Raw genomic sequence first — 576,716 nt, 5'->3', positions numbered from 1 at the left:
GTGAAGCCACTGTACTAGACTCACACAGCAGGCCAGAGGAAGATTCCTGGCACCATGACGACTTTCCCCTTGGGCCGAGCTGGTACCTCCTACCCACCTGGTTGAGTCTCTGCTGCCTTCTCAGCAGCTCCTGCTTGAAGGGGCACTGAAGCCGCTTGGCTTCCAGCTCCTCCTCCTTCTTCTTGATCAGCTGATTCCGGCGACGGTGCTCCAGGACCCGCTGCAGCTCAGGCTTGCTGTCCACACCCAGGCCCCTGGGGGTGGGGGTGGGGCGGGGAGCGATCAGGAGATTCCCCTTTCCACCTTCCCAGTCTGGGCCTGCAGTTTGCGGTGACGCCAACCCACGATTATCTCCTACACTGCTTGGGCAACCCTGGAGGGGGTGTCCTCACTGACCCCTGCCATAGAGAAAGGCAAAGGGCGGCAAAGGGCCGCCCTCTAGAACAGCAAGGCAGGTGGCGGCTACAACAGGAAAATTTCAGTTCAGGTCACAGAGACCAGGTGACATGTGGTTGCTGTATATTTTACCAGGGCTTCTGAGGATGGAAATGCTGGGCTGGGCTCTCTCGAAATCTCCTGGGAGTTAATTTCCTTACAAGGATATCTATTTACCCCATTCTCCAAGTCAAACAATTTTTTTTTTTAAAGTCTAGGAGACAAGAAACAATGTCTGGTTTTCATATTTCCTTGATTATCAGTCACATGCAACGGCCCTTAAAATGTTTCTAGCATTTGCATTTCTCCTCTTGCAAATTAATTCTTCTTATTTTGTTTATTTCCTTGTAGACTAAGGTACATGAGTATCTCAATATTTTATACTGTATATGTAATTTTCAATATAATTTACTTATATTGCAAATATTTCAATTTGATTGAAGCTGTTTTTTCATTGTGGTGGCATTTTTGATACTCTAATATAATGAATACTATAAAAAAAAAACCAAGAACATGATAGTGTTACAGCATTAAGTGAAAACAAACCCACAAACAGCCCAGAGTATAAGGGTTATCTGTTGGTCTCAGAAAGGAAATCACAACCAGCTCTAATACAACTGGCCAGCAGAGGGCGCCACGAAGGCGGCACCACCACCTTCAGCCTGGGCCATATGGTCAGGATCTTCATAGTGGCTCCTCGGCCACCGTCTACTACACTGGACATCCTATGAATGCTGATTGCAGATGTGGCATTCCCCAGATTCTCCCTTGGCTCTGTTTCACTGCCATCCTTTCAACCAATAGGGGACATGACTGTGAAAGGGCCAGCACTGCCCGCTACCTCAGGAACATCTGTGTGCTCTCTCGTTCTCTCTGCTGACACAGTCCATCTCCTATCCCGCTTTAGGCCTTCCAGGTATCATCTCTTTCATGAAGTCATTTAGACAGCCCCACACGCCCAGTACCTCTTCTGGGGTCCCATACTCCTCTAAAGCCTCCATCAAGGCACATACTCTCCTGCCTGATATTCATTTTCCTCTGAGAGGAAAGGAACTGGGCTTCCTTTTTTTGTGTCCTAGGTGTGGGCATAGTGCCCTGCATGCAATAGGTGTTTAGTAAATGTCTATCTGTGGCATTCAACATGCAATGAGTGCCTGGGAGGGATGGGGCTTTTGCGTTCTCACAGTTTCTTCTGGTGACCCTGTGGGGTTCCAAACAATGGCCCCACCAACCTCCCTAGGGACATTTCTCTAAGCACAGCAGGCCTGCACAGGATATTGCTGGGCTGGGCAGATGAGTGCCATCCTACCTTCTGTGGTTCATGAGCAGCTCCCGGTGTAGCTCCTGGTGGCTTCGGGAGGCCTTCACAGGGTTCAGCAGCTTCTTGGGTTTGATGAGCTCTGGAGTCCACTCTCTATACTCTGGCCGAGCCATGAGTCCCCCAATGTCTGCCCTCTCCCTCTGGATCTCCGAGTACATTGAGGCTGTAGTGATGGGTAGTGAAGTTACTTCAAGGATGTCCACAGTCCTACCCACTCCTTGGGGCACAGCTTAGTGGGGGGTCTTTTATATGGATCTTGGCTTCTGAGCGACTTGGGTAAGCTATTTGACCATCTGAATCTTGCTTTCTGCCTCCCTGTTGTGGGAAACAGTCATTACACCTAGGTTAAAAGTTGTGACTACTGGAGATGATGTTTGTAAAGTACATGAGTTACAGAAGTGAAATGACACCAAGATTCAAAATACGGGCTGTCATAGGACTGGGGAGATGGTTCATTCTGAAAGTGTTTGCCATGCAAGCATAAGGACCTGAGTTAGATTCCCAGCACTCACAGCTTGGCATGATGTTGTGTGCTTGGAATATCAGCACTTGGATCCCTGGAGCTCACTGGCCAGGCTATCTATCCTAATCAGTGAGCTCCATGTTCTAGTGAGAGACCCTGTTTCAGGATACAAGGCAGACAGTGCCTGAGGAATGGCATCTGAGGATGACCTCTGGCCTGCACATGTGTATGCACACATACACACACACACACACACACACACACACACACATCTGCATATGCATACATACCAAAGTGCACATGCGGGGCTGTCACTGGCTGTGCTGGATAGTTGTGTGTTAACCTGACATAAGCTAGAGTTATCTGAGAGCAGGGGACCTCGATTGAGAAAATGTGTCCTCAAGATCGAGTTGTAGCCCGTTTTCTTAATGAATAACTGATGTGGGAGAGTCCAGCCCACTGTGGGCAGTGCCATCCCTGGGCTGGTGGCCCTGGGTGCTATAAGAAAGCAGGCTGAGCAAGCCATAGGGAGCATCCATGGTCTCTGCATCAACTCCTATCTCCAGGTTCCTACCCTGTTTGATTTCCTGTCCTGACTTCCTACAATGATAAACAGTGATGCAGAAGTATCAGGCAAATAAACCCTTTCTTCTCCAAGTTGTTTTAGGTCATGTTTTTATCACAGAAATAGTAACCCTGACTAAGACACTGGCAGAAGAAAAAATATTCCCCAAACAAAAGGGATTATGTTTGAGTTTCTGCTTTTCAACAAGCTTGTACTAGAAAAGGAAAAGATGTAAAGGTGTGTGTGTGTGTGTGTGTGTGTGTGTGTGTGTGTGTGTGTGTGTAGCGGTTGAAGACAATTTAGATAAACGCTATGGTAGAAACAAAAATCCTTCCTTACTCTCCCCCCCCCCCTCCAGTCATAGTTCCCAAGTTGCCAGTAGGGACAAAACTCTCCCCATTTTCCACAGCAGAGAGCAGTGTTGGAAATTCAGGGGCTGCTGTGTCCTTGGGACACAGGGGTGGCTGTCATCCTGTCTGCCAAGCTCCTGTGTGACTGCTCTTGATCCCTCCTTCTACCAGAGTCCCGGAACTTTGTCAGTGTGCTTCAAATTTAGGCAAAAAGGCTTCTTTACCCCAGACAGCTCCTTGTTCTTGAAATGCTTTTGAGAGAGGACAGGAGGGAAGGGGACAGGAGAAGAGGGGAAGGGAAAAGGAGAGGAGAGGGAGGGAGGGGAGAGGGAGGGGAAGGGTGGGAAGGGAAAAGGAGGGGAGAAGAGAGGGAGGGAGGGGAAGGGTGGAAAAGGAAAAGGAGGGGAGAGGAGATGGAGGGAGGGAGGGAAGAGGAGAGGGAGGGAGGAGAGAGTAGGGGTGAGGAGGAAAGGAGAGAGGAGAGGAAGGGAGAGGAGAGAGGGCAGAGAAAAGTTCTTTAAAAAAAGTCAGAAAGAGACAGCTGCTGCCTGGTTGTTAGCGGTTTAGAGTAATTACTGTAAATATTAGGAAAAGTTCTGCACCCCTCAGCCCAGCTTTTGGGAAAGCACCCTCACTCCTTTTCTGAGACAAGTCTTTCTGTGAAGCCTGGCTGTGCTGACCTTGCACCTTCCTGCCTCCACGTCCACAGCACCAACCAGCAAATGTCAGCTGCCTGGCTAGTGGGACTGAGCACTTTCTGGGTAGTGGGCAGAGCCAGTGCCTGGTCTAATGTTCAGTAGGCACTGATAGTGTTTGTTGGTTATTGGTGATAAAATTTTTAAGGTTTTGGTCTTGGGGATCCTTAGCCCTAAGTTGGTTTCCACGTGGTGATGGAGGTCGAATGCTCCTGCCTCTCACACTGAGGTTCTACATCTCTTCTGTCCCAGTCTCTCTCTATCTCTGTCCCTCTCTCAGCTTAGATTTTGGCCTTGAACTTATTATATAGTTGAAGGTAACCTTAAATTTATGGTTCTCCTGCCTCCAACCCCAGCAAAATATTAATCATCTGAAGGTATTCTGGTGGTAGCCAGGTGAGGTGTCAGAGTGTAGAAATATCTGCCTTTTTTTTTAATTGAAAATACTTTTTTCATACAATATATTCTGATCACAGTTTGCCCTCTCTCATCTCCTCCCCATCCACCCAACTCCATGCCTTCTTTCTCTAGGTCTTTTTGGGGGCACGGAGGTCCTTGTACTCATAGGGCAGCACTAAGAGAACCAGGAATGTTAACCACACAGAGGTGTCTTCTCAATGGAGGAAATACAAATCAAATACCTGCATTCCATCCAGAAAGCTGAGAGTGTTTATTAACAACCTGGTGACCTTTTTGCTATCCGTGGAGGCAGGCCTCACCCACCTTTTGCTATCTGTGGAGGCAGACCTCACCCACCTAATTCCCCAGAATGACTTCCATCTGTAGGCTTTTACCTGTCCTTAGAGAGGTGGTCACATGTACTTTATGGCCTGCTGACCTCTATGCTATCGGTCAGAGGCCACACAAGATTCTAGGCCTTTTAGCTATAGAACCCACAGTTGTAAATTGGAGGCAGCTTTTTGATTAAGAATGAGAGCTTGTGTCCACTTCCCCCTCCACATGGGGACCCCATCTAGCTTGGACCTGTGCAGGCCCCCTGCCTTCTGCTTTTTATGAAATTGCCATTCTCAGAAGCATCTTTTTTGAGACAGGGCTTCCCTGTGTCACCCTGGCTGTCCTGGAACTTGCTCTGTAGACCAGGCTGGCCTCAAACTCACAGAGATCCACCTGCCTCTACCTCCTGAGTGCTGGGATTAAAGGCATGTGCCACCACACCTGGCTTGGAAGCATCTCTAAAATGAGAATAATTATTTCCTTTCTCTGTATCTTTCTCATAAGATAATTAAGATAATTTGTTTTTAGCTTATATGCTAATTTTTTGGTTCTTAAGAAAATTATCATAATGCACCCTAGTTATTTATTTGCTTTTGAGATAGGACTTCATGTAGCCAAGGGTGGGCTCAAAATTGTGCTGTAGCCAAGAAAAACCTTGGACTTGTTATCTGCTAGTACAAGCCTGGCCATCATGCTTGGTTTAAGCAGTGCTAGGAATCAAATCCAGACCTTCATGTATGCTAGGCAAGTATCCTACCGTCTGAGCTACATCCCCAGCACCTCTAGTTACTTTAAATGGGAACTTTAGAAAATTACCACCTCTCTCTGTGCCCACCAAGGGGGCATAGTTTTTTAGTTGATGGGCTCATATCTTCTGGTAGCCAATGTACCAGAATGCCTTGGTCCAAATTGGAGCTTTAAGACTCCCTGTTTGAGGGGCTGGAGAGGTGGCTCAGAGGTTAAGAGCACTGGCTGTTCTTCCAGAGGTCCTGAGTTCAATTCCCAGCAACCACATGGTGGCTCACAACCATCTGTAATAAGATCTGGTGCCCTCTTCTGGCCTGCAGGCATACATGCAGTCAGAGCAATGTATACATAATAAATAATAATAAAAGATCTCTGTTTGATATGTACTCTATTACTGAGTTCTCCAATCTCTGTAGTACTTTCCATGTCCCCAGGCCCCAACCTGTCCAGGCTGCCATCACATCACACTTCAATATCTCCCTTGATTCCGTTTCCTCTGACCTCATCCTCTTTGTGTCCCAATCCTCCCAGTGCAGGTACTTCTTATCTTAATCCTTACAGTGCAGACGCCATCTTTTGAAGAACTAACTGTATATTGCCAACATGGTAAGACAGTAAACAGAAATAATTTGCATAACATTTGGAAATTTATGTAACAATAATATTTAAAATATAATATAATATTATAATTATTTAATAATAATATTAAAAAGACATACTTATAGCCAGTGGTGGTCACAAATGCCTTTAATCCCAGCATGTGGGAGGCAGAGGCAGGTGGATGTCTGTGAGTTTGAGGCCAGCCTGGTCTACAAAGTGAGTTCCAAAATAGCCAGAGCTGTTACACAGAGAAACCCTGTCTCAAGAAACAAAACAAAAACAACAAACAAAAAACAAACAAAAAAGACATACCTATATTCCTAGTAAAACAACAGGAGAGAAATTCAGTGTGGTGGGACACAAAGTAAGTACACAGAATTCGAACCTTGCACAACCGAAATGGCCACTGAGGAAGTGTGTGGAAGTGCGTGCCGTGCCTTCTGCAGATGCTTGCACTCTTGTCATTTGCCAGGCGTGTGGTAGCACTAGGTATATGACAGGGAGCTAAGCTCTAAAGATTACCAAGGGGACCAGTTCATCAGCTGGGAGGGCCTCTGTGGAGAGCTGGGGCTCAGCTGCGCACGGAGAGTGGAGGGGAAGCTGCTCCAGGCGGGGAACAGCTGTCTGGCTCCCGCACCTTGAACAAGCTGGGTCTGTTCTGGGAACACAAAGGCACAGTGTGCCCAGAGTGGCAAGATCTGGTGGTGGAGTGTTCGAAATGAGGGGGACAGTTGGCTTCAGGGCCGAGAAAGGGTGAGGCAGATTAGATTTCTAAAAGGTCATGCTGGCTGCTATGGAGGGGAAATGGTCAACAGGCCTTAGGAATTTTTATTTCCTTCACTTTCAGCGTGCTGCTTGGTACTTTCCCATTACATTCCCGAGAAGCCTTGGCTTGGCCTGGCTGTCCACCTTCACCCCCAGGCCACCTCCTCAGTCTTGGCTTCCAGGGTCACTCTGGGAAGACAAGCCTTGTCTGGTTTAACCTTCTGTTGTTACTGTCTTGAAATACTTCATACATGTTGAAGAGTAGCCCTTTATTTTGTCCTGGGCCCTGCAGATGGAGTCACCTCACACACTAGGTCCACCAGTGGCAAGCCCTGGCTTAAGGATCTCTCTGGGCCCTCCACGCTTTTTAAATTAAATCTATGGTGTGTGATGAGGCAGGGATCTCCAAAGGCCAGCTACAACTGGGGAAGCTGCCTTTGCCTCTCTAAGTGCTGAACTCCAGTAGGTGTGTGTGTGTGTGTGTGTGTGTGTGTGTGTGTGTGTGTGTGTGTATGACTGTGAGTGTGTGTGAGTGTGAGTGTGTATATATGTGTGAGAGTGAGTGTATATGTGTGTGAGTGTGTGTATGTGTGTATGTGCATGTGTGAGTGAGTGTGTGTATGACTGTGAGTGTGTGTGTGTGTGGGTGTGTACATGTGTGTACAGAATGAGGAAGGAAGGACTCATGGGAGTCCTTACAGTTTAAGAACTGCAATGTGAACCTTCTAGCCTTTTAATTTGATAAATAAGGCTTCTGTGTGGAAAACCTTGTATAGGTCCTCTCATGGAAGATACTGTTCAATGGAGGCCTTGGAGGTGTGTAGTCATGACCTGCCTCACTACAGGTGGCAGCCCTGGTTGCTGATAGGAGCCCTCTTCTCTTGCTATTTGACAAGGCACTGTATAATTTCAAAGCAGAAGAAAATCTGGATTATCCTGGAGGTCAGAGAGGACACCTTAGGTAGAAATCTGGGGTCACTCCAAAAGCTGCTGGAATTCTGAGCAATCCAACCCCTTTCAGGATGTGGCCATGATGAGGCAAAGAAGTGGGTATCAAACAGGCCAGCTCTGAAAGAAAATGATCTGGCAGGAGAGAGGAAGGGTTGGTGTAGGAGGAGTTAATATACTTAAAGAAGACGCAGAAATATCTGCCATTCACATCTGGAGTTGAACTTGAGCTCTGTCCCCAAATCAATGCAGTTTTCAGTACAAGAATCTGATGATGCTCACAAGGCTCTTGGCAAGTGGCCAGCTCTGTGGCAGCCCTGGAAACCAGCCTCCTGCTGGAGGCTGGTTTCCAGGGCTGCCACAGACAGTAGAGCAGTGTGTGCACTCTCGGGCCTCAACTCCCATAGATAAACCAGGAATCGTGGCCTAGAATCGCAGTGCGGCCACTTCATTAGCTTTGGTCACTGTTAAATACATCCTGTTCCTAGCCCTGGACTGAGGTCTTATTATCTTAAAAAAGGAGATGGTAGTTAAGTCATTAGATCCTAACTTTGGCTGAATGTTGGGGTCCTCAGGGCGCATCAAGTCATACTTCAGGAATTCCAGTTCAGTTGCTTAGTGTTTGAGAGGTTTGAAAACTCCTGGAGGGAGGGAGGGAGGGAGGAGGGAGGCCCTCTTTGCTCTAGCTGGCCGTGGTTGGCCAGTCACTCAAGCAAGTCTGGTTGAGGGCACACTTCTTAGGTCTTTAACCCAGGTGTCCTCCTCCTCTGGAGAATCTTAGTGTTGGAAGACAGAGGAGCTCCAGCTGGGCATGACACTTCTGCAGCCAGAGGTGTCAGCTAAATGAGTGGCATGCCTGTCTCCAAGAGGGCAGATAGTGAGTCTGGCCTCTTGCAGGGGGCAGCGGGGAAAATAGGAGTGCAGAAGAGACTGTGACCTGTGGTTCTCCCCAGATTCTGCTGGTGACCAAAGAGGTCCCATAGCTGCTTCCCAGAGACTGAGCCAGGTTCTGAGTGTGCACAGCTGGGGTGGAATAGTAGCTTTGACACCAGTTTCTGGTCCCTTCCTGGGCAGTGAAGACAGAGACAGAGGAGAATGATACTCTTGCTTCAGGGTCAAGTTCATACTGAAAGTAGCTGTGGGACCTAGGCTGATGCCCAAGGTCTTCCTATCCTCTTTTAAAGCAGGATCTCATTTATCCCAGATTGGCTTCAAACTTGCTATATAGCCAAGAATGACCTTGAACTCCTGATTTTCCTGCTTTTGTCTCCCAAGTACTAAGATTACAGGTGTAGCCACCATGTGCCATTAATGAGGTACCAGTGAGGTACCAGTCTCAGGACTTTGTGAATGGTAGGTAAGTTCTTGACCAACTGAGCTACATCCTTAGCTCTGCCTATGGTTTTAATGTCCCTTCTGTCTGCTTTTTCTCTATCTTCAATGTTCTTACTCTATTTCTTATGCATCAGTAACAACAAATGACACTGGGTCCAGTCAAGTGTCCAGTGGTGAAAGTGAAGGAGACAGATGGTAACATGCAATCCTAGCAGTGTGATGATAGTCATGCTCTCTGATCTGTGACCAGTAGAGATGGTCACATCCACTCTAAGATCATTGGAGCGTGGAATGATATGGTGTGCATAATGTTAAGGTCCACCCAAGGCACACTGTAACCCTCCTGTCCTGCATATTTTGGGGTGAGCATGGGACTTGGTCTGAATCTCATGATTGTCATGAAGGCAACTCATTTTAGAGCTGAAGAAGTCAAGGCCCATTATGCCAAGATACATGTTGGGTAGTTAGCAAAGCCAGGGTCTTTGGACTCCAAACCTAGTACTCTTTCTATCATGACACTGTCTCCCAGAAAAGGTGTGCTTCTGACTCAAAAGAATAGGTTTACTTTACTTTTACCTTTGCTTTCTCTATATGCTCAAGAAACCCTATGGAAGAAGCATCTGAGCCCCTTTGATAGTCGAGAACATGAAGCCCAGGGAACCAGCCTGTGAGAAATGGAAACATTACCCTGTCACTTGAAGCCACAGGCCTGGCAGCCTTCACCTCCTGTTCCTCCAAACCTTCCTGGTCCAGCATCAATAGACCCAGAAGGGAGGCTTTGAGAAGAGCTGGCAAGGGAAGGGGAAACATTCAGAAAAGTGACAAGCTGGCTACCACATGTCCTGCTTGCCCTTTCCTCCCTGCGGGTGCCGTGTTTGTGGCTCACTGACCAGTAACCTAAGAACATATCTGGCAATACCTCCAGGACTCCCTGCAGCCTCAGTCCAACTTTCTTGAAGCTGCCTGTCCATCTGGATGAGAGGACTCCAGACTGGCTTCCTCAACTCTTTGTCTTGGTCCCCTGGAACTTTTTAGGCAATGATAAGGGTTGGGTTTTGAAGAAGAGCTATAATGGGTCCTCTGCAAAGTTAGGGATTATGTCATGCTGTTGAGCAGAAACCAGCTTGAGCAGATCTCCCATACTGTTGCTCATGGGGTCTGATGGCAGCCCATTCCACCTGAGAGCTGCTGGCTCAGGGAAAATCACAGCAGAGGTTACCATCCTTTGAGCTAAGAAAGCTACCAGGATCCAAGCTGCCCAGAAACCTATGTGTGAGGACAGCTTCAAATTTAGAAACCTATAGCAATATCTTAGTGATATACGATCCCCTAAGGCATGATTTCTCTAGTCTCAGACTGGCCTTCTACTGAACGATGCTAAACACAAGTCCATCAGCAAGGTGGGCATCACTGGTAGCCTGCACTCACAGTACAGGCTGAGTGCTGTGCTGTGCATCTAGCCCTGGACCCACTGAACTCTCAATAAAATGAGAAGGTGGGCAACCCTTCTTAGGAGCAAGTCATCAACCTCAGAGGCATCATCTGATTTCTCCATATCACATAGCCAGTGAATAAAGGAGCCAGAATCTGACCTGAGCTCTGGTGCCTAAACCCAAGTTCTGTGTTTGTCTTATTGCATATAGAACCTGAGCTTTTGTCCATCTGTTGATTATTAGGTGACCCCTCTTCGATGACCCTACACACCCCTATTGTGTAATAATGGATCTAGGAGAGACTATAGCAGACATTAAATTTTGCTCAGTATTTAGAAGCAAAAGATCAACCAGGCTGCAGAGTATAACTGAGAGCCCACTCAATCCCTGTCCCCCATTCCCACCTCATATCCCTGTACCATTCACCCCAGTGAGGCAGAGTCCAGGTACCTAAATTCCAAGGGTTCGGTTGCCAGGATAGCTTGCTCTGCTGCTCCCAGGTCTCTCTCCTTCCTTCCACCTTCTCCCAGAATACAGCCTGACAGCAAGTGACAGAATAGACTGGAGTCTCCGAGCAGTGTCTGGGCTGCAAGCTCCTCTGCAGCTCTCAGTCTCAGGGAGCCCTCAGCAGGTCCCAGGGCTGAGGCAGCCTCCCCCAAAGGGCGGGTCTTAAACTGCCTGAGATGGGAGGCAGTTTTGCATTCCTGTTTATTCTGATATCAATAAAAAGGAACTGTTGCTATAGAAACTGTTATTTCACTTGGTGAGTGGCCATGGCCACTCAGAACACCATGTCCAAGCCATCCTGATTGAGAGGCACAAATAAATACCTGTTTTGTCAGATTGATGAGAAATAAGAATCATGCCAAGCTTTGTTCTGAACAAGCCTGTTTCTAGCTGCTGTGGAGGAATTTCCCGTTTGTATGGGAGGTGATTCCAGGACTTCCCTCAAGGATTGGGAAACCATACTTCCTGCTGCAGCAAGTAATTCTTTGGAACATGACTCTTGGGGTACTAGCAGGGAAAGAACTATATCTTGAGTCAGTTTCTGGTCATCCTCCAGGCACAGGTGTGACATGAAGTTGCCATTTACAAATGTGTTGAGCTACATCTGACACACCTGTTAATGGTTTGACAAATTCATACATACTGGGTGGTGGTGGTACACACCTTTAATCCCAGCACTTGGGAGGTAGAGTTCTGGGGCAGTCTGGTCTACAGAGCAAATCCCAGGATAGCCAGGCTAAAAGGAAATTCTGTCCCTAAGTTAAACAAAACAAACAACAAAAAGCATATAATTAACTTCATACCTGGAACTTCACAGAAGAAGCAGCAAGATGTAGGCAAGAGAAGGGCAGGTGATGGAGTCTATACCTGGATCCTATCAGAATCCCAGCCCTTTCTTTACTTTGGCTTCTGTGGCTGGGTGATAACCTCAATGAGATGGTGTCCACTAATACACCCTACAGAGAGAACTGTCATGCACTAAGGGCACCAACATGCATGCTTGTGCCTGGCTACAATGAGATTGCATGCAAATAAAAGTTCAGGTCATGGGCAGAACCCGAAAACAAATCCACATGCTCATAGATCAGACGCCTTCCCTTCACCTTTGAGCTAGCTTCCCCTTGAGCATTGGGAGTGTTCTTGCTTTGGGCATTATCCTGTGTTCCCCAGGGAGGAAGCCAGCACCTGCCAATGAAACTAGGCTTTCACCCCAGTTCACTTTCTCATGAACATGGGTTGTCCAGGAGTGATGAGGACCAGGGCACACTTCACAGGTAAGCAGATGCATTGCGCATGCAGTTTTGGGTTCTTTTTGGCCACAAGATCTGTTCATTTAGCCAACATCTACTGAGTATATACTGTATTCTTGGCATGACCTAAGTGGGCATATGATGAGTAGGAGACGGGAATCCACATTCAGTACATGTGTGCCTGTGTGTGTGTGTGTGTGTGTGTGTGTGTGTGTGTGTGTGTGTGTGTGTGTGTGTGACAGCAGATAAGGAGACACACAAGAAAATGTCAGTAAGTGATGCATGGTTGTGTAGAAGGTAAGGCTGAGTGAAGGGCAGTGATTGAAAGCTTGGGAAGGGTGGGAATGGCAGAGGCTGACTCACAAGAAATTGACCATTGTTTGTATGGGAGAGATTTCCAGAGTGAGGGCAGCTAGTATCAAGGCTCTAGAGTGGGAATGAGCTGAGAACGGTAGAAGAAGGCCAGGAGAACTGCAATGAGAAAGGAGGGAGATGGTGGGGGGCCTGGAAAGGGAGGTGTGGGAGGGCACTCCCAGTGCTCTGAAGCCACAGATACTTAGAGTTGCACATTCTCAGGCCCAAGACTGTTCTAGAAACAATGTGTAGTCCTCTATGTTTATTGCTCCCAAGTCCTGGCTTTCTGGAAATTCCTGGAATGATAGCCTCCCCCAGCTTCCCACCCTGGCTGCTTCATTTCACTCAGCTCTTCTAGTAGAACAGCACAGCAAAAGTCTTGTCAAGGGCTGGGGGTGTAGAATGCTTGCCTAGCATGCAGGAAGCCTTGGGGTCTGTCTCCAGCACAGCATAAAACTGGATGTGGTGGCTCATACCTGTGATCCCAGAACTGGGGAGGTAGAGGCAGAAAGATCAGCAGTTCAAGACTGTCCTCAGCTACACAGACAGCTTAAGGCCATCCTGGGCCACAGGAGACCTTATTTAAAAAAAAAAAAGGACCTGTCAACCACTATTGCTACCCATTTACTTTCTCATCTTATTCTACAGAGAAGGAACTGGGTGTTTCTTTGGGGATTTCAGTGGCTCATCAGAACTAACCTTAGTGACTTCTGACAACTGAGGATCTAGGGACCCTAGGGAAGGACTCTGACAGCTTCTGCTTATGTCTGGAGTCCCCATAGCCACCATGGCCACTATTTCTGTCAACCCCATTATCTAGAAAGTCCTGGTTGCAGGTCCAGGATGATAGATGGCCAAAGACAGTTGGGCAAGAAACCTCAAGGCTAGGTGTTATTTCCTCTGTGCAACCAGAACTCTCTTTGCTGTTCCATCTAAGGCTTTTGTCACAGCCCAACTTGGTGCAGACCCAGCAAGATCACCCACTAGGCTGGCAGCTGAACAGCAGGGGCCTTCTTTTATTCTTGTCATAATTTCTGTCCCAATACTGAGATACTTGCTATGGATTAGACATGAAGTATTCCCCACAAAAGCTAAAGTGCTGAAGGTCTCCAGATGTGCTGTTAAGAAGTAACTAGGTCTTGATGGCCTTACCTTCATCAATAGATCAATGCACTGATGGGTTCACAGTTGAATACGCTATAAGAAGGTGGGGACTAGTTAGAGCAAGGAAGTAGGTTTCTGGGATGGGGTGACTTTGGGTACATCTTATCCCTGTCTCCTACCCTTGACATCATAAGGTAAGCAGTGTTATTCCACCATGTTTCTGTCTTGTCATGGTCTTAAAAGCAATAGAAGCAGCTGACTGTGGACAGCAATCAGCAAGACCGTGGACTAAGTTAAATGTTTTCTCCCTTTACATTAATATTCTTGTGTATTTTGTTGTTGTATTTAAAATAGTGCTAAAAAACTATAGCTGACAAGAAGACATTCAAAACATGGGACACTTGCTGCAGCTCTTCCTGTGGTGTGTGGGTGCTCATGACACTGCACAGGAGGTGGAGATGGGCAATCAGACACCACTGTTCATCTACAACAGTCAATACGAAAGATTGCATCATCTTATGATGGGTGCAGTCAACTAGTATGACCCCCCTTCCTTAAAAGAATAACTCACTTTTATGTAAACAATTCTGTCAGCAGAGGTCAGTTCTAGGGGAATAAATCTCAACTGTCATCGCTAAGTATCACTGAGTGTGAAAAACAGAAAGATAAAGACATGTTCATAGATTGCTGTATCAGAACTGTTGATGGGACCTAGATAAGGAAGTGTGTGTGTGTGTGTGTGTGTGTGTGTGTGTGTGTGTGTGTGTGTTGTTTTGTAGCTCAAAAGTAGGACCTTGGGCATGCTAGATATGTGATCTATCACTGAGGCCCTTGCCTGGCCCAGGAATATGGATTGAGCATATTCCCCTGGGGGAATCCTTTCTATTAAAGTTTGAGAACTACTGTTTGATACAATGCAGTTATAAGCCCTTGTCTTTTGTTACTGTTCTGTAATGTTTGTGGCTTCAGAACAAGCAAACCCATCCACACATTGCTTTTGTCAGAGAAAAGCAGTAAGGATGTAAAAGTATGGGGGAAACCGCATCTTCCAGGCAGCTGTCCTGAGAGCCAGTTTGGAATCCTGTATGGGCCATGTGTGTTCGTCTTGAATATGGGCAAACAGAGGCCCTTAAGGAAATGAATCTGGCAGGAGATTGTTGCAGAAATCTTTGGTTCAAGGTGGAGTCACTGCCTCTCTGGCCCTGCTTTTCCTCTCCTCTGAAACAAAGTGCTTTAGAAGTTGGTGGGCAGAGTTCTCACTCAGCCTCACAGTAGGAAGACTGAAGGAGACTGCCACACTTACCCCTGTCTCCTGGAAGTATGAGAGGAAAGGGTACTGATGACCAGGAAGACAGCCAGCTGGGGCGTTTCTTGCTGTAGTGCAGGAAAAACCTCCACAATCAGCTTTTCTTTTATTTCAGCTTAGTTTCCTTCAGCTCAGTAGCACCAAAGGCAATTCAGATGGGCCCACAAACAACAGAGAAATTTCCATAGCAACTCAAAACTTCTTCCTTGACCCTGTGTTTTGGACTCTCAATCTCCAAACAAGCCCACAAAATAGTTCTAGGATCAAACTGGCCACCTCTCGACGCTCCAAACATAGTCTGCTGAAAGGAATTGGGGGCAGGGGAAGAAGCTTGCTGGCAGTAGAGCTTGCCATGGGGCTCACAGAGAGATTGTAAATTGGTGAAGAGTTGCCTTTCCAAGTTTGAACTGGGAAACATTTACTCCGGGGAAGGGATTTCAAGCGTGAAGACAGGAAGTGGGGCAGGGCAGCAAGAACCAAGAGTTCTTTTTCCAAAAGCTGGCTCTGAACCCGTTGCCGTTGGCATAAGGAATTTGGTCTCTAAGAGTGATCTTACCCTTATTTTATTTTCCTTGCAATGAAACAAACCAGGATATATTCTAATGTTCCCTTCCCTGGCCCCCCCACTAGCCTCCCATGTGTATGCATGTGTGATGGACAGATCATAGTAAGCCATAAAATTTCAGGAAGTCCATGGTTGCAGGCCTGGGGCTGGAGGTTGGGGGAAAGCAGCACTCCTAGAAGAATTTAATTCAGATAACCAACAGATTAAAAAAATTAGTATAAGCACATCCATTTTATCTTTGGAGCTACTTGCAATAAACTCTTCTTTGTTGTTTATTTGAGGTTCAAATTGCACCAGGATTCAGTTTTTTAAATGTAGTGTTCCCTGGTAATAGTAGTGGACTAAAGGTTTTTCTGCCCCCTGGTGGCTAACAAGGAGCACAGACACTTGGGGAGGTACCCTGTTATCCCGACTGGAGACAGAAGCCCTCCTCCCCAGGGAAGAAGTAGTACATGCCAGGTAGACTTTTATGGGAGGACAATAGCTTCCCAGGTATGACTGAGCGTGAGTTATATCACAGAATGAGTTCTTCCAGTCAGGGGTTATGAATATCTGTGTTAACCCAGGCACCAGCCCTGGATCCACTGCTGTACTAGGAGACCTTCAACATGCCTTCCTCGTCTCTAGACTTGGGCCGTTGTTCTTCTGATGAACAGAGGACACAGGGCATAGAAACCTCAGCCCCAGAACTGGACTATCTGCCTAAGTGATGCTATTTATTATCTTAATACCTCATGTAACAGCACTAGAGTTCCCATCCAAATGAAAAAACTGGAAACCCATTATGAAACAAATGTACAGGTAAATTATGCATGGGGTAAACTAGAAGGCAATATCCTCAAGTGTAACTAGTGGCTGTTTGTAGCTAGTAGGGTTATGGGGTAAACTCTGCCCGTTTGATTCTTATCTAAATATCTATGGATGCATGCATCACTATATTGCAGAGATAGGAAGAATTGTCCTTTCTTTGTCTAAATCGGTGATTCTCAACCTTCCTAATGCTGTGACCCTGTAATACAATTCCTCATGTTGTGGTGACCCCCAGACATAAGATTATTTCATTGCTACTTCACAACTGTAATTTTGCTACTGTTATAAATTGTAATGTAACTATCTGATATGCAACCCCTGTGAAAGGGTCTTTGGAATCGCAAATGGGTCCACAGGTTGAGAATCACTGATCTAATCAAACTTTGGAGAGGTGGCTCTGCCTGAGTTTCAAAGTGTTTTCTGCCTCTGGGGCGGGTGGAAGATTCCTTAGCAGACTGTGGGATGCTGTTGCAGCTCCTTGGAGCTGTCTATTTACTCACTAAACAGAGAGGATGATTAGTGGGTTGTGGCAGAATTGTGAAGGTGGACCTAGACAACATTTGATGTTTCTAGTGAGTGCTCTATCAGTAAGTACCCAGTCCTCAGGGAGACCTCTGTCTCCTTCCTGGCTTATGTGTGGTGGTTAGGAAATGAGCCTGTGATCCTGGCGCTCTGACTTATCTGCTGTGTAGATGCACTGGAAGTTGAGAAAGGCAGTTCACAGCAGCACTCCAGCTGGAGGAAGTGCAAGTTCGGGATTAGGGAAACTTTCCGCCAGCTTTAGAACTGACACCTCAACAGAGAACTTTGAGGTTTGAAATCTGATTCTTTGCTTGGGGGTTGCTGGCTTTATGCGGGTGGGGTTGAGACCCCCCCTCCTCCAGAAGGCGCTGTTGGCCCTGAAACCATGGCCAGTCTTTGTTTGGGGACTTAAGGGAACCCTTGTTCAAATGTTCTCAACCGGTAACTGGGCGGTGATATCTCCTGCGGCAGGAGCAGGGCACAGCAACCCTGATCCCTAGAGTTCTAGGCGGACCGGGTGGCGCCACTACAGCAAAATGTCTGGCCTATGGGCGCCTTAGCACTTTTGGCCTTGTAGTCTTCAGGCCGATTACTGGTTGAGACCCGCTGGTTGCCAAGAAAGAAGGCAGCTGGCCAGGGAGCCAAGTCATTTGACATTTTCAAATCACTTCCCCAGGAGGGCAGGGGTCCCAGTGACTTTCAATTTTTACCTTTTCCCAAACCCTCCCTGGAGTTCAGTTCCAGAAGGAAACATCCTAAGCCCCCATCAAGGGCATTTTCTCCTTTTTTTTTTCTATATCCCGTCGTTTACCCAAATTATTTTTATGCTGATCATATATTCATTTATCTTATTATTTGAATAAAAGGCCTTTAAAGTGTCCTGAGTAGAAAATACAGTGCTCATCCGCACATAAGCAAACAAAAAGTTTAGAGATGAACACCTGTCATTCAACTACATCCTCAAAATCCAAAAGGTCATGGCACGTCTCCTTCCCAATTGTTACATGCCCACATTTAGCAAATGCTTTCTGAACTGCCTGGACCATGCTGTCCCCTCATCATGGGCAACCACCTACGTGACATCAGGACTCCCTCATTGGTGGCCAAGGCTCAGGGCTTTCTTCCTCAGCAGAATCCCCGCTTTGCTGTCAGACCTACCTCCTAACCCGGCTGCACGCTGCACGCTCTTGGGGACACTGCCGGGCACCAACCCCGACAGGGACCTCTCAGAACCTCTGCAGGCAGGACATGGGGTGTAAGCACGAGTTTGCATTTGTGCACGCTCGTGTGTTTCCACACCAGTAAGAGGGCAATAGATGGAAGAAAAAATGAGAGAGAAGAAAAAGAAGGACAGAGCAAGGAGTGATGGAGAAACGTCGAAGCTTTGAGATGATTGGAAGGAAAAAACCTGGGCACCAAGGAAGGAAGGAACAGAGGCGCTGCGGTCTGCATGGGATGTTCCCGGTGGTGGCGTGGTTCCCACTTACCCGACCTGAGCAGCATCGCCCGGTACAGCCCGGTAGCCTCGGCAGGGGCCTTGGTCCGCTCGCCCAGCTTCTGCGCCATGCCCTGAGCTGAGTGTCCCCACTGCTGAGCCTGGACTGAGTGCCTGAGCTGCGTCTCAGTGCTAGTGACACGCCGGGCTGCTCCACCCGCCGGCCCGGGGATCTGGTTACAGTAGGCTTCTGAGACACTGGTAGTGTAAGAGGGCTGGGGGCAGACAGTCTCTGTGCCTAGAGCAGTCGGCACAGCGGGCATCTGGACAACCTTGCAGCATCGCACCGAGCGAAGCCGGCCTCTTTCCCGCTTGGCCTCTTGCCCACCTCTCCCAGTTCTCAGCCGCTGGTTTCTGTGAAGGCTGCAAGCAGCAGGTATGGGATTCGGAAGCGCCATTCCTGGGATCCATTTCCAATACGGCTGATGAAGAGAAGCCCATAGTCCTTCGCCCAGTTATAAGGTGAGGCTTGGCAGGCATACGCGTCAAGTGATTAGAACGCGGTGGGCGTGGAGCAAACTGTGCACTGGTACTTTTGACTCGAGGATGTTGCTGAGTTGGTAGAGTGCTTTAAACGAAGCCCTGGGTTCGAGATCCAACATGGCGTCAAACCCGGGAGGGTGATGCATACCTGTAATCCTAGAGTTTAGGAAATGGAAGTAGGAGGATCAGGAGTTCAAGGTCATCCTCAGCTACATAGCTCGTTTGAGACCAGACTGGGCTATATGAGAGGTGTCTCAAAACACAAACAAATAAACATACCCCAAAGATTCAAGTGGTACTGAGAGATAGGGTCTTTGCTGGGGTAGGGGGAAGCTGAAGGGGAAAGTTGGTAGGATGCCACAAGACTGATTTCTCTGGCCTTGTGGTGTTCCTTAAACAGCCAGAGAAGACCAATGGAAGAGTCTGAAGACTGATGGGGCAACATCCACCAGGCAGTTGTGGAATATGTGAGATGTCCACAGCTTTGGTTACCCACTCTGCCTGCACTGGGCTACACAGCATCTAAAAGAAGAGAATATAAATTATGCACTACTTGTGTTATAGTTCATTTGATCTTTAATCCTACTAAGCTGGGTCTCTTAGCATTCCGATTTTACAAAGGAGAGGAAACAGAAACTCAGAGAGGCTAATCTATTGCTCTGAAGTCACTCAGCATGGAGTTAGGACATAAATTCAGAAGGTCTGACCCTAAACACCAATTCTTCTCCACTGCCTCTGTTATTGAAGTCACTCTTCAGAGCAGTCCTAAAGGGTGAATCTTCCCTCCAGTTTAGGGATGAATTCACTGAGATTTAGCAGGTGAAGTGGCTTGGCCATACCTGCACACTTAAGGTCCATCCAGTTCTGGATCCATGGGATTTGTGTCTGAAACCATGGGAGCTGTCTAGGGTACCGGATGGTTCAAGACTGTGCCTAGGTGGGCCAAGAAATGATGAGTTGGCTCTTGGGGACTTGGCCCTACCACCATAGCTCACTTCACCTCTGCATGCTCTCTGCTGTCTGGCCTTGCTCCCCTCCTGGCTAAAGCCTCTTTGGTTGGCCCACAATCACTGCCCAAGCATAGCTTTTGTGCCACAGGTCCTTGGTACTCTGCTCTTCAGGCACCATTCAGTGTCCCAGGGTGCATCTGACACACTTCATACATCTTACAGGATCTCAAGGTGACCCTGACCTTCAGGAGCCTCACTGATTGGCCTGGCTGAACATGTTTGTTATCAGCACCAGGCATGACTTTACTGTCATAGCTTTTCTTCAGGGGATAGAACTGTAGCCAACTTACAGTTCATCTCACTGGAGCCACTCAGTAGCTCTGTGATCAAACTGTCGCCCTGGGAGATTAGGAGCACAGGCTCAAGGGACTTGGATCACTTCACTGGTGAGTAGCAGAGCTGGGATCTGAATGTAGATGGCCCTGTGATTTGCTGCCATGGATAGAACAAGCCACCTGTTGAGGAGAGAGAGAGAGAGAGAGAGGGAGAGGGAGAGGGAGAGGGAGAGGGAGAGGGAGAGGGAGAGGGAGAGGGAGAGGGAGAGGGAGAGGGAGAGGGAGGGACAGGAAAAGAGTAATCGAGGCATGTACATTTGGTGAGTGTGTGGAAAGATGACTCTGGTTCGGCCCTGGTAAATCGCAGGTAGGCCAGACTCATCTAGTTCATTTAGTTTATACATGCCATTTTCACCATGGGATCTGGCTCAGGGAAATTATTCTGTGAACAGAAAGAGGGACTGAGGAAGTAATGGGCTCCTCTGGGAAGGCGAGGGTGATGACATTTTCATAAAGTCCCTGAGCCTTGGGCAGAGGACATGACTCAGATCATAAAGTTCTTTCTACACAGGCATGAGGGCCTGAGTTTGGATTCCCAGAACCCACATAAATCTGGGTGTAGTGACACGCATTGCAATCCCAGTGCCAGGGAGGTGGAGAGAGAGATTTGTTGGTCTTGCTAGCTAGTCCGTCTAGTTGAGTCAGTGAGTTCCAGGTTCAGTGAGATTCCTGAGATAGCTCAGTTAGTAAAGGTGCTTGTAGCCGAGTCTGACTGGGTAAGTTTGATCCTAGGGACTCACATGGTGGAAGGTGATAATCAACTCATACAAGTTGCCCTCTGACCTCTGCATGTGCCATGGCTGGCCACAGAGAGGACTGGTCAGGGTGAAAGTCTTCCTAGGGAAATCACTATAGTGTTTTGAATGTGTGTATGAAGACTTACGCTCATTTAAAGAGTTATTTTATTTTCATTTATGTGCACACGTGCATGCATGAATGTGTGTGTGTGCATCTGTGGAGTCCAGAAGAGGGTGTCAGATCCCCTGGGGATAAGGCCAGTGTGAGCCATCCTATGTGAGTGGTGGGAATTGAAAACTGCCCCCCTGCAAGTACAAGTAATCTTAACTGAAGTCATCTCCCCAAGCCGTACTTACACTCCTTAAAAAAATATATTAGCTTTCTTCTGCTGTGACAAAGCACCCAAGGCAAACAATTTAAAGGAAGGAGGATTGATTTTGGCTCATAGTTTCAGAGGCACAATCTACATTCATTTGGCACCATCTTGCTTGGTAAGGTGGAGTATCCCAGGGGGAAGTGCATGTTATAACAAAGCTTGGCCTTGTGGCCATCAGGAAGCAGAAAGAATAGAAGGACCAGTGATGAGTTATAGCACCCAAGGATACACCACCAATGAACCACTTCCTCCAATTTTCCACCTTCTACTTTCCAATAATGTCACCAAATTACGAATCTATCACTAGATTAACCCACCCATGAAGTCTGAGTCCCCATGATCTAATCACTGCCCCAGTCCTTCCTCTGAGTGCTACTACCATGTGATCAAGTGTTTGGTGCAGAGCCTTTGCAGAGGTGCATGGGGACACTTCACATCCAAACCAGAACAATGCATTTCCCTTTCCTTATCTTTCTTTCCTTAAATAACAGTTTTAGGTTTAGAAGAAAGTTAAGACGATAGTACAAAGAGTTTCTTGTGTTCCATACTAAGTGTCCCCTGTCCTTAATATCATAATGTTAGGGCAGCAAGATGAGTCAGCAAGATGAAGCCAGGCTTGAGGACCTGAATTCAATCCCTGGGACCCACATGGTCCTACTGGTTGCCAACTCATCTCTACAAACATGCTATGGCATGCATACCCTCCCACAAATAAATAAGTAAATAAGTATAATCAAATGTATGTAGATGAGTGTCTATGCCATAATAGGTTTCTTAAAATGAATGAACAAATTTTATATACTTTTGCTAACTGAAGTTCATACTTTATTCATAGTTGTGCAGTTTTTAGTGAATGCCCTTCTCAGTCCCAGGACCCCTCCAGGATACTACATAGTCTGTTGTGTTGTTCCCTAGGCTCCCCTTGGCTATGACCTTCACAGTTTTTAAAGTTACTGGAGACCCATGTTCTCCTGTGCTTACATGCTGGGTAATTCCACAGACAAATCAAGAGAGGCCCATCTGTTCCTTGTGTGGCATTGCTGGGGTGGATGGGCGGGGTGGGGTCCCCAGGGGCCTCCCATCTTGAGCATTGCCACGAAGGAAGATAGAGAAGAGGGACAGTGTTTGGGGGAATGGTCAGGCTGCTTTTTTGTCTGCCTTCACAAAAGGATTGAGGGCACAAGTAACGTCATCTGTGGAAGGAAATTCTGGGACATAGAAAAAGGACCTACTCCAGAGAGTTGGAAGGACACCCAAGCCTTCCCCTGTGTCTCTCCACACAGAGCTGGGAAGCAGGCTGGGGCTCACAAACAGCCCTAGCCTTACAAAGACAGTGCAGCTCCCAGACCTTGAGTTTAAAACACCCTTGGTACACCTGCCAAACTTTCTAAATGGAGGGCCTGTCAGGAATAAGGCTAACCTGTGCCCCGTGGAGCAAGGTTGCCAGGGTTGGAGGTGCCAGTTTACTGAGTGGGCTTCACACTCACAGGCACTGACAAAGCAAGGTGGCTCAGAAATGGCCACCTGTGTCTTTGCTGATGCAGTCATGGTAACTCATTGCCTTTGACCAGGACTGTGCCGATTAATGCAGCCAACTCTCCTTCACTCAGCCATTAACACCTGGCAGGTTGGCAGGTGTCAGTTCCACCCATGATGATCAAAGACAGTGCTTTTGCCCAGCATGCAAAATATCTAAACACTCCTGACCACAGCTCTGCCTTGGCTGAAGAAGGATGTTTGCATTTCTGATGTATCTCCTGAGGCCACCATCTATTTCCTTCCCATGCCCTGATTGCTGAGAATCTCTAGGGGTTGGTGGCTGGTGACCTTAATGGTCCTTTCCTCCAAAGTCCCCCGTTTCCACTCTGCCACATTGTGTTTCCCTAGAGGCTAATGTCTCAGTATGACAATGTCAAAGGTAGCAGACACCCAAAATGCATCCCCACAGACTTGCCCCTCAGCAAGAGACACTTAGGGAACTCTTGGTTTTTCCTTTCTTTGTCTTTTCTCTTTTGAAGCATGGCCTCATTGCGTAGCCCTGGCTGGCCTGGAATCTCTCTTTGTTGAACTCACAGAGCTCCTCTTGCCTCTGCTTCTGAGTGCTGAGATTAAAGGCGAATATCACTACATTCAACATTTTATTTGCTTTTAAATACTTAAAAATTGAGGTTCAGCATGCACCCGCAGAGAAGTTAGTTTTGATTGCTAGCTCAGTGAACTTTTGTGTGTGCTCATTTATAATCACTTCCAGGATTGGGATGTAAAGGAGCCTCTTGGGGGAATACTGTCTCTCTACTCCAGGAGGCACAGTTATACCCTCTGTACTGTGGCCTTGATTCTCTGGCTCCAGCATTGCACACAGACATGTATGGGGCTGGGGGTGGGCATCAGTTGGTAAAGTGCTTGCCTAGCATGCAGAGTTTGATCTCCAGCACCACATGAACTTGGCTTAGTGCATGCTAATGATCCCTGCACTTAGGAGGTAGAGGCTAGAGGATCAGATGGTTAAAGTTATCCTCTAGGCCAGCCTTGGATACATGAATCCCTGTCTTTAAAAAGGCACTGTATAATTTGCTATATGGGTTGACTTTTTTCTATCACAGTTTGAGTATGTAGTCACATTTCTGGTCCATTCCTCTTTGTTGCTGAGTGGATTCTAGCTTCTTTGGTAACTGCTTTGTGACTTTTGGACAGTACTAAAAATTTGTTAATGTGGATAACTTCTATGGTGGGTAACTGAGTGCTCACATTGGTCAGGCAGACACCTGCCTGTGGAGCTGCTGGCCTTTAAGGGAGGCAGACCACTGCCAAGGGCAATTGCAGCCATTTACGGGCTGTGCTTTGACATCTTCACTAGAGAAATGCTTTTTCTTTGTCTTTACATTTGAGCATGTGTCTGTGCATAAAGTGTTAGATTGTTGGGAGAGGGGTTGCTTTTCGTGTTACTATGATAAAATATTCTGACAGAAGCAACTCGGGGAAGAAGGTTTGTTTCAGTTCACAGTTCCAGGTTGTAGTTGTAAGATGAATCTTAAAAGGTCTTATTAATAGAAAACTCAGAGCCAGATATTGGGGTGAAATCTGAAAGATCAAAGAAGCAGAACAGGCCACAGCTAACCTCACCAACTTCTCAGTCGATCCTGTTTCCTCAAACTGGAAGCCTCTGAGTCCTCATCTGAATGGATCCCCGCTGAACTGCTGCTAAAAGCCTAAAAGTTTAAAAGCCTCCAGTTCCTGGTCCTCACGCCTTATATAACTTTCTGCTTCCTGCCATCACTTCCTGGGATTAAAGGTATGTGTCACCATGCCTGGCTGTTTCCAGTATGGTCTTGAACTCACAGAGATCCTGATGGATCTCTACCTCCCAAATGATAGGATTAAAGGCATATGCTACCATTGACTGGCCTCTATGTCTAATCTAGTGGCTGTTCTGTTCTCTGACCCCAAATAAGTTTTATTAGAGTATACAATATTTTAGGGAACACAATATATCATCACATGTAGTATCCATGGCAGGGAAGTTGCAGAGAGAGTTGGTCACATCACATCAAGGAACAGAAGGGAACAAACACATGCATACTCACACCTCAGCTCACCAGTGAGTGGTGCTGCCCACTTTTAGGCTGAGTGTTCCCACATCAAGTAATGTGATCAAGACAGTCCCCCACAGACATGCCTACAGGCCAATCTGATCCAGAAAATCCCTTACTGAAATTCTTCCCAAATGATTATACACTGTGCAAGTTAAGCACCAAAATTCATCACAGAGGCATGAGCAGAATTGCATCTTAGATAAACACAAGTGGTCTCAGTTCTGAACTTGGAGAGAAGGGTAGGACTTCAGGGTGTTTTTTTTCCTGACACCTGGAGGGAACACTATGCCTATGGGTGCATTTTCTTTTTTAAACTGCCATTTTTCATTAGACTATAAACATCAAGAGAGCAGAGACTAAGCTTGCTGAGGAATGGGTCTCCCATGCTTCACATTGATAATTTAATAACTGTAGCAGCATCTGTGACCCCAGGCTGGCACCAGGCTCCTGATACATCTGCATTAGTAAGGCCTCATCTAAGCAGAATAACAGTCCTTTGAGGAAGGGGAGTGAGAGTCCTGGTTAAGTCCCAGGAAGGAAGCTAGTCTTTGGACAAGTTGAACTTTGTGGCAATTTCAAGACAATTTGACTTAGGGTAGCACCGCCCCCCCCCCCACCTCCATACCATATATAATAAGGTGTGTATTTGAGCATGGAGGTCAGAGGACAACTTTTTGTTGTTGATTCTGGTTTATCACCTTGTTTTGAGTCAGGGTTGCTCTTGTTTCAGCCATGTTGTGTCCTTCAGGCTATCTAGCCTGCATGCTTCTACACAATTCTGTCTCTGTTCCATCTCACCATATATATGATGGAGGTGAGGGGACAGATGCATACCACCACCTTGAACTCAAGTTACCAGGCTTGGGGGCAAACACTTTTACCCACTGAGCCACCTCACCAGTCCCACCTTGAAGTAGACTCTCAGATTGGCCCGGGACTCACTATCTTCCTGCCTCAGCTTCCTGTGCACTGGGATTGCAGGAACACCCCCTGCAGTAGAGACATTCTTCCCACTAAGCTAATCTTAAAGGTTGAATTTTTTGTTTGTTTGTTTGTTTGTTTTTTCAAGACAGGGTTTCTCTGTGTAGTTTTGGTGTCTGTTCTGGATCTCACTCTGTAGAACAGGCTGGCCTTGAACTCACAGAGATCTGCCTGGCTCTGCCTCTCAAGTGCTGGGATTAAAGGCTTGCACCACCAACGCCCAGCAAGGTTGAATGTTTTTAACTCAAGAGCCCCGACTTCTACTCCACAAAGACAGAATCTTATTGTATAGCCAAGGCTGGCCTAGAATTCCCAATCCTGACTTAGCCTCCAACTGCTCACAGTGCATCATACCCAGGTCTGCAGCTTGCCTTTTATGTCACAGGGCCCCTCCCCGCCTCCCCACCTCCCTCCCTCCCTCTGGGCTGTGTTCACTTTTTCCTTCAAATATGTTGCCTTCCTCCTCCTCCTCCTCCTCCTCCTCCTCCTCCTCCTCCTCCTCTACCTCCTCCACCTCCTCCACCTCCTTCTTTCTCATATCCACCCCTTCCCCCACTTCCCTTCTTGAGCTGCAATGGAGCTGCCAGGCTTTGCAGCACAGTGTTAACTGTGGAAAGGCAGGAAAAGTCACTTGCTTTTGTTCTTTCAAGGTTTTCTACCTCCCCCACGCACACATCTGGCCAATACTTTGTGGATCTCAGCAATTCCTTTAATGACTTTGAAAACCTACCAGAAGCAGCTATTTGGCTGAGGGATCCCAGTTTAAGGGAACACTAGATTCAGACTCCTGTACCAAGCTTGCGTCCAGTGATCTGCCAGCTGCCTTAGCCTGAGGCTGGAGTTGGGTCCATTCATTCACTGATAGGTAAGGTTATATATTACTTAGAACTAAAGCTGCACCTGTGCAGACAGACTTCCAGAGTCCCAAGTCCACCCTGGCAGGCTCTCACTGCCACAGATGAGGCTCGGTTCAGAGCCCCCACTCCACATCTGACTCTGTGGAAGGAGAGGCTGGCCTTCTGCTTATTTTTCAGTCATGAATCTGACACGTGTCTTACTGCATATAGGCAATTGTACCCACCCGGAGGGAGACTGTTACCCAGTGGAATTCCTGGGCCAATGGCTGGAGGGTTTCCAAGTGTGAGTATAGGCTTATTTTAAACCTCTTAGGAGCTGGACTTAAAAGCAATGTTCTGGTAAGTTATGAAAAGATTCCTCCAGTCATGCTAATCATCACTTCTGGAATGTGTTTGTTGGGTGGATTTGGAATTTGGGAGAAAACAGATTGTTTTTCTTCTTTAACCAGGTCTGGTTTCTGCCATCCCTATGGGGTAGGCATGTCGATGGGGTGAGGTGCTTGGTGAGAGGTGCTTGGAGGCCAAGCAACTGAATCCCCACTAATCCTAGCTCAGGAGGGCTTCAGGGCTGAGCTGAAAACCCCTGCCTGGGCACCTATCCAGCAGGAAACAGAGCTCTGCAAGGTTATGAAACAACACCCCAGAGAGCTACTGAGCCCATAGCTCGGGACGGGGAGGAGAGAAGGGAAGAGATACCCAGAGGGGCCTTGCCAATGCAGGACAAGGGCAGTTCTCAGCAGGCAAAACCTAAAACATCCCACAAGTGTAAGAAGAGATACTTGGCCTCCTCAGAAACCAAAGGAAAATACACACTCTAGCAACAGTAGAACATTATCTTCCTCCTATCAGACTGGCAAATATGAAAACATAACGACCCCCATTGTTGGAGAGGGAATAGGGAGTGGGCATTCTGCTCTGCTCCAGGAGGGAATATGGAACGTGTGGCCACCTGCCAGAAATGTGGGGAAAGCCCCAGGAGTCGGCATCCCAATACTTGTGCTCTTCTATTTCTAAGAGCTTGGTCTAAAGACTCGAGCTATGTACAGAGAAACATACATGGTCAAGGATGGTCACCAGCCAGCATTGTTCACAAGAACAGGACTGGGGCTGGGAGATTGCTCCATCTGTGACCCAGAGAGGCTGAGGTAACTTGCCCAAAGCCACCCGGCTACTAAGGACTGGGTTTGGGGTTCAGATCTGAAGCCACACCACCAGCCCGAGGCTAGATTGCTTCTTATTTCATGGAAGGAAAGGAAGTGGCAGGTGTGGGTGGAGATCCTCCCAGTGTTTGCAACCTACCCCATGCGCTGCACTGGCGCTGTACCAGGTGAGCTTGCACTATTGCTCTAGTCTCACAAGCACCTCAGTTGATAAGTGGTTGCCAGGAGGGCTTCGGAGGAAAGGCTTTTGTGCTCTGTAAGGGCCCTGAAAGTAGCTTCACTGGAGGAACTGGTTGCTAGGAGACATTTCCTCAGAAAGTTTCCTTTGGAAAATGAGCCCGGGCTTTGCCCGTAACCCAGTATTGTTATACCCAGAGAAGAACATCCCATTATGGGTTCCCCACAAGGTGTTGGCAGCAGATGCAATCCCTTCTCAAACTGCTTCTTTCTGGTCCTAGCTCAGAGCTCATCTTAGGATGTGCTAACACACTCAGACTCCTCAAAAGAAAGCACCCTTTGAGGTGATCTGCCTGCACCCCCCTTTACAAATGAAGAAAGCAAGGCACGGCTGAGGGACTGGTACTGCGAGACTGGCTTCTCTCTCATCATGGCACGTGGTGGCTCCCACAGGCCTTGTGCAGTCAGCAGGAACTCAGTATGGGAAGCATTTCAAAGTGGTCAGAGGAGCAGACAAGTATTTTGTTTATGTGGAAATGAGCAGCTGACATTTATTGGGAATCTATGATGTGTCAAACACTGGGCTATGTCTTGTCTTTTTTGTTGTGAACCTAGTCTTCAATGGCTGAGCCAGGCCCTGGGCCATATCTTTAGGATCTTCATATGCAGACTCTGGCCTCAGGGTCATTTTAACACCAGTGTCTAACAGCTTTTGTTTTGGGATGAAGGGTCATCTTATCCTGCCTCTCTGTGTGTCTAGAAAAGATTGACTGTATATTGGACATGGTTTAGATTCTGGATTCTGTTTTCTTCCTGAGAAAAATGTTAAGTATTGTCTTAGCAGGCAGTAAAATTTCTAGGTAATTCCTTAGTATTTCCACGGGCTGTTTTCCCATTTATCTAATAGGGAATATAGCTGGTTTTGCTCTTTGTTTGGGGAGGATTTCTGCAAAGCACTGGCTATTTCTCAGGTTCTTCAGACTTGGCTGGCTCCTCAGCGAGCTTTCTCTTCTGAGGATCCTGAGGGATTTGGTGTCAGCTTCTTTAGAGGGCAGGAGAGGCCTCTCCCTGCAGCATGCCCTGTTCCTTTCTGGTGCAGCCTTTCTGGTGGCTTAAGCTGGGTGCCTGTGAGCAATGTCCTCATGTCTGTCTCCACTGCCTGACCTTCAGTATCGCAGGTCACCTCAGCCTCCTAACTGCTTATCTCTAGTGAATCTCAGCTGGGCTCACCTGTGCCCTAGGCAAGACTTTGTGGGTCATGTGGGCCCCTATAGATTCTTCAGACGACCTCCTTTTGTGTATGTTTAACTAATGTCCATGTATGTGTGTGGGGTACATGTGAAGGTCAGAGGACAATTTCAGATGTTATTCTGCAGGCACCATCTATTTTTTTATTATTATTATTATTATTATTATTATTTTGAGACAGAGTCTCTTTGACCTGGAGCTTACCCAGTAAGCTAAGCTGGCTGGCTAATGAGCCCCAAGGATCCAACCACCTTAGTCTCCTGGGACTACAAATATGTACCTCCAGGCCAAGATTTTGGTTGAAACATGGGTCTGAGGACTTAACTGGTACAGAGCAGGCACTTAGCAAGGGAGCCACCTTCCTGGCTCCAGGTCCATGTTTGTTTTCTGCCTTATTTACCAGCTACAGGGGCTTATCTGGGTCACATGACCTCTACTAGCCCTAAACATTCCAGAACGACCCCTTTCTTATCCTTGAAATGAGCAGCAGCAGTAACAGGTTAGTGACCCGAAGCACCAGGTACCCCTTAGCTTCTGAACCTGCCTGGGGAGTGATTGTTCTTGCTTTCCAAAGGGAGAGCCTGTGGCTCAGAGACTGTGTCATCTGCCCAAAGGCTCACAGTTGGCAAATAGCCAAGCTGCATTTGCTTCCTGTGCCTGGAAGAATCCACCTCTTCTTCAGCATCCAAACTTGGGTGCTTCTCTATCACTCAGAGCTCCTTTGGGTGAGGTATGGGGGACAATGGGTCCTCTAGAATGGGGCAAAGGCAGGGAAATCATCCGTGAAGCTCTGTCCAGATTCTGTTACATCAAGCAAGATCATGTTTCCTCCATTCTGGCGCCATGAGCAGGGCAGAGGAATGGGCAGGCAGCCACTTCCCTGGTTATTCAAGTAGAAAATTACAGGTGCCCCAAATAGCCTGGACATTCTTTTATTAATGAATAAGCAGTGAGTTGGTGGAGTTGGCATGGGGCTGGTGTTGCCTGCACCTCTTTCCACTGGCTGCTTTCCGAAGATCTTCAGGGACCCGCGCCTCTTAGTTCTCTGAGGAGCTGGAGCCAATGTCAAGTTAGAGTGGGTGCACCTTCAGGGCTTGGTCCCAGTGAAAGGGGAGGGAGGCATGGCTTTAGTCTACAAGAAAATGAGGGCCCCTGGTTCAAATAGGATCAGGTGCTAGAGTTAAGGCCATTTTTCCAGCTGTGTGGCCTTGAGCAAATGGTTTCACTCCTCTGGGCATTTCATGTCTTCTGAAAAAGAATCCTGAACTCACAGAAAACCCTTTCTCTTGATTATGATATTAATACTCACTCATTGTAAATGATGAAGAGACAGACCAGGAAGAAGGATATAAAATGAACATTCCATCCTGACCCCTTCATCATTCTCAGTTAACAAGGCTAGGATTAAGGCCAACCCAAGCTTCCTCTAGACACACATGGGGAGATGGCTAGTCCAGACCCAGCCAGCTACCATGCCTTGTGGTGGGTCAGCACTTGCAACCCACAGGCAGCCCTCAGTTAACCTCAGAAGCTGCACCTGGATGCAGGTGACCCCAGCATCCCATAACTTCTGTTTTTCTCGTCCAGTCCCCACAACATCCTCCAACCTCTGGCTTCATTCAGAGCCATAGAGAGGATGGGGTGAAAAAAAGCCATTTAGTGAGGCAAATCCAGGGCCTGGGCCCTGATGACAGGGTACCTGTGCCCCCCTGCCCTGTCAGTTGGCCTGGGAAGCTGTGGCTCATCTTTGCTTCCTGGAGCTTCTCTTGGGTTACTTTGGGACTAGTTAATGTATTAAAAGGCTACCATGCTAACTCTTAGCATGTGGATTACACATGGGTCCCAGACACTGTGGTTATCACCAACTGTGGTTAGCCTGAGGCCAACTCTGATTTGGAACCCAACTGGAAATGAGCCTTAGGAATCCCCAACAGGCAGGATATACCAACAGTGCTGATCGCTGGCTCTGCTGCCCACAGGCACAGCAGTAGAATGCCTGTCCTCAGTCCCTTTCATAAGGAATAAAACCAAAGCTCAGAGGAGGTATATGATTTTCCTAAGGCCACCCAGCTGCAGTTACACAACCGGAACTTGTTCTCAGGTTTGTCCTCATGGAATGTCTGACTTTGTCCAGGAAGCACAGCTATTGTTGGTTGTTTTTACTCTTTTGGGGGGCCTGCTACCCGGCTCCCAAATAAAGCACACATGGAGGCTTATTATTAATTATAAATGCTTGGCCTTAGCTTGACTTGTTTCTAGTCAGGTTTTCTTTCCTTCTCTCTCTCTTTTTTTTTTTTTTTGAGACAGGGTTTCTCTGTGTAGCTTTGGAGCCTGTCCTGGAACTCACTCTGTAAACCAGGCTGGCCTAGAACTCACAAAGATCCACCTGACTCTGCCTCCTGAGTGCTGTGATTAAAGACGTGCACCACTACTGCTCAGTTTAGCGGATTTTCTTATCTTAAATTATCCTGTCACCCTTATGCCTCTGGGCTTTTCCCATTCTCTTACTTCTGAAAATCTTACTCTTATTCTGTGGCTTTTTGTGTAGCTGGGTGGCTGGCCCCTGATGTCCTTTTCCTTCTCTGGCTACTCCTAGATCTCCTTCCAGATTTTTCCTCTGCCTGCCAGCCCTGCCTATCCTTTCTTCTGCCTTGCTATTGGCCACTCAGCTCTTTATTAGACCATTAGGTATTCTAGACAGGCACAGTAACACAGTTTCACAGAATTAAACAAATGAAACAAACAAAAGTAACACATCTTAAAATAATATTCTACAGCATTCAGGCTGTTGGGATGAAGAAGAGCTAGCCCCTGTCCCCAGAGCCCTGTTCTTTGGGAGAGTGCCATTGGTAACTTTCTGAAATTCCTTGGGTGCTAATGGCTAGGGAGGAGTCTGTGGTTCTGGGCTCAGCCTGTGTTAGTGTAGATCATGGCAGGACCATTCCTAGCTCTGTCATTCTCTCTGCTTCTCCAGACAGACCTCAGCATCACATTCGTAAAATGGGCTAATGCAGTGCTGCCAACTGGATTGCTCTCTTAAAGTCTTGGTGTGCGGGAAGTGCACAGAAAACCAGCTCTTGAAAGTTGTTCTCATCAGTGGAGGACTGGAGTGTTTCCGAAGGCTAGCCTGCTTTCTACCAGGCAGGGGACGGGCTGGTATTGAAAGGATGATAAATGGCTCTGGCGGCGGTGTGATGGTGGTGCTGGAGGCACTGGTTACCCATGGAAAAGGTCATGACAGAACCCAGTATTAGTTTTCAGAGCTTCATTAGGAGGAAAATGGGGAGGGGGAGAGGAGAGCCAGGTGTGGAAAGAGAGCAAGATGGTGGGGTGGGGGGAGAGGGGAGCAGAGCAGAGAGAGCAGAGGGAGCAGAGGGTCTGCATCTGGCTTTTAAGGTGCAGAATGTGTGACCACACTGCACATACACAGTCACCAGCGCCCATTGATGACGTAAGATGCAAGACCTGGAACTGTGCCTGTGCAGTCATGTAGCTGGAGTGAGGGCAGAATTCTAACAGGTTCTATCTAGGAAGTCCTGCTTTCTCTGGCATTTGGAACATTCTTCTACACAGGTAAGGCTGCGTAGGTCCAGGCTATCACTCAGGCCCTATATGAGGAGGTGGGAGTGAGGCCCTCAAAACCTGGACAGCAGGCTGGTATTGTGTGTCCAGAGAGTGCCATTGAGCAGGTACAGTGCTGCCATCCCAGACAGGAAGATGTGTCCTGACCCTAGACGACTCCTTCACTGTTGCTCCTTCATTCTTTTAGGCAGGGTCTCTCACTGGCCTAGAGCTAGCCAATTAAGCTAGACTGGCTAGCCACTGAGACCCAGGGATCTTCTTGGCTTTTATCTTCTTAGTCCTGAGATTACAGGTGTGCAGCACAGCCCTGTGCCCAGTATTTCTACATGTGTCCTGGGGCTCAAACTTAGTCTTTGTGCTTATGAGACAAGCATGTTACTGGCTAAGCCATTTCCCAAGTCTCAGCTGACCTCTTTCTAGATGAGTCCTATTGTAGATTGGCAGGGTCACATTGCCTGCTATAAGAAATAAAATCTTACAGTTCACACAAGTCCAATTACAGATAAATAAGAAAAGCTAGGCCCTGATGGTAGCCTGCTAAATTAGCTACCCCCCTGCCCAAATCTGAAGTTTAGAGAGGCTTGCCTAATGACCTGCAGATGTGCCAAGGTCACGTGCTTAGTAAGCTTTAATGGTGTAGAGACGAACACACATACGGACTTTGTTGAGAAATTGGCAGATGTTAAGTGGTGGAGGGAACATGAGACCTAGATGATGTGAAAGACTGTACCCTTCTGATCACTCAGCCAATGAGGAAAGGGAGGAAGGGACCTGATTCAGGACTAGAAAAGCTGTCTGCTGTGCTTAATCAGCATGCCCACCACTCTGGGCAGACATCTAGCTTTGCAAAGTAGTAAAACACACTGTCTCCCTTTGTCTCCTCTGTCTCCCTCCATTGTTCTCATTACCGAGTGATCTTTATTGTTCACACAGCCAGGATCCTCCCTGAACTCCAGCCAGTGAGCTGCTTGGCCAGATAAAAATAACGACAAAATAGTAACTGTCTGTGGAGTTCCTGCTGGGTGCCCTATTTTGTTCTTGGTGGGTTCTACTAACTAACCACTTACAAAGGAGGAGGTTGAGGCTGAGGCTGAGGAGTCAAAGAGGTGGCCAAGGTCACAAGGCTTCCACAGCGGAAGTGTGTCTGATGATAGGAAAAGGTTCCTGATGCTATCCTGAAACAAGTCTAGCCTTGGTGCTCTAATGCCAGCTTCTGGCCTGTGCCCCAGTTTCTGTCCAGCTCTGGTCCCTGTGCCCTCTCCTACAGCATGCCTCAGCCACTGCCTCCTGGTTGAGCTGCTCAAGGTGCCCAGAATGGCATCAAGGCTTTTTTCCTCAGCTTTGGTGCTGAAAGCTCCCCTCACCTGGACTGTCTGGCTTATTCTTCTAGAATGCTGTTGAGATGGGCACTCCTCAAGGAACATTTCTTGATGACCTCTCCCCAAGACTAGGTAAGAACTGTAAGTCATTACCTCCATGGAAGGGTTGAGCTGAAGGTCTCTCGGAGAGACCATCCCCACCTAGCACCCAGAAGCTTGGCCTTTAGGGCTGACAAGTCTTTGCCTTGGAATACTCCAGAGACTTGGCTAGCTAGAAGAAAGCATTGGTTCTTGCAGCCTGCTTAAGTCTACAGGTCACAGACATCCTCAAACAGCCCTTGCTCGAGGTGCTATGACTCCTCGTGGCCCAGCCAGAGGAGTGCCCACTGGCTGCAGTGGGTGGCCCAAACATGAGAAGTCACCAGGGCTTTCCCTCTCCAAAGGCAGTCCTGGAAAGAGTACCCCCTGGCTTCTGGACAAATAGACCCCTGAACTTCAACACTGAGCTTGCTAACTGGTGCAGACATAGAGAGACTGTGTTGGAGACAGGTACCTGGGCTAGAAGTAATTTCAGTACCACACCTGTACTTTACAACAGCCTAAGTGACTTCTGTGTTATCTTAGGACCAAGCCAATGCTGACGCCCACAGGCATTATGTTCACCTCAGTCATTTCCCCTAGACTCTAAATTGTGGGCACTATCTCTGAGCCAACAGTATCCATCCATGTGAAAGAAGCCAGATGTACTTTGTAAAAAATTTCAATGTAAACATGTCTGCAATTTGTTGTGCAATTGAGATTGAGTTAATTGTTACCAGAAAACTTTTTCCTAAGTGTTCTGTGCTTGAATATGGCTAAAGTAAAAGACCTGGTGTCAGACTCTCAAAGTTTGGACCAGTGATGGCTGACTAAGTCATACTGAACCAAGTTTTCTTCTTACCTCACCTGGATTGTTTTCCTGCCATCCATAAAGGACCTTCCACATAGCCTGGTCTACATAGCAAGCTCCAGGACAGCCAGGGCTACATAATGAGACCTTTCTCATCACCATGCTTACTTTCCATGGCTTTAGTTTCTACAGTGCTTGCTCTTTGGGTGGCCATGCTTGCCACTCATTTATGTATGTATGTATGTATGTATGTATGTATGTATGTATGTATGATTTTATTTATTTATTCATCATTCATTCATTTATGCTAACTTCTTACTTTTATACTTACCTCATTCATTACATTTCAGATTTCTTTTCTATATTAATTTAAAGCTATAAACTTCCCCTTTAGTATTATTGCAGCCAAATCCTACAAGTTTCAATGTAGAGCAATTTTATTGTTATTCAACCTAAAGATTTTCTTGACATCTCCTTTGGTTAGTTCCTTTTGCAGGGGAGCATTTCTAGCCAAGTTTTCTCTGTGTAGCTCTGGTTCTCTTGGAACTCACTCTGTACACCAGGCTGGCTTTGAACTCTCAGAGATCTGCCTGCCTCTGCCTTCAGAGTGCTGGGATTAAAGGTGTGTGCTACCACTGCCCAGCTTCTTTGGTTAATTTTTAAATGTTTCATATTTCCAAATGTATGTCCTTGCTCTTGTTTCTTTTTTATTTGTTTCTTACTAATGTTTACTCGTGCTATAAACAGACACTATGGTATGAATGAATAACCTTGAATCTTAGGTATCTAGGTTTGTTTTATATCCTATGATATGGTCAACATTTGTAAATACTCTACTGGTATTAGAAAAAAAAACAATCTAGAGGCTTCAAAGCAAACCTTTTATTTTATTTTATTATTTTTTTTGAGACAGGGTTTCTCTGTGTAGCTTTGCGCCTTTCCTGGATCTTGCTCTGTAGACCAGGCTGGCCTTGAACTCACAAAGATCCACCTGCCTCTGCCTCCCGAGTGCTGGGATTAAAGGCGTTTGCCACCACTGCCCGGCCAAAGCAAACCTTTTAAATCAAGCATGCTACTTAAAAAAATAAAGAAAAAAAAATCGCAATGAGACCCCAGTAACATAACCACCAGCTTCACAAAAATAGTACAAAATGTGAGTAAGGATGTGGGCTGTCAGTGATGTGGTCTGGATGGTGGATTTGGATGTTTTATAACCAGTTTGGGTTCAGGTACAAGTGAGAAGGGATGTGCCCTCAGGCTTCTAGAATCTTACCTGAGAGACTCGGAAATGTGTGCAAGAAAGCTCACACCTAATGTTCTAAGAACTCCCAAATGTCTGACAACTATGGTATGGGCAGGTTACACTGTGGAGTGCTTGAAGATCTGTCCCAAACACATAGCACAACACTGAAGAATCTCAGGAATACGATGTTAAGTGAGAAAGCAAACTGTGGGAAGCAGCGCCCACTGGTTGCATTTATGTTAAGCTGGAATGGAAAGAGGTTAGAGCTCTGGGATTATGTGACAATGACCAGGAGAGTGGTGATACTTGATGGTGACCGGGAGGAAAGGTCACCAGGGCACAGGTGTCTTTCCAGGCCACAGTCAGCTACTTGCTTTAGCAGGTGGTTGGGTTCATGCTTTTTGTTGCACCTTGTGTACTTATACACTTTCCAGATAGTCTTTTGTAAGTTCTTAATTATTAGAATAATTTTTAAAAATTTACAATTATAATGAAACATTTTAGACTTTACTCACGCACAAATAATCTTTGAGGAAGAAAGAAACAGACTTGCAAACTCCAGTGTGTTGTTTATCCTCTGGTTGGTCCTGGAATCTTGTATCTAGTCACCTAAAAGGACTCATGTGGGGATGTTACCAGAAAGAAAATGATTGACCTCCTAGAGGAAGGGCCAAAGTTGGGGTTTCTAGGGAATCTTCCCTTGGCCTCAGGATGATCAGTGAGTAATTCTAAACGAGGCTTCTAAAGGCAGGATGGCTGTGGCTTTTAGAGCATACTTGGTGGGGGACATGCTGACTCTGGGACCTGAAGGGAAGGTTTTCTTCTTTTAATGATGCTAGTTCTGGATGTGTGAGCTCCTGGGACATGCCTCCCTGAAAAGCCGGAAGTTTCTTTTTGATCTCCTTTCTTATAGAACCTAAATTTCAACTCAGGTCTCCAGAAAGCGTCAAAGACTCCACCGCTACCACTCTGAGATCTTTGTCTCCTTCACCCCAAGATTATTGAGGGTGGAGGGCCTGGAGAATGAGCTCAGACATACAGAAGGGGCAGCTTGTCCTTTGAAGCATATCCATGCTGGCCTCCAACCTTCATCATGGTAACCGTTAGAGTTTGAATTTATGATGTTCTGCAAAGTAAGGGAAGTCTGAGGAGGAAGCATGATCTTTCCCAGTGCTTGGGCATTCAGCTTATACTATGAATCTTCTTGAGCTGATTATGACCACCAAGTGGCCCTGAGGCTGAGTTGGAGTCTTCTCCATGCCTCAGAATGATTTCTCAGAATAAATGAGCAAGCTCCCTCTATGGAAGCCACAGGCTCACTCTTTCATTCATGTCTACTGTCTGATCTTTAGAGTGGGCCCTTGTCTGATTCATTTTCTCTCTCTCTCTCTCTCTCTCTCTCTCTCTCTCTCTCTCTCTCTCTCTCTCTGTATATTTTGATATATATCAATATCTGTACCTATATCCATAGTTGCTATATATGTGTGTACATAGTGTTTATGAAAAACAATGCCTGTAGAGACCAAATGTCCATATCTAGTGTCTTCCTCTATCCCTTTCTAGCTTACTTTTGAGACAGGTCTTTTGCTGAATCTGGAGCTCATGGGGCTAGCCATTGCTCCAGTGATCTCCACTTTGTCTATCCCCAGTGCTGGGGTTATAGTCATGCCTCTGACTCCGGCTTTTATGTGGGTATCTGGGAACCCAGACTTATTAGGTGCTGGTTGGATGATCTCCCAAGCTCCTTCTAAGAAGGGATACAGACACACAGGGACAATCTACCCTGAGGATGGGGAAGCCAGGGTCAGAGACTGGGTGGAGCTGTACATGTACCAGCTGAGGAACTCTATTACTGGCCACAGCAGAGGTAGGGAAGACACAGAATGGATCCCCAGAGCCTTCTGGGGAGGTACCCTGACAATACTTTAACTTCTGCTCTAGAACTGGAGAGAAAAATACTGCTGTTGGTTCTAGATGCTGGTGGCAACTGGAACCAGTCAGTTGCAGGTCATTTTTTTTTTTTTTTTAACAGCAGCCTGAAAGAACTAACATGTCACCACCCAGCGCTTAGCTGGGCTCACAGCGTCACCACCACTGCAGACGCTGTTTGTTTGGAAGCCCACAGGACCCCCAGAAATATCTGTCACATCGTGTCTCCCCAACACCCAAGCCATTCCTAAGAGGCTAGGCAGGTAGAGAAAACCTTTCCTTATCCTTCAGAATGACAGACACCATCCCAGCCCCATTCTGGAACAGTCCTTGCAGGTTCTGGTGTGCTATTCCCTTGGGACACCCCAGGCCCTATTCCAAGCTTCCTTAGGAGCAAGATATCAGGATGATCAAGTGAAGCTCATCCAGCTGCCCAGGCTGCCCAGGCAAAAGAAAGTCCCCAGCCTGGCTGTTGCCTGGGCCCCAGGCTCTGCGATCTGATTTCTCCCTGAACAAAGCATCTTATTCAGGCCGTATGGTAGACTCCCTGTTATCTGAGAGTGGGTCCTGGCCCAGTCAGGGAGCTGTGATTTGGGTTGCAGCCTGCAGGAAAGCTACCCTTTGGTTTGGCCTCTCCTGTTCCACTCCCAGAAAGAAATGTGATACTTCTGAACTTTAGGACCCTATTCACTGAGGGTCCCGGGGGTGCTGTTGCTTTCCCTGGCAAAGTGAAGATTTATTTTGATCCTAGAATGGCTTCAATCCTAATGCTTGGGAAATTGAAAATGTTGCCTGTAGGATCCCTTGTATGCAAGTTTCATTCCTGAACTGATGGTGAACAGCAAATTTTATCCCTCAGAGCCTGTTCTTTGGGTTTACTGAAATCTGGGCTGGGGTTCCTTTGTTATGTAGAGCGATTTTGTAGTAGTTCAATAGTTAGAAAGCATCCTAGCATTACTGTCCCCCGCCATGCCACTGTGTGTGTGTGTGTGTGTGTGTGTGTGTGTGTGTGTGTAGAGGGGTGTCTGTGTGCACATGCATGTATGTGCATGCATGTATGGCAGATACATGTGTGTGGTGTGTGTGTAGGCCAGAGGCCAACCTCAGGTGCTGTTTCTCTGGTGCTGTCCACTTCATTTCTCTTTATTGGTTGAGATAAGGTTTCTCCCTGGCTAGGCTGGCTGGCCAGCAGACCCCAGAGACCAATCTGTCCCATCACTGAGATTGCAAGCACACGCCACCACGCCCAGCTTTTTCAGGTGGATTCTAGGGCAAAAACTCAGGCCTTCACTTTACTAACTGAACTCTTTTTCTCTAGCCCCAGGCATTCTTATTTTGTCTTTTTGAAGTATCCATATTATGGATGAGAAGGGTGAGTCCCAGAGCCAGAGTGCAGGGACAGGCTGGCTGGGCTGTGCATAATTCTGGGAGACCTGGACTTTGGTTTTTGTGGGAAGAGTCTGAGTCCCAGGCTGGGGACAGGGCTGTTTGATGTGCTTCACAGTTCCTGCTGTGCACCTGGGGCAGGGTAGCTCTTAAGGAAGTGTTTATTTCCACCTCCTATTTTCTCCCCTGCCTCCCAAGCCCCGTCTTAGTCAATGTTCTATTCCTGTGAAGAGACACCATGGCCATGGCAATGCTTGTAAAGGGAAACATTTCATTGGGGCTGGCTTATAGTTCAGAGGTTTAGTCCATTATGCTCATGGCAGGAAGCATGGTGGCATGTAGGCAGATATGGTGATGGAGAAGGAGCTGAGAGTTCTACATCTGGATCAGCAGAGACACTGGGCCTGGTTTGAGCACCTGAAACACCAAAGTGACACTCTTTCTCCAACAAGGCCACACCTACCCTAACAAGGACATGCTTCTTAATAGTACCACTCCCTAATGACCAAGCATTCAAATATATGAGTCTATGGGGACCATTTCTAGTCAAACCATCATAACCTTTAACCCATTGTCTAGCCACATAAGAGGAAAGATGGAGCCCAAAGACAGGTACTATCTTGCCCAGAGTAACTCATCTTAGGTGAAAGTATTTTTCATGTTAGTGGCTAGAACTCACAGGATGAAGAAAAGGTAGATGAAGCAAGGGAAATTACTTAAGTAATTCTTCCATGGAGGAAGCATGATTTACCCACAGCTTGAAGCATCCATCTTGGGCTCTTCTACCCACTTCCTCTGAGGTAATGAAACTCATGGAAAGAGAAGAGGCCCGGGTGAACTCACTCAGAGGATATTCACCGGTCTAGGCTAAGAATTTTCATTTGTTGTTTTACATTTCTTCATCTGCTTTTTTATCTTTCTCTCTCAGCTCTGTCTTAAATAACAGACCAAACAACACAAAACAACACAAACACCCCGAATACCACACACATAACAGGGTTGGAGATGTAGCTCAGTTGGTAGAATACTTGCCTAGGACTGATGTACAAACAAAGCTCTCACCTCAAAGGGAGTAAGGTGTAGTTTATTCTGATGCCAAATGTGAGTGGCCATGGCTTGGGAGTGCAGATTCAGGTCACCCCAAATACCACATTTCAATGTGGCAGCAGTTTTATGAAGGGCTTACAATAACACAAGAAAGAAAATTATAAATCAGGGCATTTTAATTTTAATGCCTTGTTGGAAGCAGCAGGCAGAGTAGTGACAGTGAAACAGGGAATCTCTACTCCAGACTTTGGATGATATCTGTTGATAATCTCAAGATCTTGGGGTTGGTGGAAGACAGGGGTCTGCTTGTACATCCTTACAGTTATGATGTTAGGTCACACTCAGAGGTGGGCAATGAATGACTATTAAGAGGGGTGGGATAAAGTTAACTCAAGTTAAAATAATCTCATTGGTCAGGAGTGGGGCCAGGAAGCTAAGCTGGCCACAAGAGCCCACCAGGCTCTTGCAGAGGAGCTGGGAAGCTAGAAGCTCTTTGTCCCCTGGAACAGGGTGTAGGATCTCATACCACGGGCCTACGTAGATTCTCCTGGAATCCATTTCTTCCCCTGACTGATCAGTCTTTGATACCTAGATGAACCAGGGTACCAGGGCCTCACTCCTGCTCCTCCTGGGGTCCACCAGTGCCTAGTCTTCCTGTTGCCCTTCTCAGAGTTCCCAGCATTTACCAGAACCTCTTGGGGTTGGTTCCTCATTGGCTGGTGTCTATACCCAGTTCTTCCCAGTGGCTTATCTATAGGGCCTCGTTATCTGGACTCAGTAAGTGACAGGATCTAGAATAATCTAAGAGACAAACCTCTGGGCAAGGGAGATTTTCTATATTGGATAAATTGAGGTAAGAAGTCTTACCTTAAATGAAGTTGGCACCATCCTGTGGGATGGGGGACCAGAATGAAGAAAAAAGGAGAATCGAGTTGAACAGCAGTGTTCATCTTCCTCTCTCTGCTTCCTGACTGCAGGTGCGATGTGACCAGCTGCCTGGTGCCCTGCTGCTGTGACTTCCCACCGTGAGGGACCTGGCTGGTCAATGAGGCACCAAAACAAACGCTTTCTTCCTGAAGTTGTTTTTGTCAGAGTCTCATCACAGTAACTAATGAAGTACAGAACCCGGAATATCAACCTGGATCCTCTGTGAACTTGACCTTCAACTTGCCCTTGAGTCCTTCATGAGAAACCAGTCCTTTCCTCTCCCTTCTCTACCTCCCTCAATTTATTGAATTTCTTCTATGTGCTAGGAGCTGGGGACACAGTGGTAACCCATGAGTCAAACACTGTCTCTCTTCCTTCCATGATAAATTACAGGGTCAGAGATGATGTGGTCAGCACTGTGGACTCCAGAGAGTTTTGAGAATGTGCCCAGATTTGCCCTGGCCTAGGGTAGTAGTCAGGAGAATGGCAGTTGCTATGGGGTCCCCTTCCAGGCTGCTCCCACACCAGCACTGGTTCTGCTTTCTCTATGGAAGCTCTTTGCCCTGTGCACACTAGCGCCTTCTAGAGAGGGCTTCCTGGGGGGCAGCATCTGAGGGGGCAACCTTTTTCCTCCAATTTTTTTCTCCCTCACAACCTCCCCTTTTTAAAAATATTTTTTTCCTGAGATTAGGGGTCATCCATAAGGATCACAAGGTTGTGTGTGATAGCACTGAGGAGTTACAAGGCAGTATCCTTTCCTCTAACGGCCAAAGCCAGCACCGAGGCACTAGCCTCTGCTAGCCGAGAGCAGCTGGATTTCCACCACCGGTAAGTGATCCATCAACTGGATGACTTTGTGCAGTGCCCAACTGTCCATGTGACTGAAGCAAGCCTGGACATTCAACTTCTGAACCCAGCTTGAAGAAGGCCAGGGACAGAAGATAAGAAAAGCCCCACTGAGAAGCCTTGACAAGCAAACTGTTCAGTTTTCCTGTCTCCTAAGGTCACTATCTGCTTTCAAATGACCCTTTCAGTGACTGCCAGGATCTAATCCCCTTGGTCCCCAGCATTTTTGATCTGTGTTCCAAGAGTTGCAGCCCAGGGCCATGCTGAAGGTTAATGTGGGAAGATCATTCACAGTGAAGCAACAACATGTTGACCCATGTGCTCAGGCCAGGGACAAATATCTAGGGGCTGCCAGATCCAGAGACCAAGCAGATGAAGTGGTGAGGGAGTCTGGAATGGATGGCAAAGTCCAGAGTCTGCAGGGTCATGGCCACTCCCTAGCCTGGGTATGGTTCCCACACATGGATGTCTCCTTGGCTGGCATTACTTCTTTCTGGGCATGTGCCTGATGCAGTTGCAGGGGCTCTGCTGCTTGGAAGGGTAGGGCCCACTCGACTGGTCCTCTGTTGTCTGAGATTCTTGGTAATTTTCGGACAAGAGGCTTACACGTGGCCTCCAGTGGAAAGGTCCAGAAAGGCACCCACCTACTCCTGCAGGATACTTGGAGTTTGTCATTTCTACCAGGGTTGAAGTGCATGGGAGTGAATTCACTTGCCCTTTCTAGTTCCCAGATGGAGAACTGAGAACTGAAGGGGAGGAATGCATCTAAGATACTGATTTTTACATGAGACAATACCAAATGTGTGTTTTTATCTTCGCTTTACATGACAGGAAACTGAGGTCTGAAGTTCAGCCAGCCTGTGAGGATGTTTGACGTCACATTCCCTGATTTCCAAGGAATGTCAACTCCTAAGCTGTTTCCTCTCCTGCACTGGGGGCAGGTGCTGGGGACTTTAGGTGAAGATGCAGTATGCCTGGCCTGAGCACTGCTTTCTGATTGCAAAGATCCCAGGGCAGCTCTGTCCTGCTGCTTTTTGCTGATGGGCCCTGAGCCTCAGTGTTCTGAATTGTGAAATGGGGACGAGGGTAGATCTCACTTGTGGATGCTAGTGAAGTTTGCTTTAGGAAAATGGGTGGATAATGTGGCTATGTGTCAGGCATGTGGAGTCCAGAAAGCTTCAGGACCAAAGACCATACGAGGGAGCTCCGGCAGGCATGGAGGCAGTGGCTGTCCCTGCCAAGTGGCTGCAGATGCTCTGGGCGGGGAGCATAGAACTGCAGCTGGGAGACTGTTCTTCTTCCTTCTCTTTTTTCTTCTTGTTTTTTCTTGCATTTTGTGAAGTGGCATCTGTCAGTGTTATAGGTAGGAACACTGCATGGACTGAGCCCCCTGGAGACTCAGCCCAGAACTCAGAAAGATGATGGACGATGCAGAGTGAATTGAACACAATTCTAACAACAGAGCAACGCTGGCACACAGCCTACACATGAAGGTGCCGTTCTAAACACTTCACATAATTTAACTTATTACTCAGAGAGCCTCTTAGATGGTGACTCTTACACACAAGGAAATGAACAGAAAGTTTAAATAACTTGTCCACAGCCCTGCATCTGGTGACAGCTGGGCAATCAGCCTGTAATTGTCCCTATGCTTTGTCTTTTTACTATCTATCTGCCTATGCTAGACACTCCCTTTGGCACCAGGAGGGAGCCAGGGAGCCAGAAAACCTAGGTCACCTTGGTTACTGCAGAAATGAAGAAATCAGACCCAGGCTTTGCCATGGACCCCTCCAGCTTTCCAGTGCAAATCCTTCCTGAGTTGGAGGGAGCCTGAGGCTGAAGCTCCTGAGTGTGGCTAAGGCCCTCCTCTGGAGGGTCCAGTCTCCCTACCCACATGCCGAGTCCCAGGATGACACACAAGGGCCCCCACTTTCTTGGATTGTTCCCATGGCATGAATTGGGTACCAGGCTCGAATGGGCTTCAGAGCTAGGTCCAAGCCCTCCCTGCTGGAGCTGATTTCAGAAACCAGGGCCCCAGAGGCTTCTAGGGCCAGTGCTCCCTGTCATTTCATGGCTCATTCTTACAGGCACAAACGTGGCTCTCAGAGCTGCTCCAAGGCCTGGATGACTTCAGTCAGGCTGCAGAGATGCACATTCCTAGGAAGCTTCGGCCCTCTGGGTCCCTGAGGCTCCTAATCTTCCAGCTTCCAGCCTCTCTCAGGAAAGAGGACAACTGGGGAGGTGGAGAAGCAGGTGCCAGAGTGGTTACACAGCCTGGGTATGGCAGGTGACCTCAGGCTGGCTGGGCACAGGACTTGGCCTCTCCCTCTGTCCAGGCATTGTGTACTCAAATGCCGGCAGTTAAGCTTTCCAGGGCATCTGGGGTGCAGGGTGGGCCTGTGTGGGGACACCAGTGTCAGGCTGGACAGCCTTATTAATAGGGCATCTCTGAAGACAACAGGGCTGGGACTCTTCTGGAGTGGAAACTTTGAGAGCAGACTCTATCATTCACTAGGACAGTGCTGTGAGAGGACTGGAGGGCAGCCGGCTGGGCTCAGGCCAGGAAAACGTCTGGAGGCCAGATTCCAGGCCAGAGGCCAAGTGTTCAAAGTGCCCCTAGCAGTCACTCTCTCTCTCTCTTTTTTTTTTTTTTTTTTTTTTTTTTTTTTTTACCTCTCTGACACCAGCCTGGGGTAGAGATTCAGGCAGGAGTCACCTTGAGATTAAATGCTTCTCTGCCCCTCACAGCAGTGTAGTCTTGGGGACGTGATTTATCTTTTCTGAAACTCAACTCTCCTCCCCATTCATGTGCCCACAGGGTCATGAGTAGGTGAATCCATGTAACCTGAAGCTCCTGGTTTACTAACGCATTAGTTGGATCATGCCACTTGCTTACAAGCTCCTGCTTTGGGCTGGGGCTGTAGTTGAAGTGCACAGAGCCCTTCGTTCAAGCCCCAGCACTAACTGAAACTGGTGTAGTGTGTGCTTATAACCCCAGCACTCAGGAAGTAGAGGTGGGAAAATCAGTTCATGCTGAACAACATAGTGGGTTCAAGGCCAGCCTGGGCTACATGAGGCTCTTTCTCTAAACCAAATAAAATAATAAAAGCTTATGCTGGATCAGAGAGGCTCCAGTGGCCCCATCCTGTGGTGCTGAAGATGGACGGAGCATGTAGCCTGGAGAAGGGCTCTGGAGGAGGCTTCTGCAGAGCATCGAGGCACGTGCTGCTCCGATAACAACGGTGCTGAGTTCTGTGCCCACTGGTGAGTTCCAGGTACCCAGAACCGTAAGTGCAGCTGCTCTTCCAGGATGTGGGACAGGGGAAATCCTGCTGTCACCCCTTTCCTGACACACACAGCCTGCCATGGAGCAGGTTTTATGAGATACACGCAGGCGATTTTACAGCAGCATTTGGAGGTGGAGGACCAACAGGATAAAAATCCCCTCAATCTGGGTTTTACAGAGCAGTTCTGCCAAGCTACACTTGCTTCTAGGACCTTACTTCCCACTCCCCTTGCTCCCCAAGGGTCTGGTTCATAGTACCTCCCCTATACCCCAGGATATTTGCATTTGCTCTTCTCTTCCTGTCCGTTCCCTCCTCCGGACCTCTCATCTTTTGGTTCCTGCCTGTGACACCCTGAGCTGTTAGGCATCACCTCCCTAGAGAAGCTTTCTTTGATCCCCTGTGCCAAGTAGCCTCCTGAACTCCCTGTTCAGTATTTTGTTCATAGCACTTAGCAACTGAAATATTATTTCTGTGGTCTTTGCTCACTTCTCTTGTCTGGAACGGATCTGTCCTGTCTTGTTTATTAGTTCTTCCTGGGTTTAGGACAGTGTTGGTCCCATTGTGGTAGCTCAAATGTCACTCAATGATTCGGGAGTTCCTGGAACAGTCCTAATTATGAAGTGGGTTCTACACAGCCTCTCTCACTGTCCGAGGTAACAACATTGGCTAGGGAGGGGCTCAGTGGGTAACGTGCTTGCTGTACACGTATGAAGACCTAAGTTGGGGCATCAGCATCCACGTACACATGGACACATGACCTCTGCCTATGACCCTGGGGGCTGAAATAGCACGTTACTGCTTCAGAGAGAGTGATGGCAAATCTCTTGTCAACTTGACTACATCTGAAATTGACTACAACCCAAGCAGCTGGGTACAACTTTGAGGGATTTTCCTTGATTGAATTATCTGAGGCCCAAAGACCCACCCTAAATATGTAGCCACCTCCCACCCCATTCAGATAGCAGCTTACAAAAAAGGACAAGGAAGAAAGAAGACTTTGGTTTTTGCCTGTTTGCTCTCACTCTTGCTGACAAGGTCATCTACTCTGTTGCTGAGGCATTCCTTCTCTGGTGTTAGAACCTACTTTTTCATACAGTGAAGACCAGCTGAGATATCTAGCCTGATGTACTGAACAGCTACTAGATTCTTGACCTTTCCGTTGGGAGACAGCTGTTGTTGGATGAAACAGAACACAGCTGTATTCGTCAGGGTTCTCTAGAGTAACAAAACTTATAGAATAAATCTCTGTATATAGAAAGGGGATTTATTAAAATGACTTGGAGGCTGTGGTCTGGCTAATCTAAGAGTGGTTGCCTATGAACCAAAGGTCCAAGAATTTAGTAGTTGTTCAGTCCATGAGACTGGATGTCTCAATTGGTTTTCAGGATACACCAAAGTTCCTAAGAAGTAGGCTCTACTGCTATCGAAGGAATGGGCTTGCTAATGAGGGAAAGAGCAAGCAGGCAAAGAGCAAAAGCTTCTGCTTTCCACATCCTTTTATAGGCTTCCAGTAGGAGGACTGGCCCAGATTAGAGTTGGGGATTCCCAGCTCAAAACATCTGGATAAAGGCTTGTCTTCCCATCTCAACATCTGGATTAGAAGTGGATCTTTCCATTTCAAAGTAAAAGTCCCTCACAGGTGCTCCCCTTCATTTTTGGGTTTTAAGTAGTTCCAGATGTCAAGTTGACAACCAAGAATAGCCACAACAGCCTGTAAACCACTATAAGGAATCCTCCCATAGATATACTCATTATCACTTCTGTTCCTCTAATGCTAATACAGTGAGAGACCCTGTCTCAAAAAACAAAGTAGATTGTGACATTGGACATCATCCTATTCTCAACCTCTGGCCTCCATATGCACACATACATATAATACACACACACTCACATTCATGCACACACTCACACTCATGCACACGCTTTCACGCTCACATGCTCACATACACTCACATATACTCACACACACACATTCACACAACACACTCACATACACAACACATACATTCAAACTTATACTCTCCCACACACTCTCACACAACACTCATATTCTCTCACATACACTCACACAACACACACTCTCACGTACACAACATACACATTCAAAGTCATACTCTCACAAACACTCTCACACAACACTCACATTCTCTCACACACACTCACAGTCAAACACTCATACACATATTCAGACACACAACACACACCCTCACCTCCTCACACCCTACACGTCATTTGCACAACAATTTGAATTCCATTGTTCTTGTGATGTATCCTCTCCAGCTCACATCTGTGAAGACGACAGGCATTTGCTTCTCACTCCTTTCTCTCTAGTATAGTCTGGCTTGGGCTCAGCTGGAGCAGTCAGCCTGAAGTCAAACTCCCTGGCTCTTGGTGGGATGGGAGGGAAAGCGTTTCACATGTTTATTATATTTTCCCTCCTCTGCCTGAACTCCTGCTGACAGGGCTTGTGAATTGCCTGGGAACCTAGTGTCTGAGCTTTCTCTTGGACTTAGAAGTCCATCTCTAGAGGACACAGTGCAATGTCCAGACCACTCCACATGAGCAGGAGGTAAGAGAGCAGTCCCAGGGAAGTGGAGGGCCAAGGGTCATGTGTTCCTCATCCTTCTTTGTACTTTTTCACTGGGTGGCTCTGCACTCCATAGCCTCTTGCTATTCATGTGCAAAATGGGGATAAATATCTACTCCTTTCCAGTGGGAGGAAGTCAGGATCACAGAGGGGGAGAACTTTGGAAGAGGACACTCCAAACCCTGTAGCCAACTGGTCTCCACTCCTCCCAAAGCATGAGTTTCAAATGGCAACAGAGGCAGGCTGGAATTCCAGACCATATTCTGAGGCACTTCACCTTTGTGCATCTGGACCTTCTCATCATGTGTGAAAGGGAGTATCATGGTTCCTATTTGATGACATCCTGAGGATGAAGTGAGGTAGATGATGGTGTGAGGCTCGCTCCTAGGAGTCTGCAGTTCTCCAGTGGTGAGGCGTTGCTGTTATCATGATGTCAATGAGGGTGGCCAGTAAGTCCTCTGCTTGTTGGTGAACCCGGATGGCCAGTTCAAGCTCTTTCCAAAGAGGTGGTGGGCTAGGGCGTCTTGCCTTCCCTCATTCCCATGCTGCCATCTGCTGGTGATGCTGAATCAGAATTTCAGCTTCTTAAGAGATCAAGGTGGAAGGGAGCAGATATATGCTGTGTGCCACACAGGGCCTAAGCTCTGCTCTCGGGGCATGCAGCAGGTCCATTGACAGGGAGCCAGGAAGAAGATAGAAGCCTCACGTACTGAGGCCACCATTAGCATGAAGAGATACTTGGATGCTTGTCTACAGCAATGAGCAAGTCAACCTCAAGTCTCATCCATTTTACCTTCTAAATAGACCATCTGCAAGGCCTCTCCTAACTTAGCCTATCATCTTCTGCCTCTTGAAGACACAGAATCCTATTCTTGGCCTCCTTACCTCTACATAACACTGAGGAGTTAAAAAAAAAAAAAAAGGTAGACCTAATCGTTCTGTGTCTAGTTTAAACAACACATCACCACTGTACCAGATCCAAGCTCTCTGCCTGGCACAGAAAACTGTTCAGTGCTCAGCCCACCCATTCAGTCTTTTCCCCACCCCACCCCTCCCAGGCCTTGCTCACGGGTCTGCCATCCAGCCACACACCTCTGTTCCATCTGCTGCCTGGCTGACCCTTAGGCACTTGAGGGAGGGGCTTCTGTGGATATTACCTTCTCTCAATGCCTTCCCTGCCCCAAGACTGGGGCAGGTGTCTTGGGTCCTTCTCACTGATAATCCTGGTGTGTATATGGCCCCGATCCACAAGGCAGTGGTCCCACGTTCCTTTATGCTTCCAGAAGCCCAGCAGATGATTAACGACCGAGGAGCGAGGAAGCTGAGTTTGAGGGGTGTGGACCCAATACTCTGCAGTCACATTCTTGGACTCAAGTCCTCTCTGCCTCCATCCTGGGCTGAACGTGTCATCCTTGTCATGGCTGCAACATCCTAAAAATGATGCTGACTCTCACAGTGTTGGTCATATTTGTGACACTCACCCCTGCTAGGCTGTGAGGCTGCCGCCAGTATCAGTCTTCTTGGGAGCTTCAGAGACTCAGGTGATGGCCACTTGAGTTCATTTTCCACACTGAGGATATGTCAGTGGGGCATTGTACCTTGTCACAGAGGAGGAGATTGGTAGACCTTGAGCCACCATCTGCTTGTTACTTTCAGCATGGGACAGCATGTGGCCTTCCCACAGCAGAAGCACCAGCTGTGGCTCCCTGCCTACAGCTCCTCACTCTGAGAAATGACCCAATAACCACAGCTGTTCTGCAGAACGGCACTCTCATCTCTTAGCCCAGGTATAGATGAAGTCTCACCTAGCTAGCACACCCAGGAACCCCAGGCTCTTCTGTCAAAGAGTCTCCTGGCAACTAGGGAACCCTGCTAAGGGAAAGGAGGGATAGGATACTCCAGGCTAAGTGCCCGCTTCTGATGGAGCCCATGGGCTCAGACCAAGACAGTGAGCTGGCCTTCCATCTCTACCGTCAGTGATCAGCTGAGGGCCCTTGGAGGGTCAGAGAAACCCAGGCCTTTGAGAAGGCCTTTCTCTAAGGAACAGGTCAAGCTGACCATTTGTGGTGGTGCTTCCTGTCAATTTGGCAGGGTCTAGACTCATTTAGGAGACAGCCCTCTGGAATGTCTGTGAGGCACATCTCTGAGTTAATTGAGACAGGGAGACCTCAACATGGGTAGCACTGTTCCATGAGTTGGGGGTCCCAGACTGAATAAAACTGAGAAAGGATGCTGAGTGCAAGCATTCATCAGTCTCTGCTCCATGACTGCTGATGCATGTGGCCAGCTGCTTTATGCTCCTGCCACCATGACTGTGCCCATTAGATTGTGGCACAAATAAACATTTCCTGCCGTAAGCTGTTTTTGGAATACACCTTGTCACAGCAATGAGAAAAATAATGTAGCGTTAGAAGCCACCCTAGGGGCAGGGACCTGGGTGCAGTATTGCTGTTTCCCCTCCCCTGCTGTGTCCAAACCTCTTTCCTCAGTTCTGAGCTGGTTACATGTTCTCAGCCTTATCTAGTACACTGTTCAGTGTGTACACTGTCTTCATTTACAGCCAGATGGCCACCCAGGTCCTTTTAAAATAGTGACCTCTGATAAGAGCTACCTGCCTACTCCTGTCTCTGGCCATGAACTCACTTTAGAAGTCTTTATTGGCTCCTTTTAAGTCTTATAAGGTATCTTTGCTCATTGTAAATAAACATTTTCAGGAATACAAAGGTGCTTATGAAAACTGTCTTCCAATGTTAATTCCCACGGTGGATTTCTGAAGCATTGTGTTCATGTGAGTACAGGTGTTTATATGGGGCCCTCTTTGTTTCTGAAGACATTCTATGTTAGTCTGGATTGAAGGGGTTTAATGGGCTGCCTGAGTGGGCATCTTCCAGTTCCTCAGCTCACTTGCTCAAAGCTTCACACTGGAGCCTGTGTCTCATACCACCAAAGCCCCTGGTCCAGGGTTCCCAAACTATCTTCTCTCCACCAGGCCCTGGACATATGTGAAGTCCTCCCTGTGCCCAGGGCTTAGAAACTTACCACTTGAGACTGGGGCTTTCCCCCCAATAAACTTGACATCCTCCATATATGCTCCTATGAGCCCCTACTAGGATTTGGTTGAGAGCTTGGGAACTGGACCCTTCTCAGAGATCCTGGACATGTCTTATGATTTTTTCTCTTCTCATTGCACTTACTAGTCTACTGGCAGCTGACATTGACATCTTTTGTCCAATGACTCACTGTGAAGTGGACAAGAAGTGCCTAGGGATGCACATCACACCAACAGCAGCAGCCTTCCCTCGCCAAATAGTTGGCTGGGGTTGGTATATAAACACCCCACCTCTCCAGATCTGAAGAATGCCATCTTTGAGGTGTGTGTTCTACAGAGTCCCTGTTGTAGAAGAATTGTCTGTACAACCATTCCACTGTGGCAATAAAGCTACTTTGAATCAAAGGACAATGACTGGTGACCAGGATTAGCCATAGGTTCTTGGCAGACTGAGGAGGTCTGCTAGAGAGGACAGGAAGAGAGAAGGGGGATTTCCAGGGCTGATGGTTTGGGAAAAACATGGATCAGTCCTTGGATTTATCAGGTCTTTATCTCAATTTCTGACTCGAGTTTTTATTATACTGGGACTATTTAGATAGTTGTTACAAGTTCCAGAGTTCCTGGTGGGCTCTCACTCTAGTGTCCAGTAGTTGGGTTAGCAACACTAGCCCACTGGAGCATGTGGCTCTGGCTGGCCTTACCTTCCTCTCCCATCCTCCCTGCTTTGCTAAAAACCATTAGATTACATTCCTAAAGCTAGCTACCAAGGTCTATTCCCTTATTTGGCCACTTCCTCTTCCTGAGGCTGACTACCAAAGCCCAGCAATCAAAAGCCACCTTTGGCTCACCTAATTAACATGCTCAGTTAAAATCAAACACCTCATCCTAACACAGGGTTTCCCCCCTTACCTTTATAAACCTCCATTTGCCTATGTGCCATGACTGTCTCCTCTCTATTCAGAGGTGGTCCTCTGTCCCTCTGGGACAAATACCCTGTTCCCTTTCCCTTGTCCCCTTCCCCTTTTCCTTCATCCTCTATCTCCTTTACCACCACATCCTAGCCCATTCTAACACAGACCTCCCCTTTTCCTCCTCTTAAAACTACACCTGCAAGGTCATTTGCTGCTGTTTTCTGACTGAGTCAGAAAGCAGCCACTTTAACCTTTCTTCCCAGCTTAATAAAGGATCTCTCTGTGAAAACAGGTGTTTGGGTGTGGTTTGTGCCTAATTCAGGGTCTGGGAGGAATCCCCCACTGTTCAGAGGCTGTCCCTTTCCCCAGACACAATGCCTGTTCCCAAGTGCTTGTTTCAGATTCTGCCTCTGGGAACTCCAAAGCCAGGCAGAAGTAAGAATCTCCCTGCCTTAGATCTGTTTCCTTCCTCCTTTTCTCCAGCTTTGGGTCACCTCTGGCTTGTCTTAAAAGAGCACATCACGATGATGGTCTGCGTATCCTGTCTCCTAGGCTTTCCTGCTCCTGTCCATCTTGAGAACCAAGTTTTTTTGTGCCTGGCATTTTGTGAAATTCCAGGAAACCAGGCTCCATTCCAGCTGCCAGATGAGCTACCCCTACCTATCCAGATCCAGAACCCATGCTGAGACTAGACCTGTACAATCCCAGGGAGAACCACAGCACTTTGAGAGGCTGGAAAGTTCAAATTCAGCAAAAATAGAATTTAATCCTGCTCAAGTGGAGGCAGCCAGTCCTTCTGGAAACAACCACAGACAGTCTTGGAAGGTCTCACTTGTTTCACTCACAGCTGGTTCCACAGGCCCTGTGCAGCTGCCCATCTCCAAGCTGGTCCTTGTGGGGTACTGGGAGGCTGTTGTTTCCTCAGAGAGGAAGTAAGTCACATTGAGTGGGAGGATGGTCAGCACATCTCATATGGCTTCTCCCTTTCTTCCTCCTAGTCAGCTCCTATCAGCACAAATCCAGCAATCCTGGGCTCTGCTCTCAGGTCAGTTGGGCATTTCTTTGGCTCCCTGGCTCAGAAGGGCCATGGCCACCCTAAAATACCTTCCGTGGCACACAACCCTCCAGCTCTAGTAACTCCGGCCATCCTTCATATTTGTTTGTTTCTGGATTGTTCTTTAAGAACTAGGGAGAGAAAAGAAATGTTTCAGACAGTGGGCAAGGCTGTCTAGGTCTAATGAAAAAGCATTTGCACTGACCCTCAACACTCGGAGGGCTCTCTTACCTCTGCTATAGCCTCTATTTACAGATAGGGCAAGAAGCTCAGAGAAGAACCACAGCTTGCTTGAGGTCTCAGAAACAGGGTTGGAGCCTATTATGCCCCATGGAGGCACCAAGGATCGGGAGAGTTGGAGAGCTGTCACCCTTCTCCAAAGCCCCCACTAACCTCATTTAAGTCCCAAATCACAATAATAAAAGCACGGAAAAGAAGAATCCTAGCAATTATTGAGCATCAGCTTCATGCCTGGCACTATCGCAAGCTGCCTTATGTATTTAATGTACACAGCAGCCCTGGGAAGTGCATACTGTTATGGTTCCATTCTACTGTGCAGGAAACTGAGGCATAGAGAGAAAATGTCACTGTGTATGTTTCCCGCAGTTTGGAAATTCTTTATGTGATTTCTCTAATGTGTTACCAGTATGGCAACATAGGATATCTTTGGGGCCTTGCTGTATGGCCATCTGCTTTTGATGGATCTGGACCCTTTCCAACAAGGAGGAAGAAAGAGTCCCTGTCTGACCAGTGCAGCTTAGCTCTGCTCAGTGTCCTGACTCCTCTGTGTGTGCTAGTGCCCAGTCCAGGCCCTGCATTCTCACCCAGAGGTCATGGATATTCTCTCCTTTCTTCTCCTAGGTTAGTCTCTCTTGAACTAGGACTAATTTCTAAATATGGGTGATGGTTAATTTGATTACGCATTGGCTGGGCTGAGAAGTGGCTAGGAGGTCTATAAAGTATGAGTATTTTCAGAGAGGATTAGTGAAAGGGGCAGTTACTAATCCAAGCCATCCTATCCTCAGGTCAGGGGCCTGGATAAAAGGAAAAAGGAGAAGCTACTAGCCTGGACATTTGCTCTCTGCTCGCTGGCCTCCATGAGACGAGCAGCTTTGCTCTACCCTGATGGCCCTCCCTGATGGTTCTGTGTGGTGTTTCTGACCAATGATATAGCCTACAGGAGTGACTGTCCTTCCACCCCTGTAACTCTTTGTTCACTTAGCCCTCACTCAGACAGGGGCAGCCAGGAACCCACCTGCTCAAAGGGGCTTTTATTCTTGAGGTCTTTGGCACCTAAGAAGACCCAGCTGTCCCGGAAGCCCAGCTGATTTGCATAGGAACTCCCCATGTTGGAGAAGATCATCCTGATTTTGTCATTCATTCTGCAGAGGACCAGAGAGAACAGGGGGGTGAGACTGAGGGACATGGATGAGGGAGTGGGAACAGGGTGAGGCTCCCAATTATCTCCCTCACTCTCCACCTGCACACATAACACCTGCCTTCTGAGGCTCTCCAACCACTGGATTGGGATGGGGGCTGGAGAGGGGTTTGGACAGTGCTACTCTGTTTGCAGAGAACACAGGACATTGAGAAGGACTAACTTAAAGGTGGGTCTACCCTTCTCCCTTGTGGAAATCATCATAAACATGTCAACATGGCCACGAGGTTAACACTGGGATCCGTTCTGAGAGACGTGCTGTTAGGCAATCACACTGATTCAGTGAGTGAACACCAAGAGTGTGTTCACACAAGCCAAGCTGGCTAAGGCATTTACTAAATGATCTGATTCTAATGGGTCCATACAGTGAGTCATAACAAGCTATGTAGCCAAGTAGATTTTTTCTTGTTCTCATGTATTTGTACATGTATGATCGCATGTGTATGGACACACATGTATATATGTGCATATGCATGTGTATATGTGGTGGACCAAGGCTGATATGGAGAATATTTTTCATCACTCTTTTAATTTATTCTTTTGAGTCAGGGTTTCTCAATCAAACACAGAGATCACTGATTTGGCTAGCTTGGCTAGCCTGCTTGCTCTGATAATCCTTTGTCTTGCTTTCAGAGGCTAGAATTACAGGCTGGCTACTATGTCTGCCTATTATTGATGTTGGTTCTGGGAATTTGAACTCAACTCTCCACTCTTACTCAGAAAGCTCATTATCCATTCAGCCACCTCACTAGCCTAATGAATGCATGTATTTATTTTGCTCACTCAGCTCTAGAGGGCGAGTGTCGTGGTTTGAATAAGAAGGTCTCTGGGAGGCTCATATACTTGAATGCTTGGTCACAGACGGTGGAACTATTTGAAAGGATTATATGAATTAAGAAGTGTGGCTTTGCTAGAGGAAGTGTGTCACTGGGGATGGGCTTTGAGATTTCAAAAGCCCATGCCAGGCTCAATCTCATTCTCTCCCTCTTTCTACCTGCAGAATAGGATGTAGCTCTCAGCTACTTCTCCAGGACCATGCCTGCCTGTCTCTGCTATGCTCCCTGACACAATGATAGTGGACTAAACCTCTGAAACTGTAAGCCAGCACCAGTCAAATGCTTTCTATTATAAAAGTTGCTGTGGTCATGGTGTCTCTTCAGAGCAACAGAACACTAAGATAGTGAACATTCTTGCAAGTCATTAATATTTTTGCACACCATCATTTGCAATGCAATGTGTCTTCTTATATGCACATATGATGTGTCATCATGCTATAATTTCTGTAACCAGCCAGTGGCTATTGGATGGGGAGACTTTGCCGTCATTGCAATGTAGGTCACAGCATACCACCCACAACATTATTTCCCAGACTTCCCCAATTCTTTTCTCGGGATAATTAGCTGGAGGGCGGGGCTTTCAGAAGAGTAGGAGAGTGTGTTCAGGTATGAAGTATTTGGTTTGCATCACCATGTGGAGGTGACATTTCCCACTTACTTGGTGCCTGGGTCATCATAGGAGGCCACCAGCACCAGTGTGCTATCTGGAATTTCTTCAAGGAAGTTCATCAGGAGTTTGGGTTCTGGGAGAGGAAGAAAAGAAAGGCACTGGTCTTTAGGAGAAATGCTGCTGGATTCTTATTCTCTTCTACCCTAATGACCCAGGGAGGACCTGGGCCAGGCTGATGGGAAGCTCAGAAGTCAGATGGAGGCAATACAATGGGTGTAGTGTTTCCTGCAGCATTTATCCGAGGGCAGGAAAATGTGAGAACACAATAAGGGGACTTCATTCATGTGACCTGGATTCATGTGACTAGACATTAGCATTTTAAGTGCCCTGGGTATGGGGCGAGGCTGTAGCTCACTTGCCTGACATGCACAAAGGTCTGAGTTTGACCTAGTGTGATGGCATACACCTGCAGTCCCAGCACTTGGGAGGTAGAGACAGGAGGATCAGAACTTCATAGATCTCTACTGTCCAAGGCCTCATGGCATCTTCTAAATGACCACAGACAGTCTAGGCTGCTGTTCATCCTTGGTTACATAATGAGTTTGAAGTCCCCCTGGGCTACATGGGGCTCTGTCTCAAACAGCTCTCTGGGGTCTTCTGACAAGGATGAGCAATAGCTCTGCTTATGGCATCTTTGTGAAATTTACATGTGATAATCTGGGGCATACAATACATGCCTTTAAATGGAATTATAAATTGTTAGCAGAACTGGATACATAATTTGTGGAGTCCAGTGCAAAATAAAAATGCAAGGCCATTGATTTCAAAGTGGTTAAGAATTTAAAAACTGTGAATATAGCACATCAAACTATCAGCCAAGCTGTTCATGGAACTCAGATGCATGGATTCCAGCCCAAGGAGACCTCCTCTGCCTGTTGTGCTAAGGCAAGGGGGCGGTGATGTCCTAACAGTCAACCATATATATGCACAGAGATTTAAAAAAATAAACCAAAACTCATCTATTTGGAGAAGCAACATCTTCAGAGAGATGGAGAAGAGGGCACCTCTCAGAGTCAAAATTGTTAGGAAGTGAAGAACCACCAGTGCTTCAAGCATATCCCCTGGGCTACATCCAAGGCGGTGTGCAACAGCTCTCCAATTCCCCAGCTGGCTTCATTTTTCTTCTGTCTTACTGCTTGACGCACCATGGGCATTTCTTGAAACCAGCTTCTAAATAAGCCACTCAAACCCTCTTCTAAGGATCTGTGCCTGAGTCTAACTCAGACCCTAGGAAGGGGTCTAAAGCAGAACAACCCTCAACCTTCCCATCCTTGCATTTACAAGTGACCATTCCACAGGAAGGAGCTCACCACCATGACCTCAGTGCCAACAGAGGTGCCTACCTCCAGAGTACATGTCAAAGCTGCCCTTTCTCAGCACCTGTCCTGTAGTTCCTAGTGAAAAGAGAGAGTTATTACTTCCCATATCATGAGTCATCTTGCTTGTCATTTTGCTGAATCTGGCCCATGGGTACTGTAAAGCTTAAAACCAGAGTGAGAACTGAATGAAACTGGATCTTGTGAAGGTCATCAGGGGCACAATAGGGGCCTAATACTTTCTGGGCTGGGGCTGATTTGAGAGGTAGAACATACTGGCTGAACACCCAGAGCATAACAGAATATAGCCACTCAGAATCTGTATTCTGCCATGACAGCTGCTCACACATGAGTCAGCATTTTACCCTTAATTTTTGCATAAATTCAATGGGCTGTTAGTTTGAAATGGAATATATCTAAAACAGTAAGTGTACTAGATATATCTTCTGCAAAATTATAATAGTGGCATGTTTATAACTGTTCTCACATAAGTGGGAAATCTGCAAGCCAAATCTTCCAACTTTTGGAGGCTGTGGGATTTTCAGATATAAATGGTCCTCAGATTTCTGGGGTCTGGATTGCTTTTGGGGTTTTTGGGCAAATACCCTTGGTGATCTGGAGGAAAGCCACTGGTCTCAACCTTTACCACTAGATGGTAGTATTGCAGAGGGTTTGGCGATGGCGCACTTGCCATGGCTAGTGGCAAATCTTCCTGTAAATAGGAGCAGGCTCACCTGAAAAACCCTTGCAGCCTCAGAGCCGTATGGGGCTTTACATGGGGTCTTTAGAAGGGGCCATGTGTCTCTGTGAGTATGCTTATTTGTGAGTTTCTAGAGTCAGGGTAGAGGTGAGCAGCATAGTCTGAACTGTTTCTCGAAGGAAACTGCACAGTGAGAGGTTAGGAACCAGCCATGTTTAACTATGGCTAATTACTATGTATGAGGAGCCTGAAGCCCAGATCTATACACCTGCCTAGAGACACTGCAGTCCAAGGAGGCTGCCAGCTGGAGTCGGCCAGATCTGGGTTCAAGTTGTATAAAGTATATGCTCAACATGATGGCTTTGTGATAGGCCAGACAGGAAGTCCCAGTCTGGAACCTTTCTTCTCTCTTCCCTTCCCTGCTGCCTCGAAGGGGTGTCTCCTTTTCTCCTTGCTGTTTTTTTTTTTTAAAACTGCAGTTGACCATCCTCTGCTCTGGAACCTTCTGTGATTACACTTGCCTCACGTGTTGCATCACCGTTCCCTTACTGTGGTACCCATAGGGATCATGAAGCCAGGGCCTGGCTCATGCTAGATTGCATTCATACTTGTGGAATGAAGAGTGATATGTAATCAGCATGTGATCTCACTCTGCCACTGTGTGCACTGTGGCTTCATGTGTGTTGGTCTAAGCTGGAGTGGCCTTGAGGGTGGAGCCATGGTTCACAGCAGTGAACTCTTCGGCAGGAGCCTAGGTGATCAGGCCTGTCTGATCTGCTGCTCTCCCAATCCAGCCTTGCCTTATCCTGAGTTCTACAGGATGACCCAACAGGTGGCAGGTCCCTTTCCTGGGTCTCAGGTGTGACACTGGCCACTTACCATTCACCAGAGCAATGTTCAGGCCTCTACCCACGTTGTTTCTCACTGGACTCATGATACTGCAGATGAAGAAAGAAAGTAAAATAGGCTAGTATTCCCAGGAGCAGAAGGAATGCTCTGCTTTTGTGACGAGACCTTGAGAAGGCTTACCCATGGGGCCCAGGCCAAAGGCATTAGTGTTTCGAGATATTTGATTATACTGTGTAAAGATAGCCACTGTAATTGGTTTAATAAAAAGCTAAATGGCCAATAGTTAGGCAGGATTTTTGGGGCAGAGAGGATTCTGGGAAGAAGGGCAGAGTCATGAGGAAATGCCAGGGATATAGAGCAAGCAGCATTGACTTTATACAAAGTAAAAATAACTGAGCCACATAAAAGAACATAGATTAAAAGATATGGGTTAATTTGGGTTATAAGAGCTTTTAGAAACAAGCCTAAGCTATTGGCCAAGCTTTCATAATTAATAATAAGTCCCCATGTAGTGATTCGGGAGCTGACTGGTAGGAGAGAGAAAGACTCCCTACACACTGGGAAACACCTGTAGTGGCTTGGGCTGTAGGATTTCTTCCAGAAGGCTGTGGTGGGCTATGTTGTTTGTGTGGTAGCCCATTAGTCCATGGCACATTTGGGCCAGTCTGCACAGATAAAGAGGCAGAGTTTCTGTCTGGGATTTTGAGATGCTAGGGTAGGGTGCTCTCCCACCCCAGGAGTCAAGAAAGTAGAGACTGGAGAAATTTTGCCATCCTAGAATGATTGGGTTCCCACCAGCTCAACCTCCACATTCTGTGTTCTCCCCTTTCTCAGGATGATGGTATTTTTCCACTCCCAAGGCAGCAAGGAACCAGTGTGGGAATGCTCTCATCCTGGTGAGGCGCTAAGGTGGTGTGAATTTGTCACAATGTGTGGCAGCCGCCTTCATTCACAGAGAAGTCCCATTTTCGGTTGAGGAAAAACAGCCAATAGGAGAAAACAGAGTCAAGGATGAGGTGAGCGCAAACTTGATGTCAGTTTGAGCTCCTTGATCCTGCTCACCCTGAACCTCTGGCTTCAACTACACAGACCAGTACTGACCCTGTTTTGCCTAAGCAAATTGTGTATAGGCTCAGCATCGTGTTGGAAAGACCCATCTGTTCTCCATGGCAGGATAAACATAACTGTTGAGGCTTGGAAGAGGTTCATAGATTTCCCCCACAGGGCATCCCTTACACCAGAAGTCCAGCAACTTGTCTGTTAGACAGACCTGCCTTCAGCTTGGCAGGTGACCCTGACAGAGCCTCACTGGTTTTTTGTTTTTTGTTTTGTTTTTGTTTTTTAACAGCAGGGACAACAACAGCTCAGCCACCTGTGCAGGGAAAGGAAGTGGACAACAGCAAGGACGGCTGAGCTGGGAGCTCTGCGGCTGACCGCTGTTTGTGACACATACCTGGTGTCCAAGGTGACCTGGGAAAGGCATGGGCTTCCTCACAGGCCTGCCCTGACAGGACTTTTCAAATGGATGAATGAATGAATGTAAGCAAAGAAACACAGCCACCCTGGGTACTTACATTTCATTTTCAAAGCACATAGAGGGGCCCACGACATTGGCAGCCCCACTGCTGATTTTAAATGCGAAGAAGTTGTCTAGGCAGGGCTTGCTGAGCCCACACTTGGTCTTCGGGGTACCTGGGAAGGTAACACAGAGTTCTCATATCGGGGGAGGGGGCTGGGCCTTAGGGTTCTGTTCTTCATTGGGCACTGTAGAGCCTCCACCAACAGCATCCAAATATACAGCACTCTGGTTGAGGGTCTGGCCACCCCAGAATTAATGTGAGGGCTTTCTAAGAGAGGCTGCTTCTGCAGAGCTTGCTGAGAGCCTGGCACGTCCCTTGCTGGATGACCCCAGTAGATTCTGTGCCTGGGCTTTGGTCCTTCTTCATAGGCTGAATATGGAGCCCATTGGCTTGGCTTTGGGCTGGGAAGGATGATATGGATAGTAAGATAGCAAGCTGTGGGTCTTCCTGGCCCTCATTGTCAGGGAAGAGTCTAGGCTCCAGGGACCACAGCTGGAATTCCCAGGACTTGCTTGGCCAACTGCAGCTAAGTCCGACAAGCTCTGTGTCAATAGGACAGCTTAGGCAAGCTTTTCTGGAAATGATTTCCTGTCCATCCAGCCTCCACTATCAGGCTGCTGCATGAAGGAAAGTGATGCCCAAGGGAAGATCTCAGGGAAGCCAGGATCTGCTTGCTGAAGGGGCTGTCTCCATGGCTGTTCTGAACCCTGGTGCCATTGCTCTGGGTACTGCCAGGAGCACTGTGTGTGTGTGTGTGTGTGTGTGTGTGTGTGTGTGTGTGTGTGTGTGTGTTGAGGGAGAATATCAGGAACTATAAACTGCTCTTTCACCAATCTGCTATGTAGCTTTGCTAGAAGCTTCTCCAATTATTTTTGTCATTGTCAAGTCAGGAAGTTGGTTCCAATCAGAGTGGACTAGCAGTCTCTCTCTCTCTCTCTCCTCTCTCTCTCTCTCTCTCTCTCTCTCTCTCTCTCTCTCTCTCTCTCCCTAAAGGTTTATTTATTTATTATATATATAATGTTCTGCTGGCATGTATGCCTGCATGCCAGAAGAGGACACCAGATTTCATTATAAATGGTTGGGAGCCACCATGTGGTTGCTGAGAATTGAACTCAGGACCTCTGGAAGAGCAGCCAGTGCTCTTAACCTCTGTGCCATCTCTCCAGCCCCCAGAAGGCTTTCTCTTAAATGTCAGTTTGGACCTACTGTGAAAGGTTTAATGATAAAACTCTTGAAGCTGGCTATGGGTTTGGAGAGTGAGGATGTGGGAATTGACTAGTAATGTCTGCCATGGGATCGGGAAGGGTAGAATATAGCATATATGCTTGAGTTTTCTATTCCTCTCAGTAGACAATATCTGCAAGATGTCATAGCTCTTTGGTCTGGTTCAGAATTGGACTAAGGGGGCTTCAGAGGGGTAAGATCAAGGGTAAAATGGTTTATCTTCATTCTTGTAGTTGGCTTTCTGCAATGCTGTATGCATTGTGCTCTCATGCCTTCTTTAGTCAATAAAATCCTAACCCTGAAGCTCAGCTCTCTTTGGAGTTACCATGCTGGGTTAGGGGTTGAGGGACTTGACAGGGAGGCCTTATGCAAAAAAAGATGTTGGGGAGATGGTCTCTGGACTAGCGGGATGGGTGTGTTTAACTCCCTTACTTATCACTACAGCTGTTTGGCCTTAGATTTCACTCTCCTGAGCCTGTTTTCCTACCTATAAAGGGAAACACTCATGGAACACGCATGGGGGTGTGTTAGCTTTATATGAGATGCCTGCGAGGACAGAATGCATCATCTGGCTCAACCCGAGCTAACGTCAGTAGCATCCATGCTCTCTGCCTCTACCTTCTTTGTTCCTTGGGAGCCCTGGTCCTTGCTGAAGCCTTCTTTCAATTCTGGCTCACAACAGGGTGAAATTCTCGAAGAGACAGGGAGCCCTCTGGTCTAGACTACCCAGAAGGAATTGCAGAAGGGAAAGCATTGAGCCACCTTCCTACTGGTCTGAATGGCTGAGAGGGGCCACCCTGCTCCTGCTTCTGACACCACTGTCACAGAGGAGTGGGCTAGGAAGACTCTGGACACCTGTGTTTCTCTGGGGCCTGCAGCACTGGGAATAGAGACCTTGGGACATCCTGCCTGAGGACAGATGAGGGGATGGGGCTGTGTAGATACTCACGGATCTCCTTGGAGGGCACCCCTGTTTGAGAGAAAGAATCTGGTTAGTGAAAAGGTACTTAGGCTTCTTGCAGGAGGAGGAGGGGGCTGAGGGCTGGGCAGTGGGAACACACACTTTGATGTGGTTCCACTGATGGGAATTAGCTCTCCTGTTACATCTGGGAGCTTTCTCTTACTTGCTGCTGCCACCCATTCATAAATTGGTGCATATGCATGTACACTCATGCATGCACAGGCACATACATGTACATAAATGCATATTCAACACACATGCATAAACATACATATGTACAGACACAAATTATTCATGTTTAAAATCAAGTTGTGCTATGCTGTGAGAAACCTGGAGAATGAGCCTTAACCCTGTGTGTTTGGTGGGTGTGATATTTAAGCACTATGTGGCTCAGTTTACTTGACAGCACATAGAAGGCATCACATCCATCTTCACTGGGCTGTGGAGAGGATCCAGTGAGACCCTGAGGATCTCAGTGAAGGACAGAATTGTGCTGCCGCTGGTGCTGTGGCCCCTGGGTCATCTCTTTCTTGAAGGCCTATCTGTGCTAGGCCTGAGGGATCCTGGTTACTGCCTGGTATCTTGTCTCACTTTGTCCTAGTTCTTTCTGGGTTTCTAGGTCAGGTGTCCACCATACTGTAATGGGTCCTAGAGAGCAGGTTCCTTCAGAAAACACAAAAATGTCTGGGAAGGAGTATGCCTTTTCTGAGTCCTATCCCAGCAAACAACCAAGGCTGAGCCAACCACAATACCATCCATCCTCTGGAGACAGAGCTCTTCTCTGTGTTAATGTATTCCCTTGGTGTTGGTGTGTGTGTGTGTGTGTGTGTGTGTGTGTGTGTGTGTGTGTGTGTGTGAAGAAGTGCCTTTTTCAGTTCTAATATGGCCATCTGGACAGCTGGTAGCCATCATGTGTCCTAGAGAGAAGCTGACCATGAGTGTAGCTTCTACCCCATTGAAGGAAGGCAGTACCTAGGGGACTGGGGATATGGCTCAATTGGTAGAGTACTTGCCTAGCATTCACAAAGCCCTGGGTTCAACTTCTAGCATCCCATAGGCCAGGTGCAGTGGTGCCGATCTGTGATCCCAGCACTCAGGAGGCAAAGGCAGGAGGATCAGAAGCTATCATTCTCCCTTTGAGGCCAAGCTGGGCTACGTGGGACTGTTTTCCAAACACAGCACATCCAAGGGTACAGAGTAAGATGGGCCCTGGGGCTTTGTGGTACTCCTGGAACCAACTCTACCTGACTTCTCAATGAAGAGACTTAAGAGACACTGTTATACTGAAACTATTTAGAGTTGATTTTGTGTCTCCTGCCTAGTTTTCCAGGTAAGCCTGGAGTTCTTAATCTCCACATCCTTGTACTGTGGGCCTTGGTGGCCTGGCAAAGCCGGTGAGCTTCTCAGAGTAGTCCATCCTCACTCCCTTGGGATACTTAGCACTTTCTTCTCCAGCAGAGCTCAAGTTATTAAGTGCATAAAATAAACCGGATTGGATTATGAAGGAAACCAGTTATTATCATCTTTCTGTATAATAGTGATAAGATATATTTGTTCTGTTATATATAGGCTTTAGTATTAGCACATAAAATCATAAAATAGGGGTATGTCCCCCAGGGCAGGAGCCCGTGAAATGAGGGGAAGTTGGCCCATGAGTCTGGGCAGCTGATGGGTTTCTGTCTGTTTTCCTCACTGGGCATACCTCCTGCATTTCTGCAGACTCTGAGTTAGGGGAATGCACTGCTGTTTTTTGGGAGCATTGTAACGAAGTCTGTTTCTCTGTCTTAGACCGTTAGCAGGGGTCACCTCTTCCTTATTTTGGGTTCCCTGTGATCCTATGCAGAGCTTACGGCCTGATGCTTGTGAGTTGGAGTTACTGGTTTGTTAGCTCCCAGGTAATTGAGCTTTGAAAGGTTCAGTTACTGGATGAAATCTCGACAAGCATTACCTACTGCATTCTGACTGTGGCTCTGTCCTGTATGAGACACTTTGACCCTCCTGAAAATAGCCTGGTTCACATCTCCTTGAGGTCAGCAGGCAGCAAAATCCATCAATGGTCTGTAGAAGCAGTAAGTATCTTTGGATCAGGGACATGGCAGCAACTAAGTGTCTATATAAATGAAGTCTCAGTGTGGGCTCTGTGTCTCAGCTGACAAGAGGCAGATGGCACAAGGCTATCCAAACCCTCCACCTCGGAGTTGTGCTAAAATGGGGTTCCTGTTTTCTTAGTGTCTTGGGAAGTTGGGAGCCATTTTGGTCCTTGGAGATCATTTTGAACTCTGTCAATGGTAGTGGTTCTCAGTTTCCCAGAAGACAAATCTAAGAACATACACCCCTTCCCTTCTTTCTTCAAAGGATTTGAATATATATACCCAGGCACCATCTCTGTTCTGACATCTCTAAGGGAGAACTTGGGTTAGTTTCAAAAGTCTCCTTGACTTTCTATTTTCTCAGAACACACATGAAACCATGCCACAAATCATGCTTGAGTCTATTATACAACCATATCAAAAACCACTCTCTGAGGGTATTTGTGCATCTTAAATGAGACTGAGTAGGTAAAACAGTAAGAAATTACCCATCTACTTACTTCTCCAATCATTCATTCACCTACCCACACATCTATCCATTTACTTACCTATCTACCCACTAACTCATCAACCTACTTGCCATTTTATCCATTCATCAGTTCACCTATCCATTTACTTAATGATCCTTCCACTTACCCACCTGTCATTCTATTCATCTATCCTTTCAGTCATTGATCTTCCCACCCCCTGTCCTTCTATCCACCATCTATCTACTCACCCACTCATCTATTCATTCACTTACCTATCCATTCACCTATACATCCACCCTTTCATTTTGTCTACCTATTCATCTACCTGTGCACCATAATGTAACCATCCATTCAACTATTTATTTTTCTATTCATTTATCCACCCACCTACAAATCCACTCATCCATCCATTGATCCATCCATCCATCCATTTTTCTTTCACTCATCAAATACTTATTGGCATTGCCATAGCCACAATATCCTTGTGTTCAGGAAAGTTATATTCTAGGAGGTGGAGTCAGGCAGTAACTAGGGAAACAAATTACAAGAAGGTGGTGTTTGGAAAGAAATAGGCTGACATGGAAGAGGTAAATGAAGGGGACAGGCTACAGCTGGAGCTGAGAAGGTCATGGAAGACCTTTGAGTGATAATGTTTGAGCACAGAGCTGAAGGTGAGATGAAGCAGTCATGCAGGCCCTGCACAGAGAGGGTTTAAAGCAGAGGGAACAGCAGGTAGGAGAAGCCATTCATAACTCAGATAGTATCATTTCTTCTTCACTCAAAACTCAGACAGTATTATTTCTTCTTCACTTCCTTCTTTCCTTCCTCTGTCCTTCCTTAGACAAGGGCCTTGGAACACTTCTGTGTTCCCATGGCTTCAGACTTCCTGGCAGTGCACAATGCCAGTGCACAGCTCAGCACATCTGTCTGGCTCTTGGGTCACTCCAGAAGAGAGGAGTTCATTGCCCTATCCCTGGTCTGCAGATTATGGGCCATGAGCTCCACTTACCCAGCCAGCGCGGCAGACGAATGGTTTTCCTGCTGAAACTGATGTAGCTGCGGAGAAAGACCCACAGGGCAACCAGGGTGAAGATGAAGGCCACGATGCGAATGAGACCTGCAAGTAGAGAGACTCTGCCAGATCATGCGCCACACCCCAACAGGAGGCTGCAGTGCAAAGCCAAGTGGAAAGTCCATGTGAGTTCTTGCCAAATTCCAGCAACAATACCACTATGAAATCCCTCTGTTGTAGGTACAGGTCATGTCCACACTGTGAGACTATGTGCTGAGTCCATAAGAGTCCATGCTGGGGTAGGACAGTGAGATCATATGATTAGATTTTGTGAGCATTTTCCAAATAGCCATTGTTAATGAGTTGAAAGTGCTCTTCCTTGGGCTTTAGTTAGCTTTCTAGAGAGAACCCACAGAGATGTATCATGGAGTCTGAACTATGTGCAGGAGTTCATGCTCTCTGAGCTAAAGTCTGTCAGTTCCAAAGAGTAAATATGGCAATGCTCTTACCTTGAGGTCCCTGGCCTCCACCCCACCCCCCATTTAGCCTCTCTCACATCATCTTGTTTCTTTGCAAATACCATCATCACACTACTTGGTTATTACTTGACTCTATTTGCTGAAATGTGACTTCCTTGAAGGCCAGAGTTTTATTTTGTATACAGAACATGTACTAATAAGTATTTGATGAATGAAAGAAAAACAGATGGATGGATGGAATGGCAGGTGGGTGGATAGATGGATAGATAATGAATGAGTAGAAGAATGGATGAGTGGGTGGATAGATGGATGGATGGGTAGATGAATGGCCTAGTTTATTGGTATTATAGTCATAGTAGTAGGTAGTATTCTGGTGGCTTGGGGAGCTGGGCATGTCTTCGATATTTTTAATCATCTCAAAGCCACCACAAATAATCACACAGTGGACTTGTTCAGCAGTTTCTGAATAGGCATTGCTCCCCAGCCTCTCCTGCCTCACAGACTCTGGCTCCTATCACTAGGGAGCAATCCCTTACCTGGGAAAGGAACCAAGAACCCATCCCTTGCAAGGATCAGAAAGAGTAACCACATTATTTTATTTGGTTTGGGGGATACTCCTTATCTTCTGGTACAGAAGAATTCTTGCAAAGCAGAATTCTTCTCAGGCCCCAGTCCACTCATTCTGTGCCAGGTACTACACTGACAGCTTTAAGGTAGACCGTCTCCATCCATGCTCCCATTAAATGTTTGTGCTTGCTAATGTATTACTTCACAGATGAGGAACCTGAAGCCGCATGTTTCCCATGACCACTTGGTAGAAGTGAGGTTTGGAACCCAGGCAAGAAAGGTGACCCCAAATCAGGTGCCATGCTTTCTCATAGTTACCCGAGAGGATAAGTGGGGCATGTGTATTGCACACACTCCCATTTCAATGCCTGTACAGAGGGGTCCATTTGAGGGTGTGCTCTGAAGACTTCTGCTTTACTGTGCTGCCTGTGGTATGAGCGCCCTGAAACAGCCCTCCTTGAGGATGGTACGTGGTCTGACTTCTGGCCAGAGCCAGGTGTTTCTAAGCTGGGAATCCAGGCAGATGGGGCCACTGGGCAGTAGCTGTTTAGCTCCTTCAGCCTGTAGGTGTGTCCTAAGGACACAGGCAGCCTAGGAGAGGCTACGACTGTGACCCAACACAAAAATCATAAACTTAAAATCATTTAAAGATTTTTTTTTTTTTTAATGAATGGAGAGATGGCTCAGTGGGTAAAGTAACAGCATAAGGACCCAAGCATATGTCAGAGCCAGTGCTGGGCTGTGTGTCTGTATCCTCTGCAGAAGCGGAGAGGGGGGCAGAGACAGGCAGATCCCAGGGGCTCCGTATCTGGAGAACTCCAAGTTCAGTGAGAGACCTTGTCTCAAAAAATATGGTAGAGATTGACAAGAAAACATCTGACATTGACCTCTGACCTCTACTCATACCTGTGCACACATATGCACAATACACACAACACTTATTATTTATTTAGTTGTTTGTTTACTTATTTAAGTAACTCGTTAGTGGTTCTAAAGTGTGGGCTTTGTAGATGACAATGTTATGTCACACTGTCCAAAGGTTGGACACAACACCCAGAGGGGTCTCCCAGGCTCTCCTGCATGCTGTCCTCCTGGCATTCCTGGGGACCTTTGACAGGAGACACTGAATCACCCCCAGGCTGGGACGGGTGCACACTGATAATAGAGAAGCGAACTTAGAGCACTATCCTACCTGCCACTCTCATCCTGCCAAGGAGAATGGCTTGGAGTTGGCGTTAACCTGTGGAGGGAAGAAAGTCCAATTACAAACTGAAGATCAGGGAGGGTACTGAAACTGAGTCCGGCATCTGGAATCCTTTGGCTTGGGTTCTCCTTGTCTTTCCTGAGCAGGGGAGCAGCTTTTTCTCCCCCTGCCTTGTGCCTCCCTCCCTCAGGCCCCCAGTGAAAGCAGAGATCACAAAGTGGATCTTGGAAGACTTGATTCACCTTCATTCCCGCCCCTCTTCCTGCCTTCCTCCCTTTCTCCAGCTCTTCCCCATTCCTGCCTGACTGCCCACCCACCCAGGGCTGTCAAGCCAGCAAAAGCATAGGGAACAAGCACAAGTGACTTTGGTTGAGGTATAGAGACATGAGTAGCCTAGCCTGGCATCCTGCAGGCAAGCCAGGCGGCACTGTATGAGAAAAGAATCTTTTCAGGGACTAGTAAGGGCAGCTCACGTGGTTAAGCCCAAGGGCACTCAGCAGGAGAGGTGAGAGGAGGGATTTGGACACATAGCTGCAGCTACCGGGTCCCCTGCATCCCCTCAGGGTCCCACTTCTAGTACTTTCTGTTTCCGAAGAGAGCTTAAACCAGAATTTTCTTCTCTTTTGCTTCCCAGGCAGGGTCTGGGTCATCCTTCCCACACCCTGTGTTGCCCTCAGGCACTGGACAGTTGCCAGGAATGTGGTAACTTTGAAAGCTTCCTGGAGGCCAGGGGTAATTAGAGGGGAGGGCTGGGTGGTGGTGTTAGGCCTGGAGCAAGTGGCTTTTAAGTCTGTTGTGATTTCATTGCCCTCCTCCCCTTCCCCCCTAGAATTTTCATTCTCCCAAGACTCTATTTTAACAGACATCACTCAACAGTCTCCAATGTCCAACTGCCAAAGGCTCTTTTTGGTGAGCCGGGGCTACACAGCACAGGGCTCTAACGCCCTTCTGCATCAGGTCAAGCATCTCTGGCCTCCCTGGTGTCTTCATGGATGTACTAACATTTAAACAATGGTTACAGCTATGGAAACCTCCAGTGGAGGGCACCTACTGCTCTACCTTCCCCCAGGTCTTCTGAGTAGTCTCCCCTTCTTCCTCCCATATCTCCTCTGAAGAAAGCTTCTGTAGACCCTTTAGCTTCCCTCAGATTCAAATGACAACTTTGTTTTCAGATAAAAAAGGTGTATCATAATGACAAGGGGTCCTTAGGAATGTGACTTGTAGCCCAGGGGCTTCCACATGAGAACTGAAGGACATTCTGTGCCCAGTACCATGTACATGTTGGGCAGAAAGGGTAGAAGGGTGGGGCTGGAATAGGTCAGGCATGAATAGTAGCAGAGTGTGCAAAGAAACAGAGCTGACCCATTCGGGTGGAGTGGACTGAGGAAGGAAAAATAATGAGGCAGAAGCAGAGATGGAAGGTGATAAGGATATGGAGGAGGCAGAGGGAAGAGCAAGGAGTCTTAGTGGATCCTCGAGATATGGAAGAACCAGGCAATGTTTAGAGGAGAAGAGAGGGCCAGGGCACAGAAGACTGGCTGGGCAACCAAGCTTGGCAGGAGCTGGCTTCAGGGCTGGGGTGGGGAGCAGCAGGGCAGTCGTGCCTTGGCCATGGGCTCTCCAGCCTAACGTCCCTCCTGCTTGAGTCCCTGGCTGCCCACCTGACACCCGAGGAGCTCCTCCGTCTCCGGAGTCTCTAGTGTGCCAGGCGTTCGGGTGGGGCCAAAGGTTAGGACTGGTCTGCTGATAAAGGTGAGGGGTTGTAGGGAGGGGAAAGATACCAGGAACAGGTAACCCAGGGAGGGAAAGCATTTTCTCCTTATCACAACTGGTCATTCAGGTTGCAGAGGTGCAGGGGAAAGGTCTCCTTGTTCTAGAAGCAGCCAGGCCTGGGTGGCCTAGATACCTAGCAGGTAGGAAAGGTGTGGGGGAGGGAATACAAGAAGGGTTGGGAGGAGGGCCTGAGCTGCTGAGAGCTGTGCCTTTCCTCCCTGACCAAGAGCCACCAGCACCTCCATGTCCTGGGCCTCTCCTGCTGTCCTGCCCTTCCCACACTCTCTGCTGATTTCTGCCTCCAGATCAATTTAGGAGCCTCAAACACCTTCTCTCCAGAAGGCCTTGTGTCCTGCAGGCCCAGAGCTACAAGAACATTGAGGAGTGCTCAATATATATTCAGAGATGGGATGAACTGAACCCTGCATAGTCCTGGAAGGGTAGGATGATCCCACTACCACATGGAGAAGGAGGTGGAAGTTCATAGAGACCACACAGCATATTGTGGATTTTATTCCTGAAGCACTTTCTGAGAATCAGTGTGAAGCCGGGCTGGGCACCAGACAGGGGGATGACTGTTATAAGTCACACTCGAAAGCACCCTTGAACTTTGTTTGCCCTTACTGGTCTTTTGTGTGAACACTGTTACTAAGAGTCTAGTCTGGAACAATCTTACTCAATTGCTTATGGTAAAAACTATTTTCCCTGGGAAGTCTTCTGTGACTGCAAGTTGTTCTAGATTGAGGCACATTCATCACGCTTCCCTGCCACATGGGGCCTTGTTATGTCCTTTGTGATTGCTTTTGAAGTTAGCATGTGACTCAAACAAGACCAATCTGAAACTTTACTGATGGGTATATAGAGGTCAGGAGAGAGGTGCTAAGAGATGCTTCTATAAGTCTGGGCTGGTGGGGCCAGTGTGAAGGCCTGGTCACAGAAGAGTTAAACAGTGCCAACTTGTGATGCCGAGAAAGAGGCTGCATCTAGGTCAGGCACACGTGGGCTTGCTGCATGTGGCTCATTAGATACAGCTCTTGGAGCTTTGAAAAAGGGCTGATGCCTGTTGTGAACGTGGGCCAGCAGCAGGTCAACCTGTCTAGAGGGCTGTGCTGGCCTGAGAGCGAGCACCATGCTGTCTTGCTTACAGGGCTCACTTCTTCAGCTCTGTTTGTGTTTCTCCTTGGCATTATTCCCACAGGGATGTTTATTCTTTGTGGAACCAAGGTATCACCACAGCATCTCTGCCGGCTGCTTGTGACATTTCCTTGCCCTTATTTCTTTACAGTGTTAGGCGTTAAACCGAGGACACTGAGCATGCCAAACATATGCTTTAATACTAAGCTCTACCCTAAACCCCCAATCTCTATCGCCACAGTTCTGAAAGGCTCCGCAGGATCCAGGATGTCAGTTTCTTCCTGTTTCCTGAGCTCTCTGTACACAGGTGATTTTCAGCCCAACCACAACCTACCTAGAGGTGAGGTGGACAGAGAAAGGAGAGCCTCTCCCTAGGCTGAGGATGAACTATCAAGGAGTAGTCAAGTCAGAGCATCTCATCACCATCACTAACGAAGTGAGAACTTCACTTGTTAAATCCTGACTCTTGGAGCCTTTCTGCCATCACAAGGACCCTCTATTAAAGTACTTGGACTGCTCCATGGTTGGCCCGAGCTTTTGGCCAGCTCCCCTGCTGCCTGCAGCTCCTCTAGACAGTCTTTATTCATGGCCCAGTGCTGGCACCAGGCATGTGGAAGGTGTGCTGAGAATGAAGGAGAGGGCTTTCTGCAAACTGGCCTTCTCCCTGCACCCAATGGCTTCCTTCTTTTTATCTTCTACCATTTCCCCATCAAGCTAGACTACCCAGAGGACATATCTGGACTTTAGAACCCACTTGGCTTCTGAAAATTTATGTCCTGGTTATTTCCACATCATTCTTGGACATTTCACAGACTGAGTGAGTCACAGAGGCTGCAGATCACTGTCCTTGCAGGAGATTCTACCTGTTCTCCCATCCCTGCCAGGTGGGGCTTCATTGCTAGGGATGAACACTTTGGGACATGGAAGTCTTGCTGGGGCAATGATAGCATCTGGGGGACACAGCTCATGGGGAGGAAGATGGGAGCAAGGTGGAAACAGGATTGAGAGTGCAAACTAAGACTCTTAAGGGACTGAGGGACATATGCTGATCCTGTAGGAAGCTCGGCCCAGGCCCAGTTGTCCATATACTTCATTTTCTAATCACCTCTGTCCACCCTGAATAATAGCCTGCATGAGGCCACCATTCTTTCCTGGATAGTCCTTCTCCCAATGCACTGATATTTACAGGAAATTATTGATGATGAGATATGCAGTGAATAAATCCATAAACAATAAGACTGCTGGTGAGAACAATTTGTCCCAGTGACATTTATTTAGGAAGGAAATCGCTTATTATTCCCATAATACCCTGTCCTTGCTATTGTCTTGTAGAGAAATTTTAAAAATGCTTGGTTTTTTATCAACTTGACACAAATCTAGACATGTCTGAGAAGAGAGAACCATGATTGAGAAAATACCTCCATAAGACTGGCTTGTAGGTAAGCCTCTGGGCCTTTTTCTTGCTTAGTGATTGATGGGGGAGATGTCACCCATGGGCGGACAGTCCTGGGGTGCATAGCAAAGCAGGCTGAGAAAGTCATGTGCAAACAAGTCAATGTGCAGCACCCCTCTATGGCCTCTGCTTTTGTTTCTGCCTTCAGGTTCCTGCCCTGCTTGAGGTTTTGCCCTGGCTTCCCTTAGTGATGGAGTGCGATTTGAGTTATGAGATGAAATAAACTCTTTCCTCCCCAAGTTGCTTTTGATTGCAGTATGTTATCACAGCAATAAAAACCATAACTAAGGCATTATGTATCATTGTGTTTTTGTGCTTGTGTGTGAGAATGCATGGGGAGGCCAGAAGAGGGTGTCAGATCCCTTGGGGCAGGAGTTACAGGAAGCTGTAAGCTGCCTGCTGTGTGTTGAGTCCTCTCTCCAGCCCCTATTTATTGAAGAGATTTTACTCTCCCAGTTCCTGGGGCATTTCCCAGGATAAGATGACAAATACTCTGTACTAGGCACTGTGTACCCTTGAATTATTTTAACAAATTTAATCCTACAACAGATCAATGAAGACTCTGAGGAAACTGAGTCACAGAGTGATCAGGTCATGTAGCTAAGAGTCAGAAGAAGAAAAGATTTCAGGTGAGATAGTCTGTGCCAGGACCCCACTTTTTCTTCTTTAAATTTAAGATGGTCTCAGATTGGCCTCAAACTCTATACACAGCCTAGGCTGGTATTTCAATCCCCCTGCCTCAACCTCTGGAGGCTGGGATTGCAGGCATGTGCCACCATCCCCCCTAGGAGCCCCCGTGCCTCATTAGTTATTGTAGGTTGGGTCAGATTGGAAATATTTTGGGCTTTCTAGGCTGTTTGTTCCCAGAGACAACAATTTAGTCTTGCTACTTGATCAGGATGGAGACTGTAGACATGTAAATGAGTGGATGTGGATATGTGCTAACAAAGCTTTAAGAAAGAGGTGCTAAGGTGTCTGTGGACCTAGTTAGCTAGTTTGTTATCTAGTGTAGTTCTGTTAGCTAAAGGTGCACATGGGCCTGGGAGCTCCCCGACCTGAGGTGTGGCTCACCTAGGTGATGGAGATGGGAGGTGTGCTTGGGATAAGAGGAAGTTTCTAAGGCTCTGTTTCCATCTTCATCCTCCTGACTGGCAGGCCAGTCCAGGAGACAGATCCATGAAAACCTGTTCACTTTGATGGCGAGCTGCTTGTATCTTTATGTAGTGAAGTTTTAGGAGGTCATTCCTTTCAGTATATCTGACAGAGGTCATGGTCTGATATGCTTTCCTCAGTGCTCCCTCTCTTCTCCCCACAGCTGCCCAGGGAGGTCCTCAGTAAGATGATTGCCTGAGTCCCATTCACTCCTGTAAAACTAAGTGGCCCAGGAGCCGGAGTCTATAATGCGGAGTGGTTAATAATGAGACAAGAGGCAGCCTGCTGTGGCCTTCACCGTGGTATTGCAGGCACAGTCCTCTCTCAACCTGTTTTCTTGTCTGTACATGCCCATCATGCCTAGCTTAACGGATATTAAGTACAAGGATGCACCCAGATGCAGCAGTCCATTCAAAGGATGTGCTTCTCAAGGGACAAGTGGAGGTAATGCAACAGGGCCCCTGCTCTCATCTCTGGGAATGCCGCACATACCCTCAACTTTGCCAGCACCCTGTGAGCCCAGAACTAGATCATTTCTGAATGATGAATGGGCAATGGAGTTGCCCAGATACTCACAGAGCAGCTAGAGAAAAGTGTAATATATCTTACCACATAGCCCTTCTCTTTCCCTCAATTGGCTGAGAGAGCGGGGTTAACTTCAAGGCCCTGGACATCTTCAGGTAAGCAGTTTGAGTCACCAGAATTCTCTTTGCTGAAAATCTGGGTGGGATCATCAGAATACCAGTTGGATTATGGTGGGGCTACCTGTACTGTCAGTTCATTTCCTGGTTACAGCAGGCTTGCTGAGAACTTGAGTCATTTCAAGAAGGTCAAGTAGGTCAAGCATGAATAAATGTACTCATTTGTAGGTAATTTGGTTTCTATCAGAGGCAGATCCAAAACTCTGATAATTCAAGTTGGCTGCCTCTTGGGAATGTGTTTGGATATGTTTCATCTAGAAAGCTATATGACCGAGATATCTGACCAAAGAATAAATAATCACAACACTGATTCTAATAAGCACAATTGTTCTGCCAACTTTGAGCTCCATGTCACCACTTAACTTCCCAACAATTTTGTCAGGATTCTTGTTTATGACCTATATTTTTACCAGTGAGAAATTGTAACCCAGAAAGGTTAAGCAACTTGCCCAGTGTCAGTTAAGTAGAATGGCTAACATAGTAACATTGCTATCCATTACTGCTGTAACTAGTTAAGTAAGGTAGGGATTGTACAAGTGGGAGCAGGCATCTGTTGCCATGGGGAACTGTCTAACACCCAGAGTCCATTCTCTATTTTACTGGTGAGCATTCTGACTATCATTTGGAAAAAGACCTGTGCCTTCTGTTCTTTTGGATAGAGTTGACCCTATGACTCCAGGATGGCCATATGGCCCAGGCTTTGATGAAGAGAGGGCATGACATCTTTTGATCACAGACATGAGATCATCCATGGGAAGGTGACCCAGGCCAAGATCTGAGCTTTCCAAAGACATTCCAACAAAGAAAAGCTGCCTTTTTCTTGGGATCTGGAGTCCATATGACTCATAACTAGAGGTTTTGAGGACATTTTTCCTACCCTGTAGGGACAGCTTGCTGGAGGATAAGGCAACATGGAGACAGAGTCCTAGCAATATATCAGCCATCCCCAGACTTTCTGTTCACATGCCAGTGTATGTCTTTTATTTGTTCCTCATTGACATGCAAGATTCCTGCCTAAAATACAAGGGTTTTCCCACTTACATAGGTGAGAAAGTTTCAAGTTAAACTCCCATCCTGTCTCTTCCCCTCCAAAGTTTGATCATAGGGCTGAAAGAATGAGGCCAACTCCCTGTGTCTTCAACAACAGCTTCCTTCCTGATGTCATCTCTAATGAAGCCACCTTTCCACTGCCCCCTTCGCTGGAGGAGTACCTATGGGAAAATCTAAGTCCTGGGCGTGGTTCCTGTAGGCAGACTGTGTTGACTCTACTCCTTCCACCACACGACTGCTCTTCTGTAGTGTTGTCCGCCATAGCTGCCTTCAGTTCTGTTTGCTTGGGGCCCTAGACTTTGTGGAATGTAGCCTCCTTTGCAAAGACTTCCCAGTCAAAAATTCTGTCACTACCATTCCAAGCCTTTCCACCTTTGGAAGGTTGCCTTTTCTAAAGGTTGCTTCAGTAGTTCACCTGTAAAATGGGGCTAAGACCCACCATGCAAAGTTGTATTTAAGTGCTCAGTGCCGTGCTGGATGCAGAGTCGACCCCCACGTGCATCACCTGTCATTTTATGATAGTTGCTGGTATTGATCTGCACCTACCTGTTCTGGTTTGCCTGTGAGATACCCTCCAAAAGCTCATGTGTTGAAGGCAGCAGTGTTTAGAGGTTCAGATCCAATCACTATGGGGGTGACTGGACCACGAGGGTTCTAACCTTAGGACTGGATTCATCTATTAAGTCCATAACATAATGGGTTATTAGGAAGTAGTGGACACTTTAAGAAGTGGAACCTAGTTGAAAGAAGTAGTTCATGGAGGTGTGACCTTGAAGGGTACACTGTCTCCAATCTCTACCTTATGCTCTCCCTCTGTGCTTTCTAGTCATCATAAAATGATGACTTTCTTCACTGCGCACTCCACACCATGATGCCCTGCCACGACATAGGCCCTGATGCATCAGAGCCAAGTGAAAACATGACCCAAATAAATCTTCTTTTCAGTTGATTTTCCCTGTCACAGTGGCAGAAATCTGACTAACACGGCATGTCTCTTGCAGTGCCACCACCCGTTTTACCCCCAGTCTTCAGAGGGACTATTTTGATGGACTGTGAACTTGCTGAGATAGCATTTTGTCATTTCTAAAAGCCCAGTGCCTTGCACAATGCCTACACATAGTAGGCACTGAGCGCTGACAAGAGTACCAGCCTGTGTGGTCACCTGCTCCCTGCCAGCCCCAGGGTGAGGGCTTTACACTATCGACTTGCAAATCCTCATCAGTCAAGCCTCAAGAGATATGTTCATGTCCCCATTCTTTATCTTAAAAAAATAAATAAATAAACCAGAACATGAATTCCAACAAGTGAATGGATTAAATTTATCTACTATAAAACAGATGACCTGTTCTTTGGAGACAGAGAGGACGAAGCAAGTACAGACGATGAAACAATGGCCTAAGAAGACACAGATGACCAAAAGGCAGAGCTGGCCTCTCGGCTGCTCCCTGGGGAGGAAACTGAAGGTTCCCACCTGGCTTCTAAGTCCCTCTCTGAGGAGCAACCCTCCTACAGGCTGTCCACTGTCCACTTGAAGTCACATCAGCTCCTCTGTTAGACAAACTGGTTTCATCCCAGGAGGAGTAGCAGCTTCAGACTAAAAAAATGTTGTCAAGACACGACTTTGAGCCGGCAGTTGTGGTGCACACCTTTAATCCCAGTGCTCTGGAGGGCCAGGTGGATCTCTGTGAGTTCGAGGCCAGCCTGGTTTACAGAGTGAGACTAGGACAAGCACCAAACTATGCAGAGAAACCCTGTCTCGAAAAACAAAAACAAAAACAAACAAACAAACAAACAAAAGACATGACTTTGAATATCTTCCACCATAGAAAAATGCGTAAGTGCCAATGAGGAGGTTAGGCTTCTTCGCTCTGCAGATCCCCAAATTCCTACTGGAATAGAGCAAGCATCTGGGGCCAACTTGCAGACAAGGCAATAAACTCAGAAGGAACTGTTTAAATGACTACAACACAGTAGGCGCCAAGCCTCCAGTGCATATCAGCAGACACACAGAAGCCAAACTCTGCCCTGCAGCTGTGCTCAACCTGGGTGTAACACTACCTGATCTCACCTTGGACCACCAGCTCTTCTCTGCTCTTCCCTGCACTGCCCCTAGTCCCCCCCCCCTTCCCCGCCAAATCTTCCCACCTTCTAAGTCCACACTGCCTTAGCATATGTAACCTCTTGAGAGAAGTCCATCCCTAACTCCCAGGCCATCTGTACAGCATGTGACCAAATTTGATAATGACGATCCTTGCAGGTTGTTTTTTTTGCTTTCTGCTAGAACAGTGATGTATTTGCCTGTCCTGCAGGAAGTGCTCAACAAATATTCTGTGAGTGAACCATCTGCAGGGACACTCCCTGCTGTATCACCGGGCACTGTAGCATAGTTCCAGGGCACAGACTTTGCAACCACTCTGCTTGGGTGAATGAAGACTCCCAGTGCTTAGGCTCCCCATTTTCAGAGTGGGAGTAGTAATGAGGAATGGCCTCACAGAGGATACCACACGGAGAACATTTAGCATGCAGCTGGTAGGTGCTATGTTCTGTGCTTTTTCGATTCCTCCCACAGATATCTGTCTAATGGGCAAGAACTGAAGGGACTGAACTGAGATATTCAGCCCTTCACTCCCATTTCACAGATGAGGAAAACAGATCTTAGCAGAGGGATCAGCCTGACAATGCATTGCTAGGAAATCTCTCCTGACCACGTACCTTTGTCTAACATTTCAGGTCAATCTTTTCAGAGATAAATGAAATTTGTGGCCAGGGAACATCCTGGCCTCTTTACTCATTATTCAAATACTTGTAGAACTTGATGTTCATCTAGAATATATTTTTCTCTTTTAAAAACACGTATACACAGGTGAATTAATACATGCAGAGATTCTCTGCGGTCAATGGGTAATATCTACAGTGTGGGTTTTCAAATCCCAGGCTTTTGAACCCTAGATCTTATCTTTGTACCCACAGCAGGCATAACTAATCAATCACAGCATGAACTGCGCTGAGTGCTAACCTAACTTTCCCCTTGGCTGATTGTCAGCTGGGCTAGACCCTCTCAGATGAAGTATATTCATTCCCCTCCTCAGTGTAGTCTCACAAATTTCTTCAGTTATGCGGTTTCCTTTTTCTTTTCCTCTTACTTTCCTCCCAGGCATGCTTATTCTTTATTTTCCACCCCCCACTCCCCATCCCCGCTTCTATCATTCTTTAAAAAATGTGGATCAAGATGTAAAGCCCTCTCCAGTCTGGCAGAGATGTACGCACCTGAGGCTCAGGACTCCCTCTTCCCTACCTTGGTGGAGAAGGGGTGATGAATCAGCTGATGATGCCTTCAGTCCTGGCCCAACCAACTGCCTGCCTGGCCTGGCTGCTGACAGAGCTGCCTCCTGGTTCTTGGAGGGCTTGTGGCCTTCCCTCGGTAGGTGCCCTCCTCTGGATGCAGCTACCCAGAGGAAGTCACACGGCAGGTCATGGGCTCCTTGGGAGGGCAGCTGCTCCTTAGCCCTGCCCATGGTCTGCCCTGCCTGCTTGGAACAGATTGCCATAAACCCTCCCTGTGCCTCATTAAACAGCCTTACCAGGAAGGAGGAAGTTTAATCTAGAGCTCTCTGGGGAGGAAATGAGGCTAAAGTCTGCTTAGGCATGGGCAGGGCTGTGCTTGTTTTCTTCCACATACAGTAGCTCCAGCCTTCCTAGGTGAAGCTTGGGTGTGAGATCCAACAGCTTGGGGGTGAATCTCTCCCCTCCCCAACACCAACAATAAAATAATAAATCAGAAAAAATGCTCAATTGGAAATAAATCTTCCAGGATCTGAGTGAGGTTGGGCAGGTACAGTGAGTTAGTAAAAGAGCTGGTGAGGGTCAATGGGGAGGGAAGGCAGGCTGGGGGGGGGGGGCAGGGTGGGAGGGGAGGCAGGGTGGGAGAGGAAAGACTCTGGGTTTGGGTTGGTCCTGATGAATTAGAGACCATTCTTTATTCCTTCTATCCCGTCAGTCACTCTCTGCTCCCTCTTCCATCTTGAGGACTAACCCTGTGATTGCCCTGGGCTCACATGGGCAGTCTGAATAATCCAGGTTCTCTTCAGACCAGCAGATGAATAAATAAATTGAACCTTTGACTTTTATTCCCCCTTTCTTGGAAACAGCACACATTTACAGGTGGCAGCATCAAGACGTGGGCATCTAGAGTCACTCTTCACAAGCCTAGGCCTGAAAAACAAATATTACTATCATTAGGGGCAGGAAGGGGGTGACCTCCTTCCTTCCCATCATGAAAAAGTCATGGCAGGCAGTCTCATAACAAAAGACAGATTATCAAGAGAAAATATTATCATGCACATGCATACTGGAGCTATCCATGATTTGAACACTCACAGGGTCAGAATCTAACGCGTTTTGTCCTCATAGGGAAGAGGAAAATGGATGTGGGGGAAGTGGTACAGGTGAAGAGAGATCTTACTGCAGGCAGGGCTCTTGTTTTTGTTTTCGAGACAGAGTTTCTCTGTGTAGCTTTGTGCCTTTCCTGGATCTCACTCTGTAGATCAGGCTGGCCTGCCTCTGCCTCCCATGCTGGGATTAAAGGCATGCTCCACCACCTCCCGGCTCAGGGCTCTTATTATGCACATAGTCTGCCAGGCAATCTCCCAGGGTATGCTGTCCTCTGAAGAGTCCACGAAAAGCCTGTCTGGGTTTGGTGATGACTTTTGGCTTCCTCTCCCAGGGTTCATCATTCCTGTTGTAGTTTAGTGGCAGGGAGAATGAATCACAGGTACAACAAGTCTACGTTGAAGGTTTATTGAAAGGATAAGGGAGAAAGGGGGTTCGTGGACGCTTGCCTCTGAAAGGGAAGTGGCGGAGAAAGGCAGGGGGAACAGATGGAGTTCGCTTTTTTTTTTTTTTTTTTGGTTTTTCGAGACAGGGTTTCTCTGTGTAGCTTCGCGCCTTTTCCTGGAACTCACTTGGTAGTCCAGGCTGGCCTTGAACTCACCGCCTGGCTCTGTCTCCGGAGTGCTGGGATTAAAGGCATGTGTCACCACTGCCCGGCTGGAGAGATGGCTCAGCCGTTAAAGGCTAGGCTCACAACCAAAAATATAAGGAGTTCGCTTTTAAAGGCGGCTTAGTGCATGCGTACAGAGATTGTACAGCGCAGCCCATAGGACCCTGGGCTGGCTAGACATCTGCCTGAATACTGACAAAGCATGCATGTAGGAGGTGTTCTTAGTGGCTCCAGCTGGGGGCCCTAGGGGTAGGCCAGATGATGCTGGAAATGCTAACAGTTCCCAAGGAATAGAGTCCCAAGAAGTTTAAAGTAACTGCATTTCCTGTAGGAGAAGCTGTTTCAGAAGGGGGATACCAGTGAGGGGTCCCACTCTGTATTTCAGGGAGAAGCAAGAAGGCCAAAGGGATACATCCGGTGTCCGGGGCTGTTCTTCAGCTCAGCACGGCAGAGCATCGAGCTTTGGGGTATGGTTTTCTGAACTCCATTTCCACTTGTCTGTCCTGCTGTACTAGAAAGTGAGTTTGCCTTAGGGTTGCTCTTGCTGTGAAGAGACACCATGACCATGGCAACTCTTACAAAGAAAACATTTCATTGAGGTGGCTCGCTTACAGTTTCAGAGGTTCAGTCCATTATCATCACAACGGGGAGCACAGCAGCTTGCAGGCACACATGATGCTGGCTACATCTTGACCAGAAGGCACCAGGAAGTCACCTGACAGTCACACTAGGTGGTAGGTGTTTCCTATTCCTGAGGATAGGAAATCTCAAAGCCCACCCCACAGTGACACACTTCCTCCAACAAAGCCACACCCACTCCAATAAGGCGACACCTCCTAAGTGCCACTCCCTTTGGGGGCCATTTTCTTTCAAATCACCACAGACTCCACATCATCAGGGAGCACTGGCAGTGTTCACCAGAATGGCACCTCAGCGGCAGACAATGCCTGGTGAAGACTTGGCGAATAACAAATGAAGCATGAGTTCTGGTCACCAGCTGTGACCCTGTGGAGTTGCATGACCCATTTGGGGCCTATCCTGAGCATTTTCATAGCGACATTCAGAGGATAATCCCTTTGTTATAAGGTAATTTTGAGCACAGAGAACACATTCTAGCCCTCTAGGCACGTCCACCTTGCAGCTTGTGGGATGCATGCAGCCCTAGATGGCTATGAACACAGCCCAGTTTAAAATCCCAAGCTTACTTAAAACATTGAGGTTTTCTTTCTTTCTTTTTTTATAATTTGACTGATTGATTCTTGAGCCTGAACTTTGGTGATGACAAGGTTGTACTGCAATGCCGAAAGGCTGCCATGCTGCAGCCAAGGCCGAAATGCTCAGTCAGCCTGACTTGGGATCAAGGTAGCTTCGTCTGTGCACTTGGCTTTTCCAGTGACAGCAGACAACTGCTTTCTCCTCTCTCAGAGACAGGAAGTTTCCCAGAACAGGAAGTACTGAAAATGCAGCAACTGGTGTTTGACTATAGATTCCTCATTTCCCACCACGTGCATTTGTTTCCACAAGCTGACTCGGGAGAAGAAGGTGGGACAGTTACCATTTCTTAGTGTTGCCAAAGGACTCAGGACACTGGCTTTGTTGATAACAATCCATATCTCAGGGAAACTGTTGTAGGACAAAATGTACTTGTTTTTATTTAGTTATAAAATCAATATAGTCCCATCACAAAGAGTTTGAAAAACTTTCTTCATCAGTTTGAAGGAAAAATAACCAGGCAACACCCCTGGGACTGTTAGAGCCTTGGCTTGCTTCCTGCTGCAGCGGTGGTCTGGGTTTTGTATTCTCTTCTCATTTGTGCCTGAGGCACTTTCCTCTATTCATATAAATCTGTAGATATGATTTCTCAGTGCACACACTTGCACATTGTAGAGTGCCACGGGGTTTACTCTTACCAAAGCTGGGCATTTTGAGCTCTCTTGTGTGTTAGTATGAGGGGTGTAGGCTTCCAAATAGACTGTTGTGCAAACAGGCAGTTGTGAATAGTTTCCCTTCATCTAGTGTGTGTGTGTGTGTGTGTGTGTGTGTGTGTGTGTTGTGGATAATAGATGAATGTGGAACTAGGAATAATAGTGTTCAAAATGTAGAGTTGAGTGTAGTTGCACATGCCTATAACTCCAGCCCTTGGGGGTGTAGGCAGGTTGATGAAGAATCCAAAGTCATCCTCAGCTACATAGTGAGTTCAAGGTCAGCCTGGGCTGTAATGAGACCCAGTCCCAAGAAAATAATAAAAAATTATAAAGGACATTATTAAATGAGAGATACACACATTTGTAATTCATCTTAACAACGTCCCATAACTGTTGTTATCTACAGCTTGCAAATGGAGAAATTGAGGCACAGAGTACTTAAAAGTAATTTGCCCATGCTGACACAGCTCACAAGTGGGAACAACAAACATTTACACACACACACACCCTTTTCTGAGATCATAGACACCAGCAATCAGGGCCCTTTAGGGTGCTACTTTTTTGGAGCCTCAGAACACACAAGATGTTTTCCTAATTGAGTTGGTTTTTTTTTTTCATTGTGTATAGTCCTGTGTTCCTGACAGCAGAGTAACTAATCTGAAGATTAAGTTTATTTCCCCAGAGCTGGTGTGTTTTCAAAATTAGAATGCTTCATTCAGTGGAAAAAACACAGAGGGGGAAACTTTCCCCTGGCTAGTCAAAGAGCAAATACAAAGCAGAGTCCTCTGTGTACATCTACATGTGGACTTCATGGTGTGCATATGTATCAGTGTGTGCATGTTATAGTGTGCGCATGTGTCTGTACATGAGTGTGCATGCAAGGGAGGAGCAGATTCCCATGTGTGGGTGTCTACAGACCATATCTGACCTTCTAGGTGCACAGGCAAGAGGAGTTGGCCATCAATGAAATAAATGTCCAATTGCTTTCTTTCTAATCTTTGAAAAGAGTATAGACCAGGATCTATCCAGCGTTTCTTTGTGATCACCTCAGCACCAAATTGGCATAATTTTTTGCAGTATCCCTGAGCCTTGGGAGCAAACAGAAGCCATCATGCTGAGGCAGGAAGACATAAAGCATTCCTTCCCCACGTGGTACCATTAGTAAACCACCAACAATTTACAGTTTTCTTTACCCTCATTAATTGAATCTAACATGGCCACATGTGCTTTATGCTAGGATCTTTGTAACTAAATCAGGGCCTTGGCTAGAGATAGAATAGCAATATAGTGAGCAATTTCTCTTGAAAGAATCAGTGGCACAGTTCTCCCTTTGCTCCTACTAGTACTGCATGCAGCTCCTTTGACAATAGCAATGGTGAAGGCTAGGGCCAGAGCCTTTCAACATGTGTCTGTGGCTGTCCTCTCTCTAGGGCAGTGACAAGGGGGTTTATTTATGTCCCAAGTCTGACATTGGTCTCACTGAGCTAAGGCTGCATTCCTTTCTGAAGGCTCCAGGGAAGATACTTATTTCTGGCTTCGAGATGCTGCCTCGATGCTGTGTAGGTTTGTCTCTATGTCCTTCCTCCATCTTCAAACCCAACGTGGTTGCCTTTCTGCCCATCCTTCCTTGCTCACGTCTCCCAGTTCCCTAGCTCTCCTCCTTCCTGCCTGCCCTAACCCAGTGTACTCTTCCTATCTTCAGATTAGCCAGTGAGCAGTTCTAACTCCATCTGTGGCTTTCTTAGGGTTTGAGTATGAAATGTCCCCCACAGGATTGGTTGTTAATTTGTATGTTAATTCGTGCCAATATGAAAGATGGTGGAGACTTTTGGAGCTAAGGCCTACTGGAAGGAGTAGCTCATTGGGGGATGACCTTTGAAAACTTTGTCTGGTCCTTGGTCTTTATCTTCTCTGTTTCCTGGCCATGTGATGTGAACTGCTCTTCTCCAGCATGCCATCTCCATGGTGGACTGAAGTCTCTGAAAACATGGACACAATAATTCTTTCCTCCTAAAAGTTAGTTTTCTCAGGAATTTTGACACAGTGATGATAAAACTAACATAACTGCAATTTTCCTTTGCCCTGAAACAATGACCTATTCATAATATATGAAGTGGAAAAACCACTTCAGATGTTTCAAGAATTATGAAAACAATACATTTCACATAGTAAAATATTCAGTGCAGCACATGGGAAATACCTAAGTGCCTATCTTTCTCTTAATTTTCCTAATCAGGTAATTTTCATTTCAAACTACATTTGTCTGGGTGTCTAGAATGTCTTTATTCTCCACCATGTAACTCCAATGTCAATCAAATCTCCCCTTTTCCTGTGGTTGCTTAAAAATGGACTTAGTGATACCAAAACAGGCTCTGGTACTCCATCTGACACAGAAACAAGTTTGAGAACGGTATCTGTGGATGAGGATCACAACAAAGCAAATAACGAAAGCATAGAAGGAAGACGGTAAGAAACATGACAAGTGCCAGAAACCATGGCCAGGCCACAGATCTGGGTTCTTCCAAATATCATGTTCTAGGTGGGGACCCTCTTATGAAGTTTTAATAGGAACAGCAGAAAGAAAATCACTAATTGAGATACTTTTCAAATAAACTGATGGAAGCATCAGAGAGGCTGGTCACAGCAAAACAGGGAGTCGGTGGAAACGGGGGTCTACCCCAAACCTCTCCCTGATAGTCACAGGCTGTTACGGCAGTCAGTGGGGGACAGGAAATAACTCCTTAGGGGGCTAAGGTATCCCAAGAGAATGTGTGTCTGGACCTGTGACAGACAATCACAGAAGTGCTCATCAGTCTTTCAGCTGTGTAGAAGATTTATCATAGATGTGGCTTAATTCTTCTGGGGGGGCAGTTCAGTTCACAGTTTTCCTGTTGGCCATACATCATACTTTGTACGTAGGAGGTCAGATGTTGTCTTATAACATAGAATGTTAGGAAGATGAAAAGGAGGTCCATCTGGGAGGCAGCTCCATCTTAAACCTGTACCTTCAAAGCCCCAAACAAATGAGCTTCTCCCGACTAAGAATAAGGGGGAAGATATTACTTGGACCCAACTGGTTGGATTACTATGTTTCTGTTAATATTAAAAATGTTGCCGGGTGGTGGTGGCACACGCCTTTAATCCCAGCACTTGGGAGGCAGAGGCAGGCGGATCTCTGTGAGTTCGAGGCCAGCCTGGTCTCCAAAGCAAGTTCCAGGAAAGGCGCAAAGCTACACAGAGAAACCCTGTCTCGAAAAACCAAAAAAAAAAAAAAAAAAAGTTAAGAAACAACAAATTAAAAAAAATGCTGAAAGACCTTATGACACATTCAAACTTCTTAAGATATTTAAATCTATTGGTAAAGTCTATCCTATAATGTCTGTATTTATATAAATACATATCTTAGACAAAGTACAGTGATTGCAGTAGGTAACCAGGTTTAAAAAAGTGTAAAATTAGGTGACTCTGTGTTTTGTTACTTAGGTACTTTTAGGAATTTTAGAGACAGATTGAGATTTATTCTATATGAAAATAGTTATCATGGGCACATATAACACAACCAGAACTTACATCTTACTAAAACAAAGAAATGCCACATATAACACAACCAGAGTGTATGTCTTAGTAAAATAAAGAAATGTCACATTTCTGTGTCTTTGAGATGTAAGAAAGGTCTAATGAAAGGGAGAAGGCCAAAGATGAGGCTTGGTGTGTGGAATTAGATTGCTGTTGTTCCCTATTTAACAATTAACAGAGACTTGCCTTTCACAGAGGGAACATGTGTAATACAGTATAGGATCTCCTTTTCCCTTCTAAGTTTTATTCTAGAACAAGAACAGGTTGTGACAGTGTTTCCCTTTGACATGAATTTTGTTTTTCTTGGAGGTGAAGAAGGAAGAGACAAGGTCAGGTGAGAGCAGAGTGGTTGATAAGAGTTATGCATGTATGTGTGTGTGTGTGTGTGTGTGTGTGTGTGTGTGTGTGTGTGTGTGTGTGTAATTTATTTTTCTTCTGACATAACCTCTAAGTTTTTCTTTTTAATTTTCAATTCAGTTTTACCATTCCTTTTAACTAAGATCTAGTTTCTCCAATGCTTATTAATTTTATAAATTACCAGTTTTATCATTTTTTCTTTAGATGTTTAAAAGTTTAATTAAAGCTGGCTGCCTGTTCATTTGGATTCTATTTTTTAATTCTATTGCTTAGGTCTTTCAGTTTGGTGTGTAAAGAAAGAATCTATTTGGATCAAATTTCTCCATTGAGGGAATTTTAAAGCCAAATTTTCTTTAGTTAGATGTCCATTTTCCAAACACTTGTAAGCTGATTTAACGCAATTATCAAACATAAAGCCAGCTGGAGTACCAATGGCACATTTTGTCCATTTCCTCCTTCCTTGAAATAGATACTGGCGGAGTGGCAGGAGGAAAGGCCAAAAGATTGCAAATTAACAAACTGAGTAGTTTGAAAACAAACAAAAATAAGTCAAATGCTATGGAACTGTATGTGTGTCTTGAAAACAAACAGAATGGATAATTTCCAGGCTGGAGAGATAGCTCACTGGTTAAGAGCACGGGTGATTGTTCCAGAGGACCAAGGTTCAATTCCCAGTACTCACACCGGGTGTCTCACCGTCATCTGTAACTACAGTTTCAGAGTATTCAATGCCTTCTTCTGGCCTCTCCAGGCACCAGGTATGAAAGTAGTGCACAGACATACAGGCAGGGAAAACACCCTACACATAAAATGAAGAAACAAAATAAAACACCTTAAGCTAAATGCTCTGAAACCTGTAAGTGATGGTGCAGAGAAACTGCCAAAGTAGACAAATCTATAGGCAGCAAGAAAGATTTATCACTAACGCCATATCTTGGGGGTGGGTCAGTAGGAGTAGGGGCTGGGGATCAGAGTGAAGAGCAAAATGTCAGAAAAGCAAGCAGATTTTATTTGGCAGCCAGTAGGGTAGTGATCTGAGTGAGCTAATACAGGCTGACTGGAACCAGGTGCCCTTGCCAGAGGAAGTTGATCTTTGGGGGAGGGTTAAGGGGTGTTCCTGGAGGATTAAGGGTGGTTCTTGGTGAACAGAAACCTCCTTCAGAGATCTACTTGATCACCCAATAACAATCCTTCTGTTTACCCAGCCAAAGTCCTTATGTTTAAGACAATGTCACCAGCACTGCCATTTTGGGATCAATGAAAGATACCAAAACAGGATCCTAACAACCATATCAGAATAAACAAATGCACCATTGGTCAAACCAAAGGAAGTCTGAGCCCTAGAAAGAACTTACAACATCCACTCAACAAGGCAGTACTGGATGGGTGGACAACAGAGGCCTATGATGGTACCTGGAATCAACTTGAATGAACACTCCAGCGAAAATGAGTCCTCTTTGGCACCCCACATTGGACATCTAAAACTGTCAACACAAAAAGGGCATAAGAGAATTTATACTGGAAGCAAATGTGAATGATTATACCCAGAAACACAGATTTGGGTGCCCAAGTACCACATTCCTATGTGGTAATAGGAATTCCTATAAAGAAGCTTTATAGGAATGGAAGAAAGAAAATCATGAATCAAGATGCTTTCCACACACACTGGTGGAAACATCAAGTGGGTGGCTACAGCAGAGCTGGGAAGCCTCTGCTATGGGCCCTGGATGTTATCTGAAGACATTATTAGCCTTAGGGTTACTGGAAGGTAGAAGTCTCATTGTTCATTCCAAAAGTGATTTTTACCTGTATGTCACAAGGCTATCGAGTCCAACTCAGATGTGGTGATTTAGGCGGCTAAGAGCATAAGATAATTTATCTCTGGACCTGTTGATAGGAATTCCAGCCACGCGCCCATAATTGTGCATGTTCCGACACTTAGTCATTTCCGGGTCATACATCCTACATAACCCATGTGCTGCATGGTCACGTAACTTTCGTGCTGTGTGACCACATGACCACATGATCTATGTGCATGCATGGAGTAGCCATGTGGACCTGTGTGTGCATGCGCGAGAGTAGTCCTTAACAGGCAGATCCCATGTCCCCTCCCCCTCCTCTTCACGTGTCCTTTCAGCAGACCTGACCACATCTGTCCCTTTCTCCTTTTCTTAATAAAACTCTTGTTAGTGGCTTTTGTTGTGTTGACTTTTTCTCGAAGGGTAAGAGTACCACTAAAACTAACACCTCTTACATCCCAGCTCTGAGAACTTCAGTTCATAAATGGTTGTCTCTTGGAGATGGGGTGGTGGTGATTTTGTTTTTCTTTTCTTTTTCTATCTAATCAGCCCCCTCCCTCCTCCCTCCCCTTTTCTCATTTCTCTTTTTCATGCTGGGGATAGAACCCAGGGCTGTGTGTATAACACACAAGTGTCCAACTGTTACACCCTCTGGCAGAAATATCAATTTTCTTTTTTTGTGTGTTTCTCTCCCTTCCGATATAGTTAACTGAGATCACATTTTAATCAGATTGCAGCAACACTATGTTCTTTCTCCACCTTCCCTCTTCTCTCTTCCAGGCTCCCTTGGCTAAGCCCTCTTGGGTGTGTGAAGACAGGTTTGACAATGCAGAGCTGTTCTCTTGAGTATGGACTAAACTAAATCTTCCCAAGTCATCACCACCTTTCTAGGCTTGGGAAGGTGATGACTTTGGGCAGGGCAGACATCCTGAAGTCCTAAAGAGGAAGCAGCTAATCTTTAGGGTCAACTCGTAGCTTTTAAACTGGAGTTCACGGCTATTGTCCTTTCATCACACTAGGGTGTGTTTGCCCTCCCTAGTTGTAGGTCGCTGGCTGGGTTGGCTGGAAGCTAAACCTCTGGCAATGAAATCTAACTTGCAGTAGGCAGAGATACAGAATGGGTGCACTAGGAGTTCTGTTCCAGAAGCTGGGCCTTGAGTAGATGCCCATCAGGGATACGGCCAGCAGTCTTACTCCAGGGCAGCCAGAGAAGGCACATGTGGCCCAGTTTGGGGCTCACTTCTCTGCTTTTCTCTAGGCACCCTAGTAATTGAGAAAGGAGGATGGCACACGGGTTTGAGAAGTCCTTACAGCATTCAGGTCTCTGGCTATTTACCAATAAAACATATTTAATGGACACACTCCCTGGGCTAGAAACTATTGTGCTCGTGGCTGGCCACCACCCGCAGCAGCCATGCCAATGGAGGAGAGTGCTGGATGTATCGGTGAGGGAAGAGTCAGGAGCCCTGGTTACCTTTCTAGAGCTTTATTGGGAGAGAGGGAGAAAGGGGAGAGAGAGAGAGAGAGAGAGAGAGAGAGAGAGAGAGAGAGAGAGAGAGAGAGAGAGACCACGCGGAGGGGGGAGAATACAGAAGGAGAGAGTGCAGAAAGAGAGAGCACAGAGAGAGCATACATGCTTTTTAGGCTGGGATGTCGCAGGCTGGTGACATTTTGTAGGTTGGGGCCTACAAAAACAACAGAAAGGAAAATACACTCCTCTGTTTCCTGATACAGCTTGGGGTAGACACCATCAGATGGCTCTGCCATTCATTTCTTTCTGTTCCCTTCCCTCCCTCCCTCCCTCCCTCCCTCCCTCCCTCCCTCCCTCCCTCCCTCCCTCCCTCCCATGTCTCCTATCTTTAGACTGGTAGTATTTCCCCTGTGGAATCCACTTTCCAGAAGTGGATTCTCTTTCTGAGGTTTCAGTTGCCCACGGTCAACTTTAGGCTTAAAATATTACATGGAAACATATTGAGAGAAAGTATGGGCAGGGAGATAGAGAAACCATGTTTAAGTAATATTTTATCATAGTGTATTGTTATATGTAGATGTAACCAACCATCTTATTAAATAAGAAACACAGAACCAATGCAAAGAAGAAAGCCAAGAGATCAGAGCTAAGAGCCTTACCACCTGCTGCAGCTAGCCTCTTAAGCCAAGAGACCTCTCCGAAAGGGACCTACTTCCTGTGTGTTTGTCTTTATATAGTCTTTTTGTTCTGCCTTTTCATTGGTTATAAACCCAAACATATGACTGCCTCACCACTGCCTGTTTGTACAGCCCTCCAGGTCTTTTATGGTATTGAGATTAAAGGCATGTGTCTCCAATGCTGGCTGTATCCTTGACCATACAGAGATCTACCTAGCTCTTCTACCAAGTACTGGGATTAAAGGCATGTGCCATGAACGCCCAGCTCTGCAATGGCTTGCTATTAGCTCTGACCCCCAAGCAACTTTATTTATTAACATAGAAATAAAATCACATTTCAGTACAAATAAAATACCACCATATTTCCCCTTTTCTATTTTAATAAAAAGAAAAAAAAACAAAAGAAAAACTATATACAAAAGTATAATAACTATATACAATATATACAAACAATAAATACCTAAACAATGTCTAGTCCATTTGTATTTGACAAATTCAGAGAAAATAACTTCATTATCTATCCTATTTTGGTAAGTCCAAAGTGTATCTAATTCACTTTCTATGCTAATTAATCTTTAACTATAACTAACTAACCTTCAACTATAACTAACTAATCTTCAACTCCCTCAGAGACCCAAGGAGGAAATAATATTAGCTAACAAAAATAAAAACAGGAAGTACATGCAAGCAACTTCCAAAAAATTTGTGAGTTGACAGAAACAGCCAGCTGCCTGGACAGTCACCTGAGGTTTCTCCGCAGTGCTGGGGCATCATTTTTAGCCTATAGGCTTAGTGTATCTGACAGACTCATTTGTGAAATAGGATGTACACAAGGTCAACAGTTCAACTTCACATTGGGTGAGAGCAGTCCATGTACCAGAAACACCTGAATTCCACTAGTGTCTTGTCATGATTCAAGATTTTAAATTCTGGAAATTGTTGATGGTTTTTTAATTTAGCTGTCCATTCTTTTTGGCTGTGTATATATGGCTTCATCTCAGCATCCCATTCTTCTCCACATCCCTCTATCAAATGCCAGTCTACTATTGAGAGGCGTGAGCTTAGTTACTCTTCAAGAATAACTGTTTCAGCTGCTGTTCCATTGCACAACAGAAGCCATCGGCCCACTGCCTGTTCAGCTGCCTTCGAAGAAAAGAGCACTGTACCTTTTCTGAATTGCGAAGGCCACTTTAGGGATGGTGCCATGTTGTCCTGGCCTCAGAAGATGCCTTTTGATAAAGCTATAACCACACTTGTTTTGGCAAGAATCAGTAGTCCTTTGTTTCGTGTCCTGTCTGTCCATTTTGTCCTGTTGATTCGAGGATATTTTGTTGTCCAGTGGCTAACTTTTGCCACAATGAAAGTTAACTCCATATGCAGTTTCTTTTTCTTTTTTTTTTTTTTTTTGGTTTTTCGAGACAGGGTTTCTCTGCGTAGCTTTGCGCCTTTCCTGGAGCTCACTTGGTAGCCCAGGCTGGCCTCTAACTCACAGAGATCCGCCTGGCTCTGCCTCCCGAGTGCTGGGATTAAAGGCGTGCGCCACCACCGCCCGGCTCAATATGCAGTTTCTTTAATGCCCATATTTTTTCTGAGGTAGATTGGTACTGCTAGGAGCCGACATGTCTCAAAAAGGAAAAATTTCTAAGTTATTAAAACATTTTAAATGCCATATTCTGTAGATCTCTGAAGGGTTTGAAGATGACCTGTCAATCTAAAATATATCTGCTCAATTTTTAAAACATACCTAATATGACTATAAGTTCCATTGTAATGTCTAACTACTAACTTTATTTTCTTTATATCCTAATAGTTGGTAATAATAACATTCAAGGATCAGAAAATTGTATTACATTGTTAAATGAACGGTATAAGTACAATTAGAAATATACATATAGCATTTTCTAACAATATCAATTTCAAATTTGTATACAATATAAAACAATCCAATCCAATGTAGAGTATTTAAAACTAGTAATTGTCTTTTTTTAAAAAAACAAGAACCTTAAATCTAATCTCCTTTGTTTAGCCTTTTTTTTAACCCTTGACAACAACTTGTAACCAACCCCCTTAAACAACAAAAATTATCTCAGACCCAAAACCCATTAAAAAGACCAAAAAACCACCTGCTCCACATCACCTCTTTGGGAATGTGGGTGTCATATTTTTAAAATTGCTTCCTGCTGGGTATGGGCGAATTTATCTTTATCCTGAAAGAAAAATTTTAAGTTAATTGTCAAATTCTAGGAAAGGTAACTATATCCTTTATTATCCAGTCTGTGTATAATGCCAAAGTTCAGGGTTTATCTCAAGTTCTTATTTAAGTAGTCTTTGAGACTGAATCATCTCAGCTAGCCCTCTCAAAATTGTTCTGAGCATCTTGTAGTTTAAAGCTGATCTGTAGATGATGTTTGTCAGCTTAGTGATATTATTATTGTCCACGTGGAATTGTTGTTGTTGTGGGGCCCCATCTTCTTTTTGGAGACTTTAGTTGATGTTAGGCCTGGCCATGATTTCCTGCAGAAAATTGATAAGAGACTCAAACACAAAGACATATATATATAGCTAATTGAAGCCTTTTTTCTTTTTAGAATTAGTTAGTACTCTATATGACTATTTATATCTTAGCAAAGTTTAAAAAGTATATCTCTCTATATATATTGATCTTATAAATTTTGATATAAAATTTATACTTTAAGAAAAGTTTAAAGAATCAGAATAGAGCCGGGCGGTGGTGGCGCACGCCTTTAATCCCAGCACTTGGGAGGCAGAGGCAGGCGGATCTCTGTGAGTTCGAGGCCAGCCTGGTCTCCAAAGAGAGTTCCAGGAAAGGCGCAAAGCTACACAAAGAAACCCTGTCTCGAAAAACCAAAAAAAAGAAAAAAAAAAAAAGAATCAGAATAGAATCAAAGAGTTGAGATTAGTAATAGAATAGTCTCTTAATTAATTTTGTTTTTCTCCTGTCCCATAGCAGAAGATGGCTCTTTTCTTCTGACATGATACAGGGAGTTTGCATTTTCCTTTTAACAGTATGTTTGAGTTTAAAGAAGGAGAGAGCCATTCTCCAACTCCAAAGTCAGCTTTAAATTTTAATTGAACTGGGACTATTAGAAGACCAATAGTGTTAGATCTTTAGAGAAGAGCAGAAACAAACATTTAGGAAGACATAAAATTTTTTAGATAATATATCCATATGCCATTTCATTCTGTTTCCTGGGATAGATGATTTGTCCCTATTTTTTAGTTGTCTCCTTTGTCCTGTGTTCTTTAGATTTCTTAACCTTCATTCTCCTAAAAGACAAAAACAAAAATCTTTTCCCAAGACTAATTTTGGGGATGTTCCTTTTTGGCAGGTTATTATCTGATTAAATGAAAAGGCATGTGTTACTGGTATAAGTTAGTTTAAATTGGATGTTGGTTGCTGAACTATCACCTCCTCTAATTAAGAGGTCTCTCTTGTTCAAATCGAACCTTTATCAATTTTGATGGTACCCACAGCTTATCTTTTCCTATAGAAACAAAAGCAAAACCTCGTCCCCAACGTTACACATACCCTGGTTTTCATTTTGAGGTCAGCACATCCTTAAAGTATATAGGCTGATTTAATTCTGTAGTTTTTTCTATTATCCAATGTCTCTCTGCAGTTGTTCCTTTCTCATTGGCATTGAGAAAATTTAAAGTTAATAGAGCATTATGCAGTCTATTTTGGGGGGGTTTTATTACCCCTTTCTGTTTATTTAGCATATCCTTTAGAGTTCTGTTTGATTTAACTGTTCTTTTACCAGCTCTTCTAAAGCCTGGAGTTTCTCTGTTGTTAAAAGCCATTCCTGGACACATACAGGCTTGTCTGTTAACCATTTTAAAGGTAGAGCTGTTGGTGTCTTTGGGAGATCATCAGTTGTGCCCTGTTCTTGTATAAAATGGATGGCTGGTGACCACTCATTAGAATAATATCTTCTAATATTTATCTCAGAAACGTGTGCTAGTTTATGATTTGTTTCTGAGATTGGAGGGATGTTAATTCCATTGTTGTAACAAGTCTTGACCCCACAGGTTCATAGCTATGTTAGCCACATATGGTTTTAATTTTCCTCTCTGTCCTTCTGGACCTATACATTCGAGCCATCTTGTACTCTGTTTCACCTGAGATAATGTCCCAATTCCTAACAGTTGAACATTTACCTCCTGAAGAAGCCAAATTGGATGTCAAAATTCTGGTGCAATTATGGTAACGTCCGCACCTGTGTCTACCAGACCAGACAACAAAACACCATTTATTTTTATCCTTAATTTTGGTCTTTGTTCATTAATAGAAGTTTGTCAAAAAAAATTTTTATGTTTTGTCTTAAATTTTTTATTCTCTCTGTTTCATCATCTTGACCAGCATGATTTATTCCAATAGGAATTTGGTTATTTAATTGCTCTGAGTAGGGGTTTCCTCTATGACTGCAGGAAAGATTTGAACTGGATTTGCTGTGGGGGCCTGCATAAGGCCCCTCTGGGAGTTCCCCAAAGACTGAGGTAAAGGATTACCCTGTCTGTCTCTTGTTGATCTCCATTTATTGGTCCAGTGGGTTTTTTTTTTTTACCATATCTTTTGTATAGTCCAGAAGGAAGGGGCATTCTGTTGTCATTGTTCCTTGAAGAAACACTGTTTTTAGGAATGATCTGTTTACAATCCCTTTTTAAATGTCCTTGTTTTCCACATCTAAAACATCTAACATTTTTAAATCTTTTAAAATTGTTTCTCTTACTCACATATCATCATGGTCATGAGCCTCAACATTAACTGTGTCTCTAATCCAATCTTTCAAAGGTATAGATCTTGCCTTTAATGGCCTGATTTTTTTTGCATGCTGTATTCACATTTTTTGGTTTTTTTTCTCATGTACATGTGAGACAAAAACATCTAATAGATAGGGTGTGCTACTCACTAGGATTTTAGGTATCCCTGGCAGTCTTGTATTTTGTAGCTTTGGTGGATAAGAGGGGCGTTCTATAATAGGTATTCAATAAAATTTTCTGAAAAAACACTTTTCCTGCCAGTCGAAGGAAATAATTTATTCCCTAGAAAATATGAAAATAAAAACGAGTTTTGTTTCTGGTTCTCACGTGTGTTGTCAGCATTGTTGTCATGGTGAGCACTGGAAGAGGACTTACTCTTCACGCTTCCCTCCAAGCTCATCTTCCCCAAGATGCCTAGGAAAAGCTCAGCCTCTCGGGTCGCTCTAGGGGCACAGGGTCTGAACTTACTTGAACAAATCACTTCCTCTCTTTGAGCTTCAGTTTACCATGCTCAATGAATACTCCAGGAGAGACCCCCCATTGGTGTCATGACCAGAAGATGGAGGTGAGGCACACAGCCCTGTACTCTTTATTTACACCTCACACAGTCGATCCAGTCTCAGTGACTCTCTGCTCTTACTCATTTTTACCAACTTGTACAAGCCATCCTATGGTTGTGATTTGATAAAATTAAACCATGAATATATATTTGATTTATTTCTGACTGAGCAGAAAAGCCCACAGAGTCACCAAATGACTGACTCTAGTGCTGTCACATTGCTATTTTATGTTAATAAGTCAGGTGACAGTAAAACAAGTAAGACATATGCTAAAATTTCAGCCTCAAGGACACTACTGACTTTGCTGAAGCAAGTTAACATTTTTTGAATATTCCTGCTATTATTTTCTGGAGACAGGATCTTACTATGGATCCCATATTGGTCTCAAATGCACCACTCTCCTATTTCAGCCTCCCAAGTGTCGTGATTACAGGTGTGTGCCACTACACTCAGCCCTCTCAAATTTTGATTTTGTTTCCAACATAATGGTTTTAATCATAGCAGATTTTTGAGATTTAATCTGTATTACTAACATTTCTCTATTACTTTCTTTTCTAAGGTTTTGACAACCAGGCAGCAATAGACCAAGCAGTGTCTCCAGTTCTCACACTAGAAATATACATAGTGCATATGGTTTCAAGCTGCCATCATCAACTTGCAGTTGGGAAGAGACAGGAGGTGCCATTCTACAGAAATAACACATTCATGTGTGGTGGTTTGAAAGAAAATGGCCTCCAGTGGCTGGAGAGAATTGGCTGCTTTTCCAGAGGTCTTGAGTTCAATTTGCAGCAACCACATGGTGACTGACAACCATCTATAATGCAATTTGGTGTCCTCTTCTTGCATGCAGGTATACATGCAGACAGAACACTATATTTTCATAATAGATAAATAAATCTTAAAAAAAAAGAAAAATAAATGGCCCCCAAAGGGAGTGGCACTGTTAGTGTCGCTTTGTTGCAGTGGGCGTGGCCTTATTGGAGGAAGTGTGTCACTGTGGAGGTGCGCTTTGAGATCTCAAACATGCTCAAGCTACACCCAGTGTCACAGATCACTTCCTATTGCCTGTGAGTTAAGCTGTAAGAACTCTCAGCTTCTTCTCCAGCACCATGTCTGCCTGCATGCTTCCTTACTTCCTGCCATGATGATAATGGACTGAACCTCTGAATTGTAGTGAGCCACCACAATTAAATGTTTTCTTTATAAGAGTTGCTGTGGTCATGGTGTCTCTTCACAACCATAGGAACTGTAACTAAGACACTCATGGCAAGTTGGGAAGAGATAGGAGGTACCATTCTACAAACACAACATATTCATGGCAAATTCAGGGGTCATGGAAAGAGCCAATTGCAATAAAAATTAAGGTCTGATGGGTGTTGAGCATGCATTACCTTTGTTTTTTTAAATATATTTTTACTTATACACTTAAATAATTCATCTCCTTATACTGATATGCTTTCTAACTAGATTTGGAGATTTCTGGAAATTTATCAGTGATCTCTTGTGATCCAGGTATATTATGCACACACTCTCAGACTCTCCCATCTGATTGTCACCAAGCTGAGCAGGCTTTTATCCTTTTCTGGTCATGAACTTTTCACAGTACCTGCCACTGGCAGCCTTTCTAGGCATCTCTAATGAAGGACAGTGCATTACTGTGTGCTGTATACCCCTCTGTTTGTAACCTCTTAAAGGAAGGGCTTTGCTACAGTCATCTGTGAATTCTTAGTCTTCAACATAGGTCCTAACACAGAGTAGATTTTTTTTTTTGAGACAGGGTTTCTCTGTGTAGTTTTGGTGCCTGTCCTGGGCCTCAAACTCAGAGATCCGCCTGACTCTGCCTCCCAACTGCTGGGATTAAAGGTGTGCGCCACCACCGCCCGGCCCACATACTAAATTCTTAGCATACTGATGGATGGCTAAGTTTTACAATCTAGGGAGTACCCAAAATTCTTTTTATGGCAGCAGAAATGATCTGCCACTACCACAAATAAGATGTTACAAAGCAAGGGTATTAATGTATTACTTACTATTTCTTATTATTATTTCTTTCTATGCTTCCCTTGGAAGAGATGTATAGTCTATATTAGTTGTCTATTGCTACATGAAAATTAGCATATTCTTTAAAAATACTTTTATTGTATATATATGATGGATGTGTGCACACATCCTGTGCCTGGATGCACATGTGGAGGTCAGGGGCAACTTTGCAGAGTTGGTTGTCTCACTTCACCTTTACATAGATTCTGAGGATTGAACTCAGGCCTTCTTTCAGGCTTGCACATTGTCCTCTTTTACCCCACAATTTGTGAGACCATCATTCTAAATCGTTTAAAGGATCACACATTTATTATCTCACTGTTTCTTGAGTCAGGCACATTCTCACTGGATCAGCTGCTTAGTGTCCCTCCAGGCTGCAATCAGGGCATTAGTTGATTGGAAATTCATGGGGTGGGGGAGGCGGTTATTTCCCAATTCATGTTGTGTGACAGGCTTGCAGTATGACTGAAGGCCAAAGGTGTCTGCTGGCTGTTGGCAGGAAACTATGCTCAGGCTGGAGAGGCAGTGATTGTAACTCCTTGCTAGGTAGGCTCCAAGGCATGGATGTTCATTTCACTCAGCAGCAAGAAACATCTCTCAACTTAGGGAGGGTACAGTCCCCCATCTAAGGGAATTCAGATAGTTAATCTAGACCCACTGAACATGATCTCTTTTCTGGTTAAATTCACATACACTGACACAAGGCATTAAATAAAGTTCTCTTCAACTTTACCCTATACCAGAAGTCAAAGTTCCTACCTCAGGGTAGGGGATTATGTTTTCTAGGTGATGGAAGTCATTGGAAGTCACTTTGAGGTCCGCCATGTCACTTGGTATCAATTGCTTCAGAGCCTGGCAGAGCCACCCAGGCATCCCCACATGTTCTTTGAACATTTTGTTTTTCCTTATTATATGATTGATCTTATGTTAGTATTTATCTGATACTGATCCTAGAGGCGAAGTGGCTTCACTGGTACCCAGAATGTCTGGTAGAGCACAAATCCTTTTCTGTTTCTTGGGTAGGTCAAAAGTGAGTTTCCTATTACATCTTGAAACCTTAAGGAAAAGAAGAGATCACAAAATAACAAAAAGCAAAAAAAAAACAAAAACAAACAAACAAAAACAATGAATGCCTCAGGGCAGGAATGAAGACCAGCTGGCAGCTGACTCCTCTTGATTTTATTTGGGGATAAGAGTAGGTCATGGGAGGATTGACACAATGGAAGACCTGAGTTTAGGAGCTTGTCTAGATCTTCTCTGGCACCCACTGTAGTTCTAGGCAGGCAGGAGAACCACATCTACTTTTATAAATCTCTTTCACACACAAAAGACAGTGTAGTTTGAGGAAAGACTTCCAAAAAAAGTAACTTTGAGATTGGGAACTAAAGATAGAAAGATCCCAGTCATTTGTAATGGAGCAGGGAGAGAACATTTTAGGAGCAAAGATAGAGTGTACTAAGTTCTACACTGAAAATTCTTGATTATGGCATACCAACAAATGAGAAAAGAGTGCTGGTGAGGAGGCCAGGGTATCATGTAGACCTGTTTGAGAGACAGAACTCAGATTTGATGGACTGATCCTGGAAGAAAAGGGGAAGGTAGTTATCACATCAAAAATGACTCAGATCACCACCTGAGAGCAGGATAGAGCCTCTAGTACTGAGATGGCTTGCGAACCTTTATGTCCTCAGAACCTTCCTTTGGTAAGAGCCAGTGGCATGCTGACAAACAGGCTCTTATTTGTTTGTTTCAAAGCCATTGGTAGCATTTATTGATTCCTGTGTTGTAATTCCTTTCACTGTGGTCAATACCAAGCTCTCAATCAGTACTCAACAATACTGAAGAATTAGCTGTTGTGAGCCATTAGGATCTCTCCAGTACAGAAAGTTATCACAAGGTCTCACCACACTTGGGAACACTGGTCAGAAGGTGGCACTGACACTTGAGAATTACTTCTTTACCACATCAGTTCTCTACCTTGTTTCTTTGTGTTTTCCCACAGTCACTTCAGGCGGAAGCCACAAGGAAAAACAGCCTCCCATTGCTGACTGCTTTTAGGCCTTAATGTTCCATAGGCTTAATGACAGTTGTCTAATTATGTCTTAGGCGCTCACTCCAAGCTGACAGATACATTAGCACAATTAATTGCCCTTTATAAAGCATTTTTGAAAACCCAGCTTGTCATAAGAAGCCTTAATCTAGAGAGCATACCTAGCAGAGCCTGAAGCAGAGAGGAATCTCATGCAGACTAACAAGAGGCAGAGAGTAGCTCATCCATCATCACTGCCCAGTCCTGCTGCCCTGATTCCATTGGATGATGCCATTTTGAAATCTGTTTCAAGGCATTCTAAGTCAGAACTGTTAGCATGCCCTGCAAATCAATGTTTTTTTTTTGTTGTTGTTTGTTTGTTTTTGTTTTTAGATTTCCCTATTCCAGGTGAAGATGCTCTTTATTTATTTTTGTGTGTATGTATATGTATGTTTTTTTTTTTTTCTTTTTTTTTTTTTTTTTTTTTTTTGTGTGTGTGATATATATTTTTTATTTTACAATACCATTCAGTTCCACATATCAGCCATGGGTTCCCCTATTCTCCCCCCTCCCACGCCCTCCCCTTACCCCCAGCCCACCCTCCATTCCCATCTCCTCCAGGACAAGTCCTCCCCCGAGGACTGTGATCAACTTGGTAGACTCAGTCCAGGGAGGTCCAGTCCCTTCCTCCCAGACTGAGCCAAGTGTCCCTGCATAAGTTCCTGGTTTCAAACAGCCAACTCATGGAATGAGCACAGGACTTGGTCCCACTGCCTAAATGCCTCCCAAACTGATCAAGCCAATCAACTGTCTCACCTATTCAGAGGGCCTGATCCAGCTGGGAGCCCCTCAGTCTTTGGTTCATAGTTCATGTGTTTCCATTCATTTGGCTATTTTTTTTCAATAATTGAGTAAAACTGAAATTTATTATAAGCCACAGTCGTCCTAGGGACCTCCATGCTATATATATATAGCCTCTATGGTTCTATGGGTTGTGGTCTGATTGTTCATTTTATATCTAGAATCCACCAATGAGTGAGTACATACCATAACTGTCTTTCTGGGTTTGGGTTACCTCACTCAGGATGATATTTTCTAGTTCCATCCATTTGCCTGCAAATTTCATGCTTTCATTGTTTTTCTCTGCTGAGTAGTACTCCATTGTGTATATGTACCACATTTTTTTCATCCATTCTTCCGTTGATGGGCATCTAGGTTGTTTCCAGGTTCTGGCTATTACAAATAGTGCTGCTATGAACATAGCTGAGCATGTATCTTTATGGTATGTATCAGCATTCTTTGGGTATATGCCCAAGAGTGGGATGGCTGGGTCTTGAGGTAGTTCGATTCCTAATTTTCTGAGAAACCGCCATACTGATTTCCATAGTGGTTGTACAAGTTTACATTCCCACCAACAGTGGAGGAGTGTTCCCTTTGCTCCACATCCTCTCCAACATTGGTTGTCATTGGTGTTTTTGATCTTAGCCATTCTAACAGGTGTAAGGTGGTATCTCAGAGTCGTTTTGATTTGCATTTCTCTGATGATTAAGGATGTTGAGCATTTCTTTAAATGTCTTTCAGCCATTTGTAGTTCTTGTTTTGTGAATTCTCTGTTTAGCTCTTTAGCCCATTTTTTAATTGGACTGTTCAGTGCTTTGATGTCTAGTTTCTTGAGTTCTTTATATATTGTGGAGATCAATCCTCTGTCAGATGTGGGGTTGGTGAAGATCTTTTCCCAATCTGTTGGCTGTCTTTTTGTCTTATTGACTGTGTCTTTTGCCCTGCAAAAGCTTCTCAGTTTTGAGAGGTCCCATTTATTAATGGTTGTGCTCAGGGTCTGTGCTGTCGGTGTTTTATTTAGGAAATGGTCTCCAGTGCCAATGCGTTCAAGAGTGCTTCCTATCTTCTTTTCTATTAAGTTTAGTGTAACTGGATTTATGTTTAGGTCTTTGATCCACTTGGACTTGAGTTTTGTGCATGGTGACAGATATGGATCTATTTGTAATCTTTTACATATTGACATCCAGTTATGCCAGCACCATTTGTTGAAGATACTTTCTTTGTTCCATTGTATAGTTTTGGCTCCTTTGTCAAAAACCAGGTGTTCATATGTGCATGGATTAATGTCAGGGTCTTCAATTCGATTCCATTGGTCCGTATGTCGGTTTTTATACCAGTACCAAGCTGTTTTTATTACTATAGCTCTATAGTAGAGTTTGAGGTCCGGGATGGTGATGCCTCCAAGGGTTGCTTTATCGTATAGGATTCTTTTAGCTATCCTGGGTCTTTTGTTTTTCCATATAAAGTTGAGTATTTTTCTTTCCAAGTCTGTGAAGAATTGTGTTGGGATTTTAATGGGGATTGCATTGAATCTGTAGATTGCTTTTGGTAAGATTGCCATTTTTACTATGTTAATCCTACCTATCCATGAGCATGGGAGATCCTTCCATTTTCTGATATCTTCTTCAATTTCTTTCTTTAGAGATTTAAAGTTCTTATCAAAAAGGTCTTTCACTTGTTTAGTTAGTGTTATCCCAAGGTATTTTATATTATTTGTGGCTATTGTAAAGGGTGATGTTTCTCTGACTTCTTTCTCAGTCCTTTTATCATTTGTGTATAGGAGGGCTACTGATTTTTTTGAGTTGATCTTGTATCCTGCCACTTTACTGAAGGAGTTTATCAGCTGTAGAAGTTCCCTGGTAGAGTTTTTGGGGTCACTTATGTATACTATCATATCATCTGCAAATAGTGAAAGTTTGACTTCTTCCTTGCCAATTTGTATCCCTTTGATCTCCTTTTGTTGTCTTATTGCTCTAGCTAGAACTTCTAGTACTATATTGAATAAATATGGGGAGAGTGGACAGCCTTGTCTTGTTCCTGAATTTAGTGGTATCGCTTTGAGTTTCTCTCCATTTAATTTGATGTTTGCTGTTGGCTTGCTATAAATTGCTTTTATTATGTTTAGAAATGTTCCTTGTATTCCTATTCTTTCTAAGACCTTTATCATGAAGGGGTGTTGGATTTTGTCAAAGGCTTTTTCAGCATCTAGGGAGATGATCATGTGGTTTTTTTCTTTCAGTTTGTTTATATGGTGTATTACATTGACTGATTTCCGTATGTTGAACCATCCTTGCATCCCTGGGATGAATCCTACTTGGTCGTGATGGATGATTGTTTTGATGTATTCTTGGATTCGGTTTGCCAATATTTTGTTGAGTATTTTTGCATCAATGTTCATGAGGGAGATTGGTCTGTAGTTCTCTTTCTTTGTTGCATCTTTGTGTGGTTTGGGTATCAGGGTAATTGTAGCCTCATAAAAAGAGTTTGGTAGTGTTCCTTCTGTTTCTATTGTGTGGAACACTTTGAAGAGGATTGGTATTAGTTCTTCTTTGAAAGTCAGGTAGAATTCTGCACTGAAACCATCTGGTCCTGGGCTTTTTTTAGTTGGGAGACTTTTGATGACTGTTTCTATTTCTTTAGGGGTTATTGGTCTATTTAAATGGTTTATCTGGTCTTGATTTAATTTTGGTATTTGGTATTTATCCAGAAAATTGTCCATTTCTTCCTGGTTTTCCATTTTTGTGGAGTACAGGTTTTTGAAGTATGATCTGATGATTCTCTGGATTTCCTCATTGTCTGTTGTTATGTCTCCCTTTTCATTTCTGATTTTGTGAATTTGGGTGTTCTCTCTTTGCCTTTTGTATATGTATGTTTACACATGTGTGTATGTACATGCATGTGTGCATGTATATGAAGGCTTGAAATCCATATCAGGTATTTTCCTTGATCATTCTCCATTTTATTTACTGAGGCAGATCTCTTACTGAATCAAGAGCTTGCCAGTTCCAGCTGGTCTAGGTAGCTAGTGTATCCCAGGGATCCTCAGTCTTTGCCTTCAGAGGGCTGGAGTTGCTGGTAGCTGCTACACCTGGCCAGTTTTTATGTGGTGTCTTGAGATTTGAACTTGGGTTCTCACACCTGTGCAAGCAGAATCCACTGAGGCATCTTCTCAGCCCAAAGATGGTATTTCTATGGTGAGGAGACTGAGGATATAGACAGCCTGTGAATGAAGGAGATGGGTTGTGCTGTTGAGAGATTTCCCAAACAGATTTTCATCTGTCCTTTCAGGTTGCCTGTAAACATTGCCCATGGTCCTACACACAGCAGCTACTTATTCTAACTTACACGTTATGAATAGCAAAACCCACCTGGTAGGCAGTTGGGTGGCCAGGTAAATGTCCACCTTCATTCTCCTATCAAGGGCCATATTAAATCCACCTGACCTTTTCTCTGAAAGAGCCTACTGCTGTAATCACAGCTCCTGCCTTCCCCTTCCTAGGGCCATCCTGCTCAAACCTTCCCATTGTTAGTCTCTGAATAAATTCCACCAGCAGCTCATGTATAAACATGCCCTAATTCAGCTGTATCCATTCTGAGAAGCCCATTCAGCTGTTCTAGAAGCAGCTTGATGAGGGAACTGGTTCCCTTGGCTGGCCATCCAACAGCACAGTGGATGGAGAACACACTTAAGTTTCCAAGCCCTTGGAAACTTCACATTCTTCCCAACTACTGCCCTGGTGTTCTTCAGCTGCAGCCCACTTCCCCAGGGCTGTGGAGCTGGTAGAGTTTTCTTTTCTATCACTTTCTGACAGACCAATATGAATGAAAATTTAGCCCTTGGCTCTGAGCAGACAGAGGGTGCTTACAGAGCTGGGGCCACACCGTTTCCTGGAGTGACAAGGGGATGATGTATTATACTTATTAAAGTGTGGCCTTGAGTGCTTAGGTCAAATGGGGGCTCCTATGCACCCTAAGTGAGGCCATTCCTCTGCAAGAGGTTGTGGCTGAGCACAGGTGAGGTCTTAGGGAAGAAGGAAGTAGAATGAACATTCAAAGAAATCTTAAATGGTGACAGCAAAGTTGCCAAAAGAACCAAAGACTCAAGTCTCAGGGCTGAAGGTCACTCTAGGCTGGACTCTGGACCACCCATGGCACAGGCACACTTAGACCTAAGTCTGTGCCCTCACCGCCCCACCGAGATCCTAGCACCGCTATACTTCTGCCTGCTGTCCCTTAATTTCCTCACTTGCCTGTCTGTTTCTATATGGATGGTGCTGTGTAATTGGAGAAGTCTGTGGATTTAGCTTTGGCTGAGGTCTCTCGCTCAGTGTGGAGCCTTGTGACCCCTTCCTGGCTTAGGACTCAGCAGGTAACGGTCTCTGCTGCCTGGGCAATCTGATTCCTGTGGAGGTTGGACAAACTGCATGGCACAGAGAGAATTTCTGATGCTGCTGGGAATTTGGGAGAGGATGTGACAGGCTGGGTCCCTGCAAATCTAACACTATTTCTCCACTGTTCATCTATCCATCCCTGGGTGGTCTTTCCTTAAAGTCTTCTGTAGATGACTATTTTTTTTTCCTTTTTTGCTTAATGTTGCCTTTGTTCACCCTGGGCTACCTCCTTCACATTTGACACCCTTGCCCTCTCCTGTGGGAGAAAACTTTGCTACCTAGTTCTCAGAGCTTCTGTCATCTGTCATATGTTTATCTAGGCAAAAGATAGACAGCTGAAGAAGAAAGGGAAAAAGAGTTGAAAAGGACACGTTGAAGTAAGGTCTAAAGGCCTGGAGATGATAGTAGAGGTGAGTAAATCTTTGAGGTCAGAGATATAGAGTGGTGGAGAGAGATATTCTGAGAGGTTGAAGCAGGGGTTGAAAGGATGAACAGCACTGGTGGATTGGCGGGCGCGGCGGACAAGTTATGAGCCACGGCTATGACTACCAGAGTTAGAAAGAACTTTATTAGAAAGAAACCAGGCCTGGAGAGACAGAAAGATGGTGGGAGGAGACAAAAAAGAGAGAGGGGTGGGGGTCCGTGTGGGGCTTTTTAAGGCAGAGATTGCATGGCCACGTGGTGGTACACAGTCGCCCACGAACCCCCCCCACCCCCCCCCATCCTCCTACCCCCCCACCCCCCCACCCCCCGATGGTGTAAGACATTAGACTTGGAAGAGTGAGAGCAGGATCCTAAAAGGGGTGTGATAGCTGGGAAGGTAGAAGTATTTCACTAATAATCTGGCTACCCTTGAGAAATGTAAATATAAATGGAATTGAAAACACTTCTCTTTGAAATTGGACTACTTTTATTTGACAATGATTTTTGTAGAGGTTGATGGTTTTTGAATGCATCAGAGTTGAACATTACTCATTGACTCTCATGCTAAGCACTGAGGGACTGAATGCGAACAAAAACAGATTCTTGATTGGGAGCCACTGTGGAATTCGATGAGTTTATGCTTCTCAGATTATGTTTTAGCATTCTTCTGGTCTGAACTTCTTCACCCTGTAAAATTCTGTGTGTTATGCAGACTAGGAAGTTTACTTCCAGCATTTGAGTGAAGAGTTTTTGAGAAAAGCCGACTTTGGATGAGTTTGGGGTTTGAGTGGGTCCTGGGACTAAAGTCAACTGCCTTTGGTAGGGTCCAGATTCTGCTTTGAGGATACATTGCCTGGAGGAGAGCTAGCTCAGTGTGGTAAACCAATCATACTGGCTCCAAATGATCTTTGTCAATTCTGTTCTTACTCTAGGCTCTAGTCTGTAGACATACTGGGTCACCAAAGTGATGCTTAAAATGGTTGTAAAAGTTCCCCTTGACCTAAATACATAAAAAGAATACGTCAGTGCCATAACAAGGGTCAATGTGTGGAGTATATATTAAAGGACAGTGGCTTGCTAGCTTAACTTAGCCTTGTACTTTGATAAGAAATGTTTTTCAGAGAAACTGTCAAGTGCAGTTTTGTCGTGTGTGTGTGTGTGTGTGTGTGTGTGTGTGTGTGTGTGTGTGTGTGTGTGTTTGACAAGGTCTCATGTAACTCAGGCTCGCCTCAACTATGTGCCTGAGGATGACCTTGAACTTCCTGCTTCTATCCCCCTAGTGCTGGAATTACAGGTATGTATCACCATAACTGGTTTATGTGGTTTGGAGACTGTGTGCACACTAGGCGATCAGTTTATCAACTGAGCTACATCCCCAGCCAACAGTTCTGTCTTTACAGAAGGCTTACAATTCACCCCTCTTGCCTGTTTATGTGACTGTCTCATAGACCAACAAAAAATGTTAGATCTCAGCAGATGGAGAAACAGGCACTGAGTATGACAAGTGTCCTGGTTAGTTTTATGTCAACTTGACACAAGCCAGAGTCATCAGAGAGGAGGGAGCCTCAATTGCAAAAAATGCCTCCATTTTATGTTGTACATTTTCTTAATTAGTGATTGATGGGGGCAGGTGGTCCTGGATTCTATAAGAAAGCAAGCAAGCAAACCATGGGTAGCAAGCCAGTAAGTAGCACCCCTCCATGGCCTCTGCATCAACTACTGCCTCCAGGTTCCTGCCCTGCTTGAGTTCCTGTGTTGACTTCCTTTGACGATGAACTGTGATGTGAAAGTGTAAGCTAAATAAACCCTTTTCTCTCCCAGTGTTTTATCATAGCAATAGCAACCCTAACTAAGACATAGAGTGATCTATCTTTGCTTAATATTGATTAGTCTTTTGTTTATCTTTAGTTTCATACATCTGTTAATATTTTGGTTATATTTTCTCCTCTTGTCTATACGTTATAAATGTGTGCATACAGCCCTGGAGTTTTCTGGATTGCTATCTGCTGGAGGTATGATTTCATTTGCTTTTATCTTTTTGGCTATTATAGTAGCAATTTAGGAGTGTAAGTTTTGGGACCAGGCACGTGGGAGCAAATATCAGCTTTTTTTTTTTTTTTTTTTTTTTAAACATAGACTCACTACATAGTCCAGGATGGCTTCAAACTCATGATCCACTTGCCCCAGTGTTCTGACTGCTGAAACTCACAAGTCTGCCATTGTATCTTATCACTCAGCCTGGCTTTTGGAAAGCCTTAGGATCCAGTTATTTAACATTATTTGAGCCCCCAAGGCCATAGGAGTATCTGCAACTATGTTTATGGGCTTGCTGCTGAACACAGGGCTAAGTATCAGTAAGCAGAAGCAAATATATGCTGTAGAAGGATCAGTGTTCCTGTTTTATGGAAGTGCAGAGAAGAGGAGTTGCCTGTAGTAATTAATTCTCTTTCATTCCAAGACTCCCCACCACACGAGGCTGTCTGGCACTCCTCCATGAGGACAGGTACCAATGTACCCTCTCCGTGGAAGAGGTCATAACACACTGGTACAGTCATGTGTTGGGTCCAGTTCGCTTCTCTCGGCCTCTACTAAGTAGTTAGAGGTTTTCCCCTGTCTTCTATCCAGCTGACCAGCCAGTGCTTGATGGGGACCAATTTCTTGCACTGTTGGAAGCAAATACTATTATTTCCTTTTTCCCCTGCTTCTGCTCACACCCACAAAAAGCATACATGGAAAGCAAATGTTGGCTAAGTTGTTCAAAGAGCTGATAGTTTCACAGTGAAGGGAGTAATCTTTGCCAAATACATTTCTGTCCTGCCAAGCACATGCTTTATTGCTGGGTGTGTTCTCTTCCCACACATAACTCGCCTTTATCAGGACTAGGGGTCAACCAGGTTTTCACAAGACTTAACTTCCATCATGGGTGCCAGTGTGCACCCTTTCTTCATCGAGTTGGGGCAGAATCAAGCACGAGGGGATAAAGGGTATTTGGAAAATTGGAGGACTTCATTTTTAAAATTCTCACTGTTCTAGATGGGAAGCTTCAAAAGCCAGATGCTCTGGTTGAAAGAACTGTTTTCATGTAGTCTGGCAAGAAGACTGCCAGTGCCCTTAGCTGCTCCTTCCTCTGCCACACCCTCCTGTCCTTTGCCTCTCATCATGTCAGGAAACCCACACTGGACTCCAAGATCTGATGCAGACTCATTTGCTGAAGGCAATGACCCCTTGTTATGAATTTATCTACAGGAAACAGTTCAATGCACCCCCCCAATCCCTCCTCCATCTCTGTCTGGCTGTTGATGGGCCTGTCCCTACGTAGATCCAATGCAGATATTTGCTGTGTTGAAAGTTTGTGATTTTAATAGCTGTGTATTGTTGGAAAGTTTGATAAATGGACCATTTGATAACTCCATGTTGTTATCAGTTACCTATTGTTATGGAAAAATTACCCTAAAACCCAGAGGCTTCAAAAGACTGAATATGTATTTACTCTTTCACAATGCTAATGTGCTAGGAATCCAGGAGCGGTTTAGTTCTGTGAATCAATCTCAGAGCCATACAATCAGATATGAATATTTAATTAAAATATTGGTTGGGCTATAATCATCTAAAGATTCCATTGGGGTTGGATGATTCCCTCCAAGAGAGCTTCCTCACATGACTGTCCAGTTTGGGCTTGCCATTTGCAGTCTCTATGGAGGGCTGATTGAATGTCCCCATGGCATGGTAACTGGCTGGTCTCTGCAGAGACTGATGCAAGAGAGACCACTGTGGAATACATGGCATCTTTCATGATCTAGTGTTGAAATTTACTAATTGTGACACAGGCCAGCCCTATTTAGTATGTGAAAAGATCACACTAGGGGGTGTGAATATCAGGAAATAATTGATTAAGGCACCTTGAAGGTTCACTGTCATGTCTTGCTTTAGTTTACACATTTTAACATTCCACTACCTAGCCATTTCACAGAGGAGAGCAAGACTCAGCCTTGATTATATCTGTATAGAAATCTTCCAATGTGAACTTCACCTAGCAAGAGCCTATGGGTGACAAAGGACTCTTGTCACCATGGGATAATGTATAAGTAAAATCATGCCTGCCAACTTCTGTCTATGTCTGGAATACTTATTTATGCGATATGAATGCTTAAGAGGTATGCATCTAAAGAATATGGTATTTGTTTATGTTTGTGTGTGTGTATTTGTGTGTGTGTGTGTGTCTGTGTGTGTAGAATCTTTTGTTTATCTCCTTTGTGTATACCAAAAGATTAGGAGTTTATGTGCTTGAGAAAAAAACTGAGCTAAAACATTCATCAGAGAAAAGTCCAGAGCCATTTAGTCATTTTCACTTTGGAACCAGGTATTTGGTTTCAGGTCCAGGATTGGCTCAGCCTTTTGTGATGTGCCTGATATAATGGCTTACAGATGCCTGGTTAGAAAGGAAGTGGGCCAAACCTCATTGTGTGAAAGGTCAGAGTCTTAGGCTTTCAATCTTCTGTTTTGAGCACAGATCCAACAGAAAGTTCTTTTCCTTCTCCTCATATTTAGAGGTGTAATTTTTGTTAGCTAATTGGTTCTGGGCTGTGATTGCTCATGAGGCTGCAGTCTTCCAAAGATTTGCTTGGGACTTGAAGAGTCCAAAATGGTTCATCCACTTGTAAGATATGTTCATGCTGGCTCTTAGCAAAACAAACTAACCTTAGTTCTTCACCTTGTGAACCTCATGGAAAGCTTCCTGACTGTCCTTATTATATGACAATTTGACTCTTCTCCAGCTATCCTGGAGAGCAAGGTTGCAGCCATGGTATCTTTTATGATGTAGTCTTAGAAGTGACCCTTCATCATTTTTGAATTATTATTAGTTACACTGGACAGACCTATTTATTCCTCTTCAAGATAGGAAGAGGTTATATGGTGGCATAAATTCCAAGATCAAAGAATCCTTTGCTGCCATCTTGGCAGTTGGCTTTTGAGAACTAACTTATAAATATATGAAATGCTTGAGTGAACACTCTTAAGTGGGTGATACATTCAAGTGGCTAGAAGCATGGCCATTTTCTAGACTATATTACTCTTCTTTTCCACAACAGGGAGTATAGAACTGGGGTAACAATTTGTCCATTCTTTCAACAAATGTTTATCAAGTACCTAAGATATACTGCCAGTTGATTTAGAGCCTCTACAGAGGGAGGTCTGCTGAGGAAACTGCCCTAGGAGCATAAGGAGCCAGGCAGATAATCCGGGAAGTACAGTTGCCCTGATTCACAGCCAGCCTGGGATATTTGTCATTCATTCTAATAATTCTTTTAAGTAGGGTCCTCAAGTCATCATAGAAGACTGAACAATGTTTCTGCCCTTTGTTTGTTTGTTGGCTAATGACTTCATTTCATGTGTTCTGGTAAATGGATCGACTGCCCTCTTCCACCTCTCTCTCTGGTCATAATTCTTTCTGTTCCTATTTTAGTTGGAGACAGGTGCCCTCCAAACCACAGTCTCTGCATTTATCAAAGCTAAATGGCTTGTGGCTGCCACTCTCATATTTCTAAGAGCAAGCTGCTCTTGCCTTACACAGAGAACCTGGCCTGAGTGGGAAACTTGATTAATACACAGCTTCTCTCTTCCCTCCAGTTATTTATGTCTTGGTCAAAATTCTTAGTTGCTGGCACGATGAGAATGCCGACCGTCCTAAGTGGAAGGGAATATATTGGGAGGACATGAGAGTTTTCAGAGTTAGTGGATGGCTTGAAAATAGTTCACCTGTTTTCAAGAGGAAACCCATGGCTTCCTCTTGGGTGAGATGGCATGTGACCTTGTGACCATGAGACAAGGCATTGCCAGCCACCCTCCTGTCCATGTCTCGTATCCTTCAGACTCAATTAGCTTGGCTGAGGTCAATGCAGAGGTTCAGAATCTGCTCCATTTTATTTCAGGTAAATATTTCTCACTTTTTCTTTTTCCCTGAATGGCTTTTAGCAGTTTGTTGCTGTACTACTGGAATTAAACCTTTGGAGTTCTCAGTGAGGAGTCAGTTCTATTCCAGGGCTCAGGATCCACTCAATCCTTATATTTTCCATAAGCAAGACCTCTAAATTAGCAAACACCCATGAGAAGTACTTCAATTGGATATTATACTAATTTACCTATAATTATCTTCAAATGCTATTTATTTCAGAAAATTATATTAATTAAGCACAAGCAGAAAAATATTGATGTCCTCTTTTTTTAAAATATGAATATTTGATTTATAATTGAATCGTTCATTTGTTATTTTGAGTGCTGTGGCAGTCTCTGAATCTAAGCTGTGGTGCTGAGGAGCACTGTGGCTTCTTTAGCAGTTAGTCTAGGGAGGAGCTCATTCTGGTGACTTTCCTCTGCAGTCCAGTGTCCTGTCTTGCTGCAGCAGGGGCGCTGCAATTCTAGCTTTTTGGTGTCTTTTTATGCCCATTGCCCATTGTTCTCAGTGTTCCTACCCATTTTGGCTGGCCTTATCCCCAGTAGTTTCCATAGGGAGTTGTCCTGGTTCACTTCTACCTTGTCCCAGGACCCTGCTTCTTTCAGAAGAACACTGGGTTCTCATTGGCTCAAGGGGCCTCTGGATGCCCGAATGTGTATTCTCCTGAAACCCAGTCCCTGCAAGTAAGTACCAGAGGCACAATGATTATTCTTCAAATGATTGGAAGAATGAAAGAGCAAATAAATGCAGTCTCAGCTTATTTCACCTGCTGCAACAAAAATGCCAGAAGCTCTCTGTGGCTTATAAGCAGCAGAAAACCATCTTTCAGTTCCGGAGGACCTCTTTAGTGGTCCTCCCTCTCCTTCAGTTTTAGATATATTTCAACAATTTAAATTACTAATGTATATTATTCTATACAAAGCAACAACCTTCAGCATGATGTTTCCACATACATAGTTTGGATGTAAACTGTCTCCACATGCTCATGTATTTGAGCAGTTGACCCCCAAATAGCAGTACTGTTTTGACAGACCGTAGAGCCTTTAGGAGGTGCAGCCTAGCACGGGAAAGTGGGTCACTGAGGGATTAGCCTTACATGTTACAGTCCAGGCCCCTTGTGACCCCAGTCTTTCTGTAACGTGCTCCTGTGACAGGGCTTCTGCCACCATGCCGATCTCGAGCCACAAGCCCAAATCAATCCTTTCTTCCTGAGCTTGCTTCTGTCAGGTGTTGTTACAGAGATGAGAAAAATAATTAACACACATGATGTGTTCCACTTTGATTGTGTCCCCTCTTTCCCCTCATTTGTGCCTCCTCCTATTGGTCTCTTTGCTTTCCTGTCCTTTTTCTTTTGGAGACAGAGTCTAAGGTAGCTCAGGGTGGCTTTGAACTTACTGTGTGACCTTGAGATCCTGTCCTCTTGCCTCCCAAGTACCATGATTATGGTGTGCACCACCATGCCTAGCTTTAAAGACTTCTAGAATCTATATTCAGAAGAGTGTGGATGATGTTTGTCTCTTACAGCTTGGCTTAGTTTGATTTCTAAGATGGTCTCTGGCTGCATCTATTTTTCTGAAAATGATATATTTTTCTTTTTTATAGCCAAATATAAAAATAAATGAATGGTTCTTAATGGGGGTGTGCTCCCTTCTCTTTGAGGCAGGGGATTATACTTGGCAATGTCTAGAGGCATTTTGGATGACCACAAGTGGGAGGTGGGTGGTGGTAATGGACATCAAGTAGGTGGAGGCCACAGTCACTACTGTGAATTTTATAATAACAGGGCAGTTCCATACCCCTTAATGGAGAATTACCTGGCCCATAATGTCTATAGTGACAAGATTGAAAAATCCCAGGATAGAGTGTTAAGTAGAAACAAAGCAGGCCTTCTTTCCAATACCACTCTCCAGAAGAGGCACACATTCTTTGTGCGTGCGTGCGTGCGTGTGCGTGTGTGTGTGTGTGTGTGTGTGTGTGTGTGTGTGTGTGTGTGATATGTATGTGCATGCATATACATGAGGTTGCATGTGACATACCTCCTGTGTGGAGGTCAGAAGACAACCTTAGGTGTTACTTTTAGCCTTCTACCTTGTTTGAGATAGACAGGGTCTTTTGTTGTTTGCTGCTGTATATACCAGGTTAGCTGGTGTGCAAACTTCTAAGAATTCTGTCTCTACCTCCTATTTCACCACAATAGTGCTGGGATTGTATGGCACTGTGCAGGAGTTATATGGGTTTTTGGGAAATCACACTCTGGTCCTCATACTTGCACGATGAACATTTACCCATGGAACCATCACCCTAGCCCAAGATGTGCGCAAACATTCTTCCTCTCTCTTGCTTTCTATTCTCCTAGCATCACTTTGTAGACTGGTGGGGCTCGGTTATGACATGTCTCTATGACTAGAGACAGTGTTTTATTTTACCATTTCTATGTTTTCTAACCTCAGAACTCACAGCCCCAGGCCTCTTATGCCCCAGCATAAAATCCATGAGATGTAAATGTGTGCTATGACATGCCTTGTAAAACATACAGAGTATGGTTTGACAAGGTCTGTTCTCAATGCCCTTTTTTGCACCAAATGTTCAGGCAGTAATTCAATTTTAAGGTCTTTTTCCTATTAAAATATGTGTGTGGTGACACATGGGCCCTTCTTAGCACTTGGCATTTTCTTCTTTGGGTAATAGGCTTTATTTCACACATACACACTTATGTGTGCATACACACAAAATAATATGAAAGAGCATCTGAGGAGACAATTTGCACTTGATGCTTTTGTTTTCCTTGAAAGATGTCAGATGTTGCTGCAAAATGGCTTTATTTAGGGGTTATATAGATTGTTATAGTGCTATGGAAAATTATTTCACAATAAATGTTGAATTTTTCTGAACCCTTTCTCCACTACATTTACTTTCAAATGATATGCAGATTTTAGAAAACAGGCCAACAAAATCTGCCTCATTTTCTTTATCACTTGTAACTATAAAAACCTTAGGTTGGTTATGACATTGCACTGAGTGAAGGAATGCCACGTGGGAGCTCCCCTATCCCTCAAAAGGGGAGGGGAGGGGAAAGATCTTTATGAAATGTGTTTCTCTGGAACTTGTAGGCTTTCAAAATGGGCTGTTTCCACACAGCTTTAAAGTTTTGCTTGGTGGGTTATAATGACTTCAGTCACTAATATCACTCCTTTTGATTTTGATTTGAGATTATGTTGGCAAAGAATATACCCACTGATGGGATGGGACCACTGCCTGGGAGTATTCCATATTGATCATGGGAATCTACAGCAGCATCCAGGTAAGAGCGTAGGAACTTCAAAATGGGTCTGAGAACGACACATGTCCTGTGGCAGACTCCATGCCCCACAGTCTCCCCACTCTCTTACCTGAAGCACAGATTCTGAATGCTTCTAGACATATCAGGAGGCAGGAACTGAACTCTCAGGATGTGACAGACAACATGGATTCCAGGAGTGTTTTCACAGTATCTGCCATGAGTCAGGTCCACTGTCCAGACTTGGGGGAGTAGAAACATGTGTAGGCTTTGGATTGAGGTCACTGCTACCCTATCTCAGAGTCTGTACATCTCACAGTCTATAACTCCAGCATGGTGACATCTGTGGCTGGATTGGCAAACAGGACTTGCAAAAACCAGAGATCTTAGGTTTCTCACATTTAACTGATGATTTTAAGCTTACCTGTCACAGTGCAGCAAAAGTTAACAGGAAGAGCCAGGGGGTGCATCTTCCACCATTTACAAATGACATCTTTGATGCCAGTGGGAATGACTGCCACAAAAACCCATTTCCATCATGAGATGTCTGTGCTCCATTCTGTGTATGATGACTTACTGGGAGGCATGTTCTAGAAACCTATAAATTCCAGGCTGTTTGCTAGACGTCACCCAGACATCCAGGTATATTTTGCTGAAAGCATTCTATGTATAAAGTCTCTACCTTAGTTTTGTTTCTCAGAACATTTGGCATTATTACATTTACAAGGAAATCAGGTTGGATCCCCCCCTCCCCGTGTGTGTGTGTGTGTGTGTGTGTGTGTGTGTGTGTGTGTGTGTGTGTATGCTAGCAGTAATAGACACTAGGGCCTTGTACATAGTATACAATTGCTCTACCATTGAGCTACATATCTAGCTCTCTTTGCCAAGATGTTTTATATGTACATATACATTTCCCACATATATTTCATAAGTATTTTTCTCTCTCTTCTCTCCCCCTTGTCTCTCTCTCTCTGACACACACACACACACACACACACACACATACACACACACACACACACACACACACACACACACAGAGAGAGAGAGAGAGAGAGAGAGAGAGAGAGAGAGAGAGAGAGAGAGAGAGAGAGAGAGAGAGAATGAATGGATTGCTGGCCCAGTCTGTCCTTTCCACTAATTGACTCCAAGTGTCTGCCACAGGTAGCTATGGAGAAAGTTGAAACAGGAAGTTAAGACAGTAAGTGTTGCCTCTAGGCATCTGTGTGCAAACCAGAGCTGCTATTTGTAACCTTGGAAGGGAAGAGACAAGTGACATGCTGAAGGTCATGACAGTATGTAGTCAGAGGAGAGACTCATCCCTAGGCCACTGGACTCCAGGGCTTGTAATCAATATTCTTTTTTTTTTGAGACAGGGTTTCTCTGTGTAGTTCTGGTGCCTGTCCTGAATCTTGCTCTGTTGACTAGGCTGGCCTTGAACTCACAGAGATCCACCTGGCCCTCCAGAGCACTGGGATTAAAGGTGTGCACCACAACCGCCTGGCTGGAAGTCATGTCTTGACAACATTTTTTTAGTCTGAAGCTGCTACTCCTCCTGGGATGAAACCAGTTTGTCTAACAGAGGAGCTGATGTGGCTTCAAGTGGACAGTGGACAGCCTGTAGGAGGGTTGCTGCTCAGAGAGGGTGCTGAAACCTCCAGTGGCTGGGACTTAGAAGGCAGGTGGGAACCTTCAGTTTCCTCCCCACCACAACCAGCTCCATGCATTCTTTACTTGTCACTGGCAGGGGTATTACTCAAGCCCCTAGCCTTTAGGGATTCTGAAGAGGAAGAAGGTTTCTCATCTGTGTATCACTAAGAATTACACTGGGGCACAAGCTTGAATCTCATGAATCTGACCTAACTATCCTGCAGCCCAGTGCACTGAGTCTCTCATTCTCAGAGAGGTTAATTTCCTTGAAGAGTATGAAGTGCAGGAGATTTAACAACCAGGCATGCCACTGCAGCCTTGCCCTTGGTTCAGCTGCAGGAGAGGGGCAGCTCCTACAAAAGCGGCTTCATTGAGGGGTTAGCCACCATCTCTAGCCCATCATTTTTTTTATGCTTGATTTCAGCCACACTGTTGAGAAGCAATTAGCCCCTCATCTTTTTCCTCAGAATTTAGAATGAATTCTTAAGTGCCTACTTACTCACTATTTGCCATCTTATGGTAGCCTCTTAAGTTAATCACAAGGTCTTTCAAACCAATTGACAGAGAAAAACAAAAGACAAGAAACAAACAAACAAACAAAAACTACAGATGAAAGAAAGGAGTTGAGAATGTCTCTTACCTGTCAGGGCACCACCGTATTGAAACAGTGTTTGTACATTTACTGAAGAAGATTCATGTTTTCAGAGTGGCTGTTTAAACATATTGTACTGCTCCCCACTCTGGTTTCCATAGAGACCTTACAATGATGAAAACAGAACAAGCCCCGCCTCCAAAGCTGAAAGTAGAACAAGCCCCGCCTCTAAACCTGAGAATAAAACAAGCCCCGCGTCTAAACCTGAAAATAGAACAAACCCCGCCTCCAAACCTGAAAACAGAGCAAGTCCTGCCTCCAAACCTTCAGGACACTTGGGCCCCTGGGCCCATAAACTGCCTTCCCAGTTCCTCTCCCCAGCCCTCTGTTTCTCTCTCCACTGGACAGGATGGCTTGAGCAGTCCACTAGATGTCTGCCAGCTTCCACCTGTACCCACCTGACTCTTTCCTGTATTGGTTTTGAGATATCATCTAGAACATTTGGGAAGCATAGAGAGATAACTCACAAGAAAATGGGAGTGGCTCTTTGTCTGTTTGGAGTCTTGAGATAATTTGGAAATCTAGTGAAAACTGTAGATCCCCTTCCCAGTCTTCCCAGCAATATCGATGATGTCCAGTGTTTGGCTCCAAGCTCTGAGAATCCCTAAGGTCTTCCAGTGTCCAGGGGTCTCAGGTTACAACCTCTAGGCTTGGTTGGCAATACATAGTTCCTCGATATTCTTCATCAGGACTCTTTGTGGATACTCCAATGTAGATGTAACCAACCGTCTTATTAAATAAGAAACAACCAATACAAAGAAGAAAGCCAAGAGGTCAGAGCTAAGAGCTAAAACCTTACCCTTCCTCCTGCGGTGGTCCTACCTCTCCGAACCAGAGCTACTTCCTGTGTGTCTGTCTTTTTATAGTGTTTCTGTTCTGCCTTCTCATTGGTTGTAAACCCAACCACATGACCGCCTCATCACGGCCTGTCTGTATAGATCTCCAGGTTTTCTATGACTGGTATTGAGATTAAAGGCATGTGTATCTAATACTGGCTGTATCCCTGAACACACAGAGACTTACCTAGCTCTGCCTACCAAGTGCTGGGATTATAAGCGTATGCCACCACTGCCCTGCTTTCCTATGGCTTGCTAATAGCTCTGACCCCCAGGCAACTTTATTTATTAACATACAAATAACATTTGAATACAAATAAAATATCATCATACTCCAATCTGTGATTGTTTAAATATCATGTAGAATGATGAATTGTTTTCATGGAACCCATGCTAAGCACCTCAAGATTGCTTAGCATAACTAATGCAAAGTAAGTAGGTACAGAAATACTTGTCCTGTGCCATTCAGGGAGCAATGATGAGATACATTTATGGTGTGGAGTGGCCTGAGCCTGTGAGTGTAGAACTGGTGAAAGTTGAGCAGTTTCAATTAATTACACACCGCAGTGGGTGGCTTCTATGTGGCTCCTGATAAGCCTTGCCTCCATGTGCACATGCTCATGTATAACCATTTCCTAGAGCGTATGCTGGGCCCATGACTTGTTTCTACTGTGCAGACTCACAACAATGAAAGGGTGACTATCACTTTCATGCTCAAGATATAAGAAGGTTCTCTGTTTTCTTCCTGTTTAATCTCTCTTGCTTTCCCACTCACACTTTCCAATGAAGCCAGCTGCTGTACTGTGAGCACCCAGTGGAGGGGCCCAGTGTAGTGGACAACTGAGGGAGGCCTGTGAACAACAGCCAGTGAGGAACTCAGTAATGATGCGACCATACTTGGAAGCCGATGTTCCCTCAGCAGATTTTTCAGATGAGCTCATAGTCAAGGCCAACACCTTGCCTCTGAGAGACCTCGAGTTTGGAACTCTTGGCTAAGCAGTACTTTCATTCTGGGCCACAGAATTGTGGTGTGTTATTACCAAGTTTCAGGATAATTTGTTTGATAGCACTAAATTAACATAGTGAGGTCTGCTAACCCCAGATGTAGCATGCCATACAAAAGCCCGGACAGCATCCCTGAAGGAATTCACAGATTGAATGTACTCAAGTGTTATTTATTATGTGGCACTGTATTATATGAGAAAACCCATGAGGCACAACAAAACCCACTATAAGAGTTTATTAGGGGAAGGGGGACAGAAGATATGTGCTTAGGCCTATTGAAAGATTGTGCAGGAAGAGGGGAATGGTATGTGGGACCCACTTTTATGGATTCCCCCACATATGCGCATATGGGTTTACATAACTATGCCACGTATACACATAGATTATGTGATCACACAGCACTCGGATTACGTAGGACAAGGCCCTGGGATGATTGTCTTGCCAGCACATGCGTAGTCATGAGGGAGTGGCTAGAAATGATATCTCAAGGAGTTTGAAAACGGCACATGTGTCTATACCCCAGACTGGGGTAGCAGATAACCTTCTGTCTACAGAGGCTTCATGTCACCCAGCCACTGCCAACATTAGGAAAGCTTGAAAATCTTCTGGCTTTTCCTTCTCAGGCCTTGGCTGTGTTCTGTGGTCAGAAACAGCTGGAGAAGAAAGTTGAATGGCTTTTATCTCTAAGGAATAATAGTATGGTCATCTCCCTGGGGCACACATTCTGTGGCCACACAGGAAGACTGACCTGTGTTCACCTCCTGGATATGACATTATTTCTTTTGACTCTCCAGAAGGTTTATACGAGTCATGTCACAGGGAGCTAAGAGACTTCAGTCTGGACAAATGACTCTGGGCAAACTAGCAGCTGTGATAAAGGGCAGGTTGAGCAAAGGTTGCACAAGCCAAGATGGATAACTGGATACCAGTCAGACTGCAAATCATCCAGCGGGAAGACATCATGTCAGCCTCCATAAAGCATACCACCCAGAAATCACCAGTACTGCTCCACCAGGGGAGGGCTGTCCAGGATAATAGTATAGGGAGGGGAAATACTCCAATAATTAAAAAAACCTCCAGGCCTTAAAAGACTATACACTCACACAAAGGCAACCATTTTCCACCTCATCATCTGGATTTGTCCTGTGAGTATCAGGAAGGTCTAACCTGAGGAAGGACTATGAAACAGGTATGTGTGTGCTGGGAACTGAACCCAGGTCCTCTGGAAGAGCCAGTGCTCTTAACAGCTATCAATAGTTTAACAGAAGTTTCAAAGGTTAAGTAAAAAGAGTTGGGACTAAAAGAGCTGGGTGGCGGCAGGCGGCGGCAGCGGTGGCAGCGGCGGCGGTGGCGGAGGCACACACCTTTAATCCCAGCACTCAGGAGGCAGCAGCAGGTGAATCTCTGTGAGTTCGAGGCAAAAATAGTCAGGACTGAAGGGAAGTGTGTTCCAATGGTTCTTGAGTCATCAGTATCTTTACTCTTGGTTCCAGAAGTTACCACCCCCCGTGGTGTTGCCCATGCATGGGCTAGGCACACAGTAGAGTTCAGAATTCTTTAGCCACAGATTTTAACATAATAGAACACATACTCTGAATTTTTAGGGATGTGTTTTCTGTGACATGAACCCCCTTGATAATTTGGGGATGCCTAATGATTTCTTCTCAGAAGAAAGTTTTCTTTTTCTTTTTGAACTGATGTTTTTTTGTATGTGTGACTGAGTGTATATATGTGCACCACATGTGTTCATGTGCCTGGGGAGGCAGAAGAGGAACTCAGATTCCCTGGAACTGGGTTTATAGGTGGTTGTGAGCTGCCTGAGTAGGTGCTGGAAACTGAACTTGGGTCTTCTGCAAGTGCTCTTAACCTCTGAGCCATCTCTCCTGCTCCAGAAGGAATAAAAAGTACACAGGATTGTGAGGGAAACTGATTTTATTAGACAGTTATTAAATATTTTTTAAAAACCCAAGTTTGGGACATGGTCATACATACGTCATAACCCATAAATAGAGCAAGTAGAGAGTGTCATATGCAGCCTCCTGCACAGCAGGGGCTCCCTCCTGGACCCCAGATTAGGCACAAACCACACTAAAACACCTGTTTTCATGGAGAGATCCTTTATTAAGCAGGAAAGAAAAGTTAAAGTGGCTGCTTTCTGACTCAGGCAGAAAACAGCGGCAAATGGCCTTGCTTGTGTAATTGTTAAGAGGAGGAGAAGGGGAGGTCTGTGTTAGGATGGGCTGGGATGTAGGGTAAAGGAGACAGACACAGCCCATAGGCAAATGGTAGTTTATAAAAGTAAAATGGGAAACTCCATGTTAGGACAAGGTGTTTGGTTTTAATTAGGCATGGTAATTAGGTGATCCAAAGGGGGCTTCTGATAGTTGGGCTTCAAACCTTTGATAGCTGGACCTTGGTAGTCAGCTTCAGGGGGAGGAAGTGGCCAAATCAGGGAAAAGACCTTGGTGGCTTGTTCAGGAATGTAATCTAATGGTTTTTAGGAAGGCAGAGGGAATGGGGGAGAAGGGCAAGGCCTGCCAGAACCACATGCTCCAGTGGGCCAGTGTCTCTTCATTCATCATAATTACAAAAATAGTGATAACTGTGATAAATTGAGATGTTAGCAATAACTGTAGTATCAAAGGAAAACATCTGGGATTTCCACTGACAGTGTAATAGCCCAAAAAGACAGATTCAAAGAAGGTATATAGGGATACATGAGTGAATTTATTATGGAAATTGCCTCATTGACTTGTGAAGATCAACAAGTCCAAAATAGGAAACCTGCAAGTTGGAGAGTAAGGGAAGACAGCGTTACAATTCAGTCTGAGTATAAAGGCTTGAAAACAAGCAGTTACTCCTAGTCCCAAGGCTGAAGGTTTGAGAAACTGGGGGAGGAGGGTATAACAAGTCTTTTTCTGTCTTGCCTGCCAGCTCCCAAATAATGACACGGAGACTTCTTATTTATTATGAAAGCTTGAACTTAGCTTAGGCTTGTTTTTAACTAGCTCTTATAACTTAAATTAACCCATTTATATTAATCTATATTCTGTCACGTACCCCCCATCCTGCTTCTTCCATGTCTCCTGGTGTCTCTCGCACACCTAGATTCATTTCCTATCTCTCTGCCTGATAGTCCCACCTATACCTCCTGTTTAGCTATTGGCCATTCTGTTCTTTATTAGACCAGTCACAGCAATATATCTTCACACAGTGTATAAATATCCTACAACAGGAGGGGTATTGGTATAAGTCCCAAGTCTACAAGTCCAGTAACCTGGAACTCTGGTGTCTATGGGTGGAGAAAATAGACAAGTCCCAGCTACAGATTTGAGAGCATGAATTTGTCTGCCAGTCCCCAGTGGGTTAGGTGACACTCCCATCCAGACAAGATGAGCCTAGAAATTGTACTTTATTGTCTGTTTGGTGTCCTGTAACCCAGCACATTGCCACCTATGATGAACCATTGCAATCTTACCCTTTGGCACCTTTCCATATCTTCCTAATAACAGTTAATTTCCAATGAAATAGATATCAGGCCACAAAACATGATACAGCTGTCCTTCATAAAGGGTTCTAGTATTTTCCTCAGAAGAAGAAGGGAGTGAAGTTCATGAGTATGTTTATTACTTTCAAAAAATCCTACAATGTAAATGCTATGACACAATTCTCAATGACACGGAGCATGGCTATAAAACTGATACAGTGTTTGTTATGTGGGACAAGAATAAGAGGGACTGAGGACGGTGCACAGAGCACCATTCTTGCTGTCAAAATATGAGGACTGGAGTTTGGGTCTCCAGAGCCTACAAAGAAACTGGGCAGCATAGTGGCTGCCTATACTCTCAGGACTCTGGAGGCAGAGATTGAGGATCCATGAGGCATGCTGGCTAGGTACACTAGTCAGAGTTGGCAAGCTCTGGGTTCAGTGAGAGGTCTTGCCTTATTAAGTAAAGAGTGATGGAGGAAGACACTGATGTCAATTTCAGGCCTCCACATTTAGGAAGACATACACCTGCATACATACATGCCCACATACACATGCAAGCATGTCACACACATATACATTCAAGAAGGAGAACACAAGATGAAAGAAAAGATAGTTGTCTAATGTACATATATTCAAAGATGTATTCAAAACAAAACAGGAAAGAAATATTCCTAACAACCACAGTCCTCATCTCTGGGACTGGTTGTGTGATCAACCATAGCTGGTGTTCATAAATACTGTCTTCCACTTGTTCTGTGTTTCCTTTGCCTTCAGCAGACACCTCAGCTGGTTATAAGTTGATCTCTGTCTAGGTGGCTGAAAACCTTCCCTGTGGAATGGACCCAGGATGTTCATAGTTCTCCCTGGATGGGCTGCTGCCATTCTTCCTTATTCAAAGGCATGGTGAAATAAAAAAAAAATGTTTTCAATACTTCCCTACTGCAGCCCCCCTCCCCTCCCGCCACTCCTCTTAGTCCCTCCCTCCAGGTCCCCTCTCTATCAGATCCATTCTTCTGTTTCCCTTCAGAAAAGAGCAGGCCTCCCAGGGATATGAACTGAACATGGCATAACAAGACACAATAAAAGTAGTTACAAACCCTCATATCAAGGCTGGGCAAGGCAAACCAGTAGAAGGTAAAAGGTCCTGAGAGCAAGCAAGTGTCAGAGACAACCCCACTCCCACTGTTAGGAGTTCCACAAACACCTCAAGCTAAACAACCAGAGCATGTATGCAGAGAACCTAGCACAGACCCATACAGATGCCATGATTGCTGCTTCAGTCTCTGTGAGTCCAATGAGCCTTGCTTAGTTGATTTCTGTGGGCTGTGTTCTCCTGGTGTCCTTGGCCCCTCTGGCTCATACAATTCTTCCTCTCCCTCATCCATGGGGTTCCCTGAACTCCATGGGGTGGAACCTGATGGAGATCTCAAATTTGGGCTCTCTCTCCGCTTAATGTTTGGCTATGGGCCTCTGCATCTGTTCCCATCAGCTGCTGATGGAAGCCTCTCTGATGAAGGCTGGGCTAGGCAGCTTGGATCTCTCTTATATGTCAGACACAGCCTCACTTACTTTTTTAGTCCTATTTCCTGATGATAGTCTGGAGTGGTCACCCTGTCCTAAGCCATAGCTTCCTTCTTTGCCTGTTGACTCTGAGACCCGAGGAGCCCAGAGTCAGGAGGAAGTTTCAGTTTCTAGTTCAATGGGACCATTGCTGAGTCCTGGTGCCGTTTTAGTTTCTAGTTTCTATACCACTCAGACGTCTGGAACATGAGAGCATCAAGCTGGGGGAAAGGAAGTCTAAAGTGTTGATAACCAGTGGTGAATTTTCATGTCCATATTTTGGTCTCTGTGTCCCTGAATCCTGTATAATGAAGAAAGAGTAGCATGTGTGAGATGCTGACTCATTGCACACATGGCCTTCTGTGAACCCTGTAAGTCTTGCAAAGCATCGAACTATAACTATGTCTTCAAGTACCGTGTTACTAATCTTTAAAGCCAGCTTCTGCAAGATAGTGGGGAGTAGGGTAAGTCCGGTGAATTCCTGGAGCATGAGCCTAAAGCTGCATGTCTGTGGGAGTGAACATCTTGGTTAAAAGTAATACTGTGGAACACCATGACAGGGATAAGACATCATGTAATATCTTATGATGCATGGTAATTCTCCCCCAGAAGCCTTACATGCGGGAAAGTGAAACTGCATCTAGAGTCCACGTATAATTTAGTTAAGAAAAAAATGCTTCCTCTTCCATGATTGAAGTGAGCCAATGATTTTGATATCTGGCTGATTTTTGGGAAAATATCAAGGTCTCAGTGCTTGTCTCTGCTTACAGATGACTGGGAAGTCAGCGATCATAGTAGATCAGACTTGGTGAATGGGAGTCATTCCCTGGTCATGTAGGGACTTGTTTTTCCCATTTACTTATTATGGAAGGCTCCTGTATGGGGTACAAGGGACTCCTAGAACATGTAGTTCAAATTTGTTTTAGCATTTTCAGTAAAAAGATGGTATTAAAAACTTGGATCTTTCAAAGAGTTGGTTTTTACTCCTTTCTTGATGCAAGTTTATTATGTCCCATGACCTTCATCCCCAGTTAGGCATACATAACTATCTTCTGAGTGAGAACTCTAAATTAATCTAGATTAAGTGTGCTGTTTCAGCTCTCTGTATATGGGATAGGATGTGCATTGTGCACCAGGTTCAATATGTACCTGAACCATAGTAGAGGCTTTATAATATTATTTAAGTGAATAAATGCAACAGATGAGGGTGCCTAGCAAAAGCAAAGAGCAGGTCTTGTGACTCTTAAGCTACAACCATCAGGTATCATTTGGCTCTGCCTGTATAAAGGGAACATCCTCTGGTTGATACAGCGCTTGAAGAACCACACAGCTCTCTACATGATTTCATGACATTCTTTGGTAGTTCTGTTTCCCACAAAGAGAGACGTTTTCTGGACTTCTTTCTCCCTCACAGAACCAACTCTGGCTTTCTTATACTGTGTCTTCTGAATATAGGGCACAGGGATTAAGATTGTGGGCTCTGGAACCAGGCAGAACTGGCTAGAGTTCATATCTCAGTTGAGACCCAGCATTATTTCCATGAGAACTATTCTTGTCTTCCTCCTCTTATTGAACATGCCAAGCACATTCTGTTACCAGGGCTTTGTATCAGCCACGTTCTCTACTAAGAGAGCTTTTCCTAGAGCCAAGTCCCCCTCAGAATTCAAATATGGTCCAAAAGTCTTTGAGGGATTTTCCTGACAATACCTTGCCAAGTGGAGGGCCCATCACCTATGAGAGCCTCTCATTGTTCCATGATTTATTCTCTTCAAGCACATTTCACCTTGTTCATGTGTATATGAGAAGTCGCCACTGTAAGAGAGAGTTTATTTTATCACATAGTTCATGACTACAGTCTAGGTAGAGAGCACAGTCCTGCCTGTACTGTATTACAGTACAGGTGGAGAAATTATGGCAGCTTGAGGCAGCTCATTGAGGGCCAGGCTTATCCAAGACTTTCTCAGAGGCCCTGCTGAAAAAGCCAAGGGAATCTAGTTCTGTGTCCTTGCCCCAGGGCAGATGTGGCAAGTTCCCATCTGGGGTGAGGTCAGGGCCTTGGTTTTGGTTCTGTAGAACTTGGCTTTTCCCAGCTGAAGAGACTGGAGTTCTCAGTCCCAAAGCCACTATGTGTTCAGTCTGTGATGCACTTGAGGTATAATGAACTTGTGTTTTCCTTGTGCACCATTACCTTCCTGCTGACTGTATCCCATTGTATGATGGCTTTTTACTAGCTCTGCCCCATTTCTTCCTTTGAGGACTATTTATAAGATGCTGTACTTCTTAATAAATTTGCTTGGCATAAGCCACCACCAGCTTGCCCAAGGCCTCCCAAACCCACCTTTCCTATTTACTTTATTTCGATTTCCTAGTCCTTTCTCCTCAGGACTGTCACTGAAGAATGACCTCCTGGTTCAGGTCAGCAGCTACAGTAGAGGGACATGAATGCTGTTTGGTTCAGGTTCTTTTTCCTTTTTATTCAATCCAGGATCTCAGTCCATGAATGTTCCATTCATATTTAACATACATCTTCTCATTTCAAGCTAATCTAGGGACTTTCTCATGGACATATCCAGAAGTTTATCTCCTAGGGTAGTCTGGATCCTGTCAAACTGACAATATTAACCATCACAGTAACTAATAGAATGCTGTGAAGAGTCACTGTGTGACTTCTGGTACTGGTCCCGGAAACGTATACAGTGTTCATCTGGCTCTACTCAACTTTCTAGATACTACATGTTGGGACCTGGCTGTCATGTTGGCAGTAACTGAGTGGAGAGGCTTTAAGTAGGTCTTCCAGTCAGGAGTTCCAGCTGAAGGCTAGCTTTCATGTGCCTTCCACTGGACACCAGACACATGTAAGAAGAAGCTTCAAGATCATTCCAATTGCCACACATTGAGTCATACCCTATTCATGTGAATCTTCTCAGCTGAAGCCTTGAATATCCTGGAGCTGAATTAAATGATCAAAAGTCTGTGACTATAATCTGTGGCTCTGGTTATATACCTCTTGAATTTGAAGTGTTTTGTCATATAGCATTGGTAATCAGAACACATGTTAAAGAAGACGTGGTAGGCGATTTTGTTATGGGGTAAAGACCTGTGAGATATTTCCAACTCTCTAAGCCAACCTTTGAGGTGGGATCAAGGAAGGAGATGGTGGAGATGGTACAGAATGGGCAGGTCACTCTGTCACTGTTAGTTCTTTTCTACCCTATCTAGGTGTGAATGTCACACTCTGGTTGTGATTTTCTACTGGAGTTTTTATTTAATTGTTATTTGGGGAATCAGTTGTCTTTGAAACACCCCCCCCCCACTGATACACACTGCTGGTATTTTGCCAAGAGAGAGAAAGAGTCACAGCTTGCAGGACAATTGAATTCAGTGTTAGCAAAGTATAGCATCTGCCTCTTAGCAGAGCTGCCTGCCCTGAAAATACTTGGATGGTCCAGTTCAAGTTCACTTTGCTGTCTCCTCCATGTCCATCTGTAACATGCAGCTGCCATGTCTGTGACCATGCAGTCATGTTTCTATCACCTTACTGGGTTGAAATCTCCAAAACTATACTGCAATTCTCCAATCTTGATTTTCCCAAGTACCAGTGAATATTATTTTCAACCAAGAGATGGAAATGAAACCTGAAGCAGAGTAAATGTTCACTTTTGTGGGCTTTAAAGAACGCCATGAATTCAATTGAAAATTGAAATTGCTCAGCACAATAATAAATGCTTACCATGTGTTGTTATTTTGCACATCAGGTGGTAAAACAATGACTATGAAGAGATCACTTATAGTAAGATCTGCCTTCCCTCTGGTAATTCTAGAGCAGCAGATGAGCTAATAAATATGTAACACTTTATAATTGCATCTGCAGTCTTGGAGAGTAAACCTCCCCCACTTTCACACAAACAAAATGCACAGTCATCCAATATTACACATTTTAATGGGAAAATTTAAGTCATGTGATGTCACTAGCATTTCATATTCAATGATTTTATTGGCTAAGCAACAGCTACAGTGTGAAAAAAACTATACTCTGGTATTTGTGTTTTCTCTTTGCAAAGATGTTTTCATTCTCTGAAATACTTCTGACTGAAAATATAGCACATTTTTTTTTTCCTTTGAGCCAGAGTCTCAACATGCAGCCCAGTCATACCATCCCCCTCCAGAGTGCTAGGATTGCAGGAGTATGTTACCATGCCTGGAGGACAGAGCATATCCTTGCACCTTTATTGCCAATCAGGAGGCATTCATAATGAGCACTTTATTATATGATCCTGTGGCTGAGTGGGGGTGATAGCAGGGAACAGGCCGTGGTAACAGGCAAGCCTCAGTATCTCAGATGCATTCTGTGGGTCTCAGTTTTTGCATTTGCTAGGTGAAATATAGGTGTTCCTTTCTCATGACAGCATCAGGATTGAATAGTCTGAATAATGCCTCGTACATTGAGTTTTTCTGGACCTTTTGTTAACTTTGTGTGTGTTTGGTAAGGACAACAGTTCTATGTATGCAAGTGACTTCTAACAGAATAGGCATGCTCCAGAGGCACACATATTTTATTGTTAAGGTGGATATGGGGCAGAACTCCAATGGCTGGTCTCAAAACCAACACTGATCTAAACACTTTAGTCCAGGAGGCATGGACTTATTCCCTCGGATAGAAAGAGCTCCATGCTGCAGAGAAGACTAAAGGATTCTCACTTGGTTTCTTGGGTTGGGCCAGGCTCTTCTTTTCCCTGACAGGGGATCTACTCAGAGCTGGGAAGTTCCTGTCACTAGAGGAAGATGGGGTGCTTGGGTGTCTGAGAGCAGCCATGGTGGGACCTGGCAGTCTGCTCCGCTAGTGAGCCACTGGCCAGATTTACAGAGTCCATGAGCATAGCCTGGGAGTCCCTTTTGGGGCTGGCAATCTTTGGAGAGTGCCAGCAGCAGGTTCTTCTGTTATTTTGTTGAAGTGGCCTCTGATGCACTCAGTGTTTGGGCTTCGCTAATCATGACGGCAGTTTCAGCAGTGCTAGTTTGGTAGCCGCCAGCATTCTCAGAAGCCCAAGCACTGCTTTTAAAGTCCCCATTGTAAAATCAAAACACAATTTTTATTTATTTCTATGTCATAGACATGTTATTTCTACAGTGTCATTTACTCATAAGGAGGACAGGACAGTGAAAGATCCTTAGCTGTTTTTGTCATTGACCCCCTGCCTGCTCTGCCTCCCAAGAGTGGTCGGAAATGGAGAAGTCTGGATATATTGGGTAGTATACTTTTATGGGTTTTAATCTGTATCTATTTTATTTCTTAAATTCTCTGACAGTTTCAGATACATATTTACATATATAATAATTTTAGTCATTTCCAACTCTCATTACACTCTATTTCCCTCTCCCAAAAGCCCCTCTTTTTCCCAAACGACAGACCCTCTTCTGACTTTCATGCTTTCTGTGTGTGATCCACTAGTTTAATGGTATTGTAATCTCTTGGTATTGGGATTGAAAGCAAGGGTTGCTTGTGTGAGCATGGGGTTATTTACTGAAGCATGGACTACTTAGCAGTGGCGACATTGCTGAAGGAAGTGACTCTCTACAGAAACCATCAGCTTTCAGGAGCCCCTCAGAGGGGGCTGGACCTGTTATGAGTCCCTCTCCCATGAGTGGTGAAATGTTGACAGGCCCATTCTCATGCAGGTCTTCTGCAGGTGAGCACAGCTTCAGTGAGTTCATGAAATCAAGGCTCATATCTAGAAGATGTCTTTTTGCAACACACCTCCCCATCCTTCAGCTCTTGGTGCCTTTGGGATACCAAGATGGAAAGAGGTGATGCAAAGTTGAGTGATTTAGATAGTTTCTGTGTTATGAGTTGTGGCTATTAGAGGGTTTTACCTGTTTCCCCTCCCTCCACTGTTCACAGCAGGTCATATCCTATTTCTTTTCCTAGCACAGGTAGACACATGACCACAGTACGCCAAAACAGAAAAATAGTTCTGTGACCCAAAGTAGCTTGAAAAGAGAAGGCATTGGGAACGATGGAAACAGATGCATAGCCTGTTTGGAGGACAGAAGACCTGATCTAGATCCTCAGACTAGGGCTTTGGGACTGGAGTTGATTTCAACATCATTTAAAAACCAGGATTCAATGAGGAAGGTATATGACAGCATGAGAGAAATAGTTGTCCAGGAAAACTCCAATTAGGGAGTTTTTCCAGAGATGATAATTTTATCTCCAAAAAATGTATGGGAAAGAAGTAGGTTATGCCATAGGAATGTAGAACCATAGGCACATCTAAGCTCAAAGCATCCCCCCCGCCCCCCTCTTTCTCTCTCTGTACAAGTGTATACATGTATGTACATGTATATATGCTGACCAGAGACCACCTGGGGTATTGTCCCTCAGGTATCATCTACCTTATTATTTGTTTGTTTGTTTTTAAGACAGGCCTCTCTCTCATCTGAAATCCACAAATTAGGGTGGCCTAGCAGGCCAGGAAGCCCCAGGGACCCACCTGTCTCAGCCTCCTTGGTTTCGGGATTACAGGCATGAGCCACTATGCCTGTTTTTTTTATGTGGGTTCTAGGAATCACAACCAGAGCCTCACATTTGTGTATCAAGCACTTTCTGAGCCATCTTCCTAGTCCCTGATGCCACATGCCATCCTAGATTCCGGAGGTTCTTTCCTTATCATTTTCTCTTGAGGCCCTAAGTTTCCAAGCCAGAGAGAGAGCTCTAGAGAGGATTTTTCTGAACAGCAGGTTAAGGCCGACCAGGAAAGGTACCCTTTACTCCCACTTTCATCTTCAGAAGAGATGGCTTGGTTCCTTTTGCCGTAGGGTCCAGGAAGTATAATCCAGTGGTGTTCTGGGAGGCAGAGATCTGGAAAGACTGGCAAGTGGCACTAATGATGACAACAGTCTCTAAAATACGGCCCACTTCCCCTCCTGCAAGCAGAGCACACTTCCTCTCTCCCTAGGGGAGACATCTGCCAAGCCCCACTCAATCATGGCTGCTTGCTCAAACAGCGGGACCTCAGCACAGTGGTCTCTACACCAGCTTCAGATACAGGTTTCTTAACTCCAAGACTGATGAACCAAAGAGACAAGGTGACATACGGCACTCAGAATCTGGTGGTGAAAAGGGGCAGAGCAACTGCAGGACTCACTTTTTTTGTGTGGAAAAGAGACACAGGGACAGAAATCTGGGCTCTTGGATGGAGAAACTTTAGCATGCTGGAAGCTCAGTGTGACATGGCTGTGGCCGCTATTCACCCAGGATCTTGCACACTCAGAGCATCCTTTGCTTCTTATGACTCTCCATATTACATACCGAGGTTGGATCTTATGCTGAGCCTAGACTGGCGGGCTCGCTCTGTGGATTCCTTGTCTTTACCTCCTGTGGACTGGGGTTGTGGGTGGCTCATCACACCTTCTCAGCATATGTTGGTGCTGAGGATTTGAACTCTGATCATCATGCTTGTGGGGCAAGCACTTTACCCACTGAACCATCTCCCTAGCCCTTTCAATGTATTTTTGACTTAGGCTATTCTAATCTTAGCAATCATTTATTGAACTATGATCCAGTGTAAGTTAAGGAACATCTGTATGCTTTAGTGTTCATCTTTTAATTTTTGGTGTCTCATTTATAGAAAAAAAATGAACATCTGGGCAGTGGTGGCACATGCCTTTAATCCCAGCATTCGGGAGGCAGAGGCAGGCAGATGTCTGTGAGTTCAAGGCCAGCCTACAGAGTAAGTTCTAAGAAAGGCACCAAAGCTACACAGAGAAACCCTGTCCTGAAAAACCCAATAAATAAATAAATAAATAGAAAAAAGAAATAATTGAACACTAAACTTTGACTTTGTACTCTGAGATGATATCAATTAATTCTCCTGCATTTTAATAATTGTGGATGAGCTGGGCGGTGGTGGTGCATGCCTTTAATCCCAGCACTCGGGAGGCAGAGCCAGGCGGATCTCTGTGAGTTCAAGGCCAGCCTGGGCTACCAAGTGAGTTCCAGGAAAGGCGCAAAGCTACACAGAGAAACCCTGTCTCGAAAAACCAAAAAAAAAAAAAAAAAATTGTGGATGAAATGTTAAGAAGACGTTATCGGTTGATTCTCTTGGCTATTCTATGACTGCACCAATGTCAACGGAGGCTGATGGCAGCCCTGGGTCTTCCTTACAACACATGCCATCTCTTTTTCTCATCTTATTGCACTGTCCAGACAACCAGGACAGTATTGAATGAAAGCAGCAGTGGTTTGACATTCTCACCCCAGGGGAATTTTCTAAAGTTCTCATATTCAGTGTGAGGTTTGGTATAGGCTTTTCCCCTTTTATCCATTGGATAAAGATGTTTACATCTATTCTTGGTTTCTAGGAGTATTTACCATGAACAGACAGTGAATTTTATAAGATACTGTTAAAAAAGCCTGGCTTCATAATCAAAATTTTAGAAAGCATTCCTTCTACTTTCTTTTCTGGATGATGTTATGTGTAGGATTAGTATTACTTCTTCCTTTTAAGTATTTACAAGGAATCACTGGTGAGGATTTTGGCCTAGAGTTCTTCTTTTCTTTGGAAGGGGGAAGGCTATTATGGCTCAGGGTTTAAAGGACTTTAGTTCATGATGGCAGAGCACAGCAGAGCAGTTGATGGTGGCAGGTCTGTGCTGAGGATACTCACAGTGGACCCAGGAAGCAGAGCGAGGAGAACACTGGCACTTGCCACCCCACTTCCCGAAACACTCTTGCTGGGATCACAGGCACACTCCACCATGCTGCACACTGACTCTGGCATTTTCTGTTTTTATAGTAGCACACAGATAATGGGCTTCATTAAAGCATTTTCATATATTGCTCTGGTTGGTGCTCCAGCGCCCTCTCCTGTCTCCTCTGATTTCTCCTGCTGTCCTTCCTCCTGGACTGTGCTCCCTCTAATTTTCAGGCATTGTTACTTTCTTTTCTGCCATCTCCCTGAAGGTCTTGCTTTCACTTCTAAGGGTTTCCTTTCTAGTTTCATTACCCATACCTTCACCTCCACACACACATATATACATGGCTGTAAAAATTAAAACCTAGGATCCATATATGAGAAAAGGAGTGTATTATTTATCTTTCTGAGACTGAGTTACTTTGCTTAAACTAATTTTAGTTCTGTGCATTTTCCTATAATTGTCACAATTTAATTTTTCTTTATGGTTTAATACAATTTCATATTTTTATGTGTGGTCATCAATTGATACAGAGTTGGAAAAAAATTAAGAATGGAGCAGATATTGTACATTTTGAATTTATGGATTTGGAAAACTCGTCTACTCAAATGAAAACACAATGTAATTGGTCTATTCATAAGGTAATTGTAGGTTTTTTAAAAAAGCAGTTCATGGGCTTGGAGAAGGCAGTAAAGTGCCTGCCTTGAAAACATCAGGACCTGCGTTTGAGCCCCAGAACCCAAGCATAGAAAAGCCATGTGTTATGGTATACACTTATAATCCCAGGAGACAGAAATGGGAGGATTTGTGAGGATTGCTGGCCAGCCAGTCTAATCTGTTGGTGAGCCCCAGGTTTCAGTGAGAGACCAAATCTGACAAAAACAAAGTGGGAAGCACCTGAGGAACAACTCGTCCTCTGATCTTCACATGCGAATGCATGTGAAGATTCACATGCACATACATGTGAGCACGTACCCTGCCCTCACCAAAAGCAATTTCTCACACAATGACAAGCAGTGTGATTTCACAGTAAGGTGAGGTGAGTGGCAGCCACTCCAGTGTCCTGTGAGTGTGCAAGGGTGTGGCTACTGCTCTTGCGGTTGTGCCGTGACAGTCCCAGACTACAGAATCTGATGATTCGGTATGAGGAAAAAGCCTGGTCATATCCGGTTCTGTATGAAGGAGCCAGAGGCAGGAGTGTTGGTGAGACTGACCTCAAGAAAGAAGTTTCTGCAGCTTGCTTTTGCTGGTTGTGGCTATGTCTGGTTATTTGTCCTCATTGTATGAGCAGTAGATAATCTAGCACGTATAAGAGGAATAACTTGACTCCCAAGATCCCACATGCCAGCAAGATTCTTTTTATTAGCTGTTAAGCAAAAAGCTGAGTCCTACAACACCATCATTCTTGATACTTTCACTCCTGTGAAAATGTGAGTTTAACTCAAGCTAAGAAATGCTCCAGGTCCTGCTAAACTTCTGCACGATCTGTTGTGTTACGATTGGAGGCTGCATTTCAGAACAAGCTGGGCGATTATACATGATCTTTTGGTGCCAATAAAAGGTGGCATCTGAGGATGCCAGGTTGCTATAGAAACACCAGGGGAATATAAAGGCAAGATGGATACCATACTGAGAAGAAATAGATTTCTGAAATGATACCTCCATGCCACATGAAACATTTTCCTTTTATTAAATTCATAGACAATAGGAAGAATGCTCCAACACACAAAATATCAATAACCTTGAAATGTGGTTAGGTATTTATGAAGGTAAAATTCCTCATGGACATTCTTTTGAAAACTGTAGAAACTTCTTAGGTGCAGTATATACACAGAAGTACTGTTCAAGTGGCATCTACAGTGCAGGCCTAAGCAGGGAGCCAGATGCTGTGATGAGCACTTGGTTTATTAGTATGTAATATGGATGTTAGCCTTATGAAAATATTGCTGCCAGTAGTGCCACTGGTGGCTAAGTCATGAGGTTTGATGTCACCTACACCCATATGGCTTCCTGCATTGCCTCCTAGAAAGATCCTGAGTCTGTTGGGACTTCAGTGTCCTAGTTTATGCAGTGGATTGATCCTTTCTCCTGAGGATTAGGTAATGTAACCACATGTGTGATGGCTAATCACAATTGTCAACCTGATGAAATCTAGAATGACCCGAAGAAAAGCTTCTGGGCATGCTTGTGGGGGATTTTCTTGATTAGGATTATTGAGGTAAAAGACCCATTCAACATAGGTGGCACCATTTCCAACATAGAATCCTGGACTGAATAAAAAGGAGGAAATGACTCAACTAGAAGCATTCAGTGTTCTCTGCTTCTCACTGTCCATGCCATATGATGAGCTGCCTCAGATTCCTCCTACTGCGGCTTCCCTGCACAACAGACAGCAGCCTTGAACTGTGAGACAAAACAAACCTCTTGTCCCTTGAGCTGTTTTTGTCAGGATATATACTAGATATTATATATGTTATACATTATTACATATATTATATCATGATAATAGGAAAAGAAACTAAGAAAGCATGGCTCAGTGCAGAGCTTGTAAGCAGAATGAGAACTCAAGAAATGGTTGTGTTGACAATAAACAAACTCAAAGACAATCACTGATTCCCAGGGCATGGTTAAGTGTTGAGCAGTCATAATCCCATGTTTACCCTAATGACTTATGAGGTAAAAAGGTGCACAGTTTCCCTTTGACACATTAACTGGCAGTATTTGTGAAGCAGGCTCAGTACAAATGCAGAAGAAACGATGGGGGAATGCATTTGAAGGACCAGTGAACTTGGTGCATAAACATCAAGCAGTAGTTACAATGAATGATGCATACTTGCTTGTAGCCTGTGACCATGTGGTGGAGCAGTGCCAGAATAGGTGGCCCAGGATCAATTGAAAGATGTTTTGAAAGCCGGGTGGTGGTGGTGGTGGCGGCGGCGGCGGCGGCGGCGGCGGCGGCGGCGGCGGCGGCGCACGCCTTTAATCCCAGCGCTCGGGAGGCAGAGCCAGGAGGATCTCTGTGAGTTCGAGGCCAGCCTGGGCTACCAAGCGAGTTCCAGGAAAGGCGCAAAGCTACACAGAGAAACCCTGTCTCGAAAAACCAAAAAAAAAAAAAGATGTTTCAAATGCCCTTTATCATTTTAGGTAGGTGAAACCACAAGTTCTTGAAATCACTGTGTGAGATTTATAGTAGATACTATTTTAGAGGCTGGTGCACAGTGTAGAGGTGATAGTGTGGAGTTAGGAGAAAAGCTGCTTCTCACCTTAAATGGTTCCTAACACCAAGCCTGGCATGAAAGGAGTGTCAGAAACAACCACCCCTGGGTGTGAATCTCTAGTCCTCCTGAGTCTGTGTTGCAAACTTCAGGGATGAATGCGAAACTGTTTGTGAAGACTAGTACTTGTATGTGATTGGTGAAGCTTTTTCTAAGCTGTGCTTAAATTCTGAATAAAACTTGGGGAGATGTTTGCAAATAGTTTTACAAAAAAATTTCTAAGGGGCGACTGACTCTCTGAATAGGAAAGGCAAAGCTGAGAAGGATTATTTCTTAAATTTAACATAATCTGGTCCAATCATTAGAAAAAGTGTCACTGATTTAGCCTAAGGAGCCATCCTGGAAAAGCACACAGTTTGAATTACAGATATTACTTACTTAAAGTACTCTTCATTTGCCCTTGAATAGGGACATATGTATTAATTTGTATTAATAGTAAAAATGGGATGGCTGTGAAAACCCAGCACAGTACCATGAAGGATAAAGTAGAAAACAAAACAAAATAACAACCAAACCATACCAAAACAAACCCCCCGAAAACCATAAAAAAACAAACAAAAATTGACATGAGCTGGTTGGTCAGATTAACACAGCTGAGATCCTTGCTTTGTATAGCATCTGCTGGATTTAATCTTGGGATTTTTTTTTTCTTGACTTAGGAGTAAGACACTGAAAATTCATATTGAAATCAGTTCTTTCAACCATATGGTTTAGACCTGAATTATTACAATTACTGAATAAATCCAGTTTTGAACAGTTTCTGAAGTGTCCAGTTTTCTACATAGTACCAAGTATTAAACCTCTGATTAGGGTTGGCTCTATTTTCCAAAGTTCTCAGGAAATGTTGATTTTTTTTTTCTAACCACGGGTATGAAGTTAATGCCCCTGTTTTCAGATTAAACATTTTAGAGCCCAGCCTTCCAAACAGAATATGAAACTCTAACTTGCATACAGAAAAGTATGTGTATGTCCATGCATCCTTTCAGGAATAATGTAATCACCACTGTGGGGCATCAGAGTCCAAAACTGCAAGTCCTGGTTTGGTCCAGCACTTCAGGTACAGATGATCAGCATAGCAGGAAACATTCCCAGAGCCATTCATACATGTTAAGTGCATAGTTCATTAGTCAGCATCCTGTTTGTCTCCAAGTTTCTCCTTGCTGAGATCAAATTGCCACTTAAGATTTTGCAAACAAACAGCTATATTCTTACCCAACAAATCGATATCACCCGCTCACTTGCAGAAGTCTATGGCCCCCCAAGACCCTGTGACTCAGTCTTTTCCTGGCTGATTCTTTTTCTTTGTTTCTTTCTTTGTTTCTTTCTTTCTTTCTTTTTTTTTTTTTTTGGTTTTTCGAGACAGGGTTTCTCTGTGTAGCTTTGCACCTTTCCTGGAACTCGCTTTGTAGATCAGGATGGCCTCAAACTCACAGAGATCCGCCTGCCTCTGCCTCCTGAGTGCTGGGATTAAAGGCGTGCACCACCACCGCTTGGCTGCCTGGTTGATTTCTTGCATGCTCTTGACCTTTCTTCTCTGTCCCATCATCATGCTGTGCATTAACTGTTATAGTTCTTTCTTAGCCCAAAGTACTTCCCATTTAAGACTTTGTACAAACTAGATGGTAGGGGAGGGTTATGATCCTGAAGTGGTGACTTACAGGAGGTTTTCAGTTCCCAGTGTTTCTTCCATGTTCTTACATTCAGAAGAATGCTATGGGTCCAGGGAAGGTAAAAGCCAAAGCCTATGGTTTTGGTTAGTTCAGAATAAATGTGATTTTATGTGGAAGAAAAATAGCTTTAATCTCCTAAGAGCTAAAACAGATAGGAAAACCCCAAGGCTTCCAGGGAGTTTTAACAATGGTACTAAGTCATGAACAGTTTGGTGACCTGATGGATCTTGGTTATACAAAACACTCTCCCACACACCCCTTTTCTGAGACCAATTTCTTTTTCTTCAGGTTCAGTTAGCTGTGGTAAAGCATTGAAATGTCACTATAATGTAATGAGTTCAGGTGTTTTGAGAAAGACCATTCACATAACTTCTATTGCAATCTATTTTCAAATAGTTCTATTTGATTTGTTATTGTTAATCTCTTACCGTGTGCCTAATTTATACATGAAACCTCTTCACAGTTCTGTAATACAGGAAAAAGGGCAGCTTATAAGGAGTCTGGTATTAGTCATAGTTTCAGCCATTTATACGGAGTCTTGCAACACACCCACCCAGGATGAGGGGTGACCCTTGTGCTGATCTCAATAGCCTAAGACAGTGGCTCCCATCACTTTCAAACACTCACTTAATGCACGCATCTTCCTTCCTTTATTAATTTGGAAGCTGAGACCCAGATATGTACAGGAACATCGGACAGCCAGGAAAGAGAATGAATGCTTTGGCTTGAAATGTACATACAATGAGCCTGAAGAAAGCAAAACAAGCATATTTCTAGCAGTAATCAACCATAGTGGTGCTGATCTCAGCTGTCAGGGTGCTGTTGAATGGCCTACAGATGAGATCCACCTATCAGTCTGCTGATTGAAACTGTTGGATGTCACTGGCATTGTATGCCTTTGGGAATCTCCAACCTGTTCATTCTAGTCCCACAAGAAGTCAAGAAGAGAAGGTACGACAGGCAAGGAGAGGTGGCTTGGCCAGAAGGTTTATGCCTTGGATCCATATAAGGACCATTTTGGGACCTTGCAAACATTCTTGTCAAGTTATAACCCCAGGATAGAGTCAGGAGGTAGGAATATCCAGCAGTGGAATCCAGGCTGCAGCAATTTTTATAGAGTTCCCTGAAATTCAGTGTGTAACTAAGGATGACAGCCACTATATTAGACTAAAAACAAAGGCAAATGAAAACTCTCCAAAATTATAAATCTAAACACTGATGTCCCTTATGTACTAAGGCTGTAGTCATCACCAATGATAATTCATTTGTCAGGATGTCTGAACTCAGCCTCCTCTTCTTACCTGGCTTTCTCTTGCCATTTCCTTTCCATTTCCCATTGCTTTTCTCTTTTTCCTGTGGCAGGACCAGACCCAGGGCACTGCACAGTCTAGGCAAGCACTTTGTCACTGAGCTGTACCCCTTCTTTGCTTGAAGCATATACAGATTATTTTGCTTTTAAAAAGAGGAATAAAATTTTGTGGCAGATGTTCTTGAGTTCCTGAGTTCACTTAGAATGCATTGAAATCAGCTTATTAAAGAGACATTGCTTCTTAACACTGTCCATGTCTAAATACCTAGGCACATTTTATTTTAGTTTTCATGATTTTTACAATTATTTATATATCAAAAGTAAAAAAAAAAAGTTGTTGGAGCCCACCTAGATTTCCTAGTGGTTTTACCCAGCAGGACTGCATAAGAGGATGACTGGACCATGGGCCTGAGTACTAGGTATTTGGAAGGGTCTACACTTGGCTGTAACTAGCAAGGGGGAGGTCTTTTGCCCCTCCCTTTGGCATTGTTATAAACAGCCCTTTTGAATAAAGCTCTGGGCTGGGGGATAAGGATCCAGGCCCACCTGAGACTATCCTGTGTTTTCTCTGTTTCTTTCCCCTCTGTTTCTACCTATCTTATCCCTCATTTCTCAAGAGTCTCTGGGGTAAATAAATCTGGTCTCCCACAAAAAGTCAAGTATTGGGGGAAGGATATTATACTTACTAAAAGTAATAGCAAAGATGGTCCAATGGCAAAAGGAAGCTTTCTTTAGTAGGTCTGGCTGAAAAGTTTGTAAGAAAAATTATAACATGGTTTTAAATGTATGATTCAGTTTTGTAGATCATACGTTCTTTGGCTTAGGTGTGGGTTGTGTGTCCTCAAGGGGCTTGCTAAGTATAGAGGGTTGGTATCTCTGGGCTAGTACTACTGGGAAGTGCTAATCAGCCTTGAAGAGCCTCCAGGAAGCTCCTTCGGCTACTTGAGGCATTTTCACAAGAGGGCAGTTTGGCCAACACACACTGTCTACTCCTGTTTTAAGGTGTAATTGTTTGTTCTGTGAAGCTATGAAGCTAAGGGAGTATCACTTGCCACAGAGTGTGAACTATATGAAAGGACCTTTGAACTTTCAAAAATGTGTGTCAAATGCTCTTTCTTTTTCACTAAGTAGTCAGTATCATGTATTTCATTATAGTGATGCAAAGTTGACAGATATAGTACAAAAAGCAAATGGTGAGAATTGCTTGATATTCTTTAATTAAGATAATTTTTCTTCAGGAAGATATAAAGCAAGCTCAGGGCAGTTTTAATCCTATCCTTTGACTTACAGATAGATCATGGAAACTCTATTAATAGAAATTCTATTTCGTAATGGCATAGTATCAAAAATTAACAAAAGTAATTTCCCCTTCTGGACTTCTTGGGCTAAATTCTCCCAGATGATTTTCAGTAATTAAAGCCCCAAGAAGAGCAGTCCCCCAGTGCTTTTGGAAGTATCCACTATGGCAAATTAGAGATAATTTCTGATCCATAGGTTAAAATATTGACAATACTTATTACTATTAGTAGAAAGCTTATATGCTTAGATCTTGCCGAGTTCAGCAAAAACACTGACAATGATGAGTTGGGCTGATGAAAACCAATCAATACCATTTCCCACACTTCACTTCTGTAACGCTTCACAGAATTACAGGTGATTAACTACAGAAGAATATGTCAACAGTAAAAATTAGTGTTATCTGTGGCCCATGTTTATTGGCAATTTAATTCTTATAAGTCAAATTATTTTGACTTAATGTGATTCTAAATTATATTAAAACCACACAAACCAGAACCAAAGTATTCATTAAGATGTAAAGGTGTAATATACATGATGAATGAATTTTCACTTAGATTTATCCTTTGTTAGAAGTTAACTGTGTTACATAGTTATATTTGTGCATAACTGAAAACAAGAGAACGTATCTTCACTGTGGGTAATGGAGGTCTCAGCTGGGGAATATTGAGGTTTTGGTATTCCTGGTTTTGGATGAAAAGTGAGTCTGAAGAATAATCTTGTGGCTGGTCAGGAATCTGAGAAATATCTAGCCACTATAGAAACCAAGAAGCAACAACTATTCTAACCAATCCCATCCTGTTGTGTGGCTGCTTCTGTGTTGGACACTAGCATAGCTGTCTTGAATCAGTGTGGAGAGTGAAGTCCAGGTTAGCACATAAAGAAAAGCCATGGCAGAGATATAAAACTCCACACACCATGGCAGCTGAGAAGCAGAGAGAGCATGAGCAAAAATAGCCATTTATACACGTGACCTATAAAGGTCTCAACCACTGGGAACAAGTACCATGGAGCCTTTGACCTTTCCTCAGCCCTGGCGCACTTCTAGCCTGGGGAATGCTTTCCCCCTCTTTAATAAATCATTTATCCAGTATGTCTCCATCCAATTTCTTATTCTGGGCCAGAAGAACATGGAAATCCCAGTGGATGTCCACTGGACCCAGATCCCTGTCTATATCAGGAAAAGCTGTGATCATTCCTACAAGACTTCATGGAATCAGGCCCATTACTATCCCCTTGGAGAGTATCCCTATCTGGTCACACAGAATGTGGGAAGTTGGCAGCAGTAATTCAGTAGTGTAGCTCCCTGCAAGTTGCCCACAGGATCTACAGAAGTGAAATGTTTTGTGAGTTACCCCTGCTGTGGGTGGGACTCTTCAGTGGTGTAGCTGCCAGTAAGTTGCTCAGGGGACTTCCTGGTGGTGTAGCAGCTTCTGAGTTACCCATGCACCTGTAAGAACCCCACTTGCTTCATTGGTTCATTAAACTGGACTTGGCTGGAATCCTTTCTTTGGTTTCTAAGTGCCTGTCCGATTTAGGGTGAACAGATCTATTTTTAAAATTCTTCCTAAGAAAATTCAGGTGCCATACCCCCATCCCCAGACCCACAGACACAGAGAGACACAGACACAGACACATACACACACTCTTCTCCCCACACTCACCAACTGGGAACCTTTCTATAGAGACAAATGACAATCCCACATGTCTAGTGCCTCCCTGCTCTGAGCATGTACCTCTTCTCCACTCCCACTGTGTTTCCTGATCTGGAACGGAAGTTCTATTTCTTGGAAGGCACACTGGGCAATGCTGATCCCTGACACATAACGGCTGTGAGCCCGTCGAGTTTCCCCTCTGACAACTGAAGGCAGGATCTGCATTGTGAAAGAGAACTGAGAGCGGCGGTCCCAAGCTCCCGGCAAAGTGTGAATGGGGTCCATCGACCCTGGAACCCTCATCTGAAGTCCTCCAAGTGGGAGAAGAACCCACCCATCATGGATTACACTCTGCCCTCTGCAACTGAGTGCCTTTGGGAAATCAGCTTTCCAACCTGAATTGTAAAGTCAGAGGTTTGTAGGAGTAGTTTTTGAGTATTCTCACCAATTAGATGATTGCCCCAACCTGCCTACTAGGAGAACTAGAGAAAACAGGATTCTATGACTACCTGTCTGGAATGCAAAAAGAATGACGTATGAAACTGAGATGCTGCCACACAAATGGGAGCATAGCTGAGGCCAAACTTCCAAATTCCAGCAACTCTAGAAGACTGAGGCACCACACGAAACCCGAGGGAAACAAGTGTTCTCTGTCATTGCATCGTTTTAAAAACAACAGCCCAGAAACCCCCAAACAGCTAGATTTTTAACTAAAGCCAAAAGGAATTTTAAAATTAATTCTTTTAACTAATTGTTCTTTGAGTTTTGCACTCTTGTGTTGCCACTAATCTTGTTTCTTAAGTTTCTACTAAAAAAGTCCAAACCAAGAATGTGTTTGAAACAAGTGATTTGAACAAATTTAATCTAAAAAATATAGAGACACTATATGGCAAGGTATTTTGCCAAACTCTGCATATGCATGTTAAAGAGTCTTTTCCTTCAATAGGAAACAAATTAATAGGAAGGGGAGTGAGGCACATTGGGGGTGTGGTGGGGAAGGCAGAGAGCAATCATAATCTCCAGGACACTGAATCATTGATAGGATACGAAGCATGGCTGACAGTTGCTTTTTCATAATTCCTATTAATTGGGATCTGTAATTCAATAATCATTTAGAGACATGACTAAAAATCATTGTAAGTTGCATTCCGATTAAAGGAAACAAGAAACTAAACCAGATGCTAGCTTGAGAGCAAATTACCTCAGGATATGGCTCCATATTGAGCCCATCTGTTTTCAGTGTCCATTGCAGCCATCAGTTCTAGATATAAGTGACACATACTAGAAACTAAGGCCTTGGAAATATGTGGATGCTATGGAATGGCTCCCACCAGCATACGTGCCATTAGCCTTCCCTGAGACTCTCAGCCTGGACCACAAAGTAAAATTGCTGTTTCATAAATTCCCAATGTCCAGGTGTACTTGGGACCAGCCAAGTCAGACTCTGTGGATGTAGAACCTAGGTGTAGGTTCCCAAGAAGCTCCAATAGGCAACAGAACTTGATAAAGTGAAGTAAAGCCCAGCTAGTGAATTTCCAAATAAACAGAATGTACTATTTTGGCTTAAAATTGGTAGTGTGACATCTATTTACAGTTTTCTACTCTTCTGTAGCAAAATGCCCATCTGCTACGCTTTAAAAAGGATAAATGCATAGGCTGATTAATCAGACCTTGTGGTAGCCACCTTTGGAGTGGTATCTCAGCTCACAGGGTCTTCTACAGCCTTCTTCTCTCATCCACAGAAGAGGTCCTGGTGGCCCTTGCCTCAAAATTGACCAGCTGTTATCCTGAGTTGCATTTCTGAATTGAACATGGAAGCACTATTTCTCCATGGTTGGTTATGGGAGTGTAGTGTCCTGGCCTAAGGACTTTGTAATGAGTTATGAGGAGAGAGCTTCAGAGAGCAAGATGAGTCAGAGAGGCAGAGATAACCTTCTAGGCTTCCAGGGTAAACTTGGTTGGTGTTTGTCTCCTTGACCCCCTCTCCGTAAGTTAACAGCATCCTTTCTCCTTTAGGGACTCTTTACCCTCATCCCAAGGGCCCTGTGGAAAATGGATAAGGCAGGCTTATTAGTGACATTGTCTGATACCATCAGAGATCTGAGGAAAAAAAAAAACTCTTGGGGGTTCCAGGTTCTTAATGTTCCTGAACAAGAAATGTAGAAGACATAGTTGTAACAGGAGAGATTTGCTAGACAAAGATACACTTGCAGGGAGACAGCAGGCTGGAACAGACAGAGTGCAGCAGGCAGGTTTTTGGCCCATTTGTACTGCATGGGATTTTTGGCCTCTTGGGCTCCCAGTGCAGACTATCTGGCCAAAAGCTCTACATATGGACCTGTAAACTCCATGTGTTACATATCTCACTGGCATCTTAAATATCCACCTGGGGTGTGCATTTTGGTATTATAATAAGTCAGAGTACTTCATATAGCCTGGAACGCCACTGTGCATAGTCAGATGCCTGCTCGTCTTAATGGGTCTGGGCTATAAGTATGTTCCTAGGTTTCCTTTTGCCAGTTTGGTCTTCCCATAAGTCAGCTGATAAGGCTTTTAGGACCTAACTTGGCCCTGTTCTCCTGCCTCATTGGTTTCTTGCTCCTTAAGCAGAAATCTGAGACAGGAAAAGGTACCACTGCCATTTTGGTGACCAACTATCATGAGGCATGGACAGTTGCTGCAGCTCCAGGGATCACGCTGCAGTTACCATGACTCCCACCCAGATGTCCCATGACTCCCACCCAGATCTCCTGCTTACTTGTTCAACCAGTCTTTGAATCTGAGCTGAATGCTGTATATGCTTACAAAGAACGAATCCCAGTAGAGTTTACCATTGTTCTTGGGGGTCTCATCTTAAATTTGCCTGGAAACTTGGAAGCATCCTGTTTTGGGATACATGATACATTCTTGTATCCTTACCCTCCTCCCTAATAAGCAGATTATGTTTTTGATGTAACTGCAAGTCTTAACTAACATAAACTTCTGAAGGACATGATCTACATTTGTGGATGGCCTCAAGACTATTTAAAGTAGGAACAAGGCTTTTAAAACCCCATTTCAGTCTTGAAGCTCTTAATCAGGATAACTCCAATTTACATGGTTATGTTAGCTCATGCCATCAATCCCAGCATTCTAGAGGCACTGATGGATGCATCTCTGAGTTTGAAGCTAGCCTGATCTACATAGTGAGAGTTATAAGTCAGCCAGAGGGCTACATAGTGAGACTCTGTCTCAAAAAATAAAACAAAACAACCCCCCCAAACAACTCTAAATCTTTTATAATTTTTGCATGCTCTATGAAGCCTTGTTTTATTCATTTTCATTTTGTAAACATAAAGATATTTGAGAGACATTCATAACAAAGGTATAATTTGAGAAAAAGGATTAAAAGCTTATCAAGCACAAACATGGCTTTAAATAATGTATGATCCTTTGGACAGGAGCCCAATCTGCTTGTGGAAAAAAGTTCTTATTTCCTCTATCGAGCAACATTAAATAAAATCAGAGCACTGCTGTTAAATTCAACCATACACCAATAACTTTTGATTTCTAACAGTACCTTTCCTTATTAAAAACCTCTATGAAAAAACAAAACACAACTGTTAATAAGATATTCCCCAGCTCAGTCTTAATGTACTTGGCATGATTCAAGGCCATCTATGTAAATGCAGGATATGCACACTTCTTGCTTTGGGATACAAGCAGAGCTGCTCTGATGTAGCCTTAAAGACAAAAGAAAGCCACCCAGGTCTCTGTAGTCACACATCAGAGAAGAAGTGAGGTATGAAAGGGTGTTCAGATGGCAACTGCTTGTGAAGTTTGGATCCAAAGAGCTCAAGTATTAGAATTCAAAAACAAGTGGTGAAAGAGGATAAAGGCAGGCAGGTTGCCGAGCAGTCTAACATGAACAGTCCTGTGCGCTCTGCAAATGTTCCAGGTGCTAGACTGCAAAGACACAGTGGGGCCACACCCCAAAACCCAATCCCCAAGTCTGACCAGCTCATGTTTCCTAAGACTCCAAAGGAACAAGAAGTTGCCTAGGAATAATCTGGTAAAGACAACAGGGTGAAAAAAGGAAGTGGCCTTTTGACCACTATACTTTATTTTAATACAAACAAACTATAAAAAAAGGTTTCAGACATCTTTTAAACAAGAATATACTTTCTGTAAGTGTATTAAGCCATCATTTATTACAGATTAACACTGGAAAAATTTGAACAAGTAATTCTTAATTTGTTTATATAACATAATGAGACTTAAGAGGATAGGGATGGACTAAGAGCAAATTCAAAACCTGAATTCTGGTGTCTGCATTAATTCCTTCACAAGTTTCAAGTCACACACACAGCTACAAAGTGAATGCAGGCGTTCTTAACTTGAACATTATCTACAAAGAACTTCTTCCTTCTAATCCTTTGGACTCCTTGGGCCCACCTACACAGGTCCTGGTGCCCACTGTGGACATCCATCCGCTGTGGCTGCTTTCTGCCCCGGAGGCGGGAGCTACACCAGCTCATAGTATTTCCCAGTCTGAGGGTCAAAGTAGCAGTTGAGACATGGGTCATACAACAGAGTCAGCACTTCCTCATCTTCTTCTGCGCTCAGGTCCTCTTCACCTGTGAGCCAGGAGAACCACAAACACATTAGCTATGGGCCTGGCACAGAATTCCTAAAGTGCCACCCAAGAAGGCAGTTATGGCACAGATCACCACCTCTCAAGAAACTTTATTCAGACAAGGGTTAGGTTGGGAAGGAAGAACATGGTAGAACTTGGATTCACAAGAGCAGTGTACATTTGAGAAGAAATGCCAGGGACTCAAAGGGCCAGCTCCACAATGAAGGACAAAAAGCAAACGGGGCTGGAGGGATGACTCTGGGGTTAAGAACATTGGCTGCTTCTCCAGAGGATCCAGGCTTGATTCCCAGCACCTATGTGACAACTTGAACTCTCAGTAGTAACTCCAGTCCCAGAGCATCTAACACCCACTTCTGGCCTCCTTGGGCACTGTACACATGGTACACAGACATACATGCAGGTAAAATACTCTTATATATAAAACAAACAAACAATAACAACAACAAACAAAAAACACCAAGCAAAACCAATGGTATAGAGAAGAGCCTGAAGGAAAAAGAATAAAATGGCAGAGTCAAAGGACCAAAGAGTCACAGGCCTTAGGATCAGGAGATACTGGATGATATGCAAAACTCAGTTACCTCAGTTCTAAAGTCCTACATGTGCCAGAGCTCTGTCTAATACAGAGTAGTGTGAGTCCAGGTCAGAATAGAGTCTTCATTCATTTTGTTCCCAAAAGGCTACCAGACAACTATGCATTTAAATGATGCCATTTACAAAGCTAGGATTCATAACACAGAAAACATATGAGATGGGCTGTCATTTTCTTTGTGGTAGGAAGGTATAAGCTTGATGGGGATATAGACCATGGCTGGATGGAGGGAACATGCAATGCCCAAATCATTAGCAGAGTTTCCAATAAGTAGCATGCAATTAAAAATGTTTCATGAGAATACTTTCTGAGCTCCTTTGTGTGCCCAGTAGTATTTGGAAGAGAGCCCTGTTTCCTCAGAAAGTCTGTCTTCACTTCTGAGCGAGAAGAATGAGGTCAGGTTCAGAGAAAAGGAGGTGGTTAGGACATTTTTCTCTTTATTAGCGTAGCCCACTAAGGATCAAAGACAAGTGGGCTGTGAGTTCATCAAGGTTGACTTCCAAAGGGCTTTGGAAGTGAGATGAGAAAAAGATCTGCAAGTGAAAGAGGTTCAGTGAAAGCCGTGCATGGTTCATGGATGTGTACATGTTTGTGTGTGCACCGATTGAAGGTCAAAGATCAATGTCTGGTGTCATGCTTAACTGTTCTCCATGTTTTTTTTTTGAGACAATATCCTTCACAGAACCTGAAGCTCACTGATTTGGCTGGACTGACTGGCCAATGAGCTCTATGGATCCACCCATTTCCACCTCCCAGTTCTGGGATTAGAGGTGTCCACTCCCATTCTTGATTTTTATGTATGTGTTGCCATCTGAACTCAGGTCCTCATGCTTGTTTGGGAGGCACTTTACTGACTGAGCCATTTTCCCAGTCCCCAAAACTGTTTCTTGAGGCATAAATAAAAGCTCATCATCTTTCTGGAGTGGGTAAAGAATTAAAATCTCAACAATCAGGGGTTGGAAGGCCATGCAATACCCTGACTTAAAAGTAAAGTAAAATAAAATAAAACACACAAAGCCCATGATCCTAAATGTTACAGCTCAGTACAGTCAGGTGGTGGGGGAGGCTTGCATGGTACCCAGCTACATCAGAGCAAGCTTTCACAGTTACCATCAGGGCATTAGCAAACTGGAGTTAGGTTTGTGGGTATATGCCCACATGATGAGCAAGGCTTTGAAGCCACTCCATAGCCCATCCTTCTTGTTTCCATCCAGACCATTTACCATAACCCTTCCTAGAGCCAGACCCTGAGCCCTGAGTGCCAGGTACACAAAGACTATAGGAACAGGTTTGTTCTTAGGGAATGTTGTAAATATGTGATGCCTTGGTTCTTTTGAGTTGAATTCTATACCAACAGTCCTTAAGATTGGAGCTAAGAGGAATGGATGTATTTGCCCTGCTGGCTAGTATTTCATTGAATGAGCCCCCAATAGTCTAGAAAGCACTTTCTCTAGTTACTCTGTAAACAATCATGGCAGGATAGAATAGGCAGGTATCCATTATGGTTTCCATCTTGCAGAGGAAGCCAAGGCCTGCAAAAGGAAATAGCTTGCCCAAGGTTGTCTGGTTGTGATTCAGAGGCAGAGCTTGGGACAGAGTCAAGTTATGAGGCTTAAGCTCAGTGTCCCTTCTCATATACTCTTGTAAAAATCAATCAATATGCTATTAATCTAATTGCTCCTGTGGCCTGGGTTCCTACTTATTAAGCAAACCAAAACTCCAGCTCAATGTATAAACAGACAAATAGGACTTGAGCCCTGCTACTGGGAAACTGCCTAGCCATCCTTGAATTGCCTTCCACTTCAGTCAACCAGTTATCTTGGTCTAGCTTTCAAGGGAATATGTCAAAGTTTCCTTTCTTTTGCTCTCACTTGAGCCCCCTGGGCTGCAGATTGGTGGTGACCAGTACCTGAGTTCTCTCTGTCCAAATAAACTCTTTAAAATCTCAATGTGCCAAAATTTAGCTTTTAACACCATGTTTGATGTTTTTGTGAAGGGTGTGGAATCACACATTTAATTGGGAATTTAAACATGAGATGGATTAGAAAAATGTAAAGGTGACATACATTTTCAAATATTAAATTTATAAGCAGAAGAAATTTGACTTCTCATATTTCAGAACCTGCTGGTGAATATGACAGAGTCTGTTGTGAGGACCAGGGGTAATGAGTTCAATAGGTCCAAAGGAAAAGAGCAAGCTTGGTGACAAGGGCATTAGCTCTTTCTGCTTTAAAGATAAGAGGTGGGATAGGCATTAGGATTTAGAGGATTTGGTGGGGTTCTAGGAGGAGGCAAGAAGGCTTTTATTTTGGCTAAGAACAAGGAAGAATTCTCTTAGCATTAGAACTGACCAGTGAGTGCAAATGTGTTCCAGGGAGGGCGAAGGCACGGCAATACTTGATAGGATTTTGTAGATGAGCCGACGTAGCATAAAGGGCCACATCCAGTGACTTCTCTGACGAGCTTCTGTGACCTTGGACCACTAGGGTTTATATCCTGGAGAGTCACAGGACTTTGTTATCAACCACATTGAATTAATAGTGGTAGCCAAGCTGGGTCCTTGGCACAATTTTTAATGAACAAGAGATCTGAGAAGGAATGTTGCCTTCCCTTTACTTCTTTTGTTGCCTTAAGGATGGCCTCTGAGGCTCTGCTACTATCCTGTTTCCTTCTTGTGGAGAGGCTGAAAGTTGCTTTCCAATAGATGGGACTTACTCATATAAACAAAGCAGCCACAGATGTTAACAAGGAGTTAACTGGGTGTTGCTTCTCTATAAGGGCTAAAAATATCCATGGTTTCCAAAATCCATCATCCCTGGGAATGGGGATGGCTGTGGATATCGTTCTATATAAATAAAACACTGATGGCCAGTGACCAGACAGGAAGTATAGGCAGGAAAAGGAGAGAGGAGAATTGGGGAAACAGAAAGAAGGGGAGAGACACTGCAGTCACCTCCAGGACAAGCAGCATGTAAAGATGCCGGTAAGCCACCAGCCATGGGGCAAGGTATAGATTTATAAAATGGGTTAATTTAAGATATAAGAACAGTTAGCAAGAAGCCTGCCATGGCCATACAGTTTATAAGTGATATAAGCGTCTGAGTGATTATTTTATACGTGGATTGTGGGACTGTGGGGCTTGGTGGAACTTGGAGAGAAGCCCTCCAGCAACAGCGGATGGCTGCCTGAATGGTGGCTAGCTGCAAGTTCATTTGCCTCTTTGGACCTGGATTTCATCACATAAAAAACTGGTAACCACAATGTCTCTGCCATAGGCCTTTGTGGAGGTTAAGTTGGATGTGGTAATTTGCATAGTACAGTGCACAAAGTAGTTGTTCAGTAAATGGTGGTTATTACTACTTAGGATACTAATGAGATAAACCATGAACTATAAGCTATATATTTTTATTAATTTATAAGTATAAATACAGCTATGAGCATGAACCAAAGGCTTTGTAGAGGCAGGCAATAAGACATTTAGATAATGTGGAGATGGCTCTACATCCCATTTCTACCTCACAGAAGCTGAGAGACATTGGAAAAATTTACTGCTGAACCTCAATATTGTGTAAGTTGAGATAGTAATAGTACCTGCATCTTTCCAGTGGGGTGTTGGGGAATACTATTTTAAGGTGTGTTACATTTGTTTAACTCTGTGAAGCTGTGTTATTGCGCCTGTCTAAAACACTTGATGGTCTAATAAAGATCTGAATGGCTGATAGCAAGGCAGGAGAAAAGAGAGGCAGGGCTGGCAGGCAGAGAGAATAAACTGAAGGAGGAATGTGGGAAAAAAAGGGAAAAAGTAGCTGGACTCCTGGAGCCAGCCACCCTGCTACACAGCAAGCCACGAAGTAAGATAAGATTTATAGAAGGAAGAGAACAGGAAAAGCCTAGATGCAAAAGACAGACAGGTTAATTAGAGTTAAGAAAAGCTGACAAGAAATAAGCCAAGCTAAGGTCAGGCATTTATAAGTAATAATAAGTCTCTCCATATGTGATTTATTTAGGAGCGGGATGGCAGGCCCCCCAGAAGAGCAAAACAAACAACAACATTTTGGCATGCCAACAAAGCACGCGAATTTCCATAGTGCCTAAAAAAACTTAAAAAAAGAAAGAAAGAAAGAAAAAAGATATGGCTCTTTAAGAGTTTCTGCCATACAGTTTCTGCCAGTCAGTGAGTCTTTGAACAGCTAGTATGTTGAGTAGGAACAAAATACTAAGTAAAAACACCTGCCACAGTGCAAGCATCAGCATGCTAGAGCTCTAGGAAGGCTGAATGCAGTTCCTGGTCAGACAAACCTCCAACTGGCCTTGAGATTCATGTATGATTTTCACAACCCGAGAAGCAGGTAGAGCCAGCTGAGAGCCGCATTTGGAGGATTCAGGTGTAGGTTGGTAGTTTAAAGGTTTGCCTACCCAGTCAAAAAAGGCTGGAGATACACAATAAAAGAGGTCCAGACAGAAAAACTTCTAAGCAGGTTACAATGTGTTTAACAATGGGCATAGGCTTAAGAAAAGAAAAAGGGTATAGTTGTAGAAAGAAACAAATAGTTTAAAGATAATATGTATATTTTTATTATTTATTATCTTTAATATATGTATATTATAATAATATATATATATTATATTTAAAGAGAGAGTAAAAGACCCTCAGAGACCACAGCTGCTCCCTGAGACATAGACTCCATCAGCTCTTACTGGACTAAGAGGTGAGTCTTTGTTCTCCCAGCCAATCACCCCAGCCTCTAGGCTTTAGGCCCAGGACATAACCAGTTGCAGGCCAGCAAACAGGACTTCTGACTACCACCATCCCCACCAGACCCCATAAACTACAAGCCTCAATCCAATCCCCAAACCCACCCATCTTCTGAGACTGCAGTTGCTCCCTGAGACACAGACATCATTTGCACCAATTGGAAAAAGAGATAGGTAGACATCAGTGCAAGAATACATTCAACAACATAAAGAGCAATATGGCATCACCAGAACCTAGCAGCTCTACAACAGCAAGAACTGAACATCACAATGTAGAAGAAGCAGAAGAAAATGACCCTAAAAATGGCTTTAAGAAGATGATAGAGGCCTTTAAAGAGGCAATGAAAAATTCCCTTAAAGAAACTGAGGAAAAGACAAACAAAAAATTGGAAGAAATCAATAAATCCCTTAAAGAAAGCCAAGAAAACCTAGAAAAAGCAATTAAGTAGGTGAAGGAAACAGTTCAAGACCTGAAAATTGAAACAGAAACAAGAAGACACAAATGGAGGAATGCTGGAAATAGAAAATCTGAGTAAAAAGTAAAAAAAAAAACAAAAAAACAAAAAAACTTGTGAAATGGAAGTAAAAAATGCTTTTGAGTTTTGTTCCCACAGGAGATGAGAGGCTGTGAATTCCTTCAGGGTTAATATGGATCAGGTTTGATCAGGTGAGATCTCCTGAATCTTATCAGCAAAGATTACTGCTGGTCTTCCCAGGACTTGGCCACTATCTGAAATTTTAACTCTGGGGCCCTAAAGATACTGTGTCTACAAACAGCAAGAAGCAGTTTGGAGAATACTATGCCCACATTCCCAAGAGATGGGGTCGGTGGTCTTTGGCTATTTGGTGGGCTATGGATATTTGTTTTCATTTAGGGGAATATAGTATATTGATCCAAATTTAAGGTAATTTTAGTATATATACATATATATATATATATATGTATATATATATACTTTTGTTTAAAGGGTTTTTGTATGCTGATATAAATTTAAAGTTATTTTTGTTATATATGTTTCTACTCTTGTTTAAAGGGTTTTTGTATGCTGATATAAATTTAAGGTTGCTTTTGTTACGGCATATTTATATGTGTTTCTACTCTTGTTTAAGGTGTTGTACCTATGCAGTTCATTTAAAAATGTAAGGTAAAGTTCTAGTTTTTGAAAGCTATTATTATAAACTATATAGGACAATCAAGAAACAGGTTAGTAGTTAGTAATTTATAACAATCAAATCTATAGATATGTTAGGTATGTTTTCTAGGTTAAATATATTTTAGATAGGTGGTCTTCAAATACTTCAAAGATCTATAGAATATGGAATTTAAAATGTTTTGTTAATTAAAAAAATTTCAGGTCAGTGAGACACATCTGCTCCTGGCAGCACCAATTTACTTCAGAGAAGATGATGGGCATTGAAGAAACTCCTTGTGGAGTTTGATTAACTTTCATTGTGGCAAAGTTAGCTACTGGGCACAGAAATTGTTCTTGCCTTTGACTGTTGACAATGTGCTGTGCAGCCTGGATAAACAGGATACACAGGAAAAAAAACTGTTGAACTTTGTTAAAACAAGTCAGGACAATCCTTCAAAACTCCTTCTTCACAGAAGAGTCTGTCATATATTCTGCAGAACACAGTGAAAAGTGACTAATGAACTTTGCCAACACAAGGCAGAATAGTCCTTCACATTTCTTGCTTCACTGAGAAGTCTGCCTGATATTCTAGCCTGTAGGCTGAAGATCAATGCCCCAAGGCTGCAGAAGGAACTCTGGGTGACTGTCCAGGCAGTGAGATGTCTCTGTCATTGCTAGAGTTTTGGAAGTTGTTTGTAATGCACCTTTTGTTTACTCCAATAATATTATCCTTCTGGGGCCTTTGATGGAGTTGAAGACTACATAGTTATCGTTGCAGTTTTCCTTAGTTATGATAGAAAGTAAATTAGGTATAAAACTTTAGATTCATTAAGATAGGATAGATAATGGAGTATTTTTTTTCTTTTAATTTGTCAGACACAAATGAACTCGAATTTGTAGCTGGAAGTTTCTCCAGTCTCACCCAGCCCCACAGTCCCTCAGCTGTTTATAAAATAATCATTCAGAGGATTATATTAATTACCAATTGTATGGCCTATGGCAGGCTTCTTGCTAGCTAGCTCTTATAACTTAACCCATTTTTATTAATCTATAATTTGCCATGTGGCTGTGGCATTGCCAGTCTGCTTGTATCTTGCTGCTCCTTAGGCAGCGGCTAGCGTCTCTTTCTCTTCTCCTTTCTTCTCTCCATATGTCTGCTTGAATTTCCTGCCTGCCTCCAAGCTGCCTTGCCATAGGCTAAGGCAGCCTTATTTATCAACTAACCAGAGCAATACATATAGAAAGACATCCCACAGCAGGAATTCATTACATTGTAAATGTAATCTTTACTTGATAATTGTTCTTATTGTGTATAGTCCTATTATATTAACGTTAAAACCTTTCATTTTTTTTTTTTTTTTGGTTTTTCGAGACAGGGTTTCTCTGTGTAGCTTTGCGCCTTTCCTGGAGCTCACTTGGTAGCCCAGGCTGGCCTCGAACTCACAGAGATCCTCCTGGATCTGCCTCCTGAGTGCTGGGATTAAAGGCGTGCGCCACCACCGCCCGGCTTAACCTTTCATTTTTTTTTGTTTAGACAAAAAGGGGGAAATGTTGTAGAATATTTTTTATGCTCTAGAACATTTGTTTACTGTATAGATGTGTTTGATTTAATAAAATTCACCTGCGGTCAGGAGGCTGAGTCAGCAACTAGCTGACAGGAAGTGGTAGGGAGGAGCCAGGTGGAGAAGGGTCTGAAGGAGGGGCGAGGAGAAGCACAAGGACTTTTTGGAGGACACGAGGGAGGTGAGGAGGTGTGCTATTTGTTATTCAGCCTTTCTGAAGAGTAGAATTCCACCTTAACCTTTGAGCCTTGAGTTATTTAGAGGGACAGAGATTTAGATGAGTTCCCTTCATAGCTTTGAAAGAGTCAGTGCTCGAGGGAACAGATTTCCCTCCAGTTATAGCCTTTGAGGCCTAACCCTGCTGGTAGGGTTGGAGTTGCATTGCTGATTCGGACAGCTGTGGCTTCAAAGGCAGCAACAATTAAGTAAAAGGACATCAGTGGGGATAGAGTAAGAACTCAGCATATAATGAGTTCTCAGCTGCTGTGGATATTGCTCTATATAAATAAAACACTGATGGCCAGTGACCAGGCAGGAAGTAGGTTGCCAGGCAGGAAGTAGGTGGGACAAGGAGAGAGGAGAATTCTGGGAAGCAGAAGGCTGAGGGGAGAGACACTGCAGCCACTGCCAGGACAAGCAGCATGTAAAGACTCCGGTAAGCCACCAGCCACGTGGAAGGTATAGATTTATAAAAAAATGTGTTAATTTAAGATAAAAGAACAGTTAGCAAGAAGCCTGCCACGGCCATACAGTTTATAAGTGATATAAGCATCTGATTATTTTATAAGTGGATTGTGGGACTGTGGGGCTTGGGGAACCTGGAGAGAAGCCCTCCAGCAACACTCAGCAAATGCTATAAACATTGTACTGGCTGGTTTTATCCAACTTGACATAAGCTACAGTAAGTTGGGAAGGGGGAACCTCAATTGAGAAAATGCCCCCACCAGATTGACCTGTGGGCAAGCCTGTGGTTTTTTTTCTGATTGATGACTAATGTGAAAGGGCCAAGATCACTGTGGATGGTGCCACCCTTGGCCTGGTGGTCCTGGGTGCTATAACAAAGCAGGCTGAGCAAGCCACAGGGACGAAGCCAGTAAGTAGCTCTCCTCCTGCCTCTAGGTTCCTGCTCTGACTTTCCTCAGGGATGGACCCAGTGTGGCTGAAACATACCCTTTCCTCCTCTTTTGCTTTTGGTCATGGTCTTTATCACAGCAATAGAAACCTAACTAAGACACTCATTATTGTGGGGAACACAGGCTATTTGAGTTGGACATGCAAGGAGTATATTCCTTATAGCTTACTTGGTCCCCCAAATTGTATCTGCTTGATTTTTACTACTGAGAGGGAAAAACAGTACACTGGGTTTGAATGCAATCAAAAGTTCTCAACTAGCTTATATAGGACACTAAGACTAATTCATCTTTAATTAAAAATCCCAAAATCATTTGCTTCACAGAGGAAAACAAATTTTTCTATCAAATATATTATGAAAGTCCTAAGTCACAAGGCTTAGTGCTTGTGGATCTGCCATTTAATTTCTGGTCTTTACTAATGCATTATTAGACCAACCTTGAGTGCAAGAGACCAGTGGCCTGTGTAGGTGTTCAGTGTACTCTGTGCCTGTATTAAAAACAGTAACAATGTAAGCTAGTGCTGTTATGCTAGAAAACTCAATACATTTTACCACCAGCTGGGGATTTTTTAAGATGAAATAACCCCTATGGTGGGCTCTGGGTCTTCATCACCCCACTGCAAAGGGATCAAGGTGGGTCTGATCCATTAACAGAGCTCTTTCTATACAATGCAGATAAACCGAAGCACTGACTGCTGTACAGATGCATTCATCGTGACACATACACCACAGAATAGGAGATCCATGCATTAGAACCATGGGCCTAATATAATTTCATGGGTTTTAGTATGAAAGCTGTAAATGGATGAATCTGAAAACTACCAACAATGGTATCTGTACAAAAATTGGGTGAGCTTATGTATAATTTTACATTGAAATAAGTACTTTAAACTTACACAAAAGGTTTTGTTTTCATTGTAATTTAATTTCTGGGGCCTCCAACTTAATCATTTTGCCATAGGAATCTCTGCATAATGAAATTACAATATCATTAAGCAATTGCCACTATGATGTCAAGTGTTGGGAATATTTTGAAAGGTAATTATCCTGCATGGGTATGGGGTAATTTTCAATTATATTCTCAGATACTGCAGACTTTTAATTTTTTTCCCTTAAAATGCTAAATTGCTCTATTTAAAGACTGGATATAGAAACTCCAAAAGGACAAATTAACAAATAAACCCATTTTCTGCTACCAGGCTCAGAGCATCTGGACAGGCGTCCAAATTACATTTTTACTCTTCTCCCTATAACAAAGCCATTTCTACTGAAATAAAATTACCTTTAAGATACTAATCTATTTACTAACTTTCAGCCTCATCTACTTTGAAATTGGTTAGCAGCAATAACAGAAGAAAACCCAGCAGAGTCGGACTGCATGCAACAGTATTGGCCGTCCTCCTCAGTCAGATCAGCTCAGGCAAATAACCCCTCGAGTTCACCTTTGAAAGCCAATTAATACAACTGTTTAATTATCTATATTTAATGCATTTTAACTGTGGATAATAGAAAACCTGTATGTGCAAGCTAAGGCTTAATGGCTGAAAATAAATGAAGGTCACTACTTTATCAGATTTAAAGTCTTGGAATCAAGACACTCTACTTGATTTTCAATTTTCTGATGCTGCCTCTAGAATTAAAAAAAAAAATGCATTTTCCCACCTATAGATCCTAAGGAATGACTGACTGTATTTTTATGTGCATACTAATATACTACTGTTTAAGTGATTCACCAGTGAGGCCATCACTGTGCGGAGTAGTATGTCTGCGAATCAATCAAGATGCCATTTGAGATAAGATTCTGCTGAGCACCAGTTGCCTGGAGAGTCTTTTTCCAGCATCCTCCCAAGAGGGAGAAATTCAAGCACACTGGCATCTGGAAGGTCTCCTGCGAACCACTCAATTTTGGACTTCAGCAAACTGGTGCCTTCAAAGTGGAGAAAGATAGAATAGCAAGGCTGGATTGGAAATGATGAAAAGGTTCTTCTACTAGAAAGCTGTATTTCTTTTGAAGGCAAATCACATGCCATGATTACAGGTCCAGTGCCTATGGGAATCAAATTCCTCCATGTAGATGAGTGACTGTTTTATTTGGGGGATGCCATATAAAGGTCACACTGAGGGATGTGGATGCTTAATTAGGGGTTATTACAACTTTATTCCTTCCAGGTTGTCTCTATTATAATTCCAAATGTGATTTGTCACATGTGAGGGACGCCCCTAGTCATATCATTGTAGCCTACAGAGCCCACAGCTTCACATGAGCATGACTTCCGGCCAGGTCTGAACACTATGCATTCTCTTCCCAGAAAGGGAAGCTGGATTTCCATGCTGGGCCATAATCCTTTCTGGAGTACATGTGGTACCCCATAAGTAGGGATGGTTCTAGAAAAGGACTAGAGAGCTTTGGATTCAGCAATGTGTTTATGTTTCTATTAGAGAGACTTGTATTCCTGAAAGGGAGGGTGCCTCTTTACAGCAGTGAGCATGTTGCTGGACCAGAATCTCTGAGACCTATTGAGGAGACAGCCCTGTCCCCTGACAGTGATTAAAGGGAAAATATCTCTCTACCTCAAGCTTAAGTTGGGGACAAATAGTAATTGGTTGCCTCATAGAAATGACAGGGACCCTGTCTTCTAGAATGTGATAGAAAAACTATGAATCACTTTATAAGCTAGGAGTTGAGTTGGGGTCTAAATGGAGTACTAATGGGCTATTGAGAATTGGAGGGACAGATCAGCTGGTAAAATAGTTGCCTGGTAAGCATGAAGACCCAAGTTTCTTCCCTAGAACCTGTCATCTCAGTGTTTGGGATGGGAAGACAGGCAGACCTGGGACCTGCTGGCCAGGCTAGACTATGTGGTCAGATGAAGAACATGTCTCAGTGAACAAGGTAGATGACTCCTGAGGTATAATACCCAAGGATGACCTCTAACCCCACTCCCCACAACCATGAAGAGAACTATTAAATCCAGAAAGCTTCACAGGAAGGAGCTTACTAGATTAAAAGCTATCCGAGTGGACTTGTCACTTGTGTGGCTCTTTCTAAACTCAGCAGGTATTCTGTGGTAGTGCTAGAGTGTGGGTTAAGCTGCAGATGGCCAGGCCTGTGGTACTGTGCTCCTTCACACTTGGGTGTGCGAGATAGGCTACTCTCCTAACCACTGTCACACAGGACATAATGTCCTACTGGACAGTGTTGGGGGAACAGAAAATTTTCACACCACCCAGGGAAAACAGCAGTGCTTCACTAAGCCTTTGTTATTTTTACATCCCCTTATTTGTTGGAGGCGGGAGCTCACCGATTCCTTTATTTCCCAGTTTTTTTAAAGAGTGTTGCTGCTGAAAAGTCAACTACATTCCACATGTCTAAGAATATTTGGGCAGCACAAACAGACCTTGGTGGGAAAAAAAAGGCACCAAGTTGGGTGGGAAGGGAGATAGGGAGGTGGATTTTGGAGGAGCTGTGGGAGGGAGGGTGAATATGAAAACTCACTGCATAAAATTCTCAAATGACTTATAAAAAACAAAGAGTATTCCTGCCCTCCAAGACAGATTACGTTTGTGATTCTGGAACTGAAAATAAGTCATTTAAGGCTTAAGAGCAAAGACGGGGGGTTGTTATACGACTTGGGCTCGCTGCTGTGATTACAGGTGTGCCAGCCACTAGTCACCGCATCTGTAACCTGCTTTGCATTGTATATAAATCCCAAGAAAATCCACAGGCTAGCTCAAATTCCTGGGTGTCTCTCATGGACCAAACACCCATCTACTTAGCAGAACTTTCTGGGGTGTTTACTATGTCCTGGATATTGCTGTAGGCACCAGGTACCAAAGATGCTCAGTGAAGCAGAATTCTTAGACCCAGGCTGTTAAATGTAAAGTCATTATGTAGCTGTGAACAGAAGAACTATGAAAGGACACTTCTGTTGATGGAGAGCAGGTGGCCAGATACCCTCTCTGTCTGGCTGCCTGTAAGGAGTGGTGAGAATTCTGTGGATTCTTTACTAGTAATTTGGACATTGCATAAAATGCATTTGCTACCTATTTATATCTTGGGGGAGACTGATGACTGTTCTTAAAGGAGCAGCCTGTGTGACACTGTTATAAAGAACATGCAAGAGTATTATTTTTATGAAACTCTGACTATGTCAAAAACCCCTTGGAAGGCCTTTCTTCCTCCTAATTTTTGTGAGTTGCATAGAGGTCTACAGGCAGAAGAAAGAACTGATTATTATTCCCTGTTGGAGCTGGTAAGCATGAATAATTTAAGGGTCATATCTGTAAAGGAACAAATGTCAAAAACAAATTGACAACCATTCTTCCAGCAAAGTATGGTTCATTTTCAAAAGGTCAGCTCAGTAGTTTTCTTGAACAAGTTCTGAAACCTTCACTTCCCATTTTATGTTTCACACAGGCTCCGAGAGAACACTTTTTTAGTAAGTGTTAAGGGCACTGTGCTTGTGGTAACTGACACTCCACAAGTGTACTATAGCCTGGGAGGAACCATGAGGAGGCAGACATTCTCCTTCAGTCTGTGGCAGGGATCAGAACTCAGTGAGCACCACACTGTGTTTGCCAGGTGCGAGGCACACTTAAGGTGGCGTTTATGTACTGGAGATGTTCAGGCTGGGCAGAAACTGGCAGAGACAGACTCCTATGGAGTAAGGCAGGGACAGGACCCTGGGTTCCAGGGCCACAAGTAACTGCGTGTTTCCTTCTGTATTGCTTGGGTAAGTTTTCTAAAATTACACATTTGTCAGGTCATCATGCTGTTGACCTCCAGCTGCTCCAGGCACACTGGCTCCTCCTCTGGGGACTATGAGGCAGCCCAGGGCACTGCTGCACAGCCCAGAGGACTATGGGAGATGGGGTGATAGCAGTGTCCAAACTTTAGAGGCTATCCATGAAGGCCCAGAGTGTCAGGATGGATGATCCCTTTTCTCTGTGGTTCCAACTTAAAAAAAAGCAAGCAACCAAAAACCAAAACACACACTCATAAACTTACAGTGGTTCAGCAGAAAGATGGGCTGTGACTGAAAATTTGATTTTTGGTAAGTCATTTACCTGTTAAGGCAAACAATGGGCTGAACCAAAACAGTTTACTGATTCATCAGAGTCCCAGGGTAGGACTCTGAGACAATCACTCTCCCCTGACCTCTTTTCCATAGTGGGGTTCTATGTGAGATTTCTTTTGAAGTGAGTTTTCACTGCTTACAAATAAAGTGTAAAGGCTACTGCTTCATGCTTGAATTTCAAATCTTCCAAATGTATGAAGCCCAGGGATGAGGAAGGAGACCCAGGCTTACATTTCTGTGAAATGCTCTACTGAGAATTTGGAGAACCCAATACATGCCACAAAGTACACAGGGCCCTGGGTCCTCAAGTAAGCCAACTGACAGTCTCTGCTTATACACACTGAGGCTATTCGGGGGGGAAGAATAAGAAGAAATGAGTAAACAAATCAATATTTGATGGGGGGGACAGAGGGGGAGGAGAAGGGGGAGAGGGACAGAGAGAGAGGGAGAGAGGAAGAGTTTTGAAGGTGAGGGGGAGAAGGAGAGAATGAGAGGGAAAGGGGGAGGGAGAGGGGAGGGAGAGGGAAAGGGGGAGGGGGAGGAGGAGGAGAGAAAGGGGAGGAAGAGGGCAGAGGGGGAGGGGGAGGAGGGGGAGGAGGAGGGGAGGAGGGGGAGGGGAGAAGGGGGAGGGGGAAGGAGGAGGGAGGAGGGGGAGAGGGGGAGAATGAGCACAGTGAGTGGAGCACTCACATCTCCATAAGATTCTGGGCAGGCCATAAAGTGGCAGGTTACATGCCCAGCTATAGAGGTCTGTGGCCTGTGGGCCCAGCCTTGCCCTGGATCTCATCAACTGCGGTTAGCCATTTTGAACAAGAAGGGGTGGGAAAGTGGGCAGGTCCAAGGCTGACACAGTGGCCAGAGCCTCATTCTCTTTGTTTTCTCTCTGTGTCATTGAAATCATAGTGATTAGCCTTGGAGATATTTCATATTTTTTTCTGGTAGACCAAGAACTCTCAATAGAAAAAAATTGTTTTCTTGATATCTGTTCCATGATGGTGGTATGAGTGCTAAATGTATTGTCTCAGCCTACGAATGGCAACAGAATTGCAGAATGAATTTCAGAGGACTGCAATCATGTCTCCCTCTTCTTCTGATGATATGAACTGGAAGACTGAACATTATTTTTCTTTGGCAAATATTTTTTATAGGATTGGATGGAAACCCTATCTCAGTGTACCAGTTAAGAACAGATTGTGCTAGGCTGCCTAAAATCTCGCTAATCATGGAGAGATTAAACAAAGTGGAAACAGAGTTTTGATGGTATTAATTAGCTACAAACCACCCAAGCATATCACAGAAGGAGATAGTGGACAAACAGGAAACATTAGTTCCCAAGAAGGGCAGTGGTGATGAACACGGAGGGTGACAGGCAGGGGTCTTGCCCTTCATCTGGTTAGCTCTGACTAGCATGTTGTTATAACTCTCTGAATTTGTGAAAATTGTCCTTAGTGGAAGTTCTGTTTACCTTAGGCATTATGTAGCTTGTACTGACAGAACAGAACAGTGGTGACCTGAAGACACCCTTCCAGCCACTCATTACCACTCATATATATACATACCTAGTGCCTTTGCTCCAGGTTCCTGTGGTTTATTTTAGACACTAAACATAACATATTATTTGTTCCCTCACAGCAAGGTCTCCTCCTGACAGCCAAGATTCTACTTTTTCTGTCATAAGTAATTATAAATGTACACCTCTAAAAAGTTTCATAATCTATTTCAGACAGTAAATCACTGAGACATCTCCATCCCTTGAGCAGCCAGAAAGCACAAGTTAGATGATTGAGCTCTCACAATGAATTCTCTAAATCTGAAATAAAAACGGATGCTCCACTTCCTCCTTGGAGCGCTGGGTTGGGGGGAGGGGGAAGCCGGCACTTTTGTTGGAGCGATTTATATTAGTTTCAGTTAAAAAATATTAGATGTAGTGTTCTTCCATCTTCAAAATTCAACTCAGAAAATTATCCTGGAGAGTCCTATTGGAGGGCATTTGCCACTCCAATTATGCACCCGAGTGAACCAGAGTTCCTTCCTACCCCCATCCAAACCACTGTTTCCACTGGAGATTCTTGTTGTTTGTTTTTTTATTTTGAGACAGAGTCTTATGTAGCCCAGGCAAGTCTGAAACCAGCTGAGGATGATTTTGAACTCCTGATCCTCTGTCTGGGTTTCACAAGAGCTATGATGACAGGTGTGTGTCCCCACATTAATTTTTATGCATGCTAAGCAGGCACCTTTAAATGACTTTCTTCTCTAGTCCAGAGATTCTCCAGTGTTCCTCTTTCACTCATTCCTGACATCCAGGCTCCCCGCTGCTATGGAATGTCATTCTGTATGCTGTGGATGTGTGTTGCTCTGATTGGTTGAAAAATAAAACACTGATTGGTCAGAAGCCAGGCAGGAAGTATAGGTGGAGTGAGCAGATAAGAAGAATTCTGGGAAGAGGAAGGCTGAGTTAGGAGTCGCCAGCCAGACACAGAGGAACCAAGATGACAAGGCAGAACTGGAAAAAGGTACCAAGCCATGTGGCTAAACATAAATAAGAATTATGGATTGATTTAAGTGTAAGAGCTAGTCAGAAATAAGCCTGAGCTAATAGCTGAGCAGTTATAATTAATATAAGCTTCTGAGTGATTATTTTATAAGTGGGCTGTGGGACTGTGGGGGCCAGGTGGGACCTGAGAAACCTTGCAACTACAAATGGCGCCAAGACCTGGGGCAAGAGTTTTCACCTAAAACCCGAGAAAGCTTAAAAAAAAAAAAAAGATTCTAAAATGGAGCTAAAAGCAGCTTCCTAGTTGTGTCTCTCAGGCAAGTTGTGAGCTACAGTATGGTGGGTTTGCAGTGGCGTATGGGCTTGGGTGCAGCATGGCGGATTCCTGCCACTGTACACAGTGATATCTTCAAGCCATGCAGCACATTGTGTGGCAGATTTAATTAATATAAGCGTCTCAGTGATTATTTTGTAAGTGGCTGCAGGGTCAGTCGGACTGAGGAGGATGGGAAAAAACGTCAGTTACATGCTAGTACAGACAGAAAAAAAAAAGGTTTCTGGGCTACACGCTGTTTTGATGGAGGTATGGACACCCTGCTTCCAAGAGTTGGTGGTACGCATAGCTCCTAGAGCTGGCAGTAACATACCACTGGCATGTTGAGAAGCTGAGGTGGGTGGAATCAACAGCCAAGGCTGCTGCTTCTGTTCTAACCACTCTGCAGTTTAAAGCAATAGATTCACAAAACGACAGATTCAGATGAAATTAAACCCCAGTTTACAATGTGTGTAAAATTGTACATAGGCTTGGAAGAGAGAAGAAAATGAATATAGACAGTTATATAAAGAAATAGTTTTAAAAAATAAAGTCTTTAAAGAGAAAATAAAAGTAATATAAAAAATAAGCCATGTAGAATTTGTAAATGTTGAATTCTAGGCTTCGACAATCATTGTCAGTGCAGATCAAGCTGCAAGTATTTTTTCAAATATCTTAAGTTATATTTTCTTTTTCAGAGCTGCTTCTTATTTGGGGCTACTCTTTTTTTTTTTAATTGAGGCGTAATTCATAAAAGGGTATATTGTTTTGATGAGACTTTTTACAACTGTGGCTGGATGTCTTTCTTTAGTCTTCCAAGAAGGGCCATTTTACTTTTTTAGAGTTACTTTTTAAAGTTATGAGGTCAACAACTTGGACTACTATGCATGTAAGTGCTAATGCAAATTAAAGCCCAAGTTGACCTCCAGCAGCAGTTCATTCTATGTTGACAGTGAGAGAACACTTTGCCTGTTAGGATACTGTTACTCGTGGACTGAAATGCTGAAGAAACCCCTCCCCCTATTTTGTTTTTTGCAAAAATCAAGGTATATTCTAGGGTTTCCTGGTTGACCTCAACAGATAAACTGAGATGATAGTCTTAGTTCAGAAATGATCTGAATGTAGATTTACAGTCTACGTGTACAGCTGGCTAAGTGAGATCGCTTTCACAGTTCTGCATGTATCCCATCGGCTCCCCATTAGTCACTGAACTCTTAAAACTGGTATTGTAACATTATCACAATGTTTTGCGCCAATTTTTATAAACTTTACAGTGCAATATGTGTTCCTTTTCTGAGGCAAACCAAAGGTATATTTCTCAAGGTTCTGCTGTTAACAGCAGCGTTGATGGAGGATTTTTTATACATTTGTAATAGATAGAAATAAACCAGAAAGAAAGAAGAAAAAAAAAGTGGTGGAGGAAAAGGTGAACACTGCAAGAATACTCAAAAGGGCTGAGAGTTGCAAACGCCAAGAATGGCTTTGCATAGTAAATGGAATAGAACAGCTCTGAACTATAGCTTACTTTTCCTGGTTTGGTCTGACAGAATGATTGAATGCTTTTGTACAAAAATCAGAGCCTTAAAAACAAGGATTTGGTGAGATTGTAAAATGGTGTGCCACTTTGGCAAAACAGTTTGGTGGTTGGTCAAAATGCAAAACACTGTTACTCTGTTACTCAACAATTCTACCCTTAGGAATAAATCCTCAAACTACTGAAAATGTGCACCTATGAAACATGTACATGAAAGTTTACAGCAGTGTGTTGCTAATAGTAAAAAAGTTAAAACAACTCAAATAGCTATCAAATACTGGAGAGAAATAAAATGTGGCTTATTCATACAATAGAATATTATTAAGATACAAAAATGAATGAGAAACTGAGAGATTAAATGACTTTGGTGAACCTTCATAATTTCATTTGTAGATCTTTCCATTTCTAATTTATAAATACATTTGGGGTTATAAATTATAAATGTACTGCCTCCTGTCAACATTGTATACTTCTATTTGATGATTTCTGTGTCAAACATTCTATGGAAATGTTTCCAAGTATTTTCTGTATTAACTGTGAATGAACAGAACAAAATAAATTGCCTGTGATGAAAAAAAAAATAAGCCATGTAAAGATGGAAATAACACAGAGAGTCTGGATTATATTGTCTTTGGGATTTTTAACTTCAGAGAGACATTTGATTGTAAAGGCTACCCAGTTAAATCAATATGTATATTTTAAAGATATCTTGACTTCAAAATTTGGATCTAAGGATATGTTACTTTGGAAAGGAGGCTCTGCTTTTGTTTCCACAGGAAGCAAGAGGGTATAGTTTTGTTCCAGGTTAAGATGGATCTGATTTGGTCAAGCCAGACCTCATGAACCTTAACAGATGGTACCTATCAACAAAGGTTATAGCCAGTCTTCCTAGAACTTGATCATTATCTCAGATTTTCTCAGGATCCCCATAAGAATACAACACCATCAATCAGCAGGAATTAGCCTAGTACACTATGCCCACATTCCCCAAAAATGGATTATGGATATTTGTCTTTGTTAGAGATTGGTCATAATCAATATCTTTCTAAAATGAAAAAGGGGGATATGATATAGATATGATAGGATGAAAGGTAGATTATTGAATCTACTTTTAAAGAGCAACTTGTTTTAAATTGCTATAGATTTTAGTTTATTGATACAAATTTAAAGTTAATTTTGTTATACTGTATGTATATTTCTACTCTTGTTTAAGGTATTATGTTTGTGCAGCTTATTTGAAATTGTAACAGATAATTAAGAAATATAGATTAATAATTAGTTTTCTATGATAGTCAAACTTTTAGTCATGTTAGTTAAGTTTTCTAGGTATACATAGACATAATTCAATTAGGTAGGTAATCTTCAAACACTTCAAAGACCTACAGAATATGGCATTTAAAATGTTCTAAAAACTTATAGACTTTCCTGGACATTGAGGCACATCTGCTCCTGGCAGCACCAAATTTACTTCAAAGAGGAGCATGGGCATTGAAGACACTCCATATGGAGTTTATCTTCCTCTTGGCAAAAATAGCCATTTGGGCAAGAAACTGTTCTGCCTGGACTGCTTGATAAAATGTTGTATCAACTGGACATTCAGGACCCATACAAAGGTGACTACTGAACTTTGCAAAGCCAGAAGGTCCTTCAGGTTCCTGCTTCGCAGAAGAAACTACCAGGCATTCTACAGGACACAGAAAGAAGTGACTGAGAGACTCTAGGCCTGTGGGCTGAAGAAGGATGCCCCAATGTTACAGAGGAACTTTGGATTATTGTCTAAGCAGCCAGCTGTCTCTATCATTCTAGATTTTTGGAAGTTGCTTACAATGCTTTTCCTGTTTACTTAGGTAATATTATATCCTTCTGAGGTCTTTGATGTAGTTGAAGATTAGATAGTTATAATTTTCCTTAGTTATGATAAAAGATAAATTAGATATGAACCTTTAGACTCATAAAAATAGGATATATAAAATATTTTCTTTAATTTTATCAAATAAAAATAGGCTAGATATTGTAACTGTAATTCTTGCTTGATAACTGTTCTATTATATGTAATTTTACTATGTTAAAGTTAAAACCTTCCTTTTTGATTAGACAGAAAAGGGGAAGTGCTGTGGAATGTCATTCTGTATGCTGTGGATGTGTGTTGCTATGATTGGTTGATAAATAAAACACTGATTGGCTAGGAGCCAGGCAGGAAGTATAGGTGGGGTGAGCAGATGAGGAGAATTCTGGGAAGAGGAAGGCTGAGTTAGGAGTTGCCAGCCAGACACAGAGGAAGCAAGATGACAAGGCAGAACTAAAAAAAGGTACCAAGCCACAGGGGTAAAAATAAATAAGAATTATGGGTTGATTTAAGTGTAAGAGCTAGTCAGTAATAAGCCTGAGCTAGTAGCTGAGCAGTTATAATTAATATAAGCTTCTGAGTAATTATTTTATAAGTGGGCTGTGGGGCTGTGGGGGCCAGGTGGGACCCAAGAAACCTTCCAACTATACCCTGCTCCTAACTAAAACCCAATGGCTCATCTTCATGACTTCTGCATCACAGGGAACACTGAGGGGACTTTCATTCCAGTTTCCTACCAATGACTGCACTGTTTGTAGGCATGCCACGGTCTCACCTTAGTGAAGGGCTGCATCTTTGCATGAAGGAAAATGTATACAGGCAAAAGCCTTTTACAAGGGGGTCATGCAGTGATGTAGAAAAATGCAATGAATGCAGTGGTTTTGTTGTGTGAATGTCATAGAGTGTGATAATTTATGCAAGCTAAAATGGCACAGCTCCATCAATTGATATGTCTTTTGATCAAGAAACAGTAAACAGAAGATGTTATTGAAGCTATTGGTGTAGCATGTCATGCTATTTTACAGTAAACATACTTTAGTAGGTAGGAGAACCTTCTAAAATAAAAATTAAAAGTATAGTACAGTAAGTATATGAGCCAGTAACAGTTTATTATCATGCATCTTGTACTGTGTGTGGTTATATGTGCTATACTTTTAACCACTTGTGGTCCAGCAGGTTGTTTATATTAGCAACCCACAAATATATAAGCAATGTATCCTGCTATGACGTGTGATGTGATGCAATGACAGGGCATCAGAAAGCAGGGATTTCCTAGCCTCAACATAACCTTTTCAGATGTCATATGTGTGAGGTCCACTCCTGACCAAAATACCAGCACACAGTGCATGGCTGTACCCCAGTGTTCTGAGAGGCCTGGACTGTATTACTATGATACCAGCTGCCAGGATTTGGCATTCACTGTTCTAAGTGCTTCAAATATTGTACATCACTGAATCTTTACAAGAAAATAACATGTGTGGCCAGGGAGGCACTGTAGAGCTGGCAACTAAAATTCACAGTGGTCACACAGTGGGAAGCGGTATAGCTGGAAATCAGATGGGGGCTGATGCCTTCAACTCTGTGCTGCCATGGGGCAATCATTCAGAAAAATGGGACTGTTCCTCTCTGCAACCTACATAGTAAAGGACTTCATAAAAGATAAGGCACAGATTACCTCAGTTTGGATACACAAGTCTCTATGGTCAGTATGAAAGCAGCAGCATTTCAGATTTTCTCTGTTTGTGGCAAATTACCTTTATATCTTTAATGCATAGCATTTCTTGTATTCTTACCTTGCACACTCACACTTGTAGAGGACTCCAGAGGCTGCTCCACTGGCTGCTGACTGGGAGGGACAATTGGTGGGCTCAGCATGTTCAACCAGTCTCTAAGGAGAAAAGAAAGCAGATGAGCAACACAGTTGCAGCCCCACACATGGACTTGAAGTTTCCCCTTGGTTTTCATATCTTTAGGGTTTACGAAGGAACACTTTATCTTCCTTCATGTTCCAGTAAGAAAAATGAGAATTAATACTCAATTTTGTGACAAGGTTAATAAGGAGTTGATCACTTAACCAATAAATTGCTTGATCAAATCCACAAGCTAAATGATAACCATTTCTCTTCCTATCAGTTGGGTATCCAATACTGATGTTTAGCCCTGAAAACATACACTCAAGTTACACTATACAGGCTAAACTGGTTATATTTAGGAATATATATGCATATACATATATGCATATAACAACAATTAATGAAAAAAGAGGTCATGAATTTGAAAGAGAGCAAAGAGAGGTATATGGGAGGGCTTGGAGGTAGGTAGGGAAGTGAGAAATTAGTAATTACACTATAACCTCAAAAATAAAAGATAAAAATGATTAGAAGTTTATTATTAGTGCCATGAAAATATAGTATGTTTACTTTAAAAAAATATTTCTGTGTGTATGATGTGCATGTGGAGGTCAAAGGACAACTTGTCAGTTCTCTTCTTCCCTGCTGTGGGTCCCTGGGATCACACTCAAGTCCCCAGGCTTGGTGGCAAGCACCTTTATCCACTGAACCACTTCTCTATCCTGTAGTACAATTTTCCCCCAAAAGGAAACCATTTCAGCAAATCAGAAGAAATACAGTAGAGAAGATGCTCTTTCTGATCTTGGGTGAGAAAGCTTGACACAATCACGTGTGGTTTGTCTTGGATGGCAGTGTTCTCCACATGAGTTAAGCAGAAGTCAGCCTCGGATTTGATGTGAATCCACCTTTATTTCCCTTCCTCCTCCTCTCTCACAGCCTGCTGTCCCCTTGCTAGATTCTTGGGCAGGTACACCTCAAGTGGTGCTGTCTAGAAGGCACGAGTCCAGTGCTTCTCATCCCTAAACCTGCTCCTGAGCTGCTCAGGTGGAAGTGTGAAGGCAGGGGAACAGAAAGGATTTTCCAATATCAATCCTATTTGTTGCATGGATATTACCACCCTATATTGTTTATTCCTGTTATTTTAAACAGGACCATATTCTTATGACAATATTTTCTTTCTAAATTTCTGTATTTGGTACTTTCTTTAATCTACAATGGGAAGCAGTTTTAACCAGAAGCTAAGAGCACCAGCTCTCTGGCCAGGGCCAGATCCTTGTTCCCTACAGTAAGAGATTAGCCAAATCACTTAATGTTGCTAAGCTTGACCTGTAGGGAGGAGAAAGATGGTAACATTTCAGAGTTTTGCCTACAGATTAGACCAAGCCCATTTGGCATGGATCTGGGTACAGTTATCATTTAGCAAATTTCAGTTGCAATACACTGATCAAGGAAGCCCATGTGCTGGCCTAACCTACTATGATAAACCAAGGTGGGAACATGGTCTTGCTGGATTTAAATGAGTACAAGATGGCAGAATGCTCACTGGATTACATAGCTGATGTTTTCCTTCTGCAAGCCACTTATTCTCCAAGTATACAAGTATTTTAATGTAAAAAATTACTCAATTTCTACCTGAAATATTTTAAGAGACTTTAAATCACTGCTTACAGCTATCTCTAGATTATGGTTGCTGAAATGAGTGAGATGAACATGCTGTGTAATTGAATTTCATAGTAACACATTAAGGACATCAGAAAGGATTTGTCACAGACATTCAAGCTAATGGGACATTTTCTGCTAAGTACCTTTTATTTAGTCCATTTAATTATAGCAGACCAAAAAATCCTGTACTTATATAAAATCATGAGGTCATATACAAATTACCAGCCCAGGGACCTCATTTCTTCATAAAAGTGTTGAAAAACAGGTGAGCAGGAGAAAAGAATGGTATCATCTGAAGACCCTCTTTCCATTTCTGACCAGGGACTCTCCACTCTGTGTGTGTGTGTGTGTCCTACTCTTGGTCTAGGAAATTCTTGCAATGTGAATGGTGGTCCTTGTTTGAATGTTGGGACAATGACTTGATGTTATTCCTTTTCTGCTGTAGGTGTGGACAATATATGGGTCTTTATTTTGTGGTTAAAAAAAACTTCAAATTTAAAAGTAAATAACAAAAGAACTACAAAGAATTTGTGCATATTATTTACTAAGATTTTTAAAAGACCATTTCATTACATTTATTATTAATCAATTGGTCAGTCAATCAGAAGTTGTAAACCATGGCCCATGGGCCAAGTATATTTCATAGTCTGTTTTTGTATAGTATGCAAACTAATTTAGCCATTTATATTTTCAATGGTTAAATGGATATAATGTTCCACAGGATATGAAAACTATATGAAATTCAAAGTTCAGTGTCCACAAATGATGCTTCATCAGATTACTGTCACATGCTTGCATTCCAGTAATGTCTACATCTACTGTTGTCTTTTTTGTTTGTTTGTTTTTTTGTTTTTTCCGAGACAGGGTTTCTCTGTGTAGCTTTGTGCCTTTCCTGGATCTCGATCTGTAGACCAGGCAGGCCTTGAACTCACAAAGATCTGCCTACCTATGCCTCCCAAGTGCTGGGATTAAAGGCGTGTGCCACCACCGCCCAGCTACTGTTGTCTAAGTGTTCATTATCTGGTTCTTCATTGGAAACATTTGATGGCTACTCATCTCTAACTAGAAACGTGTACTAATTCCTACAGCAATAATCCAGCACCACATGCTCACTCTCCTCTCTAGCTTTTCTTATTAGTAAATTTGCTCCCATTTCCTCAGGGTATATCGGGTTATAGACACACAAAGAGTAGTCTCCAACACGCTAAGTGAAACAAACACTAACCAAGTGAAAACATAAAACAACACAACACAAAAAAACATTCCAGCATACTACACACTTGTTCTTTAGAGTTCTATACTTTCCGAGGTTTTTTTTCCTTGTAGTCAAAATACCATGCTCAAAATTTTCTTGAGTTAGCCCTCTCTGGTCCTCTTCAGTCTGAATGTATTATTCATGTGAAAGGAAATTGTTTGCTTCTGTTCATAGTACATTGTCAGGATTTTCCCTCTCCATTTTCCTAAAGTTATATTGTTTTTCTTTTAATGTTGTTGAATAATAAATCATTAACAATTGAAGAATCAAAATACTCAGAATAATGTGTTCAGATAAAGTTAGACCCTTCTATTCATCCCTGTGGACTCTCCTCTTTGGTCTATCCCCACCCACTCTCTTAAGAGTAATGTTTTGCTTGCAAAAGCAAGCCCAAACATACCTTTTCCCTCTTTTAAAAAAAATTTGAGATTCCCTTTCCTTCCTCCAAGTCCTCCCATATATGCATCTCACTCTCTTTCAAATTCATGGCCTTTAATTTTTTTACTGTTATTGCATGCAAGTATATGTATCCATAAACATATATTTCTTGAAAAAAAACACCTCCCTCTTCTCATACAAAAGCAGGATGCTATTGTTAGTTCTTTTGTCATTTCTTTATTTCTTTTTAACTTTTAGCTTGTAATATATCCTGGAAACTCTCCCTCATGTTTACAGAGCTCTTCCTCAGGCTTTGCAACTCCATCCTACATTCAGACATGTTTTCAGTGCTTGTACCTGCAATAAGCACCACAGGGAAGACCTTTGGGATCTCATCTCTTCTACAGACTTGGAAGTGTGTCTCCAAGATAAGTTTCCACAACAAAAGGCATGCTTGGTGTTGTTAGACACTGACAAATTCCCTGTACAAGGGGCAATTGTTAGATACTGGCAATGCCCTCAACATCCATCTGCTTTCTCATCAGCAATGTGCAAGAATGAGTTTCCCCAGAGCAAAAACTACATGGACATCATGTTAAGTTTTTAAATGCTTCCCAGCCTGATCTATGAGAACTGCTCTCATAAGGTAGTTTTGATTTGTCTTAATCCTTAGTATAAGTAGATTTGAATGCACTTTCATATTTAAGGCCATTTGGTAAATATACATATGTATACATATATATGTATATAGTTGTATGTATATATGTATGTATCAATCTACCCATACATATTCATATCTTTTTCATCTTATATCATAATTTTTCTATTTTTGTTTGGCTATTTGTCTTTGCTTTAGTTTTTTCCCTCTCTATATATGTTTTTTTATTTTCATATAGTCAAGTATATCATTCATTTTTTTAAGGCCATCTGTATTTAGAAAGCCGTTCCCTAAACCACATTTTATAGCAGTGCACCCATATTTTCTTCAAGTTATTTGTGGTAGAGGTCTGCGGGTGGCCATGTCAGAGGTGCAGCATATGACAACTGAAGTTCAGGTGTCAGTCCACCAAGAGGAAAATCTCTGAAGGATCAATCTTGTTTTAGGTAAGACCACAAGATTACAGACTCTGAAATATCTTCTGCTTCTGCTGTACTTTTGGTACCTGATATGATGTATATGGTGTGAGAAATCCCTCACTGCCTGTATTATAGTGTGTTTATCTCATAAATATATTTAATCTATTGGGCATTTATATCTGTGGATTGTTGGGAAGATGATTTCTCCTTAAGCAGTATAATTTTGATGAATAAAAATAATGTTTCATAGCTAGTGTAGGGTTCTGGTCTCCTCCTATATTGAGTAAAGCTGTTGCCTGCCTGCTTGCCGACCTTGACCAGATGTCCTCCCTATAATTCCCTGCCTTTATCCACCCTTCTGAATGCTTAAGGGACGTTCCTTGTTTGTGTATCCTGCATATTGGGCGTCAGCAGCTTAGATGCAAGATTGTAAACATCAGTAGCAAACTTCTGCCCTCTGGGGTTCTCCCATTGTGCTGTAAGCCTGTATTTAAGGTTTCCTCCCTCTTTCAATAAAGGGCATTCGACATTCTGCTGAGGCAAATGACCCGCTGTCTCTTGTCTCTATTTTTAATCTGCAGCCCCTCGCTCAGACATGGTGAATGGGTATTGGTAACGCGGGCGTTATCGCTACAAGCTAGGTCTATTGTTTCACACAAGGACTGTGAGTCACACTTAGGAGATGCTCAGATTTATGATATACCAGGAGCCAGGCTGGCTCAAATTCCTTTAATCTAAATGTTGAGAATTGCAGTTACAGGTTTCTTGTGTACCATTAGGTGGTACCAGCTTCAAAAAAACTTTAGAGCAGGTGCCTTGCTAATGGGTTTTAAGAGAAACTGTTCTCAGGAAATGCAGTCTAGTTCACAAGGACACATAGCTAGCTGCAGTCCAGTTCACAGGGACATACAGTCAGCTGTCTGATTTGCTGATCCAAAGTTAAAGATGCAAAGCAACTTCATTGTAGTGCCAGCCTCTCTCCTAGGACTGGCTGATAACTTAGGACAGTGATTAACTCTCAGCACAAATTCCTAACCTTAGTACTTCATACCCCTGAGAAAGAGTTGCAATTTTCCTTTTTTTATGATCTAAAGTTACACGCAGGACAGAAAAAATATATTTTAAGATTTAAAATGCTTTTAGTGTCTCTGTGCCTTGGACAGTGCCGAAGTTAGCTCATACTAAGAGATTAAGGTAATAAATGGTTCTTTCTTTGCAGGTGCAAGTTACAGCCCACCAATTAGGAAGTTATGATTTATTACATGTGTATTGTCAGGATGCCTCTGGTTTTTTTTCCCTAAAAAAATGGAATGTGACCTTCAAATGTAACTCCTCTGAATATTCACTCACAGGTGTGAATGTGTATTTTTCCTAACCCCTCAGTTAGAAAAAGTCTTAGTTTTTCAGCACTGTGGCTTTCTCTTTGAGCCCTGCCTGCAGCCTGAGGCTAGAGTAAGGTACATATAACATTAGCTTTCTCAATGACTAGAATTTTATTGACAACCTATAGTATTTTAACATGGATTTAGATTACATTTGTGGTAATTTGAATGAAATGTTCCCCACAGGCTATGGCATTTGACTACTTGGTCCCCGGTTAGTGGCACTCTCTGGGGAGGTTTAGGAGGCATGATGGCCTTGCTGAAGGAAGTATATCAAAAAGGATAGGTTTGAGAGTTAGAAGACTCTCACTGTTCTGAATTTGCTTTTTCTGCTTCCTGTTTGTGGTCTGAGATGTGAGCACTCAGTTCTCAATTGCTGTTCTAGTCCCCAAACCTGCCTGCTGCTACACTTTCCCACAGTGATGGTGGTGGATTCTTACTCCTCTGGAACTGTAAGCCCCAAATAATCCCTTCCTTCTATAAGCTGCCTTGGTCATGATGTTTTATCACAGCAATAGAAAAATGTAGTATGCAATTAAAACTTTAATTAAAGTAACTCTTTTGTTTGGCTTTTTCCTGGGCAATCCATTTATGAACTATTATTATTATTATTATTATTATTATTATTATTATTATTATTAGAGACAGGGTTTCTCTGTGTAGTTTTGGTGCCTGTCCTGGAACTCACTCTGTAGACCAGGCTGGCCTCAAACTCACAGAGATCCACCTGCCTCTGCCTCCTAAGTGCTGTGATTAAAGGTGTGCACCACCACCACCCAGCTTATGAACTATAATTTAAAAAAAGGTTTGCATATTAACTAAACATAGGCTAAACAAAAACAACCAGGACTTTTTCGTTAAGTACCTTTCACTATCTTTAAAATACCATGAATCTCTCAAGTGGAAGACAGATGATGTGGCACTGTGTCCATTTATATTCCAGAACTTCAAGTCTCTTGGGACCACACAGAACACTGTGAGAAATACTGGTCCAGCTTATGCCATTTTCTTAAGTAATCCTCTTCCTTCTCCTCCTTTTTCCATTTTAATATGAAGATCAAACCTAATCCAGTGCCCTGTGCATTCTACTAAATTCTCTTCAATTGAGCTACACCCTATGCCTTAGAAAAATACTTTATTCTTACTAGTATTTTTTTCAAGAGCATTCTTTTTTTTTTGTCACTTGTTAAACAGCAGCCAGTGGTCAAGCAACTGTACCTCACTTGTTTACTTCCTTGTATGTGCTTGTGCTACCTTGACTCATGATCAACTCATTTAAACATCCACACCTTCTACTATGCAAGCAAAAAATACCCAACAAATGGTAATTCCAGCTCAGATTCTATCACAAGGAACTGTACTGGTTAGTTCATTGTCAACTTGACACAACCTGGGAAGAGGGAACCTCATCTGAGGCATTGCTTCTATTAGTCTAGACTGTGGGTCATGTCTGTAGAGGCATTTTCTTGACTAATGATTGATGTGGGAGGACTCAGACCACTGTGAGCAGTGCCATCCCTTGGCAGGTGACCCTGTGTTGAAATAAAGTGTGTTGAGTAAGCCATGAAAGCAAACCACAGAGAGCAAGCCAGTAAGCATTTTTTCTTGATGGTTCTGCATGTGGGGAAGATTCTTGATTAATGATCGATATGGGAGGGAGCAGCCCATTGTGGGTGGTGCCACCCTTGGGCAGGTGGTCTTGGATGTTATAAGGAAGCAGGCTGAGCAAGCCATAGGAAGGAAGTCAGTAAGCAGAACTGCTCTGTGGTCTCTGTTTCAGTTCCCGCCTCCAGGTTCCTACCTCGACTTCTCTCAGTGATAGATATTGATCCAGATATGTAAGCTAAAAATCCCTTCTTCCCCAAGTTAGTTTTGGTCAGTGTTTTAGTAAAGCACCAGAAAATAAGCAGAGCAGGTGCCTATCATAGTTTTATTTCTGAGCAATTTGCTTGAGCTTCTTACCCTAGCTAGCCATGTTTTGGACTCTCTTCTTGTTCTTTCTTCAGCCATTCCCACAACTGTCCTGTCGTCAACACTCTGGTTGTTTCTTCAGCTCTGACCACCACCTCTTCCTGCAAAGGACTGACCTCACCCTGTTATGGAAAGGCCTCTATGTCTTCGCCAATTTTCCTTTCCATCAGGCTTGCTCTCCTAGCACATCCAAATGCTTCTTCTTCCCTGTTGCTCTCGAGGACTCAGTCAGGCTTCCCAACACATCCTCCACTTGAAACAGGAGAGAGCTCCTGGGCCCATGTGTAAATGCTGGGAACTGTCATCAGATAGTGTTTTATTTAAGAGTCAAGGTAGTGGAATCATTTTAAATAACACACACAAAAATACAGAGCAAAGGAAGAATAAAAACTAACTTATGAATTTTAATAAGACTGGATTGACCTTAAAATTTTGGTAAGAGAAATAATAATTAAAAAAAAATTTAGTCCATCTAATGGATGTGCTAGAGAGTGGACATTATTTGAGTAGAGCTGAATCAGATATTGGTAGAACTGAAAACAATATTCTCAGTTAAGACAGACTGTGATTTTAGGTTGGGAGATATTTTATTGTATGAGATATTTTCTATGCAAGTATAAGAACCTGAGTTTGGAGCCCCAGATATGGTATCATGCACCCATAATCCCAGCTCTCCTATGGAGAGAAAGGAGGTGGAGGAAGGATAATCCCTAGAAACTCACAGGCTAGTTAACTTGGTGTACAAAGTGGTGAACAACAACAGGAGATCTTGTCTCAAACAAGGTGGAAAGTGACAATCAGCACCTGAGGGTGTCCTTTGACCCCTGACCTCTGATTTCATGGCATTCCTGGGTGTACACACAGGTTCCTGCCCTGAGAGAGTTATGGTCTGATGGAGGAAGCATCCTAGTGGACAGAAAATGACTACAGAACAGGGGCTGTACTCACTGGCTGATCAGCTAATCTGTGAGTATTCTTAAAGGGTCCTCCTGCAGTGAGGCTGTCTATAATCTGGTGTACATTTAGGTGGCTACTGGGACGCTCAGATGCCTGCTACTAAAACTCTGGGGCAAGGAGGCAATCTAATAAAATGCTTTTCACAGAAGCTTTGTCAAGAACTTGGTAGTTCACAGCAACACTTGTCTAATACCTAGTAACATTCATTTGCTACCGATGACTGTTTCTTATACACTGAAAAAAAAATGGATTTTAAAAGTATTCTCTGGTCAAAAAGAGACTGGGGGGAAGACTGATAAATACCTTAGTTTTGAGGGGAGATTCCATTTCTTCTAAAAACTGGATCAGTTTTCTAGCAAAATATACACAAACTGCAAACTTCCAATTCAGGAGGTCAGAGGCTGCTCTTATGTGTCTGCTATGTATTTTTGGATCTCAAAGAATTTCTGTACCACACAGGTCTTCTGAAGGCATGGGTAGGGTTTTCTGGGAAGCACTGGACAGTAAGTATACGAGCCAGCCATATGTGCCTCATGCTTTCCTTGTCTGCTGTGTTGTGAAAAGCAACTAGAATGGGAAGTTTAAAATGTGTTGAGCAGGCCTCTAGAAAGATTGGGGTGGACAGGACTTGGCTGTTAAGATATAGGGATTGCAATATGGACCTATCACTTAAGAATGGGCATCCCAAAGATATTTACTTCTTCTCTGCATTTTGACTAGTTGTGGATCTCTAGAATAGAATAGTCTACACCTGCTGCAAAAAGAAGCTTCTTTAATGAAGGATGAGAGCTGTACTCTGTAAGTGTAAGTATTTAGAATACAGTGAGAATTATACTGATTTAGGGAAATATCAACAGTAAGTTCTCCTCTAGGGTCTGTGACACCCCCCAGCCACCATTAGTTAGCTAGGTTTACATTACCAGGCATGAATTCTTTCCTTTTGAGCAGACCTTAGTCCAATTAGACAGCTGATGATTACCCCCAAGATAAGAGTGCCACTGTTACACCAATGGGATATCTTTCTGTTCTGGTCAGTGATGTTGTATGGTCTTTATAGCTAAGTAGGCCTGCTGATTGTCATTCTCCCCTGGCTTGAAGAGATACACATTTGCAAGGCCAGTGCTGGAGAGGCAGAGCTAAGCAGATCCTTCAGGCTGGCTCAGTGGCCAGCCAGCCTAGCCTAGTCAACTACATTCTGCAACTCGGTTTCACCTTAGCCCTAGGTACTTTCTATTTTAAAGTTAGAATCTCTCTCTTTAGGATCTTCCAATATGATGAGATCACCAAGATGACTTCTGACATGTCTAAAAACATCTGAAGTCAGTGACCAGTGCTTATTGGACACAGTGCTTTATAGACTCATGTACTGATGGGGAAGGGATAGGAAAACAGGTTGCTTTTCTCGCTGTTTCCCACCATTTAAGCCAAGGTCCTAGTGGCCTTCTTCACTAGTGCATCGATTCCAAAGATGAAAGAAGAGCATCTCAGGTCTTCAATATTGACAGCGTTTCTGGAACGCTCATATTTGTATCTGCAGAATGATAGGTGTTTCATCTAGACATATGACTAAAAGTGGATGGTCATGTAAAAACTCATTCATGAAAGTGGAATCTAAAGAAAACAATGTACAGTTCAAAGGACACAAGTTGACAGAGAATGGTTAGAGCAGGGGAGTTGCGATTCCCTTTCCTGTGGAGGGCAGACCACCCCAATAGCGTTGAGGGGGACACAGACTTTCTTCATTCCCAAAATTGTGTTCAAATGAGTATGTGAAATTTAATATTAAATTTTAATTTGTTTTTCAAAAGGATCCTTTTTTCCTCCCATCTTCCCCTTTCCCTCTGCTTCTTTCTCTTCTTTTTATTTTTATTTTTTAGTTGCTGAAGGATAAAAGGAAATCAAAAAGTCACTCAGGTGGTGACTCACTTCTTTACCTTGTAATGGAGAATGATTCGGGGTGAAAACTCTTGAGGAAGGCAGTTTATCTCCTCAAAACAGAAAAGGCCAATCAAGCATTGTCTGATTAATTAGAGACACTTAAAAAAAAAAAACCTGCTATCAAGGCCCACAGCTGTAATCAATTTAATCAACATGCAAAGAGCCAATCTATGGTTTTCTTGATTAACAAAGCTGAATGTTAAACAGAGAAGAGTGACATTGTAGTGCCATTAGCTAAATCTGCAAACTGAGAATTTTCCCTAAATATTCAAAGTCAAGTAAGGGTAAAGTGAAAACTCTCTCACACTGTCTTATTCTCTGAGCATGATGGGCCTGGATATTCCATATTAAAAAAAAAAAAGAAAAAAAAGAGGTAGGAGCTGGGTGCTGGTGGCACACACCTTTAATTCCAGAACTCAGAGGGCAGGCAGATCTCTGTGAGTTTGAGACCAGCCTGGTCTACAGATTGTGTTCCCCAGAGCTGTTAAACAGAGAAACCCTGTCTTGAACAACCATAAGAAGATGAATAGAGTGCAGACTGAGCCAGTGAAGACACACGGGAAGTCACTCCTGCCACATGGTGGTACATAGTAAAATCTACCACATTGTGGAAATTTGAGTAGTTGTTACTGCAAAATCCAGACAGAGCTTCTGAGTGAAGCAGCTCTCTAGCCCATCTCTAGAAGTCTTCCAAGCAAGGGCATGCCAAGTGCATTCTAACTCAGCCTTTGGCAAGTTAAGAGCAGAAAACTGCAGCCCTCTCTAACTAGAGAATTAATTACACTAAAATTAGAATACAAAATAAAAATTCATTTAAACCTTCCTGTGAAACTTAGAAGAGCATAGAGAGTAGGTGGGTTTTAATTCAGTGCTGTATTTCAGCTTTGTGGGCTTTTTGTGAAGGATAACCACAGGTATCATTTTTATCATTACATGTGTTGGGATATCAGAAACCATATTTGCATAGAGATTTCCATTTTTCCTTTGAAAATTTGAAAAATACCTTTATTTTTAGTATTCAAATAAAACAAGGTATGCTGAAAAGAAAGGCTCTGTGAGGTGAATGACGACAGTGTCGTGTCCGCCTCCCCCTTCCCCCACCGTGTTGACTGCACAGGAAACAAAGAGCGGAGAAGGCTGACAGCGTACACCGCTGACGACATTAATTTCCCCCAGCAGCTGCAGAATGTGTTAATTGTAACATTTCAGTTAATGAAAAATATTGTGATAGGATGTCAGTGTGGGCGACAAATGGACTTTTAAACAGATATGATGGTAAAACGCTACTTTAAAAAACATTTGAGAAGGAATAATCTTGTGGCATGGGCATGGGCCATTCCTGCGAGTCAATTAGGCCTCCCAGGGAGGGTAATAACTCTTCCCAGTGGCCAGGCTAGCTAGTCACTGCAATTATTCAGTGTTACCACAGCAGCTCTTCAGCCTTCATGTGGTTCTCACTCTGCAGAAAGCTGTGAAACAGAAAGACAGAGACACTGCAGTATGATAACAGCGTGTGGACTGCATCAGCCCCGGAACAGTACTCACCCTTACTAGTGAACTTTGCATGGAAAAGTGTACAAGTAATAAACACACAATTTAGGGACCGAGACCAAAGCAAGCCACCCCCTGGGGCAAGAAAGAGGAGTTCCTCTTGCTTCTCCTAGTCAATATTTTTTTTTTCTCAAAGGCCACCAGATGGCAATACTACAGCCAGTTTGAATCATCCAGTATGTGTACTCTGTAGCTATCAAGAGTCTTTTCTAAATATTGTATTTGCCAAAGTCATCCATGCTTTAGAGTGTAGTTAGTATTCTGTCTGTGAATACAGCACAATTTACTTATCTCTTCCAGCATACAAACCCAGTTCTTTCCAGCTTGGGGCTGTTATGGGTGTGTTTGTGTGAGCTCTGTTGTTGGGGTTACAGATCAACTGACAGTCCACAATGAGGACAAGGCAGTTTTCTGACAGTGCATGTGGGAGGTCCTCAGTAATGAGGGCACACTGAATAACCAGAGATAAAGGCTTGCAGAACAACCTAACAGGAAGAGGAGGAGCTCCAGGGGTTCCATGGGGAAGTTTGGAAGGCCTATTAGACTTTTGATGTTAATGGAGATGACTGTGTTTACCAAGCTAAATTAGAATGGAATTCCCTTAGGGGGCTGGGGCTAAGGACAGCTGGGTTTCAGGAGGCTCTGCTTTAGATAAGGAAAGTTAAGACAGGATTTTGTTCCACAGCTCAACTGGTTTCACTTAAAAACAATTTTTTTTGTTTTGTTTTGTTTTGGTTTTTCGAGACAGGGTTTCTCTGTGTAGCTTTGCGCCTTTCCTGGAGCTCACTTGGTAGCCTAGGCTGGCCTCGAACTCACAGAGATCCGCCTGGCTCTGCCTCCCGAGTGCTGGGATTAAAGGCGTGCGCCACCAACGCCCGGCTTAAAAACAATTTTTTTATTAAGAAATTTTTTATTCATTTTAAATACCAATCACAGATCTCCCTCTTCCCCCTCCCACCCCTCCAGCCTTCCCCTACCCCCACCCCTCATTCCCTCCAACAAGAAGGTAAGGCCTCCCAGGGGGAGTCAGCAGAGTCTGGTACATTCAGTAGGGGCAGGTCCAAGCCCCTCCCCCTGCCTCAAGGCTGTGTGAGGTGTCCCATCCTAGGTAGTGGGATCCAAAAAGTCAGCGCATGGACCAAGGATGGATCCTGGTCCCACTGCCAGGGGGCCCCTCAAGCAGATCAAGCTACACAATTGTCTCGCTCATGTAGAGGGCCTAGTCCAGTCCAGTCCTGTGGAGGCTCCACAGGTGTTGGTCTAAATTTCTTCATAAGTTCCTACTAGTTTGGTTTGGTCATCTCTGTAGGTTTTCCCATTATGATCTTGATGCCCCCTTGCTCAAAAATAATCTTAATAGCAGTTCTTGGGAGGTAGAGTGGACCCTCAACCATTTATGTATGATACACATCTGTATGCTTTTAACAGCCTGTGTAACGAAGAAATGTTATTGCTGGATAAAAGGCCATGATATGTTTGGCTCGTATAAGACAGTTTTCCTAAGCAGTTATATCAACTTTACCTCCCTTGGCAGTGTATCTATATACCCCTAGACAGTGCAGTCACCCTCAGCAGTTTATACCCCCAGACAGTGCATCTATGCATCCACCAGCAGTATATTTATAGCCTCTTGCCAGCATATTCATACCCCCTTGGCAGGGTACTCATTTCCCCCCTGTAGGTATTCATACCTCCTTGGCAGGGTACATATATCCACTATGGCATTTACATGGTACACTCAAATCTACCCTCCGAAGTGTACACACAGCATCCCAAGCAGGGTATTTATATTCCCCTCATCAGTCTTGGCCACTTTACCTTTCTTTTGGTTTGTCTCTATCTTTTTCTACTGATTTGTGTTTTATACATATATTGTGGACACAAGCCCTTGTATTGCACATATCTCCTATTTTTGTGGTGTGTCTTTTATCTGAAGTAGTGTTCTTTAGTAAGTTTCCAATTTTAATATAACAGAATTTATTAATGTTTTCCTTTATGGCTTGTGAAACTGGAGACCTGTTTAGGAATTTTTTTTCTACCCCAAGGTTATAAATCTATTCTTCAGTGCTGTTCTTCTAAAGCATATAATATGGATGATGGGACAAGCATCAACCAATGAATCACATGAAAACTTAGACCTACTATGAAGTTCATATTGCACAATGCTTGAGAGGTAGCACAGTGGCTGGAAGGGTGTGAACTAGGCAAATGAAGAGGTAAGGAAGGCAGTGTAGGGAAAGACCCAACAAAAGCAGCTTTGAGCAGCAAGGAGGCCAGTATGGCTGGCATGAAAACCCTTATAAAGTAAACAGTATAAAATAAGGTTGCACCAGCAGCATGGACCAGGCCACTCAACCTTGCGGTCTATATTCCTTGAGTGAAAGGTTTTATTTAATAAGAGGAGTAGACTCAGATCTATGTTTACAAAGGTCACTCGAACCCATGGGGAAAGGGCTGTGGTATAAAAAAACCACATGTGATGCATGGAGACTCCCTACTAGTCTATAGCAACAGTATAAGGGAAAGATGATAAGAAGTTTAGGTGACTAAACACTGAATATAAGCCTTTAGTGAGACGGGAACTGAAAATGTGAACATGATTCACCCTGCACCATAAAGCATAGTGTCCTGGTAAAGGGGAGCTGTAGTCCACATGGTTTGGATCACATCTAAATTACCTTGTTCAGGTGAGAGGCCACCAATGGGGTAAGTCCAACAGTGTGTCAAGGAAGGTGGTTAGGACTATGGCAGCACCAGGAATGCATGAACAAAACAACTCAGACATGCTACTAAGGAAGGCCCATGTGAAAGGGCAGTGGTTCAATGCACTGCTCTGGGAGAGGAGCAGAGGGAAGCTCTCTCCAGCTTGGCATCAGGGTTTCCAGTGTTGGACTCATCTGACAATGGAAGGGAATGCCTTGTGCTGTGTGGAGCCCACTTCCCTGGCACAGATGTGTAGAGTTTGAAGAGACTCTGGGTCAAATCACCTCTCTAATTCCCTCGTATTCTGATTTTTTCTTTCTATTCTCAATTTACTAGTGATACCCTGCTATCACTGTTTCATCTACCACTTAGGAAGATATTCATGAGAGACCTGTGAATTATCTCACTAAACCCTTGTAAGCAAACCCGGAAGCAGGAAATAAGTGCCTACTTTGGGATAATGGGTGAGGCTTGGAGAGGTTAAATAATTTCACAAGGATACAAACCCACTCTTACGGCCAGTCTGGGCTTTAACCAGAGTGTTATGTCACCTCCAAAACCCACTTGTTCTATGTACCAATGCCAAACAATAACTGAAGCAATTTTGTTACTAATTTATTGGCTATAATGAGTGGGGTGGTTGGCTGCAGGACAAAAAAAAAGAGGAAGTGTAAGTGCCAACCAAATGTGTGCCTAGAAGTCTGAAGGGCTGGAAACACTTGACAAATAGCATCAATAACTACTGAAGACAATGACTATGCTAGGATGCCAAGACTCATGCAAACTGCCTCCACCAGGCACAGCTCAGAAGTTCTTCCCTTGGCTTATTTCTTCAGTGGCTCTTACTCTAACTTGGGAGTCTTAATTTAAGAATAGGAATGCTGATTCATACCATAAAGATACATGCTCAGCTATGTTCATAGCAGCACTATTTGTAATAGCCAGAACATGGAAACAACCTAGATGCCCATCAATGGAAGAATGGATGAAAAAAATGTGGTACATATACACAATGTTTTTCTCAGCAGAGAAAAACAATGAAAGCATGAAATTTGCAGGCAAATGGATGGAACTAGAAAAAATCATCCTGAGTGAGGTAACCCAAATCCAGAAAGACAGTCATGGTATGTACTCACTCATAGGTGGATTCTAGATATAAAATAAAGAACAATCAGACCACAAGCCATAGAACCATAGAGGCTATATACAGCATGGAGGTCCCTAGGACGACTGTGGCTTATAATAAATTTCCGTTTTACTCAATTATTGAAAAAAAAAATAGCCAAATGAATGGAAACACATGAACTATGAACCAAAGGCTGAGGGGCCCCCAGCTGGATCAGGCCCTCTGAATAGGTGAGCCAGTTGATTGGCCTGATCAATTTGGGAGGCAGCTAGGCAGTGGGACCAAGTCCTGTGCTCATTGCATGAGTTGGCTGTTTGAAACCTGGAGCTTATGCAGGGACACTTGGCTCAGTCTGGGAGGAAGGGACTGGACCTCCCTGGACTGAGTCTACCAGGTTGATCGCAGTCCTTGGGGGAGGACTTGTCCTGGAGGAGGTGGGAATGGAGGGTAGGCTGGGGGTAAAGGGAGGGGGTGGGAGGGGGGAGAATAGGGGAACCTGTGGCTGATATGTAGAACTGAATGGTATTGTAAAATTATATATATATATATATATATATATATATATATATATATATATATATATATATATAAAGAAAAAAAGGAAAAAAAAAAGAAAAGAAAAAAAAAAGAATAGGAAAAGTCCACAGCCATGTTAAATCCTGGTAAGTCTGTACATACATTCCCTCCCACACACACCATAATTTGAACTGTTATCATCTAGGGTTCAAGCCCTGGCTACTGAGTATTTGCACTGGGCTTAGGCAAATATTAGCTCCTTTCATGTTTTGTTACATGAAATCACATAAAGTCCCCATTGGCAAACCAAGAGAAGATAATATAAAACAAACCATGCCTCCCTCATGTTAGGCATGAATGCTAAGATGTGAGAACACTGTTTCAAGGCACCAGAGACATTTTATTCTGACAGTTCCTGGCAATGCAAGTCCATCTTTATCAAGTTAATTACATGTGTGCTATTCATATCTCATGTTTATTTGTATAAAATATGAATTTCCTTAATTTTTCTGATGAATATCTGCAATGATACAACATAAAAGTAATTCATTTCCTCGCTATGACTGAATGAGCAACTTAAACAATCCCCCCCATCCACCGTCCATGGAAAAACAGTAGGTTTATTCATAAATTATAATCTCAGTATAAAGCTGAAAAATGACAATAATAGCTGATGAGGACAGATGAGCATGCCACTATACATGGCTGTTAGAAGACAGATTTCTGTGACTGAGACTCCTGAAGAACGTCATGGGGCTTGGCAAACTTAAAGCACAAAGTCAGGTTTGGAAAGAAAAGCAGGAACAGTGGAGAGATGTCAGAGGGAAGCCATGCAAGCAAGTGCCAGCTTAGAAAAGGCCAAGCATGCTTGCTGTGAAGCCACCTAGATGGCATCCTAGATGGTGCTTTTTCTTAATTCAGAAGTTACAGATTTAATAGAGAATAGCCAGAAGTGGTTTTTAAGGTCAAACTAGAAATATGTTGATGATTTAAAAATTCAGGCCAAGTGCTTTATTATATTACACCAGCAGAATGTTATTGTTTAAGAATATCATTAGATCAGCACAAACCCACACTTACCATTTCCTGCACATTTTTCACCAAGCTGCCCTCTGACTATGAGTAATCAGCTAATCTGCTCTTTGCCTCACAATCCCTCAAAGTGACAGATCCATTCCTCCCCTAATACATAAGGTCTTCATTTACTGTGAGCCTTGCCACAGCACTCTTTGGCTAATGTTGGAATCTGGTAATTCAGTAGCAGATGTAGAGACTGTCACATGGGGTACTTTGTTTCCCATTTCTTCCATGACTTCAGGAGGCAAAAATCTGAGCTTTTTCTGGATTCCTAATATGGATTAGTAGTATTTGCAGAACGAAGGACTAGGGTAGGGATTTCTAATATGAATTAACTTGCAGAATGAAGGTACTTTTTGTTTTCAGTAAGAGTGTAGTTAAGGAGTGTGGGGGAGGGCAAATTGTGAAGAACAAGGAAAGTGTACTCTTTACCAAGTCAAAACACTGACCAGACCATGACAGAAATTTCTCTTAATTCCAGTGGCCAAGGAGTAGATTCCTAACGTCTAGTTTCATCCCTTATGGGAAGGATCATCTACAGTTGAGGGATGAAGCCCATCCACAAGAGGAAGCGTTATTAGCACAGTGTGTACTTGTCACACACATGAACTAAAACACACGAAGCCATGTAAGATCTAGTTTTTAGTTATGTTCAGTAAGGGATAATAAAGCCACCTACAGCTCACCATTTGGCTTTACTTGTTACTGAACTATGTGTCCATGTGATGTTTCAGAGTCACTACTGTTAACTCAAAACCAAGAGCAAAGAAGTTGTCTGCAGCAAAATATGATAAGTATTTCCTAATAAGTATGTTTAAGAGTATGCATGATTCTTTCCCTCATGAATATATATACCCAACACCCAACAGTGTTTTCTCATCCAAAGCACCAAATTGCATCTGATTCGCTTTAATGGATGGCAAGGGATGTAAAGCCTTTTAAAAATCAATGGGCAAGAAAGAGTCAATAGAACAATAATGTTTGTATTAGTTCAATCAAATCAGCTAGGAGTTGTTTGCTTTTCACCTTGGAGTCATTTGAAACAGGCTGAGCATTTGACTCACACGATATTTATTATACTGAGTGGGTTTTTATGTGTAAATGAACATCATAATATGAAACTACAAAAGCCAATAAACACAATATATTGCTAAAATGAGAAATTATGTGTTTTAACTTAAATCAATTTAAAATTAACAAGAGAAATGAAAAGAAATACAAGGAAGAAACGGGCAACTTCTAACAGAAGTGGAGTCTGCACATGAGTTCCAGTTTTGTAAGGCTGCGATCTTCCCTGTGGCAGGCTTGGTACACGTCCCTCTCCCCTCCGCCCTGTCGCTTCCTCATCTGCCCACTGCGTGCCTGCATGACACAAGGAGTGGAAATACTCAGGCTCATGGAAGGGCCTCAGAATCATCAAGCAGCACTGGAGTTAAGGGCCAAAAGTACACTTTTAATTGCCCATGCTGTTGGGGTTTCGTATTTAAACAACAGGCAGCTCTTCCTCATTGGATTACAAAATGGACAGCAAGACAGCGGGTCTAGAGACAGGGCTGGCTGGACAGTGATCATGGTCTTCCATTTCTTAGGGCACACATCATGTTCTGAGACCTTGGCCCACCCCTTTACATCTAGCAGAACAGAGATGCTATAAACTAGAATTACCACTTACAACTGCCAAAGGTTATTATTATTCTAAAAATGTAATCTTTTAGTTAAAATTTGAAACTATCCAACTGTTAGAATGGTAAATAGTTGCTTTAGGAATTGCTTTCTTTCCACTGGACTGTGGGCCACAGGGGGTGTGAGTTCACCATCTGGATGGACAGCAGTGATTATGGAGGCCTGCGTCATCTCAGGAGTACTGCACTTTGCTAGTTAGAGATGCCAAGATTCTTTAGGGATGTGCCATTTCAGAGACACTTTGGGAAGGTGGGGGAGAGAAGATGCACTCTATTGTTCTGAAGCCCCCATGAACAAGGATTCCATAAATTTGCAACTTTGGAAAACAAGACAATAGCTAAAATATTGGTTAATATTTCCCAGTCTTAACACACACAATGGAAAAGCCAGACAACCTAGACTGAGCGCTGAGTGCCAGCAGCACAAGAGAGATCTAGTTACAACCAAGGGCAGTACAGAGTGGGCTTATCAGGCTCAGAGAGGCAGGTCCAGGAATGAGCCGGGAAGAAAGCAAAGATAAAGACACCCTGGTAGGTGGGCAGGGGTGGGCTGCCGTGCTGGCTAGTTTGGGCCTGGGATCTGAGCAGATTTGCTGAGGGAGGAGAATCATGAGAGCCAGGACTGAGGGGTGGGCAGGTCAGCAAGAGTCAAGGGCAGTGGAGGAAGACATGATGGTGCAGGGAACTACTGACTGCCACTCTGTTCATTCACCATGGTTCTGCTGGTGAACTGCTAAACCCCCTGCAACCTAGGGGGAGAGGTGGTTCCGAGTTGAGTGGGTTACTGTCCAGGGTTAAGAGTGGTTAGAGATGAAAAACAGGGTGATTCTCAAGGATGTTTCTGGGAATCTTGTCCCTGGGGCAGTACAGAGGCCTTCTGAGATCTGCCTTCTTCTGGAGATTGGAGAAGGAAAGAGCCCAGATGTCTTAAAATCTGTCCTCATAGTAGAGCAGTAGTCTCAGGAGTCATTTTATGAAAAGGGTGGGGTGGGGAAGAAGACACTTGAATTAAATGTGCCAATCGACGGGCTCAGGTTTTTATCCATGGGCTCAGGTTTTTACCCTTTTCTCTTTTATTAAAAATATATGTGTGTATCATCTCTATCTATCTATCTATCTATCTATCTATCTATCTATCTATCTATCTATCTATCTATCTATCATCTGCCTATCTACACACATTTTTTAAAAACTCCATTTGCCTATGCAGCCCAGTGAGGGCTAAGTGCACCTTCTTCAGCAGTGGTAACACAAGCAGATGGTGCATGTAGCACTGACTCTCTAGAATGGATATGAATGACCAGTTGCGACAAGCCTTTTCCAATAAGTACCTGGAAGAATATACTCATTCAATTTTAGTGAATTCTATTTAAAAGCTGAAAATAACCATTTATCAGAGACTTTAGATTATGGATATTTTCTAAGGTGTCATTTAAAATTAATTCATGGAAATAAAGTCCTACATGCAAATTATTACATGTAGGAATAGGGCCAGGTACCTAACGGCTCCAAGGAAGTAAAGAATTTGAGTGTTCATGGGTTCTAGCTCAAGGCCCTATACAGAGGGATGTAGTTTGTGAGAACAGATTGGCAAGTTATCTTTGAAAGGTCAGTTTCAGTGATTTCAATGCACATTTCTTGTGCTTTTACTGGGTGTGGGACTGTTTGAAGAGGTAGGGATTCGGTGGAAAGGAGGCAGGGCTCAGCTCATACACTTTGCATATCAGCATTCTGGAGGGGGAGGGGTACATGTAGAAAATGAACAAATAAAAAAATCAATTAGTGAAGAGCCCTGTGATCAAAATGAGAATTATACGGTGTTAAAACTGACTGATGACGATTTCAGGGTGAATGCTAGGAGAGGACTTGCTGGAGAGATGGTAGCTATGCAAACACAGGAAGAGAGAATCCCAGGCAATGCTCCCAAAGTTAAACAGTCTCCAACCTATGAGGCAAAAAGAGGACCACTGGGTGGAGTGCAAAGTGAGCGAGGCGCATAGCAGTACACAACTGTCCGAGAGGTGGGATTAGAAATCAGGTGTGAACACTGTCCAGGCAAAAGCCTCCTATAAGAGCACAATCCTGCCTGACTCAGAATAAGGCAAATTTACTGTCCTATTGTCAGGAAAAGGGAGGCGATTTCTTACAACCATAGAAACAAAATGCAAAATTTAACTGGTTAATATTCAGGGTAAGCACTTTCATTTCTCATCTGTCTCCACATAACGCTTTTCCCGCCTCCTCTTTCCCTCATTCTCTCAACGCTCCTATCCTCACTCAGATAAACAATACAGGCAAGAGGGAGAAAGAGAGAGAGAGAGAGAGAGAGAGAGAGAGAGAGAGAGAGAGAGAGAGAGAGAGAGAGAGAGAAAGTGTGTTCTTAGCTTTCCATCACTGTAACAAACACGGAAGCTAAGCAACTTATAAAGAGGGAAGGTTATTTGGTTTACAGAGGCTGAGGTTTCAGTTCTTGGTTATTGGCTCTATTGATCTGGACTAGCATGCCACAGTGGGGACATGTAGCAGTCTCTTCATGACAACCAGGAGGTGCATGTGCACACACACACACACACACACACACACACACACACACACTAAGGTGGGGAGTGAGGGAGCTTGGATCTCAAGATCCCCCTCAAGGGCACACCTTTAATGGTGTGCTTCTTCCAATAGGGCTCCACCTCCCAAGCTTCCACTGCCCCACATGGCTCCACAGGCTTAGACCCAGGCCTTCAACACATTGGTTTAGAGTTCTAAATATGAAGAAATTGGGGCCTCAAGCAAGTGTGGATCTGTAGTAATAGAATTACAAAATCAGATGTATTGATATCTTTCCCAATAGGAAGCTAGCAAGAGGAGTGATAGACAACCTGTATAGGCAGGTCAAGACAATACAGAACCCAGGCGACAGGAAGAGAACATTACCACCATGATGAGGGAAGTGGAATGTTTGTTTAGGGAGGACAGCCTCTGGCCTGTTTAAAGAACATGGTGAAGAGGAAGCAGAGGTGCAAGCTCCATGGACTACTCAGGCATCAGCTCTTTCTTGTGCCACAAGAGAAGAGGCTTGAGCATTAGAAGTGGAGCCCAGTAAGCAGCATCCTGAAAGTGAAGAAGAAAGAAGTGAAGGAGGCCTAGGAGCCTGTGTAGGGTCTGATGACAGGCCAGCCAGCTTGCTTCCACCAGGCAGGCTGAGCCAGCTGCATCTAAGGCCATTGGTTATTAATCATTTGTCAGAGTCTTCAGGGCTTTATCAGATAATTGCAGTTATAAGTATGTTTATATCACACAAAAATGTGGCAGAGCAGTAAAGGATTAGAAACTAACATAATCTGCAATGACATTAAACAACAACACCCCCCCCCCCAAAAAAAAAACCAATCTACACATAGTGATAAACCACAAAGCAAACACAATAAAACTGTACCATTTGCTGCTGCTTGGAGATTCTAGAACTGTTTCGGTATTGTTTATCTCCATAAACATTTAAAACCTTATGAAGCCTTCGACTTCATTCCTTCCTCTCCCTAAATTTCCAATAGGTCGTAAAATAGCAAGTTGCATCCCTATTCAGCAGGAAAGACTGACAGTCAACTCTATCCACACAAACACACAACCAGAATGCAATCACAGCTTATTTCATAAAATTCATTCCTGAACAAAAATATCGTCTACTGTTCTGAAGAATCTGCCCAAACATATAAATAGTTGTGCCTAAGGGACAGCTCTAAACCCACAAACCCATAGATGGCATTTTCAAATAAATGACCTGAGGCTGCAAACAGTATCCATTCTGCTCTGTTTGGCAGCATGAAAGTTTACATGCTAGGAAACATTTCTAACATGAATGAACGGTGAAATTGTCTACTCCTGCCCCACAATCCTCTAAATTGTATTAGATAATGTTAGCCATTTCTGCACCTTGTAAAAGCTGTCAGTGCCCCATGAAGTGGCATCTGCGGATTGGAAGGAAAGGGCCCCAGCATCTGAGATGCTGCCTAAATATTAGTTGGTGTATTAAGGAAAAATAATGGGAAATGCCACCCCCTGCCTAAGAATGCATTCGAAATGGCTCTGCACAAATCGAGACATGCCAGGGTATGTGATGAGGTGAACCATATACATTTCATTTCCTAGACTGTAATCTTCTCAGGAAAATGATTACCATTGCATCCCACCTCAATCCAATGTCAAGCACTGCCCTGAGAGTGTAAGTGAATGATTTCACTGTGAAGAAAACAAGCTATGAATATATTCAGTGTTTTAGCTATTTCCAACCTGGAGCCAACTTTCTATCACCTGAATCTGCTTGCTTTGTGGGCTGTATATTATTATCTCTAATATTAATCCCCCACACACAAAATGAAGAGAGCAATTATGTTTTAGAAATGAAAATCTTTCTAGAACAAAATGTAAATGAAAGACCCTGAGGACACTGACTTCTATTACATTAATGAAGCTTATTGAAAGTTGACTCTAAATCCCTATGTATGTGCATATGAGTATATGCAATTTAAAAGTCTTAGGTTCATAGATACTTGGAGTGGTTACAGCATTTCACTGGAGTTAATATGGTCATTTGTCACAGGGCCACATCCTGCTGTGCTCTTAGTGGGCATAGATACACATGTTTTCTGTCTCTGCTATGATGCCCTTGCTGTGATTATGATCACACTAATGCCTGCTTTTTAGGTACTGCTTAGACTCTCCCTAGACAGAACTTCCCATCTAGGATTCAGGTTAGATGTTCTTTTATCCAAGAGGTGCGCAATTAGAGACAGCTTCTCATATCTTTTCATATTAGTTATCTGTACTTCTAATTTTAAAGTCCTATATTTTGAGATGTAAAGTAGGGGGTATTATTTATCAGAAACACAATAAATGCAAATCTGAACCATAATGCTAGCCACCAATTGAAATTAAATCACATGTATCACATGAATCAATCCATCCCACTTTAAATGACAATAATGCTAATCTAAAAAATTTACCATCCTCTATGTTTATGGTTCAATAATGCCTTTCTGTCAGCTCTCCAGGCTGCAGAATTTATGAGTCAGCAGGGTTTTTGAAGGTATATAATAATCTTCTAGGAAACTGTGGATTACCTGATAGCAAATGGGGTTGAAAACAACTTTTGTTCTTTATAGTTTTTTCCTTTAAATTTTACTATGAAGAAATTTAAAGTAGTTTTTCCTAAGTGAATGAATGCTTGGTTGCAGAGAAAGTGTCTATTCTGTTGGTGAACTTCTTTTCGTATTCTATCTTTTGAAATCAACCTGGAAAAGGGATAGTCAGAGTTACATACTGTCCCATCAAAATGTCAATCATTCATCCAGTGTTTATGACTCTTTTTCTTCAGCTTAGTGAAAGAAAAACAAATCATGTAACCCTTCATAGTGGGAATGAGTCTCATGGAAGTCAGAACCTAATCTCAGATGGCATGTAGCTCTCATTTTTTCTTTTACACATGAGGGGTTTGTATTATGATGTGAAATTTGGAAAGGGTAAAAGACTTGCCTGAGATAATTTACAAGGTTAGTGGGTAAATGATGACTTCTTTTGAAGTCAATGCTCTACTTTCTAGGATATCTTACTCCCATTATTACTTGTTCAAACTACAAATTCTCAAGTTCTTATAATTAGGATTAAAGTTGGATTACCAGCTTTTTTGCATATAGAAAAGGAACTTATCAGGCAAGGTTGTTAAGTGACACCACCTATCTGTCTGTCTATGAATGAATATGAAAATGTCTTTTTATAAGCACTGAAATTCTACTCTCAAATTTAAACTCATCATTTGTGATAGTGATAACTCTTCAAAGTTCATATCAGGTGCATGGACTAGGAACACAAGGATGAGTACTAATTTCTACTCATGTCATAAATATTCTCAGCTCTAATAAAAGTTCTGTAAGCCATGTAGATGGTTTCCCAGGAGCCTTGTTAGTACTCTTCCATGGCTCACTATTCCTTGTGTACTGGACCAGAAGTGGATTCTTGGTCCACTCACTCTCAGCCAATCACCTTGAAAGTAGAAACCAGAAAGTAGCCTTGTAGTGGTGGCACACGCCTTTAGTCCCAGCACTCAGCAGGGGAGGATCTCTGTGAGTTCGAGGCTAGCCTAGGCTACAGAGTGAATTCCAGGAAAGGTACAAAGCTACACAGAGAAACCCTGTCTTGAAAAACCAAACCAACCAAACAACCAAACAAATAAACAAAAACAAACAACCCTTCCAAACCTAGACAGTAGAAATTGAGATTCAGATATAGTTTGTTAGCCTCCTTTTGTAGACTGAAATGTAATATATAAACTCAAGAGTTATCAGACGGCCATATTTGGAATGAGACATAGAGAGAGCTTGTGTTTAGAGAGAAGAATGGAGCAGAAAGGAGGCTGCAAGCAGGGATAGAGAAGGGACCCTGCCTGTCTTTCTCTTCTAGTATGCAACATGGTATTCTAATTGAACAATGCATCCTGCTTCTCTCTCTCCCTTCCCAGCTCTCTCAACACTAGCAAAATTGTCTTTGCTGCAAGTCACCATGGGAGTAACTCAAACATGATGTAACATACCATGCTCTGGACCCAGAGTGTGCTCTCCTTGATATCAGTCTACTTCACAGGGCAACTCACAAACGGATCAGACATGCATTTCTGTCAATGGAGATGGAGTCAATGGAGCTCAAGATTGGCTTCCAATAACCCCCTATGCATAACAAACAGTAATGAAGGAATGATTTATCTGAATAAATTAGCTTCCATAAGTATGCATGAGAGAGCAGTAGTATTATAATACTTTATGCCCTTTTTGGTTTGTTCTTTTGAGGCATGATCTTAATCTGTAGCCCAGGCTAGTCCGGAACTTACCATGTAGTCCAGACTGCCCTCAAACTTGCAGTGACCCTCCTGGCTTAGCCTCTCCAGAACTGGCTATTTTATGGGTTTTTAAAGCTCAAATTCAGACTGTTTATTCCTAATCAGCCCAAAATTATGTTAACATGTGACTCAGGTAACAATAGTATATTTGAAGTATCACATATTTTGAGATTACAAAATTATGAATTTATGAAAAAAGTGAATTGTCATTTGAACTTGAATAAGACATCTTGATAAATTTAAAGGCATATAAAATACTCATTCTCCATATGCCCTAGACATCAAATATCTATAAAATGGCATATTTATAAAAATCACGAGTACGTTACTGCTCAGAAAGAGTTTGCCATGTGCTAACAACTATGCTAAGAATTTTTCATCTATTTTTTGAACTTCCTCAAAATATCATGAATAATTGTTGTGCCTGAATTGCATTAGATGACTTGCTTGAAACCCTGCAGCCAGGTATTCGAACACAGGTAGATTGTTATCACTACCACAGTTTGAATAAGAAAAGTAGATGAAGTAAAATATCAAAAGAAATGAAGTCTGGCTGGACATTGGCACCGGCAGGTGGATCTCTGTGAGTTCAAGGCCAGCCTGATCTACACAGCAAGTTTCAGGACAGCTATTTCATGTTGAGACTTTGTTTGAGACCAAGCCAAGCAACCCCTAAGCAAACACAACACAACACAACACAACAACAACAACAACAACAACAACAACAACAAAAACCAACAAAGTTTTGGCAGATAAATTTTATATAACCAAGAATAACATACAACCTTCCAAGTAAAAAGTTTTACATCAAAACCATGTAGGTTATTGATGACTCTTACCGAGGATTTGATGGAGAAGGTGGATTCATTTCTTTCTGATAGTGACGGCCCTGGTTGACAGGCTGTAAGAGAAAAAGCATCTGTGAGGTAGGCACCAGCCGGCACAGGGCACACTGTCGCACTAATTCTCACTTCGATATTTTGATATCAACAATTCTCATTTTTGATATCTCATTTTTGATATTCCATTTATAGCAAAGGGCTGGCTTTGCTTCACAGCACAGGCAAAGGCCCTGAGAGACTCAGCATACCACAGGGTGAAATAAACAGTAAAATGCAGGCTATTTTAATAGCCTGTGATAAGGTTCAATAGCATCTATGATGGAAATAAAGGTCACATATTAGAGTTCTTCCTGTGGAGTTTTTATACTGTTGTTATTTCTAGAGACAGCAAAAGAAAACAAAATTTTCTCAAATTTCCTCCCACAATAAACCTTTCATTATTATTTGAAATACAACTAAAAACAAACAAACAAGAACAAAGCAGAGAAAAAAAAAAAAAACGCCAGAAAAAATCTAATGCCGGTAATGAAACTTGACCTTTCCTCTTTGGCCTATAAAGGGGGAAAAGTGTATTGTAAACTCCATTTTGAACATAATTCTAAATTATGTGGCTAATAATGATGAAAAACTATTTTATTTTGGCATTCTTGTTTTATTACAAGTTGGAATTTGCCATACATTTTGTTAACTGAATTCAGAATGTTACTTCTGTTCCCAGAGAGGTTGATGTTAAGGCGTTCTTACTCACAGTGAATTTGGCCTCACAGTGCTGACCCACAGCCAAGGCTAGCAGTGTGGCTGTACATAAAGAGACTACCTTCCTTATTCTCCACATAGTTCTTATTTTAAGGGGTCCTAAAAGATTAATTACACAGGTGATGGAAATTCATAAGCATAAACTCTCTTGCAAGTATTCCTTTGATTTGTATCAAACACCCTGTGTGATGATCACATCACCTAGCCTGGCCACCTGTGATGCACTGTGAATTTCAGTGCACCCAGACTGATGGATCACCATTTCAGTAACAAGAAGCAACAGCTGAGAGAACAGTGGAAAGAAAGGATGTCATAAGCCATATTTGATCTCACCAGAGAAATCAAACTTCCAGCAATTTGCAAGTGAAATTTAGTTGATGATTTAGGCTTTATTATTTCATAGCAAGAGAAATTAGCAAGCAAAAGGCCTAACGAGTTCCTTCTCTGGATCAACTCACGCTGGTATAGAAAATAATTCCCAATAATAAATTCATTGGTATTCACTCAGTAGTTCAGCAGCACCAAGGCTGCCAGTGAATAGACTTCTGCTTATTTATTTTCACACACATTTCCAAAACTTTCTGAGCACCGCAGTTCTGATATTCAGGCAAATATCCACCCCTGAATTTTACAATCATTAATTCCAAGCCCTTACTCCAGATGCTATCTTTCCTTCCTTGGAAGTGCCTACTGTGTTTGTGATGCAGCTCTGTGAATGATGAGGGCTTGCCCCTTTCTATCTTTGCATAATATTTAGATAATGTTTAATAGATTCAGTGATACAAGGGGGAAGAGCACTGCCAATAACAATTCATAAGTGTTTGAAAACATTCAGCAGAAGCTTTTCAGAGCAGTAAAAACTGGTGACATGAAGACATGGGAGGGTCAGTGGCTGTCTGAAGGCAAATGTCACCAAATGGATTTTATGGGGTTTAAGTCTCACTATCCCACATTCAGTATCTTGCATTTGAGAAACAGAAGAAGCAACAAGGTCACTCATTCCTGACCTTTACCTGACTCCTTACTTCTCAGGCAGCTAATAAAACCTAGGCAGGACTTTGTGATCTGCCCTTGAACCAAGTCATCACATCCTATATGTGACTGGAAAACCCTCATTTCTGAAGATGCAAGAACACAGGGAAGAGGCCTTGCTAAGTTCTCCCAGTATATTTCCAATAGATCCTATCACCTTTATTTCTCCATGAGAAATCATATTTCTCTATGAGTTTCCACTCTGTCAAATCTAGCACGACAATATGCATTTAATCATTTTTCTTAGAAAATACATGTTTAACTGTTTCTTTGAGTCTTCATTTATTTTTGAGGGTTCTTGTTTCATTAAAACCTTATATAGAATGAATTTGCATGCTTTTCTTTAATCTGTCTTCTGATATAGATCCTTAGCCATGAATCTAGGTGGGTAGTGAAGAAGACATTTTCCCTCCCTACCATGTTTCTCTACATATGCAACAATAAATTTATTTTTGGTAGGTAACATCCTGTGACAGTACCTGTGACAGAAAATAAAATTAAGGTTTGATTTTAGAACCCATCCTTTTCTGTAGAATACTGTAAGTAGATTCAAAAGACCATTACTGATGCCTACGAGTAACTACAACAATACCAATGATGGCAGCAACTTACCAGTGTCTACAAATAGCCACAACAGCAACAGCAGTGACTTATATTTACTGTGCATTTACTCCATGCTAATTCTTGAGAGAGATTATCTCATTTGAGCCCCACAGGAAGCCTGTGAACTATATATAATTAACTCCATTTGTTAGAAGAGGACATTCAGACACTAGTCATGCCTGCCAGCACACAGTGGAGCCAGACTCTGCACCCATTCAGTGAGATTCCACAGCTTTCAATATCAACACTAGCTTGTTTGTATTATTTAATGCAGCTTGGGAATTCACACAGAATGTGGAATACAATGTTCTGAATAACAACATGGCAGGGTCCATTCAGTATATGGCATGAAAAAAACCCGGAGTCCCATGATACATTTTTTTCTGGAGTATATGAGACTGTCCAATTATTATAAATTAAATTCACTTGATTTGACTCTCAGGGCATGTCACTATATTTTTAAAATTAAAGACAGTTTTTACCACACTGCTAAACTTGGAACTGTTATAGGATATAAAAGACAACAAGCACTCTGAGAATAATGTTTATATTGTGAGGTGACTTTCGCAGTCATTAGCCACCACACATTTTTATATTTTTCTTCTGACAGCACAGAAATCACTGTGACTCTAATCAGTTTTCATGTATCATTTCTATAGTTTTATAAGATTTTTATCTACAGCTTAGCATGGCCAATCCCTACCTTCCTAGTTTACCAGGACAACAAACCCAGCATTTCTCAAAGAGCTGAGGAACTAATGGGTCTGTAGATTAGAAGATATTAGGACCTATTAGGGATGAAACACTTACAATGCCAGTTTTGTATGCACAGCAGCCTGAAATCATGTAAAACACAGACAGGCTCCTGGCAGATGCATGAAAAAGTCTGGCAATGGCAGACTTTGTCCTTTTGGGGGTGCTGTTGCTATGCCTAGTGCCAGGAAAGAGGTGCTTATAAAATCACCACCACCCAGAGGCTTTGACTTCCTATGATCAATTTGCTGGAAGGTAAGGGAGAGCAGGGAAGGCTAAATAAAAGAACAAGAGATAAGATAATCCTGATATGTTGAGAGGTACAGACAATATCTTTATGTTGTTATGTAAAATTTATTCAAAATGGCAATAATATTGCAAGGTTAATCAAGGCCATAAATAACTTGTCTGAGAACCTCACCATATGCTTGGGATTCTATTAAGTGAATTTTGCCTCATTTTCTCCAATATTATGTTTTGCAATATGCCACGTTGATGGATGCATAAGATGAGCATTTAAATCCTCCTCGCCCCTTTTCTCCAAGCTGGGAAGGCTTATATATTATATTAGGTTATGGTATGATGATTTTTAATTTGAAGGAATAATAGCTCTGAAGCATCTATTCAGAGAACAGCATGCATATTAGGTGTGCTTTTCTTGACTCTAGGTTCATGGAGGGACAGAAATAAAGTTCTAAAAAAGGAAACCACCAAAGACTGTCAGCAACAGTCTGTGGGTGGCGGGCAGTGTGGACACCAGTGTGCAAGCACAACCAAACGAGCACAGAGTATCTTGCTGGCGCACCTGCATGGTCCTGGCCCACCTGTATAGCTCTAGTAGCCATGGAAAGGGGAAGTGCCCTAGAAACTTGAAGAAATACCCCTGAGAGGAGCAGGTTCCAGTCTTGGGAACTTGGCTCATTTGCTGGCAGACGGCAATATGGGAAAACGTTCGGTGAATCCATTTTACAATGCCAGTAAATGACAAATGTGGGATTTGGGCCCAGGACAGCTTTATATTCTTTTGGGTATCATATGAAACTATATTCATGTGTGCATGCACGTGAGCACACCCACACTCCAGGAAGGGAACGTTTTCATGCTACTGCCAATCAAAACCAGAAACACATTCACTCAAAATTCATTGTAACCAAGTCTTAGTTCCCTTCCCAAGGTTGCACAGAACCCAGTTTTGGAACAAATCTCATGAGGGTTACTCCTTTCAGAATGCCTCCAAAATCAATTACTTATAGCCAGGTTTCCATAGAAGTAGTATTGTTTTAATTGAATTTGGGTTCACGTTAGAAACTTTGAAAAATTTATCTGTCAAAGGCCAATGGATTTCTCAGTAGCCTTGATTTATTTAGCTTAAGAAGCCTACAAAAGCCAATTTGGGAAGAGAATATAGCTACATTTAATTACACTTTAAATGACTAATTTATTACATCTAAATACCCTTTAAACAGTACATACTGCTCAGAACTGATGCTGGAGAATCAGAGCTTGTGGAAACACAATAGCTGTCGCTAAAGACTTCACTGTACTCCGTGTCTCCTCTCTAGCTTCACACGCAGCATCTGTGAAACCCTCCCATCAGCACAGGTACTGGATGTGGCCTCACTAAATCTCCTGTGCCCACAATTGCTCATAAAGCCTTGCTCAGAGGGACAGCTTCTCAAGGTGTATACTGAATGTTTAGTATCAATATTTAACACAGAATATTGCATGTGCCACTCAAGACTTACTTAAGTAAAACAAAGCTGATGTGTACTTTGGAGCTGATGAAAACCAGTTTACTTGAGAGTCAAAGGGAATTATTTAGTGTGTATGTTACTGATTGGTTCATTTAATCAACGAATGACAACCAGCAGTGCTGCCTCATGCCAGGTTGTCTTTATGGGCCTTATATGCAGGACTGAGCACACTGGTGACAATGGTTATTGAATGCTGCTAAGTGCTATAGATGAACCTATTGAAAATGCAGGAGGCTGAATGTATGTGAGGAGAGAGACATTTACTTGATATTTCTGTAACTTCTAGTTTTGCAGTGAATTGTAAAACACTTTAAAAATAAATTCTTTAGGGGCTGGCTCAGCAGGTAAAAGTGCTTGCCATGAGCCTGATAACTTGGTTTTGATCCCTTTGACTGTCATGGTGGAAAAATACTAATTCTCCCAAGCTGCCATCCAACCTCCACACCTGTGCCATGGTGCGTACCCTTCACAAATGAATTAATGTAAAATAATTCTTTGATAAAAAGTTAGCCAATATGTAAGCAAAGTTGGTAACAGAAACAACCAAACGCAAACAAATAAAACCAACAGCAAGTGGGCGTATCTCAAAGGGAGGAGTGCTACGAAGAGCACTGGCAGGGAGCAGGGGCAGGGCCTCCCCGTGATGGCCAGGTGACATGTCGTGGCTGCAGCAGTGTGTCATTCTTCTGTGCATATGCTGGGTGGGATGGGCTAGGGAGGAATGGTGTGAGCTGAAGGAGAGGCAGAGGCCTGAAGAAAAGGGTGTCTTGCCTAAGGAGGGCTCTAGACTCACCTCCACAGACGTGTCTACTCCTTTTTGCAGTCTGAAATTCTTTCTTACCTTTTGTCTATGTGTAAATGAATAAGCGTTCTCGAACTTTCACTTAACCAATGCCTCGTCTGAAAGCACATCTGGTACTTAGAAGCTAAATTAATTGCTCCTCCTACATCATCCCAAAGATTTTTGTTTTATCGCCCCTCACCATCCTGAATCACAGAGCCTTGTCTCTGTGAACATCTTAAGATGAGGACAAATTTTGTTCCCAACACCCATCCCACTTCCTAACACATTGTTATTAAAAAATGTGCAGAATAAATGAATGTGACAGAAATGAGCAAGTTTGGGCTAGGAGTTAGGTATTCTGGTTCTAGGGCATAAGGTAAGCCTTTACAGTGAGGCCTAGAGTAGAATCTCAGAAAGTTCTGAAGCTGTCTGAGGGATAATCTGGTGCAAGGTACACAGACATTCCCACAGTGCAGCTAGGGAACTACAAATGGTTTGGAAGTATGGAGTGAGGGGTGGAGAGAAGCTGGATGGGGGCACTTCTCAGAGTGCAGGGGTCCTCTGTGCCGGACTCGAGGCCACAGGGAACCACTGAACAGCTTTACACAGGGAAGAGAGCAGAGCTTGCCTGGGCTTTACAAAGGTCTAGTGTGAAAAATGAGAACTAAATTTAAAAAAAAGATTTACTTTGTTTATGTGTGTATGTCTGTGGGTATATGCTCGCTCTCTCTCTCTCTCTCTCTCTCTCTCTCTCTCTCTCTCTCTCTCTCTCTCTCTCTCTCTCTCTCTCTCTCTGTGTGTGTGTGTGTGTGTGTATTAAGACCAGAAGAAGGCATTAGATACACGAGAGCTGAGGTTACAGGTGGCTGTGAGCTGCCTGATATGGGTGCAGGGAACAGAATCTTGGCCCTCTGCAAGAGCAGTGAGTGAGTGTTCTTAACACCTGAGTCATCTCTGAAGACCAAGGTTTTTACTAAGTGCTTACTATGTTTCAAATTCAGCACCAGTTGCTTTACAAGGTTAACAGGCTGGCTTTGATTCTCCACACTAGGACTTCAGAACCAATGCTCCTAACCCACAGCCTGTGGTACTTGGGTCAGAGGTAAGAAGATGATGAGGTACTGCTGAAGAAATTCAAATGAGTAACACTATGCCAAGTCTGTGGTGTTAGGCAGTGGGGATTAAGAAGCAAAGAGGTGGAGAGATGGGTCATCAGTTAAGAATACTTGGTGCTCTTGCAGAGGATTTGGGTTGGGTTCTCAGCACTCACATTGTGATTTACACCATTCATAACTCCAGTTCCAGTGGATCGGGCATCCTCTTTTGACCTTTGAGGGCACCAGGAATGCACATGGTGAGCATCCATATATGCAGGCCAAACACTAATAATACACATGAAATAAAATAGATAAATCTAAAAATCTTAACTAGAAAAAGAAACAAATAGAAGAGCCTTAGGATGTGAAGTGAAGAACAGTATGGATACAGGAGAATGAAAATGTGGGAGAAGGGGCAATGTCTTCCAATATTCTGGCTAGAGGGCCACTGGAGGGTAGCACCATTCACCAAGACAAAATTGGGGCAGCATCCTGTGGTGACACCAGGAGCCTTTCATTTTGTTTCTCACCATCTCCGCACCTTTTCTGAGGAGAAAGTGTGAGCGCTCAGAGAGGCTGAAACAATACTTGTAAATTGCTCTATTTAAACTCCACATGAGCAGAAGGATGCAGATTTCATTACGGAATGCAATTTCCCATTTGTTGATAGTTCCAATATTGGAGCAAACTGAATTTGATGAAATAATAAACATATCCTATGAATACTAAAGGTAGGATTTTCAAATTTTTCTGTCTCTAAAAAATAGACTTTTCAATTTCTCATTTGGCTGAATAGAGGGGTTATTAAGTTCATTACTAATGGTGTTATTTTTGGCCGTGTGCTTTTACAGCAGAGTACTTGTCATGCAGGAGACTTCAGTTCTTGCCAGAACAGGACAGTGATGAGAACCTGGTATCCAGGGCAACCAAGAGTTCAGACTTCTCAGTCCATAAATAATCATTCCTCAGCTTGCCCTCTGTACTGCTGGTCTCCGAGCCACTTCCTGACAAAATGAGCTCCACCTGGAGGCCACTGTTCTCTTTCGAACTGGGGCTTAAATGGCTGCTGAGGAATATTCTATAAGAAAGGCACTGCTTTGCTTCTGTCTGCACCCGATCCTTACGATGTTTCATTTGGTGTGAGGATGCTCTGTGGCCAAAGTCACAGGGACATAGGTATTTTTCTGGGTGGTAGATAATGTCCAGCACCAAGGCTGTTTGAAGAGTTATATGTATCCATGTCTAATGAAACCACAAACTAAGCAAGAGAAAGCTGGAGGTGGAGGGGAGGGAGATAATAGGCACTAAGTGAACACTGGTGGTGATTTTCCCCCTTGCATCTCCTAGGAGTCTACTAGATTTCACCTTCCATGATGACTTGCATGTTCTCTCTAGAGCGCAGGAGCCTCGTCCTCCATTGGATGTCTGTAGCACCTATGTGACAAACAACTCATATAGCAGGAGTTACCAGGGAAACAGACAGAGCCTCAGTGTTCTCACTGGGAAGTGGAAACACTAATGCCAGCTGGAAAGACTCAGGTGACACATGTGACCATGCGATGGAGGGACTGCTGAAAGATTGAAGGCCTACAAAGATGTTAGAGACTTGGAAAACCTGGTTTTAAGATAAAAGCAGATCGCAAAACGAATATCTGTTAAATATATAAAACTTATGTCTACCACATTTGAAGTTAGTATTTATGTAGGTTTAAAGCATAATTTAAAAACTTTAAAGATTTATTAATTTTTATTTTATGTGCTTGGATTTTTTTTGTCTGGATGTTTGTATGTGTACCACATGTGTGTCTGGTGCCTGTGCAGGCCGGAAGAGGTCACAGAATTCCCTGGAACTGTAGTTACAGACGGCTGTGAGCCACCATATTGGTGCTAGAAACCAAACCCAGGTCCTCTACAAGAGCAGTGAGTATCTTTAAATGATCAGCTGCTTCTCCATCCCCGACTTTAAGTTTTTATTGTTTTCAGATGGCACCTAAGGAAGCAGGCAAGAGATGGTCAGGAGCTTATGCAGAACTCAGAGACAGTATCTTGTTATTCTAGTTGGGATTGTAGACCATCTATATGATGAAGAGTCAGCTTTATTAAAGTGTATCAGTGCTGGAGATGGATGCCAGGATGCTACACATGCTAGGCAAGGACTCAACCACTGTGCTACATTCCTAGCTCTATATAGCTATGTATGAGCTTGAGTCAAAGTTATTTTAGGTTTCATTCTCTGCTAGGCCATGGCGAGGGAGATGGCTATACTAATGTGTTTTAACATGTAAACACATGTGGACATATACCTTTAAAAAAGGTATCTGTAGCTCCTATCATGGCCCCTCAAACACAGAGGAGTCAGTAAACATCTAGTGACTTCTACAGAAGGCTCTTTTCTGTCCTCGTAGGTGAACAGTATTTAGCAATGTCTATAGTCTTTTCCCTTTTGTTCATTCATTTAATAAGTATTTCATTGAAAATATTAAGTATCTTTTATGTGGCAAAAGGCTTGTGCTAGGAGCAGGAACTGTCAGAGCCCTGCATGATTTCATGTACTGCTGTGATTTGAGGATCCCTTGCCTCCAAAGTTCATATATCAGAAACTTAATTGCCTACATGAAGGAGAAGAGAGGTGGGATATTTAAGAGGTGGTTAGAGTGCAAAGACTTTGCGTTCATGAATGAATTAATCCCATTATTGTGGGAGTGAGTTTGTGATGAAAAGATTTATTGATCCCCTTTTCACTAGTTTGCTTCCCACTCCCCATCTCCACCCCATTCTCCCCGATATCATGGGATGATGCACAAGGAAGATCTTTGCTAAATGTAGGTCCTTTGACCCTGGACATTCCAGACTTTAGAACTAAGCAAAACAGGTATTTGTGTTTATAAATGACTTGGTTCGCATCTATTTTGAGAACAAAAGAGAACTAAGACAATCAATCATCATACACACATCTCCAAGGGTGTATAAGAGAGTGTAAGACAACTCTATTACCAGTCTCTCCCTTAAAAGACTATCTCAGAATGAGCTCTGCATGCTTCTCATGGTGGGTGCCTCATTTGGACTCTACTTTCCTTGGATAAGGCTGGGATTTGTTAGAAATGGGCTTGCTCCTTTTGAAGGCAAGGGAGTAGATGGAAGGTACAGGACTCACAGGTGGCAGACAAGAGTTCCATGTGGTTGTGTCATCACTGCTGGTACTGATGCTAACATTACAGTTGTCCACCTGGGATGCACTCAGGCCATGAGGAGCCCCAGTGTCTTCCAGGTCTTCATTCTGCTGCCGACGGAGGCTTGCTAGCATTTGCAGCTCACATTCGCTCATCTGGCTGGGCTGGTAGTTCCTCCAGTTGTATTCCTGACCAAGAGACAGAGGTATGACAATGAGTCACCTGATTTCAATTTTATGGGTTACCAACAAGTGTGACTGTAGCCCTACCTGCAATGGTTCCCCTCTGATGGAGACCCAAATGCTCTGCACACCTTCATGAGAGGTTACCCTCCCTATCCAATCCAATATTTCTGCAAACTGCCTTCATGAAGAACCTCAAAAGCCTCAAACTTGCGTCTGCCTTAGTTCCCCTTTCACGCTAGTTCCCTCTGGCTGCCCATCTGGCTAACTGATGCCACTCTTCCTTGGGGAGGCCTTTCCTGACAATGACAAATGGGGACACATCCTCTATTATGTATTAGATAATTTAAAAGTCTTGACTTTTAGCATTTGTTCCAATTATAGTTGTCTAACTAACTGCCCTTGCAACTGACTAGTTAGCCATGAGCTGCACAGGTCATCGCCATAACTGCCTGATTCTGGCTGGAGTCCCTTGGTGAAGATGTAAAGATGCTTAACTGCAGGGCCCAAACCCACAGCAGTTTTTTTTTGTTTTTGTTTTTGTTTTTGTTTTTTGGGACAGGGTTTCTCCGTGTAGTTTGGTTGCCTGCCCTGCATCTTGCTCTGTAGACCAGGCTGGCCTCGAACTCACAGAGATCTGCCTGGCTCTGCATCCTGAGTGCTGGGATTAAAGGCATGCACCACCACTGCCCGGCTCCAAAGCAGTTTTTAATTAGATGGAATTTATCTGTTTACTGCTGAGGCTTTTTGGAAAAAGGTTTCCCCACAGCCCAGGATGGCCTTGAAGTCACAGTAATTCTCCTATTTCAGCCTCTTGAGTGCTGAGGGTTCAGGTGTGAGTCATCACAGCCAACCTAAAAGGAGCTTTGAAAAGAAAAACACCCTTTCCAGACAAATGCCCGGCTTATAAGGTAATGAACAAATTTCAGCAGCATTGATGACTAATGCCAAATATATTCAAATTACAGATATATGGAAGATAATGAATGCAAGGTGGGAAAAATGTAAAGTCTGAAATCCAGAAAGGCCTCACATCTATCTTCTTGATGCAGAACAGAGAGTAGATGGAATCAAGACTATTATTGTAAGTTTCCAGATGCTAATACAAATAAATATTATTTCTTCTTTAATTTTTAAAAATTGCATTTTTAGGAGTGACCTACTTGCCCATAGAACTGCCTCACTCCCTAGATTCAGTTCCCAAACACTCATCGCCTCCTCTACCCCCATGTGTCTACCTCCAACTTTGGCTAATGTCCACTGCTCAGGCCCAGGCCACACCAGTCAGAAGAACAGGTGAGTGACTTGCCTGCCAGCAGAACTGCCCCACTCCCTAGATTCTATTCCCAAAGACCCATTCCACTGTCCCCTCTCTGGCCCCACTGCCATCCCCTCCTGCTCTGTGCCTCCAGCCTCAACTTGGGTGGACTTCTGCTGCCCAGGTGCAGGCCAAGTAGGTCAGAAAAAACAGATAGGAGAGACTCCCTGCTGGACCAGAGATCACATTGGTCTCCAGAACCGTAGGTAGGTGGCCCGCCAGTGGATTTCCTCTACTCCCCAGAACCTTCCTTATAACCATGTCCCATTCCCCAGTTCATGCAGAGACCCCTTTGTTGCACCAAAGGCTAAGCTAGTATAGCTGCCAGAAGTCCAGTCCCAGCTGGACAGACTCCCTGCTGGATCGGAGGTCATGCCAGCTCACAAAATCCCAGACCACAGAATCAAAGGAGAAACAGAAACTAAGGAACAAAATGCCTATCTAACATAGACAAACTCAGAAATCAGCATCTAGACCTATAATCATCCCAAACCCAGATGCCTAGATGCCAGTGTAAGAACACAATCAACAACAGCCAGGGTAATATGGCACCACCCAAGCCCAGCTATCCTATGCCAGCAAGACCTGAACATTCCAACACAGCTGAAGTCCAAAAAATGACCTTAAAACCAACTTTATGAAGATGACAGTTGTCCTTAAAGAGGAATTGAAGAACTCCCTTAAGGAAATTGAAGAAAAGACAAACAAAAATTTGGAGGAAATCAATAAATCTCTTAAAGAATACCAAGAAAGTCAAGAAAGAAAAAACAAAACAAAACAAAGAAACAGTTGAAGGAAACTGTTCAAAACCTGAAAATGGAAATAGAAGCAATAAAGAAAACACAAACTGAGGGAATTCTGGAAACAGAAAATCTAGGTTAGTGAACAGGAACTACAGATGCAAGAATCACCAACAGAATATACATGATGGAAGAGAGAATCTCAGGCACTGAAGATACGATAGAAGAAATAGATTTATCAGTCAAAGAAAATATTAAATCTAAAATATTTCTAACATATAACATCCATGAAATCTGGGACACCATGAAAAGACCAAATCTAAGAATAACAGGAACAGAAGTAGACAAATCTCAACTCAAAAGAACCAGAAAATATTTTTAATAAAAATCATAGAAGAAAATTTTCCTAACCCAAAGAAGATGCCTATAAAGGTACAAGAAGCTTACAGAACACCAAAATAGATTGGACCGAAAAAGAAAGTTGCTTTGCCACACAATGATCAAAACTCTAAACACATAGAACAAAGAAAGAATATTAAAATCTGCTGTGGGATGTTCTGTATGACAAATAAATTGCTCTGATTGGTTAGTAAATAAAACACTGATTGGCCAGTAGTCAGGCAGGAGGAAGTATAGGCGGGACAAGGAGGAGAAGAATTCTGGGAAGTGGAAGGCTGAGTGAGAGACACTGCCAGCTGCCACCATGACAAGCCGCATGTGAAGATGCTGGTAAGCCATGAGCCATGTGGCAAGGTATAGATTTATGGAAATGGATTAATTCAAGATATAAGAACAGTTAGCAAGAAGCCTGCCATGGCCATACAATTTGTAAGCAATATAAGTCTCTGTGTTTACTTGGTTGGGTCTGAGCGGCTGTGGGACTGGCAGGTGAGAGAGATTTGTCCTGACTGTGGGCCAGGCAGGAAAACTCTAGCTACAAAAATCTGCAAAGGAAAAAGGCCAAGTAACATACAAAGGTAGACTTATTAGAATTACACCCAACTTCTCAATGGAGACTCTAAAAGACAGAAGGACCTGGACAGATATCCTGCAGACTCTAAGAGACCACAGATGCCAGTCTAGACCACTATACCCAGTAAACTTTCAATTACCGTAGATGGAGAAAACAAAATATGCCATAATAAAGTCAAATATAAATAATATCTACCCACAAATCCTATAGAAGATGCTAGAAGGAAAACTCCAACCCAAGGAGGTTAACTACACCCACAAAAACACAGGCAATAAATTTTTTCAAACCAACAAAACTGAAGGAAGAGAATCTGTTCTCTCTCTCTCTCTCTCTCTCTCTCTCTCTCTCTCTCTCTCTCTCTTTCTCTCTCTCTCTCTCTCACACACACACACACACACACACAAAACCACCACCACCACCACCACCACCACCACCACCACCACCACCACCACCACCACCACCACCACCACCACCATCAAAGTAACAGGAATTAACAATCACTGGTCACTAAAATCTCTCAAAATTGATGGACTCAATTGGCCAATTAAAAAGACACAGGCTAACAGATGGATATGAAAACAGGATCTATTCTTCTGCTACATACAAGAAACACACTTCAACATCAAAGATTACCTCATAGTAAAGGGTTTGAAAGAGATTTTCCAAGCAAATTGACCCAAGAAGTAAGGTGGTATAGCTATCCTAATATCTAACAAAATAGACTTCCAACCAAAATTAATCAAAAGAGATGGAGAGGGATATTTTATATTGACCAAAGGAAAAAATCCACCAAGATGGCATTTCAATTCTTAACATCTATGTCCCAAACACAAGGCACCTATAAAACAAACACTACTACAACTTAAATCACACATTAAAACGTCACATATTAATAATGGGAGACTTCAATACTCCACTCTCACCAACGGGCAGTATTGAGAGCTGCTGGTAGCAAAAGTCCATGGGAGTATACAGCAGTGACCACTAGAGTTCAGAAGGTCAACCTAAGAGTTCTGTTAGAGGAAACCATCACACAAGGCATTATGGAATTACTGCCTTTTGAATGAACTGGCTGTCTCTTGTTGTAAACTTGTGCAATGACAGCTATGATTCTCTCCATTTACTGTGCATCTCCATGTTATGTGTACATGTAATCTCATGATTGTATCTCAATCTTGGGCATGACTTTCCCTATACATTTGGGGTAATTGGACAACTGTCCCAGCTGTGTTTATTGTTCATTAACATAAATCTGGCCAGCGCCATTCTCCAGACAAAAGTATTTCCTTTTTATCCAAGGGTAAATGCAAATAAACATTAGCTCATCTTAGTTACAGATAAGATAAAATAACCATTAGCAATTAAATCCTCAACTCCTTACCTTCATCTCAGATTGCTCACATTCCTGGGATAATGTCACTGGGATAATGTTTTAGTCACTTGCTAGTTACTGAGTTAAGTTACTTCCCACTGACCCAAGGAGATTGCTGTCAATGCCAGGCAGATGATAGGTGCCAAGCTTCTTTCTTGTGCAAATTAAGTTTTAATTCCTCCTCAGCCAGGTGTTATTCCTAGATTCCCTAATTGATCAGAGTTGACCTACCAGAGAACTCCCCTTTAGTCACTCCTCTTTTGGGTTGTAATTGGAAGCTGACATTTATTGCTTTATGTGTGGATCCTTATCACCCATCTCTGCAACCCTAAAAACTTCAAGCCTCTCATTGCTTTGCCGAAGAATTACTGCATACTGGTTCTCTGAGAACAGTGGGGAGAATTGATTGAGAAGAACAAAGATGAAGACAGAGATGGAAAGAACTAGGTAGAGATGAGAGAACAGCAGAAGGGACTGAGAGCAGAAGGGACTGAGAGGAGCTAAGTATGAGAACAAAAAAAGTTGTGTAGATAGAATTGACTGAGAAGAATAAAGTGACTGGACTAAAGAACTCAGTGTTCTTAGATTCATTTGATATCTCTCAGATTAGAATCCTCAGCTGGTTGTTAGACTCTTCCACAGACCCTGGGAGAAAACAATATAGGCTGGACCTTTTATTGTTTCAGTAGAGCAGGTCATCCAGACAAAAACTAAACAAAGAAATACTGGAGTTAACAGATATTATGAATCAAAATGGACCTAACAAATATCTAGAGAACATTTCACCAAAACACAAAAGAATATGCCTTCTTTCCAGCACTTCATGGAACATTATCCAAAATTAATCACATACTTGGTCACAAAGTGTTGCAGAATATTCCTTTACACTGTGTGAAGATGTGCCACTGTGATTGGTTTAATAAAGAACTGAATAGCCAATAGCTAGGCAGGAAGAGGTTAGGTGGAACTTCTGGGGACAGAGAAGTCTCAGGGAAGAAGAAAGGTGGAGGTCACCAGCTGGATACAAAGGAAGTAAGACATGTAGGAAGAGAGGTAAAAGCCATGAGTCACATGGCAACACATAGATGAATACAAATGGGTTAATTTAAGTTATAAGAGCTAGAGGGACAAGTCTAAACTATAGGCTGAGCTTTCATAATTAATAAGCCTCTGTGTCATTTTTTGTGAGCTGGTGGCTCAAAGAAAAATCCAACTACATAAAGCAAGTCTAAACAGATACAAGAAAATTGAAATCATCCCCCATATCCTATCAGACCACCATGGATTAAAGCTGGATTTCAACAGCAAAAATAACAGAAAGCCTACAAACTCATGGAAATTGGACAACTCCCTCCTGAATGACTACTGGGTCAAAGCAGAAATAAAGAAATTAAAGACTTCCTAGAATTTATTGAAAATGAACGCACAAAAATTACATTGTGTGTGTGTGTGTGTGTGTGTGTGTGTGTGTTCATGTGTGCATGTGTATGTACACATGAGTGTGCATCTGCATGTACCCATGACATGGTCAGAGGACAACTAGCAATAGTCAGTTCTCTCCTTCCACCATGTAGGTCATGGAGATTGAACTCTGGTTGTCAGGCTTGGCAGCAAGTGCCTTGACCTTCTGAGCCATCTTGGCAGCACATTAATAATATTTCAATGTACAGGACATGAATTAGTATATGAAAATTTGAACTTTCCTTTTGGCTTATATCATGGCTAATATCTTGGCCTTACATATGAGGAATATACTTTGCACTCAGGTCTAATACATAACTTAAAAGTAATTTTGAAGTTTCCTGGCATATCTGGAAATACTGTTTATAGTCAAAAGAACTTCCCACGACTCATGATAACTTTCAGATCTTACCATCGAAATCTTTCCTTCCTTGAAGGACCCTTTGAGTTAGCTACTGCCTTTTCTGTCTTAGTGCTTTATGAAAAAAAAAATGGAATTCAGAAAACAACTCTTGGAGTTTCTAAGACCCTAAATGCTTTCTAATAAGATACTGCCATCTCCATAATTTGAGCTTTTTATAATATTGCTATTTGATAATGTGATGAGAAGACTTTTTGGAGTCTTGTTAGGAAACCCCTTGTAACAAAACCCCTCTCCTCCTCTATATGTAATTACTTTTTAAAGTATCATGTAAATGCTTTATATGTACTTTGATTTATAAAATATTTTTACATATTGAGGGCGGTATCTCTCTGCCATCGTTATTACAGACATTTTCCTGGGTCAGGCTTGTCATCTTGCTTCTCACTTTGCTCACTGATGTAGAACTCTTTCCTCATGTTAAAACTATATAAATTTCCAATTACAAATACAGCACCTCCTTTTCATGGCACACGTATTAAATTATTTTCTCCTGGTTTCCTCCCTTCTCCCTCTCAGAGTCCCCTTTTATCTTCCCACCCCACACCTCTCTAGTCCACATATGAGCGTATACATGTATATCTTTCTGTCTGATTTATTTTGCTAAACATACAGATCTCCAGTTCTATCCATTTCCTTGCAAATGTTATAGTTTCATTTATCTTTTTAAAAGGCTGAATAAAATTTTATTGTGTGTAAATCTTTTCTTTACCCACTCATCTTTGACAGACACCCAGGATTTGTGAACAGAGCAGCAACAGACAGGCATGTACAAATATCTCTGTGTTGACTGAGAATCTTTTGGACATTTTCTCAGGATTACACTCAGGAACTAGGGTAGATTTCAGTTTTTGGAGGATTTTTCATACTAATTTCACAGTGGCCTGACTGGTTTACATCCTGCCAGCAGTGCATAAGGGTCATTTGCTTATTTTCTTGATGACAGCCACTCTGATAGGGGAAAATAGATTCCTTTTGTTTGTTTGTTTGTTTTTGGTTTTTCGAGACAGGGTTTCTCTTTGTAGCTTTGCGCCTTTCCTGGAACTCACTCTGTAGCCCAGGCTGGCCTTGAACTCATAGAGATCCCCCTGCCTCTGCCTCCCAAGTGCTGGGATTACAGGCGTGCACCACCACCACCCGGCCGAAAATGGATTCTTAAAGCAGTTTTAATTTGCAGTTTCCTGACAACTAAGGACATCAAACATCCTTTCAAATATTTATTGTCTATTTGTGCTTCTTCCTTTTGAGAAACATCTGTTCAGCTCCTCATCTCATTTACTGAATGGATGATTTGTTTCCTTTTCTGGTGTTTAAGTTTTTGTAATTCTTTATATATTCTAGATGTCAGTCTCCTGACTGATGTACAATTGGCTACTACATTTCCTCTGTTCTGCAGGCTGTCTCTCTACTCTGCTGAATGGTTTCTTTACTCATTTTTCTAGGCCCCCATTGTGTATCATTAGGCTATTTATTTGAAAGTGTTCAGATTTCTTAATGGAAGTAACTATAAACTTTCCTTAGAACTGACTTATTTACATTGCAGGGAAACTGGTAGTTGCGCTTAATTCTCATTTGATTTAAAGAATTTAGAAACTCCCTAGTTTTCCTCAGTGACTCACGTGTTCACCAATCCGTCTCCAAGTCTCTGTGTAGTTTCTCTTGTTATTGAGTTCTAGTTTTATTCTGTTATGATCTGATAATATGTAAGGAATCATTTTAATTCTTTTGAATTTGTTTGGACATGCTTTGTGACCTAGGATGTGGTCTATTTTAGAGAAAGTTCATGGGCTTCTGAAAAGTGTGCATATTTTATAGATACGTTAGTTCCATTTTATCTAGGGCATAGGTCACCTGAAGTTTCCTCACTGAATATGAGTTTTCATTGCCTATCTAAAGATGAGAGTGGCACCCCAGAGTTACCCACTATTGCTGGATCTTGACCTAGCTCACCTTTTATTCACACTAGTGTTTGTTTTATGAAGTTAAGAAGTTCCAAATTTGGCCTCCACATATTTACAGTTATTATGTATTCTTGATAGATTATTTCCATTGTTAGAATGTAGGAGCATTAATGAGTATTTAATAAGCTTTGGGAGAAAACATAAGAAGAACAACATCTATATTCCAACAAAAAGGCACTAAAAAGGTAATATTTCAAAGTCAGAAGAAGTAGTTGAGGTTACAATAAAACATGGCAATGTGATCAGTATCATTGTCAGAGACATATGTAACTCAGAATTCCAAAATATATGGACAATAACAAGTGTTGGCAACTGTGGAAAAATGAGACATTTCAGACATTGCTAGGTCAGTATATAAAGTAGAGAAGCTAGTCTGAAAAAAAAAAAAGTTTGCAGTTTCTCAAAATGCTTAGCATAGAGTGTTTATGAGGCCTAGAAACCTACTCCTGAACATATACAATGGGAACCGAAAGTCCCTATTTTCTTACACACACACACACACACACACACACACACACACACACACACACACACACACACACACACACAAACAACCAATCAAACAAACACACAGAAAACCCCAAATGGTGTATACAAATGTTCATAGCAGCATCATTGCAAATTGCCAAAAGGTGAAAATAGCCAAATGTTCATCAACTTATCAATAGAATTTTGTGTATCCATCTTATATAATGTAACTCAGTCATAAAGGTTACTAAAAGTTTGTTACATTCCACAGTCTACATGGACCTCAAAAGGAATACGCTACATGAAAGCAGCCATATGTAAAGGCCACACATCATGTTATTTCATTATTTGAGAAGTCTAGAGTAGGCAAATACATAGACATGGAAAGTAGATTGAGATGTCATACCATGGAAAAAGGTGTGAAAGTAACTTCCAATGGTATATAACTTACCCTGGGGGTGGTCAAAATGCTATAAAATTAGGTCGCTGTAGTGGTTACAGAATGCATTAAAATTCCTGGATTGTCTGTTTTAAACAGGTGATTTTTATGGTATATGAATCACCTCAATTAAAAAAGTTTAGTAACCAGAGGTGATGAGAACCTTCGGGTACAACAGTGAACAAGTGACCTTGTTGTCCTGCCCTTCAAGTTATGGAACTGAACATCCTAGTGTGTCATACCATTGCTAGTATGTGTTTTTTACAATGGATAACAGTACTTTAAATTTTTCAATTTTCCTTAAGAAGAAATTGATGTCTTTAGTATGACTGATCCATGTATCCAATCTGTTTATTTAATTCACAGGCCTGTACTGTGATTGAATAGCTGGTATTGAGAAGAAAATAAGAGCTTGAGGTAATGATTCTATGAGGAAGAACTAAAGCCAGGTCCTAGTTTTACCATTTCCAGCCATGACCGAGGACAGCATCTATCTTTTCATGCCTTAGCTTCTTCATCAGTAAGAGGCTATAGTAGCCTCATGGAATGAGTAATTGCCTTATACTAGTAGATAGCAGATGCTTAGCACTACACAGTGACAGCATGCTAGTGATATACATACTTAGAGAAAACAGTGTGGTTTGGCTCTCACATATCCATCAAAAGCTCATGTGCTAAGGCTTGCACAGGGTCTTACAAGGAGGGGAACAGAACTCTCTCTCTCTCTCTCTCTCTCTCTCTCTCTCTCTCTCTCTCTCTCTCTCTCTCTCTCTCCCTTTCTGCACACGTACATGCCTGTGCATGTGTGCCATGGTGCATGTGTGGAGGCTAGAGGACACGTGGAGAAATTTTCTCCTTCCACCTTAACGTGGGTTCTGGGCATTGAACTCAGATATCCAGATGTGTGCAGCAAGTACCTCTCCCCATTGAGCCATCTTGCTATGCCTGAAAGTGTAACTTTTGAGAAGTGGACTAGTGAGTGGTCTTAGGTCACCGGTCACGCCATTAAAGGGGACTGTGGGGGTACACCTGTGTCTTCCTTTCCTTTTTTCTTTCACCACTTGGCCATGAGATTAATGGTTTTGCCCTATGCTACTGTTGTATGTGCTGTCATTCCACAGGCCCGAAACAACAGGGCCAACCAATCATGGACTGCAACCTTCAAACTGTGAGCCAAAAATAAATATTCCATTCTTTATAAGCTGATTATCTTGTCCATATGTTACAGTTATAGCCAATACACGTGCCTTTGTGTATAACTATATTAAAATGTGTGTGATATAAAACATATACAAAAATAGAAATTAAGGTGGTTGAGATTTAAAAATTGGGGCACTGCGCAGGCAGTGGAACTCTTGCACTGGCTGACCAATTCTTGTCATCTAGGCCCAGATCAAGAGCTTTGAGTTGGTCCACCCCAACATCAACTCCATCTACAAGCTACTGGAGGGTGTGGAGGAGCAGGTCCTACAGAACTAGATGTCATCACTGAATAGGCCTGGCTGGCCCCCAGCTTGTAGCTGTTATGTTTGGCTTGCTGGGAGATGGACAGTCTGAGGCAATGGTGCTGCTTGCAGTCTACAAGCACAAAGATAGAGCCCAGTGAGCCTTGGGGAGGCTGAGGGTGGGGAAGTGTGTGGCACTTCCTGCCCCCAGCTTCCTTGCCTAGCCAGAAGATCACCCTGACTCTGAGCAACAACAGGACATCTGAGACAAGTCCAGGCGATGGTCCATTATTTATGGTTTGTCAGAAATCAGAAACCTTGAACCAGACCAGCAACTCATTGAAATGAATATTTTCACGTAAAGCTAATTGGGCAAAAGGTTGTACTATGTGACACACTGCAGTTTCCAATTACACTGTGATGAAGGAATATGCAATGGAGAGGTGGGAAAGATGGAGGAATGGAGAGGTGCATGCTCGGTAAAGAGAGGAGGAACTAGAGATGACATCAATGACAGGTGTGAGAAAAGGCTATGTGTTTCTACCAAGGCCCATGCACATGTCCATGGTCTGGGCTGCCACCCGAAACCATGTTGGTGTCCATGGTCCATGCTGCTTCTGAAGGTTTTGTCTGAGTCTGTGGCTGTGCTGTAGCAGAGGGTTGTGTTGATGTCTGTGGTCTGTACTGTCACCAGAGACCATACTGAAGTCTGTGGCATGTGCTGACCATGTGGATGCCCATGGTCCATGCTGTTGCCAGAAATCACTTGCAAGTTCATGATCTGTGCTCCTGCTGACTGAAAAGGGTAAGGAAGCTACTTTTACAGTGGCATTGACTCACAGTTGAGAAAAAGGGATATAGAAGACTTTGATTATGACCCTACACTCCCCCCCCCCAAAGTAATAGTCTAGACAGGAAACTGTCAAAGAGAACTCTTAAAAATTGTAATAAGGAGTCGGGTGGTGGTGGTACATGCCTTCAATCCCAGCACTCGAGAGGCAGAGCCAGGCATATCTCTGCGAGTTCAAGGCCAGCCGGGTTTACAGAGTGAGATCCAGGACATGCACCAAAACTACATGAAGAAACCCTGTCTCGAAAACAAACAAACAATCAAGCCAAACATTGTAATAAGGATGCTAAAGTGTAGCTCTGCACAATCAAGGGCTTCTGGCAGAGCGCACAGTGGGGGAAGGACTCAGTTTCCTTTAAGGGGCTGGCTACTAGGAGTTGACCATGCTCCAGTGAGTATATAGGCAACACAAATTGGACTTGTATGTGTTTTTTTCCCTTCTTCATTGTTTGGGGGCAGAGCAGGTCACATGGTATGGGTAGACCTGGGAGGACTAGAAATTGAGTGTGGTGGGGTGTATTATGTGAAATTCCCAAATAATCAATAAAAATATTATGTTGGAAAAAATTGAAGATAGTTTAAACCTTTCTTGCTGAATCCAACAGGTTGTCTTTGAATATGTGGCTTAGTGTGAAAACATCCCTTTCAGGACCTCAGTGCTGGCAACAATACTTATAATCTGTTATTGCTGTTTGCTTCCCTCATTTTTCTGTTGCAGATAGAGGACTGGGGTACTTGAGGGTTGCAGCACACAAGTGACTGACTGTTATTAAATTGTCCAGCAGAATTAGAGAAGACCACACTTAAGTCCAAGGTGACATCTGAGAGTTGATTAAGTTTGCTGGCCGTGGAACTGGCAGTCTTTAGAAAGATCCTTCTACCATGGGCAGTAATGAAGCAGGGGCTGAACAATACCTGGCTGGGCTCCACAGTGATCTGCAGTAGTGGAAATAAAGTAGACTGAGTGATTCATTCCACAAATGCTTACTGAGACTTCATTTCCATGCCAGACTCTTTCATGTTAAGCTTGCTTAGAACTCTATGTATTTTCATGATTTTATTTCATACAGCAATAAACTGCATTCTGACAGTCATTTGTAAGGAAGGAGCTTCTCCCAGGGTCACAGATAGAACAACTTGTGGCAAGCTAGTAATTAACTTAGTTTTCCAATACAGTTCTGATTTGCAATCTCTTAAGCCATTTCAAAATCACCAGAAAAGCCAAATCATTATTTTCTTTATTATTTTGAAAGGAGGCCTATTAGTATAGTCTTCAGATCAAGGGGACTCCACACACAAGATACTGTCTAACTGAATCGCCCAACCACTGAGAGGGACAGTGCTTCATGTAATTCTGACTCTGAAGGGCTCAACATGGTAACTGTAACCTAATTTTGCCTCCAAAAATCCTTTTAGGAAAGGGAGGTGCTGCCAATCAGATGTTAGGAATAAGGAATGGGCTAAAGGCCATCAATTTAGCTGTGCTCTGCCTCTGGTAAGTTCTTTGCTCACTAAGTCCTTCAGGTGGTTATTTTTATTGATCTGTCTTTGGATATTAGTTGCAAAGGCATTAAGGCAATGGTTTTTTAACTTTTCTAATGCTGTGACCCTTTAATATAGTTCCTCATGCTGTGGTGACCCCACAACCATAAAATTATTTTCATTCGTATTTCAAAAATTTTGCTATGTTATGAATCATAATGTAAACATCTGTGTTTTATGATGGTCTTAGGCAACACCCATGAACGGGTCATTTGACTCCCAAAGGAGTCTCACACACAGATTGAGAAACACTGTATTAAGGAATGGGTGTTGCTCGCATGAGCCTTACAGTTAGCAAAGCAAATGAGACTTCTGGGATGAGACAGCATCCTATGTGGCAGCAAATAATGGATCACATTGATAGCCACCTGGGGCTTGATGTCAAGCCAAAAGGAAAACTAACTCCAGTAGAAAGATAAAACATGCCACACAAAATAACTCTTTAACCTGATGCTCTTCACCCAAGCTTTTTTCAAGATTTTAGCATGGAATAGCTTAATCGATTAAATATCTGCCTGCAAAATTTAGGGGGCTTCAGCCTCAGTTTACCATGTGGAGAGAAGTGAGACCAAGAATCTTACTGTTCCTTTACAGAGGGGAGGGAACAGAGATCAGAGAACACTTGGGAGTTCTTTCTGCTCTGGAGCTTATAATTCTGTACGATGTCATTTAGGAATTGAGTCTCCATTGTGAGCACACACGACCTTACTGCACAGCAGGAACATCATGCTATAAAATCCATGCATATGAGGTCAGTCAGAAGCTAGGGTTGTTGTTCCATGGCAGAGTGCCTGTCTAACATGGATGAGTCCCTGAGTTCTATCCCAAGCAGGGAAGAAAAAAATCAAGTCTGCTACCAAAGCAAAACCATCTCTGTACTATTTCAACTATGCTGAGTGCATCTTAATACATGTCTGTTCTAAAGGGATGGTGGTTGTTGGGGAATGATACAAACGGCGACGTCAGAGCCTGAAAGTTCAGGTAAGTTTCATGGGGAAGATGATTTGTAATCTGTGTAAATGTGTAAATGGGTGATATTGCAGTACATTCCAACGTTCAGCCAAAAAATGTGAAGCAAGTCAGAAGTATGCAGATCATGTTCATAGGAAACCTATAAATAGATTAGAAAGTAACACCTCTGTGTTACTATTTTAGAAGTGAAGTAATACTGACCCAAAGTAACAGCGATGAGAATAGCTATAATCCTGTCGCACAAAAACTGCTTCCTCTGTCCCATCCAAGTTTTATTAAAGGGCTAAAATTTCATCAAAGGATAGATTATTAATAGTTCCCAAATAAAAACTACCCCATTTGCCTAGTAAAACTGATAATTACTGATGTTACATTCACACAGGGGAAAAATATGCAGCCATGAAATGATTGCTCTATAGACTCTCACCAACAAAATGCTAAGAAAGAAGGCGTTAAAGAGAATACAGAGGAACTGGTCGTGGGGACAGTTGCAGAGGGACAGTGACAGGAACGAGCAGCAACAGAGAGAACACAACATGACCGCTGAGGTGCTGTTTCTGGTTTTCTTTCTTAACCTGGATGATGGTTATGTGAGTTTGTTCATACGGTGGTCAAAGCATATGCTTCTGGTGCCCTCACTGCTACATAATCAAACACAATGACGAAGTCTAAGGCTCAGAAAGGATTTATGAGGACCCGACTACTTGTTAATCTCTTACAGTTCTACAAAAGAAAACAATCCTCAGTCTAATTAGAGATTGAGTGGTGCTTTCACACACAAATTTACCCTTGGGTTTTACAGATTTAAGCAGAGTTTTGGAAACTGTTTTGGAGTCCTTCATGACAGCAAGAATAGTATGAGCCCAAATTGCCATTTTAATTTGAGGATTCATTTCCCTTCTATTGCCACTTGCAATAGTGTCTGTTTTCTGGACTGCCATTTTAAATAATAACTAATGGTATACTAGTGTCCTGGGACATCTCCTCACTGGTGAGCTATGCACCCCTGCAAGAACTTGCTCTGATTCTCTGGGGCCACAAGGTTAATTACACAAATGAGGAGCAGACACGGGCACAAACAGGAGCTCTAAGGTGGCACCTATTCAGCCACCCCGCTCACCCACAATTTATAGTATCTCGCAGCATGTATCTACCACAAGGGGGGGGGGAATTAAAACTTAAAGACCAAGTCATAGTATGACCTGGAACACTTTGCTAAGTATAGAGAACGTGGTATCAGCTCACATAACATAAACCAAGAGTCAGACATTCAAGAGGACCGACTTCTCAAAGTCTAGATTGTGTTTTATGTCAATGGCAGTCACAGATCTAGGTGTGACCGGAGCCAGTGTCACTAAGTATCTGCCACAGACCTTTCAGCGCCCAAACACACATGACAACCCTGGCATGTCATACACACCCATCCCCTAAAGTGTTTCAGGAAGAAATTCTTGGGTAACTAGACTCAACTTAATTCCTTGTTAGGAGATAGGCAATATTTAGTACAATCCATGTGTCTGTATTTTTTGGAAAGGAGAGCCATAAATCAATCTTAAATGATTTATATACTGATGTGTTGTATTTGTAGAGAATGCCTTAATCCATGATCCACATTGAAATATATTTTTATACATTTTGCCCTGATAGTTGACTTGCTAATTTTCAGAAAGAATTCTGACAATTATAGCTGGATTCTTTTTATTGCCTCTATCTTCTAAGTTCAAGGTACTTCATGAGCTTAACAATGAAATATATATTAGAAGGAATGTGGCAGAGTCAAGCCAAAGAGGTCTCATATTCAAGGATAGGTCATCTTCAAGGTAACAGTAGCCTTGGATATGGAACAAGCAAAGTAGATTTCAATAAATGACAGTTTAAATTATTTTTTAAGGAACTGAGTTACTTAAGTAATTAAGGTTACTGAGTATTAGAGAAATAAAAATAGCAGAGTAAACAATCTGAAATCTTGGGGGTCTGAAGATGGAAAGGCCATTAAGAAATGGGATGACAAACAGGTTGACATCTGCGTGCTTACTGTCAACAGGCGTCAAGTTGTCCCTAAACTGTTATGGAACTGTTTTTGGTGGGCTCCAACTAGAGGGAGCAGGTCACTGTGGTAGACAGACACCTGGCTTTGCGAAATATCAGGGTTTGACACTGCTTTGTCACTTAGTGTGAGCAATGGCCTCTTTGCTCCTGTCTGATGAACAACATTAGTACAGTGTAAGGAAGAGCTGGATACTGAGGATAAATTATAGAGCACCTTGTGGAAAAGGCTACAGAAAGAACCCCCAGAGACTTCAGGCCTCAGAATGTTTTGGAGACCCTGTCAGCCAGGTCCTCTATGTAACACAGGAAAATGGCCAATAAGACTTGATCCTACTTGAAATACAAAACTAAGACATCAGAGGAGACACACTTCTTGACTTGAGTAGGATGCTTGCCTTAGCATTAGTGTGTTGGAGAACACACAGGGAGCTATCATAGTGAATTTGGCTGGATAGGCATCTGTATCAACTCATACTTCAGTTAGTCTTGTCAACTTGGTCAACTTCTACTTATAATTTCTTTAGTGTTTTTCTTTTTTTTTTGTGTGTGTGTGTTTGTACACCTGTATGCACTTGCATGTAGAAGTTAGAAATTAATGTCAAATGTCTTTCTTGTTTTTTTTCCACATTATATATTGAGGCAGATCTTTAGCTTGAACTTAAAGCTCCCTGACTCAACTAGTCTAATTAGCCAGTGTGCTCTAGAGATCTTCGGTCTCCTTATCATGTTGGGGTTTCAGATGGGCCCCTAACCAATCCAACGTTTACACACAGATGTTGCGGATCCAAATTCCAGTCCTTATGCTTGCACGGCAAACTCTTTACTTGATTCATCTCCTCAGCCCCAATTTCTTCAACTTTTGAAAATCTGAAATTGCTTCTCTTTATGGCAGCCCCAGGCACACAGTTCACACATCAAGTTGCTCAGTAACAGAGATACCAGTGTGCTAATGACTTCTACTGTTCTACAACGATGCTACCCACATTTTAGACTATCCCTCAACTCTTCATTATTTCATATAACTTCTGCTCTAGACAATTGGGCTTTTGTTTATAGCTAAACTAGACAGTGGGTGTAATAAATTGCAAGAAACAAATGATTCTGTAGCAACAGCAGCAGCTGGGATTGAATACCCACTCTAAAGAGGACAGAGGGGCTAAAAGCAGGCTCCTCTGCTAATTCAGATATGTTTACCAACAGCACGAATGCTCTTTGATCCCTGGATTCTGTGGTTTCAGCAATAAATTTAGATGAAACTTAGGTAAAGATCTTGTCTTTTTGGGAATAGGAGAGAGTACAATTCTGAGGAAACATCAAATATCAGACTGTTTCCCAAAAGCTATTAATTGGTGGGAATGTTCAATGTCACTTAGAGCTCTGGGTCTGTACATCAACCCTGAAGCTATGCCACCTGCAGTTTAGCTCTGGGAACAGGGCAGCACAAAGAAGGTGGTTTCTGTGAGAAGAAATACCACTCCCATTTCTAAATATTTCACAGAAAGAATGCATGAATTCATTCTATGTAGTGCTTATTCAACTATGGGACACAAAGAGCATATGCCTGTATAGCAGCCACTTACAAACAGTCACTGTAATTAACTTTGGGAACTTTGTTAATATGCAAAGGTTTCATTTGCCTTAGAATGTCAGAAATAGTGGTTTCTATATTACTGATCAGTAAGTAAATGCACCATTTTCCTTGTATAATGGCCCTTTGGATTATGGGATAGATATTCTACACACACTATTTTATTCCATAGTCAAGACAATGCTATGAACAAGCATTGTCTACCCTCACTGCTAGTCTTTAGATGAGGTAACTGAGACATTAGTAACAAGCTGAGGTCACAAAGGGAAAAATGCTGTACTTATCTTGAAGGTCTGTCTGATGCTAGTTAGTGCTCTGGGTTCCTGTATCCACAGCTCCTGACGTATGGAGAGCTCGGTTTGGGGAAGTATGTTGTCAGTTGGCTCCAGGTCAGCATGAAGCTAGGGGGCATCTGTGATGGAACTGTCAAATGTGGGTGAGTCACCTCTAAGTGAACCTGTACAATTGGACCGGGGTGTGGTGAACATATGTCTAATATGCAGGGAACCTGATCTTGAAACAGGTGCTTGTAACAAAGCAATACTGTTGTCACCGGCACAAGCAAGGGCTCAGAAGCACATTTCTAAATTCTTTAAACAATGAGGTATTTCTGGAAAAACAGCTGCAAATGGCATACTCCAGTGAAAATTCAAAGAGACACAGATGGCTTCCCTTTTAACAAAGAGTATTATATAACTTAGAAAATGTGGAACTTTATATAAATGGAACAAGGCCTTTCAAAAATTAAAATAATTTTGAAATTCATTTTTTCTCTAAGTTGGGAGAGCAAAATTATATAGACTTTGATTATTTTTGAATAAATATGGTAATAGTTACTCCATGTTCTAATACTGGGCTGAGACACATCAGGGAGGCCGTGAGAACCTTTACACGTTGTCCTAAATGTTGTGGCAATTAACTAAAAAAAAGCCCGGATTAAACAAAGCCTAAAATAACTTTTAAAAGTATTTTTGTATAATTGAGTTTTGAGATGAAAAATGGAGATGTGATGATTAAATCCAAAGTCACAAATATGAGTCACTATATAATTCTTCCTACAGAAAGGCAGGTCTTTTCTTTCCCCTAAGGAAAACACCTGAACTTGTAATCAGTGGCCCTTTAGTCTTTCTTATGAAAATGATCAGTTTTCAATAAATTCTGTTTTCTCTTAGTGCTGCTGTGCCCCATTCTACTTCTGCAGCTCATGCTCTACAACTAGAGCTACCAAGACCCTTCGATAAGTCTATTTTGTTTGTTTAAAGATGCACAGAATGTCACTGCAGGTTTAAAACAGTTCATTCATAATGGTTTGAATGCCATTGTATATGCATAGAAGTTTAATTGCCAGCTATCTACATGGCTGCAATATTACCCTAAGGGCTGTACTTCTTAATTAGAAATATTTGAGCTTCACAATAAGGAACTCTATTAAAATATGAATAAAACATTGCAAAGGAGAAGTTTACCAAGCACTCAGCAAATCAATTTCAGTAAGCCTTCCTAAGAGTAGTACATTCCCAGGTCGGGGGTCACAGACAGCTGTATCTCTGCTAGTGTAAGAGCCTTTCCTTTTCCTTTGCCATGAAGTGGCTTCCCACTTGGTAAGAGCACAGGTTTTCAATGGAATGCCCACCCACAACTCCAGGTTGTAGGACCTTGAGGCTAAATTAATGGCTGAGCTCCATAACTGGAATAACATTACTATCTGTCCAGGTTCTCAACTTCTGAATTCAGGGTCATCCTTAATTCTGCTTATTTCCTCTTCTACATACCATATTAGTTCCATACCTCAAATATTTGTCTACTGCTTCCCTTTATCTTGACTCTGAACTAGCAGTAAAATATCTCATTTCACTCCTTCCTGCTGCATCCATTCATGACAAGCCAGGGGCAATCATCTCAATGGCTTACTTAAAGCCCCCCAGATACTTACTGTTGCACTTGGGATAGAGGCTGCCCACCTTTCAAAATATGGTCTGGGCCCCATGTACCTTTCTGACCTTATCTTCTTCTATTTATTCTTTGATTACACAACCTAGCTTTGTTCTCAAAGCTTGTATCCAATGTTTCTGATGCTTAAAGCACTATTCCCAGGGTAACTTGCACATTTGGCCTCTCAGTAAATTTTTGGGCACAGCCCAAATATGACCACCTAAATAATCATTGAAGTATCCGGCATGCTGCCCAGATCTGCCACTCTAGTACATTATGTTTTCCCTATTCTCTTTGCATTTACTCCTTTACACAACTGTTTGTTATTTTTTCAACAGCTACAATCCATTGAAGAGAGACTCTCTAGCAGGGAGGAGAATTCCTGACCTTATGCACTCAGCAGATGTTCTCATCCAGAAGGTGAACCACATAGCGATATGCTCTCTTTTAGATGTCTAGCATAGGTGGTAGTGATACCGTAACTTATGATGACATATCAGTAATCCAAATGTATGGCTGAGAGTGCTAGCCCAGCAGTGATAACTACATACTGATGCCAGGATAATTCTCAAGATTGATATTTGGCATCAAGTATGGCATCTAACTAGTGCCATTTGTTTGTGTTAGACTTCAATAGTAAGACCACAATAGACAAAGTAAAAAATCAATGAAATTAAGAAAAAATTCCATTAATGATAATTTATGAAGATGATAAAGAAGAAAAAGAAATAAAGGTACACAGAAGTAAAACTACCTTTTTACAGTGACATGATCCTATGTATAGAAATCTATAAACAATGAGACAAGTTCACCAAGGTTAGAAGATACAAATCAACTATACTTCTATATATTAGCAATAAACACATAAAAACAAAATCAAGAAAACAATTCTATAAAAATGATAAAATACTTGTGAATGCATTTAAGAAAAGAAGCTAAAATTTGTATATGAAAATGATGAAGCACCACTGAAATACAACTTTGAAAGACCGAAAAACAGAAAGATATGCCATGAGTTTGAATGTTTAATATGGACGAGATGGGGGTATTCACAAACTGATCTGGAGATCTGATGTCATCCCATGTTCGTCAGCTCCCCATCACACATTGCTATATTTAAGATAATGAACTTCTTAGGAGAGGGTTATTTGGTTGACAGTTCTTGAAGCTCCAGGCAAAGATCGGGGTACTCACCACTTTAGGCCTCTGGTGGAATTCCAGTGACACATGGCTGGGGACATATAAATTCTTTCTCATCACAAGCCAAGAGAAGTAAGAGAAGGAAAGAGGAAGAAGATGGGAGCTGCCTCTGACAGGGTCATTCAAAGTCCTGTGTCAATGACAGAAGCCATCCCATAGCAGCCCACACTCCAAAGGTTCACAGAATATCCCAATAGCCCCACCCTGGGCAGGAAGCATGCTACAGCGGGGCCTGATCTAGTAAATCCCCACCAAGATCCCAGCTGCCTTTAATGCCAAAATTGATATTCTCAGATTCTTACAGAGATGCAAGGAACCTAGCACAGCAAGCACAGGGAAGGGCGGGGTGAGGCTGGAGGAAGACACATCTTGATTTTGGAGCTTACACAGAGTTACAGTAGTAGAAATAATATAGAATTGGCAGGCAAAATACACATGGAGGTTATATATATTTCACATATCATTATTTTGGGAGAAATTTCTTTTCCAAAAAATGTGCTAGAACACTGAATTTCCATGTTAAATAATGTAGTTAGACAACCCTCCCTAAACTACATAGTCATAAAGATAATTGAAGAGCCAGAACTATAAAACTGTCAGAAGAAATCTTCAGTGTAAATATTTGTGGCCTTGGGTCAGGCATTGGTTTTTTAGATATACTACTGAATACATAGCAATGGAAGAAAACAACAGGTTCATCAAAATTTAAAATGTTCACGATTCAAAAGGCATCATGAGAAAATGAAAAGGCAACCCACAGAATGAAAGTAAATATTTTAAATCATATATCTGGTAAGGAAGTTTCATTCAGACTCTGTTAAGAATACTTGCAAATGAATAATGATAAGATAATCTAATTAAAACTAGGCAAAGGATTTGAATAGATACTTATCCCAAAGAGATAAGTAAATGGATAATAAGCACATGAAGTACTGTTCAACAACATTAGTCATTAAAGAAATTAAAATCAAAATCAGTGAGCTACTACTTCACAGCCACTAGGGTGGCTTAAATACAAAAGACAGACCAGAAGAAATGTTGATTAGAATATACAGAGTGGAACCTTCAGACATTGCTTATGGGAATGTAAAATAGAGCAGACACTTTGGGACAATTTGGCAGCTCTCCCTAATAACAGAGCTTCCTACGACTTACCACTTTCCCACATGTACTCAAGAATACTGAATACACATGCCTACAGGAAAAAAAAACTTGGCCATGAAGGTTTATAGTGTCCTCATTTGTAAGAGCAAAAAATAGAAGCAGTCCAAACCTCCTCAGTTGACAAATGAAAAAAGAAATAATAAAGAAATAATTAAAGGTAGCCACACAGGATTCAGATACAGTGTGATGGCTATTCTTGGTTGTCAACTGGACTATATCTGGAATTAACTAAAACCCAAGGACCTGGGTACATGTCTGAGGGGTTTTCCTTCATTAAATCATTGAAGCGGGAAGGCCATCTTTAATCTGGGCCACATTGGGTGGCAGCCTATGTCAAACACACAGAAGAGGGAAGCTCTTGCTCTTTACCTGCTTGCTTTTACTCTCACGGGCAAGTTCATTCATTCACTGGCATTAGAAACTACTTCTTTGGGATTCTAGCATATAATGATGATATTCTAGCATATACATCCAGCCTCATGAACTGAACAACTGGATTCTTAGGTTTTCCATTGGTTGACAGCCACTGTTAGACTAGCTGGACCACAGCCTGTAAGCCACTCATATACATATATACATCATATACATACATTCATTCTGTCAGTTCTGTTCCTCTAGAGAATCCTATACAGAATGAATCAAATGAGTTGATGTATATATTCAACAAAGGAATCAGACACAGAAGGCCACATAAGATGGTTCCATCTGCATGAAATATCCAGAACATGCAGGGAGAAGTAGACCAGTAGTTGTCCAGAACATAGTGAGGGCAATGGAAATGACTGTTAGTGGGGACTGGATTTCTTTTGGGATGACAGTGTGATGACTACACCTTGATAATTTGCTAAAACATGCTGAATTAAACATTTTAAACATTTAAACATTTCTCTGGGTCTCTGGGGGAATCCATTTGTGGAGGAGGAAATCGTCACAGGTTCTTGTAGATGTAACTAGCCGTCTTATTAAATAAGAAACACAGAACCAATGTAAAAGAGAAAGCCAAGAGGTCAGAGCTCAGAGCTAAAACCTTACCCTTCCTCCTGTGGTGGTCCTACCTCTCCGAAAGAGACCTACTTCCTGTGTGTTTGTCTTTAATATAGTCTTTCTGTTCTGCCTTCTCATTGGTTGTAAACCCAAACACATGACTGCTTTGTCACTGCCTGTAAGTACAGCCCTCCAGGTCTTAAAGGCATGTGTCTCCAATGCTGGCTGTATCCCTGAACACACAGAGATCTCCTAGTTCTGTCTACCAAGTGCTGGGATTAAAGGCATGCGCCACCACCGCCATGCTCTTGCTATGGCTCTAATAGCTCTGACCCCCAGGCAACTTTATTTATTAACATACAATTAAAATCACATTTCAGTACAAATAAAATACCACCATAGGTTCTTAGTTGCAAACATCTAGAACCCACTGTAAAAAAACAAACAGAGACGTTTGCTTCAGGTGTGTCTCTGAGGAACACTCCATTCCTGCTGCAATTTCACTTTTCAGTGAGGCAAGACTACCTTTTGCCTTCAATAATTTTATGTCCGATTAAAGTAAGATGGTTGGTTACATTTGCAAATGTGAGCCATGGATCTCAGTGATTACATGGGTTGTCAGAGATAAAACTGGACTAGTTTAAGCTTTCAAACCATTTAATTCTGTGTTAGCATGTGGGTATGTGCACATGAGTGCAGACACTGAAGGAGGCTGAGGAGCCCTGGAAGTGGACTTAAATTGAACTTGGGTCTTCAGCAAGAGTATATGATATATAATATATATAATATATATATTATTTGGAATATATATATTCCAAAAGGCTTAGAGCATGAATGAGCCAAAGTCTCATACTGTAACAAATACATAATGTTTTTTGGACATGATACATACAAATTTTCATGTTTGAAAGTGGAATATGTATGGTTTGTCCTGCAGTATCTCATTTATTGTCCAGTTTCTGAGTGTAGTTTATGAGAAAGTGGAGAAAGAAAAGTACTAATGTGGAAAAGGAAACATCAATCTTATGGACATGAATGCAACCAGCACATAACTAGTTTTGGGATATAGCCGAAGACACGGATTTACTCTTAACCTTTACTCATATCATTTATAATTTGTGAAACTGCTGCAGAGAGACCAGAAAGTGAAGAGAGTAATGATGCTTTTATGGCTCCTAATGTACATTGTTATTGAAAATCTGTCAATTTAACTGGCAAGCTTTTGGCTCAAAAATAAGGTCCTCATTTATAATTTGCAGACAGTGATCACTCAAATTATAGGAAGTACTGGCAAATAAAAAATAACTATTATGATGAGAACCACATAATTATCTTTCTCATTAAAAGCATCAGGCATTCTATTATCCCTGGGATATGCAGCATACTCTTTAACAGCTGTTGTAAGGGAACTAAAACATCTGAATGGCAAAAAAAAAAATACATTACTGATCACCCAAATGATGAAGAATAAATACTGTTGCAAATGTGCAAGAAGTGCACCAACAGGAAGTCCTGCCCATACAGAAACCACAGCCAAGCCATGACAGACCCTTCTGGAATCCATTTCAGCTGTCCTCCCAGACTTAGAATTTGCTTGCTGAAGCTGGCTTATGGTAGGACAGTAGTTTCCTATGTTTTGATCAGGGGATCTGGAATTTGCTAAGAACATCTTCCTCCCTTCCTTTAGGGCTAGAAAGGTATGGGCCAAGAAACAGATCCATTTGCACTGCTTAGTCTTAGCTGACAATGAACCTCTGGATTCTCTCTCTGGATTGAGAGAGGCCTAGAAAACGGTTAAAGCACACGTTCTAGGTGTGTCTGTAAAGGTGTTTCCAGAAATACTTTACATGGAGGGTCAGGAAATGAGAGGAAAATATACACTGAGCATGAGAGATGTTACCCAGTGAGATGTGGTTCTAGATATAACAAAGAGAAGAAGGCAGAGGCTTGCACTCTTTGCTGTCGCTACGACCGCCTTCCAGTATGGACTCCTAGTGATTCTCTTAGGTTTTCAGTCTTACACTGGGCCTGCATCACTTCAAATGTTCCCTCCCATTCGAAGGCTTCCAGCTTCCTGTTCTGAGAATCTACTGGTTTCTCAAGCTATCCAGGCAGCAGATGGCCATAGTGGGACTTTTTGAAACCTTTGATTCTGTAAGCTATCTAATAGATTGATTTTTTATATATACATTAGATGAGTTTTTCTCCTCTCCAGAACCTTGCATGTTATTTTAAAGTTACTTCTATCTATTTGCCTCACAATGGAATTCTTGCTTCCTGGTGCTCTTGCTTCCAGGGAGGCCCTTTCTATGTGCCTTCCACATATTTACCATGTCTCTAAGTGGGCTAACGCAGAAGCACTGGTTCTTAGGACTGGAGAACCCTGGGTATTATGGTTACCTTACATTGGAATAAAGTGAAAATCATTTTGGGCAGAAACTTGTGAATAAAATATAAAATACAGGTTTTTAACAAGCTAATATAATCTATGAATAAGGCACCATATATTTTACTTTAATATGAAAAGAAAAATATGAGCAACTAAAATAGTTATACAAATTACAAATAAGTATTAATCATTTGCTAAAATGCCTTTCTATATGGTAAGTAGTCCGGATAAGGCATATTTTCTATCCCCAATAAGTAATTAGAGAACATTTAAAAAATATTCACATATTTGCTTCAAAGAACATCTAAAATAGGATCCACGAACTGCCAACAGCATCTAAGAACAGTATACTTTGTCTACATGCTAAGCTAACTGTGGGGGAGAGAGAACTAAAGCTTAAGAAATTCACCTTATTTAATCAAGGAAGAAATGGTTTTCTAAGAACATGTGGGTTTAGTGAGGCATGTTTATGCCTGCTGTCAGGCAGTTTTATTGTTTAAGAGCAGTAGATAATGAAACATGTTTTATAAAGTGTTTTTCTTATGTGAACATTTCAATGAAAAGTATATTTTTCCAGAAAAATATCAACACCCTCTTCAATATAATTGCTTGGAAAGCTTGAAGTGAATGCTACAAGCCGTTTACATATGTATAATTCTGTTATTTATCCATGGGAAAGCAAAGCAAAAAAATTTTAAGATCTGAGAGAAGAGAAATTGCATATATAACAATCAATGACCATGAAAATAACAAATAGTGGAAAAGAGCAATACGGGGCTATTTCTATGCTATGAATGACTACATATTACATCATAAAAATTTCATGCTATGTGCTCGATAGTTTTATGTCATCTGAGAAGAGGGAGCCTCAATTAAGAAAAACACCTCCATAAGATTGAGCTGTAGGCAATCTTGTAGGGCATTTTCTTAATTAGTGATTGACAGAGGAGGGCCCAGCCCATTGTGGGTGGTGCCATCCCTGGATGGTAGTTCTGAAAACAGGCTGAGCAAGCCAAGATGAGCAAGCCAGTAAGCAGTACCACTCCATGGCCTCTGCATCAGCTCCTGCCTCCAGGTTCCTGCTTTGTTTGAGTTCCTGTCCTGACTTCCTTCGATGATCAACAACAATATGGAAGCATAAGCCAAATAAACTCTTTTCTCCCAACTTGCTTTTTAGTCTTAGAATTTCAATCCAGCAATAGAAACCCTAACTAAGGCATGCTACATAATAATATTTAAAGAAACAACTATATTGTTGCATGCAATTATGGTGGATTTTTCTACTTTGACTTACTTATATTTACATACAGTAAGCAAATGAGTGTTAAATAAGCTTCTATCAGGGGAAAGATAAAATCATAGCACATTTAAAAGTCATTAGGTGGTGTCTGATGATCTATATCCTGACACCACCAAACTATTCCTTGACATTCCATTCATAGGCACACAGAAACAAATTTTGGTATGTTATAATAAAATGTTTGGTGACAAAGTTGGACTGTTTAGTTTCATACACGTTCAATAAAAATGATCCTTTCAGGAAGGTGAAATTTCCCCTTGAGGATGCAGAACATGTGATGGCAAGGTAGCAAGCGTGCTCTAGGCTGAGCATGGGGCAAGGGAGTTAGCAGAGCTTTTAATTAGAAGGGATCTGTTGCTGTCTTCCTCACTTCCTTTCTCAGTCATCATGTCTACAGTCTGCTGCTAGTCAATATAGATGGCAGGAACATAATGGTAGATCGAGTCCCTGCTGTCTGGAGATTTTATTTAGGAGGGAATGAAGAACTATATGATTTGAAACAGAATGTCACAATGACACAGATTGGAAGGAATGGATGTGGCACTGTTGTGCAGTGCTGAGATAGTGGAACTGTCTGGCAGGAGAGAGGATATCCTTTAGATAGATACTTGTGCCCTCCTTTTGGCCATTGGACAATTGAAATAATGGTCCCCCAGATACTGGATTTCTCTAGGGACCTGATGCTGGGAGTAAGAAAAGACTTGGTGTTAGTTAGAGAAGAATTTGTCTCCCAAGAAGAGATTTCAGACAATTCTGACTCCTTGTCAGCTGACCTTCAGAGGCTGGATCTGAGCCACTGATGATGGGTAGTTCACACTTGAGCCACAACTACAGAGCTATGTATCCCTTTCTCCCTGTATTTCAATCTAAATGTCATGTTAGGTCCCTGAAGATGGGCTTGGCGAAGTCACTGGATTTTTGTACTTGTGCTTCTTTCCAATGCAGACATCCTGAATAGATCTCCGTCCTCTGTTTCTCACTATTATTCATTTGATGATGGGGTGATGGGTGAGCCTGGTTTGTTGAGACTTCCACAGCTGAAGCTCTGATTCTAGCATGTTTAAGCACAGTGGAAAGGGAGGCCTATCAGGAGATTGTGGTATTGAGTGGGAAATGCAAAAGTGCCGATGTCAAGAAAGTAATGATGGAGAAGCTAGACTGATTTCAGTGCTGGAATCATCATGTTAAGGGTAGAGCCTGCCAGACTTAACAACTATAAGGTCTCTTACAAGGACTCTGTGTGGCTTTCTTATCCATGTATCTTCCTGTGGTGCCTACAAAATGCTGTATGTGTAGCAGCAGCCTAATAAATATTTATTGAATTAAAGCCAATTGCAAAGTCTCCTACATTCTGCCTTTGACATATATACATATATATCACGGTTTTCATTTCAGTGTAGGGGTCAAACCCAGGGTCTGGTGTACACTAGGCAACCTCTCAACCACTGAGCTACATACACGCCAGTCTAGTGTGTATGTGTAAACATGAAATGAATGGAGGACATTTGGATCACAGAAATTCCACTGAAACTTGTTTTGTTTTGTGTTTGGAGAAAAGATAACACTATATAGCAGCCAGACCAAATTTTTAGGAAGGAAGGAAGGAGAGAAGGAAGGAAGGAAGGGAAGGAATGAAGGAAAGGAAGAAGGAAGGGAGGAAGGGGAAAAGGAAGGAAGGAAGGGAAGAAGGAAGGAAAGAAGGGGAGAAGGAAGGAAGGGAGGGAGGGAGGAAGGGAAGAAGGAAGGAAGGAACAAAGGAGGGAAAGAGGTTGGGTGTCTGGCTATGTTGAATCCACCAGGGCTCTCTTAGAACTAACCCAGGAGGTGTTTGCTGACATTTCTATTCCGCTTCTTTTATACTAGACTAAACAGATCCTTTTTGTATCTTTATGAAGTGTTACCACCACTCACTCACTAGTAATTGAGGAGACTGGGCATTGCTCCAGTGTCTTTGGCACTCTTTCTAGTTTTCTATCCAAAGACACATTCTTCAACAATGTGAGCATCCTCACAGTGCTCAGTGTTGGGAAGAAGCATGTTCAATAAGTGGTTTACAGAAGAAGCATGGTTTCCTGGGACTAAGGCATGGACAGAGATAGCCACAGTGTCACTGCCCTTTCTTTACCATCGGCGGGACTCTGATAAGTCCCTCTGTTATTTGTAAAATGTTCATAAAACTAGCATAAACACAAATTAGGCCTGGTGAGTACCAGCAAGACATGCCCCTGAGAAATGGACCCTCGGCCATCACCGTCATTCTTTACTACAGATCAGCAAGCCGTTACTGGCAGAGGCTTAGGACCAAGCTTGACAGCACCACTGTCTGCTAATCCCAACTGCTTCCCACAGAAAGAAATGGTCACAAGACAACTGGGCAGGGCACAGAACCATAGGGTAATTATGAACATCAATGATGCACTGAATACCCCAGAAACCTAGGGATAAGGATTTAAAGAGTCTGCCATGAATAAATAAATTGGAGAAGATATGCTTAACCTGACTTAAATAATAAGATATTTATGTATTGAAACATCACATTGCACACCATTAATCTGTACAGGTTTTATATTCAGTTAAATAAATGAAATTTAAAACATGTAATGGCAGAGAAAGGACAGTAGCCAAAGCAATACTATTCATAATGTAAGAGGCAGTGAAGAAGATCCTTCTAGAGCTTGAATTAAAAAATGACTCAAACCCAGATTTATTTATGAGGCCCTGAACAAATGAATTCACTTGTTAGGAAATCTGTTTCTCTATCCACAGTACATCCAAGTACAGCCTTTTTTGGTTTCCAGTAGTTACTTCAGGCACACCTTCCTCTTTGTTTGGCATAAGCAGAATTGATATACATGAAATCACTTACAAGCATGTATCTAGGCATTCAGCTCACATTTTTCTTAAGTTATATCCTGGTTTGGATATCAGCCAAGAGGAAGATGTATACCCCAGTGAGTATATTTTAATGCTAATGTGGAAAGGACAAGTAAGTGTGGGATCTGCACAAGGAACCATAGATATGTTCCCATTGGCTGTCACTAGACCATTAATTGTAGCTTATACCAGATTCAGAAAGGGAATTAAGATGATTGAGAAGGACAAGATGATATATAAGATTAAATTTAGTTAATATTTTGATGTGACCTGGTTCAGCTTCTCATTTAGAGGAAAATTCAATGGTCTTCACTTGGGGAAGGGGGCAGGGGCACTGAGAGCACACTGTTCTGTTCTTCAGTAATGCTTCTGCCTTTTTTTTTTTTATAAGGTATAGATGTTGTTCATTGATTTCACATATGTAATGATTTGTGCTCAACCTGCTTGAGTTAACTTCTGTGTAAGCTCTATGCATTTGCTACATGCATGAGAAGTTAGCTTCCTAAGAATGAACTGAACAACCACATTCTCCCTTTGGTTGATCATTGAGCTACTGAAAACTCACACAGCAGTTGAATGTCCTTTGTCAGAGCAGCAAAGAGGTCATCTACCATTTTCACTTCCTAGTCCTTTGCTCATCTGTTTCTCGGAAGAACAACACACAATGCTTTTGATTTAACGTAATATATATATTTAAAAAAGCACAAAGCTCTTGAACCACTTGTATTTGGGTAAAGAAACGTTTGTTTGTTAGATATTCAATCAAATCACAGTGCCAGGAACATCAATAGAGTGTGCCTGATTAACTGTAGTACAGCATATGTATGCTGAAGAGGATGATTTCCCCAAGGAACCCACACTTCCTTTATTGAGCTACATTTCTTAGAAGGGTGTGCAGATGGGCATTTGGACAATCATTTCTGGATGCACAGAATGGATGGCTCTTGCTGAGCTGTAATTTTGAGAAGATAATTTTAATGACTCTTGAGGTCCACTGACTTAGAGCAGATGGGACCCAGGCTCTTTGAATCACAACTTTCATGTTGAATGAGTCAGGACAGAACTCAGTCTAGCTTTATAAAAATGGATGATTGTATTTGCCCAAAGAAAATAAGTCTATAACATTTTTAAAAATTCTGTAATAAAACATATCTGCAATATTCCAAGCTCACCTGTGATGGCAATCTTGAATTGCAATCTGGTGAGTGGAAGTTTTCATTTTGGCCAGCATTTAAAATGTGCTAAATTGACAACTATTTCAGCTAGACAAGAGGGCTGGCAAACAGCTGAGACAGTATAAATAATACTTACATTGTTGAGGAAAGAGCAGATTATCTGGACAAATTATAACTAGATAGTTACAAAAAATGAAAACTTATTTTCTTCTTTTATGAAACAAGACTGGCAATTATAATGTATCTTAAATGTCTTCATAACAACCATCTCCAAAAAAGGATTTCTACTTCTTGGCTATCACAGGAAACTATCAAAGTAATAATATAGTTCTCTGTGGATGACAAAGAAAAGTGATAACAGTGTCTTATCCTTCATTTTACTCGTTTGTAAACAAACTGAAAGGAAGGCCTAGAAGCTCTTAGCACGCACCAGCACACACCAGCCTTCACTATGTCTGACACTGGGTGAGCAAATTATCTCTGTGACAGTACTGTAATTCTCCTATGAGGCAATGACTAACTGGGACAGGAAAGTATAAGCATATGAACATTTGAAGAAGTAATAAGCTTCCTGTAATTGTTTAAAACAAATCACATATTCCAATGAGGTAGATTTGATACTAAAGAGTTCTTACAGAAAGTCCCGCCTGAAACCAAACATTGATCTCAAAGACATGTAGCTTTCACTAAAAATGGCAGAATGTTAGGTTTTAAGCAGAGAATTAATTTATGCCTTCGCCACCCCTGTACAACAACGCAGTCTAGAAGGGACCAAGAGGCCTGTGGCTTTTTCTTAAGTGCCTCAGTGGGTAACAATAAAGACATGCTGATATGAACAGGCCAAAAGGATTATACACATAGAATAAACAATAGATTTGTCTGGCAGGTCATTCTGGAGAGTACATTACATTGTAACTTATAAAATACAGGAATAAAATGTGAGGCAATATATTAAAAAAGTACTTCCATTTTCCTAATACATATACTGACATTTAAAAGTTTTCAAAGACTATATAGAAACATAAAATGTCATATTTGGATCAAAGATACTTTCCATTTATATATATATACAGATGTGTGAAAGAGCTAATCAAAGGAGTGCAGAGGTGAATAATTTATAATCCAGCAATGCATTCTATTAGGAGAAAGCACGAAGTGAAATAGCTAAATTACTGAATGTAAAAAATACCTTAAAAGCAACAATACGCCAGCCCGCTGCCCGAGGAGCAACTAGATGCCAGCAGACCAGTAATGCCACAGACATGTGGTGACACACAGCATAACAGAAATGGGCTGAGTTAAGTTATAAGAGTAAGTTATAAGCTGGGCAAGAAGAAGTCTGACCTAGGGGTCAGTTTGTAAACAACATAAGCCTGTTTTTACTTGGGACCAAGCGGCTGTGGGATGTGAGTGGGAGAGATTCATCCCGACTATGGTGCCGGGCAGGACTGGAGAAACTTTTGGCTACCTTTTGGCACCCAGACATGGTAGCAAGAATTTCACACCCAAAACCCGAGGAAGCTTTTAAAAAAAGATTCTAAAACAAAGCTAAAACTAGCTTCCTTGTTATGGCTCTCAGGCAAGACATGATAAAGAGAAGCTGCGTTATATGGGCTTGAGCTACAGTATAGTGGTGGGTTCTTGTCGTGTGGGCTTGACCTATAGCATGGTGGATTCCAGCTGCGGTACACAGAGGTGTCTCCAAGCCCTGCAGCACACTGCATAGTGTATTTAGCCTTGCTAGTACAGAAAAAAAAAAAAAAAAAAAGGTTTCTGGGCTGCACGTTGCTTGTTGAAGGCATAGATCCACTGCTTCCTGGAGTTGGTGATAGGCTTACCTCCGCCACTTTGGGAAGCTGAGGTGGGCAGAATCAGCAGCCAAGGCTGCCACATTGGTCCTAGCCACATAGCTTAGCAGTTTAAAAATCTCTCCTGGTCAGAGCAGGCTTATAGATTCACAATAAGACAAATTCAGATAGACTATAACTCTAAACCGTATACAATATGTGTAAAAATATATGTAGGCTTGGAAGAGAGAGGAAAAGGAATATATGCAGTTACATAAAAATAGTTTTAAAAAATAAAGTCTTTAAAGAGACAGTAAAAGTAATATAAAAGTTAAGCCATGTAAAGATGGAAATTACACAAAGAGTCTGGATTACGCTGTTTTGGGGATTTTCAACTGGAGAGAGACATTAGATCATAAAGGGTGCTGAGTTTAACCAATATGTATATTTTAAAGGCACCTTGATTTCAAAATTTGGGTCTAAGGATATGTTGCTTTGGAAAGGAGGCTCTGATTTTGTTTCCACAGGAAGCAAGAGGCTGTGGATTTGTTCCAGATTAAGATGGATCAGATGATATCAGATTAGGATGAGACCTCCTGAACCTTGACAGATGATATCTATCAACAAAGGTTATAGCCGTTCTTCCCAGAACTTGATTATTATCTTGAATTTTCTCAGGATCACCATAAGATTAACAGTGCCTCCAATTAACAGGAAGTAGCCAAAAAAAAAAAAAAAACAAAAAAAACTATGCCCACATTCCCCAAAATGGATTCTGAATGTTTGTCTTTGTTTAAGGGGTTGGTTACAAATTGTTATTGGTCATAGTCAATCTCTTTCTAAAAGAATAAAGGAGAAATGATATAGAATTGTATGATATAGAAATGATAGGATAAAAGGGTACATTACTGAATCTACTTTAATCCAAAAAACAACAGTTAATCTCAAAATATTATACATTGGTATAGATTTCAGTTTATTGATACAAATTTAAAGTTAATTTTGTTATACTGTATGTATATTTCTACTCTTGTTTAAGGTATTATGTTTATGCAGCTTATTTAAAAATGTATAGTTAAAATACAAATTAATAGTCATCTATAACAGACAAACTTATAGTCATATTAATTAGGTTTTATAGATATGCAAAGATATATTTCAGATGGATAGGTAATCTTTAAATACTTCAAAGACCTACAGAATATGACATTTAAGGTGTTTTAAGAACTTAGACTTTTTTAGACAATGAGACACGTCTACTCCTGGCAGCACCAATTACTTCAAAGAGGATGATGGGCATCAAAAAACTGCTTTCTTTGTGGCAAAAGTTAGCCACTGGGGAAAAAGTGCTCTTGCCTCTACCGCTTGACTGTATGTTATATAAACTGGACATGCAGGACCCCAGGAAGGTAACCACTGAGCTTTGCAAGGAGAGATGGTTCTTCAGGTTTCTGCTTCATAGAAGAAACTGCCAGACATTCTACAGGACACGGGTAGAAGTGACTGATGAGCTTTGCCAGAATGGGCAGAACACTCCTTAAAATTTCCTGCTTCACTGAAAGCTCTGCCAGAGACCTAGGCCTATAGGCTGAAGACAGATGACCCAATGTTACAGAGGAACTTTGGATGACTGTCTAAGCAGCCAAATGTCTCTGTCATTCCTAGACTTATGGAAGTTGCTTGCAATGCACTTCCTGTTTACTTAGGTAATAATATATCCTTCTGGGGTCTCTGATGTAGTTGAAGACTAGTTAGTTATAATTATAATTTTCCTTGATTATGATAAAAATAAATTAGATATGAAACTTTAGACTCACAAATATAGAATAGATGATAGAATGTTTTCTTTAATTTTGCCAAATACAAATAGATTAGATATTATAACTATAATTCTTGGTAACTCTTCTATTATAAGTAATTTTACTATATTAAAGTTAAAACCTTCCTTTTTGATTAGACAGAAAAGAGGAAGTGCTGTGGGATCTTTCTGTATGCTATGAATATTTGTTTCTCTGATTGGTTGTTAAATAAAGCTGCAATGGCTTATAGCAGGGCAAGATAACTAGTTAGGTGGTACATTCAAATTAAAAATGAGATGAAGAAGGGTCAAGTCTGGGAGATGCCAGCCTGCCACCCAAGGAGCAATAAGATGCCAGCATACTGATAACACCATGGCCATGTGGCCACATATAGATTAATAGAAATGGGTTGAGTTAAGTTATAAGAGCTCACTAATAAGAAACCTGACCCAAAGGTATTTTTTTTAAAAAAGTAACAATACCAGGAAGGAAGAAATGCAGGTATTTAACATTGTTGTCTACCCAATTGTTCCTTGCATTGTTCTATACATTGGATGGAAAGAAACTATAGAAGCTTTCCCACCTAATCTGCATGTGACAGGTAGTCAGTCTATATAATTTATGTCCCAGATGGATATTTTGGGGACCAAATGTTCCAATCTGAATTGTTGTAGAGGATGAGCTTCGAAACAATCTCCTTCAGTATGTGCTATATATAGCCTTAGCTGGGGTGGTGGAAAGTGACAGTACTACAGCTCTAGATAAAATTAAGGGAATAATAAAACATTAATTTATAGCTCATTCAACTTGCAAACCAAGTGCATCTACTAGCCATGTTGGGAATAATGACAAAACCCTGAATGGCTTCTTTTAGATGATACGACAGTATGCAAAGCCCTGTTTTAACAGCTTTCCTAAGACAATTCATTTTACATGGTAGCTTCAATTTTATAGCTTGTCATGAAATATATTTCTGTAACGTGCTTTTCAAATAAAAGGCACAACTTCAAAATTATCTGGTGTTCAACTATTAGTATATATGACAGCATGGGGAATAAAACACACACCAAGCAGGGAGTACAAGAGAATATTTTAAAAATTCATACTTTTGAGGCTCACACTGTGATCTCAGATGTGAATTAATTAATTAAGGTAATATCACCTTAAATTATAAAGACAATATATCACTGGAATTTTATTTGGAGTAGTCTTTACTACAGAATGTGTACTTTTCTTCTATCATAACCTCATAACATCATAATTTGATTCTACCTGGTTTATATGTCACTGAATTTAAACTAGTTTCTCTTTAAATATCACTCATGTGTCAAGCATGATAGAAAGTCTTTTAATTACTGAGTATAAGTTTCAAGTATAATAAATAATATAATTATCACCTATTTTTACAATAAAATATTAATGTTTTCCTTAACTGTAATTATGTTATTCTAAGAATGTATCATTCTAAAATAATGTAACTAATATTAAGGATGTTTCAATTATCTCAACTAATCTTTCTTCAAACTTGGAGATGTATACAAAATAAATACTAAAATATATAATTCAATTTCCCATGGCTTATAAATCAATAAATAAGAGAAGTTATCCAGCAAGAAAGTATATGACACCCTCCGCAGCAAACATCCAAACAAGAAAGGAAATCAACTTTGTAATTACATTATGTAAGTGAATGTAGTACGGCTTTTTTAAAAAAATATTTTAATATCTTGGGTTGTATCTTATTAGTGTCTCTGCCTCTATAATATGGCAAGGCTTCTGTCCCTTCTCTGTTGGCACTCTTAGGAGGCTCTGATTAACAGTAAACCATGCAGGTGTTAGCATTGAGATTGTCCCACCACAGACTCCAGCCATATGCTACTGGTCACATAGACAGGCATGACACAGGGTGAGCAGACTGCTATGTAGTCAGAGTTTGGGGAGAACGCATGATGAATTCATTTTCCATTTGATATAGTTATCACTAAATACATTTTTTATAATAAAAATTGAAGGGCATCAAAAGTAGAAGAGATAGTAGGAAAAGAAAGCACATGAAATGGTATCAAGTTCAAGCCTGTAGAACTGAAAGTCTTCATTTCCTCACAAAACTTGATTTCTTGAGGCTTATGTGTCAGACAGAAGAGCTAAGTTCCTTCTGACATGCTTTCATTGTTTCCCAGAGAACTGCTCTTTCTCATCTGTCAGGAAATTTGCACTAGTAAAGTAAGTCTTTTGGGTTAGAGAAGAAAGATGGTGCTGTGTGCTCCTTGGAAAGACATAAGCCTATCCCTTGTAAGTATGGAATGGTGAGTATAAATTGAACAGTTTGGCCAAATAATACCTTAGAAGTGATGACATGGGATGGAAACTCTAGTAGATGGCAAGGGCAAAAGTTTATTTATAATTTTTACAGCTTAATGCTTTAGGGGTAAAAGACATAGGTGTGTCTAATATTTAAATATCCAATATTTAATATGGTGGCATGAAATGCATTGTGTTTAGCATCATGTATTACTTCAGCACATGCCGAAGGCAGGATATTGTATAAAAAGGATCCTACATATACAAAATTCATTAGAAGATGTAAGCCTCATAGTTACTGTGAAAGCTCTAAGCAATACCTCCATATTCTTGGCTGGCTCTGCACATAGAGGTGTGGACCTCATCTACAATGCACTGTGCACAGGGCATTCTAACTCAGTTATAGTAATTTCAGAAACTTTGTAAGCATACATGAGTTTTTCTAATTATTTCTATATCATATTATTTGTACTTCTTAATTTTTAACTTGACTATGGTGCTTCTAAAATGTTTCTTCAACACATTGTTAAGAATAAAGATAAAAGAGCTGGGCATGGTGGTGCATACCTTTAATCCCAGCACTAGGGAGGCAGAGGCAGGTGGATCTCTCTGAGTTTGAGGCCAGCCTGGTCTACAAAGAGAGTTCCAGGACAGCAGGATTGTTACAAAGAGAAACACTGTCTTAAAAAATAAAATAAAATGAAATAAAACAAAAACAAACCCAAGAATAAAGATAAATTTAAGGCCGGGGATATGGGTACAGTGCTCACCTGACAAGCAGGGAGACTCAAATTTGATCCCTAGAACTCGCATAAAATGCTGGACGAGGTAGATAATAGGAAGGCCTGGAGAGGCCTTCCAGCATAACCTACGTAGTGAGCGCCAGGGCAGTAACAGACTTCAGAGAGAAAAAAGTGGTGGAAATGACACCAAGACCTCCACATTGTACACAAGTGCCTCCAACATACACAAGCTACATACGGACATGCACACACAGAGATGAATTACATACTCCCTAGATTCACTTCACATAGAGATAAAGTTGTAGTAATTAGTTTTTAAACAAATATTTCTAAGGCATATTCAGTTTGAGTTCCAACAAGTGTATAATAAAATTTTTTATCAGTTTACTAACTTATAATATTTTATATTCTAAATAATTCCAGACAAACACCTGTAAGGAGAGTCCCAGTACTAATTCATGATTCATTATCTGAACTTTAATTGGCACGAATCTTCAAATTCTGGGACCATATGGAAAATAATGAGTCCTAATAGGTCTAAGGTGAAAAGATGGCAGGGGAGGAAGGAGCCAAAAAAGTGTCATTGCTGAATGCTTAGCAACCACAGCACAGCCTCCCCAGAGACCCTGATCACTGAGCTGTCAGCTTTTCAGTGGTCTTGCTATCATGTACTCAACTATAAATTATTTCTAATTCTGTGAGGTAAAGATTAAAATGAAAAACATAAACAACTAAAAATTGGCTTCCATAATTAAACATGAAATTTGCTAATTATTTTTGTTAATAATAAAAAAATACAGAAATTTTGAGTTCCCATAGCAACCCGATGGAACTGTTGACTGACATAGCAATCTGCTGCATTTTTAAAAATAGCAATTGATTCCCACTCTTTCATTCCAACTTGTTTTAATGCTTATTGGCACGAATGGGACACTGTGCTTCAAGCCTATTTTACTTATCAAGCCGCGTACCTCTTCACTGCTGTCAGTACCATAAAAATCATCTTCCAAATGGGTGTCTCTCCTTGTCACACTGTTGTCCTCTCTTGGGTCCAGAATAAATGGATACCCCTTTGGGGACATATCATGACTCTTCCCATGAGGTGCTGATCTTGGTCTAGATGAAAAGGTGAAAATGTCCTTGGAAGCCATTTGGGTTTCCTCTGCCTGGTCAAGTTCATGGTCCTTGCTGGTTTCTAGCCGAAGGTGTGAAGCAATGCATGAGTCCCCACCTAGGAGCGACGATGGACTGCCACATGCCGGGTCAGAAGTCAGAGCAGCACTTTCAGGAAATATCCACTCATCTGACATTGGGGAAAGATGGTAACAGTAAGAGTTTTGTTCCATTAAATGTTCGTTTAGGTGGTTAGGGTAACATTTCTTTTGAAACAGAGGTTTTTCAAATAAGGAGAAGCCAGGGGAGGCATTTTCTCTATCATCTTGTGTCTTGCTAAACAGTTACTCACAGAACAGTGCCCAGAGCCACAGGCAACTCATTTACACTTCTTCTCCATTTGAGTTGAAACCCTGGCCAGGAAATTTTTAAGTCTGAAATAATTATCACCTGTCTTGAAGCAAGTTCTTTATAGCACAGCCTCATTAATTTGACATCCAGTGAGGGAAGTTGTCCAAATTTAAAAGGATTTGAGTTACTAATACCTCCCTTTTTACCTCAGGAAGACAGTACAGCATGTAACAAACTTTTAAAAACAGACCATCTGGTCATTGTGTGGGTTATGAATCAAGGAAACCATGGAAGGATGATGGACAGTCTATTTCTCGGCCTCTTGCTGATTGAAATAATTCACAGACTAAACTGAGCAGACATTGCAAGCAACTCTAAATCCACAGAAATACTGTTAATCTGAGTGGTGGTTTCTGAAGGGTGAAATACAATTTTATATTTAATTTTAGTAAGTTTTGATATAATTTTTTATTATTTGTTTTCTTTAAAATTCTGCATGTTACTAATGAGAGCAATTTTTATCAAATGTTTAAAAAACCTTCCATCGTTTATACCACACTGAAGTAGGTTTTATAACTATGATCTAGTCAATGTGAGATGACAATGCCTATAGGAAATGTAGTTAAAAGTAGTCTTTGCTTCCTTTCTTTAGGAAGACAGCAGGAGAGAGTCCTTTTCTTTGAATGCACTTTTTCTCCCTGAATTGTTTCAGTGTGGAGGCTTGCACCTGTTCTGCACAGCCCTTATGTGGACGGAGTAATTTATGCTGGACGCTTAATCTATTACAGCTATGACCACAAGGAAAGTAACTGCAGGACATGTAAGATTTGCCAAGTGCAAAGCCTACACCGTGACACATGTGACCCAGAGACCTCTTCCAAAATGACACTGATGGCCCAAATGGAAAGTGTTTAAGACTGCACTCATGAGTCACTCACCATGGACTTGCTACACAAAATGACTGGGAGGTAAAGGGGTTGATGAAATATGGCAGAGCTGGACTTGTATTTTCAGGTCCTTGGCAAGAGCAGCCTGAAGCTACTTTATCTCACACCTGCCAGTAGTACAGGTGGTCTGAGTCAGTGTGGGCAGCTGAAATGAACAAGTTGACTGGATGCTCCTATTTGGGGCAGCAAACCCTTCTGCATGGGGCTAGGCACATAGTGGGACTTTGTAAACCTAGTGTTAATCTGAAATAGTGTCTTCAACCCTGGGCTGCATAAATTACTTTGGGTTTGCAAAAATTTTGGTTAACAGTAAAAAGATTTGAAAAGGCAAAAGTCACAAACTAATTAAAAATATAACACACAATGAATCCCAGGAGTGTTTGCTGGTACTCACCCATGTTGCACGATGTGACTTTATTGCAACCCAAAGCTGAAGACATACTACATGTGCTGCACACACCATCACACCATAGTCACACCACAATTAAAACAAATACTGTCTGAAATACCTGGATTCCAGACTGCTATAAACTGTAGTATTTTTACCAGGCATACCAAGTTTTCTGGGTTTTTGTTTGTTTGTTTTTAGAGACAGGTCTTCTCTGTGTAGCCCTGGCTGTCCTAGAACTAGGTCTGTAGACCAGGCTGGCCTTGAACTCACAGAGATCTGCCTGCCTCTGCCTCTTGAGTACTGGGACTAGAGGTTTGAACCATCACTGCCCAGCTAGTTTCCTGTTCTTATAGACAAATGATAGCCTAATCATGTAAATAGAGATTTCAATTTTCTACTGTCATTCCTCAGCATAGTATTAGGTTGGTATTTTTTTGGATTGTATTGTGTTAAAGCTTTTTTTTTTCTCCCTTTGTTTCTTTTATTTTTTAAATATTTTTTTTTTTTTTGAGACAAGGGTTCTCTGTGTAGCCCTGACTGTCCTGGAATTCACTCTGTAGACCAGGCTGGCCTTGACCTCACAGGGATCCACCTACCTCTGCCTCAAGTGCTGGGATTAAAGGTGTGCTGCCCTCCCCCGAGGCCCCCCTTTTAACTCACTGTGTAGACCAGGTTGAACTCTATCACACAGAGATCCATCTACTTCTGACTCTGGAGGGCTAGTAATTCTACAGACATGTGTCACCATGTCTGGCCTCAGAATGTTTAATTTAAAAAAAAATTACGGTTTGAGTTGCTGGCTTGAGTTTAACAACAACAACAACAACAACAACAACAACAACAACAAATCACTGAATGAAATGTGGCTCAGGATTGAGACAAAGTTTCCAATAATTTATGAAACAGCTCTTTCATGCTGTTAGCTGTGACCATGCCATTTGTAAAGGGCATCCATTGTGGTTAAACCACAATTCCCAGAACTAAAATAACTTGGTTCCAACTTGGTTTTTAGATTCTTGTTTCCCGGACCTACTGATCCCAGAAACAACTGACCATAAGAGATGTCTGTTAGTGGCTTAGCATTCTTCGTCCTACTGGACATCCTACCTCCCAGCTACCAGCAGCAGTGGCTAACTGCAGGCTAAGAAAGGAAACACTTCAGTCTCCTTCTCCTTTCCTTGGTCTGCCCTGTAACCACCCACCCTGTAGTCAGGATGTGAGTCTTTCACTAGGGACCCCTTTGCAGGTTTTCTCCCAAATAAGGACCATGTTGTCCTAAATATGGTCAGCCCTTTGTCTGTTCTCCTTATACACATCATGTATTTATGTGAAGTAGCACTTTCAGCATTGACAATTATAAATGCAAAGTATCAATAACCTCTGAAAAATGCTGATGACACTCCATGTCTTAAAATATATATTTGGCCCCATCCATCTCATTAGCATTTTAATTTCCTTTCCACTTTAGTAAATGGTAAAATTATAATACACTTATATCTACATATTGAACAATTATTGGAAAATAAATTTCTTCTAAAATTTTATTATCACAGATGTTTGATTTGTATGCCCATTCTATATACATATACACCTGGTGTTTTATAAAACTTTCATGGGCAAGCCTAAAGGCTGAAAGTGGTTATAAAAGCCAGTGTGTTATTTTATGTACATGTATGTGTAAAGCTGGGGAACAGAAAGGATTCTTGGAATCTTCACTATTCAGTTAGACAATTTCTCATGACCTACTTGCCAAACATTATTAACTGCCAAAAAGTCAAAGTAGAGGGTGGTTTACACCACGGTATACTAAATACCTCATTGCCACCAGCTTTCTGGAGATCTGTACTTTTACCTCAAGTATTTCCATATCAATTGTAATGAATAATTTGGTGTGTTTTCTTAGAGAAATATGTAAATTACCATGTAATCACAATATTGCAGCAAACAAGATAAATGCAAGAATGATCACCTAAACATCTAATTAGTTTTTCTACACAGTCAGATTTATGCTAGAGACACTAATTGCACCTAACATTTTAATGAAGGTTTCAACACTGCATAAATAAGACTGACAAACTACAAACAATTTTCATTTATTTTCCTTTTTCCCTTGCTCAAAAACAATTTGCCTTTGTAAAAGTAGCAAACACCTGCTAGGCAAGATATGTTGATGGGCTCAGTGATCTCCATTGATGGAGAAGATGGGAAATACAGCAACAGATGATGGGCTTGTGGAAGGGCTCGGTGTTAGGGCAAAGCTTTCAAGTTTTAAAGTTTACTTTTGAATGGGAGAACTGGGGTATAATTGAAGGTAAAAAGGGAGATTTACAAACTATGATAAATTTCAGCAAATGATTGTATCATCATTTTTTGAAATGACTGAGTTTGAAATATTTGGGTTACAGGAGCTTAAATCAAGAGCTCTGTGAAGACTAATTAGGGAAAGCTATTTCTCTGGCCTGGTTGGAGGCCTGGCATTCTAAACTACCCATAATATAAAAGAGTTATGCATGGGCAGGTGAGTCATCTGGCTAAGGGATCAACTCTCAGGAAGGAAGGACCACACACCCCTAGGGAGATGAGTCTACCTTAAACCACAAAGAGGTGGAATAATTAACCATTTAAGGAGGTACTGTACTTTTCCTTCCCAGAATTCCTACTCCCTAACACTACGAGGCTGCTTGTCTACCACTTAGCCGACCTCCATGGTGGCATAACTCAAACATCAAGGCTTTTTTCCTTCTCTTTTTTATTCCTCTCCACTGAGAAGCTGCTGAGATTTTCAGTTTGTCTGCCTGGGGTTTTTCTTTCAAACTCTAATAAAACTGTTTCCAACTTTCCACTTGAGCCCATTCTCAAATTATTTATTAACAAAAACTATGAACCTCAACAGGGGACCCAAATTTTCCTGGGAACAGGCGACAACAGTGGTAGGACTCCCCAACATTTCCAGTAACACTTTGTGAATACTAAGGGTACTAACCTGGTTGGTCAGGAGCCTGAGGTTCTGGAGTGCTGCAACTTATTGGCTCTGTCCTTGGCTGAATGATGCTGTTGAGGGTGACGGTCACTTCCTCTTCATTCTTGTTATTTTCCCAGGAACTACCTTTATTGGAAGAGATATTTCCACTGCATTATTCTATTGATATTTGTAGAAAGTTGTTTTTGAAGGCTGGTATTAATTTTGTGTATTTTTATTTAATTATTTAAAAGCAAATGAGAGGTATTATTACAGTTCATGTGCATTTTTTTTTTAAAATAGTTGAATGTTTTAAGATGAATTTTGTTGGGTTTTGTAGAGCTTTACCTTAAAATGCTTTGATATTTGCACAAGGACATTTTAGATTTAAATTATACAGTATGTAATAAAAAGAATTCACAAACAATTTTAAAGGCATCTTATATTTTTTATAGATTTTATAAAAAAAATTAAATTGTAATTCTTTTAAAACAAGCTCTTTTCTTCATCCTCCTCAGAAAATGGATGTGGGTGTTACCACAGAAGTAGTATTTCTACCTGCCCTTGATAATAACAATGTAAAACCAGGAAGATTGAATCTTAACATTTTGGGAAATTGTGCTAACAATCTATTCCTGATGCCCTTGGGCTGGATTCAAGATAGATGAATATATACATTGAAAAATGTACATAGCCATGCCTCAAGTCCCATCTTTAAAGGGATAGACGAATATATACATTGAAAAATGTACATAGACATGCCTCAAGTCCCATCTTTAAAGGGATAGCCACTACAGCCTCTTACATTTACTTAATGTTTAAGTATGAAAGGGTTTGTATTTGAAACTACATCATATCCTCTGCAAAGACTCCCAAGGGAGACACAGCAGTGTAACATGAGTTCTGAAAGAGCCTGCTTTAAAAGAAAAGACATAAATTAAATCTGAAAATGATAATAAACTTCCATTTGGGGAGAGATTCAGGGAGGAATTTCCTCTATCACATTTGGGTCCCTTTTTGGGACAACAGCAGTAGTAATTTAAGCTTTCTTCAGCCCTGTAAAGGGAGGAGCCCGGCACTTCTGCACTCCTGTCTACTGAGTCTAGTCTGTCTCTGGTAGGGAAGACTCTAGAGCAATACTTTTGAAGAAAATTTGATTTCCATAATCCCCACAGAACAGACATTTATATTTTAAATGAATTGGCTCATAATCCTTTGAAATTTACAACAGAGAGATCCCACTGCCCTGAATATACGCAGTTCTGGGATAGTATTGGAGAGTGTCATACCACAGTGTGCCTCTGTGTTTTCTCCGCTGGTGCTTTTCAAGCGAGCTCTCCTGTTGTTGCTCTGACCTGCTGATGTTGTTGAGAAAGATCAGAATAGGTAGACTGGTTGATAAATTTCCATACCAGAGAACAAAAGCCAGAATAGAAAGTACTATATTCATTCAAATAATACAGTAAATATATTTATCATTATAATGAGAATATTCATGTATCATTTTGACATAATTTGAGGCTTTATAAAAGACACAACTTAGTCCTTAACAAAAATAGGTGTTAATTCATATTTCAACACTGGAATTTCTGTATGAGTGATGAATTTCATCCAAAGAATAGAGGGCTACAGGAAGTGTGATTGATGTTATTTATACAATATGTTATATTAAAAAGTATAAAAAAATGAAGTTGACAGAAAAATCCTTTTCCTATAGAGAGGAAGTGTAGCAGAATAAGGAGTTTTCTAAAGATGTCTAGTGAGCTGAGATCAAACCTGGAGAAGAATTCTGAAGTATAATTTGATATTTAAATAATAATCAGAGTAGCAGCTAATATTCACTAAATACTTCATATCTTAGAGCAGTATTATACACTTAACTGGTTTTTGTCATTGGCTCCTTCAACAACCTCTTGAGGTACCTCCCATTGGTGCAATGCTTGACTTGTTTTATAGAGAAGGAAACTGAGGTTCCAAGAGTAACATTGTGAAATGGCAGGAGAGGCCTTAGCAGGTTTGTAGCAAGGTGCCCCGCAGAGGGTGAGACATGCCTTGTGGGCAAGGTGGATGGCTGTGTGGCAGAAAGCTACTCACATGACAGAAATGGCATCCATGTGGGAAGGAGAAAGGGAGGGGAACAGAGGGGGAGAGGGGGAGAGGAGTAGAGGGGGAGAGAGGGAGAGAGAGGGGGGAAGAGAGAGAGAGAGGGAGAGGGAGGGAGAAGGAAGGAGAGGGAGAGAGAGGGAGAGGAGAGAGAGGGACAGAAAGGGAGGGAGAGAGAGGGAGAGAGAGGGAGAGAGAGGAAGAGAGAGGGAGAGGGGGGAGAGAGAGGGAGAGAGAGGAGAGCACAAAGCTGAGAGGTTTTGCTTAGAGGGGACTTTATATAAGATGACCTCAGGACTCTGGGCGGGCCCCCAAGGGGCTGCTCAGAATACTAACACCAATGGTGAAGACCTTGGAACCAGGCACCAGGCTACAGAGACAGCCACTGGAGGAACTGGGACTACATGTCTATGCTATTCATTTTCTCTCGCCATTTGCTATCCCCAGTGGATAAGATTGTCTGTAGTGGTTATCATTCACTTCTAACTCAAGTAAAATTAATTCTTCCTTTCCTTATTCACTGAAGTCAGACCAAGAAGGGAAGAAAGTTATAAAACAACTCAAAGTCAGGTTCTGTTCTCCATTTTTCAAATAAACACAGGCTACAAATCACTTTACTTCTCTCCTAGACTTGCGCTCTCAATCTGAAATGAGACAAAAGTCTTCCTACAGAGCTGTCTTTTTATATCAATGACAGAAAATAAAGAGCACAGGAAATAAAGGTTCTGCAAACAGAAACTGAAATGATAGTAAGAAAACTTAAAATAAACATGGAGTTTCCAAAATATAATGATAATCTGATGCTATTTTACTTTGGCATCTTTATCAGAAAGCAAAACCAGGACACTGGCTATTTGAAATACCAGAATAAACAACAGAACAGAGAAGACAAAATAATTTCAATACTCACCACCCACTTCAGTATTAAACAGCCCTTTTCTGGATATAGTCCTGTCTTGAATACTGCTTGATTATTTCAGTAAGAACAACTCTCACTATTTTCCACTGGCTCTTCCTTTCTACATGACTGTTGCTTACCTGGAATAGGCACTGTCTGCTTCACTTGATGGATATTTCCTTTCTCTCCTTGCTGCTCAGGCTCAGGTATCAGCAAGGCTGAACCTTGTGCAGTGTTAACATGCTTCTCTGCTGTAGGCTGTTGGCACGATTGGCTATTTTTGTACCCAATGGATCTTACTGTCTGTAAGGAAAAGGAATTAATATATATGTTTAAAAATAAGGAATTATATTTAATTTCTATAAAATCTATACACGAAAAAACTCAGACAAATAAGTGAGCAAAAACCAGAGTAACTTCAGCTAAAACGTGAGAGGAAGAGAAATTAAAGAAGACTGAAATTGAAGGAGAAGCGTAACCTGAGATGGAACAGCAGACAAGAAGACCTCCTAGACAAAACATTAAATGTACTGTGAGCGACACCTGCCTGCAACAGACAGAGAGGAGTGAGAAACATCCTGCATGTCAAAGACCTGAAGGAAGTTAAAACAAAAAGCAGACCATTTGAGAATGTGTGCATTGTATGGGTACTGGTCTACATCCAACACTTCTCTTGACAGAGAAGGCAAAATATGTTCATATATATTTGCTTGTAAGTAACATGTTTAATGAAAAGACTACTCAAAAACTTTAATTACGTTGATATGACAGAAGAGAAACAATTTTGAAGTCTTTATGATCCAAAATTCCTGTTGCAAATTTACATAAACCTACTTTGGGTACACAAATAGTCAGCTTTTCTCTCCTTCCTTCCCACAGCCTACACATTACCACCCCCTGCCCTTGCCTGAGTGAGCTCTTCAAACATTTCACCCACCTCACTGGAGAGCCTCATGTTATTACGTCTGCCAGAGAGTGGAGGTGGTCCAAGGACCCTGGACCCGAAAGCAATATGGCAAACATCTTGACTTTTACTGTTCCGGATGCTGCCTCCACCTCTGTTGATGAACTGGTCTGTTTGTTAGAGAAAGTCAATCCATTAATGGGTGAAGTAACAAAGATCATGTTACAATACTTCTCAAAGTACAGTTTAGATGTCATAGGATTGGAATCAACACCTATTCAAAATGAAAATAGTGTGTCAGATGCACAGAATCCATAGGATGTTTCTGATAAAGCAAGAGAACAAAGGATCATAAGGGAGGTTTAGCAGCTGAGAAGTAGCTGGCATTCCTTATATTACACTTCCCAAACTTATTTATGCAGCCCTGGTATTCTCTTAAAATAATTTTATTTAAATTGTTTCCCTAAAAGGAAAAAATACTTTTATTATCTTTTTAAAAAATGTGTACGTAGTACTTCTCAAAAATGGTGAGTACACAGTCACCCTAGGGTCTCTTGTGACTGTTCCAGTGTTTGCAGCATCCTTCTCCAGAACGCCACCAGAGGTCTCACAGGAAGGAAAGTGCGCTGTCTCCTTTATGTTACTTCACTCTGGCTCCCCAATGGCTGCCCAACTGCTCTCAGCCCTGATCACTTGTAGACACTGCCTTGACATTCCCTTCCATCTCACATCTTTGTTTGCTGTTCTCTTCAAACCCTGGTGCTCCCAATTCTCCCCAAGGCACTGCTGCACATCATCCCTAGGGTGACCTTTGTCTTTATGTCTTAGTCTTTACTTCTTCAGTCATGTCTCTGGGTCTTCCTCAGGGTGATAATTTCCCTCACCAAAGAACTTGCTGGAAGTTCACCTTTCCACATCTCTATACTATTCCCAGTAGTCTGTGCTCCGGCAGATGCAAAGTCAGTGGTGGCCTGCTTTTGACATCTTGACATAGAGTGGGCATCTAATACATTTTTGCTAAGGAAAATGAATTCATCATACTGAGTACAAAGGGAAGCTGGATTAAAAAACTCAGATAGTTCTAACTATGATTAGAATTAAAAATAAAAAGACCCACTGGTGTTTTATGTGCAAATCAAGGAGGAGGATGTGAAGGTTAACACTTGGCCTGAGTGGTGAGGCCCTGAATGTCAGCAGGGCTTTCAGGACAATCTCATGCCTGTTGGGTGATATGCAAAACTTCCTACTATCAAATAGACATTATATGTGTGCATCTGTATTTTTCTATTCACTTATAAATATCCATTTGAATCAATAGAACATAGCCAGTTTTTCAGGTTGAATAGAGAAAGAAAACTATACTCAAATTCTATGCTACTTGTAAAGTACATTACAGATACCACTTGTGTTTTTGATGATCAAGTAGAACACATTCTAGATGAATTATTGTTCTTAGTGTTGGTTTCCCTGAAGTGGTGGTTGCAGTGTATGGAGAGGCTCTGTGGGATATAGTATGGGCATATGGAAGATCTGTACCCTTATTTGCGGCTCTTCCTTGCCCTGAGAACTGTCCAGTTAGAAGTTTATCTTTCTTTTCAAAAACACCTTCTCACATTCTTCATCTAAATTCAGTTTCCTTCTAACCAGTTAAAATTCTTTTGTGTGAAAGACCATTTATTTTGTATTCTGTGTGCCTGCCTCTCAAGCCTAGTTTGGTAAACAGGAGACAATGACTTAATTTCACCAAAATTATGGATGCAATACAAGAGTGAAACAAGAATTGGGGGTGGGGAGTTTAGCAATCACATTGACAAAGTTCCAGGCATAATATAAAAAAAAATCAACATAGTTGATAAACTATGTATACTTATACTTTGAACTTTTTCATTTAAATTTATTATTTTGAGAATTTTATATGTGAGTACTATATTTATATTATTTTCATACCTCCTTCCTTCTCCAACTCCTACCATGGCACACATCCACTTCCATTCAAATTCATGATTTCTTCAATTATAGTTACATATATCCACACATACATATATAACATGCACACATACACAGGTACACATGCATACACATACAAAACCTACTGCATCTATTTAGTATGGCATGTGTTTAGGGCTGATGCTTGGGATTAGATAACCCACCAGGGAGCATGACCATGTAAAAAACTGATTCTTGGGGCTGGAGAGATGGCTCAGCGGTTAAGAGCACTGGCTGTTCTTCCTGAGGTCCTGAGTTCAATTCCCAGCAACCACATGGTGGCTCACAACTATCCATAATGAGATCTGGTGCCCTCTTCTGGTCTGTAAGCATGCATGTAGGCAGAGCACTGTAGAACTAACAAATAAATAAATAAATATTAAAAAACAAACAAACAAACAAACAAACAAACAAAACAACAACAACTGATTCTCCCTCTCAGCAGTCACCGAGCGCCTGTAGCTCTTTATCTAGGGATGGGACCTAGTCAAACATCCCCCATCCACAGTGGCATGCCATTGGTTGTTGCCACTATGCAGGTCCTTTCTATGCAACCATATTGTTGAAAATTCCTTGGTGTAGCCTCATCATAATGTCTAGAAGACATTGTCTAGCAGCAAGGCAACCTGGTCCTGTGCTCTTGCAATGCCTCACCCCACATAATGTTTCCTGAGTCTTAGTTAGGTGTAGGGGATGTGTTACATATAGATTGATCAGTTTGGGCTAGCACCTCATGGTCATTCATTCTCTGCATCTTCACCCAGCTGTGGGTCTCTAATAGTCTCTACCTGTTACAGAAATAAGCTTCTTTGATGATGAATGAGAGACACACTTATCTCCTGGTATAAGGATAAGTATTATCAGAATACAACTTGGAAATTTTATTAGTTTAGGCAAGTGATAGTAGTACTTCTCCTCTAGGTGGCTGGCTAGGTTTACAGTACCAGGCATGAATTCACTCCTATTGAATGAACTTTAAATGCAGTTAGAAAGCTGTAGGTTATCCCTAAAGTATCTACTACTACTTTACTGTTGGGGATATCTTGCCAGGCTAATCATTATGGTTCATAGCACTATTGGTTACTTTTCTCTATGGAAAGCTTTCACAGCACCTTCCAATACCATGAGACCTAGTCATCAGGAAGGAAGCTTTCAAGTGAGTTCTAGCTTGAATCCTCCAAGTTCTGTATCTGAAATGACTGTGGTGTTTTCAGTAAGAAGCCTCTACCTTCGCTTTCTGGGAGGCAATCTAGGGCAGTGGCAATAGATTATATTGTTCTGGGGTCTCTTGGACTCTCCTGTAACTGATGACTCGAAAGAAGGTTTCTTATGCCTGGTACTTGGTATTTTGTTAAGACAGTCTCTGGCTCATGTTTTGAGTATTATCACCTCAAGTGGTGCAACTTCATTTAAGCTCTACACACACACACACACACACACACACACACACACACACACACACACACACAACTATGTTTTAAAGTATGCTTTTAAAATAATGTTCCTAAGTGGCTTTTTCAAATATCGTTAGTGTTACTATCTCTCCTCCCTTCCTCTCCCTTGTATATTAACATCCCTCCCTGTTCCTAGTTAAAGTGACCCCCCCCCCCCGACTTCCCATTCACTTCTTGAGAGCACTGTGTCCTTAAAGGAGTATTTCACTTAGTGATGAACATGAAGTGATTATTAAAGATACAGCTAAAACTGAAATGCTGTCATCTTAAATCTCAGAAATCTAGTGATATGGGTAACCCATCAGAGATGACCACTCAGACACAGTTTACAGCCAATTGAAAGTTTTTATTTCAGCTGGCTGGGACCACACCCAAGTGTTGGGGGTGGTATCTAGGTGTGGCCCTGAGTATTCAGAACATGGGACTTTTAAAGGTAGAAACCATGTCCTGGCATCTCAATTGGCAGCTGCAGGGGGGCTTCACAGAAGTAAGCAGTTTGAAGCAAGCAGTTTTAATAGAAGCTAAGACAAGCAGTTAGCTGGAGGGGGTTCTGTACAAACAGGCAGTTTAACACAAACTGAGACAAGTTAACAAGGGCATCCTGACCTTGGGTCATTTCCCATGGGGTTCTCCATCAAGGAGATCAGATTCTAGTTAAACCTGGAATGACCTCAACAAGAATACAAGATGGAGGAACCTCTGCACTGTCTTGCCCTGTTATACTAGATAATATTCTGGACCTTAGAAGAAGATCTATTGTAAAGCTTCATTATAGAATAATCCACCACAGTATATTTAAATTTAAGTTTACTTAAAAAAACATTTTTGGTTATAAAGAGTACAAATACCTTATTATTTAAAGATATCTTTAAGCTTGATACCACAAAGAACATACCAGTTTTGTAAATCCTTTTTGTCCTAATAATTCACTGATTAGAATTATATTAACTGTCAAAGAAATTCTCCTTCAATGTGCAGTATGTTCCACATTTGTTAGGATAGGTTCCTAATTAAAAACTACAAGGTAAAGTAATTTAGTTTTTCAGTTTCTGAAATAAAACGTAGAAGGGACAAAGTTTTATTAACAAGAAAAATCTTAATAGAAGGAAATCATATGCATGTGCTTTGAATTTTAAATTAGCTATTTAAAAAGCTGATATCAATCTGAATAAAGTGAGGTTAAATATCAAGATTAGATTAAAATCATGCTTGAGGCATTTCATTTTTTTTGAGTTTGTGGAAAGTGAACTTCGTGTAAGTCAGGGATTTACCATTAATTATTTTGCTATTTTACTGAGGAGTGCATACCTTTGTAGTTAGATTGTAAAACCTGAGGGTGTGCTCTCTAATTGTCTTTTAGAGAAAATAAACACTCATTTTTTTTGTCTCAAAATACAATGTTCTAATTATTATAGTCATTTAAGCTTGCAAGGTTTTCAAAGCTTAACCAGACAGACCTATTACAGTTCAGCTCTCAGCACCGACAGCCAGGCCTAACACTTTCATCCACCATTTCACAGTCAACTCAGAGTGAAACTTGAAACCAGAGACCAGATTTTGGGTTAATTTTCATTTTAGCACATTGTGTTGTTCTATAGTAGGTACAAAACATGAGCAAATATTGATTCTAGTATGGTAATATTGTTTTGGAGAAGGCATCTGACCTTTCTAAGCCTTATTTCTTCATTCACAGCATTGGGATAACAATATATTTAAGTCATAGCATTTTCTGTTAAGATTATATGAAACTAGACATACTTTTCATGTCATGTCTTGGAGGGAGTAGATGCTTATTAAATAGATTGCTAGTACCTTCCATCTTGAATAGTATTCAAAGCTTACAAGATCTATTTATTATCATTTATTCCTTTCTTCATTCATTCTTTAGTAGTGACTAGGTGCTTACCCTGGTTGGTGTTGAGTGAGACAAGGAATAAGGTGGAACACTACCTTATTCAATGAGTTTACAGTCTCATGGGGGAGGTGGATGTTAAAACAACAAATTAACAAACAGTTCAATGATTATGATTATAGTAAGGGGTTACAAAGGAAAAGTATAAAGGGTTCTAACTGTGCTCAATGTATCCAATCTTTGGGGTCTAGGGAATCCCTTTGAGACTTAAAGGATGGTGGATGCCATGAATACCTACACAGTTCTCAGTCCTTCTCTATGCTGTTGCTCATTCTCTATCTCCATGGAAGAAGAAACTAAGCTATGCTCAGTGAGCGGGGGCTCAAAAACCAGTTTCTATTCATTTGCCCCCTCCTTTAATTATACGTGATGCTGCCCTCATTTAACAGCGGGTCAGTTAAGTCTATCTAACTAACAGCATTTGTTATTATCTCAAAAATGGATGATTAATGATTATATTGATAGGTATCAAAACTTCATGAATATTATAATCTAATGCATGTCAAGGGGATTAATGAGCTCTATGAGGAACTAAGCAGCTAACATATGACTTTAATGTCCTATTTCAAAAGGAGAAAAGCTGGGGGAAAGACTAAGAGAAGGACAAACTAAAGTGGCTTTAAAGTCTGGCATGTAAGGGTACTTGTGGGATGTGGGGTAACCAGATAACTTGAAAGTCTATGCCCAGTGCAAAGGATGTGACCCAATGCTGTTTTTAGACTGTTGAAGGACTGTCAGTCTACAAGCCATGGAAGTGTGATGAAAAGAAAAACAGATAGGTAAATGTCTCAGGCAGGAAAGGCCATGGGAGATTACAATCTAACTTCAACTTTTGCAGATAATTAAAATCAGTACGTAGTCTTATCTCATTAATACAAAAAGTTTATGACACTTTTCAAAAGCAATAGAATAATATTAAAAAGTATAATTAGATTGTATATTTCTGTGCTGAACTGGAGTAGGAAGTTAAGACAGTTTGTGTGTGAAGCTGGGCCAGTTCTGCAAGGTACAAGGCTGTGTGGTGGATACTAGTTTTCTCCACGGGGTCTTGAAAGGCAAGAACTAGCCTAGTTTTTGCTCCTTATACTTAATGAGGAAAAATAAAAGTAATTTTAAAGAAAATGGTTTTACTTTGAGAAAGCTTTCCATTCTGAATAAGGAGTACAGTTTATTTGGTCCAGGATTTGGGTTGGAATTAGGGCATTTTCCCATAAATCCAGCAGGCTTCTGGGAGATTGCCTTCAAATTTAGTTTTAGTGCTTGTAACATAGTGACAGGTCACTAAATGTTATCTTTGGTTATGACCATGATGAATTGCTGATAAATATCCTTAGTGTTTAAATAATCTAGTTAGCATTATTTTATTCATTTATTTGATCACTCAGTCAACAAGTGTTTCCTGTGTTCCTTGTAAGTACTAAGTATTCAGGTGCTAAGTACTAAGTTAGGTGGTAGAGAATACGACCATAAATGGGATCCTGTAATGTCCCCCCCACCACAACATTCCCCCCATGTGTGTGCATGTGTTTGTGTGTGTGTGTGTGTGTGTGTGTGTGTGTGTGTGTGTGTATGTAGGTGTGCACACACACAGTGTGCCTGTGGAGGTCAGAGAACAACCTGCAGGAGTCAGTTCTCTCCTACCACGTGATGTTCAAGGGACAGAACTCAGGTTGTCAGGCCTGGGTAGCAAGCACCTTTACTTATTGAGCCATCCTGTTAGCTCAGGATCCCTGTAGTTTTGGGGGTAAATAACTAATAAAAGTGAACTAGAAAATACCAGGTAGCGATAAATGTGCAGAAAGTAAGACAAAGCAAAGTGGGAGGATCGGAGCCTTAGGGGTGACTGGAAGACACTAATGAATATAGAGAATAGCCATTAGTGATAATGTATCTGAAAATATTCCTAACAGCCAGAAATTGGAAACAACTTAGATGGTCCTCAACAGAAGAACAGAAAAATAAATGTACATTTACACTATTGAGTATTATGTTAAAAATGACATCATGAAATTTGCAGGCAAATGGCTGGAACTAGAAAAATCATCCTGAGTGAGGCATCTCAGACTCAGAAAGACAAATATAGTTGCTTATATGAGGATATTAGCTATGAAGTCAATGACAGTCAAGCTACAATCCATAGAATCACAGTGAGGGACTAGAGGTAGTGGATATATCTCATTAGGAAATGGAAACAGAATAGATAGTTATAGATGGGTGGTGAGGGTGAGGGGCTGCAACTAGAGGACCAAGTGGGGGTGGAGAAGATTGAGGGAATACAGGGAGAGGAAGCAAAAATTAAGGGATGTTTGAAGGGTAGTATGGAAACCTGATACAGTAGGAACTTCCTAATACACACACACACACACCTAAAGGAAATTCTCAAATAATGGGGGAGACAGTCCCAACTGACCATCTCTTGTCACCAAACGAAGCTTCCAGTACTGGTTTGAGTAACATCTAATTGAATTGTTGGCCAAAGGGGCCCCATGAGAATCCCCAAACAAACTAGGTTATTGCCAAGATTGCAGGTTGCTTTCTACAAACTGACAGTAGGGCTCTATTACTGAAGACAACATCTACACAACTCATTGAAGATGGAGATGTCAAGCTGGTGCCTACATATAGGTGTCACCTCTAAGTTACAGTGTATTTGGTGCAAGACCATGTTCCACATGCTCTCAAAAGAGAAACATAAACACCAAGTCAACCACAAACCTTTTATCTACAATGGTGTCCTGCCTGCAAGATATGCTAGAGCAATGGTGGCACAAAGCTGTGGGAGTAACCAACCAATAACTGATTTGACTTAAGGCCCACTCTATGAGATGAAACCCATACCCGACACTGCTTGGATTACTAGGAACCTGAGGCTTGATAGTCCAGGGACCTAGGGCAAAACCAAACAATACTGGTCTAAAAGAAAAAAAAAGATACTGATAAAATGACTCCTAATGATATTCTGCTGTTCTTAATAGATCAGTGTCTTGTTCAGCCATCAACAGAGAAGCTTCCTCCTGCAGCAGATGGGAACAAATTCAGAGACACACAGCCAGACATTACACAGAGTGAGAGACCTTGGAACACTCAGCCATAAATAGTGTGTCTCCATCAAGTCTCTCCCCTTAGAGCTCAGGGAACCCTGGGGAAGAGAAGACAGAAAGTGTAAAAGCCAGTGGGGATGGAGGAGATCAAGAAAAAAAGGCCCTCGAAACCAATATGAGCAAAGCTCATGAACTCACAGACACTGAAGCAGCATGCCCAAGGTGTGCATAGATCTGCACCAGGTCCTCTGCCTATATATATCCAGTTCAGTGTCTTTATGGGACTCCTGAGTGTCTGAACAAGTGTGTCTCTGATTCTTGTGCTTCCTCTTGGGCTCTTTTCCTTTTGTTGGTTTGTCTTGTCTAACTTCCATAGTTAGACAAGTTTTTGTTTTATTTTATTTTATATAATATGGCATATTAAAAGAAAACGAATAAATGAATGAATGCCAACCTAGCTGCTAGGTTAAAGGTTAACAATAGAAATGTCACTCATACCTCATAGGACAGTGATGGGGAAGGGGAGGGCAGCCCTGGCAGCTGACAGGTTACAGAGAGGAGGCTAGGAGTAGATAGAAGACTGAGCCAGGTACAGTGGAGAATCTTGAAGCCTGACTGATTAGCAGTCAGGGTGCTTCTCTATTTATCTAGAATTCAGTAAGCATGGATAGATTCGTGTTGTTCCAAAACATAGGTCATATTATTTGTGTTTTTGGATATGTGTTCAGCTTCCTCACGCCTATCTTTTAGTTATCATTGATAAGCTGTGACAAAACAGAGTTATTTTTACAATAATTTTACAATCATTGAGGAGTAACATGAACCACACAACACAATTTCTAGGCAGCTCCTGCAGCTTCAAGGACACTAGACACAAAATTTCCAAGCCAGCCCAGGGTTGGGGGGGCATCCCACCCCCACTTTTCCCCAGGGTACTCTTGAGCAGGAGCAGCATGAAATATTAGATAGAAATTTAGAGGGAAAAGAAACAGAAAATACAGGATAGCCTCAGGAGGGCCTGGATCCTAATCCATCAGGTCTCTGTCAAAGGGCTTTTAAAGGAAGGCCAAGGATTGGAGAAAAAGACCTCCCCCCAGCACAGCCAAGTGCAGACCATTCCAGACACCTGGTAACCATGCACGGGGCCAAGCCATCCCCTGATGCAGCCCTCTGTGTAAAACAAGCTCAGATCTCACTGGGAAACCTCTGTGGACTCCCAGGCACAATACCATGTCCTGAGCAGTAGTATATCATTAACTCTTAATGGTCAGAGTGTCAATAGGCCCAAGAAAATTCCTGCAGTCATTATTCAATTTCTGGCATAAAACAATTATGCCAGAATGCTTACAATTTACATTTGCTGAATTTATTTATATGTCTAATCCTGGCATTCTTTTTCTCTTTGGTCATATGACACCACAGTGGCCATTCACAAGCTAACTGTTCTAAGAAAGGGAGGTCCTGAAACCTCATTCTTTTATCATCTTTCCACACCATTCTTTACTCATCAATATAAGTTCCTGTGTAGGGCAGAGGTAACTCCAGCTAATATAACAATGTTGCCATATATGCCACGTAATAGCCTGAGTGTACAGCGGGAAGAGGCTTGAAATCTGATCTGTGGCCAATTCCTCTAGCTCACCGAATCTTGTTGACCTTTTTAAATTTACTTTGTTTGGATTATCTTGTTCCTGAGTAAGTACAGGGGAAGATGTTTCAAGAATATCTCATAAAGAGACCTCTGGCTTCTCCAAGGCATAAGGAGGAAGACCTTCCAGCTGATAAGGACATCTTCCTAAAAATGGGAGTAGTACTAAGCTTAGGACTTTTCTGGGGAAGCTCAGAAGCAGTATTCCTGGAAGAAGGCACAAATGTTTCATAAGAAAATTTCTATCAATCCAATATCCCCAAATTGTACAAATATTTTGGGGGGAGTTGTTGTGTTGGGCTTTTGTTTTTTGAGAAAACTTACAAGTTGTAAGGGTAGGGAAGAGGAGAGGATCTGGATGGACTTGGGTGAGGGGAAGAATATGATCAAAATATATTTAAATTAAAAAATTTTAAATAATAATAACAATGTAGTTTAAAATTTACACTGATATGTAACTAGATATTTCCTTATACCACAAATAAAAAATAGCTCAACATTTAATAGATTTTATAATTTGCCAATCATTTTCAATTTCTTTATAATTCTACATATATTGATAACTTTTTCAAGATAGCCAACATATATTAACCATTATGTATATGCATACACACACTTTTTTTTGAGACAGGCTCTTGCTATGCCACCGAGGCTGGCTTCAAACTTAAAGTCCTGTCTCAGCCTTCTGAGTGCTCAGATTCCAAGTATGTCACCATATTCCAGCTTCCATTATATCTTATTAGTGAAAATACTAGTATTTGGTAGAGAAATATATTTTAATTTTATATCAATTCTCAAGAAATTTTAAGGTTCACAATGTAGAAAGAAGGATTTACAAATGTTCAGTAATTGGTCTAACATAATGTATCATTAATACAAATCATTAATATAGTTAGAAAATTAAAATTCTCTAATAAAAGGTGTCTTGAGAAAGCAGTTTTCTCCCTCAGCCCCTGTCTGCATTAGTTCCTGCTTCCAAAAGTAATCATTAAGTTTATTTAAAGCTTCTATAAATGTCATACCTAGGCCACCATGTTTTTTATTCCAGCAGTGGAACCAAATTGCAATATGGCTGTGGGCTTCCATTTTTCACCAACTGACATAACTTTGAGATCATATTCCAGATCATCACAGGCAGAGCACACTGCTCTTTGCACAGCTGCACAACAGTTTACTATAAGCTTGCCGAACCAGTTTCCAACTGTACACAAGTGGTTTGCCTCTAGGTTTTGTTATTACAAGCAGTGCTCTAATGAGTATCTAAGGGAGAAATGTGCCAGGAATGCATGCCTCTGATCTCTGTGCTAGGAGGCCAAGGCAAGAGCAAGGGTCTGTAAAGTTTGAATTAAAAGAAGGAGGCGGGGGCAGAACACAAAGACTGGTACAAAAATAATTACGCAAGTATCTGATGGATTAAGTTCAATTTAGTAGTTAATGTTACATTTTATATTATTAACATTTCAACATGTGTATAAATTATATAGAAAAACTAAAATTCTCTCTACAGCTGGTTTATGATATGCTTGCTATAAAAGACTTCAGAAGCACTGATCAATATCATTTTGAAAAGTATTTATGTGTATCTGTGTAAGACTATGTGCAGGTTCATGCCTGTTTACACACTGGAGGTCAGAATAGGGCACTAGCTGTCTTCCTCTACCATTCCTTGCTTTTCCTGTAAGGCAGAGTTACTCTCTGAGCCTGGGCAGGAAGGCAGCCAGCATCCATGATCATGATCTTTCTGTCTCCATATCCCTCAGCCTGGGTAACAGGTGTGCTCAGTTGCCTGGCTTTGTTCAGGGGTACTGGAAACTAAACTTTGGTTCTCATGTTTGCACAATGACCATTCTGAAGTCTCTAGGCATTTCTAGCTCCCAATACCCATTCTAAATTCATCTTCAGACAAAAAAATTTAAATGAAGGAATGAATGGTTGTGCTGTTTTATTTTTATTGAAGATAAGGAAAAAGGATATTCAAATTCAAATTTAAAAGATGAGTTTATTTTTGAATCATCAGACAATGGAAATAAACATTATGTGATCTCTTTAACCAACAAAATTAAAGAACTGCCTCTCTAGCTTGTGTTTAGTTTTCAAGTTCTTATACATTTTAGATGTTAATCTCTGTTAGAGCTGCAGTTGTGACAGGGCAGGGCAGTGCAGAGGTTCCTCCATCTTGTGTGCTCACTGAGGCTATTTTAAGTTTAACTAGACATCTGACCTCCTTTTGCAGAATCCCAAGGACAATTACCCAACTCTATTCTAGGCACCAAAGGTCAAGATACCTCAACTAATTTATCTTAGATTCTGTTAAACTTCCTGCTTGTGCAAAACCTCCCCCCTGTAGCCTCCAAACAAGACAACAGGATTTGACTTTGTCTTTAAAAGTCCCTTGTTCTAAATGCTCAGGGCTAAGCCTGGGTCCTGAATACCTGAGTGTAGTCACAGCTGGCTAGACAGACTTTCAGTAGCCTACAGACTTGTGTCTGTGTGGTCTTTTCTGGTGGGCTCCCTATAACACAGGAAAGATTTTTCTCCCACTCTGTAGGCTATTTCTTAATTCAATCAAATATTTCCTTTGTTTTAATTTCATATCAGTTGTCAATTCTTGGTCATATTCCTTGAGCCACTGGAGTCTTTTTTTTTTTTTCCAGAAAGTACTTGCATATGCCTATATCTTGAAGTATATTCCCACCAATAGTTTCAGAGTTTCCCATTATATATTAATATCTTCAATCATTTTGAACTGATTGATGTAGGCGAGAAAGGGATCTAGAGTCATTCTTCTAGGTCTGAATATCCAGCTTTTTCCACACCATTTGTTGAAAAGGCTGCCTTTTCCACACTGTATGTTTTTGACATCTTTCTAAAAAATCAGGTGGTTGTAGCTATGTGGTCTGTCTCTGGTCCTTCATTCTATCTGTTGATCTATATGTTTACTTTTGTCCCAGTACCATGCTGTTTTTGTTATTATGGCTCCATAGTATAACCTGAAATCAGGCATACTGGTATCTCCACCATTGGTCTTTTTCCTCAAGACTGCTTTGGCTATCTGGGGTCTGTTATGCTTGGATAATAAAATTTAGGATTCATTTCTTTTTTCTATTCATCTGAAGACTGTCACTGGACCTTTCATAGGGTTTGCATTGAATCTTCAGATTGGTTTTGGCAATATAGCCATTTTCACAATATTTATTCAACTGACCCATTAATTATGGGAGGTGCTTTGGCTCCTATGAGGGCATACACTATTTTATTTTATTCTTAGGTTTTTCTGTTTCACAGTAGAATGTGATCCTTGGTTTGAATCTTGCTTTCATAATATGGACTATAAACAAGAAATCTAATACATATTTCACCAGTGCCACAGACAGGTTGCTGATTTCATCCTCTTCCTTCTTTCCCTCCCTCCCTCCTTCCCTCCCTAGCCAGCTTGCTCCCTCCTTCCTTCTTTTGTCTTCTAGATGGATTAATTCACAAGTCTACAGTTTTGGTAGGAGGTAGAAATGTCAGTTTTCTCTTACTCATAAAGAAATTGAAAACACAGTTAGATGGCTGTTGTAAAAAAGTGGGCAACAGGGAAAACCATCTTTCAATTTTTAAGTAAATTACTACTTTTGATTTGTGTTCAGTGGGCCACTGTATCTTGTCATTAATGCTGACATTATGCTTCATTTCAATAGCCAGACCATATTCTCTGGTTCAGTTAAACTGGGGTTCCATTACTGAAAGTGAGATGATCAGATTCCACAGTCCTAAAGTTATTAACTAATGTGCACTGGGATTGACAAAGAAAGCAGTGGGAATGTGGAACTTTTTGGAAACACTGGCTTCTTAGAAACAGTGATTTTATTAATTCCATTCAATACTCTTGATTAAGCTATATGGCATTCAATAAAACAGTCTAAAACAGTTAAAAACTCCAAGGTTTCTTTTTTTTTAGTGGTGTGAAAATCCACAGGAAATGGCTACTTCTCTAGAGGCCTCATTGGGATCTCTCAATATGTACATTTATGATAAAATATCAAAATTTACATGAGCACTACACAGCCAATTATATGAGCACACAGTCATTTTCTCATGTAATTCAAATTTTATTGTGGGAGTTCACTTTCTAGGAGAAAAATACAAATAGTTCAAATAAAGACACATCTACTGGCTTATCCACACTTAAAATAATCTGCCCTTGGGCATAATTCTTAGAAATACCATTCAAATCAAACGCTTGCACAGAGAGCAAAAATTAATACATTCTCTTCTAGTAAGCTTTAAAGTTCACATACATGAAAATCAGCTCCCAAAATACATTTGTAGAAAGAGAACCACACAGTATCTACCATGTATGCTCATGTCATCCTGGCTGTCGTACATGTGCAATGAGATTGGCCTAAGAGGCACAATCATAATGGATTAAAATGGATATAATTGGTAGTCACAAAGAAAAAGAAATATGCTCATGGATTTTGGCAATTAGTAATTTTCTGTATACATGATGCAAGTTGAATTGACTATTATTATGAATCAAAATTCCACTTATACAATTTGCAAAAGAAATAGTAATATCCTCTTCTGCAAGTTGGGTTTGAATGCAGCCTATGAAAATGTTTCTGTTTAGTTGTAACATTGATGTAATTAGTATTTATTAAATCTTATTCAATTTAAGCATCTATGAGAGCTTTAAATAAGTTGACAATGATATTGTACATTCACTTGTATTTATTTTAAAGACAGTTCATAAAATATTCAGCTGGAAGGTCATGAGGTTAAAAAAAAGATGATTTATAATCATGTCATTATCATTTGTTCCACACCTTAATCATTCTTGTTATTGAAAATGATCACACTTCATTAAGTTCAGATACAGTGTTTATTATTGAAAATACTTTTCCTGCATTCTGCAGCAAATATTAAGATTAAACTGTCACCTGAAAGGTAGTGAGCTTACTTTTATGCTTTTATGGTTTTCGATGGCTCCTTAACAAACATGGCTTGTACAAAATCTATTTCTCTTTGTGTTTAGATATAGTATCTACACATTTTCACTGTTAACCTCATTGTTAGCAAAAAGTACTACTCAAAGTGGGTAAGCATGAAGCAGGTGAGGTTTGCATCATACATTCCCCCTCTCTGCTTTTCTATGAGTTTGGGAATGATGCAATAAAGTGTTAATAGTATAGTGCCTACTTATATATAGACTTCTTTTGTACTGAAAAAAAGGACAAAAGAGATTCAGTTCTTTAGGGATATGTGACTTCTGGTATATAATGCTGATTAAGTTTGACAGAGAAAATACATGTGATACAGAGTTCATGCTTTCAACTTTTATCACAAAACCTTTCCCTGTTACTATGTGATGTCCTTTAAAGCTCTGATCACTTTCTTGGCCACACCTGTTATCTGAGAAGCCACAAATCCTGCCACTTCCCCTCAGCTTCTCTCGGTGCCACTCCTTTCTAATGGCCCAGCTCCTGTCAGTCTGGAATCCTGGTGTTAAATTCAGCATCTCTTTATTGAGGGACAAGAAATGCTCCCATGGTGCATTTCTAACAGCATTTCATCACTCAAGTCATTCCTTATATTAATCCATGAAAAATAGTCCAAGAATTTGCTATCTCCTTGCCTTTACTCAGTCTTCTGCCCTAACATACTTCCATACATCTCTTCTTAATTAATTATAAATACACATTATAAATACATAAATATGCATAGAATACTTTAGTACTTTCAGGATCTACTTCTACAGATGATTTGTCACTATGACTATTCTTTAGCTTCCTTTGAATTACCTCCCTGTATTTGAGTATTACTTGAACCATATGACCTTTCAGACTGAGTGATACAGTGGTTTCAATGTTGGCTCCACGTAACAATCACTGGAGGAGGTTAAAAAAACAAACCAAAACAAAATAGACTAGCCAAATTAACCAAGAGTCTCTATAGGGAGAGTCCTGACATCAGGAAAAAAATGTTTTGTGCTGTTAAATGCTTAAACATTAAAATGTTTCAGGGGTTCAAACATCTAGGGAGTTGAGCTTAAATAGGGTTTGATATTAAGGTGTTTCATTGATGTGGTCAACTGGTAGGAGGTCTGTATAGAGGTAGAATACTGGAAGCCTTAGAGTATTTAGTTTAGCTTACAAGTTTAAAAAAATCTTTAGAGACTATGCAAAAACGAATGATACATATTCAGGCAGGGTGACACTGTCCATAACTGAAATGAAGTTTCCTTTGTTAAACTGACAGTGAACTTCCAGGTGGCTGCAGTCCCATCACTCCCTAGAGCTCCTTCACAGAGAAAGCATTACTTGTCTTTTATGGTAGTACTTGAATAAAGTAGCATTTTCCATAAAGGGATAACCACTCCACAGAAAGCATTGTTTCATGTCTCTTCCTACCTTCTCATTTCCCCCAGTACATCACAGTGCTGAAGTAGAAAAAGTTTTGTATGGGTTAAATGTCCACATGCCAAGTTCTTCATTTCAGTTGTCTGTCTGGGTTGGCAGTGAACTGAGCTTACACGCCCTAGCCTTGTATATTGGCAGTACCATGGAAGAGTGAGCTTAGGGACATCTTTGGAAGAAGAAATCTTACTAGCATAGTACACATATGCTTATAGGAACCTCAGTGCATACCTGATTCTGCTGATCTTAGATGATGACCTCCACATTTTAGTTCAGCTTGGCAGACTTTTGTCATGTTTAGCAGCTGTGTGACATGAGGGACATCTGTTGCGAGTTGACAGCTTCGTGGAATCATATCTGTGGGTTCATCTGTTGGAAAGGGAATACCATATCCAATTTGAAATGAAGAACAGCCACGTTCCAAATGCAAGCTATTTCTGATAACTGAGCAAACTCCATAATGAAACCAAATAAAGCAAAATCATTTTAGAATACAACTTTGGACAACTTATTCAACTTTTAGCCTTGATATCTATAGAAAGAGAATGGTATTTCTGGATAAGGGGGAGATTAGAAACTGCCTCTTTGTGACTTGTGGAGAAGAGTCCCAACTAATCATGATTCTTATGAATTAAAGAGCCAAAGAATATTAGAAACATACAAACAATAGTGGGAAAACAAAGGCAGTTACTCAGAGAAAATCATAAGCTGAGGCAAGAGCTACAAAATCTTCTGTGCAAAGAAGTACTCAGGAGTGGCCATTTACTTGTGTTGATTTAACATGGAAGCCATGAAAATGGTGATCAGGGAAGGGTTAAGTGGCCAGCAGAGATGTAGCCTGTAATGAATCTTCTCTGTCCTTCCAGCTCTGAAATGACAATTATTTGGGACTTTTTTTTTTTTTTTTTTGGTTTTTCGAGACAGGGTTTCTCTGTGTAGCTTTGCGCCTTTCCTGGAACTCACTTGGTAGCCCAGGCTGGCCTCGAACTCACAGAGATCCGCCTGCCTCTGCCTCCCGAGTGCTGGGATTAAAGGCGTGCGCCACCACTGCCCGGCGGGACTTCTTATTAATTATGAAAGCTTGACCTATAGCTTTGGCTTGTTTCTAAATAGTTCTTATAACTTAAATTAACCTATTTATATTAATCTATATTCTGCCATGTGGCTCATTACCTCTTCTCCTGCACATCCTGCTTGTTCTGCTTCACCTGATGTCTTTTCCTTTTTTCTTCCCTGAGCCCTCTCTGTTCCTGGAAGCCCCACATATGCCTCTTCCTGCCTAGCTATTGGCCATTCAGCTCTTTATTAAATCAATCAGAAGATGCCTTGGTAAAGACACATCTTAAAAGTATACCAATATCCCACAACATTTCCCCATTTTTGTCTAAAAAAAAAAAAAGGAAAGATTTTAACTCTAGCATAGTAAAACTACATACAATAAGAACAATTATCAAGCCAGGCGGTGGTGGTCCCAGCACTTGGGAGGCAGAGCCAGGCGGATCTCTGTGAGTTTGAGACCAGCCTGGTTTACAGAGCAAGATCCAGAACAGGCACCAAAACTACACAGAGAAACCTTGTCTCAAAAAAAGAACAATTATCAAGTAAGAATTACATTCACAATGTTTAGTCCACATGTATTTGGCAAATTTGGAGAAAGCAAATTATTATCTATCCCATCTTAGTGAGTTCAAAGTTTATACCTAAACCATTTTCTATCATAACTTATACTACCATCCAAAAATATCTTTTTAGACCTAAAAACATCTCAGATAAACAACTTAAGCTTTTATGTTTCTCAACCTTATAAACTTTTTATCTCTTATATGAGTTTATTTTCTGAATTTGGTAACAAATTCTAACTATCTAGTCTTCAATTCTCACCAGAGATATGAGAAGGATAAAATATTACCTGAGTAAATAAGAAATTCAGAGCAAACAACTTTCAAAACTATAGAAATGACAGGCAGATCAGACAGCAGAGAGAAGCCTAGAGTAGTGCTAGCTGTGAAGACAGTTGCACAAGTGTTTCATGGGAACATGAGCTGAGAATATCCACAAGCTGAGCATGATATGGTAGGCACCACCCCATCACTACCTAGGCAAGCAATAACATGGGAACCCAAGAAGTGCACTGAGGCTCACACAGGCTGGAGAGCAAATGCAAGCTTCCTTGTGCAAGAAACATGGGACAATGGTAATAAAAAAATCTGAGATCCTGCTGGGGAAGTGACTACCCAGGAAGCATACACTCAAAAGTAAACATAAAGGAGAGAATCATCCTGACCACCTCAGAGGCCTAGCCACATAAAATTCCCAGAAAAGCTATAATCCCTAGCATTGCAGGATGGGACTGGAGCTGGCAGGCAAGGGATGAGTGCCAGACAGGGGTGATTTCTGCAGAGTCTTACACAGAATATCTTCTAAGCAGGCAGGATATACATGATTTAAGTCATTTGACTTACTGTAGCCTAGTAGCCCTTCCGTACTAACAGAGCTACTATAAAAGACAGTGGGTAAAATCACACAGGAAGAAACACTGATGATGTTATAGTGTGACAGGGAAAAGGTTCCTCCATCATGTCTTAATTGGAGCCATCTTTGATTTAGCCTAAAACTAACTTCCCCTCTCCCACTTTTCTTTCTATCCTCACTGTGAAAATTCCTGTGGCAAAGCACTGAAACCAGTTCTAGAAGCTCAGGGTCAAAATGCCCCAGCTAACTACATGATTTTGGCTTCTATTAAACTGCTTGCTTGCTCCTGCAACTGCCAACCAGGATGCAGTTTTTCTGTGTTCTTTGCCTTTAAAAGATCCCTTGTAAAATGCATTGGAGGCTGCTCTGTGAGAAGTGTTTCCAGGCAGGCCCAGGCCAGCTTAATACAGACTCCCACTCAATTTGGACTTTGGTCACGCTGTGTGGTTTTTGGGTCCCTACCCTAAAACAATAGTACCTTCTGATGTTATTTTCTAATGACATTTTTAGAAAGACTATTTTATGTGCATGGTTGTATTGCCTGCATGTATGACTGTGCACCACATGCATGCAGTGCCTGTGTGAAGCACGAATCTATTTAGTCTTAATAATGAAATCCTGGAGTAAGATATTGAGAATGAAAGCTGAAAGATCAGAGAAGCAGAGCAGCAGCCAGTAACTTCTTACCTCTACTAATCCTCAGATTGAATGGGCGATTCCATCTCCGCCCACTTTATATTTCTGTCTCCACCTCCCTAGTGCTGGGATCAAAGGCATGCACCACCACCACCTGGCTCTGTTTCTCTTTTAGACTGGATCAATCTTGTGTAGCCCCGGGGCGGGGGTGGGGGTGGGCTTGAACTCCAGATCTTCCTGCTTCCTCCTCCCAAGTGCTGGGATTAAGGTGTGTGCCACCACTGCATGGCCTCTATGGTTAACTAGTGGCTAGCTCCACTCTCTGATCTCCATGCAAGCTTTATTTCTCAGAATACAAACAAAATATCATACAACATCTGTGGAGGCCAGAAGTAGGTTGGATCCCCTGGATGGGATGCTTGTGAGCCACCATGTGGGTGCTAAGAATTGAACTCTGGTCTTCTGTAAGAGCAGCCAGTACTTTTAACTGCTGGGGCATCTCTCTAGCTTCAACACTTTTCTGTACTTCAAATGTTTAGTTGTTTTGTTTTAACTTGTATTTCATCCAAACAACCTTTCATGACTATCCTTACTTGTTCTAAAGTAAATTTATAACATTTTCTTTATTGTTTCTTATAGTTCCCATCCATATATTCTCTCTCTTATTTATACTTCACTTCCCCCCACCCTCTCTTTCTTTTGGCTTTTCAAGACAGGGTTTCTCTGTGTAGTCAGTCCTAGCTCTCCCGGAACTTGTTCTGTAGACTGGGCTGCCCTCAAATTCAGGGAACTGTTGTGGAATATTATTTTAACTGGGCAAAGGTGTGTTACATTTGTTTGTGCTGTGTTTGTTTAATGATGTATGTTTCTTTATGTAAAGATGTGTTGCATTTGTTTCACCTTGCCTGCCTAAGGCAATTGCCTGGTCTAATAAAGAGCTGAACAACCAATAGCTAGGCAGGAGAAAGGATAGGTGGGGCTGGCAGGCAGAGAGAATAGCTAGGAGGAGAAATATAGGCTGGAGAGAAGAAGAGAAGAATGAGAGAAGAGAGGTGAGAACTAGGGAGATGACCAGGCCAGAAGCCAGGAGCTGCCAGCCAGCCAGATACAAAAAGCAGTGAAAGTAAGATACACAGAAAGAAAGAAATACGGTAAAAAGCCCCGAGGCAGAAGATAGATAAAGAGAAACATGTTAATTTAAGTTAAAAGAGCTAGCCATAAATGAGCCTAAGCTAGGCCGAGCATTTATAAGAATATGTCCCAATGATTTGGGAGCTGGCTGCTGGCCCAAAAGAAAAATCCTGGTACAGACCTGTCTCTGCCCTCCCAAGTGTTGGGATTAAAAGTGTGTGCCACCATAACTGGCTCTTTCCCCTTTTTTATTTAATTATTAATATCTTTAGTTCTAAAAAACACTAATGAACTACAAAACAAAATGGAACAAACAAACATCCCCCCAAACCTATATTCTATATTTCCTCACTTTTAATCACTGTTTCTCTCTCTCTGGACTGTGTGGGGACACTAGTGTCTTCTACTGCAAGCTAATCCCAGGGCTTCTGTCAATCATTGTCTATATTTCTCACTCAGTTTCCCTTTCATATAGTGTTGAGGAACATAAACTCAAGTGAAGACAACTCACTGAAGACTCACATAAAATTAAATAAGGGAACAAAAGGGTGACAAAGGAAAAAATTAAAACTGGAGGACATATCCATGCTAACATAAGTACAACACACACACACACACACACACACACACACACACTCCACATAGATGTGAGAAAGCCACTATGACACCTCTACAAATTCAGTCCCCCAATACTCGAAACCTAAGATAACGAGATACCTGAAGTACCAGATAGAGTTCAGAGTCCTACTTTTCAAAATGATCAATGACACAGAGAGGACATTAAAGAGTAGACAAATGAAAGAAAATTTAGGACCCAGACAAAGAAGTAAAAAGTAGATGAAATAGCCATTTGGAACAGAAACTTTTATAAAATGAGTAAAAATTCAGCATGGAATTGAAAATTTTTAAAAATAACCAACAGAAATGCTAAACATGAAAGGCCCAGTCAAACAAACAAACAAAAAACAATGGAAATTATCATGAGTAAAGACTAGTAGAATATAGAACATCAGAACAAGGCTGAGGCAGCAACATGTCCAAACATGCATAAATTTGCAAAGCATTACAAAAAGAGCATTGAATAATCTTTCTAGAAATTTGGGATATGTTCAAGACACCAAACTTAAGAATTCATGGGGAAGGAGTTGACACAAAAAACTAAATTAGACACTGAAATGATTGCAGAAAAATTCCAAAACCCAAGAGAGAAATGGACATCTACACATGAGGCATTTATAAACCTAAGTGGGTATAACCAGAGAAGAACCTTTCTACCTCACATTACAGCAAGACATCAAAAACAGAATGCAAGGAACAATACTGTAAGCTGTAAGGGAATGTCACCTCAACTATAGAGAAAACGCACCAGTATAACATCAAATTTCTCATCAGCAACTCTACAAGTTTAGGAAGCATCAAATGATACATTCTTAGCCCTGAGAGTAAATAATTGTAAACAAAGATTGTTATATCCAGCAAAGCTGCCTTTTAATATTTACAGAGAAATACGTATATTGCCAGTCAAGCACAAACGAAAGCAATTCAGGACCCCCAAGCCAGCACTGCAGAAAGTACTTAAAAGGAGTATTATATACAGAGAAGGAAGAAAGACAGTCTTCATCATGAGAGGATGGGAAGAATTAATTTCATGATGAATAGGTGAACAAAGGAGGTAAGAAGGAATCTATGATGTCAAGCACAGTAGTTTCATAATAGGAACAAGGAAGAAAGTAAAGAAGATACAATAATCCAGTCGACCAGAAAAGCCATGGAGGAAACTGCAAGAATTCACAAACTCCTCCCCATAGTACCCTTAAATGCAAAGAGGCCCCATTCACCATTTAGAAGATGCAAATGAGATAACTGACCTAAAAATAACATCTTACTATTTGTTGTCTCTGAGAACCATATACCACTGGCAAGATAACTGACTTTGTTAGATTTATGATTGCTGTGATGAAACATCATGACCAAAACAAGTTGGGAAGAAAGGGTTTATTTGGTCTACACTTTTTGATATCACTGTTCATCATCAAAGGAAGTCAAAACAGGAACTCAAACGGGGCAGGAACCTGGAGGCAGAAGCTGATGCAGAGGCCATGGAGGAGGTGCTGCATATTAGCTTGATCCTCATGATTTGCTCAGTTTACCCCCTCCCTTTTTTTAAAAAAATAGAACCATGGACCAACATTATACAGGTGAAATCACCTACAGTGGACTGGTCCCTCCCTCATAAACCACTAATTAAGAAAATGCCCTCCAAATTTGCCTACAGCTAGATCTTATAGAGGCATTTTCTCAATGGATGCTCCCTCCTCTCTGATGACTGTAGCCTGTGTGAAGTTGACATAAAACTAGTCAGTACAATAGAGTCAAAGCATGGAAGTTAGTCTATCAAACAAGTAAATAGAAGTCAAGAAGCTTAAATAGTTATTCTAACATTTGGTAAAGCAGATTTCAAACCAATAATAAGAAGAGCTAAGGTCATTAAAATGAATAAAGACAACAGAATCAATAAATGTAATAACTGCAAATATACATGTACTGAATTTTGGGGCTCCTCATTTCATAAGTGAAATACTGATAGGTAGTTAGGGTCACACAGTTCCTGACACAGTAATTATGTGACTGTGTGACTTCACTGACCCACTTCTATCTTTAGGTAGGTCATCAACATAGAAACTTCAGATTACTCGATTTAACAGATATCTCATTCAACAGATACCAAATGTACATTCTTCTCAGCAGCTCTAGTAATTTTTCTAAAATTATTCACATTATAGGCCATAAAGCAAGTCTTATCAAATACACACACACACATACAATTTTCCGTCTTATCACAGTAAACAAAAAATAGAAAGCAGTAGCTTTAGAAACCACAGAAACTACACAAATACGTCACCGAAGAAATCAGGGGCAAAATTAAAAATTCACGTACCCATATGTAAGTACTATAAGCAAGTAAGGAAGGACTGGGATGCAGAGAAAGTTGTCCAAGAGGAACATTTTTCCAATGTGGAGAAAATCAGTGCCAGAAAAAAATCTTCCAATTAATAAATGAGCTAAAGAACTGAATGAACAGTTCTCAAAAGGATAAATACAATGGCCAATGAATCCTTGAAAGTGTTCAGCATTCTTACCCACCAGGAAAGCAAAATTAAAATAAAGCACAACACATGCTGGCAAAGATGCGGTGCACAAGACTCAGATTCCGCTAATGTCCCTGAAGGTCACTTGGGCAGTCTCCACAGAAATCGTTATAGTAATGTTTTAAGAAACAAAAATTAGAACTGATACATGACCCAGGCATATCACTCTTGGGTCAAACACTCAAAGATCCTCACTTCTACCACAGAGATGCTTGCCCAGTTATATTTAGTGTTGCACTTTTCATCATAGCTAAACCTGGAATAATTTAGATGAGCATCAAGAGCAGAGTGAACCAAGCAAGGTGGTACATTATACACAAAAGAATTTTACTCAACATAAAAAAAAACTGAAATCATGACATTTTCAGGAGAACAGATGGAACTTTCAATTGATACGCAAAGAAAACTGGACCCAGAAAAGCAAATGCTATGCTTTGTCTCATGAAGAAGCTAGATTTAAATTTGTATATATGTTTTGTTTGTGTGATGGAAGAGGAGAAGAGGAGATCTTTTTTTTCCATTTTTCTTTATTAAGATATTTTCTACTCACTCTACATACCATCCACAGATCCCACCTCCTTCCACCCCCAGCCCTTCCTCCCAAACCACCCCACATCCCCACATTCCCCAAATCAAGGTCTCCCATGGGGAGTCAGCAGAGCCTAGGCAGATCCAAGCCCCTCCTCACTGCACCAAGGCTGCACAAGGCATCACACCGCAGGCACCAGGCTCCCAACAGCCTGCCCATGCACCAGGACAGGTTCCGATCCCCGTCTGGGTACCTCCCAAACAGTTCGAGCCAAACAACCTTTTTCCATATCCAGAGGGCCTAGTCCAGTCTCATGGGGGCTCCATAGACACCATCCACAGTTCATGGGCTTCCACTAGTGTGGCCGGTCATGGAAGGAGAGATCTTAAGGGAAGGAATTTGTAGGGAAAGAGAAAATAATACACATGGCACTAAAGCAGAAAAGGGTCATTTGGAGGGGAATGTGAGTTAGACGGTTGGGAAAGGGCAGTGGGGCAATGAGTAACAACAATGGTGTACGTGAGTTCACCTTTCCCCCAGTATTTTCTCCAGCATTTGACAATTGTTTTGTTGATCTTAGCCATTCTGACTAGGGTAAGCTGAAATCTCAGAGTTGTTTTGTGCTGTGGAATAATTCTTCTGTACACTGTGAATATACATTACTCTCCTTGGTTAATAAAGAATTGACTGGCTGGTAGCTAGGCAGAAAGTATAGGCAGGACAGCGCCAAACTCAAACTGAGAATGCTGGGAGGAAGAGGGATTGAGTCAGGGGAGTTGCCAGCAGACACAGAGAGAAGCAAGATGGACAATGCTGTACTGAGAAGAGGTACCCAGCCATATGGCAAAGCACAGCTAAGAAATATGTGTTAACATAAGTATAAGAGGTAGCTAGTAACAAGCCTGAGATACTGGCCGAGCATTTGTAATTAATATAAGCCTCAGTGTGTTTATTTGGGAGCTGTTGGTGGGAAAGAAACATCTGCCAACTGTGTTGATTTAATTTCTCAAATTGTTAAAGATGATGATGATGATGATGATGTGTGTGTGTGTTTTAGATATTTTTAGCCATTTTTACTTCAACTTTTGAGAAATCTCTGTTTATATTTATAGAAATCAGTATGGACAATTCTCAAAAAGCTAATAATAAATCTACCATATGAACCAGGTATACCACTTCTTGGCATAGGCCCAAAAGACTTGATATCCTACTTATTAGACACTTGTTCAGCCATGCTCATAGTCATTCTATCCACAATGGCTAGAAAATGAAAATGAACTAAATACCCTTCAACTGATGAGTGAATAATGAAAATGTGGTACACACTATGGAATATTTTTCAGCTGTAATGAAAATGAAAGCCATGAAATTTGCAGGTAAATTGACAGAACTAAAAAGCTTATATTAAGTGAGGTGACTCAGATCCAGAAAGACAAATGCCCCATTTTCTCTTTCAATTGTGTTTCCTAACTCTAAATCTTAAGATTTGAGTATATAACCCAGAATAACTGCAGAAATCTTAAAGTAAAAAGGTACAATGGCGGGGGGCACTAGAGATGGCACAAGAGCACAGCAGAGTAATATGAAGGGGAATTGAGAAATTACCTGAGGAAAGGAGGGGGAAGTCAAGTGGGGGGTATTGAAAAAGACATAAAGAATCATATTATTTTTATTTACCTAAAATTACATATAATGTATATAAGTATAAGCAAATACATAAGTGCGTGCGTGCGTGTGTGTGTGTGTGTGTGTGTGTGTGTGTGTGTGTGTGTGTGTGTATCACCTGGACTGAAAATGTGATACCCAAAAGCCATAGACTGTTTAACAAAACCCCAGTGCTAGTCATGAAAAATCCTATTTCAAGTTGTTAGTCAGGTTTGTTCAAGAGACTCTCAAATAATATAGGCTATTGCCATTGAACATGGTGGCCTCTCAGAGGCTGAAGGTAAGTCTTATTGCTGAAGACACCATGCACTTCAGACACGGGGCCCAGAGGATAGGATTTGAAGCCTCCTTTCTGAGGGCTAGATTTTATAGTACCACAACAGCTAAGGGACGGAATCAAATGATAGTTATACCTGCCTATGATGCTTATGAACCACAACAATGAGCAGCAAGACAAGATATTCCTAAAGGTACAGTAGTGGCACTAATATCTTGATAGTAACTAACAGAGTTCTTACTGTACTTAAGGTCCACTCAACTGGAGAGTAATCAGGCCTGATAACAGAAACTGACCCAACTCCATGAAGGCTAGTGAGCTCTTGGATCTTAGAGGAGAATCTCTTGCCTATTTCCTAATTCTAGTCTAAATAGTCACCCTTGTGCCCAGAGATAAGTGTAGCTCTCATTCCCCATCAAAGAAGTTTCTCTCTGAAGCAGATGTAGATGATTATAAAATACCACCACAGTTCAAAATACAAAGAATACCTGATTGCAGGATTCAGACCCAGGGATACATCTACAACACAACTTCTGCACTTAAGTCATCAGAGAAATACACATTAAAACTACACTACATTCCACTATGAATGACACCAAGAATACAGACGACAACAAATGCTGGTGAGAATGTGGAGAATGAGGAACTTATACTCTCAAAATGGGGAGAATGTAAAATGATACAGCCAAGCCGCAACAGCAACCCTTCCCCTGAGCTCCATATCCTGGCCCACAACTCCAGCTGCCCTACTGGAGGTCAGGTTAGTTCTGGGGACCCCAGGTAAGACATTGTTCATCTTCTACTAATACTCCTTAAAGCCCACCCAACAACCCCAGACTTCAACCCCTCCCCTGTGCTCTATATCCCAGCCCATAAGTTTGGTAGAAGACTCTGCTTTACCAGAGGCCAGGCTAGATCCAAGGACCCAAGGCAGGACCTCCTCCTGCTACACTCCTTAAAGCCCACCCAACATCTCTCCAACAGCAGCACCTCCTCCCCTGGGCTCTTGATTCCAGCCCCCAACCTTGGCAGAAAATGTCTGCCGTACTGAAGGCCACTCCATACTAGGAATCCTCGAGATCAAGCAGGTGCTTACAACCCAGAGACCACACAGATACTGGAACACATAGGCAACATTGGCAGCCAAAACCCCAGAGGTCTTAACAGGCCACAAAACCCCCAGGGAAGACACGCTACTGGACCTAAACACTCTCTAGCCAGAACTCTAGGTCACTTAGGCTAGAAGACCAGAGAGGAATCAAAAATGAAGGAAACACCCAACCAACACAGAAAAACTCAGGAATCCACACCTAGACCTATAATCATCGCAAATCCAGATGCCTAAATGCCAGTACAAGAACACAATCAACAACCGAAAGGGCAATATGGCATCACCAGACCCCAGCTATACTACTACAGCAAGACCAGAACATTCCGATGCCAATGAAATACAAAAAAAAAAATCTTAAAATCAACTTTATGAAGATGATAGAGGACCTTAAAGTAGAAATGAGAAAAAAAATCCTTTGAAGAAATTGAGGAAAAGACAAAAAATTGGAGGAAATCAATAAATCCCTTAAAGTATGCATGAAAGCCAAGAAAAAAACAATTGAAGGAAACTGTTTAATACCTGAAAATGGAAATAGAAGCAATAAAGAAAACACAGACAGGAAAAATCTGGGTAAGTGAACAGGAACTACAGACAAAAGCATCACCAACAGAATATAGGAGACAGAAGACAAGGTCTCAGGTGTTGAAGGTATGATAGAAGTAATAGATTCATTAGTCAAAGAAAATGTTAAATTAAAAAAAATTCCTAACACAAATATCCAGGAAATCTAGGACACTATGAGAAGACCAAACCTAAGAATAATAAGAATAGAAGAAGGAGGAGAATCTCAGCTCAAAGGCCAAGAAATTACATTTAACAGAATCACGGAAGAAAATTTTCCTACCTAAAAAAGGATGTCCCTATAAAGGTACAAGAAGCTTACAAGACACCAAATAGATTGGGCCAGAAAAGAAAGTCCCTCCACCACACATTAATCAAAACACTAAAGGAAGAATATTAAAAGGTTTAAAAGGAAAAGGCCAAGAAACTTGTAAAAGCAGACCTATTACAATTACACCCAACTTCTCAACAGAAACCCTAAAGGCCAGAAGAGCCTAGACAGATGTCTTGCAGACTCTGAGACCAGAGATGCCAGTCCAGACTACTATACCCAGCAAAACTTTCAATCACCATACATGGAGAAAACAAGACATTCCATGATGAAATCAAATTTAAACAATATCTCTTCATAAATTCAGCCTTACAGAGGTATTAATAGGAAAACTCCAACCAAGGATGTTAACTACACCCATTTAAATACAGGAAACAAATAATCTCATACCAGCAATACAAAAAGAAGGGACACACACATACATGCATACTACCACCACCACCATTATCACCAACAACAAAATAACAGGAATTAACAATCACTGGTCATTAATATCTTTCAATATCATTTCAATTTCAATATCATTGGACTCATTGCACAATACAAAGATACAGGCTAACAGAATGGATATGAAAACAGGATACATCCTGTTGCTTTCAAGAAACACACCTCAACACCAATGATAGACATTACCTCAGAGTAAAAGTTTGGAAATAGATTTTTCAGGCAAATGGACCCAAGAAGCAAGCTGGCATAGCTATTCTAATATCTAACAAAGCAGATTAACAACCAAAATTAATCAAAAGAGTAAGTGAAAGACCTGTATGACAACAACTTCAAGTCTTTTCAGAGGGAGATTGGAGAAGATATCAGAAGATGGAAAGATCTCCCAAGATCATGGATCAGTAAGATTAACATAGTGAAAATGGTCATTTTACCAAAAACAATCTACAAATGCAACACAATTCCCCTCAAAATTCCAACACAATTCTTCACAGATCTTGAAAGAACAATACTCAACTTCATATAAAAAAAAAGATAGCTAAAACAATTCTGTACAATATAAGAATTTTCAGAAGTATCCATCCCTGATTTCAAGGTCTACTATGGAGCGATAGTAATAAAAACTGCGTGGTACTGGCATAAAAAACAGGCAAGTTGATCAATAGAATCAAACTGAAGACCGAGAAGTAAATATACACCAGTGAATATTTGATTTTTGATAAAGAAGCCAAAATTATATAATGGAAAAAAGAAATCTACAACAACAACTGGTGCTTGTCTAACTGGATATCAGTATGTAGAAAAATGCAAATAGATCCATATCTATCACCTTGAACAATACTCAAGTCCGAGTGGATTAGAGACCTCAACATAAAAACAGATACACTGAATCTGATAGAAGAGAAAGTGGGAAATAACCTTGAACATATTGGCACAGGAGACAACTTCTTGAACAGAACACCAATAGTGAAGACACTAAGATAAACAATAAATGGGACCTCATAAAACTGAAAAGCTTCTGTAAGGCAAAGGACATTGGTAATTGGACAAAATGGCAGCCTACAGAATGGAAAAAGATTGTCACCATCCCCACATCTGACAGAGGGTTGATTTCTAAAATATATAAAGAACTCAAGGAACTAGACATCTGTGGGAGCCCATTCTCGGGTTCCTCGTGGCTGTACCCAGCAGGTCCACATGGAGGATGATTAGGACCACGGGCCTGAGTGCAGGTGTCTGAGATGCTCTGCACTTGGCTGTGCTGGGGGAGGAGGTCTTTTGCTCCACCCCTTGGCATCTCTATAAAAACCCTGGGCCAGAGACAGTCGGGGCCCGTTGGAATAGGTTCCAGGCCCTCTCGAGGCTATCCTTTATTTTCTATCTGTTTATCTCCGAAATATTCTCCACAATAAATCCTTCTATCTATTATTTCCTGCAGCTTGCACTCAAGAAAACTCTGGGGAGCTGTGGGGTTGGTGGGTAAACGCCCCACAGACATCAACAAACCAAATAACCCAATTTAAAAATGGGATACTGATCTAAACAGAATTTTCAACACAAGAATCTCAAATGACCGAGAAGAACTTAAAGAAATGTTCAACATCCTTAGCCATCAGTGTAAGTAAACTGCAAAAACACTGGGTTTGGTGTCCCAGGTTTCAGCACCAAAATGTTAGTAAATTGATGGCTGAAACTGCAAGTAGACAGTTCAGTCCTAGAGGGCGAGGTATCCCGGACACCTCAGAGCTACTTAGGACAAGAGCTCTGCCCTGAAGGTGTCCTAATCACCTGGAGCTGTTTAGCACAGCTCTGATGGCTGGGACTGCAAAGAACCAGCCCAGCCTTGGAAAGGAAATTTCTGACTTCTTGGGAGAGTCAGGCCTGGAACTGCTTCAGCAAGGAAGGGTATCCTGACTCTTTGTCAAAGTCAGGATATACCTGGTGTGATGGGGGATGGTCTCCTCCAGGACACAGCAATCTTGCTCCTCTCCTGGAGAGCCACAATCTCCAGCTCAGTGTTACCAGCTCTCTCTTACTCATTCCACTATGGGATGTCTTAGCAAGGTTCTTCTGTTCAGGCTCCCCCTTGCTCAGTCCACTATGGGACATCCCAGCAAGGTTCTTCTGTGTACCAGTGAATGAGGGTCTTCACCCAAAACTCTTTTGAGAAAGAGGTTTATTTGAGAAGGAAGAGTCCAGGAGAGTAGCTGCCTCTACCAGGGTGGAGAGAACAGCTTACAACTGACAGGGCAGGATGGTTTATATAGGAAATCTAGGGGGCAGAGTCAACTGTGATTGGTTATTTTTATCTTCTACCCAGGGATTGGCCAGTTTTGTGAGCAAGGGGCAGAGATGGCCCTGATTTCAGGGCCAAACTGTGTTTCTTTCACTGGCCTTTCTTAGCTTTTCGACACTACCTTTAAGGCCAGCACACATTTCATTCACCGACTCTGATTCTAGGGGCCAAGAGTATTATTTTGGTACTAGTTTCAGAGTCAGGGCATGTTTTCTTGGTTCATTTCTCTGGCCCAGATCCCAAACACAGGCTGTGTTTCTTTCCCTGGTCTTGGGCCCTACGGCCAGGATTCTGCTGTCCTGCTCTGTGACTGGTTGATTTCACAAGTTAGTTGGACAGGGGCTGAGATGGCTCTGATCTGAGCTAAACTGTGTTTCTCTCACTGGCCTTATCTGAGCCATTCTTCCCTAATTCTGGGCTCCAGGGTCAAGGTGGGTTTCTTTAGCCAGCCACTTTTCCCTACAATCAGAGAAATGTAAATCAAAATTTACATTTTGATTAATTGACTCTGAGATTTCATCTTACATCTGTCAGAATGGCTAAGATGAAAAACACAAGGGACAACTCATGCTGGAGAAGTTATGGAGCAAGGGGAACTCTCCTCCATTGTTGGTGGGAATGCAAACTTGTACAGCCACTTTGAAAACCAATATGGTGGTTTCTCAGAAAAGTGGGAATTGACCGATCTTAAGACCCAGCTTTACCACTTCTTGGGATATATCCAAAGGAAGCTCTACCATACCAGAAGACAGTTGGTCAACTATGTTCATAGCAGCTTTTTTCATAATAGCCAGAACTAGGAAACAATCCAGACACCCCCTCAATCAAAGGATAGATAAAAAAAAATCTGGTACATTTACACAATGGAGTATTATTCAGTTGTTAAAAAACAATGACATCATGACATTTGCCAGCACATGGATGAACTAGAAAAGACCCTGAGTAAGGTAACCTAGACCCAGAAGGACAAATATGGTATGTACTCACTTATATGTGAATATCAGCCATGAAGCTATGGATAATCATGCTGTAATCCATAGACCCAAAGAAGCTAAGTAACAACGAAGGATCAAGGGGGGACACATGAATCTTACTGTGAAGGGGAATAGAAGAGACATCACAGGTGGATGGGGGGAGGGGTATGCATGAAGGGTGGGCTTGGGATCTGGAGGGATCAGGTGCAAGGAGGATGGAAGGAGACAGTACTGGGAAAGACAACTGGAATCAAAGGCATCTCTGGGATGGGCTAGAAACCTAGTGCAATGGAAACTCCCAGGTAACTATAAGGGTGACCCTGGCAAAGACTCCTAGCAATGGGAGACACAAAGCCTAAACCAGCCATCTTCTGTAACAAGGCAGGACTTCCAGTGGAGGGACTTGAGACCTACAATTTGCCCTGCCTAAAGATATTCTGAGGTAAAGGTGGTGCAGAAATTATGGGAGTGGCCAACAAATGACTGGTCCAGCTTGAGACTCATACCATGAGAGGTATCCCACCCTTGACACTGCTTGGAGGTCCAGGAACCAGAGGCTGAGACCTAGGATAGAACCAAACATGACTGGCAAAAAAGACAATGAAATAATTCCTAATGACATTCTGCTATACTCATAGATCATTGCACAGCCCAGTTGTCATCAGAGAAGATTCCCCCTGCAACTGATGGTAACAGATGCAGAGACCCACAGCCAAACATTATGTGGACCTTGGTGAATCTTGTGGGAGATGGGGAGGAAGGAGTATGGGAGCCAAAGGGGCCAAGGACACCATAAGAAAACCCACAGAATCAACTAACTTGGGCTTATTGGGGCTCACAGACTGAACTGACAACCAAGGAGCCTGCATGGGACTGACCTAGGCCCTCTGCACATGTTGCAGTTGTGTAGCTTGGTCTTCTTATAGGGCTCCTAACAGTGGGAGCAGGGGCTGTCTCTGACTCTGTTACCTGCTTTTGGGACCCTTCCCTCCTACCGGGTTGCCTCCTCTAGCCTAAATAGGAGAGGTGGTGCCTAGTCTCACTGCAACTTGATATGCCATGGCTGGCTGATAAACATGGGAGGCTGCTCTTTTCTGAAGTGAGTGGAGGAGGAATAGATGGGCAGCAGGATGGAGAAGAGAGGTTGGGGGGGGGACTGGAAAGAGTGGAGGGAGGGAGGGGAAATGTGATCAGGCTAGAAAAAATTAAAGTAATTAATTAAAATAAAAGAGCACATGTTGCTCTTACGGAGGTCCTGGGTTCAATTCCCAGAATCAACAGGACAGCTGAAAACCATTATAACTCCAGTCCCAAGGGATTCTGACCTTCAAGGGCTCTAGATATATACCTGCTGCACTTTCAAATATGCAGGCAAAAAATAGTAAATATAAAAATGATTGTAAAAATGGTTCAACCAATATTGAAGTAAGTGCAGCAGTCTCTCAAAACACTAATATTAGAACTATTCTGTCACCCAGCTGTACCACTTCAAGATATTTGCCCAAAGTACTTGAATTCAACATGTCATGAGATTCTTGCATGTCTACGTTTATTTTTCTGCACTTCTCACAATGGCGAAGGAAGAGAACCAGCCTAGAGGTCCATAAACAGATGAATGGATAAAGAATATTCAGTATATACATAAAACAGAATTTTAATCTACTATAAAAACATTAAAGCATGACATTTATAGAAATATAGGTGGAACTGGAAGTCATTATGTTATAAATGAAATAATCCAGACCCAGAAATACAAATACTGTTTGTTTTGTCATATGTGAACTCATTAAATTCAAGTGTGTGTGTGTGTGTGTGTGTGTGTGTGTGTGTGTGTGTGTGTGTGTTGCATTTGTTTAACTCTGTGAAGCTGTGTTACTTTGCTTGTCTAAAATACCTAATGGTCTAGTAAAAAGCTGAATGGCCAATGGCAAGGCAGGAGAAGGGACAGGTGGGGCTGGAAGGCAGAGAGAATATATGGAAGGAGAAATCTGGGAGGAGCAAGAAGAGAGATGAAGGAGTGAAAAAAAGGAGCCCAAGAAGGAAGAGAAGATCAGGCCCCAGCCACCCAGTTACTCAGCAAGCCATAAAGTAAGAAACAAAGAAAGGTATACAGGAATAGAAAGGGAAAAGCCCAGAGGCAGAAGATAGATAGGATAATTTTAAGTTAGGAAAAGCTGGCTAGAAATAAGTCAAGCTAAGGCCAGGCATTTATAATTAAGAATAAGTATCCAAGTGTGATTTATTTGGGAATTGGCTGGTGAGCCCCCCAAAAGAAAAAGCACCAACAACTTCTTGGCGTACCAATATGGGGTTCAAATTTTCATAGGGCCTGAGAAAGCTTGAAAAAAAAAAAAGAAGAAGAAGATATGGCTCCTATAAGAGTTTCTGCCTGCTGGTGAGCCCTTGAACAGCTAGTATGTTAAGTAGGGGGAAAAATGAAGTAAAAATGCCTGTTATAGTGCAAGCATTGGCATTTTAGAGCTCTAGGAAGGTTGAATGCAGTTGCTGGTCACGCGCCTCTGACTGGCTGTGAGTTTTAGACTTGGCTTTCACAACCCTAGAGTGGGGCAGAGCCAAACAATAGAGCATGCAGGGCATCAGTGTGTAGCTTAGCAGTTTAAAAATTTGCTCCCATGGTCAAAAAAGACTCCAGATATGTAGTAAAAGAGGTCCACATGGAAAAAAATGAATAGTTTATAAAATAAAGTCTTTAAAGAGCTAAGAGCAAAGGAGTAAAAGACAACCAACAACCTGTGTGTGTGTGTATGTGTGTGCACACACGCGCGCCTGTGCGCATGTGTGTGGGGGGGAAGGGAGAAAAAAGGAGGGGAGGAGGGAGAGACAGAAACAGGGAGAGACAGAGAGAGACAGAGAGAGGGAGAATTACAAAGGGGACCATGATAAAGGAGAACGGTTTTAAATGGGGGAAGAGAGAGAAATGGGTATCTGTGATATCAAAGAGGGGACTATCTGATGGTCTAAGAGGACCAGCAAATAGCAGAGATGGTGGGTGAGAACAGCAGAATGTGGCATGTGTAAAGTAAGGATAGAGCACAATCATATCCAGATCAAAAATTCCACAGTAAATGTATTATATTGTATATCTGTATACTCAAAATTCAATTTAAGAAACCCACCAATGGATTCAGATATTGGAATCATGAGACATGAATTTAAAAATAGCTTTGATTAATGTAATTGACAAGTTTGATAACAAGATGAAAAATTCTTTCAGAATGGAAACTATAAAAAATCAAATGAAATTCTAGAATCAATGCACATAATTGAAGAATGAGAAGTGTGTATAGCCACTCAGCTCCAGGAAAATGCTATGAAAAAAAAGTCCTGCCCAAGAGCTCCAAAGGAGACTGCTTCCAGCAGCATTGGTCATAGCAGCCTAGCAATAGCACAGTGCGGGCTGTTCTGTACATGTCATAGGCTGTAGTGATGAGCAGCACTTACACAGACATGTGACACAGACAGATCCACAAACAATGAGAGCGCAGGCACCGTGTGATCCCAGCTTTCTGAAGTTAAGAAACAAGCACAATGAATCTGATGAAAGCCAGGAGGGAGAAGGCCACAATCATGTGAGGATGGCAGCATTTTCAGTATATTTTTAATGCTCAAATTTATTGACAGGAATGCTCAAATTTCTTGATTACAGAAATAGAGAAATGTATCCACATTGCTGTAATTCCACAAAAGGCACATTTAGGATTTGGGCATGCTTCTATATACATACAAATAGTTGACAATATAACACCTATGCTTCAATAAAGTGATTACTGAAGTGAGGTGAGAACAAATGACACTTTGATAGATGTATCTTTTATTAACTGAGATAAAACATTCCCAGTCATACTTAATTCCTTTTCCCTGCTGTGTCATGTGCCCAAAGTAGTGGAATTGAAAGCTCTCTGCCTCAGTTTCCTCAGAGAACACATCTGCCACGTGATTAAATGTGGGCAGAGAAGCCCCTGAACCAACTGTAACCACTCTCCCTGTGCTTAGTGTGTCCCTCACCCTGTGGCGGCCATGGCAGAATAAACGTCCCTCAAGTCTCTGGCCAGCTTCTGTGTAGATTCAAAGGCTTCAGCTTCATTTCTTCTCCTATGACACTCCTTCAGGTTAAAAATGCAGAGGCAACTTTGGTCTCTTAATTTTTTCTTCTCCTACACTGCATCCTTGTGAATTTATACCCTTTAAAAAATTTCTGGGTCATAATTTTGATGGGAGTTTAAAGAAGGATCAGAGATTAAACATGTATTTCACTTGCTAAGCTTGATTCACTTTTTTCTTTACATATATATATATTTATTAGGCTATGATTAATTTACTATGATCTGATATGGAGTGCATGTAATTTTCTGTACACGTTGTAGCATTTTATTAGAAGGTTTTTGCAGTATCTCAACTGTAGCCTATAAGTGATAGGTAATACGTACAGGAGCATTTGTCTACTTGTGATCTCAGGAGAACTGTCAGCATGCATTGCTGTTTTATTATCAAATGCAATATATAGGCATAATGTTAATGACTCACATCCAGGTGGAACATAGGCCTAAAGTCCACAAAGTTCTAAAAATCACCTGTGACATCTATGTGCAGCTCTACTCTTAGCTTCTAGAAGAACTGATTTTTTAATAAAATAACCCAATCCCATGTGAAAATAAAAGGAAATAATTAGTATTCTTTCAATATTTTGTGATGTTTATAAGCATTGTAACAAGATTGTATATTCATAAGTAAGCACTAGACAGCTGAATAATCTACAGAATATATTAATCAATAATATGATAAATTAAGAATAATGTACCTATTCTAGTCTTTATATGGACAATGTGAAGAACTAAACTTTCTTTCCATTTCTAACACATTCAATAGGAAATTATCATTGCCATCAAATCACTACATGAAACTCATACAGAGTAAGAATCTCGAGAGTGAGGAAATTCTGAGTTCTTGGATGCTCACTGTCATTTGTATATCCTTAATTTCATGGCTTTCCCATACAATGAATCCTGCTTTGCAAAACAGAAACCATATATGTGCTTCTACCAGTCTCTCTTGCAGCATATAACCTGATCAGACAACCACGATAACATGTTTCACTCAATAGAGAGAAGCTTGAAGAAGAAATCTCCCTGGTGAGGGTAGCAGGAAAGTAGACAGGGGCTGTTATAATAGACATTCTAGCATCTAGAGTCCATCTACGGTGTGACTTAGGGACTCTGCAGAGCCACGATAGCTGTGAGGAGAGGGAGATCATCTACAAGAGCAATCTTGTGTAGGAGTAAGCTAGATTCATTCATAGCTATAGACTGCAAGCCTGCTTTTCTGGATATCTTTGATACATTGGTCAGTTTCTTTAAATAATTCCTCTACTTTTTCAGCTACCTAAAGAGAATTTTGTTTTCAATTAAATGTCAGTTCAGATGGAAAGTACTATCATAAACAAAAAAGAAAACAAACATGAAACAGACACGTTTTGTTATATTAAGCTATAGTTAAAACATTTGATCCAGGACAAATCAGTAAGATTTTTTGCAAAATTACTTTAGTAGAACAAATCAAACTACTAAAATGCACACATAATACCCCAAAGGTATGGATAATTTAAATATAGCAGAGATTTTTCCAATTTACTGGAATTTATATCTTCAACATATGCCCTAACAATCTGACTTTCATTGATGTCTGCTATAATCTCTTCCTTTCATCTCTAATTTTATTAATTTGTATCTTTCCCTTTCTATAGGATATGTTGGTTAAAGGTTTGTCAATTTGTTTAGTATTTTATAGAACCAAATCTTTGTTTCTTTTGGATCCCTATATTTTCCATTTTGTTTCCTTTTCATTAAAATTGCCCAATTTGAATTATTTCTTGATACTGATTTTGGGTTTGGTTTATTCCCATTTCCCCAAGGTCTTGATGTGAACCATTAATATATGCATTTGAGATTTCTGTTGTTCTAAACTCCCCCCTGAGAAACACTTTCATCATGCCCCACATGGTCTGATATGCTGTCTTTGTTTTCACTCAATTCTGTTATTTTTAATTTCCTTTCTGATTTTTTCAATTGACCAGCCATCATTTAATAGTATGTTGTTCAAATATAATGAGTTTTTGTATACTTGTATACTTGTATCTCTTGCTGAATTTAGAAAAAAATTTTCTCGACACTTAGGATCTATCAATTATGAGCATATAAGCTTAAATTGTCCTAAAATTTAACATTTAAATTGACGTAGTAATAAAAAGCCTATAAACTAACAACTCCATGACCAGATTGTTTCCTTACTACATTCTGTAATACCTTTAAAGAAAAACTAACATCAATCTCCATCAAATTATTTTCTAAAATGGGAAGGGAAAAAAAAAGTACCAAATTCATTTTATAAAGCCAGTATCACTGATACAATAATGGATAAGCATACATACATAAAAAATAAGATTATAGGCCAGTCTCCCTGATGAACACAGATGGAAAAGTTCTCAATAAAATATTTGAAAGCCAAATATAATTATACTTAAAAAGAAGACTTACAGTTGAATAAAATTTTATTACATATATATATATATATATATATATACCACATTTTGATTACTCACTCATTAGTTGATGGACATGTAGGCTGTTTCCATTTCTTAGATATTATGTGTGGTGGTTTGAAAGAAAATGGCTCCCATAGGGAGTGGTACTGTTAGGAGATGTAGTAGGAATGGCAATGTTGGAGAAAGTATGTCATTTTGGGGTGGGTTTTGAGGTCTTCTGTACTCAAACTATGTCCAACATGGAGCAGACTGTGTCTGTTGCCTGCAGATCAAGATATAGGACCCTCAGTTCCCTTTCCAGCACCATGTCAGCCTGCATGTCACCATGTCCTGCCATAATAATGGACTAAACTTTCTGAACTATAAGCTATCCCCAATTAAATGTTTTCCTTTATAAGTGCTGCATGGTCATGGTGTCTCTTCACAGCAATAGAAACCTTAACTAAGATAGAAGTTGGCACTGGATATTGCTGCCATAGACCTGAACATGTTTTTGTTTGGAGGAATTTGAACTTTGGTACTTTGGGTTAGGAAAACAGTGGAATGCTTCAAGTGCTGCTTAATGAGCCACACTAATAGAAACATGGAAGACAGTGGTGCTGAGTATGATTTGAACTGTGGGGCCTGGCTCAAGAGTAGGAGAAGAATTTTAGTATGTTGCTTAGAGATAGTTATTGTGGTATTTTGGTGAAGAATGTGGCTGTTTTTTTTGCCCTTGACTGAAAAGTTTGCCTGAGGCTAAAGTGAAGAGTTTTGGATTAATTCTGTTGGCAGAGGAAATCTCAAAACAGCCTAGTATAGAATCTATCCTGTAGTTTTTTAGTGTTAACCCTAATGAAGATTTATAATTAAAAGGGGCAAGCTGAGAAAGGAAAAGTACAAAAAGAAAAGGAGCATCAGGAAGTGGAATAGAGCTAAGTCCTTGTTCAAGGAGATAAATAGATTAGGAAATGGAATAAAGGCAGTGGTGACCACAAGACAAGATCCCATCCAGCTAAGTTTTCAATTCATGAAAAGGAATTAAAGAAAAGCCTAGAGATGTGTGTGGTGGTGCATGCCTTTAATCCCAGCACTGAGAATACAGAGGCAGGTGGATCTCTGAGTTTGAGGCCAGCCTGGTTTACAGATCAAGATTCAGGACAATCAAGCTTAGGCAGTGAAGGAAATCACAGAAAACAGAAAATTGGTGAAGATGTAATTGAATGAGGGGGACCATGTTTCAGTCCCAGTAAGCAGCAGAATTTAGCAACTTCAGCCACATTCTGGCTTTAAGGATAGAAGAAAGGGTTATGGAATATTCCTCTGTGACTAAGGAAAGTCACTGAGTCCAGGTAGGTGTCAGGGTTGTCCCTGAATAGAGGACTAGGAAGACCATTGCATGAAGCTGTGAAAGTAAAGCCTGAATTGTCTTGGAGACCCCAAGATGTTGGGGATGCCAGAGCTAAGGGATACCTGCCAAGGAGAGCTGCTAATGGAGTGGAATGATACTGGACTAAACCTCTGAACTGTAAGCTAGCCTCAATTAAGCCAAGCCAAGGTCAGGCTTTCATAATTAAGAATAAGCCTCCATGTGTGGTGTGATTTATTTGGGAGCTGGGTGACAAAGAATGAAAGGCAACCAAAGAATGCTAAGAGCAGGGAAGTAAGTCTTCCCCAGGGAAGGAACACACAAATTGATTATCCATTAGCAAATGGTTGTTGTTGTTTGTTTTTACTCTTTGGGGAGACCTTGCCACCCAGCTCCTAAATAAATCACACCACACATGGAGGCTTATTCTTAATTATGAAAGCCTGGCCTTAGCTTGGCTTATTTTTTTGCCAGCTTTCCTTAACATAACTTATTTTGACTACCTTTTGCCTCTGGGCTTTTCCCATTCTCTTACTTCTGTAAATTTACTCTTACTCGGTGGCTTGATGTGTAGCTAGGTGGCTTGGCCCCTGGAGTCCTCCTCCTCTGGCTGCGAGATCTCTCCTCCCAGATTTCTCCTTCTATATATTCTCTCTGCTTGCCAGCCCCACTTATCCTTTCTACTGCCTTGTTATTGGCCAGTTCTTTATTAGACCATCAGGTGTTTTAGACAGGCACAGTAACACAGCTTCACAGAGTTGAACAAATGCAACATAAGCAAAAGTAACATACCTTAAAATAATATTCTACTCCAAGTAGTCAGTTCTTAAAACAAATATACAAGTAACATTATATGAACATATTGAACTTAGGTATTTAGGAATATATATATATATATATATATATATATATATATATATATGTATGTATATATACACATATACACAAACATGCATACAAACATTCATATATACATGTAATAACAATGAATGAAAATAGAGGTCATGAATTGGAAAAAAGAGTAAGGAGAGGTATCTGGGAGGTTTGGAGGGAAGGGAAAGGGAAAGGGGTTAATGTTGTAATAATATTATCTCTAAAAAAAAGATTTATTACTAAGAACTTAAAGATGTCTTCCTGGAACACAGAATTTTATTTTCTGAGTATGGAACCCAATTTTTAAAGTTTAATAAACCAAATGGAATAAAGATAGGTATGACACCCCCCCCAGAAAAAAGGATCATTGTCCATGATCAAGAAGGCTTCAAGAAGGAATGCAAGAATAAGCCTACACACACACACACACACACACACACACACACACACACACACACACACACACACAAAATGTGATACAATGTAATACTCTGGACAGAAATCACATGATCATCAATTGATGCCTCTGACAAAGTTCAGCACAATCTACATTATAAAAACACTCAAAAATCTGAAATAGAAAGAATCAACCACAGCTTAAGGGCAAATATGACAAAACTATAGCTAATATTACACTAAATAGGGAAAAACTTAAAGTATTTCCACTACAGGAAGAGAAGGATATCCTCTTCCTCTACTCTTCTTCTTAGCTAGTGCAGTAAGATTAAATAAATAATGCCGAGCGGTGGTGCACGCCTTTAATCCCAGCACTCGGGAGGCAGAGGCAGGTGGATCCCTGTGAGTTCGAGGCCAGCCTGGGCTATAGAGTGAGTTCCAGGAAAGGTGCCCAAGCTACACAGAGAAACCCTGTCTCGAAAAAACAAACAAACAAACAAACAAACAAACAAAGATTAAACAAATAAAGGGTGCAAATAAGAAAGCAAGAAGTCAGTGGCTCTATTGGAAGAAAATATGATCCTGTACATAAGAATCTAAAAACTAACATAAAATTTCTAAAACTGATAAAACACTTTTAGCAAATATGAGGATATAAAAATCAACATATATAAATAAGTAATTTTTCTCTGTGTACAAACAATGAACATAGTGAGGAAGAATGAGCAAAACAATTCCATTCACAATGGTTCAAATATTACATTGGAAAAAAACCTAAATAAGAAAGTTAAAGATCTCTATAGCGAAAAATTTCAAACAGCAGAGATGGAAAGATCCCCCAGGCTCATGGATTAGTACAATTAATACAATAAAAATGGTTATATCTACGAAAGAAATCTATAGATGACATGCAATCCCTATCAAAATTCAAATGACATTGCATATATGTACAAAATTCTCAAAGAACATATAAAATAAGATTCAAAAAGTCCAATGAAGCTGCCTCAGGAGGCAGAGGCAGGCAGATCTCTGAGTTCAAGGCAGCTTGGTCTACAGACTGAGTTCCAGGACAGCCAGGGCTATGCAGAGAAAACCTGCCTCAAAAAAAAAAAAAAATGCAACGACATCTGTGATGTAGCTTCAGGTAGCAGCACCAATAAAAGGAGGTGTGTGGAGGAAGGAAGATAATCTGCCTGTGCTCACTTGGCCTGTCCCTTGCTGCCTGTTGCCCCTGCTGTTGATTCCTTTGCTGCTATTAGAACCAACATTTCCAGGCTTCTGTCATTGCCTGAGGACCAATAGCCCCCAGGAACACTCCACATGTTCTTTGTCAGATGGGACTACTGAGACACTTTGCCCATGTGACTACGTAACTCCTGAGCTATTGTCCTCTCCAGTGTGAGAGAGCCACAATAGACTACTTAATTGAAGAGGCACCCAGCCTCGAGGACAGAACAAACTACCTTGTTCTCAGTTTCTCAAGTATGAGACAACTATTGTTACTATTTCAAAGTAAGTTGATTTAATAAGTTTTTTTTTTTAAACCATGCACGTGGTTACTATTGGTTCAGTTCCTCTAGAGAACCTTAATATAACAGCTGTCATAGAACTAGAAAAAAACAATTGTAAAATTAATATGGACACACAAAAGACACTAAATACCCAAAGCAATTTTGAGCAAAAAGAACAATGCTAGCATTATCACAATGTCTGGTTTTTAACTCCTGCCACACAGATATATTAACAGAACCAGCATGGTATTGGTTCAAATTAGATAAGCAGAACAATAGAAAAGAACAGAACAGAACTCATACATAATTAGGCCCATGTAGCTTTAGCAACCTGATTTTTTTACAAAGATGCCCAGACCATAAAATAGAGAAAAACAGTCTGTTCAAAAAATGTTACTGAGAGAACCGGATTATGCACTCATAAAAGTACAATGCCAAAATGGGCCAAGCACTTACTGTTGTTAACTTTTAAAAATAAAAGTATATTGAAATTAAAACAAACAAACACAAAGAGTGAAACTGGATCCCTAAACTCTACACAGAATTTAATAGAAGATTCAAAGTAATGCCAATAGAGGAGAAAATTGGGAAAACACAAAAATACAGGCATCAGCAAGAATTTCCTAACAAGGACTCCAGTAGTCCAGGAAGCAGAAGCAAGAACAGAGAACTAGGATTACGTGTAATTAAAACTTATGAGTAATTGCACTACAAAGCAAACAATGAGCTGAGTGGAGTCACAGCCTATAGAATGTGTCAATATTTGACAGAAGATTAATATCTAGAATATCAAAAGAACCACTACTCCAAATCAAAACAACTCAATTACTAAGTAAGCCGATGAAAGAGACATTTCTCAAGAGGGAGTAAGAGTGGGCAATAAACATGAAAAATGTTCAACATCAACATAAGGAAATTCAAACTATAGAGATTCTATCTCACCTCAGAAATGCTGCCAAGGTGTGGGGAAAGGGAACCTTATATGCTGATGGTGGCAATACAAATTAGTCTAGCCAATATTGGAACTGTTCTCGATTTAAAAAAAAAACTTTCATGTCTATAAGTTACATTTGCATTCTATATTAATATTTAAGTTTATCTCTTACTTTACATTTATCTGAAAGAAAGGTCCCCAAAACTAGAAAAGAAAGCTTACCATCTTTATCAGCAGTTTCTCGAGGCTTTGATTTTAAAGTGAAGATCTTCCGAAGCTTACAGTTAGCAGAGACAATAATTCCGTCCAACGACTGGAAAACTGCTCCCTTGAATATCTCACTGGTGAATGCAACCAAGTCAATGCACAGATTGCACCACTAAGAACAGGGAACAGAAGCAAGTTAGGAACTTCCACGGCACGTAAGAAACTCACAGCATGCCTGGAGTTAAGGTGTCATCTGAAGCCTCTGCCTCGGCTCCAGAGTGCTCCTTCTGTTTGACTTAAGTTTCCTTAAAAATGGCCCTGATTCTCCTCTACAAATCACCAATCTGGACTTTACACTGGCTAGCTGACTATCATGCTCCCATCTTGAGACACCATGGCTGCTCTGGGAAATAGCTCTCGTCTGTGGGTACCAGTGTGAAGTTAAAGGCAGGTGCTTTACGACACTTAAAGCTTGAACATCAAAGACAAGTAACCTGTTGTTTTTTCACGGGGATTAATTTGATGACAATTATCTATTTTAGTTTTGATTTTTAAAAGGTAGGGATTAAATTAGAAGCTTGGTTAAATGGTACCCAGTACTATCTACTTACAACCAATTAACCTATTGTACAGAAATAGATTCTTCTAAAGGATTTGTAATTATGCTGGGTGTGTGCCAATTTTGAAGTACTCTTGCAGGTACTAATTCCAGGCTATTAAACAATTAGATCCCTCAGTACTTCATCAAATGAATTCTATGGTCTGACTGGATAAAGAAAGAGGAAAAATAACCATTAGTGAGAGATTGACATATTTAAGATTGTAGGATAAAAACAGAAAAATAATTTTTGAAATTGAAACCAAAGTAGAATTAAAATTCCATGTGCTTCTCTTAAATATTAGGTTCTTCAATTATTTTTAGAAATACAGTTTATAAATACAGCTTTTTCTAGGAGGATGTTGATTTTAATATGAAGCTGAGCCTATGGTGTCTCAGTAGCAGATCAGTTAGAGACTGGAGTGGGTTACCAATTACACCAAAAAGATTATTTTTTTATTTGTAGATGACTCAACAGTAGAGTTACATTCCTAGGCCATGAGAATACTATGGTCTCTTGGGTAGTATAGAGCCTGGAGTAGTTAGCTAGGGAGGATGTGGGATTAAGTATAGCTGGGTAATGATAATCAGCTGGATTGTGGGATTTTGGGGAGGATTCCTGGGTGGGGCATCAAACCAGTGAGACCAAGTTTTAAAGGCTTAGGAAGCAACCTCAGATTCTCTACAAGGCAAATGTTTCTGAAGTTCTGTAAATAATAATGTGCAGGGCACTGGGAAGTTAAGTTTGGGTCATCCTTGATGTAGGAATATTCTGAAGACAGAGGAGGTCTTTTGGGAATGAGGTGGGGCTGTGTTAGGATAAAGATCACTGAGACACAGCATGGTCTTTTATCTGTCAGTCACACAAGCATCAAGTGAGAAGGCTGACATGGAAGTCATTAGAAGACAAGGAACAAATCCAATAGATAGGACATCAGGTGGAACCTGATGGCCTCTGAAGTCCAGATCACAGGGAATGAGGTGTGGATTTCCTTTATCCATAATATATTATATAAGCACTATTGTTCTAAAAGACTTAACATGCCCCAGTTCTAGCTAACTAGTTCAAGCCACCAAGAATGCCATTGATTCTTCTTATTCATGCTTGCTCTGGATATTCTGAGACTTTTCTGCTCCCATGTGATTCTTCTGAGTTTTATTTTCTGTGATGATGTCATTGGAGTAGACAAGGAATCTATAGATTGCCTTCAGTGATACATTTTCACTGTATTAATTCTGTTGATCCAGAAGCATGGGAGGTTTTTCCATATTCTAGCATCTTCTTTGATTTCTTCAGTGTTTTAGAATATTTTCATTTTCGAGGAAGCTTTCACTTCCTAGGTTAGGTTTATTTCTAGGTGCTGTTCACTCCAAGGTAGGAGGGAGCCAGAATGAGTGAGGAGGATCCCACAGCTTGTGAGTTAGCAGAGGCAGCTCTCTAGGGAGATGGTTAAGTGTTACAACTCCACTTCATTCCAGGAAGAAAGAGGAATATAAGGGCTGGGGACAGTGGCAGGGGCATCACCTAATTAGTATTAAGAGGCATGCTCCTATCAAAAGGCTCCTAGTATGTGTAGCAAGCGAGCCTTCCAGCAGAGATCTCTGTCAGGGTTCGAGCTAACAATAAGTCACACATCTGGTTTTAGAGACATTACAGACAGCTTTCAGATAAGGTCAGTCCTCCAGGCCGAGGGACATTCTCCAGATAAAGGCAGTTTGAGAGCAAGAAGCCTTGCTGGGGAGGGAGGGAGTTTCCTATTGCCAAGCTTAGAGAAAAAGCTTAGGCTTATGGTAGACTGTGACCTCAACCAGTCAGCAATATATCCCAACATATAGGTATATTTAAAAAGTGGTTGTGAATAGATTCTTTTCTTGATTTGTTTCTCATCATGCTTGCTATTGGTATACAGGAAACTACTGACTTTTGTCTATCTGTTTTATATTCTATTACTTTGCTGAATGTGTTTATGAGTTTTACATTTTCTGGTGGACTCTTTAGGGGCTTGTGGTGAGATATTGTGTACCCCAATAAAACTTATCTGGAGATCAGAGGACACAGTCAGCCACTTGATTAGACACAGAGGTCAGACAGTGGTGGCACACACCCTTAATCCTACCATTCAGGAGGCAGAGATCTGTCTGGATCTCTGTGAATTCAATGGGAACAGAGCCAGGCATGGTGGCACACACTTTTAATCCCAGCACTTGGGATCTCATGTCTTTGCTTGGGGAGGACACACGCCTTTAATCCCAGGAAGTAATATGGCAGGACACAGAAAGGTATATAAAGTGAGGAAACAGGAAGTCTTCTCTTTAGACTGATTTAGTAGAGGTAAGAACTCCTGGCTGGCTTGCTCTGCTCTTTGATCATTCAGCTTTCACCTCAATATCTGGCTCCAGGTTTTTATTTATTTTTTTTTATTAAGACCTTTTAAGATTTGTGTCACATGGTCTCTTACAAATAGGATTATATAATATGCAAAAAGGTAGTTTCTTTTTCATATCTCTTTTTCCCTTTCCCTTATCACTCTAATCCTTCAAGCACAATATGGAACAAGAGTGGAGGAGGATAATCTTGTCTCATTTCTAATTTTAGTGGAATTTTAAAGTTTTTCTTTTACTTATAATAATGTTGGCTATGGATTTGTCATAAATGTACCCTTTATTATATTATATTTATGTATGTTCCTCCTAGTTGAACTTTCTTTAGACTTTCATGCTGTAGAGATGAATCATTTTGTCAAATGTCTTTCCTGCATCTACTGATTGGTATGTTGTAATGGCTAGTTTTATGTCAAGTTGACACAAGTTAGAGTCATTTCTGGAGAGGGAACCTTAATTGAGAAAATTTCCCCATCAGACTGGCCTGTGGTGCATTTTCTTGACTGATGACTGATGCAGGGGGGGCCCAGTTCACTGCAGGGTGAGCCACTCCTGGGCAGGTGGTCCTGGGTTCTATGAGAAAGCAGGCTGAGTGAGTCAGTAAATGGCACTCTTCCACGGCCTTAGCATCAGTTCCTGCCTCCAGGTTCCTGCCATGAGATTCTGCTCTGACTTCTCTGAATAATAGACTTTAAGTTGTAAGATGAAGTAAACGCTTTCCTCCCCAAGCTGCTTCTGGTCATGCTGTTTTATCACAGCAGCAACCCTAACACATATGCCTTGTACTGCTCTTGCATCTCTGGAAGGAAGCCTGGGCATAGTGAATGATCTTATTGATGAGTAGTTGTAATTCAGCCCGTACATGTTTTATTGAGAAGTTCTGCCACTGTGTTTATATCAGTAGAATAGCTTATAATCATAATTGTTGTATTCTTATCTGCTTTTGGTATGGGTAATACTAGTTTTATAAAATTAGTTTGATAGCAAGCTTTCCTTTCTGTTGAATGGAACAGTTTGAGGAGCACTGGTTGTACTTCATCTAAAAAGATGTGGAAGAATCTGAATTCTGGGAGAGGCTGCTTTTAGTTTACAGATTTTTTTTTTATTACCTGTGTGAGCACAGGTTCAGGACTTGTCCCTGTCCAGACCCTTGGGTGTCAATGTGTGGTCCTTCATGTAAGTGCACATGTGATTGGGCTTGTCCCTTGCATGAGCAGAGGTAAAAGACAATTTCTGTGTGGTTTACTTCAATATAAGGCTAAGACCAGATTTCCATCTGTGGAACACTGCATGGTCTTTATTCCCCTCTATTATTATTCCCCATCTCCCTTCTATTTCTAGGTATTCTATAGCACAGAGATCAGATCAGAGTCACGTGCAACTTGCTCTGGGTTCACAAGATGTGCAGGGAAGGAACTTGGCTTCCATAGGTTCCTAGACATCAACAGCACAGGTCTTTTAAAAATGGTTTTTTGCTGTGCCAGTCTGAGTGCTGAGTATTTTTCTGGTATGCATATAGTATATGGGCCAAAGATTGCACTGTTGGATTGCAGATTTGCTCAATGACATATTCAAGGTTGGTTCTCACATATTTTCCCATCTTCCTTTTCTCCCCTCTTCTCTCTCTTTGAAACAAGGTCTTATACAGCTAAGGCTGACCTCAAACCTATTATGTAGGCACTTAGGAATTTGAACTTCTGATCCTCCTCCACCTCCTGACAGCTTGCAGTCTAGGTGTGCATTAGCATGTCCCATTTCCTGTAGTTATGGGGACTGAGCCCAGGGTTTCCTGCACACAAACAAGTACTCTATCAACTGAACTCCAGCTCCAGTCCTTGATGGTGCTTCTGAGACTATGATTCACCCTCCATGCTCAGGGCTCCAAGCTTTCTCTTTAGTGTAGCTGCCATGCAAATGACTTTTGTCTTTTTTATACACTCTCTTGTTTAACTTACAAAAGTATGGTGCAAACTTTCTGAGATGCTACTTTTCTCTCAAGTTGGGGTTCAACCCTCTGCAGTTGTATGCATTAGGAAGTGGAGGCGGAGCACTCCAGCTGTGACTGAGACTCTGGAAGGGTCTTTGGCTCTTCGCTGGTGAGCAGTGCTTTTCAGCTGTTACCATATTGAAGAGTAGCTGCTTTCCAACTCCTACTCTCTGAGGAGTACTAGAAGTCCTTGCTTGGAAGTCCTGCCCAACTTAGGTTTCCTATCCCTACATATTAGGTATTGCTTTTGTTCATTTTGTATTGTTAGAACATCTTTTAATGATGTATTGGATATTGTGAATGTTGTGGACCCAGTGTCTGAACTTTTTTTTTTCTGTAGGAGATAGTAATTTTATTTCCAGATTTTAAAAAATGAAACTAATTGAGTAACTTCTGACACACAGTATATAGTGTTTAGCTTTTGAACTCTAAAACCTGGTCAAAGTCATATAGGAAAAATTTACAAAGACATAGCAAACTAAGACAGTACAAAACCTGACAATGAATTAGATAACTTTGAGTAAAGGCTGATGGAATGATAACAGAGAACACAGTAAGTGGTTAATAAGTTTCATCTTCATTCTAGAGTGATAAAGTCCAGAAAGAGAATCATTACAGTATTAAACTGATAGTGCAAAGTTAGTTTTGAGGGCTGTCTTAGTTAGAGTTTCTATTGCTGTGAAGAGACACCATGACCACAGCAACTCTTATAAAAGAAAACCTTTAATTGGTTGGCTTACAGTTTCAGAGGTTCAGACCATTATCATCATGGTAGGAAGCAAGGCAGCATGCAGGAAGAAATGTGCTAGAGAAGGAGCTGAGAATTCTACATCTTGATCCGAAGGCAACAAGAACTGAACTGAGAACCCTGGGCATGGCTTGAGCATAACTGAGACCACAAAGCCTGCCTCCACAGTGACACACACGTCCTCCAACAAAGCCATATCTCCTAATAGTGCCACTCCCTATTAGCTTATGGGACCAATTATATTCAAACTATCACATTTCACTCCATGGCCCCCATAAGCTTATAATAATATCATAATGCAAATACATTTTGTACAACTTTAAAAGTCTCCATAGTCTATCACAGTCTCAACAATGTTTAAAAGTCTAAAGTTCAAAGTCTCTTTTGAGATTCATACAATCTCTTAACTGTAATCCCCAATAAAATCAAAATATAAAAACAGATCACATACTTCCAACATATAATGGCACAGGATATACATTACTATTCCAAAATTTGGGGAAGGGAGCACAATGAGAAATTGCTAGACCAAAGCAAACTCCAAAATCTGCATCTTCATGTCTGTTACCAAAGCACTCTTCAGATCTCCAACTCCTTTCAGCTTTGCTGACTGCAACACACTTCTCTCTCTTGGGCTGGTTCTACTCCATTAGTAGCTCTTCTTGGCAAGTATCCCACAGCACTGGCATTTCCAACATCTTTAGTTCTCCAAGGCAATCAATGCTGCATCTTCACAGCTTCATTCAATGGCCTCTCTAGGCCTCCATTTAGGGATCCCTGACACATGTCTGGCCTCAGTTGCTTTCCTTAGTCACTTCTTGACTCTAAAGCCAGAACCACATTGCTGGAACTGCCAAGTTCTGCTGATTGCTAGGCCTGCAACATGGTCTCCTTGTTCAATTACATCTTCACCAGCTTTCTGATTTTGCTAGTTACTGTCACTGCCTAAGCATGGCTGTTCTGGAAATTGTTCTGTAGAACATGCTGGCCTTAAACTCAGCTTCACCTGCCTCTGCCTTCCCAGTGCTGAGATTAAAGGCATGTACCACGCCAGCAGGCTCTAACCTTTTCTTTAATTCCTTTTCACAAGTTAGAAACTTAGCTGGGTGGGATCTTGCCCTGAGATCACAACTCCCTTTATTCCATTTCTTAATCAGTTTATCTCCTAGTACAGAGGACTTAGCTCCATTCTACTTTCTGGTGCTCCTTTTCTCCTCAAATTGTACATTTTGTATTTTTCTTTTCTCAGCTTGCTCCTTTTCATTAGAAATCTTTATTAGAGTTAACACTAATAGTCATAGGACAGAGTCTATACTAGGCTTCTTTGAGATTTCCTCTGACAAACGGAATTTTTTTCAAAACTCTTCACTTTAGCCTTAGGCAGACTCGTTGGACAAGGGCAAAAAGCAGCCACATTATTCACCAAAATATCACAAGTATGATCTCTATGCCACATACTAAAATTCTTCTCATCTGAAACCTCTTAGGCTAAGCCTCCCAGTTCAAATAACTCTTATCACTAATGTCTTCCATGCTCCTACTAGGATGGCACATTAAACAGCACTTAAAGTGTTCAACTGTTTTTCTAATCCACAGTCTCCAGGTCCACATTCCTCCAAACAAAAGCATTGTCAGGGCCATCACAGCAATACCCCTGTTTCTTGCACCAACTTCTGTCTTAGTCAGTGTCTCTATTGCTGTGAAGAGACACCATGACCATGGCAACTCTTGTACAGAAAAACATTTCATTGGCTAACTTACAGTTTCAGAGATTTAGTCCATAATCATCATGGTGGGTGGGACATGGTGACATGCAGGCAAACATGGTGCTGGAGAAGGAACTGAGATTTCTACATCTTGATCCAAAGGCAACAGCAAGTGAACTCTAGGTTTTTTTTAAAGAGTCAAATCTTGTTTACGCAGGTAGTTAAATTATTTGCAACCGTTTCCAGTTTGATTAGATGTATTTGTTATTTCTAGCTGGACTAGCTATGTCTGGTATTTTCTTTCAATAACTGTTCTTTAGCATGTTCTATTAGTAATTGTGTAGTATTATACTATCCTTGTGAAAGACCAGATGTCAATAATTTTTGGATTCACATGAATCTAGTAATTTAATAAATATTTGTTAATTAAAATAAACTTCAGTTCAGACATTCATTTACAATAGCATGTTAATGGGTTCATGTTTAGAGAAAACAGCAGAGTAACAGTATATTTTTTAACCTAATATTAAGTGAGCATTCACAATGAGCGTGGTGTTGCTCTAAGACAAAACTCATTTAGTTCAAATAACTCTACTTAGCCAGTTCCACAACTGGCTCTGTTTAACTGACAAGAAAACTGAAGTGCTGAGAAATTAACTGACTTGGCCTAAGAGTCTACAGTCAAAAGGCAAGAGAACCAGAATCTGAATGCCTGTAATAAAGCCCCAAGGCCCACACTTCATTCTCCAAAGCATCCTTCCGTGTATATGCTGTAAAAATAGGCTGGTCTTAGAGCTGAGTCATTGGTTTCTAAACCACTTGGAACCAGTGGTGCTTACTTAAGCATTTGAGGTCAGCAGAGGATAGCTCTCTCTTCCTCAAATAAATGCAGTAACTATTAGTCTGACAGGAAGTAAAGAGAGAAAAAAGAATATTTAAAAACCAACATTCATGTACTTGAGATGAAACAGTTATAAACACTAATAAATGCCATAAATATTATAGTAGATACTGGGTTATGAAGATTTTAAGAAACTAGATAACCTTGTATCTGAGTAAGGCTGCCTCTTTTATTCCTGTCTTATGCAATGATACTAAAGAAATTAAATGTTTAAAAAAAAAACCCTGAACTTCAAAACTGATAAAGCCAGGCAAATACCATAATAGGCTCCTAATAACTCAGTTAAGAACTAGGCCTCAGTTCCTGCTTCTTGAAACTGAGCAGGGCATTTCTGAGGAAGCCATGAACAAAGGACAACCAATCTTTAATGTCCCTGACAGCGGGTCAAGGTATACTAGGCCTGACCCAACCTTCCCCGCCCCAGCCTCACAGTAGCTCAAGGTAATAACCAAATAAGGACAGAGCCTGGAACTCATCTAGACTTTCCCCAAAATGGAAAAGTCATAGCCTTAGCCAGGCCTTGCTAGCCCTAGCCAATTAGAAATGTGCTAACATAATTGCCATTCACTTAAGTCAATCATAGATAAAATGATCTAACTGCCTTAGGAACTCCCCTTAGCTGTGCTTTAAAAGAGCCTGCAAGCTTCTTTCATGGTACCATTTTGCCTTTGTGTAGGATATGTGACCCCAACATGCTGGTATCTTTCTTCTCAAGATAATCAATGTTCTTGTTGATTGCATACATGAATGGTGGTCTTTTGTGAGACTTCTCCAGGACCCAAACAAAAATCATTGGCTCAATGGGAAGCATGATGTTTGAGGAAAATGAAGAAGACAGTTCTTGAGCAATTTTAAGTGCAATATACTAGACCTGCAGCTTGTATTAAAATCTATAACATATGCTACTAGAGTTTGGTTAAAGAAGGTACAAGTTCTAAGGAATGATTTGATCCATTTAAATGAGAAACACTAGGTGTCTAAGGTGAGAAAATTGCTAAAAGTAATTTATCACATTGTTCTGCTCTATCTCTAGTAAAAGATTCATTCTGAGCAACAGTTCATAATTAACTTCCCATTCAAACAGAATTAAATTTATTATACATTATAGCACATTTTGGTAGCAAGACACTGATGTGCATTTTACACCATCACCAGCTAACAGAAGTTGTAGTAAAAAGAAACGAAATGGATTCCAGTGAGTCTAGACTAAGTGGGTACTTCATGTTTTATGTGATGATTATTAATTTTTAAAATTGTTCTTGACATTGAAAACTCAAGTTAAAAATATAAATTGCAAAAACTTAAAGGTTAAAGCGAATCTTCATAATTAAGAATAACATGGAAAATAAATTTGGAAGGTTAACATTTAAAGATAATTGAAACAGAAAGTGGTCTATATATAAATATTCAGATTGGTTTGGCTATAAGAATTTAATTTTATTGCCTGTTGGCACCTACAGGATTTAGCTACAGAACAGGGAAAGTGAACATTTCAGCAATTCTATTCTGAACCAGGACTCCTCGGAGTCCCAGGCAGACAGCTGAGTAAAGTGGAAGGGTCTCAGGGCACTCGCATGCCTATCAGCTAAGAGGACTGAAATTCACAGCATGTAGTAGTCTCAGACTAGGAAACCTTAGGTGTCTCCAGAGGCCAACAGTCAGGAATTTTGTATGAGATCTTCAAATTTTTTAATGTTAGCTGATGTGCTTTTAGAATGCTCTGTTGAGGCTTACCATCAAGACAGATACAAATGATAATGGATAGAAAAAAAAAATGAATAATCTGCTCCCCGCCCCAAAGCAGAAAACTAAGGCAAGTATCACACTGACCAAGGGCAACAGGGCTTCAGGGATGGCGTCCTGAATGAATGGGGTATGCTCAGCATCTCAAACTGCTTGGAATAAAAACTGTTCTTAAAACACTACTCAACTTTAGTTCAATAGACACTCATTGGGAAGAGAGTGTATCAACCTTCTGCTTCATCACTGTTGAATTTGGAGGAAAATGAGGGAAGTGAAAGCAAGTTCTCAGCATTTTTTGAACACTCCTAGACATTTGTTAAATCACCAAGAACATTATAAAGCTTATATAATTTGGCTACAAAACCCTTATTATTTTATCAGGAGGTACATTAGACTTGTTAATTTGTACAGAAAGTATATGAGTACTTACTGTGTACCATGTATTGACAAAAACTAGGGCTAAAAGCTTAACAGGACATGTGAACAGTCTGATGGAGAAGACAGGCAAGTAAACAGGTGAGTGAAAGGAAGAATGAAAGAAACAGTTATGAGGGTTGGGAAATGCAAGGACAATGATGAGCAATTTCCACAGAGGACCAATCCATGGGCTTTATAGGAAGTAGCATTTGAAGTGCAAACAGCAGCTATGATCTTTACCCAGGGCTTACTGTACTACCAGGCACTCTTCTAAAAGCTTTATTATTAAAATATGTAAATCCCAACAACTTTGTGGTATATATACTTTATATGCTTCATATTATCTGTATTTTACATAAAATGAACACAAGAATTTTCAGACTAGCAATATTATTATTATTAGTTTTATTAATTTTTGAGAATTTCATACATGAGCACTATATCTACATCATTAACCCCTCCATTTCCCAACTACTGTATCCCCCTCCCAAATTACTTAATTCTCATCTATTCTATAAATATTATATTTATGGAAATATACTTTATTAATATATATTAATATATAATATTAATATATATAAAAGCACACATACATATACACACAGACACATATATATACACACAAGTCCTATTGAGTCCATTGGCTTTGCTCATATGTACACATGTCCAGGAATGACCTATCTTTATACTGTACAAAGTATTTGCACTATGTATATGTTTAAATTATATATAAACACACACACATTTAAAAACACAGCAAGTGTCTCAAACCTAGTTCTTGTGTTTACTCTTGCAGAGGAAAGGGCACCACATATCTGCATGTACCCTGTGTACATGTGTCTCAGTTCATTTAGATACATGAACCTCAGGTTGCTTCACATCTATTCTTCTATTGCTACCACCCAGTCCTCATGAACTCTAGCTCAAATTATGGCAAGTGGTCACATTATTTTCACTTTCTACCCATTCAAATCATTGTAGACCTCACTATCAAAACAATTTCCTCCAACCACATAACTGTTTTCCTTTTCTTTTTTTAAATGTGTGTTTTGTGTTGGTAGGGATGAAACTCAGAATCTGATGCATACAAGGCAAGCTCTGTATCACATACCTACAGCGCAGCTTCACAGATTTAATAAGTTCCTCTTCTCCATCACAGTGCATGTGTGTGGAGGCCTGAAGTTGACATTATTATCTTTCTTGATTGCTCTTTATTTATCAAGACAGGGTCACTTGCTGAAACCAGAGCTCAGCAATTCTGATGAGTCAGCTGGACCCAGGGACCCTCCACCCTCTGTTTCTGCCTCCTGAATGTTGGGATTCCAACTGGCTGCTACACTTACTTAGCTTTAATCTGGGTTCTGGGGATTTAAACTCCAATTCTCATGCTTAAGTAGTGAGAACACTTATCCACTGAGCCATCTCCCCAGCCCTATTCACATTTTATTTTGGAAGATCATACCAACTTTTCTGTTTATACAACTTGTATGAAGCTTTCTTTTAAAATAAATTGGAGATAAAAAAAAAAAAGTGGGTCAGCCGGGCAGTGGTGGCACATGCCTTTAATCTTAGCACTTGGAAGGCTGAGGCAGGTGAATCTCTGAGTTCAAGCCCAGCCTGGTCTACAAAGTGAGTTCCTGGACAGGCTCCAAAGCTACACAGAGAAAACCTGTCCAAAACAAAAAACAAACAAAAAAAAAAAAAACAAAAAACCAAACCAAACCAAACCAAAAAAGTGGGTCAATTTAACGTAAAGAATTAAGCATATTCTAGAACAGGTGGTACACAAACATGGTACTGTGAGCAGTACCATTAAAATAAAACTCAGATTGACCAGCACCTGAGAAAGTCTAGTCAACCACACAGACCCTTCTGAAGTCACCAGGAGGTTAAGTCTTCCACTGTGCCAGGCTTCTTCAGCTGTTTTAAATCTGGTGATAGTGATGACTAGCCTGTGCTTCTGAGAGATGTACCACTTCCAGCCTCCAAGCTTCTGCCCATATCCCTTTGTCTGGGGTGCTAGGTCTCCTGTGTCTCCCTGTTTATATGCTTTCCAAGTCCACCCACTGCTGTCCCCCGAATGAAGCCTGTAGCTGGCCAACAATAATTTCCCTTTGACAGAGTTTGTGGCCTCTCCTTCCAGTGTGCTTCCTTCACAACTTTGGTGACACTGAATTCAAATAGTATGCTTTACCTGGTAGATGTCAAGGGGCAGGGAGGCAAGGTGTGTGTTTTATTCACTTTTAATAGCATCATGGTACCTAACAAAAGGCTTTATACACAGAAAAGGCCCAAAATGAATACCTTGGGAATTAAATTTAATCCTGTTTTAGGCAACATTCATGTGATACTTACAATTTTACGCTTGATCATGAAGAGTGGGATTTTTGCATGAAGAGGGGTTGAGGACAGTTCCTTATGGACTGTTGATAAATACAATCTTCTTTTGATGTTTCCTAAATCAGTAATTCTGAAAAAAAAAGACAAGAAAGAAGAAAGATTCCCATGAATTTAAAATACATTTCTTTGGATAATCATCAAAATGATATAATTCATCAAATAAGCCTTTTCCAACACGGAGTTCGAACACAGAAGTGAAGAGTTGTCATTTTCTTTCAAGAAGTAATAAAATTTCTTTCTTAAATTCAAATTGCTCACAGGCCTGAATGTATAAATTCACTTAATATGCTAATTTATTTCATCACTCTACACCAGATTTCCACAGTCCTCCAGCCTATGAAAAAATTCAATTTGTATGAACTGAGAAACCGTTAGCCTTAATAACCATGCCTGTTCCAGCCCTGTAAGCTGGTGTTACCTTGGGACACACTGTCAGCTACTAAATAGGAAAACATTATGGGTTTCTCTCCCTAAGAGTGCACCTGTCATCTTACATAGGCTCTTAGTCTTTGTAGAGACAGACATGAAGCACTAACTGTCGGTTTCACTTCCTAAGCACATATCTTCCAACTTGAATTTTAATACACAAGTTTATTGCTTACTATTCAGGTCACCCCACAATGATACCAAGGACACCAAATTTGAACATCTTTAATAGATTTAGACCATGGCCATGATCACAAAGATTAGGTTTGCTTCAAACTGAGAGAGGCTCATTTTTATATTCTGCTTCCTTTATGTCTCAAAGGTAACACACCAGGCTGAAAATCCACACACAGTCTCAGCTGCTGTGCCGCCAAGTTGATGCTTTTTTAAAACCTTAGTTTTTATCTTAAAATAAATGGCTTCCCCCACATTAGCAACTTCTCTATGGATGTATTACAAGCCCACTCTTCAATAAGTGTCAATTCCTCAAGGAGGCATTTCATTAAAAAAACTATTATTAATATTTATAGTGTAATTATTTTAAAAAAATCAACATAGTGTTTTTTGTCAGGCATGATGGGGTACACCTTTAATACCAGCACTTGGGAGGCAGAAGCAGATGGATTTAAGTGACTTTGATGCGAACCTTATCTACATAGACAGTCCAACCCAGGCAGTGCTAGATGAGACCCTGTCTCAAACGAAGCAAAACAACAAACACAAACAAAAATCCCAACATAGTCAATTCTAAAGTTCTTCTATGCTTCCCATTCCCTGCTTTTCTAATCTCATTATTACCTATAAAATACCTATAATCTCATTATTACTTGTAAAATAGTTTCTATAGCCTGTGGGAAAATAGCTAGCACTAAAAATAATACGAGATGATTTCAGAGTACACTTCAGACCAAAAAAAAAAAAAAAAAAAATCCATTCCTCTTGCACTAAATGATAGCATCATTTAACTTAAAAATGAAAAAGTTGTCAATTCATCATCAATTAAAATTAAAGTTAAAATTCAACTGCAATAACACTTGTGTGGTCTTTCACATCAATGTTAAATGTGGTCTTTCCTTCACTTCAGCTGCACATACAACTGACCTGAAGTGCCAAAATAAATATATTAAAAATTCCATCTCATCCTTTTAAATGTTGTTTTTGTGAATGTTACATATCGTAGTAGTATAGCAACAGGTGTTTTAAAAACAAAAGCACCACTTGGTGGGTAGGCATAAATACCTTTCTGATGGTGTAGAAGAGTTTGAAGATCAGTGTAAACTAGAGAATCGCCGAGAACACTGAGGCATGTGGGTGTGAGTGAGAACATTTCTAAAGAGGCTCAACCGAGAGGGAAGGACTTGCTCTGAATGTGGGCTGGAGCCAGGCTGAGGAAAACAGACCAAGGGGGAGTCCAACAGAAATTCAGCAGTCTACACTTCCTGGCCCACCATGAAGTGAAGTGGGCTGCTCTGCCACACCTAACCTGCCACAGTAGAAGGACCTTTTGAAATCACAAATTAAATATCGCCCCCACCCCAAAGCTGTCTTTGTGAGCTATTCTGTCAGGAATCGGAAGAGAGCAGATACTACAATGTTTCTTCTAGGGAGGATGCAAACAGGAGGCCCCAACCCTCTGGATTATGTAGAAAATGGAGAAAGGCTGACATTGGACCAATGAAATGCAGATCAACAAGGGATAAGCAGGGCAATACGTTACTATTGGGAAATGCATTAAGGGGCCTCTTGCAGGCCCCCATGTCAAACTTAGTTTAGTCATTCCCTGTCACTATGGGGGAAACTTATCCCCAGAGCAATTAAAGGACCTAATGCCTATGGAAAAAAACAATACTGCTCTGGATGATACAATAGCTTTAGAAATGAAACAAAAGTTCCAGGAGAAACCATAAAATGAATATTTTGGCAGACTTCAATGAATGATCAAAGACCAAGGCTACGAGTGTGAATAAATGATATTGTAATTGAAGGTCTTCTGGACATAGGGGCAGGTATAACTATAATTCCACCAGAATCATGGCATCCAAATTGGCCTCTTTAGGAGTAATATGTTCAGTTTTTAGGGATTAGAACCTTATTGTAGGTAAAACAAAGCACAAGATGGGTTAAATGTATAGGGCTTGAAGAACAAAGAGGAAAGTTGAAGCCATATGTGGCTAATATAGCAATGAATTTATGGGGATGTGATTTGTTACAGTAGTGGAATATTCAGATTAACATTCCTCCAATCTCAGAAACAAATCATAGACTAACGTATATTTCTGGAAAAAGTACTAAAAGGTATTATAACGAACAGTCACTGACAATTCAGGCTATACAAAAACAGGTAAACAACAGCTGCTGATCTTTCAGAAGTACTAACAGCCCTACCTTTAAAATGGTTAACTTACATACCTGTCTAGGTAGAACAATGGCCTTTGACATCAGAAAAATTACAGGCCTGAGAACAGCTGGTACAGGAGCAGCTAAATGCTCACCACATTGAAGAATCAACCAGTTCTTGGAATTGTTCTGTATTTGTTACTAAAAAGAAATCTGGAAAATAGAGAATGCTGACAGATTTGAGAGTCATAAATAAAGTAATTTAGCTGATGGATTTTCTACAGCCTAGAATTCCTTTGCCCTTTCTGTTACCTAAAGGATGGCCTATTATGGTTATTGACTTAAAAGACTGTTTCTTCACTATACTACTACAAGAAAGGGATAGGGAAAAATCTTCCTTCACGGTGCCTACTTATAATAATCTCAGCCTGTTAAAACATATCAATGGAAGGTTCTCCCACAAGGGATACTAAACAGCCCCACCCTGTGCCAATATTTTCTGTGACAGCCATTGGAAATAATTTGTGTACAGTTTCCTCAATCTATAATTTACCATTCATTTACTATATGAATGATATCTTGTTAGATGATTCAAATGTAGACACTTTAGAAAAAAAATATTTAAAGATGTAAAGAAAGTTTTGCCTTGCTGGGGATTACAAATTGCTTCTGAAAAAATACAAAGAGGAGATTCTATTAATTATTTAGGATATAAAATACATCTACAAAATACTCAACCCCAAAAGATACAAATTAAGAGAGATCAACTGTGGACTCTTAATGACTTTCAAAGATTGTTGGGAGATCTTACTCATCTACAGCACACTATTGGAGCAACAACTTAAGAACTAAGTAATTTGTTTCAAACCTTAAAAGGTGACAAGGACTTAAATAGTCTGAGATAATTAGCAGCAAGAATTAGCAAACAATTCTGAGAGAGAATTGGTTTTGGTGGAAAAGAAATTATAGGATGCACATATAGATCATTTGGATCCAGAGCTTGATTGCCTTCTGGTTATATAACCCTCTATGCATTCCCCTACAGAGATTTTAATGCAGAGGGAAGATATTATCTTAGAATGGATATTTCTCCTACACAAACAGACTAAAAAATTAAGGACATATGTGGAAAAAGTTTCTGAGTTGATTCTAAAAGAAAATTAAGACTTCATCAGTTGACAAGAATGGACCCAACAGAAATTGTAGAACCCTTTACTAATGCTGAAATTTCCTCTTTGTGGGCAAAAAAATGAATACTGACAGAGAGCTTGAAGTAATTTTTTGGGAGAGATTAACAACAAATATCCCCAAAGCAAGAGATTTCAATTCATAAAAGGAGCCAATTGAGTCCTTCCTCACATTGTATGTGGAACACCAATAACCAGAGCTCCCACATTCTATACTCACACATATAAATCAGGAAAGGCAGGTTACAAATCAGGAAATTTAAGTAAAGTGGCTCAAACCCCTTAAGATTCTGTCCAGAATTATATGCTATTCTCATGGTATTGATGTATTTTACAGAATCTTTTAACACAGTTACTGACTCTCAATATGCAGAAAGAGTTGTTTTACACATTGAAACCTCTGAACATATTCCTGTTGAATCTGAATTAGCTTTGCTATTTATATAGTTACAGGAAACAGTCAGGAATAGGAATCATCCCATATATATAACACATATTAGATCCCATATGATTCTGCCAGGTCCTCTATGATGAAATTGATGTTACTATTAGGAAATGTGCTGGAGGCCTCAGAGTTTCATAAAAGACACCGTGTTAATATCAAGAGTTTGAAAAAGGATTTTTCCATCACTTGGCAAGAAGCCAAGGAAATTATAAGAAAACGTCCTACTTGTTCCTTGTATAATCAAACTCTACTACCTGCAGGAATAACCCTAAGAGGACTCAAAGAAATGAAGTCTGTCAGGTGAATGTGTTTCATTTTACAGTATTTGGAAAATTAAAATATGTACAGCATACCATAGATATATATTCAGGATTTCAATGGGCAGTTGCTTTGAGTTTGGAAAAGGTTAGTTCTGTAATTACACATCTATTAGAAGTCATGGCCATCATGGGAATACCTCTACAAATTAGGACTGACAATGCTCCAGCATATGTCTCTAGTAAAATGAAACAGTTTTTTTTTTCTTATCACAATATAAAGCATATTACAGGTATACCACACAATCCAACAGGCCAAGCAGTTACAGAAAGATCAAATTGGACTTTAAAAGAAACGCTAAACAAGCAGAAAGGGGTAATAAAGACCACAAGAGACAAACTGCATAGTGCCTTATTAACTTTAAATTCTAAATGCTAATGAGAAAGGAACAACAGCTGCAAAGAGACGCTGGACAAAAGAAAAAAACTACTGAGTTAAATCAGCCTATATACTTTAAAGATTTGTTGACCTCAGAATGGAAACCAGGATATGTGTTGCGTTAGGGGAGGGGTTTTGCTTTTGTTTCCACAGGCGAAGAAATGGAAGAAATGTTATAGATACCATCAAAAAAAATTCAATTCAAACAGGAGAAACCTCTTAACGAGAAGTGATAGCTCATTCACCAATGTGACAATTCTACAAGTTGTAAGGAAAACTCATCTAAGAAGGCTTGGGGCAGGGTTCTGTTTTGTTCTTTACAGGAGGAAAAAAGTATTCACCATAAAGGATGTCAAGGACCTTTGGACAGAAAGACATCTAAAGAAGAAGAAAGACATCTAAAGAAGAAGGGCGAACTGTCTGGAAAAATCTACTAAGAAAGGAAACAATCTGGCATGAGGGTATAATTACTTCTACAAGGTAAAATCTCTTTACCTCTCAAAATATTTGTTGTCCCAACTCAATTAAAAACTAAATAGGGCTCTGGAGTTGTGGTGTGGCTCTCTCCTTCTCTAAACCCAAGCATGTTGTTAAAGGAAAAATTCAGAGTCTGTGTCTCATATCAGAAGAGCCACCTGGTATGGAAAAGAAGGAAACCAAAATCTAGGGACTATTGTTTTCACAAATCTCTTTCCCCTCATACTTATTTTGACTTTTTAGAACTTTTCTTCAGGTACAATACTATCTCAATATTTAAATTTTCCATTTTGATATTAATAATGTTTAAGTTTTCCAGTGAACAAAAAAATTCCCTAACATCGATCCCCAAAGTCTCCAAAAAGATGATGGGGCCCCACAACAATTTTACCTTGATCATAATAACGTCATTGAGTCAGTCGATAAATGCCAAGAGCCATCCCCGGTGGTGGATGGGTCCTGCAAAGGATGTAAGGAGTCGGTGGGGGAATGAAGTGTCCAGTCTATAGTGGTCAGGAGAATCTTGTAGCTTGACTGACTAGCAGCCAGAGTGTTTCTTTATTTATACAGAATTTAGTAAGCAGGGATACATTCATGATGTTCCAAAATATAGATCATATCATTTTTGGTTTTGGACATGTGTTTCACTTCCTTTTGCTCATTTTTTTAGTCACCAATAGTAAAATACGACAGAACAGAGTTATCATTTCCAATCATTTCCCCTCAAGTTTTGACATCATTAATAAACAGAGTTATCATTCCTACTCATTAACCCCATAACCCAATTTTTGAGAATCTAGAGGCATATGAGAGCCTGTTCTCAGGCTGGTAGCTTTGGTTGCTTCAAGGACACTAGACCAAAACAAAATCTTCAACCACCCTGGTCCCAAGCAGTGTCTTATTAACTCTTAGTGGTCAGAGTACCCAGGAAAAATCCTCAGGCCAAAGCTGCTGCAGTTATTATTCAAATTCTGCCATAATACAATCAAAGTTCACATTTACATCTTTATAGAATTTGTCTATATGTCTAATTCTGGCATTCTATTGTTCCTTGGTCATATGACATTATAGTTGCTCTACATGAGCCAACTTTTCTAAGAGATGGAGGTCCTGACACCTCATACTTTGATCATCTTTCCACTCCATACTTTGCTTATCAATATGTCTCTATGTAGGACAGAGTTGTATGCCACGTAGTTGTCTGAGTATACAGTGGAAAGAGGCTTGTAATCTGAACTGTGGACAACTCCTCTAGCCCACCAAATCTTGTTGACTTTTTTGAGTCTACTTTGTTTTCATTAACTTGTTCCTGAGTAAGTACAGGGATAGATGTTTCAAGAATGTTTCATATCCTCATAAAAAAGACCTCTGGCTTCTTTATGTGTCACAACCTCCAAGGCATAAGGAAGACCTTCAAGTAGATAAAGATATCTCCCTCAAAGTGGACAGGGAGCAGGATAGTATGTTCAGGACTTTCCTGGGGGAAGCTTAGAAGCAGCATTCCTGGGAGAAGGCATGAATGATTCATAAGAAATTTTCCATCAATCCAACATCCTCAAATTGTACAAATATTAAAAGTGCCCCAAGCATGCAACAGATGGGGATGAAAACCAAAAGTGGCATGGCAGCCATCATGTGACTCAGCTTTGATGGATCTTTGTCAAGCAGCTATGCTTGCTTTATGATTTCTGACATTACATCTAGATATGGCTGTGCCAGATAAACACCACCCAAAGATCAGCTTTGGACTACATACTGCTCAAGACAATTCTAAAGCAGCTAGAGACACGGTCCACCCTCTTGCACCACTCCAGCTAGAACTTCAGATAAGCTTTACCCATTACTCAGAGACTGCCTACAAATGTTGCAGCTAGTTCTCCTAAGACTTAACCCTTGTTTCAGTTCTTACAGGGTCCCATAGAAACAGCCATGCCCCCCAGATATCAGGAAGTAATTCTAAGAACAAGATGCCACTTTCCCTATATGTGTGTGGGGGTGTGGTGGTGAGTGGGGGGTTGGGTTTTCCTCAGGGTGATGGATAATTGTCATCTGTAGGGGGTTGGTAATAAGTTGTTATAGGGTTAGAGGCAGAACAATAGAGATTAAACTCAGGGATCTCATTTGGTTTAAAAAAAAGAGGATATGCATGACTGGATTAAAATATAGACTATTAGTTTTAAATAATTATCATTGGTATGGAATTTTTATATTATATAAATTATTTTTTGTTACATTATACAAATGTTCCTCTGTTTAAGATATTTTGAATATTGATGAAAATGTAAAATTATGTCTGTCATACTGTATATATGTTACTATTTCTGTTTAAGGTATTTTTGTATACTGATACAAATGTAAAGTTGTATTTGTCATACTCTATATATGTTTCTACTTCTGTTTAGGATATTTTTGTATATTGATGCAAATGAGGGTTATTTTTGCCATACTGCATTTTACATTTCTACCTCTGGTTAAGATATTTTTGCATAATGTCACAATTACAAGGTTATTGTTCTAATACTGTACATCTGTTTCTATTTTTACACAAGGTATTACCTCTACAGCTTGTTTCTTTTTATAATGTGAAGCTTCAGTCCTTAAGCTACATAGGTGAATAAGAACTACAGGTTAATTGTCACCCATGTCTGTCAAACTTATAGTCATGTTAGGTTTTCCAGATCATACAGAGATATATTTCAAATAGATAGGCCATTTTCAAACACTTCAAAGACCTACAGAATATGGCATTTAAAATGTTTTAGTAACCTAGAATTATTTTGATGTGAGAAATATCTTCTCCCGGCAGCAGAGATCTACTCCTGAGAAGATAATGGGCACCGAAGATACTCCATATGGAGTTTGTTTTCTTTTTGGCAAAACTGGCCTACTGGGCAAGAAACTCCCCTTGCCTCAACTGCTGACAGTAAGTATGCTGTCCAATCTGAACAAGCAGGACACAAAGAAAAGTGACTGTTGAACTTTGCCAAAGCAGGGTAGGACAGCCCTTCAAAATTTCCTGCTTCTGAAAAAGGTCTGTGAGATATTCTAGACTTATAAGCCAAAGTTGGATGCCCCAATATTACAGAGAAAACTTGGGTAACTGCCCAGGCAGTGAGCTGTTCCTGCCATTCCTTGCAGTTTTGGAAATCGATTGCTTATACTTCCTGCTTACTCAGGTAATACTATTCTCTTTCTCAGGTCTTTGATGGGGTTGAAGACTGGATATTTACAGTCACAATCCTCCCTAATCTTAGCTAAGAGCATATCAGGTACAAAACTTAGATTCTTCGAGAAAGAACAACAGCTAGAGTAATCTCTATGTAGACTGCCAATTACCTATGGTCTGGACCTCTAGAATGTATTCCTTACTTTGTAATTGTTCTTGTTATATGTAGTTTCAATTTTTGTTAAGATTATTACCTTTACTTCCTTCTGGACAATACATGTTAATAGTTTTTATTGTATATAGCTTTTACTAGGTTAGGATTAGAACTTTCCTTTTAATTTTAGAGAACCCTCTCCTTAGCCCCACTCTGCTTTTATATAATTATTAAAGTTCTGGGATGCTTATATATATGTGCTAGGGATTAACCTAAAATCTTGTGCCTGCTAAGCAGGCACTCTATCACTCTGCTACATCCCTTCATTCCTATTTTACTATTGGTATCTTTTAATGTAAAAAGTTGACTTGAAAATATATCCTATTTACAGAACAGTATGAAGTATCACATATAAAGACATGTCTGCCCTTTGCATTTGTTTACGTGGTTACTTTTGATCAGCATAACTTCTGACTTTCAGGAAGGCCTGTTCTCATTACATACTTTTATTTTCCACATTCCAAAAACAAACAAACAAAAATCCTTGTCTAATATAAACTTGTAAGCACACATTTCTGTTTCTTTTGAGATCTTTCAAAACTTACCATTTTGCATTTATCCTACGAACCATCCCAAATTAGTTTCTCTGTGTTGTATGAGATGGGGCAGAGTAATTCTCTCTCTCTCTCTCTCTCTCTCTCTCTCTTTCTTTCTTTCTTTCTTTCTTTCTGTTTTCAGTTGTCTTACTACCATTTCTTCAACTTTCTTTACTCATGGAAATTCTATGGTCCTCTGTTGAAAACGTATTGACCATATTAATCTACTCTATTTTCTACTGCTATAATGAAATGTTGAAGCTGGGCAACTTTATTTTAATAGGTTTATGTAACTTTATTTTAAATGAGGTTTATTAGCTTAAATAATTATGAGTGCTCAAAGGCCTGGTATCTGCATCAGCTCAGCTGTGCTAAGGGACCCACTGTAGATGGTAGATGACACTACAATATCAGGAGTGGATTTAGGAGGACAATTGCATTTTGAGAGAGGAAGCCAGAGAACAATTTAGGAACTGGACTCACTCTCCGAACAACTCACACTTGCAAAAACTCAAGGTTCCTCAAAATCTACCTTAATTTGTTTGAAGGCAACATCTGAAATGACCTAAGCTCTTCCCACAAGACCACTGTGGGGGCCCATAAAAGGTTTTCTAGTGAGATATAAGCTTGAGTTACCCAGCAAAGCTGCTTTAGAAGATTGCTTGACCATGTACACGGTTTCTAGGTGACTGGAAGGGTCTACACTTGGCTCTACCCCTTGGCATTCCTATAAATAGCCCTTTAGAAAAGACAGACAGGGCCAGTGGATAAAGATCCAGGCCATCCAAAGGCTATCCTGTGTTTGTAAGTGTTTAATCTCCTCTCTATCCTTCTATGTAAATCTCTTATCCCTCACTCCTCTAGAGTACCCCGGGGTAAAATGTGGGAGGCGGTCTCTCAGCTGGTCTCCCATAGATGGCACCAGGAACATGGACCAGGGACTTTGCATGAGGAGTGTCAGGGGGTGTCATGGGTATAAGGAAGCATGCCTGATAAGGAATTAAAAATAAAGAGGATGCTATTTTATTCTCGGGTATGAAAGTGAGGCACTGGAATGCCGAAGTTGAAAGTGAGTGAGGCTACAGTGTACATTTCTCTCTATCTAGGTTTCTTTCTTTTTTTTCCTCTTAATTTCTATCTATAAAAATTAAGAAAAAATGTAAGGTAGAATATAGGAATATAGTATAAGAAGAAATTTAGAATAAGAGTTGAATTAGGAATATTGGGTAAAAGAAACTTCGGGTAAGATAAAATAACGTGAGCAAAAAGACAGAGGAACTATGTCCTTGATTTCCAACTATGGGCTATGAACACAAACTCCTGGGGAAGAATCAGAGAAAATGTATCAAAGATGAGAAAAACAGGCAGAAAAAGATACTCATGGAAGCTTTTGGCCTGTGGATAGCTTAGCTTTAAGCCCTGAGTGGCAGGGGAAAAAAAATTTCCCTGAGGTAGACAAAGGAGGAATTGAAAGACTTAAAAAACTTAGTAATCTTTCTCTAAAAAAACTGAAAGCTTTTCATGTTTTCATTTTCAGATCTTTGCTGTTCCTGTAAGGGCAAAATTAGATTCACCTGGAAATAACATCTATTTGTATGGTAAAATCACCAGTAATTGCTCTAAGAAGAAACAAAAAACCTCTTGGAAACATAGCAAATCCTCTTTGCTAGTTCTGTCTCTCTTTCAAGCCAGTAAAAACAGCAGTCAGAATCCCCTGCGGCCAGAGTCTACACCCAAGAAAGTGCAGGCAGAAAGCTGGGCAGAACTGCCTCTGAGTTGGTGCAGGACCCAGGGAAGGGCTGCTAGTGTAGAAGCAGTTACAAGAGAAACTAGGCCTTGGCTAAGGCATCAGGGACTTCTACATCTTGGGGGAGAGGAGAAGCAGGGACAATCAGAAGATCTATGGGTGGGGGCGGGGACAAAATCTTACTGAAAAAGTTTTATTTCAAGAACTTTCACCTTCTTTCACTGACCCAGTAAAGCAGGGGAGGAAAGCTTCAGGAAGTTTTCACTTCCGGCAACAAGCACCTGTCTGAGGGCACGTGGTCAGGCATGATCTGTTCCAGGGACGGTGCCAGATGAAAAGCTTAATCTTGACTTAAAAACCTCCTGTGATAAAATAGCAGAAACTTGATTTTGCCTGATTGAACGAAACCTGAGGAGTAACGGCCACCACTGGCTGCAGGTGAGTTTTCTCCCAGACCCAGAAAGGCAACCTGGGAAATGCAGTTCAAAAAGTAGCTTGGGAAATGCAGTGACAATATAGAGATGGGAAGTTTGGGAAGTGAAGTCCGTAACAGAGATGCCAGTACTACACTGCTTCAAAATTCAGTTTTTGTTTTGTTTTTTTCCAGCTCAGATTTTTTCCACAAGCTTTATTAGCTTGTCTCCAGGGAATGAGAAACAGGCAAACAGCTTGTCTGTCAGGAGGCAATAAAAATGCTAATATCATTTGTCAACGAGTCATTTTGAAGTCCTTTAGAAAACAAGGGAAAGTGGTCCTTACTTTAGGAAATTGCTTCAGCTTTGGAAAAAAACTTACGGGATTGAGTTGTGCTAAAAATGCAAGAGGGAAATATTGGCATCATTAAAAACACTCATAGTAATCTTAAGAAGTAGCGTTAAAAATTAAAAAGAGGGAATTTTACCCTCAGTTAAGCTTAGAGCCACTGATAAATTAGGCTCTGACTTCAAACTCTCAAGAAAACTTTCAGAATGCTATCAAAGCTCACTATAAACTCCGAACTTTAGAAATGATTTGTGTACTTCCTGTCTTAATAGTTCATTTAAGAAATCTCTTCTAAAAAAGTCACATAGAGTTTGCTTTTGAATGTAAGTTAGTTCTGTTAAGAGACTCTTCTAGATGCATGCTAAAGTTTATAAAGTAGTTCTATAACGTTTTTCTTGAATAAAAGAAAGTTAAGAAAGTAAAAAGTGTAACTAATGTAAAAAGTGTAAATATTGAATGTAAAAAGTATAAATGTTGAATGTAGTTTGTAAAAAGTATATAGTGATGTTCATATTAGAATTTTTTTTTTTTTTTTTTTTTTTGGTTTTTCGAGACAGGGTTTCTCTGTGTAGCTTTGTGCCTTTCTGGGATCTCACTCTGTAGCCCAGGCTGGCCTCGAACTCACAGAGATCCGCCTGCCTCTGCCTCCCGAGTGCTGGGAATTGTTTTTATTACTCTATCAATATCTGTCTAGTCTGGACAAATTAGATAACATTAATTTTTAAATGATAAACCAAACCAATCACATCAGAAGCATCTTGAAGTTTTTATTATTCTTTTACCTTCAGATACATTTGAATACTTTTTATGATAGCTTAGAATATAATTTTATGATTTCAGTGGCCCCTGGAAAACTTAAGTGAAAGTGTCATAATTTTAGGAGAGCTTTTCTGTCTTCTTCCCAGTAGTTTCCATTCTTTCTGTTTCTGTTTGGAAAGGGGTAGACCTCCCACAAAGGGAAAGCCTCCCACAATCAAGTGAGTTTGTAAAAGTGTCTTTATAATTAGCATGGGGTTTGTATTTACTTGAGCAGATACTTTCAAATGATTTGAAATGACTGTTTTCTCCTGGGAATCAAAACTGTCTCTTGAAAGTTTTATTGAACATCTGTTAGGAGAGAGTTTTGATCCAGCAAAGGGGCTTGGTGCAGCTAAGACTGCTGTGATCACCTTAGATTCATTCCAATAAGGATATTTCATCTTTATTATCCTCTATTCCTTTACTATGAGGTGGGGCAGCTATGGAGATCGCTGTGGATGTTTGCAAGCTCAGTAGGGACCTGGGCCAGAGCTGAGTTAAGCTCTGTACCCCCTCTTTCCAGAGGCTGATAGTCAAAGAAGGACAACTTTCTTCTTGATAACTTCTTGAATGTATGCATGTACAATTAATCATGAAGAATGACCTAAGACAGGCACAGTCTATCTGAGGGGGCTGGGTGCCCTTTTTTTATGTCAAGAAAGGGGAATTGAGGATGCCCACAAAGGTTTCCAAGTGAGATCTAAGCTTGCTTTACCCAGCAGAGCTGCATTAGAGGATTGCTTGACCATGTGCATGATTTCTAGGTAATTGGAAGGGTCTACTCTTGGCTGAACTGGGGTAGGTCTTTTGCTCCACCCCTTGGCATTCCTTACAAACAGTCCTTTGGAAGAGACAGAAGGGGCCAGGGGATAAGGATCCAGGCCCTCCCAAGGCTATCCTGTGTTTCTGTTTATCTCCCCTCTATCCTTCTATCTAAATCTCTTATCTTTCTCTCCTCAGGAGGACCCTGGGGTAAAATGTGGGAGCTGTTCTCCTAGCTGGACTCCCACAGACCACATTATCTCCCAAAACTCTAGTTTGGCGGAGGGGAGGGCGGTCATGCTATACAGGAAATTCTGGAGGAAGCACTACATTCAAGTGACACTACACAAGCATATGTATGGATCTATTTTTGGACTATTCCTTGACCAACAATATTTTCAGTGTTCATTTGCTTTTTTTTTTCTTATATCAACAACATACTCTTTTTATTACTACAGATTAAAAGTAAGTCTGGTTTTGTTCAAAGCTTGTTTAGTCTTTGCTTTTCTATGCAGTTGAAGATCTAGTTATATTTAAAATTAAGTTTATTGGCTATATTAAATTGAATCTAAAAGTCAATTTGGAAAAATAATATTGAGTTTTCCAATCTAGTCATGAGAAATACATCTGCATCACTTAGAATTTGTCTAATTTTTCTCATATTGTTTATTGTTTGCATTTTATAAATTGTGTACATTTAAAAAATATTTCTATATATTTGGAACTTTACTTCTTGCACTATTGGAAATGATATTTGTAATTTGATTTTGTGGCCATTTGCCACTGCTATAGAAGGATCGATTTATGTTTGTATGCAGACCTTGTTATTAGACATTGCTTCATTCATTCATGTGTTCAGTCAATGCTCTGCATGTCTGCTTTGCTAAATAATCATGTCATCTGTGTATAAAGAGATTTTGGTTCTGCTTTTTCACTCTTTACACTTCTGTTTCATTTTGTGCCATTATTACATGAGTGTGAGGATTTTTACAGTTATAGTTATAAACAGGAAAGAATGGGGCTAAAAGTGAAATATCTAAATCCATATCACGTGTACAACCAGCCTACCATTTCCACAAAGCTGCTCATTTACTCCTCTCAATAATTCTATGAAATGAGACTCAGGATTCACTGCTTACCACTGTAGTGAGGGGCTCAGAGACATTGAGGAACCTGATGAAGGTCTCACAGCTAGGACGTGCTATAGCCAGGAATTCTAAAGCTGAAAAAGGTTAAGTCAAGAGGAAAAGGCAAAACTATTTACAAGTCGATTTGACAATTCTTGAAAACAGCAGTTGCCTAGTATCTCAAGTGCCATGGCCAAAAACAACTTGGGAAGAAACAGGTTTATTTTAGCTTACAGTTCCATATCAAAATCCAACATGAAGGGGTGTCAGGGCAGGAACTCAAGGCAAGAACCTGGAGGAAGGAACTGAAACAGCCAATAAATGAATGCTGCTTTTCTGCTTTCTCCTTGTGGCTTGTTCAGCCTGCTTTCTTATATACCTTGGACGATATGGCACCACCCACAATGAGCTGGCCTACCCACATCAGCCATTAATTAAGAAATTCTCCCACAGACTTGTCCACAGGCCAATAATGTGTGGGCATTTTCTCAACTGGGGTTCCCCCTTCCCAAATAATTCTAGTTTGTTTCATGTTGAGATGAAACAAACCAGAACACCTGAATCTATGTTTCTGAAATTGTGAGTGCATATGAGGAAGGGAGAAGGCAGCATGCAGCAGGCAGGTAATTGTTTACTTTACTATTACAGAACTCTTGAAAAGAAGAGAGGCTAGGTCAAAGCTACTTATAAATATGACTATTCATCTGACAAACACACTGTATTTACAACAGGAAAATTCCTAACTGAAGTATGCTTCTCCAGAGTATACTCTGATCTGTCTAGAACCACTTATGTAAACAAAGTAGAATCCATGAGCTTATGGGAGCGAGGCCCTTTGTATTCATAACACATAAGCATAAACATAAAAACTGCCCAAACATTTCTCTTTGGCAAGACATGCTCCCATGGGTACTGCTTGGAGAGTTCATTTGTTAAATCTGAGTAAAGTACATTTAGAAAGACTGGAAAGTTGGAGCAGTGACTAGAGTTCTCGTCTCAAGACTTATATCCTTCAACTTATAAGTAAACATCAATATTTGCTGAGATCTCTCACTCTTGTGAGACTTTGGAAATCCAATATATTTTGGGCTATTCTTATAAATCCAGCTATGTGTGCACCCTCTTTCAGAAGCACATCCCTAAATAGAATATGAAATGTGGAAGTAAGCGTGGGTATCTTGAGAAGTGATTCCATTGAGCAGGACTAGGGAATCACGAGAGTAAGAGCCAAGGAGGAGCTCAATGTAAGACCCAGTATAAGAGCTCATTGTAAGAGCCAATGTAAGAACCAAGGGGGAAAGCTCAATGCTAACACTGTTCTATCAAGGCCTCTGGATACAGGTAAGGAAGCATTTTCAATGCCAACATTATTCCACCACAGCCTCTGAAGACACATAATGCCTATAAATGCATTACTTTAAGAGACAGAAGGAATACACAGCCACATAGTTCCAGCTCCCAAAGTTGAAGGGGCACGCATCCAACTGTATCCAGCCTGAACAAGCTTGCAACCAAACTGCTTAGCAGCTGCTTAGCAGAGTCCCTTACCATGTCCAGACTGTATGATATGGTAGGGACATTGGAGGTACTGCAGTGATTACAACAGCAGCATGCTTATTGCATATTAAACATATTCATGCTATTATTTTTATAGTTTTGCATCTCTACTTCTCTGAGAAATCCCCTTTTCTCTGTATTGCCAACTGAAATTATAATCATCCATTAGAATTTATTTTGAAATGCCATGTCCTTTTAGATGGCATCCTAGATTTCCAGATTCAAATCCATCCCGTTTCTCTTTGACTTACTGCAGTGTATTTTTTTTTTTTTTACTTCTATTACTATGGTTTTCATTTTGGCTCTGATCTACATCAGTGACTACCCTCCATTTTATAGGCAATAAAAGGATGGAAATCTTGTATTTCTGTAAGTGAGTAACATGCAGTTCCATGTGTTTGAGTTTTTCCAATTGACACTCATGTTTTAATTGCATTTAAAGGGGTTATAGAATTTGGCATTATTATAGAGTTAGAGAAATCACTAACTTTAACTTCTCCAGAGATGTTTGTTCTGAAAGGCTCAGCAATCTGCCAAGTTCCCAGTGTTCAAGTATAAGAGGGTAGGCTTCTTTAATTTTGGGGGAAAGACTTCATTATCGACACTGGTTTAAGTTGGTTACAGTTTTCAAGAAGTACAAGTTTTTAGTTATGAGTTTACACTATCTACTACCAACTAACTGTAGCAGAAATATGTCATACAGGGGGATGGGAAGATGGCTTAGCCACTAATGTGCTTGCTGGGAGAATATAAGGGCATGAGTTTGAATCCGCAATGGGTGTGGTTGTGTGTCTATAATTCTAGCACATGGGGGAGGGCAGAGATCAATCAGCAGATCTCTGGAGCTTGCTGGCCAGCCAGTATGGACAACTGGTAAGCACTGGATTTGGAGGAATCCTATCCCAAAAGATAAGGTAAAAATGTTTGAGGAAGACACTTACCATCAATCTCTACACACATACACTCATTTGCATACACAACACACACAGAAATATGGTTAATGATTTTGAAGCAAGATTTTATGGGTTCAAATCCTGGCTTAATCATGTATTATTTGGACAATAGTGGAAAATCATTTAATCTCCATGCTTTAATTTCTTTACTTGTAAAATATAGACAGTAGTCAGAATCAATAGGACTGTTGTTGGGACTGCAGTAGAGAATATGTGAAAAACAACTGGAGTGGCCTGACCCAAACAAAACTTTTGAAGGTCTAACCTTCACTGAGTTGCTCATCTGGGGATTATTTAGTAAGCTCTGTGGATTGGGGGTTTTAAGTTTTCTAATAACTAACTTAAAGTAGATCATTCATGTCTACAAAGTCTTCTATCAGTGACCCATCCTCTGTAATGAAAAGTGTAAACACTTTGGATTTTAAGCCATGGCATCTTTTATCCTGCTGTGATGAATTCATGGTTAAAAAAAGTAGTGTAGATGTTACTACACTTTGGTTGCCACCTTCACTGTGTCTCCGGTATGCCCGTGAGTGCTATATCTGGTTAGGATGGTTCTTACTAAGATGGTTCAGGGGTTTTAATTAATTTCATTTAATTTACTTGATGAGCTTCCTCTTTTAAAGCCTTACTAAAATTATGTGTTTGTTCAACTATTTACTGAGCACTTCCTCAGTGCCAAACACAGAGTAGATAAAGAGGCCAGCACTGAACAACACAATGTTTCTGTTCTTATAAAGCATGTGTTTTACCAGGGAAAATAGTAAGAAGTAAAAGAAATTATACAGTGTGTTATCACCGAACAAGTGCTACGAGAAAATAAAGAAGACAACAGAGAGTGGCATGAGTGGAAGCACTGTTTCTGCAGTCAGTTAGGTCAGGCCTCTCACAGAAGATGGCAAACACTGGACAGAGTGCAATGAAGAGCAGGCATGAACCACACACACACACACACACACACACACACACACACACACACACACACACACACACCTACCTGAGGGAAAGAACATTCTGATAGAATTTACGAAAATGCAACAAAGTTGTTGCTCTGGCACAGTAGATCTTTCCATACACCCAATACAGGTGTTTAGAGGTGATTCACTGGGCTGTGAGGCTCAACAGGAAGCATACAACAGGCACCCAGAATGAGTGTTACCCTCACAGAGGCTAGGGTTCATGTCACACAAAGCAGATCACTTAGATCTAGCCACTGTGGCGAGAATCTCCAAAAAATCATGTGCCTAGCTATGGACTAGGCCTCAAAATGTTACAGGAGCTTATCTACTGTCTACAAAAATCAATATGCAAACCTTCCCCAACTCATAATCAAGAGCCGTTGGTTTTGGAGGAAAACAAAATCATGTGCTAAGTGTAAATGGTTCTGAAAGCAAACTGAGTTGCTACTTTTAAAAAAAAATTAAAATTAGTCATTCATGAGAGAAAGAATATAAATGCCTAAATGCCTATGTGTGACTACTTCAAAGCTTCATTATGTGAATGTGCTTTTGGGGGACAATTTAGTTGCTCTAAGGAATTCTGCTTGTAAAGCAGCTCTTCACTTGTAATATAGGCTTGATTTTCATCACTTAAAACCTCCTGTGACCTAACCAAAAAAAAAAAAAAAAGAAAGAAAAAGAAAGAAGAAACAGTGGCATTACTCCTCTTGTGCCTAAAGATGTATTAAAAATATATATATGTAAGTTAAAACACTGCCATAACCTCACTCATAGTTAAGGGTTAGCAGTGAGATTAAAAAAAAATGTAATGAAAGCATTTTGAGAATGGGGAGTTGACAGGAAAATCAACCTAATGTGTAATAATATTCCAGTGATCAGCAGGTATATAGCTCTCCCAGCTATGGTCATTAACGACATTCATTCCAAACTTAACATCTAGATTTACAAACCACTTGAAAAGAGAATTACTTTTCAATTCAGTCTTCAGTTCATTTTCATATCATCGTCTTTGACTGACAATTTTTTTTTTTTACACTAGCAAGCTCAGTAGGAATTTGAGTAAATGGAAGCAACCTTTCAGCAGGGCAGATCAACCCATTTACCAGTTATCTTTGCACTTTTCTTCTCTATGTGCAATCAAGTCCAGCCACTGGGGAATGCTCACTTCAGGTTAGAATGAATTTGCAGAACTAATGCCAGACTTCTGAAGACTGAATTCATTTATTAGAATCATTTGTTCTTGAAGCTAAAATGACTTTGATTTTTTTATTATGATTTAAAAATTACCAACTTTGAATATACATTTTAGTATAAGGAATAGTGAGATTGTAAAATAGCATTTTCAAATACATGGCATCATGTTTAGTCTGTAGTAATATGGCTATGACTTGAAATTTAAAGGCCAGTATAGACAAATTTATAAATGGTTTTATTAAATACAAAACATGGAGCCAAATATAGGGGTGAAAGCTTTAGAGATCAGGGAAATTAGGAAAAGCCACTAGCCAACTTTACCTCACCAACTATGGCTTCCAAATGTGAGCTACTTGCTGTCTACCGACGTCTTTATATGCCTTGCTTTTCTGCCCTCTCATTGGCTCTTAGCTCAGTTACCTCACTTCCTTGTCACTGTCTGTCTGTACAGACCTCCAGGTCTCTATGGTTGGTACTGAGATTAAAGGCATGTGTCATCACACTTGGCTCTGTTCCCTAGGATGGCCTTGAATACACAGAGACCCTGCCTGCTAAGTGATCAGATTAAGGGCTGTGCTACCTGACTTCGTTTACTTAAAATGGCTGGCTTTCCCCTGACCTCCAGGCAAGCTTTATTTATCAAAGCACAAATAAAATCACCACATTTCAGTACAAATAAAATATCACCACCTTTCCCCTTTTTTGGTCTAATAAAAATTAAAAAAAACTAAAAAGTTGTAAGAAAAACTATATACAATATATCCAAGTAACAAATACATCAACATCTATTCCATTTGCATTTGACAAATTCCAAGATAATATTCCATTATCTATTCTATTTTGGTGAATTCAAAATGTACCTAATTCACTTTCTATCCTAACATATTACCAATAGAAAACTATCTTATGATGTCTATCAAATTTATACTCTTAACACCTCTTAGTGAGTTTATTTTCTGAATTTCTTAACAAGGAAAATTGTAACTACAACTATCTAATCTTAGGAAGGAAATAATATTACCTAGTAAAACAGGAAGTGCAAACAAGCAACTTCTAAAAAAAAAAACAAAACAAAAAGTGAGTTGACAGAAACAGCCAGCTGCGTGGACAGTTACCTAAGGTTTCTCTGCAACGTTGGGGCATCATCTTTGGCCTACAGGTTTAGCATTTCTCACAGACTCATTTATGAAGTAGGATGTACACAAGGCCTACATGTTGACCTCACATTCGGTGTGAATCTTCCATGTACCATATAAACTTGAATTCTGCCAGTGTCCTGTCATGATTCAGGATTTTAAATTCTGAAAATTGCTGGTGTTTCTGGAATTCAGCTGCCTACTCTTCTCTGCTTGTGGGTGGCTTCATCTCAGCAGGCCAGTAAAAAATAGGTCCATCTTTATCTAATTATTCTAATTCTATGCAGTTAACATGAGGGCTTTTATTTTGTTAGGTTTCTCTGGAAACCTTCTACTGAAGTTTAAACTCATTGAGCACTCTTTGTCCTTTATAGAAAAGAGAAACAATTCTGCTTTGCATGCTTTATTGAAACATGATGTATCCCTTGTTCCTTCTTGTTTTTGTTTTTTGTTTTTGTTATTGTTGTTGTTGTTTATTTGTTTCCATCATCAAGGGAAGCAAGGGCAAGAATTAAAGACAGGAACTTGAAGCACAAACCATGGAGGAATGATTCTTATGGGCCTGATCCCAGGCTCCTGTTCAGCTACCTTTCTTACACAGCCCAGGTCCACTTGTCTTGGTGGTACAGCCAACAGTAGTCTGGACCCTCCTACATCACTGCAATAAAGAAATGACCCACAGACATAACTATAGGACAATCTGATGGAGGTAATTCTTCAACTGAAGTTATTCCTTCCCAAGTGTGTCAAGTTGACAGGCAAGATTAGCCATAAGGGAAAGTATTTGTTTTTTTTTACTATTAATAATCCCAATTTGTGGCGTCTCTATCATGAATATATATTGGGCTTCATCACAGTTCATCTGATGGTATTGAAGTAGTCATAGTTTTTGCTCTTTCTACCAGAAGGGTTACCTAACTTTAGTATCATGAAGAAAACAAGCATGGCCTCAGAGACCAGTGGGATATGAAACCATCAAATACAAGTGAGAATAGGGCCAGAGGGAAGAGACACAGGGAAGAAACACTATGTGAAGAAGTAACAGCCAAAAACACTACCATGTGATTGAAACATTAATTATACATACAAGAACTTGAAAACTCCATGTATAATGAATTAAAAACAAGGCAGGAAGATAAATAGTTTAAGGATAACCTGGGCTCTACAGTAACTTCCAGGCCAACCTGGGTCACACAATGAGATTCTGTTTCAAAATTGAAAAACAAAATTGAAAAACAAACAAAAAACCCAAATTTTTTTATAAAGAAAAAAATGAAGAACATAAAATGGTAATTATTAACCTCTGTTTAGGATTACAACACATAAGGACGTAATTTGTATAACAATAATAGCACAAAGGAGGGGAGAGAAAACAATAGATTTTTATATACCACTGAAATTAAGTTAACACATCACAAGATTGTTATAAATTAAGATTTTTAAATATAGTATCCAAGATATTTAGAGGGAACTGACCTTCCTTATATCTTTTGTTTTGGGCTTTTAGTTTCAGAAATAGATGTTGCTACTGTTCTAACCCATCCTGTTTGTGATAACTTATTAGCACAGTACTAGGAAACTAAGACAGTAGGTTTCATTTATTCTCTATTAAAGCAAATGTCCTAGAAACTGTTTCCTAACACACACGGGGCTAGTGCATGGTTTCACTGTGCTTTACAAGTGGGCCTGAGCACACTAGCAAAAATGAAAGATGTTATAAGACTCAGACATTATTTCTTATTTGTCAGTTTTAATTTATTGGCTTTTCTTCTTCTTGAAACAAAAACATTTGTTTTCAAACAATATTCACCTTCCTAGAGAAGCTAGAGTAGAGTATAATCTGATCACTTAAAAAATAACCACCTCTAATATAAAAGAGTTCAAATTATAGACATTTATACCACACATTCTCTTACCTTCCAGACATGTTTTGCCATTGATTTTTGCCTTTATTTTGGAAAGTAATCTTCCAGCTTTCTAACCTTTTGTTGTTATGTAGAACCAGGACATTGCCTGTTCCATTTATTTGACCATTCTGTTTAAATAAATAGTACTACCTTAAAAGATCACTCTTCAAAATGTATAGTAAAAACAAGTATTTGGTGCTAAAGGTACATTTTTTAACAAACCACAAACCAGCTATATTCCCAATTGTCTATATTAGAGTACTGCACAAACTCTGATTATTAAAGACTTCAAATTACCAGGAGTTTTGAAAACTTGAAAATTTTCTGTTTCCCAAAAGTGGAAATATGACAGTATCCAACAAGGGGAAATCTGTCAAATGTCCTTAAATACCTTGAATATTTACTATTCAAATATTTTTTTTCATTTCTACTCTCCTGAATATATAAATAAAGATGATTTTCACTCCTTAGACAATGTATATATTCTCTTGTTCTATTTTTACATGATAATCTTACCCCTCTTAAAATGGATGCTATTTCACAAGTACACAAACAGACATATACGGGAATGTTCATTGTGACACTAACTTCAAATAGAGGGAAAGTGCAGTAGTCTACCACATGGATCTAAATGAGCTAAATCATACTCCTGAAATATACAACAGCTATTAAAAAGAGTAGGAGAGGTTACTACGTGGTAACATGGAGAGAATTCTAAGACCGGTGAGGTAAAAAGCATTGTTGTCATGACCAAACCAACTGCCAGAGAGTATGAACGTTAGGATTATATTTGTGAATAAAAGGGAGTGTGTTGGGGATGTGATCTACATGCATAAGTAATCTCTGGAGCTGTTTACAAAAATGTTAATACCTGTTTTTTGGAAAGTGATTGTAACTTTTCTTATTAAAGACATTCATATGTCAATATAATATAATATAATATAATATAATATAATATAATATAATATAATATAATATAATATAATATAATATAATATAATAAATATAATATAATATAATATGATTTGGAATGTTTTTAGCCCCTAAGATCAAAGCTTCGATTAATGCTAACTATTCATTTGAAATAAAATTCACTAAAAATACACAGGATATTAACAAGGAATGTTTTAAAAGATTCTCTGGTATCTGAGACTTTAAAAAGACTCTGTAGATCCCAGGAGGCAACTGCAGAAAGACCCCTCCACCAGGGCCAAAGCCATGTGCAGAATCAATAGACTAGCCTTCGAGCTGGGAACACAACAATTTACTTACAGTGGCTTATTGAGTACTTAGTTCAATAGGAGTGGACGTTTTGTCAATATCATTCTAATGGATGCTAGGGGTGACAGCTCAGTGCTATATTATACAAACTGGAAGGCTAGATGGTAAAAATTTATATGTCCCCTGAGCCAGAAGATGACCATTTGTAGAGGATCTACAGAAAAACTTCAAAACTTGCTTACTGCAAGGCCACTGACCCCTTTGGATGCTATAGATTGTATTAATGTTAGCCCATCGGTGTCATTTTTATGATATTTTATCTTATAATTTTTTAAGAAAATAAAAGGTGAAATTAAAAAGCTTTCCTTTTAGTATGGATTACACTAGAAACTTATCTACACAAATTGCATTTTCCAATTAGCTTAGACAATATAAAAAACTCACTAGCTGAGAAGGATTCTATTGGTCTGAAGTAAGTTTGAAATGTGAAGATAAATTCAGTCCTTCAGTTCTAGAGTAAATTCATAAGTTCCCCACACAAAGCTACAGTGTTTACACGAGTTATATAAGCATTGCTCCTTTAACCAAATGTTCAGGGAGACAGCAAGCTTACTCTACAGCTTAAGTATAAAACAGTATCTTTACGTTTGATTTCTCAAGAATTTCTTGTTTTCTCTTTTTTCTAAATTGGATTTCCAAACTACTTTTACAAGATTCTGGGAGAAAGTTAAGTGTGAATTCAAGCAGGACATGGAGGAGCATGCCTTTAATCCCAGCATTTGGGAAGGAAGCAAAGGCAGGTGGATATCTGTGAGTTTGAGGTCTGCCTGGTCAACACAGTGGATTTCAGGAGATCGAGGACTACATAGAGAGACATTATCTCAAAACAAAAACAAAACAACAACAACAACAACAACAACAACAAAAACCTGAAAAGTGTGCATTCAAATATCTTCTAGAGGCCTTTAAATGCCAGGAGCTCCTAAGTTCTCTTTAAAACAACAAAACAAAACAAAAATAATAGGGACCACGTCTACTCTGCCATATTTTAAATATTATCTACATGTTGATAAAATGATTTAGATCTCTAGCCATGATTTATTTCTTAAACTCCATACTATTTTCTTGATATTTTTCTGGATATTTCTACAGATAATGAAGTGAATAAAAAAAAATACTTAATTATCTGCTGTTACTGTTCCTCAGTGGCTCGAATCAGAAACCTATCATTTCTGACTCACATTTCCTCTTTGAAAAATCTATCAGTTCCAGGTTGATCCAGTCATTTCTCTATTTCAGGCCAGGTGCCATGTTTTCTAACCCATATAGCTTCCCAGCTAGTCTTCCTTTTTTCATTCTTATTCCTGCATCTCTCAAATCATTGACTTTAATGACATAGACAGTGGCCATCTTTTTTTTTTTTTTTTTTTTTTTTTTTTTTTTTTTTTTTTTTTTTTTTTTTGGTTTTTCGAGACAGGGTTTCTCTGTATAGCTTTGCGCCTTTCCTGGAACTCACTTGGTAGCCCAGGCTGGCCTCGAACTCACAGAGATCCGCCTGGCTCTGCCTCCCGAGTGCTGGGATTAAAGGCGTGCGCCACCACCGCCCGACCGACAGTGGCCATCTTAAACAAGCAATTGATGAGAATGGTATAACTTAGTTGCTTCACACAGCCTTCAGAACAGAATCTAAATTCCTAACTCACAGGGACCTATAAACTGCCTAGTCTCATTCAATAGGTCTCATTCCCAAAGCCAAGGACCTCGCAGGAACAGAATTCACCAAGGTTCAAATGAAGAGATTATCATGAAATAATGTGTTGCAGATGTATGGGGAGGTTTGGCAAAAATGAAAAAGCACAGTGAGGTGTCCCCCAAATAGTAACTGTGAAGTCAATATCATTCCCCAAGTGTAGAGGGGCAGAGGAGGAGGTACATGAGTCACAGTATTGAGTTCTCATCAGAAGGATCATGAACAGGAATTCTGAAACAGAGAAAGAAGCCCCTGACTTTCCTTCTTCTTGCCCTCTGACCCCTTGGCTCTTCTCATAGTCCTGAGGTCAGAGTCTGTCTGACTAATAAAGTATGAGGGGAGGCAGGAGAGGACCACCTCCCAGGCTCAGAGCAAACGGGAGATGGCAGCAGAGTTAAGGTGGGTGACAGAGCCTGGCCAGCATGCATGCCAATCTCCTTGGTGCTCCTGCACCAACTGGGGCCACATGGCCCTCCTGATCCAAACCTGATGTGTTCTTATAACAAGATTTCCCAACTCTCGACTTTGTAAGTGCCCCTGCCATCCATTCGACACAGTACTAGTTTTTCCTGATTCTTTAAGTCTTGTTTTGTTTTATGACAGGGTCTCACATAGTCCAGCCTGACCTGGAATTCACTATGTAGGCAAGGACTATCTTGTATTTCTAATCCTCCTGCCTCCATCCCCCAACTGCTGGAATCATAAGCATGTCATCATGCATGGCTTCCCTTCAAGTCTTAGTGTAAATATTTACAACTAAGAATCATCTAACCTTTCCAGTTAGTCTTTGTCTGTTTTCTTCTGATCACTTGTCACCATCTTTAGTTATCATGCTAATTTATTTATTTGCTTTTCTATTTTCTATTCCAGGATACTAAGGCAGTGACTTCTGTACAGCAAATGCCTGTCACTCAGTAAGTGCGCAGTTGAACATCAGCTGAATAACATTGCCCAGATCATATGTCAGAATTGTAATACTGTGTATGGAGACCATGTATTTAAAGAAATATAATAATCTGTATAATTCTGAGGCAGCAATTAAGAAAACTTATTTAATCTTTATTTTTTTTCTACATAGCATGATTTTATCTAAGAAAACAACCAAGTTTTTATATAAAGATTTGTACTGATAGATGCTCCATTCTTTGTTTATTTAAAAGGAAAATATCTAGTGTGGCCTTGGTACTTTAAAACTGAACACCTGAATCCTCTGAAGGCAAGTCTTATGCTCATTTCTTTCACTATTGTTTCTATGGCAATAATATAACCCCACCTGTTTGGGTCTTGGTACTAGAATATCACTCATCCTGACATTTTTTTTTTAATTGAGGCAAGAGAACAAAGTGACAGGGAGCACAGCAACACTTGACTGTGGGAGTATGTTTTCAACGCGGGGCTGGCCCTGCAAAGCACAGTCTGTACACAATGGCAACAACACTTCCACACGGCTATATGGCTATATTTGAACTCCCCAGTGTATCTCTCACTCCTCTGAGAGAGGAGCATCATGGGATCCTGGATCTCATAGCACTTTCCTAAGAAGCAGGGGCAGTGTTGAAGAAAACTGAACGGCAAGAGCTCCTTGCTTTTCCTATAGTCAGCCCTTTAATAAGAAGCATGTGCTGTCTTCATTTGTATAAAGATTATCAGAGGAGGTTGGCAACTCCACTTAAGTCCATTCTGTAAACTGTGCTTCCACATTTAAGCATGGACAAATTAAGATGAATTTTGTGTGTTGGCAAGAAAGGGGGTGCTAAGGAAATTCCCCAGTTCTGGAAGTGAAAGTGAACGTAGATGAGGAACGAACAGGGAAGAGCAGAAGAATGGAGGGCTAGAGAGCGGGTGGGAAGGAATGCCCGCTGCAAAGACAGCAGGTCACTGCTAACAGACAGGACGGCATCATCACTCATCTGGATGAAGACAACAGCAGCCCAATTGCTGACCTATTGTTTATCCACTCACATGACTTAATCTCCTTATTACACTTTCTCAGCTGGGAACAGATGTGTGAATGTGTGAGGGGTTACACTCAGAATTTAAGAAGACAAATTCAATAGCTGAGACAAATGCTTTCCAAGAGTAAAATGACACCACATCCAGTACTTCTGCATACTGTACTTCCTGACAGCCCAGAAGAAAGGGTTTGGAGGTAGGCTGGAATATGCCTGTAAACATAAGTTAAACGCCTTTGGGATTTCAGTGAGGCAATGAGAGCTATCAGTTCTTTTTGTAGTCCAGAACTTTGAGAACTGAGTATTTATACATGTGCTTAAACAGATGCAAAGCTCCTAAGGATCCAGCTACTTTTGCTAGCCCAGATTTGTAAAGAAAATAGCTGCTCTCAATCAGACAAGGCTGGAATTCAGGCTCAGAACTTCTGTGTTAAGACCATCAACTCCACTTCCTGCTTGGTACCTAAAGTCTGTCGATACCATCTTTTTTTTTTTTTTTTTTTTGGTTTTTCGAGACAGGGTTTCTCTGTGTAGCTTTGCGCCTTTCCTGGAGCTCACTTGGTAGCCCAGGCTGGCCTCGAACTCACAGCGATTCGCCTGGCTCTGCCTCCCGAGTGCTGGGATTAAAGGCGTGCGCCACCAACGCCCGGCCTGTCGATACCATCTTAAGTGGTAAGCATTTCAGGCACTTGTGAAAAAAGTCAACTATCAACCCGAGATGCCTGATATTCTGAGTCATATTATATTTCCTACCTAGAGGAATGCCTTCACAAAGGTGAGATTTAATATCTTGTCCTCAGGTTTTTCTTTCTTCCTTTTATGGAAAAATCAAGATTAGAAAAGATCCATTTGAAGAAAACTCTGTCTTTTTTAAAACTCATAATTCTGGACAGCAAATAGCTTCTATCCAAAGTTCCAGCATCAAATGACTGGGAGTGATGGTCTGGAAGGCTCTGTTAAAAAGGACTTCAAGGCTGACGTGATTCACTGGAGGTCTTCCAGGGACATCCACGAGGAAGTGTGGTGGTTCTGAGGCACACTCATCTGCCATTGCCACGGCTGAACGCATGACATGTAGTACAATACACTGTGTCTAGGCTAGCTGAATGTATATGCTCCACAAGCCTCTCACCACTGAGTCTAGAACATGCCAATCCCTGTTCCTGAGCTAGCTTCCTCCTACAGTCAAGGAACCCTCAGGACTTGAACAGAAGGCTATCCTAGATGAGCAAATGAAGGAGAGTGGAAGAAAAGATGTCCGAAAATCAAAGCACATTGAGTGCAGATCAGATAGTGCAGCTTGGCCTTGATTCTCAGTAGTACCCATGTGCGAATGAGAGAGGAAGGTCTGAGCCAAGGAGGTGCTAAAGCAGAGTACAGACATCTGGGAGAAGCTCTGACCACAGGCACTAGGCTCATCATGTTGCTGCAGGCAATGCACAATGACTCATCTGGATACTGTTTAAACAATTCTTTCTAGAACGAACTAGGTGACATTAAATTGTCTATTAGGCTGTAGGGCAGGGCAGAGACAGGGTGGGTGGAGGACCAGTCTGCTCTGGCCTCCAGGGCAGTTCCATCCGTGGAAGCTCTGCAGTGCTGCTGCTTTCTGACCCCACTCTCAAGCCTGACTTTTTTGTGTGTGTTATTTTAATTGTTTTGATTACTTAAGAAGAAATGTGGGTACACTGGAGGGATTCCAATTCAATGAAAAAAAATCTTTTTAAAAACCACTCAACCGAAGTTTCAGGACTAATAGTTCATTTTTAATTTTTTTTCTGTCTGAAGAATTTACACAATTACATTGTAAATTACAGAATTTACAATGCCTGAATGCCACCACTTAGCAGGCTGAGACCAGCCTGGGCTAAGTAGTGAGACCCTGCCAGGGTGTAGGGGATTTAGACAAAAAGCAAAACTCAGGTGTAAACACCATTACAAATAAGTACCAAAACAACTACTTTCAAAGGTTTGTTCATTGGAAATATCAGTAAAAACAAAAATATTAGGCTTTCCCTGTGCTACATGCTTTATCAATATCATTTAATATTCAAACCTATGGGAGATGCATTATTACTGCTTTCAATTAGGAATCTGAGACACTAGACTTGGATCACATAGGCACTGAGTATCAGAAATAGTGCTGGAACCCAAGCAGGCAGTCTGACTGTGGCACATGCCTCTAAAGCACTTGGCTATATCTTCTCTTTAACTTATTTTAATTTAACATCTGTGAGGCATGATTTCAGGGTGTCCCTAGGGTACTTCTCAATACTGTTATTGTGTGTCCATGATCCTTTAATTCATTATTAATGTCTTGAGATTAAGGATGGGAAAAGTATGTAAGTTTGACTGAAGAAGAAAGGATGCCTTTGTCAGGACATAATGGTGATGGTACTCTGTCCTGGCATGCTCAGAGCTTCACTACTTATACACTCCCATCCTTTCTGAAGAGCCTAAAAGATGTCACTTGCAGGAAGCCATCAATAACTGTCATTAGCTTCCTTTCTTTAAAAAACTTGGACAGTACCACTGTATTTGTCAGAAAATCCCTAAGTCACTGTCAGTGAAGTATGATATAACTGACTGACTGTGAGTACAGCTTCTCAATGAGTTTTCCTGGAGTGTTTGGGGATGGTCATTACCTTTTCTCCTATTGCCTGATCCAAGCCTAGGTCAACATCAATGGACTGTGTCAATACAGAGGGGCAAAGTCAACACATAGTGAAGACAAATGCAGCCTCACTGCATGGAGAGAGAAACAAAAGCATTTTCATCTTTTATGGAGCCAGCCTTGAAAATTCCATTAGCTTACAGTTGAGAAGTAATTTAAATTTTCAAATTATACTTAGAGATTCTTGAATTGCTCATTATATTATAAAACTATAATATGAGGTAGCATTCCAAAGAAAAAAAGAATTAGAAACTTAAAAAAAAAAACACCAAAAACTCACATCCCTACAAATCTAAATGAGCGACAGCCCTGGGATGCGGCTCCTCAAGTGTGATGCCTGTCTGTCCCTGAGCTTTCTGAGACTGTTCGCATCCATCAGTGACCACAAGTTAATGAGACTTGGTAAGGTCCTTGGGATGGTGGCCTTACCCCATGGCTTTTTTGATTCCTTGTAACTTTTCCTTATCTTTGTTTATATTGCCTCTGAAAATTTTCTCTGAGAGCCTGAAATCTTCTTCACTTCTCTTGCTATTCAAAATCCATCATTCCTTGCCTGACTGTACAGCCTCAACTTACTCTTTCTGGTTTTCCTTATTCTCAGCAAGCTATCAGAAAAACAAAATAAAACACTAATTTTTAAAAAGCATGAATCTACTGCCTACAGAACAAACAGAAAAATCTCTATCTGTTTCTCTAGATTAAGCCACCACTGCTTTTACTTTCTATTTTTTCTCCAGTCAGGCTGTTTTACAGTAGCGGCAGACAACGACTTTATACTTGTTTCCCCCTCATCCTTACACGTCTTCCTTACCTTCTGAGAACATTTACTTATTGTACAAGACTCTTTAGAATTATCCCCCATTATACCGTATGGCTCCAATAAAAGGGAAAAGAAGATCCATGTTTGCAATAGGTACCAATGTTTCTTTTTTGACTTCTATTGTTCGATGCCATTGTCTTTGTACCATTTTTCATAACCTTCATAAAGATAGGAAATAGAACTAATTCCTCTTTTGCATCATATATATATATATATATATATATATATTATTATTACAAATCATCTATATCTCCTTGTCCTAATTGAGTGTTGCAAATGTTTAAACTGAAACAAAATTGTGGTTAAAAAGAAATTCAGGGTTGGTGAGATGGCTCATTGGTTAAAGGCAGATGCTGACAAGCATGAGGATGTGAGTTCTATTCCTGGAACCCACATGGAAGAAGGAAAGAAGTCATTCCCACAAGTTGTTCTCTGACTCTACAAATGTGACATGGCACATGGCACGCCCCCCCCCTCCACAACAGACACACAACAAATAAATATTAAAAATGTAAATCCAGCTGAAGAACTAACCCCAAATGCACAAGTCACCATGCAGAAACATACAAAACATGAAAAATCAGGGCAGCATCACCCCACTGAAAATAACCAATTCCACAGTAAAAACAAGTTAGATGAAAACCCAGACAAAAAGGGTAAAGGAATGATTACAAGAATGTTCAATAAAATCAGAGCACATGAATGAACTCTTGCATTCAAGAAAACAAGTAACAACAGATGCTTCAGAGGATTGGGGGCTGGACCTTTATAAGCTGCTAATGAGAATTGTAAATCAGGCAGTATGAAATCAGTATGGAGGTACTACCATATGTGTGGTTATATTCCTGAAGGAGTCTAGCTCAGCACAGAGATCCTTGTGCATCCATGTTTATTGCAGCCCTATTAACAATACTTATGGAGTCAGCCTAGGTATCCATCAAAAGATGAGGGATAAAGCAAATGTGGTATACATACTACATAGCAGAGTTTTATTCAGCCATAGAAAGTAAAATTATTTTGTTTGTACAAAAATGGATACAACTGGAGATTATCATATTAAGCAAAATAAGGTAGGCTCAAAAATTTAATATTACCTGTTTTCTCTCATTTGTGGATTCTAGGTTTTACACACACACACACACACACACACACACACACACACACACACACACACACGCATGCACGCGCGCACGCGCGCGTATGTTGCGACATGAAAGTGGAAGCAAATCTGGAGGAAGAAAGGGGGAATACCAGGAGGGGAGTGGTCTTAAAGGAGAGGGGTGGGTATGATCAAAGAACTTGATTTACTTGTCTGAAAATGTCTTTATAAAACTCAGTGTACAATGATCATAAAAAACAACACAAAACCTCATCAGATATGAGGACCTACAGGGGTTGTCTGTGCAATGGAATGGTATTTAATATGAAAATTTCTATAATGAAAACCAAGAGATTAACAAATTAAAATGAAAACATGATCAATTCAAATGGAGAAATAACTCACTTTAGCTGAGTCACATTTCTATGACAATGGTTTAGACTACAGTGATAACAACTAACAACCCTCAGCTTAATGTAACATCAACTGTTATTTCTTGTTCATACTTCATGCCATGGAAGCAAGGGGAGAATCCATTATTCTAGTAATTCATGGCTCCAGATTGGTACATGTTTCCATACTCAGGAGCACTGAGATGGACATGGTGAATGCTAACACTAATTTCTAATGTTTCCACAGGAAGTGACATATGCCAAATCATGCTCTCATCTCAACTGTGACAAATGTAACTCTTCTGTTTGTAAGCTAATCAGCTGATGGTAATTTGTTATAGTAGTTTAATCGTCAAGATACTATTTTTGTACCCTCACTTAAGACCTAAAAGAAACATATAGCTAAAATACTGAGCCTTCATTATTTCTAACCTTTAGTTTCTTTCATTAAATCACATTTTTATAATTTAAAAATACTTGCCATTTTAGTAAGATTTTAAAATTATACTGTAAATAAGCCTGAAAGAAAAAAACAATAATTTTCCAAGAAAACATCAACACTGTATTTCCAAGTGTTTGCATATTTCTGTCAAGGGTTATAGTAAAACTTTCAGAGAGTACTCATTATAAAGTAATTAAATTATTTATATTTTACAACCATCTTTCCCAGCTAATGTAATAGAAGATAAGATTAGTATATTATATTACAATAAGACTAATTGTAAAATAAATGTAATATATAGATAAAACTTCAACACACACTTTCAAGTCTTTCACGACTGAAATCAGAAACAGAAATTTACATTGTAGCTTTTTTCTTCTAAGATTTACTCTTTTTGCTGACATTTATTTTTGTGTGTATATGCACCTTTAGACCTTAAGCCATCATGCCAGCTCTGTAGATGTACTCTTACTAGGATGGGAACTATCTGAAAAGTTAAGTTGATGGTGCCTCAGTCACATGGAATCAAGTTCATTCTTGCATAACTGCCTTTAGCTCTACGGCAAGAAAATAGTATATCCCATCCACACAGAAAGCAAATACACAACATTATAGCAAGGAAGTTAATGTTTTAAGGAAGAACATGCCATTTTTAGAATTTTGCTAGTGATGATTACATTTTAAATCCTTCCTAGAATTTTGCTAGATACAGCATTCCTCATTTCCTGTCTTTAGGAAGTGTTCAGAATTGCTGAAGTATGCAATGAGGACACTACAAGTTCATGATCAAAGTTTTCAAGTTTCATTAATAAACTTTTCTAAATATTTCCACTTTGCCCAAGAAACGTGAAATTGTGAAATATAAATTTCCATTCCATGATAAATCTATGAAAATGAACTTGTGATGGGAATGTTTGAGTTGCATGTGACTGTCAACAAAATAAACAACTTATTTTGCATTTCACAACTGATTATTTTTCAACAGTGGAAGCAAATTAATTTTTATAGTTTATGTAAAATGTAAACATAAATAGCAGCAAAGTCTTTCTGCCCAAGAAAAGTGTTTTAAAAATTAATGCTTACCATCAATAACTTCATCTGGCTATGAATAGAGAATAAGCCATTTACTTATCTATTATTAGCAAAGCACAGGACAGAAGCACATGATACAGCAGAAAAGGAAAGAACTATGACCTCCAACAAAGGAGGCAGTTTCAAAACTAGATAATCCCATGGATAAAGGATAAAAAAATCACAATAAATTGAAGTAATCTGTATAAAGAAGAATTCCCAAATGGCTGAGAGGGGCTTATGGCACTAAATGATAGCATGTATTAAAGCCAGGAGTACAAGGGATGCATTCTGTGTGCTGACAGTGCCTTGAAAACAGAACTGCAGCCGTGAACAGCTCCTGCAGAGAGGTCTTGGGAGGATGAGATAGTTGATGAAGAAATTAACAACTCCAAAGAGACAGAAATAATGCCTTTAAATGGCTCTGTTGCCAGAGAGGATCGATCCAGCCTCCGCCACGGAGATGTGAGGTACAGCAGAGCTCTTTGGCCACTGCACATCTTCCCAACTTCAGTTCCAGCTGAACTGCAGCTGGGATTTTATATGTGGACAAAACGTGTCACATCTGCCTGACTGCTACAGGCTGTAAACAGTTGGAGCAGGGTCACTGCATCTAGCATCACATGGGAACCAAGCCCTGCATGGGGGAAGGGGCAGCTCTCACTTGCCTAAGATGCTCTGGTCGGCTCTTCTATGACCTCTTTCTGACCTGCGGGTCACAGTTCAAATGTTTCTCCTTCCATGGCCTCCTCCTTAGCATTCTTTGAAAGTGAGATTTGGGTGCACTCCCTCACTATCTCTGTATTTGCTTCTTAACTCTGACTGTGGCTTTTGTTTTCCTAAAATGAATTTTCTTTAAACCTGTTTTCTCCCTAGCAGAATACAAACTGAGAGATTTTGCTTTCCTGGATGTTCTGGTCTTTTGCATTCTTTCTCTGAACCTAGTATTCTACCCTTCTGCCATGTGAGTGCTTACACATGGCATGTTTTATCTCTTCCTCTTCTATAGCTTCCTGTTGCCCACAGCTGCCAAGATTTACAGCTTGCTCACATTTTCTCCTTCAGGTACTAGTAAAATTTTCCTTAAGTGTCCTTTCCAGGCTAGATTTTAGGTGCTCTTAATGAGACTAAGAACCTCGTAAAAGAGAACCCTAGTTACCATGGCATAACTGGTTCCACCTTGTTGGGCAGGGTATACAGGATACACTTCCCTATCAATGCATTGTAAACTTGTTTGTAAAAAGAGCTCTCTGGGCTAGAGAAATAGCTCAGGCATTAAGAGGACTGGTTGCTCTTTCAGAGAACCCAAGTTTGGTTCCTTACACCCATAATGGGTAAAATACAATCCACTTTAACTTCAGATCCAGGGATCTGATGCTCTCTTCTGGCCTCTGCAGACACCTGGACACACATGGCATACACACATAGACATACACACACATGCACAAACATATACACATAAATGTTTATAAAGAACACTCTGACCATGATTCAGAATACATTTCCTAAAGCCCCTATGCACTCTGAATCAGGATCCCAGCAGTATGGTAAACTGAAATCTAGACTTAAGTACCTCCAGTTCTAGGCTAAGAATGCTATTGAACTTCTGCAGCATCTTCTCCAATTATGTGTGTGATGAATTTTCAAGTATACCCATATTTGCTTCCCTTATCTTTCCTTTTTCTACCTTTCCTTAAAAACAAAATTGTGTAACTATGGAGAAAAGAAACAAGGACATACCCAGGTGTGTGTATACAGATATGTGTATACATGTGTATACAGACAATCAGGTCACTGTGGCTTGGTCCTTCTCTTGGTATGTAGTGGTTTCCTGATTCTCAGCTTCCTTACAGATAGCTGAGCCTGGAGTGTGATGGCTGGATAACTTGGGGCATTGCCCAGTCTTTCATCTGATAAGAATTCTATGAGGCAGAGAGAAACCAGTGCCTTTTTTTCTTTTTTTTCTTTTTTTTTTTTTTTTTAACAAAACTGCAGTGCACGAAGAAAGTTAAGTAACTTGCCCAAGGCAGCACACAAATTAGTGTCAGAGAATTCAAGTATTTAAAATTAGAGCTGTTATACTTGGCAGAAATACACCCTTCTCCCTTCTCCAGTGTTTGCCATACACATTTTATCTAGGTATATTATATATCTGAATTGCACTTTATGTATATGCATTTCTAGGCACCTCAACAAACCAGTAAATATACTTTCCAATTATGTTTTTTGAATTGTCAACTTTTTAAATGATAACATAAATGTTTCAAACATGAAATTATGAAGAAGAGAAGGGAAGTGATGAGTGGAAGCAAAGAATGAGAACAGCTTCAATGACTTTGAGTAAAGAGCCAAAAGATTAAAAAATTGAACAGTAATCATGGGGCGGGGAAAGTCCTTCCTGGCGGACAGGTCTGTCTCTGCTTTTCTTGTACAGCAGGTGGAGCTCTGGTACCATGAGAGGTGACAGGATGCCTTTCCCTCTGCAAAGGAATCCAATCCACTCCAAGCTTCTCCATTTTCTTTTGCATTTCCAAATGGTCTCCTTTTGATTTTGAAACAGTTTCCTCCGTGCTCCCAGACCCTCCTGGCTGCACAAATTATACCTCTTTTCTCTGGATTGACAAAGGGTTACTACCTTCACTGCACAGTGGCCTTGTGAGGCCACTTTGAAGAGAATATTAGGAGATAGAGTTGCACAAGGCAGCCTGCCTTCCTCTGTACCATTACACGGGAGATTTTCTCCATCCACCAAATCTATGTTTTAGACTGAAAACTCCTCTGCACCTGAAAATTTTCCCAAACAACTACACCAAGTGTTCATGTTTTCAACTGTAATTCAGCAGAAACTGTTGTCAATAATTTCCCATCAAAACATTATTCTAGAAATTAAAATGAAAATTTTATTTAAAACAAGAATGAATTACAACATTTCTAAAATTAGGATGATTTAGAATAGGAAACATTAGGGGAATCTACTATTGGTATTTTCCTAAACCACCATAATCTAGCTGCGTTCAAAACGCTCATCCTTCTACTCACGAGTCAGTGCAGCCCTCCCCCCTTTCCAAAGAAGCTTCTTTTTACAAGAGTAGACACTATCACTTCACTACAACTGGTAAACATAAAGGGATGTTCAAACCCAGCTGCTACACCTACAATGTAACCCTTGCACTTAAGGCTCAGAAAAAACCATGGAAGAGGAGATGGCAAGTGTAAGCCAGAGAGCCAGTGTTGCTAGACAGTGTCTTCTAGACATGACAGGCTGTTCCCAGGGAATCTCAATGCTATAGTTGCTTAAATAAGACCTGCATAATGACAACACTAATGAATATGTCAACGCAGGAAGGGGAAATTTCACAAGGCCTTACTCCTACATGAAGAGCTATAGGCAATCTAAGGTTGCTGAGAGAAGGAGAATCAATTTTCTCTGGAGAGGAGCTGCCTGATAGCTTATCAAATTCCAAGTCATCAGCCCTAAATGCATTGTATATACAAGCAACACTAAATGGATTCAGTAAATTTTGTGTGTGAGTCTGAGTGTCTACACATATACATATAGGTAACTAATAATTAAAGAAGAGGTCTTGAATTTGAGAAGGAATAGAAGGGACATGGGAAGAGTTGCAGCATGGAGAGGGAGGGAAATGTTGTAAATATAGTACTCAAGTATGCAATTCTCAAACTAAGAAATTTAAATTAAAAAAGCATTTCTAAAATTCATCTTCAAGTCAAGCTTACGTTATGTACTATGACTGTAATTACTGCTTCTCTGTATCATCCTCCTTGAGTGATAACAGACTAGGTTAAAAATTTATTCTAGGAATGTAAATGAAAGTTGGTTTGGGATAGGCAGACTGAGTAGAACAGATTGCCTACAGAATGTAGGAGGCCTCAGCTCGTTCTAGGGAAGTGCAGTAGGGGAGAATTTGCTCTCTGTCTGTTTTTGGATGGGGCATCAGTCTTCTTCCTTGGAACTTGGAGTCAAGATTTGAACTAAAGCTTCAAATGACAGCTTTCCTAGTTCCTAGGTCTTTCAATAATAGTATATCACCAGCCATCCAGATTCTCCAGCTTGCTTTGTATGACTTATAGGACTTCTCTGTGTCCATCACTGTACCCTGTAAGTTCATAAGCCAAAGACATAAGCCATATAATAAATATAAAACATACACACACAGTTCTATTTCTCTGGACAACCTAGAGTCATATAATTATTATTTTTATGGTAATTTGTTGGCTATAAATAAATCAAAACTATATTTACTTATATTAGTTCTTTCTTCAGTAACACCAAATTTTGTTTTATTTGCTAAGCAATAAAGATCATTTTCAAACTTATTTATGCAAATAAATTTTACTTACTAAAAACTGTTTTGTTGTTTATACCCAAACCAACAACCAAACAACAACCAAACAACCAAACAACAACAAAAACAGCAACAAAGCCATTGTTTTAACAGCTGTGGCTTATTCCAATTTTAACAAATGAGAAAAAAGCTGTTATGAAGACAAATTTTATTTACCTTATTAACATATCTTGAATAAGTTTCTCAGGCCAGGCTATATAAATATATTTACTCACTCATTGCCTACTGTATCCTAGGCCAAAGAAACAAATGACAGCAAAAGTTGGTCTGGAACTGTTAACTACTGATCTATAAAGACGACAAGGAGCTAGACCCAGAGTGTTTATCGGTTTTGTCACCAGGCACACTTTTTTCCTAACAAGAAGTTTTCAAGAAGAAAAGTGTTGTATTACGCCGTGGCCCACCTTCTGTATCCCATTGGGATAGCCAGTTTGAACAGCATCCTTCTATGCTGTTAGGCACTCTCATATGATATTTTGTTTTTATAATAACTCAGTCTTACTGAATTCTTATTATGTACCCAATACTTACACTAACAAATTCAATCCTCTCAAAAGCTTTGTGAAATCTGTCATCATCATCTTCATCATCATCACCATCTCTACCTTCTCAATGAGAACCACTGAAGCACAATGTTCAAAGACAACTGGCAGAGGCCTAGGATGTGAACTAGGGAGTCTGGCTGTTGAATGTGTTGGTTATTTCATATATTATCTTGAAATGTGAATCCTAATAACAATTTAGTGAGAGAGGTATTACTGTCTCCATCTCAGAACTGAGGGACAATGCTCCAAAACTGTGAGCTTCTCAAAGATGGTGCTATAATTTATGCTGCTTTCTCTCTTTGGCAGCCTTTAATGTTCCCAGGCTGACAGGAATTGTAAAGAATTACCACGGTTCCTATCTTCATGAAGTGAGATATGTTACCAATTACCCAAGTAGCAGATGGACAAGATGTCTGGCCTTGGGCAAGTGGAGGTTAAAGAATTCTTTATGTGAGTGTATGTGCATGTAAATGTGTGTGTGTGTGTGTGTGTGTGTGTGTGTGTGTGTGTGTGTGTGTGTGTGTATGTGTACACTTAGAGGCCAGAGGTTGATGCTGGATGTCTTCCTTAATTATGTACCACCTTTTAGGGGAGGTGGGCAGGGTCTCTTACGAAACCCCAGAACTTACCAATGGGTTAGACTGGCTAGACGGTGAGCCCAGGGATCCTCCTGTCTCTGCTCCCCCAGCCTTGGGCCTACAGACAGGAGTTACCACATCTGTTCTTGTGGGTTGCTGCAGATCAAATTAAGGTCCTCAGGTGTGTGTGGCAAGCACTTCACTAACTGAGCCATCTGTCTAGCCCATGAGTTCTTTAAAGACATATTCACACCCAGGCTTAGAAGAAGGAAAGTCTGGTCACATGACATTGTGAATGCCTATATACCTTCTGCCACTTTTATGGTAATAAAATTAATTTAAGAAGAAAAAAATAGGCAACTCTCTCAATAGTGATGTCCTACAAGATCTGGCTTCTGCTCTGGAAGGAAGGAACAGAGTAGAAAGAGCTGATGAAGCAAGAGGTTAGATAAATTTGCACAGAAGCCAAGGTCAGGATAGTATGTATGCATTCTGCTTTCCAAACAGGGATGAGCATGTCAGAGTACTGGTGCAAGACACTGGTTGGTGTTTTCTTCGGGGCTGTTTGGACAACACAGTGTAGGGTACTGTCAGATAAGACCAAGGGTCTCTCTGAAAAGCTCCCATAGGTGCCATTACAGCACTGATGGATAGCTGTCCCAGAAAGACAACTTCAGCCTGGATAATCCAGAGACATGAGGAGGCTGCTCCACATCTGGTACAGGGACTTAGGCTAGGATGAAAACAGTGCCAGTGTCAACAAAGGAAATAAAACAGGGATTTCCAGTGACTATTGTCCACAAAGCTGGTTACACAGAAGAAAGAAAGGGTGAATGCTATAGTTTTAAGCCAAGAGGAACTTTGATAATGATGTTATGTGTTCTGAGAGATACAAACTGTACACATTTAAAGGGTCTCTCATTTGTCTTTTTTTTTTTTTTTGGTAACTGCTAGCACTAACTCAGAAAGGTCTTAACATCTTAATATGGTTCTGAGACTTACATCTAACTGTATTTGGTATATGAAATACCAGAAATAGAAAGTTTAAACTTGGAAATTTTATATAGAAAAGGTACATTTGAACTTTTGTCTTTGCCTTTCCCCCCCTAAATTGCTAAAGTTCTGTTTACATAAATTCCCTGGGTTGGCCAGCTTGTGGCACAATGGTGTGGGGTACAAATTTAAAAAACAATATAGTACAGCTAGAGTCAGAGAGGATTATAAATGGTAAGAACACACACACACTTATGTTACTTTTTTAAATTGAGGGAGTGATGATTTGATGATATAATCTGGAAATACAGTTCTCACCAAGGTGTTCGGGTGATGCCTGACTGTGATGCCTGACAGGATGGATGCTTAGAAGGCTGGCGAAGGAAGGGAGACTGTTAGTGCCTGAAACAGCGGGAGACTGGGGGCTCCCAGAGAATCCGGGAGCAACTGGGGCTGAGGAGCAGACACTGACAGAAATGGCGTCAGATGAGTGGGCAGACACCTGGAGGCTGAGGTTGTGTACCTCTCTAGAAAGAAAGGCCTGTCAGCAGAGTTTCTGAGCCACACTCAGGAGCCACTTAGTTGGGGCTTAGGTGAGTAATACAAAGAAAACAACCCAGTTTTGAGCTAAAACTGAAGGTTCTGAGTAAATCTTCAACCATAAAGGGAACTCTTTAATGGAGTTAAATAGAGACAAAGGCCATTTGATGAGGGGAAATAATGAATAAAACAATTTAAAGTATAACAAGTAAGAATTGTTTTATTAATTCCACATGATTTTCATGTCTCAAAAACTAATATGCACATACATATATTGCAAATAAATAGATTTTTTTTTCCTGGTTAGTTTCTTTTACGAAAACCAAATTCAAAGAATTAAAGCTTCTGGATGGAAAACAAAGCCATGGAAGAAACTCAGGGCATTTAAAACAATGTTAATATAACACATTGTAAACTGTGGTTTATGTATTTAATTCCTGCATTTTTGTTCTCAAAGATATTCTGCTATTACTGTAAAAACACAGGATTCAGCACAGTGCCTCTATAAGCTATTATGGGCCCCAAGAAGGAATACTATGGCAGAAAAAGTTAGTGGTGGCCATGATGCTCAGAGCTTTGGCCCCCAGGGAAAAAAGACTTAGCTTATCTCTACAGAGCAAGAATGAGCTGCCAGTGCTTTTGACTATGGCTGACTTCAGTGCATCCAAAGTGACTATAAGAGTCAGGGGACTTCCAAGAACTCTACAATTAGTGAGGCTTGAAGAGAAGGGGAAAACATAGTGATGCATGGCAAACTATGAAACAAGACTAAATTTGGGCATGCCAAACATGTACTAAAATAGCATTTGATAGGTTACCATCTTTATGGATACAGCATGTGCACGCGCACGAGAGAGAGAGAGAGAGAGAGAGAGAGAGAGAGAGAGAGAGAGAGAGAGAGAGAGAGAGAGAGAGAGGCAGGCGGGGGAGGGAGGGGGAGGGAGAGGGAGGAGAGGGAGAGGGAGGAGAGGGAGAGGGGGAGGGGGAGGGGAGAGAGAGGAGGGGGAGAGAGAGGAGGGGGAGAGGGAGAGGGAGAGAGAATGTGCAATAGTATACAATCACTCTCAGAGGTCAGAGGACAACTTACAAGAGTCACTTATCTCCTTCTACCACAGGCTCTAAGGGACTGAACTCCAGTCAGCAAGCTTAGTGGTGAGTTCCTTACCTGATGGCCATATCGTAATCCACCTAAAAGCCAAAATAATGAAGTTAAGACATATGGATCGTCAGAGTCCAACAGAGTTGAGTTGGGGCTGCAGGTCTGCTAACCTGCAAAATGACTTCCAGGGCCTCCTTTTTCTCGTTTGCCAAGGCACCTCTTTGTTCCTGACAGAGTGTGCTAACATGGGGTTGGCTGGCACACTCTCTCCCCTTCCCTCCTCTCTCAGAGATAAAGAACACTGGTCTGAAGATGACACTTGCAATCTCTAAACAAAAGTAACTGGGAAAAAATGAGTGCTTCTAAATAGCATAACTAAAATGGATTTAACCAACAAGAACTGATAAATATTTGTTATTTATTGTTAATAACTTTATTAATTAAAAATGCCATTCAAAATCTCTAAAACCCATCACTTTAGTAACATACTTTAAGAACCATTAATGATGCTACAACTGTGAATGTAGAGAAGTAATGATACGTATCCTGGTCACCAAAACAAATAGTCATAGACTGACTACAGAGAACACTGGATTTGATGTTCCGGTCCCTGTTCCAGGAGTCTGCTGTGCTCAGGGACTGATGCAATTTTCCCTGGCCTCCCCCAAGGTTTGTTACTGAAAGTTGTGACAAAAGTGTGACAAAAATATCATGATGGGTTTTAGAGATTTTGAGTGGCATTTTTAATGCTAGCATCTGTCTGGTTTAAAAAAATTTTTTTTTAAATCATTAGGTGGTAAGCTCCACATCAAGTAGACACTTTCTTCTTTAACATATACAGAAACCAGACTCTCCAAAAACCAAGTCACTTGCCCAGGGTTTTAGTTAAGGACAGAAGTATAAGCCATGGGTGTTTTCAGACCGAAAGTTCTATGATTTTTGCCTAAAGTCATATGTCAAACGAAAAGACTTCTCTCAAAGTGTTTCAAGAGCAATTAAAAGGGAACGAATGCTTAATTACACAGAAAACAACACAGGGAAAGGAAAAAAATTCAAAGGCTTTTAAAAAAACTGTGAGACATTGCAGACATGATTCCCAGTCATCTGGAGGTGCATACTCACTTTATGAATTAGAACAATCTAGTTTCTTTTCCACTCCACCATCTCCAACATACATAATGGGCAGAAGCAGGAACAACACTTGCCACTGTTTTTGAGTAAGTAAATAAGAAAGTGAACATTTGCCATACAAATGTATTAGGCAACTAAATATTGGTGTTTATTGGTATTCTGCAACCTAATCTACTGAAGAGCTTCAGATGTTGATTCTATACTGGCAAGTTATGTTTCCAAATAGCAAGTCACAGGTTGCTTTCAGAGTTTGATTATATTTATATTATTGTTCTTTATATTTCTAAACCAACAGATGCAAGACAAAGCAACCCACGGACAGGTATTGCCATCAAAGATGTAACTCACAGATAACAGCCACAGTGTTGATACTGGCCACATGTCTAGTCACATAGAGATGAAAGCACAATTTTCTGGGACAAAAGTCTAAAGATATTTGCTATCTATTGACGTGAAAATGGAAGAACTGATGTACCTGACTAAATGATAAACTATGCCTGATGGTAGTAAGGATGAGTCAATCCTCACTGCACTCTGTAACAGCAGAGATGTGAAACTAACCTCCAGGAAGAAAGCAGAGCCTAACAGAACAGAAGCAGTACCTGCAACAAGATGAGGCTTTCTAATTTCACTTTCATTTCCCACAGTTACTACGGGCTCTTTTTTAAAATCGCTTTTGCTTAAACTAAACACACAAGCAGCTCATTTAGCAGACACAATGGATTAACTGACACTGTCTCTTTGTTAAATATACAACTGCTGCTGCCTCTGGCTGTTCCTACCTAATAAAGATCCCGAGGCAGCTGAATGACAAGGCTTCTACTGCCAATACTTTCAAGAAAACCTAAGAATGAGATGGTGATAAGCTTTAAGAGAAGGCACTCAAGCTGCAAAGAGAGAGAACATGGGCTCTGTGGGCGCAGGGATCTTTGCCTTATGTACTGATGGATCATAACAAGCTGGAGCAGTTTCTTGTGTACAGCAGGTGCTTGATAAATGCGTGACACAAGCAAAGGTCTGTTTATGGTACCCAACAAGAACAAGAGAGACAGCAAGACTTCATTCCACCTTGATGCTCCTTGAAGCATAAAAAATATATAAAAGCCATAACAAGAAGACTGTTATAATTGTTTATATGAGGTTTATGTCATTTGAACTAGGTATGGTGGTCAATGTCTGTAATTTCAGTGTACATAAGGCTAAAGCAGTACGACTTGAAAGCTGGAGGCCACCTTTGGCAACACACAGTGAGACTCCATCTCAAAACAAACACACAGAAACACACACGTACCCCTCTCATGAGTATAATATATATATGAATTAATCTATGAATGAATATATAAATATGTATATATGTATATATGTACACATACTTATATATGTATACTCTCAAGACAATTTAAGAAATTCTTACTAATAGTCATTACTGTGGTGAAGTTGGTAAGTCCCTGGCTTTACTTACCTTTTAAGATTAGGGAATATCATTTTTTTAATGATCTGAAAAATTTTAAATCCTCTTAAAAATCTGGAAGATTTAGAAAAAAACAACAACAACTGGGCCTTTTCTTCTGATACCAGTCACCTGAAGCTATGCAGGGCCTGCTAACTCTTCAGCTGGGCCCTGAGCACTGACTGCAGTCTGCACAAACACAGAGCCTCACTGAGTTCCTTTTCATCAGCTGCCACCTCTGGTAAACCTGAGACAGGCCTATCCTTGTGCCAGCAAATACCAACACAGACTGTGCTTTCAGAAAATTGTGACCCCAACTTGCAGTCCTCAGCTTTCCCAGAGAAAGTACCTGCAATGGGGTACTTAGATGCATTTAGAGCCAGTTTCTTTGCAGAGAATAATATGTTGGCTCCAGTATTTCACTAGGCACCTTGTCCACATGTTCTTTCGTGGAACTTTGTAATTCCCAACCACTTGGGCAGGATTCGTCTTTAGTTCTTAGTTCTCACATGGCTTTGCTTAACTTTAGGTATTACAGTCAACTTGCTTTAACCAACAGGACAGAAGGGATAGTAGCTACTTCTGAGCTTAGATCTGAAAAGGGTCTATGTGTGCATACTCACTCAGCTGCATGCATGCCACCACAAGGGATGGGCCTTGGTAGTTTATGTTTTATCAGCCTTGACCTGAAATAACACATAAGGAGCTCAAACTCAGTGATGGGCCAAGCTTAGCTACATCCATGTTTTAAGCACATTAACTCAGATAAGCCCAGCCCAGATCACCCAATTGCAGTGCCCCAAAGGTACATGAAAGAAGACCTCCATAATACCTTTACCACAGTACATCTTAGTTTGATGTGCTGAAGCTAGCTGACACACATTAGCACTGAGCACTTCGTCATGACAAATAACACTGGGCTGAAAGATCATAACATAAAACTATGTTACACATGGATTCTGGTGTCACATAGCATTTTATATTAATGAAGCACTTCCAGTTTGCCATTCTATACATCTTTAGATAAACTAAATGGGTGTGAAATAAGACTGATAACATCTTGCTTAACCTCCCACTATATTTCCAGATAGATAATAGATATCATTGAATCATTTTAGCTCTTATTGTCATAAAAGTTTTAATATATTAATGTACTTAAATGTTTTCATCATCTGAGTCTTTGACAGACTGCAATATTTGTGAATTAATAAAATTTAAGTATTGATTACTCTCACTTCTAGATTTCATGAGGCCTAAAAGACAATATGAGGAAGTATTAAGTTCTCACTTACAAAATATCTTACACACATAGAATTTGATGATGACCAACAGTTTTCAGCGAGAAAAAGATTGTTTCTCTAAGAAAGCTGAAAGTATTTCTACAGTTACAAAAGTACTTTTAGTAATTTGGGTATATAGGACAAGGGTAATTATAAGGTGGTTATTCACCAATGAAAAATATTTTAAGGAGCTGGAGAGAAGGCTCAGCAGCTAAGAGTACTTGCTGCTCTTGCAGAGGAGCTGGGTTCAGTTCCCAGCACTTACAGAGTAGCTTGCAACCATCTATAACTATATATATATATATATATATATATATATATATATGAACATAAGGAAAGATATAATTCAACTGGTGAATGAGAAAGAAAGGGGAGGTTAGACTCTGTCATTTGTAAAAACTGCTACTCTCATTTGATACAGAACAGGTCTAACAACTATAAAATCACAATAACAGCACTCATCAGGGCAATCACACAAAAAGACTTGAATGAACTAGGGATTCCAGGGATGGATGTGCTCTTCATAAAAGCAGAGACCCACCACTGTGTTTATTTCTAGCAGAGCAGAAGAAAGACAGGAAACCAGCCATAAATGGCAATAAGGAGAAAGCAGCCTAGTGTTTGGTGACTGCATTGGGCTAGAATGATTAAAATTCTGAGAAGCCCCCACTATAAGGTAAACTGTACCTATCTTCGAACTTCTTCCTGGGTCACTAGGTGCTGATGACATGTGCAAGCAATAAAAAAGACGGCAGGGAGAATTTTATTTCCGAGTTCTAGGATTTCAGCTACCAGAAGTCAGCAGGAACCCAAGAGAGCTGAAATAGCCTCCAAAGAATTTTAGGCCTTCACAGACCATGGGGTAGCCTTTCTCTGTAGTTTTGGATGGATGGTCAATGTCTTAGTTAGGTTTCTATTGCTGTAATGAAACACAATGACCAAAGCAACTCAGGGAGTTAAGAGTTCATTTACCTTACAGCTCATAGCTCATCATCCAGGGAACTCAGGGCAGGAATTCAAGGCAGGAACCTGGAGGGAAGAGCTAAGGGAAACCTGGGGGAACTCTGATTATTGGCTTTCTCCTCCTACTTTTTATATACCCCAGGACCACAGCACCCAGGGGTGGTACTCCCTACAATGGGCTGGGCCATCGACATCAGTCACTAATTAAGAAATTGTACTACAGGCAAATCTTATGGAGGTATTTTCTCAATTAAGAATCCCTCTTTCAAAATGACGTTATCTTATATCTAATTGGCATAAAACTAGCCAGCAAAGCCAGGAAGAACAAGTTCATGGAAAACAAAGAATTCCAGTTATTTGGGGATAGAGGGCAAAGAGAACTCCTAGTGGTCATAGGACCTGGCATCTGAGCTATAAAACAGAAAAAGACGCTAATGTTTGGACAGCTTGTCACACATATGTAAATCTGCTACAATTCCACCTGGAGTCAGAGTTCCAGGCCTGTAAAGGGATGGCTCTGACCCCTCCCTCAAAAGATCTGAAGCAGTAATGAACTGAATCAAACTGAACCTATAGCAAAGCCCAGGCCCAGGCCAACCATGACAGGCTTCATTTCCGAGGCCTGGAAGAGAAAAAGAGTGCTCATTTTCTGGAGATAGCTCCTTTTGTCTTAGGTTTTCCTTTTTTTATATGGTCAGTCTTCTGACTCTACAGGTTTTATACCTGAGGATTCAACCAAGGATGGATTTTTTTTTTAAGGGGATTGGGGAATACTATGTCTTAATTACACTCACACAATAGGACCTCACAACTATTTACATAGCTTTTTCGCTACATTATTATGAGTGATGTAGAGATGACTAACAATATATGGAAATGTGTATGTAGGTTGTATGCATATACAGGGCCATCTATAGATTTTGGCATATGAGGCGTCTTGGAACCAATCCCTGTGGGAACTGTGGGGCACCAGTGCACATGTGTGCTGTGTGAATCAATAAAAGATATACAACTATGTAAGAAAATCACAATGATGGGTTAATGACAGTGTGTGCATCAGTGACCCGGGTGGATCACTGCTGAATAACTGATGAGTATGAATCACAAGCAGGGTCAAATTTAATGATCAAATAATCTTAGTGCTCAATGAAGAAGTACTGAGAATTTAAATTATTGTTTTCTTGTTAGAAAAAAATCCTCTAAATTTTGATTATTTACTCTTTTCCAAAGACTAACTTAGAAACCAGAGCTGAAAAATAAAACACTGCTCATCTTTACGTGGAAGTTATGGTCTACTAGGAAAGACAGACCTGTAAATAACTACAAATCAACCAAATAAATGCTATTACAGAATGTAAAATGAATGTTACAGAAACCACATAAAATGCAATATATATACTAATTCAAATAGGAAAAGGCAGTTCAGGGTGAAGGGTGCTTTACTCAGTTTTAAAGAGACAGTGAGATTTCACAGATGGATATGAATAGGCACAAAAGTGAGAGAAGCAACTTGAGAGAGTGGAAGGCTGTTCTGGTTTCAGATCCAACCAATAACCGAGTAGACTTACAGACAATATGGGCCTGAGGGGACAGAGACAGAGAAAGGAAAAGAGTGGGCAGTGGATTTGGCTGGACATAATGACTTGAGCCAGAATGAAAAATCTTGAGAGTATCACATCAAAGATCCTGGGAGGGAAATAATAAAGCAGCTTTGTGTGTTTGGCAATACCTCTAGAACATACAATGCTGCCACTACTGTTCAGAATCTGGTTTCCTTCCCAGGGCTAATTAACACTGAACAGTGAGGAAGATGGGAACAGATTAAGAAAGAAAAGTAAAATTTGAGAGATGAGACCACTGAGATGAAGAAGGTTTCATCACCATAAATACTTATTAGTAATTTCTAGTACTTATTTGTAAGTGGTAAGGCTTATTAATAAAGCAATGCTGATCTATTTTATTTCCATGTAACAACAGGTGAGTATTTAAAATTCCAGTGTAGGCCATATTTTAATAAAGATCACATATATAACCTCATGAAGACTTAGATATTAACTGAGGAAGAGAAGTATTCTATCCTTAGGAAAGTATTAGGCTCCAAGGAACAACAGTTTAAATAAAAATTACGTTGACTCACTCAATCTTAGGGGAAGCAGCTCAAGGCAGGCTGCTGCCTCTAGAACAGCATCAGACTCCTAGTGTTTGGTTCCATGTTCCAATATTCTTGCATTGTAGTCATAGTTAAAGCAAAAAAGAGGAAATAACAAAGCACCAAACACAAAACAAAAATAAGATGTTAGCATCTATTGGGCTAGCAGCAGGGTTGGTCTGGACAGCCATAAACCTAGCTAAACAAACTCACCTTCCTGGACTACGTTGTGGCTAGAAATAGCCATGCAGTCTACTTCTGGCCAATGAAAGGAGCCCTTCCCAGAAAGTTTCACTTGCATTTCATTGGCCAGAAGTATCTTGGTTCATGGCTCTCCTGACCAACATAGGTTTCAAAAAAGAGAGAATTAGTCTCAGCAGTGAGCAGTGTCTGTCTATCACAGTAGCCTGCCCAGCTACCCTGAGCAGCTACCCTGTAAGACTACAATCCTACTGCCGTGTGAAATGCTGCTGAACATCCCACAGTTCTAGGAAGGGAGGCAAATCACTTTCTCTCCAGGAATCAGTTTATTTTTGCTATTAATGAAGGCTTAGATGCACATCTTTTACTTCAAAAGGTGTTTCCAGGACAATGTAATTTGAACACAGAGATTTTGGAAGTTTACCTAAGTTTATTACATACAAAAAGACTTTGAAGAGTCCAAGCAGACAGCTGGCATTTTATCTACTATGCATATCAATCAATACCAGTGGAAGTGTGCATGCTTGCTATAACTCCAACAGAAACACTGATGCCTGCACACACTCAGTATTCTACATGCTCACTATACTGGTGAGGACAAACCAGCTGCTATTTTTCTTTCCTGCCCAAATATTTTCCAAATACTACCCTGTTTTTGTTACTGTAACGAGGTAACAAAATTCACAGAAGTATTTTACAATTGGCTACTATATTTATGACAGATTGCTCCATTTACTTACAGTCCTACTGTTCAACTATAAAACCCAAAAAGTGCTACATAAATTACATGCTTGGTTGGCTTCATGCTAATTTAAGGTAGTAAGAATTAATTTGATCCAATTATTTGTCAACAGGATGAATTCTGTGATGTATGGAAGGGTAATGCTAAACTCACTGTTTTCTATTTCTTGCCACTAAACAACATATCAGCTTGCTCATCTCCTAAAATTGCATAAAACAGATAGGAGAGCAAATTTAAACAGTTGTTTGTGCATTCAATATTTACAACCTGGATCTTGCATGACTGACTGGAAGCAGTGAGTTAGAAGGTTTAGCTCAGCAGCTGCCTGGAGTGATGGATGGCCTCGAAGAATTTCTTGTTCACTGACCAGATCAATCACATAACAGAACGGGAAAAAAAAAAAAATCAGCCCAATCCAGATTCCCAACATTTCCATCTGTATGCAAAGCTGTTGCTGGAAAGAACATATTATAAAACATAGTATGGAGCTACTTAAAAATAATAAAAGCCCACCAAAATGATGTAGAATTTAAATATAAGAAATAAGGTAATTGGGTGATATTTTACTTTTTAACTGAATATTAACTAAAATCTCATGACATTTATATTCCAAAAAGTTATGTCAATTCAAGTGGTATTTTGACTGAGCTCAGACATATGAGAGGGAGTAACAGTTTGCAAATCAGTGAAAGGTTTAAATATCATTGGCAGTATTTGCAATGGATTTTACTTAATCAGATTAAAACGCAGTGCTGTGACAATTATCATATACTGCTGCTGTTAATTATTTCAATGGCAGTCCTGAAAAAGGAGTCTGTTAGAGTATGAACAGACATCTGCTGTTTTAAATTACAGTAATGCACACACTAATGGCTAACTCCAAACATGTATATTAATGGAATCAGTGGTGCAAATGAGCAGCCTTCCGTACTGTGGTTTATAGAGACAGATCTGACTGATTTATGAGACTCCACTGTGACCATCTTCATCCAGGCCCTCATGAGTGAAATCCAGATAACAGCTTGAAATCAGTTGTGGTGGGAGTATCTATATCACAGAAATTAGCAAGTGCTATACATGAGAATACCACTCACCCCTCACCCCCACCAAGAGAGAGGTGCGAAGCATTTACCAGAACACAGCAATATGATCAAAATTTGTTGTGTGTGGGGGGTGGGCACAGTGGGCCCGAGAACTGATGAACATAAAGCCGATTTCTTGTTTAATGGGCAGAGGAGAAAGAGGTCTCAGAACCTAGATACTTCTTTTATGAGGCCTAAAAATGTCTGTGTTTAGCATCCAAGGTGGTAGACATGTCACTTAGCATCTCCTGGGGCCCTTGAGCAATCATGTCCTCCCCTTGAATAAGTTTACTCCTAGAAGTAGAAGTGAGGGAGGAGAATGATCAAGAGAGTCCAATAAACGAGAGGAGAGAAAGAAAAAGGATGAGGCAACAAAGAAATGAAAAGAGAAGGAAAGACACAGAAGGATAAAGGAGCAGAAAATGGAGAAGGAAGTAAAGGAGGAAGAGTAGGGAGGTGGAGAGGGGTGAGGGAGCAAGAGTCAGCTCTTGGCAATAGCTTATCAAGTCTTACAGCAATTGATTCACATCTGTCTCACTTCAGGAGATAGTCAGGCTCCTGGAAAACTTTCCACAAAAGTGCAATACAGTATTATACTAAAGAAAATACAGGTAGCCTCCTCTACATCTGAACCTCTAATGACAAGTAAGAAAATGTCTTAAAATTGCTGGACACATGGGAGTCTGTTCTTGGGACTAAACCTTAGAGATGTAGGGTCTAGAGCTGAGGGCAGCAACCTGTGTACTCTTGCAAGTCTAACCTACTCTTCAGAAGCCAGACATCAGATTTGCTCGTGAAGCACTGAGAGGAATGTGTGACTGGGTTTCTAAATTCATACGCTAGGCAACAGGCTTGGGCTGGAGGCTGGGTAGCTTCGTATGAACTCAAGATGACTGTTGTTCTCTAGCTTCAGTTACATCAGCATCTTCTGGACAACTTGTTCAAATACATGCTGTGGAACCACTTTTTGTGTCTGAGTAGTCTGGAGTGAGGCCTGGGAACTTGCAGATCCAATGCCGTTGGTGCAGGAACCACACTCTGTGGTGCACTGGCTCAGTGAAATAACAAACAATCTGGGAAGGTTTATACCAACCCTCAGGACATAACTATGACAGCTGGCAACCCAGCAAGAATTCAAATGAGAGAAAAACATGCTAATATTGAGAGGCAGCCGTCCTGAGAGAAAAGAAGAAAGGCATCATGGGCCAAGCTTTCTACTTACGATGCTCTCAGCTGGGTGTGGCACCTATAATTATTTTTTAGCAGCTAACTTCAAAATTTCTTCTGACTCACTCCCCAAAATCTTCTCCTTACCTACAGGGGTAGGTTTACTGAAACTATGTGTATACTAATGAGCATAGTGGAGAGGTTAAATGTCTTAACTAACTACCATATTCTCAATTAGCTGTTACACAATTAGGTTGGGGGGGGGGCTGGAAATGAACCAGAAATACAGAAAAAGCTATGAGAAAAAAGAGAGAGACAAGAGAAAAGAGTTGGGGAGGAAGGGAAAAAATGAAGAGGGAGAAGGAGAAAGGGAGAAACCAAAAGAGAGGGAGAGAATGAAGGGGGAACGAGAATATGTGAATTCATCAAAACTTTCTAATGCTGGCTCCCATACCCACCTGCAATGACTCCATTGAGCTTCACATGACCCTAACACACCAGCATTTGGTTTCCCACTGCTTTCATTCACACATGTTGATTTAGTTAACTAAATGAGTCCAAATTCAGTTAGGCTTTCTTCAGTCTTAGTGGATCAGATCAATACTGTTCTTCCTGCCACTGTAACATCTTCAAAGCTAATGCCATGCTTCTATCACCAAGCTGGAAAGGACACAAAAAAACTGTACTTATTTTTTTTTTGACTGCTGAGAAGGTCTCATCCATTTCTATTACCATTTTTAATGCCAAGTAAAAATTATTAGTTCCTATTTGTTACTAGGAGCAACAGAACTAAACCAACTCAAGTTAGCTCACCTAAAACTGTAACAACAGCTCACAAGGGAATGCCACAGAATTTCAAGACCTACTGACTTCCAGTCTCAAAACTGTCGTTAGTGACCCACTTTTTCTGTACCATTCCCTTTCTGATATATGGTATCGGTTTTATCCTATCAAATACTGAGTCCAGCTACAAACAGGTGCTCCTAGTCCAACATCCCCAAAAAAAGCCCTAAAAATTCCTCAAATTGAGCATATGTCAGATGCCTACCCCTCAAGAATGAACATGACTGAAAAGGATGGTTTAAACTGACCTATCAAACACCACTCTAGAACCTGCATTGTGACCAGTTTGGTTAGACACACAAGGTTGCTGATGGGGGAGGCACATAAACAAGATTTAGGTGATTCAGGGAGAGAAAAATGTGTCAAAATATGCTATGCAGACAGCCAAGCCAGGTCAACCACACTTGGTCCTTATTTATGTCATTAGAAGATAATTTATAATTAATATTATTTTATAGTCCTCACAGTAGTAATTATTTTAAGTAGAAATCATTACAGTAAACTAGTGAATGAGGAGCAAGGCATTTATGTAGTCCCAAGTTATATACTCCAAAATGACTAAGTACATTGTAATTTCACTGTGAGGCAACGTCATACCATGTAAATGCCCGATGCCTTCTGGAAACTCTGCTGAGAAGGACATAGCACTTGCATACAATTCCTGCCAGAAATGCAAAGAAGATTCTAATTGTAAGTTAATAACAGACAGACAAAGTAAGGGATACTCTACAACACTGGCCTGAACTTTACAAAATGTCATTGATGCAGAAGACATAGAAAGACTAGGAATCACTCCATATTGACATGTATAATTCTGGACTACAGTCATAGTTGTCATAAAGGAAGAAATGTCTATACCATAAAAATAATACTGCATCAATGATTAATGGTTTTGAAAGTTGTACAATGTATATAAATGAATGCCTTTCCTTAGTAAATACACAAGAAGTCACCTGCAAGTAACATCTGTAGATATTTTTGAGAATCTATACTGCTATTCAGAGAAAAACAGTCACCAAAAGTTTCCATAAGACTCTTCAGTGCTGCTCTTGTCCTAAGTAATGTATTTTGGTTGCCTGGGATCCTAAAGCCATCTCAATGACACTATACAAACTTCCTTGATTAATCAGAGTAGACTGTGCTTTACATAGTCAAAAGATGTAACTATGCACTACTCTCTGTACTTTCTCTGCTTCCTGAGTGCAGACAAATGTGATCATCTGGCTTCCGGCCCCTGCTGTCAATGGTTGGCTTTCCTGGTCATGATGAACATTATCTGTCTTAGTCTTTGTTCTATTGCTATGAAGAGACATCATGGCCATGTCAAATATTATAAAGGAAAATATTTAACTGGGGCTGGCTTATAGCTTCAGAGATTTAGTCCATTATTGTCATGGTAGGAGGCATGGTGGCATATTGTCAGACATGGTGATCAAAAAGTAGTTCAGTGTACTATATCCAGATGTGCAGGAGCAGGAAGAGATACAGACAATGACTTGGGATTTTTTTCTTTTTCTTTTTTTTCCCCTGGAGCTGAGGACCAAACCCAGGGACTTGTGCTTGCTAGGCAAGCACTCTACCACTGAGCTAAATCCCCAACCCTGACTTGGGATTTTTAAATGTCAAAGCACACCCCAGTGGCATATTTCCTCCAACAAGACTACACCTACTCCAACAAGGCCACACCTCCTAATCCTTCTCAAGTAGTGCCACCCCTAGTGACCAAGCATTCAAATCTATGAGCCTATGGAGGTCATTTGTCTTAGTTTAGGGTCTCTATTTCTGTGAAGAGACATCATGACCTCTGCAACTCTTATAAAAGAAAACATTTAATTGTGGTGGCTCAATTACAATTCAGAGGTTTAGTCCATTATCATCATGGAAGGAAGCAAGGTAGCATGCATGCAGACATGGTAGTGCTAGAGAAGGAGCTAAGAGTTCTTATATCTTGATTCATAAGCAACAGGAAGTGGTCTGAGACACTGGGTGTGGCTTGAGCATATATGAGACCTCAAAACCTGCCTCCATATTGACACACTTCCTCCAACAAGGCAACACCTACTCCAACAAAGCCACACCTAATAGTGCTACTTCCTTTGGGGGCCATTTTTTTTCAAAGCACCACACCATTCTTAATTCAAACCACCACATTCCACTCCCTGGACCCAAGAGGCTTATAGCCATATCAAAATACAAAATGCATTTAGTGCAACTTCAAAAGTCCCCACAGTCTATCACAGTCTCAACACTGTTTAAAAGTACAAAGGTCAAAGTCTCTTCTGGGACTCAAGATAATCTCTTAACTGTAATTACTCTGAAATCAAATTTAAAAAGCAAACCACATACTTCCAACATACAATAGCATAGAATATACATTATCATTCCAAAAGGAAAGAAACAAAGCATAGTGAGAAAACATTAGACCAATGCAAGACTGAAAACCAGGAGGGTAAACTCCAAACTTTGCATCTCCATGTCTGATATCAAAGTCCTCTTCAGAGCTCCAGCTCCTTTCAGTTTTGTTGACTGCAACACACTTCTCCCTCTTGGGATGGTTCCACACAAGGTCTGCAGCTTTCTTCAGCAGGTATCCTGTGATTCTGGCATCTTCAACATCTTGAAGTCTCCAAGGCAGTATAAGGATTCACCTTCATAGCTTCATTCAATGGCCTCTCTGGGCCTCCATGCAGGGACTCCCTTACATGCCTAGCCTCAGCAGCTTCTTAGACATGGAGGCAAATTTCACAACCCTTTTATTGTATCTTTGACTCTAAAGCCAGAACTATGTGGCCAAAGCTACCAAGTTTTAGTGCTTGCTGGAGCTGGAACATGGTCCCCTCATTCAATTACATTTGCATTAGCTTTCTGTTTTCAGTAGTTTCCTTCACTGCTTAAGCTTTTAATTCCTTTATACAAGTTTTAAACTTAGCTGGGTGGGGTCTTGCCCTGAAGTCACCACTCCCTTTCTCCCATTTAGCATCAGGTTTTCCTTTAACCTTTTTATTTCCTTGAACACTGGGCTTAGTTTCATTACACTTTATGGTGTTCCTTTTCTCCTCAAACTGTACATATTGCATTTTTCCTTGCCCAGCTGTTTCTTTTCATTACAGATTTGCATAAGAGGAACCACTAATAACCAGGTGACATAGTAAATACTAGGTTGTCTTGACATTTCCTCTGCCAACACCATTAATCCAAAACTCTTCAATTTAGCTTCAGGAAGAATTTTTTTGGTCAAGGGAAAAAAGCAGCCACATTCTTTGCCAAAATATCACAATAATGGTCTCTGGTCCACTTACTAATATTTTTTTTTCTCCTCTGAAACCTCTTGAGCCAGGCCCCCACAGTTCAAATCACTCTTAGCACAACTGTCTTCCATGTTCCTACTAGGATGGCCCATTAAGTCCCACTTAACAGGTTCAACTGCTTTTCTAGTCTAAAGTCACAAAGTGTTCCATATTTCACCAAACAAAAGCATGATATGACCTATCATAGCAATATTCCACTCCTGTTACCAACTTCTATCTTAGTCAGGGTTTATACTATTGTGAAGAGATACCATGGCCATGGCAACTCTTATAAAGGAAAACATTTAATTGGGGCTGGCTTACAGCTTCAGAGGTTTAATCCATTATCATAATGGTGGGAAGCACAGCAGCATGCAGGCAGACATGGTGCTAGAGAAGTAGGTAGTTGAGTGTACTACATCTAGAATTGGCAGACAGCAGGAAAAGAGAGACACTGGGAATGGCTTGGGCTTTTGAAACCTCAAAGTCAACCCCAGTGATATACCTCCTTCAACAAATTACACCTACTCCAACAAGGTCACACATCCTAATCCATCGCAAGTAGTGTCATGCCCTAACCACCAAGCATTCAAATTTATTTGTCTATGGGGACCATTCTTATTCAAACCACCACACTACCATTCTGGAACCATAAGCTAAAATAAACCCTTTCTTCCCTAATTATAGTATTTTATCATAGCAACAGAAAGTAACTAACACAAGTCCTTTTGGAGTTTCAGGTCTTATTTTAAGTCTTTGACCTGTTTTGATGGATTTTTGTGTATGGTGAGGGAAAATACATTTTAATTTTCTGCATGTACATACCCTGTTTGCCCAGCAAGGTTTTTTTTAAAGGGACTTTTCTTTCTCTCACATATTTTTGGCAATTTATAAAAACCAGTTGACTGTAGATGTTTGGCCTGATTTCTGGGGCCACTAGTCTTTTCTCCTGTTTTATGTCAATATAGGATGGTGTGGTTTTCCTGGCTTTGCAATGTGTCCTGAAATAACATATTGTGAAAGTTTTGCTCTTTTTATTTGTAATGGTATTGGTTAATTTGGGGTCTTATAATGTTTCCACATACGTTTTACAATTGCTTTTTTCTAGTGCTGTGAGGAATATTATTGCTGTTCTGTTGGAAAAACCTGTAGTTCTCTTTTCAAAGTATGGACAATATTAATCTTCCCAATCCATGAACATGGTAGGTCTTTCCACATTTCAGTGTCATGTTCAAAATATTTCATCAATGTCTTATAATTTTCATTGTGAAGGTCCATTACTTCTTAGTTAAGCTTATTCTTAAATATTTCTACTTAATTTTCTGGCTATTGAGCGTGATATGTCTCAAGAAATTCACGATTGGTATAAAAGCTAAATATTATTGTATGTTCATTTCATATTGTTACTGAAGTAACTGACATGTGAGCGTGTGTGTGTGTGTGTGTGTGTGTGTGTGTGTGTGTGTGTGTGTGTTGATAAGAGAGAAGGAGGGAGAGACAGGGAAGGGATAAACTGTGGGTGTGAACACACAATCCTGTCTTTAGACGTTTCTATGGATGGAATAATCTACAACAGATGATAATCTGTAAACAAGGATGGTCTGGCTCCTCCCTTTCCTATCTGTATTCCTTTCATTCCTTCTTCTAGCATAATTGCTCTACCTAAATTTTTACTACTATACTGAATGAGAATACTAGATATAAAACTGGGTATTGCTGTGCATGCCTGCAATTAAAAACTCAAGAGTCTAAGGCAAGAGTCTGAGGTAAGAGGATCATGCATCTATTTGTGCTACTTAAGTTCAAGGTTAGCCTGAATTACACTGGAGATTCTGTCTCAAAAAAAAAAAAATGGTGACAGTGGACATCCTAGTTTTGTTCTTGGTCTTAGCAGAAATGTTTAGAAGTGTTTGTGCTGATCTCACAGAATGAGTCTGGAAGGTTTCTTAATTTTGTGGAATGGTTTTGGAAGCCTTAGTGTTAGTTCTGTAAGTTTGGTAAAATTTAATTCTGAAGACATCTGGTCCTGAGCTTCATGTTTTGAGGCTTTCTGTTACTGATTCCGACTCATTATTTTTTATTTTCTTAAGGCTTTTATATTCATTTGATGTCATATGTGTCAAGAAACTTCTCATTTTCTCTGTATTTTTCAATTTATTGATATCCAAGTTTTCAAAATTATTCCAGTTAATAATTTATAATTCTGTGGTGTTAATTGTAATTCTTTATTTTTTCAACTCTAAATTTTATTTATTTTGGTCTTCATTCTTTTGTGTTGTTTGGTCTAGCTCAGTGGCTCTCAATTTTCCTAATGCTGTGGCCCTTTAATAAGTTCCTCACGTTTTTGTGACTCTAACCAGAAAAATATTTTCATTGCTGCTTCATAAGCACTTAGCTCACAGGAATTTTGTAGACCCTGCCACAATCCATTCATGATTCATCTCTGGGAGAGATGCTGTGACTTAAAAACTGTGAGGAGAGGAAGACAATACTTGATCATCATTCCAACTCAGGTATGCAAAGCTGGCCAGCCCTACTAAGCTATCCAAATTCAAACAACAGGTCCCTTCTCAAGATGGCCTCTCCAGCCCACTGAGGAGTCACTGAGATGATGTGCCAGGTTACTGTGCACACCCCAGGTTACATCTATAGTTGGGCTGCCACCTGGGGGGGAGGGGTTGAGTTGTCAATAGCCCGCACTGCTAGTTTACATGATAACAGTTGTTTGGAAGCCTTTCTTACTCTGGATTCCTACAGAGGAGAGTCCACTGTGGAGTCTGGGTAGTGGGCACCAGTGTATTTCATTTCTTTGACTATGATTTTGTCCTAGGTTTCTGGATCTTAAAGTGTTTCCATTTTTTTTCCTGTTGATTTTCGGTAATCTCTCCTGATTTACATGCAGCTATACACCTGTAGCTTTGGTTCTCCCGAGGGCAGATGAGTGCTGGGTACCTCTGTTCATATATTTGCAATTTTTTCTTAAGATGATTTCATAGAATTCTGATCTTCAGCTAAAGGATCATGTAAAAAGTTATGAAGTTATTTTTTTCTTTTCTTTACTTTCTTTCTTTTGCTTTGCTAGTTGTGATCCAAACAATTTATTTCAGTTGGTTTTCAGAGGCATAAAAGAATCCATAAACTTGGAGTGTAGCAATAGAATTAACCCTTTGCAATCAATAATCTATAGCAGCTACAGAAATAAATAAACTTAAAAATACATCAGAACCCATGATTATAAAATCAGGCCATGTCATTTTCTTTTTACACCTCAAGCACTAAAAGATAGCACAGATATCCAGGGAAAGGCTGGAGATTCTCACTTAGTGAGAAAACACTTGCCTAGCATGCACGAAGTTTTGACTTCAACACCTAGCACTGTGTGTGGGAGTGGGTAGGAGCTTAGAGAGTCAGGAAATCTAGGATTTTAGACATGGCATTTTAACTAAGAATCCTGAGGAGTGTGGGTCGAGGAGAAGGCTCAGTGGGTTAACGAGTAATTACTCTTGAAGCCTGCAGACCTGAGTTTGGTTTCCCAGCACCCATGTAAAAAGCTTGGCATGGCTGTACATGTACCTCAGTACTGGGGGTCAAAGCACTATAACCACAGCTGGATGCCGAAGGCTTGTTGGCCAATAGTTTAGCTGAAATGGTGAGCTACCAGGCTTCCAGGTAGGGAAACCCAGTCTGACGACTGAAGGTGACAGAGAAAGCTATCTGATTACTTGTTCTGGCCTCCATATGTGCAGACCTAGGTACACACTCATATATGTACATCCAAAATACACACACACACACACACACACACACACACACACACACACACACAGAGAGAGAGAGAGAGAGAGAGAGACAGACAGACAGACAGACAGACAGAGACAGAGAGAGACGGAGAGACAGAGAGAGAGAGAAAGAGAAAGAAGAAAAGTAAAAGAAACCTGGGCAATGTCTTAGGACTTTTTGTAGCCTCCGAGTTTTTTTTCCTATTAAAAAATAGAGAATTGGTAAGATTTATGTATTCCCTATAATTGAAAATTGAGCAGCTAAAGTTTTTAAAAAACAGTATGTTAACACATCGCTTTCTAAAATGTGACTTATTTGTATATTTATTTGAAAGCACTGTGGCATATTGATAATAGTGTACAGCTTTTAATAATGCTCAGATATTTTGTTTTCCATATTATAAATCAATAGTATTTAACCTCAGGGTGAAAAAAGAAAATGGATACAAAACAGAACAGCTGTTTCTATTTTCTGCTAACAAATGCAACCCACCTTCAACTACACTGAGAATTCATTTTCATTGTTTTGAACTGTTTATTGTAATAGCCTTTTAAGTATGAAGCAGATATAAAATGTAAGATCACTAAAGTGTTCCAATAAACAGGGAAAACTGCTTGGTTTTAATTAAAGTAGTCTTTGGGGAGTTCTACTATAGGCTTATAAACAGTTTTCATCTCAGTCACACTTAGTGCTCAATAGCTTCAGTCCAGCCTTAAAAGTCACTTTCAAGACCCTTTTGAGAAAATTCATTTCTCCTTACCCACATGTAACTTTCCTCATCCGGTCAGTGGAGTGTGGCTAGGAGAAACCTGCTTTATACATGGCGGGTGGGGTGAAGGGAGGAATTACAGCCCTCTTGTTAGTTTTTCAGAAACAAAGAATTGAGGAAGAAAAGCTGAACAAAACCCCTCTCTAATTATTTCCATTTTTTTTCTTACTGTGAGTCTTTCTCCTCTTTTTTCCCTACTTATGGCAACATATAGTACATTAAAACATTTCCCTGTAGCACAATACAACCAATATTATTAAGAACTCACCACGCACATACAGTTCTTGGTGCTATGGAAGGATTGTGATGTCCTTACCTTCAAAGAAATCATGTCTACCACTATAGGGACACCTAGGAAGTAGAAAGTATGACAGCTGGAGGGCAGAGGGAATATTCCTAGAGGATCAGTGTTGTGGTCTGAATGAGGAATGTCCCCCACAGGCTCATGTTTGAACACATGGTCATCAGTTGGTGCCACTGTTTGAGGAGGTAGGGACTTACTGCAACAGGTATGTTCCTGGGGGCAAGTTTTGAGATCAAAGGCCTGGCCCCACTTCCTCCTGTTCTCTCTTTGTTCCCTATCTGTCAATCTGGACTTGTGCTCCTGCGGATATGCCTTTGCTGCCATGACAGACTATATCCCCTTTGAACCATGACCATACTAAATCCTTTTTTGTCAGGGTTTCCCTCAAAGCAACATAAAAGTAACTAGTACAGTCTACATTCTGCTTTGCCCTAGAGAATAGCTAAGCTATAAAAGGTAAAGAAATAAAACTAGACTGGATGAAAACTTGAGCCAACAACATGAGAGCATGTGACAAATTCAGCACCATGGTGGCTACAGCAAGAAAGGGGAATGTGGTAAGCTGAGGAGGGAGAGCTATCTAGCATCAGTCCCAGAAAAGCCTATGATGTCCACTGACAACCACTCTGTGGAGCATCTGGATGGAGCTCAGCCTGCAGCAAATTCTGATGGGTCTGGACTGCACAAGACCAAATGTTATTACTTAAAACTGAGCTATCAGTCATTTTTAAAGTCAAGTAGATATCCAGTTACCTTAAATACAGATTTGAATGCAACTGAAATTGGCAATGTCATTTTCAGTTAACTAGGTCTTACTATCCAACTTTAAAGAAATGGTTTAACTATACCTGTGGATCTTAACCTTTTGGTGGAACACTGGTAGCCTGTTTTCATCTAAAACATACAAACATGTTCATCTCCAAATGTATGTAAGATTTCAAAATGGAAAGTAGGTTATTGTTTCTGAAGTAACAGAAGTAATATAGACCCATTTAAAAAGCAATACCACATCATCTTAAACATTCTTTTAACTAACTCTGAGAATTCATTTATGTGAATTTAATTCTAAGCATGAACATTACCATCTCACCAACCTTGAAACGCATTTTAATTTACTCTTCTCCCCTCCACCACCAATGTACACAACACAACAAACTGAAAACAGCAAAGAAGTTCAAAGATTTAGAAATGATAACTACAGGAAACTATCATCTACTAATTGCTATGTATCAGGCAACATAGAATTAAGTCTCTGTAAATAATACATGGTTCAACTAACTCTGCTGCAATCTATTGTGATATCTGAGCAGTATCTTTTACAAACGGGGCCCAACATTTCAAAATTTAATGGTAGTTTCATCAGAATGCAGTATGCTCAGGTCCTCAAATATTCCATGTTCTGTCTGGTTGGAAGGGGTGAGCTTGTTGTGGGGGCATCGAAGATGGCCACTGTGAGATAAATGCCATAAGTTACGTAAGTACAAATATAGTCTCTGGCCTTCAGGGAACCCACAGTCATGTGCATATACACACACAAAAATACACACATTTATTTTCAAAGACCCATAATTAATGGAACTTTTCTAAACTCAAGAATTCTAAAGCTATGATATGTCCCCATAGAAGAAATTTTCCTTATATGTACAAAGAACTTCCTCATGTTATGAGTTATATATATGAGAATGTCCCATTAATGAAAATATTAAACATGACTACACATTTTATTAGTAAGACTAAGTAAGTCCTATTACATATTTTATTTTGTAACAGTTTCAAGTTACTTTATTTTGAATAATTAAAATTAACTATCAGAGTAAATATAAAACACAGTAAGATAGAATGAGATGTAAATAAATAATAATAAATAATTTATTATTTTATATAATAATAATAATAATAATTTATTATTTTATAAATAAATAATAAACAAAAAATGGAGCTATGTGTCATGGCACTGAAGTATCATTCTCCTAAAAGTAGACCAAAAAGAGAGTATTTGGGAGATCGGTTACTTGCTGTGTCATCCTAAATCACCCCGAGTGGAGGTAAAGGAGAGCAAATGTGCAGAGAACAAGCCTCTGCTATCATCATATGTAACCAAGTTTCCTCTTGTGTCCCCTCAGAACCTCTCCATCTGTGGTCGCACACTTGGTTTGGTCACATGGATTCTGCTAGTATCAGGATGGTAATATGAGCTCTATGGCTACCAGTGAGGAGCCAAACAGCTTCCACACTGAAGAGGAAAGCTTACCTCTCTCTTTGTCCATGCCAATCTTTTCTTTCTAGTTGAGGACCCTGACGCAACAATGATGAAAGCTTCTGAGAAAAAGCTGCTTTTTGTTTCTCTTCAGGGACTAATGTCATGAAAAGTTCACAGGTAGCTTAAAATGTTTCATATGAGTAACTTAAGTATTAAATATCACTATACTCTCAACTATGGAGATAGAAAAGCTATAAATCAATATTGACTGCATAATCACCTACCCAAAAGATATTAATCTCATCCTCACTGTGCTGATGAGGCTGCCCTGTGCAGAGGGTTCAGCACCTGCCAGAATCACCATGCTAATAAATGGCAGTGACTCTCAAGCTCCTGGGTGCCCCATCATAGGACCCTGCCTTATAACTTGATGACTGGTACAGCAATTATTAACTACCCAGTGCCTAAAAAAATGTGTATTATGATTTTATAGAATAAGAATTCTTCTAAATATATACACATGTGTAATTTTTCTGGTATTTTATTTTTAGTTTGAAAAAATACCTAGGTTACAGAAAGGGTGCTATAAAAATAATTTAAAGAAGAAAACCAAATTAAGACATGGGGAAAGACCTTTTACAGACATGTTTAACAAATAAAGCATATGGCATCTGATTTATATACCTGTCACATGTGTTTTCTAAAATTTCTACATGAAACCTATTTTAAGGTATGCAAATTTAATACATTGAGAAAGCCAGTATGCAAAGCATCTTAAAGTGCTCTCTTTACTAATGCATGTAACAAAGTATACTGATTATGCAAGTACATTTAATTGGATATAATTAAAATAATGAGACTTAAATACTGATGATTTTAAAAAGAAAAAAATAGAAGGTAGGATGAGACATGAGATGCATTCAAAATGACAATGAAACACACAGTGTCAGTTCTAATCTAGAGTATAACACTTAGAAGGAGCTGCTGCTGGTCATTTTCTCCCCAATTTTAGATAGGTAGTTTACAGATGGATTCACCCGATAACATAAAAGATTTCACTGACGGAAAAAAGGATTTCATTAAATAATATAATACTTTGTGTTTGGATAACATCTCTTTTTACAACTAACTTGAGAGTGAGACAGGAACCATTATGTTCTTCAAAGGAAGGTATCAAGATGACCAAAAAGTTAAGACAGCAAATTCCCACATTACTTGAGTTTGGTTAAACGGACACAATCTCAAAAGCTCTCACTAATGTCACTCTGACCTGATGTTACCAGATCCAGGTATGCTCTCCACTGTGGTGGCTTTCACAAGGCCAAAGAAGATGGCTAGTATATAAAAGGAACAGGCATGCATCTCCAGGCTGTAGGTGCTTTTCAGGGTTTAGGGTTTCGAGATCTGCTGTTTCTGACATGGCAGAAGTAGGAAGGGCAGGTAGAAAGTTGATGGCAGGGAAGGACCTGGAACTTTTATTAAAATTATTTTCTGACTTCTTTGCTTTACTAAGAACAAAATAGAAAAGGTCATAAAGTAGAACTTTCATTAAGTTAGCCTGAGGTAAAGCTTTGTTTGGTAGGATATTCCAATTTTCTACAATATAGAGATGAAAAGGAATCTTTGAAGTCTACATGACTCTAAAATTTCTTAGGAAAAACAAAGAAACACTGTATTCAATTAACTCTGAAAATAAGCAGATCACATTACCATTGACTGATGAAGAATGGTGATACAGATACAGATGTCACGTGGAAAGCCATGTAACTGGGTAGGGTAAAACAAGAGAACAATTATGGAATAAACATAAACCCCAGGCTGAATTCCAGGTCAAAACCTATTCAGACACAATTTCAGCTTCAGACTGTTGTAGTACAGAATCAAAGGATGCTGAAGCTGTAAGGACTGTACACACTTTTAGGAATCTCTCTTTTAAAAAAAATAGTGCTTCCTTCTTGCCTTTGTCAGATTCTAAACACAAGCAACATACTCAGCAGCTAAGGGCCAATATATGAAGCCCTGTAGAAATGATATCCTCTAAGACCTTTGGTGTGAGAATCACAACTCTACATGCAGCACACCCTGTCTACCACATGAGCTTTCACAGAATTTTCAACCCACATATTGAAAACACACTGGCTGAGCTGACTGAAAACAAAACAAAACAAAAATGTCAATTCACTGGCAGCATAACTGTCCAAGATGCCTCTCAAAACTCATCAAGATAATAACAGAATCAGAATAGAGAAAATAACTAATGCAGCTCAACAGTATCTGCTAAAACCAATGCAATTTTTGTCAAAAATATAATATTTGAAAATCATTCAGTGTGATTGGTGGCATGAAATATAGCAAAAATAGATTTCAATTTCAAGATGCATTTGGATCCCCCCAACAGCACAGGTTCAGGGTGCTCCTCCTTTGTACCGGCTGTCTGCTCCAGGAGCTGAAGCACCCATGACCGCTACCTCATTGTACAGTTTGGAAAATAACAAAAAGGAACAAAGTTTACAAAATGATTGTTGGCTCAGGTCAGTTAGGCATAGTTACACTGAAAGACTGTGGAAAGCTACAATTAGTAAGAAAATATGCAAATCAAAGTGACTTTTGTTAAAAAATAGGGGAGTCTTATGGGCTGACACCAAAACTATGGGGTGACTTCAGTACTGAAAAGATCAAGAAGGATTCTGCACTTCACTTCTAAATATGTGTGTCGGTACAGTGACAACTCTACTTGCCCCAGATGCTAAATGAACCTTGTGATATGGTGTTAGCTGTAAGTGCAAGATTTAAATAATGTAATTCTTTGATGTTTAAAAAATAGAGGCCTACACAGGATCAAAGTAAACAATCAACAAACATGAAGTTCTTGGTTTTCATTTAAAGAAGAATATTACAAACAACAATAACAAAAAAGAGTAAATTATTTATTCCTTTCAAAGGAGTAAAACAGAAACAGCCCAGCAAGAAAGCCTTTTCCTTCTGGAACTCTGAGTATACTATTATGAGAAGCCCCTGAAAACATACAAGGCTTTGCACCTTCAACTTGTGCTAAGATTCAAGTGAAGTATTTTCTATATATATACTATTACTGTATGTGTAGTCAGAAAACTATCAGAACCGCAAGTAAAGAAACATGGGATAGAGATATGGAGCATAAGCCCTCACTGTAAACTAAACATCTGAATCCTGGCTTTAGGAGTTAATAGGACTATAAGCACTGACTAGTCTCTAAATCTTTTAGACTTCATCTTTATCAATGACCAAACAGCTAATAGTTATGACCTATCAAGCAGCTTATGCTTTGTATTTATTAAACTAAAGTATCCAGAATGATAATAAAACTCCTAGATATATCATGTTTAATAAGTAGAAATGATTACTACTTTGTTAATTTTCTCATTTAGCATCTATGATGCACCTGTGAGGTATTATTACTCTCATCCCATAGGAGAGATTAATTATATAATTACCCTAAGTCTCCCAAAGTTTCACTACAGATCTGTCCACATCCTTTCTTACCTTATACTTCACATTCCCCACAGATCTTACTCTTGTGTCACCATAACATTTATAAAAATGTGAATGGATCTTTTGCCCTCAGAGTACAGTGTATGAGGGTAGCAATTAGATCCTGCCTGTCATTACTCCACCACCATCTTGCCCACTCACCCACACTGCAGAACCTATTATGAGTCAGGCCCTGTGTGGTAAGTGCTAGGATAGCATCCTGAATCTCACAGACAAGGTCTTGTCTTCATGGAACTCAAACTCTATCTCTCAAGGCAATAATTATGCACTTTTAGGGTTGTAATAAAGGAAACAAGCAGGTACTAGAAAGGGCCTGAGAGATGGATCTCATTTATTTTGAGGGGAGGATCAAAACAACAGCCTTCTGGAAGAATTCTTAAGAGTAGGAAGGAATTGGCTAGGAAGAGCTGGGGACAGACTAACTGTGCACAGGAATCAAGGAAGGATGGAGGCATGAGGCCAGGAAGACATCAGTACCTGACAAGAAACATACTCAGAGCGAAGTGCACGACAGGAGAGAAGAACATTAAGGACTTGGGGTTTATCCTCACTTCACCTGTGGAAATTCTTTTTTTTAAGACAGCTCACAGTAGATGAAGTGTAGACACTGTTGAGGGAACGTGGTTGCTTGAAAGAAAATGGCCCCTGTAGGAAGTGGCACTATCAGGGGGTATAGCTTTGTTGGAGGAAGTGTGTTACTGTGGAGGTGGGCTTTGAGGTCTCCTATGCTCAAGATATGCACAGTGTGGCACTCAGTTCACTTCTTGCTGCCTGTAGATCAGGATGTACAACTCTCAGCTCCTTCTCTAGCACCATGTCTGCCTGCATGCTTCATGAAGATAATGGACTAAATGAAACTGTAAGCCAGCCCAAATTAAATGTTTTCCTTTAAGAGTTACCTTGGTCATGGTGTCTCTTCACAGTAATTGAAACCCTAAGACAAGCTGGTACCAGGGACTTGAGTATTGTTGTGAAAGTCCTTACCATGCTTTTGTTTGAAGGAGTTTGGACTTTGGGGGTTTGGGTGAGGAAAGCAGTGGGATGCTTTAAGTGCTGCTTAATGGGCATTACTAGTAGGAGCATGGAAGAGAGTGGTAATGAGAGTATTTTGAATTGTGGGGGCCTGGCTCAAGAAATTTCAGAGAAGAATTTTAGTGTATTACCTAGAGATTGTTCTTGTGGTATTTTGGTGAAGAATATGGCTGCTTTTTGCCCTTGTCCAAAGTTTGCCTGAGGCTAAAGTGAAGTTTTGGATTAATTCTGTTGGTAGAATAGACTTTGTCCTGTAGTTACTAGTGTTAACTCTAATGAAGATTTATAATGAAAGAAGCAAGCTGAACAAGAAAAAATAAAAATGTAAAATTTGAAGAGAAAAGAAGCACTAGCAAGGAGATAAACAGATTAGGAAATGGGATAAAGGGAGTGATGACCTCAAGCAAAATCCCACCCAACTACATTTCCAACTTGTGAAAACAATTAAAGAAAAGCCTAAAGCCAGGTGTGGTAGTACATGCCTTTAATTCTAGCACTGGGAAGGTAGAGGCAGGTGTACGTCGGAGTTTGAGTCAAGCCTGGTCTGTCGCTGAAGATTCAGGACAGCTAAGCTTAGGCAATGTAGGAAACCATCAAAAACAGAAAGCTGGTAAAGATGTAATTGAATGAGGGGGCAGGTTCCAGGTACAGTAAGGAGCAGAACTTGGCAGCTTCAGCTGAGTTGTTCTGGCTTTTGAGTCAAAAAGTAACCAAGGAAAACTGCTGAGGCCAGGCATGTGTCAGAGGTGTCCTTGAATGGAGGCCTAGAGAGGCCATTGTGTGAAGTTGTGAAGGTGAAGCTTGGATTGCCTTGGAGACACAAGATGATGGAGATGCTAGAGTCATGGGATACCAAACAGCCCAAGAGAAAGAAGCATGCTGCAGTCAACAAAGCTGAAAGGAGTTGGAGATCTGAAGAGCACTTTGACATCAGACATGGAGAAGCAGAGTTTGCCATTTGCTCAGCTAGTTTTCAGTCTTGCTTTGGTCCAGCATTTCCTCACTATGCTCCCTTCCCTATATTTTGGAATGGTAATATATATCCTCTGCCATTATATGTTGAAGTATGTGATCTGCTTCCTGATTTTGATTTTACAGGGGATTACAGTTAGGGGATTGCATGAATCTCAGAAGAGACTTCAAATTTTAGACCTTTAAATAAGTTTAAAACTGTTATAGACTATGGAAAACTTTTGAAGTTGGACTGAATGCATTTTTGCTATGACACAGCTACAAGCCTATAGAAGCCAGGTAGTAGAATGTGGTGGTTTGAAAGAAAATGGCTCCCACAGCTAGTGGCACTATTAAGGGGTTTGGCCTTGTTGAAGGAAGTGTGTCACTTTGGAGGTGGGCTTTGAGATTTCCTATACTCAAGCTACACTGTGGATCAAGATGTAGAACTCTCAGCTCCTTTCCAGAACCATATCTGCTTGCATGCTACATGAAAATAATGGGCTAAATTTTTGAAACTGTAAACCAGCCCAAATTAAATGTTTTCCTTTATAAGAGTTGCTGTGGTCATGGTGTTTCTTCACAGCAATAGAAACCACAACTAAGATGAGGAGGAAGCTGGGGAATCCAGAGAAAATCTGGAACAACCAGGTCAACAGTGATGGTGTTTTGGAAGTGGGAAATATAGCATTCACAGATTCAAGGTATTTCAAATCCCCAAGGGACCATACTGCCTGGTCCTCAATATGAGCAGCTACTGGTTCTAAATACCTAACACACATATAAAACCTCTTCCTCAGCACAATAACTCATTCAGAGAGCATAAAAGACATAGGAAGAGGCTGAAGAAATGACTGCTAAACTCCTAAACTAGCTGGCTCCTAAATTAGCTCCACTCGTGAAAATCTCTTGATGTATAGCAAAAACCTTTGAGAAACAAAATGCCTTTCTCTGCTCTAACAATGGAGAAATTGAGAAGCCAGATATGGTTCTGTTAGGTGACTTTCCAATCTTGTTAGAGAAATGTATTATTTAAAATAGCCTAGGGCTATGCTGCTAGGAACAGTACAAGAAGGGTACTGAAAGAAAGTCCTTTCCTTTAAGGTAGAAGGAAAATGTGTTAGAACAAAAATCTATACTTATCATCTTCTTTTTGCTGAAAACATGATCTCTGTCATTTCTGCATGAAACAACTATTTGACTATCAGTAACAAATTCAAGTTCATATATGATAAACTGACAGAGAGAGTCTCATCCATGTCATTTAAAAATTTTAACCTTTTGGTCCAGAAGAATTTATTTTCCTAGCATTATAAAACCAAAATCATTTATAAAATCAACTCATCTTCCATGGGGACACAAGAACATAGAAATCAAGGATTATAGTGAACCACATTTACAATCTAATCATTAATGCCAAAAATGTTTCCCATACTCAAACAGGCCAAAGGCACTAGCAATGTGATAGCAAAGAATAGTTGGGTTTATTTAGGTATCAGCTTTTCTCCTGCTAGGAGCAGGTTAAGGATACCTGTTGGTTTCTCAATAACTAAAGCTTTAATTGCCATTAAATTAACTAAGACAGTCTATTGTCTAGGCTAGAGTGATATGCTCAAACATTTGGGCACAGTCTTAATTTTGCAAAGAAAAAAGACGTGTCATTGGCAAGGTATCCCATTCTAAAGACCATCCAAGGGTCTCAAAGGCCTCTAATCCAAAGGTCAACTAGGAACACCTTTACCACTGCTTTGAAGAAGCTCAAAGTATGGGTTATGGTGAGATCCAGGTAAAAGGGGGAGCAAAACTGGATTTTTATGTAAAGAGCTTTAAAGTTTAAAACATAATTTGCCTTCTTTCAATTCAGAAATCACATTCTCCTGTGCTGAAAATAAAGCTTTCAGTGGTACTTTCTGTGCCTTCAGAATGCCCTTTGAGTCTTGAAAATACTTTTTTCTGCAGAGACCAGGAAGTGGTACAGAAGAGCATCAAATGATGCTTTGGTCTTCTCTCTCTAAGAAGTATTTTAAGATTGGTGGTGGCTATGGAAGCTGATAAAAGAAGATCTTACAAGTTCACGGGGGCTTAAGGTTGAATAAAACAAAAGTGTATGGTGTTCCATCTATGTTTTATCTAAACAAACAAGGCTGTACCTCATAAGATAAAATTCAGACTTTTAACAACCCAAGAATCACTATTTTCCTAGCTTATGTAAACAGAGAGGAATTAATAACTCATTTACTAAGAACATTCTCTCCTTTAGTTTATGTTGCACACTGATAAAGCTAGAACTTTTGTCCAGGATTGAAGATAAATGCCTAAGCCTGAACCATGTACAGCTTTTAATTAAAAACCAAACAATACAGAAATTAAGCAACAAAATCTTAGAAAATACTCAATATTGTATGAAATTACAAATTAAATGTTATTTTTATTACTAGTATTTCACACAACACATAGCTCAACTGAGTATAAGTAATTTATTTTACCTTTTGATAAGCAATCTTGTAAGGCCACTGAAAATAAATATATTCCAAGCTATCTTTACATACACAAAAGGAACCAATATATCAAAACTACAGTAAATAGTGTTAAGATGTCTTTCAATCAATGTTAAGCCAACTGTAGTTCTGCAAAGAAACAGGAAAAACATAAAATCATAACCCACAGCATGTTCTGAAACAGATGAAACCTGCTTTCTTTCTCCCAAGAAATTTCAAAGTGCAGCAATATCCAAGAAATACAACTAAATTATTTTAATTACTTCATATCAATCTGATAAGTCACTACTGTTTAATACAAAAAAAAACCTGTCACTGTTAATAATGACTGTTAGCACTGTTTCAATTGATCAAATGTCTAATGCACATAAAACATTCAGAAGAAGTTCTATATATCTTACAGTAATTCAGTGGAGAAGTCCTGTCCCAGGGGTATGTAAATCTGAAGTACAAGAAACCTCTGGATCAGTCCAACTAGAAGAGAGAAAAACACAAAATGAACTGTTCAGGCCTCTTACATGTGCACACAAACAGTGAGTGCTCCAGCAGGCTGCGGATCCAGCACTTCAGGAGCAGAAAGGCATACAGTGCACTGTCTATGATTAACAACCCGAGTATAAAGGTGGAGACATTGATGACAGCTGAATCAAACTTCAACTCACGCTGCACTGTAAAATTCCATCTGTGGCACTGGTGAATTTTTTATGAAAATCAAAAAAAAAAAAAGGATTTTTATTCACTCATTATGCCATAAGAGAATGTCAGCATGGAACTGCACTCCACATACACGTATAAAATTGAACTATGGATTCCCATCAGGGTAGTCATAAAAACATGTGGCAATTATTTTTATTCTCTGACAGGTTTTATAGTCTTACTAAACAACTCAATAAAGAAGAGCAGCTCAAGAAAAGCAATTCTAATTATGACAACTACAACTGAAAGCTTATGAAGCAGAGCTTGGTCATGCGGTCTTAACAATGTCCACACTTAGCTGGATGGAGGAACATAGTTTCACTTATAAATTTGTTACCACGTTCTTAATTAATTCTCACTCAGAAATGATAGCTTTTGTTCCCTATCACTAATTTCATGCAGATTAAAAAAATGAGAAAAACCAACACACATGGCATTTTTGATAGTTGTAAGTCTACAACAGCTTAAACAAAGTTACTTGATTTTTATACTGTTTCTCTACATCCAGTCTCTTAAGTCATTCCCTCTAAGGTTTTGAACTTTTGATTGATCTCTCCATTTATGATGCTTTTGACAGACGTGTTAGTGTCACCCCTTCTAAGGTAGGGGTTGGTATAGGTGGACTGTAGAAGAACTTTGCCAGGCAAGGCACATAGAAGGTTCTGGGTTCAATCCTCGATGAAATAGAAAACAGCAACAAAAACTCACAAGGATCACATCTCCCAAAATACACAGGTAAGGAACATTTTTTCCATTGTGTATGAAATAAAGATGTCATAACTTTCTCTATGACCTTCTCCTATAATTCAAAAGTACAAACAAATAGAAAAAAAAAAACCTGGCCAAGCCAGGTCTGATGGTGGTTCCCTATAATCCAGCACTTAGGAAGTAGAGGCAGGAAGATCTGGAATTCAAGGTTCATCCCCAAGTTCAGAGCCCACCTAAGCTATGGCTGGAATGCTTGCCTAGTGTGTACAATGCTGGGCTCAATTCCCAGAAAACACACACACACACACACACACACACACACACACACACGCACACACAACTCAAAAAATAAACAAACAAAACAACAACAAAAAAACACCCATATATACAGACATAGGAGTCTAAGGAAACCAACTGATTTAAGGTGATGATATGTTTTATTTATTCTAGTAATAAACTTAGTAAATTAAATATTTTAATCCCACAATAACTTTTGATGATTTTATATAGACTTTCTGGTTTGTAATTCCTATAGTAAGCTGTTTTACAACATTCCTGAGAAATATAAGCCATTTCTATTTTTTATAACAAACTTTTCTATAAACAAACATAACTGGCCAAATACATATATTATGTTCATGAATGTGTTCATCAAATATACAAGGATAACTTCTTTTAAATTATCAAGCATATAAATGTGTTCAGAGAGAATCCTAAGTTAAACAAAACAGAAATGGGAGATTAAAGGCTCTACCCTAGGAAATTCTCTAGGAATGTGTTCTATTACATTTATAGAGAGATCCAATGTGGCAACCAGAGTTTTGACCCACAAAAGCAAAGTGAAATAGCAAAATGAGGCCACCTCAAATAAGCCACTGTCAGTCAGCCTCTCTGGTCTCTTGTACTGACTGGTCCTGTAGGGAGAGTAGTGCCATTTCCACAGTGGCCTCAGCTGTAAATAGAGCTTGGAGAACACCAGATCAAGAACACCAGCCCTTTAAAAGTTGCCACAAATCTCACTGAATCATTATTATTTCCTTCAAGCACAAAGAGATGCATGTAAAAGACCATTTTTTAGAAATGAAATATCTCTTGCCTCAAAAAGAAAAAAAAAAAAAAGAATTCTGTCATTCCACATTCTCACACACTAGGCCCTACTTTCCAAAAGGCTTTCACATGTGATGACACTAAAGGGTGATGATATGACAAAGAGTGCTTTAACAACATTTGACAAGCTGGTTCTGTATGGCAGTAATGCTAAATAAACTCCATTGTCATATATGGTTCCCTGGCCTAGGAAATTTAAACTGGCTCTTCATGTCTGCATTGTATTTAAAATCACTCTAAGTAATACTGAATATGGGCCTCATTAGTTTAAAAAATGGCCATCAAGTACATAAATATATAGAAATTCCTTGTTAAGTGGCAAAACCTTCATTTTTTTTTCTTTTAAATATTTAAAACCATACTCAACTTATAAAATACCATTAATTTTAAGCAGTGGTTTTAAAGTTGTTTCATTAGAGCAAATGACAAACTGCATACCTCACATACATTTTCCAAGGATTGTGTCATCTAAGAAGTAGGATGAGGCCACAGACAATCATTCTCCCTCACTGCCCAGAAAGCTCAGCATGAACTTACTCCAAGACTTCAAAACAGCCTTAGCATATTCTTAATTTCCTTTTCATACCTAAAACTGGGCTAATCATTTCCATCTGTACCTCAAAGAATCATTTATAAGAAATAGCCTTATCATTTAACAAAGATTATTGATCACATGCTGTACACAAGTCTTGCTGAAGTTTTTTTCAGTAAATAAGACCATCATAATCTATGCCCTCTTGGAATGTGCAATATGGTTTCACAAAAGAGAAGGTCAAAGTTCTAGGACAGCATTTAACTATAGTTGCTTGAAGGGAAGGGGATGGTCAGTAAAAGTAGTTCTGAAGAAATAATGCAGTAACTGAGCTTGGGAGAATAAGCAGAGATTGACTGGAAGGGGGGTAGAGGTATAGGAGAGAGGAATAGATGGTAGGTGGATTCCTCTTAAGATGATGTGGGATGTCCATAAGGACAGAACAGCTGAAATTAACCTTAAAATGCTCAGTTGGCTGGTGTAAGGCACTGCAGAGGGAAAAGAACAGATTGTAAACCCAGCCATGTGGGGCCTTGAAGACCAGGTGAAAGATATGGGCCAACCTAAAATCAGTGGGAAGCCACTCAGTCATGCATTGTTCAGTACAGATTAATAAGACAAAATAAACAGTTTCTATCAGTGGAATTTGCTTTCTGAAAATGGCTGGAAAAACAGTAAAACAACTAACAACACACACATGTTCAGTTCAGTGTTGTTCAAAGTTTAAGAGCAGGGCAGGAAAGGGGCCAATGGACTGAAAAATGGGAACAATATGAAGCCCAGGTATAACTTAGGGACATGTCAGGTGGGCCTCATTCAAAGGTGACGTCTTAGTAAAGGTTGGAAAAGAGGAGAACATGCTGGGTTCAAAACAGCAATGGCCTTGAATGGGTGGAAGGAAGGCCAGAGGAGGAGCAATGAGAGAGAAAGCCAGAGAATTAAGAGGCACTCAGACAGATATATTCCCATAGAGAAATTATTTTTACTTTAAGCAATGGGACCTTTTCCAGGAGAAGGTAACATGTTTCACATGTCACATAGAATTGAGGAGTTCTACTCTGGCTGCTAATTTGATATCAGACTAGAAGGAGGTCCAATAGAAAGTAACTAATAATCCAGGCCTGAGAGAGTGGTGAGAGCAATACTAAAGGGTGGGAAGTGAGGAAACTTTCAATCTTTTCCCCAGTACTACTGATATCTTCTTAATGGATTCAGAGAATAAAGAAATAGAGAAGCTGATTTAATGAAGAAGTTTGGTCTTGTCAGTTGAAGAGAGAATGCTGTTTGCTAGCAACAAAGGCAGGGGGAAAAATCACAAGCAGCCTTGCCAGGAACTGGGTTTTACATACACTACCCTTAGGTGGTCCAGGAAAAAAGACTAGTAAATACCTGATGTGGAAGACTGAAGTGAGACAGAAATGGCATTAAAAATCCATGATCCTGAAGCTGATAACCAGGGAGAACATGTAGCCACAGGGCTACATAAAGACCAGAGTCACTGTAGCATTCAGATGGCAACCGAAGAGGAAGAGCAAAAAGAAACTAACAACAACCTAGTGTACAGTAGGATGAAGAATCCCAGGAGGTAAGTGAAAGAAGTGTATCGAGGGGGTGCTGGCTGTCTCAGATGCTCCCAAGGGTGAAGAGGAGAGCTGAGAACCCCCACTGGTTCAGGAATACAGAAGACCACTCACTCTGATAAGAGCACTTTAAAAAAATGGTGAGATCAAAGACACTTAAGGGCTTTAAACAGAGCAAGACATAATTTAAAAAGAACAGCAAAGTAGCAGTGAGGAGAGCTGGGGGAACCACAAGAAGCCATCTTCATCTTTTAGAACAGCTGAACTCAGGCTTCAGGGATACAGATGGCCGGACACACACTATTTGATTCAGATAATTCAGCAGGGAAACCAACGACTTTGAATGTGACTCTTGAATAGAAAGTCCCTACTGGATACTTATGTATGACAGTGATGCTTCTCACACTGGCAACTCCATACAACACCAACCAAGCTGAAGGGTGGCAGAGATTTATTGTACTGGTGAATGACACACTAAAGTGTCATTACCAAGGGCAGATGGTTACAATTAGAAATTAGAAACAGAATTGTCAAAGTTCCTTATTGTAACAAATTTAACAAACTTATCTGAACATCAACTGTATGTCATCACTGAGTTAGGGGTTACAAAGCTGACTAACACCCTGGAGAAGTATACAACATGATACTCAAGTGTCACATGCTCCATCATTTGATGGGTATTATTTACCGAGCAGGCTCAAAGGCCTGGGTTCAATTCCTAGCTACATAAATAAAACATATTAAAAAGAACATGTATCGAGTACCTTCCATGCACCAGACTGTAGAAAGACCTGCTGTTGGAAAATGATTTCTAGTTTTAATTTCCTTTGTAAAGCCTAGGCTTTATGTGCCATTTCAAGCACCATGTGACACATATCCAACACGGAACTACGATGGAGCTATTTTTCAGCTGGAACTTCCAGCTCATTCCTGCTTGATCCGGAAAGCCCCATTCCTCTCTCTCCACCCCACCCCCCACCCCCGAGAATCTCCAACAAAGAAGAGGCATCAAAAGGCCCAGTTCCACATTCTTAGTAGCTGTGACAGCTCCTCCTCTAAATTTGCCAGTAGCCCAAGACCCCATCTAAAGCAGTCAGTTTTTGACCATATTTGGGCACAAACTCAGCTTGTGGGGGACACATCATCACCCCTCACCTACAGGGTATATATGCTCCCTGCTTTACTTTGGCCACGTGACTTCTCTGGCCCCAATCTCTGGGGTTGGGGGGGCTCAACTGGGAGTTGATTTGCTCAAATATACCTGTTCTTTTGCTTTATCAATTGGGTTTGATCTGGCTTACTGCATTGGCAGAGAAACTTATTATCATGTTTCAGAAAACTTTTTAGTTATGAGGAAGTTCACTTATGGCAGCAAATTAATTAAATTTTTTAATAATAATTATTCCCTTTCAAGGTTGATTTCTTATATTAGGTTATAAAGAAACAACAACAGAAAACACAGGGCACAGAGGATGCCTCAGCAGGTGAGTGCATTTGCTTGCCAAGCTGACATAAGTTCATTCCCAGAATCCACATGATGAGACAGAACTGACTCCCACAAGTTGTCTTCTGACCCTCATGTAAACCATGGTGCATGAAGACACTCACACAATAATAAATAAATGTAACAACAAATTAAAAACACAACTGATTTATTTACTTAGGACTCATCAAATACAATTTAATTCAGAAAGATTACTATTTAGGAGCAGTCAAACATACATAATTTCATTATGAAACTTTCTTCATAAGCATCTAATATAGTCAGAAACACAAATGAACTATGTAATGTCAAGTTTGCATAAAGTATATATTAACTCTTAAAATAGAAATATGTAATGATAATTGAACTTAATTTAAGTGTTAATTGAAAGCCACTTTTCAATTCAAGGCATGCTTTTTAATTTCAGTTTAACCATACCAACCTCACACAGAAGGTCATTTTATACAAGTAAAAATAACAACCAACTTTGTTATCAAAACATCCAAAAAGCTCACGTGAAGGCATTAGTGACAGGGAGACCACACAAACTATTTCATTTGTTATACTGTTGCACATGCTATGGGAAAGCCAGATTAATTTTTAACTGTAGGGCATTGTGTAAGAAACATATTAGAAGATTCTTCTGTTTCTTTAATTAAAAGTCATCATTGTCACATTTAAAGAGGTAATTATAACACATTAAACCCAGTTTCTGAGGAAAGGAAGAAAAAACCCAAAAACCTGAATAAGAGTAGAAAGGGGGATCAGGAGTCTGTATTTAGTCACTTTGGTAAAGGAGGAATCTTTCTCAGAGCCAAAATGAGAAGGCTGCTAGGACTGACGGATTTCATCAATACCATGACCATGGGCACAGATGCCGAGGGCACTAGAAGGCAGGCGTTTAGATTGTCTGTACAAGCCAAAAAATAAGGGCAAAAAAGACTAACCAGCTTCTAATAGTCAAGTTCCTGGAACATAACTGTTTCATAAAGTCAATATCCCAAAATAGATGAACACATCTCTCATATAAAAAACTACAATTTCAGATATGCTTCCCTGACTTATTTTAGTACACTTTACTTACAAATACAAATATATATGAAAATAAAAAACAACAACAAAATATTCTGCTATCAATCATATACCCAATTAGGAACTATGAGGAAGCCATATTTCCTTGTGGCAGCAAATTAATTTAAAACTTTTAACAATAATTATCTATTCTCTTTCAAGGTTGATTTCTTAGTTTATAAAGAAACAGTGGCAAAACAGTTTAAATTAAATCATCTTCCATCCCTAATTTGCATGGCTTGATTTACATCTTAGAAATTTAAAATGTCACATAGTGCTTAAAATGGTACATAAAGCCTAGGATCTATACAGTTTACAAAGGAAATTAAAATTAGAAATCAGGTACCAACAACAGGTCTTTCCACAGTGCCTGGTACATAGAAGGTACTTAATACACATTTTTTTAAAATATGTTTTATTTATGTTGCTAGGAATTGAACCGAGGCCTGTGAGCCTGCTAGGTAATGCTCGATCACTCGGCTTTATCTGCAACCCTCTAATAAATATTCTTAATGAATGAAGACAAAGTAAATGACAAACACAAAAAAGAACTGCCTATTTATTTCTACAAAATATCAGAACTCTATGTTTAACCAGTAAGACATAGTTAGTGGAAAAGTTTGATTATATTTATACATTACTCAAATTAATCACTTTATTGAAAGCTTAATCTGATGATAGAGCCTTAAAGTCCAACCTCACGTTGTTCTGTCTGCTTTGAAATGCTGCTGCTAATTTTCATACTGGAATTAAGCCTGCAGCTGTCTGCGAAATAACATATCTACACTTCTTAGATATTAATGTTCCCTAGAGGTTTATCACTTATTGTTACTAATAATATCTTGTGCAATTTTTTTATTATTTTTGTTCTTTTAAAAAATGTTCTTCTAAGCCGGGCGGTGGTGGCGCACGCCTTTAATCCCAGCACTCGGGAGGCAGAGGCAGGCCGATCTCTGCGAGTTCGAGGCCAGCCTGGGCTACCAAGTGAGTTCCAGGAAAGGCGCAAAGCTACGCAGAGAAACCCTGTCTCGAAAAAACCAAAAAAAAAAAAAAAATGTTCTTCTAACTTATAAATTCTTGAATTCCTGTTGAAACTTTGCCTTAACCACCTGATTTTCTAATAAAAACCCAATGTTTCTTTGCTCATCTGTAAAGAAACACTGTGAAAAATCCCTCATATAAAATTAGTGCTCAACAAATACTACTATAATAAGTGGCTACTAAAATAATCTTCCAGGACTTAAAATAGTTCTAAACTTAAAGAAGATAGTGAGGGAGGCTATTTTCCTAAAGTACATGGCATACAGTTGATTTCTATATAAAATACCAGATGACTTCACACTGGGAGATCTCACCCCAGCCCTACTCATTTGCCTGCTTCTAAGACACAAAACATAATTTTTTCAAACACTGAAAAGAAGTCTTACTCACGTATTTGCTTATTCTCCTTTGGTAACTGAATTCTGTTGGTTTGGCTGCTGCCTTCCAGGATAAATACAAAACTTTTAACTTCTTTATCAAACTCCTATGGGACAAAATAAAAACAGCAGTAATTGAAGCATATCTTATTTGGCTTCTTCCATAAAAATTGGAACTGCAAATTTCCAGAAAAACAAGTCTTTTAGTCTTTTTTTTTTTTTTAACAAAAGACTTAAAAATAAGACTCAAATTCTGATGCTTTTTCTTGAGACTTGTTGGGAATGGAACACAAAACCACACTAGCCACACAGCTAATTTCTTATTATATGAAAATATCTTTCCTCCAAATGAAAAAAAGTTTTCTAACTTCAGGGATTCCAAAGTAACTCACTGGTTCTGGGTATAGTAGCTTCTTGCTGCCTGTATGCAATCCCATCTAGGTGCACAGCTCATCACCACTCCCTGCATAGCAGAAGAAAGTATCTAACTCCTGCTGAATTCATACTAGAAGTTTTTTGCTTTCAGGCCATAGCTCAAATGGAATTAATTATGTATTATTTCATATCTTCTGTGACTCTGAAAATTCCATATATATTTAAAATCAATATGAATTAAATGAAACAATTATGGTTATCTAGAAAGTTAAGTTAAGGGGCTGGAGTTAAGCAGTTAAGAGCACTTGTTGCTCTTCTAGAAGATTCAAGTTTAGTTCCTAGAACCTACGCTGGACAGCTCACAACCATCTATGTCTCCACCCCAGAGCATCAGATGTTGTCCTCTTGCCTCCATGAGCACCCTCATGGGTGGCATATACTCACACAGACACAAACATAAACATAAAAATAAATCTTTTTTTTTTTCCTTTTTTTTTTGGTTTTTCGAGACAGGGTTTCTCTGTGTAGCTTTGTGCCTTTCCTGGAACTCACTTGGTAGCCCAGGCTGGCCTTGAACTCACAAAGATCCGCCTGCCTCTGCCTCCCGTTTAATAAATAAAAATTAATTTTTTCTTTTTCTGTAATAAGTCCATGTAATGTCCATTGTAATCACATCCCCTATGTATTTGCGATGAACATACATGTACCAAGTATATTATTTATTTTATTTAAGCACATGTTGGGCCTGCCCAAACCTGCAGCAAGTCACAAAGCACTTAGATATGCTGGTCTCTACCCAGCTCTTCAAACTTAATCTCCTCCTCTGAACAACAACAGCTTTCCCATTTTTTTGAAAGTTCCAAACTTTCTTCTGATACAGGGATTTTGTTCATACTACTCCCTTTGTGGAATGCTCTTCCGTGCAGCAACCTCTCTTTATGCCTGGCTGACTCTTAGCACTTATGTTAGTTACTTTGGGAAGCTGTGAGGAGTCAACATAAAGAACTGAAAGCACAATAATATTTATTTTAAGGTCAGGGTTTCAAATATTTCAATCCACAGTTCCTTGGCCCCATGAACCTGGGCAAAATATCCCAGTGGTGGCAGCATTGGTGGAAGAGCTTCTTCATGGGAGATAGGAAGGAGTGTAAGGAATGGAACCTGGGGCCAAGCACAACCTTTAGATGCCCAGGACCCATGATTCACTTCCTACAACTTGGCCCCACCTCCTGAAGTTTCTACAACCTCTCAAGATAGCACCACCAGTTTGGGAGCAAGTATTCAAACATCTGAGTCTGTGGGGGCACATTTTATATTCAAACTATAACAGAACTCAATGCCACTTACTCAGGGAAGCCTCTCTGGCACATATTCTCTGAGTACCATTTCTCTGTCATTCATACTGTACAGTTTTGATCCTTGTCTTTTCCATGACTTAATGTTCTTACCTATCAGAGGGGCATGTAGCTATCTATCTCACAAAGCTATTCATATTATATAACATTATGTAATATGCCTAATGTTATGCTTAACAAACATTAGGCACTCAATAGTAGTTGTAAGTTTCATCTATAGGTGTTCTTATTCTCCTGAAGGCATTCAGCTCTTGCTTCTACAAGAGAGAAAAAGGTATCGATGGAGATGGAGACAGGTTTTCAGGTATGGTGGCAGCAAGTGGAACTGGCTTCCGCCTAATGGCTCCTGTTTTCCCTGGGAAGTGGGGGTGTCTGCTTCTGATGAGTGAGAAAGGCATGCCTTGGGTGTGGGGCTGAGAGTAGGCAGTTCAGTGGTTGGAAACCAAAAATGACATGAAAGGATCATTTTGGATACTGACAAGAATATAACAGGACAATTTTCTGGACTGTTGAGGTTGGATTTATAGTGTTATCAACCTGAAAACTGTAGGTATTTTCTCCAAAAGTACTGAGAGCCCAGGGACAGGCAAAGGAAAGACCAGGGATCCCACACAGGCTGACTAGGCAAGCGTCATGTTAGGCTAAAGAGCCAAGGCATTCGAGGTCCTTACTGGAAAGCGGGTGAAATGACACTTCAGTTTCTGCACTGGAGAGAGAGATGAGAATTCAGAGAAAGTAAATAAAACTAAACACAAGGGGGAACAGAAAAGGATGTGGCCTGAAGAACAATCCGACTCAAGAACACACACAGTGGGAGGACTGAGCAAGTGGCCTTACGAATCCAAGACTGAGGTCAGTGAAAGACGTCTCTGTCTCTCACTTGTAATTTCAGAGGTCCTGCTGTTGGTCGTGAAAATAAGGCTGCAGCAGAATGAGAAGATGTCATTAAAGATGATGAAATCAAGAAACCCAGAGGCCTAGTCCTTAGAGAGATGCTCTTCACTGACATCAAATCACCTAAAATGATAAAGCAGGGCTCAGAGTACACTCAGCAGTTATACACCATGTGGCAGTCTTAACCAGCTAAGGAGTGGTGTCTCGGGGGCGGGGGGGGGGGGGGGGCGCGGGGGGGAGTTGGGGGTGGACTGCAGACAACAACACAAAGCCTTTGCGGGTGAAAGAAAAGAAAATCAGTTCTGAAGTCTGATCGAGCCCCCTTTTCTATGACCTTCCCTCACAGTCCTTCCCAGGGTTTGACACTTAACTTCAAACACTTACTTTCCAAATCACAGATGGACTGCCAAAGATCTTCCATTTTGCTCCAGGATTTTTCCCCTGAGCACTAAAGATTTCAACAAATGCACCTCCCTAGAAAATAAAACCAAGAAATTCAGAGTGAAATACAATGCTATGGTAGAAATCTACCAGAGTTTAAAACCAGTGTTGCAACCATCTGTCAGTTAAACTGATTTGGGAAAAAATTATCCTTGTTATTATGCCTATTATATAGTTTGGCTGCATGTAAGCCACAACCATTTGATTTGGGTCACCCTAGGCTACTAAGCAACTCACTTTTAAAGTATCATAAACATCAATTGTGCCACAGAAATATTACAGATGGGGCTCATTGACTTGACATGTACAGATCAGGTCTGTAAAGCTTTCCAAAAAGACCAGACTAAAGAGCTTAAACTCAATTTGTAAACTAAACCAATAAATCTTATCATTATGTGTGAAAATAAAGTTAGTAGTCATACTGACTGGGACTCCAGTACTTTCTTTTTAATTTTCTGAATATGGAGTTACTTAATGTCTTGTTTTTTAACATCTATCAAATGAATTGTTGGATCATACAGGCTAGCAAACATAAATCATCAAGGACAATACTTGGCATGCAGCAAGGGATTAATAGTGCCATTGAAGATTATTCAATAAAGGAGACAAGTAGCTTAGACTCATTCATAAAAAGACCCCAGAAGCATTGGGGTATATGTGGAAGGGGGTTCTTACTGGACATCTGTACAATATCTTTTAAACAAATAAATTTGGAGACATATAGGAAGAACAAAAAGGATATTTTCAATAGATTGCTTATTACCTACTATATAAACTCAAGACTACAGAGTCACACTAATGTGAATGTTAAAGCTATTACTAAGTGCCCATATACTCTGCTAATAAAAATGAGGGAAATAAATGATTATCTCCAAGGAAGAATTTATTACAAAATTTGAGAAGCTGAGATGAAAACTAAATATGATTTGAATTACAAGCAGCACATGAGAAAACTTGTTTGATTTTTATAAAAACCTGTTTAGTTTTTATAAAAAAAAAATTACCAGCATTTTTCCTGAAGCATATATTTTGCAGAAAATTTCTTTTTTCTTATTATGTGCAATATCGTATATGCTACTGCTTCTAAGGGCAGGTCATTTTGCTATGAATTTTAAGTTTGAGGCAGCTGGGTTTTAAAAAGAAATCCCCAGAACCTTAATGAAACAGCAAATCTTTTCTCTCCACCTCTTTTCCTGTGTTTTCCAAGATGCCCACATTGGGCATGTGTTATTTCATAACATCATACTTTATCTACACTCACTGAAATTAACCTAAATTTATTCTAAACCCATAGAATGAATTTCTAAAACAGGACAAAAGAGAAGCACACAGTGCTTTAAGGACAAGTAGTGTTTGACCAATAGGATGAAGCCACAGAGAGGTGGACCCTGGGGGTGAGGGTGGGGGTACTAAGCACCCTGACAATATTCCTAATAGCAAGATAAAGATGTCATATAGACTGGCAATTTCAAGATGACGCCTGGAGAGCCGGGGCAGAAAGCCATTCAGTGAGCTGAGGAAAGGATGCCATCCATGGAGCAAGGTGTCTGAGAACACTGAGAAAACTGTGTGTTCCAAATGTAATCCTTGGATCAGACTTGCTTGGGAATTGCTTTAAAACGTAGAAGAGCTAAGCCCAGCTACATTTTTTTATTCACCAGATCTAGGAGGAGGGTCAGGAAGTGTGGGATTTTTTGTTTGTTTGTTTTTTGGTTTTGTTGTTGTTGTTGTTGTTAGTATTCCCCAATTGATCCTCATATACCCGAATGCTGGAAGAGTCATAGGAAAAAGAAAACAGCACACACCCCAAGTGCTGATTTTAATCCTGGGTTTAAAAGAATCCATTCATTAACTCCTCTAAATAGCTTCTAAGGTACCAGAGGAGATCAACAGTGAAAGCCCCAGGTGCTTGTTAAAACTCAGGATTTCTGGGTCCTGTGCTCAAATTCCAATTCCGGGTGTCTGGAGTGGCGGGTGGGGGGGGGGGGTCATGACCTGCTCTGTAATCAGATCCACCGATTCTGCACTAAAAAGCACTGGGCGGGAGCAAGAACAGCTTACGATCAAGACGACTTAGTCACTTATTATTTTTCACCCCGGGAGTGGAGGCTTCACGACCCCGAAGGCGAGCCAGCTCACCCCGGCGAGGAAGTCCTTTTGGGTTACCTGGTACTCATTTTTGAACATTCCCGCAGAGGGCCCGGGGTTGGGGCACAGTCTGCCGGCGGAGGTGGGCGGGAAGGGCCGGCCCGGGCTCTCCTCGGTGCCTCGCGCCTGCCGTCAGCGGCGCCTCCGGCCGCCGACCCGCGCCATCAAGGGCCCGCTCGCTCGGGGCGCCGCGGCAGGGGACGGCGCAGAGTGCGGGCTCGCAGCGGAGTGACTGTGCGTAACCTACGTGACCGCCCCGCCGCCGCCCCGGCACACAACCGCCCGCGCCCGCGGGAGGGAGACGCGCAGCCGCTACACCCATTGGCTCCCCAGGCGCCTGCGCACTGAGCCCTTCGGGTGCTTTACCTCCAGCTGGGCTGAGGCGTTGCCCAGGCAACCAAGGGGCTTCTCCACCTGAGGCAGTTTGTAACCATCAGTCAAAACCACAAAAGGTTACCCCAGGCTGTAACTCAGGTCTTATAGCTTCACACTGGGTCTACGTGTTGTAAACTGGTGACTGTTTGGTCACGTGGTCTCTGGTTCATACACTCCCATACTTGGGTATTTGAGAAATAACAAAAGATTAGTTTGGGAAGGCTCCAGGAAATGCGGATGTTTATGCAAGGTCATTGAACCCTTTCAAAGGCTAAGGCTTCTTTACTCAAATGTACACTGAGGTAAGTGCTGTCTTAAGTGCTCCAGATATCGTGCTGAGAGGCTAGCCATGGAAAAGGTCTTGCCTGCACCCCGGTGAGGAAGGCAGTAATTAAATGAATGGAAAAACCATCAGAACTTGGGCTGAATGCCATGAACACAGCCCTGGAAGAGTAGTTTGCTGTTGGTATCATAATAAGTTATCACAAAAGTGGCTTGAAAATGAAATTTATTCTCTTGTAGTTCAGAAAGTTGGAAGTACAAATTTGGATTGTCATCAGGGTAAACTCTGTGTGGAGGCTTGAGGAGAATCCTTTTGAGAATTGTCATTTCTTAGCTTCAGCTTGACAGTCCTATCTACATAGTCACAGTGCCTGCCCTGTCCTCAGTGTGTCGTTTTTGTAGTCTCTAATGAGAAGACAGGTTATGACAGACAAAGCCTACATTAGTCACTGTTTTCGTTACTGTGACAAAATATTCAACTCAAGGAAGGAAAAAAAATTTTTTTTGGCTCTCAGTTTGAGAGGATATAGTCCAATATGGCAAGGCAGGCATGGTGGCAGAAACATGAGGTGGTGGATCACACTGCATCGACAATCAGAAGGCAGAGAGATAAATACTGATTCACATCACTTTCTCCATTTTATTCAGTCTAGGATCCCAGCCCCTGGGATGGTGCCACATGTGTTCAGGGGGCATCTTTCTTAATCAGACTTCTCTGGACACACCCTCAGAGCCAGGCCTGTCTCCCAGACGACGCTAAATCCAGCCACAGAGCCCATTTTTGTAATTCAGACCATCTTCAGTCAGCATTGACAACAGCTCTTTGACTGACCCTTATCTGTAGAGTCTATATGTTAAGCATTGCAAATAGCTACGTTGGGGGATAAATTTTATGGAATAGTTGATAACTATCATTTCTCTATATCCACATTTTATCTAAATACTTCTAGTTGACTCTCCTTTCCTTCATTGCAGTCTCTGCTAACTGACTGACCCATCATTTTTCTCTTCCCTAAGTATGGCAACACTCTGCTGACAACCCTCTCTGGTGCTGTCAGAGTGTCTTTATAAAATGCAAACTCTAGGGTTGGGAAGAAGGTTCATCAGTCAAGTATCTGCTGTGCAAGCAATAAAACCTGAGTTCAATTCCCAGTGCCCATGCAGGGGATAGAGACAGGCTGATCTCTTAAACTCACTGGCCAGCCAGTCTTGTGGAATTAGCGAGCTCCCGGTTTGGTGACAGACGCTGTCAAAAAATAAAATGGAGAGTGATGGAGAAAGATACTGGATGTCAACCTTTGGCTCCCACAGACTTCCACATGCACATGTGCTCGTACCACATCAACTCATACCACATATGACAAACACATATGTATACACAAAGTAAAGAAAGAAGTGAATCCAATCATAGCGGTTTTCTGCTTCTCACCTTTTAATGACTATAGATCCTGTGTTGGCTCTGTAAAATCTAGCCCTCCCTTTCCTCTCCAGTTCCAACCTACCTATGTACCCACCTGCTGCATTTCATTTCACTTATTACCTGCTTTCATTTCAATCACATCAAGTATATATTATTGTTCATGTCCATGCTTGACATGTTCCCTTTAACTGCAAGCCTTTATGGATAAAAACTTACTTACTTAAGGGCAAATTAATAACCTCAGTTAAAAATCAAATTAATTAACTGCTTATTTACTTGTCTGTGTTTGCCTGTGCATGTGCACACATGCACATGCATGGATGTCATAGGACAATCTGAACGAGATATTTCTCTCCTTCAACCACATGGAACTCAGGGATGGACCTCGGGTCACAAGCACCTATACCCATGAGCTATTTCTTGGAATAATAACCTCAATTTTTATGAAAAAATTGTTACAGAGCCAAACATGATAATCACAGTATTTCAATGAGTAATATTATTCAAGTCGTTTTGTTTTTCATTCCTTATTTCTTCAGTTTAATGCGATAACAGTATAATATCATTTATTACAGGGCCAAACATCATCTCCTAACCCTCTGAGCTCCTAGCAATTTCAAATTCTAATACTTGTATTTTCATTTGCAAGTTTGGTAAAGGCCTATGCAGGCAATGGGCAAATCTGAAATCAGATCAGCTTGACATGTGATGAGAGATACCCTTAGCACACACAGCAGTGGCTGGCTATAAAGCAAAATAGCCATGTATAGTTCTTTAACAAGATGAGCTTAAACATGGAGATGGGACAAGATCCAATTTTATAATAGCAATTGCTCTTATTTAATTTGGATGAATTCTAACTATGTACAAAATCTTGGATTTAACTATGCCTTCAAGAACATCTACCAGAATTGTGAGTGAGAAAAAAAAGCCAACCTCCCCAAATAACTTGGCTTAAAACAAGCTATTTATGTGTGTTATAAAAGACAGTGAAACTGTTTCTTTAATTGCAATAATTTTTTACGAAGTCAGTACATTTTGTAATTGCATTAAATTGCTTAACTTAATTTGACAACATTAAGAATTAGTCATTTTACAAGCTTTAAAATGTTCATTTTTGTTCTATGAAGAAAGTAATTTTGTGATATATTAATATTATTAAAGGATATGGGATGCTTTTTAAAACAGAATAGACTAGAAACAGCTTTTAAAGGTGGCAGAGTCTTTGTTTGCCTAAGTAGGTATTTAAGTTAAATGTCTATGATTATCAATTTGATAAATAATAGAACTCTTTTGAACTAAGACAATGCTGCATTTGCCACAGTCTAGTTATGGTTTATATTTTGGCTGTGGTTCATAATTTATTAGTCATGAGGAGAATAAAAACATTGGTTTGACTTTCAGAATTTGTTATGTTTTACAATAACTTTGAAATGTTCAATACTTGAAGAGTTAAAATTTTCCACATTGTGACTGTCTTTATGAATTATAATCATGTTGATCTGGTAAAATAATTTTTGAACTGTGTCTATTTTGTAGTCTTAAATTATTATTGAGAAAAATTAGTGACACCCAAGGCATCTGTTTGACTATTGAGCTGATAGTATCAATGTGTACTTTGACAAGAAGGTTTAACATCATGTGTTTTTTTGATGCTTGTACTGTTTTTAGTACAAATGGTTCTGATCATGGAGATTTATGGAGACTGTTTCCTGACTTAAGATGACCAAGGACTCCAAAAGTTGTGCAGAAACTTGAAACTCCAAAATCTAGCTGCTGCCTGAAGGCTCTTAGGGTAACAGCATCATTTTAGGTATTGAATGTTTAAAAAATTATACTTTCTTAAAGTAGTTTATGAAATATCAAACATTTAGGTTTAGAAATGTGAACGTAATTGCAAAATGCATTTTAGAAAACATTAAGTTAATTGAATGGATATGGGCATTGAAAAACTCTGAGGTCATTTATAAGGAAGAAGAATTAATACTGAGCAGCTAAAAGCAGATGTTTGTCCACTATAACAACACATTTTTAAAAATATCACATTTAGGCAGAAAAAAATGAGAAAGAATGAGGGGAACATTCAAGAGTTGAGAGCACCCTTAGACACCAACAATGGAACATCTCTTTCTGGACTACATTATATCCCTGGTAAGGTCAGAAGGAGGTGGGCCATATGGGTGACTGTCTTCTACCCTGGCACTGGTGCAAAATCTCACAAGACTAGACAAGCCTGGGTTCTTGAGGGGCTGCACCTGCCATTCCCCTCATGCCACAATACCAGTTCCCTATAGTGCCAGTCATGATAATGGGTAGTTTGCCTCCTGAGGCACCTACACATGAGCCAATGTAGTGGGATATTTATGGGTCCCCCAAATAGGAGGTTTTAGGAGTTTCTAACCCTCAAGTAATACAAAATCAGACAACATGTCCTCAACATTGCTCCTGGCTACAGCAGACTAGGAGGCTGCTGAGAGATAATGTGATTCATTTTCCAAAGCCAGGCTACATGCAGATTTTAATTTACTTGTCTAATTAAAATAACACTGCCAATAACTATGGTGGTGTTCTTTATTAATGGATGAAATGGGTGAAAGAATGAAACATTTTATTTCTCCTTCACCTTTACAAAGGGGAGTTTATCCCTTCCTACTATATGGAAGTTGATTCTGAATTGAAACATCCTCTCCAGAAGGGAGGGGGCTGATGATATGAGCCTCCAGAGGTAAACAGAAGGTCACAGGTCTGAGAAAATAGAAACTTGGGAGAGGCTCAACTTGCCCATCCCCAGTAGTAAAGGAGTAAACAACTGCTGGGGGAGGAGACTCTAAACAGCCTAGCCACAGAGAGGAGAGGTCTTATACTGTTGAACAACCTGCAAACTGCAGTTTTTGTGAGTCATGGCCGTGTTGATGTAGGCTCTTCAGTGATGCGGCTGGTTTTAAAAACTGTATCTTCAGAGATTTTAGAATATGTTCTAGTCATGTTTACACTTCATGGCATAACTTGTAACTCTTCCAAGATGAAATTGTGTATTAATTTACCAAACTGAGCAAAAGACTTTAAGCCTTTGAGTATTTTATTACTATGACCTTGTTCCCAGTATAATACTTACCAGAAATAAGTTCCTTCAATGTGTGAAGCATAGAGCCCAGAGCACCTTATCCACACAGTAGTTTGTAATGGATTATAATGTTTAGTGGTTTATGGGATCTCTCTGGTCAGCAACTCTGGAAGAAGTAAACCACCCCTGGACTGGGATTTTTATTTGTAAAAGTTTCTTGTGTTTTAGTGACCAAAATAAATCACATGGCAAAATCTGATGTCATTGAGAAGGGATGTATATTTGTCCCTCCTGGAAAAAGACTAAATAAATTTAAAAATAATATAATCTGTCACTCTCTGTTATTTTGTCACTATTATTTACATTCTTTTCTTTTATATGTAAAATATTATCTACTCAGCAATTCAAGTGAAAACATGTATCCACATAAAATGTATACATGACTACTTAGTAATATTAATCATAAAAATTGAAAAGTGGAAATAAACAAATGTCTAATAAACATTTGAGGAATGATGTATAATCAACCATGAAAATAAATCAAGTACTGATACATAGTATAACAAGATGGACCTTGAAAACATTATAATAAGTGAGAATACCATCATGTTATATGATTTTATTTATATGGTATGCCTAGTCAAATCTCATAGAGTCAGAAATTAGATCAATGGCAGTGATGGCCTGGGACTAGAAGAAGATGGCAATCTAAAAGATGGTGATGATGGTTGCACAATTCTGTGAATTTACTAATAACTATTGTATGACGTATTGAAATGAACATTTTGTGGCACATAAAGTTTGTACCAAAACAAGCTAAAAACTGCAGCGATGTGAGCAAACTTAAAAGATTTACAATTATATTTCTAAGCAATGTATGAATTAGAAGATTCATTAGAAATCTGTTTAAAAGCATGAATATTTCTGGAATAAGATTAATAAAAGAGGGGGTTGGAGAGATGGTTCAGAGGTTAAGAGCACTGGCAGCTCTTCCAGAGGCCCTGAGCTCAATTCCCAGCAACCACATGGTGGCTCACAACTATCTATAATGAGATCTGGTGCTCTCTTCTGGCCTGTAGGCATACATGCAGACAGAACACTGCATAGGTAATAAATAAATAAATCTTTTTTAAAAACTAACAAAAGAAGCAAGGACTTTACACTGAAAATCTTCCATCTTTCCTGATAGCAATTATGTAGCATCTCAGTTTTAAATGGAAGAGTTTTTCAGAGATATTCCATGCTTTTGGATTGAGAGATTCAATATTATCAAGACAGAAACTCTCTAGTAATTGTTCTAGTAAAAGTAAATGCAGTCCTTTATAGGGATTTTTGTAAAGTTCTGGCTATATTTATGCATAGATTAAAAGTAAGTCCTACGATTATATGAAAATACAAAGCACCTAGAATAGACAAAATAACCTTTGGAAAAGAAACAATTGGAAGGCGTTTTGTTCTTAAATTCAAAACTTATAGTTATCAAGACAGAATGGTGTTGGCATGAAGACAGCTTAACAGAACAAAATGCAGAGAGGGGGAAATAAATTTTATGGTGAATTGGCATTTGACAAATATATCAAGCAAATTTATTAGAGAAATTATAGTCTCTTCAATAGATTGGAGCAATTGAATATCAAACCATTGAACTTCTGTCTTCACCTATAGGTGTACATGAAAATCAGTCTTATATGTAAACTAAAATGATAAATCAACAAGTGTTTTATCAAAGAAGAGTTGGAGATAATCAGGTATGTGTAGATGAATTTCTAAACAGTCTTATTAAATAAGAAACACAGAGCCAAATACAGCGGTAATAGCTGAAGAGATCAGAGAAATAGTGAATGGCCACGATTCACCTTAGCTTACCACCTTGCTGTAGCTTCTCAAGAGAGAACTTCTTCTTGTTTAACCTTTGCCTTTATTGCCTCCCTGAACTGCCTTCTCATTGGCTCTAAGCCCAGCCACATCACTTCATTGTTATTGCCTATCTGTACAGACCTCCAGGTCTCTATGGTTGGTACTGGGATTAAAGGCGGTGTGTCACCACACTTGGCTGTGTCCTTGAACACACAGAGACTCTGCTTACCATGTGATTGGATTAAGAGCATGTGCTACCACTGCCTGACTTCTGTTTATGGCTATGACCTCTGATCTCCAGGCAAACTTTATATATAAACATACAAATAAAATATCACATTTCAGCACAAATAAAATATCACCACAGGTGTGGTGGTTCATGTTGTGATCTCAGCACTTGGGAGGCTGAGCTGGGATTACTATAAGTTCAAGGCTGCCCTGGGCTACATAGTAAATTGTAGGCCAGCCTGGACTACAGAGTAGAACCTTGTCTCAAAATAAAGAGGAGAGGGAAAAAAGAAAAAGAAAGGAAAATGAAGCACAACACAATAACAAGAATGACTACTGAGCTTATGAAAAGATTCTCAATATCACTTGTCACTAGAAAAAATGTAAATCAACCAAAATTAAAAACCATTTCATGCCCACTGGAATAATTATAGTAAATTAGTTACAAATTTGGGAGAATATTGAAAAACATAAAATATTTGTATATTACTAGTGAGAATGTAAAAATCTTTAGTCATTTACATTAAAATTTTGGAAAAAAGTTAACTCAAAAGGTTAAGTATAAAACTATTAATGAAAGACATCTAATTTACCTGTGGGCATCTACTTAAGAGAAATACAAACAACTTTATACAAAGATAATTTGAAAATTTATAGTAACACTATTTAGAGCAACCCAAACTAAAATAGCCTAAATGTCCACCAGCAACTCAGTAGACATTTGTGATATATCTATAATGAAATATTACTCATCAACCAAAAAAATGAGCTGCTGATAATTTCTACATAATGACTAGACACTAACAACAGACCAAATAAAAGGCATGTCTATTAGATGATTGTGAACTCTTACTATGTGGTTTAATTTATTTGGTATGTCCTGGGCAGGGACATTTTATAGAGATAGGAAGCAGACAGAGTAAGGCTTGCCTGGGTTTGAAATAGAAATATAGATGAACTATAATGGGCACAAGGAATCTTTTGGGGGAACGGTATGTCTGAGTGGTGATTCATGGCTTATTACTACTGTTTAAACATGATAAATATCACTTAAATTGTATCATTTCAAAGAGTCATATGCCATAATATAAGGAGATGAAAAGTCATTATTAAAAAGGCTGCTGGGTTTTGTCATCTATGCAAAAGAATCACAACAATGAGATGACTGCATGATGAAAGATTTTCTCTTGACACTTTATTTTCATCCATGGTTGCCATGTTCTATGGTGGTCTAAAAGTCTGCATCTTGGGAACATAAATGTGGATATAAACTGATGCTATCTAAAAATTGAGAAAGAAAGGGCATAAAAATGCTTTAAAGACCTTTTGTTATTCTCTGGGAGTCTCACCAGCCTCTGTCACTCTCTGAATCTTTTTCAAGCCCCATTTTGTCAGCTACCTTATACATAGTTTCATATAGTTGTTTTTTTGCTCTAAATTTTGTATTCTAGGGTTGTTTTCCATGATCCAGACACTGTTTCAGTTTGGTTTTACAGTAAAGATTTGTGTGTTCTCCAAATTGAAATATTTGGATATGCAATAAGCTTATGGGAATAACTGTTTAAAATAACAAATCCAGGTTTTAATTCAGATAGTTCACATGTGTCTGAGAATGAACAGTACTCCTTATGAAGACCTTTGGGTGATATAAAGCTAAGGGCATAATGTTGCTTATTGGCATTTACTCATTCATGATCTTGACCTTCACTCAGAAAATATTTATTGAATATCTCTTCTTACTAAGAATATATTAGTGAATATCATATAAGTGGAAGAGTAAGGAAGTTACCAAGGTAATTTTCCAAGATGGAGGCAATATGAAAAAGAGTGGCCAGGGGAGCACTTATGCACAAGCTGATGAGAGAAGGCTGTGTGCAGTTGAAAGAAAGTTAATATCTGATAGGTGAGATACAACTATTCCTTTAAGAAACTGTAAGATATCATTTCAAGTCAAGAAAAATGTAAAACAAAATAACTTTAGGAGAGATTTTTACCTAGAGTGTTCCTGAGAATATAGCAGCCAGAATTGGAGTAGGATAATTTTAGACCATAGTGTATGGTTTTGAGGTGATGGTAAAAAGTATAGATTTTAATGTAATTGAAACAAAATATCAGGAAAATAATGTTTTACAGTAGAGGAAGATATAGAATAACCACACACACACACACACACACACACACAGAGAGAGAGAGAGAGAGAGAGAGAGAGAGAGAGAGAGAGAGAGAGAGAGAGAGAGAGAGAGTGAGTTTGGTTTTTGTTTAAGACAGACTCTTGCTGTGTAGTCAAGGCTTCCTTAGAGCTTGCAGTCCTCTTCAGTTTTTGTTTTGTTTTGTTTTGTTTTGTTTTGTTTTGTTTTGTTTTGTTTTGTTTTGTTTTGTTTGGGGTCAAGAGATTACAGGTATCTGCTACAATATTCATCATTATGAATTTTAGAGAGATGGTAAGCTTGTCTGCTAAATGGTAAACATTTAGAGAGGGGCAGGCAATGGAGTTCACACCAATGACCAATCTAAAGGCTTTGACTTATTTAGAAAGAGGAAGGACACTTAATCCATAGAGATAGTAGAGATGAGAAAAAGTGTGTAGACCATATTTAAAAAAATAGTGAATAGTACTTACTGGTCTCATGGCAAGGGTAAAATTAAATACAGAGGACTTTTAGATATTTAATCTCAAAATTGCTATCTATTGAGATGCAGAGAACAGGAACATGAAATGAGTTTGGGAAGAACAGAATCATAAGTTTCTCTGTTTGAGTAGATCTATTTACCAACCAAACTAGTCATTTTGGTAGAATATCAAGTAGGGAGTGCTATGTTTAAATCTGCTGCTTAGAGGAAAAGTAGAGGCTTACAGAGGACATTTATCTGCAATTTATCCCCTGGGCAGTAGGCAGAGAAACAGGTCCAGTTTAAAGTTATAGAGCTCAGTATTGTTAAAAAATGAGCAGAAGAAAAGCAAGTGAAGCCAGGTGAGTGAAACACATTGAATGGAGACTGATTAGTTAAAACTTCTCACTGTGGCAAAAGAAATGAGATGTTATTTATTTTGGTTTATGGTTTCAGAAGTTTCAGTCCAGAGTCTTTGACTCCATTGCTTCTTGGCCCATGGTTGAGTAGAGTATGTGACAGAAGCCACAAAACGCATGAAGTTCTGGAAACAGAGACAGAAGGAGAGACCAGGAACCAGGTATCATCTTCAAAGGCAGGCTCACAATGACCTACTTCCTATAGCCATGATCCACCCCTAAAAATGTCCTTCATCTCCAAAACATTATCACCAGTTTGTAGCTGGAGTTGTCTCTAGTCCCTCCTGGGCCCGCAGCCACTCAGACCCACATAAACACACAGATGCTTATATTATTTAAACTGTTTGGCCTAATGGCTTAGGCTTCTTGCTATCTAGTTCTTATATCTTAAATTAACCCATTTCTATTAATCTATAAGTTTCCACGTGGCTTGTGGCTTACTGGTACTTTACATCTTACTTCTCATGGCGGCAGCTGGCAGCGTCTCTTGACTCAGCCTTCCACTTCCCAGAATTCTCCTTTCTCCTCTCCCACCTATACTATACTTGCTGCTTGGATACTGGCCAATCGGTATTTTATTTATCAATCAATCAGAGCAACCCATTCACAGCATACAGAAAGATCGATATCCACAGCACCAGCTGGGGACCTAGTCTTCAGTGAAGACACCATGGCAGGATATTGCATATACAAATCACAACTTTTCTGCTTGGGAAGTATGTATAGATCTAAAAGATTCCATCTACCTCTTCCAAATTGCACTCTGTCTCTAGACATTGCCAAGGTAGGCATATTGGAACCCAAGATTTAAAAAAAAATATTGTGTATGTCTATATATGCTTATTAAGATATACCCCATATTTTTCTAAGTTGAAAGTGTTATTAAAAACCTTATAAAGTTGATATATAGAAAATCTCTATTTGGGGACTTAGAAAATTGCTAAATGGTTAAAACTCTTGTCATATAAGCGTGAAGCCTAGAGTTTATATCCTTAGAACCCATGTAAATGCTCATGGTGGTGTGGTGTGGCAGCCCACTTAAATTTGTAGCCTCAGAATGGAGAGACGGGATAAATCACTAAGGCAAACTTGTTAACAAAACTGACTTGGCAAATTCTAGGTTTTGTGGAGAGACTCTGCCTTAAAGAATACAGAATAACATTCCAAACATCAAGCTTGAGCCCCCATAACCTGTACACATACACATAAATGTGCACCACCCATGCACACCACAAATGCACATGTAGAGAAAAAAAGAAGTATCTGTATTGTCCAGTCTGCTTTTGTATCCTTCCAAACTTTCGTTAACCTGGCCAGTGATAGAGTTGATGGGTAGTTGGTGGCAGAGCAGAAAGTTGATTAGAAATAATTATTCCCATTATACCCATACAGTAATGGAGGAGCAGGAGGGAAGAGCAGAAGAGGCAAACAATGGTTTCTCCCCTTTAAGACTTTTTTTTTTGCTACAGCTTTTTCTGCACTAACTCTGGTTCTTCAAATAATGCATCAAAAGGTTTATCTTGATTATTGAGATTGTTTTTGCATCATTTGACATCTTGTTCTCACACAGTAACCAATGTTCTTTCACCCAATGCTGGCCCTAGACCCACTGCAAATATTTCACCATTTAAAAAGAGAAATGACAATCTCAATTTTGATGTGAAGCCTCATAGTTTAATTATATTGGTAGATTAATGGAAACTTAAAAATACAGTACTGGCCAGAAGAGCATAAGAAATTCTACCATAAAGCACAGTAATACCATCTAGTGCAACCAACAGGCAGGTGAGATACCTGGCTCCAGGATTCACCCCAACCCCCACCACCCACTGGACATTGTCCTGCCAAGACCCACTCTGCCACCCAATCCCAAACACCTGAACATCTTCCCCGTGGCCAGCCCTCCCCCACAACCCCAGCTGACAACATAGGCATAGGCACAAACCACACCAGTTGGAAAAACAGGTGAATGACTGGTATCTCAGCTGGACTGTCCCAAAGTTTAGACCCTAAGGAAACCCCAGGAAACTTTCTGTGGCCCTCCCGCTTCCATCCCAGCATCACCAAGGTAGCTGGACCCTGTTCCCACCTCTGGTGGAACTCCACTGCTCTGCTGCAAGTGGGATATCGGCCTTCAGGTTGTGCCCCCACCCCTACCTCCACCACCCACTGGATGCTGTCCTGCCAAAATCTATTCTGTGACCCAACCCCAAGCACCTGAACATCCTCCCTATGATCTGTCCTTACCCTCAACTCCAGCAAACTACACAGGAATAGGCACTAACCACACCAGAAAAAAAAACAAAAAAACAAAAAACAGATGAAAGAACAGGCACAGGCATAAGCCACACCAGTTGGAAGAAAAGATGAGTAACCACTGGTGTAAAAATATAAAATCAATATGACACCACCAGAAACCAAAAACCCTACAACAGCAAAACCTGAACATTCCAATGCAGCTGAAACACAAGAAAATGAACTTTAAAATTACTTTATGAAAATGATAGAGGCTCTTCAAGAGGAAATGAAAATTTTCCTTAAAGAAATTGAGGAAAAGGAAAAAAAAATGGAAGAAATCAATAAATCTCTTAAAGAAAGCAAAGAATGCATTGAAAAAACAAACAGGTGAAGGAAATGATTCAAGACTTGAAAACTGAAACAGAAACAATAAACACAAACTGAGGGAATTCTGGAAATGGGAAATCTTTAGAAGCAAACAGAAACCATATATACAAGCACCACCAACAAAATACAAGAAATGGAAGAGAAAAATCTCAGGGGTTGCAGGGGATGCGATAGAGGAAATCGATTCATCAGTTAGAGAAGATATCAGATTCAGTAAATTCCTACCACAAAACATCCAGGAAATCAGGGACACCATGAAAAGACCAACCTTAAGAATAATAGGAGAAGAATCCCAGCTGAAAGGCACAAAAAAATATATTCAACAAAATCACAGAAGAGAGCCTTCCCAACCTAAAGAAAAACATGCCTATAAAGGTACAAGAAACTTACAGAACACCAAATAGGCTGGACCAAAAAAAATTCCCCTTGCCACATAATAATCAAAACACTAAACATACAAAAAAAAATTTAAGAGCTACACAGGAAAAAGGCCAAATAACATATAAAGGCAGACATATCAGAATTACACCTGACTTCTCAAAGGAGACTCTAAAAGCAGAAGGTCCTGGACAGTTGTTTTGCAGACACTAAGGGACCTTGGATGCCAGCCCAGACTACTATACCCAGCAAAACTTCCAATCAACATAGACAGAAAAAACAAGATATTTCATGCCAAAATCAGGTTTAAACAAGATCCATCCACAAATGCAGCACTGCAGAAAGTACTCAGAAGGAAAACTCCAACCCAAAGAACTCAGTTACATCTGTGAAAACATAGGCAATAGATAATCTCACTACAGAAAACCCAAAGAAGGGAAACACACACACTATCATTACCACCAACAAAACCCAAAATCTAACAGGAATTAATAATCACTGGTGAATAACACCTCTTAATATCAATGGACTCAATTTGCCAATAAAAAGACACAGGCTAATGGAATGGATACAAAAACCAGGATCCTGCATACAAGAAACATACCTCAACTTCAAAGACAGACACTACCTCAGGGTAAAGGATTGGGAAAAGATTTTCCAATCAGATGGATCTAAGAAGCAAGCTTGTAGATGTAACCAACTGTCTTATTAAATAAGAAACACAGAACAAATGCAAAGAAGAAAGCCAAGAGGTCAGAGCTAAGAGCTAAAAACCTTACCCTTCCTCTCACGGTGGTCCTACCTCTCTGAAAGAGACCTACTTCCTGTGTCTCTCTCTCTTTTTTTTTTAATAGTTTCTGTTCTGCCTTCTCATTGGTTGTAAACCCCTGTATCATAGTCACTGCCTGTCTGTACAGACCTCCATGTCTTCTGTGGTTGTTATTGAGATTAAAGGCATGCTGGCTGTATCCTTGAACACACAGAGATCTACCTAGCTTTGCCTACCAAGTGCTGGGATTAAAGGTGTGCACCACCACCACCCAGCTTTCCTATGGCTTGCTAATAGCTCTGACCCCCGGCCAACTTTATTTATTAACATACAAATAACATTTTAGTACAAATAAAATATCACCATATTTCCCCTTTTCTATTTTAATAAAAAGAAAAAAGGATGCCGGGCGGTGGTGGCACATGCCTTTAATCCCAGCACTCGGGAGGCAGAGCCAGGTAGATCATTGTGAGTTCGAGGCCAGCCTAGACTACCGAGTGAGTTCCAGGAAAGGCGCAAAGCTACACAGAGAAACCCTGTCTCGAAAAAACGAAAAAAAAAAAAAAAGAAAAAGAAAAAGGAAAAAGGCTGTAACTAACGTAAGAAAACCTATATACAAAAGTACAATAACTATATACAATATATACAAGTAATAAATACCTAAACAATGTCTAGTCCATTTGTATTTGAAAAATTCAGAGAAAATAATTCCATTATCTATCCTATTTTGGTAAGTCCAAAATGTATCCAATTTGCTTTCTATCCTAATTAATCTTCAACTATAACTAACTAATCTTCAACTCCCTCAGAGATCCAAGAGGGAAAATAAATATTACCTAATAAAAAATAAAAACAGGAAGTACATGCAAGCAACTTCCAAAAAAAACAAATGTGAGTTGACAGAAACAGCCAGCTGCTTGGACAGTCACCTGAGGTTTCTCCACAGTGTTGGAGCATCACCTCTTCAGCCTATAGGCTTAGCGTATCTGACAGACTCATTTGTTAAGTAGGAAGTACACAAGGTAAATAGTTCGAGCTCACATTGGGTGAGAGCAGTCCATGTACCAGAAACACCTGAATTCCACTAGTGTCCTGTCATGATTCAGGATTTTAAATTCTGGAAATTGTTGATGGTTTTTGAATTCAGCTGTCCATTCTTCTTGGCTGTGTATATATGGCTTCATCTCAGCATCCTGTTCTTCTTCACATCCCTCTATTAAATGCCAGTCTACTATTGAGAGGTGTGAGCTTAGTTACTCTTCAAGAATAACTGTTTCAGATGCTGTTCCATTGCACATCAGAAGCCATTGGCCCACTTCCTGTTCAGCTGCCTTTGAAGAAAAGGGCACTGTACCTTTTCTGGATTGAGAAGGCCACTTCAGGGATGGTGCCATATTATCCTGGCCTCAGAATATGCCTTTTGATAAAGCCATAACTACACTTGTTTTGGCAAGAATCAGTAGTCCTTTGTTTCATGTCCTGTCTGCCCTGTTTGTCAGCAGTTGATTCAAGGATACTTTGTTGTCCAATGGCTAACTTTTGCCACAGTGAAAGTTAACTCCATATGCAGTTTCTTCAATGCCCATATTTTCTCTGAAGTAGATTGGTACTGCCAGGAGCCCACATGTCTCATAGTCATAACAAAAAAGAAAAATTTTCTAAGTTATTAAAACATTTTAAATGCCATATTCTGTAGATCTCTGAAGGGATTGAAGATGACCTGTCTATCAAAAATATATCTGCTCAATTTTTAAAACATACCTTATATGACTACAAGTTCTGTTATAATGTCTAACTACCAACTTTCATTTCTTTATATCCTAATAGTTGGTAATAATAACATTCAAGAATAAGAAAATTGCAGTACATTGTTAAATGAATGGTATAAGTACAATTAGAAATATACATATAGCATTTTCTAACAATATCAATTTCAATATATATAATTTGTATACAATATAAAACAATCCAATCCAATGTAGAGTATTTAAAACTAGTAATTGTCTTTTTCTTTTTTTTAAAAAAAAAAAAAAAACAAGAACCTTAAATCTAATCTCCTTTGCTTAGCCTTTTTCTTCACCCTTGACAATAACTTGTAACCAACCCCCCCAAACAATGAAAATTATCCCAGACCCAAATCCCATTAAAAAGACCAAAAAAAACCCACCCACCCCACAGCACCTCTTTGGGAATCTGGGCGTCATATTCTTAAAATTGCTTCCTGCTGGGTATGGGCAAAGGTATCTTTATCCTGAAAAGAAAAATTTTAGGTTAATTGTCAAATTCTAGGAAAGGTAACTATATCCTTCCTTATCCAGTCTGTGTATAATGCCAAAGTTCAGGGTTTATCTCAAGTCCTTATTCAAGTAGTCTTTGAGACTGGATCATCCCAGCTAGCCCTCTCAAAATTGCTCTGAGCACTTTGTAGTTCAAAGCTGATCTGTAGATGATGTTTGTCAGCTTATGTAATATTATTATTGCCATGTGGAATTGTTGTTTTTGTGGGGCCCCATCTTCTTCCTGGAGACTTCAGTTGATGTTAGGCCTGGCCGTGATTTCCTGCAGAAAACTGATAAGAGACTCGAACACAAAGACATATATATGCAGCTAATTGAAGCCTTTTTTCTAGAATTAGTTAGTACTCTATATGACCATTCATATCTTAACAAAGTTATATATATATATATATATACAAATATATGTATATATATATACAAATATATGTATATATATATACAAATCTTGTAAATTTTGATATAAAATCCATAGAAGGCATGAATATTAGATGGAATCATATGAAGTTACTGCAAATCAGCCATCTTGAATCTATAGAAACAAGAAATCATGTGTTTCAACCTGATAGGTTTGTTCAACTAATTAAATATGAGAATGTGATGAATCAGCAGAGATATGCTGGATCATAGGAAGGCCTGGAACAAAGGGGAAATTTGCTATTCTGTGTTATGCAGCAAGTTCTGGTATTTTGCTGTACATTTCTAGCCAAAGGGCAAAAGTCCTGGTGAGGACAGGATTATGATCTGACTGTTTTCCTGCCAATGTATTGGGTCATTTTATCAGAACTCTCCAGGGCCTTCTATGTGGGGTACTCATTCCATATTTATGTCTCTAAGTGTCCATATCTCTGTCCATGTATGGTTTCTGCTATGGATCTGAATGATTTATAAATATGAATACATTAATTAAGCTTCCATTTTTTAAAAGTATCTTTGAAAAAAGCTGTTCAAGTTTAAGGTGAAAAGAAAAGGAGTCTTTATCAACACTTATATGTAGCTAGAGTTTTCCTGCCTTGCCCACAGTCAGGACAAATCTTTGTCCCCCGCCAGTCCCACAGCTGCTCAGACCCAACCAAGTAAACACAGAAACTTATATTGCTTACAAACTGTATGGCAGTGGCAGGATTCTTGCTAACTGTTCTTATAGCTTAAATTAATCCATTTCCATAAATGTATACCTTGCCACGGGCTCGTGGCTTACCGGCATCTTCACATGCTGCTTGTTCTGGCGGCAGCTGGCAGTGACTCCTTCTGCCTTCCTGTTCTTTCTTTTCTCCTCTCTGTTAGTCTCGCCTATACTTCCTGCCTAGCTACTGGCCAGTTTTTTATCTATTCACCAATTAGAGCAACACATTTACCATACAGAACATCCCACAGCACTTATACATTGATTTTAATCTGGAAAAGGTAACTGAGTTTAGTGCTAACTGAACTTAAAATGTAGCTTGCTATTCACTAACCTCTTCTGATTGAAGTTCAACTATTTATCCATACCAGGTGCTGGGTATTTACAATGAATATCTCATTATCTTAACGTGGGCCCTAGTATAATCCACTTTTTTTCCTATTATTATAGGTAAATTTCCAGCTGACATGTACAATTCAGATACACAGCCTGGGTTACTTGTAAAATCTAGTTCAATTCCTTATTGTGTAAGAAACATGAATTCTAAACTGCTGGTTTCAGTGTAATACTTTTGTGTTTAAGCATCAGTATACATTTGAAAAAAATGTTTAGTTTCCTCATATGTATTAGGCTACTATAATAAGGATTCAATTTAAAAAATTGTACATTCCACATTCTTGTTCCACACCAAGGATAGCAGGTAGAGGAGAACATGGCTAGAGCATAACAGGGAAGAAATGATTGTGTAGAATTAATAGGTGTAGCTCACACAGTGACCAATATCTGCATTATCTCCAACTGACCATGAACTAGAGCCAAAATAAACCTTTCTTTTTTTTTAAGCTGATGTTTTTCAGGTACTTTGTTATAATAATGGAAAGATGCTTAACATATCCCATGCTAGATTTCAATTCAGAAATGAGAATTTTGAAGACTTGGGTCTCTTTGACATCCTTTTAGCTGGTAAGGATAGTAGCCAGAAGGGATTGTGAAGATGTTTTCAAAGTTCTGAAAGATCATGCCTACCAACCTAGACTACTATTATCTATTAAACTACCTATTAAAATAGAAGGAAAAATAAAAGCTGTCCATGATAAAAAAAAAAACAGACTAATGGAATATATAATAACTAAGCCAGGTCCACAGAGAATACTGGAAGAAGTACTTTGTACTGAAGAGAAGAATAAAGATACCCAGGTGGGTGGAAACAGTATCAGGACAGTTAATGGAAAGAAACACACAGAATCAGCAAAATGACTTCATCAGTATACATCTTTCAGTAATTACTCTGAATTGGTCTCAATTCACCAATAAAAAGACACAAACTAGCAGATTGGAGTAGAAAAGAGAATCTGTTTTTCTGCTGTGGTTAAGAAATACACTTGACCATTAAAGATGAGATGCTATTTCAGGGTGAAAGAATGGAAGAAGGTACTCCAAGCAACGGAACAAGCAAGCACTGTTATCTACTGTAAGATAAAAATAAACTTTAAACCAGAATTAGTCAGGAGAGATTTTAAAAGGCCACTTCATAGTCCTTAAGAAAACAATCTGTCAAAAGGATATTAGAATTGTAAACATAATGTACTAAACATAGGTGCACCCAGTTTTGTAAAACAAACACTAAAGCCATCAATGAACCCAAACACAGTAATTATATTTCAATACCCAACTCTCACCAGTAGACAGCCCATCAAAGACAAGAAGTAAACAGAAATGCTGAAGTTAAATAAAGTCGTCAATCAAATGGCCCTAACAGACATCTATAAAACACTCCACCAAACACTAAAGGATACTCATTCTTCTCACCAGCTCATGTTAATTCTTCCAAAGTAGATCACTTCTTAGGATGCAGAGCAAGCCTCAACAAATTTAAGAAAACTGAAATGACATCCTGTATTCTCTCTGCCCACAGGGAATAAAGCTATATATCCAACAGAATGAGAAACTATAGAAAGCATACAAACTCATTGAGATGAAACAGAGCACTAAGGAACAATGAACAGGTCACTGAAGAAGTTAAGAAGAAAAAAAATTTAAATCCTGAATGAAGATGAAAGCCCAATATAGTCAATATAGCCAAATCTGTAGTATACAGTAAAAGCAGTCCCCAGAGAAAAAGTTTACAGCTCTTAGTGCCTATATCAAAAAGTCTGTGAAATCTCAAATAAATAACTTTATGACATACCTTAAGGACTTGAAAAAGCAAGAATAAACCAAACCACCAAACAGTAGATGGAAATAAATAATTGAGATCAGGGGAGAAATTAATGAAATAGGAACAAAAAATTACAATGAATCAATGATACAAAGAATAGATTTTTTTGAAAAGATAATCAAAATTGACAAATCATTAGCCAAATTAGCAAAGAGAAAGAGAAGACTCAAATTAATGAAAATATAAAGAAAAGAGAGACATAACAGATATCAATGAAATTCAAACAAATCATAAAGACCTGTCTTAAAAACCTATATTCCATCATATTGGAAAATCTAGAAGAAATGGAGGAAGTTTTAGATATACATGACATGCAAAATTAAACCAAGATGAAACAAACAATTTAGACATAACTATAACCACCAATTATATTGAAGTAGCAATAATGTCTCTCATCTTAAAAAGGAAAACTCCAGGGCCTGATGGATACTGCAGAATTGTATCAGAATTCAAGGAGCTAACACCAGTGCTTCTTTGCTGACTACAAAATTATCACAGTTATTATTACCACAAAATTGAATGCAACAAAAATTATAGATCAATCTCTTCTATGAATATAACTACAAAAATTCTCAGTACAATACTTGTAAACCAAGTTCAAGATCAATGATCAAGAAGATCGTTCATTCAGGTTCTGGTTACTATGAATAATGCTGCTATGAACACAGTTGAGAAAGTATCCTTGTGGAATGATTGAGCATTTTTTGGATATGTGCTCAAGATTGGTGTAGCTTTGTCTTGAGGTAGAATGACTCCCAAATTTTTGAGAAGCTGCCATACTGATTTCCAAAGTTGCTGTATAAGTTTGCACTCCCACCAGCAGTTTAGGAGTGTTCTCCTTGCTCCAAATCCTCTCCAGCATAAGCTGTCAAAATGGAGTATTACTCAGCTATTTAAAACAATGACATCAGGATATTTGAAAGCAAATGGATGGAACTAAAAAAAAAATATCCTGAGTAAGGTAACCCAGACCCAGAAAGACAAACATGATTTGTACTCACTCATAAATGGATATCAGCTGTAAAGTATACTACAATCCACAGCTGCTCCAGAGAAGCTAGGTAAGAAGGAGGGCTTAAAGGGGGATGGGATGAATGTATTTCTCTGGGAAGGGGAAGTAGAAGAGATCTCCTGGGTAGACTGTGGGCTAGTTGTGATGGGAACATGAAGGATTGGGTTGGAAGGGATGGATGGAGGGGGAGAGTAATGAAAGAGATGTCTTGAAGTGGGGGACATTTGGGGGTCAGGTAGAAACCTGGTACAAGGGAAAGTCTCACAAATCTACAAGGATGTCCCCATCTAATTCCTAGCAATAGTGGAGAGATAGCCTGAACTGGTCACCTACTGTAATCAGATTGGTAACTACCCCAATTGTCATCAGAGAGCCTTCATCCAGTGATTGATGGAAAAAGATTCAGAGATCCATGTGGTGGTATTGTGTTCCCCAAAATATTGTGTACTCTAATAAATTTATCTGGGGTCAGAGAACAGACAGCCACTAGATACAAAGGCTAGAAAATGATGGCACTCACACCTTTAATCCTAGCATTCCAGAGATAGAAATCCCTCTGGATCTCTGTGAGTTCAAGGCCACATTGGAAATAGCCAAGCATGGTGACACATGCCTTTAATCCAAGAAAGCCAGCCTTTAATCCCAGGGAGTGGTGGTAGAAAGCAGAAAGATATATAAGGCATGAGGACCAGAAACTAGAAGCTTTTGGCTGGTTAAACATTCAGGCTTTTGAGCAGTAATTCAGCTGAGACCCATTCCAGATGAGGACTCAGAGGCCTCCAGTCTGAGGAGACAAGACCAGCTGAGGATCCGGCGAGGTGAGATATCTGTGACTTGTTCTGTCTCTCTGATCTACCAGCATGGACCCCAATAACTGGCCTCGGGTTTGATTTTATTAATAAGAACTTTGAAGAATCCTGCTACAGATCCACAGCTAAATGCTAGGCCAAGCTCAGGGAATCCTGTTGAAGAGATGGAGGAAGGATTTCCTGAGCTAGGGGGGTCAAGGTTATCACCAGGGAACCCACAGAAACAACTAACCTGGATTCATAGGAGCTCACATACTCTGGACCAACTGCTGGAGAGCCTTCCTAGGCCCTCTGTATATGAGTGACAGTTGTACAGCATGATCTACTTGTTGGACTCACAGTGGTGGAAGCAGGGCCTGTCCCTAATGCTTTGGCTTGCTTCCAAGAACCTATTCCTTATATTGGGTTGCCTTGCTCAACAGGGGAGGAGCTTAGTCCTACGTGGGCTTGATGTGCCATGCTTTGTTGACATTCATGTGAGGCCTGCTTTTTTCTGAATAGAAATAGAGGAGTGGATGGGGGCTGCAGAGAGAGGGAATGGGAGTAGAGGAAGTAAGGGAAAATTTGGTGCAGATGTAAAATAAATGAATGAATTTAATGAATTTATTTAATTAATAAAATAAAAATAATTCATTATGATCAAGTTGTCTTTATTTCAGAGATTTAGGAATGATTTTATATACATAAATCAATCAATGTAATACACCACAGGAAGACATACAAAGACATAAATCCCTTGATTATTCCAAGAGGGACAGAAAAGGCCTTTGATAAAGTCAAACCTACTTTCATGATAAAATTCATAGAGAAGCAAGTGATGGAGCAAGCATACCTCTAATAAAGACTATATATAACAAATCTATGGTCAATATGGTAAATTGCTGCTAGCTTTTATAAAAAATAGACTTTGATAACTATCCTGACAAGAATGAAAGTATTTTTAAAAAACATATCTACCCTTCCTTTTGACAATTAGAGTATTGAAACAATGTACACCAAAAGATTGGCATTTTCCTAAGACCTCATCTTGGGAGATGGAAAAGTCTAGGGCCTCAGTTCCCTGGAAAGAAGGAACTTGTATCCTGGAAAGAGATTTTGTATAGCTTCTGAAAAATTAGCAAACATTCAGAAGGAACTGGGGCTAGAACAATGATGGGCAGTGACTAAATACCCCACCTCAACCAAGACTGTTTAGCTGTGCACACCCTGGTGTCTTTTGTTACCATCTGGGCCTCGTGTCAGGACTCGAATGATGGACTGAGTGGTAGTCGTTGAGCCTATCTATTTATTCTTCTTTCAAGTGAGCACATAAATACACACAAATATGTGTATGTATTTACCCTCTCTGCTATTCACTATAATTTGTATCTTTAGTTGCCCTATTGAGAATGGGTGGCCGAGCTTAGCATGTTAGGACTGTGAGGGCCTTGCCTCTGATCCTAACAACTCTACTGACACTAAGTCATTCAGAATTAAGTATGGTGTTAGCTGTGAATTGGGTTGATAGATCCAGTGGTTCTCCACTGGAAAAAAAATTAATTTTCATTTTCTAAGCAGGTATCAATTGCAAGTAGCTTCTTGGTTTATGTCCACATCTTCTCAGTGATGGAATATTGTCTTGATTGAACCTGTGCAGATCTTATGCATGCTGTTACTGTCTCTGTGAGTTCTTATGTATATTAGTCCTGTTGTGTTAGGAAGACATTGTTTTCCTTTAGATTCATCTGTAACCTCTGGTGCTTAGAATCTTTCTGTCCCCTCTTCAGAATACACCACTGAGTCTTAAAGGGAGGGTTCTGATAAAGACATCTCATTTAAGACTTAGTGCCCCCAGCCAGGTGTGGTGTCACATGCCTTTAACCCCAGCACTCAAAAGGCAGAGGCAGACAGATCTCTGAGTTCAAGGCCAGCCTGGTTTACAGAGCAAGTTCCAGCACAGAAACTGTGTCTCAAAACAACAACAACAAATAAACAATCTTTATTCTGCTGGGCAGTGGTGGCACACCCCTCTAATTCCAGCACCCAGGAGGCAGAGGCAGGAGAATCTCTGAGTTTGAGGCCAGTGTGGTCCAGGATGGACAAGGCTACAAAGAGAAACTCTTTCTCAAAAAAAAACAAAATAAAACAAAACCTTAGTGTCCCAAAATCTCTTAATATCTGCACATTTTGTAGTTGTAGATCTCTTTATTAATTACCACCTACTGTAAGAAGAAGCTTCTCTGATGAGGATTGAGTGATGCTCTGATCTATGAGCATAGCAATGTCACTAGGAGTCATTTTATTGGTGTTTCTTTAGAAAAACAATAGTAGTAGTTTATCTTAGAGACTTTGACCTATTTAGTCTCAGACTCTTGACCACTTTAGCAGTGTCAGGTATGGATTCTATCTCATGGATTGGGGCTTATAACCAATAAAGCAGTTGTTGGTTACTCCTATAACATTTGTGCCACTGTTGCCCCAAAACATCTTGCTGGCAGCTCTCTGTTGTAGAGTGTAGGGTTTGTAGCAAGGCAGTGTTGATGCTTACTTTTATTTCTCAGTAGCATGCAAAGTACTTTCCAACATAAATGCTAGTCAGTAGAGGTGAAACTTCCACTTCCAACTGGGCATCAGCTTGATATCTCCATGTCCAATGACATAAGTAAGCTGTGTCATCAGCAGTAGGGTATTATCACTGCTCTGGATTTTTATCCTTACTTTCTTCTATACCAGCTACATATAGTTTCCAAAATTTGTGTAACTTTGTTGTCTTGGTGACTTTGCAGTCTTGGTACTTTCATATTTAGCTTCTTTTCATCCTTCAATTTTTAGTAGTTTTCCCCCCATATAAAATGGAATGTCTCCTTTAGTTATTGTTCTATAGAAGCAGTTCCTTCACCCCTGATCTGTAGCTATTTTGTTTGTTTTGCTTATTTTCTCTTTCTCTATATGTCCTCCAGGAACAGAGACTATACTTACCTTAGTTGCTGCTATATCACCAGTGTCCACAGTGGTCAATACACACTACATGCTACTGAATAGATGGGTGAATAGATTAAGTACTCACTATATATCCAAGCAGGCAGCTTTAAAGTCATCTGATAGATTTTAGAAAATGAATATACCTGACCCAGCTTCTCAATGTAGCCATTTTAGAAACCACTCAGATGCTATCTTTTTCCAAAACACTTTTAGAATTTTTTTCTGGAATCAATTTTCAAGGCTGAAGCATTTGCTTTGTATCTTATCAGTTCTAAAGAAAAATATGATTTATGTAAAACATCTAAGTTAATACTGAGAAATGTGCTATAAGACACACTAATAAGTTTGGCAGTAGCAATCTACATTCCCTAAGTTTATATCTTACTCATTGGGCACACTCATGTTTGCCACTAACATGTTTTAGAACTTAGTATAGTACCTCTAGAATTACCATATTTAGTTAGGTGAGAAAGAAAAACTGTAGATGTGTCTATTCTGTATCATAGATTGCTTTCAATCACCGTGTAAATATGCAAGAAGTCATGGAAGATTGATTTTTGAGACTTCTGATCCAAGTGCATTCTGACACCTGTACCTCTCTAGGATATGAGTAAGTTTTCTGACATTTTCAAGATTTAGCTTCGTTCCTATACAATCACCTTCTTTGCTGATTTAGAATAATTGTGATATGAAAATTAACTATGAAAGCCTATCAAGTGTTAGATGTGCAGCAGGATGTCAATTAATGACAGCTGTTATTGTTACTATAACCATCTATTAGTTTAACTCCCTTCATCTCACCCAAGAATTCTGCCAAGAATAAGAATAACTATTCAAAAGCTGAAACTCAAAGCTGGCTCACAGTCTACTTCTGTCCACTTCAATGCACAGAGCAAGCCTCAGCTTGCAGAATATGCTTACAGAATCTAACAGCTAAGAGGAGCAAGCTTATTTCCTAGCTGCTAGTGAGCCAGAAGAGAATGTGATCAGTATTCATTCCTAATGAAAAGTAAACACAAAGAATTCTATGATCCTTTAGCTGAAAAATCAGAATACTATTGTGCAAATTGAATTCATTTTGCGTTTTATGATTAAAGAGATTCGTTTTTCTCATCACTGATGTTTTTCCTCCATTTTCCTTGCTCTCAGTGTATCCCAGCTCTTAGAATTAGAATGAGAGACTGTAGTTGATCACAACAGCCATTGGAAGTTGTTGGGGAAAAACAAAAATAATCTTCACCAATACAAAAAAAGACGTAAAAATAACTTCTACAGTAGTTATATTGTAATTTGAAATTTTTCATCAGATTAGACCAGAGAATCTTTGTGTACAAATTATATTTTTTGACTCCCCTTCTAATTATTTTAGATTACCTAGCCTCCAGGGGGTAAAGCATGAGTGGGGAAGAATGGGTTGAAAATAATTTGAGATCTTAATTTTTAATAAAAACATTCTATGAAGTGGTTATTACAGCTGCTAATTATATTAATCAAATCTTTTATGAATAGATCCTGACCATAGGGAAATGACTCTATAAAAAATTAAGAAAGATAATTGCTGCCTTGTTCTTTATAATTATTTTGTGCTTTATGGGATGAACCATTATTGTAACAGGTTAACTGTAAGGACATTTAACAACACTGAAGTGGAGAGAATCCAATGGCTAATCTCAGTTTTCAATTTGATGAGTTTTAGAAGCCCCTGGGAGAAGGGCCTCTTGGAATGCCAATGTGGGCTTTCCTTGATTGGGTTGATTGAGGCAGGAAAACCTGGACAGGTGGCACTATTCTGAATTAGTATGCTAGACTGTGTAAGAAGAAAGTGAGCTGAGGACAAGCATTCATTGCCTCTTCTTTCTCACTATGGATGCAACATAGCCAGGTGCTTCAAGTTCCAGCTGCCTCAATTTACCCACTATTGTTGAACACTGAGCCAAAACAAGCTCTTCTTTACTTACGTTGTTTTTTGTCAGAATGTTTCTCCACAGCATCAGGAAAGTTAACTAATATGGGAGGTGAGGGATTCTGACTTGATCCCTCTTAACCACTTAAAGTCTTCTAGAGAAGAGAATACCTTTTATCTTTGTGCAAAAACTTTTCACTAAATTGCATGTACAGTGGGGTGGACCCATCCTTAATAGACATCTTTTCTAAATTGCTCAAAAATCCTGTGTAAGCAAGGATAGCTAAGGTATAAGTATTTTAGCTATACTTTAAAAATAGCCTTGGTCTAGTGAAATTGATCAATGATTAAGAGAACTCATTGTTCTTGCAGAGGACCTGGGTTTGGCTCCTAGCACCAGCATCAAATGGCTCACAACAGCCTGTAACTCCAGTTCCCAGGATTTGAAGTCCCATGGCTTCAATGAGCATCTCTACTCACATAGTGCAGATAAATTCATGCATACATAACATTTTTAAAATGTTTAAAATACTATAAAATCAATCTCTATGACATAAATATATATTTCCAAGAATAAGCAAACACTCCATGTTTTTCACATGAGTTTAAAATAGGTCAAACTTACCTGAAAACTTCCAATGTTCACCAAACAGTTTACCTCATTCTTGCATGCTTCTATTCATTTACTGCAAAATGTAAAGGAATAATGGTACTACTACTGATTTAGTAGATACAGAATTTCAATGAGAGTTCCATAATCAGTGAGAGAAATTTAACCCATTTTTATGTTATCACTGTTTGATTGCACATATATTATTGTGATTACCCATTAACTCATAACGCTACACATTTAGCATAGTTGGTTGGGAATATCACTAGTGTTTTCCAAATAGGTACTAACAAAAAGGTAACATTTTTTCCCTAAAACCCTGTGATTAGCTCCTGGCCCTGCTGTTTTCTACTTACCCTTTGAAGAAAGCCCATGCTGAGTGTTTGCCTTTCCAGCGATTGTTCAGTTCTCTGGATGGGTCCTTTTGGGTAGCTGCCCAAGCTCATTAGGTGTCCACATCCAGCTCAGACAACATTAGCAGCTGGATAATTTTAATATAAACATTATTCAATGTATTACATTATAATACTATTTTTGTGTCTCTGTATGAATTCCTTTTTAATTTCTTTTTATGACTACAAAGAAAGCAGTTCAGAGCTTTCCAGTGAGCAACTAAATCCTTTTGAGATCACAACTTTGACACTCATGGGTTCCCTGTTTGAAATCATGGGGGTTAGTGGTTTATGTGTTAATCATGAGTCCAGCTCTTCACAGATTAATAAGTCTTTCTGGTGAAAACATTCTAATTATATCAGCTTTGTTTTTCTTCTTTGCACTTACAAGTGTTCTTAATGCAGTGTTGATAATGACACCTCATCCTCAGCAAGAGGAATGTTCAAGGACATGCTTGGGTATCATTTTGTCTTCACAGATTAGCCAAGTTCCTTAACTTTTCATGTCAATCAGAGTTACTGCTATGTTAGTTTAGTACTGTTGAAATATGTTTCCTCCACAAGGATGTTACTTTTGCACCATTGTGACAAAATCCCTAGAAGCTTGAGTTTATAATCTTTGGCTGTGCTGAAATGGGGCATGTGATAAGGTGGAACACCATCATAGTAAACAGAAAGCAGATTGAGGCACAAAGAAGTTAGAGCCAAATATGTTCTTCAAAGCTACATCCCCAACTTACCTCTTCTAAAAAGGCTCTACCCTTCAGTTCTTACCACCTTTCAACAGGTTGTTCAGATTTTGAATCTATCAATAGATTAAGCTATTGGTTAGGTCAGAATCGTCATGACATAATCCTTCCTGGCAATGTCCTTACAGATTCACTTAACTAATCTATTAAAGCACTTTTCAATCCAATCAAGTTGACAAACAAAATTAACTACCAAAGCAATCTATTTTCTCTTCTAATAACAGTATCATCATTTTACTTCAGTCTGTAAGGTGATGTGACTGCAACACCTGGCTCAACACATAACACAATCATTTGGTTAGAGAGAGTCACATGATCAGATTGGCTCTTCAGCTGCATCGGCACTGGGGGAAAGAGCTGATACTGTTTTCTAGCTGACATTTATAAGGAAAGATGTAGTATAAATGAGAAACAAATGGGGTCTCTAAGGACCCATCTCAAGCCCACTGTAGATAGACTCGAGATTTAATTACCATGCTTCCTTAGTATCCTCCAATCTGTTTTTTCCCCATTTACACCCTTACCTTCTTTCTTAACCTTGATATCATTAAAGATGATTGGTCATGGCTATAACTTGGCACATGTGTTGAGCCTAGCTTAAATTTTCATTTGCCTGAGAATACTGCATTTATTTCACTCAGAGACAATTACTAGGCATATCTGATCATGATTGCTAAAATGTTTGTGATAAGTAAGGTTCTATCTAAGATTAAAAAGAATTCAAGCCTTTCATTTCCTTCATTTTTCTTTTGTGTCTAGTTTATAATTTTTTACTACTTAAAAGTAATTAAAAAATATCTTTTAGGATAATCTCAGCATGCTTTAATCACAGTCTTTTACATGAAATACTGAGATTTTATTAAGCTCAGGCTTTCTTCCTATGTGTTTTTGAACAGATTAATTTATTCATGATTCTCCAATTTAATTCTCTGAGGTTGTGTCTGGCCTTACATGTAAAGCATGTTAAGCTTCACTGAAGACAAGCACAGAATAAACTGTTCATTTTTTTTAAATCACAGTTGCTTTTCTGTTGTTATTTAAATATTCAAATGCAGTCTTAGATCTCTCCACTTTTAAAGAACAAATTTTAATGAATATTAATTGAAGTTTCTGATTCTATCAGTCTGTCTTCCTGTCATCCATCTACCCACCACCTACCTATCCTCTCTTCTGGCTTTCAAGAGTCTGTCACCATTACATTTTAATTTTTGTTACACATGTGAAACTGATCAACTATAAAGTTCAGGGTTTTTTTTCCTTTTCTGCTTTGAAACAATATTAATGCCCTCAAGTTTTCTGTTGCTTGTAATGAATGAAGTGTGTCCTGTGTATCCTTGCTTGCTCTGTTGCTACATTTCCCTTTGTGGTATGATTGTGAGGTGGCACTTAACCATAATAAATAAGACACCAGTTTAGAATATTGTGTAATGAAACTTCCCCTTTGAAATGAAGCACTCAATGTTAAGAAAAACCTGGAAATATGAGTGGAAATGTGTTTATTAATTAAGTTTTAAATGTGTCCATCATCCAGGGTATGCAGAATTTAGGATGTGGTATCCCTCAATACCTCAGATAACATATAAAACTTTTTCCTCAAGGACTATAGACTTTGCCTTGAATAATGGATGGGAGAGATTGATATTGACAGATTTCAAGGCTGAAAATGCTTCCAGTCAGAACCAGTGGACCATATAATACCTGGATCAGATAATTGCCAAATGTAGGGAATACTTTCAGTTCATACTCATTCTCTAGACGGAGTGATATCATCAAATCATCAGGCTGTAGCACTAAGATAATGGTCTGTCATTTACTATTCACCCCACAATGGAGTTCCAATCCATTCCTTCTTCACCTTCCTGTCTGTGAGCCGTTCACCATCCAGCAACATTCACCACACCCTCTATCTTGCTGTGGAATGTGCTGCTCTCTTAGCTTCTGGAATTACAGCATGGCCACCATATCTATTTCATCAAAAACTTTCTGCATATGAATTAAGGCCATTCATGCCTTGGTTTTTCCTTTGCAATCATATCATTGGTCATGATGCCCTCCATGCCTGTGTGAATAACTCATGCAACAACACTAGTCCCTCTGTGCTGTCACTTCATGCACACTGCCTTTTCTCAGCTGATGGCTCATCTCTGTTGTGGTACAGACACTGTGGAGACCGTGAAAAGGAATATTCCTGATCCCAGCAGTGAAAGGACTACCTTACCCATTCTTTTCTTAGCCCCATTCCTTTTCTTCTTTCCTCCAATAAAGGATACAGTCTGTTCTACCTGCTCTTTGAATCCCATGCTCTCTTTCCTTTCTACTTCTTCTCATCTTTGGATTACTCAAGTTTTTTTTTTTTCCTATTTCTTCAAATAATTCTTTTTTCTTGCTGTCTGCTTAACCTGGGCAAGGGACCAAACAAAATAAAACAGATCCTCATCTATCTGAAACCCTGGTTACCTTCATCACATATATTGCTCTTATTTGCCCCTTAAGAGATGGATCATCTACTCATCTGTCATCTGCATCTTAGGCTGTTACAGTGCAGTCCTGCCCTGAGTTGTTCCACCATATCCTTCTTCCCAAAGTGGATAGTTCCTGCCAAGGAGCTCACTCTTGCTGATAGTTACCAGTCTTCATCTTAGGTGATCATCCTCGTTGACCACTTTCTCTTCTGTGAAATCCTTTTATGTTGCATCAATGGCATCCCTTTTTTTCCCAAAACCATTCTGCCATTATTCCTTCTTTCTCTACTCTTCAGCGTTCTGATTATGTTTCATCTCGTATGTTTCTGAGGGGAATTTGTTTTCTTCTTCTAGGTTTCCAACTTGTGTCCATGTGGTTTGAAAGCTCATATTTAAACCCAAATTATCTTTCATGAGTTTTAGCCACAGATGGCCACCAGTATATCAGTTTTTGTATGTTCTCTAGGTACCTTCAACTCATGCATCCAAATTAAACTATACATCTGCTGTCCAAGCAGGACCTCCTCTCTAATATCATCTTGGTAAACTATGCCACTACTTTTCTGGAGCTTAAAAATAGAAACTCACTTTACTTCTCTTTTGTTGTGTCTCCACCTAGCTTTGGTATTCATATAATACTGGCTTTGTCAGAAGGAATGGGAAGGACTTCTTTAGTTTCTTTCTTTCAAAAGATCAATTGAGAAATATTAGTTGTACTTCTTCTTTGAAAGTTTGGTAGAATTCTGCTGTGAATCCATCTGGTCCCAACCTTTTTCATTTGGTTGACATCTTCTTGGTTTATCTTTGGTGATTCAGCTGAATCTAGAAACCCATCAGTTTCTTATAGCTTTTTTTTTTAACCTAATGAAGCATAGAGTTTTTTTAAGATTATAGTGTAATTACAACATTTCTTCCTTCACATTCCTGTCTCTGAGTTCTCCCGTATAACTCTCCTCACTCTCCTTCAAATTCGTAGGCTGTTTTTTAACTAAGGATTTTTAAAGTATTCCTTATACTGTTTTTGATATCTTTGGAGTTTGTTATAATTTTTCCCTGACCACCTCTGATTCTGTTAATTTGGGTCTCTTTCTTTCTGGATAGTTGGGATAAGGGTCTGTTGATCTTGTTTTTCCTCTCAAAGAACCAGTTCTTAGATTCTTTGTACTATTTCCTTTGTTTCTGTTTCATTCATTTCTAAAATAACTCTTAAGGCCTTATATTTATGTTCATGCACATAAAACCTTCTATCTCTAAGTAGAATTATGATTTTCCTGCATTCTATACCTCTAATGTATCCTTCTCTAACTTTTCTACATGATGTTTGGATGAGTTTGCCAATGAGTTCCAATGCAAATGAGAACCAGTTCTTCCTTTTAATGGTTCCAACTGTCTTCAGACTAAAACAAAATTCTAATATGAACTCATAAGTACCACCCTGAGCCCAGATTGCTTGCAAGGTTTCATCTATTGTCTTCTTGGTTTTACTAAACTTATATTTTCTTCTACCTCAAGAAATATTATTTTATTTATTTATTTTTGTATAGAAAACTGTCTGCCCTTCAACTTCTAACAGCTATTTTGAATTATTTCTCCAATAACTGCCTCCTTTGGCCACATTCTTGCCCTCATCATGATAATTTTATGACTCTTTTGTACCCATGCATCTTGTATTCTGTTAAAGCCACAAGTAGCCTTTATGCTATATTCAATTGACTACCTGCTCAAAGAGCATTACTAACTGTGTAAATCAATAAATTTCTTTGATTTTAAAAACAATTGGCAAATACTATCTCTTCTACCCTTCATTTTAACTTTTTTGATATTCCAGAATATCATTTGGGTCACATTTTAAAAAATTTTATTTTATTTAATTAACATTTTTCCATTTATTTTACATACTAACCCCAGTTTCCCCTCCTTCCTCTCCTCCAATTCCCTGCCTCCCCATCAGTTCCTCCTCCATCTCCATTCAGGAAGGAGCAGGCCTGCCATGGGCTTTAACAAAGCATAGCACATCAAGTTGTGGTAGGACCAAGCTCCTTCCTCTGCATCAAGGCTGGGCTAGGTAATCCAGCATGGGGAATAGATTCCCAAAATCCAGCTAAGTGCCAGGGATAGATTCTGATCTCACTGCTAGGAGCCTTACGAACAGACCAAGCTACACTACAGTCACACACATGCAGACAGCCTAGGTCGGTCTCATGCAGGCTTCCTAACTGTTGGTTCAGAGTCTATGTGCTCCTAAGAGCTCAGGTCAGCCCTCTCTGTGGGTTCCACCATCATGTCTCTGACTCCCCCACCCCCCACTCTACGCCCCCACCTCCCATCCCCCAGGCCTCCCACCCCCTGCCCTCCCACCCCTTACCCCCTCACCCTGAGTCTGAAGACAAAATGGCAGTCTACAGAATGGGAAAAGTGTTATTTATTTGTGGTGCTATTTACCAGGCATGTGAAAACAGGAGGTACAATGGAACCCACTATAAGAGTTTAATTAGAGAAGGGAAAGGGGGAACGTACAAATAGGCCTACTGGAAAGGGAGGTGCAGAAGAGAGGTCAGGGAGCAGATGGAGCCTGCCTTTATAGGTCACCTTGAGCATGCTTATATGGGCTTGAGTAGCTACACCATGCATACTCATGTGATCGGTCATGTTGCAAACTGATTACATAGGACATGAGGTCCTGGAGTGACTAAGCATTTTGCCAGTCTGCTGGACAGCACATGCACAGTCGTGTAGCTGAGAAATGACTAGGAATAAGATCTTCACCAACCCTACATTTGACATAGGGTTGATATCCAAAATATAGAAATAACTCAAGAACTAGACATCAAAAAACCAAATAATCCAATTAAAAATTGGATACAGATCTAAACAGAGAATTCTCAACAGAAGAATCTCAAAAGGCCAAAATACACTTAAAGAATTGTTCAGCATCCTTAATCATCAGAGAAATGCAACTCTGAGATACCATCTTATACCTGTCAGAAGGGCTAAGATCAAAAACACTGACAGCTTGTGTTGGAGAGGATGTGGGTAAGGATAACTCTCCCCCATTACAGGTGGGGGTGCAAACTTGTACAGTCACTTTAGAGATCAACATGATGGTTTCTCACAAAAATGGAAATCAATCTAATGCAAGACCCAGTGATATCAATCTTAGGCATATACCCAAAGGATGTTCGATCATACCACAAGGGCACTTGCTCAGCTGTGTTCATAGCAGCATTATTCATAATAGCCAAAATCTGGAAACAACCTAGATGCCCCTCAACTGAAGAATGGATAAGGAAAATGTGGTACATATACACAATGGAGTATTAATCAGCTGTAAAAATAACAATGACCTCATGAAATTTGCAGGCAAATAGATGGAACTAGAAGAAATCATCCTGAATGAGGTAATCCAGACTCAGAAAGAAAAATAGTATGTACTCACTTATAAGTGGATACTAGTAATAAAGTAAAGGCTACAATCCACAACCCCAGAGAGGCTAGATAACAAAGAGGTCCCAAAGAGGGATGCATGGATTTCTCTGGGAAGGGGAAATAGCAAAGATCTCCTAGGTAAACTGGGGACAGGGTGGGGGGATGGAGGAATGGGAACTTGAAGGAACAGGTTGGGCAAGCTGGGCAAGGGAGGCCAGTTGTGAGTGGAATGGTGGGGAAGAATAAGGAAAGAGATGTCTTGATGTGGGGAGGGCATTTCAAGGTTAGAGAGAAACCTGGTGTCAGGGAAACTCCCAGGAATCCACAAGGATGATGACAGCTAAAACTCCTAGTAATAGTGGAGAAGATGACTGAACCGGCCATCTACTCCACAGTCATCAGATTGGTGACTACCTTAATTATCATCAGGGAGGCTTTATTCGGTAACTGATGGAAACAGATGCAGAGATCCACAGCCAAACACTAGACCAAGCTCCTGGAGTTCTCCTGAAGAAAGGGAGGAGGGATTGTAGGAGCCTTGGGTCACATTTCTTATAGAAACATACTATTACAAATGTGAGTTGAATTCTCAAACAATCAATTTATAACTTATAAAGTGTCCTAAATTAATTTATGATTCTCAGAGCTTTTTCATGTATTATCATCACTATATAGAATCTCATTTTTCTTTCATGTCTCTTTGTACTATAGCTCTCATTTCCTTGCTCCCTAGCATCTCACAACAGGTTACTTGGAGATTTGTGAGTTTGTATGGGACCAAAGTAAACTGTAGTTCTTTTTGTTGTTGTTGTTTTGCTGGACAAGGTTTCCCAGCATAACTGCGATGTCCTGGAACTTGCTCTGTAGACGAAGCTGGCCTCCAACTCAGAGATGTGCCTGCCTCTGTCACCCAAGTGCTGGGATTAAAGACCTGCGACATCACACCAAGCTCTTAAATTGTAGTTCTTAACAAGAAAGGAATTCAACTGCACAGCTAATGGGTGTAAACTGATTGAATCTGCTTCAACAACCAATTCTTTTGTTTATGGGAAAATGTAAGGGTTAGAGGTGACTGCCATGATGCCTACAACACACTGCCAGTGACTGAAATGGGACTGTAATTTTCCATCCACATTTTTATAGACTATCAACAAGGCAGTCTGTGGTCACTAGAGATGAAATAGTAATGGCTGTGTCAATGGGTCAAATTAGCCGTTCATATATATAAATGCTAGTTGACTATTGATGTTTACAAAGTACACAGACTTACCTTTCGTGATTAAATCCCATTGTGCAGAGAATACAGCTATCTGGGCTACCAGTGTCAAAGAAAAACATGCTGTGAAACAAAGCAACCTCTGTCTTGAGGTTGTGACTCCTTGGTGAGAATCATCCAATTAAAAATCCTGAAACTGAAGTTCTAGCTTAAACCTGAGGAGTTAATATTCAGATTTCATTCAGCTCTTGGACTCAGCCCAGTGGTACACTTTGCTCTCTGATTAGAAAAAGTATCCAAATATGGCTGTTTGCTTCTGTGTCCTTCAACTGTTTATGTTACCAGATACTTTGGTTGAAACAAAGGCACTCTCAGGAGCTCCTGACTATCAAGTTTGCTTGTCTGTCTCATGCTGTTGAGCTTTGGCAGTTAGGAGGATGCTGCAGTGCCTCTCAGTGAGTGTCCTCACATAGAAGCAAGGGCTCGGCTGAATCTGGTCAAACATGAAGGTTGTTCATACTAGCTCATTATTTCTGTGCAGTTATTTATTTCTACACTCATCAAAATCTAATCTAAGAAAAATTTCAGTATATATTTTGATGTAATTTTTAAATTATAGCTATAGAATTCACATTTAAATGAATCATTTGGCTTTTGTACTTCTGTGCAAGTCTCTTATCTTAAACTATAGCTTAGGTTTGGGAATAAATTGACAAAGTCGTATGAATAATGGTTTTACTCATAAACTTACCATGTTGCCCAAGATGGCATCAATTGCTGATTTTGGTTGTCCAGTCCTGTGTGTGTATAGCACAATAGTGTTTGGTTTAAGGATTACAATTTGTTGGTTTATTATATATTGGAACTTTGAAGTGCTTATATATTAACTCTAGGCATTATAAGGAAGTTGAAGACTCTATCTTTGATTTATCCATACAGAATAATACTCATGAAATGGTATTAAATAAAACCCTGGTCTATAGTAATTCATTATGCACAATCCTATAAATTGAACTTATACTAAATGTCTTAGTTATGGGTTCTATTGCTATGAAGAGACACCATAATTATGGCAACTCTTAAAAAGGAAAACATTTAATTGTGGCTGACTCATAGTTTCAGAGGTTTAGTCCATTATCATTATAGTGGGAAGCATGGCGGGGAGTGTGCAGAAAAGCATGGTACTGGAGAAGGAGCTGAGAATTCTACTTCTGGATTGGCAGGCAGCTGGAAGAGAATGTCACACTGGGCCTGGTTTGAGCATATGAGTCCTCAAAGCCTACCGCCAATACCACCACATATGAGTCCTCAAAGCCTACCGCCAATACCACCACATATGAGTCCTCAAAGCCTTCCTCCAATACCACCACACCTACTCCCAGAGGCCACACCTCCTAGTAGTAAGCCTATGGAGGGCATTTTCTTTCAAACCACCACACTAAATGTTAACGTTAGAGGCAGGAAAGAGCCAGAATAAGGAAAATAATGTTCATTCAATGAATTCAAGGAAAGATTTGCTGAGTGCTCATGTTGTGCTAAGCACTGTGCTATGTTAGATGCTAAGAAATCAAGATGGATCCTGTGGTCACTTTTGTTGGGATTTTCAGAGGAAGAGAATGTGTAGAAATGACCAAACTTAAATGACTGTACTAAAAGTGTCTCATGCATGTGTTTGAGGTTGTGCATGGACGCACATGCTCTCATGCATATGTATGTGAAGCTTTCAGAGATACAAAGGAAATTCATAAAACTTTGTGTGTCATTCTTAAACACAATTGCCACTTGCATTGTTTGTTTTCTAGTTCCTTTGGGTAGAAATGACTTGTTATACCAAGATTTGTTCTAAGCCTTCTATCAATAGACTGACCATTTATAATTCAGAAAAATAAGAAAGTTGAACTTTGCAAACTAGGATATTGGTTAAATAAAAGCATGAGGAGAGCCTTTGGAATTCAGTTTGTAAAGACTATGCGGCCAAGTGAGGCAATATATTGAGCAAATATTTGTCCATGTAGTAAAACAGCGCAGGGACATCTGGGAGTCTGAGAGGTGCTGGGGAACAGAAACACAGGGTTAACGCAAGAAGTTTTTATGACTCCTTACCACATCTCACACATGTCCATGGTTTGTCCTGTCATGTCATGCCTAGCTTTAGGCAGGATATTGTCTTTGAACCTGCTGCTGTAACAAAATGTTATTTAAAGTAAGCAAAAATTTGTTTCTTGACATTTTGGAGACTGGGAAATTCAAGGTCAAGGCACTAGTGTGTTTGGTGTCTGGTACAGAGCCATAGCTCTACTGCCAAGTTATGAAGTCCTCTGTATGGGAAGGATTTTGTGTCCTTATATGGCAGGATGAATACAAGGATGAACAAGGCCTAAGTGGCCTGTGGCTTTTTAATGAGGCCCTGATTTCATCCATGGGAGTGGGATCCTCATGGTTTAGGAACTCCTCAAAGCCTCACCTCTTATGACTGGGGATTACTTTTCAACACATATTTGAGATAAGACATAAAACATTCAAATTACAGAACACCAAGGTCTAATAGAAAGTTAATATAAGATGAGCCCTATACATCTTGAATTTCCCAGTAATACTGTTTTGAAGGTAAAAGGAAAAAAAAAGATAAGAACATGTTTCATTTAATGTAGTCAAAATGTCATTTCAACAAATAACTAATATATAATTTAAGAGTATTAATAAAGTGATTTATGTATTTTAACTAAGTCTCTGTAATGGACATTTCAAGACTAGCCACATTCTGAAGTGTTAATAAGCATATGCCACTGTTGTGTTGAACAGTGAAGATCTAGGTAGATAAAAATATATTCCATTTTTAAGTATTTACATATAAAATGATTTTCTAGCTTTAATCCCAGCCCAATGTTTGCTGATGCTCAGAAAATTCTCTCTTAAACGCAGCCTAAATTCCCTGTCATCATTTGCATCATATGTATTTTCATGTCATTATGCCATAAATATTTATTAATTTTCTACTATAGCCTTTATCCTAAATGCTGGGGTATAAGAGTGAGTAATACTATGAAGGTACCTGTTTTCAGAATGTGTACACTGTGATTTAGATGAGAAATACTGTACATATGAGCACATTTGATCTGTAATTGTCATATGAGTTGGGATGAAAGTGTTCAGAGCTATGAGGATGACAGAGGACTTTTAGTCTAAAGGGATTGAAATGCTTTCTCAGTGAACTCACCTTTTATCTGAAACTAGAATGATGCCTAAAAGGGGCTTCAAGAGGTTAGTAAGGCTCTTGTCTAAAGAAATAAGTCAGGAGTAATCAAAAATGAGGTTGGGGAATTTGTTGAGACCAATACAATACCACTTAAAGACCAGGATCTTCCCAAGAGCAAAGGGAGGTCACTGTGTGCTTTTAAGAAACAGGGTGTGTTCCTAGATCAGCTGTATATAGTAGAATATCAATACTGTGTAGCATAGAGTAGACCAGAAGGAAGAAAAGGTGACTATGGGAGACCTTTTAGGTAGCTATTTTGTAATTTAATAAGAAGATAGATAGTGGCTATCAAGTGACCTAAGCTGGCGACTTTGAGACTTAATTAGCAGATAAAATGGATTGGACTCTAGTTGACTGGATGTAGAAGAGGACAGAGTGGAGTGTGAGTGAGCAGTGTGACTCTACCTTAAAAGAAATGGAGGTGAGAATATGTAATAATACTTTTAGTTTTCCTCTGGCATCCTGGAAGTTTAAAGGTAAAGTATGCATTAGCTAAGATAGAAACCACAGTGTTAATTTGTCTTCAGTTTTGTTTTCTTATTGCTTAACTCAGAAATGTAATAAGTCTCCTGTGGTAAGATAACAGAGACAAATGAACACCAACCTTTTGTCCACATTTCATATTTTTCCTGCCCAGTAGTCACAGGGTGAATCATTTAACAGTATTACTACTTTCAATGTTGCTGTTTTCCCTTATAAATGATATCATTTCGGCATTGATACACAGTATTATTGCTATAATGCTGTCAGAATTAGAAGCTGATTGCAGTCTTTTCAGAGGAAGGCTAAAGGGAAATTGAAAAAGAAATAATTTGTCTGATCCTGAAGGTTCTTAAATCAATTAGGAAGTGACAACAATAAGGTTTTTATTTTTCATAAGCGGTTTGTAGAGACTGGCAATCATTCTCAGCTAATCATTTTTAAATTGTATTTTGCATTGCTATCCCTTTTAGTCTTAGTTATTAACTTTCTATTCAAATTCAAATGAACTTGAAAAATCCAAACTGCTGAATAATTCCACATAGTTGGACACTGACACTCATATTCATTCATTTATTCATCCATTCATGGGGTAGTTATTGAGAACCTAGATGCTTAGCCACATGAGCAGAGCTCCAAGAGTTTACAATATAGTGGCAAAAACATAAATTAATAAACATGGAATGCAATGTCCTTAGTGATAAGTGCCATTAAAAGCACAAAATGATAATAAATGATAGAGTAATAGGAACTGTCTTAAATCATGATGAGGAAGGGCCTCTCATTTCAGTAAGGATGTATTTTTAATAATTTTTTAGACAGAAGCTCACAATATTGGCTGGGTTTCCCTGAAGCTCATTGTCTTCCTGCCTCCATGGTCTTGGTGCTGGGATTACAGTTGTGTAAGTGTGATTGGCTATTCTGTGTTCTGAAGGATGTCAAGGCTAAGGCAGGGAGAGATCTGCGAGAAGAAAATCTCTGGGCACAGGCAAAGACGTGCAGATTTTTGCATTAAGTATGTGTATTTTTGAGACATAGTGAGGTTGCCAGAACTGTTGAACCAGCAAGGAAGGGGACGACAGAAAAAGTAGACAGAAGAGGTGACAAAGGACGACTGTACTGTTAAAGGGAGATTGGAACTGATAATTTCCTCTTTTGGCCAGAACCAGGGAGAGAAAAATGGTTAATTTCTCTCTTTCTTTCTTCTAGCAGCTAGAACTTAAAATATAAATATAAGAAATATAAAAACAAAAGCCCAAAAATATGCAGATGTGGATTTTGCTGTGAGTTTGGCTGTAAGCACCCTGGGAGCTTCATTTGAGAGGTGTCTCCACCTCCCCCACGGCCACCAGATCCTCAGTTCACTTTCTGCCTCAGCATGGCATCTCTGCTACAGTTACATCATGGTCTATCTTAAGGTCACATGCAAATTTTGGAATTAAGAATTAGGGGATCCACTATAGGGTTCTGAAGAGGGGTAAAGCTGAGTTTAGATGTACAGTATATGAGAAAGGAGAATCAGGCATGATATCTGGGATTGAGTCTGGAGCTGAATGTAGTCTGTCAGCATGCACAGGGATGGGGCTAAGGAGGGACTTTAGAGGAGAAAAAGAACTTGCATGTTATATAGAATATTAGATTTGAAAAGTCCAGAAATAATGGAAAATATATACTCTGCTTTGTAGTTTAGGGAATGAGCAAATACATTTGAAACCAAAACCTACAATTTAAAGTGGTTTTTGTAAATGTTTTATGCATGGATTCTAAGACTATCTCCCTTTCCAGCTGTAAATCTGAAAACATCTAGAAATTTCCCATCCCTTGTGGCTCCAGTTTTTACTTGGTCAGATTATAACCCACCTTGGCATCTCTGGAGATTCCTGTATTCTCACTTATCAAAAGAGAGAAGAGGAAGGTAGGGAAGGGTGTGTCACCAGTCCTTGAGCTATAACTTAGGATCCACCAGAATCTTATATATGGGCAATGCCAATATACATAATTGTGACTCTCTCTTGAGGAGCCTGTACCACCCACTTGGCAATTCTTTTCTACTGAAAACTTCTCTTTTCTTTCAATCCTCATGCTTAAAGACTATATTAAAATATCTTTAATAAAATCTCCAATTCTGCTTAATACTGGCTAATCCTGAATTCTTTTCTGCATGGTTCTTAGGTTTGCCTGAATTGAGACCCTAGAAAGATTAAGGAAGCTCCTTGGGCTGCTGAGGAGAACAATATGAAACTATCTCTGTTCCCTGAACACTAGCAGTAGTACTTAGAAAATAATGGTGATGGGACTAAAACTGGTGGCGCAATCAACACATGTGCTTTTGATTAGTGGGTATTACAGACCCCTCCTTAAGGGCAGAAAGACTACATGAACTATTGAATTTCTGCTATGTGGAAGATTGATCTTTTCTCTATTATTTATTTAATCACTCAACTGTGAGCATTTACCAAAAAGTTGCAATGGTCAAAGTCACAACAAGACCAAAGCCCAGGTTGGTGCCCTAATTGAGCTTATAAACCAGTATACAATAGGACATAAGGACCTCAAACAGACATTTACCTTACAGCCGCAAAAGCAAGCACACTGTTGTGGTGGCTTAGAGTGGAACTTAGGTGCATAGAGCAAGAGCCCTTGTTATAAGAGGTTGATGTCTTTAGTCTGGCAGCCAAAAAGGCTTTACAATGATGGTGTAATTGATTGTAAGCTGTTATTAGATGGATGCATTAATCAGATCCTCCAAATGAGGAAGGTTGACCCAGAAAGAGGTGACACTTTATTCACAAAGGGCTTGTGGTAGAAGGGAGCAGAATGCATATTTGTAAGTACAAAGGACTGCTGTGGCAGGACCCTAAGGCTTAGAAGGCACTATGCAGGACAGAGGTGGGGAGTCCTGTGGAAACATGTCAATGGCTTGAGGACAATCATTGTGGTAATTAAGTAGAGAAGGGCTTCTTAAACTTTTTCCACTTGTTTATTGTTTTATTCTATATGTAGAAACCTGAATGAACTGATATTAAATATGCTTGGTACTATAGTTTGGTTTATTATAATTTTGTGAGTCAGTGTACATTTTACAAGATTTGATTTCTGGTTTAATTCTCAGTTCCTCCCCCAAATCCTAGCTTTCCAATTCATCATTGTTAACAAAGTGATAACTGTGGTTAAGTTTATATCCAGTGCTTATATTTTCTATTAGTCACTTTTCTTATTGCTGTTACCAAATACCTCACAAGAAGCAAGGTAAGGGAAGAAGGGGTTATTCTGGCTCATGTTTTGAGATGATACAGTTCATCATGGCAAGGAAGACATGGAGGAGTGGGCCACACAGTGAATATGTGAGGCAGTCTGCTAACCTCTCTACAACTGACCAGGCAGCAGAGACCTCTGATCAGAACTCAGGCATTCACAACTGCAAGCTAGTCCCTGTTATGCCCAAGTCATGAGTGGCCCCAAAAGGCCACCATGGAGACCAAACCCCGTAAAAGCAAAGAGCCTTTATTTCACACTTGAGCTTGGACTCTCCATCTGTCCATTGCAGCAGCGAGAGCAGAGAGTGCTGAGCAGGGTGGGGTTTTTTTTTTCATCATAGTAGAGGTTGTGGTGAAGGGATTTTCAGGGTTCAGGACCCTGATTGGCTGACATTTGTCTAGGGTATCTTGGTGAAAGGAAAATAGTTGTCTATTAGGCTCAGGGACATCCGGGCGACCTTATCTAATCTTACCTGGTAATTGGAATGTTTGGGATGCCAGTTTCTTCTCCTTAGACACTGGCCCATCCCTGGGTGGTGTCAGCTTAAGGCTTTTCCTGGATCCAGGTATTGCCTGCCAGTAACCTGGATCCAGGCCTCCTTTTGTAGCTGGTTTTTATGAAACCTGTACAGCACCCGTGTAGCCAAGCTGCTGCTTAGGTCCTATAGTCCCCATGTCTCCAAATCTCCATCATCCCACGATGATCTGGGGCCAAGTTTTCAAACACTGGAGCCTTCAGGGAACATTTTAAATTCAAAACATAACACATTTCAACAACTAAGCCAACTCTGTTCACAGCTGAACCACATAGAGTACTACTATTCCCTTTCTTGCTTAATTTTCAGTCACTAATGTAAACGTTTCATTGATAAGCATGATTAATGGAGCAGGATTGAACCAGTTCTAAGAAGCTGGTTAACATACATAATGGAGTTTGTTCTCTGTTTTCAAATTTGTTACATACTATAGAGTGGGAAAGAAATTTAAAATGGAACAAAATTAGAAATACTCATGAAGCTGTATTTTGCCCTTGGCATAGCAGCAAGGGGAAAGAAATACCAACCAATAGCTGGACTTAGGACCACTATGTGAGGTGTGGAGTGGTCGTAGGGATTGGTGGTGTGGTATGGTCAAGTCTATAGGTCTCACAGTGTTTGTTAATAAAATCAAATTTATTTTCTTGGATTTCCAGTCTTCTTAGAGAGTTGTAAGCATATGTTCTTGATATAACAACATTATTAGAAACATTCTTTTGAGCACTTTCTCAGTCTGGCTTACAGTTGAATATTCTTAGTCATATATTCTGAAGACAGGACAATTTTCCTCCCATGTAGTCTAAAGTCATCATTCTTTTCTCTTGTTAAAGATTTTTGTGATTCATTTACAGAATGTCCTTTTTTGAAGGATGGACTTTTTTCTCTAATGAAATGGAATAAAAAAGTGTAGTTGGAGTTTTCTCCAGTCCTGCTCAGACCCACAGCTGCTCAGACCCAAGTAAACACACAGAGACTTATATTACTTATAAACTGTATGGCCATGGCAGGCTTCTTGCTATCTAGTTCTTACATTTCAAATTAACCCATTTCTATTAATCTATAAGTTGCCACGTGGCTGTGGCTTACTGGTATCTTTACATCTTACTTCTCATGGCAGCGGCGGCTGGCAGCGTTGCCTGACTCAGCCTTCCACTTCCCAGTATTCTCCTCTCTGCTTATCCCACCTACACTATACTTCCTGCCTGGCTACTGGCCAATCAGCGTTTTACTTATCAATCAATCAGAGCAACATGTTCACAGCACACAGAAAGACATCCCCAGCAAAAGGGCCTCAGTTAGGCTTTACCTTCTATAGCAACTGCAATTTATGGACTTTCCCTCCAAATTTTTAAAAACAAGTTTCATGGATTGGACCTTTAAATTTGCATGTATGATCCATTTTGAGTTTGATTTTGTGTGTGGTGAAAAATTGAGGTTCAAGTTTATCTTGTGATCTATGTAGATATCCAGTTACAGTTATAGTTGTTGAAAAAAAGTATAATTTGATATCGAATTATATTGGCACCTTGGTTAAAAATCAACTTAGACAAAACAAAGAAATATAGTGGGCTTGATTTGGATTCTTGTGTTTATATTGTTTGTGTGTCTATGGGAGGCATTGCTGGTGGTGGCACACGTGGACATGTGCATGGGTGATGCAGAGGTCAGCAGACAACCTTGGATATAGTTTAGCTTGGCTGATTCACTAGTGGGCTGAAGGAATCCACTTTTCTCTTTCTCTGGCATTGGAATTATAAGCACTCCTGAACGCATCTGACCTGTGTTTTGTTTTATTTTCATGGGTTCTGATGATTAAACTCAAATACTCATGCCTGTGTAGCAAGCACTTTATGGATTGAGCATTTTTTCAGCCTTTTGTTTCAATTCTAATATTGGAAAAAGTTAAATGACTGTGATATCAAACTGCCTTCTAAGCACTTACCTTTATACCAGTAGATTAGTGCAGCTCTCAGCCCTCATCTGAAAGCTGCTTTTTGCAGTATGTGGTAATTAGAAGAGAGATCCTTAGAAGTACTGGGAACATGCGACTGTAGTCATACAGATCACTCTCTTTACTCAAAAGGCTCAGAGAGTATCATGGAAGAGGGGCTGGAAAGATGACAAGAGCAAGTGATTGGGAAGGATTGCTGAGAACCAGTGTCTTCAGGACACAACAGAGTCATTGCATTCATAAATGCAGAGAGATTGCGGTTGCTGCAGAAGACAGAGCCTAAGTCTGAGGCCCTTTTATTCCATTTCATTAGAGAAAAAGTCCCTGGCAATATCTTGACTGAAGTGTTCGTGTATAAGCTAATCTAATCAAGGGAAGTTAATGCAAGCAAAACTCAATGGCTTATGAGCAATATTAAATTTTATTTACACCACACTTTACTACAACAGAAACCAGCTGACCAAACTCCACTCAGAAGATCGATCAGCTCAACTGGTGACAAGTTCACTGATACTAAAGCACACCAAAAGCTTGGCACTAGGAGCTGCCCTCCTGTACTTCCAAGACTTTGGAAATTCGCACCCAGTCATTTACTTACCACAAGACAGCTGTACTTTGTCCTCAAACTTTCTATTGTCAGTTGGACTTGTTTCAATTATAATATTTAATTACATGGCATGTAAACTGATGAAGTGTGAATATGAGAAGAAAGAGTCATTTGTGGTATAAAAACAAACTGGAATGTCTTGGAAGAGTCAATAAAAGGGAGTTTGTGGGAGACAAAAACATAAAGAAAAAGCATGTGTTAAGAAGAACTCTGTGCTCACTGTTTTGCAAGTAATTTTATTTTATCTTAAGTAATGGATCTCTTTATAACTACAATTCGATTTATGTAGGCTGAAAGCACAGCCCTAATTAGCTGTCCTTTATTGGAAGAGAAATACATGATCCTATAATGAAAGAAAAAATTAGGCATAATAATAAGCTTTCAGTAAACATTTTAAAATACACTAAGAAAATCACCATATTTGGCCAATTTTAGTATTCAACCACATTATCACTCTTAATGTATGCATGCACATGTACACACACACACACACACACACACACACTTAAGAACAATTTAAGTTGGATATACAACACTTTATCCAAAAAAAACTTCAGTCAGCATCTCTGAAGAATAAATATATTTTCCTATATTAATATAATACCATTATCATAGTAAGAAAACCTACAGTAAGTCAAAGATATAATGTAATATATTATCCTTATTGGAATATTTCCACTAGCCTCAGTTTCTAATGTATTATTATTATTCATTGAGGATTATTTTATATATGTGTACAAGGTATTTTGACTATAGCTACCCCTTATTCCCCCAACTCCAGCTCCTCCCAGATGGTATCTCCATATCTTTCTCTCATCTTTTTAAGCCCACTGTATTCCAGATAGGACTGCTAGTGCATGTATGGGTGTAGGCCTTTCAGTGGAGCATAGGCAACTTAGCAGGGACCACATTCCTGAGGAAAACTGCCTTCCTGCCCCCTTGCAGTCAATAGCTCCTCTGCTAGGGCAGAGCTTTACAAACTGGCTTCCCCATCTACTCTTGAATTTTGACTGGCTTGATCTTGACTTTCACTTGAGACTTCTCTAGGAGCTGAGGTTGATTCTAAACAGCAACATTTGTTGATTTTCTTCCTGCACTAACCTTTCCAAGACAAGAAAGTGTGATTCTTGTGTGCTATGAGAGTCCCACAGAAGCTGGTGTCTCTCCGTCTGGTGAGCAGCATTCCAGGCTTGCTGCTCAACTCTTTCAAGAGGCAATGCCAAGGACTGTTGAGGGAGACTTACAGCCTTTCCTTCTCTGGAGCATGCAGCTTCTTAATGCTGTTCTTCTCTTGGGAGTGTTGCTCAGGGTTTGGCTTTGCCAGGCAGAGGAAGAAGCTTTAATTGTTTCACTTTCAATCAAGTTTGAAACCTCAAAGACAAAAGTTGTCTTTTCAGATCCACTCAGAAACCAAACAGACACAAAAAGGCAATTTCTGTCTATCTGGTTGTAGCCACATCTCTTGCCTTTATATTCTATGTGGTGGTCAAACACTGTTGCCAACACACAAATAAATAAAAATAAATTTTTTTGGAGAATCGCAACAATTATTATTATTATTTATGTTGTTATTATTATCATTAACTAAGACAGGATTTCTCTGTGCAGCCCTGGCTGTCCTGGAAGTTGCTTTGTACACCAGGCTGGCCTTGAACTCACAGAGACCCTCCTGCCTCTGCCTCCTGAGTGCTGGGATTAAAGGCATACACCACTACCACCTAGCCTGTTCATTATTTTTTTTATTTTAATAGCAGCAGTTTGTGTTGAAAATGTTTCCACAGTTTTTGTGACAGGTATTATTATTATTCATTGCCTACTTCCACTGTGAAAACTGGGTGTGATCACGGAACCTACCTTTGGCCAATGGACTATAGTGGGTGGATGTGGTGGCGAGATGGCAATGAAAAAGTCATTCCTATAGAAGCAGTTCTGATCCCCAGCACCCATAAGAAAAGCCCAACAAAACCAGAAAGATGTGTCAGCCATCCTGTAGTCCCCAGGCGGCAGAGATAAGTTAGGGGGTCCTCGGCCAAACTGCAAAGCTAGACTGGCTGAATTAACTAGCTGCTCCAGGTTCATCAGGACCCTGCCTCAGTAAGGAGAGTGATAAAGGAAGACTCATGATGCCTGGCTTCCACAGTTCACATATGTACATTCTCACTCACTAATACATGTGCTCATACACTTGTGAATATACACATATGTTGGGGGGAAAGGGAAGGGAGAAAGAGGGAGACAGACAGACAAATGGGGTGAATATGTCTAATTTCCAATGAACTTTCTCTACTTCAGCTTATTGAAAATCTCATATTACTGAAACATCTAAAAAGCAACTATTTAAATTATGAGTTTGGTTATTATTCCTTCTGCTAACTTGATCTTTGTTATTTGTAGTTCAATGTACTAAACAGAGACTATTGAGAAAACAAACACATGAAAATGAAATATTTAAATGCTTTCTATGTCCAATGGAAGCCTTAATGACTTTTCTTATACAGGGAACAGTCATACCTCCATATTTTCTTGTGTTGACTTTGTCTAAAGCAGAACACACTACATAGTCTTCTTCTCTTCGCCATTTTATAGTATTGCTTTATAGAAGTTGGCTATTTCACTCACAAAACAATTGTTTATTGAGGACCTGCTACATTCAAGTTACTGAAGAAGTTCTGTATATGTATACATATTTATTTGTGCTATAATTGTATCTAAATGTTGGATTTCCAGCTGATAATAAAACGGCGCTGATTGGTGGTGCTGATTACCAGCGGAAAAGTCACAGGCCACAGCGGGTGCATAGTCACCCGTACCTGCTGATGATGAAAGATGCTTGACCTGGAGGAGTAAGGGCAGGATCCTAACACCAGCTTCCAGAACTTTGACAAAATACATTTTTTTTCCAAATCACCTATTATTGGTGAAATTATTAAGGCCACTTGACGTAGTTATAAGGAAGATTGATTGATTGATTGTTTGATTGATTGATTTGGTTTTTTTGAGACAGGGTTTCACTGTGTAGCTTTGTGCCTTTCCTGAAACTCACTTGGTAGCCCAGGCTGGCCTCAAACTCATAGAGATCTGCCTGCCTCTGCCTCCCAAGCGCTGGGATCAAAGGTGTGTGCCACCACCGCCTGGCAAAAGGAAGATTTATTTAGCAGATAACTTACAAATGAAGGGATAGATAGGTCGTGAGGTCTGGGGAAGGTGTATTATCTCAGTCCAGCGGTGTTCTCTGGAGCTCTGCTCAGTCAACCTCCACTGTCTAGGATCCAGGAACAGAGAGAGTGCTGGCCCATCCAAATCTCAGGTCTCTCGGAGCCTCCCTTGGCCCTGCCTTGTAGGCGTGACAGTTGCCGAAGCCTCAATGGGAGTTGGAACTTCCAGATCAAAGTTGGAATGGCTACCCACTACAACCTATCTGTGGTATTTCAATGGCTTGAACTTACTAGTAAATTTTCAAATCCAAGAATAGAATCCCTGTAAGATATATATATATATATATATATATATATATATATATATATATATATATATATATATATATATATATTTCGAGACAGGGTTTCTCCATGTAGTTTTGGTGCCTGTCCTAGATCTTGTTCTGTAGACCAGACTGGCCTTGAACTCACAGAGATCTGCCTGGTTCTGCCTCTGGAGTGCTGGGATTAAAGGTGTGTGCTACTGCCACTTGGCATAAGAGATAAATTAATGGCGGCACAGCAAAATAGAATTGTACATTATACAGCAGACTAAAACCTTCAGACATTTGCAGTTCTATGAGGCATTATCAAAAGGAGTGAGGTAGCCTATTTCAAGTGTTATGCAGCTGTATAAAAGTAGTAGTCTTTGTCCTTATGATAAGAGCCTTGAAATAGAAGGCAAGGCACACAGAACATGTGTGAGTGTTCAAAAGTCTTATATGGGATGTAGGTGCAGTACTTTTAGAAGAAAGCAATGTAGAAAGTAGAACTGTGTTCACTGCACTCCAAGAACTTAGAGGGAGGAATAGAAGAGTAGACTGGGTGAGCCAAGGAGGCCTCATAGAGGCTATCACTTGAAGAGTGTGGTGGTTTGAATGAAAATAGCCCCCATAGGCTCATGGAGAGTGGCACTATTAGGAGGTGAGGCATTGTTGGGGTAGGTGTGGCCTTGTTGGAGGAAGACTGTCACTGGGGGTGAGCTTTGGGTTTCAGATGCTCAAGCCATGTGCAGTGTCTCTCTTTTCCTGCTGCCTGCTGACCCATATATAGAACTCTCAGCTCCTTTATCAGCACTATGCCTGCCTGTGAACTGCCATGCTTCCCTCCATGATGATAATGAACTAAAACTCTGTAAGCTAGCCCCAATAAAATGCTTTTCTTTATAAGAGTTTCAGTGGTCATAGTGTCTCTTCATAGCAATAAAAATCCTAACTAAGATAAAGAGTAAGCAAGCATGCCATCTTCTCAATATCTTCTCCCCTGGTGTGTGTGTGTGTGTGTGTGTGTATGTGTGTGTGTGTGTGTGTGTGTGCCCACATGAGCCTTAAGGAGACACTAAGCCAACCTCAGGTGCCATTCCTCATGAGCCATGAGCCTTGTTTTCCATTATTGGTCTGAAGTTCACTGATTAAGCTTGGCTAGGTGGTCAGTTTATCACAGGGATCCATCTATCCAGCTTTGGGACTGCAAGAGAGCACCACTATGTCTGACTTTTTTTTTTCTGTGGGTCCATCTTGAGGATGGAATATAGGTCCTCATATTTCCATTACAAATAAACATCTCTTCCACCCAGTTTTTCAATACATTGAATGAAAATCAATAATTGATAACTGTAAATATTATCTTACTAAGACACAGAGCACAGGAGATTGGAGTGGCTGAAAACAAACTGAAAAACAGAAAGAAGATGGGGGACCATTTAGCCTAAAAATACTCTGATCCTGTCCAGCTTGGGGAAGAGCCAAGTCTTGTAGAAGTGGGATTAAGGTATATGTGCAGATAAAACAAGAGGAAATGTGAGCATTTGGTCTTACAGACTTCCTCCCTGTCAGGCAGTGGGCAACTGGCCTAGCTGTCTGCCTTTCAATAATAATTCTAGGCTCTGGAGGTTCTGAACAGGAGGTTTGACATTGGTGACATCAAGCACAGTGAAGTGAAGTACTAAGGCAAAGACTGAAACCATGACTGAGTCAATTTTCCAAACAGAGGGATAATATGGACTACCTCTCCCCCTTAGGCTAACCTCAAACATCTGACAGACACATCTTCCTAGGCCTCCCCTTTACCATGATTTTGGAATGTCACAGATTTCTCAACTGCAACCAATAAATTGATGTTAAACACTTTGGAATGTAGTCTTCAAAAGATGAGTGTGAACCCAGCCAAACTGTTGGTCATGAAAGAGGATAACGGGGAGAAGACAACTTTCAGACATGGAAGAACTCAAAACACTTGCCTTCTTGGGAAGCTGCTGGGGAACCATTTTCACCACAGTAAAGGGCTGAACTAATGATCAGAAGTCATTGATTCTGGGAAGCAACAGGAAATACAGAAAGCCCCAGACATGATGAGACCTAGAGAGCAGCCAGCAGGGAACAGAACAAAAGTTACACTGGGGAGGGCCTGAGAAGCAGTTGGAGTGGGCACACCTCCCAAGGTTTCCTGCACTTCATGGCCCTCATAGACGTTGGTACTAGTGCTCTGTACTTCCTGCTTCTCCTTTCTCTTGATTCTAAGTAAAATAAATATTTTGTTTTTGCTTGTATTTTTTGCTGGCTTATCATTTCCTTTTTGATATAAGAAGTATACTCATTTGATGGATTATATAGTCAAATATTACCAATGTTTGAAGTAAGTATCACAATTTCTGTGCTCCCATTTGAGTTGTTTCTTATAGCATCTGATGAAAAAGTAAAACTAACATTTATATACAGAAATCTAGGTGATTTTATGTTACCTCTTATTTGTAGAAATTTACTACTTCTCTCAATTATTCACTGAGTAAGTTGAAAGGGCTGATTTTCTATTCTTGTTTAGGTGGGGGGGCAACCTCCAATAACTACCATTTATAGGGAAGAATTTGCACTAGGCAATGTCTTAAAATAATTTTGAAATGTATTTATTTACATCTCAAATATGACTTTCTAAAATGTACAAAGTCTCATTTTCACAGCTGCAATTAAGTGACTTTTTAGGATAATGTTTCATTTGGCTGTATTATGTTAATAATCAGCTAGATGTTGTATATCTCTTTCATCGTTATGTGCTCATGAATTATTCAGGAGTGTTCTCTTGCAAATGAGGAGTGGAAGAATTCAGTTCCTTTTTCTCCAAAAGGGTCAGACTTGCTGTGTTTTGGTTTAGAAGAGAGGAGGGAGGGAGGAGAGAAAGGAGAAAGAAAAGGAAACTAGGGTTTTTTGGGTCTTTTAAATTTTATTGAACTGATGGAAATCACCCAAGTAACCAGTAATTGGAAAACAATCAAGTAAATTATAATACATTTAGTTGACAAAATGATGCAGCTATCAAAAAATAATGGTTGGAAAACAACTATGGTTAAGTGGGAATATATTATATTTATGTAACAAGTAAAACATCAAGATACAAAAATATGTGTACATTACAATTAAACTGAAAAATAGTCATAGGAAATAATGTAGAAGAAAATACAACTAAATTATAATAATTATATTACTATGATAAGATTGTTGGTGATTACCATTTTTCACAGATTTGAGTGTCATGGTTTGAAGACAGGGTGAATCCTGACAGGCTCATGTGTGGCATACTTGGTCTCTAGCTGGTGGTGTTATTTGGGGTGTTTATGGAAACTCTGGGAGAAGGGTCATAGCTGGAGGAAGTAACCATTAGAGGTGTGGCTTTGAGAGTCCCTTCCTCAGTCTTTTCTTCCAGTCTGCCATGAGGTGAATGGCTTCCCCTTCACATGCTTTCATGATGCTCTGCCTCACCACAGATTCAGCATTAAAGAAGCCAATATCTCTGAGACATCTCCTCTCATTATGTTGGTTTTCTTAGGTTTCTGTCACAGAGACATAAAAGTAATTAACATTATTGCTACTATATTTTTTTTGAGAAACACCTATGTGTCAGGATATAAGATGAAAAAAAATAGGCATAATGATTTATGATGTGTCAAGTTTTCCTTTGTGATAACTGTTGCACAACTTTGCTTTAAACGTTCTGTGCTGGAGGGAGGAGGAGGATTCATAAGACATGAAATAAACACAACTTGCAAAGTTAAGGAAGCTTCTAAAAGTTACAAGAAGTATAAGGCTTCTCTCCAAGGTTATGTATGAGATAATTGTCGAGGAGAACTGCCTGGCCCTCTGATATGACTGCAAGTTGTACAAGGGACATAGCCTTGATGAGTTGTCACACATATTAGGTAGGCTTTTCAGTGATGTAAATGTCTGTCTTTGAGTCACTCAGGTTCTTCTAAGTACTCTAACTCATACTTCTGTAGGTAACCTAAATAAACTAACTGGTTTACCAAGTTAGACTTGGATGGAATCTTTTTTTTTTTTTTTTTGGTTTGTTTTTGGTGCCTTATCTGGGATAAATAGACATTTATTCATGTCTTTAGAAAAAGTCACTCAATAATATCAAAATAAAATGGTATGTAAATCAAACAAGTTAAGAAAATTTCATTGAGATTGTAAGTGAAAATATCAGTAATTTAAATACTTGATAGGCAATTTCACTTGTTCTTCTTATATTCAACAATCATGAGGAAGACAATTCTTTTTTTATAATCATGAAACTAAATCTCAAAGAGAGCATGTAACTTGCCCACACTTATTTTATATATAGTTTCTAGAATTATGCCTTTATAAAAGTAGCATTTTAATTCAACCAGGTAAAGTTGCAGCAGAATAGAAAGGGAAACTGTAGATAGACCCTATGTGTGAACTCAGGCACACTTGCTTCATCTTTTGCATATTAATATATTAATTGTGTCATTAGCCAACACATTGAGTTAACATTGATTATTAATTCACAACATATCAAATAATATAAAATTCTGACAGAATAAAAGACTGACTCTGTCTTGACTAAAAGTTGATACTCAATCATTTAAGAAGAATTTATTAGGCACTAACTGTCAGAACACATTCCATAAATGAAATTGTGTGAGGAGATTTCTGAGACCCTGTAAGAAAACTCCAAGTAAACAAGACAAGAGTCTGCTCCTCCATCACATGGTTTTGTTCTTGGAATGTACTTTTGTGTCCCTCCCAGGTGTAAATAGGAGTTGGTTTACTTCAGATTACCCATCATTTTACTATTATTATTCAGAAAGATATTTCCAAGCACAAGCTGTCCTCCTGACTGTATATAGCCTAAACTCATGTGCCCTTGTCCTTTGTGGCTGTATACAACTTGAACTCAAGTGAACTTTTCTCACATGATCTTGCTTAACGCTCAGAATGCCCTCAGAATATAAATTGTCTGATGCCCTGAATCAACCTGGTTATTATATGTGACTATAGTCACCTTTAATTTTGGACTCCACATACTGCCAAATAGTGGCAACAACTAACCACTATGGTTCTGTAAACTGTTTCAGATCTGAGACACAGGTAAGATGAAGCCAAGTTCTCCTGTGCCAGGAGATAGAAATAAAAACAACATCGAAGAAGCTGAGGCTGTGCTGAAAAAAGCACAAGAGGCTGTGGTGCTAAGCACAAAGGAGGGTCACAGTGTTTAAAGGGTAGGGAGAGCTTGTGAGAAAGTGCAGTCTGAGCAGAAACCTGAAGCAGGAAAGGAATGATCTGAGCAAGGACATATGGGGCACAGAACACTCACAGAGCAGCCAGGAGAATGGAGCAAGACAGAGAAAGGCATAGTGTATGGTAAGGTGAAGACAGGAGACTATTAGTGATGATGCTAAGGAATTGTTTCATCATCTTTAATTTTCAGTATTACTCTTGTTGTCCTGTACGTAAAGATTATAGAGAAACAGGGGAGAGGCAGGAGCCCCCAGTAGGAGGGAGGGTTGATACTGCCAGAGGCATGGAAGACTACGGGAGCTGTAAGAGATGGGAATTTTGCCCTATGGATTACAAAACTAGCAGGTTAGCCTGATGTAGACTCATGGGTGGTAGTCATGAAACTCTGTCATGACATAGTAGTCAATACTGGCTTCATACATACGAAGCACAAGAGACTCACAGGGAACTGTCTCCTAATTATGTCGTGTGACGTGGTTGAGGCATTCTGGAAGTATTTTATGAGTAGAACTCACAGCAGAGATGGGTTGTAAGAAAGCGAACCAAAGGTAACACTATGCTTTTTGCTAAGCACTCTGCCAAATGCTGGGGATTCTTAGCAAATGAGACATCCCAGACCCTTGCTCATGGACTGATCTCCCTGTGGAGACCTAAAGCAGCTGAACATGCCAAATAAGCAAAATCTTAGTAAAATTTTGGAATAGTAAAAAAAAAAAAGGATGCAGGAAATAAACAAGATTGCAAACAAACCTACTTTACATATAGATTCTAGGAATTTTAGCTCTATAAAAATATGATTCTATTAAGCCAGGTAAAATTTTAGTCAATACAAGGAGAGAAAAGGTACAATAGAATTATCTTCTTACTTGAGACTTAAAATTTCCCTGCGTTTGTGCCTTCCTCAAATAGACTTAGTATTTTTTACATTATTAAGAGTTCTGATATGTTAACTTTGGAAAACAAATGTAATTTTAAAAAGCTCTATGTTTTAACCAAAATTACTTTACTTTTCTTGTTTATAGGCATAGTTTTGGGGGCTGAAGTAATGAGCTATTATTCTTGGTGGAAAAACCATCGTTAATTTTATTGGACTATCATCTGTCTATCAACTGTTATTTCAGTTTTTTTTCTACCAACTGAAATAAAAGCTCAATACAAAACAAAATTTTCTTGAAAATTCATTTTTAGCTTTTAAAATAATGACAGACTTAATGGTTGTTTGAATTATGAGTATTCCCATAGGGTCTTGGCATTTGAATACTTCATCTCCAGATGGCGGTACTGTTTGAAGAGGTTTAGAAAGTGTGGTTTTGCTATAGAAAATACGCCACTCAGGACAGGCTTTGAAATTTCAAGGCCTCACGCCATCACAGTTTCTCCTTTGCTCTCTGACTGTAGCTTGAGAAGTAAGCCGTCGGCTCTGAGCTTTTGGTTCCAGCTGCTGCGTCTGCAGCCCACTTCTGTGTTGTTCTTCCCACTGTGGTCCCTAACTCTTTGGAACTGAAGCCCAAATAAACCCTTCTTTGGCACATTGCCTCGGTCATGGTGATTTATCAAAGCAACAGAAAGGTAACAAATATAGTTACGCACTAGATGTATTATAAGACCTTGAATGAGGGAATGTCTGTATATTCCACATATTGTTTTATATTCTGATTACCATAGATGGACTCTTTAGTACCCATTGCATTTGATCAATCTTTGATGTCTTCCTAACTTTCTATCACTTTTGGTACCACAAACATGCTCTAAGAGGCATTTTCCAAGTGTCTGTAATGATAAAAATACTGATACTTTGAATTATCTCAGTGTGAATTTAAGGAAGTATTCAAAGCTATTAACTTCTTCACTCTCTTCCTGTTGTCATTTCCAAAAGTGGATGAGTGTACCCATTTCATCTCAAGTTTTTTATCATTAGCTGTTGTTTTTCTTGTGTTTATGTGTTTGTACATGTGTTTTGAGCTAGCATGCTTGCAAGTGCACATATATGTGGAGGACAGGAAGGCTTTCTCAATTGCTCTCCATAGACAGGCTGGTTAGCAAAGCCCCAGAATCCTCCTGTTCCATTTCCCCAGTGTGGGGATTACAGGTGTGTGACACTGTGCTTGAATTTGTATGTGGTCCTGTCTAGGCATCCAAACTTTGGCCCTAATGCTATGTAGCAAGCTCTTTGCTGATGGTGATATCTCCTCAACTCCCTAGTTGTTCTGCATTTCAAAAAAAAGTTTGGTAGATGGGAATAGCAGCTCAAGTATGTCTCATTGATACTTATTGGAATCCTCTTGAAGTTGTATATATTTTTACATTCATTCACTTTTTTATGTTCTCTGGAGTGAGCTTTATGTTCCTGCACCTTACTCATTAGATATGTCTGTTGAATGACACAGCTCCTAAGTTGTGAGCAGATGTTGACAGTCTGATTTACAACACTTACTTCTAGGCATTGGATTGTCCCAGATGGCAGTGCCAAGGGAGGAGGAGAGGCAAGAAGGTACTTGAGATAAGATGAGAGGAGCTTTCTGGAGTGCACTCCAAGCAGAAGGGGTTCCCCATCTAATGTAGGGAGCCTCCTGGACCTACCTTTGGTTCCACTGCTTTCTTCCAGTTACCTGCCACATGCGCAGCTATCCATGCTTTCTACTGCACTCATGGAAAAGTGGATACATTTATCCAATTACAATGTGGTATAAATATGAAAAGATAAGATGTAATACAAGAAAATGGCAAAGAAAGGATGAGTATTTGGAAGCCTTCCTTAATTAAAGGAGCCTGAAGAGAAAGCACGCCTATAGGCACCTAGAGTGTCATGTCTCTGGTAAAAAGCACAGTACTACTGGAGCATCCTATTCCTGTTTGGCTGAACTGTAATATAATGTGAGTCAGGAAGTAGCTTTCTTCTTGGTATCTATCAAGATGACTATGTTAGGTAAGAGAGATGAAGGATTAATGTGCTCCTTTAGTCCCTGACAGTACTGCCCACTTCATGCATTAGAGGAAAATAGATGTGCTAATTTGAAGACCAAATAATAAGATAATCATCATGCATCATTTCTCCATCCTTTCTATGAGACTGAAATAGTTGTAATAATCAGAGATCAGGAGAAACCATTCCTTCCTGATCCTGTGACTCACACTGTGTGAGCCGCTAACACAGCATAATATACAATGCAGCTGTAATGCAGTCTGCATTGAAGCAATCAGAATTTCATCAATGCTGCATAAAGAATTCCTGTCTATACACAGAGACTCCTATGGTACTTAGGAAGCATGAAAATTGGACTTCATTTGGCTTTCTAGCATTGATCACCTTTTTCTATCGTGTTGGCTTATTCATTTACATTTATTCTCATTTAAATGAATACTTCAGGCCTAGCATTATCTTTTAGTGGCCAAAAGGGGTTAGTGCTATTTATTTATCTGTTAGTTACAATTTAATCTTCAAAAGCCCACAGTGTAATGAAGCAAGAGGAATACAGGTATGTGTGTGACAGGAGAGATAATTGTCTGAACATGACCAGTTTACTGCACATACCTTATGCAACCTTCTTTACTGCTCCGTAACATCTTAGGAGGCACGTGAGCATGCTCCATGGCCAGAAAAGCATATGGTTTTACTAGTAACTCATTGGAGACAGTCTCAGTTTCTAGAATATTCTTTGTTTTTATTTTTTACTATTCTCTCTGTGCTTGTTATCTTATTTGAACTGACTTTAGACTCTTAGCACAGTCTCTTTTCCTCCTTTCCTTTTGTTTTACTTTTTTCTCTTCACATGTAGTTAAAAGTGGGTAATCTGCTGTTCTTAGGCTGCTCTAGAGGGTAATGAGGACTCCAAGTTGGAGGCACTTCACCAGCTTCCATAAGCTCTATATTAATCTTTGCAGAGCCTTTGGGATGGGAGCATAGTTATATAAAACTAATCTCTTTGGTGCCAAAAGTGATCGTTCTCATATCCAAACTATAATATAATTACGCAAAAAGGCCTCTTCTAATAGGAGGTAGCTCAAGATGAACAAGCAGGTACAATTGACAGAGTCTCGACCAGTTGTAGCTAATCTTCTAAGGTTCCTGAAGCCAACATAGTTCATGGCAGACATCTCCTAGCCACTGTATCAGAAAGGTACATTTGCTAAAAAGTGCTTTCTAGGCTTAAACAAGCTAAAGATCATCACAGTTCCAATCTATAAGAGATATTTAGTGAGTTAGAAACAACCAAATTACTCCACCAACTGAAGAACTGACCAACAGACTGACCGATGCAGCAGTCAACCAACCAATTGACTGACCAGCTGACAGAAGTGGCACCTTTCTTTCTCTAGGCTCTTTGAAATATGTGTGAAAGAAATTATATATCTACCAGTTGTACCTGCTTTTATCCAATATACTGGGGAAAGGCTTGCTGATTCTTTGAAGTTACTGAGTGTGGGTCTTGGAGGCCACAATCTGAGTCTCACTGGCAACAACATTGTTACTGTGAAGGAAAGGTATCCATAAATTAAACTTTCACAGTCATTGCCTAGGTCTGCAGAAGCCCACTATGGGCACATGTAGTGAATTCTGTGTGATCCATCCTCATGGGAAAGATAAACCATAGACTAAGCTGGATTTCAGAACTGCTTCTTCCAAATGGATCCATCATGAAAGAATATGTTGGTGGCACTCCTGAGGCTATTAACATCTTGCTACATTAAAAACGAACTTCTACTCAATAAAAGTTGTTTGTCTAAATGGCCTAAATATGTATGCTTGAATACCCTCTATTTTCTCCATTTTCCCTAAAAAAATGGCATTTTAAAGTTACATCATGATAAAGACTTGTACCCATTTCTCTTGTAATTATCTTAATTGCACTTGCTATCTATAATCACTGCTTTTCAGAGTCAGCCAACTTAGCTTTAAATGAAGCTCTTACTAGGAACCAAAGAACTTTTCCTTTGTAAATGATATAAAAAGATGCAACATATTATGTACTAAGAAAATTAGTTGTTTTTTTCCCCTCCAGAGTGCCAAAGAATCTCTTTCATCTCCTGCATTCTCAGTAGCTCATTACTGATTCATATTTGAACCCATTCCTTCTACAGGCTCACCTGGCCCTGTTTTACCAACTTCACATAAACCCAAAGCTTTCCAAAGCACTTTGGAATTTTCTTTTATATGTATAAAAATTCTTTAACATATAGAAAACTTTTAAAAAACTATTTAGCATAATTTTATACAACAATAATAAAATACCCGGCCATCCTTTAAATACAAAAGCAGTTCGTATTTTAGTTGTTAGCATTATTTTGGCTTCTCAGTTGGTCCCTATTGTAATTTCTTTTTTTATTTTACTAGTAAGTCTGAGAGGAAGCCAGTCTTCATCCGGAACAGAGTATGAGTTTGTAGGGAACAGCATATCCAGTAGTGGGCGCTACTGAAATGCATGCTGAGCTCTGGATCTGCTCAATGTTTTGAATTAACAGCCCTCCTACAACCTTTTTCTTTTCTTTCTGCTTCTCCCACCTTTGGAGAATTTCTTTGAACTTTTCCTTTCATGTAACATTTGTTTTCTGAGTGTAGCTCTGTGAATTGCTCCTCTTGTTCTTGTACCTTGAAGGTGAAGGTAAGGCCAGTTTTAACTGTGTTTAAGCATCCTCAAGCTGTGCCTTCTTTGTCCCAAGTCCCCAGGCCCACCTGGCCTAGTAAACACTGCTGAAGTAGAGTCAAGTGAATGCTGTGCAGTGTATGGAGGACATTTCTTTTTCAAAAGGCTATTGCTGGGTTCATGTCTTTGTGGGTAGAGGCCAGAGCTTTCATGTAGAGTCTGTTCTGATGCACAGCTGGAACGACCTGCCTGCAAAGAGCAGCCTGCATTTGTTTAATGCTGATTCCCTTTTGGAGCATTTGTTTAAGTAGATGAGAAGAGTACCCCTGTCTACACTAGCTCAGCTCTCATGTCAGGGAGAACAGCAGTTTCAAAGCTGTACCTCTGTGGTTTGAATGCCACTTTGAAGATGTGACAGTGGCAGGTGGAAAAACAAAAGGCCCAGCTAGGTTCCATCCTCAAACTGCCACTACAATGAAGTACCTTAGACTCCTCAGTGAGAACAAAGTGGTCCATAAAGTCAAAGACATGCTTCTGGAAGAGATGAAAACATGTTTAATGGGTCACAACATTTTAGCCTTTACTTACCCTGGAAGTTGAGTAAACATCCCCTCTGTCAGTAACCTTTTTTCTGCCCCCAGGATATTCCTGCCACCCCAAGATCTGGGTACCCTCACAAACAGTTTGTAGAAGATATACCTGATCAGTAGATTTTGCCTTCTTGACCTGCTTATTTCTCTCTCCTAGATAGCCTCAATCCTTTGATGCACCATGTCTGCCATAAGTGTGCATCTACCCTGGCAAAAATTGTGCTTTTTCTCTATAGCACCACATTTTCAACAAATGCATTAAGGGGTGGGGCCAAAGTGATATGCACTTTGTTGAAGCAGATTTCTTAAGTCACGTGAGTTGGAGCTCTCAGATATAATTGTGCTTTTTATAGATCTAGTGAACATTTCTCTGTGAAGTTGGTATGCTTTGCATGGATTTTCTAAGGGACTTAAATAGATAACATGACTAATAACTCCCTCCTGCTAGCTGGGGTACACCTGAAATTGGCTGAATTAACAATGCAGTGACTTCCTATATCATGAGCTCCTGGGTACCTCAGATGGTTTAAATGAGGAGTTCTAGGTTTCTTGTTTTATGTTTATATAAAACAGATTTTTCTAAACTTTCTTCCCCCACCTCCTCTAAATCAGACTCATAGAATTTTAGAAGCTTCCGGGTTCTCTTGTCTTTCACGTGACCTTCAGAGCTCAAGTTAGACAATCAACTTGACAGTGTTGGGGACAATTTTAGCAGAAGTTGAATTTGGCTACTTGTTGAATTTACAGACCAAGGATGAGTTAAGAGTACTGCAAACTTAGCGAAAACATTGCTCATGTGCTATGTGATTTCATAAGTTTAGATGCTATTACATTTTAGTGATATTTTGAGGGTAACATTAATTTTAAAGACTTCAGTTCATGTTTAGGCAGTTGTATTGGTGATATTTTATGGATGTAGCTTCTGATATTCCTGGGGAACACAATCTCACAGTAAATTCCCTGTTTCTCTTACAATCTTTCTCCCTGTTTTTCTGCAATGATCTCTGAGCCTTAGGTGCAGGAATTGTGTTATAGATATATCTTTTGGGACTGGCCTCAATAACTCTACATTTTGATTGGTTGAGGTTTTCTGTAATGGTCTCTGTCTGTTTCAAAGAGAAGTTGCCTTAATGAGGCTCGATGACTTCACTTATGCATAAAAATGAGGACAAATATTTAGAATGTGGTCAGGGATTGTGCTGGTTTAGGAAAGTGGTGGTTGTAGGTTCTCCTCCAAGATTTATGAGCTCATTATCCCTGGATGGTTGACTAGGTTTCAACAACAGATATGATTTCCCTCTTGTTGCACAGGCCTTAACTCCAATTAGGAAGTGGCTGGTTACTGCTAAGGTATGCATGCCACTACTACACCCTTGGGGTTACTGTGCCATGCTGGCCATTGTTGTGTTTCATACGCATCATAGCTGGGTACTACTGGTTGCTTCCCTCCTTTGGAACCTTGCATGGCACCTTTTGATAATATGAAAACTGGTCCTCAGAGAGGAGAAATTCAGGTCAGTTTTAGCTCAGAGGCTTCTGGGCCCTGTGTCTTTAGCAACAAAAAAATTACCTTCCACCTCTGGGAGAGCAGCAATAGCAATAGCCTATAATGTTTTGGGGGGTCTCTTGGATGACCCTGATGAACAAATCCAAAAGGAACTTCTCATGACTGGTGTTGGGTTTTTTGTTAAGTTGTCTTTGTCTTTTGGAGGGGGCATTGTCAGTTCAGATAAGGAAATTTCATTTAAACTGTATGTGTATATTTATACACTGACTTACATGTATAACAGGTATTTTTAGGTAGATTAATATTATGATTCCTTATGACTTTTTCAGACATCCTAGCTGTTATTTTATCTTCCTCCCTTTTTCTGTACTTATCTACTTCCTTTCTCATTAATTAGAGTCCCCTTATCTTAGGTGCTGTAAGACATGGTGGTACACATCTGTTATCCCAGTACTCCAGAAGCTGAGGCAGTTTCAAGCCAGCCTAGGCTTCATGGCAGGACTGTCTCCAGAACAAAATAGAAAAATTGCATTTGCTTCTCAAATTACAAAAATAACATGAATTTCCATTTAAAATGTAAACGATACAATTTCTCACATATGCCTTCAAAATTTAGCATTTTCTCATCTCAGTGTCTTTGCAGCCTGACTCGGCCCATTCTGCTTCCTGTTGTTTTATATACCCATTGCATCAGGTTATAAACACAAATGTTTGTTGCTGTGGGATGTTAATGTATGTCCTGTGGGAGCCCTTCTTGGGTTCCTTGTGGCGTTACCCAGCAGGTGTGCATAGAGGATGATTAGGACCATGGGCCTGAGTGCAGGTGTCTGAGATGGTCTGCACTTGGCTTGTACTGGGGGATGGTCTGTATGTCAAGTTGCTCTGATTGGTCAATAAATAAAACCTGATTGGTCGTGGCTAGGCAGGAAGTATAGGCGGGACTAACAGAGGAGAAATAAAAGAACAGGAAGGCAGAAGGAGACGCTGCCAGCCACTGCCAGGACAAGCAGCATGTGAAGATGCTGGTAAGCCACGAGCCACGTGGCAAGGTATAGATTTGTAGAAATGCGTTACTTTAAGATATAAGAACAGTTAACAAGAAGCCTGCCACGGCCATACAGTTTGTAAGCAATATAAGTCTCTGTGTTTACTTGGTTGGGTCTGAGCGGCTGTGGGACTGGCGGGTGACAGAGATTTGTCCTGACTGTGGGCAAGGCCGGAAAACTCTAGCTACAGTTTGTTTCTGTTGAAATAGAATAATTTTGGATGCTATTTTCTTTTCGCTTAATACCATAGCATCCTTATAAATTAATAATTATGGAACTAACAGCTTTCTTTTCAACTTCTTTTTTAGTTCATTAACTCTTTACATATATTAAAATTTGAGATTAAAATACAATTACATCAATTTTTCCTTTCCTCCCTCCAAACGCTCCCCCGCACCTTCACTCTTTCAAATTCATGGTCTGTTTTTAAAAGCAGTTCATTTATATGTACATATATTTATCTTCCTGGATGTTTAAATACAGCTTGGCTGCTCTGTCCACACAACACTACTTCTATGTGTACCATCTTAGCGCTGACCCCTAATATTGAATAAACTATTGGGGGCCTGGGGAAGACTGTTATTTCTCCTGCTCTTATCACTTTAGTTGCTTGGAGTTCTTTGTCTAGGGTTGGTTATGTGCTTATCAACCCAGATATTCAAATTATGTAAGCAAGTTCATAACACTTCCTGCAGGCAAAATGCTTTTTTATTTTATTGCAATGTCTACAATTATTATTAATGTTTCATGTATAATTAATTATAGACTATAAGTTTCTTTTAATATGTGCCATATTATTTATTCTTCTGTGAGTTGGTCCTTATTAACTATTTTAGTTCATCAGAAAGATTATTGAAATCAATGCCTTTTTGATATAATGAAGCTAATAAAGATCACAATTCTGTCTTGTTTTTTTCTGATTCATGCTAATAGAGAACACTTAATAATCTAATTATATTTGGAAATGATTGCAGGAAGGTAGGTAAATCCCTACCAAATGACATTTGGAATTCCCTTAATCATACCCATAACTGTCAATATCATTGATCATCAGATTTCATGACATCTACTGTGTTTATTTGGCTATTCCTGTTATATAGAGTTTTTTCACCCTAAATTTTAAAACAGTTTCTTATCCATTAAGTTCAAGTATTGTTCCATTTTAAATGTATTTCCACATTATATTATTTGCTTCTAAACTCATTTTATCTACATTTTCTCTGGGCTAAGCTCAATTTTCTGTACATTATTTTCAAAGCTAAATGATTTATCTGACTCCAAGTATACCATTTCTTATTATATCTTATACTTCAGAGCCTAACTTTGCCTGTAAACTTAATTTTTGTGCTCCCCCCAAATAAATAGTACAGTAGTATGGTTTTAAAGATGAAAATGGAACTTCTTGATAGACGAACACTGATCTGAGAAATGGCATGGCATAGCCTGATGCACCCCCAAGATATTCCCTTCCCTTATTTTGTTTAAACAAGGCAAAAAAGTTAATTATAATGCTCAGTTGGAGTACCCAGTCAAGGAGGTCTGGTCAGCAATGGAAACAGAAACCTTTAGGCAAAGATGCTGGTAATTAGTGGAAAGTATGTGCTTAGAGCACAGAGTGGTAGAGTGAAATTAAGATAGGTTTTAGATATTGGGAGATTCCCCTCTGAGTTCTTTCCCTGTCCCCAGCCAAGTCTTTCAACTTAGACAATCTGCCACCTCTAAACTGATGTATCTTCAGTTGTCTACTTAGAAAATGCCAATAGTAATGCCATTAGGATTAAATGCTGTGAAGTGGCATTTACTATTATAAGTGTTGGGTTTTAGAAAATCTTAAATAGTTGATAAGTTTAACCATATCAAGTTATTGATTTTCAATTCAATTTTTGCTATAAAACAACCATTTTATAACTAATATTCCTGATACCTATTATGTCTAAACACTTAATGTAAATATATATATATATGTGTGTGTGTGTGTGTGTGTGTGTATAATTCTAAATTTAATTCTTCTAGTTTGATTTTATGTGTTTTTATTTGGTTATTTTCTTCTTTATCACTTTCTTGACCCTACTATATACATACTTATTCCTGCTTTAAAGACACTTTTATTACAACGGCTCTTTTAAAAACATATTAATTCTAAGTTAACAGCTATATTTTAAACTCTACCATCATACTCTGAAAGAATTAAATTATTTCCCACTGAGCTTATTCAAGTAAAATTCAGTTTTCTTGCAATATGACTTACACTTCATGTGCAAAATTTGCAATGGATTTATATTTATATATATGGTATTTGGTTAGAATAATAGCAGACATTTAAAAAGCTTTTTGAGTGTTTTACCTCGTCCTTCTCCTCTTCCTCCTTGTTTGGCTTCCTCCCTCCTCTTCCTCCTCTTTTTTGTCCCCTTTCTCCCCTTGGTTCTCCCCCTTGTCTTTCTCCTCCCTCTCTCCTTCCCTCTTCCCCACAATCCTGCTCTTCTTCCTATTTCTATTTCTGAAAAGCAGGAAACACCACTTCTCCTTTTTTTAGGTGCTGTGGATCTTCACTAAGAACCTTCTATTTTTTAAGTATTTCTTTTGATTTTAAACTGGATTGAATTGTTAGTTTTATTTGCTTATGAAGGTGAGAATAGATTCCTTTGAGACTGAATGACTTTTGGAGATCTACTTTACCCTTAGCACTTTAGAGAACAGCAGACTACAGTTTTATTGTTAAGGTACATATTATCAGTTATTTCTCTATTGTGGACAAATGTTATTTAAAGAATTAGAAATAGAAATAAACATCCACATCCTGGTATTGATGAGTTAAGATTTTAGTTAGTAGGAAGATACATCAATGTATGAATGCAAACATAATTATTTTCTCAGGCACTGTATGTACCATATACATATATACGGTAAAGTGGCCAACCTTAATGAGAGAGAATCTAGAATGTGGTAATCTGGGAAAAAGTTTCCAAGCCCAAGGAAAAGACTATATAGTTCTTGCTGAGAACAAGACTGTTGGACATAAAAGTAAGGTAAGTGTGCAGATGACTCTCAGCAAAGACAAAGATACACATCTAAACTGTTTTTCTGGAGCCATATTTATGCAGATGAACAATAAGGAACCCCCTTTCCCACTCCCGTATTCAAAGTTAATGAATTCTTATTCAACATTCCAATTGGAAAAGCAATTGAGATTCTGTTGTCTTCTCCTAAGTGAGATTCTAAAGGGCACTGGAAGAAAAGAGGTTGCTTTTTCTTAAAAGAGAAGATGGGTGTGTTTTTAGCCATAGCATAGTTTTTATGTAGTATATACTTTGCATGAAAAGCCTGACTCTCAGGACTGGCTCTTTAAATCCGAGTCTTGTCACTTTAGTCAAACTCTGTCTGGTGTAACTGTGTCCAAGAGAAAAGTGCTAAAAACTGTTGACTCTCTCCCTCTTCGTTTCCATCTCTAAACTGGCATTTATAGCGTCATCTCATTTTCATGCCAGCATCTCTGAGAATGAAGCCAGAAATATTGAAAACACAAGTTTATGTTTTTATTCTTGATCTTTCCTAATAAAAGACATGTGTTTAATTAGGTTAGTGCTTTTCCTGGATCTTTAATTATAGTACATATTCGTTTTCATCATGAACAGCTTACATTTTCATTTCCTGAATTATCTGAACTGAAAAAATGAAGCAGAGCTATGAAGTTCAACTGGATTCTCAAATCTTTGTAAGGAAAATCTGCCCCTAGAGATTAAAGAAAGCAGAGAATTTTAGATCTGTGTGAACAACACCATTAGCACACTTATAATGTGTCAAATTTTGAGTATGAAGAATCTAATACAAGTAATAATTATTTCTCTAGATTTCTTGAACAGAGGAAAAGTTTGAACATGTGCATGAAATAAAAACTAAAAGCAGTTTGAACTTATATTCCATCTTCTAACTACCTAGAAGACACAGATTGTCTCTGGGAAAAACAAATTACTGGTCCTTCTGCCTTATTTTGCCAAGCAGTGTTACCTTATTTTTTTTACCCGGATTTATTTATTTATTTATTTATTTATTTATTTGTTTGTTTGTTTGTTTGTTTTCAGCAGTGACATTTCTCAGCCAGAAAGCAGAATAATTGGCAGCTCTAGAGATGGAAATTAATGTAAATGCGTTACATTAAAAATGTTTTGAATAAAGATTTATATGTGAAGTTCTTAGGTATTCCCAAAGCAATTCAGTTTCCCAATTACATTTTGCTTAGATTTCTTAAGAAAACAGAAGGAGCAGACAGTTAACATCTGTGCCTTCTTATAATCAGGGTGTGTGGATGTGACATGAGAACATGGAGTGGACTCACTAGGAAGTGGACAGAAGATAGATGTTATTCTGTGCTGCTAATTGGCTATCATAATTTTTCAGAAAGTAAAGGACGTGGATCTGTATGAACAATTTATTATTACAAACATGACACTATGAAGAACATGAAAAATATTTAACTCTGATTCAGTTTGAAAAGAATTTCTAAAACATTTTTAAGGATGATTAAATTTATTTCTATTATTTATCTTTATATTTAGAGATCATAGAAAATCTCCATTCTAATATCTTCAACCCATCCTTCTTTCCTCTCTTCTCTCCAGACCCAAAACATGCTTATAAATTGACAATCTCCCAACTCTATATTCCTTTAACCCCTTTCTTAGTAGTGTGACAGTATGTATCATGTTTATCTTCATCTTTGGCATCCACAATAACCATGAAGTAAGCAGGGTTTATATGTGAAGATACTGAGGTTTGGAGGAGTTTACGCATGACTGAAGTTCATGCATTGCTAGAGCTATGGTTCCAACCCTCCCCTTTTTTTTCTAATAATATTTTGTATAACATCAGTAATTAGTTACTTCTTTATGAAAATATCTGAACAGAATCTTGTAGGTCCTAAAACAAATAATTATGTTTATTATAATCAAAGACCATTATTGACTATTTAATCACTTAATTTTCCAAGTAAGTATATCTATTTCTTTTCCTGAAAATATTGTTTTTATAAATAAAAGAATAAATCTCATATCAATCCCAATAGTCTAGATAAAATCATGGTTCATGTTTTTGTGTAGAAGACAATTTTGCATCATAGCATTTTAGTGGGATTATGAATTCATAGGTAGCAGTTTTTCGAGATTTTATTTATTTTTATTTTATGTGTATAAATATTTTTTTCTGAATTAATGTCTAGGCACAATGTGTTTTCAGTGGCTCCAGATGCCAGATGAGAGCATTGGATCCCCTGGGACCAGAACTACAGATGGTTGTGAGCAGCCATGTAGATGCTGGGAATTGAACATGGACCCTCTGGAAGAGCAGACAGTCCTCTTAATGCTGAACTATCTCTCCAGTGCCAGAATCTCTTTTTCCTGACTTTACTTTTACTTTTCTTTAATTGAAAACAAATCCATGTTGTCTATGTCCAGTTTTCTACTTTTAAAATATCACCCAAAAATGACAATTTATTAGTGAAAAAATCTTGTTTTGAGCTACACCAATTTCCTTTATTTATTGGTTTTGCTAATCTACCATATTATCTTACCAAGCTGTGTGTTTAAATTTTTATTGATTCAAAATTTGTAGTTTCTTTTTATTTTCCAATTCTTGGCTCAAGTATCTTAGAAATTTAGTGTTGGTCTAATTTATTGCCTATGTCAAGTACCATTGAAACACTAATTGCTTAAAAGGAAAACAAAGACACTCAATCCAAGGAGAATGCTGAAAAATAAAAAGTTCTGGGATAAAGGGAAAAACTACAGGGACAGCAAAAGATCAGTAGTTAGTGGTTTAGGAGAAACAAGGACAATGGTGATGAATAGCTAGAGGCCAGAAGGCTTTTAGAATGATGAAGCTATATTCTACATTACTAGAATGACAGCTACGTTTTGTTGCACATTCATCAAATTATACAGAATGTTCAGTGCCAAGAGTCAATATAAGATGTTAATGATAAGGGAAACTATGTGGAGAGGGTATATGTATGTACACACTTATGTATATATATACAGACATATATGACAATGGTAGCTATCCACAATTACTGCTGAAATTTTCTATAAGGTAAAACAAGCCTACAACTAGTATATTAATTTAAAAACAATTTTGAATTATATTTCCCAGGGTATATAAAAAAATCCACAAATGTGGCAAAGACTAGACTTTTTCTATCTGAGAAGAATAAGAAAGAAACTCATGCTTTCTGCTGGTAACTTTCTCTTTTACTTCATCTTAAAAAAAAACTCTGAAAATCTCTCTGTCTCCACAGAGCTATATATCTCTCCACACAGCTACATTTCTCCTTACAGCTACACATATCTATACAGTTCTTTCTACACAGCTCTCCCTACACAGTTCTCTCTACGCAGTTTTCTCTTCTATACAGCGACATCTCTCCTTTCTACTCCCTTGAAAAATCTTCTCAACAGAAAACTCTAGACAATATATGAGTTACATTTTCAGGGTCACATAGCATTTCTTGAGTAAACAATGAGAAACAGAGCCATTCTGGTAATACTTCAGAAATCAGTTTCTTTCAGGCTAGAGACATGGTGCTGACTGGGCATGGTGAGTAAGCATGCCAACTCTTGGATATCAGCCAAGTTCCCTGATATGCAGTCTGTGAAGCAAGCACATAGCTCTGAGTGGTCAGTGTCACAGAGAGTGACATTGAAATTCAGGATCTGAACAGTTAGTTGGCTGAACCTTGAGCCTTGCTTGTATCGTAGAAGTGGGGTTAGGAGTACATGCAGAGAGTCAATTACTGAGATAATTTGTATGAGAAGTTATGTCTTTAATGTTAACAGCCAGGCATTTTGCAAACAAAGAACTGGCACTAAAGTTATTTCATGCCTGATCTTGGTTCCACGAACACACACCTGGGAACTTGTCCTTGTGCATTTCATTTGCAGGAGCAACTAGTCTGCTTTGAATTTGCTCTGAGATTTTAAATCAGATAATGGTGTAAAAAGCTGTCTTTGTAACTGAGAATATTGTTATTTTCCTATGTCAATCTGAGCTATGAAAAATAGCCTAGTATTATTTTATTCATCAAAATTATACAGCTTAAGAAGAAATCATCTTTCTGACCATCCACAGATATATGTGTGCCCAGAAAGTATAAAACACACCACCAATAGGCTGTGGAAAGAACCCCACAGCTGTTCTTTTTAGGGAGGAATTGTGGCAGCACATGAGAAAATTACAGGCAGAAGAAACCAATTTTCTGTATGCTGCTTGATGAAGTTCCTCCCTCAGAGAGTTGTTCATCTGGTGTGTTGACACCTGAATTATTAATTGTCATCTGTTGTATTTATGTCATGGCCTGTGACATAATAGACATAAAGAGTTTATTTAGCTAACCCCATCAGAAAAGGCCTTGGTAAGCACAGACAAGTTCATTTAAGTTGTAGTATCAGCATACCAACAAAGAACTTGCCCAAAAGAAATAAAAATAATCACAAAAATGAAATATTCAGGAATCAGCATATATAAACATAGAAAAGATCTTTACAATCAAAAGTATGAAACACTGATTAAAATGATTGCTAACACAAAAAGAAATGGAAAGACATACCATATTCATGGATCAGTAGAACTATTTTAGATTATTTTTGAAATGACTGTATCACCCAAAACAATCTATAGATTCAATGCAATTCTCATCAATATACTAATGACTTTCTCCTCAGAAATATTCTTTTAAAATTCTAGATTCATATAGAACTTCAAAACAATCAATAGTTATGTTGTCATTGTTGCTTAGACAACCATGACAAGAAAGGAAGGATTTTTGACATATTCAGTACAGATAAACATTTCCCCTCAAATACTTTGTTTGTAGTTGGTTGAATCCATGGATAAGGAACACACACACACACACACATACACACACAAACACACACACACACACACACACACACACACACACACACACACACACACTGAGAGAGAGACAGACAGACAGAGATAGAGACAAAGAGAGACAAAGACAAAGACAGGGACAGCAACAGAGAGAGTTGGCTTATGTAATGTATAAGCACACAATCTAATTACAAGAATCTAGAATATTACAATGAGTTTATTTGTGGGAATAAATTTTCCCCACCAGAATTCAATTTTCTTGGTAAAGGACATAGTAGGATTTTAACTTTTTCTTTCTTCAGAGAAAATATGGCATTTATTCTCATTTCTTTGCCTCAAAATGGGTATCATTTGGGGTCCTTAGCTTTGACTTAAAAACTTATGATACTCTTACATGTAGAATTTAAATAAATGACTTTTTGGTTTTTCTTTATGCATTTTCCATATTTTCTTCTACTTGGATATTTCATTTTCTTTTTTTTTCTTTTTGTATAGCTCTGCATATCCTGGACCTCACTCTGTAGACCAAACTGGCCTTGAACACAGAAATCGGTCTGCCTCTACCTCCTGAGTGCTGGGATTAAAGACATGTGCCACCATGCCCAGCTGCATAGTTTATATTTTTTATAGAAATATGTTACACCATTACTTTTTATAAGTATATTAGGTAAGGTTCTCCAGAGGAGCAGAGCAATAGAAAGTATCCATCCATGCATCCATGCATCCATGCATCCTTCTATCCATGCATCTCTCTCTCTCTCTCTCTCTCTCTCTCTCTCTCTCTCTCTCTCTCTCTCTCTCTCTCTCACATCTATCTATCTATTATCTATCTATCTATCTATCTATCTATCTATCTATCTATCTATCTATCTATTATCTATCTATCTATCTATCTATCTATCTATCTATCTATCTATCTATTTATCATCTATCTATCTCATTGGCTTACTTGTAGGAAGTGGGTGTTCTAACACTAGCTATCTGCATGCTTCAGAAACAGAGAACCAGCCTTCCAATCCAGGAAGTGGGAGGCTTTACTAGTTTCAGTTTGGTGCTGAAATCTAGACATTCCCTAGGGAGTCACTGATATTGAGTAAATGTTAAAGAAGCAGGAGCCTGATGTTAGGGCTGGCAGCAGTGGTAGGTACAGTCACTACCAAGCTTGTGGCTCAGGTCTGTAATCCTAGCATTCAAGAGGCTGAGACATAAAAGTTGACAGGAGTTTGAGATCTGCGTCATTGAAATAGTGACTTATAGTCCAGTGCTACCTTGTGAGACCCTATTTAAAAAAAAGAAACAGAAATAAAACCAAAACTAGTCACTCCCAAGTCCACCTATGGGAGGATGCTACACTCTTCAGGGAAGGCCTTTCCCTCCTGTCTCACTGTCCCACATGTTAGTCTCAGGGAACACTTAGAGACATACAAGGGCATTTCACTAGCCTTGACACCTTTAGTACAGTTGATAGCCAAGCGTAACTATCACTGTGCATCTTTTTATCTGTGTTTCATCAACACAGCATAGTTGATTCTTGTGATTTAAAAATCTATTCTGATCATATTTTGGCTTTTACATGGAATGCTTAGTCTGTTTACAGTTAATGTACTCATTCATATGGATGGATTTTAGTCATCGTCTTGGTTCTTTTTTTTATATGTTCCACCTGTCCTTTCCCTGACTACTCTCCTGGTTCTTTGGAGTACATCACTTTGTTTGTTATTTCTTATTGCCCCTCCCAACTTTTAAAATTTTATAATTTTGTGTTGATTTATGTAGACATAATATAATTTAAAGGTCAAACTTTGAAAGGGCATGGACAACCTAAGAATATTTTCTTAGAGAGACTGTTTCTTACTTTGTTGGTTCTCTGATTTTTGCTGTGATTGGAGTATTTCATCTCCAAAGTCTATGTATTGAAAATTTAATCCTCCAAGGATGTGTTACTGATATTTAGAAGAGAAGCAATAAGGAAGAAACTTGTATTAGATAATGTCGTGAAAGTCGGACCCCATAGTCGCTTTATAAGAGGAAGAAAGACTCAAGCTGGCAAGGTTGCTCTGTTTCAATACCCGATGTCCTTTCATGCTGTGAAGCCACAGGCCTTTATCAGATGGAGAGCAGATATTGGCACTAGTTTTTCTGGACTTTATATAGCACCCAGCACCACAAGCTAAATAAACCCTTATTTATAAAGTATATTGTCTCAGATATTTTGCTATAGCACCAAAAAGTGAACTAATGTAGTTCTTGAATAATGTTTCTACCTTTCCTAATGTTCATTATTTTCCAAATTTCATAGTTTATTTATCATAATTATTTGAAAATTCACATCTGATACAGTACCTGAGTTCTTCCAAGATTTGTTACCATTGACTTTTATCTCTGTCCTGCTCATGCTTCATCATTTGCATCACTGACTCGATGATTTTAGGCATTATGGGTGTAGAACAGCATGACAGTACTCATCAGCATAAAAGTGGTGTTGCTCCTTATGTCAGATTGTTAGTATAAGGGACAAAATTGATGTAATCTGTAACTGGACTACATCTGGGCTTTGTTCCAGCTTTAGCTTTTACAGTCACTATAGGTATCAAATATTTTGAATGTGGGAGTAAGACATGCCTTTCAGGGCAGTCTGATGGGGCCCCAGAGGTCCCAGTTTGTAAACAGAAGTTTCTGTCCTGCCAGAAACTACTAAATACCTGGCAACCACTTATCAAATTACCACACAGAGGCTTATATTAATTATAAATGCTTGGCCGATGACTCAGGCTTATTACTAACTAGCTCTTATATTTAAATTAACCAATTTCTATTAATCTACACATTGCCATGTGGCCTGTGGCTTACTGTTCCTTTGGCATCTTGCTTCTTGGTTGGCTGGCTTGCATCTGCCATGACTCTGCCCTTCTCTATCTCCATCTTCAGTTTGATTGTTCCACCTAACCTTATTCTGCCTTGCCATTGGCCAAACAACTTTATTTTCAACCAATGAGAGCAACACATATTCACAGCATACAGAAAGACCATCACATTGCATTTTCCCCTTTCTGTCTAACCAAAAAGAAAGGCTTTAGCTTGAACATAGCTAAGTTAAATAAATAATAAATAAAACATAAAGTTACATATAACAAAATAGTTATCAAGTAAGAATTATAGTTACAATATCTAGTCTATTTGTGTTTGACAAAATCATAGAAAATATTCAATTATCTATATTATCTTGGTGAGCCTAAATTTTCATATCTAATTAATCTTTTATCATAACTGAGGAAAACTATAATTACAACTATCTAATCTTTGACTCCATCAAAGACTCCAGAAGGATGAAATGTTACCTAATGATGGGGACCTCAAGCTGCCTGGATAGTCATTCAAAGTTCCTCTGTAATGTTGAGGCATCCAGCTCTGGCCTATAGGCCTAGTATGTCTGACAGACCTTTTTCAGAAGCAGGAAAATTTGAAGGACTGTCTTACCCTGTTCAGCAGTTGCTTTTCTTTGTGTCATGACTCTCCAAATTGGACAGTGTACTTACTGTCAGCAGTCAAGGCAAGGACAGTTTCTTTGCCCACATGGCTAGCTTTTTCCACAAATGAAACAAACTTCATATGGACTTTCTTTGATGACCATTATCTTTTCTGGAATATATTGGTGCCATATGTAAACAGAATAGTCCTACCTGCAACTCCCAAATACATGGCAGCTGCTTCTCAAATTACCACACATAGGCTTATACTAATTATAAATGCTTGGCCAATGACTCAGGCTTATTACTAAGTAGCCTTTATATTTAATTTAACCCATTTCTATTAATCTATGCATTGCCACATGGCCCATGACTTACTGGTTCTCTGGTTGGCTTGCATCTGCCATGACTCTGCCCTTTTTCATCTCCATCTTCAGTTTGATTCTACCACCTGACCTTATTCTGCCTCCCCAATGGCCAAACAGCTTTATTATCAAGCAATGAGAGCAACACATGTTCACAGCATATAGAAGGACCATCACACTGCACCATTTGCCAACCCTTAAGTGCCATTTGGAATCCTCTTCCTTTCCTTTTTCTGTTTGGAACATTCTCCACCTTTGCCCACATTTGCCCCAATCATCTTGCCTTGCTCTCTGTCTCCACTCTTGGTGGTCCTTTCCTTCCTTTGCTGTTCTGTCATACACACAACTACATGTAACATAGATGGTTAGGTATGACTCCAATGAAAGGAAACATGACACTTGTCTCTGTCTTCCAGTCGCTCTCTCTAGTTGTCCCCTCTCTTAGGACCTCTCTGATTTCCCAAATGACTTCCCTTCTACTTTGATGTTCAATGTGCGCACACACACACACACACACACACACACACACACCACACACACACACACACACACACACACACACACGCACACACACACACACACACGCACGCACGCACACGCACACGCACACGCACACGCACACGCACACACAAATCTAAATTCCACATGTGAGAGGAATTTGTCTGTGTCTGGCTTACTTTGTTTAACATGATACTCTCCAATTTAATCCATTTTTCTGTACACGACACTTTAATTCTTCTTTATAGCTACAAAAAGCATCATTAAGTTTATTGACCATAATTTCTGCATCCATGGATCTGGTAATGGGAATCTGAGCTCATTCCCTATCTTTGCTGTGTCTAATACTGTGAAAAGCATAGGTGAGCACATTTTCCATATAGATAGCAATTTGCCAGAGCCATGTTTTTGGTTTTGAATGAGTTGTTAAATATATAGCAAGTAAAAATAAAATAAAATGAATGGTAACAGTGGGTAAATAGCAGAAGATGAGATTAGGCATGGACACCACCCATCAGGAATGACTGAAGATGCTCTATGAAAACCGTCATCTTATCCACAATTCATAAAGAGGATCCTAGAGAGAATGCCTTCCCCCAGGTGAGACTTCCAATGAGCCATTCCCTTCACGGGCATTTTATGTTTACTCTGAACATAACTGAGACTGAAATTAAGTTTAGTACTGGTACCAGACAGTCCTGAGGATGATGTATGTTTTAGTTTTTCTCAAGGGCATGATGTTTTTACTTGGGCTGCTTTACTGTTCTCCTTTCTCCTTTTCACAGATTCAGGAGGCCAACCTGTTTCCAGACAAGGGATTGTGTGTTAGGATCCTGCCCTCACTCCCACATATGCACAGCTCGGGGTCTTGCATCTTACATCATCAGTGGGTGCTGGTGACTATGTACCCGCCTTAAAAAACCTGGCGTGGACTCCCGCCCCCTCTCTCCACTCTCTCTCTGTTCCCTGTTCTCTCTCTGCTCTGCTCCCTGCTTCCATCCCCTGACAGGCCTAGCTCTCCCCCCTCTCTCTCCCATCCCTTTCCCCTCCTAATAAATCTCTAAAAACTACCATTGGATTCTGTCATGACTGTGACTTTTCTACCAGTAACCAGCTCCACCCCAGTGCCATTTACTTATCATTTGGTACCATGAATCAGATCTTGGATAGGAAATTCCACACACTCAGCATCCAGGGCTGAACATTGGTGGAAACCTAACTGAAGACCTGCGACTGACCGCTATGCATTTGCCCTCCACCACAGTACTGTGCTCCCACCACCACCATCGCTATATCTCCCCAAACTGCAACTGAGCTATATTACTGATGCCAGACCCCCGGGGAGGGGGGTTCCTCGGGCTACATTGGCAACAACTCATTCTCTCCCTTGACGAGGAGGTCAATGCTGTTGGACTCCTGGGGGGGGTCCACGTGCTGCGTAGTACACTCCCAGCCCTTACTCCTCTCTTGATGAAACAGGGAGTAACTTGTGCTGATTCATAGATCCTTCTCCTACCTCAGGGACACCTGTGACTGGAGTCTGATCCCAGTTCATTATTTTAATTTTTTATTTTTCTCTCTCGGTGGTGCAGCCATGGAATGTAGGGGTGGATACCAGTAAATTTGGCCACATAATGGCTTCTTGGGAATTATCTAAAAGAGTTACCTAATCCCCAAGCTTTCTACCAAAGCTCTGAACCTCACCCCCACCCCTCTCCACTTCTGATCTTACTCTGCTACGTGCAACCATTTCTGTCTATCTGACTTCCACTCTACTCTCTGGCAGTGGGTGGGCTTTAACTTACCTTAACTCCTCCCACTCATTGTCAAGTTGCCCTGAGAAGCATAGACAGATGGGTCTGAAAGCAGACTAGGATCAAAACACACATGGGGATCACAGTAATCAGGATGGCTCTTGAGCCAGAGATCAGTTTATAGCCTGCCTCCTGGCAGGTATTCCTAAGGCTGTCCTCAAAAAAAAATTCCATCTCTTGTCCCCCAGACCTCCCCGACAGAGGACTAGAGCAAGGCTCCTGACCCCACAGGCAGAAATTTCAACTGTGGCATTTAAAGTGTACCAGGGGAGAGATGACAAAGCTGGAGAACAGAATTGCCAAGTGTTCACACACACTGGCTCCCGAAAGGCATTGGGTCCCTGTTTTAAGTGTGGGGTGGGAAGAAGGCCATGTGGGCTAGTGTGTGCCCTTCCAGGCCAGGCCATCAATTGAGCCTTCTTTGAAGTGCCACCTAGAAAGATAACCAGTCAGCTGACTGCCCCAAGGTACCAATTGGCAGGGGGACAGACAAAGACCTCCAGCAGACCTAGGCTTGGCCACAGGCTCGTTCACAGGGAACCAGAACACAGCATGGAAGTGATCCATATTTTTTTCCTTCTGGATACCAGAGCCACTAACCCAGTCCTGGGAGTTTTGGGGTCTCACCTCTCCTCATTTCCCTATTGTTGGGGTAGGGAGGACAGCCTTACCCCCCAGATTTAATTGTACTTTCAGGGTTTTTTAATGGGAAAAGACTTTCCAGTTAAGATAGGAGCTTTCATTTCATTGTTCCCTCCATGGGCCTCACTCCAGACCTATAAACAGTGCTTCTCCTCCTCATGCACACAGACAGGGCCCTGATCTCTGGGCCTAATTCCAAAAAAAGTTCCTAATTCCAAAAAAATAAGTTCTCATGCACCACAAGCTTTTCTCTTCCCAGTTACCGCTTCTAATCAACTATTCAGCTAATGATTATAGGATCACCACAGAACTGGAGTCCAGATATCATCAAATAAGAAACTGTAACAGCTAAAAGGTATTTACACCCCCAGACCCAAAAGTGTCTGGGTTCTACAAAAACAGACGTTAATATAACCATCTATTACTGTTAAATGCTCTCAAAAATTGATCCCCCATGTCAGGTGCCTTAAAATAATGTCTCTGATAAAGCTTAAAAACAATCTCTCTGTCTCTCTCATTAACACTAACCAATACAAGCAGAGTACTAAACACCACAAATGGTCACTAATTTTCTCATGGCTGCTTCTTAACATGATCAAAATTTTTCGCAAGCTCCAGAAACCAGCTTAAATCCATCTGGACAGGTCGGATCTACTTCAGGCTTTCTCTGTCTCTCCAGCGTCCTGTCAGACACAAAAGCGGCCAGAGTGCCAAGCCAAGAGGAATGGACGGTTCCAGGGCAGCAGGACAGCCTTACCCACCATCCCAGGACGTCTGTCTACCTCAGAAAGCCCCCTTCCTTACCCCCTAAGAGCTAACCGATGCCCACCAAGTCAGCTGGAAGCAGTTTTCCAGAAGAAACTACACCCCTATTCCTATTCACTCACTTTTTATAATAAGCAAAAAGTCTGCAATGTTAGGATCCTCTATATGCGCAGCTTGGGGTCTTGCATCTTATGTCATCAGCAGGTGCTGGCGGCTATGTGGTCATGCAATCTGTACCTTAAAAAAGCCAGACATGTGCCCCCACCCTCTCTCTCTGCTCTCTCTCCCACCATCTTTCTTTCTCTCCAGGCCTGACTCTCCCCCCTCCTATTCCCTCCTTCTTTCTAATAAAGCTCTTTGTAACTCTGGTAGTCATGGCCATGGCCTGTGACTTTTTTGCTGGTAACCAGTGCTGCCACCAGCACCATTTATCATAACTATCATTGTGTAAGATACTTTGTGACAAATATGCATCTGAAATGGGAGGTAGTTTCTTGCTAAGCTTCAATAGGAAATGAGAATTTATGAACACAGTATATTACAGCAGGTGTCTTCATAGTATGCTGACCTTTGAGTGTACACCCAGGAGCAGTGCTAGGATTTTTAGTGTTCTATGGGCCTCTGCACTGGTTTACAGTGGCCGTACCAGTGTCCAGTCTTACCAGTGTTGTATAAAGGCTCCTTTTTGCCTTCACCTTCCCCAGCACTTATTATTCCTTTGATGATGCAATTCTCACTGGAGCAGGATAGAATATCATATCCATTTAATCTGCATTTCAGTAATGGCTAACAGAGTTGAAAAAATTTCACAAGTTTATTGGCCATTTGTATTTTTCTTTTGAGAACAGCTCATTTAATTTATTTGCTGTTGGGCCCCATAAGACCCAGGTGTGAGGCCCAGTGTAACTTCCTGAGCCTAGCTCGAGTTTGATGACCTGTCCTCGGACACGACTTCCGCATATGAGTGACTCAGCTGTACCCGACATAGAATCGCCTCTGCCTAGTAACTGCTGAGAAGGCATCAACTCATTGGCCCGATATCCTCACCCCATCCCCCTGTCACCTCAACCTATATAAGTCCACTTCTGATGCAATAAAGTGAGTTCCTACTTTGACAAGGCTCCCCGCTCAGTGTGCTTCTCTCTGGTGGAATGGGGAGCTCTGGGCCATCGACACTCACCATCCCACTCAGCCCCAGGGAAAGACCAGCTGGATCGGTCCTGCCTCTGCCCTACCTGTAGGTCAGACCAACAATTTACCTTTTTTTTTTTTTTAAATTTGGCATTTGCTCTCAAGTTCTTATATATTTTAGATATTTTTTTTTAATGCACAGGTAACTTTATTATGGTTTCACAATGTAAAATAAAATTGTTTTCCAGGAAATTGAATATAAATATAAAACAACCAAATAATAGAACGTTTATAGTTATAATTATTTACAGACTTTGTTGTTTTGAGACAGTTTCACTATGTAGTCCTGACTGTCCTGGAACTCACTATGTAGATCAGGCCGACCTTGAACTCATAGAGATCCACCTGCCTTTTTCTCCCAAGTTTTGGGATTAATGGCATGCACTGTCACTCCAGACATTTACAGACTTATTTTTAAAGCAAGAATTTTAAAATGAATCATTTTTTTTTCTGAATCTAATCCTCCTAGGTCTTGAAACCTTCAGTGATGTTAAAAACATTTGTTCTTGCATGGAATACTAGTATTTTCTCATTAAAGTATAATTTGTTCAGGCGGGTAACAGCATAAACTTAAGTGTGGTCGTTACACATTTGAAACGCATATGTTAAATAACTGCCATCTTGGAACACTGTAAGCTTTGGTTTCTATCAAATTTAGTTTAGTTTATAAAAAATATCCCACTTGGTTTTTTTTTTCTTTTCAATGCTCCACCTTTCTCATGAAAAGAATGCTACTCCTTTTGTAAGTATATCTGCTTCATAAAAACTTGGAATCCACAGCAGTTACATGCTACAGAGGAAGATTGATCAGTTCCAATTTCATTGTCCTCTCTGGCTAATTTTAAATGTAAAAACTCTTAAATTCTTTCATGCATACAATGTATACTTGAAGCATAATTGCTATAAATATGGAAAATACAAAGCTTTTGTTTTAGGTTCTCACATAATAAGTACATTTCCCTTCCTGTCAACTACATTTTGACTGGGCACAACATGGTAACCTGATGTGCATTAGAAAAGGCAGTCTTTGGATGAGCTCCTATTTTGAAGATTTGGGGAAGGGTATTTAGTCAACAGAGTGGCACCTCTGGTCTCCTCATGGCCCCTCCACAGAGATGTAGCAAGAGAGTTGAGAGAGTGAGTTCCAAGAAGAGAAGGAAGCCTAGTAGTCATCCACTAAAAAAAAGAGAAGAAGAATGATATTTTTCTTTGCTATTTATTTCCTTAATGAAAGAAAGGGTCAAAAGCCAATTAATTCTTACTTTCAATGGTAAGAATGCAGGTACTTGCTGCAGAGCCTTTATTGTTGACAGCTTTACACATATATTCTCCTCCATCTTCTGGGAAAGTTTCTGGTAAATAGAGGCAGTAAGTTTCGCCTCTTTCAATGTACTGGTAGTCTTCTCCGTCCTGCAGCATTTCTCCTTCAAACCACCATGTGATTTCTGGTTTGGGTTCTCCTGTTACTTTAACAGTGAATCTGACTGGCTCACTGTCTACAACTGAGGTATTTCTTAGAGGCTTTTTGAACCATGGAGCTCCTGATCTTGTTTGCTCTTCATCTTCAGTAGTGGAGCCATTAATGATGCTACCTTCTTCTTCCTCATCTTCTCTTTTCTTCTGTAGTGCTGCATCAATTTCTGTTCAAACTGCATTCGTAGTAACTTCTGTTCTTCTATTCTCCGTTGTTCTTCCTCTTTTCTTGCCTTAGCCATTTGTTCAAATCTGGCTTTCATGTTCACTTTATGAGTAAAGGGGGATTCACTTTTTTTTGCAGGCTTTACATCAACATCATCTTCCTCGTGGAAGTTTTCTGCTTCTCGCTCTTTAATTTCAAGGTCAATTGCTCTCCTCTTTGCTCGTTCTTCTTCTATCTTTTTCTGTATTTCTTTTTCAGACAACTGTCCAATTTTTTCAAACTTGCTTTTTAGACTTTTAGCTTGAATAGAACCACTTCTTTTTAATTTGATTAATTCTTCGTATTCTCTACTCAATCCAAAACTTTCATTTTCTTCTTCTTCCTCTCCCATTTCTTGTCTCAGTTGCTCAAATCCCTGTTTCTCCATTTCTAGTTTATGCCTCCGTTCCTCCTCCGTTCGTCGTCTTTCTTCTTCCATTTTTTGTTTTAATAATTCTTCAAAATTAATCTCCAGTTTTCCAGGCATCAGAGATTCTTGAGAAACTGTTTTATATATCTCTGGAGAATCATCATCTAATACCATGCTTCTCCTTGCTTCAGCAAATGCCGCCTTCTCTTCCTCGATTCTCCTGCGGGCCTCCTCCTCTGCTTTTCTTTTTTCATCTTCTCTCCTTTGCCTTTCTATTTCTTCAAAACTCAGTTTGAGTTTTCCAGGGCGATATTCTTTAAAAACTTTTTCTGCATCTTGGTTTTCATCCTCCTCATTTACCATGTGCCTCCTGGCTTCCTCAAAGGCACGCCTCTCTTCCTCTAAGCGCCTTCTCGCTTCTTCTTCAGCTTGCTTCTTGCGATTTTCTTGTCTTTGTCGCTCCAGTTCTTCAAAAGTTAATTTCAATTTTCCAGGAAAATGCGATTCTTTTTTGGCCTCAGTTTCATCATCCATGACTAATGAAAGACACTTTGCTTCCTTGAGAGATCGGCACTCTTCTTCATATCTTCTTCTATCTTCTTCATAATTAAGCCTCTCATTCCCTTGTTCTTTCTCCAGGTCCTCAGGATTCTTTATTTTTCCAGATTTTTTGTATGATTTTGCAGGCACCACTGTTATAAGCAGTGAGTCATCACCTTCCTCTGATGCAGATTCGGTTCCCGTATTGTTTATGTCCTCAATCTGCTCAGCTCTTTTTGCTAATTCACGCTGTATTTTCCTCTTTTCCAACAGATCCTGCTCAAGTCTGCGTTTTCTTTCCTCTTCCGTTCTCTTCCTTTGTTCTTCCTGTCTGTGTTTCTCCATTTCATCAAATTTACCTTTAACTGTCCCTGTTAGCTTTGGGACATAAGCCTTTTCTATTTTAGCAGAAATCTCTTCCTCATCATCAGAAGCAAGCATTTCTTTAATCTCTGCCTTTTGTGAAACGTCATTCATGTTTGCTCTATGTGGTTTGGGCTGAAGCTTTTTATTTATTTGTACCTTTCTTTAGTTGAAGGCAAACCAACTACTCAGCTCTTTCCCACCATCCAAAAGCACGGGAGTGTTAGCGCAGGCCTGCAGGGAAACCACATTTGACTGTGAAAGGCTAGCCCAGCCAAGGCCTGTTTGAGTAAGTAGAGGCCCTCAGTTCCTCACTGCATTAAAAACAACAAACCAAACTGGAGGGGTGCGTGTGTGTGTGCGTGTGTGTGTGTGTGTGTGTGTGTGTGTGTGTGTGTGTGTGTGTGTGTGTCGGTCTATTTTAGATCTTTTTCTTATATATTTTAGATATTATTCCCCTTTTAGAAGTACAGTTGGCAATAATTTGTTTCCCATTATGTAGACTTCTCATTCTGCTGTGTCCTTTGCTTTGAAGTTTCTTTTAGTCATGTGATGCCATTTTTAACTTCATATGGAGTTACTCCCTTTGTTATTGAAGTCCTTTTCATTGACTTATGGTTTGTTTATTCATCAGAACACATTTGGAATAAAATGTTATGATACTTTATTTGGCTATAAACATCATTTATATGCCTTGTTGCATCCCAATACATCTAATAAGGAATATTTTCATTTTCATTTGAATTTATGAATTACTTCATTTATTCCCTGATTTCTCCAGTGACCCACTCACCATTCAAATATGTATTGTTCATTCTTTGTATACTTGTATAGTTTCTCTCATTCTCTTGCTGTTGATTTCTAAGTTTATTCTCTAATAATATAAAAATTGTTTTGATTTGTTTGCACCTTAAAAGTTGCTTTTGGGGGCTGGAGTGATGGCTCAGTGGTTAAGAGCACTGGCCACTCTTCTAAAGGACCCAGGTTAAATTCCAAACACCCACATGACAGTTTATAACTGTCTGTACCACCAGTTCCAGGGGATCTGACATCCTCACACAGATATACATGTAGGCAAAATCTCAATTTACATAAAAAATAAATAAAAATCTTAAAAAGAGTTGCTTTATAAATTAAATTATGATTCATTTTTGCATACAGTTCCCATTGCTGCCGAGAAGGATATGTATTTTTTTTTCCGTTCGTAATTAAGTTTTATTTTGAGATGTGTAGATTTGCACACACTTGTAAGAAATAACCCAGAGAGGCCCCGTGTGTCCTTTACCAAGGTTTTCCCAATAGGAGCATCTTGCAAAGGTAGAGTACAATCTAACACAGAGAGGGGGTGTTAACATGGATATAATCTGTTATCTCACAGGTTTCCTGGTTCTGCATGGGCTCATTTGTGTGTGATGAGCAGCCAGTTCCCTTTAATTTGATCACATTTTTATGTTTCCATCCTCACCACCGTCGAGGTACAGAGGAGATCTACCAACACATTCCCCATTTGTAGTCTATGTTGGCGTCCTTCTCTCTCTCTCTCTTTTTTTTTGTGGTCTGATTGTTCTTTATTTTATATCTAGAATCCACCAATGAGTAAGTACTTACCATAACTGTCTTTCTGGGTTTGGGTTACCTCACTCAGGATGATTTTTTCTAGTTCCATCCATTTGCCTGCAAATTTCATGCTTTCATTGTTTTTCTCTGCTGAGTAGTACTCCATTGTGTATATGTACCACATTTTTTTCATCCATTCTTCCGTTGATGGGCATCTAGGTTGTTTCCAGGTTCTGGCTATTACAAATAGTGCTGCTATGAACATAGCTGAGCATGTATCTTTATGGTATGAATCAGCATTCCTTGGGTATATGCCCAAGAGTGGGATGGCTGGGTCTTGAGGTAGTTTGATTCCTAATTTTCTGAGAAACCGCCATACTGATTTCCACAGTGGTTGTACAAGTTTACATTCCCACCAACAATGGAGGAGTGTTCCCTTTGCTCCACATCCTCTCCAACATTGGTTGTCATTGGTGTTTTTGATCGTAGCCATTCTAACAGGTGTAAGGTGGTACCTCAGAGTCGTTTTGATTTGCATTTCTCTGATGATTAAGGATGTTGAGCATTTCTTTAAATGTCTTTCAGCCATTTGTAGTTCTTGTTTTGTGAATTCTCTGTTTAGCTCTTTAGCCCATTTTTTAATTGGACTGTTCAGTACTTTGATGTCTAGTTTCTTGAGTTCTTTATATATTGTGGAGATCAGTCCTCTGTCAGATGTGGGGATGGTGAAGATCTTTTCCCAATGTGTTGGCTGTCTTTTTGTCTTATTGACTGTGTCTTTTGCCCTGCAAAAGCTTCTCAGTTTCGAGAGGTCCCATTTATTAATTGTTGTGCTCAGGGTCTGTGCTGTTGGTGTCTTATTTAGGAAATGGTCTCCGGTGCCAATGCGTTCAAGAGTGCTTCCTATTTTCATTTCTATTAAGTTTAGTGTAACTGGATTTATGTTTAGGTCTTTGATCCACTTGGACTTGAGATTTGTGCATGGTGACAGATATGGATCTATTTGTAATCTTTTACATATTGACATCCAGTTATGCCAGCACCATTTGTTGAAGATACTTTCTTTGTTCCATTGTGTAGTTTTGGCTCCTTTGTCAAGAACCAGGTGTTCATATGTGCATGGATTAATGTCAGGGTCTTCAATTCGATTCCATTGGTCCATATGTCGGTTTTTATACCAGTACCAAGCTGTTTTTATTACTATAGCTCTATAGTAGAGTTTGAGATCAGGGATGGTGATGCCTCCAAAGGTTGCTTTATCGTATAGGATTCTTTTAGCTATCCTGGGTCTTTTGTTTTTCCATATGAAGTTGAGTATTTTTCTTTCCAAGTCTGTGAAGAATTGTGTTGGGATTTTGATGGGGATTGCATTGAATCTGTAGATTGCTTTTGGTAAGATTGCCATTTTTACTATGTTAATCCTACCTATCCATGAGCATGGGAGATCCTTCCATTTTCTGATATCTTCTTCAATTTCTTTCTTTAGAGATTTAAAGTTCTTGTCAAAAAGGTCCTTCACTTGTTTAGTTAGTGTTATCCCAAAGTATTTTATATTATTTGTGGTTATTGTAAAGGGTGATGTTTCTCTGACTTCTTTCTCAGCCCTTTTATCATTTGTGTATAGGAGGGCTACTGATTTTTTTGAGTTGATCTTGTATCCTGCCACTTTACTGAAGGAGTTTATCAGCTGTAGGAGTTCCCTGGTAGAGTTTTTGGGGTCACTTATATATACTATCATATCATCTGCAAATAGTGAAAGTTTGAGTTCTTCCTTGCCAATTTGAATCCCTTTGATCTCCTTTTGTTGTCTTATTGCTCTAGCTAGAACTTCTAGTACTATATTTAATAAATATGGGGAGAGTGGACAACCTTGTCTTGTTCCTGAATTTAGTGGTATCGCTTTGAGTTTCTCTCCATTTAATTTGATGTTTGCTGTTGGCTTGCTATAAATTGCTTTTATTGTGTTTAGAAATGTTACTTGTATTCCTAATCTTTCTAAGACCTTTATCATGAAGGGGTGTTGGATTTTGTCGAAGGCTTTTTCAGCATCTAAGGAGATGATCATGTGGTTTTTTTCTTTCAGTTTGTTTATATGGTGTATTACATTGACTGATTTTCATATGTTGAATCATCCTTGCATCCCGGGGATGAATCCTACTTGGTCGTGATGGATGATTGTTTTGATGTATTCTTGGATTCGGTTTGCCAATATTTTGTTGAGTATTTTTGCATCAATGTTCATGAGGGAGATTGGTCTGTAGTTCTCTTTCTTTGTTGCATCTTTGTGTGGTTTGGGTATCAGGGTAATTGTAGCCTCATAAAAAGAGTTTGGTAGTGTTCCTTCTGTTTCTATTGTGTGGAACACTTTGAAGAGGATTGGTATTAGTTCTTCTTTGAAAGTCTGGTAGAATTCTGCACTGAAACCATCTGGTCCTGGGCTTTTTTTGGTTGGGAGACTTTTGATGACTGTTTCTATTTCTTTAGGGGTTATTGGTCTATTTAAATGGTTTATCTGGTCTTGATTTAATTTTGGTATGTGGTATTTATCCAGAAAATTGTCCATTTCTTCCTGGTTTTCCATTTTTGTGGAGTACAGGTTTTTGAAATATGATCTGATGATTCTCTGGATTTCCTCGTTGTCTGTTGTTATGTCTCTCTTTTCATTTCTGATTTTGTGAATTTGGGTGCTCTCTCTTTGCCTTTTGGTTAATTTGGCTAGTGGTTTGTCTATCTTGTTGATTTTTTCAAAGAGCCAACTCTTTGTTTCACTGATTTTTTGTATTGTTCTCTTGTTTTCTATTTCGTTGATTTCAGCCCTCAATTTGATTATTTCCTGGCGTCTATTTCTCCTGGGTGAGTTTGTTTCTTTTTGTTCTAGAGCTTTCAGTTGTGCTGTTAATTCATTGGTATGGGATTGCTCCATCTTCTTTATGTGTGCATTTAGAGCTATGAATTTTCCTCTTAGCACTGCTTTCATAGTGTCCCATAAGTTTGGGTATGTTGTACTTTCATTTTCATTGAATTCTAGGAACTCTTTAATTTCTGTCTTTATTTCTTCCTTGACCCATTGATGTTTCAGGTGGGCATTATTCAGTTTCCATGAGTTTGTGGGTTTTCTATAATTTTTGTTGTTATTGAGGTCTAACTTTAAGGCATGGTGGTCTGATAAGATACAGGAGGTTATTCCAATTTTTTGTATCTGTTGAGATTTGTTTTGTGTCCAAGCATGTGGTCAATTTTTGAGAAGGTTCCATGGGGGGTCTTTTGTGTTAGGATGGAATATTCTGTAGATATCTATTAGGTCCATTTGAGTCATAACATCTGTTAGGTCCTTTATTTCTTTGTTAAGTTTCAGTCTGGTAGATCTATATTTTGGTGAGAGTGGTGTGTTAAAATCTCCCACTACTAATGTGTGGGGTTTGATGTGCATTTTAAACTTTAGTAGTGTTTCTTTTATGAATGTGGGTGCTTTTATATTTGGAGCATAAATGTTTAGAATCGAGACTTCATCTTGGTGGATTTTTCCCCGTGATGAATATGTAATGTCCATCCTGGTCTCTTTTGATTGATTTTAGTTTGAAGTCTATTTTATTAGATATTAGGATAGCTACACCAGCTTGTTTCTTAGGTCCATTTGCTTGGAAAACCTTTTCCCAGCCCTTTACTCGGAGGTAGTGTCTGTCTTTGGAGTTAAGGTGTGTTTCTTGTATGCAGCAAATGGATGGGTCCTGTTTTCTTATCCATTCTGTTAGCCTGTGTCTTTCTATAGGTGAGTTGAGACCATTGATATTGATGGATATTAATGACCAGTGATTGTTAATTCCTGTTTTTTTTTTTTTTTTTGGTTGTGTTGTGTTGTCCTTCTGTGGTGTATGTTGATATGGGATTATCTATTGCTTGATTTTTCATGGATGTGTTTAGCTTCTTTGGGTTGAATTTTCCCTTCTAGTGCTTTCTGTAGGGCTGGGTTTGTGGACAGGTATTGATTAAATCTGGTTTTATCCTGGAATATTTTGTTTACTCCGCCTATGGTGATTGAGAGTTTTGCTGGGTATAATAGTCTGGGTTGGCATTCGTGGTCTCTTAGTGTCTGCATGAGGTTTGTCCATGATCTTCTAGCTTTCATAGTCTCTATTGAGTAGTCTGGTGTTATTCTGATGGGTTTACCTTTATATGTTACTTGGTCTTTTTCCTTTGCGGCTCTTAATATTTTTTCTTTGTTCTGTGTGTTTAGTGTTTTAATAATTATGTGGCAAGGGGACTTTTTTTTGGATCCAGCCTATTCGGTGTTCTGTAAGCTTCTTGTATCTTCATAGGTATTTCTTTCTTTAGGTTAGGAAAGTTTTCTTCTATGAATTTGTTGAATATATTTTCTGTGCCTTTGAGTTGGTATTCTTCTCCTTCTTCTATCCCTATTATTCTTAGGTTTGGTCTTTTCATGGTGTCCCAAATTTCCTGGACGTTTTGTGTTAGGACTTTTTTGTCTTTAGTGTTTTCTTTGACTGACGAATCTATTTTCTCTATCGTGTCTTCAGTGTCAGAGATTCTCTGTTCCATCTCTTGCAATCGGTTGGTTATGCTTGTTTCTGTAGTTCCTGTTCGTTTAGTCAGGATTTCTATTTCCAGCATTCCCTCAGCATGTGTTTTATTTATTGTCTCAAATTCATTTTTCAGATCTTGGAATGTTTCTTTCATCTGTTTAATTGCTTTTTCTTGGCTTGATTTGATTTCTTCCCATTTTTTGTTCGTTTTTTCTTCCATTTCTTTAAGGGAGTTTTTTATTTCCTCTTTAATGGAGTTTTTCATTTCCTCTTTAAGGGAAGTTTTTATTTCCTCTTTAAGGGAGTTTTTTATTTCCTCTTTAAGGAAAGTTTTTATTTCCTCTTTAAGGTAGTTTTTCAATTCCTCTTTAAGGAAAGTTTTTATTTCCTCATTGAGGGAATGTTTTATTTCTTCTTTAAGGGCCTCTATCATCTTCTTAAAGTCATTTTTAGAGTTGATCTCTTCTGTTTCTTCTGTCATGGTATGTTTAGGTCTTGCAGGTGTAGAATCACTAGGTTCTGATGTTGCCATATAGGTCTTTATATTGTTGCCTGTATTTTTGCACTGGCGTCTACTCATCTCTTCCTCTGTGCAGTGCAGGTGGTGTCTGTGTCTGAGACTGCCTCTCTTGTTCTGATTTTTAGTCTTGGTTTAGTAGGGGTTCTTGGTTAAATTGGTGCTATTGGGCTATTTCTTCAGGGATAGCTGATTTCAGTCAGTGAATTATATACTTATGATTCTGGTGATCTGGTTTGGTGTCTGGGTAGCGCCTTCTTCTGTGTTCCCAGGTCACGTTTTGTTCATTTGTCAATTCCTCAGCTGATCTTGTTTCTTCAGACTTTAAATTGTAGGCATCTGAATCCTCTCCCAGATGGGTTTCAGCTGAGCAGGGTAGTCTCACCAACACCTCCAAGTTGTTGGGTTTCACGGGATCAGCAGCTGGGCCCTGGGTTGTCCTCAGACGGAGTGTTCAGATTCGTTCTGGTTCCAACCCATGGAGGTAGCTTCTTCTCCAGGTGTTGGGGTTAGGGGCGTCCCTGTTCCAAGCTGCGTCTGCTTGTCTCGGTCCCTGGGCCTGTCTACCTCTGCGGTCCACCGCCGGGCCTGTATGTCTCTGCCGGCTGCCGCTGGGCCTGTATGTCCCTGTCAGCCGCCGCTGCTGGGCCCGTCTACCTCTGCGGGCTGCCTCCGCAGGCCTACCTGCGTCTGCTTGTCTCCACTGCCGTGTCTGTCTACCTCTGTGGGCCGCCGCTGGGCCTGAATGTCTCTGCCGGCTGCCGCCGGGACTGAATGTCCCTGTCTGCCGCTGGGCCATCTACCTCAGCGGGCCGCCACTGGGCCAGTCTACCTCCGCAGGCCACCTCCACAGGCCTACCTGCGTCTGCTTGTCTCCGCCACCGTGCCTGTCTACCGAAGGATATGTATTTTGTAATTCCATAATATTCTGCTAAGTCCATTTGGTTGATGTTAAAATTTAATTCTAAAATTTCTTTGATGGTTTTTTTTTTGGTCTGGATGATCTATCTGTTGATGAAAAGGGGTATTGATGCATTGACTATTGTATCTGAATCTATTTGACCCTTAATGACTAGCAGTGTTTGCTCCATGAAATTGAGTATGATAATGGCAATGCATATACACTTACAATTGTCATAACTTATAAATGAATTTCTTACTTTAATAATACATAGTGACATTCTTTGTCATTTCTAATTTTGACTTTATGTTTACTTCCTTGGTATAACTGTAGCAACCTCTGCTCTGTTTTGGGTTCCCTTTGCTTAATATATTGACATCTATTCTTTCACTCTGAGTCTGTGTGATTCTTTGGCAAAGAAATGTATTTCTTTCAGGCAACGAACAGTTGAACCATGATTTTCAGTCCATTCAGCAGATCTGTATTGTTTAATTAGAGAATGATGACATATATTACTATGACTATGTAAGTTTGGGCTGTTATTGAGGGGTGCTATTGACTCCTGTAACTTTGTTGGCTGTTTTCTGTGTTGCTATGATCATTGCTGTTCTTTTGACTCTCCTCTTTTGCTGGTCTACTGAGGTGACTGTAATTGATTCTTTCCTAGTGCTCCTTTGCTCAGTTATTTCATGGATAAAATTTATTCCTTCCTCATGATTAAGATTCTTTTGCAATGTTTGTAGGATTCCTTTAATTATTTCCTCATTGCTTTAGTTTGAGCTTATCTTGAAGTATTTTTTAATTTCTCCATTATTTTCAATTTTTAATAAACCTGAACTTGCCGTATAGATTAATAGGTTTCATCAAAGAGTCTTCACACACATGTATCATTACACTTTGCTGTAATCCATCCCCTTGCTTGCTGTCCTTCCTGGTGCTCCTGATGTCCCTCTGTCTGGTCCCCTTCCTTCCTCCAGGTCACTCCTCCTTCTCCTTTCATGTCACATGTATCCCATTACCCTCTCTGTCCCTAAGAATTCTTCTACTTTTCCTCAGGATTTCTTTTTATTTTATTTATTTATTTTTTTGAGACAGGGTTTCTCTGTGTAGCTTTGTGCCTTTCCTGGAACTCGCTTTGGAGACCAGGCTGGCCTCAAACTCATAGAGATCTACCTGCCTCTGCCTCCCAAGTGCTGGGATTAAAGACATGCACCACTACCGCCTGGCTTCCTCAGGATTTCTACACACATATACACCAGTATTTTAAATCTGTTTTTTGCATATGAGAGAAACTGTGGTATTTGTCTTTCTGAATCTGTCCTACTTTACTTAATATAATGAGTTTCATTCTCATCCATTTTCTTGCAAGTGGCCATGACTTCACTTTTCTTTTCTCTGTGCATATATGTTTGTATGGTGTGTGTGTTTGCAGATGTGAGTACATATGTGCATGTGTTCATATGGTGACCAAAGGTTAATATTGAGGTTGTTTCTCAAAAACTTTCTATCTCATTTTCTATTTTACTTTTGAGAAAAGGTTTCTACCTGGGACCTGGAGTTTGCCAATTTGGTGAGGCTGGCCCCAAAATTCTCGTCTTCTCTGCCTCTTCAGTTCTGGGATTATAAGAATGTATTAACAGCCAATTTGTTTTTTGTTTAGTTTTTACATAAGTACTGGGGATCAGACTTATCTACATCTGCTAGCACTTTACTAACTACTGGTTGAGCTATTTTCACAGCCCATGATTTCTTTCTTCTTTATGGCTTCATGCAATTCCATTGAGGGTATGTAACACATTTCCTTTATCTAGTTCTTGATGGATGTGTAAAATGATTCCATTTCATCACTTTTTTGATTAGTGCACTAAGATATGTCTCTGTATCCATACATGGCATATCTGGGTCATATGGAAGCTTTGTTTTTATTCTTTTGAGAAAGCTTCACGCTCATTTGCACAGTGGCTGTACAAGTTCCCACTCCCTCTAGTATGTGTAGGGTTCTTTTCCCCACACATCTTCAATAGCATTTGTTATATTTTGTCCTGTTGATTCTAGTCATTGTGATAGCATGAGATGGAATTTCAATACAGTTTAATTAGAATTTCTCTGATGGCTAAGGATGATGAACATGCACATTCAACACACACACACACACACACACACACACACACACACACGGGAGAGAGAGAGACTGGGGAAGGGACCAACAATAAGATATACCCTTCAAAGAAATACTGCTATTGTTCTATATTCTCCAACTATGCACCACTTACTAGTAGATCATTAAGTCTGAACTCACCAATGTATTAATCCATTGATGGGAGTTACAGACACTTTCTATGAAAACTGTGTGTGTGTGTGTGTGTGTGTGTGTGTGTGTGTGTGTATTCATCTATATAAATTACTGTATGAGGGTAAAGCCGCATAAATGCTACATTAAATCACACCACAATTTTCTTAATAGATGTATAGGTGTAGAGTCATGTGTAGCTGAATTTTTCTGTGAGTAGGAAAATAAGTGTTAGGAATTAAGAAATATCATTAAGTGTTTAAACCAATGCATATTTAACTTAAGCTATTTCTCTGGATAATAATTTGTACAAGATTGTGCCTATCATATCAAAATATTGTACTAAAATTTAGAGGCAACTAAGAATATTTAATAGTCTGGTGGAATGGATCTTACACATTTATTATAATATTTTCCTTCATTATGGTGAATGCTATCAGCCAAAATTGCTATGAATATGTCCTCTTAAATATTTATTGTCACATAATATTTTAGGTTTGAGCAGTGGGAAATGATGCAGCAATTCACAGAGACATTAGAACACTGATAAAGTTCAGTCTATAATGGTTGAAGCACAATTTTGAACTGAATAATGCAAGGCAAAGCATGCATATTCAATTAAAATATTAAATGTTGAGGGAAAATTTTTATTTAATACTAAAATAAAATTAAGAACCTCTTTAGTCACTGAAAGGATCCTCAGAAGTGGAAAGAAAACTCTACATCAACTTAAACATTTAAGGACATCCAATTTCACTAATTTAAAACAACTTCCAAAGCTAGAGATCTAAGCAAATGAGCCATTTTCTTTAAAAATTCTGACTCATCTTGGGAACATTAAAATTAATAGAACCCATGATCTTGAGTTCTATTCATTTGTGAATGTGTTTTCAGTAAGTACACATAATTGGGCCTGGGACCTGACATTCCCTTGTAGATAATCACCATGAATACACATTGAATTTTATACCGTTAATATTTCAAATTAATTGATTCATGAGTTTGTAAAATGAACACATACATGAAGGAGCTAATGCAAATCATTCCTGTATTAGACTACTACAATACACAATATTCACAAAATACTGGTAGTAAATATCCAAAGAAGATAGCTCAGGGTTAAGGACTGGCTGCTCCTCCAAAAGACCCAGGCTCGATTTCCAATATCCACACCACTTACAACCACCTATAACTTCAGTCCAGGGAGATCCAATGCCCTCTTCCATTCTCTGCAGACTCCAGGCATGCACATGGTACCTGGGCATAAATGTAGGCAAAATACCCTATATATACATAAACATAAACAAAATGTTCAAAGAAAATATTCCAGTCAAAGCCTGGCTTTTTGTCATAGATTCTGGAGTGTAGATGTGGTTACGGGAGAACAGTGGAGAGGAGGGAAGGGCGGGGAAAGGTACAACACAGCAGCATTTTTAGAATTGATTATCAACAGATGGTTGTGTGATATTTTGTTTGTACTCTGACAAATAAGCTTGCCTGGAGATCGGAGGGCTGAGCTAGCCACTAGTTAGCCATAGTAGCCAGGCAGTGATGGCTCACACCTTTAATCCCAGCACAATCGGGAGGTGGTAACAGGAATATAAGGAGGGTGGAGATAGGATCTTGACCCCCATTGGTCTGAGGATTCGAAGAGGTAAGAAGTTTCTAGTAGCTGCTCTTCTGCTTCTCTGATATTTCAGCTTTTATCCTTGATATCTGACTCTGGGTTTTTATTGTTAAGACTAATTAGGATCACACTTCAACAGATAATTATTGAAGCATTATTATAATGTGCATCATATGAGAGCTGACTTTCCCAAATCTTGTTTAATATGGTTTCTGGTGCCTTCTTCCTTGGGTTATATCTGGGCTTAAATTCTGAGTCTGATGTGGTAAAGACAGGAGGCAGGTGACTTCTGTTGGTCAGTGATGGCACAGTTTTGCTGTGCTACTGTAGAATTATTGATTGTTATGTTTAGGGAAAATTTTGAGTTTTGATGAGGACAATTGGAGTGGAACTTTCTTTAGCACCTACTTTGTTTTTCCCTTTCACATGCTGCCTTTACCAGTCCTTTATTTCTGGAGGTGAATACCATAATTAATTAAGAGAAGAGAAACAACAACAATAAAACCTTCACTATTTAGTTGTGATGTACTGGTGGCAGAATTAAAGCTATAACTTATGTGGCTGGATGAAAAAGAAATATTAGGCTAAGGGGAAAAACAAGTTAAGTAAGCAAACAAGAAAACAAATCGGTTCTATTACAGGTGAGGGGAGAGGAAGAACTTTGGAAATTTACAAAAGCAGGGATCGAAGAGCTGAAAAGTTCAGAGAAACAAGGCAGTGCGTGGAAAAGAAAGTAAAGAAAGCCAAGTAAAATCAGCTGACTCCCAGAGCTTCCCCATGGTGGGAGAGAATGCAGAAGCCTTGTCTCACAGATATGCACACCAAATTCAACTGCAAAACAAGAGAATTCAAGGCAATATGACTCTTTCAAAAGATCATAACTCCTCAAGTACTGAAATGAAAGCTACTGAAGGGGTAAACACCAGATGGATATTTTAAAAAATTTACAACAAGCAATTAATGGCCTCCAAGAGAATACAAACAAGTAGATGGACGAAGTAAGGAAATGTACACAGGATCTGGAGATGCTGGCCCACAACACAGTGGGAAAGTCAGCAAAGTGGTGAAAACATGAGTGAGTGTGTGGGGGAAAATGTCTAAATGGGAAAGAGTCAGCAAGAAAATTGACATTTTAAAATAAAGAATAAATAAAAATGAATCACACAATGAATGAATTAATCAATCAATCAATAAAGCAGAGTGGATACCACCCCCAATAGAATCAAACAGGCAGAGGGAAAAACTATCAGGCATAAAGGTCAAGGGAGAGGAAATAATACATTCAAACACCAATAAAGAAAAAAAAATATGAGCTTGACAGTAATGTCAAAGATCTCTGGGACACGATCTAGAAACCAAACCTAAGAATTCGCAATGCAGAAGAAAGCACTAAGATAAATATTCAAGTTATTGAATACCAACTGAATGAAATTCAGACATGCAAATCTAGACATGCAAAAACATACCACATATTTAGAAACTCAAATAGTTATGATCAAAATAGAACCTCTCCATGATGTATTATACTCAAAAATATTAAAAACACAAATCAAAGAAACTATATTAAAAGTTATAAGAACAAAACATCAACTCACCTATAAAGGCAAACATAACAAAATAATGTCAGTTTTCTTATTAAGCAACCCTAAAACCAGGGAAGTATGGAGTGTAGTTCAAGCCTTAAAAATTGATAACTGTCAATCATGGTTTCTCTGCTCAGCCAAACTATTGGTTTTTTTTTTGCTAGTGAAAACCCCAATTATAATTGCTTTTTATTCCCCCAACATGATATTTTTGTTGATTATTTGGGAATTACACATTATGCACCCTGATCATACTCCCCAGTCCTCCCCAATCTGCCCCCCATTCTTGTGACCACCAACCTCCCAAAAAAGGAGAAAAAACAAACAAATTCAAACCACAAGTTCAATTTGTGTTGCCCATATACTCACCTGAGCGTGGTCAAACTCCTAGCAGGCAGCCTCTTAAAGGAAACAGTTCTTTCCTACCTGCCAATGCCCTCAATTATGGAAAGCTATACTTCAGCATCATTTTCAAAAATTTTAAGAGTTCTCTTCAATGGTTTCCTGTCTAGACTGTTACTTTTTGGGGTGGGTGGGTTGAGTGGGGGCAGGGGTTGTCACAGAAGCTATCTACGTCTCTCTTTCTCAACTGTGAGTCTGCAGTTGTAGGTACCATTACAAAAGTAGCCTCCTTGCCTGTTAATAGTCAGTGGGAGCACTGATCATGGACATCCATATGGTCTCAGACATCAGCATGGTCTCGGCCATGGACATTATCATTGCCCTTGGCAGCAACACAGACCAAGGACTTCAATATGGTCTCTAGGGCAACATGGGCCATGAATACCAATATGGTCTCCAGTGGCAGCTGAGCTTGTGAATATTAAGATGGATGCAGGTGGCAACATTAGCTTCTCACATCAATATTGCCCTCAGCGACAACATGGTTCACAGACATCAACATGGTTCAGACAGTGGCATAGACCACAGACATTGGAATGACCTTCACTGATAATGTAGGCCACAAACACCAACACAGTCCTTGGCTGCAGCAGGACCACAGATCCATACATGACCCCTGGCAATAGAAGAACCACAGGCAACATGGCCTCAGTTGGCTGCACAGACTACAGACATCTGCTTGGCCTTCAGTGGTAATACAGGTCATGGACATCAACACAACACCAGCTGCAGCAGCACCATAGACCCCAACATGACTTCCAATCTCCAGCTCTATGGTTGCCTCCTAGAAACACATCTTCCTGACAAAGGCATCCATAGAGCTGGAGATTGGAAGTTGATACATCCCTCTCACCTCTAGATATATCATTGTATTAGATAATATTCTGTTTACTATGATAAAACACCATGACCAAAAGTAACTTATGGAAGAAAGAGTTTATTTGGGCTTATAGTTTTCAAGGTTAAGGACATATGGTGAGGAAGCATAGCAACAGGCAAGAGGCACAGTGGCAGGAGCAGGAAGCTGAGGCTCATATCTTGAACCATAAGAATCAAACACACACACACACACACACACACACACACACACACACACACACACAGAGAGAGAGAGAGAGAGAGAGAGAGAGAGAGAGAGAGAGAGAGAGAGAGAGAGAGGAGAGAGAGAGAAACAGGAAGTGGCTGAGGCTTTTAACCTCAAAGTCCACCCCAGTGACTTACTTCTTCCAAATCTCCCAACAGTGCCACCAAGTGAGGGACAAGTGTTCAAATGACCAAGACTGTGGGAACATTTCTCATTAAAACTACCACAAACATTAAAACAAACAAACAAATCAACAAATGATCTGCAGAATTAAACTACCCTGTAGATCAGATGGATTTAATGAATATAATGAATATAGAGGATCCCATCTTACAAATATAGAATACACATTATTTGCAACAGGCCATGCAGTCTTCTTTAAAATAGGTTTCACTTATAGGCTGTAAATCAAGTCTTAACAAATTTTTTAAAAAATCAAAATATTTTCTTGTATTTTATCACATCATGATGAAATAAAACTATGAATCAAAGCAAAACAAACTACTTAAACTACACAAATACCTGCAGACTGAGGGACACAGTCTTGTTGACAAGTGGGTCATTGAAGAAATTAGGGAATAATAAAAAATTCCTAGACTCAAATGAAAATACAAGCACAACTTACCAGAACCTCTGCAATGTGGCTCAAATATTTCTAAGAGGAAAGTCCATAGCTGCCTGAGCTCAAATTAATAATCTTATAAAACACCTAAAGATCTTAGAACATGAGCAAAAGCAGTACATGACAAGAAATAGTTAATATCAGGGGTTCTTAAGGGAGACTAAAAGAAAAACATATGAATTCAATCAACAAAAGAGCTAGTCCGCCGGGCGGTGGTGGCGCACGCCTTTAATCCCAGCACTCGGGAGGCACAGCCAAGCGGATCTCTGTGAGTTCGAGGCCAGCCTGGGCTACCAAGTGAGTTCCAGGAAAGGTGCAAAGCTACACAGTGAAACCCTGTCTCGAAAAACCAAAAAAAAAAAAAAAAAAAAAAAAAGAGCTAGTCCTTTGAAAAGATAAACAAAATTGGCAAACCCTCATCAATTAAATGTGAGAGACATAGAGAACCCACAGACATAAAACAGGGGTTTACTACAGGTTACAATGAGATCCTGATAACCATTGGGGAATAACTTGAAAGTCTATATTCCTAGATACATAGGGCCCACTAAAATTAAACCAAAAAGACACCACAGTTTTAACAAATCTATATGAAGTAAAGAGACTAAAACAATAATACATAGCCTTCTGGCCAATAAAGGCACATGGGCAAGTAGATTTCATTTAAGGGATGTAAAAATGGTTCAACATAAGCAAATCAATAAATATAATACAACAAATAAATAGATTTAATGACAGAAATTACATAACCATATCAATAGACATCGGGAAGGTCTTCAGCAAAGTTTAGCATCACTTTGTGGTAAAATTCCTGAGGAAACTTAAAATAGAAGAAGTATACTTTAACATAATAAAGGTTATTGATGACATACCTGTAGCCAACATTATGCTAAATGGGGGAAACTGAAAGTATTTCTTTTAAAATCAGGAATGAGAAAAGGGTGTCCACTCTCTATGTCCTTGTTGAATATATTGCTCAGTCTTAGGTAAAGGACTTACAAAAATAAATAAAATTGACACATATAGGAATAGAAACCAAATTATCCCCTTGCACATAACTTGATTTTATACCTAAAAGACCTTAAAGACTCCACCAGATCTGATAAACACATTTAGCAAGATAGCAGGGTGCACAATCAACATGGAAAAATCAATAATTTTCTTACATACCAATGATAATGACTATCATCAAGAAAACAAAGAACAGCAAATGTTCATGAAGATGTGGGAAAAGAGGAACCTCTTTTGGTTACGTTTTTTCTTTGCTTTTTAAAATTACAGATAGAAATGTATACTGGTACAGTCATTATTGAAGTCAGTGTGAAGGTTCCTCACTAATCTAAATCTAAAAATAGTGCCATAATATGATCCAGCTGTATCAATTCTGGGTATCTATGTTACTTTAGTGTCCCATTGCTGTGAAAAGACACCATGATGAACTCTTATAGAAAGAAAGCATTTAATTGAGGCTTGCTTACAATTTCAGAGGTTTGGTACATCACCCTCATGACAAAGAGCATGGTGGCATGCAGGCAGCCATGATAGTTGAGTGTCTACATCTGGATCCAAAAGCAACAGGAAGAGAGAGACTTGGGGCCTGGCTTGAGCTTTTGAAACCTCAAAGCCCACCTCAAGTGACACTTCCTCCAACAAGGCCACACCTACTCCAACAAGGCCACATCTCATCCTTTCAAATAGTGCCACTCCCCCACTAAACATTCAAATATGTAAGCCTATGGGGTCATTCTTATTCAAACTACTATATAACTTAAGGATTATAAGTCATCATTCCATAGAGATACTTGTACATCAGGTTGATTGTTACACTATCCATTACAGCCAAATATGGAACTAGCCTAGTTATCCATCATAGGAATAAATATTGAGGAATTGAGGTATATATTTGCACTGAGATTTTATTACTATAAAGAGTGAAATTATAATGAAATGGGAGGACATTTCTAAATTGAGGGGGTAACATGACCAAAACTGAGCAATAAAATAAATATGCTATGAAAGCAGAGGAGAGAACTGTTTAGGGGGAAGCAATGGGACTAGGATGAGATAGAGAGGGATGTAGTGGAATTTGCTCCACCCATGACCTTGGGATATATGGTCCAAAGGAGGCAGTATTTCCTGCCATTGTATGTAACCTCTTATAAGGAGCCTGTGAGGTGGATTTGCTCTGGGTCAGGTCAGAGGATGACTTCTGCTGTCTACTCCATTCTGTAATCATGAGTGCATTTCCTCAATTTATATCTTAATAAATTCTGTTACACACTTAATAGACTCACATGGCTTGATTATAAGTGGCACTCACATGACAAAAGGTCCCCACACTCCTTATAGCTTCTTCCTGCAGCCTCTGTGGCAGCAGATGCAAGTTGACTCAGAAGCTTGTGTGCGCACTGCAGGTCAGCCATGCTAACAGCCCAGAGCCACTTGGTGCCAACCGCGTGGATCTGAGCCCTTGCAGCTTTTTACTGGGGCTACTTGGGTGACCAAACCCTAAAGTACACAGGTGTCTGCTGCTGAGTTTCTCTGCCCTGCAGAGCCAGCACTGCTTAGGTGACCAGCTGCATACAGCAGTCCTGCAGGGACCTTGTAGATCAGGCAGCTCACATGGCATGCGAATTAATCACTCTCTGGCCAGGTGACTCACAAGGCAGCAGCTCTGTGACCACTGCCAAAAGCATGCGTGTTCTTCAGTGGATAGAGCACCAGAGAAAGGTGCCCACACTAGGTGCCTTTCTAGTTCCATGCTTTTAGTGGCTGGATTGGGTCACAGTTCCCTGCCTGTTTAGAGCTTACCAGCTGACTATTCCTTTACTTTTAAAATTGTTCAGTGTAGCAGCTGCCAATGCCAGGACACCCTGGGATGCCATCCTTGAGAGCACACCCACACATGCCCTTGAGAGCATGCCCACCCACCCACCTGCCCACCAACTTCAACCACTCTGGCTGAGTCTGGTCCCAGTGTTGCGACCCAGCACAGGACCATCATCACCAACACTATAGTACCAACCAGACAAGTGGCTCCTGCCAAGTGTGTGACTGCACCTGAGTGCTTCTATCTCATTGGTGTGATGCCTCCTTGTTGTATACAATCTGTTGTAGTCCCAGCAACATTACCTAGTGGTCAGGGCCACCTAGGTAAGTTCTTAATTAACAGAAGCTATTCAGAGACCTCAATCAGCTTGTACCCGACCTGCTTTAGTGCAACACCAGCGATACCTGCTGGCTAAACAGTGCTACTACACCCCCCACCCCTCTAAAAAAAAATCGCAAGAACTGAAACACCAGCAATCAAGAGTTTCATTCCAGGTAAGAGTACTTGATAATTTTACACCTTAAAACTGACTAATGAATAAACAAATTAATAAAATTTTCTTTACAAATTTTAAATGTTTCTTAAAGCATGGCAGAAAATATTACCTCACTAGAATTTTAAAACTTTTTTTTTGCTTGTATGATGAATGAAATTTTACAGGACATAAATGAACTTCCTGGGACATATATAATATACAACATTTTGGTGTCTACCATAATAATTCACATAACATTGAAAAACTGGTTTAATAATAATAACAAAGATGAGTCATTATTGTAACTGATACAGACTTCATAAAATAACAATGAAGACTTACATAAAAAGGTTCTTTCTCTGGAATCTGCTACCCAGGATTTAAATGGTAGCAATGAATATTAAATAAACAGATTCTTTCTCTGGAATCTGCTAACAAGGTTTTATAAGGTAGCAATGAAAACTTACATAAAAAGATTCCTTCTCTGGAATCTGCTAACCAGGATGTACAAGGTAGTGATAAAGACTTACATAACAGGCTCCTTAGTTTGGACTCTGCTAATTTAATACAAGAACTTCAGTCCATTAATAATAAATGTACAACCAGATTTGATTTTATTGATAACAAATATGAATACTTAATGAATAGAATAATAACTCTCCATGGTGAAATTTTTGCTTCTCAGACACTTCATAAGGAAGAAAATTTATTGTTAACTGACAAAATAAGATCTATGGGATCATGTGTTTCAAAAGAACAGAAAAGGTTGCATGATTGCATGAAATCTCTAGAATCCCTTACAACAGAGGAGGCTTTTACTCACTGGAACAGACCCTAGGTGCTTGTTTGCAAGCTCTAGAAGATACACTCAGTAAAGATGACAAGAGACCTAATAGGCAGAAGGGCAAGACCATACAGGTTGTAACATCTCCAGATCGTTATCATACCATGGCTTATCCAGTCATCATCCATGAGAGACCAGCAGATGATAGACATCCTGAGCCAAAGTAGAATATACGTTGCAAACCTATTCCTATGCAAGATTTAAAAGCATCAAGGAAGCAGTGGTCACATGTGGTATACACCCAACATATATAAAACAGATGTTAAATACATGGTCTTCCACAAATAGAATCATACCAGATGGTTAGAATCCGTTAATCTCAGCTATTCTATACTACAGCTAGCAGTTACAGTGGAAAAGCTGATTGACAGAGGAAGCAAGGGTCCTAGATCAACAGGGTAAGAACAGAGGTTTTGAGATCTCCCAAGATCAAATTCTTGGTGAGGGAACATTTCACTGATAGGAATGTACAAGCCACTTATGATGAGCATACAATATCCCTATGCCATACAGCAGCTTTAAATGCTTGGAAAAATTCCAGAACCAGCAAAACCAACTGAGCTATACACAAAAAATTTTCAGGATCCACAAGAATCTTTTACTGATATTTTACAAAGGCTGAGCACGGCTATAAAAAGGCAGTGTCAGACAAAGAACTAAGACAAGTATTAACTGAGTCCTTGGCATTTAACAATGCTAACACAGCATGCAACAGAATACATACACCATTAAAGTTCAGATCAGCACTGGAAGAATGAATTCAATATACAAATGGTGTTGAGTCTCTTAACTACAGTAATGAGGCTTGGATAGGAAAGACAATTTCCAAAGGTGGAAGAAGACCTCAAGGTACTAAATGATTTAACTGTGGCACATCAGGTCATGTGAGTAGAAAATGTACACAGGGTACTCCTAGAAGCAATAATCCTGCTAGAAATAACCCAACAGGAGACCCCAACTTTCTGGATTATGCAGAAGATGTGGCAAAGGCTGATGTTGGACTAATGAATGTAGATCAACAATAGATATGTGAGGCAACTCTTTACCAGCCGAAAATGCCTCAGGGGGCCTTGCACAGGCCCCCAAGCCACACATAGTCCAAACATTTCCAGCCACCATGGAGGAAATTCCTCTCCAGGACAATGAAATAACTCAGTGTCTAATGTAAAGAACAATACTGCACTGGATGAGAGAACAGCTCTGATAGATGAACCAAAAGTTCCAAAGAACACAATAAAACAAATATTTTGGCAGACTTCCATAAATGAACAAAGGCCAAAGCTCAGACTTCTAATTAATGGCATTGTGCTAGAGGGCCTGGTAGACACAGGTGCAGATGTTACTATAATGACACCAACATCAGGGCATCCGAATTGGCCTCTTCAAGAGGTAGATGTCCAATTTCTAGGGATTGGAACCCTAACAGGTAAAGCAGGGTTTGAGGCAGGTAGGACAGAATGGAAGGCTGAAGCCATATGTAACAAATGTAGCAGTGAATCTTTGGGGCCAAGTTCTGTTACAGCAGTGGAATACCCAGATTAAAACTCTTACAATATCAGAAAGGGAATTCAGACCAAAGCATGTTTCTAGGAATAATATTGTGGCATACTATAAAAAGAAGCCACTAATTATTCAGGCTGTACATAGACATACCACAACTGCTGTTGAACTCTCAGAAGTACCAACAAGCCCTGCATTTAAAATGGTCAACTGATAAACCTGTCTGGGTTGGACAATAGTTTTTGACTAAAGAGAAGCTACAAGCTTTAGAACAGCTAGTTCAAGAGCAGTTAAATGCTCAACACATTGAAGAATCTACCAGCCCTTGAAATTCTCTTGTATTTGTTAGTAAAAAACAGTCCAGTAATTGGAGAATCCTGACAGATCTGAGAGCAATTAATAAAGTCCAGCTTATGGACTCCATACAGGATGAAATGCCTTTGCCCTTTCTGCTACTCAAAGAATGGCCTATAATAGTTATTGACTTAAACGACTGTTTCTTTACCATATCTTTACAAGAAAATGATAGAGAAAAATTTGCCTTTACAGTACCTAATTATAACAATTCCCAGCCAGTCAAGAGATATCAATGGAAGATCCTCCCACAGGGAATGTTAAACAACCTTACCCTGTGACAATATTTTGTGCAAAAACCATTAGAAATAATTTGTGTGAAATTTTCACCATCAATAATTTATCATTATATGGATGATATATTATTAACTGATCCAAAGTTAGATACTTTAGAAAGCATGTTTGAAGAAGTAAAGAAAGTTTTGCCTTGCTGGGGACTACAAATTGCTCCTGAAAAAATACAAAGAGGAGATTCTATTAATTACTTAATATATAATATAGAGCTACAAAAAATTAGACCCTAAAAGGTACAAATTAGGAGAGATTGATTTGAGAATCTTAATGGTACTCAAAAATTACTAGGAAGCATTTCCAATTTACAGGGTATCATTGGAATAACTAAAGATAGACTAAAAGAAATTGGCTAATACTCTAAAATGGGATAAGGACTTAAATAGTCCAAGAGAATTATCAGCCGAAGCTGGGAAGGAATTGGCTGTAGTAGAAGACAATACAAGAAGCACACACGGATCATGTGAATCCAGAACTTAACTGCATTCTGGTCATAGTCCCCTCCAGATACTCGCTGATAGGGATTTTGATACAGAGGGAAGATATTATATTGGAATGGATATTTCTACCACGTAAACCTGCTGGGAGCCATCCCCAGTGGTGGATGGGTCCTACAGAGGGTGTAAGGAGTCAGGGGGAGAAGGAAGTGAGCCAGGCCATGGTGGTTGGGAGAAGCTTGCAGCCTGACTGACTAGTAGCCAGAATGTTTTTTTTTTTTATTTATACATAATTTAGTTAGCAAGAATACATTCATGATGTTCCAAAACATAGATCATATCAATTTTGGTTTTGGACATGTGTTTCACTTCCTTTTGCTCATCTTTTAGTCACCATTAATAAACTATGACAGAACAGAGTTATCATTTCCAATCATTTTCCCTCGTTTTGACATCATTATGAACTATTGACCAGTGAGTCATTTCTCCAGCCCTGAACACTTCTGAAAATTTATAAATGAAGTACTAATGAACTATTAGAGCCCAGGTCAAATACAGGAGAAGTAAAGAATGAAAGTCAATAACAGTTAAAGAAAACACCTATGAGAAAAGAAATGACAGGGGATGAGAAGAGAGAAATTGCATGATTATTATTATGGTTTTTTTTTTTTTTTTTTTTTTTTTTGGTTTTTCGAGACAGGGTTTCTCTGTGTAGTTTTGCGCCTTTCCTGGAACTCATTTTGTAGCCCAGGCTGGCCTTGAACTCACAGAGATCCACCTGCCCCTGCTTCCCAAGTGCTGGGATTAAAGGCATGTACCACCATCGCCCGGTGCATGATTATTTGAATATATGCAGATTATCATAAGGTGAAATCATGCAGAAGAACATAGTACAACATGAAATAAAATAACATATGCATAATGTAATACTATATATGCTGTAATATATACTTTATAATAGAAATATGAATAATGTAAACATAAACCCTGAAATTAATGTAGACCATCTTTGCATATTATATTTAGCTGATCATCAAATGAAAGAAAATCTACCTTCATATTCAGAACAAATTTCTCATATTGTTACTTGTTATTATCACTTACAGTAGTATAACTGCACTCATGATTTCTACCTCCAGACATTTAACTTGGTCTAATCTTATATCAGAATGCAAACAATTTAAAGACTTGATAATTGAATTCAGATAATGTACCTCACAAGATGGTATATAATTTGTTGTGCTATTAAATCAACTTTATGAATATGGAACATAAATAGAAGAACAACAAGGATCATGTCAGGTAAGCTGTGTTTCTGTAACTCCCATTTGTCCTGTGACTTCAAGTGATGAATGCCTTATGGGAATGCTTGGGACACCATCAAAAACTTGAGTGTCACATCTAGGCCCTTTTCTAAGCTGTCTACAAACTTAGATCTCCTCCATAGATGACATCTTTATGAAGTAGGTTCAAATGAACAGGATTTCTATGGAAGCTGGCTTCCTGTTTGTTGTTCAGTTTTAATGTTGTAACAACTGGACACATTTTCTTGTTTTTTCCATTCTTTTGCATATCCTGGTTGTTCCTTTCTTTGATAGCCTGCATTTGTTATATGGAGAATATAACAGAGAAAAAATCCTTTTTGATTTAACTAAGTTTCTGCTGCTGTAATAAACACCATTACCAAAAGCAACTTGGGGAGGAAAGGGTTGCTTTCATCTTAAAACTCACAATCCATCAAAGAGGGAAGTTGAGACAGAAACTCGAGGTAGGAACTGATACAGAGACCACGGAGTATAGGAAGATAAGGTCTACAAGGTCAAGAGATGAGCCAACCAAAAGTCTCCCCAAGGGCCTAGCAACAGCAGCTGTCAGAGGTCAAGTTCATGTCTAGCTAATGAGGGGTAACTATGCAATGTCACCAGATCCAACAGGCACTGTCAGAGGCCTTGACCTAGCCAGTGTGGGTTGACCACACAATGTCACCTGATTAGGGCGCAGCCTGGGTTTTGGGAGGAGGGTATATAAGGCTCTTCCCATTGCTAAATAAATAAGTCTGCTGGTTGCTGTTCACCTGACTCCCAGAGTCTGTGTTGTTGACTCCTCGCCTTCTCACCCCTTCCCCTGAGGGAGCTGTTAGGATCCAGCAACAATGGAGGAAGCTGTTTTCTGGCTTGCTCCACATGACTTACTCAGCTTGATTTCTTATTCAACCTAGAACAACCTGCTCAGGGATGGTACCACCCACACTGGTTGGGCCAACCCATATCAATCATCAGTAAATAAAATGTCTCACAGACTTCCCATAGGCAATCTGCTAGAAGCATTTTCTCAATTGGGGTTCTTCTTCCCAGATGACATCAGCTTGCTTCAAGTTGAAAAAAAAAAAAAAACCCTAACCAGTACACTTTTAATTCGCATAGATTCAACTGCAGATACTGATTGAATCACCATGCTTAGCAGTTCACTCTTTTTGTATGTCTCAAAGCAAGGTGCAAAATTCTTAAGATTCTGAAGTCAATTTTCATTTGTTTTAACATGGTGTAAAACACAGACTTCTTTAGAAAGAGTGAAGGGTGTTTTGTAAAATTGAATAAGCAACAGTGGGATTTTACTTACCCCAAAAAGCTGAAGTTCATTAGTTGGGTAAATTAAGTGGTAAAGGCAACCCATAGCTTAGTGGTTAGGACACAATCATTTTCTGAGAGGGATATGGATGAGCTGCTTCTCTTTTAGTTGATACAACTCTAGGCTGTTTCCATGATGGGATATCATCTCTCAGCTAATCTCCCAGTGATGCATATTCTAGAAGAGATATCAGTGTTCACAGAGGCATCAGGAAGAAGCAACTGTTTCTAAACTGGGGTGGGTTTACATCCTAGTTGTTAAAGGTACCTTTGAACTTACATTGGCTTTCAATAAGCTACAGTGTTTACTTTAGATGTCTTCACTCTAGTTCTGTGATTTATTCTGCTTTCCCCCCATCACCTTTCAATGCATACTTTACCTCCATGAGCGTCACTCATTTTCCAATTTCCACTGAACCCCAGAACCTCACTCCATGTCTTATTCTTTCTCTGGATAAGGTACAATCACTCAGGAATGGGTGAGTAATGGAACATGACAAATTAGCCTACGTGGCAAACTGAGCCTTTGCCAGAAGGTCGTAGGATTACCACTGCAAAAATTATTCATAGGGACTGGAGAGATGATTCAGTGTCTAGGAGCACTGGCTGCTCTTCCTGAAGACCCAAGTTCTATTCCCAGCACCCACTTGGAAGTTCACAGGCTGACATCCTCTTTTGGCTTGTGTGTATAAAGGTGCACAAACATACCTGCAGGCAAAACATCCATACATTGCATTTTAATATTTTGTTTCATGTCCATTAACACAGGACTATCTGGGTGACCCTGTCAAAATATTAGGGCACAATATGTTTTCTTGTGGTCAGAAGTAACCTCAACAGTTATTCACCTTGTGTCTTGATGGAAGAGAAATGATCTGTGATGCTAAATACTGACTTGGTACTTTATCAAGAGAGAAAATAAGTATTTGTCATTTGTTATTCAATTTGTATATATTGCTCTATCTTTTTATCTGCCTTTATTCCCTTATTATCCTCTCCATATGAGCCTCTGTAAATTCTGGCAATGGTCTTTCTCCTCAAATATACTAACTGCAAGGATATTTAAACATGAAAATGGCTCAAATATTTGACATCACCAAGAGGTCACTTGATACATTATGGTGGCATGAGTGTAAATATAAATTTGTGAAGAACAAAAATAAACATAGGTTTGGGTAGGTGGTAAAGTAGAGGTGTTTATAGACCAGAGTCTCAAAAGGCAGAGAGACCCTAGAAGAGCAATAGCCAGTGCCTGATAACTTGTTTATAAAATTTGAGCTTCAATTTCTACAATGTTTCCAATATATAGCTGTACCAGACAACCAGGGTACCTAACTCATAAGGTAAAATACTCCAGTTCTAGTTGTTGTACTCCAAGAATGCCTAGAGTTTGGGTAAAATATAGTTTCTACCTCAAGGTTTGTACCCATATATTGAGATTAAGTTATTTTCTCAATGATAACTTTTTAATGTGAGAACTTACATAATCAATCTGTATTTTTGATCTTAATGGAATCTTACCTTTAATTTATGATACTGAAGTATAGATTGGCTATGACAGACTCTTGAAACTGATCAGTAAGATGACACAATTTTGACTTCTCCCCAAAATGTCTACCTTATCCATCTTTCTCACTCTGTCTCTCTGTTTATCTGTCTTTATATCTCTGTCACTCTGTCTCTTTCTGTTTGTCTGTCTGTCTGTCTCTATATCATATATATATATATATATATATATATATATATATATATATATATATATATATATATATATATATATATACACACACTCATTTAAGAACTGGAAAATCCCAGTAATTATTTATAAAATCCCTGATAAGTACAGATTCTCAGGACACATGATTAAAGTTATAACCAATCAATCATACATACCAGCAGAAGGAAGGGCTGCCAAGTAGTCAGCACATTCAGGAGACACCCTGTGACCCTAGAGAGATATGAAGTCTTGTGAAAAGTGGGGTTCAAATACATTATTATTTCAAATATTTAACACATATATTATTACAAAAATCATTCATGAAATGGCAACTATTTAATAGCGATTATACAAATATTTCTAATTTTATTATAAATTGGTACTAATAGAATTTGAATTTTATCTTTTTAAGTAAAAATATCATCCTATTCCCTAGAGATGATTTTATTGATGATCTTTTCCTGCTATTTCTCTCTATAGTTTGGCTTATTGTATGAGATAAATTCTAATGCTTTCCTTCAATCTTTTATGCTTTAGTGCAGAGATTAAAGTAATTCATTTTGAAATTATGATGATTATAAAAGATGCTGAAATATTTATCAAACATATTCATCATCTATTATATGACTTTTATTTGTTGAGTAAAACTTGATTTAGACAGTAAAAGACAAGATTAACTTCACCTAGGATAAGAAATAAGGGATGTCAAGGACTGAGGAATCTGGATGCAGACATCCACGGCTAGGCCCTGGGTGGAGCACTGGGAGTCTAATTAGTGAGAAAGAGGAGGATTTATATGAGCGAGAATTGTTGAAACCAAGGTTGGATAAAGCACAGGGACAAATAGTCAAACGAATGGAAACACATGAACTATGAACCAAAGGCTGAGGGGCCCCCAACTAGATCAGGCCCTCTGAATAGGTGAGACAGTCGATTGGCTTGATCTGTTTGGGAGGCAGCTAGGCAGTGGTACCAGGTCCTGGGCTCATTGCATGAGTTAGCTGTTTGAAACCTGGGACTTATGCAGGGACGCTTGGCTCAATCTGGGAGACTGGACCTGCCTGGACTAAGTCTATCAGGTCGATCTCAGTCCTGGGGGGGGGACCTTGATATGGAGGAGGTGGGAATGTTGGGTGGGCTGGGGGGAAGGGGAGGGGCAGGAAGAGGGAGAACAAAGGAATCTGTGGCTGTTATGTAGAACTGAATAGTATTGTAAAAAATAAAAAATTAAAAAAAGAAATAAGGGATGTATATATATGTGTGTGCATATATGTATTTACATAAGAAATTGATTTCTGTTCTGTGGTTCTTAAAGTTACTAAAGAATAGCAATGAAAAGACTGCTGATAAAGCTGGAGGGAGAGCTTGCATACTTTGGGTGGATTATCTGAACGTATTTTTCTTTTTAACTTGTGTGTTGTTTATTGTAGCAGGAATCACAATAGCCTATGTATCACACAAGGTGCTGACAGACAGATGAACATAATGAAAATGAAGCCAAAATACATGGTTGAGTTTTATTTGGCTATAAAGATGAAAAGTTTGAGGATAAAGTGAAACCTATTACTTTATATGCTAACTAAAGGAATTATTTTACTTTATGTTTATTGAAAACAGATTCTTCTTTCATACCACAGGTTCCCCTCCATCCACTCTTTCCATTCCCCCTAACTTCCCTCTCCCCCAAACCCACTCCCCCTCCATTTCCTTTCAGAAAGGAGCAGACCTCCAAGAGACAACAACAAAACACGACAAAAGAAAATACAATAAGATAAGGCAAAAGCCTTCATATTGAGTCTAGACAAGGCAATTCTATGGGAGGAAAATTCTCAAGAGCAGGCAAAAGAGTCAAAGACATACCCAGTCCCACTGTTAGGAGACCCACAAAACCACCAAGCAGACAGCTGTAACATATATGCAGAGGACCTGATGTAGACCCCATGCTTGCTGCTCCAGTCCTTGGGAGCCCATGTGAGACTTTCTTAGTTGATTCAATTGGCCATGTTCTCCTGGTGTCTTCCATCCCCTCTGACTCTGATAATCTTTCCTCCCCTTCTTCCATGGGGTTTTGGTGGGGAGGGACTCAATGGGGATCTCCAATTTAGACTCTCTCCACGTAATGTCTGGCTGTGGGTCTCTGTATCTACTCCCATCTGCTGCCATAGAAAACCTCTTTTATGATGACTGGACAAGACACTGATATATGAGTATAAAAGAATATCACTAGGAGTCGCTTCATTGATTTTTTGTGTTTGGTTCTATCTTAGGTCTCTCGACTCTCTAGTCTTCAGTTTTTGGCCATCCAGGCAGTGTCATTGGGCATTGGCTTCCTCTCATGGAATAGGTCTCAAGTTAAAGCAGACACTAGTTGACTAGTTACCACCATTGCCCCAGCACATTTTGCAGGCAGGACAAATTTTAGATTTGAAGGTTTTGTGGCTGACCTGGTGTTCAGCTTTCTCTTTCCACAGCCTGCACAGTATCTTCCTTCCTGCACCAAAGAGACTAGAAGGTAAGAGTGCAGGCTCCATATAGATACCAGCTCAACCATTCCTCATTCAATGAGCTGTGTCTTCAGGGTTCAGAGAATAATGATCCTCTGTCCTAGAATAAACCTGGGTTGTTTGGGGATCTCCATGGGACCCCTTGTTAAACAACTCAACTGAATGCAACACTGGCACACCACTGGAAGCCTTTCCTAGCTATGAGAGATGGCCAGTTCAGAATCTGTTATCTTTCCTGACTAGGAGTCCTCACTAAGGTCACCCTCATATTTTACAGGGTGTTTCCACTACACTTAATTTCCACACTGTGCCCCAACTGCCCCCCAATTCCAGCAGTCTCTCTCCATACTCCCTTCCCAGACCCTGCCCCAATATGATTCCAGTCCCTGTATGCCCCTAGTCCACCCATAAAATCCTTCTTGCCTAGGAGATCCCTGCTTCCACTCTATAGCCTTCCTCTTTACCTGTGTCTATGAATTATACCTTGATTATCATTTACTTAACAGCTAGTGTCCACTTATAAGTAAATAAAACCAAATTTGTCTTTCTGGGTCTTTGTTACCTCACTCAGGATGATTTTTTTCTAGTTCCATATATTTGCCTGCAAATTCCATGATGTCATTTTTTAACAGCTGAGTAATACTCCATTGTGTAAATGTACCACATTTTCTTTATCAATTTTTGTTTGAGGGACATCTAGGTTGTTTTCTATTTCTGGCTATTACGAATAAAGCTGCTATGAACATAGTTGAGCAAGTGTCCTTGTGGTAGGATGGGGTGTCTTTTGGGTATATGCCCAAGAGTGGTATAGATGTGTCTTGAGGTAGATTGATTCCCAATTTTCTGAGGAACTCTCTGTATTGATTTCCATAGTAACTGTACAAGTGCATTTCCACCAACAATAAATGAGTGTTCCTCTTACTCCACATCTTTGCAAGCATGAGCTGTCACTTGTGTTTTTGATGTTAACCATTCTAACAAGTGTAATGTGGAATCTCAAACTAGCTTTGATCTGCATTTCTCTGATGGCTAAGGATGTTGAACATTTCTTTAAGTGTTTCTCAGCCATTAGAGATTCCTCTACTTGGATCTGTACCCCATATTAAAATTTGATTATTGAGACTTTTAGTATCTAGTTTCTTGACTTCTTTATATATTTTAGATATTAGCCCTCTATCAGGTGTGTGGTTGCTAAAAATCTTTTCCCATGCTGTAGTCTGCTTCTTTGTTCTATTGACAGTTTCCTTTGCCTTACAGAAGCTTTTCAGATTCACGAGGTCCCATTTATTAATCATTGCTCTTATTGCCTATGCAATTTGTGTTCTGTTCAGGAACTTGTCTTCTGTGCCAATGTATTCGAGGTTATTCCTTAATTTCTCTTCCTTAAGGTTCAGTGTGTTTGGTTTTTATATTGAAGTCTTTGACCCACTTGGACTTGAGTTTTTTCAGGACAATAAATAAGGATCTATTTGCATTCTTGTCCATGCAGACATCCAGGTGATCAGCACCATTTGTTGAAGATGTTGTCTTTTTTTCTAGTGTGTATTTCCAGCCTCTTAATAAAATATCGGATGTCTATAGATGTGTAGATTAATATCTGGGTCTTCAATTTGATTCCATTATTCAAAGTGTTCATTTTATGCCAATATCATATAGTTTTTTTTATTACTATTGCCCTGTAGTACAACTTGTAATCAGGGATGGTGATGCCTCCAGTAGTTCCTTTATTGTTCAGAATTGTTATAGCTATCCTGAGGTTTTTCGTTTGCTTGTTTGCTTGTTTGCTTGTTTTTCCATATGAAGTTGAGACTCATTCTTTCAAGGTTTGTCAAAAATTGAGTTGAAATTTTGATGCAGATTGCATTGAATCTGTAGATTGCTTTTGGTAGGATGGCCATTTTTACTATGTTAATCCTACAGATCCATGAGCATGTGAGAGCCTTCCATCTTCTGATATCTTTTTCAATTTCTTTCTACAAAGACTTGAAGTTTTTATCACACAGGTCTTTCACTTTCTTGTGAAAGCTAGAGTTACTCCAAGATATTTTACATTATTTGAGACTATTGCTATGGGTGTTATTTCCCTGGTTTCTTTCTCAGACTGTTTGTCATTTATATAGGAGGGTTAACTTTTTTTTTAGTTAATTTTGTATCCAGCCACTTTCCTGAAAGTATTTATAAGCTGTAGTAGTTCCCTGAAATATTTAAGGTCCCTTATATATACTATCATATCATCTACAAATAACAAATACTTTGGCTTCTTCCTTTCTAGTTTGTATCCCATTGATATCCTTAAGTTGTTTTATTGCTCTAGCTAAAGCTTCAAGTACTATATTGAGAAGATATGGAGAGAGTGGACAGCCTTGTCTTGTTACTGATTTTGGAGGAATTGCTTTGAGTTTATATCCATTTAGTTTTATGTAGGCTATAGGGTTGCTGTAAATTACCTTTAATATGTTAGGTATGTCCCTTGCATACCTAATCTCTCCAGGACTTGCTTTTATCATGACATGGTGATGGCTATTGTTAAAGGCCTTTTTCTGCATCTAATGAGATGACCACATGGTTTTTCTTTCAGTTTATTTATATGGTAGATTACATTTACTGATTATCATATGTTGAACCATCCTTCCATCTCTGGGATGAAGCCTACTTGATCATTGTGGATGGTCTTTTTGGTATGTTCTTGAATTCAGTTTGAGAATATTTTATTGAATATTTTTGAATCTATGTTCATAAGAGCAATTGGTTTGTAATTTTCTTTCTTTGTTGAATCTTTATATGGTTTAAGTATCAGGGTAACTGTGCCCTCATAAAATAAATTTGGCAATGTTCTTTCTGTTTCTATTTTGTGGAATAATTTGGGGAGTGTTAGCATTTACTTTTATTTGAAAGTCTGGTAGAATTCTGCACTAAAATCATGTGGCCCTGGATTTTTTTTTTGGTTGAAAGGCCTTTAATGACTGCTCCTATTTCACTAGGGATAATAGAGCTTTTTAAATTGATTATCTTATCTTGATTTGATTAAACATTGGTAAGTAGTACCTATAAATTATCCATTTGTATTAGGTTTTCCAATTTGGTGAGGTACAGGTTTTTAGAGTATATACTCAAAGTTCTCTGAATTTCCTCAGTATTGCTATGTCCTCCTTTTCATTTCTGATTTTTAAAATTTGGATATCTTTTCCCTGTATTTTAGTTAGATTGGATAAAGGTTTGTCTATCATGTTGATTTTTTAAAAGATCCAACTCTATGTTTCATCGGTTCTTTGTATTATTCCCTTTGTTTCTACTTTATTGATTTCAGACATTAGTTTTATTATCTCTCACAATCTACTCTGAGTGTGCTTGTTTCTTTTTTATTTCAAGCTTTCAGGTGTGCTGTTAAGTTACTAGTATGAGATCTTTCCTTTTTTTTTGCAGGCACTTAGTGCTATGAACTTTTTTCTTAGTATCACTTTCATGTGTCCTATAAGTTTGGATATGTTTTTTATTCATTTTAATTAAATTTTAGAAAGTCTTGAATTTATTTCTTTATTTCTGTCTTGACCCATTTTTAATTCAGTAGAGAGTTGTTCAATTTCCATGAGTTTGTAAGCTTTTTGTTGTTACTGTTTTTGTTGATATCAATCTTTAACCCATAGTGGTGTGAGAAGATGCAGGGAGTTATTTAAATTTCCTTTTATCTAAGACTCACTTTGTGCCCTAGTATGTCTTCAATGTGGTGGTTTATATAGGAATAGGAATAGGCTCCATAGACTCATGTGTTTGAGTGCTTGGCCTATAGAGAATGGCACTATTAGGAGGTATGGCCTTATTAGAGTAGGTGTGGCCTTGTTGGAATATATGTGGCCTTGTTGGAGTAGGTGTAGCTGGCACCCAACATGGGGCATCATCTTCTGAATATAGGCTTAACGTATCTGACACACTCATTTGTGAAGCAGGATGTATGGGTACAGATCGACCTCACATTTGGTGCGAGTATTCCATGTTACAGAAAAAAACTAGAATTCCACCAGTGTCCTGTCATGATTCAGGATTTTAAATTCTGGAAATTGCTGGTGTTTTTGGAATTCAGTTGCCTATTCTTCTTAGCTTGTGGGTGGCTTCATCTCAGCATCCCATTCTTCTCCACATCCCATTCTTCTCGGCTTGCAGGTGTCTTCATCTTCTTTATTAAATGCCAATCTACGAGTGAGAGGTTAGACTCCATCAGGCTAGTTACACTTTCAAGAATAATTGTTTCAGCTGGGTGGTGGGGGCGCATGCCTTTAATCCTAACACTTGGGAGGCAGGGCTAGGCAGATCTCTGTGAGTTTGAGGCCAGCCTGGTTTACAAAGTGAGATCTAGGACAGGTACCAAAACACCACAGAGAAACCCTATCTCAAAAAAAAAAAAAAAAACAAAAACAAAAAAAGAATAACTGTTTCAGCTACTGTTCCACTGCACACCAGAAGCCATCGGTTCACTAACTGTTCAGCTGCCTTTGAAGAAAGGGAAACTGTACCTTTTCCAAATTGAAAAGCACTTCAGTGATGATGCCATGTTGTCCTGGCCTCAAAGGACACCTGTTGCCAAAGCTGAAACCACAATTGTCTTGGCAAGGATTGGTAGTCCTTTGTTTTGTGCCCTATTTGTCCATTTTGAATAGCATACTGTCAGCAGTCAATGTGAGGGCACTTTGTTGCCCAGTGGTTAAATTTTGCCACAATAAAAGTTAACTCCGTATATAGTTTCTTCAATGCCCATATCTTTTCTAAAGTAGATTGATGCTGCCAGGAGCTGACATGTCTCATAGTCATAAAAAAAGAAAAAATTCTAAGATATTAAAACACTTGAAATGCCATATTCTGTAGATCTCTGAAGGCTTTGAAGATGACCTGTCTATCTAAAATATATCTCTGCTTTACCTTGAAAACATACCTAATATGACTACAAGTTTGATTGTAATGTCTAAATACTAACTTTGATTTCTTTATATCCTAATTGTTGGTAGTAATAACATTCAAGGATTAGCAAATTACATTACATTGTTAAGTGTACTGTATAGGTACAATATCCTGAACAAGATTAGAAATATATGTACAGAATTTTCTAACAATATCAATCTCTCTCTCTCTCTCTCTCTCTCTCTCTATATATATATATATATATATATATATATATATATTAAATATAATAAATATATATAATTTTTATACAATATATAAAAATCCAATCCAATGTAAAGTATTTAAAACTAGTAATTGTCTTTTAAAAGTAGATTTAATAATCTATGTTTTTATCTATGTCTTCTTTTTTCTTTTCTTTTTTTCCAAACAAGAACCTTAAGTCTAATCTACTTTGTTTAGCCCTTTTCCTAATCATTAACAACAGCAACTTGTAACCAACCCTCCTAAACAATGACAACTATCCCAAACCCGAAACCCATTGAAAGACCAAAAAACTACCTACCCCACTCTACCTCTTGGGAATGTGGGCACTGTGTTCTTAAAATTGCTTCCTGCTGTTTGTGGGTGAAGGCATCTTTAGGGGATCCTGAAAAGAAAATTTTTTTGTTAATTGTCAAGTTCCAGGAAAGGTTGCTACATCATTTATTGTCCAGTCTCTGCATAATGCCAAAGTGCAGGGCTTATCTCAAGTCCTTATTCAAGTAGTCTGTGAAGCTGGATCATTTTAGCTAGCCATCTCGAAATTGTTCTGAGCAGTTTGCAGTCCAAAGCTGATCTTTAGGTGATGTTTGTCAGCTTAGTGGTATTATTATTATCCACGTGGAATCATTGTTGTGGGGTCCCATCATCTTTCTGGGGACTTCAAATTGCTGTTAGGACTGGTCATCATTCCCTGCAGAAAAATGATAGAGAGTAGAACACAAAAATATGTATAGGCAGCTAAATGAAGACTTCTTTCTAGAATTAATTAGTACTCTATATGACCATTAATATCATGACAAAAGTTTTATATATATATAAATCTTATAAATTTTGATATAAAATTCATACCTTAAGAAAAGTTTAAAGAATCAAAATAGAACCAAAGAATTGTGAGATTAGTGGCAGTAGAACAGTCCCTTAATTTTTTTGTTTTCTTCTGTCCCATATCAGAAGATGGCTCTTTCTTCTAACATCATAAAGATTTTGCATTTTCCTTTTAACAACATGCTTGGGTTTAGAGAAGGAGAGAGCCATTCTCCAACTCCAAAACCAGCTTTAATTTTTAATTGAACTGGGACTGCAAAAAGACCATTTGTGTTAAGTGTCTTTAGAGAATAGCAGAAACAAACATTTAGGAAGACTGATGAAATTTTATATGTGATACACCAATAGGCCAATTTACTCTTTTTTCTTGGGACATGTTTTCTAGATGATTTGTCCTTTTTCTTCAGATGTCTCATTTGTCCAGTGTTCTTCACATTCCTTAGCTTTCATTGTCCTGAAAGACAAAAACAAAAACCCTTACCCAAGTCTAACTTTGGGGAGGTTCCATTTAAGTAAGTTATATCTGATTAAATGAAAACTATTTGTTAGTGATGATATAAATTATTTTAAATTGGATGGTCATGCTGGTTAATGAACTATCACCTGCTGTGGGATGGTCTGCATGTCAAATTGCTCTGAGTGGTCAATAAATAAAACAATGATTGGACAGTGGCTAGGCAGGAAGTATAGGCAGGACTAACAGAGAGGAGAAAAGAAAGAACAGGAAGGCAGGAGGAGTCACTGCCAGCCACCGCCATGACAAGCAACATGTGAAGATGCTGGTAATCCATAACCCACGTAGCAAGGTATAGATTTATGGAAATTGATTAATTTAAGCTATAAGAACAGTTAGCAGGCTGGGCAGTGGTGGTGCATGCCTTTAATCCCAACACTCGGGAGGCAGAGCCAGGCGGATCTCTGTGAGTTTGAGGCCAGCCTGCACTACCAAGTGAGTCCCAGGAAAGGCGCAAAGCTACACAGAGAAACCCTGTCTAAAAAAAAAAAAAAAAAAAAAAAAAAAAAAAAAAAAAAAAAAAAACAGTTAGCAAGAAGCCTGCCATGGTCATACAGTTTGTAAGCAATATAAGTCTCTGTGTTTACTTGGTTGGGTCTGAGCGGCTGTGGGACTGGCAGGTGACAAAGATTTGTCCTGACTGTGGGCAAGGCAGGAAAACTCTCGCTACAATCACCTCTTCTAATTAAGAGGTCTCTCTTGTTCAAATTGAACCTTTATCAATTTTGATGGTATCCACAGCTTATCTTCTCCTGTAGAAACAAAAGCAAAACCTTGTCCCCAACATAACGCATATCCTGGTTTCCATTGTGAGGTCAACACATCTTTAAAGTATATAGGCTGATTTAATTCTGTAGTTTTTTTTCTATTATCCAATGTCTCTCTGCAGCTGTTGTTCCTTTCTCATTAGTTTTGAGAAAATACAAAGTTAATAGAGCATTATGTAATCTATTTCTGGCGTTTTTTGTTACCCCTTTCTGTTTATTTTAGCATATTCTTTAGAGTTTGATTTGATCTTTCTGTGACTGCTTGGCCTGTAGGATTATGTGGTATAACTGTAATATGCTTTATATTGTAATAAGCAAAAAAATGTATCATTTTACCAGAGACATATGCTGGAGCATTGTCAGTTTTAATTTGTGCAGGTATACCCATGATGGCCATAACACATAGCAAATGTGTGATTACAGAATCACCTTTTTCAGTGATAACAGAATCAGCTTTTTCAGAACCCAAAGCAGTTGCCTATTGAAATCATAACTAAGTATCAATTGTGTGGTGTACATATTTCAATTTTCTAAATTCTGCAAAGTGAAACATATTCATCTGCCAGATTTCAATCCTCTGAGTATCCTTTGGGATACATCCTGCTGGTAATGGAGTCTGACTGTAAAAAGAACAAGTAGGACATTTCCTTACAATTTCCTTGGTTTGTTGCCAGGTTATGGAAAAAATCCTTTTTGAAACCTTTACTATTGACATGATTTTTATCTGAGGCCTTCAGCACATTTCCTATCCATAATTTATCAATCTCATCATTACCTGGCAGACCCATAGGGGGTCAGATGTGAGTTTTATATAAGGGATGCCTCCTATTTGTGATTATATCTTGCAATTGAATAGTGAAATTAATTCCAACTCATCAGAGATAAATTCTGAAAAACCATTATGTAATACCACCCTTTCAGTATATTGAGAGTCAGTAACTATGTTGAGAGGTTCTGAAAAATTCATTAATACCAACAGAATGGCATACAAATCAGATTTTTGAACCGAATTATAAGGACTTCGAACTTTATTTAATTTTCTGACTTGTAACCTGCTTTCCCTTGTTTGTTTGCATCTGTATAAAGTGTACGAGTATGAGCTCCAGATATGGGTGTTTCCCATACAATGCGAGGCAAAATACAATCAGCTTTCTTTATAAGTTCAATTCTATCGCTTTTGAGATATTTTTGTTAATCTCTCCCCCAAAATTACTGCAAGCTCTTTGCTGAAGTTCACTTTCTGCCCATAATTTTTCAATATCCTCCTTAGTTAAAGGTATGATAATTTCTGTTGGGTCTAGTCCTCCTAATTGACCAAATCTGAATTTTCCTTTTAAAATCAAACCAGAGATCTTCTCCACATAAGTTTTTAATTTATTACTGTTTTTTTTGGTAGAAATATACATTCCAATATAATGTCTTCTCTCTGCATTAAAATTCCTGTAGGAGAACGCTTAGAGGGTAAAATAACCAAAATGCAATCGAGCTTTGGATCCACATGACAACATGTCCTTCCTGTACTTTCTTTTTCACCAAGGCCAATTCTTTCTCAGGTTCAGGTGATTGTTCTCTTGGACTATTTAAGTCCTTGTCACCTTCTAAGGTTTTGAACAAATTACTCAGTTCATCATTTTTACCCCAACAACAGTTTGTAGAAGAGAAATATTTCTAAATAATCTTTGAAAGTCATTAAGATCTGTAACCAATCTCTCCTAATTTGCACCTTTTAGGGTCTAATTTTTTGTTGACATATTTTATCCTAAATAATTAATAGAATCTCCTCTTTGTATCTTTTCAGGAGCAATTAGTAATTCCCAGCAAGGCAAAATTTCTTTACTTCTTCAAACATTCTTTCTAATGTATCTGCATTTGAGTGAGCTAGTAAAATATTGTCCATGTAATGATAAATTATAGACTTATGGAATGATTATGTATTATTTACAGTGGCTGTTGTACAAAATATTGGCACAGGGTTGGGCTATTCAACATTCCTTGTTGGATAATCCTCCAATGATATCTCTTAACTGGTTGAGAATTATTATAAGCAGGCACTGTGAAGGCAAATCTTTCTCTGTCTTTTTCTTGTAAGGGTATTGAAAAGAAACAGTCTTTTAAATTGATAACTATAAGAGGCATCCTTTAGGTAATAGAGTAGGCAAAAGAATTCCAGATTGTAGAGAGCCCATTGGCTAAATTAATTTGTTAATTGCTCTTAGGTCTGTTATCATTCTCCATTTACCAGATTTCTTTTTAATAACAAATACAGGAGAATTCTAAGGGCTGGTCAATTCTTCAATATGCTGAGCATTTAACTGCTCTTCTACCAGCTCTTCTGAAGACTGCAGTTTCTCTGTTGTTAAAGGCCATTGATGAACCCATACGGGCTTGTCTGTTAACCATTTTAAAGGTAGAGCTGCTGGTGTCTTTGAAAGATCAGTAGTTGTTGTGCCCTATTCTTGTATAATCTGGATTGCTGGTGACTACTCTTTATAATAATACCTCCTAATATTTCTCTCAAAAACATATGTTAGTTTATGATTTGTTTCTGAGGCTGGAGGAATTTAACCTGAGTATCCCATTGTTGTAACAAATCACAAACCCATAAATTCATAGCTATATTATCCACCACATATGGCATTAATTTTCCTCTCTGTCCTTCTGGACCTATATATTTGAGCCATCTTGCACTCTGTTTCACTTGCAGCACAGAATTAAGGTTTGGTTATCATATAAACATTTTGTTTATATATCAGCATATTTGCCTTCTCCAAGAAGCTGATTATGGGAAATTTCCACACCTCTAGTTCTACATTGGTGTTCTATCATTTTAGCCTCCTCCTTAAACCATGTTTGCCACTGTAATTGTGTCCCAGACTCCAGGACAGCTGTTACCAATTCTTTCCAGTCCTGAAGAATAATCCTATTACAAGTTGATCAGGAGTTTAACATTTCCTTTCCAAATGGAGAATGCATGCCATATGATACTAAGCTTCCTTAAATCTCCTTAAATATTTCCACTGAAATCCAGTTAGCGTATACATGCTCTTGAGCAAGTAGTTCCTATAAAGTTACCAGATAGATTAAATTTGGTTGTTTGAAAACAGCCTGTCTCTCTGTAACTGTATAATTTAATGTTGAAAAAATTCACCTTTGAATTTTTCTGTCTGGGTCTGAATTTCTCTATGATTAATTTTAAGAGGTTTTTCTAAAGCTTTTATCTTGGCACTTAAATTGACCAAGCCTTTTAATACTAAAATAAGGATAATTAAACAAATAATATTAATAACTGATATTACATATTTCCCATCAACATTAATTATACTTTTATTTAATTGTTCCATCTTTAGACTGCCTAATGTGTTATCAAATAAAGACCAATTTCCTTCCATTGTAAAAATGTTCCCCCCCTTTTTTTGTTTTGTTTTTCAAGACAGGGTTTCTCTGTGTAGCTTTGTGCCTTTCCTGGAACTCACTCTGTAGCCCAGGCTGGCCTTGAACTCATAGAGATCCACTTGCCTCTGCCTCCTAAGTGCTGGGATTAAAGGTGTGTGCCACCACTGCCTGGCTGTTTCCCACTTTTTAATGTGGGAAAAATTGTCTTTTAACTACTTTCTCCCTTTAAGATATCTTAATTGACTTACCAAGTCTGTGTAGAACAGTAGAAGTTTGAGGGAATTTCAAAGCAGCTATCTAGTGTGGTAGCAGTTTGAAATGGGAATTAAGAGAGAGACAGAGAGACAGAGAGACAGAGAGAGAACCTACAACCTACCAGGAGAAAAAAACTATAAGCTAAAGAAAGTCCAGCTTCATTCTCAGGCCTGAGCCACACCAGGCCTGAGCCAGGTACTCTGTAAACCTACAAGCAGTCTGGGTACTTGCAGCTCTGGCTGCTTACAGCTATATACAGCTCCTTGCAGCTCTGGCCACATGCTACAGCCAAGTGGCTTTTTTTGAATTCCTGTCCCACAGATGGATGCCAAATGGGTGATCACTATTTCCCTGATCTCTAATGCTTTCACCCCTATATTTGGCTCTGTGTTTTTTATTTAATAAGACTGTGTAGAAATTCAGCTACATGTGGCCTTTTGGTGGAAATGTGTTACTGTTAAGTCAGGCTTTGAGATCTCATATGCTCAAGCTAGGCCTAGTATAGCAGTCTCTTTCTGCTGCCTGCTGATCAAGATGCAGAACTCGCAGTTCTTTCCCAAAAACCATGTCTGTCTGCATGCTGCCATGTTTCTTGCCATGATGATAATGAAAAGCCTCTGAAGCTCTAAGCCACTCCAAGGAAATGTTTTATTTATAAAAGTTGCCATGGTCATAGTGTCTTTTCAGAGCAATACAACCGTAACTTAGACAGCCAATTTTGGAGAAAGTTTTGTGCGATGCTTAGAAGAAGGCATATTCTTTTTTGTTTGGGTGAAATGTTATGCAGATATCTGTTAGGTCCATTTGGTTTATAATATCTGTTGGTTCCAGTATTTCTCTGTTTATTTTTGTCTGGATGACCTGTCCATTGGTGAGAATGGGGTATTGAAGTCATCTATTATTAGTGTGTGAGGATCAATATGTGATGTATGCGGCACAATATTTTTATTACAAAAATGTGTGCTCTGTGGTTGAGGCATAGGTGTTAAGAATTGAAATATCATCTTGGTGGATTTTTTTCTTTGAGGATAAAGTGTCCTTCCCTGTCTCTTTTGATTAACTTTGGCTTGAAGTCTATTTTGTTAGATATTAGAATAGCTATACCAGCTTGCTTCTTTGCTCCATTTGCTTGGAAAAATCTTTTTCCAACCCTTTACCCTGAGGTAATGTCTATCTTTGGTGTTGATGTGTCTTTCTTGTATGCAGCAGAATGATTGATCATGTTTTCCCATCCATTCTATTAGTCTATGTTTTTTTGGGGGGGGGATTAAGACCACTGATATTGAGATATATATTTTGTTGTTGTTGTTGTTGTTGTTGGTGGTGGTGGTGGTGGTGTGTGTGTGTGTGTGTGTGTGTGTGTGTGTGTCTGTGGGTGTGTGTGTGTGTTTGTGTGTATTTATGTGTGCATGTGTCCTTTCTTTTGGTTTTGCTGGTATGAGATTATTTATTTCCTATGTCTTCTTGGCTGTAGTTAACCTTTTTGTGTTGGAGTTCTGTTGTTGTTGAGTGTGTATGTTTCCCTTCTTTTGGTGTTGCTAATGTGAGATTTTTTTTCCTGAGTTTTCATGGGTGTAGTTAACATACTTAGTTTGGAGTTTTCTTTTTTGTACCTTCTATAGGGATGGATTTATAGATAGATAGTGTTTAAATTTGACTTCATCATGGAATATCTCATATTCTCCATCTATGGTAATTGACAGTTTTTCTGGTTATAGTAGTCTGGGCTGGCATCTATGGTCTTTTATAGTCTGCAGCACATCTGTCCAAGCCCTTCTGGCATCTGCCTTTATATATTACTTGAAATTTTCCCCTTCCAGATTTTAATATTCTTTCTTTTTTCCATATGTTTAGTGTTTTGATTATTATGTGGCAAGGGGACTTTCTTTTCTGGTCTAATCTATTTGGTGTTCTGTAAACTTCTTGTAGCTTTATAGGCATCTTCTTCTTTAGGTTAGGAAAACTTCTATGATTTTGTTGAAAATATTTTCTGAGTCTTTGAGTTAGGTTTCTTCTCCTTTATTTCTCTATTCCTATTATTCTTAGATTTGGTCTATTTATGTGTCCCAGACTTCCTGAATGTTTTGTTTCATGATTTTTTTTAGATTTTACATTTTTTTTACTGATGTATATATTTCTTCTATCATATCTTCAATTCCTCAGATTCTGTCTTCCATACCTTGTATTCTGTTGATGAAGCTTATCTCTGTATATTTGTATATCCCTGGCTTTCTTTAGGGTTGTATTAGTCAGGGCTCTCTAGAGTCATGGAGGATATGGAATGAATCTCTCTCTCTTTACATATATATAAAGGGAATTTATTGAAATGACTTTCATTCCGAGTCCAACAATGGCTAGCTGTGAATGGAAAGGACAAGAATCTAGTAGCTGCTCAGTCTCATGAGGCTGGGTGTCTCATCTGGTCTTCTGTATATGCTAGAATCCTGAAGAAGTAGGCTTCAATGTCAGTGAAGCAATGGATGTGTTGAAAAGACAAGGGCAAGCAGGTGGAGAACAAACAAACCCTTCGTCTTCCATTGTCTTTATAATGGCTTCCAGCAGAAGGTATGGCCCAGATTAAAGATCTGAATTAAAGGCATGTGTCATCCCACCACAAGATCTGAATCTAAAGTCTATTATCTCCCAGCCTCAAGATCTGGATCACAAGTGTATACCCTCCATTTCCACATTGTAGTTCATCCATATATAGTCAAGTTGACAACCAAGAAGAGCCATCATAAGAGATTTATTCATTTCCTCTGTAAAAAACCCTGTCATCTTCATATAGTTGGCTTTAAAGTCTTTTTCTTGTACTTCAGCTATGTTGGTGTATTCAGGGCTTGCTGTAGTAGGATAGATGGGCTCTGGTAGGGACATAGTGCCCTGGCTGTTTTTGATTGTGCTCTTACACTGGTGTCTAGGCATCTTGGTTTGGGTTGATTATAGATCTAAGTGCTTATTTCTGTGTTTGTCCTTTTGGGGTAGATGTTTTCCTCCTTGGTTTCTGTTTCCTCTCTTGATTTTGAGAGAATGTGTTGGCTGTTTTACTTGTCTGTTTACTTGGTGTGTTCAAGGGCATACTTGCTGGTGCTGGAGGCTGGGGAAGGGGAACGGTTTGTGGGATGCACAGGGGGAATGGACAGAGGGCAGAGGGAGGGTAAGAAGCTATAGCTGGTATTACATTGCAGCACTAGGTAAGACCCCAGGTGTTGGTTCTGGTGAAACAGAGAGTCTGAATGCACTTTTTAAGGATGAACAAATTTGCAGATAGTTGAACAAATAGTTGAACAGAAACTACCACACTTCACATCCTGAACAGTAAGGGAAAATGTTGGCGGCACAAAAGTCCTTGTGCCCACAAATCACTAGGGAAACCAGGAATGTTAAACACAGGGGACTCTTTTCAATAGAGAAGATAAAATGCCTGTTTTTCCACCCAGAAAGCTGGGAGTGAATTTTGTTAAGGACTTAGTGGCCTTTTCACTACCTGTGGAAGGATACCACATGCACCGTTTGCTATAGAGGCAGACTTCACCCAAATTCCTCAGAGCGGTTATCCCAGACTCTTCCCTCCCTAGGCAGCTAGCCATTCTTAGGGGAGATTCTGGTGATATTTTGTTTATACTTTAAACAAATAAAGTTTGCCTGGAGATCAGAGTGTGGAGCTAGCCACTAGAGGCCAGGCAGTGGTGATATACATCTTTAATCCCAGCACTTGGGAGAAGGAAACAGGAAGTGATATGACTGGTGGAGTGAGGAAGTGATAAGGTGAGGTGGAGACAGGAGCTTGGCCATTTTGGTCTGAGGATTCAGGAGAGGTAAGAACTCTGGTGGCTGGCTGCTCTCCTTTACTGATCTTTCAGCATTTACCCTGATATCTGGCTCTGAGCTTTTAATATTAAGACCAATTATGATTTGAGCTACAAGGATACTACATGTATTTTATGGTCTGTTGATTTCTGTTCTATTTTAGTCAGAGACCACATTAGATCCTGGGCCTTTTAGCTATTGAACCCACCCTCATGGTCACACATACTTTATAAAGAGTTTCTATATAGTTATAATTTATGCTTTGTTGTGCACCTGGAATTGGAATGATTGTTGCTGGGAAACATTTTCCCAAATTGTACTGTTTATAAGCATCAACATAATACTTTTTATGATACTTATTATTGTTTGCCTTACTGGGTATATTTTCTCCTCCCTCTCTCTCTTTCTCTCTATCTTTCTCTGTGATATACTGTTAATCCCACTGGTTGAGAATAAGACCACTATCATAATTTAAGCCAAATTTGAAGCAAGTTTTAATTAAATACTGGACAGGTGGATAGGCTCTGGCCAGCTCCATCTCTGGTTTCCCAGAAAAAAATTGCATGGTTGCAGCAGCTTAAGTATTTCCCATCAGGCCCAATCAGGAGCAAGCATACATCCAGATATACCTCCAGCCTACATCCAATCAGGGCATATACTGATGTATTTCCTGCCTGTGAACCTCCCACCCACATGTGATCAAGCACATCCAGTGCAGATTGGTCAAACAAACTTGTTTAGGGGAGTGAAAACATGTGGCTTATTATCACCCATAAACAATAGCCTCCAGCATTTCAGGACCTATTTGTCCTTGGGCAAGGGGCTTGCACATGAGAGTCATTTTTGTTTCATGGATCTCTTAGGCATTGTAATTAAAACTTAAAGTGTAATTTTGGCTCTCACAGTATGCATATGTCTGTGTGGGTGTGCATGCATATGTAGACACATAGAGACCAGAGGAAGACATCAAATGTCTCTCTCTGCTATACTCAGCCTTATTCCTTTGAGACAGGGTCTCCCATTGACCCTGGAGCTAGACAGGCTAATCATTTCCCCAAGGCAGAGTCTGTGTGCTGTTCTTACTTGTATTGCATGTAAGGCTGATGCTATGGTAGACACTATATATGATTTCTATTTCATAGACTTTTGATATTGTCATTCAGTACCATATCCATATTTTTAAAATTCTGTCTTAAATAATTATCAAAGACTGAATTGCAATGGACTAACTTAATTTGAAAAGGGTTTTAAATTTTTTCACATATTAGGTTAGTGTGTTATAGGATATTTTCACATGAGCATTCACTGTATATTGAGCACATTCCCTTTTTCCTACCCTTTCCTTTCTTACCCTCCCACTCCCATTAGTTTCCTGTTTTCCCAGACAGTTTCACTTCTACTTCAATGGCACATAAACATTCATGATTTTTATCTACTTATATAAAATCTAAGACCCACAAAAGAATGAAAACATATAGCATTTGTTTTTCAGAAACTGGATTATTTGCTTAATATAATACTCTCCATTCATATCCAACTCCCCACAAATGACAGAACTTTGTCCAATGTACAAGTATCCCTGTGATACTCAGATTTGGAGTTGGTCATTTCAGAGCTCAGGTAAACACTACAAAGGAGAATGCTTGAGAATACGTTCAACTCATGGGTGCTGTTCGGCTGCAATCTCCAGCTCAGCCCCATTTCTCTATCCTCAGAATCTCACTCTCTCAGAAAAACCACCAAAAAGTCCAGGTCCACATTCCTGGTGGTTGTGGTGGCTCCTCCCCTGAAGCTGCCAGCTCCCCAAGTCCCCACCCAAAGTGTTCTAATTGGGCACAAACCCAGCTTGAGGAGGACACATCATCACCCCTGGCCTACAAGGTATTTAAAACCTCCTTCATGTCAGCCATGTGATTTTTCTCCTGCTGCCTCCCCCTCCTCGATCTCTGGGGGATGGAGGGTCACCCAGGAGTGCTTTGCCCAAATAAAAAACCTGGTTTTTTTACATTTTAATTCAGCTTGATTTGGCTTACTGCAACAGTGGAGAAACCTATTATTGGGGTACAGAAAACTTATCAGTTGCATTATAAGTAGTGCATATTTGAAAGGGCAAGAGAGGACTGATGAGAAATGAGAAACCCATAAAACGCTAGTAGTGCTATGACATAGGCAGAACAGAACAGAGTTCTCTTCAGCTCTCAGCTAGGTTAAAAGGAAATTTGGTTTCACACTCTACCTCTGATATTACAAATCATGCAAACCCATTTATCAATTTAACATCATTAGTAGCTTTCTTGGAGGCCACAGAGCCTGTTTGAGCAGGTCCAGGTGATTGAGAGTCACAGTGAATGAATTTCAAGGCAGCAACACATGAGCAGTGCTGCAAGACAGAAATTGCACCAACAAAAGTCAAGCACTGTTCTAAGAACTACTTGGAAGCAATAAAATAGATTCATTTTTGACTAGGATAGTGTTTTTTTTAAAGCCTAAATTGATAAAAAGCATATTTAAGGAAGTAGTAAAACTTAATTCAATGATATCAAATGATCATAATCACTGAACTAGATCTTTTTCTTAATAGATATAACTTTAGGTTTTAAATAATACAATCCTGGTTATCCATGAATGAACATGTCATTGGCAGCAGATATGATTTTACTGGGTGGTAAAACATTACCCAGTTGAACAATTCAGATGAGTGTTGATTAGAGAGCTGCCTTAGCTGGATTTATGCCCCTCTATGGAAACACAGGAAACATGAATTTTACAGGAATGACTGGAAAAACAAGGACTACTGGAAAAGCTGCTTGCCAAACATCAGAACAATGAATTTTCTACATGCAGTTCTGAGGACCTATTAGTTATCTTCAGATAAATCTTGTGCTATACAGAAGAAGATCTATTCTATTTATTGAAGAAGACTTAAAAGAGACAGTCAAATAAAAACACATTGGTCAAAGAACACATGGGGAGATACAGAGATTGTGAAACAACTTAGGGTATTGCTTACCTAATGTTTACAGGGTTTGTAGCCCTGAAGTATGAATTCTCATGGGCAGAACAAAAATATAAAATCCCTGCTGTCATGGATTTTACATGTCAGTGGAGGTAATGAGATGACAAAGAATAACAAGTGAGCTATGTCCTGTGGTTAATCGGGTAAAGCTACAAGGTGATGATTAAACAAGGAAGAATGATGGAAAGCAAGGAGGGTAGCAGGAGGAACATGGTTGGTGTGTTAAATGAGATGTTATGTACTTACTGTGTTTGGGGGACAAGAAGGAGGTCACACGAATCAGACTGAAATGAGAGGAAGGTGTCTTACCTTCTTGTTGCTGCTGTGGCAAAACACTTGGACAAAGACAACTTAAGGGCAGAAGAGTTTATTCAACTCACAATTCCAGATTATAGAACATTGTGGTAGGGAAATTCCAGGGGCTGGAGCTTGAGAGAACTGGTCAAGAACAAACAGCGATAGATTAATGCAAGCATGCTAGCATTCAGATTGCCCTCTCCATTTCAGACAGTCTGTGATGAACAGAATAGCCCCAGCCACAGTTAAGACAGGTCCTCCTACCTCAGGCAATGCCTTATGGGCATTCTCAGAGGCTGACCTTATTAGGTAACCCCTCACAGGTGTGCTAGAGGCTGGCCTGGGCTTCAAGTTGAAAATTAAGATTAGCCTTCATAGATCATAGGTCACACAATCTCAAAAGTGGCTGATCGTGTCTCTACTTACAGTCCATCCAACAACATCTACTTATCTCTGGTGAGAGTGAGAAAGAATTACATTAGAAGATTTTTGAGCAATTTATTCAAGATTTAGAGCTGACATTTATTTTCAAGTTTTGCAATGTAGATTGACATAGCCTTCTCCTATCGTATGTAGATGCTTCACCTCATAATGTGAGTGTGTCAGGACGGTACTTTTAGGAGGTACTTAATGTTAAATGGGATTATCAAGGATGAGTCCTAACTCAGTAGAAATTTGGCTATACAAGAAGAAACTCCTTATGTCAGTGGAAATAGTCCAGTTGGTAAAGTGTTTGCTGTATAAGTGTAAGGACCCAGGCAATCCCATTGACATGTGAAAAATTTGGGTCTGGTAGAGTGTGCTTATAATTCTAGATGGAAATAGGCAGATATTGTGGCTTGATAGCAAGCCAAGCCTAGCCTATTTAGTGAGTCACAGGCCACTGAGAGACCCTGTCATAAAACAACACCCAAGGTTAGTCTCTGTTCTCCACATGCATGTGGACACACAGGTACCTTTTTCTCCATCTTTCTCCCTCATCCTCTTCCTTCTTTTTCTGAAAGCCTGAGAGTTCTCATCAGGAACAAAATTGTGGGACCACATTATTCTTAAGTATTCTAACTTCCAGAAATATGAGGCAATGAATTTTTGTTATTTAAGCCATCTATCTATTCCATGGTATTTTCATATGACAGCCCATTTGTACTAAGTATAAAAATGAAACTATTTTGCCTTTAGAAATATTTTGGTGATTAAAAGTGAACAGGTTTCTATAACTCTCCTTTAAATGTGAGATGAAATCAATTATTTAAAACTAAATGTAACTACAGTTTATTCTGCCTTGTAAGGCAGGTGAAAACATTCATGTCTGTTGGAAAATGGATTTTTATATCACCCTGTTCTACTTTTGAAGTGCAGGTAGAGAGTGAACTCAACTCATGGACTTCTGAATTAAAACTTGCCCGGCATTTTATTAAATTTTTTATTTTTAAAACTGCAGGGAAGTGCTCTTTTCTTCTTTGTACTGTACTTCAGCCATTATGTATTAAATGGACTTTAATAGGCCACCCTGGAAGCATTTGTTGTATTATTTCTATGGGGAAAATGCAGTCTGATTTCTAAGTCATTGACTTCCATGTGAACCCTAAAACCACATTCCATTAACAATCTAGAATCACCTATACAAGCAGATACAATCAGGGAGATAATGATAATAATCAACCTCTAATAGGTCAAATAGTTTTAATGAACTTCTCCAACAGAACGATCTTATTCATGCCCTGTGAAATGCCTTCATGAGTTTAACACACACAATCTTTAGATATTCAGCCAAGATTTTATTGGTTGAGATTGGTATTCAGACTATTTGAGAGATTTTATTTCTAAACTGAACTCTAATGGCCAGGATAAAGCTTGATTCATAGACTAGAGAAAGTCTGTCCCCTTCCCCACTCATTTGCTCTTTCCATCTGCAAAACAATTTCTGGAACCTTTTCTGAAGTGATATTGGACACCCAGAGCATTTTAGCATCAGAAAGAATGATGCACAGCTACTGAGAGCAGATGCTCGGAAATGAGGCTGAGTGAGGCCTGAATCCCAGCCCTGCAACTGCTGGGCTACAGGCTTTGGGCATTTTGACTATTCTCTCCTCTAGGCCAGTCTGACTTTCTCCAAAACTGAGATTCCACCTATTTGATTTAGTCAGATGAAATACTATGTTGAGTGTGTAGCCATGCCTGTTCCTGAATGGGTATGGAAGAATAATTGTAAAACGACTCTGCTTCAATACACTTTTCTGTATCCACATCCTTGGAAATGATTGTGAACTCACTCCCAGCTAGAGACATAATCTCTTTTCTCATCCCTTGAATTCAAAATAGTCTGGCATTTTTTGGCCAATGTAATAGTGAATATGCAAGCCCAGATCTCAAGAGCTTATGGTCTACCCCTCTTCCCTGACTGTAATGATAGACTCATTACATCAAGGTTTGAAGATGATATTCCAAACGGGACAATCTGAGTTATCTCACTGGAGTTTACCTAGGATGGACTAGAGTGGAGCTGCTTAACCCTCTTCCATTCACAACACCTTCGTTTGATAAATTTTATGTAACCCCAAACATGATGACATATAAAATAGGTATATAAATCAAGCATTTGTTGATAACAAAGACAATTATTTAAGAATAATCTTTGATATGGGCTTGATGACACATATCTATAATTCCAGCACTTGGAGGTGAAAACAGGAGGACTAGAGTTCAAGTACAGCATGAGCTCTGTAATGAATACAAAGCATGACACCTCAGAAGGGAATGGCACTAGGCATCAAGCCCAATGGCTTGTGTTTGATCCTGGGGACAATATTGGTGTCCTTGGAGGGAGAGAACCAATTCCTAAGAGTTGTCCTGTGACTTTAATATATATACCATAGCATGTGTGCACACACACATATATATACACACATGAATTCAACCAATCAATCAGTCAACCAATCAATAAATACATAAATGTAATAAAAACATGTTTGTATATATAATTTTTTACCATTTGTTAAGGATTAAGGTGTATTTGCATACTAATGAGATGGGTATGCTTGTTTATTTTTTCAGGAAGCTTTAAATCTTGGCAAAATAATACTTCAGGATATAGAGCATCTTTAATGCTCTGCAAAGTTGATCAATATTTTGGCTTATTAATGATGAGAATGCAGTCCCATATAAATAGAAGTACAAAATGGTAGAAGTATAATTTGGGACCATTTTAGAATGACGTTCTAATCCCAAGCCAAAATTCATTGAACAATTTTTTTTAATGAAACTCAATTCAGCAACTCAAACACCCATTTTTTTAAAGTTTTACTTTTGATTAGTTTTTAGGTTAGCATATAGAATGATTGTTTCCATGATGGCCTCTTCATACATGTATTCCTATACCTTTTCTTCATTGGGTCTTCTCCCCTGTGCCTCTCCTTCTTCTGGCTGATTCTCTTCCTTACCTGAGTTAATCTCTCATTTATTCTTTTTTAAATTTTCCATGTTATCTTTATTTATGCATATGTGTATATGATTATGATGTGTATGTGTGAATGTTTGTGTGTTTTCTATAGACATGTGCATGCCACGGAACATATGTGGAGGTCAAAGCACAACTCAGGGTATCAGTTCCCGAGTTCCAGTTCATTTGAGATAGGGCCTCTTGTTGTTCACTACTGTGTACACCAGACTAGATGATTTGTGAACTTACTGAGACCCTCAGGTCTCTGCCTCCCATCTTGTTACAGGAATGCTAGGATTACTGATGGGCACGGTCACATCAGGCTTTACATGGGTTCTGGGAATCAATGCAAGTCCTCACACTTATGTGGCAAGAGCTTTTTCACTGAGCCATCTCCCCAGCCCTCCTTCTGCTTTTTTATCACATATTTTATTTCCTTTTCCACACCTCCCCTAAGATCCTTTCTTCCCCTCTCACGATCCCCTTTTATTTTCATGATCTCCTCCACATATACAAATATATATATATATATATATATATATATATATATATATATATGCACACACACATATATATATGCACACACATGCAATTTTAAATCTAGTTTCTCCATGTAAGAGTGAATGTCTAGTATTTATGAGTCTAGTTAATTTTGTTTAAAATAATGATTTATAGTTGCATTCATTTCCTGTAAATGCCATGGTTTCATTTTCTTTATAGCTACCCAATATTCCATTGTATATATATACCACATTTGCCTTATGCATTCATTGTTGATGGAAATCTAGACTTGTTACACTTCCTGGCTGTTGCACATAGTACTGACATGCACATACCCAAGATATGTTGCTGGAGAACATGTATCCCAGAGTGGTACATCTAAGTCACATGATAGTTATATTTTCAGTTTACTAAAGAATATTCTGATTTTCTTAGTGTCCACACAAGTTTACATTCCCACCAGCAGTGATAAGGGTGCTTCTTATTTGCCCTTATTTCCACATCTTTGCAGGATTCATTGTCATTTCTTTTCTTGTTGACAGCCATACTGATTGAGTGAGATGGACTCTCAAAGCATCAAACAGCAGTTTTTGAAATCAAGCATCTGAACACAATCCAATCCAAAGGCATATTAATTTGATACTTACATGAGGAATGGTGATAGGAAAATATTATAGTTGTGTGAGTAAGGCAGCAGTAAACACAGATGCCCACATATTTCTGTGATATGGTCACTTGGAGTTCTTCAGGTATAAATTGGTCATGTGGAGCTCTAGTTTTGGTCTTTTGAGAAGTCTCCATACTGATTTCTGTAATGACTGCACCAGTTTTTGAAAAGGTGGTGTTTAAAGAGGGGCAGAAAGATTGTAAGAGCCAGAGGAACTGGAAATTTGCTGTGAGATTGTGTCTCCTAGAAACATCAGAAGCTATACTCATGAAGTCTCATCAGTATGACTGCATAAATAAAACCTGAACAAGGACTACACCAAAAGAGATGCTTACATGGAAGGGGGAAAGTTCATGAGGCCTCAACCCTAGACAAAGTATTTCAGGAATCTAAGGAATGCTTAGAATTGGAGAAATAGTCTTCCCTAAGGAAAAGCATACCAATTGGCTATCTAATACCAAATGGTAAGCCTTGAAAGCATGTACATACAAGTAATACTATATAGACTGAACAGGTTGTATTTATGTATTTAGGAATACACACATACACACACCACTACCACCACCACTACCACCAATAACAATGATTAAAGAAAAAGAGGCTATGAATTTGAAAGAGATCAGGGAGGCAGAAGTGTCCATAGGAGGGTTTAGAGGGAGGAAAGAGAATTGGGAAATGATGTAATTGTATTATAACCTCAAAACAAAACCCAAAACAAAATCTCTACTTTCTGAAAACCATTATGTTTCTATGGATGGAGAAAATTTGCTGCAAAAAAAAAAATGCTGCAATTTATTGAATGCAATAGTCTCAAGTCCGAGCTGATGAGTTTCAGGTTGTGTTCTTTGGCTTGATGTTGTATGACCATCACAAGAGTGTGCATATCCTGTGTTCAGAAACAAGGCAGTAGTGAAGTTGCATGACATGCAAGCAAGTGCCACCAGAATGGCTTTAGATTCATTACTATTTGATTTTCATTTAATTGTTGGGCTTTGTGCATTCAGAAACCTTTTCACATTGCAAACATTTCATGGGCTATCACATCCAATTGCACAACCCTGAATGGGGTTGCAACCAACAGATAAGTATCTGGGAACTTGCCTACTGATAATATACTGGAGGACCATATTGAGAATATGGTGAATTAAGAATACAGTGCTTATCACTACAGAGAAAGCCAAATACAACACCCTGTTTGGGGTGATTTGAACAAGATTGGTCCCCATAGGCTTATATATTTGAATACTTAGCCATCAGTGAGTGGCACTATTTGAAAAGGATTAGGAGGTATAGCCTTGTTGGAGGAAGTATGTCACTGGGGAGTGGGCTTTGAGGTTTCAAAAGCCCACACCAAGCCCAGAGTCTCTGCTTGAAATCAGGAGGTAGCTCTCAGCTACTTCTCCAGCACCATGCCTGCCTCCATGCTCCTTGCCACCATGTTCCTGCCACCATGATAATGGGCTAAGCCTCTGAAACTGTAAACAAGCCCCCAGTTAAATGCTTTCTTTTATAAGAGCTGCCTTGATCATGATGTTTTCCATAGTTGCCATGACATGTTATGTTCTGACTGGCTGTGTTCAAGGATTCCAATGTCCTTGCATCTTCCTGTATAACTGATGACAGTCACAGACACATAGATTTTTACATATGCCTTTGCTTTAATTATATGGTACTTAGATACCAAGGAACTGTCTGGAGGAGTTGCTCAAATTCTTCTGTTCAGAACTATACCACATATTATCACAATAACTATCCAGTAACATATATATATATGTATGTATGCATATGTATATGTATATATGTATATATATATGCATTGCATCTGTAATATATTAAATACAGTAAATCTCATATGTACTTAATGAACATCAGATAATGTAAATATGTATTAATGCAATGGGATGGGGAGGCAGGGTCCTAGATTGTGACAGGCTTTCAAACCTTAGGTAGCACTAACTCAAGAGTTAAGGTGTTGGAAGCTCACAGTCAGAAAACTTCCACAAAATCTATGGCTCCAGGTCCTTCTTGCCTTGCGAATTTGAAGAAGGAGGGCAAACTTTTAGAAAAGAGTTTATTATGGGTTTACAAGGGAGCTTAAGATAAAAGAAAAGCAGGGCTTCTCTAAGCAGGAACAGGTCCCAGGAGTTGGGGGCACTGGGCTGCTGCTGCCCTGGGGCTTTTTGTAGGACTGATGGTAAATACTAGGTGAGGCATCATGGGGTGAGGGGTGGTCAGTACAGGTGGCTCACATATGAGGTGTCAATTTGTCTTTCTGCCACAGTGGCTAGATTGAGAGTATACCACCAGTGCTTCTGGCCAGATCATTTTCTGGCATGTCCAGCCTTCAGCAGGACATGAATCAATGTCTCTGGCCATACATTGTTAGCATTCCTTGCCAAAGATGAGAATCAGAACAGCTCAGTTTCAAGGTCCTTGTCACTGTCTGCCTGACCTGTTTCTGTCTCCTGCTCTCATCTTTAAAGAATTGATACACAAATATTTACAACATAATTTTCCTTCACTACTTTCAATTCCTTCTCTTAGTCATGGACATTATTACCTCCTTATTTGCTTACAATGAAGAGCCAAGCCTTATATATCAGTAAATAAAAACTAGTTAAATTTCAACAGTGGTGCACCTGACAGAAATTCCAGTGAGTTCCTTCCTGCTTTGTTCTTCATAATTCGGATTCTACATGGCAACTACCCTGTTTGCCAACAGTAAGAGAAGATCCCATTATCACAAGGCAAGCAAGAAAGTTACAAAACTCAGAGACAAATAGAATGGAGTAGAACACATAGCCAGGGCAATGAGAGAGTGGATTTGGCTTAGATGATAAGCAGAAGATGACAGTTCCAACTGGCACTTGCAGGTTACATCAGAACAAAGTCAGGCTTACCTCCATGTACTGACTGACATGTATTCTTCACTAAGAGATCAAGACATCTCTGCCATGGTAACACATTCCATACAGTGGGAAGCAATGTTTCAAGAGCAGCTTTGCTGTGTCACTTCTAAATGGGAGCACTTATTGGCAGGAGTTGATGATGCCTGACCTCTTCCTTCTTGGCCTTAGTGAATCACGGCAGGAGGTATTGACCAGAAAATGTGATACAGCTGAAGCAGGCTGGCATGCCAAGCTAAAACCTGGGGCAGCACTGTCCTGAAGGGTTGTCATGCACCTCCAAAGGCTTTATATAAGTATGAATATGCACTTTGTGTGCCAAAACTCTGGGCTTTACAGATATTTGTCACACTACCAGAACTTACATAAAGCTAATTATCACAGGGCTCCAGTAATTTAATAGGGTTGTGTGACTTTTCCTGGGGAGACCTGAACAAACAGCTATTCACCCTAGGTAGGACATGCACGAGAGACAGAAGAAAGACTTCTACCCAAGTCTAGTTTAATGAATCAATGAGTTCTTGCGGTAACTTACAGAAGCTTGGATGACATAACCAAAGGCAACTTCATCTCTGAAAAGTCACCCCTGCATGAGTGACAACTCACAGAATCTTCATCCCTGGAGTTTCCCGGACATTTGCAAGCAGCTTACTGGCTAGAGAGTCCCCTCTTCCCAGCAAGGTGTTTAGAACCTTGAAAATCTGGAGCTTCCTGAGAGAAGTTTCTTTTACTTTATGAGCCTTAAAAGCCTTCCTTCTCTTTTCAGGGGTGAATGTTTCAATTTGGAAGAAAGCTGCACACCAAGTAGTTAAGATTTAAACACAATCAATTACACCAAGATCATCAGCGACCATCTATTGAATTGAACTGTAGTTACCAGCAAGTACTGAATAAAAACTATTATTTTATACTATATTGTCACATGCCCTCCTCTGATGATGATTATGTATTTTAATGTGTATATTAAATTATATTTATTAACATAGTATATATTACATATCATTAGTATGATATATCAATTAAAACTTTACTCAATCACTAGAGCCTTATTACATCAACTAATTCCACTTAAGTTCTACTAGAGTAGCAAATACCCCCAATCCTAGGAGTTTAGCTGTTTCTTGCCTCTGGAATGTCTTTTGGGGCCACAAGGCAGCCCTCCAGGGCAGAGCCATTCTAGGTTTCAGCTGGGAATGCTCAACTGCTTTAACTGTAACACATTTTCCTGGGATGCTTCCAGCCATGATCAATAACCTGCCATTAAGTGAGCCCAACTGAAAATGACACAGGAAAGTTGCTGACATTTCAGAGGCCAGAACTGATCACAATGACCAGGAAGCAGGCTCCTTCAGAGTGCCTAGGAAAAAGGGCACATTCCAGAGCTAGGAAACTGCACCCATGCCTCATTAGTGACGTAAGTGTTACAGTTACCCTCACTCTCCGACGAGGAACTGACCCTCAGAGAGACAGAAACACTGTGAAACCCACTCTGCAGCACAGTTGCCCCCTGATTCTCCCAAGGTCTTAAGACTTGTTCCTGTGTACATCCTCCCCAGAACAACTGGAGATACATTTCATGACACCATCACTGTAAAGATGAGAATAATACAGGCCAACTTTGTTATAGTCAGAATTTTTTTAAATAAAAAAAAAACATTTTTAGGGCTGGTTTTGCCTACAGAATTGACTTGGCCTTGGCTCAGGTGGTTGGCATGGAGACATGTCTGATTTCTGACCTTGTACTTTCCAGGACAATATTAAAATGCCCACCCAAAGAAACCACACTGAGTCAGGGAAGTTTTATTGATCATGGTTAACTGCATATTTTCAACAATGTCTGAAATGAGACACAGAATTCAACATCAAGATCCATTGTAACTTGGTATACAAATCAAAGGAGTAAATTTTAAAAATGGTTTTTCTTTAATCCAGTATATTTTAAAATCTATCATATTATTGTTCAGTATATTTATTTAACATGGTATGTTGTTTGAACATGCAATCAATATAAATTTATTAATGTGATATATTATTACTAAGCCACCATTAAAAGCCTTATTCTTGAAAGTATGGTGTGTGATTTATGCTCACAATTCATCTCAGATTGGATTTGCCACATCTTAAGTACTCAATTCCCATAGTGACAAATTCTGAGTTTCCTCATGAGGTGGGCACAGCCAGGAAGAGCAATGGAGTCTTGGAAGAGATATTTGTAGCAGACTGTGAAGATAGATGTGACAGGTGCGGAGTGCCATGGTCAGCAGAGGGTGCTTGGGACTAGGAATGTCTTTTCCTACAAGGTCCAGGTGTTACCTTGGAAACAGGTTTCCTTTGCGGGTTATAAGTCTCATTAATAAAAGAATTTTAAAAATGAATGCAGAAGGAAGCCCAAGAGTTTGAGATACAAAGAAGAGTTCAGGCAAATTGAAAATTCTAACAGATGTCAGGAGGGGAGGTGAAAAAAGTCATGCCTTTTAAGTTAGCCATGGAGGCCAGAGACACAGGGGAAAAAACCCAGAGTGTAAGGAGAAACATGGATGTGCTGAGCCATGCATCTAAGTTCAGAGGGCATTGAATACTAGACATCAGAGCTTTGCTATCTGGAAAGGTCTGTGTAGCTGGAGTTATCTCCAGTCCCACTCAGGCTCACAGCCACTCAGACCCAAATAAACACATACAGGATAATATTATTTATAAACTGTTCAGCCATTAGCTCAGGCCTACCACTGACTAGCTCTTATACTTAAACTCAGCCCATTTCTGTTAATCTATATGTTACCACATGTTCCGTGGCTTTACCTATGTGCCTATTACATGCTGCTCCCTGGATGGTGGGCTGGCGTCTCCTGACTCAGCCTTCTTCCCAGAATTCTCCTTGTCCCCTTATCCCGTCTACACTATACTTCCTGCCTGGCTAATCAACGTTTTACTTATCAATCAATCAGAGCAACACATTCAGAGCATACAGAAAGACATCCCCAGCAGGTCTGTTCCCAGGAAGATGAGAGTCAGATTCCCCATGTATATGACATGATTCCCTGCACCCACTGAAGCCATTTCTGTCCTTGAGCTTAAAAGATTTGGAACTAGCTCAGCAGCCAGATTACAACTGTAGACTTCAGCATGATATAAGACAATGGCTACAATGTGGATACAATTAAGAATTTGCTACTTTTCTAATGATGCCCAGCTACTGGATAATAACTTGGACAAATGGGACATGGTCCTATGAGAAAGCTAACCAACTCACATATAACATGAATCCTAATTGTCTTGAAAGTATAATTTTGAAAATAAAGTGTAATTTCCATGATTTTCACTAAGCTTGAAGTAAAACTCTGTTTGTATGTCTCAAATAATGCTTAAATGCACTTAATATGATGTAAGAGCTCCAAACACAGCATCTTAGCAGACTGCATTTTATTTGCACAAATCAGCCTCCTACCTCCAGGGAATTGAGTTGTTGGACAGGAGGTTAGCTCCAGGAGATGACTAATAGGTTCCTCCAAAATAAATCACAAAAAAACCCCCCAAAAACAATATGTAACAATGGTCACTCTGATCTTACACATCTACTTAGGTTGAATTCTGGGTAAAACGGGCTTCTAAGCAAAGCATTCCCCTTTCCTGGAAACACCCACTCTGGGCTTGGCAAAGGGAGGGGATGACAGGAGAAGAGAAATACAAGCCCTAGGCCTGCTAGGACAGAGCCCTCACTGCCTGGTTTGGCCTGCTCTTTTTCTAAAGGGTATAAGCGTATTTTTGCTGGATTGTTTGATTTAACCCTTAACTGCTTGCTTTACTACTGAGGCTGCTGCTAGGGTCAAGCCTAGTGGAAACCAAAGGTGTCTCTGTAACAGTTACAGTTATAGGGTAGGAGGGATGAGCATGAAAGATGGTCTAAAATGAGGAGGAGTATCTGCATCTTTTCTGTGAGCATGAGCTAAGATCTTCCAGGAGCTTCAATGTCAACATTTCGTGTTTCTTCATGGCATGTTGTTTCCTGTCATGGCAGTTGGTAAGTGTCTTTAGCTTAGTGTTAAAGACTCAAAGGAGACAGGTGCCATGTAAGGATGGAGATGTTATTGTTTTCTGTCTTGTCCCGGTCATTCTACTGGTATCTGCAGACCAAATGAGGCATTATTTTGTTGGGCAAAAGCAGGCTTCTTATTCCCCAAAACTGACCTGGGTACCCGGTATCATAACCCAGAGGCAGAGTTGCTGTCTGCAGAAAAGCTCATCAGGGCCAAATAACAAGGTGCTCAGATGTGTGACACCACAAATTAATTATTTCTAAATCAACTGCAAACAAAGGATGGTGGGTTTTTCCTTGATAACAATCCTAGTCATCAATTTTCCTCCAAACTTGCTTGCTTTTTATTTGGGGATGTTTATTAACTTTGGTATTTAAATTCCTTTCCCTAACATACACAGAGATGTTCAAGTGGAATTAAAATTTGGATTAAGAAATGGTCGATGTGAATTACTAGGAAATGGAAGGCCTTAAGGCCCCTAGTTTGATTAACTGGGCCCCTCTTGCTTTTATGTCATGCCTGACTAGTTTAGCCCAGGCTGTCCTTGAGACAGATGACCAGAATGAATGGAAGGCAGAGGAAGCAAGGAGGAAAGAAAAGGGAACTTGTTATGAGAAGAAAAGAAATTAAATGCAAAAAGTTATTTCCAATGAAATCAAGTTAAAAGTCCAAAAAGTTCAATTTATTTGATAAGGTATTTCCAGAGAAAGGATATTAGTCCCTAATACTGTTGCTCCTGCTTGGCATTTATATCCACGTGTGTGTGTGTGTGTGTGTGTGTGTGTGTGTGTGTGTGTGTGTGTGTGTGTATACGAACATTGCATGCAGCTCCATCTGCCTGAGTGTGGTATGTTGAACCAAAGTCCTTAGAGACTGATTTTTCTTTTCTCTGGAAATTTTATAACCTGGACAGCCACTTGTGTTAAACAGAGAGCAAAGATAGGGAGCCTGAACCTAGCTGATGGGAAAGTGGCAACAAGCCTGCTGGGAGCATCTTCCTGCACACCCACAGAAGGCCAGGGACAGGTCCTCTGAGCTAAAATCAGTGGCTATTGTTCTTTTTCCTGAAGTTTTTTTTTTTTCCAGCTGAGAGATCATGAGGAAAAGGCAGGGTTATTTTTTCTGATGATCTATTCCAACTATCCCTTCAGCTAATTTTAGCTTGATTTTAAAGTCCTATTTTCATGAGAGTGTTTTTTTTTTTCAAATTCATTTGACAGTCATATGCAAAGACCCTGAGAGAGCCAACAAGAATGAATACGAATTCTAAAGGCCTAGCCATTTTCTAAGACCAAATATTTTATCCTTTGGGCTAGACAGCTGAACTCCCATAGAAAGAAATGAAGGAAAAATAAAATATCTGTTGACCTTTTACGCCAATGAAGTATTAAACCAAAAGGAAAAAGAGTTCCAGAGAGATGTAGAAAGATCACAGAGCTTTGTTTCCTCCAACAAAACTCACGCTAAAAAAAAAAAAAAAAAGAGGAAAAATTCTGGTGTCATGGTGTGCCTACCAGGCATTTTGCTGTAGTTTGGGAAAAGTCACAGAGGCCACTAGAATGAATAAAGCTCCAGAAATGTTGGCTTCCCACTGATAATTTCTATTGTCTCAATATGGGTCTCTGGAACCTTTGTGCACATGACCAGTGATCTGACAGTGGATTTTCATTTATGCAATTGATGGGAATCGATGATATTACCAACTTACCTCCAATTACAAATTAAAACGCACAGAAAAGAGCAGATGAGAGCTTTTTTTCTTAGACAGCACTCGGGCGCCATTGGAGCATATTTGTTCAGAGCAGTTAAAAGGGCTTCGAAAGCTGCATTTGCAGCTCAGAGAGAGCCTGGCTTGGGGCAGAGGCCTCTGTGTTTCACAAACAAGATGGGGAAGGCGATGCCTCCCAAATTTGATTTTTCTTTGATTTTCCCCTATGGAGAGGATGATCTTCAAGCAAGATAAACTAAAAATCTGTGAAAATGAATTCAAGTTCAAGAGGGATTTCACAAAGAGCACTTGGGCTCAGATCAGAAGTCCAAGGCTCTGCTAGATCACAGCTCTGATCAAAGAAACACAGTTGGTAATCTGTGAGAAAAGGTATGTGAGAGGATTTACAGATCCTGGGGAGGAGGAAAAATCCAAGTTTTTGAAAGGAAAGGATGAAACATCTGCTTGATAAATTGAATATTGTATAGTTAAAATAATTGTTTGTAAATAATAACTAAATAAAATCCTTGAGACCAGGAAATAATGACCCATTTTTATACCATCTTCTCAAAGCAGGCAATACTTTTGGGTTCTGATCAAGCTTTGTTGAGGCCATGGTCAGAAACAATGGCCACACACATTATGATGCTAAAAAATAATAATAATAATAATAAAAACCCTCTCAACTAGAATGGTGCTCTTTGACCCTAAAAGGAATGTGAGCATGAGAGGGAGGAATGTGATAGGGGCCCCAGTGGCTAAGATAAACAAGGAAACAGGCTGGTCAATGCCCTTGTGTGTACATGGGGGCTGCTCAGTCTGTGCAAAACTTCCACGTCTCTCCTGTAGCTCTCTTTTTTCCTGTTCCTCTGAGTTCCAGCTAGTATTACCAAGTAGTTTAAAGCCCCCAATCAGAATTTGTTACCATATGTGGGAGACAAAGAAGCCGACATTGTATCTTAAGTCCCTCTTTGTTGTATTTGGAGCTCTGACTCTAAGAATAGATTCTGCAACTGCTTCCTGGTAAAAGTCCCAGAATCACGTTTTTTTAGACTTGAAAGCTTGAAATAATTCTCAATAATTTTGAAACTCAGCTGCCCATTTTTCCCATCTCATAAGGAACCAATGGTATCAATTTCTTTTTATCCCTCCAAATATCTTTAGTCTATACAATGTACATACATTATATGTGCCATGTCTGTATCTATATAGTTTTGTCTTGATCTCCTCTCTAACATAAATGGTAATAATCTATGTAAATAGTTTTGCTTTTTTCATATACTTTCAGAGAACCCTTTGTGTTGGTAACACAGGAACACCCTCATTCTTCTGTTAAGGATGCATACTCTTCCATCCCTTATCTCTTTAATGGTAGACTCAGGTTTTTGCTGTGCAGTAACCATGTTGTGATGAATAAACTGGTATGTTTTGCCATTTCTCACAAATTACTTATTTCCTGTAAGGGTTAGTTTTGATTATCAACTTGACACAATGTCCAATCATTCCTGAACAGTCCCAATGAAGAACTCTCTAATTTCGAATGGACTGTGGGCATGCCAGTGAAGGATTTTCTAATGGTATTAATTGAAGTGAGAAGACCCACCCACTGTGGCTAGTGGTCAGGGACAACACAGAATCTCTAGTTAGTGGAAAAATAAGACCCCCAATAAGACAGGGAACAAGAACATCTTACAGTCAGGTTGCCTAGCGACAGGACTTTGAGTCAGAGCCCTTGACCTTTTCACCCTGTCAGCATCCTGCATAAACATCCTACACAAACATCCTGTTAGCTTGCCCCATGCTATGCAAATAACAGCTTCTTGCTCCCCCTACCCTGCAGGAACTATATAAACCCTCCTGGAGAAAAATAAAGTTGCACCTTGATCAGATTCTTGTCTTGGTGTATTCCTTTGTGTTTCCTGTCCCTATCATTCCATCCTTAGGGTGGTTGAGAACCCACTGAAGCCCTGCTGGCTGGGGAAGCTAGTCCAATTCCCTAGACAGGGAGACCATCCTGGGGTGTGTAAGGGTGGATGAGGTGAAGAACAGAGCACTAGCACATGGGCACCAGTTCACACTCTCGGCTCTCGACTGGGGGTAAAATGTGGCCAGTTCTCTCAAGCTCCTTCTGTGATGCTTCACAACCATGATGAATTGTAACCTGGAATTGTAACCAAATAACCCTTTTCTCCTAAGTTGCTTTCATCAGCACATTTCATCACAGTGACAGGAAATGAAGCTTAGACAACTTTGGGGGAAAAGAATTCCTGAAGGTGAGTCTGGGGAGATGGCGCAAAGTGTCAGAGTGCTTACTGAATCAGCATGAAGGCCTGAGCTCACATTCCAGCTCCCATGTAAAACTTAGTAGATGTCTGTGTTTGTAATCCCAGTAATGTTGGGGGTAGAGGAGAGAGGAACCTTGGCTCTTACTGGCCATCAGCCTAGCTCTATGTTCAGTGAGATACCCTGTCTGAAAGGAATAAGACAGAAAATGATAAAGCAGGACACCCAACATCCTTTTTTTTTCTGGCCTCCATGTTCACAGATGCATGTACTTGCACACACATGTGCACATATGTCACACATATAACACATGCATAGCACATATATAGACAGATTCCTAGATATAAAATTGCTATGAAAAGGCATATGAAGTTGTGATTTTGATAAAAATTGGTAAATTTCTCTTTAAACGGGCAGCATGAGTTTATACTCTCACTGCCTTCCCATATCTTATGAATAATCAAGTCAATGTAGTTTTAAATGATCTCTTTCTCAATCATGAGTATTCATTTTGTGTTTCAGAGTCATTTGCATTTCCTTGATGTGTCTATTTATATTCTTGGCCCATTTTCTATTGGGTTACTGGCAAAGACTTCCTGATGTGTCCAAGTCCTCTGTACTTTTATCCATTGGTGATATGAATTGCATATAGCTTGTGAAGTTTTAGTTTTGAATGTTTTCTCTGAATAGTCTTTACCCATCTCTTCTCCAGGTTCACTCATTGGTTTATTGTTATAACTGGGTTTTTTGTAACTGAGTTGCTTGCCAAACAGGACAAAACAAGGTTTGGCAAAAACTGTTCTCGGGCTCATGGACTGCCTTGATAAACAGTGTTTTACTGGAATATAGCTATGCCTGCTTACTTACATATTACAGCGTAGGGATGATTTGCTATGACACAGATGTGTTTCAGAATCTAAAATACTCACTGTCTGACCCATTATGGAAAAATATTTGCTGAGCCTGACTTAATCTCCTTCTTTGAGGTTTGCTCAGTTTTTAAACTATGACCCCTCTTGGCAAATTGCAGGTTGTCCATGCTCTAAAAAGGCCATAGTTTGTGGGTTTAAATACATTAAGGTTAAAGATTTGATTCAAAATACAAGTTCCTCCTGAAAGACAGCATTTATTTTATAAAAATTTGTGGTGCATCCATTATTTATCTAGGGTGGTTCTAGGACTATGAATGTAGCAATTAACAATTGTGCAAAATTTCTTATCTTTACAAAAGCCCCCAGAAACCTCTTACTAATTTCTAAGTATAAGTTAAGCTTATTACTTAGCACTTTGGTGGATGAGGAAGGATCATCTGAAGTTCAAGACCAGCCTCGGCTAGTAAGATCCTGTCTCAAGAAAAAAAAATAAATAAAGGAAAAGAAGGAAGACAGAAAAGATAAAAAAGAAAGTTTTTTTTTTTTTTAAATTGTTAAATTTGAACATAGAACAGTGTTCTTTAAGACCATGGTGAGTATGCACTCTTCCTGTACGGTGCTCTGTGTGATCTGTTAGTATGTAGTCATTCATCACAGTGCTCTGTGTGATCTGTTAGTATGTAGTCATTCATCACAGTGCCCTGTGTGATCTGTTAGTTGAAAGACCCCCAGCTGAGATCTTCCTCCGGGAGAGACCCCAAACCCAAGGAACACACCGAAACCACAGATCAGATGCAAAAGCAAGAGGGTTTATTTAGACCAGGTACCTGGGGCGAAGTCTCTTGGAGGACTTGCGCGCCTTCCTAGGGCAAGGGGGACTTTTTATGGGATCCCAGGGGCAGAGGCGCGGTTACAGAAGCGAGAAGCATAGTTACAGGGTCCCTATTGGTTGTTTCAAAGAAGGCCAGGGTGAACTTGGGGTCGTATGTGTGTGGCTGATTTGGCCTTGCCCAGGCCAGCTGCTTATTCCTCAAGGCCAGGGGGGCAGCCATAAAATATCCTGATTCGACTCAACTGTTTTTCTCCCAAGGCCGCCGACCACAGTTATCTCTCTCAAGGCTGGATGGCTGGCCATAGTTATCTCTGTCAAGGCTGGGTGGCTGGCTACGGCTGTGAACTCCTGTTTTTCTGATTCCTTCAGAATGGCGTTTCTTAGGCTAAGTTATAGGGGGGGGAGCATTTCATTGGCCCAAAGCCCCATGTCCTCATAATGGAGCGGGGGTCTTTCAAGTATGTAGTCATTCATCACAGTGCTCTGTGTGATCTGTTAGTATGTAGTCATTCATCACAGTGCCCTGTGTGATCTGTTAGTATGTAGTCATTCATCACAGTGCCCTGTGTGATCTGTTAGTATGTAGTCAATCATCACAGTGCTCTGTGTGATCTGTTAGTATGTAGTCATTCATCACAGTGCTCTGTGTGATCTGTTAGTATGTAGTCATTCATCACAGTGTTCTGCGTGATCCCTGTCAGTATGCAGCCATCCTATACAGCATTTGCTGATGAGGCATGACATATTGTTTTTGTTAAGTATGTTGACTTTTGAACACTGGCCTTTTCATCATATGTGTACTTCCCAGGTAAGGTAGCCTTTCACATGCGTTATAACTACTGTGTGTAATGGTGTAGTTAGATTGCAGATGTTCAATAAGTGTAAATTGCCAGCTTTCAAATATTTCTTATAAGAAAACAGAATAAATATATCCTCAGTAATTTTACATGCTGTCTTGTTGACAAAAAATACAAGAAATGGCAGCAGGCACACAGGCACTGAGACAGAATATGTTTTAATTGACACAGCCTATCTCTGGGTTATTGTCTGAATTCTTTCTGGACTTTCTAAATAAAAGCAATACAGATGTTTTGAAATACAATATTACTGTTTTAATATATTCCACAAAATCTTAAAAAGTTTTGTTTTAATTTTAAAACATTAAATATTGAGATTGCCAAAATGATTCATTTTCAAAATGTGTGAACGTAAATGTGCTTTTTCACTTGGATGGTGACATAGAGAGGAATAACATGATGGATAGTGCAGCACTGTTAGTTGATAAGTCATATTTTGACAGAATAATATACCACTTAAAAGCTCTACATAATTGGAAATGACAAATTCCAGGAAGCAATTGAGCTGAGAGTTTCTCCAAAGATAAATGCTACCATTTGTATGTATGGAAAGCTCCATGTGTGTAGTTGTAAGCCACAGTGACACAATCTTTGCTAAAATTCCTCTTACCCTCCCTACTCCAGGGTGCCTGTGCTCTGAAGACACTACCTTATGTTCAGAGAAGCAGAATCATGATTTTGGGCTTCTCTGACTCAGAATAGTTCCTAGGCCTTCATCTGAACATTTCTCCCCGTATGATATTTAGAATAGTTGTTATGTCCCAGGGACATGCTACTAATGTAGCCTGCACAGAGTCAGAATTAACATAGCACTGGGAAGAAACTAGCCTAGAGATGATCCATGGGAAGGTGTCCTGCAGTAGCCATTCTTAAGAAGGAAACATTATGATTTTCAAGGTCCCTCTTGGATCTCTTCTTGTATAATATTGTAATTATCAAGACAATGTTATTCTTTCTATCTTCTGTTTTGTTCTTTGTGACAGAAAGCTTACCAAATAGGAATACAGTTTAAGGAAATACAACCACAGAGAAGTTGAATGAGTGAATCTTTTCACCTAAGGTTGTGCCCTGGGGAATATCACTAGTGACTGTAGCAAAGTTGATCTGATTGTTCCGCCCCTTTAGTCAGGAATCTACAAAGACAAGTGGCTTAGAACAGCAAGGAGTTGAAATGATCATTGAACTGGTCAAAACTCAGCAAACCCAGTTACAGGGTCATCTGTTTCCAGTCCTTACAAAAGTACCCATGAATCAAAGAAACCATCATCTAACTAACAAGTGAAGCACGCAGCACAAATTCTAACTGGTTTTAATAATAAAAACCCAGAGTCAGATATCAGGGTCAATGTTCAAAGATCAGAGAAGCAGAGCAGCCAGCCACTAGTTCTTACCTTGCCAACTCCTCAGCCAGAAAGAGAACGAGCTCCTGTCTCCTCCCGCCTTATATTTCTTTCTCTGCCCAACCATATCATTTCCTGTCTCCACCTTTCTAGTGCTGGGATTAAAGATGTGAGATCTCAAGTACTGAGATCAAAGGTGTGTGCCACCAATGCCTGACTCTGTTTCTCTTTTATACTGAATTAATCTTGTGTAGCCCAGGGTGGCCTTGAACTCACAGATATCCATCTGTCTTTGTTTCCTGAGTGCTAAGATTAAAGGTATGTGCCACCACCACTGCCGGGCCTCTATGGATGACAAATGGCTTAGCTCTGCACTCTGATCTTCAGGCAAGCTTTATTTGTTAGGTCACAAACAAAATATCACCACAGAAGCAAATTAAAACAGAGCACAAAGTGAGTAACATAATTGAGACACAACATTCCCATTTGCTTCTTGAGTACTTGCACACTCTCTTGCGCCCCCCCCCCTCTCTCTCTCTCTCTCTCTCACACACACACACACACACACACACACACACACACACACACACAGGATTCTAGTTTTACATATTGGACATTTCCTCATGCCCATGTCTCTTAACTCTTTTTTCATTTTTCCCTTCCACCCTATTGATTTTTCTCATTCTTTTGAAAAAAAAAAAAAAAAAGAATTTGTCTTGATTTCTAAGCTATTTGTTGTGCTCTTAAATTCATTGACTGGGACTTTAAATTCTATAATTTCAGTTATTGTGCCCTTATGTTTTTTTAAGTTTGAAATTTTCCATTTAGTTATTTGTTATCTTCAATAATTTATTAACTAATGCTAAACTATCCCAACATAATGATATAAAATATTTTTACTATTTATGTGTATGGGTGTTTTGTTTTCATGAGTGTCTGTGAACCTCATGCATGTCTGGTGCCCAGGGAGATGGAAGAGGCCATCAGATCTCCTTCTGAAATTAAGAATGAATGCATTTTGCATTATAGATGACCTGAGGAAAATGTTATGGCTGAACGTTATGTGTTCCCCTAAAGTCTCGTGTCTGTGAACACTTGTTTGCCAGCTGGTGGTACTATTGGCGGGGGTGGGGGTGGGTGGGGGGTGGGTGGGGGTGGGGGTGGGCAGGTTGAATCTTTAGGACATGGGGCCAAATGGTAGGTTCTGGATCAATCCCTCTGCTTCCTAGATCACTCAGGAGTCATAGCCACACATTTCTGCCTCCATGATGTCTTCCTTGCTTTCCCTGGCATTATGGACTGTTCCATCTCAAACTATGAACCCCAATTAATTCTTCCTCCCTCAAGTTGTTTATTTCAGGTATTTTGACAAGTTAAGTAACTAAACCACATGCACTGGATGCTTAGTGATCAGGCTGGGTATGAAGGATTGTATGTGCATTAATTCAGTCCTTACAGCCAGCACTATCAAAAAAGCTCTTTCAGAGGGGTTCATTAGCATAAGTCACATACATCGTTGGTAAATGATGGAAGTATAGGACCTTGTGTGATAAAGTAAAATGGGTAATGGTACTCAGAGATGCACATACCAGGGTTACTGTCACTGACAAACTATGTGACTTACAGCACTGTCCTCCTTGATCGTCATATTTTCATTTAGTAACTGAGTCTCCAGTAACATTGTGATAGAGCAACTGTAAGATGCTGTGTACTGTCACACCTGGCATCATGAACACTGCACATGTCAAGATCTTTATCTCTTCCTTTGTAACATCAAGCCTTAGTTTGAAAAGATCTTTAACGCAAAACTTTCTTTAAAAATAGATTTTAGCCCTTACAAAAATGCTGAACATCATCCTTCATAGGCAGAGGAGTGAAATGGAGTTACTTAACAGCTATTATGAAGTCTATACATAGAAGGGATATGCTTCGTGAATTGCTGTGTCCATAGATTAACACTGTTTATATATGATGGTAATGATGTGTTTTATATATTGGTTAATATTTTAAATGTACAAAGGGAACATTATATTTAAAGGCTTTTGGCAGTGAGTGCTTTTGTGACATCGGAATAATTCAGGAAATGTAAATTTTATCCTATTAATTTATCTGTTTTATAAATTTGGCTTTTACAGTCTCCTTAGTTGTGTTTTGAAATATTGATTTTTCCATCCTCAAAATGTCTTCCAGTTGATAAGATATTGTTACTTCTTTTCTGGAATCTAATTAAAGTTGATAGTACTCTAAGGGACAGCAAATGTCAGAATCCACTACTGGTAATTGTTTTGAATGTCTTATTAAAGTAAAAGAACATATGAAAAATCAATGAAACTGTGGTAGCCGAATTAAATTATCCCAAACCTGTTTTCCTCAAATATATAATTCATTTGAACATTTTAATGTTTTGTTCAAAAGAAACATTTAAGCTATTGCAAATGTTCCAAATAGTGGTTCCCAGATCTGATCTACTGTGTGACTGGCCTCTCTTACAGTTAAAGTCATATTCTGGTCAGGTAACAGTTGTAGGAGGTTCTTTAACTGTCAAAGAAGAAATCAACCCTATTCTCTCTCCCTACTTTTAATTGATTAGTAGATCCATCTTCTAGTCTTCAAGTCCAGTATCTATACTCTTAAATTTCCTTTTGTTCTGGCCTTACCAAGCTCAGCTACTCAACTATATTTATATTTACAAATGCCCAAAGAATTTCCACATATCAAGTGCAGTGGCTTTTGGTCTTTCTCCTCAGAAACGTCCGAGAGGAAGATATTTGAGGATAGCACACTTGCTTGGATAATGTTTCTCTCACAGGATGTGGCCTACAGCACAGCTAGGATCCTTCTGTCCGGGTTGGAATACCACTCTTTCTCTGCCAACCAGTGTGTTGAAGGTACTAGCATTAAAATAGCCACACCCAAACTTTGACCATTTGTATGATAATGGTCCTCTAGGACTGCATTATTTTGGCCACTCATCAGATCATGTACTTAATTACTCTTTTATGTTGGACCATCAGCCTACATTGAGACATGCTAAAAGAACTAACATGAAATTTGCTATGCAGCCTAGGACTTTTGAGTGGTTTGTAAGCAGATTGTCAGGCATACCCCATTATTGACAATTCAATTCTACATTACAGTTAATAACATTAACAAAATAAATAATTTTTAAAAGGTGCTTAAGACTTATTGTTTGTATTTTATTTTACCTATACTCTTGATGTTATTTTTTGCTACTGTATCAGGAGGAAGGAAATATTAAAAAGGGGGCTAAGAGCACATCTCTTTTCAAGTTCAGAGGTAGATGTCATGTTGGAAGTTTGCTATTGGGTATACTTGGGGTTTTATACCACAGTGCCTCACTCAGATCAGCCATCTCTCCCTCAATCTGCCATTGCATATTGACCAGCTCAAAACTCATGTTACCAAAGATGTGCTGTGAGTGACATTAAGTGACAGGAGCCTCATCTTAGCTCTCAGGAGATGTTGAAGTGTCCTTTACAGACACATGAGTATTTTAATTTAAAAACTAGATTTTTTTTAGCAGCTGTATTTTTCCTTTGCTTGGATTGTTGAATACTAAAAGCCAAATTTCTAGATCCTTTCCTTAAAATACAAAAAGCCCAAATTAAAAACAAAACAAAAATCCCAATAAATCAAATAAAATCTCAAATGTTCAGGATTCATTTTGCTTTCTACTATTTATTTTTCTTCTTTACATCTTTCACACTTCATCTCTCTCTTCTATTATTTTTCTTTGTCCTCTGTATGTCTCTCCTATGTTTTATATTTTTTGAATTTATTTTTATACATGGATTTTATTAGTTAGGTCTAAACATTTTTAGAAGAACATGGGAGTATAAAAATAAGTGACACACTTTTCTGAATCACATACTTTTTTTTCAAGGTCTGATCACTCATTTGTTACTCTTAAAGACTTATTTTTGACTAGACTCAGACTTAGAAATAGAATCTGTCAGAGAAGACAGCCTACGTCTCTTGGCAATCTGTTTCTGGCATTTTCTTTGACTTCCTTCCTGCTCTTGGCCCAAAGTTTAGCATATTCCACGGCTTCCTCCTTGTTTTCCTTAGTATGTTGTTTGTTCAGAGCAATACCTCGGCATTTGTGTTGGAGGACACATGGGGTAACAAGATGCTGAATTTTGAGTGCTTTGGTCTGGGCTTCCTACCTTTGTTGTTTAAGTACTTTCTGACAACATGTTGGTGGACATCATCTTTAGAGAGATTGAAAAGTTATCAGATTCTGCTAGTTCTTTTGGGACCAACTGCTGAGGCACACTAGCATCTCTCAGTCCAGGAATATCCTCTCTCCTTTGTTTACCATAACCTAGTCACGAGCACTCAGGTTGGCATTCACAATGCATCTCTGAACAGATATGCACTTTCACTCTTCAGTTCTCCTTTGTCTATAACAAGAATATTCCTTACTCAATAGCAGACAAGCTCTGCTGTGTGTCAAGACACTTGCTTTAGGGAAAACTTTCTCATCCCCACCATGGATTCCAACTACATCATCCTTTCACCCTTCACCTAGAGCATCAAAGTTACTTCTGTGGCCATGACTTCTCATAGAAAGTAGGAAGTTCGTGCACATCAACTACTTCACTGAAATTCTGACAGCAGGTGGCCGGAAAGGAGACACTCAGCTTCATATTGACACAGTTGACTATCTAGGGGTTGCCATGAAAAGGAGCTCAAATCATACACTTTTAATGGTATTGATTATTAAGGTTCATGTTTTATTTATAGATTTTTATCTTAGTATAATATTTCTCAAAGCTTCTTCCTCCTCGACTATGAAAAGATTCAAAATGCCCAAATACCAGCTAAGAAGTTAAAATATAGGTTGGAACTTCAGTTATACTCATTTATTAAGGACTCAAAGTGTTCTCTTAAGGGAAGAGAATGGCTTACTAGACTTTGTCATTGTCTAAAGTATAAGTAGCAGGAAGGCAGGCCACACCTCAATGTTCAGAGCTGCAATAGATACTTTGAATGAATAAATGCCTGATTCATGAGTTTTCTGTTGCTCGGTGGTTTTGAATATTAATATTTTTAAGGAAGATACATATACACATTCTTCGTGAATTTTCATTTTATGTTTATCACCTCCACTTAGTCTCTATATCTCTAGATTGTAATCTTTCAATTAAATATTCATTGCTAATGACATTTTCCCCACCAGTTTCATAGAAATATGGTCACACATCATAAAAAGAAGCAATATGGCATTTGCTATTCAAGCAAAAAGACCAAATTATTCTAAATTAAGCCTGAAGTTGAACATTTCCATCTCTGTCATGAATCTCATGAGTTTTATTGGTGGTTCTCACTGTGGCTCGGTTGCTTTACTTTCCAGCTTGGCCCACGGAGGGAGAGTTAGCATTTGTGTGAGGGGTTTGCTGTGTGTTTAATTACATCCATGTCGTTCACTTTCATAACAGCCCAGAACGCAAATACTTTGCTTAGTAGACAAGGAACCTAGAGCTCAAAAATTACATAATATTCTCCATTATGTTTTGGCTCTATGTCTCCAAACTCAGTTGTACATTGTCACCCAGCAGCTATTCAATGGTCCCTTACCTCTGCCTTACCCTCCCCTCTTCACAGGTATTCCTTTCAATGTTCCTTGCACCCCTCCATTTGGTTTGTTGGTTTGAATAAGAATGGCCCCCATAGGTTCATTTATTTGAATGCTTCATCACTAGGGAGAGGCACTATTTGAAAGCATTAAAAGGAAGTGTGGCCTTGTTGGAGGAAGAATGTCCCTGAAGGTGGGCTTTGAGGTCTCAAAAGTCCATGCCTGTGGATCAGGATGTGGTTCTCAGCTACTTCTCCAGCACCATGCCTGCCTGCACGCCACCGCCACCATGCTTCCCACCATGATGATAATGGACTATGCTTCTGAAACTATAAGCAACATCAAATTAAATAATTTCTTTTATAAGAATTGCCATGGGCGAGCCAGGTGGATCTTTGTGAGTTCGAGGCCAGCCTGGGCTACAGAGTGAGATCCAGGAAAGGCGCAAAGCTACACAGAGAAACCCTGTCTCGAAAAACCAAAAAAAAAAAAAAAAAAAAAAAGAATTGCCATGGGCATGGTGTGTCTTCACAGCAATACAACAGTGACTAAGATGTGGTAAATGAGCATTAGTGATATGAAGGCCACCAGTGCTTTATCAAGGGGCTGGGCAGTGGCAGGGGGCATGTATTATGTCACAGAAGCTGGAGATACATGAGCACACAAAATAATGCTGGTGCACATCAATGTCCTTCCTTCTCACAGGAACCTGTGACATGCTCTTTTATATGGCAAAGGGAGCTTTGCTGTAATGATAAATAGTAAAGACCTTAATCACAGGAGCATTAATTAATTAATTAACTAATTAATTAATTAATTCAGATTATCCACATAGACCCAATGTAATCATAAGAATGCTCAGAAGTAGAGAGCTCTTCTCACTGTCATTCTAAGGGCATGGGACCACAGAAGCATGCTCATGGGGTGCAGTGCTAGAAAGAGGAAGGCAAGCAGCTAGGAGTCATCATGTGTAGGCAGCTTCCCGAAGCTGAAAGAGGCAAGTCAGTGAATTCTTTCCTAGGATGTCAGTAGCGAGCATGGCTCTGATAGAATGTTGGTCTCAGACCAGTACAGCCCATGTCTAACTACAGAACTATAAAGTGATAAGTTTGTTTTGCTTTAAACTATGTATGGCAATTTAACTGTAGACAAAAATAAGAAAGTGTGGCAGTAGGCCTTTCACTCCTTGGTTCAAGACAAGTCCAACCCATTTATCACGGGCAGGTTCAGGTTTCCTGTTCCTCTCTCCCAATTCCATGCCACCTGTTCCTGCTGTTCTTCTTGGAATTAGCCTTTCTTTCTTTGCTAAACCCTGGGCAGGCTGCCTCCCTCAGGGCTATCTTCCCTGTTTCCACCTGTGGTGGTACTGTGTTCCCCAAAATATTGTGCACCCTAATAAACTTATCTGGGGTCATAGACAGAACAGCCACAATATTAAACATAGAAGTTAGGCAATGGTAGCACACACCTTTAATCCTAGCATTCCAGAGGCAGAAATCCCTCTGAATCTCTGTGTTCAAGGATACAGCCAAGCACGGTGACACATGCCTTTAATTCCAAGAAGTGAGCCTTTAATCCCAGGGAGTGATGGCAGAAAGCAGAAAGGTATATAAGGCGTGAGAACCAGGAACTAGAAGCATTTGGCTGGTTAAGCATTTGATGGTTAAACTTTTAGGTTTTGAGCAGCACAGTTCAGCTGAGAGCCATTCCGATATGAGGACACAGAGGCTTCCAGTCTGAGGAAACAAGATCAGCTGAAAAGTTGGCCAGGTGAGGTTAGTTGTGGCTTGCTCTGTCTCTCTGATCTTCCAGCTTCACCCCAAAAACTGGCCTCAGGTTTGATTTTATTATTAAGACTCTTTAAGATTCCTGCAACTCCACCTCTTCCCTTTCTGTACTCTCTGATTTCTGCCAGCATTGATATATTAGAGACACCATTAGCCTCCACTATATCTGCATGTTTAATGTGTGTTATACCTTACCACCTTACCAGGTATTCTTAGAGTCTGACATACCAGATGCTGTTTAACATGGCTTCCTACTTTAAATTTCATACACTAGAAAATATAATGGAGTCAAATTATGCGCTTTGGATTCTGTCTTAGTAATTTTGTTCCTGTGTATCTTGGACAAGATATTTATCTTCTGTGCCTCGGTTTCCTTATCTGTAGAATGCAGATAACATCCACTTTATGAGGATTTGTAAGGATTAGAGAAACCTCTACAACTGTTAACTTTCTGTGCCCCTGGATCACAGGGACAATATCATACAATTCTTTTCTACCAGTGACAATGAACACAGTGATCAAGCTCATAGTAGCCTTACAGATTGGGCTTCATTTTGTTATGAATCTTTTGAATCCTATTAAATATTTTAATATTCTATGTTTCTATGCTCCACTAGTATGTTATCTTAAAATGTGTTATTAAATCTTGTTAAGTCCTATTAAATAAAACTGTTGAGAAATTTCCTATAGCCACCTTAAGTCTCAGCTTCTAGCATTATCTAGTTCACTTCTGACAGACTTGTATGTTAAATCCATAAAACATTTCTCTGCCTTCTCCAGATAACTTTCTGATGGTCCAGGGCTGCTCCCCACAGACTCCTCCTGTGGCCCATTTTATGTGATTTTCTGATCACAGCATTCTAACTCCACAAAGCTGCCTGCCTTTGCTCAATGCTTTTGCAGCTTTCCTTTGATAGGCACCGTCCTGGGTGGATTGCTGGCAGATGGAGATGTTTCTGTGGTAGACAGTGTTTTATAATAAATGAGTGCTTCTGTTTCCTGCATCCTCCAGATCTGGGTGTTCGGGATGTCTGCTCTGGAAACCCTCCTTCCTTTTCACAGGTCTGGGCTTCATCTCTGTTTCAATCAACATTAACCCTTGGTTGCTCCCTTGGGCTACATTTTCCCCACTGAATTGTGTTTCTTCTAAAGCCCTGATGAGCCTGGGGGCTAGGCTTTCATATCCTCAGGAAGCCTCTGATATTCGCTCTTCTCTGATGGCTTCCTGCTTATACCCATGTCAAGTCTGGATCTTTTGCCAGGATCACTCTGCCTCCTGCCATTTGTGCTTGACGAACTTTATGCCAGAGTTATAGGGTTTAATATATATTTGGCTCAGAAGTGCTGGAGAAAATCTTTAGAGGTGAGATGGCTTATTTCTGAAAAATGGACCCCGAATGTGTCTTATAAGACTGTATCTTTTTCCTTTTCAGTGTAGGTTATAGGAGTTGAAAGAGACCTTTCCCACTTCTCTTGGTTTCCCATGTCTTGCAGAGAGTTTCAGACTAACACTTATTTTTGGAAATCAGCAGTCATAATTCTTGAAGACTGTTTTTAGCTATTGAATGTCTAATAAATCTCACTGTTGATACATAGTCTCTACATTGGTTCTCAACTGGCAAAATGCTACACAGAAGATCCCTTTACAGGAATGTCTACAAACTTGGTCAGACATTGCTAACACTCACTTCTCCTGTTTTGCTGTTAGGGTTGTGTGTATCACACAGATCATTGAACTAACCAGACTGTGCAATTAACTATAAGCAGGGCTCATTGCCTATCTGATTGTGGTCAAGGCAGAAAACAGTTCTCAAAGAAACAGAGATGAAAGGTGCTCGTGGACAGTAAGATGACCACAGGTACTTCCACAGATTTGTAAAATGATTATATTGTCATAATTAGTACTTACTACATGTTTTTTTATTTTGTATAATGTTATCAATATACAAAATTACATTAAACAGAAGTAGAAACATATATACAATATATCATGACACTTGTGAAACTTTTGATGCTATAGCCCAAACAGTGTAGCAACTCTGAGAGCACAGAGTGGTTCATTATGAACAGGCCTAATGGGTAGGAAGCCTTTCCTTGTAGTATATTTTAATTTGGGTTATTGATGGAGGAGACTCTGCATTATTAATTACTTGGTTGGGAGCCAGTGTTCTAATCACCTTTCAGCTCTTTGAAAGTGGTTTGCAGCATATGGACAACTATTTGTACAGATAGAATTGTGCCTTTCTGAAGTCTTTCCCTTGCTCTTGGGAGTTGCTCACTGGCTTTCCTCATGCTCTCACATTCCCTCATCATTTGCAAGTTGCAGAAACACACAGGTGGCTGAAGCCCTTGGATACAATACTATTTCTGCAGTCCTCATGATGCCATCAAAGCAAGTGTGTAGAGGCTTTTCTAATAGTAGCTTATAGAAGCCTTCATTTGAAGGATGCAAGACCAGCATCTGCAGAGCAGAGGCTCTGTTCGGTCATTACTGCCCTTGTATGATTTTGTAGCCAAAAGGTGACAGAGCTTTTGTCTTTGCTTTGCCATTACATGAAATGCCGAGTTTCCCTCTACCAACCATTCTAGAGCTATTATTCTTATGACTAAGCATAGTTTTCAGTGTTTGCTGAGGGGCCAAAGTTTCAAAGAGATCTAGTCTGATTAATTAATTAATTCATAAATATTTAGTGAGTTATCTATTATACTTAAATACCCACAAGAAATTTCCATAAGGTCAAGGTGAAGCACCAGGTTCCCATGTTAGTAAAAAACAACACCACAGGTCTCTGCATTTCCTTACTATAAACCATCTTCGCTTATTCAGTTAATATAATCCCTTATAGATGGGCAGTAGTGGCACACACATTTAGTCCCAGCATTCGTGAGTCAGAGGAAGCTGTATCTTGAATTTGAGGATAGCCTGGTCTACAAATGGAGTTCCAAGATAGTCAGGGCTACACAGAAAAATCCTGTATTAAAAAAATAAAAATAAAAAAAGGAAATGCCTACACTTGTGTAATTGAAAAACTACATTTTTTCACTTAAAAAATTACAAGTGAAGCTATTGTTTAAAAATACCCCCCAAAATATCACAAAAACAAAAAAAGCTTCCTCATTCTAGGAATCTAGGAAGCCTTTTAAAATTTTGTTTTAAGTTTGAAAATTGTCCCCAGGAAATAGGAAAGAACATGCTGGCCAGTCTTTGGCTTGAATGTTTTTCTGTGTTCCAACCAGCAGGGGGCAGTGTTGAATCTTAGTTACCGCTAAGGGGGAGGGAAGAAGAAAATAGTCTTTCCAACAGACTTAATTTATATATCCCGGTAATTGGGCATTTCTTTTGGACTTGACTAGCATGCTAGATTCAATCTCGACTCCCTGGGTCCCAGCCACTTCCAGTACCAGTGAGTGAGCTGAAGGCTCACAGAGGAGAAAGTTACCAGCATGGGAGACTTGGAGAAACCAATTTTTTTGTTTGTTTGTTTAAAAATTTCCTCTCTTAGGGAAAAGTTGACGTCCTTTGTCACAGAGGTATCAGGTTGGCAGTAGATGCCTCGAGATACTCTCGAGCAGTGTTTCTCAACCTGTGGGTCACAAATCCTGGGGTGACATGTCTAATATCTTGCATATCAGATTATGATTCACAAAAGTAGCAAAATCACAGTTATGAAGTAGCAACTAAATAATTTTGTGGTTGGGGCTCACCACAACATGAGGATCACAGTAGTAGGAAGGTTGGAAACCACTAGTCTGGAGTGTTCCCAACGTTAACATCTGGGGTTCAGTTAGCTCCATCCTGGCTTCCATTCCTGCTTCCTTGCATTGCCATCACTGTTGGATGATTAGTTACACTCTGGCTATAACAAGCAAGAAAGGGAGTTCTCTTCATCTAGTGTAAGCTCCCTAGATTGTCACGGAGATACTGGATTTTTATTGGGAAACATGGATATGTTTCTATTCTCAGGAGGAAAAATCCTAAAAGCAGTGCTTTCATCTGAAAGCCTATTGCCAATAAATCATCTGAGTAGATCACATGAGAAAACAGTGGGGGGATCCACGAAAACTTTCAGAAACTCATAATTGTATAAATGTAGAAACACACATCTAATGCTAGCTGCCTCAAGCAAGGAGTCAGCATAGTGGACTTCAAGTCCTTCAATATTAGTCATTTGTTAACTATACTTAGAATTCTCCCAATATTTTTTCAAGTATGCATGGTTTTAATTTCTAACATATGCAAAATGAGAACTTCTTATATAAATGAGTAAGTACAAAAAATTAGAGTATTGGGCATGGGAATAATGTATGCATGGCCCACCATCACCTTTCTTGTGTTTAATGTAAAGAAAGAGTCCTTACCTTTGGGTGTGATTAGAGGATATATTTTTATTTCTTGCCTTTCCACACTTCCATTGTATTCAGATTATCTACAATGAGCATGTGTGTTACTAGAACAGAAGAAGAACAAATGCTCGTCTTGTGCAGTCTGGCTAATTTAGTAGGAAGCTTACTGCCACCTTCTTGTTACCTATTCCATGTTTTAACATTTGAAGGAAAACACTAATGTAACTGGTCATATGTATTCATGAATTTAACAGTTAAAAATCAACACCAAGTTGAATAGCGCCCAGTCTCCAAAGGATGCTTTGCTGTGTGCATATGCATATTACCTTGATACCTGCTGTTACCATTTTCATGTGCCCCCTGGTTCCTAGCTGCCTATGACTAAAATAGCTGCTATCACTCTTTTCTTCCACTTTTGGGATTGGCTACTTCTCGAACTAACCACATTATGGAGAAACAACTCAAGCAACTGAAAATATATTTCTTCAATTTAAAATTCGAGTTGAGAAACTTCATATATGACTACTATATTTACATTATTTCTACCCCTCCATCTCACCCCTTCAACTCTACTCATGGCCCCTACTTCCTGAAATTCATGACCTCTCCTTTAATTATTCTCTCTCTCTCTCTCTCTCTCTCTCTCTCTCTCTCTCTCTCTCTCTCTCTCTCTCTCTCACACACACACACACACACACACACACACACACACCCTACTGAGCCCATTTTGTGTTGCTCATGTGAACATGTGTTTAGGGCTGACCACTTGGAATTAGATAGCCTATCAGGGTGTTCATCCCTAGAGAAAACTGATTCTTCCTCTCTGAGCAGCCACTGATTGCTTAGAGCTCTTCATCTAGGGTAAGTCTTTGTGAAATTTCCTGTTTGCATTTTCATGTCAACTGGTATAATGATTAGTTGTAGGACTTGTTTAGGCAGCCAAATTGTTGAGATTTCCTAGGCACAGCTTCCCTTTCGTGTCTAGAAGACGCTCCATAGCAGCAGATGTCTTGGTCCTCTGACTTTTACAATCTTTCTGCCTCCTCTTATGCAATTTTCCCTAGCCTTGGCTACATGGGTTGTAGATCCATCAGTTGGAGCTAAACACCCCACAGTTACTTATTCTTTGTATTTACCAGAATAAATATAAGGGTAAGTATACAGTTGGGAATTATATGGATTTGCAAAAGTGTCAGTAGTAGGTTATCCTCTAGATCTGTGATCTCTCTAGCCCTGGATAGCTGGCTAGGTCCTAGGCATGTATTCCCTCCTCTTGAGTAGGCCTTAAGTCTAATGAGACAGCTGCTGGTTACCTCCAAGCTACAAGTGTCTTTATTGAGATATCATGCTGGGCCAGTCATTATTGCCATTCACAGCTGGATAGGGCTATTGATTGCTTTTCTCCCTTGGCAATTTGCACCCTTGAGAGCTAGTCATTGATACTACAAGAACTAATCCTCAGGGAGGAGGCTTCCTTGTCAATTCCACTCCATTCCTTCAAGTCCTGTATCCAAAATGTGTGGTGTCTTTAGCAATAGGGCCTCACCTTCAAGTTCTGGGCAGTAACTGAGGGCAATGGCAATAGCCTACACTGTTTGGGTTGTACTTTTTCAGATTCCCCTGACCATAACTGGAAGGGATGTTTCAATGCTGGCAATGGAGTCTTTGTTAGAAAATCTATGACTCTTGGAGGGAGTGTTATCATCCTGTATGCCATAACTCCAATATGTATGTGCTTGTATATACATGTATATATTATATATGTATCTTAAGTAAGCTTAAAAAGTAATGTTTCCTTATTATTTTTCAGACTTCCTTAGTGTTATTCCTTCTCTTTCATCCCTCTCCCTTTCCGGTTAATCCTCCCACTGCCCTCTTCCATAGCAGCAGTGTCCTGTTATCCCCTTTATAGATCCCCCTCTAGCTGAAAATACTTGTGTTTTTAATGATCATAGTTTATTTCACATTATTGCTTTGGTTTCAGATTCTATAACTACAATAACAATGACAAGAATAATGATGATGATGATGAGCAGCCATACTGCTTATTGGGATAGTTTCCAGCAGGGGATAATAGAAGAGATTTTCCCAATATGAATTTACTATACATATGCTTTTTTCAGGCATGGGTCTGGAGACTGTAAGATGAGTGAGATATTGGATTTACACAGGCCCTGCATGGGAGTTATTCATAGAGTTTTTCTTTACCATGTGTAGAAACATATGCATACATATACTTAACAATGTGAACAACTAAAAATATGTGAAAATAAAGTAACATATTATTGAAATAGCATTAAATTAAAGAACAAATCAAAAGGAAGTTAGAAATATTTGAAGGTATATTGTATGATATAAATAGTCTTTTATATCAAAAGCAATAATTTCCATAGAAAAAGGCCAACATCACAAAATATCTCAAATGAAAAACTGACTTGACAAAATGAAGGAGTAGAGGAACAAAGCTCCCCACCCCCCAAAGCAGGACAAAGACAACAACAAAAATCAGAGCAGAAACAAGTCAAAGTGAGAATAAAAAAATCAATAGAAAAAAAATCAATGAAATGAGGGTTTTTTTTACAAAGCTAAACAAAATTGATAAATCTTCAGCTAGACTTACTAAAAAGGGAGAAAGTGGACTCAAATAAGTAAAATAAGGAATGCAAGTGAAAAGAATAATACAATATAGAAACAAAAAGTATCATAGAATATTTCAAAAAACTGTCTATTTTAAAATAGTTTTTGACAGATTCAGAATTGTGACCTAATAGCTTTTTTCTTTCAGTTACCTCAAAGTTATTTGTTCTGTTTTATTTCTTTCTTTCTTTTAGGTTTCTGATGAGATATCTGCTATTACTATGGCTTGGTATTTGATAAAAAGCTTAGGCTGGCTTTGAACTCATGATGTAGCCCAGACTGGCCTTGAGCTCCCAGTGTTGTGCTCAGCCTTCTGAAAGGTGGGGTTGCTTAAGCCATAGTTTCCTCCAAAGTTTTTGCTAACTTCCTTTTTCTTTCTTCCCTTCTTGTTTTATTTTGATGATAGATGTATAGAACTATTTAGCAGTTTAACTAGGTCTTTGCTCCTTCTTTTTTTGTTTATTTATTTATTTTTTGTTTTTATATCCTGACCACAGTTTCCCCTCCCTCCTCCCAGTCCCTTCTTCCCTTCCTCCCTCTCCCCACCCCTATCCACTCCTCTTCCTCTCTTTCTCTTCAGAAAAGGGCAGGCCTCCCACGGATATCAGCCAGCCATGGTATATTCTCTTCTATTAAAGCTGGACGAGGCAATCTGATAGGAGGAAGGTGATCCAAAAGCAGGCAACAGGGTCAGAGACAGTCCCTGCTCCCCCTGTTAGGAGTCCTGCAAGAAGATCAAATTACACAACTGTCACATATGTGCAGAGGGCCTAGGTCAGCCCTGTGCAGGCTCCCTGGTTGTTGACTTTTTTCTCCTCATTCTTCACCTTGGACAATTTCTATTGATCTGTTTTCAGGTTCTCATACTGTTTCTTCTGACATTTCCATTTGTTGATTGAATGAGTATTTTGCTTTAGAAATAGTTTATTCTATTTTTCTATTCCTCTATTGACATTTCCTATCTTTCATTCATTGTGAGGATACTATTTATTTTGTCTGCTAGTTCAAATATCTGGCTTTTAGGAGTGAATGAATCTCACTGCATTTGTTCTTTGTGTAAGTCAGATATTGTTCAATGACAGAAGATACTATGAGTATTAAATTATGGGGATCATACATTATTACTTTATATGTTTTAATCTATTGCATATGTGCACATCCATATGCAGGTAGATGTATGTACATGTATATGACAGTGGAGGCAGAGAAGGATATCAGGTGTCCTCCTTATTCTATTCTCAAGTATTTATTCTCTTGAGACAAGTTCTCTCACTGAAACTGAAGAGCTTTGGGCAAGGCTGGTGGCTGTGGAGCCCCAGAGCTCCTCTTGTCTCCACACAGGGTTGGTATTGCAGGTACAAATGGTCACCCCTAGCTTCTTGCATGGTTGCTGGGGTCCAAACTCAGGGGCTTTTGCTTGTGCAGCAAGTGCTGTTACCCACAGAGCAGTCTCTGCAGCCCTAACCACAATTAATTTTTTAGATAAATGTGTCTTCAAATGAAAGCAAACCTGATACTTGTTATTTTGAGTCTGAATAACATTTTATACAGACAAGCTACGAAGGTTAAATTTCTCCATCTCTAAGAAGTTTTTAAGGGTTACAGTGTATACTGCTCTTGCTATAGCTCTCAAAATAATCATCCCTACCTTAGTATTCAAATGCTACATCTAAGTGAGCAAGATTATAAAGAGTAATCATTTGGAGTAATTATTCCAATGATAATTATCAATTCTAAGAACCATAATGGTTTAGTTGAATAATTCCCTTTGTAACAGATTAATATGTGAATATCCGTAGAGAATGACAAAATAAAACTTACCATCTGCACTAATTTTGACTTTGAGAGATAAGAATATTTCATTGTAAGCTTAAAGTAGTCAAAACAATAAAGACAGTCTTCTTTTATAATTTTCTTAATTAAAATGTTTTCTAGTATTATTAGTGTAGTTTGAGAAGTACTTCTGTCAAATATGTGTGGTATACCCATTCCTGCATGGTTTATTACATGTGTCCAAGACATAACTGATCACTTCATTTTGATATCACGTTTGTTATAAAGTGACCCTATGTATTCATGTAGGTACAAAGAACTTATGTGGTTTCACTTGAAGGAGCTTACTTCAAATCCAAACAATGTTGATATGGGAATTATTGATGCCAGCCTGCTCCCATTGCAGGAGCTTTAGTGACTCCATCTTGGTCTGATGGGTCAAAAGTGCATACTTGTTTCACTAAGCTATGCGGGGTGTTTTGCCAAGAAAAACAACACACGTTACTTCCTTGAGAACAGGGAAGTGGTTTGATTATTCCTTGAACCCCAGGTGCTCTGAGATAAAGAAGTCTGTAACAATGTAGTATTCTTTGTCGATGCTCTTTTGCGTATTTCTAAACTGTATATAAGCACTGGGCAGAATAAACTCGAGGCTGCAGTATTCACTGACAGTCCTTCCGAATCTTCACATCCTGTTTTAGGTACTGTTCAACAGGTCCGCTGGTCCCAACAGCCAATTATAAGAAGTGACTTGGCCCAATGGGCATGGTCTTCTCTGGAGAGACATGCACTGTGGATATTGCTCTGTCTAAATAAAACACTGATGGCCAGTGACCAGGCAGAAAGTAGGTTGCCAGGCAGGAAGTAGGTGGGACAAGGAGAGAGGAGAATTCTGGGAAGTGGAAGGCTGAGGAGGGAGACACTACAGCCACTGCCAGGAGAAGCAGCATGTAAAGACTCTGGTAAGCCACCAGCCACGTGGCAAGGTATAGATTTATAAAAATGGGTTAATTTAAGATAAAAGAACAGTTAACAAAAAGCCTGCCACAGCCATACAGTTTATAAGTGATATGAGCATCTGAGTGATTATTTTATAAGTGAGTTGTGGGATTATCGGGCTTGGGGAACCTGGAGAAAAGCCCTCCAGCAACAGACATGATCCAATAAGAAGGGGTTTGGAGGGGTGGAGAGGAGGCACTCTCTCTCAGAGGGTGCAGAGCTGGAAGCCAGCCGCTGAGAAGCATGCCCAGCAGCTTGATCAGCAGCGGTGACCAGCTGTACTGTATTGACTTACCTGTTAATAAGCACTGACTTACCTGTTAATAAGCACTGACTTACCTGTTAATAAGCACTGACTTAATCCCTGACTTCTTTGCCACATTACAATGTCCTGCTAATGATGTCAGCTTTCATAATTTAGATCAAATTAAAACAATCTAAAGGGGAAAAGAAATGTTGTGTCTTTTGTTGTAGCAATTACTTTGGCTAGACCTGATCTTAAAACCATGTTTTGGGGTCAGAAGCTTGGCATGGTTCAGCTTTTGTTGCTACCTGAGCTACTTTGTTGACACCTGAATGGATAAAATGTGGGTAGACAGCGTTTGAGGGTTCTTTCCCCAAGTCTTTCCTCTCTAAACTTGCCCTCTCTAAGTCATTCTCCAGCTGGATTTTTCTGCATGCTCAAACCACAGGCATATTTTCCCAAGAATCCCCACAACTTGGTATGTGCTATAATACTGATAATAAACTGCAGTCTGCTTGAGAAATTTATCTTAACCCTTGGAACTTATAAGAATTGTCGTATTTTGACAAAAGGTCTTTGTAGTTATTAAATTAAAGACCCTGGGAAGAATTTATTGTTCTAGATTATCCAGGTAGGCCCTAAATATCATACAAATATCATTGAAACTGAGGCAGCTGGACCTTTAGAAATGGAGGATGGATGAGAAGACAATGTAACAGAGCTTCCATTTTTTCATTCATTGTGAGTATGCTTTATTTTGTCTGTTAGGCCAAAGATCTGGTTCATTTTAGCAGATTTGGCTGATTTTCATTACTCTTGAAAGACAAAATAGTGAATGAGAGAGTACATAGAGAAGTGATCTGGCCACAAACCAAGGAACGTTGGCAGCCTCCACACTGGAAATGCTACAAGTGTTCTAGAGAGTCTGAGAGATGTGCCCCATTTGCATGGTGGCAGTGGCAATATGGCCTCTAGATTATATAGAAAGTTTCTACTGTTTTAAATGACAAAATTCAAATAAGAAACTAACAGCATATGGGAAGGGATAATTTCTTCAATCCTTATGGAAATTGATTGTGATTTTAGAAGTGAAATTGAACTATTCTCTAGTTCATGATTCTTTAAATATGGAAAATCGAAGGGTCTCTGTCTACTTCGTGGCTATTTAAAATCTGAGGCTTGTGATCAGCAATTTATTTCTAATGAAGAACAATTTTCACAGTTTTCTGATGTAGGAGTCTAACACAGACAGCCAGGAAGAAAAAACGGGGCTGGACTTCAAGTAACTTAAGTTCTGTGTGGATTGAGCAGTGATTTTATCAATCTGTATAAAGTAACTCATATTCTCTCTGGGTTGCTCGTGATTTTCACTCTCTGTGGTTATGCCCTGAGAGTCCTAAGTCGACTTGAAGGAAAACAAACGCTTCCTTCTGCCCTGAGTGTGAGTTTAAGGTTCTGAAAAGTTGTAAAATAGTTGATGAGATCTTTATGTGTTTCAATCTCTGATGTGTTTGAGAAACTCATTTGAGCAGAAAGAACCTAATAATTAGTTTAAAATAATTTTCCACTGGAAACAAATGAATTATCACTCGTGTGTCCTTGCTTCTGCTATTGTACACACACACACACACACACACACACACACACACACACACACACACACACCTTTATGAATGTGGTGTTTACACTTCACTTTTAAAAGCATCTTCTCTTGTCTCACCCTGTGTTTATTCAGTCCCACTGAATCACCTCTCATGCAACATTCCACTGCATATCTTCTGCAGTCTCAAGATAAACACAGTCCTAGACAAACATTGGTTCTAGGTCAGGATAAAAATGCCATTATGTTATTTTATTACACTTCCTGTGCCTTTTAAGAGATTTATTAAATAATAGTAATAGATATTCCTGTAAATCTATATACTTAGCTCTCATTTCTTCATTTAATTAAAGACAAAATGGTACTTGGTGTGGCTTGGATATAGCTTATTTAATCTATCATTGTCGAGCACCACTTATTTTCTGATATTTTGTACATTAATTAATGTATTACAAACATCCTTATAAATGAATCTTATGCTTTGTGCTTATTTTGGGAGAGGTATGAAATATAACATGCCTTTAGAAAATTCTCCTAGATTATTTCTAGAAAGACTATACCAATTCATATTTTCATCAGAGAAGTATTATGTCATCTTTACAAGCCATAGATATTCTTGCTACTTGAATTTTACTTTTAAAGTAGACAGGAAATGCTGATTATTTTATTATTGCTTAACATTCATTGTTTAATGAGGCTGATAATACAGTAAGGCAGCAGCTATTTTTATTTTCTCTTTATTATCTTTCCATATTTTTTGCCTATTTTTCTATTAGGATACTTATACTTGCTAGTTAATTTTCTAGTTAATATTTACTAGTTAATTAAAATTTTCTACCCTAAATTGGATTAGTTTATCATATATATATGGGGGGGTGAAAGATTGTATACCCCTGGTTGTGGAGATCCACAGAGGTTTCCTAGTGAAAACTTACTTAGGGTCTGAGAATCTGAGCTTGCTTTACCTAGCAGGGTTAACATAAGGGGAATATTTGACCACAGGCATGGTTATTAGGTATTTGGAAGGGTCTGCACTTGGCTGTGAGGTGTGCTTTGATCTTGCAAGGGGGAAGTCTTTTGCCCCAACCCTTGGCATTGTTATAAAAAGCCCTTTTGAATAACTAGAAAGGGCTGTTGGGTATTGATCCAGGTCCTCCTGAAGCTATCCTGTGTTTCTGTCTTTCCCCTCATCAACTATGTCTCTCTTTCTATCTAACATTTTCTTATCCCTTTCTCATAAGAACCCTTCAAAAGGTGGAAGCTGGCCTTTCACTCCTGGTTGGCCTCAAACTTGCTGTGTAGCTGAAAATGACATTCAACTTTTAATCCTCTTGCCTTCTTTTTCCTGGGTGCTTGGATGGCAGGCATGTGTGCCCATGCTTGTTTTGTGTGGTGCTTGGTATCAAACCCACGCTTTTGTGTATACTAGCCAAGCACTCTACACACTGGGATACAATCCCAGCCCATTGTGGATAATTGTGGTAGTTTGAATAGAAATGGCCCCCAGAGGCTCATATATTTAAATGGTAAGGAGTGGCATTAGGTGTGGCCTTGTTGGAGGAAGTTTATTACCAGTGGTGGGTTTTGGAGTTTCAAATTCTCAAGCAAGTTTCTCTCTTTCTGTCTCTGTCTCTGTGTCCCTGTGTCCCTGTGTCTCTGTCTCTGTCTCTGTCTCTCTGTCTCTCTGTCTCTCTCTCTCTCTCTCTTTCTCTCTCTCCTTGCTTCTCACTGATCTGGATGTAAAACTCTGTAGGGCTATTTGATCCACCCATGCAACAGGTAACAATAGATTGCATAATGCTTTATTAACCTTGAATTTCCTCAATGCTGATGAGAAAGGAACAACAGCTGTGGAGAGACATTGGACAATAGAAAAAACTCCTGAGCTATACCAACTGGTTTACTTCAAAGATGTGTTAACCTCGGAATGAAAACCAGGATTCGTCCTATGTTGGGGAAGGGGTTTTGCTTTTGTTTCTACAGGAGAAGAAAAGCTATGGATACCAACAAAATTAATAAAAATTCACTTCGAACAGGAAAAACCCCTTGAGAGGAGAATTAATAGCTCATCCACTGATGTGACAATTCTACAAGTTGTAAGAAAAACTCAACAAACAAGAGTCGGGGCAGGGTTCTGTTTTTTTGTCTTTACAGGAAAATAGGAATACCCATCTTCAAGAAATCATAAGGCCTTGGACACCTAGACATCTACAGCAGAAGGGAAGAACCTATTGGTACCAATATACTCCACAGGGTAATATATTACTGCCTAACATCAATATCTCTTTAACTCGAGAATAGTTATGGTCCTGAATCAGTTATAAATCAAGCTGGCTTTGGAGTTAGAATGTGGCTCTCTCCTTTTCTAAACCCAAGCATATTGTTAAGAGATTCTGTCTCATATCAAAAGAGTCAATTGATATGAGACAGAAAAAAAAAAAAAAAACAACCCAATAATCTAAGGACCATTGTTAACAAGATTTTGTTTCTCTCCATACTTACTCTTGATTTCTGGGAATCCTTCCTTACACATCATGTCATCTTTAAATCCAAACTTTCCATTTTGATATTAATAATGTTCAAGTTTTCCACAGTGAAAATAAATCTTCCCAATAGCAATCTCTGAAGTCTCCAGAAGGAAGATGGGACCCTCACAACAATGATTCTACTCGGTCCAAAAAGATGCCATGGTACCTAAGAACATTCCAATGATCAACTTTGGAATGAAAACTCTTCAGGACAGTTCCAAGATGAGATGGTCCATCATACCACACTTCCATCCAGAATCTCAGACAATTTTACCCATTACTGAGACTGGCTGCAGACTCTATGGCTAGCCCTATTGAGACCTAACAATCTAAGCTTCCTTACAGGACCCCACAGAAATACCATCGCACCCCAAACAGCAGGAAGTAATTCTAAGAAAACGATACCCCTCTCCAAAAGGTTTCATTCTTCTCAGGGTTGTGGATGGATGGTTATAGGGTTGGGGTGGAACAATAAAATGTGGACTCAGTATTCTTCTTTATAAAAGAAAAAGGGGAATGGATGCGTATAGGATATTAAGGTACATTATTTTATTTACTACAAAATGAATTAAGTAAAATATCAGCATTAGATAATTTGCACTGATAGGGATTCTTGTATATTGATATAAATATAAACTATTCTTATATTCCTACTTAAGATAATGTGTCTATTGATACACATACAAACTATATTGGTTGTATTGTACACATATTCCTACTCCTGTTTGAAATATTTTGTATTTTGATACAAGAGTAATATTATATTTATCATACTGTATGTATGTTCTAACTCTGTTTAGGATATTTTGTATGTTGATACGTATTAAGGATATTGTCATATTGCACTATACATTTCTACCTCTGTTTAAGATATTTTGTGTATTGCCACAATTTTGAAGTCATTGTCCTTATAGAGTAGATCTGCTTACAGACTGTTTACCTTGTTAATGTGTAGCTTTAGTCCTCAAGTTGTTTAAGTAGATAAGACTTACAGAACTATAGTCACCCATGCTTGTCATTTCTATAGTTATGTTAGTTAGGTTTTCCAGATTTATAGAAACTCATGTCAGATGGATAGTAATCTTCAAATACTTCATAGACCTAAAGAATATGGCATTTAAATGTTTTGATAACTTAGAATTCGGTTGACATGAGGCACAACTGCCCCTTGTGGTGGTATTCTAATTGTACTGAAATGTGGTTTTGATTGTATGTTAATAAATAAAGTTGCCCAGGGGTCAGAGCTATTAGAGCCATAGACAGAGTGTGGCAGTGGTAGCACACGCCTTTAATCCCATAGATCTCTGTGTGTTCAGGGATACAGCCAGCATTAGAGACATATGCCTTTAAGACCTAGGGGGCTGTACATTCAGACAGTGACGAGGCAGTCACGTGTTCGGGTTTACAATCAATGAGAAGGCAGAATGACTAGAAAAATGACTTACACACACAGGAAATCTCTCTTTCGGGAAGCTGGGACAGCAGGAGGAAGGGTGAGATTTTAGCTCTGAGCTCTGACCTCTCAGCTTTCTCTTTTACATTGTTTCTGTGTTTCTTATTTAATAAGACGGTTGGTTACATCTACATCTGGCACCCAATGTGACAAGAATCCACTAAAAACCGCTTGGCTTGGCAGCAGGTCCGCTTTCCCGCAAGGGTGGCAGGCGGCGGCAGGCGGCGGCAGGCGGCGGTCAGCTTCCTAGTCCGAGCGGCGGCTTCTTAGCCCGGGCCTAGGTCTGTGAGCAGCTTGCTTAGAGCCAGTGCTACAAACAACTCAGACCTGCCCTGCCAAACAGGACCCTGCCTGTAAAGCCAACGCACGTGGTTGGAGCTTAAGGAAGCCAGACCCAAGCCTTGACTCGGCACAAGAGGGAACATGTGGCTGGATTTAAGCTTTAGCCAGCTACGCTTTCTTGTGCGTTCTCTCTCTCTCTCTCTCCTCTCTCTCTCTCTCTCTCTCTCTCTCTCTCTCTCTCTCTCTCTCTCTCTCTCTCTCTCTCTCTCTCTCTCTCTCTCTCTCTGGATTTACACCTGGGACACTAGGTGGCTGTTTTGAAAATCCACTCGGATTTCTACTGTTCTACGCAGATTTGGTAAGTCATAAGATATCAGATTTTTTAAAGGAAACTATCTAAAAGAGAATTTTTTCCACATTAAAAAAAAATGGGTTTTATGTGTACATTGGAAGAAACTTGGTTTTTGTTCGAAATTTTAGGCAGTCTGACAATGGAACAACTATATAATATTAGTATTGCAGCTTATCACTATGCAGCTTATCACTATGCTAATCCTCATTTTAATATTTAAAAAGATAGTCAATTTAAGTGCCAGGATAACAGCTTTAGAAGAACTTGTTAAACCTGTAAAAAATCAGACAGAAGAAATTAACAGTGAAGTTGTTTCAAGTCTGGATCATAAGGTTACAGAAAGAAAGCCTGTTTTCACACAGTCATCCTTAATTTATCCTGTAACTGTACAGCAGATACCTGATCAAATGGCTACAGAAAATATTTGGGCTCCAATTGAAATGTTGGATTTGAAAAGGTTTAAGGAGGCAATAGTATCTTATGGCATGTATTCCCTATATGTAAAGCAAATGTTAAACTCTTGGTCAACATATAATAGGATAGTACCACAGGACTGGCAGGACCTTGCACAAGGTGTTCTGGAACCCAGCCAGAGACTTCAATTTCTGACCTGGTTTAAGGAGGAGGCTAAAAACATAGAAAAACAATAGAGGGATAAAGGAATACAAGTTTGCCAGGATCAGCTTATTGGAGAAGGCCAATATGCTTCAGTACAAACACAATGTTTATATGATGTCCAAACCCTAATTTTATGTTGAACGGCAGCCTTGAATGCATGGGACAGAGTTGAGGAAACAGGAAAAAATCTGAGTCATTTACAAAGGTGATGCAAGGCCCAAAAGAGACTTTTACAAATTTTTTACAAAGACTGGCTTCAGCAGTAAAGAGAATGGTCTCGGACTCAGAAGCTGGTAAGGCAATAATTGAATCTTTGGCCTTTGAGAATGCGAATACAGCATGCAAAAAAATAATCAGGCCATTAAGGGCAAGATCTGCACCTATGGAAGATTGGAATAGAGAAACAATTAATGTTGAGGCTGATGAGCATGATGATATGTGGGTAGGAGAAGTAATTTCAAAAGGTTTGAGGAGTGTTAGATGTTTTGGATGTGGAAAGCAAGGACATTTGAAAAGGGACTGTAGACACGTCATTCCGAGAAACAATGTTTCTTCAAGGAACAATGGCAACAGAATGCCCCTTCCTTCTGGAGTATGCAGAAGGTGTGGTAAGGGAAAACACTGGACCAACGAATGTAGATCAACAAAAGACAGACAGGGTAATCCTTTGCCTCAGTCTTTGGGAAACTCCCAGAGGGGCCTTGCGCAGGCCCCCAGTGCAAATCCAGTTCAAACCTTTCCTGCAGCCATAGAGGAAATGCCTGCTCTGGAGAGCGATTAAATAACCAAATGCCTATTGAAATAAATCATGCTGGTCAGGATGATGAAACAGAGAGAATAGCAAATTCAGGAGAAAACATAAAGAAAATTTTTTGGCAAACTTCTACTAATGAACAAAGACCAAAATTAACGATAAAAATAAATGGTGTTTTGTTGTCTGGTCTGGTAGACACAGGTGTGGACGTTACCATAATTGCACCAGAATTTTGGCATCCAACTTGGCCTCTTCAGGAGGTAAACATTCAACTGTTAGGAATTGAGACATTATCTCAGGTGAAACAGAGTGCAAGATGGCTCGAATGTATAGGTCCAGAAGGACAGAGAGGAAAATTAAAACCATATGTGGCTAACATAACTATGAACCTGTGGGGTCGAGACTTGTTGCAACAATGGAATACTCAGATTAACATCCCTCCAATCTCAGAAACAAATCATAAACTAGCACATGTTACTGAGAGAAATATTAGAAGATATTGTTCTAATGAGTGGTCACCAGCCATCCATATTGTACAAAAACAGGGCACAATAACTGATGATCTTCCAAAGACACCAACAGCTCTACCTTTAAAATGGTTAACAGACAAGCCTGTATGGGTCCAGCAATGGCCTTTAACAACAGAGAAACTCCAGGCTTTAGAAGAGCTGGTAGAAGAACAGTTAAATGCTCAGCATATTGAAGAATCAACCAGCCCTTGGAATTCTCCTGTATTTGTTATTAAAAAGAAATCTGGTAAATGGAGAATGGTAACAGACCTTAGAGCAATTAACAAAGTAATTCAGCCAATGGGCTCTCTACAATCTGGGATGCCTTTGCCTACTCTGTTACCAAAGGATGGCCTCTCATAGTTATTGATTTAAAAGACTGTTTCTTTTCAATACCCTTACAAGAAAAAGACAGAGAAAGACTTGCTTTTACAGTGCCTACATATAATTATTCTCAACTGGTTAAAAGATTTCAATGGAGGGTCCTCCCACAGGGAATGTTGAATAGCCCAACTCTGTGTCAATATTTTGTACAACAGCCATTGGAAATGATAGATAAAAAATTTCCTAAATCTATAATTTATCATTATATGGATGATATTTTACTAGCTGACTCAAATGCAGATACTTTAGAAATAATGTTTGAAGAAGTAAAGAAAATTTTGCCTTGCTGGGGATTACAAATTGCTCCTGAAAAGATGCAAAGAGGAGATTCTATTAATTATTTAGGATGTAAAATAGAGCTACAAAAAATTAGACCCCAAAAGGTGCAAATTCGGAGAAACAGACTACAGACTCTTAATGACTTTCAAAGATTATTTGGAGATATTTCTCATCTACGAACTATTGTTGGGGTAAAAAATGATGAACTGACTAATTTGTTCAAAACCTTAGAAGGTGACAAGGACTTAAATAGTCCAAGAGAATTATCACCTGAATCTGAGAAAGAATTGGCCTTGGTAGAAAAGAAAGTGCATGAAGGACACGTGGATCGTATTGATCCAAAGCTGGATTGCATTTTGGTTATTTTACCTTCTAGGCATTCTCCTACTGGAATATTAATGCAGAGGTAAGAGATTATATTGGAATGGATATTTTTACCGAATTAACCAAATAAAAAATTAAAAACTTATGTGGAAAAAATCTCTGACTTGATTTACAGAGGAAAATTGAGACTTCGTCAATTAGCAGGCATAGACCCAGCAGAAATTGTCATACCATTAACTAAGGAGGACATTGAAAACTTATGGACAGAAAGTGAACCTTGGCAAAGAGCTTGCAGTAATTTTTTTTTGGGAGAAATTAACAGCAAATATCCCAAAAGCAATAGAATTGATCTTATAAAGAGAGCTGATTGGATCTTGCCTCGAATTGTATTGCAAAAACCCATATCTGGAATTCATACATTTTATACAGATGCCAACAAAGAAGGAAAGGCAGGATACAAATTAGAAAATTTAAGTAAAGTGGTTCAAAATCCGTATAATTCAGTTCAAAAATCAGAATTGTATGCTATTCTGTTGGTATTAATGGATTTTTCAGAACCTCTCAACATAGTAACTGACTCTTAGTATGCTGAGAGTGGTGTTACATATTGAGACTGCAGAATTTATCCCTGATGCTTCAGAATTAACTTCACTATTTATTCAATTACAAGATACAATCAGGAAAAGGAGTCATCCTTTATGTATAACTCACATTCAATCCCATACTGGTCTGCCAGGCCCTCTAGCACAAGGCAATGATGAGATTGATAAATTATTGATAGGAAATGTGCTGGAGGCCTCAGAATTTCATAAAAAACATCATGTCAATAGTGAAGGTTTAAAAAAGGATTTTTCCATAACCTGGCAACAAGCCAAAAAAGTAGTAAAGAAATGTCCTACTTGTTCCTTCTACAATCAAACGCCATTACCAGCAGGATGTAACCCAAAGGGTACTCAGAGAAATGAAATCTGGCAGATGGACGTGTTTCACTTTGCAGAATTTGGAAAACTGAAATATATACACCACACCATCGATACTTATTCAGGATTTCAATGGGCAACTGCTTTGAGTTCTGAAAAAGCTGATTCTGTAATCACTCATTTGCTAGAAGTTATGGCCATCATGGGTATACCTGCACAAATCAAAACTGACAATGCTCCATCATATGTCTCTGTTAAAATGAAACAGTTTTTTGCTTATTACAATATAAAACATATTACAGACATACCACATAATCCTACAGGTCAAGCAGTTATAGAAAGATCAAACAGAACTCTAAAGGATATGCTAAATAAACAGAAATGGGTAACAAAAACCCCCAGAAATAGACTGCATAATGCTCTTCTAACTTTGAATTTTCTGAATGCCAATGAGAAAGGAACAACAGCTGCAGAGAGACATTGGATAATAGTAAAAACTACAGAATTAAATCAGCCTATATACTTTAAGGATGTGTTGACCTCAGAATGGAAACCAGGGTATGTATTACATTGGGGACGAGGTTTTGCTTTTGTTTCTACAGGAGAAGATAAGCTGTGGGTACCATCAAAATTGATAAAGGTTCTATTTGAACAAGAGAGACCTCTTAATTAGAGGAGGTGATAGTTCATCAACCAGCATGAATATCCAATTTAAACTAACTTGTATCAATAACACATGCCTTTTCATTTAATCAGATAATAACTTGCCAAAAGGAAACATCCCCAAAATTAGTCTTGGGGAAAGGTTTTTGTTTTTGTCTTTTAGGAGAATGAAGGTTAAGGAATCTGAAGAACACTGGACAAATGAGACAACTGAAGAAAAGGGACAAATCATCTATCCCAAGAAACAGAATGAAACGGTGTATGGGTATATATTATCTAAAAAATTTTATGTCTTCCTAAATGTTTGTTTCTGCTTTTCTCTAAAGATTTAACACAATTGGTCTTCTAATAGTCCCAGTTCAATTAAAATTTAAAGCTGACTTTGGAGTTGGAGAATGGCTCTCTCCTTCTTTAAACTCAAGCATGTTGTTAAAAGGGAAATGCAAACTCCCTATATCATGCCAGAATAAAAGAGCCATCTTCTGCTATGGTACAGGACAAAAGCAAAATTAATTAAGGGACTATTCTATTACTAATCTCAACTCTTTGATTCTATTCTGATTCTTTAAACTTTTCTTAAAGTATAAATTTTATATAAAAATTTACAAGATTAATATATATACATTTTAAACTTTATTAAGATATGAATGGTCATATAGAGTGCTAACTAATTCTAGAAAAAAGGCTAGCTGCATATATATGTTTTTGTGTTCGAGTCTCTTATCAGTTTTGTGCAGGAAATCACGGCCAGGCCTAACATCAACTGAAGTCTCCAGAAAGAAGATGGGGGCCAACAACAACAATTGCACGTGGACAATAATAATATCATTAAGCTGACAAACATCATCCACAGCTCAGCTTTGAACTACATGGTGCTCAGAGCAATTTTGAGATGACTAGCTGAGATGATCCAGTCTCAAAGACTACTTGAATAAGGACTTGAGATAAACCCTGAACTTTGGCATTATACACAGGCTGGATAATGAAGGATATAGTTACCTTTCCTAGAATTTGACAATTAACCTAAAATTTTTCTTTCAGGATAAAGAAAACTTCACCCATACCCAGCAGGAAGCAATTTTAAGAATACGACGCCCACATTCCCAAAGATGTGGTGTGGGGCGGGTGGTTTTTTTGGTTTTTTTAAATGGGTTTTTGGTCTGGGATAATTTTCAGTATTTTGGGGGGTTGGTTACAAGTTATTGTCAAGGGTTAGGAAAAAGGCTAAGCAAAGGAGATTAGATTTAAGGTTCTTGTTTAAAAAAAAAAGAAAGAAAGAATTACTAGTTTTAAATACTTTACATTGGATTGGATTGTTTTATATTGTATACAAATTTGAAACTGATATTGTTAGAAAATGCTATATGTATATTTCTAATTGTATTTACCATTCATTTAACAATGTAATGCAAATTTCTGATCCTTGAATGTTATTATTACCAACTATTAGGATATAAAGAAATGAAAGTTTGTAGTTAGACATTACAATAGAACTTGTAGTCATATTATATATGTTTTAAAAATTGAGCAGAGATGTTTTAGACAGGTCATCTTCAAACCCTTCAGAGATCTACAGAATATGGCATTTAAAATGTTTTAATAACTTAGAAAATTTTTCTTTTTTGAGACATGTCGGCTCCTGGCAGTACCAATCTACTTCAGAGAAAATATGGGCATTGAAGAAACTGCATATGGAGTCAACTTTCATTGTGGCAAAAGTTAGCCACTGGACAACAAAGTATCCTCGAATCAACAGGACAAAATGGACAGACAGAACACGAAACAAGGGACTACTGATTCTTGCCAAAACAAGTGTGGTTATGGCTTTATTAAAAGGCATCTTCTGAGGCCAGGACAATATGGCCCCATCCCTGAAGTGGCTTTCGCAATCTGGAAAAGGTACAGTACCCTTTTCTTCGAAGGCAGCTTAACAGGCAGAGGGCTGATGGCTTCTGTTGTGCAATGGAACAGCAGCTGAAAGCTCACACTTCTCGATAGTAGACTGGCATTTAATAGAGGGATGTGGAGAAGAAGGGGATGCTGAGATGAAGCCATATATACACAGCCAAGAAGAATGAACAGCTGAATTAAAAAACTGTCAACAATTTCCAGAATTTAAAATCCTGAATCATGACAGGACACTAGGGGAATTCAGGAGTTTCTGGTACATGGACTGCTCTCACCCAATGTGAGGTTGAACTGTTGACCTTGTGTACATCCTACATCACAAATGAGTCTGTCAGATACACTAAGCCTATGGGCTGAAGATGATGCCCCAACACTGTGGAGAAACCTCAGGTGACTGCCCAGGCAGCTGGCTGTTTCTGTCAACTCACAAATTTTTTGGAAGTTGCTTGCATGCACTTCCTGTTTTTATTTTTGTTAGCTAATATTATTTCCTTCTTGGGTCTCTGAGAGAGTTGAAGATTAGTTAGTTATGGTTGAAGATTAGTTAGTTATAGTTGAAAATTAATTAGGGTAGAAAGTGCATTAGATACATCTTGGATTTACCAAAATAGGATAGATAATGGATTTATTTTCTCTGATTTGTCAAATACCTGTTTAGGTATTTATTACTTGTATATATTGTATATAGTTATTGTACTTTTGTATATAGTTTTTCTTTTGTTAGTTATAACCTTTTGCTTTTTTTTCTTTTTATTAAAATAGAAAAGGGGAAATGTGGTGGTATTCTAATTATACTGAAATGTGATTTTGATTGTATGTTAATAAATAAAGTTGCCCAGGGGTCAGAGCTATTAGAGCCATAGTGTGGCGGTGGTGGCACACGCCTTTAATCCCATAGATCTCTGTGTGTTCAGGGATACAGCCAGCATTAGAGACATATGCCTTTAAGACCTAGGGGGCTGTACATTCAGACAGTGACGAGGCAGTCACGTGTTCGGGTTTACAATCAACGAGAAGGCAGAATGACTAGAAAAACGACTTACACACACAGGAAATCTCTCTTTCGGGAAGCTGGGACAGCAGGAGGAAGGGTGAGATTTTAGCTCTGAGCTCTGACCTCTCGGCTTTCTCTTTTACATTGTTTCTGTGTTTCTTATTTAATAAGACGGTTGGTTACAGCTATAGCCCCTGGTAGCACTGATCTGATCCTGAGAGAATGTTAGGCTTCTAAAACATTTCTATTTGTAAGTTTGTCTTCTTCTTGGCATAAATTTGGCCTGTTGGACAAAGAACTGCCCTTGCCTTGACTGCTGACAGTATTAATGTCTTCCTTTTAGAATGAGCAGGACACAAGAAAAACAACTACTGAGTCTTGCCAAGATAGAGTAAGATGGTCTTTCAAATTCCTGCTTCTGAAAATGCTCTGTCAGATATTCTAGGCCTGTAGTCAAATTGGATGCCCCAATGACACTGAGAAACTTTAGGTGATTATCCAGGCTGCCAGCTGTCTCTGTATATTCTTGCAAGAATTTTGGAAATTGCTTGCTTGCATCTTCTTTTTCCTCAGGTATTATTATGTTCCTTCTCAGGTCTTTGATGGAGTTGAAGACTAGATAGTTACAGTTACAATCTCCTTGTATCTTAGCTAGAACATATTAGTATTAGAGTCAGAATCTTCAAGATAGGACAGCTATAGGAGTAATCTTGGTAATTTGCCACTTATTTGTGTTCTGGACATTTCTGGACATTTAGCATGTCTTTCGTGTTTGATGTTATTCTTGTTGGTTATAGTTCCATTTTTGTTTATGTTATTACCCTTTTTTTCTGGACAATACTTGATCATCCTTATTGTATATAGTTTACATTAAGATTAGAACCTTCTTATTTGGACAAAAAGGGGAAATACAGTGGTACTTGTTCTGCCCATGACTTTGGGCTATATGGCCCAGAAGGAGATGATGCATGACCTCTTCTTATATGGAGTTGAAGAAAGGTCACATGCTCCCTTTTCTTGCTTCTGCCTTATAGGTGGATCCAATCTCAGATCAGAGAGTGACTTCTGCTGTCTACTCCTTTTTGTATTTCCTCAATTTATATCTTAATAAATCCTGTGACCTATTTAATAGACTCATGTGGATTGATAATAATAGAACTTTCAGCTACCTCCCTAGCACCATGTCTGCTTGTATGCTGCCATGCTTCTCACCCTGATGATAATGGACTAAATCTCTGAACTATAAGCTAGCATCAATTAATGCTTTCCTTTATAAGAGTTGCCACATCCTGGTGAGTTTCATAGAAATAGAATATTAACTAAGACAATAATTTATGTTTTTATGATGTAATTTTAGAACATCATATGAAAGCACTTAAAAATGAGTGTTTACTGGATTCTGTTTTAAAGTATTGGTTTCTTTCTTGTCTGTGTTTTAGATGAGCCTTGACTTTTTTTTGACCCAAATGTTAGCATGTGCTTCTAGTTTTCTACATAGCTAATATTACTTTAATGTCTCATCAGTAATATGTTGTCAATGCTGCTATGCTTTGGTCCTAGGGAGCTAATCACATTAGCTGCACTTTAAAAACAACGTGGAAAGGTGGTGTTAAAGGTGTGTGTGAGGGGAGATGCCTGAGTGGGTAAAACATGTTACACAAGTATGAGGGCCAGAATTTGGATAATACTGAGTAGGTGTGGCTGCCTTCCAATGACAGCCCCCCCCTCCCCTGCCTCCAGGACGCTGAGCGGGAAATCATCAGAACAGGCCAATTATTCAGGCTAGCAGGATTGATGACCCTGCCTCTAATACAAGGTGAAAGTAGTCAAAGGAGACTCTTGGCAGCACATGCATATGTGTGCCTAGGCACCCAAACATACGTGTACTCAAACACATGAAAACACACACATGATACCACACACATACAAAAATTGAAGGTTGTGTTAGGAAAAGTGTTTCTTTTCCTTTTATTTTGTTCGTTTTCTTCTTCTTCTTTTTTTTTTTTGGTTTTTTTTTTTTTTTAGACAGGATTTCTCTGTGTATTTCTGGTGCTCTGTAGACCTGGCTGGCCTCAAACCCACAGAGATCCACCTGGCTCTGCTTCCTGAGTGCTGGGATTAAAGGTTTGCACCACCACCACCCAGCCTCCTCTTATTTTTTTAATTTTTAAAATTAAAATATAATAACATCATTTCACCCCTCTTCAGCCTCTCCCATGTCTGCCCACCAATCCATTCTCTCTAAAAATATGGCCTCTTATTCTTTAATTGACTTATACATATATATGTACATATAAATATATAAATGCAATC

At 40.3% G+C, this 576,716-nt stretch overlaps 4 protein-coding genes, 5 long non-coding RNA genes and 1 pseudogene across 54 annotated transcripts in view; 6 read left to right on the top strand and 4 right to left on the bottom strand.

The window, feature by feature from the left end:
* Positions 1-18,420, bottom strand: part of Fam107a (family with sequence similarity 107 member A) — a 21,552-nt gene extending 3,132 nt beyond the window's left edge. Inside the window, exons 1-4 of one of the 4 annotated variants that reach the window (XM_042284402.2) lie at positions 10,843-11,058; positions 9,647-9,747; positions 1,745-1,919; positions 98-254 (exon numbers count right to left, since the gene is read on the bottom strand). In XM_042284402.2, coding sequence (XP_042140336.1) covers positions 98-254; positions 1,745-1,914 — 327 coding nt within the window. In that variant the 5' untranslated portion in view covers positions 1,915-1,919; positions 9,647-9,747; positions 10,843-11,058. Of the gene's footprint in view, positions 1-97; positions 255-1,744; positions 2,072-9,646; positions 9,748-10,842; positions 11,060-18,297 lie in introns of those variants that run through there. The other 3 variants (XM_015988221.3, XM_076544549.1, XM_006994740.4) reach the window with 3 other exon arrangements.
* An 8,345-nt stretch (positions 18,421-26,765) lies between these two features.
* On the top strand, positions 26,766-43,036 carry LOC121832206 (uncharacterized). The gene is made up of 3 exons (XR_006075752.2): positions 26,766-26,961; positions 34,236-34,296; positions 41,636-43,036. It is a non-coding gene; the product is annotated as an uncharacterized LOC121832206 (long non-coding RNA).
* A 2,039-nt stretch (positions 43,037-45,075) lies between these two features.
* LOC121832204 (uncharacterized) lies at positions 45,076-51,759 on the top strand. Its single transcript, XR_006075751.2, has 3 exons — positions 45,076-50,092; positions 51,020-51,093; positions 51,503-51,759. It is a non-coding gene; the product is annotated as an uncharacterized LOC121832204 (long non-coding RNA).
* A 1,246-nt stretch (positions 51,760-53,005) lies between these two features.
* On the bottom strand, positions 53,006-79,528 carry Fam3d (FAM3 metabolism regulating signaling molecule D). 6 transcript variants are annotated; one of them, XM_076544547.1, is made up of 10 exons: positions 79,246-79,528; positions 68,704-68,751; positions 66,463-66,570; positions 62,882-62,902; positions 60,703-60,820; positions 59,159-59,217; positions 57,607-57,657; positions 56,252-56,336; positions 54,575-54,701; positions 53,006-53,450 (listed from the first exon to the last, which is right to left on the bottom strand). In XM_076544547.1, the coding sequence occupies exons 2-10, from the start codon at positions 68,714-68,716 to the stop codon at positions 53,361-53,363; spliced, it is 672 nt and encodes a 223-aa protein (XP_076400662.1). In that variant the 5' UTR covers positions 68,717-68,751; positions 79,246-79,528; the 3' UTR covers positions 53,006-53,360. The 6 variants fall into 6 exon arrangements, with proteins under 6 accessions (XP_076400662.1, XP_076400661.1, XP_015843733.1 ...); XM_076544546.1 differs by having other exon boundaries at positions 79,274-79,521; XM_015988247.3 differs by lacking the exon at positions 79,246-79,528 and adding an exon at positions 69,189-69,739.
* On the top strand, positions 69,480-77,402 carry LOC143267278 (uncharacterized). 2 transcript variants are annotated; one of them, XR_013042258.1, is made up of 3 exons: positions 69,480-72,506; positions 72,955-73,704; positions 74,391-77,402. It is a non-coding gene; the product is annotated as an uncharacterized LOC143267278 (long non-coding RNA). The 2 variants fall into 2 exon arrangements; XR_013042257.1 differs by having other exon boundaries at positions 69,480-73,061; positions 73,224-73,704.
* A 24,504-nt stretch (positions 79,529-104,032) lies between the features above and the next one.
* On the bottom strand, positions 104,033-395,142 carry Cfap20dc (CFAP20 domain containing). Of its 23 annotated transcripts, none has more exons than XM_076544522.1 (17): positions 394,976-395,115; positions 392,753-392,842; positions 389,758-389,851; positions 381,551-381,623; positions 354,994-355,056; positions 309,816-309,930; positions 296,994-297,150; positions 269,806-269,943; positions 253,166-253,302; positions 252,369-252,531; positions 250,517-250,585; positions 249,252-249,374; positions 244,438-244,769; positions 206,022-206,225; positions 196,086-196,147; positions 169,038-169,132; positions 104,033-104,253 (listed from the first exon to the last, which is right to left on the bottom strand). In XM_076544522.1, the coding sequence occupies exons 1-17, from the start codon at positions 394,994-394,996 to the stop codon at positions 104,048-104,050; spliced, it is 2,142 nt and encodes a 713-aa protein (XP_076400637.1). In that variant the 5' UTR covers positions 394,997-395,115; the 3' UTR covers positions 104,033-104,047. The 23 variants fall into 23 exon arrangements, with proteins under 23 accessions (XP_076400637.1, XP_076400638.1, XP_076400654.1 ...); XM_076544523.1 differs by having other exon boundaries at positions 250,517-250,582; XM_076544539.1 differs by lacking the exon at positions 354,994-355,056 and adding an exon at positions 312,696-312,836 and having other exon boundaries at positions 250,517-250,582.
* Positions 219,899-345,449, top strand: LOC143267276 (uncharacterized). 3 transcript variants are annotated; one of them, XM_076544544.1, is made up of 6 exons: positions 219,900-220,190; positions 220,564-220,729; positions 224,154-224,254; positions 226,089-226,170; positions 336,088-336,131; positions 336,378-345,449. In XM_076544544.1, the coding sequence occupies exons 2-6, from the start codon at positions 220,616-220,618 to the stop codon at positions 336,406-336,408; spliced, it is 372 nt and encodes a 123-aa protein (XP_076400659.1). In that variant the 5' UTR covers positions 219,900-220,190; positions 220,564-220,615; the 3' UTR covers positions 336,409-345,449. The 3 variants fall into 3 exon arrangements, with proteins under 3 accessions (XP_076400658.1, XP_076400659.1, XP_076400660.1); XM_076544543.1 differs by lacking the exons at positions 336,088-336,131; positions 336,378-345,449 and adding an exon at positions 315,275-322,386 and having other exon boundaries at positions 219,899-220,190; XM_076544545.1 differs by lacking the exon at positions 336,378-345,449 and having other exon boundaries at positions 336,088-336,247.
* On the top strand, positions 351,706-354,036 carry LOC121832203 (uncharacterized). Its single transcript, XR_006075750.2, has 2 exons — positions 351,706-351,842; positions 353,216-354,036. It is a non-coding gene; the product is annotated as an uncharacterized LOC121832203 (long non-coding RNA).
* A 10-nt stretch (positions 395,143-395,152) lies between the features above and the next one.
* Positions 395,153-572,622, top strand: LOC143267277 (uncharacterized). Of its 12 annotated transcripts, XR_013042245.1 has the most exons (7): positions 395,153-395,634; positions 398,706-398,847; positions 401,764-401,846; positions 405,250-405,373; positions 419,911-420,014; positions 460,580-460,731; positions 470,702-470,986. It is a non-coding gene; the product is annotated as an uncharacterized LOC143267277 (long non-coding RNA). The 12 variants fall into 12 exon arrangements; XR_013042251.1 differs by lacking the exons at positions 460,580-460,731; positions 470,702-470,986 and adding an exon at positions 572,543-572,622; XR_013042247.1 differs by lacking the exons at positions 460,580-460,731; positions 470,702-470,986 and adding an exon at positions 532,293-532,439.
* Positions 474,460-477,408, bottom strand: LOC143267275 (nexilin-like; annotated as a pseudogene). Its single transcript, XR_013042244.1, has 2 exons — positions 475,591-477,408; positions 474,460-475,504 (listed from the first exon to the last, which is right to left on the bottom strand). The product of XR_013042244.1 is annotated as a nexilin-like (transcript).
* Positions 572,623-576,716: the final 4,094 nt, after the last annotated feature.

The sequence above is a fragment of the Peromyscus maniculatus genome, chromosome 9 (genome assembly GCF_049852395.1).
Source record: "Peromyscus maniculatus bairdii isolate BWxNUB_F1_BW_parent chromosome 9, HU_Pman_BW_mat_3.1, whole genome shotgun sequence".
Lineage (NCBI taxonomy): Eukaryota > Metazoa > Chordata > Mammalia > Rodentia > Cricetidae > Peromyscus > Peromyscus maniculatus.
The sequence above is the reverse complement of the archived record's forward strand: the minus strand, read 5'-3'. Positions and strand labels throughout refer to the sequence as shown.

Excerpts from the sequence above, each read along its gene's own strand:
- Fam3d (XM_076544547.1), bottom strand. Across the intron at positions 62,903-66,462 it reads TCGTCTGCCGCGCTGGCTGG|GGGTGCCCTCCAAGGAGATC; the intron begins GTAAGTGGAGCT and ends TCTCTCAAACAG. Across the intron at positions 59,218-60,702 it reads ATGTGCTTTGAAAATGAAAT|TATCATGAGTCCAGTGAGAA; the intron begins GTAAGTACCCAG and ends CTTCATCTGCAG.
- LOC143267276 (XM_076544543.1), top strand. The coding sequence starts at position 220,616 with ATGCTAAGAAAGAAGGCGTTAAAGAGAATACAGAGGAACTGGTCGTGG. Across the intron at positions 220,730-224,153 it reads AACACAACATGACCGCTGAG|CTCCTGACGTATGGAGAGCT; the intron begins GTGCTGTTTCTG and ends CTGTATCCACAG. Across the intron at positions 224,255-226,088 it reads GATGGAACTGTCAAATGTGG|CTACAATCCATTGAAGAGAG; the intron begins GTGAGTCACCTC and ends TTTTTTCAACAG.
- Cfap20dc (XM_076544522.1), bottom strand. The coding sequence starts at position 394,996 with ATGTTCAAAAATGAGTACCAG. Across the intron at positions 355,057-381,550 it reads GACTTCTCCACTGAATTACT|GTCAAGGCTGATAAAACATA; the intron begins GTAAGATATATA and ends GTGTTATTTCAG. Across the intron at positions 269,944-296,993 it reads AGAAACTGCTGATAAAGATG|ATGAACCCACAGATATGATT; the intron begins GTAAGCTTTCTT and ends CCTTTCCAACAG.